This window comes from Myotis myotis, unplaced genomic scaffold (assembly GCF_014108235.1).
Source record: "Myotis myotis isolate mMyoMyo1 unplaced genomic scaffold, mMyoMyo1.p scaffold_m19_p_4, whole genome shotgun sequence".
Taxonomy (NCBI): Eukaryota; Metazoa; Chordata; class Mammalia; order Chiroptera; family Vespertilionidae; genus Myotis; species Myotis myotis.
Window position 1 is genome coordinate 28,960,037 of NW_023416346.1, and position 552,624 is coordinate 29,512,660.

At 39.0% G+C, this 552,624-nt stretch overlaps 1 protein-coding gene and 3 pseudogenes across 1 annotated transcript; 3 read left to right on the plus strand and 1 right to left on the minus strand.

The window, feature by feature from the left end:
- The first annotated feature begins 14,847 nt into the window (after positions 1 to 14,847).
- Positions 14,848 to 421,621, plus strand: GPC3 (glypican 3). Its single transcript, XM_036305437.1, has 8 exons — positions 14,848 to 15,191; positions 55,549 to 55,710; positions 241,878 to 242,572; positions 278,724 to 278,857; positions 287,245 to 287,370; positions 312,650 to 312,770; positions 366,308 to 366,467; positions 421,099 to 421,621. Exons 1-8 carry the CDS (start codon positions 15,017 to 15,019, stop codon positions 421,266 to 421,268), a joined length of 1,743 nt encoding a protein of 580 aa, XP_036161330.1. The 5' UTR covers positions 14,848 to 15,016; the 3' UTR covers positions 421,269 to 421,621.
- LOC118654156 lies at positions 100,687 to 101,213 on the minus strand (annotated as a pseudogene).
- On the plus strand, positions 255,761 to 256,713 carry LOC118654155 (annotated as a pseudogene).
- Positions 421,622 to 519,173: 97,552 nt separating the features above from the next.
- LOC118654663 lies at positions 519,174 to 519,570 on the plus strand (annotated as a pseudogene).
- Positions 519,571 to 552,624: the final 33,054 nt, after the last annotated feature.

Genomic DNA, 552,624 nt, shown 5'->3' on the forward strand with positions numbered 1-552,624 from the left:
TATAATGAAAGAACTACAAGAGGCGTTTTTGTCTTTGGGAATCTTAAAGAAAAGGGTGGCTATTCCTCTGGCTTCAATGCCTAAAGGCAAGGACTGGCTGAATGGGGCCCCAATTCCGGGGCTGTGATTCTATACTTCTGTAGCTGTGCAAACACTTCTACCTGAGGCAGCCTAACCAGTCTTAAACCTAAAGACTCAGCCACAGAGATGGCAATGAATGCTTCCATTGTGAGAATCCTTTCTGATAAAATGTTTTTTAAAAACACAATAAAACAAAACCTCTGCAACATTCAGGATTAAGACACACCCAAGTAAGACATTTGCAGTAACAAAAGTTTCACTTAGTAAAATGCTTGTCACTGGGGATGGAGAGTCAGCACTTAGGCACCACTCATTTAACTCTGAGCATTTGCTGAAGTCCTTTGTGTCTTAGATGTCAAAGAAATCTTTTCTAAGGGAGCCATCAGCACCACCTCAGGGGTGATGTTTTAAGCCTAATGTGAAAAAGAGAGTTTCTCTAAAACTTATTATATGATTAACACGGTTGAATGCCCTTTATGACAAAGCATGGGGAGTGCAAATAAAATTCTCTTCAGGAGGAGACCTTCCTCCCCCCTCTTCCTTTCTTAAATCATTTCTTAGCAATGTAACACAGGAAAAGAACTTTCACATTTCAGGGGGAGAAAAACTCAGGGAGATACAGCTGTGCAATTTAAACTGACCCAACTCATTACAAATTGGGTAAAATGGATCAGAGGAGGCGTCGTTGCTGTATGTAGTGGGACTGAAACCCGTAAAAGGTGAGAGGGAAAAATCAAGTTAACGTCATTGTGTGCGTTAGGAAATGTGTTATGGGGCAATAGCTAACAGAAGCACATTTACCTTTGAGAGTCTATTTGAATATTTGCTTAGCATGTCCAGGAAGAAGGCATACAGTAGTTTTCCCTTTAAAAAGGCATGAGGTGCTTACCTCTGCAAAGATGGATATGGTTATGTCGCTGTCTAGTGAAATACTTCATCCTTACAACAGAACATGTTACCCTCTGGAGTGCTTGATGGACTGCTACTCTAACAGGTTTTCCCTCTAAACAGAGTACAACGGCTTTGGCCTTATCTTCTTGACTCTAAAATAGCTCGTCAATCTAATAGCATTCAGGTTGTTTATGCAAACACAAGGCCCTTTGAAAATAATCCTTTTCATGTCGCCAAACAGGCATTTTGAAATCAACTAATTGGATGGTTGTCTGAATTCAACTCGTTGTTTTAAAAATAACCAGTTGTTCACTGAATTACATTTTTTTACCCCCAAGCCAATTGGTGTGTGTAGACAGACTTTGAGTCAATCCAGATGGCTGGCTGCATTTTTGACTTGAACTGACTGGATGTTTTGTGGTCAGATATATACAGCTCTTGATAGCCACTGGGGAAATGGAGTAGAAGGGAAGGAAGGTGTAGGAAAGTTAGGAGAAATTATATCAACAAAAGTTTCCAACTTTAGTGCTGTGGATCCAGACATTTTCTGCAATCAATCCTCCCTCCCCCCAACACACACACACACACACACACACACACACGCACGCACGCACGCACACATACACATGCACACACACATAGTTAAGAAAACAGAAATAAAGTAATAACATCCCTCCCAGCTGGCTCTGCTCAAGGCTGTGGGTCTTTCTTTCTTTCTCTCCATGAATTTCTTCACTGCTTGGGTGGCCTGGGGAAGGATTCTGGCAACTCAGCTTCCTAGGTTTAGCTCCTCTTAGGCTAACCTTTCCTTCCTGTGGGGAGCTGACCTTTGAGGGACTCAGTGCTCCTCTCAGTCTATAAAGGCAAAACAGGAAGAAGAGGGCTCCCATCAGTCCTGCACCCCCTAATTCCAAGCATGAAGCCCAACTCTGATGCGGGGAACCACTTTTACTGAGGGAAGCTGTGAATTTCCTGTAATGAATACAACCAGTTCTCCCTACCCAGGCATTACTACTACATTTTGAAAAATTCTGAGTTTTGTATCATCTAGTCTGCATAATTAGCTGTCAAATTCCACTGGCCTGAGGAAGTGAAATTCAAATGCTTTCATAGCCTACTTCATTTGGACTTATCATTTTGATTTCTTCATTGACCTTACTGATAACAGGATGAAAGTATAACAGAGACAGATTTCACCTGAACCACTTTAGGTTTTTCACTTATAAGGAAAAAAGGTTCTCCAAACATCTGCAGGGGTGATTTCCAAAATGTCTTCCACTTGTTTTTCACATATTCAGAGTGAATATGATACAAACTCACTTTTCTACTGACAACATGGTAACTTCTTTATCTTGTGCAAAGGTCATTGTTTTCAGTGAAAAGAAGAGCATATTCTGAAACCTGGCCCTGTCTATATTGTCCTTAACTTTTCTCTCTCATCTAGTAAATCTCAAATTGGCATGTTTTTCATAACATGTCATTTTTCATGTTCATTTTAAAGGGCCTGGCTCTTTAAGGTGAGTATTGATTCCCCTGAGCCTTTCAAAGACATCTGGATAACATTTAGAAGTTTTTGCCTATGACATTTAGGTTTTAAACCACTGCCACATGGTTTGCGTGTTTTTTTATTTTTTAGAATTAGAGGTATATGATTTGGGTTATGGTCCTGTCTTCATTGCTCACTTGCGGTGGGACCTTGGGATCATCTCTACATCTTTGAATCCCAGAGTTTTTCTCATCAATATTATGGGGGTAATAATACTTGCATAACTGATCTATATCATAGAGCTGTTGAGAAGAACAAGCAGGATAAAGCATGGGAAGGTCTTTGTGAGAAGAATGAAGTCTTAAAACAAATGTAAGAGATTCTGAAAGGAGACAATTTAACTCAGATTATTGAGAAGTCTTGTAAACTTGGCCCTTTCTTCTCAGATCAAGAGATTTGTTGTCAGTTCCTGAAATTGCACTGTATTACCATTACTTTAATCCTTGTTTGTTGGATTTAAAGACCCCAAGATCAACAAACACTAGTGTTGGCAAGGATGTGGAGAAAAGGAAACCCTTGGTGCACTGTTGGTGCAAATGCAAATTGGTGCAGCCACTGTGGAAAACAGTATGGAGGTTTCCCAGAAAATTAAAAATGGAACTGCCTTATGGCCCAGTGATTCTACTTCTGGGTATATATCTGAAGGAACTCAAAACAATAATTTGAAAGAATATATTCAGTCTTACGTTCATTTCAGTATTATTTATGATAGACAAGATATGGAAGCAACCCAAGTGCCCATCAATAGGCCAGTGACTAAAAAAGTGGTGGTACAACCCTAGGGGGTTTGGCTCAGTGGTTAGAGTGTTGGCCAACAGACTGAAGGGTCTCAGGTTTGATTCTGGTCAAGAGCATGTACCTCAGTTATAGGCTTCATCCCTGGCCCCAATTGGGGAGTGTGCAGGAGGCAACCAGTTGATGTGTCTCTCACATTGATGTTTCTCTCTGTTTCTCCCACACACTTCCACTCTCTCTAAAAAGCAATGGAAAAAATATCCTTGGGTGAGGATTAACAACAACAAAAAAGTGGTGGTACAAATACACAATGGAATATTACTTGACCATAAAAAGAATGAAATCTTCCCACTTGTGACAGCATGGATGGAGCTAAAGAGTATTATGCTAAGTAAAATAAGTCAGAGAAAGACAAATACCATATGATTTCACTTACATTTGGAATCTAAATAACAAAGTAAATGAACAAAAATAGAAACAGACTCATAGTTGCAGAGAAAAGACTGATGGTTACCAGAGGGGAGGGATGTTGGGAGCTGGGTGGAAAAGGTGAAGGGATTAAGAAGTACAAATTGGTAGTTAGAAAATAGTTATGGAGATTTGAAGTACAGCACAGGGAATATAGTCAATAATATTGTAATTACTATGTATGGTACTAGATGGGTATCTGAAATCTTGGGGAGCTTCATATACTTTCTAAAGTTTATGTTGTACACCTCAAACTAACAAAAATAATGCTGAATGTGAACTGTAACTGAAAAATAAAATTAAAAATAACAAAAATGAAGACCCCAAAAGATCAATTTTTTAAGAAAAATGGCAAAAATGAATATATTGCCTTAGAATCCATAATAATATTTGTATAGGGATAAGGAAATTTGGCAGTTACATTTTTTAAAATATCAGTGACACTGTGAATATGTTAACATTTATCAGTAATATTACTACTTTAGTTTGCAGTAAAACTAAAGTGAAAAAGAGAAACCTTCTCCCTGGATTTTAGAACCATGGCTGCTTCAGGTGTGAATACAATAGGTCATAGAAAGATACTATGCTGATCTTCTCATTTTAGAGTCAAGAACTAAACCATACCTGTGAAAATATGCAAAAGAACAATATCATTCATTCTTTGATTTTTCTCTTTAACGGTCTCAGGATTTCCCATCCTTGAATGGTGTAGGGGCGCTTGATAAACCTCAGATGGTTTAAAAGCACACAGAATCCTGCTTTATATTATCATCTTGTCTGGCTGCTTGCATGTGATTAAATGACCTTTTGGCATAAGAGCAGTTACACAGAAAAAGAGGAACTTTCACTTCCATATGTTGGATAAAGGTTTTCCCTCCACATATAGACTAACAGCCAAGAAACTGGCATTTTCCCAGTTGTCAAGAAATCATTGGCCTTTTTCCTCTGAAGAAGAATCAGTTCATTGTTTAGTATTAAGCAGAAAAAGGAAAAGTAAATACAGCATTTACAGGAGTAAATTAAAAATGGTGTGAGTGTATGTGAATATGACTGTGAAGTTGAAGACTAGCGTAGATCTGGCTGCAGGCTCAAATTTAAAAACTTTTTTTCAGAAGTGAATTTGAGCTCCTGTAGTTACATTCAGGAAATACGAGCCATTACTAAGGCTGGGAATTGGGGGTAAGGCCAAAAAAGGGGGTCTGGAAATGTAATTGTAATTGGGGAGGCCAAATGACAGAGGTTAAGTCCTGGGAAATGGAAAGGCAAATCGATGTCTGAGAATTCCTGGGCCTGTGGCAGTCTCTTGCTCTACCTCGGCTATCAATGAACACAGCTTAGGTCTTATAACCTCTACGTGGACCTATTTTAAGGTAGGCTGAAGGAGGACTGAGCTGTAGCCAAGATTGTGAAGTTACAGGGGACACTCTCAGGTCGTATCTCCACTTCAAATACATGAATCCTATAAAACCTTGACAATCTGGCACTCCTAGAAGCTGGCATTGTGACAAATCTGGCAATGAATTCACAACTAAAAACACAAAATTTCAGTTATGCCTGATCAGGCTGGTGGTTAAAAACAAACCTGAATAAGGAGCATGAGGGCAAGAATTTTGCCCTCATTACTATATCAGTACTTAAAAATAAGTAAAGAAATGGTTATTAAAACAAACAAAAAACCTGGTTTTGATGGTCTTTAAAAAAAATAACCTTAATGTTTATAGGATAATGTAAATACCTACAATGTGCCAGACACTTTGCCTGTATTATCTCCAGTCCTCTCAAAGACGTTGCACAATTATATTTTTTCTAGCATACATGGAAGATGAAAGAATATTACAACAGACACAAGTATTCTGGCTACCTATAGTCTACAATTAGCATTGTACTAGTATTATCACATGGATCTATCTATCTATCCACTCATTAACTAAGGTTAAATTTAAAAATATACATATATTTTTTATTGATTTCAGAGAGGAAGGGATAGGGGGAGAGAGATAGAGAATCACTGACTGGCTGCCTCCTGCACACCCCACACAGGGTATCGAGACTGCAACCCAGGCATGTGCCCTTGACATGAATCAAACCCAGAACCTTTCAGTCCACAGGCTGACGCTCTATCCATTGAGCCAAAAATTTAACCTAAGGTTAAATTTTTATCCTTATTTTTTAAGTGAAGGCTCAGCCATGTAAGGGGGGCTTGCCCAAGGTCACCTAGCTAGTAAATAATAGAGCTGGAATTTGGACTTAGGACTAACAGGCTCCGGAAACTATGTGCATTCCACCACACCATGTGGTCTCTGGTGATTACTGTGTTGCAACATAAGTTAAAGCAAGTAAACTGAAAAGATGGTTAAAATTGACTCAGAGGATGAAGTTACTAGTACTGAAACCAAAAGAACATCCTAGGAAGGCTACTTTAGCCTTTGATTTCAGAATAACAATTTGTAAAAAGTAGACTAATGCAGGAGGGTATGGATCTATATATTCTATGTAATATGCTAAAGAGCAAGTAGAAATCATTACAGGCAACTTTTGTTATTCTTGCCTTAAAGAAAGTAAATTTCATGATGTATAGTGGCCCAGTACAGATTCAGTTTAATGTCTCACCATTTCCGTATATTCTACCATACTATAAAAATTGTATATAATAAAACAGAGCATCAAGAATAAGTTAGATTAGATTTCATGCACTTTGTTTACTAAGGCAGGGAAATATGCAATACATTTCAGAAAGATTTCCATAGAAAGAAGTGACACAGGTTTTTCAATGTGGAAAATTAATAATAAACACTCCTGAAAGTTTAATACCATACTTTCCAAACAATATAATAATCTCTTAGACCCTCATATAGTGAGATTTAGAGAAACATAGTTTCTTATTTTTAGTCCTTTACAATGTTAAAGAGTCAACTTTAAAGCCTTGGTTATTTAAAACTTTAATGACACTTCTAAAAATCTCTGATTTAGATTTCTGGAGATAAAGCAAGTATGATAGAAATGTATCTGTTTATATCTCTACTCTTGCAATCTTGCTTACTGTGCTGCTTGTTAGGCGAAAACTTAGATTTTAAATGTTGTACACAGTACTCAGATTAAGAAGAGCACTGATGAACCAACAGATATTTGTTGAAAATCTCCTGTGGAGTCATTGCTGGGGTCTGTGTTGTGAGGGATGCATTCAGTCATTCATTCAACAAGTAAATATTGGAGGCCTGCTACGTTCTAGGTGCTGTTCTGGATGCTGGGTGCAGGGGTATAAGATACCTTCTTTCAAGGAGTTCACAGTCATAGAAACACAGACTACCAGAGGTAGCAGGAACCTTAGAGATCATGTAGTCCACTGTCCTCAATTTATAGTTAAGGAGGCTGTGGTTTAGAAATGTTAAATTACAGATCCAGTGTTACAATGCTCAGAGTGGCAGAACAAGGACTAGAAACCAGTTCATTTGACTGCTGGCCCCTTGCTCTTTCAATTATAATCTCTTTGGGAAGACAGGATACTCCCACATGGAACAATTTCAGAATAATACCAAACAAAAAGTTGCTAACAAACCATATGGTATTAACCATAAGTTTAACAGGAGTTAGAGGAGGACTGGAGACATCCCACAGAGCTTAAATCTTCTGAGCAATGACATGAACTTTATTTATGGCAGGGGAGACTTGCTATGCTTCTGCCATGTTGTAAGGATGAATGAGATGAAAGCATTCCAAGGAAGCAGTACTTCCCTCTGGATCTTATCATCTTGCTCTAAGAAAATATGTTTTGGTACACAGTCTAGCATTTCTTTCATTTACCACAGAAAACATGATATAAATTAAGGGGAAATAATTGACAAAATAAAATACGAAGGTTATGGGGTTCAATCTCTGTTTTGTAATTTATACCAAGATCTACTGAGATGCCAAATCTCACATAAACCATATTTAGTCTCCAGAATACTGCCTGAATAAAAGTGAGCCAAGAAGAGTGTCCTATAGGATAATTTTTGTAGGATAAATCTTTCAGTTAGAAAATTATCTTTAAACTAGTGGCCCAGTGCATGGATTTGTGCACATTGAAAGGGAATTAATTAGAAGAAATATTTTAATATCGCTATTCGCCCTTTCTCTATAATAGAAGTGTCAGAGATGAAGTGTCAGAGGTACATTGTGCCAATAGTTGGTCTTCAGACATTCTGTCGACAACGCTGCTTTCTTTCAGCTTCAGAATGTCAACAAAAACAACCAAATTCACGATTGACAATGACAGATCGATTGATGCTGGTATTTTTCTCACATTGATGTTTCTATCTCGCTCCTCTCCCTTCCTCTCTGAAATCAATACAAATATAATTTAAAAATAAGTTCATTTAAAAACAAATATTAGATTCAACAGTGGGCCAACTAATCAAGTACATACATGTGGCAGCAACATCAAATTGCCATAGATGTTTCTAAATGCTTATTCTCCATTTTGTCACAGACAGGTAGCAAACAGTGCATGAAGTAGCACAGGTACATAGAATGTACTTTGAGTAGCACTGTACTAGAGGAAGTACAGAGAAGAATAATATGAATCTCTGCTTATCTAAAGTTTACAAGTCGTGGTGGAGACAAAAAACATAAACATACATTTGTTGCACAATGTTGGTACAATAGGTATAGCAGATTCTGGGCCTGGTTGGTAGTGTATGGAATGATCTGGTATTGACTGCTCTTCCCTCCCTTGGGCTGTAGCTCCCAAACTATACTGCCTCTCAAAAACAAAGTTCCTATTTAAAGACAGCATAGGGCTGAAACCGGTTTGGCTCAGTGGATAGAGCATCGGCCTGCGGACTGAGGGGTCCCGGGTTCGGTTCCGGTCAGGGGCATGTACCTGGATTGCGGGCATATCCCCAGTGGGAGATGTGCAGGAGGCGGCTGATCAATGTTTCTCTCTCATCGATGTTTCTAACTCTCTATCCCTCTCCCTTCCTCTCTGTGAAAAATCAATAAAATATATTTAAAAAAAAAATAAAGACAGCATAGGGGTATACTCAATAATATTGTAATAACTATGTATGGTATCAGATAGATACTACACTTATTGGGGTAATAATTTCATAAAGTATATAAATGTTTAATTACAATGTTGTGCACCTGAACCTAATGTAATATTGTATATCAGCTGAATGCTTTCATCTCATTCATCCTTAAAACATGAACCAAAAAGTGACACAGTTTCTAATGGGTAGCCCATATGATCATAAATAGGAATAGCCTTTTTTTCCCAGGAGATTCTGCTTTTGAAATTCCCTAAGCCTTAGGACAGTGAATGAGACTTGGGAAATGGAATGAGAAAAGTAGTTGAAAGTATGAGCTGCTCCTTGTGGTGGTAGCTGTTAATTTTCTCCCATATGCTGCTGGGAATTCAGGGAGCTCTGGGGATGGGAAAGGGCCTCGATGATGTGAAGATTATTGACTTATTGGAGACCCAGGCTCTAGATCAGGGGTGGGCAAACTTTTTGACTCGAGGGCCACAATGGGTTCTTAAACTGGACCGGAGGGCCGGAACAAAAGCATGGATGGAGTGTTTGTGTGAACTAATATAAATTCAAAGTAAACATCATTACATAAAAGGGTACGGTCTTTTTTTTTCAATAGTTTTATTCATTTCAAACGGGCCGGATCTGGCCCGCAGGCTGTAGTTTGCCCACGGCTGCTCTAGAGCATAAAGACCCAGAAAAACTTAGTAAAGTTACTCAGAGGTTCTACACACCATACATCAAAATAAATATATTACAATACCTGAACCACTGTGTGTTTGGTCCACCATAATTAGAGCAAAACAAAGTATGTGTGAATTGGAATGTGGCGCATAAAGCCACACCTCAGGCATCACCAACCTTTATATTTAAGGCTGCCATACTCTCAATCACCGAATTACAAACCCTTTAAATTTCTATAGAAAACCAAATATTCTATTCAAGAGACACAAAATGTTAGGTATACTTAGTGTATATCTACCCAATAAAAAAAATCAATGGACTAGGGGTATGAATAAATATGTTATGAATCTAAATCAATATCCCTTATACAAATGAAGACAGAATAGAATAATTTTTTATTTGTAGTAATCAACATGATGCCACAAATAAAATTCTTAATGTGTTTTTTTTCAAGTCATGGACTCTAACTTACAAGAACCTCAGTATACTTTGCGGATTTAGTGGGGGCAAATCATAGTCCCTGGTCTGAGGAGGGGCTATCTGCCCACAACTCATAATGCAACATCTCAGCGGGGCCTATTCATTTTCCATACACAAGGAGCCAAATTCTGCCTGGGATTATTATGCAATTTTCAAAATGGCTTTAAGTCTTTTAACTTACAAAGTTACCATTTACATTGCACTGGCCTGCTGGCTGGGATGAATGAATGAACACTCTCTTTCCCAAAGGACCATAATTCATTCTCTGATCATAGCTTATACATTTGGGAAAATTGGGATCAGTGTGCCTGGCGCCTCCCCTCCCCTCTGCTCCACAAAGGACTCATACACTGAAAGAGAAGGAGAGACAAAGTAGCTGTGTGCCATAGAGTGCAGAGGTGTGGCTAGGGAGGTGTTGACTGTGAGCAGCACCAGTTTAACATATAAGCAACTGTCTACATGATGTGATTTCAGGTGCACAAAAAAGGCCTCATTGCCCCTCAGTTTAAACACTCCCTTCCCACTGGCAAATGCCTGGAATTCCACAGTTTTTAGAGCTCTGTTCCTTTGGTTTAAAGCTTTGATCCCTGTTAAAATACTCATACCCCTGGGTGGGCAGCCCCATTATATCCTGTCAACCATATACACTGTAAACAGATAAGTTTTAATGTTTCTTCTCTGAAAGCAGGTTTTCAGGGTTGTGTGAAGGGGAGAAGATAGTGGATACCTGAGGGGGATGGGAAGAGAAGAGCATCACCTGAGGGGCAAAGGGAACTGGGCTCAAGACAAACCATGTGTGCATGTGTGGCCATGTGCATGGCTTTGTATGAGCCCCTCATATGGCAGCAGCTGTTGAACACCCTTTCTTAACCCTCTCCCAGAAACCCTGATTTATGCTGCTTTTGGAGCCATGGAACCAGACTCTCCTCCCAGCTACAGCAAGATAATAGCTGCTGGCTACAGCTGGGAATTCTCAAATTCATTTAAACTGGAGACTAAGAATGAAAGGTGAAGAAAAGTTCTTCTGGGCCTGCTGTGCAAGGTAGCCTTCCTCTGAGGTCCAGAGAGAAAAATGTGGCCCAACGGTGTTATCTAAATGTTTCCAACTGGGCCTGAAAGCATAAAACCATGAATTGTAGAAAGTGCACACTGGCTCAATCAGCACATCCTTTTGTGTTTCTAGACTGATTCTCTTTGTCTCTTCTTGCTAAAGAGTAAGGATGAGTCATTGGCCTGACTTCTAACGGGAGAAAGGTATACAGTATATAATGAAACAAACAGCTTTTATACTTAGGTAAAGGAATGGGATTTTAGTAAAATTACATGTCACTGTAGAGACAGAGTGGCCAACTGCCCATGGTATTCCTGCAAGCTTTCTTGACCAAAAGCCTATTCCACTGTTAGAGTCATCACTTGTGAGCTGGAAGGCTAGAAAATGTTTGGGAGTCACTTATACTAGTAAAAATGGAACCACTGCTTAAGGCTAGCAGGTTTTATTAACTGCTTAGTATCAAGTTTGCTTGAAACCTTTGAGTAGCTGGGAGGAGTAGCAGAAGTTTTTAAGCAAAAGGCATATTTCACAGAACCCCAGGGCCAGTTTGCATATGACGTAGTCCAGTGATGGAGAACCTATGACACGCGTGTCAGAGGTGACATGCGAACTCATTTTTTTGGGTTGGTTTTTCTTTGTTAAATGGCATTTAAATATATAAAAAAAATATCAAAAATATAAGTCTTTGTTTTAGTATGGTTGCAAATATCAAAAAATTTCTATATGTGACACGGCACCAGAGTTAAGTTAGGGTTTTTCAAAATGCTGACACGCCGAGCTCAAAAGGTTCGCCATCACTGACCTAGTCCAAATCCTAGTCATTCAGTCGTTCACATACTACCCCAAAAGTTTTGCTATGTCCTCATATTCCCAGTACTATTTAATATTTTTCTTTAAGCCAGCTCACATTTTTAGTGAAATAATTTTATCACAGCACTTGGCTTTGTCCTGATGGAATCATGGTTTGGATGAACTACTTACAGATATTTTTTCTAATCCATATTAAAATAGGTATTTCTTAAAACAAAACTAAAAGACTTCACTGGCCCACATACCACACTTCACTTTGGAAGCACTGACCTGGTTCATGCAAAGTGTATTAGATATAAAAGTATATATTGAAAATAAGTTGCAATCCCTTTTTTCAAGGTATTCAGGACCCAGTAGTTGAAAACAACTGTTGCCTTTGTAGTTAGTTGCATGAACTCTAGAAGATCATGAATTTATGGGAGGTCATGTCTTCCTCTGTGGGGTCATGAAATTCAATCAATGCTTGCCTTCCAATCTGCCCTTTGGTCGCAGGGCTCCACAGGTGGAACATATCAAACTCACCAGCCAAATTATGACTCTTAATTGGTGTTTCTTTTAAAGTGGATATGTCATTTGTCAAATGTTCAATGCAGGAGCAGGGCTAGCCCCAGGCAAAATTATGAAGTAGGAGAAGAATGCCAGATACATAGGCAGCACTCAAATGTTTGTTGAAAAAAGAATGAATGAGCCCTCCGTCCTTGACTTCTCTCCCATCCCCCACATCCACTAGGTCACTAGGCCCTTTTAATTCTATCTCCTAAATATTGCTGGTAGTATTTCCCCCTTCCAAATCTTCTCTGGCACAGCTTTTCTCATTTCTTGTCTGGATTATTTTCATAGTCTCCTAACCAGCTTTCAACTTGCTTCCTTCCCCAAGCCATTCACCACAATGTTGCTGGAGAGATCTTTTAATAAGGCAAATATGATCACGCCACTCCTCTACTTAAAATGTCCCTAAATCAGTGGTCGGCAAACTCATTAGTCAACAGAGCCAAATATCAACAGTACAATGATTGAAATTTCTTTTTGAGAGCCAAATTTTTAAAACTTAAACTATATAGGTAGGTACATTGTTATTAACTTAATTAGGGTACTCCTAAGGCTTAGGAAGAGCCACACTCAAGGGGCCAAAGAGCCGCGTGTGGCTCGCGAGCCGCAGTTTGCCGACCAAGGCCCTAAATGGTTCCCTAGCCTCCTTCCCATGACTTTAAAACTCTGCATCATCTGGCACTTGCTCACCACTGCTGCTTTGGCTGTTCTAAATCTCCAGCCTGAATCCTGCTACCTTCCAACTGGGCCATACCAGGCTCTCTCCTCTCAGTCTTTGTTCATGCTGCTTCTTTTCCCTTGGCACCCTTCTTCCCATCTTCTTTTCTCACCTCAACTCCTGCTGGACTTTCAAGCCTGAATTTAGGACACCATCTCTTCTGGGAAGCTTTCTCAGACCCTCCCTCTCGCCCCTTTAGAACTCTGCCTTTACCTCTGTGTTAGCACTTACCTCATGCTGTGTTAACATTTTTCTGTTTGCTTGTCTTTCCCATTAGACTTGTAGCTCTTTGAAGTCAGGTACCATAGGTTAATCTTTGTATCCCCATTGTCTATTTGTGTCCCACAGTATCTGGTACACAGTACGAGTTCAAATATTTGCAATTGAACAAGTGAATGAACAAATGAGCTCCTCAGCGACCTTCCCCTTCCTTTGCCTCTTTTCTCAGACCACAAGTTCTGCTAAATGACCTCCTCTCCCCTGACCTAGCACTTCCTGGAGAATTCCTGGTGTGGAGGCTCTCCGTTTTCTTTGCTTATTAAAACCTACTCTCACCTAGATCAGAAACAACACAATCAGATGATAAATGAATTCACACTGAGGTGTTAAGTCATTTCATTATACAAATACTGAGTTTCTACTTATGTGCTAAGAGGTGTGTGTGTGTGTGTGTGTGTGTGTGTGTGTGTGTGTGTGTCACAAAAAAGAATACACGGGTTAAAGATCCCTACTTAGGAGCGTGTAAGTAATGGCTAAATGCATTCCTCCTGTGAGAAGTATTTGCTTTTTAAAGAACTGGATTTCTAATGGTGAAATTTAAGCAGCAGACATGGAGTGTTGGGTGTAGGAGACATTTCAGCCTTCGATTCCACTTATGAAACAAGCTAGCTCTGGCTCACTGAATTTGCTGTGTAAATGATTTTCTAATGAGTTGGACTGGCTTTAAGCCCCAGGTTATTTTGCTGTCACCAGTTATGCTTTACTTCACGAAGGATCACCTGGAATTGTCTTGCAGGAGACAGATTCTTTTAACATCCTGGGATCAGATGCTTACTCTGACTTTGTGTGGTTTTATTGAATCAAACCTAGTAAGTCTCACAGGCTTTCAGACTTTTTAGGTACAGTATTCAAAGATGAGGCAGGCTGTGAACCCGCCAACGAGCCCCAGTTGCCATGGTTTGTGACTATTTGTAGGTCGGGTTTGTGAACCCAGCCGTAGCTGCGATGGGAAAATGTATCGAGGGAAGCTCCTTGGAGATCAGGAAGACGGGGTGGATTTAGTGCAGAGGAGGAAGACCTTGTGTGGCTCTGGTGGCCAGAGACAAGCTGGACCAGGCTGGAAAGAGACCTGTGGCAAAGCAGAGAGGGGCACTTAAGCCAGGAAGGATGGAGATATTGCAAAAATCTGAAAGAGAAAAGCCCTCCCGGCGGTAGGCCAATGAGCGGCGGAAGGAGGAGTAAGGCTGGGGAACTTCTCCCAGAGCCAGTCAGAGGGGACGGCTGCAGGGAAGCCAATCAGCACGCCGGAGCCCGCAGCCCCTCTGCAGTAGTTGTGCCAGAACGCCCTGTGTGGAAAGGCGGCGAACCGGGCAGCGGGGCCGGGCGGCCAGGAGCGATCGCACTCGCTCAGCGCCCTCCTCTCGTGCAGCCCTAGTGGATCCCGGCGCCGCGGGGCTCAAACAGTCCCCGCAGCCCGGCACCTCACACCCGCAGGATCGCCACCGCTCCTCGGCCGCGCAGTTGGCCTCGCTCAGCCCCGCCCCGCCCCGCCTGGTCCCTCCTCGCCCCGCCCCTCCTCGGCGGCTCCGCCCCGCCTGTGCAGCTAAGCGTTCCCGCCCTCGCTCAGTGCCCAGGTAGCTGCGAGGAAACTTTTGCAGCGGCTGGGTAACGGCACGTCTCCCGCTCCTGCAGCCGCGGCTAGGCTTGCTGCTTCTGGGACTGCTCTGGTCCCCGCCGCCGCTCTCCCGCGCTCCCCGGGCTCCCCGCCCAGCAGGATGGCAGGGACCGTGCGCACCGCGTGCTTCGTGGTGGCGATGCTGCTCAACTTGGACTTCCCGGGACAGGCGCAGCCTCCACCGCCGCCACCAGACGCCACCTGTCACCAGGTTCGCTCCTTTTTCCAGAGACTGCAGCCCGGACTCAAGTGGGTGCCTGAAACCCCCGTACCAGGTGAGGAGGAGTCCCTTCAGCTTTCCCCGCGCCCAGCATAGAGCCCGGGAGCGCGTGGTGGCGGTACCCCGAGTGCTCTAGCCCCGCGGGGCCGTGGTCGTGAGCCCTGCCGCTGGGCACCTGGGGGTGCTCGTTGTGCCCAGGGCAGACCAGGTCTCCGGAGGAGAGAGAAGAGAATGTGTGGACCGTGGCCGCATTCCCTGTACTCGCTCTGCTGTCAGGGAAGGTGCTAGTGGGAGGATCGGCGGTGGCGGTGATGGTCTTTTCCGGAGCGCCCATTTTTTGGGGAGGGCGGGAAGGTGGGACCTGGCTCCCAGGGCCTCTGGGAACTGGCGCCTCATATCCAAACCGGTGCCTTGAGAATTTGCCACGCTCCCCCGCACGTCCGTGCCAAAATTTCAGCCAAAGCTGGACCGAGGCTCCGGCCATGCTTTCCCCAACCTGCCCCCGGCCCTCCCTCCCGCAGCTTGGGTTCCCGAGCTCGTGGGCCCAAGTGCAGACAAAGTTGAGGAGAGGTCTCCAAATCTGCAGGGGTAGGTAAAGACACACAGAAGGAAACTTTTGAGAGTGAGGGTCTCCTAAATGAGGAGGACTGAGCCTTTTCCTCAAAACAGCGTCCCTTCTCTAGGTTGGCAAAATCGCTTCAAAAATGGTGCTGCTGGCCCCGGGAGCAGGAGTCCAAAGATGATATAACTCCTCCCCCTCTCAAATTTATCAGCCTTTTTGACAGGCTGGACCCTGAAGAAGAGATGATTTTAGGTGGAGGAAAGTTTCTGAGCGCCTGCCTTTTGTTCTACACTATCAGATCGCGTTGTAAGGGCATATTTTAACCTTAGCTGAGGGCTGCCGCTGTCAACAGATGAATATTAATGGCCTTGTATGATTGACTGTCCCGCGGTCAATCCTAAAAGCCTACCTTAGACTATCATTAGGACAAATTGCTACACTGACAATGAGGGCAAGAAGAGTCGGTTTCAAACAGGTTAATTTAGCAGAGGTGCGCTCCGAAGAAACGGCGGGTAGGTTCACAAACCTCCAGGGTCTCTTCTCAAATCATGCATGTAGCGAAGCGCGGATCCTGTGCTTTTGAGGGATCCGGGAGCCACCCTTGCCCAAACTTGGCTCTTGGCTCTCAACAAGTCAGAGAGGCAGGCCTGATGGTTGGACCAAGTTGTGAGTGTGATGCGCGCCCTGTGGGCGCTGCCAGCCAGCGTTCACTAGCGGGAGGTTACCTAGGCAGCCAGCGCGCCCTCGGCGCCCTCGGCCTTTTCTTTAGGTGGATAAAAAGCCGAGCGAGCATGCTGTTTAGTTGCAAAGGTAATTGGTCACCCTTTTTGGTGACTGAAATGCATTTGTGCATATGTTAAATATTGCTTTGCAGGAAGTCCCTCTAAGGAAGGGTAGAACTACCTCTTCCACTGTTAAGTGTTAATAGCATACCACGTGGGCGTGTGCAGGAGCTGTAAGGGGCAACCTATGAATCAGTTCCACAGAGCTGAAACAACAGGCGAATCTCTCTCCCCCTCAAAGTGCTATGGTATTAGATTGCTAAAGCCAGAGAACATGCTGGCTTTATAATATAAAATGGTTATAATATAAAAATTGGTCTTCACAGGATGAGCCCCCACAATATGGGTGATTTGAAATCGGGGAGTAAAGGTTGTGCTTAAAAGAAGAAAACGGCCAGAAGGAATGCAGATACTGATTGAGCAACCCCCTCTACACACACTCAGGCTTTCACTCCTCCTCCCTTCCCCTCCCCCAGCTCTCTGGCTGCCTGCCTCTTTGCAGCATCTGTATAAAAGTATTGGGAGGGCCCACACACTGTGTGTATGAGATTTGGCCTGCACCCACCTCCTTCCCAGCTCCCTTACTCTGGGCCTAAGGATGGCCATACTATAGAGAACAACAGGGACTGGTACATTTATTATTTCCCACTAGTATTTCTCAAACCCCATAGGAAAAAACACTTTCCCAGGGTTTTTGCCATATAAACCCTACTTCACTTCCATTTAACATATGCAGTGTTGAGTACCTTCTACATGGCAGGCACTGTTCTGACTTGCCTTGGAGCAAAGCCAAAATTCAAATATGGTGATATCCATACAGCTACCATATATCCTGGATTTACTGGGGCAGTGCATATTTCCAGTACTTTGTTCTGGCATAAGACCATGTGTTCTGAATTTTAGTTGAGCAAATATCGTCACTGTAGGTATGGAAAACATGGTGAAAATCCTAATGTCCATGTGTGGAAAGAGCTCATCAGTATTTCAGAGTAGAGATAATAATGGCAGACTAAATAGAATGGCAAGTGCATAATTTCAAAGTGAATAAATGTGTAATTTGCTGCTGTCGATCAGTGGTTGGAAATTGAAAGAGAGCTGCAAATTATTTGAGTTACGAACCATCATGATGGCCACTTTTCATTTCCCCCATCTATGTTTTTAAGCTATGTTTAGTTTACTGGCTCCACTGTTTTAACTGTATTAAAGCTTTCTTTGTCCCAGATAAAATGAGATTGGGTAACAGTAAGGAGAAATCCTCAAGAATGTCCTGTCTCACTTAAGAGGAGCATTTGGAATTGAGTGCTAACTTTGGCCATTAGCAGAATTGGGTTAGAGTGGATAAGGTACATTTCTTATGCTAATATGGATGAAACTAAATGGCATTTGAAATCAGCCAGCCTAAAAAATAAATCACTGGTGCTGAAGGACTACACTAGACTTCCACAAAGCGGCTCTAAAGCCTTGCAATCTCATGTTCCCATTTCTTTTAGTGTTCAAAGGCACAGGATAGTGATTCTAATAGCATGTCCCCGAAATCCATAGATCTTTTCATACCCCAGTCTTTTTTTTTTTTTTTTTTTAAGGATTTGTAACTTGGAAAGCACCACAGATGGAAACCAGGCACACGGAGTTAGCATTTGGCAGAAAAATCCATATAACTGACTTTCAGTGTAGCTCTTTTGCCCTTATTTAATTTAGAAAAATTCAGAAAAAAGCCAATGAGCTCATAAGTCTAGATGTTTATTTTGTTTTGCTTAACCTACCCACAGGCGCAATCAAGAATGGATACAATTTTAGACAAGGAAAGTGAGTTAGTAATCAGACAATGATGTTTCCAATTGTCTCAAGGGAATGTTACAGAAGTCTGAAAAAAATTCCTCTAAACAAAAATCAAGTGTAATTCACTTTATGAATGCCATACACCACTTTTGTAGGGGGATGATGGTGAAGGGGAAGGATGAGAATGAGAAAATCAAACAAACTGTGGAAGTGTTGCAACTCCCCAAAGATTGAGGAATCTTGCCTTAGAGGGCCTTGTAAAGTGCAAGAACCATTGCAGAAGGCCAAATGCCCGAATGGGTAAAAGGCAGCCTTTAAGAGCCAAAATCGACTTGGAGTGTCTCAAAACAGATGAAACAACATAAAGATAAAAATCGGCGTTTTGGAAACAAAGAGGACGTTTGGTATTTGTTGTTGTTTTTTAAAGTGTCAGAACTAGCAACTGTATCTGGGTTGCCAGCTGTGGCTCCCCAATTAGTTTGAAGCAGTTAGTGGTCCTAATGTCGGGAGAGAAAGTGAGGTGTGGGAGGTTTTTCCCTCCTCTGAGATTGCACTAAACATTTGGGTGAGCAGGTGATTTGTTAAAACGTTGAAAGAGTTGTATTATTGTTTGTTAACTTGGAACAGTTTAGAGAATTTTTTCAAATATCGTCTGAATAGATTTATTATATTAATCCTGATGATTGGTGCCTAGATGTGCTTAGAGGGGTGCCCCAATCTGATTGAAAAGATGGCTGATGATCAGTGGAGCACCTTGGCCTGAAAGGACACTAAGACTGCCTGCTCCTCGGCAGGCTGTGTGTTAGGTGCTGGGGGTATCAGAGGAGTAAGAAACAGTCTCTTTTGTCAAGGCACTTGAAATCTAGTGGGGGGAGCGAACATACAAGTAAACAGGCTCTCAGGAAACTTGTAGGATTAAATAGGGTGAAAAGGGCTAGAAAATACCTCCAGGAAATTGGCTGAAATGGTCACAATAGCCATCCTGGGGAAGGGAAAAGAACTGAAGAGATGAAGAGGGAGATAGGGAGGAATCTCTTAATAGGACCGCCATCTTAAAAAGTTTTCTTAATTCTTGGAGGAAATTCCGTTTGTAAGCATTAGGCAAAACAGGAATAAGAAGATTTTGATGGATGCTAGATGCCATGGAGGGTGTCAGTTTTGCAATTTTTCCCCCTTATGGGCTGATAGGTTGTATCCAGTATTTTGATGTAATATTTTTGAGCATTCTGTTACTTCCATCTTTAGAGTTGTAATGTTGGCTGTTCACTGTAGCCTAGAAAAAGGCTGTTTATTATCAACCTGGGGGGAAAGAGTCCTGGATTTGTCTGCTATAAGACAAGACAGAAAAATATGTTTTCTCCTTAAATGGCAACTATCAATGACCATGCCAACTTTAGAGTTTGATGCATATACAAAAACATGGGTCTTAAGGGGTATCTTATTGCTCATTTCCAAGAAAATTGAAGATAATCACTTGTAACTTGTGCACACGATACATCATTTGGAAAGAATTTCGCTGGGGATCATATTGCTCAACTGAAAAGTTCTGGCATGCTGAATTTGTACATTTTTGTGAATGCTTCCTTTTACTCTGATCTCTAGCTTTTTTTCTGCATATGGTTGTTTGTATGTTTTAGATTATAAGCTTCTTAAAGGGAAAGCACTGTTTTTGATGCAGTGTTGAACCCAATGTTAACAGTACCATAGAGCATTTAGTAAATAATTAACAATAATATAATTTCTAGATCATTATGTATTCTCTATGAACTCTCAAGTACTTTCTTAAGCTATATGTCACTTTATTATTTTAAAAGCCTAAGTCCAGATTTTTTTGTAGCATATTATTGGGGTGTGTGGACAAACTTTTCAGACAACCTCTATTTTGACTAGAGACAGACTCAGGCTTACTTTGATTAGCTCGCAACTCTTACTATCAGGCAGGGCTTATTAATATTGAGTACCCAAAGAACAAATTGAAATTAGCAATGTTGTTATGACTGGCTTAGTATCATTAAAGAGCAACAATTATTATAGCACATAAATTGTAAGACATCTCTTAAATTAAACTCTCTGATTTAATGTCAGCTAGACCTTTCTTGCTAATGTTGACATTACCATATTTGGGAATTGAGCTATAACACATGCCCAGACCTGTTGAAGTACCTCATGGATTTCTGTAACTTGGGATCAGAATTTGTGCACAGGCTCAAATCAAGAGACCATACCAGGAGCCAACATCTATTCAGCCCTAGCCAAGTTTGTAAATGGGTTTGATTTTTTTGGTAATCTAGCGTCTAATGGAAAGTGTGGGCAGAACAATCCCCCACTTATCTGCCTATATTTAGCAAATGGTATGGTTTGAAACAGGATCCCCTAGCACTCCATTAAGAAATGAGCATCAGAAAATAGAATCCAAGTCATGGGCCCCAGCCTTGCTTTAGAGACAGCAATGGGAATTTACTTTCTGAAATGTAATGACAGGGAGAATGCAACTCAGAAAGCAGGGTGAAGATGGGCATATCAGCAGAGAAATGTGTGTTCTGAAATACTATATGTGTGAGTGAAATGTTCATTTGGGCATGATAGTCTCACTTGAATACCTTGTTGAATACACAAGTTCTGTTCTTCAAATTAGGCCAATTAAAGATCAATTATACAAGTGATAATGAGTAGAAATACCTTTCTGCCATTTTTAAACAAAAATGAATCCAGATTGATTAACAAAGAAGGCATTTTTGAGGCACTATTGAGTCTGTATGTAGCTGAATAGAGCCTTGAAAATTTGTATTTTTCCTTATGAATAAAAGGGAGTCAATGTTAAGATAAAAATGTATGGCTAGTGTTCCAAACAGTTAATTACTGCTAGTAGCTGAAATTGTATTTATATACTGAATTAATAAATCAACTCAGCTCTTTGAAGTATACTTAATAAGTTTATATTGATAAATAATTGATAGGAAGGGAGATAAAATACAAGTGAAAGTGGCGATAAGAAGGGACAAGGACAATAAAGCCATTATAAAAGAAACCTCCACTCATTGTATTCCATCTATCCCCCTGAAAGTTGAAAGATGTACATTTCTCAGTAGTGATGATTTTGAGAATATTCTGTATTTTTCAAAATTTCTGTCCACAACGAAGTGTGTATTTATTTCTTATACATCCAGAATAAGGCAAACTTCTAGAGTAGAATTTTAATTGTTTTTTTTTTTGAGTCTACCTTTTGAAAATGAGTGTTTTTACTGGAAAATTATAAATTCTGATTATGACAGCTTCAAGGTACATGGTCATAATGTTCCTATTAGACTGTGATGTCCTTGAGGTTAAGGGTTGTAGCTTATCTTTGTAACCCTCGTGCCTAGCACATGGAGTTAGAATAGTATTATGAAGCCGAAACCGGTTTGGCTCAGTGGATAGAGCGTCGGCCTGCGGACTGAGAGGTCCCAGGTTCGATTCCGGTCGAGGGCATGTACCTGGGTTGCGGGCATATCCCCAGTGGGAGATGTGCAGGAGGCAGCTGATCGATGATTCTCTCTCATCGATGTTTCTAACTCTCTATCTCTCTCCCTTCCTCTCTGTAAAAAATCAATAAAATATATTAAAAAAAAAAGAATAGTATTATGAACATAACATTTATATAAAACCAATATTTAGGTACTTGATTTATTTTTACTTATATACTAAGGTTTCTAAAAGAGTGACTACTTTTTTTCAGGTCAAAAATCCATTTATGGTCTATAGGTACCCGATAAAGAACTTTGGTTTAGTTCATTTGGCTACACTATAACTCCATAGAAAAAGTAGACTAGCTAGATTTAATAAGAAGTGAGTAGTTTAAAGATAAAATAAATCCACATATACATAAATGCATATATTTATCTTCACTTTATTTAGGTTTGTGAAAATGATGCAACTTGGTGTGAGTTACATCAACGTAGACTGAATGTATGTAAATTATTCCTCAGTGTTTGGTGTTTCTTACGTATAACAGCAAACCTCATAAATGTACATTTCAAAGGACATAACCTAAAGTGGATTTTTAGCCATGGGAATTTTATTGGAGTAAGATAAAGGGCTTCTTGAGAATTTTCTTAATTTTTGTATGCATTAGGGCAACTTTAAAAGTCAGCTGATAAAACTAAATAACTTGGCTAGAGATGACCCATTAGGATTTCTTTCAGCTAAAGGCCCAAGTAGGAAAGAGGGTAGAAAAGAAAGGGACGATGTTCATTTGAAAATAATATAAAAATTCTGTTTGATAGTTTCCTCCTTAGTTATGGTTCTGTTCCCTTTCTCCCACACTCTGCATACTTAGTATGTATTGTGGAATCCTATGAATCTCCATTGCTGTTTGTAAAATTTTGGTTTGGATTATTGAAGCTGAGGGAAATCTGGTGAAGAAAGAAAGTGTTAGAGTGATGGACACAAGAAGGATATTAAAAGCCTTCATGCTGGTATATATCAGAAAGTTATCTGGCACATGACAGATCTAAGGGATTGGAAAATATTTAAATATGGAAATTTACATGTGTGAGGAGATAATACAGAGACATCTCCCAATTGCATTTTGTTCCCAGAAATACTTTATCTGTATTTTTTTCTTACTTAATAGCCATGTTTTGTAAGTATATAGCTTATTCATAGCCTCTGCCAGACCCTATGCCTGTTGAATGCAGAAGCCATGTTTGATTTATTGGATCCTCTAGATTGGTGAGTAGAATGGCTTGTACAGAGTTATTAATAAAGTTTGGAATGAATGTAAGAATAAACAGGTAAAGACATAGTCTAGAGGAGTTGATCAGTGTTGAACGAGATCCTACAATGGCATATACCTGGAGAATGACATTCTCTGAATGCATCATTGTCTAAGGTGATCTTCAGCAGAGACTGAGGAAGGAGTGGTAGAGTGAAAGCTTCTTTATCTATTCCCTTGCACCCTGGGAGCCTTGTTGCCCCTCTGCCAAAACTGAAATTTGAGGAGAATGTGTTAAGTAGACTGACATTTTTAGCTTAAGCTTTATCTAAATGTAGTGTTTGGATATGTTTTATATATTTATGTTGATAGATTATATATGTATAAATATATGTTTCTATTATTTTGATAACAATGAATAATTATGTGCTATTTAAACTGTTTGAAAGTTGTTAATTGTTACTCTAAGCAGTGGGTGGTCTTTCACAATCATACCTTACATTTGTGTCCTGAAAGCCTTGCTTTCATATATCTTAGGTACAAACAATGTAGCCACTCATAAAGTATCTGCAGGTTCTGGATTCCACCAACTTGTTTGGTTCCAACACACACACACACACACACACACCACATACGGTCATACATATACACATATAATATTTCTACATCTGTACACCCTTAATAATCTAGATAATAAGCCTAACTTACACTTAGAAGAGCTAGGAGGTACAGCTTTTCAGAGCTCAAATAAACAATTTTCGGTAAGATTGGTCCCAAATTATTGCAGAGCTAATTGTCATTGCTATCATAGAGTTACTGCTCATTTATCAAGTTTCATCATTTCCCTAAGTACAGAGATGTGATCTTCATTAAAGTAGTGATGGTCAATTCATATTGTAAATTTGGCTCATTTTGGAAAACTACTTCTAGCCCTGGCTGCAATTCATGTTGAGCTCCATAGAAATGAGAATGTGACCCAAGAGGCCCTTTCCAGGTTATGTTTCATGGACTGATTGTATTAGAGACTACATTTAACTATTTTGGAAAACATGGGAAGTCTCAGAAAAGGAACCTACTAATAGTGAACTTTATATGCTGTCTCTGCATAAATATTTAAAGGTTTTTTATTCATTTTTTACTTCAACCAGTATTTATTGAGCACTGATTCTGTGCCAGGTACAGAGCTAGGAGCTGATGAATAAGGTAAAATCACTGCCTAATGAGGGAGCGAAATAAGGAAAACCATGGATATTGAGGCAGTAATATGAGAGCTGCCATAGAGCTAGGCACACTGTGGGGGTTCTGAGAGCTGTTGAGCTATAGAGGAAGGGTACCTAGTTCCCTTAATCACATTCATAATTTGCCTAGGTATGTGCAAATGTACAAAGCTAAGAGATAAAATGACACATTTGTTGGAATGGAATAGTTTGGATTGGTTGGAGCATAGATGTGGGGGAAATGGAGGAAAAGATGAACTAGAGAAATAGGTAGGAAATACTGAAGTATTTCCTTATACTGTATCCAAGGATGATGAGGATCCATGAAAATATTTAAAGAAGAGAAAATGTTAATCAGTATAGAGGATGACTGGAGAGTGAGTGGTAGCAGCGAGTTTTAGTAATGCAGGTGAAAAGGTGGAGCAGTAAATAGGAGAATAAAATACTAATTTGAGAGAATAACTTGGTGACTGGATATGAGGACAGAAGGGAGAGTCTAGAACTTCTAGTTTTTCTGGATGGTGAGACTATGGCACATAATAAGTGCTCAGTATGCATTTGTTGAATAAATGAATGGATATAAGATGAACCTATTTTTAAAATGTATTATTGTGGTTTTTTTTTTAGAAAGAGAGGAAGGCAGAAGGAGAGGAGGGAGGGAGAAGAGAGAACGAAAGAGAGAAATATCTGTGTAAGAGAGAAATGTTGATCAGCTGCCTCCCACAAGCAGCCCGACCTGCAACCTGGACATGTGCCCTGATCTGGAATAGAATAGGTGACCTTTCAGTGCATGGGACAGTGCTCAGCCAATGGAGCCACACCAGCCAGGGCTAGAGGTACCTATTTTTTAAGGATTGAAATAATTAGTTTGATTTTGGACAGGTTGAGTTTGAGGGGTTCCTTTGATCATTGAGGCAGAAATGTCTGCTAGGTAGTTGAGGGTGTGTTTTGGATCACAGAATAGAGAAATCAGGACTGTAGATACATACTTGGACATTATCAGCATCTAGATGGTAATTGAAACTCTGGGAATAGATGAGCTCCCTGGGAAAGAGTCTATATATTCTTCTAGAGTTCAGGAGAAGCATAGTTGGGATTCATCAGCATATAGGCTCAAGTTGGAAGTCATGGGTGTGGATGATGTTTTCCAGGGTTTCACATGTGACATGTCTTAAGATGTATTTTGCCAACATCTAATGATTAAAAAAACTGCCAATGACTTCAAGGATTCTCTTGACTAAGAGAAAATATGAGTATATGTTGTCACAGTCCAAGACTTTGCAAATAAGATAATATATTACCACACACACACACACACACACACACACACACACACACACACACACATGGTGGGGGAGAGACTTCTATGTAGGGAAATACATTCGGACCAAGGGATCAGATTTCTATGATTTTTGATAGCAGTAATTAATAATTATGTGTTATTTAAACTGTTTGAAAATTGTTGTTACTCTTAGCAGTGGGTGGTCTTTCACAATCATACTTAGATTTTTGTCGTAAAACCTTGATTTCACATATCTTACATACAAACTATGCAGGCACTCATAAACTTTCTGCAAGTTCTGAGTTCCACCAACATGCCTGATTCCAACATGGAGGTCCTTTTCCCCTCCCCTTGCAGAGCATTCTCTCACTCTGAAGAATGAAAGCAGCAACAGTGTGTAGCTTTCGGAGCTCTGGTCTCTATCCTGCTTCAGACTGGGCCCTTCGGGCTAGTCTCTGAAACGTGATTCCAAACAAATACTAGAAATACTTATGTAATTGGGCTGAACTTTTCTTAAATGTCTATGGAGATGTAATGATTTTTTTTTTGGTTAGTGTGAGGAGAGATTTGTATAATTTTATGTTTCTCTGGCATGAATGGTTCTTTAATTTCCTTGCTGTTATTTAAGAGGTTGCCTTCACCAGAGTTTATACTTTCATTCAACTTAAGCTTGAAACTCTTTGTTCTCCAATATATTTTTTGAAGTTCCTTTCAGGTTTATGGGATAGTTCGGAAGGGCCAAATAGAAGATCATGGAAACTACCATTTATGGAGTGTCTACTATGTGCAAGTTGCTTTATATTTAATCTCTCATTTAATCTACCTAGCAAACCTGAAAGGTAGGTGGTGTTATCTCCATTTTACTGATGAAAGGTTTACTTTCCCAAAGGTGTAAGTGGTAGAGTCAGGATTTGCCTCCAGATTTGTCTCATTCCATAGTTCATGCTCTTTCCAGTATTGGATTATGAGGGGAGGGAAAATGGTCTGGATATAAAGTATTTGACTTACATTCCCACACTTCTTTGACTTTAGTCACATTCGTTACTCTGGATTCCCCTCCTACTGTAAAGCTGAATCTGTCTTTGCTTGTTTGCCCTCTTCATCCCAACCCTTATTAGAAGCTAGTGCTTCAGTAGTGCTTGTCCTTTGCCCTTTCTCTTCTCTCTCTGTACATTCCCACACCCATTCCCATGACTTCATTATCTTTGCCGTTTGAACGACTCCCCCGTCTCTTTCCAGCCTGACCTCTTCCTTGCTTTCCAGTTCAGCATTTCCCAGTTGCTTGCTGGTTGTCTCTATCCAGGAGTCCTGTCAGTACTTCACTTTCAACAGAGACAAAAATTAATCCATAATTTTCTTTTCCTATTTGCACAAATCTGCTTCTCTCCAACATTCTACATTTGTGGTAATAGCATCTCTGTCTGGTACCCAGACTTGAAACCTTGAAATCATCCTTGACTTCTCTTTTTACACATCTCAAACCCAGATTAAATGGCTAAATCCTGCAAGTTTGCTTCCATCATGTCTCTCACTCTTCCCCTTGGAATGTGTGCCCTCTACTTAAGAATAATAAGCTGCTAACTCATTACTGAAAGGACACTGTAGTTGTCTGCCTCCAAGCCTTTGCTTATAGACCATCTGACTGTCTTCCTCTCATCTGTGCCTGCTGCAGTCTTACTCATCTTTCAAGGTGCCAGTGCAATGCCATTTTCACCATGAATCACTTCATGATTCTCCATGACTAGATGTGATCATTTACCCCTTTGAACCCTGCTATCACTGTACATCTTCCATGGCCTTGATTCTCACTTGCTCTTGTAATTATGTATTTGATGTTTTTCTTCTTACTAGAGCCTTGGTCCTTAAAATGTGGCCCCTGGACCATCAGCATTAGCATCACCAGGGATATTATAAGAAATGCAGACTCTCAGGCCCCATCACAGACCTATCAGAATTGTTTTTTTTTTGTTTTTTGTTTTTTTACAAGATCTCAGGTGATTTGTGAGCATGTTAAAGTTTGAGAAGGGCTCCTTTCAAGTGTAAACTCATTGTGGGTAAGAACCTTGCAGCACTAAGTAGAGAGAGTCTAGCATATAACAGATCAATGTTGTTTTGATTTCTCATATTTGTGCTGTTCTTCAACTATTCATTCACTGATGTGGCCTCAGAGACCTATACAGAATAAATGTATGAGGGAGTGAGAGAGGAAGGGATAGTGTAAGAGGAAGGAGAGAGAGACTCAGAGAGTTCGGAAGGGGGAGAGAATTAGAGAATTAATGGGAATAAGAAAGTGAGAATGAATGGGCTAGAGAGAGCCTACAAGATATCTGGTGGATGGCTAATAATATCATGACTAGTTTGGAAAACAGACTTTGTTTCCCCAGATGGGTAGAAACTCTAGATTGGTCCTTGGCTTAATTTAATGTGGCCAGAGGTAAATATCTTCTGAGGTCATTTTTTTTTCTTACCCTAGGGACCTAGAGGGTTTCTCATTTTCTCTTTTGCTGGTATTCTGGAGTATATCTTCTCTGGCCATCTTCAGAAGTCACAGTGGAAATTTGAAGAGTTAAAGAGCCATGGAAGAACTGTGCTTAGTGTTTGAAATAGTTCTTTTTGCTTTCAGAAACAGATTTTCTTCTTTCCTTTCAAACTTAAAAGTTTATTTCTGAAAGAAAGGTTTATTCCCCACCACCATGGAATTCTGGAGGGTTTATATGTTTTAATTTATAAAACCTAAGTCATTTTTTTTTGCCTTTGTAACTTCAGTGCTGTGGGTCAATTTACTAATGTTGCCTGAAGCTTCTTTTGGCCCTCAAAAGCTGTCAGATTGCCTTTTCTTTGTTCTTTGAGAGAGTAAGGTTGCCTCATTCACAAAGCATGAAGGTGATGTTGGAACCAGCACTTGTTCAGTCATTCAGTCTTCCCCCACCCCCATCTCAACAATATCCAGTTTTTCTTCAAGTTATGTCCTAGTGACAATGAAATGTCTTACCAAATAACAAATCCGGGTAAAATTCTCAAAAAGCTCATCAACATTTCATAGAATAGTGACAAGAAGTAGCCCAAGTTGCTCTGACAGCCATTGCACAGGGGAACAGTGGATGTTCTGTGCACACTCATCAAGCCCTTCTGGGGCTCAGTATACCTTCAAAGCTACTGAAGGTCCTCCCTTCATGGTCTGTTGGACTGCTCTCCACATCTTCCCTTTTAGCATTCCTCCTTTCCTCCACCCTCACACCCTTCCTCAACTGGTTATCATTTATAACAGAAGGTGTTTTATGGTTTGTTATATTTATTGAATGGTTTTGTGTTTCTTGTTCTCTAAAAAAGTAGATGAGTGAAATGTTTTATTTTCTCCTCTGTATTTTAGTTTTAAGTTGTGTTTCCCTTCCTATAGCTCCTGATTTACTTCTTTCTCTCTTCCTCCACCTTCCTCTACCTCCTTCATATCTGCCTGTCCTCAGTGATTCTAGAGAGAAAACAAGCTTTCCATTTCTCCCTACATGTTTGGTTTGGGTACCTTGTTACTTTGGGGATATTACGAAATTCGACTCCTTAATTAGTTTGCAGATGAAGAGCTCTAAAATACACATCCATGAATATACATTCCACTTTCTAAGAATTCTGAGTATTTAAAAGGCTTTTTTGAACAGATAGGACAAGGATAAATATATCCGATTCATGCCTCAGATCATTGCTGTGTAGTTTACATTCCCACTTTGTCATAATTCTCAATGAATGCAAATGGCATCTTTGTTTTTAGCGATCTCTTTTCTTAGAACGAATGCATTTTCTTTTTTCCAAGGAAAAGGGAGCCCCTTTAAAATGCTGCTAGTGTGGGGTAGAACTGACACCCATCTTGCAGGCTAAGCAAATTGTAGCCTGCTTTTCCCTGATGAAGTTATCACATTTCAGGAACATTGTTTCACTTGTAGGATATTATTGTCCTAGTTTCAAATTTGACTTCAGGTTAGAGAGTGTATTCCAATTAGACTACTTCTTGGTATTTTTCTTTGTCTTGATGCTTATAGGGATCTTTTGTTTGTGCTGTATCTATTATCTCTTCCAATCTTGGCCAAGGTTGTTAGGTTATGCACGTATGTATAAATATTTAACAAGATAAGTTAGACAAAATGTGCTTGAACATACTTCAGCCCCCCACCCCCACCCCTACCACTGCCCCAGCTTAGTTTTTATGCAGTTACAGATGGTTGCTTTTTTCTCATGTGTTTAGATTTGGAGGGCATTTCTTTGTACTTTGCTTGATGGACACAATGAAATAGAAGCTTTTGAGTCAATCTTGACTACCAAAATGGTAGCATCCAGTAACAGATAACATAAGGCTCCACTTCCTGTTTTTTTTCTAACTAGTATTTCAATTCCTTTATGCCAGAGAGTTTTAGGTATGAGATTGTGTGTTTTTTAAGAAAATATTTTGGATAAAGACTAATGTTCTCAAGTCAGGAATAGCAATTAGAACCATTCATTAATCAGGGGCATGTTTTGACTTTGAGTCCTGGCTAGGAAATATAAACTGTGAAAGTCACACATATATATGAACCTCAGGCAAATTTATGACTTGTCAGCCTTTTAAGGTTAAATTCTTAACCCCAAGTTGGGGCTGGCTTTATATGTAGAGTCTGGCACATTCCTTTGGGCCACTGAACACCCCCCTCCCTAGTCCTTTGCTTAACAGCAGCTAATGGCCTAATGAGCAAGAAAGATTTCTGTCTCTTATCAGCTGCCTAACCAGCAACAGGAATGCTGATATACAGAGTATGGGTCAAAACCTGAGTTTTTGAACCAAGAAACTACAAGGTCAGTTTAAAACTCTGGACATGTGCTATCTCTATAGTCATTAATACCTGTCAGTGAAGGAGCCGGACACTTGAGTTCAAACAAATAGTAATAGTTCTCAAAAGTAAGAACAGTTGAACTAATTTTGCTAATAATTCTTTCAGCCTTTGTTTAGACCTTCTATAAATAGCCTTCATATAGTCTTTAATGAGCTTTTAGTTTGCGCCTGGAGGTTGTTATAATCATGCAGGAGTGTTTGATTGTCAGATGGTGATGATGGTGGAGGTAAAGATATTTATATTTTGGCCCAGATTTTGGAAGGGGCTGCCAAGTATAGGTAAATAGATATCTTCTACTACTTTTACTTCTTTTTAAACTGAGTTTTTGAATAAATATGCAGTCAACTTGCCAAGAGTCAGAGAAACCTTTGTGCCTGCTCAGACCTTTTTAAGGAGAAAGAGTCATTGCCTGTTTTTAAGATCTGCTTGGAATCCAGGCTCAGACTTATATAAAAATAAATATTTTAGGGTTTTCAGTGCCCATCATAGTGAAAGCCCCTTGACTTTCATCTTCTGCATTTGCAGTTTTCAGAGACAATAATGAAAACTTTTTTTTCAGATTTCGTTCTGTTATTGAAAATCCTATTTACATAAACAGGCATTGTTGTGGCTTAGGGAAGAATGTGGGGCTCCATTCTTTAGCTCCTTGTATATCTTTGCAGGCTTGTCTAAATAAAAGTAATGACGCTTTAGTCTAAGCAGCTTTACTCATTTAGGTAAGGCGGGTGGTTTGAAATTTCAGTTTACTAGATAACTTGAGTCTCTTTCTTAATTATTTCAAGCATGCAGGATGCTCTCTTGATAGTAAAGACCCTAAAATGCTAGTAGTCTCCTCAGGAATCCATTTGGTAATAAAATCCAGTGCATTTTCAGGGGTTAATTTCCATGACAATTGCATGTCCCCTCCCCACCCCCACCCTGGAATAAATTCTTTTAGGGCTTTGGTGTCCTCACATTTGCAAAAGCACGCTTTAAAAATATGTAAGAATGTCGTGGGAATCCCTAGATCTAGAGGAAATTTAAATGTATTCAGATTCATGCTCATTACACAACTTTGCTTTAAGAGTTTTTAATAGCTTTTGTCATATTTCTCAGAAAATTATCTGCTTGACTTTGCCAGACTTGGTTTTCTGCCCTGAATGAAAAACTGAAGATCAGCAAAAGTAGAGCCTAACTACATCTTATTCTATCCCTTTTCTGAAAGAAAGAAAGAAAGAAAGAAAGAAAGAAAGAAAGAAAGAAAGAAAGAAAGAAAGAAAGAAAGAAAGGAAGAAAATTCTCAGGTCATCTGGTGCAGAGTGAGGTGGAGAAAAACTAAAACTAAAACTAACACTAAAAAAAAGAAAAGAAAAAAAAGCAAACCCAGGCTGCCTTCACATCTGCTAGTCATTCCCACTGGTTTGAGTTCAATTCAGCAAGTTTTTATTGAGCACCTGTGGTGGGGGTGGTGCTAATAATCGTTAACATTTATTGAGCCAAGTGCTGTCCTAGACCCTTTATGGGCAACATCCCATGTAATCTTCACAATAGCACTACCTGGTAGGTATTATTATTATTTCCCCCATTTTACAGATGAGAAAACTGAGGCTCACAGAGGTTTGTGATTTGTCTGAGGTCAAATAGCTATGCAATGAATTAAACCCACTTAATCTGGGTCCAGAACCATGTTTATAATTGTTACTCTGTGATAGACTCAGCATTCCTAGGAATTATTTCTAAAACCAGTTTTGAGAACCCAGTATATGTGAGATGCTAGGATGCTGGGGATTTTAAATCAAATATTCCACTCTCCTTGCTCTTGGTGGGAGGCAAACATGTAGACAGATGGGGAGCCTGCATGGAGGGGGTCTTCATATTTGTTTAGGGCAGTGGTTCTCAACCTTCTGGCCCTTTAAATACAGTTCCTCATGTTGTGACCCAACCATAAAATTATTGTCATTGCTACTTCATAACTGTCATGTTGCTACTGTTATGAATCATAATGTAAATATCTGATATGCAGGATGGTCTTAGGCGACCCCTGTGAAAGGTTCGTTCGACCGCCAAAGGGGTCGCGACCCACAGGTTGAGAACCACTGGTTTAGAGGAACGAGGAGGGCATGGTAAGGTCAGTGACCTGAACTTGTGGGAATGCTGTATCTGCAATGCAGCTCAGTAGCCAGGGGTCATGGACATTTGATTTTTCCATTCGATGAAGGTCATCTCTCTATGAGTTGAACTGCCTCATTGATTGTAACAACCTGTTTCCATCACTTCCCCAGCTCTCTGTAGCATCAGCTACCTTGAACTCAGCACTTCTTAGACATGTATAGAGAATTGGCTCCATAGTTCCTGTGTCAACATTTCTTCTTTATTTCAGTTCTCACTTTTTTAAAAAATGTAAAAACTAAATGAGGCAGGCCTTTCTGAATCAAGTTGCTGTGGTCTGGAGAGCTGGTTGCTTTCTGAAGGCAGATGATATAAAACTAGCATCACATAGGGAGACCCAGGATCCAGGCTTGCTTCCTTTAGCTTGAGCAGGAGCCCTCCTGGCACTCTCTTTGAGCCCACACTGGGTTCTAGAGAATTCTGTATTCGAATCACCCATGGTTCGACAGGAGAAGGAAGTTACTATTAGCAATTTTTGAGTTTTTTAGTGAAATCATGGTGATGGAAAGGAAACCCCCAAATCACCTGTTTGAGAAATTTAGTTTTGTTTTTCAGAGCTCCTGAAGAAAGCAAAGGAGGAAAAAAGTCACTACTGAGCATCGTTGAAAAGTCTTATGTGTTTCATTAACAACAGATTTTCTTCAATTTTAGGAAACATTTGGTTCAAGGTAAAGTGAACTCACCAGTGTGTGTGTATGTGTGTATGTGTGTGTGTGTGTGTGTGTGTGTGTGTGTGTGTGTGTGTGTGTGTTTGAAACAATATCATTTAGCTGCCAACCTCAGCTTACAAAATCTCTGTGTTTCCAAGTTTCTTATAGTTTCTCTGTAATGTTTAGCCTGCCAACTTCCCTCCCATGCACTTTCTCCTTCATTAAATCTCTTCCACAGAAAAGGGTTGCCACCAAGTCTAGACTTCGGAAGCATGCAGGAGGAGGGCCAATTAGTGAGGATTTTGATACACATTACATGAGGGTAGGAGGAGGAGGAAAATATGTCTTTCCAAGTCCTTCAGATACTCAAGTTCTAACACAACGGTGTGTTGAAGATGTATAAAATTACTGGAGCATTTACACAGCTATTCCCCAAGATGGCATAAATGCCACAGCACTAGAGCATGTCAGTGTAGACAGATCAGCTGAAGGATAGGAAAAAGGAAAAGATCAATAACATTGCTTCTCACTCAGGGATCAAGAGTGTTTGATTTTCTTTTGGTTGTATTTTGCTCAAGTGCAGTGTGTATGTTGTACTAACAAGGCAACTGACTTCCTTTTCAGCAGGTTCCTATCATCGGGAAAGGGGAAAGATAAAATAGAGGGCACAGATTATTTACAGTGGCTGAGAATGTAATTACAAGGTGCAATGGCTTGAAATTGAAACTGAGGTTAGCCATTAGGGCTGGGACAAGCATCTTAATAGTAAGGTCAACTGGGCGTTAGAAAGATTTGCCTGAGAGCTGGTTAAACAGAATCTATGGAAGTGCTGAAGGCTAGGCAGGTGTAATGTGAAGGGAAAGTCCGATCAAATTCAGGGTTGGCCTGGAGGCCCAGGATGATAGTAGGCATCTTCCATTGTTGCCAGGCTTTCTTTGTGATTATTTAATTGCTAATAGCTTGAAACAAAATTTTCCCATGTATTTAAATATGCCTAATTTGTTGAGCATAAGAAAACAAATCCATCTGAGCAGTGAGAATGAGGCATTTGGATTGGTTTGAGCACCCTTTTAAACAAACTTCCTGGAATATGGACCAAGGACTGAGGCAACATTATTATTTAATTCTTCAAGGGTTCTTCCTTCTTATGTGGCTCTATTATTGTTAAAGTAACATTTGGGCTCTGTCAATATGACTTTCTCAAGACTGACCCTAGATAAAATTTTGTTTTGAACCCTTTTTTTAGCATTTCCTTATGGACATCGCCCCTAGTCTCTATCCAGGTGTTCTGGATTGCCTTCCCCACTTCTTTCCTGAGCTGGAGGAAGGTCCCAAGTAAACCCTTTATCCTTGAGGTATTAGGGAATTACTCAAGGAGTGTTGCACTTTAAGACAATACCTGATGAAGTTGCTTAACCAAAGTAGTAGCTTACCCATGATGAAACATTTAGACATTACTAAGCAAATACTTTTTGGTGGGGTAGGGGGAGAGAGCAGGTGTATTAGTTTCCTAAAGCTACCATAAAAATTATCTCAAATTTGGTGGCTTAAAACAACAGAGATTTAGTATCTCAGTTCTGGAGGCCAGAAATTCAAAATCAAGATGTAGGCAGGGACACATTCTTTCTAAGGGCTCTAGCAGAGAATCCTTTCTTACCACATCCAGCTTCTGTTGACTCCAGACCCTCCTTGGTATGTAGCTGCATCATTCTAAGCTCTGACCCTGTCTTTACAAGGTTCATGTGTCTCTCGTCTATGTCTTTTATAAGGATACTTGTCTTTGCATTTAGGGCCTACCTGGATAATCCAGGATGACCTCATCTTGACATCCTTAATTTAGTTACATCTGTAAGCACCTTTTCTAAATAAGGTCACATTCACAGATTCTTTTTTTTTAAAATATATTTTATTGATTTTTTACAGAGAGGAAGGGAGAGTGATAGAGAGTTGGAAACATCGATGAGAGAGAAACATGGATCAGCTGCCTCCTGCACACCCCCTACTGGGGATGTGCCACAACCAAGGTACATGCCCTTGACCGGAATCGAACCTGGGATTCTTCAGTCCACAGGCCAATTCTCTAGCCACTGAGCCAAACTGGTCTGGGCACATTCACAGATTCTGAGGGTAAGGAATGAACATATCTTTTTGGGGGGCACCATTTAACCTACAAGAGAAGAGAGCTTTTTGGACATATTGAATCATACCAATTTACCAGATTGCTCTATTCTAAGGGGAACTTGCCCTAGGGAAGCTTAAAATTGGTTGTAAAATTTCATTGTTTCCTGAGAGGGATGTGGGTAGCAACTCCTGTTAACCCATTTTCTAAATGATTAAATTGTGGACCTGGGGAGAAAAATGACTTACCTAAGTCTCTCTGGATCAAAAGGGTTCTGAAACAGAAGAGGCTATCATATTCAGTGTAGACGTTATATCTTAACTCATGAATCTTGGTTTTTTTCTTAAAACATATATATTTTTTTCTAAACATGTTAGCTATGGAAGGCAATCATTGCTTATTACCCACCTGAAAAACGTATTCACAGGATCTCTAAGCTCAAGGTATTGGTGTGCTTTCAATGTACCATAGTTTTCCACTTACTCATTGTGGTTTCCTAAAACATCAGTAACAGTGAATTTTGGAAGCCAGAAACATTTGCAAAGCAAAAGTCTGCTTTTTCAGATTCAGGTGTACTAAGTTTTAGGTACAATTCTCATGGAGAATGGTAAATATATAGTTGTCACATATGAGATGTTTTCTGAAGAAATACTATCACACTTGCTTATGACAAAATGACTAACATTTATGGCAGTGACAACCTTGGTATATAAAGTGATTAGTGAATTAGAATATGGCCTTCATGGAAATGCAGAGAGAAAACTTTGGAGGTCACCAGTACAGCCTCCTATCTAGTTCAGTAGTCCTTCTATAGTATTCCTGATATTGAAGCATTGTGCTTGAATGCTTGAAGACACAGGGGACTTACTATGTGTAGGAAGCAGGGTCTCATTGTTGAGTATTCACTCATTCATTCATTCAACAAACATTTATTTAATATGTACTATATGCTGGGCATTATGCCATGTCAGGGAATACAAAGTTGGTCAAGATATAGTTCCTGTATACAGAAACTTACAATTTAATAGGGTTAAGAAAAGTATACTACTAATATCTATAACACCTAGATTGCAAAATGCAGTATGAGAAGTACAGAGTGTGTTGAAAATTCTGAGTTGACAGTTCATGGAATTTATTTGGCGGGAGGGTAGCTGAGAAAGGGGAGACAAATATTATGAAAGAGACACCTGTGAGAGAGCCTTGTGAATGAGAGGGTTATAATAGCTGAATCTAGGGGAAGGACACTCCAGGGACAGATAGCATGACCAAACAGGGAAACAGAAAATGGAAGCATATGTTTTGGAAACATTGAATAAGAGTTTAATTTAATCCTCACAGCCACTTTAAGAGGTAGGTGTTACTGTCCCCATTTACAAATAGGAGGCTGAGGCTTAGAGATTAAATAACTTGCCTAAGATCACATGGCTATTAAGTGGCTAAGTTGGGGTGCACACCCTGGTCTCTCTGATTTCAGAGTTCTTCCTTTTGCCACCACAAGTCATCCCATCAGGAAGCTATCTGCCATTAGCTGGCTTCTGATAACAAAGGGAATATGGTTAGTACATGAAGAGAAATGCTGTAAAGGCTGAATTAGTTGTTGGTCTTTTCATTGGCCCCTTATCCATATTCTTATGTAGCCAAGTGCTATTAACAAAACTTCCTAGAAGGGCAGAGCAAGCCTCTTGCTTCTTTTGTGTCTTCCCAATGCCCAGTCTAGAATGAGCTCAGTGACTATCAATTGACCTACAGTTGGGGAACTCAGACTTAAATTACTTTAAGGGTCATCTAGTCAGGTCAAGATTTGAGAAGGTTTCTGATTATGTCACACAGCTGATTTGGTAGCACAGCAGATAATAACACTTTAGTCTTGATAGGGAAGGGCCCTTTCCCCCCTGATGTGATTTCACACACAGGGGAAAGGACCTAGCTCTTAGAGTGGGCCTAGGGTGTTGAAATTCTCAGCTATGATTCAGGTATGAATATTTGAAGATTGTATCTGAAAAATAAAAATTATACATCTCCTGAAAGACAGGATCTCAGCTACTTATGTGAGTAGAATAATAATTAGTGAAAGAGTGACTGGAGGGGGGGAGATAGAAAAATTGCCTTAGTTTAATCCCTCTGGCAGAATTCTAAATGAATTTTTTTTTATCCCAACTCCAGAGTAGCTGGCATTATTCTCCAAACCAATTTTGTTTTTATTAGGGGTTTCCCCCATTTAAATAGACTGCATGTGTATGTAAGTGTGTGTGTGTGTGAGTGCGGGGGCGGGGGGGGGGGGGAGAAGGGAAGGGAAGAGGGAAGAGGAAGGGGAAGGGGAAGGGAATGGAATACTGTTCCTTGGAATAGAATACTGTTTTTCTAAAACTTGGTCTAGTAGTATCAATTAATATGACCTAGTTCTTTTCAAATGGAACTCTTAAAAATCTGGCATTGATTACAAGTGAGAAGGGAGCACATCAAGCCCAAACCTCGGCTGGCCTCTTGAGATACAAAGATGAGTCAGTCAAGGGTCTTTGCATCAAGGAACTTAAATCTAGTGGAGATAAGGCATGCAAATAACTTTGGTACAAGTTAGAGTGTGTGAGAAGTGTCTTTATAAAGGAAGCAGTATGCTATGGGAATTCAAAGGACAGAAAACCTGTGGAGTACATATTTTTCTGCTCCCATGAACACTCTCTCCTGTGATAATCCAGTCCAAAGATAACTAGGAGTCAATTATACATCAATAAAGCTGGAAAATGTACAACATACAGACAAAAAATAGCCAACAAAAACTAAGAATCATCTTGTAGCAGGGCTCACGTAGTTCCCCTGTTACTCTCCTCCAGCTCATTTATCCCTTTATCCATACCATATTCCTTGGCAGTGCCTGAATATGCCACCCACTTATGTACCCCTGCGTCCTTGCTCCATTTTCTTAGATGTTTTTAAAGAAGGAGAATGATGTGATCAAATATATACTTTAGAAATATCTCTTCTTGACTTGTATGGAAGAGTGTAGAACAGGGGTCCTCAAACTACGGCCCGCTGGCCACATGCAGCCCGCCGGAAACATTTATCCTGCCCGCCAGGTGTTTTTGCCACCGCTGCCTGTTGCTTAGCAGACGACTCTTCCCGGGCCCGCAGTGTGCATGTGTGGAATGTGCCCGCACTCTCCGACTCCCCTCCTTCTCTCTGTCTCTCGGACTCCTCCTCTCCATCTAGGGTGTGATTGGAGGAGTCACGAGCTTGCCTGTGCAGAGCCTGCTGCTGCCTGAGGACCGAGGTAAGAACAAGTTAGGATTTATTTTTTTTTAAGTTAGGAGGTCTATTTTTTATTTTATTTTGCAGGTAGTAGGGCCTTTTTTTTTGAAGTTAGGAGAGCCTTTTTTTTTTGAAGTTTTGTTTTTTTACTTCAAAATAAGATATGTGCAGTGTGCATAGGAATTTGTTCATAGTTTTTTTTTAAACTATAGTCCGGCCCTCCAACGGTCTGAGGGACAGTGAACTGGCCCCCTGTTTAAAAAGTTTGAGGACCCCTGGTGTAGAGTCATAAAAGCCATTTTGGAGGCTATTCTTTTTTTATATTTTTTTCTTTATGGATTAAGGTATTACATATGTGTCCTTATCCCTCCATTGCCCCCCCATCCTCCGCTCATGCCCTCACCCCCTTGTTGTCTGTGTCCATTGGTTAGGCTTGTATACATGCATACAAGTCCTTTGGTTGATCTCCTTATCCCCACCCTCCCCTGCCTTCCCTCTGAGGTTTGACAGTCTGATCAATGCTCCGTCTCTGGATCTGTTTGTTTTTTTTAAAAAATATATTTTATTGATTTTTTACAGAGAGGAAGGAGAGAGATAGAGAGTCAGAAACATCGATGAGAGAGAAACATCGATCAGCTGCCTCCCGCACATTTCCCATTGGAGATGTGCCCGCAACCCAGGTACATGCCCCTGACCGGAATCGAACCTGGGACCTTTCAGTCCGCAGGCCAATGCTCCATCCACTGAGCCAAACCGGTTTCAGCTGGATCTGTTTTGTTCATCACTTTATGTTGTTCATTATATTCCATAAATGAGTGAGATCATGTGACATTTATCTTTCTCTGACTGGCTTATTTTGCTTAGCATAATGCTCTCCAGTTCCATCCATGCTGTTGCAAATTCCTTCTTTTTTACCGCAGCGTAGTATTCCATTGTGTAGATGTACCACAAGTTTTTAATCCACTCATCTGCTGATGGGCACTTAAGCTGTTTCCAAATCTTAGCTATGGTAAATTGTGCTGCTATGAACATATATATTTTCTGATTGGTGTTTCTAGTTTCTTGGCATATATTCCTAGAAGTGGGGTCACTGAGTCAAATGGGAGTTCCATTTTTAGTTTTTTGAGTAAACTCCATACTGTTCTCCACAGTGGCTGCACCAGTCTGCATTCCCACCAGCAGTGCATGAGGGTTCCTTTTTCTCCGCATCTTAGAGGTTATTCTTATTGTCCAAGTGAAAAGAGGTGAAATGATAAGGCAAAATGGAAAGAAGGGAAACAATAAAGGGACATTTAAAAAGCAGTACTAGTGAGATTAGTGACATTTGGTTATAAGGGATGAGGGCAAGTAAGGTGTCCAGAATGATGTACAGATTTCTAGTTTTTAATTAGTTTGGGTGCCCATTTCCTGGACCAGTCTGTGATCTCCAGGGCAGGGACTCTGTCCTGTTCATTAATGTATTCCTTAGGTTGGGCATAGTCCCTGGCATAAAATAGGAATTCAGTAAATGTTGGATGAATGAATCCTTCACCATGTTGTCAGGCTGAATGTAATCATAAAATTTGTATTCCCAGAGCACATGTTGACTGCTGCTGTTTGGGAATGTAGTCCAGCAAGAACCTCTTTGTGGGAGAAGGTAGTGATCTAGGGATTCAACTTTTACCAGGCATGAAGTGAAATGCAGTTAATTGATAGCTGGCAGTAGAGGTAAAGGTAATTCATTCTTTAATTTTCAGGTTTAGAGAATGGCATATCTCTAGGGTTGCTTTAAACTCCCAGTACTGCAGTGTGGCAGACACATTTTGGCCTACCTTTTACATAGACCAAAATGTAAAAAGTAGAGTCTGTGGTAGCCCTAGGCATGATCTTTGATTTAAAGTCTGAGCTTGTGCCTGGTTGGCTCAGTGGTTGAGCATTGACCTATGAACCAGGACGTCACGGTTTGATTCCCTGTCAGGGCACATGCCCTGGTTGTGGGCTCGATCCTCAGTGTAAGGCCTGCAGGAAGCAGCTGATTAGTGATTCTCTCTCATTATTGATGTTTCTATCTCCCCTTTTCTCTCTGAAATCAATTATCTATCTATCTATCTATCTATCTATCTATCTATCTATCTATCTATCTAAAAGTCTGAGCTTCTGATATGCAGGTGTGCCCTCTGCAAGTTCATTTTCTTCCCGGCTAAATAACAGAAGGGTAACTTTAAGCTGCACTCCCTAGGAAAATTTCTTTTACCAGCAATCATCACTTTCCCCACCAATTTCAAATGCAGTCATTTCTTTCTTCTGTATTCCTATCTTGATTAGCAAGAAATTAATGATTGTGTGAGATTTGATTTAGATAATGATTAATTAGGGGAAAAGGCACCATCCTAATATCACCATTATATGCTAAGGAAATTAGCTAATATTTTTGGATAGCAAATTGACTTGTCCTCCATTTATAAAAAATATTTAAATAAATGGGTGAGCAAAATAGATTCAGAGACACAGAAGTGTGGAACAGACTATTGACCCTCAGAGAGAAGTCTGGGTAGGGTGAGTGAGTGGGGAGAGATTAACCAAAAAACTTGTATGCATATATGCATAGCCCATGGACACAGACAATTGTGTGAAGGCCTGGGGTGGAGGGCAGAAGCAGGCTAAAAGGGGTCAATGGGGGGAAAAGGGGGATATATGTAATACTTTCAACAATAAAGCTTTCTAAAAAAAAAATACTTGATTTTTTTCTTGGTTCATTAATAGTGCAATCTGCACTTACTCCTTTGGATAATTTTAATGGGCATCTGTTATTTTCCCTACAAGTCATGAAGCAACCAGTTTTGGATGTCACTCATTTATTAGCTTAATATTACTTTAATGACAATATTACATTATTATTTTTAGCATAATGTACCTTTGTTAGCAAAAAAATTAAAATAATCTGCTGTTCATAAAGCAGATCTTGGCAATGAAATGTGTCAAATCATTTTATATATATATATATATATATATATATATATATATATATATATGGAAAAATTTCAATTTTCATTTTTACTGAGCTCTGATGATTCATTCTCTTCTCTTGCAGTTTGAGTATGTTATATCTGCTCTTAGAAGAGTATAAGGATCAAGATGTATATGAACATTTTTGTTCTTTAATGTGTTTTTAATGTGATTTTTGACAATTTATAGTCATTTGCTAAAATTGCAGTCTAGTAAGGTAGCCAACATATAGAGCATAATAAAGGTAATTAGAGAATTCAAGTGACCTTCAGAGGTTATTTAGTCCATTTCCCAATTTCAGGCAGTAAGACTAATCTTCCTAAACAGCACTCTTCATCATATTATGCCTCTGCTTGAGAACCAATAGTGGTCCTTTATAGCCTATGTTGTCAAACCCACAGGCATCTTGTCTGCATTCAAGGCCCTTCAAATTCTGTCCTGTCTTAACTGATAAGCTAGCCACACCGTAGATTGAAGCTTCTCACCAGGCAGGTTAGTCTTGTCCCACTACTCCACTGGTGCTAAGCACATTTCACCCATTGGTCTCTCCAAATCCTTCCCATCCTTTACCGTCATTTCAAGCCCCATTTCCCCCTGGAAGTCTTCTATGACCCCTAGAGCTTCTGGTGGGCATTCCCTTATCTAGAAACTGTTATCCATATTACATATTTAAAAAACAACTTTATTGAGATGTAATCTATAATAATAAAAGTATAATATGCTAATTAGACCAGACAAAGTCGCCACAGGTGGAGGCCCCGACAGAGGCCCCCGGCCATGGCAGCGGATGGGGGCTGAGGCAGAGGCAGCTGCTGCAGTGGTGGGGGCCAAGGCCCTTGCATGAATTTCGTGCATCAGGCTTCTAGTTTACAAATAATAAGATGCACCCATTTTGAGTGAAGAATTTCATGAGCTTTGGCAAATATATATACCCATGTAACCACTACCCCAACTAAAATATGGACTGTTTTTATCATTCAGAAAACATACTGCATGTTTCATAACCTAACCATAGACCAACTTTTACTGTTCTCTAGCTGTTTTTGTGTGAAAGTCTGGTATTTTTAGCATGAATTTATTTTAATTTTACTTAACATGTATTAAATATTTACCTTATACTGAGCAGACTAAGAGCTTTGCACACATAATCTCATTCAATCCTTGCAATAACTCTGTAAAGTAAGTGCTATTGATAACTTCATTTAATAGATAAGGACAAAAAGCCCTGTAGTAGTTAAATAACCTGCCCATACTTACAGAGCTATTGAATGGTGGGGCTAGCAACTTGGTAAGAGGGTCCATGAGTGTTTTTGCTTATTCTTGCCCACCAGTGCCTAACATGGTGCTGAGGCCATTAATACTGATTTAGAGTAAAATTCAAAAGAACAGACATTTTTAAAACAACCCCATACACATTGTTCACTAACCTCTTCCAATTAAGGACAGGGCTCAGGCACGGAATTAGGTCACCAACTGATCGTGAGCCTATGACTACACAGTTAAAAAAGAACTGAAGTCTTAGTCCTGGGGAGGTGGCTAAGGGAAACCAAGAGCAGTACGAAATGTCAAGTCCTTGAATGGAACCAAAATAGAGCAAAAACTGAGCCCAAAGGAAAGAATTTGTGATGGAGGTCAAGAAGACAAATAACCAAGACTAAGAGATCCCCTGACACAAGAGTACACATCAGCAGGTTTAGCCTCTGAGAGGAGAGGCAGTGGTAAGGTGCTCAGCTTGGATACACGTGGGCATAATCCCCCATAGGAAAGCTTCCATAACTACGATATCCCTTTTCAGTTGTAAGATACAGAACTGGACCCAATGTGCAAGCAAGACATGGTCTCAGAATAATTAGAAATGAATTACTTCATAGTTCCTTCAAGTGAAGCATTTATTTGTATATTTTCAAGATGTTTGGAATTTGATTTTGTGGTATTTTAACATTTTTTCAAGATCAAAGTTAAGCATATGGATGTAAAATTTTCAGGGTCATCTGTCTCCACTCCCTCTTTTTAGATCAGACAGACCAAAGTTCTTTACTAGTGTTCTCAGTCTGCAGTGCTCATTAATTCAACACTATCTGTACAAGATTGAATGGGATCAGCAGGGCATCCCAAAGGAGATGGGAGTCATTCTCTGTTCTTCAGGAACTAGGAGAGGAGATTATAATATGAAGGTACTTTTTAATCCTCCAAAATAAATGGAAACTAGCAGCCCTGTAATGACTTCAGTTAATTTTTTTTTTTTTTTAGCATCTGGGAATGCAAGTTATTAAGCCTGAAAGAATTGAATGTTTCTGGCTCATTTGAATAGTCATTTGCTAAGTCTTCACCTTATCTTTATTCCAGGCTATATTGCTGGTCTCTATTCCCATTTTCCAGCTGAATTTCATTTTTATAAAAAGAATTTGATGAATGTGGTTTACCATTCCTTTTCCTTTCCATCTAATAAAGGAACTATTTTCTTTTAAGCTTCTTTTGTTCCTGACATACTTAAAGAATGTTTTGCTCCTTACTGTTCTTTTGCAGGTTGCGTCTTTTTTTTTTTTTTTTGAATTGGCCTTTCCACTTTTATGAACACAAGTATGTATCAGTTCTTGGTGTACCCCTCTAGTAATTTGCCCTTGGTTTTACTTTTTATTCATCCCACTTGGGATTCAGTTCCCAGAATAATTCTTTGTTTTGTTGATGAGGATTCCTCTCTAAATTATTTTTCTATTTCTTTCTATTTCGTGTGTTCTTTCTCTTTTTGTTCTTTCATGTACATGTTCATGCATTGAAATGGTCATATTTCATTGTTGTCATTTCATTTAGGCATGTCTAGCTCTCTAGGGCCACATTGGTCCCTATGCTGTCTTATACTGGGACTTTTTTCAAGCTGGATTATGAGATATACAAACTGAATTTAAAATATTTTCCTCTTTGGCATATATTTCTCTCCTTCCCAGTTTGGAAATCCTGAGTTCTTATCAGCTTATAGATACGTTATTTCCTCAAATCTATAGCTAACTCTTAGCCCTCAGATCAATTGTACTGGTTTATTGATTAACAAGGGTGGGCAAACTTTTTGACTCGAGGGCCACAATGGGTTCTTAAACTGGACCGGAGGGCCGGAACAAAAGCATGGATGGAGTGTTTGTGTGAACTAATATAAATTCAAAGTAAACATCATTACATAAAAGGGTACGGTCTTTTTTATTTTTTAGTTTTATTCATTTCAAACGGGCTGGATCCGGCCCGCGGGCCGTAGTTTGCCCACGGCTGAACTAGGCAGTGATAACTGGGAGGGAGGATAAATATTGCTATATATACATTTCTTATATTTGGATATAACATATACCTTTCTTCATGACATCTGACATGTTTCCCCAAAAGTTCTCATTTGAGGTTTTATTCCTTTAAATATTTTTGGCTAAATGAATTCTTGCATTCGTGGGAGTTTATACAATGATGAGACTTGACCATCTCAGAGAAGAGAGACACTAATCAAGCTCTAAGTTACTTTATGAATTTTCATATCAAAGGCAACTGAACTGATTATTCAAAGAGTCATTCCTGGGATTCTGGAGGTATACTGAGCAGAAATTTGTTTCCTTCTAAGATCTAAGCAACTCATAGTACTTCACAGAAAACAGATCTGAAGCCCTATTATTTTATAATTCCCACTAGAGCTGGTGGGAGTAGGAACAGTATGAACAGCCACCTTGCCAACTAATCCTACCACTTCTGAAAACTAGAAGTCATCACCAGTGGAAATTTAAAAACACAAAGTATTTTATCTATAATATTTAATTTTATGAACATATTTAAATACATATCTTTCAAACACATACTGTATCAGTTTACCAAGAAAATAAATAAAACCTGGCTAGGTGGACAGGAAGTTGGTATATGCAAAATACTGGCTATATAGGATTTTTCATATCTACATGTGTTACAACTGAACTTGCTTAAATCTAGATTAGCCACTCTTCCCTAAGGGGACTCTTTCCTTTCTCGGTCCCATAAAATGAATCAGTTTCTATTCCTAGAATAGCATTACATTTTGTTACCTCATGTTGAAAGAACACAGTGAGCTAGAACTAATTGTTCCCCCCATTTTCTGAAGATAATCATAAAGCCTTTAAGCTTAGACCATATTTAAAATCAGTTTAAGACTTGTATGTGAGATTGACATTTCTAGGAAATAAATCTGAACTCTGTGTCTCCAGACCCCAAATTGTATTTTGACATATTAAATATTACCTTTCCATCCAGTGCTATAAATTGCAGTGCTTGATTACATTTTGGGATATGTATTATCTGTGCTTTCCTTTACTACATTTGTCAGCAGCTCCCATGAGGAGGGAGAAGTGGAATGCTTGGCGTCAATACCCTAGTCTCCCAACAGTGATGTCATGTGAGGCAAAACTTGAAACTTGGACAGATTCATTAAGGCCATGATTTAACTGGAATTCCCAGGGAAATAAGATGTAGTAAAAAATAAATTTTCTGGTAACTTAGGACTAACTTGTCTCCTCCCCACCCCTTATTTAAAACCTCAATTGTTGAAAAGCTCTCTAAAATGTCTGAAAATGCTTTCCAGCCTTATTTCCATAAGTTTTGATATTCATTATGGAACCTTATTTATATGAAGATCTTATGGGACTTTGGGGGAGTCCTCCCTATATTCCCAATACATATTTTGTAATCCTAGCTAACTGTTGATTTATTGCACTCATTTACTATGCAATAGGTATTTATCTCTGTTAATCCCTTTAGACAGTGAGCTTTTGGAGGTAAGGGCCATGTCTCTCTTTTTTGTCTTTATCTTTATTGGATTTATTGTGGTGACATTAGTTAATAAAATTATATAGGAAGTCCATGTCTCTCTTGTTAAAAGTTGCACCTCTACCATGTAGCACAATGCTTGGACATAGAAGATGTTAGATGGGTCCTTTGAGAAGCGAATACCAATGTGGCATTAGATGTGCAAGAGATTTATTGGGGAAAACCCTTGTGAAGGAAAATGAGCAGGGATCTGAAGGATGCTGGGAGAGCCATCAGACTGTGGTGTAGGTCTGACCTCTGTAGAGGAGAGAGGGAAAGAAGGAGGGTTGAATAGGAAGAATCTTAGACTGGAGTGCAGTTTTAAGAAACATTTGTTTAGATCAATTAAGAGTTGTAAAGCCAAAATCCCTGTCAGCAAAGTTCTGAGTCTCACAGGACTTAGCATGCTTGCCATAGTGATTGTGGCCTGGGCACAACATGATGGTAAGTTCAGAGTGCAGCAGCTGGGACCATTAGTCAATTACATTCACTACAGTAGGAGGTCTGAGATGCATATTTTCATGGGCAGAAGAGAAGGAACTCAACAAATTCTTATTGAAGGAAGAGTTTAAATAAATCAGGAGTTTCCAAAGAGGAAGGATATTGGACGTAATATTCATTGAGCCCCAATATTTGCTAGTATTGGTGGAGGATATAAAATCATGGGACTCTCCCTCACTTCCCTCATCTATCCTCAAATATTACCTTATGAAAGAAGCCTTTCTTATATGCACCCAATGCAGGAGCACCCAAATATATAAAAAAACTTCTGGGAGATATCAAGGGAGAGATCGACAGCAATACAATCATAGTAGGGTACTTTAATACCCCACTGACATCACTGGATAAATCCTCTAGACAAAAAATCAGCAAAAAAACCCCAGCAATCCTCAATGACTCATTAGATCAGATGGACTTAATTGACATCTTCAGAACATTTCACTCCAAAGCTATGAAATACACATTCTTCTCAAGTGCACATGAGTCATTTTCAAAGGTATACCACATATTGGGTTACAAGCAAAGTCTCTCCAAATTCAAGAAGATTGAAATCATATCAAGCATCTCCTCAGACCAGAATGGCATAATATTAGAAATCAACTACAATAAAAAAATTAAAAAATTCAAACACTTAGAGGCTAAATAGCATGCTATTAAACAATGATTATGTCACCAAAGAGATCAAAGAAGAAATTAAAAACATTCTGGAAACGAATGACAATGAAAACAAAACAATCCAAAATCTATGGGTCACAGTGAAAGCAGTCCTGAGAGGAGAGTTCATAGCTCTACATACCTACCTCAAAAAACAAACAAACAAAACCCCAACAAAACAAAACTAAACAAAAACTCAAGAAAAACTAGTAATAAATTATCTAACTCTAACAACCTAAAGATTTAGAAAGAGAGCAACAAGAAAAGCCCAGCGTGAGCAAAAGGAAGGAGATAATAAAGATCAGAGCAGAAATAAATGACATAGAGACCCCCCCCCCCAAAAAAATACAAAAGATCAATGAAATCAAGAGCTTGTTCTTTGAAAAGATAAACAAGATTGACGAACCTCTAGACAGGCTCACCAAGAAGTAAAGACAGAGGACCCAAATAAACAAAATAAGAAATGAAAGAGGTGAAATAACAACAGACCCCACAGAAATACAAAGAATTGTAAAAAAAAAAAAAACACCAAAAAACAATACTATGGCCATAACTGGTTTGGCTCAGTGGATAGAGCGTTGGCCTGTGGACTGAAAGGTCCCAGGTTTGATTCCAGTCAAGGGCATGTACCTTGGTTGTGGGCACATCCCCAGTAGGGGGAGTGCAGGAGGCAGCTGATCAATGTATCTCTCTCATTGATGTTTCTAACTCTCTATCCCTCTCCCTTCTTCTCTGTAAAAAAAGATCAATAAAATATATTTAAAAAAATACTATGAACAACTCTATTCCAACAAACTAAACAACATAGAGGAAATGGACATATTCCTACAAAAATACAACCTTCCAAAACTCAATCAGGAAGTCTAAAAAAATTTCAATAGGCCAATAACTAAGGAGGAAATTGAAGCAGTAATCAAAAAATTTCCAGCAAACAAAAGCCCAGGACCAGACGGCTTCACAGGGGAGTTTGACCAAACATTCAAAGAAGAACTAAAACCTATCCTCCTCAGACTATTCCAAAAAGTTCAAGAGGAAGGCACACTTACAAGCTCTTTCTATGAAGCCAGCATTACCCTAATCTCAAAACCAGACAAAGACTACACAAAGAAAGAGAATCACAGGCCAATAACCGTCATGAACATAGATGCCAAAATCCTCAACAAAATTCTAGCAAATCGGATTCAGCATTTTATTAGAAAGATCATACACTATGACCAAGTGGGATTTATTCCAGGGATGCAAGGATGGCACAATATCCCCAAATCAATAAACATGATATATCATAAACAAATTTAGAAACAAAAATCACATAGTCATATCAATCGATGCAGAAAAAGCATTTGATAAAATCCAACACCCTTTCTTGATAAAAAACCCTCAGCACAGTGTGAATAAAGGGATCATACCTCAACATAATAAAATCCTTATATGACAAACCTCATTCTCAATGGGCAAAAACTAAAATCATTTCCTCTAAGAACAGAAACAAGACAGAGATGCCCACTTTAACCACCCCTGTTCAACATAGTACTGGAAGTACTAGCCATAGCGATTAGACAAGAAGAAGAAATAAAAGGCATCCAAACTGGAAAAGAAGTAGTAAAACTGTCATTATTTGCAGATGACATGATACTGTACATACAAAATCCTAAAGACTCCATCAAAAATTATGAGATTTAATAAATGAATTTGTCAATGTAGCAGGATACAAAATTAACACCAGAAAATCTATGGCATTTTTATACAACTAGAGGCCTGGTGCATGAATTCATGCACAGGTGGGGTCTGGCTGGCCGGCCCCAATGGGTGCCAATTGGGCTGGGCCTGCGGTAGTGGGGATGGGCCACAGGTGGTTGGCTGGCTGGCCTGCCCCCGATTGGGGTGTTGGGAGCCAATTGTGGGTGGGGCCAGCCTCAAGGAGGGGCCGTGGGTGGTTGGCCAGCTGGCTCTGCCCTTGATCTTCCCCCAACACCCCAAAAAGTGGCAGGCACTTTTATATATATAGATAGTGAACTTACAGAAAGAGAGAATAAAAAAATATTCCATTTACCATTGCAACAACAAAAGAATAAGATACCTAGGAATAAACTAATGAGATAAAAGACCGCTACTCAGAAAACTACAGGACGTTGAAAAAAGAGATAGAGGAAGCCATAAACAAATGGAAGAATATACAATTTCTTGGTGTTCATGGATTGGTAGATTCAAGTTAATTTAAATGTCCATACTACCCAAAGCAATCTATAGATTTAATGTAATCCTCATTAAAATACCAATGGCACATTTCAAAGACCTAGAACAAACTCTCCAAGAATTCATCTAGAATACAAAAAGACCCCAAATAGCCATAGCAATCCTGAGAAAGAAGAACAAAGTTGGAGGATCACAATACCAGATATCAAGCTATATTACCAAGCCATGGTTCTCAAAACTGCCTTGTACTGGCACAAGAACAGATATATTGACCAATGGAACAGAATGGAGAATCCAGAAATGGACCCCAGCCACTATGCTCAATGAATATTTGACAAAGGCAAGAGCGTACAATGGAGTCAAGACAGTCTCTTCAATAAATAGTGTTGGGAAAATTGGACAGATACATGCAAAAAAATGAAACTAGACCACCAACTTACACCATACACAAAAACAAACTCAAAATGGATAAAGGACTTAAATGTAAGATGGGAAACCATAAAAATCTTAGAGAAATCCACAGGCAGCAAAATATCAGACATATGTCATAGCAATATCTTTACTGATACAGCTCCTAGGGCAATGGAAACTAAGGAGAAAATAAACAAATGGGACTACATCAGAATAAAAAGCTTCTGCACAGCAAAAGAAACCATCAGCAAAACAACAAGATAGCTCACTGCCTGGGAGAACATATTTGCCAATGTTATCTCCAATAAGGGTTTAATCTCCAAATTTTTTTTTCTGCCTCCTGGTGGTCAGTGCATGTCATAGCGAGTGGTTGAGCGGCCTTAGGATATCATTAGCGTATTACGCTTTGATTGGTTGATTGGACGACCAGACTCAGCATATTAGGCATTTTTTTTTTTTTGCCTCTTTCTTTTTTTTATTTTATTTTATTTTATTTATTATATTTTATTATTATTATTAGTTAAGGTATTACAAATGTGTCCTCATCCCCCCCCCATTAACCCCCAAACTCCCCCCCCACACACACTCATGCTTAATCTCCAAAATTTACAGGGAACTCATACAACTTAACAAAAGAAGATAAACAATCCAACCAAAACTGGGCAAAATAGACACCTTTCAAAAGAGGAGATACAGAAGACCATGAGACATATGAAAACATGCTCAAAGTCACTAATCATCCGAGAGATGCAAATCAAAACAATGAGCTACCATCTCACACCTGTCAGAATTATCAACAAATCAACAAACGACAAGTGCTGGCGAGGATGTGGAGAAACAGCAACCTTCGTGCACTGCTGGTGGGAATGCAGACTGTTGCAGCCACTGTGGAGAATGCTATAGAGTTTCCTCAAAAATTTAAAAATGGAACTTCCATTTGACCCAATAATCCCACTTCTAGGGATATATCCCAAGAAACCAGAAACACCTATCAGACAATATATATGCACCCCTATGTTCATAGCATCACAATCTACAATAGCTAAGATCTGGTAACAGCCTAAATGCTTATCAGCAGATGAGTGAATTAAAAAACGGTGGTACATCTGCACATTGGAATACTATGCTGCTATAAAAAAGAAGGAACTCTTACCATTTTCAACAGCATGGATGGACCCAGAGTGAAATAAGTTAGTTGGAGAAAGGTAAATATCACATGATCTCATTTGTGGAATACAATGAACAACATAAAGTGATGAACAAAAATCCAGAGACAGAGAGGCATCTAGCAGACCGTAAACCTCAGAGGGAAGGCAAGGGAGGGTGGGTGGAGGGGGTAGAGATCAACCAAAGGAGTTGTATGTATGGATAGAAACATAACTAATGGACACAGACACAAGGGGGGTGAGGGCATGTGCTGGAGTGGGCAATGAGGGGGAAAGGAGGCATATGTAATACCTTAATCTATAAAGAAAAAAAGAGAAGCCTTCATTGATTACTCTATATGAATAGAATCATCCCCACAACCACCACATTCCCTATATTCTTTGCTTATTTTTTAAACATTAAAAAATTAACAGCTTCATTGAGGTATAATTGGTGCAATAAATTGCACACATTTTAAGGGTATAATCTGATAAATTTAACATATGTATATAGCCATGAACCAATCACCACAATCAAAATAATGAACATATCAATCATTCTCCAAAATTTCCTCACTCCCAACCCTCCCTGTCCTTCACCTCCTAATAATCACTTAACTGCTGTCACTATAAATTAATTTTCATTTCCTAGATATTTATATAATGGAATCATAGAGTATCTAATTTTAAAAAATTTGGCTTCTTTCACTTAGTGTAATGTTTTTGAAATTCATCCATGTGCCAATACTTTATTCCTTTTCATGACTGAGTAGAATTACATTATATATATAAAATCTCACAGTTGGTTTTCCCTTCCTTACTTAGTTTTATTTTTCCTGTACTACTTATCACCACAGTTTGTTGTCTCCCATAATTTAAGGTCCTCAAGGGGAGGGACTTTGTATACTGCTATAGCCACAGTGCTTGACACATAGGTGCTCAATTAATATTTAATGAATGACTTTCATTTACTCCCATGGCTTCAGTTTTCATTCATATGCTGATGACTTCCATGGCTGCAGAAGTTTGTTTAGTCACCAGTTAAGAGCTGAGAATGACAAAGATTTCTATCACTGGGAAACTTGATAGATGATGATCATTAACTGAGATAACAGAGTTACAGAAGATAGAAGTGTGTGTGTGTGTGTGTGTGTGTGTTTATGAGATGTATTGAATTCAGTTTTGGGCATGCTAAATCTGAGATTCCCATAAAGTAGTTGAAATGTGGGATTTTGGATCTTAGAAAAGAGGTGAGGGCTGGATTAGGAAGTTTAGCAATTGTATGGGTTTAAATAAGATCATCCAAAAGGAGATGTAGAATGAGGCAGAGGGTCAATAACATTTAAGTGATAGGCAGGAGAAGAGGAAGCAAGAAAAGACAGATAAAAATGGCCATAGCAGTAGCTGCATGTGTGTTTGTGTCGGGGGAAGGGGAGTAGATTCATTAAAACAAGGGAGAAAGAGAGTGTTTTAAGAAGTAGAGATTGGTCAACTGTGAAGGATGTTATAAAAAGTCACATTGAAGCATGGAGGCATGGAACAGACTAACACAATCAATGTAGGGGTGGGAGGACGAGGCGAGATAAGTCAAAGAATTTATATACTTATATGCATAGCCCATGGACACAGACAATATGGTAGTGAAGACCTGTGAGTGGGAGTAGGTAGGGGCTGGGTGGAGAGGGGAAAAGGTTGGGAAAATGAAAGACATTTGTAATACTATATCAGTGATGGCGAACCTTTTGAGCTCGGCGTGTCAGCATTTTGAAAAACCCTAACTTAACTCTGGTGCCGTGTCACATATAGAAATTTTTTGATGTTTGCAACCATAGTAAAACAAAGACTTATATTTTTGATATTTATTTTATATATTTAAATGCCATTTAACAAAGAAAAATCAACAAAAAAAATGAGTTCGCGTGTCATAGGTTTGCCATCACTGTGCTATATAATAAGAGAGGGATATACTAATTAGCCCAGATATGCTAATTAGTCATGACCATTATGCAAATTGACCATTACTCCAACACAATAAGAGAGGGATATGCTAATTAGCCCTGATATGCTAATCAGTCATGACCAGTATGCAAATTGACCATCACTCAAACACACAATATGGTTGCCCCCATGTGGCCACAAGATGGCCACCACAAGATGGCCTGTCGGGGAGGGCAGTTAGGGGTGACCAGGCTGGCAGGTGAGGACAGTTAGGGGCAACCAGGCCAGCAGGGGAGGGCAGTTGAGGGCAATCGGGCTGGCAGGGGAACTGTTATGCATCGATCAGGCTGGCAGTGGAGCGGTTAGGGGGTGATCTGGCCGGCAGGGGACGGCAGTTGGGGGCAATCGGACCGGCAGGCAGGTGAGCCGTTGGGAGCCAGCAGTCCTGGATTGTGAGAGGGATGTCCAACTGCCTGTTTAGGCTGTTAAATTGTGTTGTTTACCCATGTCTTCAGAAAAAAAATCAATTCTACCCTAATGGTAAATAACCTGCTTCCCTATTTATAATGGTCTGGCCCTCTAGCAACTTCAGTGCCAAATTATAGCTAATTTGCCTACAAATGTCAGGTGGTCATAATAATCTGGCCACTCAGTGTGTGTGTGTGTGTGTGTGTGTGTGTGTGTGTAGCGACCCAGGAGCAGGCCTTGCCGGGTGCTGCCTATAGGCCGCACTTTCCTGCTCACCGATCGCTGGATTGCCATGGCGACCTTGGGGGGAGCACTTTCCTGCTCTCGGATTGCCATGAGGTTCCGGCTGGCGGCGGGGCTTAGGTGGCACACGGGGGTTCCGGATGGGTGCAGGGCTTAAGCTGCACACAGGGGTCCCAGCTGGAGGTGGGGCTTAGGCGGCACGGGGTTTAGGCAGCATATGGGGGTCCTGGCTGGGGGCAGGGCTTAGGCAGCACATGGGGGTCCTGGCTGGGGGCAGGGCTGCACACGGGGCCTGGATGGCGGCTTGCACTGTCCCGCCCTGCCTGCAGTATGCAAATTAGCGGCCATCTTTGTTTTAGCTAATTTGCATATCACGCTGATTAGTCAATGGGAGGCGTAGTGAAGGTATGGTCAATTACCATCTTTGTCTATTAGATAGGATAATTGTCACATTGGATGAAGACTCAGAATAGTTTCTGATTTGGCAAATCTTTATGGAAATGCAAAAATAAAAAGCATTCTGCATCATAATGGAGGTAGTAGTGAAATAGCTCAGGAGTTCAAAGGAACAAGAGTTCTGCATTTGTGATAGAACTAGAATTTTGTCCCAAGGAATTTGGTGATTGCCTGAATGTTAATATTGTACTCTGGGTATTTCCTCTGTGAATCTTGCCTCGGATTTTATTTTATTTTATTTTTTTTGCTATAGGATTTCTTTTTTAAAAGAAATTCTTTATTGATTAAGGTACTACATATGTGTCCTTATCCCCCTGGTGTCTGTGTCCAGTGGTTAGGCTTATATGCACACATACAAATCCGTTGGTTGATCTCTCCCCCTTACCCCCGCCCTCCCCTACCTTCCCTCTGAGGTTTGATGGTCTGATAGATGCTTCTCTGTCTCTGGATCTGTTTTTGTTCTTCAGTTTATGTTGTTCATTATATTCCATAAATGAGTGAGATCATGTGACATTTATATTTCTCTGACTGGCTTATTTCACTTAGCATAATGCTCTCCAGTTCCATCCGTGCTGTTGCAAATGGTAAGAATTCCTTCTTTTTTTACAGCAGCATAGTATTCCATCGTGTAGATGTACCACAGTTTTCTAATCCACTCATCTGCTGATGGGCACTTAGGCTGTTTCCAAATCTTATCTATGGTGAATTGTGCTGCTATGAACACAGGGGTGCGAATATCCTTTCTGATTGGTGTTTCTAGTTTCTTGGGATATTTAGTTAAAATAATAACACCAACAAAGCCTTGGTATGATACTGCTGTTTTATTCATTTATCCCCCCCCCCAAAAAAAAAGCAACATTGGGTTGACCAGACATACATTTCATTAGGAAATCATAACTGGAATTTTGAAAATTACTTCTTGGTTATGTTCTCATTTGTAAATTATAATCAGGAAAAATAAATTGTAGGGGTGTAGATTAATCTTACAGACATTAAATATTGGTGTTCAATGGTGTATACTTGGTGCTATAAATTAACTTATGCAGAATTTATGAGTCAAACGTAGACAATTAATTCTAATAGTTATTCAAAAAGAATCAGTCATAAGGATAATGGGGAGAAAGGGATTAGTTAAGATAAACATTAATTTTGAATAATCAATGTTTTACTGTATTTTAAAAGAAATGCATTGTTTTGGCCTCTTTGCCTCTTTTCTGTGTGTGAGTGTGTGTATGTGATATTCTGCTTACTGAAACATGAAAAACTTGTTTCTTTCAGGATCAGATTTGCAAGTATGTCTCCCCAAGGGCCCAACATGCTGCTCAAGAAAGATGGAAGAAAAATACCAACTAACAGCACGATTGAACATGGAACAACTGCTTCAGTCTGCAAGTATGGAGCTCAAGTTCCTAATTATTCAGAATGCTGCAGTTTTCCAAGGTGAGTTCTGGGGATTACTTTAAATGTGCTCAGAGGTATCATTATGTGGGTACTTGGCTTTCAAAAGCTAAATATAATTTATAAATTACCATTATAGCATTAATGTTTGATGTAAAAACCTCCCAGTAATAAATTCTGTTTAAGGAAAACACGTTTTTTAAAGAAGTTTCATTCCAATCTATGGAAAGGTGAGTATTGTCAAAAATCCAAAGACATACTGTTTATCTGTTTGTAAAAGGTTATAAATCCTTTTAGAAAGAGTAAATGATATTTTCTTTCAAATACCCTGTAAGACTTGCTTAAAGAACAAAAATAATTTTCTTAAATACTAGTTTTCTCCAGGCATGAGTTAGATAGTTCTGAAACATACACAAACTCCTTCTGACCACTGGGACCATTTCCATTTAAAAGAGGGAAACTGGTTTGATGGCTCTACATTTTCTCATTTGTGTGAGTGGTTTTCACTTCTCTCTTGTAAGTTTCAGTTTTTACTATACCTGTGTAAGACTGTAAAATAATCTGTTGTGGCATTGCTAGATGTGTAGAAAATTGCATTTCTCTTTGCTAACTTGTAGGAGTGGCAGGATGGGGAGAACCTCCTTTGATTCAAAGACCCAGCAAGGGATGATAACGATAGGGGTGACAGTATTGGTAATAGCAAGCATGTATATACGATTATATGCTAGGTAATCTTATAAGTGCTTTACATACATTAATTCATTTAATCCTCAAAATAAACCTGTAATGGAAGTATTATTATTATTATTATTATTATTATTATTATTATTATCTCCATTTTATGGATAAAAATCCAAGGCACAGAATGGCTAAGTAACTTGCCCAAGGTCACACAACTAATAAGAGGTGAAAGCAGGATTTGAAATCAACCAGGCAGTTTGGTTTTCAAAGTCTATACTTTTTTTTTTAAATATATTTTATTGATTTTTACAGAGAGGAAGAGAGAGGGATAGAGAGTTAGAAACATCGATGAGAGAGAGACATCGACAAGCTGCCTCCTGCACACCCCCCACTGGGGATGCGCCCACAACCAAGGTACATGCCCCTGACCAGAATCGAACCTGGGACCCTTCAGTCTGCAGGCCAACGCTCCATCCACTGAGCCAAACTGGTTAGGGCCAAAGTCTATACTTTTAACAACCTCAGTATACTGTCTCCTGTGAGGGAAAATTAATTATGGATATTGGAGCTTTCTTTTAGTTTTTCTTAAGCAGATGCAATCAGCTGCCTTTTTCTTGCCCCACAAAGAAAGAATTGGGGTTGTATAGAAAAAATAATAATTCTGAGTACTTGATATTCCAAATCTTTAGAGTTATGGTACCTTTATTAAAATTAACCTCTTTGAATTGTAGGGTAGGTTGATTATAGCTTATTTTGTATGTTATAATGAAATTCTTAGAATTAGCTTAGAAAGTTATTCAAATTAGCTAATAAAGCATACATTCACAATAGTTTCTTGGGTCAAAACTTCAAGGGATGCTGGGTTGATTATATAAAGTACAATATATCAGCTTGAAGTATTTTTTAACCTATTTAGCAGTCAGACTCTTGTGAAGAATTTGTTGAGACTAACAATTTGGCAATAGAATGAATAATTTAAGGTGATTTTAAAAAATACATGTACTTCTTAGATTGGCTTTGGAGCTGATCTGCTGGCTGAAAATGGGGGTGATAAGGAGTGATGTGACATGAGAATTGGGTTCAAGAAGAGAGCTGAATCTTACTCTTTGGGGTGTTAAGGTGCTTTTTCAGAATGGAGTATTTATGATTTGTTTAATTCCAAGAATAACCAGGCCCACAGATATCTTACTACTATTGCCTGCCTGGAGGGGTTTGATAGAGTGATCACACTGGTATTCTAGCATGCAGAGTAGTTGACATGACTTTCCATCTGAAGGCTTTGGGTGTAAACATCTCTGTCCAGTCCTGCATTTTGCACATTGTTTTCTAGGCCTGGAACAGCACAAGACTAGGTGAGAAAGGAAGTTCTTATAAGATTTTGATTGGATTAATTTATAGATATGGCTGCTATTGCATGGATTTTGAACATTAGTCATGTAAACAGATGGTGGAAATGGGGGGCAGCACCTACTAGTTGTATTTCTCTCTCTTTATCTCTCTCTCTCTCTCTCTCTCTCTCTCTCTCTCTCTCTCTCACACACACACACACACACACACACACACACACGGTACATATATTTTTTAAATCATTTTAAATTATTCAAATTGTGTGGACAGACAGAAGGCCACATAGAGACAACTAGATGGTGTCTGAGCTCATTGTGTTGCCTTCTTCCTTGTCACTATGCTATGTACTTATTCTTTATCTTGTTTCATTCTCTTTCACTGCTTCACGTTTATTTTATTTTTTAAAAATATATTTTGTTTTTTTTACAGAGAGGAAGGGAGAGGGACAGAGAGTTAGAAACATCAATGAGAGAAACATCAATCAGCTGCCTCCTGCATACCCCCCACTGGGGATGTGCCCACAACCAGTACATGTCCTTGACTGGAATTGAACCCAGGACCATTCAGTCCGCAGGCCAACGCTCTATCCACTAAGCCAAACCAGTCAGGGCTCACTGCTTCACTTTTAGAAAAAAATAAACTCCATAGGAAAAAGATAGATTCTGATGCCAGACCTCAAGACAATGATGTCATATTTGTAGAGACATTGCCCCCACAATCCTTTGTATGACAAACATTGGGGAAGACAAAACTAAAATCAGAGACCTCTACAAGATGATAAATTGGGGAGGGGCGCTACAGTTATTTTTTTCCTAAAATATATTTCCTCCCCAAGACTCTGGTAGATCAAATTATTGAGAAAATTGCTCCAATACTTCATGCATATGAAATTAGATGTGAGCTATTCTCTCCACCACATGAAGTTGAAGAAAGCTCATCCTGAATTTGGCCTAGATCCACAATCTATTTAGGATTCCACTTTGGGGGTATTTAAGCAGTGAATGCTTTCTGCAAATATGTGCACGGTTCCTCGAGCAATCCTTATCGCCTTGATTTGGATTTTATGTCTTCATTTGCAGGAAGCCTTTGCCCTCATAAATGAGCCTGGGGCTCTTTGCTACAGTGGTTGGAGTGCTGTATTGCTAATGTTGTTTTCACAATGATTGAAGCATTAAAGAAAGTTGTATTTTATTTTCAATCTTTGCATTGCCTCGTTTCCTAAATTTAATTTACTTAGATGTACTTAGTAAAATGGGGCAGCACAGTCGTTTTTTGTTTCTGCTTAATTAATTCTTTTTGAAAAACTCTGCTAAAAGTAGGTTTTCTTTTCTTTTTTTCTCCCCTACCTAATAATAATTATGATGATAATGATAATATTAGTGGCAATTTATTAATTGCCTACTATATGATATTTACTTTTACATAATTACCTCACTTAATTTTCCCAGAAGCCCTAAGAGGTTCATATGATAATTATCTCCATTTAAAAAAATACATATTTTATTGATTTTTCACAGAGAGGAAGGGAGAGGGATAGAGAGTTAGAAACATCAATGAGAGAGAAACATCGATCAGCTGCCTCCTGCACACCTCCTACTGGGGATGTGCCCAGTAGGTACATGCCCCTGGCCAGAATCGAACCTGGGACCTTTCAGTCTGCAGGCTGACGCTCTATCCACTGAACCAAACTGGTAGGGCAATTATCTCCATTTTACAGATGAAGAAAGTCATTGATGCCACTGCTTCTTTCAAGCCATCATGTGACAATAGTTTCCTTGTTCTCAGTGTGCTTGAAGTTAAATAAAATTAAGAAGTTGTAGGATTTGTGGTCCTTGAGAAGGAAAATGGGACCAAATTCTGAATTTTTCATCGCATTTTTACCACTTCTATACCTTCAAGCATTGCGTTCTGTTTTCTTTGTAGAATTTTATGATAGCTTTTAACTTTGTGCTATCAGGAAATATTTGGGGTATGTCTAGTTTTTTTGTATGTTGGATGATTCCCGTCTTCCCCAAGGTGCCACTGACTTTGAGTGAGAATAAACCCTTTAGAATGCAGTAACACTTTGCTTTTCTGGAAGTTGCCTACCCTACACCTTGAACTCTCATCATCAGAGAGGTGAAATAGTGGTTAAGCAGAAACCATACCTGTGCACCTAAATGCTAAGGAGCTCACGGTTATTCAGTCGATTCATCTGAGAGCTCCTTGGGACCTTGTTCAGAGGCTACTAATGTTCTAAATTTGTGCATAGTCTTTACAAGTTTGATTTTCTAGTTTTCTATCTAGTAGTAAATAAGCAGTTAAATAGAAGGGTTATAAAATAACTGCTAGAGGGAGGTACGTATAACTAGCAAGAAGTTACGAGTGACAGTAAGGGTGGCGGACTCAAGAACTCACTGAATGTGGCAATTGAGGGCTTTTAGTAGAGGGGTCTATCTCTACATGCCTCAGTAGACCCTGTATTATAGTCGATCCAACAGCTGGTATTCATAGTGATGTTTGTGAATCAATAAGGAAAGATAAAAATATTTTCATTTTTTCTTAATATCTCCATTTTAAATGGCTAAAATAATTTTTTGTTGCTTAAAGGCATTGAAAGAAACACTGGATTTGGAGTCAGAAAATCTAAGTTATAATTCTCATTCTGTATTTATAAGCTTTATGGCTTTGAGTCATTATTTAGATGTGAATAGTCTCAGTTTTCTTATCTGCAAAATGGGGATGATAATGATAGTCTTGTTTACCTCACAGACTAGAAATAATGAATGTGAAAGTGTCTTGAAAACTATAAAACACAATATACATGCATTATTATCTAGACAGCTCATTTGTGTAGACTGCTTCAACCCAGTGGTGCCAGATAAATGAGGCATTACTGTCACAGACATTAACTCAAACAAAGCTGGAGTTCATGATGTAATTCAACAACTCTTGCCACATACAAATGATATTCAAACAGTGCACAGGTGGGAGAGCACTGAGGCAAAGGACCCTTTGAAAAGGGGGTTTATTTTGTGCATTCTTGGATGTAAAGCTGTGCTATTTGAAATGTCAATAGTGCCAGGTCAAATCCTTTTTCAGCTGCTCTTCTGGCTCCTGTCTGGTATATTTTACACACAAACAAGGAGTTACATCAGAAAGGAGTTGTGCTCAGGCTGTATTTTAATTACATTTTCTGGTCCATACTATCATGGTAGAGAGAAGGAAAAGAGGAGTCGAAATTTAGAGATCTTCAGTTGAGCTTCACTGAGTGTTGGAAGGTTTTCTTCTACTTGCTTTCTGTGGAGGAGATGAAAAAATCTCTGAATGGGGAGGGGGATAATGTTTCTGTGCTTCTTCTGTTTCTCCCCTCCGTATTTTTCCATTTCCATCTACTCTTGACAGTTCATACACTTTTTTCTTTCTGTCAGATCCTGTCTCTCCCACTCACCTTAAATAAAATTGACCTTGGTTTGAACACCCTTTTCCATCAGCTGAGAGCAATTTCTCCAGTTATTTCTGCTTGAAATAACTGTTTAGGGATATTATTCAAACAAAGCGTTTTTCCTTCATAGTTAATATATAACTAAATAATTGCCTGAATGTTGATAAACATGTTTTTTTTGAGATTCAATCCTTTGTTAATTTAGTTTTTATAATGTAGTGGGGTTTCTAAGTGAGTACTGAGCAATTTTTTTTCCATTTCACAATTTTTTCCCTTTGACTAGTTTGACAGTTCCCCTGCCCATGCTCCAGCTCTGAGTCCCTGACTCAAACTTCTCACCATTCTGTCACAACCTTTTCTTCTTAGAAAAGAATATATGGGAGAGAATAATTACATTGATACATAATTAAGAATTTAATTCATTTACCAGGGCTAAATATAATAACATTAAACTGAATAGAAGAATTTTAGGAATGCAAACCATAACCATGAGTGAGGTTATATATCCTTGAAAATGTAAATTATTAATCAAACCACTCATCTGGATAAGCAAAGCTCTAGTAATCCCATTATAAAAGGGTGAGTTTCTCATCAGATCCTAGAAGATACTGGCTTTAATTAGGGTACTTTTGTGGGCCTGACTCAGATATTTTGGTTACAAAGTTTTTAAAAAAATGTGATTGTTTAACTATTAGTGCTATTGGGAAAACAATTGGAAACTGGGTGTTTAAAGTCATTTCAGTTATAAACTAAGAACTTTTGGATTCAATTCAGTTTCAAAATTCTGTGGTTTTAGCAGAGCTAGAGACTGGGGAGTTGTAAACCTTTCCTGTGCTCCCTATTGATTTAGAAAAGTCAGTCATTAGACTGAAAACTGTTTAATAAAAAGGGTTTGGAAAAATGACTCAGTGTGCAACAGGGACTGTTCTGGGGCCAATATGAGGTACAGAGATAATGCAGATGAACTCTTTACCCCAGCCCATGCCACTTGATTCAATGGGACTTAGAACTCACAACCTGCAACTGCTATCATCCCTGCCTACCTTCTCACTAGTTATCCCAAGAAAGTAAATTAAAGGACATTGTCCCTGCCCTCTAAACACTTCCAGGAAAAATACCACTTTTACCTAGAGTGATTTCTTCCCACCCCTCCCACACTGGGATTTGTTTATTTTCTGAAAACATATGTTCCTCCTTCTCTTTCTATCTCACTGAGCTGCAATACCTGATATCAGAGTAATGAAGCATATGTTTGAGAGATTTGAATTCTGTCAGTAGAGTGGAGGTAAAAACAATTTTCCTCTAAGCTGGAAGTAATAACATAGACATTTAAAAGACCTTTCCTTCTATTGACTGTGGGATGCCTCCAGGGGCTGGGTACACACCTGTACTCCTCCTTTTCTCTCATTCCATCTTTCAGTCATCAGGTCTTGTATCTTCCTTTATACTTCCTCACATCTTTTTTCTACATTCCATCTCTGGGTCTCATTGATCACATGCTGATGCCTTGTAGTTCTGTCTCTGATTTTCATTCCAACCTCCATCAGCTCATATTTAGACTACCAGCAAAGACAGAACTGGGTTTCATGCTTTCAGTCTCTGCCTTTACTTCCCAGCTCAACAATGGAGGGTCATTATTAAGAGGGCTAGGTTTGAATGAATCTGGGTGGATAGAGGTAGGAGACGTGGGGCTAGTGTGGAGAAGAGAAAGTTGAGGGCTTCGGGTGAGAATCAGAAACTCCTCTCTCAATATGTACTAAGTCAGTGAGAGATGAATAAAAAATTTCCTGTTCAAAAGTGTTTGACTTATATTGTCTCATTTAAACCTCACAACAACCCTGAGTTTGGTACTGTTATGAGCCTTATTTTACTGCTGAGGAAGTGGATGCCTAGGTAGCTTAATTAAGTAACTTGTCTAATGACACACAGCCCAAAAATGGGAGACACAGGAATAGAACCTAGCAAGTACAGCTCCAGAGCCTGTGCCCCTAGATGCTGTTTGTTATACAGCCTCTGTGTATGTTGTTTCATAGTCATGGGCCATCTCCCCAATTCTAGCTTGCTTTCTTGCAAGGAAATTCTATGGTATTTCATAAAAACAACGACAACCCACATTTGCTGAACAAGTACCTAGCATATCTAAAGGCAGGTATTGTGGGGGATTCAAAGATAAAAGCTACCTCATGCCTACCTCCAAGTAGCTCGAATTTCAGTAACTAAAACTTTTATACATGAATAACTTGAGTACAAAGCATTCTAAGAAAAATGCTGTAAGAACAATTTTAGCAGTTTTCTATTGGGAGTAGGGGTAGATCCAGGTTTCATGGAGGGCTCAAAGCTTATACAGTTAGGGGGTCCTCTTTAAGAAAAATAATTAAAAATTAAAAATACAAAATGCCTGTGGCTCTTTTAGTAGGAGAATTGCAAGTGCGGGTCCCTGTAGCTTAAATTTCATTATCTTCACAGGAAATCCGCCTCTCTATGGGAATGTGGGATTGGAAAAGATTAATTCCAACTAGAGGGTAAAGGTTCTTAGAGGAGATTGACTTTGTGTATTCTCTAGACAGATGTGACTCTTGATCAAGGAGAAGGGAAGGTGAGGGAGTTAGGTAAATTAGTTCACTTCTTTTTCTAAATTAAATTAAAATCTAAACATTATTAATTGCCTACTAGATATGAGTCTTTCTGGACTCCCTGGCTAGCCTTACAGCTTCTTACTCAGTCTTTCCTTTGAAAGGGCATAACACCCAGGGAAGAAACAGAGGGGCATAGTGTGAAGGGCATGGGCTCTGGCTTCAGGAAGACTGGAGTCTAATTTCCAACTCTCTACTCCCTCTCTTTGTGACCAAGGGCAAGTCACTTTTCTCTGAGCCATTAATTAAAGAGGGTTAAATAAAATGTGGGGTGTGAAGACCTCAGCTTTGTGCTGGACTGTAGGAAACAAATGCATAGTAGCCATTGTTTTTTTAATTCCCTCTTATGCATTTGTAAGCATATGAAGCACATTAAATATAATAGATTTGCTATGTGGCATTGACTGTCATATGTCTGGCATATACATTTTAAAATGCTTTAATATAATTATAATTAATATAAAATGCTCTAATATACCTACTCATAATCCTATCATTCAGAGACAATGGCTTGTAACATTTTTGTGTTTTTTCTTTCTGTGTGTGTGTGTGTGTGTGTGTGTGTGTGTGTGTGTGTGTGTGTATGTGTGTATGTATATGTAAGACTAATAGTATACATTTTCTAAATGGTTCCCAAGTGGTCAGAATGAGTTAAAGTAACCTCTAGATCTAACAAGCAATGGCAGACTGTGATTTCATTGGAAATCATAGGAAAGGAAGGAGAACAAAAATGATGAAATGAAATTAGTATATTTATGATGCTTCCCGCTTTTGGTTAAAGTTTTTTAGCATTAGTACTGGATCTGATTAAGTAACATGTAATAATTAGATTAGATCAGGGTCCATTGTATTCCCTCTTCTGAGATACTGTGTGTTTTCTTTCTAGCACTTATCACATTTGTAGTAATACATGTATGGTTATCTGATTAATATGGGTCTCATTTACTAGATAATGATATTTCTGAGGATAGGGCTTATGTGTATTCTACCTCACCATTGTATACCCAATGAGATAGTTGGCACTCAGTGTATGTTTCAGTGAAAACACACACACACACACACACACACACACACACACTAAAATAAGTAGTACCAGTAGAAACAGATTTCTGGAGACACAAAATGGTGACCAAAAAGGCAGACGTGTCCTGAGCCTTATCTTGGGGAAGATAGAAGGAACATCTAAATTGAATAACATACACCTGGAATTGGCAAAGTATACACAGCTGGTGAGACAATTCGCAGCTGGGAAAGGCAGAGGACGCCCAGAGAACAGCAAGATCGAGGATCTAGGCTGGAGAGAGCTTCAAGACTTCCAAGCCGAGAGGGTCAGAAGGAAGCTGTACAGCACCAAGTTCACGTCCTTGGGGACAGGCATAACATCTGACTGTGAAAAGGAAGTCCACAGGGCTGCTGAAGGTGACGGATTCTAGATCTAAGTCCACAGCCAGGAGAGGCTGAGCCCGGAGAGGGCAGCCTGAAGAACTGCCCAAGCCGCGTGGTGCCAGGGGAGAGAAACTTGCAGTAGTGCAGTTGTTTCCCCTCTTTTTGGCCCTTGCTTTTATTCACTAAACCCAGTTCATAGTACCTTTGAAATACAAACACTCACCCGCGGCTGAGGTGCAGGTGTAGGTGTGGACTTGTGGAGTCTGGGGAGAGGCTGTGGAGAAGAGCAGGTCAGAGAGAGGTGACCGAGAGTCCGTCACTGGGACAATCCTGACACTCAGGACCTAAGCAGCCATTTTCTCCTAAAGAGCTAGCCTCTCCCATCAGTTTCCATGCAACCAGTACAGCCACACCCAGACTACACCCTGAGTAGTACAAAGGACACAAAAAATCTGAATAACCCCTAAAAGCCCTCAGAGACTGGGTTGAAGAGAGGCCGTTCAGTACTGGAAAGCGACACAGCAACCTCCCTAACTATACCCCTGTCAGAAACAGCCACTTAAGAGATTAAGATTGACAGTGGGCAGACAGGCTAAGTGGGCAGATTGGTCTCGCCTACTTGCAGTTAAGGCTGTGGAGATATACACAAACAGAGGAGTGGTGGATTGCTTGAAACTTCAACATGGTGCTGATTACCTAACAGGAAACTGAGAAGTGGCAGACAGTATAGAAGAGTGGGATCTTAAACCAGCCTTCATGGGGCATTAAAACTCGGCTGAAATGAACATCACTTCACTTTTTTATTTTTTATTTAAATTTTCTTTTCTTTATTTTCTTTCTTTCTTTCTTACTTTTTTTGTTTTTTTTTTTTGCATTTTTTTCTTCATTCTACTTTTATTTTTATTGTTATTTTATCTTATTTTTTAATTTTTTTCTTCTTTTTCTTTATTTTCTTCTTAACCACTCATCCTCCTTCCACGTCCTCTATACTGAACTGAGGTCCTCCCTATTTTCATCACATTCCTTAACCTTACTTTCTGTATATAAGCTCGGCCTTTACAGATTCTGCCCCCACCCTCTTTTCTGGATGTTCGTTGTTGGCATTTTTTTTTATCTGTTTGTTCTGTGATGTTCTCTCTCTCTCTCTCTCTCTCTCTCTCTCTTCCTTCTTTTTCTTTTCTCTCTTACCATTTTTTCTTGCCTCAATATCATTTTTACCCTCTTTTCTCTCCCCTAATTCTCTTTCTCTGGTGGTCACTTACATTGGGATTTTCGGTGTCGTGAGTACATTTGTGTTTTGTCCCTTTTGTGTTGTGTCTTGTCGAGTCATATTTTGTGATATTTGGTCAACGTGGTAGAGAATGAGCCACATAACCAGGCAACCTGAGAGAAGACTCCATCCACAAATGGGACAATAACACTCAAGACCCAACTACACCAAGAGAACCCAAATATCCCAAGTAGGAGGCATCCTTAGTTTGTCCAGCCCAGAAGACCAGAGAGATTGCACCACTGGGCCCCACAAAATATCTACTATGTAAGACACATTCAAAAATCTGGGTGGCATAGCAGTTTGATCTGATACGTAGAAACAATTACAAAGGAACAGCAGAAATGGTGAAAAAAAGACACAAACCCCATTCACAAGAAAAGGCTGAATCACCAGAAAAGGATATAAGTGAAACAGAGGTAAGCAATTTGTCAGAGAAAGAATTCAGAGCAATGGTTATAAGGACACTGAAAAGGATAGAAGACAAATTCAACATGTTTAAGAATCAAGAGAAATGAAGAAGAATCAAGAGGAAACGAAGAATGTACAACCACAATAAAGAACACAGTGGTAAGTTTCAAGAGTAGTCTAGAAGAAGCTGAGAACTGCATCTGTGAGTTAGAAGACAAGGTAGAAAAAACCACCCAAGCACAGCAGCAACTGGAAAGGAAACTTAAAAGCAGCAGGAGAATCTAAGGCAGCTTTGGGACAACATGAAACAAAAAACATGAGCATAATAGTCGTGCCAGAAGAAGAGGAAGCAGAGCAAGGAATAGAAACTCTGTTTGAAGGATAATGACAGAAAACTTCCCTGATGTTGGGAAGAAAAAAGCCACATAAGTCTAAGAGGCATATAGAGTCCCAAACAAGATGAACCCCAAAAGACCAACACCAAGACACATCATAATTAAATTGGCAAACAAAGTAAGAATCTTAAAGGCTGACAGAGACAGAAGGTTACCTACAAGGGAACTCTCATTAGACTATCAACTGATTTCTCAACCAAAACACATAAGGCCAGAACGAAATGGAAAGAAATATACAAAGATGCAAAGCAAGGGACTGAATCCAAGAATACTATACCCAGTAAGCCTATCATTCAAAATTAAAGGGGAAATCAGGAGCTTCACAGAGAAAAAAGGGCTAGGGGAGTTTACTACCACCAAGCCAGCAATGCAAGAAATGCTAAAGGGACTTCTGTAAAAAGAAGAATAAAAAGGGAAGAAGGAATATAGGCATAAAGAATAAAAATGGCAACAAACAAGTACCTATCCTATATAATAAAAACCTAATATACAAATCGACCAAATGGCAGAATGACTGGTGGAATGACCAGTCGCTATGACGTGCATTGACCACCAGGTGGTAGATGCTCAATGCAGAAGCTGCTCCCAGCCCGCAGGCCCGAGGCCAGCCAAGGTGGATGCCAGCGGGGAGCCCCCAGACCGCCCCACCAGTCACCCCACAGAGGGAAGTGGTGGGGGGTGGGGCCTGCAAGCAGGCAGTGTCAGACCAGCCAAGGCAGGTGCCAGTACGGGCCCCTCAATCACCCTACAGATCAGCCCTGATTGCCAGCAAGGCCTAGGGACCCTACCTACGCATGAATTTCATGTATCAGATCTCTAGTCCAGGGGTCCTCAAACTACGGCCCGCAGGCCACATGCAAATACAAATATTGTATTTGTTCCCATTTTGTTTTTTTACTTCAAAATAAGATATGTGCAGTGTGCATAGGAATTTGTTCATAGTTTTTTTTTAAACTATAGTCCGGTCCTCCAACGGTCTGAGGGACAGTGAACTGGTCCCCTGTTTATAAAGTTTGAGGACCCCTGCTCTAGTCAATAATAATCTTAAGCATAAATGGATCAAATGCTTCAATCAAAAGACATAGGGTAGCTGAATGGATAAGAAAACATGACCCATATATTTGTTGTCTACAAGAGTCCCACCTCAGAACAAAGGACTCACACAGACTGATAGTGAAGGGATGGAAAAAAATTTCAGGCAAATGGAAATGAAAAACAAACAAACAAACAAAATCTTGGGTAGCAATACTTATATCTGACAAAAAAGACCTCAAAGTTAAGAACATAACAAGGTGGGGGTAAGGGGGAGAGATCAACTAAAGGACTTATATGCAAGCATATAGGCCTAACCAATGGACACAGACAACAGGGGTGTGAGGGCATGAGTGGGGGGATGGGGGTAATGTGGGGATAAGGACACATATGTAATAACTTAATCAATAAAAAAATTAAAAAAAGAAATAAGTGGGCCACTTCATAATACTAAAGGGAGCAATTCAACAAGAGGCTATAACTCTGATAAACATATATGCACCCAATGCAGGAGCACCAAAATACATAAAAAAACTTCTGGAAAATATTAAGGGAGAGATCGATAGCAATACAGTCATAGTAGGGGACTTTAATACCCCACTGACATCACTGGATGAATCCTCTAGACAAAAAATCAGCAAAGAAACAGCAATCCTAAATGACTCACTAGATGACAGAGATTTAATTGACACCTTCAAAAGATTTCACCCCAAAGCTACAGAATATACATTTTTCTCAAGTGCACATGGGACATTTTCAAAGATAGACTACATATTAGGACACGAAGTCTCTTCAAATTCAAGAAGATAGAAATCATATTAAACATCTCAGATCACAATGGCATAAAATTAGAAATCAACTACAATAAAAACAATGAAAAAATCAAATACTCGGAGACTAAATATCATGCTATTAAACAATGATTGTGTTACCAAAGAGATCAAAGAAGAAATAAAAAGCACCCTGGAAACAAATGACAATGAAAACACAACAATCCAAAATCTATGGGACACAGTGAAAGCAGTACTGAGATGGAAGTTCACAATTCTACAGGCCTGCCTCAAAAAAAAAAAAAAAAAAAAAGAAAAGAAAAGAAAATAAAAAGAAAGAAAAAATGGTAATAAATTATCTAACCCTGCAACTTAACGAATTGGAAGGAAAGCAACAAGAAAAGCCTAGAGTAAGCAGAACGAAGGAAATAATAAAGATCGGAGTGGAAATAAACAACATAGAGACCAGAAAATCCATACAAAAGATCAATAAAACCAAGAGCTAGTTCTTTGAAAGGATAAATAAGATTGATGAATCTCTAGCCAGGCTTACCAAGAAACAGAAAGAGACGACCCAAATAAACAAATCAGAAATGAAATAAGTGAAATAACAACTGACCCCACAGAAGAAATACAAAGGATTGCAAAAATTTACTACAAACAACTCTACTCCAACAAACTGGATAACTTAGAAGAAATGGACATATTTCTAGAAAAATACAAGTTTCCAAAACTCAATCAAGAAGAATCAAAAAAGCTGAATACGTTGATAACTACTGATGAAATTGAAGTAGTAATCAAAAAACCAGCAAACAAAAGCCCTGGACTAGATGGCTTCACAGGATAGTTTTACCAACCATTCAAAGAAGAACTAAAACGTATCCTCCTCAGACTATTCAAAAAAAAATTCAAGAGGAAAGCACACTTCCAAGCTCTTTCTATGAAGCCAGCATTACCCTAATCCCAAAACCAGATAAAGACACTACAAAGAAAGAGAATTACAGGCCAATATCCCTGATGAACATAGATGCTAAAATCCTCAAAAAAATTCTAGTAAATCGGATCCAGCATTACCTTAGAAAGATCATACACCATACCCAAGTGGGATTTATTCCAGAGATGCAAGGATGATAAAATAGCCACAAATTAATAAGTGTGATACTTCACATAAACAAATTGAGAGGTAAAAATCACATAATCATATCAATTGATGCAGAAAAAGCATTTGACAAAATCCAACACCCTTTCCTGATAGAAACTCTCAGCAAAGTGGGAATAGAAGAATCATACCTCAACATAATAAAAGCCTTATATGACAAACCTACAACCAACATCATACTCAATGGGCAAAAACTAAAACCATTTCCCTTAAGAACAGGAACAAGACACTAGCCGCAGGAATCCTGAGAAAGAAGAACAAAGTTCGAAGGATCACAATACCAGATACCAAGCTATATTACAAAGCCACTGTCCTCAAAACGGCTTGGTACTGGCACAAGAATAGACATATAGACCAATGGAACCGAACAGAGAACCCAGAAATCAACCCAAGCCATTATGCTCAATTAATATTTGACAAAGGAGGCAAGAGCATACAATGGAGTCAAGAGAGTCTCTTCAATAAATGGTATTGGGAAAATTGGACAGATACATGCAAAAAAATGAAACTAGACCACAAACTTGAACCAGACACAAAAATAAACTCAAAATGGATAAAGGACTTAAATATTAGATGGGAAACCATAAAAATCTTAGAAGAATTCATAGGCAGCAAAATATCAGACATTTGTCATAGCAATATCTTTACCGATACAGCTCCTAGAACAATGAAAACTAAGGAGAAAATAAACAAATGGGACTACATCAGAATAAAAAGCTTCTGCACAGCAAAAGAAACCATAAACAAAACAACAAGAAAGCCCACTACAGGAGATAACATATTTGCCAATGTTATCTCTGATAAGGATTTAACCTCCAAAATTTACAGGGAACTCATACAACTTAATAAAAGGAAGATAAACAATCCAATAAAAAATGGGCAAAGAACCTAAATAGACACTTTTCAAAAGAGGAGATACAGAAGGCCAAGAGACATATGAAAACATGCTCAAAGTCACTAGTCATCTGAGAGATGCAAAGCAAAATGACAATGAGATACCATCTCATACCTGTCAGACTGGCTATCATCAACAAATCAACAAATGACAAGTGTTGGCAAGGATGTGGAGAAAAAGGAACCCTGGTGCACTGCTGGTGGGAATGCAGACTGGTGCAGCCACTGTGGAGAACAGTATGGAGTTTCCTCAAAAAATTAATAATGGAGCTCCCGTTTGACCCAGTGATCCCACTTATAGGACTATATACCAAGAAACCAGAAACACCAATCAGAAAGGATATATGCACCCCTATGTTCATAGCAGCACAATTTACAATAGCTAAGATCTGGAAACAGCCTATGTGCCCTTCAGCAGATGAATGGATTAAAAAACTGTGGTACATCTACACGATGGAATACTATGCTGCTGTAAAAAAGAAGGAATTCTTACCATGGATGGAATTGTTGAGCATTATGCTAAGTGAAATAAGCCAGTCAGATTAAGATAAATATCCCATGATCTCACTCATTTGTGGAATATAATGAACAACATAAACTGATGAACCAAAATAGAATCAGAGACATAGAAGCATCCAACAGACTGTCCTACTTATGAGGAAAGGCAGGGGGTGAAGGGATAAGAGATCAACCAAAGGACTTGTATGCATGCATATGAGTATATTCTTTGGACACAGAAGGTAGGGGGTTGAGGGCATGTGTTGGGGTGTGGGAGCGTCAGCAGAGAAGTCAATGGGGTAAAAGGAGATTCATGTAGTACTTTAAACAATAAAGAATTTAATTTTTTTTAAAAAAAGGAACAGATTTCTAATTTTTTTACTGTCTTTCCAAAACCTACAACTATCACCAGATGGAAAAGCAAAGATATAAGTTGTTGCCTACAGCACTTGTTTCTAGATTTTAAAAATCTACTCAAGCTTTAAGATCCTAAAAGTCTAGCTAGTGAGTTGATGCTTGCCCACTGATATGGAATGTTTTATGTTTCCCCAAGCTTCTGCCTCTTTTTCTGGCCTCAGCACTACCTCGCTTGCTGATTGTCTTTTCTTCCATCTTTATCTAGGCTCTTGACAGAGCACTGTAAACAAAGTTTAGTGCTATGGATTTAAAGTTTGTGGTCAAGAATTCTGAGTATGGTGACATTTGTCAGCTTCTCTAAATATACTCTTACTAGAGGCCCAGTGCACGAAATTTGTGCAGTGGGGGTGGGGGTCCCTCAGCCTGGCCTGTACCCTTTCGCAGTCCAGTACCCCTTGCTCCTTACTGCCCACCTGCTTGCTGCTTGGCTCACTGCTTCTTAGTGCTGCCACAGAGGCTCCCGCCACCGCCACTGCGCTCACCAGCTGTGAGCCCAGCTTCTGGCTGAGCAGCGCTCCCCCTGTGGGAGTGCACTGACCACCAGGTGGCAGATCCTGCATTGAGCATCTGCCCCCTGGTGGTCATTGCTCATCATAGTGACCGGTCGTTTTGATGGTCATTCCATTGTTCAGTTGATTTGCATATTATGTTTTTATTGTGTAGGATTATTACTTACTGTGAAGACTTGAAGGTGATAAAACACACTTTGTTTCAGTATATTCTTTTTTTTAAAATAAGTTTTTACTATACAAATTAGTACTATATGCTTATTAGAGAAAATAAAATAAATAAAAAATAAGAAGTGGAAAATAAAATGACCCACATTTTATCTCCCAGAGGCTAATTACTATTAACATTGTGATGTATTACCTTGTATACTTTTGTTCAGTATTATACATGTATAGGCATTTGAGTATATTTCTTCAAAATTTAGTTATACTGCCTTTTCATGTAATATATTATAACAGTTTTTCATATCAATAATACCTTTCTATAATACAATAGAAAATAGTACTTGGAGACCACCTAGTATTTAGTGATGTGGTTGTCTCAGGTGTTATTAATTCAACCCTCTCTACTGTTAGAAATTTAGGTTATGTTCAGTAAACTGCAATGAAATAAATAAATTAATCATGTATCTAAATATTTATGCATACTCTTAATTATTTCCTCAGGATAAATTCCTGCAACTGAAATTGCTGGGTCAAAGGCTATGCAGTTTTTAAGGTTTCTCATACTTACTGCCTATTTGAATTCCATAAAGTTTATCTATTTTCAATCACACTAGCAATATATGAGTGTTCATTTTCCTGACCATTTTCCATTTTACAGTAACCCCAATTTGGGTGAAAAAATACTATTCCTTGGTTACTAAGGAGATCTGTTGGTTATTTCTGTTTTTTTAGTTTGTATTTTTTCTCATTACTATTTCTTCATCATTTAAAAATTTTAGCTATTCTTTGTTTCTTATTGAGAGGCCCTTATTGATTGTAAGAGCTCTTTATGTATTCAGGATGCTAACTCATTTTATATGTTATAAATTGCTTTTACTACTTTGTTAATTCTATTTTTTCATTTTCATGGGTTTTTAAAGCAGCTTTAGTCAAGTGTATAAAATATTTTCCTTTAGCTTCCAATATGTTCTTTTATTCTTTACTAATTGATGCCCTTAGCATGAACCAAATATAGGTTCTGACTTCTGCTCTGACACTGGCTGTGTAAAAAATGGTAAGTAATTTGAAGTGTCTGAGTTTGTTTCCTTATGTGCAAGATAATACCTGACCTGCCAACCCGCTCGAGTTTTTGAGGATCAAAAGAGGTAATGTATATTAAAATGCTTTGAAAAGTTTAAAGGATTATTGTTGATATTTACCCTGACACCGACCATTAGTCCAAATGAGTTCATTTTTACTGTGCTAGTATCAGCATTACTGGATTTCAGACCTATCTGGCTATTTACTAGGCAGTAATCTTGATCTAGAAGTATATTGGAGTTTGTGCTCTTGTAGCTGGAAAGATGCTTGAAGAGCAGTGAAATGTTGCCTGCCACCAGTCTTATTGCCTGAAGCATGGATTCTGGGCATCCTTCCCACCTTCTCAACTGGGAAAATGGGCTCTGAAACTATTCTTTGATGTAGCATGTGTGTTTACTTCCACATGCCCCAGTCATTGAAGGGGTAGCTAACGAAACCCATTCAGTGATGCCAAAGTGCCTGTTCCTGTCCAACAGAGTAGTAAATGGGGGAAAACCCAAAGGCCTTCTGTCCACACTTTCATTCCTTGGGGATGTGAGAAACAGTACTCTTTCTAGCAATTGACATTTGAAACAGATACACTGACTTATCAGATAAATTGGTGGTTTAGCATTGTTTTGTGGTACCCATTCTGGAAAGAGTTTTTTTTATTATGTTTTAATTGAAAAAACTTTTTTTTTTATTGTGAGATGACCATAATTTTCCCTCTCTAAATGCCAGATAAAAATCAGAGAGGCAGGAAAAGCAATTAAAGTATCTCATGCATCAAAGTAATCATTAGTGGACAAACAAAGTATGTTCTTTCTGGCAAGTTCTGCCAGATGGTTAAGATGGCTTATAGTGGAAGAAGAGGCTTACAACAAATGACAAGTGCTGGCGAGGATGCGGAGAAAGGGGAACCCTAGTCCACTGCTGGTGGGAATGCAGACTGGTGTAAACATTGTCAAAAACAGCATGGAGTTTTCTCAAAAATTTAAAAATGGAACTCCCGTTTGACCCAGTGATCCCACTTCTAGGAATATGTTCTAAGAAACCCGAAACACCAATCAGAAAGAATAGATGCACCCCTATGTTCATAGTGCCACAATTCATAATAGTAAGGTCTGGAAACAGCCCAAGTGCCCATCAGTGGATGAGTGGAAAGAAAAGCCGTGGTACATTTACACAATGGAATACTACTCAGTTGTAAAAAAAAGAAGGAAGGATCTCTTACCATTTGAGACAGCATGTAGGTATCTAGAGAGTATTATGCTAAGCAAAATAAGCCAGTTAGAGAAAGATAAATATCACATGATCTCACTCATATGTGGAATCTAATGCACAAAATATACTGATAAACAAAACAGTTCTAGAGACATAGAAGCATGGAAGAGACTGATGCATTTCAGAGGGAAGTTGAGGGTGGCTGGGTAACTTATATGCATAAATGCATAGTCCAATGGACATGGACAATAGTGTGGTGAAGGCCTGGGAGGGGTGGGTGCATGGTGGATGGGGGAAAAAAGGGGATATCGGTAATACTTTCAACAATAAAGAAATTAAAAAAATAAATAAATGATGCACACATTATTTCATATATATCCTTGAGGGGTTTTTGTTTTGATGGGAGGGGAAGATAGTGTGTGCTCATTTAAGCCTTTGCTACTGTAAAGTTGATCAGGTTAGACATTTGAACTCATCTGAGTCACTCATAAAGGAGAAGCAAACTTGACTAAATTTATTGAAAATAAACGTGCTAAGTTTGATTAAGCTTCATAATGGTAGTGATATTGCTAGCTATTATTATCCTCATTTCACAGATAAGGAAACTGGAATTAGAAGCCATATAGCCCAAGGCCACATAACCAGTAAGTGGCAGCATTAAGTTTCTAACTTCAAAGGCATTACTCTTTTCATTGAGCCACACTGTCCTTCTTATAGTTAGAAGATAAACATAAGCTTTAACAACTCATAAAAATGATCACAGAGAGTTTAAAAAAAATAGAAAGTGCTGTTAGGAATCCGTATGGTAATGGAGAAATAAAGAAACTACCCCAAGAATGGCCCCCAAAATTTTATTTGGCAGAAGGCGTCAAATTCCGTTGACGTGAAACAATTCTCTGTAGGGACATACTAGCATGAGTTAATTGTATCCTGAGTATTCTGTGGCAGTATGGCAGACTTTTCTATTGCCTCATAAAGAATCGCACACACACCCTTCAGAGTTCATTTTAGTACTTTTCAGCCTGACATCTAAAGGGGCTGCTACTCTGACAAACACAATCTGGCCAGATGTTATTATTTTGCACTACATTTAATTTCTTCCTGCCAAAGATTTAGACTTCTTTCCCTGATAAAGATCAGGGGAAATTGTCTGGTATTTACAAAATCCCATCCAGGCATATCTGTTACAATGTTCACCTAGCAAAGTTTATTAGATTATTAGGGCTTTAAACCCTTGGGCACTTTCATTATTAAAATTTAAAAAAGAAAAACCCAAACATCTTCAACAAATTTAAGTGACATAATTAGACCCTGGACTTGTCTTACAGGCATTATAGAAGTATGAAAATGATTTAAATAGTATTTGCTTCCAGAGAAACTTGGTGAGTTTGACAGGGATGAAAGGAAAGTGGTTTTGTTCCTTTGCTCTTCTGAGTTAATGGGGAAAGTGATATCTGGAACTGAAATAAATTTACTATAGTTGTATGGCAAAATTACTCCCATAAGTAGTTAGCCATACCACACAGGGCCTCTCTTTCTTGGTCTAGTTAAAATGTGAGCACTTCAGTGTTAGAGGAATATGTGGGTCTATCATTTCCTTGCTCATGAAATCTCCTTAGAGTAAACACTGAAATAGACTCTTTAAACTCTAAGTTCTTTAATTATACTTATACTATACTAGACATGTGAAGATATTAATAGTAATATTCAGTATTTTTGAGGTATAGTTTTCCTCAAGGGATTTCAGTGTGCTTTGTGTGCAATGATTATATTTTCAAGCATTTTAAAGTTGAAAGTTTGTAGCACTTTTGTTATTTTCTCTCTTGTGTGAGATGGTGAGCTGAATTAGTCAAAATAGGGAGCCAGTAACTATCTGGAACTTTAGCTGTATGACATCTTTGGGAGAGAGGAGCTAGACAAAAGCAATCTAAATTTGTTTTGGGGAGTGGGGTGGAATGGAACTAATTCAGGCACCAAAATTTTGGAACATAAAAATTTGCATAAGAAAGAGAAATGACTGCTTAAGCACATTGATTAAAGTGTTTATTACATATGCTAACTTGAGAATTTTCTTCTATTGTATGTTTACTTGGCATCAGACTAGGTTTTTTGTGTTTTTTTTTTTAAAAAAAACAAATTATTAAAGCCCTCCTTTTTAAAGACTGTGTTAGAAATGTCTAACAATTAAGCAGGACCATATTTGGGCTTTTTCTTCTTATTTTGAAGGCAGTCAGAAGCCCTTTATGTGAAAACTGTAATAGTGCAAACATCTGTTTATACATTAAATATACAGGCAATAAATGCTTAAATGGAAGAAGTGAACTCAAAGCAGGAAGTAAATATTTTATAAAAATTAATGATCTAGAGTGAAATCTTACTAACTCTGGCTCTGTTAATTCAAATATTGTTATGATTTGACTTGTACTGAAGTTTACTTTCATCCCATTTATGAAGAAAGTATATGCTAAACAAATTAATAGTTTATATAAGATTTGCAGGAAGTCATGTTTAACTTGCTTGAAAGACTCAAGAAAACTCATTAATTGGGGCTGCTAATTACAAAAAGCTTTGCTTATTAAAGCAAACCTGATAGAAACTTTACTTGGAAATACTTTATTAGCAGTGAGTTTTAGTTACTCTAGGTATGGAAAAATAATAAAAGGCAGTGTAGAGTTAAAGAGAATAGATTATGGAATAAATTGACTTGATCTTGAATCTTGTTATCTACGGAAGTCCACATAAGCTCTCTAAACCTCAATATCCTCATCTCTAAAACACGGGCAATAAATAATAGGACCTAACTGTCACAGTTGTTGTGAGAATTCAATGACATGATTCATGTAAAACTTAACATAGAAGGGTGCTTAGTTTTACAGGAAATGCTCAATAAATGTTATCTGGTGTTTTTTATTCTTGTAAAGGTAGTTGTAAATCACACTTCACTAACTTAACTTTTTCCTTCATCAATTAAGATTGGTATAGATATTCCAGAAAAGCATCCTAATTGTTGAGCTAACCACTCTTGAATTTCAATGAGAGGCCTTCTGGGGACAGTAACAATAAATTGGCCTACCTATTCTATCGACCAAATATACACAAGAAAAGGGATGACTATCAGGTTCAAAATCTTTTCTGTTTCTAAGGAGGGGAATTCTAATTGAACAGATTTTATAAGCTTAGTTGACCATGAATTCATGTCATGACATTTTATTGGATTCTGAAAAATACCAAGAGTTTATATGTCTGAATATCTTATTATAATATTTCTAATATTATTATTTTTCTGCTATTCTGCTAACACTTTACTACATAAATAATAGGTGTTAGTTTTTGAAGAGAACTTAATAAATACTGGTAAATATAAAATAGCATATGAGCATCACCCAAAATCTTAGCATCCAGAGATGATTATGGTCAACATAGGCTTTCTGATTTTCCCCCCTGAATATATCCAAACACACATATGTAGATATATTCTTCCAAAAATAGAATCATACTGCACATGTTAAAAGCAGTGCTAGTGATAAAACAGTATATGTGCAAGTTTTCTTAAGTTATTTTCAGGCATGTCTTAAAATAGGATTCATTTGTAATCACGAGATGGACTTGAACTTGAGAAATTGCATATAATTTTATATCTGAGAGTCCTCATCAGATCTCATTCTGTTGAGACCAATAGAAATTCAGCACAGAGAATATGGCTTCAATTATCTTTATAGGTCTGTTAAAATTCAGGAGAGAGAGAGAGAGAGAGAGAGAGAGAGAGAGAGAGAGAGAGAGAGAGAGAGAGAGAGAGAGAGAGAGAAACATGCCTGTGTATGTGTATGCTGGGTGGAGATTTTTTCCTGTTGTGTGGTTTAGTGACAAGAGCATTGGACTGGGAATAAGAAGATATGGCTTGTATCTCTGACTCCATCATGACTCACTGGATGACCTTAGGCAATTAATGTCATTTTTCTGGGCTTTAGTTTTCTCATATAAAATGTGGGGTTAGGCCAGATAATTTTTACAGCCATTTTCAGCTCAAAGAGTCTGAGCTGTTGTTTTTTTTTTGTTTGTTTGTTTTTTTAAATCAAACTTGCCTGTCTGCTTGGAAGAACCCGAGACTCTTTGGATATCTTTCTAAAGACAGGAGGGGTGATGAATCTCGTTTTGTTGGCACCAGATAGACCAAAGCTGTAATTTTTAGCCTATCAGGCATTTGACTTTTGAAAGTGCTAAATCTTTCATTAGGAATAAATGTGGAAGCTCTAGGTTATTTACCATTATTTACACTTTTCATTCATAACTGTCAGTGTCAAAGGCTCTGTTGACATAACTGTGTCAATGAAGTTAGCGTTAATCAGTTTAGTGGCTAAGTCACAAATATATCTAACAGCCAATCATAATGCAAGAGTCCTCTAAAGCCTGACTGAAATATTTATTTTGTTAGGATGAAAATGTCTGGGCTTTACTGAGTTTTCTTTGAAGAACTTGATTCAGCCTGAAGTCTAGAAGAAAAAATATCAGTGATTGTCTCTCAGATTTTTATTCTGTCTTCCTCCTAGGCTTTTCATTTTTCAGAAGCCATTGTTAGCACTTTTAAGTCAAGGTGAGAGAGCTGTGATATTTTTTATCCTAGGGGTTTAAGCATGTGTGAAAAACTTTTATCCGATTTCTTGTCCCATTTCTGTCATGTGGAAACTGCATGACCTTGAATTAACCACTTAACCTACCTGAGCCTCGGGTTCTTCATCTGTAAAATGGGGATAATCCTTATCTTGCTTAAATCTCACACTGTAATGAGACCCAACTAAGATAATGCTTTAGTTGTCATTAAAATGTAAAGTTTTATTAGTATCATTTAGTTTAGTGCTATTATTTAGGTCCTCAGTAGGCAGGCCTGGCTTGATATAACAGATACAATCCTGAAAAATTAAATGGGAATCAGTTTTATAAATCAGAATTCTTCTATGCCTTACATTATACATTATGTATTGCCACAGAAAATTTTGTCCTTCAGAGGTCATTAAAAAATTAAATGGTTTAACAAACTTATTCAACTGAAAAATGAACAATATTCAAATAAAACATGAGCACTGCAAATTATATTAAATACAGTACTAAAAATTTAGCTCCAGAGACCCTGGAAAGGGAAGTAATTCATCTTCAAAAATGCTCAGGACTTTCTTTGGGGATGGAATAGGTGGGTGGGGAAGTAGGCGGCTGGCAGTGGGAGGTCAGGGAGTGGAGAAGACAAGAAGAAAAACATTTAAAATATAGCTGTCCTGAATAATCCTCTCTGTGTCAGCCCAGGTAGCTAGTACCAACCCCCATCATACACTTGTTCTTTTTCCAGACATCTTTAATACAGACGGGGAGACTGTAGTTAAAATGTGTCTTTGTACTTACAAAAAGTTGTATGGTCTCTCTGAGAATCACTTTTGTTTTCTTTTTTTCTACCCAGCCATTCAGAGAGCCTCCTTACCAGCCTAGCAGGAAAGAAAAGATAAATACCTAGAGCCAAGGCAAAACTCAAAGGAAGCAAGATTAGAAAATTGATACGTGTGAAGAGAACATTTGAGCATAGTAACGTGGTCACTAGTAGGAAGAAACTGTTTCAGGTTTACATACTGAATTATCTCATGTTTAAGCTAATTAATGGCTAATTAATTTTCATGTGCTAAAACAAATTTGCATGTATTGACCATGTACTAACAGAGAGTTTTATTGAAAATTGAAGAGCTAGATGGTTTTATTCCTGGTGTGATTGAAGCTATGCTTCCAGAAAGGACTTTAAGCCCCTTCTAGTTGCAAAGCCCTTGGGAAACCCAGCTCATAAAAAAGCACCAGCTTTGGAATCAGAATGCATAGGTTCCGGTTCCAGCTTGGTTATTTTTTAGCCCTGGAACCTGTGACGAACCGAACCCCTTAGGGGTCCTTTCCCCAATCAGCAGGTTAGGTTAGGTCTTCCTGTCATCCCACCTTATCTCACATCCCCCCAATTGTTCTCTTTCTCCATCTTAGCACCTACTACACTAGAAATGATGTGCTTTGGATGGGGGAAGGAGCATGGGGGGATGTTTGTCCCCTTCACTGAATTGAAAGCTCCGAAAGGGTCTGCTTTGAGTTCATCTTTGTATCACCACCCCCCCAGTTCAGTGTTGGTAGGTAGGTACACATAATATATTTTAGCAGATATTGATGGAACTTTATTTAATTTCTCTAAGCCTTGGGTTTCTCATCTATAAAATGGAGCTACTACATATACAGTTTATATTTTGAGAGTATAAAGATGTACATATAAAATTACACATTAAACTAAACAGCACTATAAACACACTTATGTAAGGGACTATTACAAATTAGGGTTATTATGTGTAATTCACATTTTAAACTCTAGGACTATCATCCTAATGTAGTTTGGGCAAATTAACCTTTTTGAAGTGCAGTTTGTCTGTCCAAAGAGGTGAGTAGACTAGCAGCACATTGGTCCTTAACTGAGGTCCATGGATGTGTTGCAGTGGGTCCTCATAACTCCTGAAATTGAAATGCGTTGTATATGTGCCTTTTTTTTTCTGAAGAGAAAGCACATAGCTTAAATTAGATTCACAAAGGGGTCTATGCCCTCCCAAATAGTTAAAAAACAAAAGGCTAGCTAATCTCTAAAACTCTATTCAGCTCTAATCTGATTCTATGAAGAATCCTAGTCTGAACAAATAGATTCAAATTTATGATTATTTAATGGACTCAAATACGTAGTCTCAGTTATTTGAATAGCATTGAAATCAGGATTCCCAGATTTAATAATATCAATTTCAGTACTGATTGTTGGCATATTCTTCTACCACTTAGATGCCTACTTGACTTGAGGAAAGAACTATTATTTTGGATGTTGCTTTCCATATCCTTTCTCAAATGTTATTATATCCTCACCTATGTTGCTTTTAAGAGGGGCTGGGTTTTGGTCTGCAGGATCAGAATGTTTGTAATTAGTATGTTTGTAATTGAGTGCAATAAATATCCTTTAAAGACATCAAATAGCAATAGCAAAGTTATGTCTCAGTAGAGGAATTAGAAGAGTTGCACCATTTAGGAGCCTAGCTGTGTTTGTTCTGATCATAATGAAGCTACTGTATACCATTTAGGTCTCTGGGGAAGTGATACAGTTAAAATCCCAACATCTGTAGAAATAGCATGGTTGATCCAGTTATGTACAATGAACTTTCTATAGTATTTCAATAAAGGGAGGTGGGAGTAAAACTATCAGATTAAGAAGTATGGGCAATTTTTAAAAAATATATTTTTATTGATTTTAGAGAGGAAGGGGGAGGGAGAGAGAGAGATAGAAACATCAATGATGAGAGGGAATCATTGGTCAGTGGGCTCCTGCATACAACTCGGGTATGTGCCCTGACCGTGACCTCCTGGTTCATAGGTCAACACTCATCCGCTGAGCCACACCAGCTAGGCAGAAGTATGGGCAATTTTTACAGTGTAGGAGAAATTATGATCTTCTAGCCTGTTTTAGAATCCTATTCATTGTTGGCACTGGGAGGAAGAAACTGCTGACAATATGGGTGACCTCATGTTAATTTTTTGGGAGGAGAGTATCCTTCAACCAATCACTTAGAACAATTTAGTAGGAGGGGGGCGGAAACCAACCACAGAGTAGGAGGCAAAAGATTGAGTTTTTATTCATGGCTCTGCCATTAAGCAGAGAGTGTAACATTGGGCAAATCTCTTCCTGATGCTGAGCCTCTTGGGTTAACTGTCACCTGGGGACCCTTTCCAGGGCTATTGTAATTATTGTTAATTATAATAATAGTGAGATTTTTATTTATTGTCTACTATATGTGCCACTTTCTATAGGTTTTAAAATAAAATTGATTTCTTCCTTACAGTAATCCTGTTAGGTAGGTGGTTTTACCTTCAATTTATGGATAAGGAAAATTGAAGCTCAGAGAGGGTAATTTACTTGTTCAAGTACTACCATATACCCAATCTTTCCTGATTTTTTTCTCCCACAAAGATTCCATCCTATGACCACTGCCCTGGTTTCATCACTCAGCTCTAGCCAGAACTTTTTAACCAGTTCCTAACTAGTCTTACTGCCTCCACTTTTACATCTTTTACTATCTATCAGTTTTTAAGATGTAACTCAGTTAACCACTTCTTCCAGGACACCTCTCCTGACCACCCCTCCACTGGATTAGGTTACCCTCCTCTGTGTATCTCTGATGTGCTTCAATAAAAACATAATACTAGCCTATATATAATAAGTGTCTGCTATCAACCAGGTACTGTTATAAGCTCTTCATATGCATAACTCATTGAGTTCTCACAACAACCATATAAAGTAGGTGTTATTAATACTGTGTTTTAAAGATGTTCAGTAATTTGCCTATGATCACAAAGCTATTACATGACAGATGGTAATTTGAATCCCAGACATACTCAAGAGCCTGGTTTCTCAGCCTCTGTTCTATATTGTCTTTTGCCTCATATACTACCTTCACCAGGAAGCTTTCTATGGCTCTTTCCTAAATTACTGCTTAAAACCAATTTGGGTTTTTAAAAGTCCAAATTAATGTATGAAGCTGAAAATGAATAGTTTTCGGGCATCTTGATAGACTTGAAGTATTAAAATGACCCTGGACTAAGCTAATCCTACATTTAGATAAAGCTAAATACTTTAAAAAACACTTTTATTTCTATGAGTCACATGGTTCCTATTTTTCAGGTAATAAAACTGAGGAGAGAGTAATGTGAAGTTTTTCGACCTCAGCACTATTGACATCTGGAGCTGGATAATCATTGTTGTGGGGAGACTGCCCTGTTTATTATAGAATGTTTAGCAGCATCTCTGGCCTCTACCCTCACCCACCACAGTTGTGATAATTTGCCAGACATTGTCAAATGTCCCTTGGAGGGCAATTCACCTCCTGTTGCAAACCACTGACCTTGTTTCATGCTGGCAAATGGCAGTTGGAAAACTGGCCTAACCCTCAATCCAGTTCTTTTCCCATTTCTTTGAGTTGGCTCCCATTCTCATTCTGGTGAGGAAGATTGGGGTCCACGGCACGCTGTTTCACATTTACCTATCTTTCATGAAGTGTCCTTTTTATAGCATAGAAATTGGCGACTAACCAAATTGGTGAATAACTCTTTGGTTAGTAATTTACTGGGTTGTTTTGTTGATTGAATCTAGTTATTCGATGGTGCCTGGTTTTCTTTTACTAAACAATCTGTATGAGTGCATGTTGTTTGGGAAGAGTTGATGGAAAAGGGCATGCGTATCAAGACTTTATTGCCTGGAGGCTTATAGGAATCAGTACCTTCATTTTACCAAGTTCCTGTTTGCCTCAAGAGCCAGATTTTCTCCATTGGAAATATTTCCTTGGCAATGTCAAGTATTTTGTTAGGTGCATTATGTGATTTTACTAGTGGGCACTGCTACTGTTTCTAATAAGAAGGCTTTGAAAAGGTTGTTGCTTCTCCCAGGGGTTTGACCTTCTGAGAAAATTGCTTATTCATAAATAGTCCCTCCATTTAGGGCTATATACTGCCCTGAGAAACCAATCTCCCATTAAGCCCTACTCCCACCACAATATAGAGAATGGAACTGCTGTAGGTAGAGCAGGGAAGCAAATCAGGCCTGGCTGGCCTCCTTTGCCAAGGCTCTCTGTGGATTTCCAGAAGGCTGGGAAAGAGACTAGGGATTTCTTGCTATTTGACTTTAGTGATTTTTTTCTTCTTCAAATTATAAAGGTAATTTTCTGAGCTAGAAAAATGTATGCAGTATTTAGACATACTTAAGGTAAAAAAGAAACAATACATTGAAATCATTTATTTGCAAAGATACATGCACACCTATGTTCATAGCATTGTTATTCACGGTGACCAAGACATGGAAACAACTGAAGTGTGCTTCTATAGATGGTTGAGTAAAGGAGATGTGGTACATATGGAATACTACTCAGCCATAAGAAAAGATGAAATACTGCCATTTGCAACAAAGTGAATGGACCTTGAGACTATCGTGCTAAGCGAAATAAGTCAGACAGAAAAAGTTAAGCATATGATTTCACTCATATGTGAGATATAAAACTGAAAACAACAAATGAACAAAGAAGAAAAACAAATAAAAACTCATAGACACAGACAACAATATGGTGGTTACCAGAGAGAAGGTGGGGGGATAGTAAAGGGTAACTAGGGTAAACTATATAGTGACAGAAGATTGCATTTTGGGTGGTGGGCACACAATGATCAACAGATGATGTATCAGAGAATTGTACACTTAAAACATATAATTTTATCAGTGCCACTCCAATAAATTTAATTAAAAATTAAAATAGTTAAGATCTTGAAACAGCCCAAGTGCCCATCAGTAGATGAGTGGATAAAAAAGCTGTGGTACATTTATAACATGGAATACTATGCAGCAGTGAAAAAGAAGAATCTCTTACCCTTTTGAGACAATGTGGAGGGACCTGGAGAGTATCATGCTAAGTGAATTAAGTCAGTTAGAGAAAGACAAGTATCACATGATCTCACTCATATGTGAAATCTAATTAACAAAATAAACTGAAGAACAGAATGAATCTAGAGACATGGAAGCATGGAACAGAGTGTGGAATCTTGGAGGGAAGGCAGCGGAGCGTGGGTGTGTGGGAGGTAATCAACCAAAGAACTTGTATGCATATATGCATGACCTATGGACATGGACAATAGAGTGATGAAGGCTTGGGGTGGAGGTTGGGGGCGGGCTAGAGGGGGTCAATGGGGGAAAAGGGGGGCATATGTAATACTTTCAACAATAAAGATTAAAAAATAAACTAATTTACTAGAAAAAATTAAATAAATAAGATTTTTTAAAAATAAAAAATGAAACAATACCAAAAGTATATATAGGGAAAAAAGTGAAAGTTCCCCCATTGATATACCCACCCCCGCTTAATAACTTTGCCAACTGCAAACACTGTAAAGTTTGATGTGTGCATTTAAAACTTTTCTCCATGTATTTGTATACATATACATACAATTACTATTCACTCATTCACACAGTTTTGTCCCCCTACAGAAATGGGGCCATGCCATACATGTTGTTTGATAACATACCTTTTTACTTCATATATCTTTGGCATCTTTCAAAACAAGTAAAGACTTTATTCGTTAAAAAAAGCTGCTGCATAATATCCTCATTCAGCCACTCTGCTATCGGCAACCATTTAGGTGTATCCTTAATTTTTCCTTTCTTATATGCAGTGCTGAAGGGCATATCTTAATTTATACATTTTCATGTACTTAAAAGACTATCCCTAGACCAGAACCCCCTAGAATTTGAAATGTTGGGACTAGGGCAAGGTTTCCAGGCAGTAGGCCAGTATTGCACTTTCTGCTGCCTCACAATGTGCAGAAAGAGCCCTGATTTTCTATAGCTCATTGGGGACGCACCTAGTTGATTGCTCCAGAGGACTGACCCTGAGCAGTCTGCCTAGGATATAGTGTTCTCCTTTTTCAACATGCCAGAAGCCAAGGTACACAAGCTTTTGGCTCAGCCCTGTTAAGTTGCTTCAAGCAGAAGACCTAAATCCTGCTGTCACACTGCAGGCTTGAATTTTGAGGACATTTTTGGTTAGATACCTTAAAAACTTCATTTTTTTTTGTTTCTGTCAGGCAGTCAACAACTATTTGGTGAGCACTATTGTATGCCAGGCACTGCTGGGCACTTTCAGACATGAACATGGTAGTAGTCTTAAAAAAAAAAGTAGGTCAGTCTGTCTCTGGACATGCTCACTGTGTTATTTTTTATGTCTTAATTAGGGACTCATAAAAGAAATGCTTTGCTTTAGATTGAACTCCAATTATATTTCAGAAATAATCCTCTTAAAGTGGGTTAGTTCGTTGTTGTTGTTGTTGTTGTTGTTGTTGTTGTGTGTGTGTGTGTGTGTGTGTGTGTGTGTGTGTGTATGTTCCCATCCATATAAATCACTCTCTTTATAGAAAAACATCAAATTCTGTTTTCACAGGAGGCAGGGATATATGTTGTTTACATATCACCATTTGACTTCCTTCATCCTGGTCCTCATTACAAACATCTCAGCCACCCAAGTGAAGTTTATTTAAACTCCCAAGCTCTCCATGCAAACAAGACCCCCTACAGCTAAGGAGTTTGGAGGAAGAAAGGACTGGGATTGTCTGCTACTACCCTAGTTTCTCTACTTCGTTCAGAATATTTGTTTTTATGTGTTAATACACTACCCAGAGATTTGACTTTAGTTTTGTGTCCTTTTTCAGTTCTATAAATTAGGAAGGTGATTACATAATGTCACAGTATCTCCGAGTTGACAGCGTGCTTTAGAGGTCATCAAATACAACTGTCATAGCTCTGTGTGGCTTCTTTGTACAACATATTCTGAGAGAGTGATCAATTTTCTGATGGTGAATCAGCTCCCTTATGAGGCAGCCCACTAAATTCTTGGTCAGCTTTAATTGCCAGTTCTTAGGTTTGTTGGGCCAAAATCAATTTCCTTGTAACTCTTTCACCATACTGGCTGCTCTCTTGTGGATAGATTTCTACTTGGTAATTATCTCCCTAAATTGCAGTATGCAGTATTGCCCGATACAGAGAACAGGGCAGCTATCACCTCCGATAGTATTCATATTGCACTTTTATTGAGGCAGCCAACCTAAGATACTCACTATTGAGTCAGTGAGTGTTGAACTTAAAGTCAAGCAAAATTTTCAAACTGTTGCTGCCAGCCTTCATCTCAAGTTTGGGGTGTTGGTCTTATATTACTATGACATCTTTTAAAATTTGAGCCAAAATTCTAGCGTGTTGAGATTTCTAGGATGTCAAAATGGGTTAACCCTTCCAGCTTCATGTAATTTTAAAATTTGGTCAGGGTACCATTTATGCTATCATACGAGTCATTGATAAAAATGCTGAGCTGAGCAGGTCAGGTTCCCCATAAGAGACTTTCTTTTGGATTGACATTAATCTATTAGCTAGCATCTTTGGGCACAGCAGTTTATCTTGAACATGACTGTAAACTTTGTCCTAGGCCCTTTTGAAATCCAGAAGTAGTATGTTCATTGTATTCCTTTGGTTTTCAGCTCAGTATTTCCATTATAAAAGGAAAAGAGGTTAGTCAGGCATGACTTGTTATAAAAATATGCCAGCTTTTTGTGATTGTTTCTTCCATGCTCACAAATCTTCTGCTAGATGATGTGTTCCTAAACCTGGCTTGGGATTGACGTTAGATTTCTGAGATTATTATTTGTGGCAACCACCTTCTTTTCCCCTTTAAGGAATATGGGAACCAGAGGGGCTTTGTTTCTGCTCATCCTCACCACCACCTCCACACCTTTGCCACAAACACTCTTCTCTTTGTCACCTTTCCTCATGCTGGCCTGACACCCATCCTTCCCATTTCCTCAGAGCACTGCCCTCAGTTTTCCTAGGTGAGAGTTACTTAATGTGGTAGGGTGTGCTAATAGTCTAGCATGTTTTTGACAGTGAGTAATCTATTTGCCTTTTGAGTAGGGCCTAAATCCCAACATGTGGTTAGAATGGTGGTAATTTTGGATACCATGGCAAGTTATTAATATAGTGTGGGAACCTGGGACCTTTTGTTTCCTTTCAAACAGGTGACTGCCATTTAAACTCCATGTATGGCTTTCTGCCAATTGTGTTGGTGGCGATTTCAAGCCAAATTGATTGGCTAATTGCTTGTGGTCATCCATCTTTTCAGCTGCCTGTGTAGTATCTCTGGGGGTAATTTGGCACTTCCAGAATTGGGGATGGATTGGAGTTATTCATGGTCATGGCTACTGGAGTGGGAGCAGGGTCTGCACTAGCATATAGTTAGGATTGAATCATTTTTACTTTAAAATGATTACTGAAGATTGATGAGTTTAACAATTTTTAAAAATCCATTATGGAGGAGTTTGATATACAATTGTCTTCTAGAGTCATTTAAAGTGGCCAGTTGGGTTCTATATATTGTGCAATAAAGTCATTGGTAGGAAATAGCTTCAAAAATGTTGATCATTTTCTAAAAGTGACTGGAATTTCAATTGCAGCCCTGTCCTAGCACACATATTGGAATATTTTTCAGCTGGCATTATGCTTAAATGTTTATAATACATTTTCATTAAAAATGTCTTCATATGTAAACATTCTGTAAAAACTACTGGTATCTGACAGTGACCCGCACATTTAGATTTATCAGAACTTCAAGATGATTTCTTTCTTTTAAAAACAATGTTCCTGGGTGATTGATAGGACAGAGAGTGATCAAGCAGAGCATCTCAGGACTCGGCTATTTTCCCCCCCATAACCTGACATTTACTAGTGTCAGGCAGCACTGAGATTCTACCTATGGCAGTAAAGGAAGGCCTAGAGTCACCTGCTTATTTTGATTGTTCCTTGTTCATATTTAAATGGAAGCTAATATTATTTTTGGAAGGTACAACTTGAGGGTGATATGCTTTTGCAAGGCAAATAAACAATGGGCTTGGGCTACTGCTGAGCCTAGGGATGGGAAACTTTGGCCCAACCAGCTGTTGTGTTCCAGTTGTTTAATGCTGTTCAGGGTGGTCCTCCCCGTCCTTTGACCTGATTACTGGGATGTACAGCCCTCCTCATAGGAATTCTGCCAGTTTCCCTTTCTCAGATTCCCAGTCTTGACTAATTCAGGGAAGGATAGAGGGGAAAGGCAATTATTCCATTCTTCTGTCCTCCCAGTATCAGACAATCCCTACCCTCTATTTTGGGCTGCGGTGGAATGGAGTTCTATAGAGGATATGATTTAGATGGTTCCTTCTAAAATTCTTGATTCAGAGCATCTCACAAATGGGGAAGTAATGCCTGAGATCTACTGTGCTCCATCTCTCTGATCAGAGCCTGTTTTCTTTACTTCCTGTTTTCAGCAAGTTTGATTTTTACTTTCACTTGTTTGTCTATTCTCAGTCTGTCTCCTCTCCCTGACTAAATGGGTCATCAGATTTTGTTTCATAAAAGGAGATTAAATTTCTCTTTGCTGGAAAAGATAAATAATCACTGGCATGGTGTATGTGTGTGTGGAGGGGCAAGGAGTACTTGGGTGGAAGTGTAAGACTTATTTTCTGAAGTCTGTTTTTAATTCTAATGGCTCTCTTAGTTCTAAGACTACTTGAGTTCAAATCTTGACTCTGCCTGTATGTGACATTGGGCAAAAGACTTATGTTCTTTTAAAAAAAATTAGTGATTTCAGAGAGGAAGGGAGAGGGAGTGAGAGATAGAAACATCAATGATGAGAGGGAATAATTGATCAGCTGCCTCCTGCACGCCCTTCACTGGGGATCGATCCCAAACCTGGGCATGTGCCCTGACTGGGAATCGAACTGTGATCTTCTGGTACATAGGTTGATGCTCAACCACTGAGCCACACCAGCCAGACAGAGACTTATGTTCTTAAAGCTCCAGTTTCCCTATCTTAAAACTAGATGATAGAAGAATTTATCTTGCAGTGTTGTAGTGAGGACCAAGAGAATAAACCCATGTGAGCTTATGTTAATGAATTTTAAGAGGGTCAAGAGAAAAGGTGGGAAGCTTTAGGGGTGATGGAAATTTTTTAGTTTCTCTCCTTCACCCCCAGCAATAGACAGCAACTGGAGAAAGTTGCTTTTTTCTCCTGAGAATCTAGTGTTTGACCCAGAGGAAATTGCACAACCCATCAATCCCCAAGCTGTTTCTGTCCCCAGAGAACAAGCTAGATCTTCTGAGAGGGGATCAATCAAAGAGCTGTCTTAGGCAGTGGGAAGTGTCATGAGCATAAACAGCTGCTCCTCCACCCTGCACCCCCTCCTGCTGTTAAATGACTCTAGGGAACAAGAAACCAGTCATCAAAGGCTTCTGCCACCTGTGCACAGCTGGTAGTTCCTGGGGTCACTCTTGTAGTGACTAGAAAGTATCCCCTGTGCCAAGTCACTGATATATTGATTTCCCTAAGGCCCAAGGACTTGCTATCTCCTCCATTCTCCATGCTCAGAGCTGGGAAACTCCTTTGTAAGCTGGGACACCCTAGGTCAGTGGTCAGCAAACTCATTAGTCAACAGAGCCAAATATCAACAGTACAACGATTGAAATTTCTTTTGAGAGCCAAATTTTTTAAACTTAAACTATATAGGTAGGTACATTGTTATTAACTTAATTAGGGTACTCCTAAGGCTTAGGAAGAGCCACACTCAAGGGGCCAAAGAGCCGCATGTGGCTCGTGAGCCGCAGTTTGCTGACCCCGGCCCTAGGTCTTTCACAGTGCCATTTGGGGAAGAGCATCCCGTGAGAGAGTCTGTGTGAAGAAAAGGAGCAGGACTAGGCTTTCTTCCTCCTTTCCCTATAGCCTTCTTTTTAAAAAGAAGACAAGAAAGTAATTTCTCTTGTGCTACATTTTCCAGGGGATCTGGGCTGCATCATCCACCTCCCTTTGACTGGCTTTAAGGTTACCAAGCCAAATGGTAGTGTACCAGGCCCAAAGGGGAAGCTAGTCCTGTATTCTAGATGGGGCAGAGTAGCTGGTGATTGCTAGAGGGCAGCAGAGGGACAGGAGCAGATCTAGAACTGCTTAATGGCCAGATAGTAACCAGACTGGTTGACAGCAAAGGGCACCACAGCCCCTTCATTGTTGGGTGAGAGGCAGGATGGGCTCCAACCAGGGGAGGCAGGCATATCCAGGAAATTTTAACAGAATGTGACTAAAACAAATTATAGAAGGGCCAAATGAATTGCTATAGCGTATAACTCATTGGGGTAGCTAAGGCCAAGATTTAGTAAAAGGGGCAAAAAGACACATAGCCATAAAGATCAAGTCAGAACAATTGGTGGGTCAGAGTTCAACTCAGGGTTGGAATAGTCAGGATTCAAGAGCTAGAATTGGAATGATTCAACCTAATCATTTATTGTCTCTCAAGAAAGGCATATAACAGAATTGTTCAAGACCATGGACTTTAAAGGCACACAGGAACTGGGGTTTGAATCACTGCCATGCCATTTATTAGCTAAGTGATTTTTTGTCAGGTTACTTAGCCTCTCTGCATCACTCTGAAATCATATGTATGATGCTAAAAATCGTATGCAAACATGCTAAAGAAATGTTCGTTTAGCAAATTGTTTTTATCCAGAGATTGTTTCTAGCAAGACTGGGCTTAGTGATCGTAGCTTCCCACATCAAAGTTATATTCCATTCAGTTTAGTACTTGTTCTTGTCCTTGTCTGAGATGAGTGGAGTAACTACTTGGTGCTGTCCTAGCACCTAGCCCCCAGGGGCTTGATTGTTAGGGGAACATGAATCCAGCTAACAGAGGCTCAAGGACCTATAGGAGAGAGAGAATATAAAGATCCTTGGGAAAATTTCTGAGATAAATACATTTATGTGAAAATTAGTAAAACATTATTTTGACTTGTTCTAAAATAGTATATTCTTTATTCTTTCATGACTTTTCTAATAGAAATAACTTAAGCTAAAAGAATACCCGATTAAATGAATAGGCATATTATGAGTCCTGGACAAGGCAAAAGTTTGAATTACCTTGTTAAAATTAAATGACCAAATAAATGCAACATGGTATCCTGAATTAGATAAAGGACATTAGTGAATAACCTGCGGTCACAGCTGAACTCAGGAACCCCATTTGACACCAGTGGTTCTGGAAAAGAGCTTCCTGGCCAGCAAGATGGCTAGCCCCCTGTTCTGCCACAGGGACTGCTCTGTCAGAAAATGATCTGCCACCACTGGGGAGGTAGTTCTTTCCACTTCTGCCGCCCTTCACAGTCACAGCTCCTCTCGTATTTATAAGACTGCTTTAATAGTCTTGTCTTGTAATTACTTCTGAAGACAGGAGACAGCATCTTTTGATAGTTCAAGTCTTAACACATTTAAATTGCTCTCCTAATGCGGTAAAAGAGTCAAATTATATATTCTAGTTCACACCAGACAGCAATAAATGTCAAGGTGCCATCCACTCTGGTATTTAACTCCTTGATGCCATCTGTTTTGGTGTTTCTCACACAGATTATACACTAGTGTTTTCCCATTTCCTGGCTCAAAAGGATCAAGTTGGGAGATAAATTTCAGTATTCAAAATATATTAAAAGGCTGAGGCTGTTTGTAAACATTGTTTTGGAAAGCTAGGCATAGCAATAAAGTCAAGGACAGGAACCTGATTCAGTAAAGGAAACATTTCACAAGATTGTCATCTACTTTATTTTTAAAGCTGCAATAAGATGTAACGATAAAAATGCCAATGATGCATTTCAGCCAAGTTATATGAACTCTTGCTAAACCAATTAAACTGTCAGTATACTATGGTTTCACATTTTCTATAACATACTAGGTCACCTTAGGACACTTAGTCACTTATGACTTTTTACCACTGATGCAAAATCAATTTGGTAATTTATAATCTTACATTTCATTATGAAAGCATATTATTCTGCACGAAAGCTGCTGGAAAAATAAGAGATTTCTGAAGCCTATTCTTTCCTCTCCTGTTCAGGTAGAGTCATAAAAGAATAAAATCGTTCATGCTATCTGATGTTTTGAGGCTCCTAATAATTTTTTATTTATATCATTTTTAAAAAGATGCCACATAACACAATTTCTAACCCCAATGTGATTCTGAGTGTTAGATAATATTGCAGACATTAAAAAGTGAGAATTTTGATTGAAGAGCTCACTTTTCCACCTTTCTTGATTATTTTTGAGTGTGGGGGCTGAAAGAACCCCTTGCTTAAATATGCCAGAGGGCGGGCTTTTTGGTGTCCTGTATTTGGAGTTGGGTGCTGTAGCTCTCCTCAAAGAGATGGAGCAGATGCTTATTCACATTTAATACCACCACATTTTTTAGTTTACTTGCTGGAAATTGTCAGTTAGAGAAGGAGAAATCAGGAGTATTTGAGAGAAAGGTGGTGAAAAAGGAGGATGAAAGGTTGGAGACTTATTATCATTATTAAACTTTTATTTGGAAACACCTTCCCTTTTCCTCTCTAGAATAAATATGGCATTGCTTTTGGAAAAACCAATGGCATTAATAAAATGCACATGAAAGACCCTTAGTTTTAGGTGATCATTAGCACAGTAGAGGACAGTTCTGTTCTCCTAAGATCATATGGCAAACAAGAGCATAATCAACATTGGCTGTATAGCCCTTTTCTTCTGATTTGAACTCAACAAGAGCTTCCTTTAACCCTCTGTTATGACTCTTAATCAAACTTAAAAACACCTCTCCACGCATAAATCAGATGTCTGGCCCTGGCAACTGTGGCTATATTAACAATGGACCATTTAAATTTGAGATTTAAACATGAGGTTATTTTCTTTCTAGGTTTAAGTCATGGTTACAGGGCAAGTAGGGACAATCAATTGTATTAATTTAGATTCAGCTTGTGATTAGGCATCTTTACTCAGCACATGATACAAGGACTGTGTGCTACTTGGGTATTTGTCTACCTGCATTATCTCAGATATGTCCACTTTAAAAAATATAAATATTTTATTGGTTTCAGAGAGGAAGGGAGAGGGAGGGAGGGAATGAAGGAGGGAGAGAGAGAGAGAGAGAGAGAGAGAGAGAGAGAGAGAGAGAGAATCATCAATGGTGAGAAAGAATCATTGATCGGCTGCCTCCTACACTCTAGGGGGATTGAGCCTGGTGCCCTTGACTGGAATCCAACCCAGGACCCTTGAGTCCGCAGGCAGATGCTCTATCCACTGAACTAAAACAGCTAGAGGTCAGATATTTCCACTTTTATTGATATCTTTCCTATTTGTGTATTCTTCCTAAGACCACAGTTTGAACACATTGAATGAAAAGATAAACACAGAGTAGGAATTGAATAATTAAAATGAAAGTCACTTCGTTCTTTCTATCTTGCTGAGAAACATATTAGAACTAGGTTTAACTGACTTTCTGTGCAACAGATAGGAATACAGGAGCTTGTACTTGCATGGTTTCATTTAAACTCACAACCATCTTGTGAGGTAGGTAATATGATTTCCTACTTTAGAAATGAGGACTGTGGCTCAGAGAGATTAAGATTAAGTAATTTGTCAACAGCATAATGCTAGAAAGTGGTAGAGTTTAGTTTCCAATTTAGAACTTTTACTTTAATTGCAGTATTCTATTGGCTTCATCAGAGTTATTTATTATTATCGATACAGTGAAGTCTTAATAAGCCAGGCTACATAAGGAATGGTAACACCATAATAGGGGTGTAGAAGGTGGACAAATGAACATTTTTAGCTGTTTTTTTAAAAATTCATTGCTATAAAATATTAATTTTAGAAAACCTAAAAAATACAGATTACATAGAGAAGATAGTAATTCACTCATGATTCTAAGATCCAGAGATAACCACTTTAAACAATATTTTTATTGATTTCAGGGAGGAAGGGAGAGGGAGAGAGATAGAAACATCAATGAGAGAAAATCATTGACCACTTGCCTCCTGCTCACCCTCTACTGGGGATCCAGCCTGAAACTCGGGCATGTGCCCTTGACCGGAATCAAAACTGGGACCCTTCAGTCTGCAGGCCGATGCTCTATCCACTGAGCCAACCCAGTTAGGGCCAGAGATAACCACTCTTAACAGCCTTGCCCTGGCCGGGTAGCTCAGTTGATTAGAGCATTGTCCCGATACTCCAATGTTGTGGGTTGGATTCCCCGGTCAGGGCACATACAAAAATCATGTGAAACATCAAATCTCTCTCTCTCTCTCTCAAATCAATAACTAAACATTTTTTGAAAAGCAGCTTGGGTAATAGACTTTTTAATTAAAAAATATATATACAAGGCATATAATATACATGCCATTTCATACCCTGCTCTTTAAACAACCTAACAATAATTTCCCATGTGATTACATAGATGTTATCCTTATTTTAATGGTTAGGCAATATTCTATTATCTGAGCATATCATAATATATTTAACCAAGCCATCTTGGATAACTTAATGAGAACCAGTCCTCTGCTTCAGAATGCTCCCCTGATGCTACAAAACTCATGGTAACATGGTTTATTAAAATATTGAGAATATGCATTTCATTATTGGGTAGCTATCGTTGAATGTACACAATGATACATATTTTTTTCAAACTGGTGGCATCCTAGGCCATGGTCCAAAAGTCTTACTTTCATCCACAGGCAACACTAAAGCCAGTAACCCCTGGCAGAGGCAGCTAGAAGCATGGTGGCCAAAGACAAGGTATAATTTAAGGGAATCAGAAACTGTTTTCCTTAGAATTCTCATTGAAAGAGTCCTCTTGGTTGAGCTGCTTTGGTTATAAGACAATTATTTCTGTTTAATCAGTGCTGTATCTGTTCAATCAATTTGGTACACACATAATGGAATATTATATGGCTATTAACAATTATGGATATTTCATTATATGAAAAAATGATATAATGTTAAAATTTTATAAAGCCATATATATTCCTCAGCTTGGTAAAACACACACACACACACACACACACACACACACACACACACACACATATACATCTATGCTGAAATACTTGGCAAAAATTTTACAGATTATCTATCTATTGATTTATCTATACTTAATGCTCAAGTTTTTAAAAAGTAACCGTTCGGATTATTTCCTAAGTGCTAGGCACTGTGCTAGTATCTCAGTCTTCACAACAATACTGGAAGGTACCATTATTGTCCATTTGAGGAAGTCATTTGCCCAAGACCATACAAATTGGATGAGGCAGAGCTTAGGCCCATTAATTTCCAAAGCCTGTGTGACATAAGATAGAGTGGGGACAAGCTATGGGGAAGTTTATTTTTTCTTAGCAAAAGAAACCATGAACAAAACAACAAGAAAGCCCACTGCATGGCAGAACATTTTTGCCAATGTTCTTACCGATAAGGGTTTAATCTTCTTAAATGTTTGAAAACCACACAGTCAAAGCAGTACTGGGAGAAGAAAATGCAAATTGATGGCCAGGGTACAGGTATAAGATTTATGTTGTGAAACCTGGGAGGTCCTTTGGCGCCAGTGTTAGTCCAGGGGCTCTGCATCCCCAGGGTTAATAATATCTAACCCTGTAGCACTATTGTGAGGATTAAATGAGACAATGCATGTAAAGGGCACATGGTACACCCTTGTTCAACAATGGTATCTAGTATTATTTTTTCTCTTAGTTAGGACCTTGCTTGTTAAAGGGATTAGAGGCTCCAAGAAGCCTGAGGCAGGACATGTTTACCCTAGTGAATCCTGTCACATCTTAATAGTGCTCAAACATTCCTGACCAGTTGAAATGCCTTTTTTTTTTTTTTTTGAACCTTTCATATAAACAAGTCGTAATCAGCTTTGTGGACCCTACCAGCTTTTTCAGATAATTACTCTGCTTTTTGGGGGGGTTATTTATTTACTTACTGAAAATAGAGATTTAATGTAATACAAGGGAAACAGGAGGTGATTAGTTCGGAGTTAACAGGCAAGCTCCCCTCACTCCCCCCTTCACCTGAAGAGGCTTGATTGGGTTCTGCTCCTTTAAGACTCTTAGAGAGTCTGGGAATTTTGAGAACAAAAGCTCTGTAGGGAGGCTACCAGAGAGAGAAGACTTCATCAATCTTTGTACATTCTTAAATTTTTTATTCTGTTTCTCCCCCTCCCCCTGAGCTCTTCTTTCTCTAGAATTGAGTAGCATTATCTTGAAGCCATGGAGATTTAAGAAACAACCGAGGTTGGCCTCTCTTTGTTGAGTTTATGAAAGCCATATTTAGTTTTAGGAGGAATGTGTTTTTCCTTTGGGAGGCCCCTCTGTACCTGCAGCCATCAGAAATTCCATATTAAAATCCCACATTTAAGTCTTTATGGCTAAAGTCTGTTCTTGCGTATCTGGACCAGGTCCAGCTGTCAGACTGAGATATTATTGACTTTCTCTTCTCAAGTGAGTGGGTTTACATCTGCTGGCTCCATTTCTTTACCACTCATTCTGAAACACCTTGTAATCTGGCTTCTGCCACTGGCTTTTTACTGAAATTGCTCCCCTGAAAGTTACCAAATGACTTTTTGCTGAATTCATCAGGGTTTATTTTTCCCTCTCCCCCACTTATGTTTCTCTTCCCTTGGCTTGTGACAATACATATATCTGTTTCCCTTCTACATCTCTGACCATTCCTTTTTTGGGAGCCATACTCTTCCATCCAAATGTGATTGTTCTCCAAAAGGATGTATTTAATGCTCTCTTCTTCCTCTAAACTTTATTCATTTTCATGGCTTCCACTGCCACCTTAATGTAATTAACTCTCCAGTTCTGACTTCTTACACATACACCAGTCTTATATTTCATATGAACTAATAATGATTAAAATGTTCTTTTAGAGTCAGGCATTATGCTATGCACTTGATATACATAAACTTTAATTATCACAACACTTCTCAAGGCTGATAGTCCATTTTACATGTGAGAAAACCAGCTCAAATAAGTTATATATGTTTGTATTTTTCCAGTTAGATCTCCTACCATCAACTAAAAGTCAGCCCAAACTCCAAATTCCTTTTCACTTTAAGGCAGTGTCACTGCTCACCCACTTTCTGTTATATAAATTGTAGGTTGAGAAAGTTGAAAATCAGACAGGTAATTGGTTTGGAATAATGCCCTCCCTCCACAATAAAACTAACCCCTTCAAAATCTACCAAGTCCAACTTATTAAAACCTCATATCTTGAAAATTAAAGTTTAAGCTGTCCTATAGATGAGCAATTCCCAACCAATATGAAAACTAAGTCTGATAACTTTCACACACTGCATGCTCTGGGCTGCCCAGAGTTAAGCATAATTCTAAGCCCTAGCTATGCCATATATATATTATTTATTTTTTTAAAATATATTTTATTGATTTTTTACAGAGAGGAAGGGAGAAAGATAGAGAGTTAGAAACATCGATGAGAGAGAAACATCGATCAGCCGCCTCCTGCACATCTCCTACTGGGGATGTGCCCGAAACCCAGGTACATGCCCTTGACCGGAATTGAACCTAGGGCCCTTCAGTCCGCAGGCCGACGCTCTATCCACTGAGCCAAACTGGTTTCGGCTATTATTGATTTTTTACAGAGAGGAAGGGAGAGGGATAGAGTTAGAAACATCGATCAGCTGCCTCCTGCACGCCCCCTACTGGGGATATGCCTGCAACTAAGGTACATGCCCTTGACCGGAATTGAACCTGGGACCCTTCAGTCTGCAGACCGACACTCTATCCACTGAGCCAAACTGGTTTGGGCTAGCTATGCTTTTTTTAATACTCAAGATATACTCTTCCTAAGCTGGTCCCTCCCATAGGTGGGGTCATTTTAGGTTCTGCACAGTTCCCAGTGCACCAACTGTAATCCTGATCATTTCTTCTCTCTTGGACTAGAAAGCCTACTGGAATGTGAGTGATTTAGTGATGGTATTTCTTTAGTATAGGAGCATCTTTCAATTTGCTATTGTTTTGGACTAGAAAGCTTATTGGAATGTGAGTGATTTAGTGATGGTATTTCTATAGTATAGGAGCAATTTTTAATTCACTATTTTTTAAAAAAGAAAATTACTTATAAATGTTGGTAGTTCAGTATTAGTAGCAGCTGATGCAAAGCACTTATTCACAGCTGATTAGGAGATGCCAATGTGTTGAGACAATGAGTTTGAAAACCACTTCCACAGATTATTAGGGAAGGCCCAAATGACCATTGGTGAGGGTCAGCTTTTGTCTCTGCATGGCATGTTAGCCTAATGGCACAAATTTTTAAACTTGTATCCTACTTAAGAATCAGAGAATTGAGAAAATCATCTTATTAAAATCCATAACAGGATCACCAGGTGGCAACATCTCATTGAGGATTCTCCATGTACCAAACCAAATGCTTTAACGTGGACTGTTTTTACTTTGCTAGCCTCTCTGTGACCACTTACTTTCTTAAAAGCAGAAATCTGCCAGAAAGGTACCATCATTATCAATGGGAACAGTACAAGAAACAAAAGCAGTTATATACTATTCTTGTAAAATTATAGATCCATTGAGAAAGATCGGTTATCTGTTCAGCATTTCAGTTTCTTTTATTAGTAAGGGGTATGGGAGGCTGGAATTGCAGTGACACTGCACTTTAATCAGACTTGACCAAGACTTGCAGCATGGTGTCAAAAGGGAAACATGCTCATATTAGCCTTTAGTGAGTTTTCTCCTTCTCCTTCTCCTTCTCCTTCTCCTTCTCCTTCTCCTTCTCCTTCTCCTTCTCCTTCTCCTTCTCCTTCTCCTTCTCCTTCTCCTTCTCCTTCTCCTTCTCCTTCTCCTTCTCCTTCTCCTTCTCCTTCTCCTTCTCCTTCTTCTCCTCCTTCTTCTCCTCCTTCTTCTCCTCCTTCTTCCCCTTCCCCTTCCCCTTCCCCTTCCCCTTCCCCTTCCCCTTCCCTTCCCTTCCCCTTCCCCTTTCCCTTCTCCTCCTCCTCCTCCTCCTCCTCCTCCTCCTCCTCCTCCTCCTCCTCCTCCTCCTCCTCCTCTCCTTCTTCTTCTTCTCCTTCTTCTCCTTCTCCTCCCTCTCCTCCCTCTCCTTGTTCTCTTTCTTCTTCTTCTTTGCTGTAAAAAGCTTTATTGTTTCATTTGGTCCAATGCATGGGAGAAGGCTTCAGGGTGGTTAAAAGTATGACTAGTACTTTTGGGAAGAGGCTCAGGTAAAAGCCAGACACCAAGGGAATGCAGAGGGGCCTCTCAAAGGCCTCTGGGCTCCAAAGGCTCCTAGTTGTGCTTGAGAGTGAGCCTTTAGAAGAGATACTTGCCCAGCCCAGCCTTGGGGCTGGCCAGCCTGTGGATGTTAGTCAGATGTTGTCCATCTTCTTGATCAATTTCACCTCCTCATCCAGGAAGTGGTTCTGCAGAAAGTCACAGAGCTGAAGGTCTGCGTGGGTAGAATCCAGGGCAGGCAACTCCAAAAGGGCCTGGTTCAGGTTCTTCTCCAAGGCCAGGGTGGCTTCCATTGCATCCTGAGTTTTACCCCACTCATCTTGGGAAGGCTTTAGCAAGTCCTGGAAGAGACTGTGGCCTCAGCGCTTGTTTTGCAACTTTAAGAGATGCTCAGTGCACTCACGCTTCTTCTCAGACAACTCGGGGAAGAAGTGGCCCATGCCCTCGAGAGCCACATCACCAAGGTTGAAATAGAAGCCCAGAGATAGGTAGGTGTAGGGGGCCCACAGATGCAGGTTGGCCAGGTGGTTGACTTCAGCCTCCACCTCAGTGGAATAATTCTGATGAATTTGGGAGCTCATGGTTGTTCAGCAATAAGAAGTTAAGGTCTTTAAAAAAAGCAACGGTGTGTTGTCTAGTCCTGGAGGTGGTTCTGAAGGTGGTAACTGGATAAGACGCAGGAGAGTGGCCAGAGGCTGGAAGAAGGGGCGTCCCTGGGTCTGTTCCATCCAAACACTGTTGAGGCAAGAGACAGATCTGGGACTGCCGAGGGCACTGCCTGGTGAATTGTCTTCTTAATAAACAAATTAGAACATGCCTTATTTCAAACAAAATCTGAGAAGCTAGGTATTTAGTCATTGTCATGAAAAGAAGATAAAAGGATGATGTGTTTTCCAGGTTTTAACCTGTATCTAGTTGAACAAATGTGTAAATTTGCCCTATAAGTACTGCATTCATATATACTTATCCACAGCTAGCACAGTGCTTAGCATGTACTTGAGGTTCAATTAAAATTTGCAGAATGAATGTGTTACCTTAATAAAGATTAAGATGTTCTGACATATTAAGACATGTTCCTTGGGGTGGTGAGCATAAATAAAAATTTGATAAGGGTAAACTCTAATTTGAAAAAGTCACTGAAATGCTTGTATTTTATGAAAAGCTATATTCTAAAATGTAAAATATTAATATCTCACCAGCCAGGCCATTTTTTTCCTCCTTGGATTACAGTATAGAGACTGTTTTTCACCTTTGACTTAGCACATACCAATTGGGTCAAGGGCAGTGAGGAGGGGATGAAGTTGAAAAATGGTCACTAGGAAGCATCACTCCATCTGGCCACAGTGAATCATGGAGGACTTAGCATCAGATTCATTTGGAGGGCTCAATATTTTCTTGAGACATCCCTGTAAATTTTATGCCCTATAAGCAAAGAGTTTGGCCTTATACTAGTTAGAACCTGATCAGCAGCCAAGTTTACCTGTGCTGTCCTATGCTCCTCAGAGTAAAGTTATTGAATACAAGCCCAATTACAGCCAGTTTCACTCACAAATTGGAAATCAATTCAATTGAAAAATGGTTGTAAGTGCCTACTATGTGCTCAGATTGTGTGATGTCTTCTGTGGAAGTATGAGACATGATCCTTGATCCAGAGATGCTTAAAGGCAAAGTAAATACAAATGAACATATTTAAATAACAGTACCAGATAGTCTGAGAATCATAGCTTGAGAAGGAACTATAAATATCCAAACTTTCCAGTTACAAGGAGGACAAGATTAGGTTAGGAACAGAATTCCCCAAAGTCTACCGGACAATTGGTAGAAATTAGAACTGGTATTCAATTCTTCCAACTCCTAGATACCTATTTCATTGTATCATACAGGTGGTTATATGATATTTTGACATACTTGCTTTGATCAGCTGTTTTTATGCTGGGAACTTTTTAAAAAATGTTTTTACAGATTTTAGAGTTAGAGAGAGATAGAAACATCAATGATGAGAAAGAATCATCAATCAGCTGCCTCCTACATGCCCCCTACTGGGGATCTAGCCTGCAACCTGAGCATGTGCCCTGACTGGGAATCGAACCAGTGACCTCTTGGTGCATGGGTCAACACTCAACCATTGGGCAACACCAGCTGGACATGCTGGGAACTTTTTGATGAGACTATTTTAAAATGGGGGGGGGGGAGGACTTCTGCAGCAGCCTCTAAAACAAACTACTTAAATATTTGGCTACTTTTAAAAAATTTCCAAGTAATGTGTAAAACAGTCTTGCCCCATCCCTCAGCTTCACCTCATCCCACAGAGTTGAGGGTGGGAATCAGGGATGAGGTGGGAGTAGGGGGTCAAGGATGGAATGGACATCTTGGATGGGGTAAAGCTCAGAGAAGGGATGAAGGATGGGGTGGGGGGTCAGTCTGGCAGACAAAGCACACATCACCAGGAGTCATGTGTTTCCCACACTTGCTCATCTTTGAAAGGCCATTAATCATTCTGGGCATGTTATCTGCTCATTCTCTGAGACTTCTCTTATTTTTTGAATAGTCTCTATCTTAAAATCTCTGACTCCCAACTTTCAAGGGAAAAAGAATAGAGTGGGGAAGGATATTTGGATCACAGTATAGTCTCATAGTCTCAGACCCAGGCTTCACTGGGAATCCTTGAATCAGTGAATGTGAGTTCTCTAATATTCCATGTAAAAAACTATGGAAAAGTAATATGCGTCTACTATTTCAAAAATTGTGAAGCTTGATATGATGCTTTGAGAGAATAGGACTGGTAGGCTCCTTCGAGGTTTATCCTCTTTCAAAATAAAAACATTTAAAAATGTATATTTTTTCCTAATTATAAATGTATGAATTTTTCATTTAACAGTACAGTTTTAATGTACAACTATTTCTAAACTTTTCTGAAATATAAAAAATAAAGGCCAAAAGAACTGTATATTTGGAAATATTCATATTGAAGAAGGTAGAAAGTAAAAGTCCGCCATAATCTGGGTCGGGATTGCAGGAAAAGTATCAGGCAGGAAATGATAAAAAGCCTCTAGTAGTCTGTTTTTGTTTTGGCTACATCATGATTACCATATTAAAACAACCATGCCAGAATGTCAAATATAAATATAGGATGTCTGGTTTTTAGTAAAACATTTAAGAGTCTTCTGTAATATCCTTGTGTATAAGATTGTGAAATTTGACTGCATAACTAGTTATTAGGCAAATTCGCAGCTGGCTGAGCACTTATTCAGTGTCAACCTGGAGGAAGATGTTTTTAAGGAATGACCACAAGACTGTTTTTGATTCTACCTGGTCATTTATTTAACAGATACTGAGCACCTACTGTGTAAAAGGCACCCTACTTAGCACTGTGAACAATATAAAGTATTGTGGCTCAGTTGTTGGGTGTCGTTTCATACAACAAAAGGTTGCTGGTTTGATTCCAGTTGTGGGCTCCATCCCTGGTTGGGGCCATGCAGGAAGTAGCAAACCAATGTTCTGCTCTCACATCAATGTTTCTCTTTCTCTCTCTAAAAATCAATAAAAATATGGTTTTAAAAAGAATACAAAGTCCATGTCCGTATCCTGTTCCCACCCTAAAAGAACAGATTCTTGATCATAGTTGATCACAAAAACAGGCTTTTTACTTTGCAGATAACACAAAGCTGGGTGGTGTATTTTAATATATAGGATGACAGAATCCAGATTTAAAATGACCTCAACTTGTAGGAACTCTAGGTCAAAACCTACAAGATGAAATTTAACAGTGATAGATGTAAAATCTTGAATTTAGCTTTAAAAAATTGCATATGTACAGGATATGAGAGATGTGACTTGGCAGCAGTTTATGTAAAAATTCTTGGGGATTTAGTTGATCACAAGTTTAATATGAGCCAACAATGTGGTATAGCTTATTTTTTTAAAGCAAAAACAATTTTAGGTTGTATTAGAAGCATGTGTGCTGATCAGACCACATCTGGAGTATTATGTTCAATTATAGTCACCACATTTTACTAACATTGACAAAGTTGAGATTATCCAGAAGATAGTGACCAGGATGGGTCTGAAAATCATATAACATGAGAAATGGTTGAAAGGACTGGGGAGATTTAGCTTTTGCTTTAGGCCTCAGCATCAATCTTTTAAGTCTTTGTTAGATTCCCTTGCTATGTACTTCCACACTCCTCTGGACAATCCTCATGCTTTTCCCACTAGACTAGGGCTTTGTTAGAGCAGGATAGGGTTTCTGTGTGTATTGTGACATCTGTGGGGCCCAGCACTGTGCTTGATACAGGGTGGGTCCTCAACAATGCTTAGAGAATGAGCGAGTGAATTTTCCAAGTTTGAGAGCCTTATGTGCAGCTGGGGAAAACTGATAAAGAACTATAGTTCCTGGAATCTATAGTCATTAAATAATGGAACAAAAAAGGAACTTAAAGTCCCTAAACGTTTTTAAATGGTTCTTTTTTCCCCCCTCCTATTCTTTTGGCCTCTGCTAGGACCAGATACTAGATTTACATGTCTGCTGTAACAGAAATCTTAAAAAGCATTCTCTCTAAAAGGAGCATTTTAAAAATTGACTTAAAATTCTGGCACTAGTATCAAGGAGATACAAATGAAGATAATTTGATCATATATATATATATATATATATATATATATATATATATATTTTTTTTTTTTTTTACTCACAGATTAGTATTTCGTCAAATGGACACACTCATACATTTCTGGAATAGCCTTTTGTAACAGCAAGTTGGCAATATGTATTATCAAGGGCCTGAAAATATTCATGGTTCGATTCAATAATTCTACTTCTGGAACTGTCTCCTATGAAAGCCATACTGAATCCAGAAAAAAAGACTTATGAACAGAGGTTATTTTCTGATAACAAAAAATTGGAAACAATAAAATATTTAACAATAGAGGAGTAAATGGTTAGATAAACTGTGATATGTTCATTTGATAGAATGTTATACAGTCATAGTTTTTAGCTTCTACAGGATATAAAGCTCGGTATGTAGGACGATAAAACCATGTGAAAATAAGTAAGCTTAAATCTGTACAGAAAAAAATCGTGGAAAGTCTTATACTAAAATCTCAACAGTGGCTGTTTTTCAGTGTGAGATGATTAATTATTTTTGCATTAGGTCTCCTTTTTTCATTTTCTAAAATTTTTTTAAAAGCATTTTTATATTGAAGACAATTTATAGTGTACCCCATTATGTGTATTAATAGACCATTAGAGTCCAGGTCTCTAATACCCCTGTGTATCGCCAATTATATCAAGGACATTCTGAAATTGTGAGGGGAAAAAAAACCCCAAACATCATCAGACCAAACTTTATTTATTGCTAAATTTGATTAAAATTAATTTTAGTTCATTTAATTCAAAAAAAACATGTAAATAGACGTTCTGAACACTTAGATTAAGGAAATGTTCATGAATATCACAACTAAAAGGTGATACAACTCTTAAAAAAGGAAAAAGGTCAGCATTCCAAGTTCTTAAGAGCCAGGCACATTTTGCAAATGGAGTTAAAAAAGTGCCTTGAATGACTGGCTCCTAGAGGGGAGGAGGGGGGGAATGAGGGATTGATTGCAAATGAATAAGAGTGATGGTTTGACATATACTGGACAAATAACTGGAAGAACCTGGATATCATCAAGTATTATCTTGTTAAATCAAAATCTGTTCTAATGGATATTTAGATATTGCTTAGATGTATCAAAGTTCAAGCTGTCAGACCTCTTTGTATTGTAAAAATATATCCATTTTCTTCTATCGATATTACTAGTAGTTTCCCAATATCCATTGTTTAATTTAACACAGTTTCCCTTGTACAAAGAAGACGTATTTACAGGCACATTTGATGAAAATTTCATTGTAGGCTACATATTAATGCAGGCTGTCTCCTCTTTCTCTAATAATATAGATTATTGGTTCCTGAGTCACTTGCCTCACCATTTTTAAATTATTTTCCCAATTACAAAAAAAGGACACTTGCAGACTTAAGAAAACTGAATAGTTCTGAGTTTTATTACAATGTGGGCATTAGGGGAATCAGTATTTACCAGGGGTAAATAACAGATTTGGTTTTGTTGAGAATGTTCAGAGTGGTTGAAGAGAGTCTAGGTTTGAAGAAAGTAAAGTTCTTATACACATTCACATTTGGTGACTTTGCTCTTTGTAACTTTGCGCTCTACTCAGCTTGTATATCTATGTATGTGGGATTAATTTTCTCCTCTGTTTTCATGTACATTGCATGTTAAGGATAACAAGGACCACACTGTTAAGAAGATGAAAGTAATTACTCTTCTTTCCTTACCAATATTTTTGGTCTTTTTCCTCCCTTCTCCCATGTTTTCTCTCCCTCTTACTTTAAATATTACCGTTCATATTTTCTTGAATCACCTAATTTCTGTTTCAGCGTGCAGCAAACTGTTCTTCACAACCGGTCAATTCCCTTGCATTTTACCCCAAATCTCTGCTAAATGAAAATTCCATACAGCATTAGATTGACATTTCTACAGAACCAATGCATGGAGAGTCTTTGAGAATGGATTTGATATGCATTTTCTTTTCTTGTTTTATTTTTAATTTCAAAATGTTGCAATTAAATGAGGCATGATGGTGACAAGAGATTTTCCACCTGATAACCTGAAGGTGTGATCTCTGTTGGATGAGCATTCTTAAATGGGAATCTGGGTAGGTAACTTGAAAGAAAGCTATGTACTTCAAAGCTTCTTGTCGCCTCAGCTACCCTTATCTTTATATTTGCATTGGTCTGGCAAGTGTTAATAACTTGGTCATTTGCCTGCAGATAACTCCATTGGGACCTGTAGATTATTTCGATGGGGAATAGCCAGTGGGTGTATTATCTCAAAATAGGCGGAGATAGGAAAATTCGGAAAGAATTCTATTGGAATGAAATATGGCACAGACAGCACAATTTTATGAAAGTTTTCCCCCAGTATGTGTAAAATATATTGGCAAATCTCAGTAGTAGATGCACCCTTTTCATTGTTCTAACTTCCCTATGAAGTGGGGCTTTAATTACATGATTTCCCAAAGTCTGTTTTTTAAAAAATGAAATGGCTTAAGAATAAGTGTCTGCTGATATTTAAACATGTAAAATATTGGTTCTGGGTGAGGACAGGGGAAACATTTATTTTGAAAGGAGCAGATGGTACCCCATGGGGTGAAGATGATGTGGTAAATTTGCTTTCTTTACCATGTCCATAAGGTCATGTACAAATGGTCAGAAAGCAAATGAAAGGTACCCTTGAAGCCATTTACACTTTGATGTCAGCTTTCTTTCAGGAAAGGCTAGTTTTGTTTATTTTTGTTTTTATACAATATAGGCCCTGATGTTGTTTGTTAGTTTCTCTTTTTATTGCTGCTTATTTAGTGCTGCTTCATCAAGGGCTTAGGTTTCTCTTTGAAGTATCTGAGTTCTACCTCTATAATGCAGTTTCTTAAAGACTCTAGTGATAAACTAGACTTGAGCCAGTAACCTCGCCAGCACATTTTGCCTAAATGGCTCCTGCCTCCTGAACAACAGTTGAGTCTGTGGGGCTAGAATGATTATTGGTGGGGGCACATTTCCTCCCGTGGCTTTGTTGTCTTGGGAACATTCTCTCTCTCTCTCTCTCTCTCTCTCTCTCTCTCTCTCTCTCTCTCTCTCTCTTTCTCTCTCTCTCTCATTTATTTTCACAGTTAAGACTTACCTCTCCCTCTCCATCTCAGACTGGCCTCTTTCCTGTGTCCGACCTCTCAGAGCACTTAACTACCAGTCTGACAATAGTCTCAGCACTTAATTTTATTAGTCTCTAGCCCTTTCTTGTACTTTCCTTTTTGCTTCCCAATTATTTTGCAACGCTCTGAGGAAGGAGACCATGTTTTACAGAATAATTCCTTTATTAACAAGATGTATGTGGTCCAGTGACACACATTCTATTGTCACATAGTTTGTGACCAGAGGAAGAAATGATATAAGAAGCATAGGACTCTAGGATGTCAAAGAAAAAAATGGTGGGGGAGAGGAGAGATTAGTACTAAGTTTTCAGTAAATACTAATTGAAGTATTGTCAGATACATCAGGAAACATAAACTGGATATTGAGTAGAGTGTTAATATTAATTTTAAGGTTATACTACATTGAGTTATTTGAAACACTTCAGCTATACTTCTTATTCTGTCCCCTAGATTGCTTTGGGGATCTGTACCTCAACACTGGCATGGCTGGTACCAAAGGCATAGGGGCTACATGGGTGGAGATATTGTGGTCCCTTTGCCATCCTGAGCCAGGCTTGGAAAACCAGTCTCCCCTTGTTTGGTACCCCCAGCCACTCAGACCACCAGCCAGATAGCACATAGCTCTGTGGGCCAGGACATAGGTGACTTCCCTGCTCTTCCAGCTGCAACCTTGTATGTGTCTTAGCCACTTCTGCTCAGTGCATGGGGGTCAGGGTCAGTCAGAATCCATAGCCAGATTTAAGACAGTGGGAGAGGAAGATTGAGTGCCATAAAGGCAAGTAGGAAGGTAGAGAGGTGGAAAGTTGTGAGTCTGCCCCCTATTGGCTTCTCACTATGTTGCCCTTTCCTTTTCTGCCAAAGACTATAAGGGGGATACAAGTCTCTGTTCAGTAAAAGAGATGTGTGCAAAAACATATCTATAAGGGGATTTGGTTAGTTGTATCATTGTTATTACTAGCGAAAAATTGGGACTGGTGAAACATTTAAAATGTTATTTTCAAAGGTTTGTAATGAGTGAAAAATGCTTACAAATAATACATGTAAAAAACCAAGACTTTGCCCTGGCTGGGTAGCTCAGTTGGTTAGAGCATAGTCCCATGCACCAAAATGAGCAAATTATTTGCTTTGGTGAAATTTAAAAAAATGGTGCTTGTGTTTGAGAATGTTTCCAAAGTAAACAAAAAATACTCTAATATTAGGCTGATATTTTGTATAAAAATGCACTTAGGTTAATTTGTTCTAATTCTTTTTGCCCTCTTAAAAATAGAATTGTTTGACAGTTAATTTTTGAATCAAAAGGTAGCATTTCAGATGTCTTTAAATACATCTATCTAGAAATGTTTCTTTTGGTGGATTTTTATACTGAAATGATATTGGAATAACCTGAAATACAATCTTTCTTTTATTTGATCTGCTTCAGAAACAGAAAGTTCTGGAAAATCCATGTGATTGTCTTTATGAGGAATTTAACAGTATACTCTTCCAAGGAAAGAGAGATGGACAATACAAAATATAATTTACTTAAAAAATGAATCCTATTTTGTGAAAAATTTCCCAGATTCCTTGTGGGTGGTGCTTGGTGGGCCTTTTCATATTAGTAGTTTGCTCTTTGCCAACTCCAGTTCAGTTGAAGCTTGTTTGGAAGATTGCTTGGCTCAGTGGTGGTGACTCTGCCACCCCTAAGTAGCCAAAAGAACATAGACTGCAGCTGAGCATAGGGATCTCCATGAGGGATGGTTTCAGCAAATGTGGAGCCCGTAGAGAACTTTTAAAATCGTACAACTTCTATCCTAACATCAGTTTCCCCCCCGGCCACTCCCTGTCATTTTTTAGAAGAACATTCAAGAAGGAAATTGATTTTCAGTTGACTAGGAAGATGTAACTTGGTAAAATTTTTAAAGAAGACGAAGCCTGCTTTTGTTTTATTTATCTCATAGATCTACATGGAGTGAAGTATATACATCTGGTATTTTCACAGGTTCCACAGCTAATCTGTCTGGATGGCCTCTAACTTTTAAGACAAAGTGGGCAGGGTTGCTGTTTTGCTCTTGCTACCACCATTTGATTGTCCTTCTTTTATTAAAAACATTCTTTTTCCCCCCTCACAGACTTTTTGCACAGGGCCCTATATATTTGCCAGGTACCAATAAATGTTTGATTGATTGCTATCTTTTAAATATAAATTCAACATTCAGCATTCAGATATTGAAGTTTCCTTGTGCTGAAAAACAAAGAAATCTCTGCTAGAAGAATACCCAATTGAATATTAGGAACCAGCTCCCATAGGTAAATTGGCATGTTGTTACTGAACAGGAAGAGTTCATTCAGTTGGCACTAGCAGAGCCAAACACTAAACATTGGTAATTGCAGTGGAGAAAGACTGACTATTTTATAATGAATGGCACTTCCCAGGAGAATGGGAAGCTAATGCTCAAAAGACCAAACTCCTCGATTCAGGGTTTGAGGTGGGTTTTTAAGGGTAAAGGCGGAACAGGTATGTGAAAGCACTGGCGAGTTGTTTTCAATTAGAGGACGTTGGAGGTTGACCATTTACTTCCTAGACAATGGACCCTTTGATTCTGAAAGGGTTCTGATGTTCCACTTCTGGTTATGTCCTAGCCCTTTGGTTCCCTTTGTGTGTGGAGGGGTGAGAATTAGGTTCTGGGTGCACCTGGAGGACAAAGTTTTGTCCTCTATGCATGCTTTGGCTGCATGACTTGGGGTTTTGATCTGTTTCCTCCAAAAAGCAACTCAGCATCTCATTAAACAGGATAGGACCATTTTATACTGGTACTATGGCTATAATATATGTGTTCTGCTTCTATGCTTTAATTTAAATGGAATTTAATAATCACAAGACTGTTGATCAAATCATTTGTTTAATAGCCACCTAGAGAATCAGTATTTTCCAATAACTTGTGAGCAATCTAGAATCTTGGAATTCTGTTACATTTTTTTTATTGAACATTCCTTGAGCTAGGCTTTGGGTGGTGATGGAAGGTAGGAAGTAGCATTTACATATAATGGTTCAGACTTAGTCTTTATTCCGTAGGCTCTTATAATCTTGTGGACTGGGATTCCTTCAAGAACACTGATGATGTACAGTTTAAGGAATATACACCTTGACAACCAGAAGAAATGTGTACTAAAGTTGGTTGGTAGTGTCTGTGAATGCCAGGCTCCTTAGGTGCTAGAACAACGAGGAGAAAAAGGAGATGTGTGAAGAAAGGGAGTAGCAAGAAACAGTGGAAGAAGGAAGAAGGGATGACAGCAGAAAGGTAGATGTGGCTCAGTGAAGTAGGGCTCTGTTCAATAACGTGCTGAGGTTGGTTGGGGATATGATGAGGTCATCACACACTCAACTCTGTGTACCACACTGTATATGACTGATGTTCATTGTAATGAACCAGAGCCATTAAATAGTTTATGTTTCATATACAGAATTCCATTTACAGAGACAAACAAATGTAAGAAATATCTATACAGCAATGTGTAAGTATTTAAAAAGTTAACTTTTTATCCAGAAGACCTCAATCTACAAATACTTAACAAGGTCAGATATCATGGGGGGGGGGGGGGAAATACAAAAAAATAAAACAAAACAACAAAAAAACCCTAAAAACATGTGTGTGCCTTTGAGCAGTTTACTTAGCTAAGAAGACTAGACATATACAAATGAAAAATTGACTCTTGTTACAGGCAGCATAGGCCAGTTGCTTATAGACAGCAACTGTTAGTAGACTCCAGGGGATTGCCAGCTCCCTGGAACCTTGGACAGCCAGGAAAAATTAACAGGTTCTTAAGCTGGCCTGGATGGTTCGGCAGGATTTAGGTTGGTCCAACATAATGCCAGATGTGCAGAAACATTGTCTTTTGCCCTTTAAAAAGTTGCAGTGTCTGACCTGCTCTCATAAACTCCACCCCAAAACAGGCTTGTGCACTTAGCAGTAATAGATTGAACTATCAACTCCTTAAACCACACCTGGTTGATAATTAGCTCAATCAAATTGTGTTTCAGTCATTACCCTTGGATTTCCCAAGGATGAACTTAATTCATCTCCCACATTAAATTGAGTGCCTGCATGACCAAAACTCGACTAAATAGAATTTCTGTCTCTATTACATCAATTTAATGCTGTGATAGTTTTATTGCAAAATAGGTATTGGTTTACAATTTGCCACCCAAATATCTGCACAGAAATGGTTAATATATGTTGTAAAAAGATTTCTGATGGCAAAAGACTCCCCCCACCCCCAAACAGTACTTCCTCTGAAAGAAGATAAGAGGAAGTGAGTTGAAACGGATTCAGGGAATTTAGAGTTGATAAGATCAACTGCTGTTTGTTCAGACACTACTTATTCTGGTTTTATAGCTTATAAATGTATTGATGATGGACGCAGCCCCTTACTTCCAAGGTTTTACTTAGCTTATTTTGTGTTATAGCCATACTCCCTTTGCTTCTGACCTGCTGCTGGTTGTGAAGGGATGAACTGGTGGTGTGTATGATATATTGCCAAAGCAGGACTGGAAAGAGGCACCTTTATTATATTGGATTACTAGCTAGATGTGTGGGATACTCAAATCTACTCACTAGTTGCTGTTTAAAATGGTAAGATACAGGTCTAACCACTTCTAGGAATGGTGCCAGGTGTCTATACTAAGGCAACCCAACTCCAGAAGGCTATAAAAATAGCCCCCAAGTAGTTAGTAAGTTCTGATTTCCCACTGAGCTGACCAATAAATCTAACAACCAGTTAATTAAAAATGCTGGGAGGAAATGTTCACCCTCCATTACCCACCTGTTTTTGTGAATACTCATTGGTTACAAAGGGGAGGTTACAATTTAGCATTTCCACATCTGGATCAGGAAATTCTCTTCTTCCTTTTCATACCAACCCAGAGACATAAATGACCTACCAGTATGTGGTTGCCTGATACTCCTACTTGGGTGTCAAAGTTTATTAGAGGCTAAAGTGATGTCAGGCTCCCAAAGATGAACCTAGTTATTTTACTTGCCTCAGGGCTTCCTGGCACCACCTGGAAGATCATGCCCCCTCCCCATTTATATTTTTATAAATATTTGAATTGTAATGTCCAATTTAAAATATTTTCTTTTAAAAATTGAATTTATTGAGGTGACCTCATCTCTCCCTGTTCAGGCTACGAGATTTCTTATAGTCTGCTAAAACTTGATGGAAAACCTTCCTGCCCTGACTGCTGCTATAGGCAGGATACCACAGTAGCCTGGTATATCAAGAGAGTACTATGAGTTAGATCTTTTAGAATTTCAACTTGAAAAACTTTTATAAAATCAATTTGTGTAGCAAGCAAAAACATGGGCAGCGTAGACCAGCTATATCATCCTAATCACTAAAGTCATTAAAGGGTTCACAAAGAAAGCATTGTACTTGGAGTTAAAAGATCTGGGTTTGAATCCTGATTATACTATGTGGTCTCTGAGCTCCAGCATCTCATCTAGAAAACAGGTGTAATAGCACCTACCTCATGGAGTTGTTATGAAGAAGAGAGATCCTGTGTGGAAACATGGATGTACCATAAATGTCATTTGAGTCTGATTTTTTTTTAGGGACATAATGTCCTCTAATGCCTTAGATCGATACAAAATTGTATATTTGCAGGGAGCTTGAAAGAGGGGAAAAAGTGGTGGTGGTGGTTGTGGGCAGGGGAGACCCAAACTCACTAAGTACAACATTGATCATTAGGAACCTTTTCTTGAGACACCAGTATTAGTGAATTGTGTTTCTCTTGATTTTTTTTGCAGATTTTTTTTTTTTTTTAAAAACTTGCAGATATTTTGATGCAAAGGAGAGAAAAATAATGTATCTTGAATTCTAGTCAGGACTCTGCCATTTAATAAGTCACTTTTTCTTTTTAGGCCTGTTTCCTCTAATCTGAAAATATGTTGGAATAGATTAGCACTGTGATTCTTTGTTCACACCCTAAATTCAAGGGCACAGTTGGCTTTTGAGTCTTTATTAATTGGAAATGAAAGTTGCTTTTTAAAACCTGTTTTTATTGACTTCAGAGAGAGGAAGGGAGAGGGAGATAGAAACATCAATGATGAGATAGAATCGATCCCTAACCTGGGTATATGCCCTGACTGGCAATTGAACCCTGACCTCCTGGTTCATGGGTTGATGCTCAACCACTGAGAAACACCAGCCAGGCATAACTGAAAGTTTTTAATGTAGAGTGAAAAGATATCGGAGAGACTGCTGAGTTCAAGGGTGGATAAGCTTAATTAGCAAGGAAGAAAAGTTCTTTTGCAAGGGAGTAGTAATTAGGAGGCCTAATTTATTGGGACGGATATACAGATTGCTTTTATTCATGCTTTTGAGCTGCGTGTGAGTGTGTTGTTCAGTTTCAAGACTTTTCTAAGGCTGAAGCTCTTATTAATTTGCTATGCATTAGCAGGGTATGAATTATTAATTTTCTTTATACTTGGTCATGAAGATCTCAAACTGGGGCCCTATTGTTTGACTGTCCAATGCATCCTCCTTTCTCCATCAAAACAGGTTTGTAAATTTACATCAGGGCCAGCTAATAACCCTTTAGATAACACCTCTATCTGCTGCTACCTGATATGTGATAGGTGGGAAGACTCAGAATTACTTTTTATGATAAAACATTGAAAGAACTGGAACTTTTCAGCTTGGGAATTGGAGTTTCAGGGAACTATGATTTTTATCATAAAAAAACCAGAAGGTTTCTCAAGTCAAAGAAGAATTAAACTAGTCTTTTCGTGGCTTTGGTTTGTAAAGAGGCAAACTAGAGTCAACGGAGGAGAGTTATAGGGAGACAGTTTCTCAAGTCAGGCAATAACTTTCCAGCAGTCTAAGCAGCCCAAAGAGGGAATAAGCTACCTTAGAGAAGTAGCAAAATTTCTACCACCAGTCCTCATTCACAATCCTATCTGGAGTAAAAAATTAGTCTCTTTAAATAGAAGTTGGACTCATTTTGCAGGAGTAGACCTGTATGGATCAAGTTATCTGGTGATGCCTCTGCTATGCTGTGAACACTCCCAGGGCCCAGACCATGTGTCATTTGTATCCTTAGCACGTAGCATAGGGCCTGATCATAGAAGGAGCTCAGAAAATGTTTGTTGATAGAATGACTGAACTAGGCATGCTTTAGGTCCCTAGATCAAGTGTAGTAAGTTGATTTCCATGTAACTATAGTGTTCCCCTTTTTCTTCAGATGTTTCTATGCATTTCACTCATAGCAACTAACCCATTAGGAACTTGTCTGTTTAGACAACTAAAACAGTTCCATCAACAGAAGGTCCTTCCATGCAAATATTAAAAAAAGAGAAAAAAAACACATGATTTTAATCTTGGGTAAGCATTATCAGAGTTGCATGCATGTAAGGTAGTCCCAGAATTTCACACATTTTGATGAAGAAAATGTCAATACAGAAAAACTGAAGAGAGAACAATTTAAAAATTCTCTTATTTCCTTGTGAGACGAAAAAATGTGCCTTGTGATTGTCTTGTGTATACCTCGTGAGAGACCTCTGAGCTAATTCCGGAGGTAAGTGTTTGCAGTTCCAAGGGTCAGAGGCCCATGAACAAGCAATGTAAAAACAAAAGGTGGAGACTTTATTAGACCTATCATGTTCTCAAGGAAATATCTGAAAGAGGGTGAGGATGGATATGCAAGGATTTCCCCCTTCTCAACAAAAATTTCATCATTTTACCCTTGCATTACCTAGTATGATTGGATAGTGGGTGTTTTTATTGGTATTGTCAAGCTTTTGGAGGGTTAACTCACTTGTGGGATAAAATATATTTCCTACAAGATGTCACTGCATAGGAGCTGGAAACCTGCCTCTCATCACTTTATTGGTTGATTCTATAATTAACAGGTTTTTTGTTTTTTTTTTTAAATAAGCACTTTGAATGAGGCCTTCTAAAATAGAGTGAAGGTGATAGTGCCTGGCTGGTGTGGTTCAGTGGTTGAGCATCCACCTATGAACCAGGACATATTCCCAGTCCATTCCCAGTCAGGGCATATGCGGGTTGCAGATTCGATCCCCAGTAGGGGATGTGCAGGAGGCAGTGGATCAATGATTCTCATCATTGAGGTTTCTCTCTCTCTCTCTCTCTCTCTCTCTCTCTCTCTCTCTCTCTCTCTCTCCCTTCATCTCTGTGAAATCAATAAAAACATATTTAAAAAGAAAATAAAGATCATATTGAAAGACAGAAGGCTAAACCTAACAGGAAAATGGAATGTCTTTCCCCAAATACCTCACAGGTAACACAATGTCTTTAGAAACTATTGAGAAATGATAGACCCTTTAAATTATAATGAAAGACCAGGTCCTGAAAAATATTTGGTTAGTACTAAATAAAGTAATTAAAGATGCATATAAACCTTTGGTTGCTTTTGACTGGTGTCTTACAATTGTGGCTTTTACTTAACCTGACCTGCACTCCAGCTGACAATGATTTTCCTGACTAGCTGCTTGTCTGAACACTGCCTGTTCAATTTCTTTTATATCTCTCTGAGGTATATAAAGTTATTCACAGGGACTTCCAAGGCATTTCTCCCCAAGGATTCATAGAGGCAATATTTGAGGGTTGTTTGTCAGACCAAGTATTTCCCTCTTTCCAGTTTGACTTTCCTTATCTTTTAGTGTGGGGTGGCTTGAGGGTGTCACCATAGGAATACTGCTTTTGAGCCACCATGATCACCATTTAGTGGAAAAAAAATCCAAGCATCCTGTTTGGACAGATTGTAAACTGTGACATTAGACCTTCCTGGTATGCGGAATGGCTTTCATCACTCTGCCACCCCATTCAGCAAGGTTAAAGGTCTCAGGAAGGTATTTGACTTGTGGCTCAAACTTGCCCTCACTGCTGAGCAATGATGGGTCTTTGCTTGAACCACTTAGGAGGTACCCATGGGAGCAGCATACCAGAGAAAAGTGAAGGAGCACAAATGATTTCATTACAAGATTTGAAATCAAGAGGGTACCCACCAAGAGGAAAATAGAATGTACACTGAAGGCTTTGCCTGTGCATGTGTTTAAAAGTTCTGCTCAGAAAGTAAAATAGTGTTTTTGTGCTGTTTTGTTCAGAGAGAGTAGAGAGAAGCTAAAAAAAGCAATGTAATTTGTCTTAGATAAGAAGATCCTCAGAGGCAAGGACTAATAATACCAGTAACCTTATTGACTGTTGAAACTGCTGTATACTTTTATGTTTTAAAAAATGTATGTTTGTCTGTATAGATACCTGTTGTATGGATATGCACACTTTATTTGTCCATTTATCAATTGATGGGCATTTTCATTTTTGCACTCCCAGGAACTTATCCTAAGGAAATAAACAAGTATGTCCATAAAGAATTAGTTATAAGGATTACTCATTGTGACATTAATAAAAGTGAAAAACTGGAAATAAGCTGAATCTCCAACATTAAGATGTTGGTTCAGTTATGAGCCATCTATATGATGGGATAATGTAGAGCTCTTAAAATGGTGTTGTGAAAGAATTTTTAATGACATAGGAAAACATTGACAACTTATTTTTAAGTGACAATATAGTACATACAGTTTAATCCCATTTTAATTAAAAATTGGCTTTAATATGCATAGAAATCAGATTGGAATCATAGGTATCAGGAAACTAGTTCTCTCTAGATAGTGGGATTATGGGTGGGTTATGGTCTTTTTTATCTGTATTTTCTAATTTTTCTAAAATTATATCATAATTATTTATTGAATATATATAGTATATGCCAGACATTGTGTGGTGTACATGTATTTTGTAATAAGGGACTTTAAAATTATTGCTATTGTTAAAAACAATCCAAAAGGAAGTACAGAGAGTTATGTATCATGTCCACACACATACCCATACACCAAATTCTGGAGATGTGACAGGATCTTAAAGCAGCACTAGGGTGTTATGTTTTAACTCCAAATAGATTAAGATGTACTGATAATGACATATTTACCAGATAAGAAAGACATTGAGCCACATTTTTGGAGTGCTTTTGTGTATCTCTGCTTTCTCCAAGGAATGTCTAGCAATTCTTTCCCTACAGGAAGTGATAGGAAGTGGAATGCAGAGTTTATTTCAGCCTACATGGTCTGACATTTTGACATTTCCTGAACTGCAGAATGTTTGAGAGCAAATAACTTGGCTTTTACTGAAAAAATTAATTGTGTTGCCAATTTCACATAGTGATGGGCCTTTGTAAGAGAACAAAGCTATCAGGTGGGGAAAAGTGAGATGGTTAACAGGATGGCAGTAACATAAAGGTCTTGAGTCTGTAGAAAAGGACCTCATTCTGAGTAGTGTGATGAAATGTCAAGCCATCCTGTTCAGTCCTGCCTGGGACAGGAAACATCCCTTTGTCCAGTGTATTCAAGCTGTATACGCTACCGGCTAGTAGAGAGAGAGAGAGAGAGAGAGAGAGAGAGAGAGAGAGAGAGAGAGCGAAAGAGAGAGAGAGAGAGAGTATATATGTTATATGATTATAACAATATACTATAATAAAATTTAGGTAAATGCGCTCTCTCCCTGGATATAGTCCTTTAGATGAGCACTCTGGAAACTTTTCTTGACTCTAGGATTTTAATGAGCTCGGCTTAATAAACTTCATCTATGAATGAACCATCATTACCGTAATAAAGCCTCACTAATCACTGTTGAAAGCCACAGATTAATTATTGCATAAGGGTTGTATAATGTAATTTCAGGAACTAAATAATTAAAACATTTAAAAGACCATTTAACATATCTTTGACACAGAGCCAGAAAGTAGAAGACAACCTTACTTTGATCATTTAGCAAGAATTAACAACTCATGCAACACGTATCTGAAGCAATTAGTATATTATGGCCACAGTGTTGAAGAACAACATTTTGTCCAGACCAGTGAAATTTAGTAATGAAAGCCAAGATTGAATACAAATAAGGGAGAGATGGGGTTCTCAGGAAAGAATATCAGTAATGAGTACCTTACCTATAGACTTGATATTGCTCAGAATTTGAGTGTCTAGATACTAGAACACATCCCAATCTGCTTTTAATTGCCTTGTCTTTTGTGCTCTTGTCCTTCAACTTAAACTCCTTATCTATCTATCTATCTATATAAAAGCCTAAGTAACTGGCTGACCGGCCTGTAACTATGATGTGCACTGACCACCAGGGGGCAGATGCTCAATGCACAGCCATGGAAACATGGAACAGGCTGATAAATCTGAAAGAGAAGTGAGAGGGTGGGAAGAGATTAACCAAAGATCTTATATGCATACTAGAGGCCTGCGGGGATTGGGCCGAAATTGGCTCTCCCACATTCCATGATGGGTCCTGGATTGCGAGAGGGTGCAGGCCAGGCTGAGGGATCTCACCGGCCTCTAGTATTCTATAAAACCTGACTTTAATTTCCTCTATCTTAATTTTGTGCTTTTTCAGTACATATACATTCAGTGTATATTGCATGGAAAATTCTATTTAAAGACAGGATGGCAATAATGACCGCATTGTATTAGAACCTTATTTAAATAAATGCCTACCACAAAACCTACAGAAGTTTTACTTGGCCATGCTAAGGTGGGTACTGTAAATGCACATAGAAATGAAGGGATAGGGAAGATTGTAAAAACAAAAAAAAAGGCTATTTTGCTGATTCCAGAGCAGTGTGTTTCTAAATAAATACCTCTATAACTATCTGTGTAATTTTATTGGACAGCAATACAAGTGGGATCTATAAATATTGAAATGCAGTCACAATAAAGGTATTCTTAATATTTTGCAAGTTTTAAATTTTGTTTGAAAGGTGATTAGAGAAAGGGTTTACATACATATACTCATTTATACAGGGTGTCCCCCCAAAATGCATGCACACTTTAACAGCTGATAGCTCGATTAATGTTTCTTCCTTTTTAGATTTAACCCATTGGAATTAATAAAAGTGTGTATATCATTTTGGGGACACCATACACACACACACACATACATAGGTGTGTGCATGCATATGTGAGTATGTGTATACATATGACACATATATGTACACATATGCACACACATTTCTATGACTAGCAGACTAAAGACATTTGGGGCAGATTTCAGAACACATATTTAAGTAAATGATGTCTCAGTTTGAGACATTTTGCTGGAGCTCAGGATTTATTTTTATCAGACGATGGATACGCTTTTAGGCTGAAGAAGGGAAAGTAGGAGAAGCTGTGGGCAAATCTGTTTGAAGTTCTCTGACCTACTGTGTGCCAGATTGGAAATGAGACTCTCAGGGAATTAGAAAGGCCTTTCTACACCATGCCTCCTGCCTCTGAGCAGGATACCTTCTCATTTTGATCTGTCCTCTGCATTGTTCCCTTCCTGTTTTCACAACTTGCCCTAGGCAGTCACAGGATGGTTAATGCCACAACTAGTTAGTAAATTCTCTGTAAGCAAAGAATTGGTCTGTAACTTTGCTCATTCTTAGGGGCAAAATTTGAGGGCACAATTCAGGTTCCTAGTAAAGGCTTTCCCACTGGTACCCCAAGGGCAGCTCCTTTTATTAAATTAATTGGCAACTAAGCCACAAAGAGCTGTTTAAAATAGCTAATGTCCATTTAAATGGAAATCAAGCAAAATTAGTTGTCTTTCATTCTAGGGGGGAAAAGACCATGAATTGAAACAGTTGTTTCTAAAGAGCACAGCCAAAGTTCAGTGCCTTTCAGGAGTAAAAACAGGCAAATCCAAGCAGGATTTCAGGACTGTTTTGTTAAGTAGTGCCTAGAAATAATTTTAGTCAAGGTTCAGATTTAAATGGTTGTTACTCAGGTCAAGCTAGAGATTAGGAAAGGTGGCAGATGAAATCAACTCAGGGTCTGGCACCAGTTACAAAAGGAAGCAGGTCATTGGGTTGTGTTTATAGAGGAAAGAGAATGGATTGTAAGATTGTTATCGCTGGAATCATGGTGGGGGAGGGAGAGACCCTCATTTTGAAGCCTTGGTCCACAGACTAAAGGAGCCCAGAGTGCCTTAAGAACTCACACATAATTGGCCATACATTCCACAGGAAGAAACCCTGCCTCTGGCTACATCACTCTGCCTTGAAGAAACGGAAAAGGAGAAGGGATCTGGGAAGGAGGGGTTGTGGATGGAGGGCCCTCTGGCACTCTGTGAAAACATTTCTAAAGCATCTCCAGATTTTCCAGCATAGTTTCAGACTTTATATTGAAAACTGGCAGATCATAGAAGCCTCAGCTAACTTGTGGGAGAGATTATTTTACTATTGCATCAGTAAGCAGTTGCATTTGGAGTTTATACAGTCTGGGTTTTTTGGAGCCAGTGATCTCCTTGCCCTTGGACGTAAATGTTTTGTGCTGCTTTATAGTTTGCAGCAAACACTGTGAGTGACCCTAGAGGGAAGAAAAAAAGAACTCAGTTCTTTACACTTTGAGGATCCAGGTAACAGAGTGAAAAATAGCAAGTACAGTTATACTAGCCAGAGGCCTTGGGTGTAGTTCAATCACCCTGATGAATGTACATGATGGTCAACATAAAAATAAGCAGTTAAGTAGTTTTCATTAGTATTCAATTAATAGGTGATTTAGTTGTAAATGTGTTTGCTAATTTATTAACAATTAGGTAAATTAAATTTAATGGAAATGATTAAATTTGAAAATAAAATGCTATACATATTAATTTAACTTTATGGATTAAAATTTGTTTGCTACCTTCCCCCACCCCCTTTCTCCCTCTCTTTCAAATGGTGCACAGACCATAGGCAATCAGAGTGCACAGGGTAGATTGTTTTTCTCATTTCAAATATCTTTTTTCTGGAAATCAGTCCTCAGTGGAGCATGTCTGTCTGTGTCTCCAGATGAGTGTCAGTGACAAATGGTGCATGTGCACATAATACTGATGGGGATTGTTGGTGCACAGTGAGAGCAGGAAAAGACCTTTGCAATACTGTGAGGGATTTAGGAAGGTATCTGAGAATTTGAAGGGGCTTAAGGCTTGATTCTGCTGCTGATATTGAATTCCAGCATGACCAAATGATTAACAAACTTGTCCTTCTTGAAATATCTCAGGGCAGAGAGTTCTCAAATGATTGCAAATTGGTTAATGACTTTAAAAAGCATGTTTCTTGCTGTAAACAAGTCTTTGCTAGGTTTTCCTAAACAACTGGGTATGTTTAGAATATAGCAATATAGATAGAATACACTGAACTGGAAGGCTGATATTACTTTTTTTTTTTTTTTTTTTTTTTTTTTGTAAATCTCAGTATGAGCTCTGCAGGTCAGGCGATATTTTGAAGACTAGTACCGCAATTTATTTTAAATAACTTCATTTCAGCATTACTGTCAGTGATTATAAAAGTTTCAACACTGTTGTTTTGGGTTGTTTTCATTGTCTTTCTGATTTTTCTCATCTTTGGATAGATCTTATTCACAATTTCCTGGAAAAACAGCCAGTCTTTTCCCACAAGGGATCACATTATGCAATTTTGCCTTGTTTTTAATAGAAGATTGAATTAGCAGAGGTAAACAGGTAGGCAAGGCAAACGTCAATGTGGATTGGGTTGTTGCACTTTTAAAAATCAGTATTCAAATGGGGGAGGTTGTTATTGCAGTAATCTATTCAATGTGTGTAGCTGAAAGCAATAAGATGCTGCCTGGAGGCCTTTGATCTTTACTATGGAACAGTGGGAATGAATATGTGGCCCAATGTTGTTGGCGACTTGCCAAGGTAGGTTTACATTTTTGAGAAACTGGTTGTGGTTGCACAGCTAACATCAGTATTTTGCTTTCAACTCACATTAATACGTTGTTGAAAGTTTAAGTGAATGTTGTTGAGGTTGAATGAATGAAACATTATTTAATAGCTTCAGTTAAGTACAAGAGGAGATCATTCACTGCTAGCTTCCATCAGGATATTTAATTTCTCCTAGTGGATATGACCTGATTTTCTATCATATGAAGATTAGATTACCATTTACCTACAAGTCAGCTACTATGCTCATAAAAGTTGTGTTTATTTTCTCTCTTTCAGATATGTGGTCATAAACATTGGGGTAGATACATTGCTGGATTTTTGTCCTTCTTTTACAATGCCTTCTCTTATTGGACTTGTTCTGTTTTATTCCCCCTTACCTTTATATTCAGTTTGAAGGGAGTTTATAGAAAAATCCTCTTAAAAGAAAATGGTTGATGACTTTATCTTTTTAAACAGTTTAAAGTCTTCAAGTGAAGCAGGTAGTGATAGTTGATTCAAAAAATAATGATTCTAATAAGAGTTACATTCTGTTTTTTTAAATATACATCTATTAATTGAATTGCCCTTATTGTTTCCATTTATCAACATTCCTAGTTGATCATTAGACTGATTAACCTCTCTATATCACTTATTTTTGAATTTTCTATAGAGATGATCACTGAATTGTTCGATTTTTGCATTTGGACTGTCTTAGGCATCATCAAGCACCCTAACAGTGCCCCCTGTGGAAGCTTGAATTCTATACATAGAATAAACATTTAAAAATCCATAGATGGAAAGGTGGATAAATTTTCTTACCACCCAGAATCGGGGGAAGGGAATGGGAAGATAAACCACTTAACCCTATGCAAACAATCTGCTGATATCTCAGTTTTAAAACAGCACCCTGGATGTACTCTAGCCCTTTCTCTCTGAGGCTGATTCAATCCAAGAAAGCCACATTTAGCCAGTGAACACACTTTAAAATTCTGTCTTATACCTCTATTTTCTATATTTGTCTTATACACTCTCATTTTCCAATATTTCCCCAGGTTGACATTTGACTGTATATCATGTTTTCCAGCTTTGCTTTCTTCTCTAACAGTTTATAAATTCTAAGTCTGTCTTATGGACTGGGAGCCTGGTCAGTGATTAGAGCTAGATTAATGCACTGCAACCTCATTTTTCATATTCAGAACACTTTTGACTTGATGCCTAACAGCCATGTGGACATTTTAGCGGTGTATCTAACTGGGCAGAGTAGTGACACATGCTTTATCACCTTTTAAAACAAGAAGTTGTGCAGCTAAAATAACTCTAAGTACTTTTGAACTGATTCTGATTCATATTATCAGGTACTGTATGTAAAAATAAAACACCAAAAGCACATTTGGGATATGGAAAGTCATTCAAGTCCAACAGAATGAACTTTCTTGGTCCAGTTCTTTTCAGAAATATCTTCTTTTGATCTTTGCTCCAAAGTTGAATTATTTAATTTTTGTGTATTGACATGAAGACTTAGACCTCTCTAAAAATGATAATATGATCTTATTCTTGTAATACCATCTTAGATTTTACAAATATACTTTAACAAACATTTTATATAATTTCCAAAATGGAGGTAGAGAGGATTACTCAAAATTTTTTAATGATTATAAATGCATTTAATGTTTTTAAAAGAAAATGTGAAAATGCAGAAAATATAAAATGACAATAATCATCTATCATTCCATCCAAAGATAACAATGATTCTTTGCTCTCAATATCTTGGTATATTTCCTTCCAGTGCTTTTTCTTTGCATGTGTGTGTCTGTATTATAGCTTGCATTATATTATATATAGTACTTTCAAGCTCAATTTTCCCACCACTTATTTATTGTGAGTATTCTAGTTCATTAAGTATTTTCCCAAAACTTCATATTTTATGGCTTTATAATTTCCATTGTATGGACATAGGGTAATTTATATGGACAATATCATTTATTTAGATTGTTTCTGACTTTTTCAATTAGAGCTCATGCTATGATTAACTTTCTGGTACATAAATACTTGGGTGCATTTCTGATTCTTTTATCAGGATAAATTCTTTAAATTTCAGGATCACTAGGTCAAAAACATATAAGAAGATGTAAAAACTCTTTTTTAAAAGATTTCTTATTGTTTAAAGTATTACATATAGTATTACATATGTCTCCTTTTTCGCCCATTAACCTCTCCCCAGCCACCTTTACCCTTTAGCACATGCCCTCACCCCTGTAGTGTCTGTGTCCATTGGTTATGCTTATATGCATGCATACAAGTCTTTTGATTGATCTCTTACCCCGCTCCTTCCCCCACCCCCCCCACCAGGGGATGTAAAAGTTTTTTGATGTGTTTTCCAACTTGCACATTGAAAAAAGTTGTTTATGGCCCTAGCTGGTTTAGCTCAGTGGATAAAGCATCAGCCTGTGGACTGAAGGGCTCCAGGTTTGATTCCACTCAAGGGTACATGGCTGGATTGCAGGCTCAATCCCCAGTAGGGGACAAGCAGGAGGCAGCCGATCAATGATTCTTTCTCATCATTGATGTTTCTATCTCTCTCTCCCTCTCGGAAATCAATAAAATTTTTTTAAAAGAAAAGTTGTTTATGTTTATGCCCTCAGCAGTGTGTGAATAGAAAACAGTATTATCCTTGTTTTACAGATGCAAAAGCTCAGGTCTAGAGAGAGTCAAGACTTGCCCAAGTTCACATGACTAATATCACTCGTTCTTTGGTTTTCTGACAGTTCTATGTTCTTTCTACTCTACTATTGTTGTAGTAAACTTAGTGAAAAATCTATAGTAATTTAGCTTTGCCATTTGTGAAAGTAAACTTAATTCAGCTATGGTCTTAAAATAAATTTATTTCTATTATTATTTACAAACTAATGTGTTTGGAATTTAAGCATATATGCATGGCTCAATTCCCAAAGGCATCCTTTTATATTTTTAGTATTCTTACTTGCATCTAAAATATCCAATATGGAGGTGATGTTTACCTGAGAAATAATAGCCTAAAGTGATTTTGTTGTTCTTTTTTTGGTTATCAAAAGCTGGCTTACAGTATTATTATTTATTAAATAACACTCAAGTTCAGCATCAAAACATTTAAATTATTCTGTCAGGATTAAATCAGCTCTCAAATTATAAGTAACCCGTAACATCTAAAAAATAAATAAAAACTTCTGTGAACTCTCATTTTTGGAAGAAGAAGAACCCCCTCCACACACACACACACACACACACACACACAATTTTTATGTAAAGACTCTAGAATTAGATGGGGTATTAGCAATTAAAGATGAATTTCTTAATTGGAACATAACCAAATCAAATGTGGACTGTAAAACAAACATCTCCCCTCCCTCCAAAGAAAATCAAAACAATATTGCCAAAAAGACAAATTGCGTCAGTAGTCTTCATTTATATCCCATAGCATGAACTCAATTCTTAGAACTTCTGGGCACCATGGTCTTTTTCTGAGAATGGCCCATTCAGAACTTCAAGTCACCAGGAAGCCAAATCTGGACTCTTGCTCTTTCTTTTAGAGAATCAATGTGATAACATTGTTTTGCTTCTGGAGTCCCAGGTAGATAGGACATGAATTGGAACTACAACAAGTCAGATTCTGAAAACAGGGATAAGGCTTTATCTTTTTTTGATGCTGTATTTTCCTTAGTATCACCTTGCCCTGGGAGCCCCCTTCCCTCAGTGTTTGATAGTTACCATTGCTTCTGGAGTTAAGAATGCATTGCTTGAAGTCTTCTTTTTATATCCTGATATACTTTTGGGGGAAGGGAAAGCTTTTCAAGTGTTAACAGGGTCTGTATTCTTAGGTCTTTTTCACTGCTATTTCATTTAGGGAGTCTGTGTAATATGAATTTTGTTGTGTTTGACAAAAAACTAAAGATGCCTAGGAATTGTGATCATGTTATAATAATTGCCTAAATAAGGCATTACTATTTCTCACTTCACTTGTTTTGTGTTGATTGTATAACCTTTGGAGTAGATGGCGAATCTCAATGGCTTTAGTAATAACTATCCAAATAGCCTAATAATGTTTTTAAATGTAGCAATTCTTCAGTGTTTCAGGAAATGATTTTTCCAGCTGTATTGAGATATATGACATATAACATTGTGTGAGTGTAAGATATACAACATAATGATTTTGATATATGTATATTTTGTGAATGATCACCAAAATAAGGTTAGTTAACATTCATTATCTCACATAGTTAGGGTGTGTGTGTGTGTGTGTGTGTGTGTGTGTGTGTGTGTGTGTGTGTTGAGAACCTTAAAATCTATTCTCTTAAAAACTTTCAAGTATGCAATTCAGTATTATTAACAATGGTCACCATGTTGTACCTTCCTTCCCTAGAACTTATTCATCTTATAACTGGAAGTGATATCCTTTGGCCACCTTTACTCAAGGAAATGACAAAATTTTTATCAAGTGTTTATATTGAATTCAGGTAGTGATAATAGTGTAGGTCCCTGTTGTTTAACTGTTTTCAGACAGCATGAAGTAGATTTTGACTATGTACACCTGCTGAAGTTAGATTCTCAAGAACATTCAGGTTATAGTAAGCATCTTGAGACAGATATTGATGGGTTCATTCAATCCATTATGTATTTATTGAGCATCTATAAAGTGCCAATCATTGTGCTAGGCACTGTGGGGGTGACATGTAAGATGCAATTTCTACTCTCAAGAGGGTTTATAGTCTACTTGACAAAGAGGCTATGCAGATGCTATCCCTTTTTTAGTTAAGCCTAGATGATGGGGAGGCTATTGATGAAAGGATATGAGAGACTGCGACATTCATTGTAAGTAAATATAATGGCCTGAGCAAAATCTTTGAGGCAGGAAAAATGAGCTTGGTGGATGGCAAAGAAACTATTTGAGCTGGAATAAAACATTCCTTAAAGGGAATAGTATAGTGGAAGAGAAGTTGAAAGGCAGGCAGGGCACAGAATATCCTCATTTCCATTTCCCAGCTGTTTTCTAATGCTTAGATCTCAATAAATATGAATAAAAAACTTTGTTTAATTGAAAAGCAACACCCAAAGAACAATATCTGGAGTTAATCTGTATAACATGTGGCAATGTAAAATAACCCTTCAGGGTGTCCTACTTTAAACAGCCCCCCTTTTAGTCCCTGCATATATCATGTGGGCCACCCAATGAGACCAGTTGGAAATGAGAGACTTGAATTAGGAAATTTTGCCAAAGTGGTTAACATTTCATTGGATCAAGCTGAGCAGCTGTGTGATTTCATACTCACTACTTTCTAGTTAAACGATATAGTATGTATTTCTGATGTTTGAAAGTAAAAGTCATTGATCAAATGATCTCATATCTTAGCCCTTCAGTGAGATACTTCACTAGTCAGGGGATAGCCCAGAATCTGTCCTTGACACATTATCTGTTTTTCTCTTGTTCTATCGTGGTCACTGCCTTCATTTATTATGTTCTTTTAAAAACAAGACCTTAGAATTTTACCTTTCAAATCAATATTCTAAGGCAAATTTTATAATGCTTTGAATTAATGGCAAGGAACCAAAGGTATGGGCAATTGCAAATGGCAGATGATGAATAACTCATTTATATGTGACTTGGAAAGTCTGTTTATACTTATGACTATGGGTGAGTCTGTTTTTGAAATTCACTTTCAAACTAAATAATGAAGTCATACTGTAAAGGTCTGACTTGAGCTGCTGAGAAGCTGGCCTAATTTCCTGCAACCCGCTCCATGTTGGATAGAGAATAAAAACATCTCCTGTTATCCAACGTATTACTTACATAGCATCATTCTAAGTGCAACTGACATGTCTGACCGAAATATTTTATTCTGTGGCTTACAGCTATTTCCTTTTAGTTTCTCCTCAATAAATATGGAAGGGACCAAAATTAGAGTACTTAAAAAAGAAAAGTAGGATTGGCGTATATAAGGAACTATATTGAAAGAAATGTAAGCATAAATTGGAAGGATTGGGGTTCAATGGCATAATCAAATCTTTAAGAGATTGCATGAAATAAAGGGGTTGAAGAAAAACCAAGATAACATGACATTTAATATTCAATAATTTATTGGTCAAATCAAATAGAAAAGCTCACACAGATAGAAAAACCATAGTATCTCTGAAATAAAGAAATTGAAGGGTTTATGCACTCTTGAAATGCAATTAAAAAAGATTGGGGGACAGCAGATGGCTACAGAACATGGAATGGGAGGATTATAAATTATTCTTGAGAAACAAATGAAAATAATCTTGTTCCTCAACAAGAAGAAATGTGACATTGGGATTTAGTAACATTTTTGGTATACAAATTGGATCCCAGCTAAACCTTGGGAGCTCTTATTAGGTATCATAATTAGAACTGAGTCACTTTTATGCTTTCCAAGAGTCTGCTTCTAAAGATCAAGGTCTATTTCAAAATTAAGTTTGTTCAATAAGTCATTGTGACTTAAATTTTAGGAATGTGTCTAGCTCTGTTTTTGGGAAACTATGCATTTTCAGCTAATAGCACCTCTTGGTTTGAATAATGTAATATATTCTATATATTTAAACCTGCTGCTTCTCACTACATCACTCATTTCAATCTGTTTTAAGCTTATCTTTGTTTAGTTTCAAAAGTCTTCCTTATGGGTGGAGGTGGAAGAGGGCATAGAGAGGATACATGGTGGTGGAAAAAATTAAAATAAATATTAAAAAGGGTCTTATCTCTACTGTATTAAGATTTAGTGAATTCATTTTACCTCATAAATATCCATTCTTGTTTGAAAGACTGACTATATCCTTTTTCAACCTTCATCTATTCAGACTGTCTGATGTCTGTAATCTGCCTTCATATAGCAACTCCTCCACCCCCCCTAAAAAAATCAGCTGAGTTTTTTTAAGCTTTCCTGTCTTGTCATCTGTGGAGCCTAGAATAGTATATTTCAACCCTGGTGAAAAAGCATCTTGCTCATACTCCTGGGTGCCATTTTGTTCATTTTAATACTTTATGGATGATTCACATCTCTGTAACATTCTTCAGATTTGGTGGGGGTAGGTGGAATATGCACATAGAACTGTCTGTGGTTTTGATTGGCTGCTTAACTGAGAGCCTGATGAGTTGTTTTTGAGCTTTGTTCATTGGCAATAGAATACTAAAAGGTAGTGTTTATGCCTGGCATTATTAGTATTATTATTATTTTTTAATCCTCACAAAAGTGGATATTGTTTCCATTGATTTTTAGAAAGAGAGGGAGGGAGGGAAGAAGGGAGAGAGGGGGAGAGAGAGAGAGAGAGAGAGAGAGAGAGAGAGAGAGAGAGAGAGAAGAGAAGAGAAGAGAAGAGAAGAGAAGAGAAGAGAAGAGAAGAGAAGAGAAGAGAAGAGAAGAGAAGAGAAGAGAAGAGAAGAGAAGAGAGAGAAGAGAAGGGGAGAGGAGAGGAGAGGAGAGAGAAGAGAGGGAAACATCAATATGAGGAGATACATTGATTAGTTGCCTTCTGCACTGAGGGCCGGGGATAGAGCCTACAACTGAGTTAATGCCCTTGACTGGAATTGAACCTTCTACGCTTCTGTCTGTTGGACCAACACCACTGAGCCAAACCGGCTAGGGCCCTGCCATTATTTTTTAAATTCATTAGCCTTGCATTTTACTTTTTACTGAACTTTGGTGATGGCAGCCTGCCAGAGCCCATTAACCAAAGTTTAGAAGACTATGTGGTTGAGGTTCCAGCTATCTGTTACTGTGTAATTCCTGCCAGTTAGATGACTTTCACTAGGGCTACTTTATGAGGGTATAAAAACTTGTTAGCAAATTCAGCTTTTTATTAGGCATTGCATAGTCTCTATATCAGGAAGACAGTCTGTACTAGAAAATATAAGGGAAAGGAAAGAATTTTAAGTTTTCTCTGTAGATCCCTTTTAATCATGTTAGCTGTCTTGACAGTTGGCACCGAGTGTGAGGCAGTTGTCATTCAGAAGGAATGGTTTTAGCCTCTATGATTTAGGGACATAAAATGAGGCAGTGTAGTAATAACTGCCCAGCCCCAGAACATTTAGGTCAGGCATGTTTGTTTCTTATAGCATTTGGTGCTTTTCCTACCTGAGATTGCAGGAATGAGTGGCACAGGCAACAATTGTTAAGCCCTTACAGCAAAAATAGAACTGAAGGAAAAGAAGAGACAGACTTTGAAGCCAATAGGCAAATGATCAGTTGAAGTAGCCAGGCTCACTTAAATGGTGAAAACTTAGAAACAGCAGCTGTATCTTCTTTTCTTCCTTTTTTCTTCTCATCTCTATTTCCCTCCATCTCCATTCTTCTCAAGATCCCATTAAAAGCTCAAAGAAGTATAGGAATAAGGAAAAGACTGTGGGTTGAATGAGAAATCATTCTAGTATTTTAGTTTCTTTCTTTCCCATATCTACTTCAGCACTAATTGTTACATGAATAGTTTGATCTTCAAAGGACCATGAATTATACTAACAAAAACATGAATATTTCTTTAATATTAAATATATTAGTGACATTAAGATGCCCAAAGATGCAGTTAGGTAGTCATGTAAAACTAGCTTTGTTCTACAAGAAGATACATTTACAACCTTAACATCCCCTTGACATTTACATACCAAAGGGTAATATCTGAAACACAAATAAAAAATACATGGAGTTTCTAGGTTCTTGAAACAGAAAATTTCACTTTTTGTTCCTGTCATGTTCCTTAGAAGTCTTTGAGGAAAATGTTGTTTAAGGTGCGTGGAGACAGTTAATTTAAAAAGTAACCAGCTATGATCTTCAAGTTCCTATGGCATTGAACAGGGTTAAAACCAGTTTCAGGACCATACTACTATCTTGTTTAGTATACTTGTTGATCCTTTTGGAATGGACTAACTGTCTGGTTTTCTTTATTAGTAAATAGTAATATGATTCTACTTACTGTGTTGTATAATTGCACTACTTGAGGATGGTAATGTGCCACTTTGTAGCACCTAATCACTTATTTCATCCTACCTTATATATAGTTAAAAGTGTATGATCTCTCATCTGGTATTTTTTTATTCAAGGATTTGATGTTTCTTAAGGAAAATTCTTCTGGGTTACCAGTTTGTGGTGATGGTTTTTAATATTTGTTTGACATCACCTGTGGGAAAATGATGGTATATTGAACAAAGATTTATTGTGCATCTGCTATGAGAGATATATTATATAAAGCACTGATCACAATGCCTGTCACATAGGAGGTGAGAAATGATGAAGATCTTAACTTGGGCAGTAGCAATGGAAACAAAAAAACAGAAGATGGATGTGAGGTAACATTGGAAAAAAAGAGCACTGGTAGGACTTGGTATCAAGATGGATGAGGATGAGTGAGAGGAAGAAATAAAAGATTTTTTTACTTTCAGACCTATTAGTAATTGGGAGCTAACATGGTAATGCCATGAGTAAAAACAGGAAAATCAGTTGAAGCAATTAAGTTTGTGAGGGAGTCTGGCTGGGTGGCTCTGTTGGTTGGCACATTGTCCCATACACCAAAAGGTTGTGGATTTGATTCCTGGTCAGGGCACATACATAGGTTTTTGGGTTCAATCCTTGCTTGGGGTGTCTACGGTAGGCAACTGATCAATGTTTCTCTCTCTTTCTCTCCCTCTCTCTAAATCAATAAAAACATACCATTGGGGGAGGATTAAAAAAAGATTGTGGGGCCGTCACTACAGGGGGAAATGATGAATTTGGTCATGTTGAGTTTGTGATATGGGTGACTCACCTATTGGGAGATACCAAAGGGAGTCAGTAATATAGACCTAGAGCTCTGGAGAGAGGTTTGGACTTATAGAAAAATCCATGATTATCTACACAAGATATCATAATTGAAATCATGAAAGTTGGAAAGTTTGCCAAATAAGAGATTTAGAAAAATATCTAGCAAAGGAATGATTAGAGAATCAGAATGAGAACCTTGAGAGTATGTTAATGTGGAAGTCAGGGAGGTTGAAGAAGAAGCAATGTCAAATAACACAGAGAGGAAGAAAAGGATAGAGGTTAGATATGGCCATCATGTTTAGCAACTCTGAATTCATTGGTGACAGTTGAGAACCAAATTTTATTAGAACAATGGGTGTGAAAGCCACATGGATTGGAGTGGAAGAAGTCAGTGTTAATTCCTCTTTTAATATATTTCAGAGTAGAGGGGAGGAGAGTATGGTAGCTTGAGACAGGAAGGAAGGGAGAAGAGATTACATGAAAAGACAAACTTTAAGACAGAGGCAGGACATCATAGGAAATCGTGATTTATCTTCTATTTTATCAGGTAAAGAAAAATGTCATTTGCTAAGAATAAAGAGGACAGGATTGGGTTTGGGAATTGCAAAATTTGGGAATAGTGGAAAATGGGAAAAGTTTAGGTTGGCTGCCCTGGGAAATGGCAGGTAGTCTGCAAGTTATAAATAAAAGGCTATTTAAAGATGAACCAGGGTTTAGCTAAGGTTAAGCTTTATTGTGAGTTTATACCACCAAAATGGCAAAATTTCAAGAGAAATTTGTGAAATTAAGAATGGAAGAAGAGAAAGTAAATTATTTGAGAATTGGCAAATGAGGTTAGAAAAGAGTCACACAGTGAGGACTTTTAGGGGACTACCAAGAGCATTGGATATTTGGGAAAAGTAAAGTGATTACTTAAATCATATATTTTCTTACCATTCCTTTTCAAAAATATGAAATTAATTGATCTTCCAAATGTGGCTTAAAAAAAGTAAACAGAATTCCTTCCACCCCTAACTTATTGCTGTTAGAGTGATGATTGGTATATCATCATTAAAAAATCGGAAGTGAATTTCCATGTGTGAGAATTCATTGAAGCCATATGAAACATAAAGTGGTGATTTCTGTAGTTGCTGGGACTCTTAAAAGTGGAAAAAAAGTCACTCTCCTTCCCCACCCTTTGGACAGTTTATGTTATTACTAGAGGCCTGGTGCATGAAAATTCATGCACTGGAGGGGGCGTCCCTCAGCCCGGCTTGCCCCCTCTCTCTCACAGTCCAGGAGCCCTCAGGGGCGGGAGGTGACCTGGTGATCAGGGGAAGGCGACATCCCCATCACACCTCTGCTGCTGCCACTGCCCGCAGCGCAAGTCTCGGCCGGCCCTGGTTACCTGAGCCTTGGGCAGCCCTGGGCAGCCAGGCAGCCACCATCCGAGGCTTGCGTGTGCCTCGGACCTGCCCTGGGCTACTGGGCAGCCGTTATCCAAAACTTGCCTGCACCTTGGGCCATCCCTGGGCGGCTGGGCAGCCAACATCTGAGGCTTGCCTGCACCTCAGGCTGGCCCTCGGCGGCTAGGCAGCTGCCATCTGAGGCTTGCCTGTGCCTTGGACCAGCCCTGGAGGGCTGAGGAGACTGGGTGCCTCCATCTTGTGGCTGTGGGTGCCGCCATCTTGTTAGGGTGTGGTAGTCAATTAGCATATTCCCTCTTTATTGGCTGTGGGCACCATCATCTTGTGAGGGCATGACAGCCAATTGGCGTATTCATTCTTTATTAGATAGAATTCTGTACTCATTATTAAAGCAGACTGTGCCATTTAAGCTTGAAATGTGTTTGTGTTGCCATGGTTTGTGTCAATATTCTTTCCCATCATGCTTACAGCTGCTTGTGTTCACTGAACCCCAACAAGTGTGACATAATGTGAAACTTAAAAAATATGGGTAAAAACATTGGTTAGCATCAGATTCTGTGTGTAATTTAATGAAATTGGGGTTGATTTTGCAAGGCATTCCTTCCAAAACTCATTAATTCTTCCTAGGCACCATGCATTTGTTCTAAGATTCTTAAGAGCTGCACAAGAAGCTATTTACTCTCGCTTATATTTTGTGAGATGTAGAGACACTCAGTTTCCTAGTTTTAAGTGTGTGAAAGAAAAGGATGGGGAACAGGGACAAAGAAAGATGGGTAGTGCTGAATACCAGAAGCCTTCAGCTTAATGAAAGGAACTGGGAAAATCAGGCCTAATCTCATCTCCATTCCACTTAGGATCTGTGATAGCTATTTCTGGAGCCTTTTTAGGTTTCTTAGAACTTCTCTGTGTGTGTTATTAAACCTTGTCTGGTCCCCTATAGTTATTAGCTGTAAAACCCTTTACAAAACCTCAAAAGGGTTTCTGGGCTTAAGTAGATACAGATGGGGAGGAGGGTCTATGTAACTGTGTTCTTCTTGGCAGTGAGCCCAGGAGAAAACCCGAGTCAAAGAATAAGTATTGGTAGTAGAGGAGGAGAGGGAGGGGGCTAGCACCTATGGCCTATTGAAAAGAAAGTGAAAGTTCACTAGAAGGACTTCTGAAAAGGCCCAGCAAAGGATTTTCCTTTCAAATGGCACCTTCTTATGAGATCTTCTCCTTTTCCTTCATCTGTAACTCATCTTTCCTTGCTCTAGACTTTACCTGTATCCCTTTAAAGGGGTCATTTATTTAGCATCTTGTGTTTATTGTTGTTGTGATCTTGTATTATGTTCCCAATTCGATTCTCAGCTCCTTAATGAGAGATATGGTACTTTGTTCTTTTTTCTTTCCCACAGCATCTGTTCCAGTGTCTTACCCATAGTGGCTGCTTATTAAATTTTGAATGAACAAGTGAATGTAGGTTATAGTATGCTATTTCTCACATTGATTCTGAAAGTATTTTTAGAGTATTATCATTATGGGATAGAGGAGCTGCCTATTGGGGAAGGAGAATAGACACCCAAGACTGTTACACCTGTGATTCCATAGGCTCCACTCAGTTCTGTTCTAGCAGTGATGTGTTCATGCATCTTTCTCATTGCCCCAGTTGCAGTTTTAGTTAATACTGTCTTTGCTCTGAAAACTATTATCAATTCTCCTTCAACCATTTATCTTCTGGGCCCAGTAACCCAGTAATTTAATATCTGATTCAGTGAAGAAACATTGCCTCACCTGACAGTGATGGTAACAACTCTTTTCTTCGAGTTACTCAGCCATTTGAATCTTAGAGTAAATGATCTTATTCAGGCTCTAAATGCCTAGCATAGAAGCCTGAGAATCATTGGTTCTTTCCCCAGTAGATTCAACCCCAGAGGGCCACTTCCATCTCTTATTTTCCTATTCCCTTTTCCAGTTCTGGTTATTGACTAACAGGTTTTGGGACCATAGTTTGATCTCCAAAACTACACAGAAATTCTTTGAAAGTAATTTTAGTTTTTTTGAGAAATATTGAAGTCACAGGTTCATTGGCATATTTTTTAATCAGGGAAATTCTATTTCCTGTGTTTGCTAAGAATATTATGAATGAGTTAATATGTTACTGTAGGTTAAGATAATCTAGAAATGGATTTGGAAAATCTATTTCAATTACCTTCTGGGTGCTTTTAGTGAAAATAATAAATTTCAAAGAATTAGGAGAGTCATAAAAATAAGTGTTATGAGGGGAGTATATCTCATTTTTCAACTTCAAAATTAAACATGCACTGTGGAATTATCACTGCTAGGGTCACTGCATTGCTTGTGGGCATTAATAGCTGCCATAGGTAACTTCTGAAAGAGGTGAAGGTGACCATTTCCCATAACACAGAGATTAAAACATGCAATTTACTGAAAATCTCCTAAATAAATAACAACCTAGTACTGGACTGTACACTAAAAGAGATGCTGCTTCATATTTACAATTTGCATATGGATACCCAGTTGAAACTTGCATTTGCATTTATAAGGTATTGATTTTGGTTAATGGAACATGAGGTCATTTCACTTCAGTTTCTCTCAATTTAAGTATAATTTTCTTTTTCTCTTTACTGCTCACACAGAGAGAGGCCAAAACATTGCTTCGCATGATTGTGTCTGGAAATACTACACATATTGGCCTATTTTTATTTCAATTGTCTCTATACCTTAGTAATCCCAGTAGTTGGCTACTACTTAAAACTAGAAATTTGCATGATAAGTAATAGTTACTTTATAGAGCTACATAAGTGGATCTAAAATGCCCTCAGCCATCTCTATACCATTTTCTACTAAAACCAGTGAGGCCCAGTGTCCCCAGCCCATGTAAAGTGGCCTGATTGAGCTTGTTGATATACAATACAATGAATTGCCTGGCCTTTCTAATTATGCTGAAGATTTAATGCCAAAATGGTGGTAGGGCCTAATTAGATGTGGGCTTCGCATTTTTGTAACTATTTTCTTGGTTGCTTACCAATTACTACACGTAAGAAAAGATGAAAAAGCCACTTTATTTTACAGAGACAACAGTTTAAACTGATTTACATCTGGTTATACATTTTAAAGTAAGCAACCTTTATGTAGATTCTTTGTTACAGCAACCAAAATGCAAACCGATTTCCCCCTTTTTTGAGTGCATTTTCCTGTGTGAAACGTTTTTTGTCCTGTTTTTTCCTCCTGTTTAATTCAATAAAAACATACACAGCTCATTATAAAGTAGTTACCCCATGGAAAGGATTGCTTATGACTTTTCATTATGAAATGACAATCTTTATAAGCATCTATTTTGTGAAAAATTGCAAAAGAAATTTATTTTTCAAAATATCTTCTGCAATAGTGTTACTGTAATTGCATTGTTTTGTTTGCGTATATGTAAAAAAAATAAGAATTATTCTTATTGTTTCTCAGTACTAAAATCACATGGTGTGATGTTTTCCCTTTTAGAAGTTACAGTTTCCATGATAGGTTTGAATTTTTAACTTATAGAGGGAGAAAACATTAATTAATATTAAAATATCTTAATTTTGCGTGGGATACAAATAAAGACATCTGACAGATAACTGTAATTGAATTTTATTGAAGGAAGAGAAATGAACTTGTACATAGGGCAACAGCTGGACAACTTAAATTAAAAAAAAAAACAGTACCACATTTAAAGTACTAGTGTCTAAGAAGAAGTTCATTGTACACATATTACATTTTCAATTCAGGAAGATCAGGGCCACCCTTTTCCCATAGGCAAATTGTAATCTGTTTAAAACACCAGATATATTTTCTTAAGGTATTTAAATATGATGGATATTCAAAATGAAAGAAAATTAAAAATTAACACTATTTTAGTTTTATTCCACTCACTGTTTGAGAGTTGTATTCACACTCATGTTTGAATAAGAAACTGTCTTGCTTCATGTTTTTTTTCAACAACAACAAAAAAGTCAAATCAAATGTTGGTAAATTTAACATGCTTCCCCATAAATTTTCACCCAAACTTCAGCTTGTACTCCCAAGAAAATTTGTTTTTGAATTGGGTAATGTATCCAGTCTGTCAGTTATACTTGGGTTCAGGATAGACAAGAATGCCAAAGATGTGAGCATTGCCTGTTCACAGAGATTAGGGATGGGGCTGAACAGTGATCAGGACCAGGTGGAAAGGAAAGGCAATGGGAGTTGCAGCTGTTTGTACCTACCCTCCGTCATGATATGCCAACAGCTGGAGAACAAATTTGGTATAAATTCCCAGGAGATACTGTCAGTTAATGTGAGCCTTCCAGGAACACATACCAAATAATAGCCTACTTTCCCAATTCTATTATGGGAAATTTCTTCAGAGTCAATCCCTGTGAAATGGGAACAGGAATGGTTTTAGTCAAAACCGTGAAGTGAGCGCAATTTGGGTTTCATGCCCTTTAACCTTTATTTCATCTTTCATCCCTTCTACTTTCCCCTCCTAAGGTGCTCATTATCTGATGCCTTTAAAATATTACCCCAACTATGCTTATTCCTCTCATCCCAACACTACCACTCTGCTATACCCTTTCCATAAAATACCCTCTGATCAAGGTTTTGAATCTATTGCCTTATTCTCCTCACCCTCTAATGAAAGGTAGCTGGGTATTCCTATTCTTATAGACACAGCCAATGGGCAGAGAATGTGCCAGTAATCAGAAACTTAATGTGTTATCTCTCACAGGAGTTTTCATATTACGAGTGTGTGTGTGTGTGTGTGTATGTGTGTGTGTGTGTGTGTGTGTGTGTGTGTTGATGCTGATGGTGGTTACACAGAGCCCTTAATACAAAGGAATAAAACTTAACTGGTAGCATTTACTAGTTGTATGGCCTTCTCAGCACTCTTCACATCCCATCATTTGGGTGACTCCCTTCTCTTCCTGCTAAGGCTAAGTCTGAATAGTAAATGTTTGCTTCTATTTATTTACTGTCTACCAGAAATACAATTTAGAATAGTTTTTGTTGCTCTGTGGAGCCAAGCAGAAACTTTTAAGACTATCAAAACATTCATTCTTATGTAGAGAGAGATGACATGATTCTTCAAAATTCTTCTCTTACTATGCTTCAAGAAAATGTTTCTCCTTAGAGCATTGGTCAAAGTATTGAGACCCAGATTTATGGTTATTCTATTGACAAGGGATTATTGCATAGATCTTTTATTTGCTGTTTCTACAAGCTTATCAAAAATAATTGACTAGCTGTCATTTTCTACATGAAACCAATTACTATTGACCCAGCTTTGCTTATTGTTTTCATTAATGTCTAGTAAAGACTACAAATGTTGCTGAATGTTCTTAGAATTGACCTGAGAAAAGCAGTTGAATAGTTTCTATCTCTTTCTTCTGTGATTAATATAGTCAGAACTTTTAAAAGAAAAGATGACAGCGAGATGGCTATAAATTGTGACTTGGTACCCTATAAAGGTGAGAGTTGACTGTTTTACCTTTGTGATATGGTCTTTTGGTTGGGCAATAACTACATTTTGATACAACTTTGTGCTTCCATCTAGGAATGGTTATATTTCTGGGGCTAGAAGAACCCTGGTAAATTATTTTTTTTTGGCATATGCTGATTAGGCAGGGAGCTAGGTATAACTTATTAAATCAGTGTTCCATTCTCCAAGGATAGAGTGGAAAGTAAAACCACTCAATTACTGAGTTGCAAAAAGAATTTTCCTTTTCCCAAAATACCAAGACTGTGGCCAATAAAGAGGAAATGCAAACTTATATTCACATGCAAGACTAATTTATGAGTTTGGTTTAAGAAGCTGAAAACTATTCTTATATGAATTTGTGCTTTCCTCCTTCAGATTCTTTAAGAATCTCCAAATATATTTAGTATAACCCATGATGCAATCTCTACATAAACTAGTACAGAAGACATTGCCAAATTTTAGCTGACCAAACTTTGGGGTTGTTAGTCTTGTAGAAATGAGAACTCAAGGTTGCAACTTTTTATAGAAATTGGCCAGATTCTAGCTCTTAGAATCCAAATTTCAGATATCCCTAGATAGGTTTCATTCTTGTGATTTAAATTAAATGATCCCAGTCATAGTTACTTTGTCTGTTTTTGAGAGCCCAGCATCCCCAAGTTCCCCAAGTTAAAAGGTGACCAGACTAGATGCAGAATAATCATTTACTGTGATGATATTATGTACAGCTAAGATTTAAGCCTCTGCAATTTTGTGCCTATACAAAGAAAGCCTCCTCCCAGGTGGGTTAAAATGAATATTTCAATCAAATTAAAAAATTACCCTGTGTTCTGGAATATGAAGTTTCAGATGCTCTCAACACTAATTCTATAGTTCCCTATATAATTAACTTTTTAGTTTACAGCAATTCTATTATCAAACCAATTTGAATTAGAACCCTGGCTCTACCCTTTCCTAGCTAGTCAACTCTAGAATAGTCAGTTCACCTTTCTCAAGCATGGTTTCCAAATTTTTAGAATGGAAATAATAGAACTCTTTTCATAGGAGTGTCATCGGGATTAATTCAGATAATACATTCAAAGCACTTAGCATGGAGCTTGGCACATAGTAATCACTCATTAACTGCTAGCTGTTTTCACAATTTTTAACTGTCATGTAGTTTTCCCTTATTTTATTTAAAAAATTTATTAAAGCATAGTTGGCATAAAATATTATATTAGTTTTAGGAGTAGAACATAGTGATTTGATATTTATATGCAGTAACTTATGATGTGCTCATTGTACTAGGTCCAGTAACCTTCTGTTACCAGGTAAAGTTATTACAATAGTATTGAGTCTTTCTCTATGCTGTATACTAGGTGTTCTTCAATAGATGAATGGATAAAGAAGATGTGATACAGCCCTAGCTGGTTTGGCTTAGTGGATAGAGCGTCGGCCTGCAGACTGAAGGTCCTGGGTTTGACTCTGGTCAAGGTCACATTCCCAGGTTGCGGGCTCAATCCCCAGTGTGGGGCATGTGGGAGACAGCTGATCAATGATTCTCTCTCATCATTGATGCTTATATCTCTCTCTCCCTCTTTCGTCCTCTCTGAAATTAATAAAAATATATTTTAAAAAAAGATGTGACACACACACACACACACACACACACACACACACACACACACTAGAATATTTCTCAGTAGTAAAAAAGAATTTAATCTTGCCATTTGTGACAGCATGGATTGGCCTAGAAGGTATTATGCTGAGTGAGATAATTCAGACAGATAAAGACAAATACGATATGATTTTACTTATATGTAGAATCTAAAAAACAAAACAAATTAACAAGCAAAACAAAATAAAAACAGACGCATAGAAACAGAACAAACTAATGGTTGTCATTGTAGTTTTTCATTGTTCTCTGAGTGCCACTTATTTGCTGGCCTCCCTAATTATTAGGCTGTGAATACTTTCAAGAAAGAACTATGTCTGCCTGTTTTCCTTTTGTATTCCCAAAACCTAGCCCAGTGACTGTTACAAAGTAAGCACACTGAGCCTCAGTTTCAAAATCTAGACAAAGGGGGATAATAATGCCACTTCCCTTCACAGGGTTATGAGGATTTAAACTATTCACTAGGATAATATGTGGATGAAAGCCTCAGTGATTCACACATATACTAGAAATTTACTTTCATTTCTTAATTCACAGGATTGCCAAAGATCCAATTATATAATGCCAGTAGCGTTTTGCAAACTCAAAATCTTGACATAGATGTGTATGAAAGGTGAGGAGGGTGACTGTAAATCTCTTGAAATTTTCTCTTTGTCAGAAACCTGAAACCTGCACAGATGCATGGTGTCTCTTTCCCAAGCCCCAGACCTTGTTTACTAAAGCTATTCATCTCCATCTGAAGAAGCCAAAACTTTCCCCTTCATCTTCACCCCCACATACATAAACTGGGCCATTGGTTCCCTGGCAGAGTAAAATTCCTTGACAATAGTTTCCTTTCACGTAGGTGCACACCTGGGCCTCCTGAGGGAATTCCTAGGAAGACACTGAGTCATGGAATTTAAGACTGGAATTGTTGTACCCTCAGGCCCAATATGCCTGCCTTCAGAAATCCTCTCCAGGAAGGTTGGCCAGGGAGAGCAAAAGGCCTATATTGTTGAGAAATATTCTGAGAATGAAGCCTTGAATGGAAGATAGTTAATAAGGTTGGCAAATGCTGAGTGAAAGAAATCCTTAATTTCAGTAATGCATGATTTTAATCTTCAAGATATATAGTATATAGGACTTCCTAGAGTTATTAGACAAAAAAGACTTATTTTTCAAGTTATATTGTTTATGGGACAAAATGTTACCTAGAACCTGCTCTTAGACATATTTCCCACCCAATGAGACTCATTTTGGTTTTCATCTTCCAAAATGAGATCCTTTTCATTAAGATACTGACTTAAACATTTAGTGTTCATCTCATCCCACTCAGAGATGAATCTGGTCCCAGTCCAAAGTACAATGAGATATTACAGTATCCCCCAGCATAATTAGAGCAGTGATGGAGGTGGAGCAGGCAAATACAGGAGAGGGCAGCAATTAGTGAGAAATTAACCTGGCCCTGGACTAATGCTGGAGTAGGGATGGAGGTGGGGGAAGGAGCAAGAGAGGAAGAGAGCATGTGCCACCAGGGCCCCAGAGTGTGGTAGTGCCAGGCTGAAGAAATGCAAGTGGGAGCTGAAATCTAGCCAGGGTACTACTTGCCAACCAATGCTTTCTAATTGATCCACCAAGAAAGGGCATCTTTTGCAACCCATCCATCCTTTTTCCATCTGGATATTCCATAGGGGGCCCCTTTTAGCACCAGAGGGGAAACTTTTCCTACTTTGAACAAAGATATACTATGTGCTATCAGTTGCCCTAAAGTTAATTCCAATAGATGGCATGAAGGCAAGAGTGTCTATTTAGTATTAGATAGGATGGGTAGAGGCAAAATTAAAGATTGTTGAAAATTTTCTTGGATAATGACAGGAAACCCCTTCAGCAGCCTGCTTTCCTGAATTGCCCATCGTTTCACTTATTAACCTCTATACATATGGCCCACTCTCTTTACCCAGATATCCATTCATTCTTATAACAGTCTGATCTCTCATCTACCATAGCATCTCAGAATAGTCTGGCAGGCTAAAATATCTCCCCAGGTCTGCTAGCCCACTCTTATAACAAGGCTATCTCCCCTCCCTCCTTTTCCCCCCTTTATCTATAAATAATTTTTAATAGAAGAGCTGACAGCTTTATTGTTCAGGAATAATTGCCAAAAGGCTTAGTGGACTGTCCTTGCCAGTAAAACGTTATTTGCTGGCTTGGGGTATGGGCTCCTCTGCTGTAGTGAGTCATTCAAATTATGTTGTTGTATATTGAGCTCCTGGTTTGTGCCTGTTCTATTCTACAGGAATATAATGAATGGTGTAGGTATCTCATTTGTATGGTTCTGATTCCTCATTTGTCAGGATGCTTTTGCATCTATCATTTGGACCTTCTAAGTCTGTTCCTTTCATCTTAAAGATGAGGAATCAGGCCCAGAAAGGGGACATTACCTACCCAATACCAGACTGTGGGTTGGTGGTAAGGCAAAAATAGAACCCAGGTCCTCTGACTCTGAGGCCAGGACTCTTGAACTCATAGCTTTTGAAGCTGATGAATTCATCAGTGAAAGGGAAGATTGCATTCATATTGGAATGTTTTCTAACATAACATTTATATAAATAGCTATACCTAGCAGGAATCAAAGAATGATAATTTAAGTATGTCTATAATATATATATGTGTATAGATGGATTTTTATCCATTCCTCAATTGACTGATATTTAGGTTGCTTTCATATCATATCTTTTTGAATTAATATTTTTGTTGTCTTTGGATAAATACCCAGAAGTATAATAGCTGGATTATATTGTAGTACTATTTTTAATTTTTTGCAGATCCTCCATACTGTTTTCCATAATAGCCATACCAATTTACATTCCCAGCACGGACTCTGTCAGAAAGATCATAGTTCAACTAACCACACAAACAGCACAGCCAAAGGGGGTCTCTGACATGCATGAGAACCTGCTGAAAACAACTCTGTCTCCGAGGGCAGCCCCTGAACAGTGGCTTGTATACAGTAAACAAGGTCTATCCTTACAGTCAGCCAGCCTGAGAGTTAACTCCACCCATGACTGGACCAACAGCATTTAAGACTAAACTAAAATAGGAAGGGGCACATAACCCACATAAGAAACATCTCTGGAATACCTAGCTCAGGTGATTAGAATATTTACCACAGACACTGACAAGGCATCTATAGCAGAAAGCTCTCATAGCAATATTGGGAGTCATAGTAGATCTACCTAATACACAGAGTTAAATACAAAAGGCAGACAAAATTAGGAGATAAAAATATGCCCAAAATGAAAGAATAAGAAAAATCACCCCAAAATGGATGAAATGAAATAGAATCAACCAAGATACAAGGTGCAGAGTTTAAAACAATGATTATAAGGATGCTCAAGGACTTTAGGGAAAGAATGGATGATATCAGTGAGAACTTAAACAAAGGGATAATAAGCAATAAAAAGGACATTTATCTGAAATGAACAATACACTAGAAGGAATCAACAGCAGGTTAGATGAAGCAGAGGATTGAATCAGCAATTTAGGGGACAAAATAACAGTGTCCACAGGCAGAGCAATAAAAAGAAAAGAACATTTTAAAAAATGATGGGAGTCTAAGGGACCATTAGGACAACATCAAGTGTAACTACCTCTGCATCATAGGGGGTACCAGAAGGAGAAGATAGCAAGCAAGGGATTGAGAAAATTTGAAGAAATAATGGCCAAAAACTTTCCTAACCTAAGAAAAGCATCACACAATTTCAGGAAGCACAGGGAGTCCCAAATAAGATGAATTCAAAGAGGCTCACACCAAGACACATCATAATTAAAACAGCAAAGGCTAAAGACGAAGAGAGAACCTTAAAAGCAGCAAGGGAGAGACAGTTATCTATAAGGGAGCCACCATAAGTCTGTCAGCTGATTTCTCAACAGAACACTTCAGGCCAGAAAGGATTTTCATGAAATATTCAAAGTGATGAAAAGCAAGGAGCTACAACCAAGACTGCTCTACTCAGCAAGGTATTATTTAAAGTTGAAGGCAAAATAAAGAGCATTTCTGACCTAACAAACAAACAAACAAACACAACACACACACACACACACATACACAACAAAACAATAAACAAAAACAAACAAAAAACCCCCAGAAAACCTAAAGGAGTTCATTATCATCAAAACAGTATTGCAAGAAATGTGGGTTTATTTAAAAAAAAAATCTTTATTGTTGAAAGTATTATATAGGTCCTCCTTTTCACCCCATTAACCTCTCCCAATCTGTTCCATCCCCGCCCCACCATCACTACCCCATTGTCTGTGTCCACAGGTTATGCATATATGCATACAAGTTCATTGGTTAATCTCTTTCTACCCTCCCTCCCCTGCCTCCCTTTAAGAAGACGAAGAGAGATAGGAAGAGAGAGGAACATAAGTATAAAGGATAAAATGGCAATAAATAAGTACCTATCAATAACAACTCTAAATATGAATGGAATAAATGCTTCAATCAAAAGACATAGGGTAGCTGAGTGAAAGAGAAATCATGCCTCAAATATATACTGTCTACAAGAGACCCACCTCAGAACAAAAGATAAACACAGACTGAAAGTGAAGGGAGGGAGAAAAATATTTCATACAAATGGAAATGCAAAAAGAACAGGGATAGCAATACTTATCTCATTCAAAACAGAGGCCATAACAAGAGACAAATAAGGACATTACATAATGCTAAAGAGATTGATACAACAAGAGGATATAATCCTTGTAAACATATATGCACTCAACATAGGAGTACCTAAATATATAAAGAAAATCTTAGTGGATAGTTTTTGGGTGTCATCTGCATAGACATGATAGTTCAAGAAATGAGAGAAGATGAAGTTGCTGAGTATAATTTAAACACAAACATTATACAGTATATAATTAAAATATTCATTATTACTTATTGCATATCTTTTGTCCTCAGTTTCAAAGCATTTTACCAATGCTATCACACTCACCATCACAGCATTCCTTCAAAACACGCAGTAATTATCGATTCCCTAAAGTACATATAAGTGACCAGCCCCGCCAACCATAAATCAGTGGAGATAGAGCCTAAAAGTATTGTAAAGCGCTGTGGGAGTAGAACTGACTTATTTGAATAATATATTGATATGCTTAATCATGTTAGTCTTTGCTAATTCATTTGACAGAACAGTTTTTCTTAACTGAATTTTAATTTTTAGGTCTACAAGATTAGTTCATGTTCACTTTACAAAAATTTTAAAAATATGAAGAACATTAACACTCATACTATTATCTTGCTATCCATGGAAAGTTGCTATTGACATTTCAGCATTTATTCTTCCTTTGTTATGTGTTGTAATACCTTTTTATTACTAGAAAGCAGCAGTATTATTCCAGAAAATTTGGCAAATTCAGAGAAACATTAAAAAGAACAATAAAATTACTTGTAATCACACTATCCAGTAATAATTACTGTTAAAATTCTGGTATATTTCCTTTTAGTCTTTTTTCTTATATATTCACCAAGGAAAATATATTGTTTTAGCAAAATGTGATTATATTTATACACAGTTTGATACTTGTTATTTTCACTTAATATTTGATCATGAGTATTTTACCATATCATTACATATTCTTGACAATGTTTTAATGGTTGCATAGAATTTACTTGGGTGGGTGTACCATAATTTATTATGGATGCACTCTATATTTTATTTACCATTTGCACTAACAGTGTATGTGAATACCCATTTCACCACACTCTTATTGTCATTGCATTTTATCTTTTACATTGTTGCCATTTTCTAAGAGAATCTCATTGTTTTAACTTTTATTTCTTTGATTACTAATGGGGTTGAACTTTTTTTATGAAAGCACTTCAGTTTTTACATGTGGCTTTCAACACTTACTGAATGTACAACTTCTAGTCAAAACCACATATACATGTTGAGGACTCATGGCTCCAGTTGTGACAGAACAAAATTGCCTTGCTAATATGTTTTATATAGCTCTGGGCTCAGTGCCACCACCTCTAAATAAATCATAAGCTCCCTGACAACCTGGCCCATATCTTAATCATTTCTGCATCTCCCATAGCCCCCAGCCTATGCCTGACACAGAGAAAGCCTTAATAAATGCTTGCTAAACGGATACGGAGGTGGGGCTTTTGTGAGGGTCAGTGGTAAGTTACTAAAATAGTTTTTGAAGTCTTGTGAAAAAGAGAATCTCTGGCATTAAAATTTAAAACCATTGCTCAAAACTCAAACTATTATCTTATTTTACAAGGAACAATGAGGAAAACTCATCCTTTCATACACGTGAACTTCGTTTTTGCTGAAAGGAGCCCTTTTGCAACCATGATATCAAATCTATAAACACAGCACCATCTTGATAGAGTCAAAAGCAAAGCTACTATAAATGACCACTGTCTGCAAGGAAAAATGAATGGAGAAGAAATTGGGGTGTGAGAGAAGAAATATAGAATCTGGAGCTATTTTCCCTTCACTTTCTTCCTTGGTAAAAAAGTTATAGAACATCAAATCCTCAAGGACTAGTGGAGATTGTTCAAGCCTATCCCTTCATTTCTCTGATAAGAAAAATGGGGCTCAAAGAGGTGAACTGAGTTGGCCAAGGTGATACAGCTAGGAGCGGAATGAGCATCTTTTTCTATGAGAAAATCCTTAATTACTATCCTACTCCCATCCTCAGCCCCCACATTAGTCCAGTCCAGTAATTTGTGTTTTCCCATCCTTCTTGCCAGCTATGTACTTCATACATCTCTCTCTCTTTTTTAAATGAGGTATAATTGACATACAACATTATATTAGTTTCAGGCACACACAAAAAAATGATTCAATATTTGCGTATATTGCAAGATGATCATCACAATAAGTCTAGTTATACCTGTCATCATACATGTTACAGTTTTTTCCTTATGATAAGAACTTTTAAGATCTAATCTCTTAGCAGCTTTGAAATAGGCAATACAGTATTATTAACTATAGTTGCCCTGCAATATATTACATCCCCATGAATTATTTATTTAATAATTGGAAGTTTGTAACTTTTACTCTCCTCACCCATTTTGCCCAACCTGCCTCCCACCACTCCCTGCCTCTGGCAGCCACCAATAATCTGTTCTCTGTTTCTGTGAGCTTGGTTATTTTGTTTTTATTTTTTTTAGATTCCACATATGAGTAGGACATATGATATTTGTCTTTCACTGTATGATTTATATCACTCAGCATAATGCTTTCTATGCTGAGTATCTATGTTTGTACAAATGGTAGGATTTCATTCTTTTCTTATGGCTGAATAATATTCCAATGTATGTATATATAAAATCTTCTTTTATCAATTGATGGATACTTAGGTTGCTTCCAAATCTTGGCTATTATAAATAACTAGAGGCCCAGTGTATGAAATTCGTGCACAGGGGTGTGTGTCACTCAGCCCAGCCTGCACGCTCTCCAATCTGGGACCCCTCGAGGGATGTCCAACTGCCTGTTTAGGCCCGATCCCACCGGATTCAGGCCTAAACAGGCAGTCAGATATTTCTCTCACAATCCAGGACTGCTGGCTCCCAAATGTTTGCCTGCATGCCTGCCTGATTGTCCCTAACCACTCCCCTGCCAGCCTGATCTCCCTGACACCTAACTGCTCCCCTGCTGGCCCGATTGCCCCTAACTGCCCTCCCCTGTGGGCCTGGTTGCCCCCAACTGCCCTCCCCTGTGGGCCTGGTCACACCCAACTGCCCTCCCCTGTGGGCCTGGTCACCTCCAACTGGTTACCCCTAACTGCTCTCCTCTGCAGGACTGGGTTCCCCCTAACTGCAATCCCTTTCAGGCCTGGTCCCTACCATTTTTTTCTCCCCTGCTTGCCTGATGGCCCACAACTGCCCTCCCCTGCTGGCCATCTTGTGGCGGCCATCTTGTGTCCACACGGGGGCGGCCATCTTGTGTGTTGGAGTGATGGTCAATTTGCATATTGCTCTTTTATTAGATAGGATGCTGCAATGAACATAGGGGTGCATCTATTTTTCCAAGTTAGAGTTTTCGTTTTCCTTGGATAAATAGCCAGAATTGAAATTGGTGGATCATATAGTAGTTATATTTTTAATTTTTTTTAAAAGTGCCATCTTTTATTGTGAATATTTTTTAGTATCTCTAGTAAGATTTTTTTTTAAAGTTTGTTTTATTGCTTAAAATATTAAAAGAGTAGTACATATGTCTCCTTTTTCCCCCCCGTTGACCTTCCCCTGGCCTCCCCTACCCTCCAGTGTCTTGTGTTCATTGGTTATGCTTATATGCATGCATACAAGTCCTTTGGTTGATCTCTTACCCCCTCTCCCCACCCAACCCTCCCCGGCCTTCCTGCTGTAGTCTGTCAAACTATATTTTTAATTTTTTGAGATACCTCCATGCTGTTCTCCATAGTGGCTGCACAAATTTACGTTCCCACCAAAAGTACACAAGGGTTCCCACATATCTTATTTTCTTGTACTTCTTACACTCTATGACAATTATTTGTTTCTATATTTCTCCCCCAGTAGGCTCCGAGTTGTTTGTGGACAGAGAATGAGTCCTTATCTTTGTAACCCCAATATCTAGTATAATACTCAATGTATCTAGATGCTTAATGTTTTACCAAAATTGTGTTGTTATTTTTGACATTTAAATCCTGAGCATCTGGAAAACTTTCTAGTCCCATAAATTTTCCAGGCATTTAATCACTGCCAGTAATTTCTGCTAATTGCTAAGGTTTTGCCATAAGTAAGGGTGCACTTGGAAAAGAGAAGAATAACTATTGTAGAGAAATGACAATTGGCTGGAGAAGGAGAACATGAAGGAAACAGGAGATTAGGGCTAGCTGAGGAGGCTAGAGGAGGGAGAGAAAAGGTACAAGTATATCTTACGAGAAATGAACTATTATTGTTAACCATATGCTACTGTGCTATGGTTTTGTTTTGTTTTTGTTTTTTGTGTGTACACGTTCTTCATAGTAACTATCAATGTACATGATTACACCCATTTTGCAGATGAGAGAAATGAGAATTGTTGACTGACTTGTTCTGGTTCACATAGTTATGAAGTGGTAGACATGGAATCTGAATTCCTGTCTATTTAATTTTAATATCTCTATTTTCATTGGGTTTTTTAATACTCTGTACTGCTTCTCACTATACAGTAAAAGGTCACTAGCATTAAAAGGAATAAAACAGGTGACTACTTTTCTTTTGGGATTTAAAAATTGCATGTTGCATTCATTCCATATTAAAGATATGCCTTACCTTCTTCATTTGAGATTTTCCCTAAATTTTCCTGATAATTCTTAGCCCTTTGGAGTTGCTTATTTCTATGACATTGCCTGTGAAATGATCTACAAGGTAGGGTACAGAAAAAGTTATAGGTGGCTATGGTATTAATGTAAGGCAATAGCAGTGTTTCAAAGCACGGGTGTTATGCATACATTATCATGCCTCATCACTGAAGGGAAAAAAAAATCAGTCTGTGTGTTATTATTGGAAACCTGGCCTATTTGAGCCCATCTCCCACACTCATGCCTCTTTCTTGGCTCTACCTAACTTCCCACCAGTTTCATGGTCTCCCTCTCAGCATGCTGCTTATCTCTTGACTGGCAAAGTTCCCGTTTTTTAGACTTTCACAACCAACTAATTAGAAGTGATTAGTTACTTGCCAAGATTTTAAAAGTTTAGGATATATTTCATTCCCAAAACAATGAGGAAATCTTTCCTATATTTTCAAAGAATTCCATTTTAGCTATGTGTTCTCAAAAGCAGAGTTATAGTAGTTGATCTCACCTAGTTGGATAAACAATGCTCCAGACTCAATAAATTTTCTAATCATTCCCGTCTTCCTTTCTGGAGGCAGCCTGGCACCAACTTTAAGAGAAGGCAGGAAGACAGATCTGTCTCACCCCTCCACCTCTCAAAAGTCTTATTAAATTACACATTCCATCTGCTCCCAAGAGGAACTCAAATTGAATAAATTATTGGGTCATTTGGTATAATATCTTGACTTGACTTTGCCTTAATGAACTTTATCATCATTCTGCAATAATCTAAAGCTTTCTTAGCAAAATTTTAGAAATATAGTTAGATGACTTTATTGTGTGATTTTAGACCTGGAAGGGACATAAATAATCCAGTTGAGTTCATCCGTCTGCTTAGGTATCTAAAAATAATGACAATTTTTCATTTTATTTGAAAAAATACATCCAGAGACATAGAAGCATGGAACAGACTGTCAAATCTCAGAGGGAAAGCAGGGGTGGGTAGGTGGGAAGAGATCAACCAAAGAACTTATATGCATATATACATAACCCATGGACACAGACAGTACAGTGGTGAAGGCCTGGGGCAGGGGCTGGGACAGGCAGGAAGAGGTCAATGAGGGAAAAATACTTTCAACAATAAAGATTTTTTTAAAAAAGAAGACATTTCTAAAGATAGATATTTTGTAACCTTTACCTCAGTTATCTGTTTCCATGTTTAAGTATAAGTCCCTTTCATGGTCAAGAAGTTATCCCTAATGCTTGAATTCTCTTCTAGATATGCTTTTAAGCCCAATTGATATGAGCAATTTAGAAATCTTAGGGAGATGCATGACATTGAAATTTGCTGAAAAGTACTCAGAGTTGAATTGCAGAAGAAATGTACCAATCTGCAGGAGTGTAAGCAAAAAGGAAAATGTATAGTTGATTTCATTATGGATTCGCATGCAAATAAGGATGAAGCAACATATGGGAGGAGGAAAACAACAGAAAAGGAAAGTAGAACTTATATTAATGTCATTGGAAAAGAATCAATAGAGGAGAAAGATTTTAGGGTAGTAGTGTGAAATAATTGGAAGGGTTAGGCCCACCTCCAAGAGAATAGCAAGATTTCTATTGAGGAAACAAGATTGATTATACAAAACCTATGCAATTTGTACTGTAACTACTATACTGGGAAGTATGGAAGGGAAGTAGATAGATTAAAAGTTTATCTGGTTTACCAGTAGGGTGGGCTAGTGGTGGAGTATCTAAAGACTTAAGTAATCCTCTGTTTTGGAGGCACAAGTGAAGAAAAATGGTTTAATACTATAATTGGAATAGTGTGCATTATGGGATTTTATTTAGCACTGACATTTGTAAGGCCTTGGCCAAATTAAAAATCACTTTTTTTAGAAGGATCCATTTTGAACAGGTATTCATGTGGAGAACAGCTGAATATAAATGAGAAGTAGAATCTTTGAGGTGTAAATTTTGGAATAGCTCATTTAGACAAATGAAAGTTCATGTTTAATCCTGAATATTATCACCACTTCACTCCTAATTGGAGATTCTAAGTAAAGAAGCTGGACGAGGTGAAAACTAGTCTCATCCCAAGTACATTCTTGGGCCCCTAAGCTGAGGAGTTGCCATTGGTGAGGAAGGATAAACTTACCAAATATGTCTTATACATACTTGAAATTGCATGATCATTGTACTAATCATTAAATGGAACTTGCATGATTCTGAGCCCACAGGCTCAGCTAGCATTTTTTTGTACTTACGTTGGAAGTTTTCCTCCGAGGGTGGCAGCTATAATATTAATGATTATTAAGTAAGAGTAAAGACCACTTCCATGTTTGGTATGGTGATGTTAGCTATTGATGGCCACCCCGCCCCCTTAGAAATTGGGCAGTTGTGATACCTGCTCATTCTTCAGAGTACTTCCCAAGCTTTGGAGGTTCTGATAACTGTGAAACTCTGAACCTTCACTCTTCAAATCATTTTATAAGTGACTGTGGAGAAGCTAAGGAGAATCCTGTGAATTTGCTGGGCTTGAACAGTAAAGTTGGAAAATTTTTTTTTTTCTATCTTGAGCTGTAAGGAAAAGCTCAGCTAGCTTTATTTTGAAAAACAACAGCAACACATAAATCAGACCATAAATATGAGCATATCCAGTGAACTGGATTTTAGTATACGAGTTTAAGGTTGTAAACTTAGGGCTTAAAGTGAAGGTTATTGATTTCGTCCATTATAATAGTTTGCACAACAATCTGGACTTGAAATGAAAGAAATTGAGAATTAGGTAAATTCCAGTCAGTGAACTATTGATTAGGCAACAGTATCTTTAAACCCAGGAAATGGCTGTAGTTCAACTCATTAAATATCACTACTCAGATAGTTTCTTCAGAGTCATAGGAATCCTGAGATGAGTTAGCCATGATCTCTGCCCTCAAGGGACATCTAGCCTGGTGGGAATGAGAAGACACAGCCCAATAACAATCTAAGATGGAATATGTTGAATGTAGTAAGAGAGTTAAACACAGAGCTCTATGAGTTTAGGAGTGGATGAGATTACAGTTGAGTGAGTGAGGGTAGAGAGATCAGGTGAGGACTGGACCAAAGGATCAGGTGACAGTTAAGTGAGCCCTGACTCCAGCAAGGATCAGGCAGGCCAGGCACAGGAAATGAGATTTTTTTCTGTTACTTTTTTACCATATGGAAAAGATTTGAGAGTGGTTGAGGGAGCTTACAAAAAAAAAAGATGTTGATGAAATAGAAATGTTTGCCGCCTGAGCTGAATGATGGTATTAAATCTTATTAGAAGGTTATGGTGAATTATGGGCATATTATTGTTATATGTTGATAGATCGGGATGGGATGTTAAGTACAGTGACTGGAAAAAACACATACCTCCGTGGTCTCTATAAAATTTGTATATGAATTTGAGAGTTCTTCCTGGCATTGATCAGAAAGTTATCATAACCATATGGAAATTCAGTGAACTGATTTAGTCTGTTGTCCAACCTAGTTTATCTTTGTTAGGTGTGAATACATTTTATTTTAATATATCTTGTTTCCCTTAGTAATATATTCAAGAATTTGGCAAGAAGTCTTTATATTTAACCTAACTCTTTTAAATGGTATTTAATCTTGTTCTGTCTTCAATAGAGATGGAGATCAGCCATGTATATAACATTCTGGAAGACATTAAATCTTTTTCTTTTCCTTATTTTATCTAAGCTTAAATAAGTCAACTGTTGTTATTTTACTCTTAAAATGTACTTCCTAACTTTTTGATGATCTTCTTTTTTTCTAACTCTCTATATTCTATACATCCTTCCCCCTTCTCTTCCTCCCACAGATTAAATTTAGAGTGTGTCAGTTATTTTTCTAAGAGCTACAACATATCAGCTCTCCTTTCCCCACAACACCAATGTGTACCTTGCTGACTGCATGACCCTTATAGGGACTATATACCATGAAAAGTGTGCCTTTGAAACTTACAATTTTAATGACTTTCATGAAAAAAAATTAATCAGTGTCACTGGAAATGAAGACTTTCTTGTCTATTTCCAATTGTTTTCAGTTTCCTCTGGGAATGTGATCAGCATTGATATTCTTGCAGTCTATCAGCATGCATGTTTCAGTGCTGCTTTTTGTTTGGTATGGCCACTTCAGTTGGCTTATGTGAAGATTGTGTATCTCCCAGTTTATCTTCCAGTCCATTACCCTTCTCTATCTGTGAGCTCTATGGGAGGAATACCATAGAATATTTTAGGAAATAGAGCTAGGATGGATTTTTTTTAAGGTAACAAGTTCTTCCTTCTATTTGTTCCTGACCCCCTTGGCTTCATTCAACTTTTCCTCTCACCCCTACCCAATATTTTCTTCACCTCCCCCGAAACAAACACAGAATCTGTAGCCATGAAGTGTCAGTAAACTCTGATTTATATTTGCGTTTGAACTAATTGTGAATTCTTGCTTGTTATGAATATTTCTATAATAATTATTAGCAGCATCTCTTTCCACTTTCGTTTTTATTAACACTGACTGATCTTTTATAAAAAATACAGAAACTATTTCCCTTTCCTTTTTCTATCATTTAGCGTATTTAAAATGATACCCCTCTCTCTTCCTTAATTGAAGTGGCAGAATTGATTTGCTTTATCAATGTATGCTTCCATTTTTAGAAAAACAAAACAAAACAGACACTCATCTCTGCAAGTAGTTGCTTCTTTTGTCTCTTCTGACTGGTATTTCAACACATATTTCCCTTCTATGAACTTCTTTTGTACAGTGGTAGACACAGATACCAGAGAAATAAGCTGAAAACCTGGCTGGTAGCTCAGTTGGTTAGAGCATCATCCTGACATGCCAAGGTTGCGGGTTCAATCCCTGGTCAGGGCACATACGAGAATCAACCAATGAAGACCTACATAAATAAGTGGAAAAATCTCTCTCTCTCTCTCTCTCTCTCTCTCTCTCTCTCTCTCTCTCCAATTAAAATTTTTTTTAAAAAGGAGCTCAAAATATTAACCTTGATTCTGACTCCTGTCCAAAAAGTCAGGCATTTGGCATTGTGCTTTACTCTGTAAATGGGCAAAACCTTGAGGATTAACTGCTAATTTGAAAAACAGTTTATTCTTATTTTTGAGAGTGACTTATGAAAAGTGTACTGTTTGTACATATGCGCCTGTGGGTATGCAAACTGTTGTTGTGAAAGATCTCTGTTTTTTTCAGATTTGAAAGCCCTAAGCTGGAGAACTGTCATGGAAAATAGGCAATGGAAAAGTCTCCTAAAATTGTTTCAATTTAAGCCAACTTGTTCCATTTATAAAACCATTATATAGGCAGTTGGATCTCTGCTTTTAGTGAGTGCGTGTGCAGTGGTACCTGAAATGGAAAGCATATGAAATACACAATTCATATAAGATGTCCTTCCTGAATAATGAAAATTATGGTAGGGAAATAAATCTTCAAGCAAGACTCAGATTTTTAAGAGATTTGTTAAAAGGTATCTATTCCCACTCTGAAGTAAGAAAGGATAAAATATGCCCTTTGGTGAGAGAAATAAAAATACTCCTTACTACAGATGGCAAACTGTGGAGAAATGCCCTGTATGTGGTATCATGTATAATTACATCATTTCATCTTGAAACGTTTTATGGGTTTTTGCCTTGCTGGATGTCTGTTGTATTTATATTGTCTCATATGCATATACTCAGTGTATATGTATGTATACATATAATTTGATTCTATAAATCCACTTAAATTAGGTACTCTTGGCTTTTTCTTTCTATGTGACTGGAGGGAGTCACATACCAGAGATTTCAAAATAAAAAAAACATTTAGGGTATCTGCCTAATGAAAGTTTGCTATCTATCAGTTGTCACAAGGAGAAGTTTGGGTAACAGAAGCTTCAGAATGAGTTCTATAAGCAAAGGTAGTTTAGGAGATGAAGTTTTGCTAAAATGTCATTGAATCTTATTATATCAAATCTTAAGAATTATTTGTTTGTAACACATACACACAAAATACAATATAGTATAATAAGGGCTGGTTAAACTAAAAGTAAAACATTCCAGTGGCACTTATAGAGTAGAACAATGTAAAGAAAATAAAAGGGACTATTTTTCAGGGTTTTTGAAAGAAGGCAGTTTTATAGAACTGAGTGAATTCTGCCTTTTCATGTTGAATATTGTTCTGGTTCTCATCTAGACAGGTCATAAGTTCACTGTAATAAATTTATGATGACTGCAAAACCAAACCATCCCTTCAGGTTTTTTGAGAGAAATATGGAAAGAGTAGTAGAGAAGACAAATATGCATTTTTGTTGCCATCTGGTATATAAAGGAAGTAGATATTAGAGTATTCGTCATTCACTTTAGAACGGTGCCATTAAAAAGTGAATCTCTGGCAAGAATTCTTCAGTAGCTCCCCAAAGAAAAGTTATGTCTTTGAGGTCCAGTGTATCATTGGAGTGGAAGGAGAATTATTTCCATATGTGTTAGAGTTGGCCTGTATTTTAAGTTATTTAAAAAGAAAGCCGTTAGACCTCATTAATTCAAAATTCTGTTAATTTGTAAACAAGATTGCCCGAGGGGGCTTTTAAACTGCTTAAGAGAGTAAACTTGGAATACTTTAGAAGTAGCTCCTGACATACTAATTTCAAATTTATATGTGAATCAAATTTTTTTTGCTAAGCAACATTTTGTTCACTTCACTCTAAGACTGAATTCTTTTACTCAAAATTATAGACATTGCAGACTTGTACCTATGTACCTATGTATTTTCCCAATCATGTCAAGAATTTTGGACCAAGATCATAAAAATCTCCTTTCTCCCAGTTGTAAATTAGGGAGTGTTATCTAGGGACTCAAAATCAAAACAATTGGATAAAGGAAAAAATGTTTTTTTAAGAAATATTTTATTTGTAACATAGAAAAGGTAATTTACAAACATTTCACTAAAACTATGAGGGTGAAAAGTCCTGGAAGTTTGCAGTCAGCAGGCAATGGTAAAGGAAAGTTAACTGTATGGCATCCTTTAGTACTCATTTACCAAATATCATTAATATTCTTTTCATTTAACGTACTGTTTTCACTGTTTTATTTTGATGAACATTCACAAATATTTATGGATTTTTCTATACTATCTGAACTGAATTGGTAGAGGCATGTGGTCTAAAATAGGACCAGATATTTTTAAATTAGAACTGTTCCTTATATGCTGCTACTTTTGTAAGTCAGTCATATCTTTCTTCCTTTTCTAACCACAATCTCCTGAACTCTAGGGAGTGTGACATTTAACTAAAGAGAGAATTCTGAGGGAGCCCAAGATCCTAGTTCCTAGGTCCAAAGTCACTGCTTGGACCCGCTTTGATCTCAGACTTGGATTTTCTTTTCCTGCGTATCTGAGAAGGGGACATTCCCTTTCTAGTTCTACGTTATTATTCTTGTCAAAGGCTGAATTTTTCCTAATCTCCCGTCATCGTTGAAGAAAGAAAAGCTTTCATAGGAACCCTTACAGTCTGTCCTCAGCCAGGCACATTATGTAGGTCAGCAGGACCCCACTAGTTTGTAGTTTTGCATTTTCCATACTTTATTTTGGACTTTTGTCCTTTTTCTTGGTTTTCAGCTCTTTATAAGCCTGACTTCCTCTTTCAACTCATCTGATCTATTATTAAGTATCACTTGTGTCTCTCCTGACCAGCACCTTATCTATTCCAAGTTGGCATATACAAGCAGAGTCATTTGTCTAAACTTGGAAGGTTGCATCCTAGCCTCACCAAGGTGGAATGTGAGAGGAGTACAAAAAAGGATTTTGTATTTCTCTCCTTCCTTTGTTTTCTATAACCTACCTTCCTTTTGAGCCAGGACCTTCAGGGTTTGTCCCTGGATTAGTCATTTTTTTCTACAAATTCTTTCAGCTGCAGACCACTAGTTACTTACTTTTTATCTATAGTGAGTATACTTTCTGAATTGAACATGGCATGCAGTCTAAAATGGGACAAATATTTTAAAAATAAAACTGTTCCTTATATGCTGCTACTTTTGTAAGTCATCCATATCTTTCTTCCATAAGCATGAGGGTGAGGGGAAGCAGGAAGAATGAGAGGGTTTTGTGAAACAAGGCTTACCTCTCTTTGAATGTGAAGAATAAGTTCTGATTTTTTTCTTTTTTTGAAGCAAAATGGATTTACCAAATAAAGTTTTACAAATGGCTATGTTCAGTCTCCCATCGATCTAGAGCTCCTGTACAAACATCTCTGGGTTTGTATGGTTAGTGTGACCCTCTCATACTATTTCTTATGGAGAACAAATACAATTGACCTCATCATGGAGGGTCAGTCATGCTTTTAAGATTCTACTGGCCTTAGATGTCATGGCTAGTTTGTCTTGCTTCACAAGTTATATTTTGTCATTCATAATCCCTCTTTCAGAAAACATCTGGATTATTCGTTTAGCTTTCTTATGATGATTGTCTTCTGTGAGATCTATTATTTGGGCTTCATCTCTTCCCTAAAGGATGTATAAACCAAGGAATGATTCCTGACAACAGCCATGTAGTTTGCATAGTGTTAAAATATTAAATATAAAGAACAGGAAAAAGTGTAATGAAATGTAACGAAAATGACCATGTAGAAGATACTTTTGATACCGAGAAATACATAGATCCCACAAAAGCTTTCAGGTTTTTTTTTTTATTGTCATCTAGATTCAGAGTAGGAAACCATTTGTATAGTTAACAATTTCTGCATAACAAATAATCTCCAAACATACTTGCTTAAAACAGCAATGATAATTTATTATCTCTCATGGTTTCTGTGAATTAAGAATTGGTTGTGACTGGGTGTCTCTAATGGGATTGCAGTCAGATGTTGGCTGGGGTTACATCCATCTGAAGGCTTGAGGTTATAGGATATATTTCCAGGTGTCTCACTGGAATGGCTGACAAATTGGTGTAGGTGGGGAGTCTCAGTTCCTCTCCACATGTGCTTCTTCATAGGTCAACTTCAATGTTCTCATAACATGACAGCAGGCTTTTCATAGAAAAAATGATCCAAGAGACCAAAGTGGAAGCTACAATGCCTTTTTTTGGTGTGAACTTGGAAGTCACTCATTATCACTTCTTTTATATTCTATTGGTCATGCAGAGCCAGGCCTGATTGATTATGGAATGGGACTGTACAACAGCGTGGATGCTAAAAGGTGCACATCATTGGGGGCCACCTTGGAGGCTGGCTACCACACCATCCATGCAGATGAGGAACAACCTGAGTATTAAAAATAGAAATAATATTAACAATACAGTGGGGCCTTGACTTACGAGTTTAATTCGTTCCGTGACGGAGCTCATAACTCAAATTACTCGTATGTCAAATCATTTTTCACCATTACAATGACACGTGATGCTGGGCTGATGTTGTGACGTTCGCTGCACCAACTAGTGGTGGGGTATCTGAAGCTGGCTTCTAACCTGAATTTTAGCTCGCAACTCAAAGCAAAAAATCAGCCAAGAGACGGCTCGTATCTCGAAAAACTCGTTAGTCAGGACACTCGTAAGTCAAGGCCCCACTGTACTAACAGTTACTACTTTTCTGTCTCATAATTTCTATATAGAAACTCCTTATGTAGTTTCTGGACTGGCATTCTTTCCTGAGTGTCTTCTTTCCCATTTGCGTGTATTTTGTCTATTGGTCTTTTTCATGGATCCCTTTCTTTAGTCTACCCTTTCAACATGTTTCTTCAGAGACTTATCTTTGCTTCTCTATTCTCATTGTACACACTTTACTTGGGGGACCTCATGAGTGCCGACTGCAGAGGACTAAAGTTCATATCTTCAGCCTAAACTGTTGTCATTATAGATACCATCTCCAAAGGCATCACGAACTGAACATGTTCAAAACATAATTTACTACCTTCCTATCTAAGCTTGCCATTCCTCTATCCCCTTTCTGGATGAATGACCTGCCTCATTGCTGATCTGTGAACTCTCTGAGAATAGTGCTGCTTCTTATGTTTTTAACCCCTATGTCAAGCCTGACATGAGTAGACATTGGGATGTTTCTTGAACAAATATGTGCATTAGGAAATCTCTGTTTGTAGGCATCTTTATGCTTTTAAGAGTAGTAGAATGCCAAGCTGGCAAAAGAAAAATACTAGAAAACTTTTATAAAGGAACTTTAAAGCATAGGCAATGCATTATTGGGTAAAATGGGAAATATATATGTATAATATTTATGGGCTGTTTTGAGCACTTATTTATGAATCTCTCAGAAGAGGTATCTGAGAATCGTTGTCAACTATGCTCTGAAGTCTAATGTCCAGTTCTGCCAAAAGAGGCCCACAATTGCAGGCATCATCAGGATAAAAACAAAGTTCTGCCTTTAAAAATATTTATTTATTAAGTATTTCACAATGTGGCCCTTTGCAACCACTTTTTGCTCCAACTCCACAGAACTCCAACTTTCTCCTTTGACCTATCTACTGTCAATATAACACACTGGTTCTGGGAAGCTTAAGTCAAAATCTTTGTCAAAAAAGAAAAAAAAAAAGAGTGGCAATGCTGATGATAATAGTTAACATTTCCAATTGTTTTCTAATATTCCAGGAATGTGCTAAGTGGTCTATCTGTATTATCTCATTTAACCCTCACAATTCAATGAGATAGGTACTACTATCCTTAACCCCATTTTAGAGATTAGGAAACAGGCTCCCAAGATCACAGTGAATGAGAGATGAATTTAGATTGAGATCTATCTGACTCAAGACATCTCTGTGGCTCATTCCCCATTCCCCAGCCTCACCTTAATGGTTATGAACTGCATACTTTTGCCTAGAATCACTGAGTTAGAAGGAGCTCTATAGGTCATATAATGTTGCCTATAAATCTGTATATACTGGATACAAGACACTATTACTTCTGTTAATATTTTGATGTTCTCTCTAATTTGAAACTCTCTAACATTATGGACAAATAATGACTGAAGCAACTAAGTGACTTACCAAAAGTCATTTGGTAAGATTGTGACAGAAATGGGACTAGAACCTAGGTCTCCTAAAATCTAGTTCATTTTTTCTTCTGTTTTAGTGTTTGGAGGTATGCGTTTGGACCCACATTTCTAATCATCATTAACCAGCAGATACACATGACTGTTTTGTGTTAGGAGATATCTTAACTGATACATATTTTTTAAATTGGGGAACAAAGAATCACTATTAGTAACGAGCTTCTTGAGAATTACCCCCAAAGCATTAATGACTCATTTTCCTTCACCCAAGTGCCCTCTTGATTTCTTTAACTTAATTAAAATAAGTTTATTGTCCCAGAATTCCCAGACCCTCCCAATAAAGGTTGCCTCCTGGGTCTCCCCATAAGGTGTGCTTTAATACAGCCTCTTCCCACAAGGGGGAGCCAAAAATACTTTGAGGGCTAGGAAATGAAAATACTAGAATAACAGGTTCTGAAAATCCTGTTTCCTCTCTTGTTTTCCCAATAAGGCCCTTACATCACAATGTCCAGAAATAAAAAGCAGATGGTGCTAATGCTAATGATGGTGTGTTTATATCTGGACATGGGATGGGGGACTTTCAGTTGAAAGAAACTCAACTCAGAGACAAAGCCATTCTGAGCAACCAATCAGCACTATGTTCTTACCTGTTCCTCCTGCTGTAACTTTGTCCTTCAAAGCTGCTCTTTTGCCACTCTATGTGGGAATCAGATCAGCTGCCTGCTAAAGTCAGCTCCCTTAGCACTGAGTCAATAATCTTGCCCCAACAGCTCATTGGAACTGCTTCTGCCACCTCCCACAAAGGGAATTAAAGAGACCTGGTAAAAAGCCTTCTATTGGTTTCTTTGCAGAAGGTGGATGGATGTGGGGGAGTGGACTCCACAGGATCATGCCCTTTAGCACTGCTTTAACTTTAGTAAAACTTATATTGCAGTTAGGTCAGGAGCAAGAATAGTTGCTCTGGCTTTGACAGATAGAGCAATCTTCTGAATCCACATTTGAAGAATAAATTTGGCCAACAACCAGGAATCTGCATAGGGGGTAGGGGAATGAAAGCTTTTTCTGTATGTAAAAATTACTTAAACCATTATTTTCATTGATACCCTGCAGATTTCTTTTTGATCAGAAATATTTAAGAAGTTTATGTGTGATAATAATTTTCAAATACAATATTTCCAAATGTCAAGTTAATGTGATCAGGGAGCAAAGAGACTGAAGGGCTCAGTATGAGTTTGACATAACATCTGCTTCCACAAGTACTTTTGGGATCCTTTGAGGCAAAGACAATGGGGAATCTTGACATATTTGCTAGACATGGAGGTGAAGACAGGAATATTCATTCCATCTCTCTTCATTTTTAAAAATGGAGATGAGGATTTCTGAGTATAACCTATTATTTCAGGAAAAAATAAATTATGGGTCATTTTAGCTGCATAGACAAAAATATTCACAACTGAAAATGGGGTTATTTTTTAGGATGCAGAGAAACAGGCTATTACAATGACATATTATGAATAATGTAAACCCCTAGCTAAGAGGTAATTACTGAATTTTTTAATAGTAAAGCAATAACCTTGTAATTCTAAACTCCATTCAGCTTTCTGTAGGCATTTAAGAATCACTGTTTGTTTTTTGAAGTTGAAATAACATCTTTCCAAGTTAGTTTTTGGAACATGGCCACTGCTTAATAAAGAGTTCCAGTGGTGCATTATATTTTTTGTTATAATTGCACTAAAAAAATGCATTGATATATTGTATGATTTATAATGAGCGGGAAATAAAAATGAAAAAAAACTAGAATACCCCAAAATGAATTAGTTATTCTGAATATTTTATTTTTTAGACAGTGATACTATGTGAATTGGAAATAATGTCAAAAAAGTCTCGCTGGCATTTAGTCTGAGAGTTCAACCAAGACACTCCCAGGTACACAACTGATTGGTGACTAGACTTTTTTATTCTTCCAAGGAGGTCCTTCATAAAGCAGTTTAGTTTCTGTCAAAATGTTGCAGTAAGTCTAAATCTGTTCTTTTATCACTATGGACGAAAAGCAGGCACGGGTGAAGTTTTGTGATCCTGTGATCCTAGATTCAACTAAAGCAGTTAATAGTAGTTAACTACTTTATAATGTTTACATTATAATCATTGTTATGTGACAATGACTATTTTGAGTCACAAGAAATTCTTTAACCTTTAGGTTGTAGGTTCCTTACTTTCTCCCTAAATTTCTTCCATGGATTTTGTGGAGGTATAGTCAGGGAGTACAGATCTGAGCTTTTTCCCTGACTTGCGAGTCAGCAAGTTAGCCTGAGACAGTTTGATGGATGCTGGCATAGCAGTAGTAGTAGCAATAGTTAGGGTGTCAGCATTTTTGCCCTGCCCCTCTGAGCCCCAGTACCCATAAGATGATGTGAAGATGGCCAGGTGATATCTGCACACTCAGTGGGTTGCATTACAGGAGAGTAACCCTGAGCTTAGGGAGCTCAAATCTTTTATAATGGGCAGTAAGCACACAGCCTTTTGCTCCAGAAAGACACATTATCTTTATTACAGTGGAAACTAGTCATCTCTATCTTCCAAGCCTATAAGCAAATCTGCTCTTTACTTCAGACACTATCTCTCCCCTCCAAGGTTGTTTGCTATAGAAATATCCTTGAAAAGATATTTCAGCACAAAGACACTTAGTGCAGCTGTTCACAATATGTGCAGAAACACAAGAGATCCATGGAGAATTGTCTCCCAACATAGACTTAGGCCAAGATGGCCTCTGAAGAACTGTTGGCCTGGTCCATTCTTAAGAGTTGCTGCTGATAGGACAAATTACCACAGTGATCACCTTCATTATTATTTTCTTTCATCTCCCCAAAACGAAAGTCCTACTCCATACCTGACTTCATATTTATCCAGGAGAGCAGGGAGGATGTCTCTTGGTCATCATAATTTGGCTTATGATCAGAGATGGGGAGCCAGTGGTCCAAAATTTTCTGTGCTTCTTTGATTTACCACTGTCCCCTCACTTGAAAACAATAACAAAGTGACCTTAGTCTTTAATGTGGCTGTAGTTCAGGTGCTCAAAGCTTTTAAAGGGAAAGAACATTTTACAGGAAGGAAAGAGATGTTCATTGGATGCTCAGGCCAATTCCCAGCCTTTGAAGAAAAATCAGTCTCCCAACATAGCCTTTAATAAGCCTCTGGAACAAGGGGTCAGGAGGCCAGCCAAAAGATCTCTGTTTGTGTGCCATATTTTATTCATTTAGGTAAAATATTACTGAGGTCCAAAAATGATTCTGTGTCTTTAAAAATTATTTTGCCTTAAAATACTTTAATTTGTTTCTCTTGTCTGATTCTAGGACTTCTAATCTGAGAGAGGCTACATTGCCAGATTATATTTCATAGATTTTTAAAGTTGGAAGGAATCTTCAAGTCTTATTTCCCAGTCTGTCTCAGAGAGGTAGCTAAGGCATTAGAGCTCTGGTCTAAGTCATCCATTGAGTAACTATGACACTTTGTGGATATCATGTATTTTCTCACAGCCAAAGTGTATTCAATCTAAAGAGAAACAGGACAGATAATCTTATAGTGTTCTACCAGCTCCAACATGCCTCCAGTGGGTCTCTTATTTCTAGAATATGTGAATATTTGAATCTTTAAAAAGGATTATTATTTTTAAAAGACAGAAATAATACATGTTTATTTTAAAACTAAGAGTATATAGATCAATAAAGAATTATTTTAACCAAGAAAGGATGAAATACTACCATTTGCGACAATATGGATGGGCCTTGACAATATTATGGTAAGCGAGATAAGTCGATCAGAAAAAGCTAATAACAATATGATTTCACTCATATGTGAGATATAAAACTGAAACTCATAGACAGGGACAACAGTATGGTGGCTACCAGAGGGAAGGGGTTGGGGGAATAGTAAAGGGTAAAGGGGGCCAAATATATGGTGACAGAAGATGATTTGACTTTGTGTCGTGGGCACAAATCATGTATCATAGAAATGTACACTTGAAACCTATATGATCATATGAACCAATGTCACTCCAATAAATTAAAATTTAAAAATTAACCCGATTAATCAATTTCAGTGCACATTTTTAGTCTTTCATTTCTATGTGTGTTTGTGTGTTAACATTGAGATCATATTGTTCTGTAATTTGCCTATTTTACTTAGATGGCATGAACATCTTACCATAGTAGTTGGATATTCTCCTGAAGGCAATCGAGAAGTATTAAAGAGTTTTAAGTAGGTTTGTTTCACTATAAGTCATCTTTCTACAGATCAGAGGGAGAGAACAGAGAAAAACACTTTCATACAATTGTTGGACTGGATCCTGAAGGCATTGGAGATCCATTGAAGAGTTTTAAGTAGGTTTCACTATAAGTCATCTCTCTATAGATCAGAGGAAGAGAAAAGAGAAAAAACACTTTCCTACAAATTTGAATTTGATTTATTCCATTCTTTATTTCTTTTTTCACAGAAAAAGAACAGCTGATGGTTTTCTTTTTTAAAGTTGTGTGTTATAAAACATAAAAAAGTTGTGAGTTATAGATTATTTTAGAAGTTTAGTCATCTTGAGATGCTACATTATTAATACTTGCATGTGTATATTTATATGTCATTAATAAAAACTAGAATGACATATTTTAAGATATTAATCACATGCAGAATTTTTAATTACACTACATAAAAATTATTAACATCAAGTATCACCACCTCTACATCAGGTATTGACAGTCATTGAGACAATTTTAGTAGCATGTGGGTCAACTGCTACCAAAAACTTTTGTTGACAGAGTTTAAGATCATTTCATTCTATATACCTTCAAAAGGATCTGAGGTCATATACAAAATTAAGCAATAGGACCTCAAAAATTTAAAAAACAAGGAAACCAACTAAAAGAACCAGAAAGTGTGCATGCTATGAGGTATCTGGTCAAGCCAATCCAGTAGTCTGTTTCCTAGCAACAAGAAGTAAACAGGAAAATACATTGGCTTGTATAATTTTTATTGTTGCTGCAGAAATATGTGGCTCTTTCTCTTCCCCAGGCAAATTTTAGCCTGAAATTTATTATATGGGCCCTTGTGTGAGAGATAATCTATTCTCTCTGTATAAAAGACTAATATGCTAAGTGTCCGACCATCCGACCCATCACTATGACATGCACTGACTATCAGGGGGCAGACACTCAATGCAGGAGCTGCTGTGACACGCACTGGCCATTTATAGAGAAATGGCACCACGGACCTGGCTCCCACAAAGCAACACTTGGCTTCCTCCAAGTGGGACACAGGCCCCGCCGCCACCCTGGAGCGACACCCCACCAAATCACAGCCAACGCTGCCGAGAACCCATGGTGCAAAATGCAACCCATAGCCCAGCCCATCCCGGAAACAATGGCTGTGGGTACCGGATAATGATGTCACATAATAACGCCTGGCTTCCTCTTCCTAGCAATGACTAGCCTCCTTGCAGTTTCTTCAGCTCAGGAACACACCTTGCTTTATAACCAGGTGCAAACATTTCACACTTTAATCAAATGCCTGTGAAGCATTTTCCCATGCCTCATCTCATTTGATCCTCACAGAAGTCCTGGAGTAGGTAGATGGGAGACTCAATGGAATCCTATTTTCTTTTCATTAGACAGAAAACTGAGATTCAGAAAGTTTAGAAACTTGACCTGACTGAAAAGAAGTAAGAATTGGTGGACCTTGAAAATGACTTAAGGTTTTCTCACTGTGCAGAATATAGTCAAACACTGCTGTAGTTAAATATTTTGCTCTTTGTTCTCCCTCCATGATCTATAATAATAATCTTCTTCGTGTTGATATTTACTGCTGTGTTGCTGACAATTATCTGAAAGAGAAGTTGGGGTGCTTCACTGGGCTGGAAAAAGTTTAGCTACATCAGAAAGCAGATCTAATTAAGAAAGTTTATTCTATATACTAGAGGCCCGGTGCATAAAATTTGTGCAGGGGGGGGAAGGTCCCCTCAGCCCAGCCTGCACCCTCTCACAATTCGGGACCCCTCAGGGGATGTCCAACTGCCGGTTTAGGCCCAATTCCTGTGGGATTGAGCCTAAACCGGCAGTCGGACATCTGTCTTGCAATCTGGGACCTCTGGCTCCTAACCACTCACCTGCCTGCCTGCCTGATCACCCCTAACCACTCTTCCTGCCTGCATGATCACCCCTAACCACCTCTGCTTGCCTGTCTGGTCACCCCCAACCACTCTCTCTGCCTGCCTGATTGCCCCTAACTGCTCACCTGCCTGTCTGATCGCCCCTAACCACCTCTGCCTCTGCCTCTGCCACAGTGGCTTCATCCGTTAGGACGTCCAGAATGACGTCCAAAGGTCGTTCACCTGTATGGTCTAGTTAGCATATTATGCTTTTATTATTATAGATATAAATGGCTAAGTTGACTTGCACATGCACGGTACATATAAAGCTCTTGCTGGTGCCAATCACACCCGTGTGTTTCGATCTGTCATTGTCCATAGTGAATTTTGTTGACATTTCTATTATAGACAATGGGCGAATAGTGATATTAACATATTTCTTCTAATTAATTTCCTTTCAGTGTGCATGAATCAGTGCACTGGGCCACTAGTAGTTTATAATAGACATCTTCAACTGCATTTCTGCAAATGACCAACAACTCTTTTAAAATAGATAATTCTAGTATCAACCTTTTACATAAAGGTGATAGTGTAATATTAAATCGTAATTCAGTTTAGACATTTCTTCAGAGACTGAGATTATATAGTCTAGGTACTTGGCTTCCTGGTGATTTAATTCACTACAAAAACAGAACCGGGAAATGTGATTGTCTAGCTACCATGCTCAGTCAATTCTTTTCAAGGATCAGATGCTTCAAGTGAACCATTGACTGATTGATGATAGCATGCATAGAAAATCACATTGGAAATCTCAGTCAGATAATTCTGGGATCCAGGGTCTAGGTTGATTCATATATTTTGAGTAAGTGCTCAATACAGTTTTATTGAATAAGTAACTTATTAGTTCCATAGCATAAACAGATTCTTTTCTCCTTTTTAGTATTCTCTCTCTACTAAAAAGCACCTGTTTTCTTGTATACTGCTTGACTTTTTTTTTAAATTTATGACAATGATCTTTTCTTCTTCCTTTTCTCTTTACCAGTTTAACCCCTTTGTGGCCCACAACTGCCACATTTCTGGACAATAGTTACAATGGAATGCAACTACAGTTGCATTTCAAAAATAACTTCTGCTATAATTGCAAAAATAGGAAAGAACCAGCAGTGAAGGACTGGTTAAATTGCAAAATAGCAATATGATGAATCCTATGCAGGTAATAAAAATATATCATTAAAGAAGTATTAAGGACATGAATACTCATTATATATTATTTAGTGGGGAAATATGTTTTTGACTATACATGCATTTATCTCAGTAGATGGAGAGATGGAGACATATCTATATATAGAAAGAGGGAGAGATAGACACAGACACATAGCATGCAGCTTTGGGTTGTGAAATTACAGGCAATTTTTAAATATGTTTTGCTTTTCTGTATTTTTAAGTATTCTGCAGTAAACATAGATTATTTGTGTTTCAACAGAAGACACAAAATATAAAACTCCTTCGCGTAGAATACAAAGCCCTTCAGTGTGTGTTTACTACATCTTCTTTTAGCTTCACAATCTCCCATCCTCATAAGCCCTGTAAACTCTAGTCATACAACTCCACTTGAATTTCCCCCAAATGCTCTGGGATCTCCCAAACCAGATTGTGAGCTCCTGGTGGCAGGTGGTGGCTGGATCTTAGCCATATCTGTATCTCCCACCTTTAGGGCAGTGCCCAGCACTTAGCGGGTGCTCAGTGCCTGTTTGTTGAATGAAGAGCCAATGTATCATGCTCTTCTTCCCATTTTAATTAGACCCTCCCTCCCCCTTCCTGGCCCCTGGTACACTTCTGCCCTCAAATTTTCAAATCACTGGCAGAGTAAAATGTATTTGAAATATAAATTGACAGTTTGATTCTCAAATGGTGGATCTTACAGTATACAGCTGGCTGTGGTATTGTGAATGTGGATTTGAGGAGAGTCACTAAATATGTTCAGGGATGTTTAATGACAAACCTTATATATGTTCTTGTCCTTGTATATTGCCTAACCTTTAATCAGGCTCATTTCCCTGTCTGCTTCATGAAATCATCCCTTCATTTTAGGACTTATTTTGAACATGTAAAAGCAAGAAAACAATTCAAAGGCATCTTATCTATAAAAACCTGAAGGGTCCATTTCCTCCTGAAATAACATATCTGGCTTTGTTTTCCCTTAAAAGTAAAATCAGACTTTGCAGAGACAGTGCAATTTAAACAGCACCACCCAATTAATTTTTCTGGTCAATTTATTTCTAAAACAGTAATTAAGCATGGATTGTCCTCAGTAACATCTATTTTCTTTCTTTTCCTCAAGGAGGGATTTTGAATTATGTCTGTGCTCAGCACTTTGGCACATGTGTGTTTTCATTTACTGTTCTAAATGTAGTCAAATTTAGTGTGGTAGGAAGAAACCAAGACAGCATAAATTAACAATCTTTTTAGTACCATTGTCCTGTATGCCTTTAGAAATAAATTTTATTTCTAAATAAACAAGCAAAGTTAAAAATGCCTCCTTCTCCAGCTACTCTTAGAAACTCAAACTTCCTTTGGCAATTTTCTGATCGATAAAGGTACATTTTTGCCTGTACTTAAGTAGCAAGTATCATATGGATTTCTGCAAGGAGAACAAAAAAAAAATGGCAATAAACCAGCACCTGTGTAAATCAGTACAGTATGTGAGAAAGTGAAGTGTAAATTATGTCAGGTAGATCTTTCACTTTCTGTTTTCTCCTGACTTATTTGGTGCATGCATTTATCTTTCTAAATCATAGGGACTTTCGCCGAAACCGGTTTGGCTCAGTGGATAGAGCGTCGGCCTGCGGACTGAGAGGTCCCGGGTTCGATTCCGGTCAGGGGCATGTACCTGGGTTGCGGGCACATCCCCAGTGGGAGATGTGCAGGAGGCAGCTGATCGATGTTTCTCTCTCATCGATGTTTCTAACTTTCTATCTCTCTCCCTTCCTCTCTGTGAAAAATCAATAAAATATATTAAAAAAAAATAAATAAATCATAGGGACTTTCTTCAGAAAAATATCAGTTAATAAGTACCTCAGACTGGTTTAATACGAGAGTGTCTTGTAAAGAGCTCATAGCATATAGAACAGGGCATGGTAAAGCTACATGCTTAACAGCAGAGATTCTGGACTTAGACTGAAACTTGGCTTTAATTCCAGCCTTACTACTTCCTAGCTCTGTCAATGTATATCACTTTCCTTGGATGTGAAATGGAAATTCTAGTACATACTTCATAGGATTATTGTGAAAATTAAATGTGTTAATATTTGTAAATCACTTAGAAAATGCCTCTACTTAGTGCTATGTATATATGTGCTCTTATTTTTAAATCTCTAGATTGTGAAATGATGATATTACTGTTATTATCAGGTTAATTTTAAAAATTTATATGCAGTAAACCTGTCTCTTTTGGTATACAGCTTTTTTATTATTAACACACGCATAAATTTATGTGACCACCACTGAAATGAGGATACCAAATAGACCCACTACTCAAAAATTCTCCTTCATGATACTCTTTTATAGCATCCCAGCCCTAACTCCTGGCAGTGCTGATCTATTCTCTAGCGCTATAGTTTTGCTTTTTCCGAATGTCACATAAATGAGATTATACAGTCTTGCAACCTTGGAGGCTTACTTCACTCTCTCAGCATAGTGCCTTTGAGATTCATTAAAGTTGTTGCATGTGTGTGCCTTTATATTGCTGAGTAGTATTTCATGTTTTGGATGTACTACAGTTTGTTCTTCCATTCTCAAGTTGAAGGTATTTGGGTTGTTTCCAGTTTGGAGAAATTAAAATAAGGATGTTATGCACAACTAAGTTTTTGTGTTAACGTAAGTTCCATAAGGTTTCATTTCTCTGGGATAAATGCCTAGAGGTAGGATTTCTGGGTTATATGAGAAGTGTATGTTTAGCTTTATCAGAATCTGCCAAATGGTTTCCAGAGTGGCTGTACAATTTTGCATTTTCACTAGCAAAGGATGAGAATTGCTGTAATTTCAGATTCTTGTCAGCACTCGGTATTACCAGCAATATTTATCTTAGCCATTTTAAAAGATATGCAATAGTACTTCAACAGTGGCTTTAATTTGCATTTCCCCAATGGTAATGTTGTTGAGCACTTTAGTGAAGTGTCTATTCAAGACTTTTGCTCATTCTTAAATTTGATTTTTTTGGTTTTTATACTATTTAATGCTTTAATGCAATTTGTTATTTTAAAATAGTTTAAGAATCACAAGAAATTGCAAAAATAGTACCAAAAATTTTCATGTACCATTCACCCAGATTCTCCGGATGATAATATTTTACATAACTAAAGCATTGTCAAAATAGGAACTTGACATTGGCACAATACTATCAACTCAGACATATTTTATTAGGATTTTATTAATTTTACATGTACTTTCTTCATGTATTGTTCTATGAAATTTTATTACATGTGTAGATTTGAATTCACCATGAAAATCTGGACACAGAAGTGTTCTGTCACAACAAATTTCCTTGTGTTACCCTTTCTAGTCACAATCTTCCCTCAACTGTAACCCATAGTAACTGCTGATGTGTTTTCTATTGCTATAATTTTGTGACTTTGAGAACATCTATGAGTGGAATCATACAGTAACCTTTTGAGATTATTTTTTTCTCTCAGCATATATATTACATGAGAACTCTTGCTATATTGAGAATACAATTCATTTGTGGAATATGTGATTTTCAAATATTTTCTTCCAGTCCATAGCTTGTCTTTTTGTTCTCTTTAAAAGTGTCTTTCTCAGAGCAGAAGTTTATATTGTGATTAATTACTCCAAATTATATTTTTTCCTGTAATAGATTGTGCTTTTGGTATCTTTTGGTGTCATGTAAAAGAACGCTTTTCTTAATCTCGAGTCAAAAAATTTCTTCTGTGTTTCCTTCCAAAAAATTTATTGCTTTATAATTTACATTTAGATCTAAAATCAATTTTGAGTTTATTAGGTCTGGTTGGTTTATAATGTCGTTCCTGTCTTCTGTTTCTCGCTGATAAACTTCTGTATAAGGTATGATTTTAGGGAGAGGGTCATTATTATTCTATAAGTGTGTCTAATTATTCCAACACCATAGTTTAAAAGACTGTTTTTGCTCCATTGAATTGCCTTTGAACCTTTGTCAAAACTCAATTAGTTGTATGTGTGTGGATCTATTTCTGGACTTTCAGTTTTTCATAGATATATACCAATACACTATCTACTGCCTAAAGTACTGGAGCTTTATAGTAAGACTTAAAATTAAGTGCTGTAATTCCTCCAATTTTACTCTTTAAAAATTGGTTTGGTTATTTTGGGTCTCTTGGACTTCCATAGTGATTTTATTTATTTGTTTGTTTATTTATTTATTTATTTATTTATTTATTTATTTATTTAAATTTCTTTATTGATTAAGGGATTACATATGTGTCCTTATCCCCCCATTGCTCCCCATGCCCCGCTCATGCCCTCACCCCCCCTGGGTGTCTGTGTCCATTGGTTAGGCCTATATGCATGCATACAAGTCCTTTGGTTGATCTCTCTCCCTTACCCCCACCCTCCCCTACCTTCCCTCTGAGGTTTGATGGTTTGATTGATGCTTCTCTGTCTCTGGATCTGTTTTTGTTCATTAGATTATGTTGTTCATTATATTCCACAAATGAGTGAGATCATGTGATATTTATCTTTCTCTGACTGGTTTATTTCACTTAGCATAATGCTCTCCAGTTCCATCCATGCTGTTGCAAATGGCAAGAATTCCTTTTTTTTTTTTTACCGCAGCATAGTATTCCATGTGTAGATGTACCACAGTTTTCTAATCCACTCATTTGCTGATGAGCACTTTGGCTGTTTCCAAATCTTAGCTATGGTGAATTGTGCCTCTATGAACCTTGGGGTGCATATATACTTTCTGATTGGTGTTTCTAGTTTCTTGGTATATATTCCTAAAAGTGGGATCACAGGGTCAAACGGGAGTTCCATTTTTAGTTTTTTGAGGAAACTCCATAGTGATTTTAGGATCAACTTGTCTGTGTACAAAAAAAATCTTTTAGGGGTTTTGGTTGGAATCTTATTAAATCTGTAGATCTATTTGGGGGTGGTTGGCATCTTTATTATGTTGAGTCTTCATGCATTTTGAAGCTCTGTTTATAGGTACAAGCACATTTAAGACTTGTATTCTTTCTTGGTGAATTGATACTTTTATTATTATGTAACATCATTCTTTATCCTTTATAATTTATTTTTCTCAGTATTCTACCTTTTCTGAGTTTCATATAGCCACTGCAGTTTTCTTTAATATTTGCATGGTATATTTCCTATCCTCTTTTTCTCATATTTTTGGATTTCAAAAATTTCCTTCTGTTTTTGACTTCTAATTTCATTTCATTATGGTCAGAATATCCTCTGTATCATTTTGTTATTTTAAATGTATTTAAAATTATTTTATGGCCTAACTTTTAATCTATCCTCGATATGTTCCATGGCCACTTGAGGAGAATGTACATCCTTCTGTTTTTGGAAGGAGCATTCCATAAATGTTTGCTAGATCTAGTTGGTTTATAGTGCTGTTAATGTCGTCTGTTTCTTGCTGATATTCTGCCTAGTTGTGCTATACTTTATTATTTAACGTGGGATATTAAAGTGTTCAACTATTATTGTTGGATTGTCTATTTAATTCTGTCAGTTATTGCTTCTTGAATTTTGGGGCTCTGTTATTAAATTGAGATATGGTTGTAATTGTTACATCTTCTTGATTGACTAACATTTTAACATTATATATGGTAATGTCCTTTGTCTCTAGTAACATTTTTTGTCTAATATTAGTATAGCCACACCACTTCCCTTTTTGTTACTGTTTTCATGTTATATCTATATCTTTTACCATCCTTTTACTTTGAATCTAAAGTGTGTCTCTTGGAGACAAAATTTACTTTGATTATGTTTTTATATGTATTCTGTCAATCTCTGCCTTTTAACTGTAGAGTTTAATAAATTCTCAGTGTAATTACTGATAAGGTAGGGTTTACATTTGCCATTTTACTAGTTGTTTCTATGTTTTATATCTTTTCCCACTATTCCTCCATATCTGCCTTCTTTTGTTTTAAATAGATATTTTCTAATGTACCATTTTAATTCCCATGTGATTTTTTTTGCTATATATATTTTGTTATTATTTTAGTGCTTGTAGTTGGGATTACCATTACCTTCTTAATTTATGACAATCTAGTTCAGATTAATACCAACTTTAATATGTAAAATCTTCAGTATGTTTTTCTTCTTTATGCTGTTGTTATCACAATTATATATTTATACATTGTATTTCCATAAACACAGATTTATAATTTTTGTTTTATGTAATTGCCTTCTAGATAGGGTAGGAGAAGAAATAATTATAAACAAAAATGCATTTATACTCTCTTTTACAGTTACCAGTAATGGCGTATTTTATTTCTTCATGTGGATTAGAGTTACTAACTAGTGTCCTTTCATTTTAGCCTGAAGAATTTCCCTTAGCATTTCTTGCTGTACATGTTTGCTAGTGACAAATTCTTTTAGATTTTGTTTATCTGGGAATATGGTTAATTTCTCCTTCATTTAAAAACTTTACATACCATAAAATTAACCATTTTAAAGTGAACAATTCAGAACAAATAGTACATCACCATGTTTACAACCACCATCTCTATTTACTTCAAAAACATTTTCATCACCCCAAAACCTTATAGCCATTAAGCATTTGCTCCCCTAGTTCTCCTTCATTCAAAGGGTAGTTTTTTGGGATATAAAATTCTGGATTGACAGTTTTTCCTTTCAGCACTTGTATTATGCTAATTTACTTCCTTCTAGCCTACACTCTTTAGGATGAGAAATCAGCTGCTAATCTTACTGATGATTCCTGTACATGTGTCAATTCTTTCCGTGCTATCCAGGTTCTCTCTTTGTCTTTTGAAAGCTTGATTATGATGTGTCTAGGTCAGCCGTGGGCAAACTACGGCCCGGGGGCCGGATCCAACCCCTTTGAAATGAATAAAACTATTGAAAAAAAAAGACCGTACCCTTTTATGTAATGATGTTTACTTTGAATTTATATTAGTTCACACAAACACTCCATCCATGCTTTTGTTCCGGCCCTCCGGTCCAGTTTAAGAACCCATTGTGGCCCTCCAGTCAAAAAGTTTGCCCACCCCTGGTAGGCATAGATCTCTTTGAGTTTATCCTAATTAAATTTTGTTAAGTTCCTTGAATGTATAGATTTATGTTTTACATCAATTTTAGGAAAAATTTTTGGCCATTATTCTCCTACTTGTCTTTCTGCACCTTCGTCTCTCCTCTTTTCTTCTGTGACACCAAGTATGTGTATATTGTTATAATTGGTGTCCCACAGGTCTCTGAGGCTGTTTCTTTTTCTTTCTTTTTTTTTTGTTTCCCAACTGAATAGTCTCAATTGATGTATCTTCAAGGCCACAGATTATTTCTTCTGTCTGCTCAAATCTGCTGTTGAGGACCTCTAGTGAATTTTAAATTTTATTTATTTTACCATTTTACTTGAGAATTTCTATTTATTTCTTTTTTAAAATAGTGTCTATGTCTTTAATAATATTATCTTCGTGGTATAGCATCATTTTTTTGCTTTCTTTTAGTTCTTTAGACATAATTCTTTTCCTTCTTTGATCATATTTAAAATAGCTGACTCAAAGCCTTTGTCCATTAAGTCCAATGTTTGTGTTTCCACAGGAAGTTTCTACTGATGGTTTTTTTCGACTTGTGTATGGGCCACACTTTTTTGTTTCTTTGAATTTCTTGTGATTTTTTTGTTTGTTAAAAACTGTACATTTTAAATAATAAAATGTGGTAGCTCTGGAATTCACATTCTCCCCACTGTTTGTGGTTGTTTCTACTTGTTTTAATTATTTCTGTTTGTTTAGTGAGTTTTCTTAATTAATTCTGCTGAAGTCTGTATTTGCTGTGTGTGGTCAGTGACATCTCTATTTAGTTAGCTTATTGATCAGCTAATGACTGGGCAGAATTTCTTAAATGCCTGGAACTAACAGACTTTCCAGTCTTTGCTGTGGCTCTATAGGTGTGCTGGGGCATGCCTTCAACACTCAGCCAGGGAGTTCACAACTCTGCCTAAGCCATCATTTCTTGCCTGAGCATAAAGGTCAGCTGTAAGTGAGATCTTAATGCCTTTTCAGGTATTTTTTGAGCATGAATACTAGTACAGCCCTAGACTTGTGCATAACTATCTATATTTTTAGGACTATATCTAATATTTTCAAAGCCTCTATGGATATGTCTTTCTAGTAAGTTTTTCGTTTAGTCTATTTTTTTTTTTTTGCTGCAGCTGTTATCTATCACATCAGACAGTCACAAAGATAAAACACTTGTTAGTAATTTTCATTGACGCCCACCCCACGACGAAAAATATTTTTCACACAGACCACACTCCAAATCAGGTCAAAACAGAGAGCCTTGTAATTTGAGTCTTCCTGAGAAATTCCAGACAGGTCAAATCATAACAATTTTGTGGGGGAATAGGGCTTTGAAAGGTCTCAAGTTCCATTCTGCTCATTTAAGAATACAGGTTATTTTTCAAGGTTACTTCAGAGCGGGAGAACAGTAGATAGATCTAGGGCAAATTAAATGGCAAACAATTCACTGTTCTCATCAAGGTGCAGCAGTCCCTTTTAAAAATTAAATGCTCTTTGGGTTGCTGCAAGCCTTTGTTTAATTCTCAAAATTCTGATTCTCGCATTTTTATTACTTTAAAAAAAACCCTTTCTTTTATGGAGGAGCAAATTTTCAGAAGTTCTTACCATGCCAGTTTTGCTATCATCACTCTCCTTTTCTTATCTTAAATGTACCTATACGATCATATCCGAAATGGATATCTTGTAGACAGCATACAGATTACAATCTTTCTTTTAGTTGGGTTTTTAGACCATTTATATTTAATGCCATTATTGATATGTTTGGATTAAAATGTAACCTTTTATTGTTTTCTGTTTGTTCCCTTCTGTATCTCATTTTTTCTCCTTTACAGTTTCCTTTAGGTTATTTGAACATTTGTATTATTCCATTAGCTTATTTATTTTAATATATATCTTTATAGTTTTTTTAGAGATTGCTCTAGGGATTACAATATGCATACTTGAATTTTTACAGCCTTCTTACAATCATATATTTTCATTTTAATCTGAGTGCAGAAATCCTCCATCACTTAGAACCCCTATCATTCCCCTTTTATACTGTAGTTGTCTTATCCAAATACAATGATAATGCCATAGGTATTATATTTTCTTTTAACTGCAAAGCATATTTTTAGAAATTCAAGAGTAGAATAGTCTATTTTTATTTATCTATTTATTTACTTTTTCTGTTTCTCTTAGTTCATTCCTGATTTTCCAATTTTCCTTCTGATATTATTTCCCTTTTGCATAAACATCTTCCTTTAGAGAACTTCAATTGCTATCAATTTTCTTTGTTTTCCATCACTTGAGAATGTTTTAATTTCATCTTCATATATGAAAGATGTTTTTACTGGTTACAGAATTCTGGGTTGATAGTTTTTTTTTCCATCACTTTAAAAATGTGCTACTTCTTTCTTGCCTCAATTTTTTCTTATGAGAAACCCACAGCCATTCAAATTGTTATTCCCCTGTAAGCAATATATTTCTCTAGCCACTTTCAAGGTTTTTTTTTTTTCTTTTTTCATTTAATCTTCAGTAGTTTGATTATTATGTGATTGGGTGTGGATTTCTTTGAGTTTGCCCACTTCATAGTTTGCGGTGCTTCTTGAATCTGTCCATTTGTGTGTTCTGCCAAATTTGGGAGAATTTAAGCTTTTATTTTTTTAAATATATTTTTATGCACCATATTTTTTCTCCTGTTTTGGGGACTCTGATGATACAAATATTAGACATTTTGTTGTTATTTGTCAGATCTCTAAGGCTCTGTTCACTTTCTTTTTCAAATCTTTTTCCTGTCTGTTATTCAGATTGGAAAATTTATATTGCTTTATTTTTAAGTTTACTGAATCCTCCTCTGTCATATCCATTCTGCCATTGAATTCATCTAGTGAGTTTTATTGGGGTTATTGTATTGTTTATACCTAAAATTTGGTTTGGTCCTCATTTATAACTTCTATTTCTTTGCAGAAACATCCTACCTTTACATTTCTTTCAAGAATTTTTGCTCTAATTGGTTGGAGAATTTTCATGATAGCTGATTTAACATATTTATGCAATAACTCTATTATCTGTGTCATCTCTGAGTTGGAAACTATTGATTATCTATGCTTATGTGAGTTGCATTTTGTTTTATTTTTTTAGTTCTTTGTATGCCAAGAAATTTTGGATTATATCCTGGACATGTTGTATATTTTATACTCTTAGACTCTGGATCTTGTTTATATCCTATGGCAATTAGGTTAATTTTATCTTCTGAATATGTTTGAATGTTTGGTATGCAATACTCATGCATTCCCTTTAGGAAGGCAAAAATTCATAGTATCTGCAGTTACTTGTTCACTGGGCTAAGTGATGCCAATTCAAAGTTGAAGTTTAAATCAGATCAAAGCAATTTATTTCAACAAAAAAGATTTGAGTATCCGTGAAAACTTAAATATGATAATATTTATTTTAATGAGTGGCAAACACATTTTCCAGGACCAAAAATATTAACTTTTCTTGCAATTTTTACCACCAAGCAACAAGTGTTCTTGGGAATCTGCTGACTATATGTCTGGCACAATTTTCAGGTCCATGATGGATATAAAGATGAATAAAACCTATTTTTTTTGGGGGGGGTAGATATTATTACCTTCGTTATGTAGGTGGGGGAGCTGAAACACAAAGTGTTTTTCAGCCAGTAAGTGATAAAATAAGGCTTTGGCCTCAGGCCTTCTGATTCTAATGTATTTGTGATTCTATACCCCCAATTGCCTCTTTCAATTACATAATCTGAAACTAAAGGAAGGAAATACTTCAAAAAAGAGATAAGACAACTATCCACTCTACTACAATTTGAATAGAACTATCTATGTGTTAATATTACTTAATGACAGATACAATTGACTACATAAAGATTGTGACACTGTTGCTCTTCGTTTATTTGGGCCATTTAAGAACATTCCAGGATTATACAGAAATTCAGAATATGAATACAGTCATGTGCCACTTAATGATGGAGATATGTCCTGAGAAATGCATTATTAGCTTATTTCATCATTGTGCAAAAATCATAGAGTGTACTTACACAAACCTAGATGCTTGTAGCCTACTACTGTATTTGTACATGTTATACTTTTATACAACTGGCAGTACAGTAGGTTTGTTACACCAGCATCACCACAAACATATGAATAATGCATTGCGCTATGATTTATGACAACTACAATGTCACTAGGAAACAAGATTCCTGGCTTCATTATACTCTTATGGGACCACCATTGTACATGTGGTCCATCATTGACCGGAAATGTTATGTGGAGCATGACTGTAATTGGCTATAACCTTACCAAAAATATTTTTTTCCTGTTTATGAAGCCACAAAGTTTATTAGTTAATGGAGTACACATCTTGCTAGCTGGTGATAATTAGTATACATTATATTTCCAAAATAGGCTATTTTAAGGTTACCATTGGTGTTAGAAAAATGATTCTGTTGAAAATATTTCTCTATAGTTGTGTGGCTATGAAGATCATTTTGTATACACTTGGAAACTCTTACTCTTTGGTTTTTAGGCACAGTCCTATTTGCAGGACTGGAAAAAATATGTTGAGATCTCACTATGTGCTGGCTATTGGACTAACTTCCTGGAGTACATTTTCCCAGTCATAATTTTACGCAGTCAGTTTGAGATGCCAGTGCAACAGTGCCTAATTATATTCCTGTACTGTCTCCCACCTACTAGCTCTTTTGCTCAGTTCTTTGCAGCTATCCGGTACCTTCAAAAGGCCTTGTCAGCCAGATATCATTAACCTCTTTGCTTCTAGCTGAGGAGAGTTGGTATATTCTTTCTGTGAGAGAAAGTACGTGAGTGTATTTGGTTCAAGCTAGGAACCCTAATTAAGGATTTCTTGTATGTACTTCCCCCATTTGTGCCACCCAAACACATGACCCCACTTCCTGTGCTAACTTCTGTCTTATCTCTTTGGCGTCCTGACCTTCTAATAGTGCTTTCTACTAGGTGGTCTATCTTCCAGGCCCACAACCCATCTGGTGACACTGGTTTTACTGTCACTCAAGTCCTAGCATGATATTTTATGGAAGACAAGACATCCTTTTTCTGAGTACTTCACACCAGGTTGAACTGCCTACTTCTGTTATCCACAACTAAACTGCATTATATGATGTCATGATCCATAAATATTGCACCAATTTGCAAGAAAAATGCATTAACAACACTGCTTGAAAATCAAGTCAAAATGGGCTGTGTGGATATATGTCTTATACTTCCCTTTACATTCTTGTTACAATTTCCATTTTTTGTCTTTTTACTTGGGACACATTTCTCTTCAGTTAGATATATCATTCATGGTGATATTGGTAACAGACATGGCTTGAAGTGAGGTTTCCATGTTTTATTTGTAAGCATTCTCTGAGCAGACATATATGTTGTCATTGGCTGCTCACATTGTAGATGGATTTGTACAGTTCTGTTGTGGTTAGCTATGTGGCCCAACTTGATTTCTCAGTGACCAGAGAGACAGTAAAAAAAATAATCAGACTTATATTGTACTGGAAGGACTGCAGCATGATGGGAGCAGTGGTAAGAAAAGATTTTAGAACTATATAAATCATGATTTGAATCCAGGCTCTACAACTGTGTATGATCTTGAGCAAGTTTACTTAAGCTCACTGAACCTGGTTTTTCATCATTAAAATTGAAACAATAACCTAATAGGATGGGTGTGGAGTTCAAATGGGATATGATGCATATATAGCACACGTTACTGTGCCTACCACTGATGTAAAGAAAGGCTAAATAACTTGCAAAAGATCATACTGTTAGTAAGTTGCAGGTAACCGAAGTCACTTTGATTCCAAGGACTCACTCTTTCTACCATTTTTATAAACTAGTAATAGGGCATTTGAACTGTTATTACTTAGAAATATAGAAGCTCATGACTAGAAGGAATTCAAACATCATCTATTATACCCCTGATCACATATTTGAATTCCTTCCAAAAATTATTTTACAAAAGCCCTCCCAAGATTTCATCATGCTCCTCTTGAACACTTATTTACCTAATCTCTGTTGAACTTATACCCTATGGTGAACAAACACACACAGTTGTCATTTGAGGTGCTTAACCATGTTTGTGCTATTTTGGAGAAGTCAAAGTGGGAGGGAAATGGTTATCAAGATATGCATGCAGAACAGGTACAAAGATTAATGAGGAGAAGCCCCTGCCTCTTTTAGTGCTGATAGCAGGTTTACCAAAGCAAACAAACAAAAAACATCAATCGAGAAAATTACCACGGCAGTATCCAGTCGCATTCCGAACTGATTTTTATCACAATTTGCCATTATTTGGGTTTGAAGTTGTGTTGCACCAGCTTTAGGGTGAACTGCTTTGACCTGTCCCAAGATCCATTTTTGTTGAAATAAGGAATCTTCCCAGATTCCCACAGGACTGGGCACCCTTTTGTTGCCATAGTGGAGATAGATTTGCCAAAGTTTATGTGGCCTAACCACTTTATTGAGCTAGTGAAGTTGTTAGGGTAATTTTCTTTTTAGCTTCCTGTTACACATAGTATATTCTGGAAGACAATCGGTCTATTTCGCTCTTAGTTACCTGTGGTTCAATACCAACATCTGAAGAATTCAGTGTGTTTGGGGATGGAGTCCTGGTTTAAATCCCTACCCCTTGGATTATACAGCTGAATCAGTGCTCTGAATTCTAGTAGTTATACTAACTCTGGAGATGCCCAGCCGCTTTCAGACCAAGCTGGAGTGGGGGTGTGTTCTTTATTCTCAGCTCATTTCTATTCCATATCCTATCTGAGGATGCTACCCATTCTTGTTTGATGTCGCAATTTTAAACCACTTGGAATAATATTCTCCTTTGCTTTAATGTTATACATCCCTGTGCATGTTCTTCAGTAATTGAAAGGGATATTGGACAAATTTGATCTGTCTAGCTTTGACTTATGCTGTCCTTATCTTGGCCTTTGTGTCATTAAGAAAAAAATTGGTATTGATCTTGGACCATACCACTACATTGTGCTGCAATTTTTCTTCCTTGCTAGTGGAATATAAATCGATAAAAGGCAGCTGCTTTAGACGAGGGCCAGATATGGTGCTGTCATTTATATTTTGTAAATCCAATGATAGCTGATCAAATCAGTGCCTCTCCTGTTCCAAACTTGACATGATTGAATTGTCAATAAAAAAAAAGATTTTACAGTAGGGGAAGGAGAGCTGACAGTATAAATGTCTGAAAACCCAATGAAGTCCAATATAAAATGAAACAATGAGCTAGAATATCATTTTAATTTCCATTTGGTAGAATATTTAGTGAATCACAGGCTGAAACTGGGGATGATAACCAGAGGGGGAAAGCAGGAATAAAAAGACTGCTAACTTGCATTATAATTTTTTGAGAAATCTGAAATGCAAATTTGCAGATGCAAATTTTTGGAATTATGCACCATAATACTCACTGAGTTGTTTATTTACAGAAATGGTTCAAATACTCTCTACCTCTTCCATGCACATATTTTCCAGTGATAATACCCACTTGCTGGGGGGAAATAAGCATTTCCTTCCCCAGGAGTCCTGCTGATTTCTAATAAGTGATTCAGGAGCAGATCTGGTAGAACTTAACCCTGCATTCTTAAATTCAATGAGTAGAGCTCCAATTTCACTTAGTAGATGTCTAGAAGTAGCCACATTTGTTTCTTAAAAGGAAAAAAAACTATAAACAAGCTGTACAACTTTCTCAGAGAGATACACCTCTCTTGGTATGTGGCCCATGAAACTTAGCTTAAGAAACTAAGCTCTTACCCCTTGAAACTTGGAGAAATCCTGCCAATTTTTCAAGAGACCTGATTAAACTGTTTGCAAATGTAAGCGCATGGCACTTATTTGTATGTTGAGAAGCACATGCAATCCCATTGGGAGAGACCAGGCTGGGAACTGATAAGAGGATGCTGTTTCATTTAAAAGCTGCCAGAGGCATATTTGCATGACATTCTTGCCTCAGTAAGTTGTTCTGAATGCACAGGACCTGATTAGGGAAGAATTGACTTCGGAGAAATGCTTGGCTTTTGAATTTTCAGCTCTTGAGTTCTTTGGAATATTTTTGGAGGTTTATTTTCCAAGTTTTCTAATGATGACAAGGTTAAAATTATCTCATAAACCATAGCAACTACCACCACAACAAACTGGTGTTCTTGTGTTAGCACAAGTCACCTTATTGTAGAGGAGATTAATCACCATTGTGCATCTTGGGAATGATTGTATTGACCTGGGGTAAGAAGAATCTTCTTTCCTGATTTTAACTTCAGACAATTCAAATAACATTTAACATTAGTCTCCTTCTTCTTATTGAGGCACATTATACCACTCTAACCATCTTTTCCCTCCTTCTGTGATATGCTCTTCTTGAGCTTCTCAAAAGCACATTGGCAACTTCTTCTTTGTTTCGTTCAATCAACTTCTTTCTTATTTTTCCCTGACAGTGGAGTTCTCATAAAGTTCAATCTGTTGTCTCAGGTTATTATCATGGCTACCATTTACTAACAGCTTTTCACGAGCCAGGGACAATGCTATTCAAATTACATGTATTATTTCATTCAGTACTCACAAAATCTCTGTAAAATCAACCAACTGAGCCTGTAGAGAAGGAAAAAAGGGGGTCATGAATATTCTAGATTCTTGGTTAGCACCCAGTTTTACTGGGCAGAAAAAAAGAATCAGAGCCAAACAAAGAAATGAAAAAGTAGTAATCAGAAAGGAAGATGGGAACCAGGCAGGGCAGGATCATGGAAGTAAAAAGAATTTTATGTGATACCTGCTATAACTAAGACTCCTCAATGTATTAATCTCCATCCTCCATTTATTGCTTGCTTTGTACAAATGTTCTGTGGGTGGGTTTTGGGGAGTCACTGACCCTCTGAAATGTGATACAAAATTTCATGTATGTACATGTGTACATTTTCTCGGGATTGGGTTCACAGATTTCATTAGGTACCCATAAATAAAACAAAAGTGTCTCTCCAGGCTCATCCCATTAGCTCAACATTGGAAATTTCTCACTGTTCTCTCAATGTCAACATGTCTTAAACGTAATTTAATCATTGTACCACCTCCTTGCAAACTAGTTCCTCTTCCCACCCCTTCCCTGACCTTTGACTATTGCCATTACTCCTTTCCAAGCCATCTTTTGCTTTCCCTCATACGTCTACTACATCACCATGGCTTATAGAATTTATCCTTTATCTGTTCTTTCTTTTACCACCTTCTCTTTGGACCTTTCCTCCTGGTGTCTGGCCTATTGAGGTTACTCTTAACGAGCATTCTTGCTTCTTAACCTTCTGTTTCACAATTATGCCAGATTTATTTTTTAAAAATTACCCTCATCATATAGAACATGATATTTAAGAATAGTGTTTATGCGCAGTGGAATCATACATATCTGGGTTAGAATCCTGATTTATCCTTTAATTTGCCATGTACCCTAGTCAAGTTGCCTAATATTTCCAACCATCATTTTTCTCATTTGAACATAGGGGTAATGCTAATACTACCTCCTAGGCTTGTTGTGAAGACTTAATGACATAATCCATGTAAGGAGCTTAGCAGAGTACTAGTACATTATAAGCTTTCAGGAGAGAACTATTATTTCCTACCTAAAAACATGAAATGTCTCCCTAATGCTTACCTCACAGCACATAAAATCTGCCTTTTCAGACCTACCACAAACAATTCCCCACTGTTACCTCTCCAACCTTACCTTATTCCCAGGAGGTATATACATTAAGGCTATCTCTCTTGAATGTGCTCTCACAATGCGTACCTTACTCCCACCTCTGAATTGTTGCTCATGCTGTTTCCTCATCTGTGATTGTCTGACCCCATTCATTCAGCCTTCACGCCCCAGTTCTTGTACTGTCCTTAACAGTCATAGTACCTATGGTTCTCACCATTTTCTAATTTTCCATATATTTACAAATTGACTATACTGCCCAATTAGTACCTTATAATAAGCACTGTTCTGCATGGTTTGTACCTTACTTATGGTTTATAGTATTGCAAAGCATGAAGCTCTTCACTTGTTTACTGCTTGTTCGTTGTTCATTTCATGTTTTTATACATTTCTATGCAATCAAAGTGCCTTGTAGACAGGGATGAGGTCTTAAAGGCATTCTATTTCACAACTTGTAATAATTTCTAGTTACTATATAATTACTTGGTATATTAGTTGGTTTATTTGTTGTTGTTTTTTTATCAGATTATCAAAGTTTGGAAGCAGTAGATACATTATTAAAAACTTGCAGCCATAACTTATTTTCTTTAACTCTGGTATTTGGAGACTTGAAATCTAATGCCAAGCTGGGTGGCTTGGGGAAAGCCACCTCCCTTTTCTGGGCTCCTCATTTTCCTCATTCCTAGAAATATTTGGATAAACAAGAGGATTAAACTAGAACTTTTAAATCTCCTGATCCCTCGGGACTGGGACTCCAATAAAGCTAAGAATCTGCTCCAAAGATATCACCCAGCTTTGATCTCTGCCTTTGCCCTGGCTTGCTTCGGTTTTGACAGAATGCAGCATCTCAAACAGGGCTTACGTCTGTCTTTAATTGAAACTGTTTGTCTCTCCTAGTGAGCAGACAAGCCTCAGTTTAAGAAACCACATCAGCAGATTTCATTCCAGGGTGGGGAACTGTTTCTGACAAGGAGCCCTACAAAGTACGGGTGCTTCAGAGAAAAGGGAAAACTAAGTAAACAAATACTCCCTTTACAGAAGGAGGATGTGGGTTGAAAATCATATTATAGAGAAGGTATCCTGGAGTGTCCTGGGTAACCAGCCAAAAAATTTGATCTGGTTTCTCTTAGCATGGGGTAACTCACCACGCCAACTGACATATTTCTCCAGTGACCTCTACATTCAAAAATGTCCCCTAAAAGCACAGCTGTCTGTTCTCCATGCTCCAAGCCTCACTGTTTGCCCTAATGACCTGCAAGATGTCATTCTGCAGATGTTTCTTCAGCATTCCTCAACACAAGTGCATATTAGCCTCCCTTACATTTCTGACATTTGTATGACTGAATCCCCTCCTGCAGCTCAGGAGTCACTTTTATGTGGCATAGGCCATCCATGATTGAGAAGCCTGGACATTCTGTATCAACACCTTAATGCTGCTCATCCATTTCTACCAAGCGCTCAGATCTGGGTTGACATTAAGTTCCAAGTCACTTTCTCAGGATATTCTAGTGAGAAGAGTGGAAAGAAGAAACATTGGCATGTCCTCCAGGCTGTCTGTTGATCTGTGTTCTCTGCACCACTAGCTTCAAACCCTCACTAATTATGAAAACTCACCAGGAATGTCACCTGGTGTTCTTACATTTAATGGGAGGTTATGCACCATACTTCTTTTGTTCTGCATCAGAATTATTGACATGATATTGACATTCACAGGCAGACTGGTTTTGTAATGCTGGCCAGAGAATCAAAGTTTTTTTTTTTTCTTTTAATTTCCTGACGTTACCTATCCTTTCAGAAAACCTGAGAGTGTCATTAATACTTAATGCTGCATATAGTGTTTCCACCAATAATACTTTCCCCAGAGGTTAGTCCTCAGAGTACATAGGACAGGGTAATTAGGTGTATTGATCTTTTCTACAGCCAGTGTTATCAGAATGGCGATCAACTTTATAAGTAAGATGTGGATATTCATTTTGACTGAGGAGCTACAACATCTCTTGTTGTTTTTTGTTGTTTGTTTGTTTTTAACATTCTTTGCCCTAACAGAGGCATTGCTAAGCAGCTACTAGAAAATTCTACAGAGCTTAAGTCTCTTTTTTATAGGGCTGTTATTAGGAGCCAGAATGAGTAGGTGCTGGCTGAACCCCAAATGGGAAAACTGTAAACTTGAATAGATTTGGCCCATGGGACAAATATTATAAAGTCAAAAACTCTGTCAAGGAGATCCTACCCTTGCCATTTAAGTTGACAAGTAAATTCTCTGAAGGATAGTTTCTCAGGTAAAATGTTTAGCACAGAACCCTTCTCATGAGACTCTTCCTTCACTTCACTTAGTTTCAGAGTGAGGCAGGAAATAGCTTAGTTTGTAGCTGGAGCTAAGTCTTAACCATGTGGCTTTGACAATGGCATTGAAACTAGAGAGGTAGATTATCATCTACCCAGAGAACCAAAGAGTCTGGACATTGGGCAGGATTGTTTCCTGAATTGTCTGATGTGTAATTCCTACTAAATGAATATGAGCTCACTGAACCAGAGAGAGGCTCACAGGGGCCAGGACACCTTGTGTTTATTGCAAACAGTAGCCACTCTGAGCAATTTTCTCTTCGGTTTCCCAAAGGATTGTTTTTTTTAAAAATGGAGACTCAGATATTCATAAGCAGTAGGTTTAGTTTTTTGGCTGAGGGGAGGGGGTGAGATGGAGACAAACTACCAGTCAGGTACACACCAAGTGGGCAAGAGTCCAGTTACAAGAGAAATGGTCTACCAAAACCTGAGTCAGGTTTCAGGAAACAAGACCAATTCAAAGTCAATCTAGGAAGTTCTGGACTGAGGTCTCTTTTAATCTCCTTGACTCCTATATCCATCTCCATCCCTAATTTCCTGTAGGGCTTATGAAAAGCATGGCACTGCTTTCCAACCATGTCTGTAAACATAGCCTGAGTCAATGATATAAAGATCCAAATTCATTTGAGTTTAAATATTAACAGCATTTTGTTTGTCAGATGGCTTTGGAATTTTAAAAATGTAGTTTCTTCTGGGTAGAATGGTGTAGTTTTGAGACTTGACCTGTCTGCCAGGTACCTCTTCACCAGAAGTATCTAAATATTTTGAAATGATGAAGTCCATTAGGCATACTAATATATGATTCTAGCTTTAAAAATTGAAATATTTAGATTCCAATGAAAGTTCAATATGATTTTAGTGGAGTAACATAAATGTTTGTTGCAAATTTAGAAAATGACATTCCTTTGGGTCTTTATAATAGCTGCTACTATAGTCTTTTTTAATCCAGAAAAGGAAGATGGCATTTTTCATTACTATTTCCAAAAAAATCTCTTTTCCTTATTTGGTTTTTAACTAAAACTTTTAGGTAGGCGTACATTTTCATTAGGTCTAGATACCTGTTGAAGCATTTCCTTTAAGTAGACGTAATACTAAAGAAGTTATTTAAACTCAGAATTCTCAACACAACTTTAAACTACCACCCTAAACTTTGTGATTAGTCGAGTGGGAATTGTTTGTGGACACTTGAAGGCAGATTTCAGCCTACATAAGAAGCTATGTTGATTTTTGTGACTTCAAAATGATTAGTTTTCAGAATTAGACCTTTTTATCTAAATTTAACTTATGTGCTTTCATCTACGCTGTATGTAATTGATGTTTGATGATAAAAGGGAGTGAGTCACACTTAAGCAGCAACATCAGTACCCATTAAGTAGATTATAAATAACTGTCTCTAGATATGCAATAGAGGTTTAAAATGGTCTCCTAGGAGCTGAATTATATAGGAGAATTTCATGTATAATTATTGTGAAACAAACAAAAAACCCTCACTAATTTCAGTTAGGAGAGTCTTTATATCTCTTTAGCCAAATAGGTGAAACTCAACTTTATGCTCCTCTTATTGAAACTTGTTTCCTTTTACCTTACTGGTTTCATCCTCTCTCCTTCTCTCTTTCCCTCCCTCCATCACTCCTTTCCTTTCATTCACCCTCTTTCTCTTCCTTCCTTCCTTTAGGAATGAAACTCTGTAATTTAAAGTATGTTAGTTAGAGATATGTAATTTGCTAAACTATGTACCAAAGTACAAAGCTTACATTTAAAAATAACTCACAGATAGAGCAACAATGTAAATTATTGTTGGAAAAAGGTATACTTCTGAGAGTGAAAAGCTGTGCTAAAAATAACAAGTTAATTGATCTACAAGGTATAACAGAATGTAGCAGGTTACTTGGGATGTATTGTCACCCTATTCACAGAGATGACTAGAATATTTAGGTGTAAGAGGCTTATGAAACATCTAGTCTATTCTCTTTAGAAGAGGAAACAGAGATACTGAACCTGCAATGACTGGTTCTAATCCACGTCTACTAACCCCCAGCCAAGGCTTCTTTCAACTACTCCACCTGCCTTACCATCTAGCAAGATGGAAGGATATGTAGTATAGAGCCATCTCATTCCCATAGATTTTTTTCCCTGTCCAACAACTAGGTTTTAGATGTGAAACTTTTCAGATATGAGAATCTCCAGCCCTTCTTTCTTCCAAATCAGTGTTTCACAACTAAATAAGTGCATTGATTCTGGTTGAACCTCCACTATAAACTCACTGTGGTCTCTCCCTCACTTTCTTATAGTTTAGTTAGGATGACAAGTTCACAAAACCTAAGCCAATTAGATTTATAGCAACATTCAGATAGTTTACATTTTAAAATATTTCCTTTTAAAAATGGAATCAAGTGAATCCTTAATATATTATGAGGCATACTCTTCATACTAGCCATATTTGAGTGATCACCTGTTAACCAACAAGATATGGCAATGGAGTAGTCTTTCCTGGGGTAATGAACTTTATCTTGTGCATCTGGGTAAGAGATGAAAAGGAGTAAGGCCCTTGGATATGGCTGACATGTTTGAAATGGAAAAAAAAAATGGGTCAGAAACTGAGATTAAGGTTATAAATATAATGCTTACTGTCTCCTCTTACTGTTATCCTGTGTATATTTCATCTGGTTCACACACTAGATACATTTGCCCTGGTGATACATAGTGTAGTGATAACCTCATTAATGAAGAGTATGAGCTCCAACAATACAATTTGTTGTCAGAAACTTCATTACCAGTTCTAGAGACGACAGAGAAAAACATACAGTTAAGTTTAAGTACATGAAAACAAAGACTTATAGAAAAAAATGTCAGTAGATCCTAATGGAAATATGGATGTGACTAATAGAAGGCCCTCAATGTTGACATCAATATCTCACTCCCCTTTTATGTATAGTTCAATAATAATTTGTGACTGAATAGCATTGCTGGATGTCACCGTTGATTCTCCAAACCAATATGAGCCCTTCCTTTCATTTGTCTAATGACTACAAGTAAGAGGATGTAGAGTGGCCAGCAGTAACAACATTTGCATTTGTTTTACCAGGGACTGTACATTTGGATCACAGTACAGGATGAACTAAAGCTAGAAAGCTGGAAAGCTGCAACCCACCACACCTGGGCTGGCCAGGGATAGAATATGAGTGTTTCTCTAGTTCCTTCTCACTATCTTCCCTCCTTTTTTTTCCCTTCCTGGTTGGTACTGTTTACCATAAGACTTAATCACCTTGGAACTTTCTCCTCTTCTAGCCAGATAAACCTCCGGATATCCAGGCAAGCTATCCATTTGGCTTTACAAGTTACAAAGTTTAGCACATGACTAAAAAGAAGCTCCAACAAAACTAACTTCATTGTTAAATGAACTTCCTAGAAAGTTTGTAGATGGCAGTACATAAAATTGTGTGAGTATAAATATGGGTTGGTCAATAATTTCCTTGAGTCATTTGCGTACTTGTTGGTCCTTCCCATTACCTTAGCTCTTCTCATATACCTCTTGCACACTCTACATAATTGGCCCTCATTTTGCATCACTTTTTAGCCTTACTCTCATATGCTTGCGGATTTTCCACACCTTCTCTCTCATCTCTACATCATTTACTGTGTTTAAATTAAGGTAATATGGGTGTGAATAGGAAAGGGAATAATCTGTAAGATATAGTTAAAAACTAAATTTCTAATGCATTTAGAACATATCTCCATCTAACTATATGTCCTATATTTGTATTTAGAAATACCTAAAGCTAAGAACTATCTTTTTTAATATGTATGAAGTTTCATTTTGTGTGTTATTCATCTTGTGTGTGGATGTGTAGGAATATAATAAAAATTGTAAGAGGTGGCATTATAAACTTGCAGTTAGAACAGGTTGTTTCCTGGTTTTATAATACTTACTAGAGGCCCGGTGCATGAAATTCATGCACTGGGGGGGGGGGGTCCCTCAGCCTGGCCTGCACCCTCTCGCAGTCTGGGACCCCATAGGGGATGTCTGCCCACTGGCTTAGGCCCGCTCCCCCTAAGCCAGCAGTTGGACATCCCTCTCACAGTCTGGGACCCTTCGCTCCTTACCACTCTGCTTGCTGCTCCTTAGCGCTGCCGTGGAGGAGGGAGAGGCTCCCACTACTGCTGCTGCACTCACCAACTGTGAGCCAGGCTTCCGGCTGAGCAGTGTTCCTCTGTGGGAGCACACTGACCACCAGGAGGCAGATCCTGCATTGATTATATGCCCCCTGGTGGTCAGTGTACATCATAGCAACCTGTCGTTCTGGTCATTCTGCTGTAGTGGTTGCTTAGGCTTTTATTATATAGACTAGAGTCCCGGTGCACAAAAATTTGTGCACTTGGTGGGGAGGGGGAGTCCCTCAGCCCGGCCTGTGCCCTCTCGCAGTCTGGGACCCCTCAGGGGATGACCACCTGCTGGCTTAGGCCCGCTCCCCGGGGGATTGGGCCTAAGATGGCAATCAGACATCCCTCTGGCAGCCCGGCAGCCCTCAGGGGATGTCCACTTGCCAGCAGGGAGCAGGCCTAAACTGTAGTTGGACATCCTTAGTGCTGCTGAGAGGCAAGAGAGGCTCCCACCACCACCACTGTGCTGGCAGCCATCAGCATGGCTTGTGGCTGAGCAGAGCTCCCCCATGTGGGAGCGCACTGACCACCAGAGGGAAGCTCCTGCATTGAATGTCTGCCCCCTGGTGGTTAGTGTGTGTCATAGTGACCAGTCATTCCCAGTCCTTCTGCTGTTCGGGTCAGTTTGCATATTACTCTTTTACTATATAGGATAGAGGCCTGGTGCACGGGTGGGGACCGGCTGGTTTGCCCTGAAGGGTGTCCCAAATCAGGGTGGGGGTCCCGCTGGGGTACCTGGCCATCCTGGATGAGGGGATGATGGCTGTTTGCAGCTGATCACACCCCCTTCAGGGTGAGGGTCCCCACTGGGGTGCCTGGCCAGTCTGGGTGAGGGGCTGAGGGCTGTTTTCAGGCTGGTGGGCTACTGAAGCTCCCAACCTCTCCTTTTCTTCTTTTTTTTTTTTTTATTCTGGGATTTATTTACCTTCTATGGCTGTCACTGGAACTGAGAGCCGGCTTTAGCTCTGAGGCTCGGCTCCAGCTCTGAGACCTCGGCTGCTGAAAGCAGGTATCTGGGTTTGTTTGGCTTCTATAATTGAAATACTGTTGCAGCTCCAGCTCCAAGGCCGGCTGGCTGAGAGCAGGTTTCTGGGGTTTGTTTAGCTTCTATAATTGCAACCTTGTATCTTAGAATGCAGCTCAGAGGCCAGCAGCGGCAGGCGGGGAACCTTGGCTTCCTCCTTCACTGGAGCAAGCAAGCCTCCTGTTCGCTTCAGGTGCCTGGCTGCTGGCCGCCATCTTGGTTGGCAGTTAATTTGCATATTGCCCTGATTAGCCAATGGGAAGTGTGTCGGAGGTACAGTTAATTACCATGTTTGTCTATTATTAGATAGGATTACATGCCAAGCACTTTATTTTTATTTAGTTTTACTTTTTTATTGAATTTATTGTGGTAACATTGGTAATACAATCATATAGGTTTCAGGTGTACAATTCTATAATACATCATTGGTATATTATATTGCGTGTTCACCACCCAAGTCGAGTCTACTTCCATGACCATTTATCCCCCTGCACTGTGTACCACCCCTTACCCCTTTCCCTCTGGTAATCACCATACTGTTGTTTGTGTCTATGAGTTTCTTTCTTTCTTTCTTTCTTTCTTTCTTTCTTTCTTTCTTTCTTTCTTTCTTTCTTTTCTTTCTCTCTCTCTCTCTCTCTCTCTCTCTCTCTCTCTCTCCCTCCCTCTCTCTCTCTCCCTCTCTCTCCCCCCTTCCTTCCTTCCTTTCTTTCTCTCTCTCTCTCTTTCTCTCTTTCTTTCTTTCTTTCTTTCTTTCTTTCTTTCTTTCTTTCTTTCTTTCTTTCTTTTTCTTTCTTTCTTCTTTTCTTTCTTTCTTTCTTTTCTTCCCTTCACATTTTTTTTTTAACCCAGCTCTGCAATCCCCCTCTGCTCTGACAGCTGCCAGTCTGTTCTTGATCTATGAGTCTGTTTCTATTTTTTTTTCATTTTCATGAAGTATCTTTCATTCTGAGGTGGGTCTCTTATAGACACCCCCAACCTCTGGACTCCCTCTCACCCTACCCTGCATAGCAGGCACTTTAAATATATTATTTCATTTAATTCTGACAACAATTTTGGACAGGTGTGGAGTCTTGCCCATAGTCTCACAGCTAATAAGTGGTGAAACAAGAATTGGAATGAAGATTTGTCTGGTTCCAAAGCGCCAGTCTCTTTCCATCATACTATACTGCTTCCAAACATACATGATTTTGTGGGGGGTTTTTTTGTTTTGTTTTTGTTTTTTTTACTTTCTATTATAGTATATAAGGACTCGGCATATTTCCCTACTATTCTCAGTGCTCTTGTATTCAAACTTTTTATACCTCAAAAACTGTGGAGTAATTTTTTCTATTTACAATACATTTTATGCTTTGATTTGTATTTTGGGATTGGATGGCCCTCCCCCCCATTTCTTTCCCCCAAACATATGGGTTACTTTGAAAAATCAAACTGTCATTTGAGACTAAGAAGGAAAGGCAGAGCATATTAAATTTCTCCTTGTCTTGAGTGCATGGTTTTCATTAAACTCTTTATCCTTCTTGTAGGGAACAATCCTGTGTTCCCAGGCATATGTTTAATTTTGTTGTATGCATACATGGTCTCCTCCCTATTCTTAGAGTTCTTTAATGATTTCTTCATAGTAGTGTAGCCAAGTCATGCCAGTGGCATTCTAATACCCTGGCTTTCGGCCCTTGACCAGAATTGTTAACAGAGTTGCTTTTTATGTGTCCTGCACTTAGCACCAGATATTCATCTTTCAACTGCATAGTCATTCACTTTACTTAATTTCAAAGGATCAGGTTGTACCTTTGTCACATAGAATCAGGTATTAAAACATAGTATACCTTTTCCAAGGGTACTTCTTAAAGTCAAAATCTTTGGCTGCCCAACATAAAATGGCTGATGTTTGACTTTTTTTAATCTGAAAAAAATGTCAATTTGGTATAATTCAACCTAATATTTTAAAATAATGCAATTTAATAATAGAAGTATAAAGTGATTCCTCTAGGCACTTGATGATAAGGATAAAACCTGGCATTTATACAGGACCTACTATGTGCAATGTATTTTGTATGTGATTTCTCATTAACTCTTCTCAGCAACTTTAGAATATATTATTAATGGTATTAGTGTCCATTTATTTTTACAAGGGAAGAAACAGTCTTAGAGAAATTAAGCAACTTGCTCAAAGTCATAAGTATTAATTAGCAAACCTAAGATTTCAATCTAGGTTTGGCTGTTTCAAAGCTTGGACTTTTCCCATCTGTACCGTCATTTTTATTTTGTAATTGAATATAGGGAATTGTGTATGATGAGGTACAGGAGGCAGAGTTTATTGGTGACCATATTCAACTATAAGCTGGCTTTTATCCAGATTTAACTTTAGCCTATAACTTGACCTGATATTTCACTATCCCCAAACCTTAGATTGCCTCATCTCTCTTTCAGTGGTTTGATTTCTTTCCTGAGGCATTCTGGGAGAGTGAGCTCCAGGAAAGGCCACCCACCTTTTTTTCTTTCCTAGTGTGAGATCATGGTGAGGGACAGTGAGGGGTGGTTAGGGAGTTGACCATGATGAAGCCCTGTCGATAGCACAGTTTTTGATACTAACACAACCTCCTGTGTAAGTGTGATTTTTGCCCTTTTTATGTTTCCCTTCATTATGCAAAACTAAATAATAGATTGGATAATTCAAACAAATGCTGCAGCTTAAATTCTATTCTCATATACTCAGTACAACTCCAGGGCTAATTTTGAACCAGATGTGTCTGCTTTTATGTAATCTGGTGAATAAACAATCTCTCCGGAAAGCTGATGACAGAACTTGCATCTCCTGGTACTTTATTGATACTTTAATCAGGACCTATTTTAAATGGACACCATTTGGTATCTAATGGTAATAATATACTAAGAGTATTAGATTTTTTTTAACTAAAGAAGGATGTTTTCTATGGTGTATATATATGTATATATATATATGCAAATGCAGGATGGTAAATGTTTCTAATAGAAATTTTGATTGTCAGTTTTTAAAAATAATTTTTAAAGAATGATTAAGGTATAAGGTTGGGAGCAAGTTAGAATTCTAGTTCAAAAAAATGCAAGGTATCTTGGCACAGGTCAATTTTTCATGTTAAGAAAAACAACCTGAATTCAGACGTAAAGAAATAACAGGTTGGAAAGGAAAAGAGATGGATTCAGTGTTTTGGCCCTAGTGCATTTGAGGTGCCCCTGAGACACCCAGAGGGCTTGTCTGGAGTTCAAGAGAAATGTCAGGGCTGGAGATAGATAGGAGAATCCTCAAAAGAGAGCAGAGTTGATGCATGAGGATGGGATGAACTAATATAGATGTTTTGGAACTAGGGGTAAAAAGGGGGAAATGGGAGGCATCTGTAATACTGCTAACAATAAAAAAAAAGAATAAAAATATACAGATTCATTGGTCCTGACCTTGGAAGTTCTTGGATGGAGCCTGTTTTTTTTATTCTTTGTTATTTTGTTTTTTCCCTTTTATTTAATAAGCTCCCCAGGCCATTCTGATTTGCAGCCAGATTAGTTCATTTACTCCTCCATCAATTCAGAACTTGGCTGTTGCTTTGTTGCCTCCAAAGGGGATCAAAAATGTGAAAGATTCTTCTGGTTTCCAAAGCAAAGCAAGTTTTAGAGATATATTTTAAGGAAATATTTATGAATACTTCAGAGAGTGGAGCCATTTCCATTGCAATCTTGAGTTTGATTTATTTGTTTAAAGGGAAAGAAATTATTTTTGTTGACTTTTAACCAAGATATTGAATGGATAATTTTTGTATATTTTCCAAAGTCACATAAAGAGTAATAATTTAGAAAAACCCAGAATACTAGGCTAATTTTATTATTTTAAATACATAGAATATATTTAGCAACTATTAGTGGTTTCCACATTAAAACTAGTGTTTCATGCCTGGCTTGTGTGGTTCAGTGGTTGAGCATTGACCCATGTACCCAGTCAGCAGTTCGATTCCCTGTCAGGGCACATACCTAGGTTGCAGGCTTGATCCCCAGTAGGGCGCATGCAGGAGGCAGCCAATCAATGGTTCTCTCTCATTGATGTTTCTATCACCCTCTCCCTCTCCCTTCCTCTCTCTCTAAAATCAATAAAAACATATTTTAAAAGTACTGTTTCATTTAAAAAATAGAACCCTATAGATAAGAAAATAATATCTGGACCTTGATAAAAATTTGTCTTTGGACAATAATATAGGGTAAATTATAGTTCTGGGACAAATTAACCTGAACCAGGTATATATGCTGGGCCATGTTTGAGGTTGACTTTTAAATACTTTCCCCTTAGTAATATCTCCAGATTAAAGGATATACCCAGGGCACTCCAAGCTTCATGAATCAGATCTACTTCTCATTTAACACATATGAAACTATCAATGATTATTCCCATTTGACTATGTCTTTGGAGAAGAGGGTATCATTCCCTTAAGGTATATTTAAGGCCAGTCCAGTAAACTTTAAGGATGGTGTGACAAGAGGCTATTATAGGTTCCACAGGATTAGACAGTGTCCAAGAACCAAACTGCCCCTCTCAGATGACCTAGAAACCTAGAATGGGATAATTTTTGAGCATGGTAGGGAACTTGGAAATGTTAATTGGTCTAAATCCATGCGTATAGAATTAAAGCGGATTATATCTACTTTTGTTATCAATTTAATTTAGTATTTTGTTTTAGCTGAGCACTGCTGGAGTGATAATTTACTTTGCGAATTTCTTCTTTGTGACCTTGCATCTTTTACACATCTCCAAGTCTTCTGCTTATTCTCTCCCTCTGTTGATCTGTTTTTCAGTGAAGCTGGACACTTTTCCTATTCTCTTGGAGGAATTCTCATTAGATGGGCAACTTAGAAAGATTTCTGAATGATTGATCAATCACTAGTGTGTAATGTAAAGATTGTTTATATTAATAAAGTGTTACATATTTGGAGGAAGTTTTCAGAACAGCTTTATATGCTTTACCTGCTTCTCACAATATTCCTGTGAGATAGAGGGTAGGGTAGTTTTATTATTACCATTTTATATACTAGAAATCAAGGCTTTGGAATGATTTCAGTTGAGGGTTCTTGCCATTAAGCTTTCCTATAGAATTAGGAAGAGGAGGAGTGATGGATGAGAGAATATATATATGCATGGGTTTTGAATTTTTTTTGCAAATCTGCAGGCAGGGGATCAGCATCCTTATTAGTTTGCCCATACAGAGAATATTATTAAGCACAATCTTAAGAACTACACAGTTCATACAAGACTATTTGTAGGCTGGATGGATCACATAGTTGACTTATACATCATATTGTTTTGACTACAATACCACATTTTAAAATACTATTAACTTTTCATGAACTAATGAGGGTGTGTGTGTGAGTGTGTATACTAACTAGAATTCCTTGACTTCTTTCTCAATGATAGAGGTCTTTTGAGCTTATCAATATGCTCATTTTATATCCAGTCATATGTCGCTTAACATTGGGGATATGTTCTGAAAAATTCATCATTAGGTAATTTTGTTGTTGTGAGAACATCATAGAGTGTCCTTATACAAATGTAGGTGGTGCAACCTACTGCACACCTACACTATATGGTATAGCCTATTGCTCCTATGTTATAAGCTTGTATAACATGTTATTGTACTGAGTAGGCAATTGTAACCCAGTGGTAATATTGTATCTAAACATATAAAAACAGAAAAGGTACAGTAAAAATATGGTGTAAAAGATAAAAAATGGTATACCTGTATAGGGTGCTTACCACAAATGGAGCTTGCAATACTGGAAGTTGCTCTGAATAAGTCAGTGAGTGAGTGCTGAGAAAATGTGAAGGCCAAGGACATTACTGTGTACTACTGTAGACTTTATAAACATTGTACACAGGCCACACAATATTTATAAAACATTTTTCCTTTTAATAATAAATTAACCTTAACTTACTGTAACTTTTTACTTTATAAACTTTTTATTTTTAACTTTTAAACTATTTTATAACACTTAGCTTAAAACACAAACATACTGTACAGCTGTACAAAAATATATTCTTTCTTTATATCCATATTAGAGGCCTAGTACATGAATTGTGCACCAGTGTGGTCCCTTGGCCTGGCCAGTGGGATTGGGCCGGCTCTCCAACATCGCCTGAGGGGTCCTGGATTGTGAGAGGGTGCAGGCCAGGCCAAGGGACCCCACCAGTGCACGATCAGGGCCGGGGAGGGACACAGGAGGTTGGCCAGCTGGGGAGGGACTGTGAGAGGACTCCAGGGTGTGTCCTGCCCATCTCACTCAGTCCTGATCCACCAGACCCCAGCAGCAAGCTAACCTACCAGTTGGAGCATCGGCCCCCTGGTGGTCAGTGCACGTCATAGTGGGTGGTTGAGCTGCCTTAGCATATCATTAGCATATTATGCTTTGATTGGTTGAACAGATGACCAGACAACTGGACACTTAGCATATTAGGCTTTTATTATATAGGATACTATAAGCTTTATTCTATTTAAATTTATTTTATTTTCTTTTTAAAACTTTTTTTTTTTTTTTTTGTAAAAACTAAAAAACACACACACACACACACATTCGCCTAGGCCCACACAGGGTCAGGATCATCAATATCACTGTCTTGCAGCTCCACATCTTGTCCCACTGGAAGGTCTTCAGGGATAATAACAAGTATGGAGCTGTCATCTCCTATGATAATAACTCTTTCTTCTGGAACACCTCCTGAAGGACCTGCCTGAGGCTCTTCTTGAGGAGGTGTCACTCTTCAGAAGTATGTCCATGGTGGTTTGCTTGTTGTTGTTTTTAATTTCTTCATCATAGATTTGCTTGTAATCAGATAATGCACCATTAATATTCCTCTCTATTAATGAAAGTCTTTCAGTGTTTGGATCCTTGTTTCCAAACTTTTAAAGGGCTTGTTGAGATCTGAAAAAGCTACTACAAAATCCTTCATGGTGAATTTTCTTGGGGGTTCTTTTTTTTTTTCTTTTTACTCCAGCAGTTTTGTTTTGCCTATTCTTCAGCTATACATTCCTGTTCCAGTTCCAATAATTCTTCATTAGTCAATTGCTCAGGAACCACCACTAGGAGGTCCTCAATGTCATATTCATCCACACCCAGGTTGATTTTGTTTGCCACAGTTTGTTGATTTTTGCAACCTTTGTGCTATGACATTATGACTGCGATGACACCACTAAGTCATAAGAATTTTTCATCTTCATGATAATCTTATGGGACCACTGTTGCAAATGTGGCTCATTGTTGACCGTAATGTCCTTATGTGGTATATGACTCTATTATGTTTAAGATATTGAATACATGATCCTGTGAAATGCTGCTTGTATCCAGACCTTCAGCAAGTTAATTATTCAGCTGCATTTTTTAATTTGTATTAACTCTTCCATTTGGGAATGGGTTCTAAGCTTTGGGATTTATGATTAAAAGTGTTAGAGTTTATAATTAAGTGTGTTGGGAATAGGCAATGGAAATTAAGATCTCAGCAAGGGATTTCTTTTCTCTAGGCCCATTTTCTGTTACTTAGTTGCATTCTGTCATTAAACACACATACACTACACACTCACATGCATACTTAGATGGTTAATTCATTCATGTGCAATTAAACTTATGATGCAGACTTCATGGAGACAACACATAAAAAAGCTTGAGAGACCTATTAGTTCATCTGAGTGCTTTAGGTATAAAGAATTTTTACAGCCTTGACAAAATGTACCTCTAAGTGTTCTTTGTTTAATTGAAATGTGCTAATACATGTTGTGTTGTATTTTAGTGTTCTGACCTTTTAATTAAAATCGCTTAAAATGAAAGCTTAAAGAGATGATTTAAATTTAGTCAATGTTATCAATGATTTGGTATGGTAATGCTAGTTTTGCTGTCAGTTTTTAAAGAACCCACTTGCTATTTAAAACAAAACAAAACAAAAAACACACTCCCCTCCTAGTGGGAGGGAAAGAAGTGTTTTTCCCCTGCATGATTTTATAAAATTGCTCTAGACTTTACATGGACTTGCTGGATTCCTAAGTAGAAAGATGCATGTATAAACACATGACAATAAGCATATCTTTATCAAAAAGTAGACCTGTGTGCTACCATTTTCCAAAGTAGGAAGCAAGCAAGCAGTAGTTCCATTGCTTAGAATACTCTCAATTGATCCCGACAAAAGTAGAAAATGTATTTCAAAGAGCATCTCTGCATGGTCTAATGAAAGACTAGAACCAACTAATTATCTAATTTTTATGGCTGCTTCAAATGGAAAGCTGTTGGTGGTGACCTTTCTCTGAATATAAAGAAACCCCCTTGGTGAACTCCATTTTCTTGTGAGGTATTCCTTAAAAGAAAGTTTCAGAATTCACTGATCAATTCTGCCTTCCTACTACCCTTGATTACTAGTGTTCAGCTCTCAAAATTCATTTACTGGGGGAAGTCTTGTTTATTCAGTTATTTGCTTGTAAGGGAAGATGTCATACGAGTAAACTTCAAATGAAAGCAGAGATGGCATCATTGCATCTTAGCCTATTTGAAATGGACACATAGATGTGATAAACAAAAACCTTATCTCTCCCGTTAAAGAGCCATTTAATATTTACCTTAAGGAAAGAGGTAGAACTTCAATACTATTTGGGACTTCTCTTCCCAGACATAAGTGGTCTTCTTTTATGATGCTTTTAATTTAGTTAAATTCCAAGAAGAATGCTAGCTTTATTTTTTTTTTAACAAACTGGACCTTCCTACTGTACACAGCTTTGATGGCTCTCTCCAGACAGTCTTTCCAGAATGCACTTAAGAAATTTTCTGCTTCTGCTTTTTTTTTTTTAATCTGGAGCCTATGCTGTTATTTGCAAAGCCATTAGCATGTGCTTTTCCCCTCATGTTTCTTTTTATTTTTTAAATGAATGACCACCAAAAGAGATTTCATAACAAAATGAACCCAAAAAGGCTAGATTGACAGTACTCATCAAATTGCTATGTGTCTGTAGACACCATAATAACCATACTTCAAAGTTGTGCATGCTTCATTGTTATAATGCTGTGGATGAAATCAGATAGAGTGGGACTTGGAAATCTTTACTCAAGTCCTCAGAAATATGAATGGCCTGATTTTAATCTGTAATATCTGGGCTGGGCTGGTATTTATAAAATATTGCCTGTTCTTGTGTTGAGGAACTGAACATTTCTAAGGTTCATTCGGTAAACTTCTTTGGCTCTTCAGAATAGACACATGGTAGAAGAGGTCAGGTGAAGCCAAAATAGCCTTCCAATCACAAGACAACATAATAATTTTTATCAGTTCCAAAGACTGAATTTGACTCTTTTGTTTTTGTTGTGTTTTTGCACTGCCTCAGTTTCTCCAAGGCAATCAATCTTTGAGAGGCCAAAGGAAGAAGGGATTGGAGGTACCACAGGTTAAAGAAAATGCAAGGTCAATCAGCCATCTCTGTTCAGAAGGGTGCTGCCATTCTACGTGGCTTATGCCACACCAGCAGAAAATTATCTCCAAAGTCATTGATGTTTCTTTGTGTTGACACACTGACTCATCAGGGCACCTCAAAAGTAATGGAGCCTATCCTTCTAGATAGGGGACTAGGTTAACTGCTATTGGAAGACTGTATTTTCTCCTTAGTCTCAGATGTTTGACCTTTCAGGCTCCAGGGAGGTTACAGCTATCTGAAACCCCTCCTGGGTGTAACATACATTCCCAATGAGTCACAGCCTTATTATAGAGAACTATGCTGGCCTTGCATGAGTTGAAAGAAAATGTATCAAGAAGAGCTTCAGGGAGAGGAAACACATAAACTGAGGATTTGGAATGTAAAGAATAGAAAGGCAATTATAAAAAAGGAATTTCAGGAATAAACAACATGCACAAAAGCCATGTGGTGCCATATACCAGACTTATAAAGATAAATATAACTTCTGCATTTGTGGAGCATCACAGTCAGTAGAATATCTATTCTGATTTGATTTCCTAGTAATGAAGATGATTTTGTCTTGGTGTACTCAACTGTAAGCCTTGTGCCCATGACTGGCTTCAGGAACATGCAACCTGTGTAGTCAAACATGGCGCTGCATTAAGAAGGGCCCAGAACTTGGTTTAATGCTCTGCACTTGCCTGCTTGAAATTTTTAGTAAATTTTTTTCTTAATCCTCACTTGAGGATATTGACTTACATTTCTTTTCAGTGAGAGTGTGGGGGGAGGGAGGGGGGTGGAAAGAGAGAGAAAGAAAAACACGGATGTGAGAGAGACACATCGAATGGTTGCTTCCCGCATGTGCCTCGACTGGCAGCAGGGAGCTAACTGGTAACCCGGGTACATGCCCTTTCTTTACCTGGAATCGAACCTGTGAACCCTCGGAGTGTGGGCTGATGCTCTAACCACTGATACACACTGGCCAGGGCTCTTAGTAATTTTTTTCTTTTTTAAAATTGTTTAAAGTATTACATATGTCTCCTTTTCTCCCAATTGACCCCTGGCTCGTAGTAATTTTTAGACAATGGATCTCACATTTTTATTTTACACTGGGCCCCACAAATTATGAAGACAGTCCTGCTTCTATTCCATCCTAGTTCAACAAGTGTCAGCCTGAGGCAAAACAAAAATATCCCCCCCCCTTTTTGTATTCCACTGCAGTCCTCTCCTAGTGTGGGAAGCTTCAAATAAACTCATACCTACCCAAGGTTAGAGGTCTTAAAAGCTTTCCCCTTGAAGGACTCTTTGCCTTCTAAAATAAAATAGCAGGCAAAGCGTAGCATTCAAAAGAATGCATTTTTCAAAAATTCTCACCTGATAACATGTTCATTGATTTTTAGAGAAAGGGGGAGGGATATAGAGAGAAAGAGAGTGAGAGAGAAACATAGATGTGAGAGAAACACCAATTGCCTGCCTCCCATACACACTCTGAACAGGGATTGAACCGGCAACCTGAGTTTGTGCACTGATTGGGAATTGAACCCGTGACCTTTTTGTGTACAGGACAATGCTCCAACCAACTGAGCCAAACTGGCTAAGGCCAAAGGAATGCATTTTTAAGGTAGATTTTTTGTTTTTCAATTTTTTTTCTAAACAAGGTGTTTAAAATTGTTCTAGCAACAGCAGCAACAAAAGTAACATTTGAACTGTGCTGTTTACAAAACTCATTTTTGCACTTTAGTTCTTGCACAAGGCATAGTCAGTTTGATGGTTGCTGTGTTCTATTCATAAATAGTAAATATGCATGCTAGATTGATCAACTAAGCTCCCTTAAACAAGTTCATGTCTTATGGGGGTCAAGTTCCCATGCTTAATATCTAGCATCTTGGTAGTGGCTAGAGGAGGAGTGAGCCTGGCAACTTCCTCCCTTGCCAGCATCTATTACAGTGGAAATTTTGAGTACTGAGGCATACAAAATAGGGAGGTAGTCTCAGGATGAGGGACCACATTCATCTTGTGGACACCTACCACATGGACCCATTGAAGCCAAATGGCCTGAAGATGCATAGAACAGGTTCTCCTCTCTCATGTACACCGTCATGGACCATCTGCCTGACCAGCACCTCTTTTGATTATTTACAGCCTGATCTTTCAGAGAAGGAGAGCTGCTTTGCTCTGTTATTTTTGCTAGATAAACCTAAAATGAGGTATAAAATCTTAATGTGTTAATGAGCTCTAGTTAAATTTAAAATTGACCTTTCTTCACTTGAGCTAAAGAAACATTATAGAAAGGGATTTCTTGACGTTTTGACAAACTTACTCTATTAAGAAAAGATTTGTCAAGTTGAGATGTCAGGCAATTTTTTTTTTTTTTTTTCAGAAAGAAGGTACTTTTTCTTAATAGCTTTGGGAGGATTGAGAGAAGGCTTAAGAAGAATAGGGTACATTAGTTTTAATAATCATTTATATACTTTAGATACAAAAACTAAGACATTTGTCCCTTAGCCTTTAAGGCAGCAGTTCTCAACCTGTGGGTCGCGACCCCTTTGGCGGTTGAATGGCCCTTTCACAGGGGTCGCCTAAGACCATCCTGCATATCAGATATTTACATTACGATTCATAACAGTAGCAACATTACAGTTACGAAGTAGCAATGAAAATAATTTTATGGTTGGGTCACAACATGAGGAACTGTATTTAAAGGGCCAGAAGGTTGAGAACCATTGCTTTAAGGAGACTCAGAGAACTGGGGCTGGTAATTAGAGAAAATTCCTTGTGTAGGTTATAAGGAGAGGTTTAGCTTTGTGGACACACCGCCAGGTTCAGGGTAATAAATATGGCAGAGATCTACTCATTAAGTCCCCTCTAGGCTTTCTATATGCTGGGAATTGTGCTCTGTTCTATGGAATAAAGATGAGTCTAATAAAGCCTTTGCTCTTGAGCTCAAAGTCTAGATGTGGAGATAGACATGTGCCTAATTGGGACATCTGATTTATAGCTGAGCCCATCTGACTATAGTTAAAAATTTGGATTTCTAAACCAAAGTTCAGAGCAGGACCCTAAGGAGCAGCCGCAAGGCAATCCAGAGTTCTGGACAGGAAACCAGACAGGAACTGAGTCAGGCAAGATAGAGTGTCAAGACAGGCGCAGGATTGCTGGAACTGACCAAGGTATATAAATCACAAGGAGTTACCAAAGGCCCAGTTATTGCAACTCGGGTAAAAAGTCAGAGCAGGATTAGAGGCCCAGGGGGACTTGCCACTGTACATCATGCTTCCTAGGAGCTTCCCTAGCTTTGGAAATTCTCCTGTGCCCAGGTAGGTCTGGGCTACTGGGGTAGGTCTAAGGAGGCCTTGTCTCTGGTCACTCAGAAAACAGCGGTCATGAAAGTGAGCTAATTTAACTGTGAAGGTAAAGCTAAAATGTGCTATGATTTCTAGAAGCCTGAAAAAAATGTTATTTCTGACAGTTTATAAATTGTACCACTTAAACTGTTGGTTGGTTTGGAAAAATGTATCCTCCAAAATCCTTATTTGACTGGCAATTCCCCAAGTAATTCAGGCAGTGGATATTAGAGAAACTCCATCTAAAAAAGCATTGAACTGAGCTATAGGAATAGAGACTGTTCCAGCCTTTGAGAAGGCTGCCTTTTAAGTAGTTTCTGTTTTGAGCCTCAGATAAGGTATATCCAATTACTGATTACCATGCTTTAACTTAAAACCGTTCGTCTTCTCCCAGTTCACGTCTTTCTTGGTATTACTATAGCTAAAGTCTAACTTATCAGTATATTTTTCTTCAGGTACATTTAAGGATTTGTCATACATGGTAGAAAGTCATATTTTTAAACTGTGGAACTTTTAAAACTGTATCAGCTCAGGATTTATTTTGTATTTATACTCTAGCATACAGAAATGAAAGTTTGATGATGTGTATAGAAAATGGCTTGTTGCCTTTTAAGTTTAAAAGAGAAAAATCTAGCCCTAGCCATTTTGGCTCAGTGGACAGAGCATCAGCCTGCAGATGGAAGGGTCTTGGTTTTGACTTTGGTCAAGGGCACATACCTCGGTTGCTGGCTCAATCCCTGGCCTTGGTCTGGTATGGGAGGCAACCAACCTATGTGTCTTTCTCACATCGATGTTTCTCTCTCTCTGTCTCTCCCCCTCCCTTCTACTCTCTCTAAAAATCAATGAAAAGATATTCTCAGGCAAGGATTAACAAAAAAAGAGAGAAATATAAATTACTAAGGTATTAAACTATGAAACATAGCTATAGTCACTACCCATGAGGACTTTTGCTCCATGGAATGTAGTTGAATCCATGTACTACGACACAGATGATGATTATTTATTTGAGATGCTTGTGAGAGTGCTGGCCCATCCTTTTTCATATCATAGTAGTTCAGGGAAGTGGAATAGTGTTCTAGCACATAATTTGCTTTTCAAAAGCTTCAGTATAATTTATATTATTTGTAATTTATCCTCTTGAAACATATTTAAGTCCCTAAGTGTGTGTGTGTGTGTGTGTGTATGATAGTAAATTGTTTTACTGTTATTTTTCTTCTTAAAGGTTTGAATGAAAAATTACACTTCACTAGATAGTTTTCATGACAATCTATCTTATTGGACCTAAGCCAGGTTGTTTATACTAGAAGCTTGAAATTTTTCCCGTGTCTCACCCCACCTTGACCAGGCATTGCAACATGAATTTGGAATTGGGACCACATGTGACCCTTATCCATCTATTTAATATCTAATCCTAGCAAAACATAAGCAGGCTCTTCGCCTTTGTAGCTTTCCATGGCTATGACCACATTGTGTGCATTACCACAACAAAAGGACACAATCACTGATAGGCAGGTAAAGGATAGTCTTTCCAAAGGACATTGTTCCTGAGAAATATAACAGCTTTTACATGTTCTTGCTTCTTTTGATTATATCAGCTGTTTCCTGGTTGGAATAGCCATAAGTATCTTAACTACTGATTTTTGAAAATATTCTATGATCCACACATCAAATTATTTTCAATTAGCATATTTTAGGCTGAAGCCACTGTTTTGTTGACTGTTGATATAGAGGTTGGTTAAATTAAACAAAAACTTATTAAATGCCCCCCTTTGTGTCAGGCTCTGAAGTCAATACTGAGACAAAAAGATGATAGAAACATTGTTCCTACCCTCTAGGGCAGGAGTGAGGAATATCCAGCCATTTGTTCTGGCCCTGCCAAAGCATTAGGGGTGAGTTAATTAAATGTGTGACCAAGTATAACATTCTAATTTTTAAGTTGATAATTTTTTATGGCCCGAGAATGATGTTATAAATATCCAAAATGGCCCTTGGCAGAAAAAAGGTTCCCCACCCCTCCTCTAGGGGTTCACAGTGCAGTGAGGAAGACAAATAGATATTTTTAACATATTGTGATAGACTCAGATAAAGAAATACAAAATGTACTATTGGAGCCAATACAAGGACATTGTATCTGCTTCCTAGAATCTGTTTTTCTGCAGTAGTTCACCCTTATCCATGATTTTAATTTTTGCAATTTCAATTACCCCTGGTCAACCATGGTCCAAAAATAGTAAATGGAAAATTCCAGAGTAAACAGTTCATACGTTTTCAATTGTGCGCCATTCTGAGTAGCATGATGAAATCTCACGTATCCTACTCTGTCCTATCCGGGTTGTGAATTCTCTCTTTGTCCAGTGTCTCCATTCTGTAGATGCCCCCTGCCCATTAGTCACTTAGCAGCCCTCTCAGTTCTCAGATGAATTGTCATGACATCATAGTGCTTGTGTTCAAGTAACCCGTATTTTATTTAATAATGGCTCCAAAGTACAAGAGTAGTGATGCTGGCAATTTGGATATGTCAAGACAAACTGTAAAGTGCTTTCTTTAAGTAACAAGGTTTGTGTGTATAGGAAAAAAACATAGTATACATAGGGTTCAGTACTATCTGCGGTTTCAAGCATCCACTGGGGGTCTTGAAACATATCCCCTGTGGCAAAGGGTGGACTACTATACTTGCTACTCACTAGATAGGTTTTTAAATATTCCTCAATCCTGACTGGGAAGCCTTTAGGAACTTCAGCCACTTAGCCAAACTTTTATCATAGAGTATTTACAGTGGGGATGCTCTTGAGATTGGGCTACACTTAGGCTATGGGATACCTGAGGCCATTTGGAGGCAGGTTTACAACTCCAATTCAAGGTAGCAGTTACTTCTCTTAGTCTTGCTCTTCCCCAGCGTGAAGAAACAGACAATGAGTGGAGGCAAAAGGAGGAAAAAGAATGGGAGAAAGCTAGAGAAGCACTGGAAGGAAGTAGTAGAGAAATAGAGAAATAAAAAGGTACTTTTTTCCTACCCCCATCCAGTGCCTTCAAGGCTAAAAAGGGGACTGACCCTGGAGTAGACATCATATATTTTCCATAAGCTATATTTAGCTGTCTACTCCTTCAATTCCTTCTTAGCAAGTTTCACACAAACCTTTGTGCTTGAGGCCATCCTCAAGCACTTACATTTTTCCCCTGGAATTCACAGGCCCTGCTCTGTTCTGGTTTATTGCTTTCAGCTCACTTCCTGTTCTCATGATTAAAAACTAAAGCCTCTGTAGAAATGATAAGAAGTTAAAAATGGAGCAGACACTAAACATTGCTTACTGGTATCGACACCCTCTCCAGGTGAAGTGAATCTAGGACAGTTGGGATAAGAATTCTAAATGGAGCCAGTTTTCTGAACATCTTGTTTTTTTTTTTTAAATTTTCTGTGGAATTATTTATATAAGTTTAGAGTTGTTTATTTATTTTTCTTTCATTCTGCTGTCTTGTGTACAGATGGAGGAGAAGCTGCTTATATTAGCTTGGTTTAGATGATGCTAAAAGGGGTACGTTTGCTGGCACTATCAGGGGGCCAACTGCAAATGATCACCTCTGACAGCACAAGATGGACTAGGTCTTTTTTTCCCCTACCTCCTGAGGGTTGAAACACTCAACTTTATTAACAGGCAGGAACTTGCAGGGACAAGCCTGCTAAGCTTATCTAGTTCCAAATGAACACTTTAATTTATCAAAAGCTTACAGGGAGGCTATGCACGTTTATAGAAGAAATATACAAAAGCCTCTCAGAGGTCCAAGGCAGTGATCTGGTTCTGAAGCTAGAGTTTGTTGGTTTTCCACACAAATATATAGGCTGTTAGTATTTAGAGCAGACTGCAGTGTGGCCTGCCTGTTAGTATTTGAAGCAGACTGCAGTGTGGCCTAAGGGGCTGTTTGTGAGATTGGAGGCCATAAAAGGATGTCACCTAGGATGCAATGTTAGGATATTCTGCGTGTGGTGACTTACGAAAAAAAATATGAGAAAAGTCTGTTTAGATACAAGACTTGGAGTGTATTAAGAGCATCAAATCTTTCATGTCGCAATAAAGGTATGGCTAAAATTCAATGTCAGCTTCATAGTAGTTGAGAATTCGAAAGTAATAAAATATGCCATTACAGTAGACATTCACATATTGAATGATTTTAGATTCTCATTAAGCCCCTAAATTTCTTAATAGAAATTATGTGCTTATGTACATACATGTTAACTATAATATATTTTTCTTTATATATTTTCATGTTCATCTTTAATATTATAGCAGGGGTTAGATTTTTGGATTTAATTGTACTCTTTAAAAAGTTCCCCAATTTGTAATGGATACAGTGTTTTAATTAAAAGGCATTTTAAGTAAGTCACAATGATAAACTTCTTGGAGGGATAATCAACTTGTAATGTCAGCTTACTTAATACTAGTGTTGGCTTTTTTTTTTTTTTTTTTTTTTTGGTGCTAACTTGAGATAATTATAAACCAAAAGATTATCATTTTATTACATTACTTTAGTTAAAGAGAATACATCAAAAGGAAGATTATGTTTGGCAGCCCTTTGCATAATAGCCTTTTGTTACAAGGAAACGTGGCCTCCCTAGTGTGTATAGAACAACCCAGGACACTTCTGGCAGCTGGCCATGGAGTTCATCCTGGCTTTGGCAAGGGCGAATAGTTTTGGGTTTGTTGTTCACATTTGATTTCCATGTTACAAATTTTGAATGAAGTCTTTATTGAACCCTTTGTCCCACAGTCTGCAGCTCCTCACATCAGGGGGCAGTTAGGCGCCAGTCCTGACATGCCAATTTGACACCTGAGTACTGCCATTTATCCAGAACTTGGATTCCCCCACCCCTGGCCCTCTGCTGGAGGGAAGCAGTAAGTGTGGGTATACTGCCCTCCCGTGTCCAGCTCAGGGAGGTGCTGGAAAGCTAGAGCTCTTAACTCAGGGAACCCAGAGGAGAAAATGCTTGAACTCTTTCACTGATACTTGGGAGCAGATATGGAGGTGCCTGCTGGAATGCCATATCCTTATCAGAACCTTCATGTGCTGTGGTCCATGCCACAGGATTACCATGTCATATTGAGCAGTAAGAGCCATTCATGCTGGTGACTGCATGGAAGGACCTTGAGCTCATCCATTTCACTACCTTTATCATCTCATTCTACATACATTGAGCATCTATTATGCTTTTAATGTTTATTTCAACAGATATTAATTATACATACTGTGTACTACGTACTGTGCTCTGAAAATAAGGAAACAGCAGTGACAAAGATGCAGTGACAAAGAAAAATCCCTGCCTTAATAGAACTTAAATTCTATTGGTGGGGTTGAGGGTGGAGGGCAAGGATACAGCAAACAAGGAAATAAATAAATAAGGCAATTAAAACCCAGATGTAAATGCTATGAAGAAAAAAATAAAGCACAGTAGAGTTGAAGAGGGATGAAAGGGGTGGTGATATTTTAGATATGGAGGCAAGAAAAGCCTCTTCACAGAGGGAGTATTTGAAAGGAGAGCTGAATAAAGTGAGGAAATAAGCCACTGGGAACCTGCTTGGGGAGGTTCTGCTTGAGGCCAGAGAAGGGGAGAGACTGGCCTAAAGACTCACAGCTTTTTCATGATGGAAGTAGGACTAGAACACATATTTCCTGATTCCAAACCCGATATTTTTATCTCTATGCTGCATCTGGATAAAATAGCATAAAAAATCATTATGGAACAACTTCTTTATGTCAGGTAAACAGCTAGACCCTGGGGAAGGAGACACACAAAAATGAATTAATGTCTGTTCCCTGCCGTTAGGCTAAATGTCTAAATGTTTATGTCTAATGGCTATCTTTTGCATAGAAAAGTCAGCAGTCACCAGCATGAATGGCTCTTACTGCTCAATATGACATGGTAATCCTGTGGCATCTGGGACTACCCAGTTGAGTACTGGGTGGCCTGTGTGCTTTAGATGATAGGTTTCCAGGGTAACTGCAACATCGGGTCACTTGCTCTTTTTCTCTCCACCCCCAACCTCTGCCACAGCAGAATGTCTGTTCCTTGTATTTTCCTGGACTCCATATTGGGAGGGAGGGGCTGTCTTGGCTTGCTTTGAAAGGACCTAAGTCAGGAGGACTCGGCGGAGGGAAGGTCTCTATTATTCACAAAGTGGTTGGGTTGATTCTCAAGGGTCATCAGATTCAGAGACAGTATCAAAGCACTAATGAACTGGAACCCTCATCCACATGGCAATTCAGTCACTTAGGATAGATGGAAAAATTGCTGCCTTTGTTGAGAGCCTGTCCCACGTGCACTTTCTGTTATCCCCTTGGCCCTCTCTGCTTTTACCTCCCAACTCTTGTTCATTACATAGGGCTATCTATACTGGGTGTTTGCCTAGGATCTTTTTTCAGAAGAAATAGCCTCCTGTTCTCATTTCCTTTTACATAATGGTTCAAAGATTAGATAGGAGGATTTCTCTAGTTGACTTTTAAGACATGATTTTCATCTTTATAAAATCTATTATGTGTAGATATGGTGTTATATATGACAGACTAATTATGGACATGCTTTTGAACACGCCAGTAGTCAGTCATGTAGTAGGGGTATAATAGGTGACTGGTTTACTCTTTATTTACCTCTGGTTTTTCTACTACCAAAGGGATTTTTTTTTAATGAGCATTTTTGAAGTAAAGAAATCTCTAGCAGAAAACATGCCCCTTTGAAAGAAAAGTATATTTCATTTCCGACAATGACATACCATTTTCTGTCCACCCCCCAACTCATAGAATGACACATGTGACAATCAAAAAATGAGAGTTTGAGGTGAAATATGATGAATCTGATGAGGTCACCATTTAGTATGGCCTGTGTGAATGTAATCAATCTCCCAAGGAAATAATTGCCTCCTCTTCCCAGGGAGAGAAATGTTCCTTGTGGTTGGTGGGAGTGGAAGAAATTCTTTCTTTGATTGCTGATGTCTAGGACCTCTTTGCTATATATACTTACCTCTTGGGGTTTTCAGATTCATTCTCATTCTCTCTTTCCCTCTTCTTCCTTTTTCTCTTTCTCTTTCTCATATATCAGCCAGTATTATATATCTTTTTTGGCTGATCTCCACTTCTGTATCATCCAACCAATCGACTCTTCATTTATCAGTTAACAACTAAGTGTGCACTGATTATCCTAGCCTTCTCCCAGCCTTGACTGGGGAAGAACCTGCATTCACTGACCTCATTTCATTGTATAAAATTTACAAATGAAAGGCAAGACCCTTGCATCAGCACTGTTTGGGAAATAAGCAATAATCTTGGGGAGCTTAAATAATAGTAGTAGTTAATCAGGGGTTCCCCAAGATCTTAGCTGACTGATAAATTTTTCCTTTTGGAAAATCTCCCAGTAGGTGCTCTCTACTTTTGTTTACCATTTTATTTGTTAAAGTTGAGGGATAAGAAAATTATCATTCTGTGCACAGTAGTACTTATAAAGCATTTTTGCATTTATCTAATTTTTCTCCTGGAACAACTCTGGGAAGGATATTGGATCAGCCCTGTTTGATGGATAGACAGTAATAGGTCATTGAAAGCATTGTAGACATATTCAGAAAATCTGGTCTTGGTTGTCTGTCCATGGAAGTGATAGGTGTCTCCTGAAGACACTAGAAGTAGATTGTCCTCTGATAATAAACTTTAAACAAGATGCAAGAGATCAAAGCAGAGAGGTGTCAGTTGAAGGTATTAACGTTGTTAAAAAAGTGATATGGCAATGAGAACAGAGACTAAAGAGAGTAACTGAGACCATTCTGCAAAGCCTGTCTGGTTCTAAAGGTATGGGTGTCTAAGGGCCAGTTCCTAAAGCAACCACCTGGGGCCCTTTAGGCACCTACCACTCTCTGTTTAGTCCACCCTGCTCAAAATTTCTTTGTGTTAGAGGAAAATGGTTAATTGGATTCTAAGGTGTCTTCACCACTTGTCCAGTGCACCTCCTTTCCATAATGAAAGACTGATTACTGGAAAAAGTAAAGACCATCCACAACACAGTGGGGAAAATGGATCATTGATTCATACAGTTATGTAATTTGGCATGTTACCCTCAGAACCTAATTAGATGTCTATTACTAATGAGTGAGAAAAACAATATATAGAGACATTCCAATATCAGGTTAATTATACACAGTTATATCAGATCCCTCATTCTTTTGACATTGGTAAATGTTGGAGGCTCCAATATGTTCTTCCTGGATGTAATTTTGTGAGGCTTAGGCAGTGTCATGGGCCAGCATTTCAAATAGCCTTAAGAGTGTAGGAAAACCCTTTAAAAATAGAATTATACTGGGAAGCCACTGCTTTGTGATTACTATTTTCTATTGCTATAAACAGTGTTAAGCATCACGTTATTGTCCATCAAACCTGAGAAATGAGTTAAATAACCACTACAGGTAGAGACCTATGGTAATTCCCATGTTTTTGTCCACTTACCAGGTACACTATGTATGCAGTTATAAAATATTTGACTTTGAACTTTTTATTAGTAAAGATAGATGCTTAATTGTATTTACAAATCCTATTCGACCTTCACGCATAGTTTATAAATGTGCATTCTTCATTTTGACAGGATTATGTTTAAAGTAGTATTTTGATGAGAGATATTTATCTTTTCTAAATCTTTTGTCCCTGGTGATTTGCAGTAACTTTTTATAAATCAAAAGGCTAATTGATCTATAGATTTTACATCATACTGTGCATGAATAGCTATTGCTATATTATTGGAGAAACTGACTGCCGTATAGACAGGGTGAAACATATTGATTTTCATGGACTATACTATTGTTTACAGAAAGAATATGTTGAATTTGTTTCCTGAAAAGGTCAACTTGCCTTGCCTTTCAAGAAATTAATCTGGGGCAAGTGTTTACTGATGCAATATCAGTATCACATAGTTGTTCAAACATCATATCATCTTATTACATCCATATCTTTCAGAGGCATTGTCTTCTATATAGAATCCCATCTTCTCTTTTTTTAATTTTTTAAAATATTTTTCCCTTTATTGAAAAAGATATTACAAATGTGTCCTTATCCCCCCCATGTCCCCTCATCCCCCCAATTCTGCCCTCACACTCACCCCCTGTTGTCCACATCCATCACTTATGCTTATATGCATGCATACAAGTCCTTTAGTTGATCTTTCTCCCTCACCACCACCCTCCCCTGCCTTCCCTCCCCATCTTTCCTTTTGATGATGTGCACTTAGCACCAGTAAGCAAGCAAAAACCAGTACCTGACACAAAATAGTCATTTCATTTTAGATGTAACTGAGAACTTACTAATGCCTGATAGAGTACCAAGCTATCTATCTCTATCTATATTTATATCTATATATCTTTATTACATTTAGTCCTCAAAATAAATATTGTGAGGTAGGAACTATCATCTCCTTTTTATAGGTAACTGAGGCTCAGAGAAGTCACATCACTTGCCCATAGTCACATAGCTTATAACCCATAATTAAATGGTAGAACTCTAGTTTGGATCCAGTTTATCTGATTCTGAAGCCTACTTAGCTGTATTGCTTCTAAAAAACTGGTTTTGAGATATTCAAATCTACCTCATGTCTGACAAACAAAGTAAGATCCCCTTCTACACCTCCAATTCCCCAACCAAAGGAGGAAGAGACATTCATACATCCTGAGAAAGTCTATGCTAAACAGTTCTATCTGTCAGGGGCTGTCAACATCTACAAGTAAAGTCCCCTCGGGGAAGTTTCTACCAAGAAAGTTTCCATACTGGTTTATTCAAAGACCTGGATTTTAAATGGGACCATCTCAACATTTCCTGCTGATTTAATGTTTCCTAAAGGGAAATACCCAGTGTTTACTTTAAAAAATAAAATAAAAAACAAAACCCTTATTCAAAAAGGAATGATTGTCTAGAATAGGCAAATCCATAGAGATAGAGAGTAAGTAGAGTAGTGGTTGCCAGGGAGAGATGGGAGAGGAGAATTGGGAGTTACTGTTAATGTGTATTCTTTGGGGGATGATGAAAATGTTCAGGAATCAGATAGTGGTGATGGTTGCATATCTTTGTGAATATACTAAAAAAAACCACTGAGTTGTACACTTTAAAGGGATGAATTTTGCGGTATATGAACTATAATTTTTTCTATAAAAAGGAAATGGAGCATCTACTTAAAACACCAATATCTTTGGGGGTTCACAGTACTCTTGGATGCTATTTGTAGGCTATGACTTTTGACCAAAAAACAGTGGGTGACTTTGAAATCAGCTCACCCCAGGAGCTGTTCAGGATGGGCTCCTAGTTGCCAGTAGAGATTTTTAACTCCCTGAGTACTAATTTCCTGTGGAAGTCAGAGAGCCAGATTTTTGTTCCTGCCCCTCTACAGGGTATTCAGGTAAAGGCTGTTATTTTTCCGCCCTTAGAAGAAATGTAAATAAAGTGTAACTTCCCCAAATGACTTGATTTATCTGGAAGTGCAGCAATTTGCTACATGTGCATTTTTAAGAAAACACTAGTCAATTCCAGGTCAGAATCAGTTAAAGTGCCCACAAATTGATAACAAAGCCTTAAGAAGGTTCAGCAGCTTGGGAACACTAAACTTACTTGCTGTAAATTTGGAATAAGAACATAAAGAATCACTTTCCAGCAAGATGATGAAAATTCATCATGTTCATTATGTGTTTCTTCAGAAGCACACTACATTAATTTTCCAGTTCAACTAAGTGGAGGAAGTAAGGTTTCTTGTTACGAAAAAGTTGCTCTGATGTTTAGAGAGGTGGTCCAATTCCATTAATGAATCCAATCTGCTCTGACTTGTGATGCTGTTTAATGTGTCCTAAAAACCCTAATGTTGTTAAGTGTCATAGAAACCAATATCACATTTTCCCCCTTAAAACAAGGCTCAGAAGTGTTTATAAAACTTAGTTTTGTTTTTCAAGAATACAAATGCTCATAGTCCACACTTAATTATCCATGCTAATGGGGGAGAGCAGTAGTGTGCTGAAAATAATATCTCTTTGTCTGTGGGGTATGTATTGGTAATCATTTCACTGTGGAGGTGCATCAGAGGAAAAGAAGGAATAAAATAAAGAAATCCCACTGGTCAGCATCTACTATTTAAAGCCCTCTTTAGATATCTGTCCAACTCTAGGCTGTGCTGGAGAATGATGGCATTACCTCTTAGCCCAAAGGGGCCTTCTGCAAGCTAGATGAAAATAACGAAGTGGTCTTGTATTTAAAAGTCCTCTTGCGTAGTTACAGGTCAACATAGAGAAATGTAAAGAAAACCAAGGCAATGAAGTGCATCACCATTAGGCATCCTTTCACCTATTTTGCATAAGTTTGTTAAAAAGAACTTGAAAGCAAGATAATCTTCCCTAGGATACCTGAGATTTTCTGGTTTGTCTTCACAGGCTCTGTCAAACACAGTTGTTCATCTAACTTTAAAGGACACAAAAGCCTTTGCAAACTATGCTGTGGTCTACAATTGCTTAACACTTTCTTAAATGCATCCTATATTGTTGTGCATGGTAGCAGCTATTAAATAGCTCTTAGAAATATTGCCCAGAAGTTTAGATCTGGAAGGAGTGGTTGTACCTTGGCTTTCTGTGGTCTCAGCACCTCCAGATCTAGGACCCCTATTTCTTTGTTTGGCCCCTAACTGCTTGGACGCTCCTGGCAAAGCTGAGTTCTAGGACACTTGCAATCTGACAGCTTTTTTTGGCCCAATATTTGCTGTGGTTACACAGACCTCTCTGTCCATCCTCTGCCTACTGACTTCTTGACATCTGCCAGACTCTGCTGACCGAATGAACTCTTAGAGCTCTCCTCGGCTAATCTGTCTCCTTGCTGTCTGAATTAAAAGCTTTGGCATCCAGTTTTCATAGATGTAACATCTATTCTTGTGACAGATCTCTATCTGTTACCATGGGAATTGGACATGGAAATTCTATAGAATAGGCATCCAGTCTAGATCGCTATGGTCAGTTCTTGGTTATCAATGCTAATGGAATGGAGGAAGCTGAGGCATAGGTAATATGATAGAGTGGATGATCCAAAATTCATTTGTGTTTGATGTGGAATGGACATGTGCAGCCTATCAGGCAGCCATATTTAAACAGAGACTGCTCTGAGTTTGGTCAGGACTTCCATTTTATAGTAAAGTGTTAGAGGAGGATAGAGAAAAGGAAATGGGGAAAGGAAAAGAATAAGTGAAGAATAGGGAGGGGGCATGTGGAATTGAAAATGTGAAGAGACACACTGAAAGATGGAGTGTTTCTGTGTGTTAAATAAGTGGAGCCCTGAGTGCTTCCAAAGGCTTGCTCTTACTGGGCTCTCCTTTGCCTTCTTTTCACTAAATGGTAACCTCAGATGTTTGCATTTCTATCATGGTTTCAAGCTTGATTACTCTAACAAGTCCTCCTTATATAGATAGTCACCCTTTTATTATACTTTGCATATATTTAACAAGATAAAATTTAACAAGTGCCAGTAATTACAGTGACGGTCCAGCCTGTAGCAGAGAATGTGAGTTTGCCTGGTATGTGATTAGCCATGATGTTACTTTGGTGCTGGGCCAGGGGCTTAGGGCTAATGGTCTGTCTGTCACAGAGAAGATGGAAGGGAATGTCTGGGGTCTTCAGTGAGTAGGATTCTGATGGTAGCATTTAAGGCTGTCTCCTCTTAGTGCAGTTGCCATTTTGGAAATAGGATCTCTGATGATGAATCACTGGGTTGCATGAATCATGGAGGTTTTTACAAAGGACCGTGCTTCTGACCCAAAAGGAGTTATGAATTTCTGTCCTCAGAAATGTCAGGAAGATTAAAGCACCCAAGAACCCTAAGCAAGCTGTTAAGGGCATAGTGGAGGTTGACTTCACATGAGACAGGAAGTTCCTTCAGGACAAATATCATGCCTGATGCTCTTTCTGGCTCTTGGCACCATTGGTACAGTGCCTGGCTCAAAGCAGACACTCACTGTACATGAGAGTAGAGGTTAATCAGGTAAAGGTAGCTTTTCGCTATTGCATTTCCCTGACCTTATCCAATTCACTTCCAACTTGCTTCTTCCTACCTTCTCAAGTCATGCTACACCTAGTTCCTACTTCATCAGCTTTCTCCAAGGGTTTCAGAAGAGAAGACTACTCCAATGTATAACTTCTGCCAAACAATCTGGAGTTCATCTTTGCAAAGAAGTCAGCTAGTAAAGATAGTGATGCAAGTTATTTTCTCAGTTCGTCAAAAAATGCTTTTTGATGTCCTGTCAGCCTGGCCTTAAAGTTATTTTATGGAGTCCCCAATTGCCTCATTTTGAGTCGTGACACCTGGCTTAAGTCTGGAGTCTGTGATCCTGGCAGTATAGCCAGCCAGCTGTGACAGTTGCCATCTGGCCTGGCCTTTCACTCTTCCTGTATCAGGATTGACTAATGTGGCAGGAAATCATTCCCATTACATGTTTGTGGATGAGACAGACCAGTGGATTTACTTTTGAAATGAAGGAAATGAGGCTGAGAGAGATTTCCTTCGAGCCTATATTGCCAGAACTCTTCATCAGTGAGGTGGTTGGGAAAGAAAATAGAGCTACCTTTTGTAGATGCAGAGGATTGATTAAAAGAGAAAAATAATTTTAAAATACAGAATTAAAAAGAAACCAAATGTAAGGCAGTAATTGGGGGAGGAAATACAACATCTTTTGTACACAGAAAATCCTTTCTTCAATAATTTTAATAAGTCGATGAGAGCATTTTAATTTTACCAAGTTTAAGATGTGAGAAAAATAAAGTAAATATTTCAAATAAGCCATTATGGGGAAAAATCCCTGATTAGTTGCTATTCACTATTACTATACTATAATGATACTAAAATAGAACTCCTTTGGAGCTTCCTTTTTGGAAGTTTTATTGAGGTACTCAAGTTCATTGCTTTCTTTCCCTTCGGGATAACAACAGCTCAGGTAGACTGCAAGTGTTTGATCAAGGTGGTAATGTTGCCCATTGATCTCCTTTGAGATCACTAGCAATAGAAATACCTTCGTTCCCAGGCTAAGAGCCACATTTCTGAATGGTAGCTGCCACTAAAACTAGTTTCAGTGTCAAAAAAAGCAAGTTGGTAAATAATTATATGTTCCCATATTGATTGCTTTCAGGTTGAAGCTGACCACCTGGAACTTACAATTAGCTCAGGTTCAGGCTTCCCAGGCCACCAGATACTACCTGTCTTTCAGACAGGGTAATCTTGGACACCAACTGTTTTTCTTAAATGCTATAAGACAGAAGGTATTTAAAATGAGTTATTGCTTAAGCCTCTAGAAAACAGGGTCTGTTATTAAAACAAAGTACAAACGCAACTATTATACATTTTAAAAGACTCCATGTGGAGGGACAAGTAATAAAGGGGCCTCTGAAATATCATGGCAGGGCAATTTCAAAGTTTAAGATATTAAAACCACTTCTTAAGATTAAGGCAAAATGAACTTTACTATTGAATAGTTAGGAAGCTACAAGCAGCTTTTCTAGTTTTTTTGAGTAGCTTTTCCTTTTTCTTGTCTTTTCCACTTTTAAAACTCAGAAAAATTTAGTGACTCTCTATAGCTTACAAGATCACATCTAAACTCTCTAGCATGGCTTCTAGGTCCCTTCCCAGCTTGGCCCCAGCTTGCATCCAGCATCCTCCTCCATATGGTCCACATCACCATCTCATTTCATCTATCCATATGGCATTTATAGAAAGGCGCCACGTAGACATTGCTAGGTGTGTTGTGATCTAACACTATATTATTTCAGTTTAGTGGGAGCTTTCTTAGTTCACCATGATCCTACACGGGCCCTATTAAAAATTATGAAGTGCTGAGTGCCTGGGCTAGGATGGTAGCAATGCCTTAGGGGGAAAAGGGGCCTAGGATGTGATAGGAGAGGGAGGAGTTCAACCAGTAAAGGAATTTGAAGAAACACCAGTGAATAAAAAAAATGATGGCTATGATCCACTCCCTATTTTGTTTTTTAATGATTTTCCAAACTCCTATGAATTAACCTAAAATCATTCAAGATGAAATTGGCCAAACAAACTGTTATATATCAACACGACAGAACATGATGTAGCAACATGGAAATGTGTATATGAAATACTGTTATTAATAATAGTTAACATTGATTGAGTACTTATTATATGCCAGGAACTGTTCTAAGCATTTCATATATATTTTATTATGTAATCTTCACACAACTTTATAAGGATAAGTATTATTATTTTCCTAATTTTATAGGTAGAAAATCCAAGATACAAAAGATTAAGTGAGTGGCCCAAGGTTACACATCTAGCATGGAGCAGAGCCAAGATTTGAAAGGATGTATTATGGCTCCAGAGTTCATGCTCTTAAATATTATACTAAAGCTTTCTGTGCACATGAAAAAGAACATTAAAAAGTATGTAAACATAACTACACATATAGATACACTATTAAGACAATTTTCAGTGATGCAAATAACTGGATTTAACATTAGATTCATTCTTTGGTAAATAAGCTTAAATTCATAAGAAAAAGCAAGCAGTAATTAGAGTGTCATGCAGGTAAAGGGAAAGCAATTAGGAAGGAGGATATCAACAGTGTTAAATGTCAACTAAGTCAGTAATTAATTTAATAACTTTAAGAAAGTCACTTAGCCTCCTTTGTAATTGTTTCCTCATCAGTAAAATTTGTTACTGCCTTACAGCTATCTTTTGAAGATTAATGAGATACTATTAATAGAGTCCTTGTGGTTTCCTTTGAGGAGAAAGTCATTTTCAAAATACAAAGCACAATTGCAGACCATTTCCTAGTGGGTAAAACCAAAGGTAGAACATGTGTGAATTTTCCAAGTGTTGTGCAGTAATCTAAGGTGTTTTATGTCCTTCAGTTCTTGTTGAGTTGTGTAACCTGAAATGTCTTGATTTTTGGAGGGAGAAAATAACAAGAAGGTTGTTAATTTGGTGTCATGGAGACAAACCAATTGATAGGTTGACTAATTTTTTCCCTTTTTTCATCATTCACAGTGGCACGTTGACAGTGTGAACTATTCATAATGTCTAGTCAACTCCCTTTGATCTCTCATTAATTTATTTAATCAATACAAACATACATTGAGAGCCTCCCGTATATCCATAACCTATCTAGGTGCTGGAGTTAAGATGAATGAGACCATAGTCCCTGCCTTCAGAGCACTCGTGCTGAGAAGATGGATTTGTAAATATATGCTGTCATTACACATCAGTGTGTGCAATTTAGTACTGGAGGTACAATATACAATGGGAGTGCAAAGGAGAGAGACCAAAATGAATACACTGTTGATTCTTTTTCATGAAATTGGAAGTCTGTGTAATTGTTCCCTCTTTCTAGGTGCACAAAATACTAATGGGTTGAGAAGTAGAGAAGACAACTAAAATTTCTTAATACGGACTTCTAGGATTTAAGACCCTATGGTTTTGTAGGCAACTGCTATACAAGTGCTTCCCAACCCTCATTAAATTCGAATTAGCTAAAGTTATATCCAAATGCTTTTGATATCCTCTCTGATCACTGATATAAGCCCAGTGCCTTTGTCATATCTTTGTTACAACTCTTCAGAGTTCAACTTGAGTTGAGATTTGAAATGAAAGTAAGAAGTAGATGAAGAGGGGTGGAAACCAATAGAAAAGTGTAGAAAAAGGAGTTGAGACCAGGAGAAGAAGATCTCGGTTCATGGGGTGGCAGATGGTCCATGCATTAGTAAAGAAAGAATGTGGCTGTCTACTTTCTGCAATGATTTTTGAGTACACTCATTACTGTAAGAGGATGAGAGCAAGTGTATGCACCATGATTGGAACATAAATGTCTCTTAGGTCATATGATATTAGAGATATACCCGGCCCAGTATTCTTCTGACCTTTGGTCTATCACTACAAGGACTGAGAAAAAATGTTCTGACTGGAAAAGGATAATATAGTCAGACAGTGTGAGTAGAGATACAGGAAGATGGAGGTAGATCTGAGGTAGCCTGGGACATCCAGCTCAAATGACCCCTATAATGAACAAGGGTTCTTGGCATCAGTAGCTTAATTTAAGGAGAGGCTCTTTGTTTAATAGTTTTCCACAAATAGTAGTGATCTGTATAGGTACATTTTGCTACTCTAGTTGAAATCCCAGAAGAATATGGGGAATCATATAGTTAATTATCTTAAATGCTAGCAGTAGGACACTCTATGGATCTATGTGCAGTGTAGGGGTGGGCCAAATGGTACCTGAAGAAAGTTTTGTGAAAGGCTGAGGAATAAAAAGCAATTTATGTCATCCTGGGACAGCCAGGATGGGGAGCCAGTCATTTGGTTGATACCCTATAATCTGTGTTGTGAGATTTTTTGAGGCAGTGTTTTGATCAGAAGTAGCAATAATTTAGTTTATAATATCTCCTCAGTTTTTATATATATATATATATATATATATATATATATATATATGTTATCAGAAAGATATATTTAGAGTAGATAAACTATAAAAATAACTATAATTATAACCCTCAATGTTTAATGTATCACAAACTCAAAAAGGCGTATTTGTTTTGGTAGAAAAGATGTCTTTGACCGTTGTTTACTCTGCTCACTTATTTATATTTGCTATGCACACCACATTTTTTTCCCCTTCTGGGAGGCTTCCTATTTTCCATTACTTTTGTGGTCTTATCGTTTCTGCAGATAACCTTTAAAAATAGCTCTGGGCCTGCATCTTTCTTTAAATCTATAATAAACCAATGCCCCATTTATTTTTGTTTTGTAATAAATACATACTAAATGCCATATTTATCAGATATCATGACTTACGATTTTCAGAAATGTGCCTTCTTAATAGCTCACTTTTGTTGTTTCAGGGTATCGCTTTTTCAAAGTGATGTCTCATCTTTGTCAAATTCACCATGTAGTTAATTATTTCTGTTCAAACCCTTAAATTCCTTGTCAATATACAAATCTTTAAGCTTTGTTAGAGAAAAATCATGTAGTCATTGGCCCCTGCACAATACCAATTTTTACAGTCTTTTATGCTGAGATGGGGTTTTCTGACAATTAAGAGAGTTATACAGACTAGACAAAGTGTACAATCTTGGAACTCTAATATTAATAAGATGGTCAGGCTTACTTACCCATTTGTTTATACCACTCTCACCATATGTAGTCATGTGTAGTTGGTGCATGGAAGCAACTTGGAAGGGCCACCCCAAGAACATAAAAGTATTGAAAATGAAATTGCCCTAATTGCTCTCTAAGAGTTAAGCTAGGCAATCAATAAGTGATGAATGAAAACAGAGCTATGCAAATTCACTTTGAAAGACTGAATTAGAAAATAATAATATAGTCTCATATTACTTGTATAACTTTGTAAAGCATAAATATAGAAAACAGATTGGAAGCAAATTGTGAAAGTTAATTATTGTTGATAATAGTTGGTGGGAATATGGGTGATTATTGTTTTATTTCTTTGCACTTTATTATTATTTTTTAATTTCAAAGAAGAGAGAGAGCAAGACTGAGACAGAAACAGCCAGATTTAATAGTTCCTAGGGAATAAAGACCAGACAGTAAACTGACTGACAGTGTTAACACAGTTGAAGAAAGAATATGTCAATCAGGGAGTGGGTTTGGGGGACTATGGGTCATGAAAGTAGATAAAAAGAAGAAAGTTACAGAGAAAGATAGTAGCACTGATCATCCCACTCTGCCCAGGAGAGAGACTGCCTTGTTTGAATCTGGACTGGGCACAGAAGCAATGTAGTAATGTGGTTATGAGTAAGGGCCCATAATCCGACTGATTCATATCTCATGCCTACCACTCCCCAGCTTTATGACCTTGGACAAGTAACTATACCTTTCAAAGCACCAGTTTCTGTCTGTAACATGGGAATTTTAACAATGGCACTTACCACTTAGGGCTTTTGTGAAAAGAAGATGATTTATATATTTATCACAGTGCCTGGTACATGGTAATTCCTCAATGTGTTAGCTATTGTTGTAATATGTTACTGTAATATCCTATTTATAGAGATATATTTTAACATGATGCCATTATTAAACATTCAAATATTATAACTTGAGTATACATTGATTCATGTTTATTAAGCAAGTTATGAATAATGTGACTTCCGATGTTATTTACCCATGGGGAGATTATGTGAGGATCTGTCATTTTGTGAATTATATTTATTACTATAAATTGGTATACTGGCAGTCAGCTTTGATTCATTAGTCTTTGGAGTGTTTGTTAGTATGGGTTCAGTCAATCTGGGACATTGTCAAAATTGAGTTTTGAGTATCCAAATCCTGTGTATTTTTTCTTTTATTTTAAACATTGCTTGGTTGATGTGAGTCCACCCCTGGGAGAAATTTATACTCAACTCCAGACATAATGGGGTTTCCTGGAAGCCAGTCTTTTTGTATCCTCCAGCCAATTAATTCCCTCTGTCTCTATCACACGTTCTGCAAATAAAATTAAAATCTCATACTCTCTTTTTTGTACTTGAAATTTTAGTAATAGTGAATACACCATTTGAAACAACCTTCCCCTCTCCTTTTCAAGGAGAATTTCTAGTCTCCTATATTGAGCATTAGAGAGGGGTGATTAAAAAGCTCAGGCTTTAGAACCAGATGGACCTCGCTTGGAATTCCAGCCTTGCACAGCTTACTAGCTATGTGGCTTTGGGCAAGTTACTGCTGCTCTCTGAGCCTCAGTTTTCTCATCTACAAAATGGGAATAATAGTAATAATACCTACCTCATAAGGTGGTTGTGAGGATTAAATGAATGAATAAATGTAAGGGGCTTAGACTAGTTCCTGGTCCAAATGAATGCACTATACAGATATCAGTTGTAGTGCCTGTTGTCATTATTGTTGTTATTTTTATTTAATCATTATAGTTCCAGTCTGCTGACAATGATACTCAACCTGGATTGTCAATCAATATCAGCACTAGCTCCAGGGATGCCACCCGGCCAGGACGCCATGGCAATTTTATTAAAAAAAACACACAAACTTTTATTTTAGTTGTTGTTTTTTTATAGGACACAGCATTTATGGAGGGATGGAATATGATGACAGCATCAGCCAGAATGAGCTGGTGAAAGAGACACAACTCCAACTAAGTGGGGACAAATCATGGTGAATCTCTTCACTAGGTTGCTTGTCATAAACAGATCTTTTCTTGGTGTTGGTATGTGCTGGCAGGATTTACAAGCATCTTTCTTTATGATCAATACTGACATACATCTGCTCAGATAAATTAACATTCTCATCTGACATCTCATTTTGTGGAAACCAGTGTGTGAGCTGACCCCATAACCCTTCAGCTAAAAAAATATACTGTATACCATTGTACTTTAACAAGCATTGAAAAATGGCAGATAAACTTTTCCCTTTTTTTCTCTTTTTATGGCCACATTCGCTGACCTCCACTTGGCATTTGTTTGAGAGGCACATGGAAAGAAGACTGAAATTTTAATAGAGGAGGAGGGAAGGGACACAGGAAAAGAGACATGTTATAATTTGTGAGCATATGATAACTTGCAGTAAAAACAGATCTAAACAGTTCTGAAAAGCTTAAAGAATTAGCATAGGAATTGGGCAGGCTAATTATGAGTCTATTACAGGAGTGATTTGAACATCATTTACATACATTAATATTCCACTGAAACACTGGTGGTATGCTGGAACCACACAGTACCAATACTTCCTTTCCCCCTCCCTGCCCAAAGAATTAAGAGCTTAAGGAAAAAGAGAAAACTTCATTTCCCTAGTTTGGTTTGTCATTCTGGGCAAGAGGCATTAGTCTTAGTTTCTTCCACAGACAGATTTTGGAAAATGACAAATTTTGAATTTTAATTTTTCTTTTTGTGGCATATGTCTCAAACTGGAACAATAACATTTTGAGGGTTTCCCTCATCTTTTTAAAAACAGATATAAGTTTTAGTATTGTCAACTCCACTGTTTTAGATCCCATGAGCTGAAATTTATAGCAAGGTTGAGGCCAGTGAGGTCAGCAGAGGACATATTGCAACTGTGCTGTGTCTTCCTTTTCACTGGAATTGGGGCTGCCTCCAGGCCCACACAGAGGGCCCCCAGGCATGTTTAAGGAAAGTGCTAAGCAATAAGATCAGAAGGCCCCCTTAAGGAAAGCAACTATAACTTACACTTTAGAGATTTTTCTTTAAAACTCCCAATCTCAGAATCAGATTTTTCCAAGCACATTGCCAAATTACAGCAACGGACCATTCTTAAAATGCCCATTTAAAATAAGCACTCTTGAATGTAGCACTGTGGCAAAGGTCCTTTGGGCAGAAAGCCACTTTAGACATCAGATCATTGTAAGCATTATTTTTAATGGTGTCTTCTTTGAACCCAGAAAATGTCAGTATACCAGAAGCAGACATAAATGGAACTGGCCTGGCCAACAGCTGAATTTTATTTTCCACAGATGTTCCCTCCACAGGGATTGAGCCTTGGGAGTTTATACTGTCCCTTGTCCTGATAGAACATCAGTTGATTCACCCACTTCCCCTATTCCCTCCCCAAATTAAATATTAAGTTGAATTTGTGGGGGTGAGGGATGGGGAAGTTAAAAGAAAGGAAATCCATTTTGACCTATTTTGGTTGCAATTACTAGAAAATAAAAGAAAAAGCATCCTGCTATGAGGAAAATCCTGTGCTCAGTTTCCCCCCCCTTATATGCAATAGCAATGGGGAGATTAGTGGCAGACTGCCAGAGGTTTGCCAAAGAGGAATTCTAAAATTGTGGGCTTGAGTCTTCTACAAATAAAGACTTGTAGTTTGGTTGACGTTGGGGACAAATGGCAGCAAAAGATGTCCATATCTGTGATGCTGCCAAGTAACCAATATATCAGAAAGTGGCTTGCTTCCTGCTTCTAGCTCAGAACCTGAGGCTCTTTCATAGATTTTAGTATTGCATGTGATAGGTGCCATAGGTACTCAAACTATATAAAATGGAAAGGCGAATCAATTGTCGGAGTGGTTGCTTGTCTTTCTGACCACACCATCTCTTCATCCAACTTGCAATTCTAGGATTATTTCAATTCCTGGCTGATCATTTTTATAACTTCCTTTTAAATCCATTTTCATATTTTGTTAAAATAATCAACTGTGAAAGATTGTTCAGAGGCTCAAATTTCATTAGGTCCTTAGTCATTAATGTTGTTTTACAGTACAATCCAGACTGCCCTTATGGCCAGCAGTGTCACTCCTTTGTGAATGGAGGGTGGTATGCTCTTGCATGCATGGCATTAAGCACTTACTACAAGGAACTGTTGCATGCCCCTTATATAGTTATTTCTTAAGAAATATTTTCCCTTTTATAAACAAATACAATAATTTTTAATAAAAGAGATGTTTCTCTAACTCATTTCTTTGAATTTGCACTAAGATTGTAGGCTCTTCAGATATCCGCTGAAGCCCACAATAATTGCTATAGGCCAGAATTCAAGTAGCAGCCAAGCCCAAGGATTTAGCTGGTTTAGTGCAAATAGATACCAATTAATAATTAATTTGGACCTAGAAACATTAGTTGACCTGCCTCATAGATCATACTGGTACTATATTATTTTTTTCTACTGCATCTCACCATTCTAGATGTCAGTAAAATTGGTTCTTCATCCAAAAATTAAGGTGGAGAGAAGGAGGTGATGTGGGGTAAGAAGGAGGAGAGAAATCATAGGCAGTACTCAGGTATGTACACACTATATTGTTGGATACATGACAATAATTTTCTTCTTAAACAAAAGCAATGTCAAAAAGAGATTGTCAAATACCTTCTGGAAGAAGGAAAAAAAGTTTGATTCATGAGAAGGTACATGGAGTCACATTTTATTTACTCTCAAGTTCTTCCAGAAGGAAGAATTCTTTAGGTACTTGATGTTCAATAAATTGTGAACCACTTCCCCTTCTGCATGTAAATATTACAGACTTCTTGCGAAGCAATCAGAATTAATCATACTATTCAACAGTCAAGTCATAATTACAAATCATAGTTGTTGCTTCAGTATCTTGATGGCACTTGAGAGAAAACTGAGAGAAACAGAGACTGTCATGCCCAGGTTCATCAGAAATGTCTACAGCGTCACATTATGATTTTTTCTACCAGCTGACTTGCTTTGCTGGGTTCTAACTTATAACTAGAGATTCACCCATCTTCCCACCCAATTCTCTCACGTAGACTAATACCAGACACATATACATACAACACACATACACAACTCAGTTCCAATGTGGTAGAAAAAGTTATTTTATAAAGTTGATAGTATGTAAAAGCAGTTTGCTAAAGGTAAAATGTTCCCTACTTCTGACAAGTTCAAGAAAAAAACACATGGTTGACTTTTGTTGGTTTTCCACCCCTTCCCATTTGCCATTGAATTTGGTGGAGTCAACATGGTGATACCTTCCTGCCAAGTCTTTGCCTCCTGCCTAGGGCACCTGAGCAGCTATCTCTCCTGAGTTCATAAAGCTGGTCTTCATGAGTCTCCCGGCCTTCACCTCCACTGTGTTTCATGTACTGGAGTACCCTGTAGGAGACCAAGTCCCAAGAAACTGTCAAGATCCTGGACCTTGAGTCCTGTCTCTGCCAGTAGCCCTTGAAGGAACTGTTGCTCAAGGGAGGGCCTGGCCTTTTTTAAAAGGCTAGCTTTTAAATTAAATACCATAGTTTTATGATTAGAGCTGAGAGCTCTGAGATTTCATACCCATATCAACAATCCCTAAGAAATGCACAGTATTGACCTTTTTAAAACTTATTTTCTTATAATTTTCTTTTCATCATAGCTGTAAGGCACTACAGGCAATATATTTCTAGAGAATTATTGTTCTTGGTAACTAGTTGGAATCATTCAGACTTTTTCCTTGTTCTTCATATCTTACTCAAGTTATGGAGTTATTTTCCTTAAACATCCAATAAACCCAGTGTAGTCAAATAACTGAAATATTAAGGTGGTTTTTTTTTTATAGAGTTGAAACGAAGAAGAAAAAAAAGACAAGCCACCCATAGCTTGAGGCATTAGTACATAGTATTTTAATCGCTAAACTCTGGGGTAAGACTGCTTGAATTTAAATATTGGGTCTCTTATTTACTGGCTATATAAGCTTTGGCAAGTCACTTAACCTCTCTGTGCTGTTCAGTTTTCTTATCTGTAAAAAAAGAGCGGTATACCCACCTCATAGGATGGTTCTGACAATAACTGAATTAGTTCACATTGAAACACTGTCTGGCAGTCAGTTCTTATACCTAAAGCTCATATTTAATTGCTATGTAATATTTTGCTAGGAAGAAGATGGGTATAATGGAAAACACCTTGCACAGATAGTCAGGAGTCCTGTGTTTTGTTCCTGCCACCAACTATCACATAGCCATATGACTTGGAGACAATCTTGGTTTCAGTAACCTTTTCTGTGAAATTGAGAAAATACTATTTGCCTTAACTATTGTTCCTATACACACGTGCACCCCCACTTGCGCACATACATTCATTTTCAATTATAGAGGAGAATTAAATGAGAATACAAATTTTAAAATTCTGAAGCAACATGAAACACTCAGTTGTAGTGATTGTGCTGCTATGCATACTTAGGCAATAGCAGACTCTCAGGACAAAATGTACTTTCATATCGATAAGATATTTTTTTGCTTTTCAAAGGAAATAGACCACCCAGGATTTTATCACAGCTGGCTATGCAACCCTCTAAGTCATAAAGACCATATTGTTTGCATGTTTTTTTTCACAGTCTGGCAGATAGTGTGCATTTAGTAAATATTAAATGGAAAAATAGTTTTATAGAAGAGCAATCAATCTAATTGGACAGCTAAGATGCCTCAAAAATTGTCTTTAAATCATTTTCTAGCAAGTGGTTAATTTTGTTGACTTCACATAATGTCAAGGGTCTATGATACTATAGGTCCCAAACAAGTTGAAATTTGATTTGGACACATGTTTTAGGAGACCATGTTATGGCACAGCCGGAAAAGTAATAGCCTAAACTTTTAGGTTTGATATCTCTTATCCTAGGTCTACCTTATCCTATATAATAAAAGCCTAATATGCTAAGTGTCAGAATGTTTGACCAGTCGCTATGACATGCACTGACCACCAGGGGGCAAATGCTCTGACGGTTAGGTTAGCTTGCTGCTGGGGTCTGGCAGATTAAGATTGGGTGAGAAGGGCCAGACACACCCTGGAGCCCTGCTGTGGTTCTTTCCTGGTCCCAGTTGTGCACCAGTGGGGTCCCTCGGCCTAGCCTGTGCCCTCTCTCAATCCGGGACCCCTCAGGGGAAGTCAGAGAGCTGGTTTCAGCTCAATCCCGCAGGCCAGGCCAAGGTTTATAGTCTTTTACAAGCGAGTAGACAGTAATCTCATGGCTCTCCATGTGTGAAAAGAAAAAGAAAATTGTTACAAAGAATGTGCAGTGGGTACTTCTTGAATATATGAATGAATAAGGCCATGCATGGGAGTGTGTGTTTGTATAAATTCTAAGCCATCTCAGATCTGGTACTTCTCGTTAGTGGGAGGAAGAAGGAGAGAATGCATTTTCAGTAACCATGAGGAAGAGGAGTATGTTGCTTTTGTAATCACTAAAGCTTTGGCTGTGAAGCACTTGCAGAAATACAAAGTGCTATGAAATATTTTAGTAACAGGTTACAGTCGCACTTCTCTCCAACAACAATGGTTGCATAAACTACTGATAATCGACCTTTCTAGGATACTCATTTAGTGTCTAATTCAGCGGTTCTCAACCTGTGGGTCTTGACCCCCACAGGGGTCGCCTAAGACTATCAGAAAACACATATATAATTACATATTGTTTTTGTGATTAATCACTATGCTTTAATTATGTTCAATTTGTAACAATGAAAATACATCCTGCATATCAGATATTTACCTTACAATTCATAACAGTAGCAAAATTACAGTTATGAAGTAGCAACGAAAATAATTTTATGGTTGGGGGTCACCACAACATGAGGAACTGTATTAAAGGGTCGCGGCATTAGGAAGGTTGAGAACTACTGGTCTAAGTGGTTAAAGAAAGAGAGAAGAGCAGACAAGAGCAAGACTGTTTCAAATGAACACATTAATTGTCCTTACAACAACACAAAAGATCCCCTAGGTTTTTTATTAGAGAAAGGAACTGCCAAAATGTTTGGATTAAAACCTTTAAATGAAGTTATTTCCTCTTTATAGAGCATAATCTTTCATTCAGTATATCTTCAAAAGCCTATTTTTATTTTCCTAAGCTATGGTCAGTAAAAGGTGATTAAGAGAAGAAACTCCTTAGCATTGATTCATGGAATTAAGGTCATACACTATAAAAAAGAAATTTCACAAGTTGATAAGAAAATAACCAGATCTAGAATGTCTTAGTGATTTTTGGGTCTAGCTGGCATAAGCCATTCTTCTTGTGACTGGAGTAATCCATGTCCCCTCCCCATAAACTCTTTGGAGAAGGACCTTATTTTTTTTTTAACTTTTTAGAAAAGATTTCAATTAAGTGGAATGGTTTGATGAGTTATATGGACTTTTAAACTATGTCATTGTGGATTCTAGGAGGAATGATAGACCTTTACTTCCTTAGATATCATCAGGCTTTCTTTTGTAAAGAATGAACTGTAAGATCTGAAAATGTGACCTTAGTGCCTCTTTTGGTAGATGTCATTTCTTAGCCATAGGAATCTTGAATAAGTATGACTATTTTCCAATCAACCAAGAATTAGTTTGTTCAAGTGAAAGCCTAGGAAACAGAGAAGAATGAAATAAGACTAATGATTATATCTTACAACAGAACTAACTCATCAAGATCATAGGGCAAGGTGTGTTTCAGCATGAAAAATGCTGGCCCACAAGAGTCCTTTATAATAATTTATAAGAGATGTTCTTGGTGTGTCCACAGTAAAATGAGTTCCTAAACCCAATTGGCTTCTATAAGACAAATTTTTCTTAAAATAAAGTTTTATTAATTTTAGAAATAAGTCTTTGTCTAGGGTTCCCAGCATTCTTCCGTTTAGCCACTGTCCTGATTTCACAAGGGTGGCTTATTCCTGAACCTAATGTGAAAACAGACATTTTGTGAGCCATGATTAAGCTGAACTTATTAGTGCCTACCTAACCTTAAAGTTGTTACACACATTTGACCAAAATTTTAAAGATATGATAAATGGATCAGAAGATAAAAGATTTTCGAAGGATTGTGTATGTAGATTCAACCTCAGGCCCTGATAACTGCTTTGGAAAACAATGTTAGGCTGCTAATGAGTCACTGACAAGGGTCTGGCCATTTATGAATACAAATATTTTAGTTGCTGCTCAAACTCATAAGAATACTATTGAACCTTGCCGAAACCGGTTTGGCTCAGTGGATAGAGCGTCGGCCTGCGAACTGAAAGGTCCCAGGTTCGATTCCGGTCAAGGGCATGTACCTGGGTTGCGCGCACATCCCCAGTAGGAGATGTGCAGGAGGCAGCTGATCGATGTTTCTCTCTCATCGATGTTTCTAACTCTCTATCTCCCTCTCCCTTCCTCTCTGTAAAAAATCAATAAAATATATTAAAAAAAAAGAATACTATTGAACCAATGTTTTGTCTTAAAATGGTAGAGTTCCTCTTTCTCTCCACTTAATTTATATACTTTCCTATTCATTTTTATCCTACCTTGACCCCCCCCCCCCAAAAAAAATGTAAAGTACTCGTACTCTACAAAAGTGCACATAATAAAAGCAAGATATAATGCAACAAAATACATAGGAACAATCAGGGAAAGGGGAAAATACAGGTAGGAAAGCATGATGTAAAGTTATGACACATAATACATGACATGAAGTTTACTATGCTTGATAGAGGAAGACCATAAATTTGGTCTGTGCTTTTTAGCAACAAATGTAAAAACAGAAACTGTGGTACATCTACACAATGGAATACTATGCTGCTGTAAAAAAGAAGGAATTCTTACCATTTGCAACAGCATGGATGGAACTGGAGAGCATTATGTTACGTGAAATAAGCCAGTCAATGAAAGAAAAATACCACATGATCTCACTCATTTATGGATAATAAAGACCATTATAAACTGATGAACAAAAATAGATACAGAGGCAGAGCAGCATCGAACAGACTGACAAATTACAACGGGAAGGCTGGGGAGGATTGTGGGGGGTAAGAGATCAACTGAAGGACTTGTATGCATGCATATAAGCATAACCAATGGACACAAGACACTGGGGGGTAGGGGAGGCCGGGGGAAGGTTAAGGGGGAAAAAAAGGAGGCATATGTAATACTCTTTGTAATACTTTAAGCAATAAAAAAATGTAAAAACGGAAAAATGATTGGATACATGAATCACAGTGTTTAGAAGGTTAAAAAAAACCCTAGTTTTTCAGAAAAATGAATGGAAGGTAAATAAGAACTAATTGGGCTATTGGGGCAAAGGGTTGGTCAACTTGTTAAGGGGTTGCAAATTTTCCAGTAGTTATGGATACTCATTTTTTATTTCTGAGAATCCTTTGAATGAATGGTTTTTTAAAATATGTTTTTATTGATTAGAGAGAGATAGGAAGGGCAAGGGAGAGAGAGAAACATTTGATTGGTGCCTCCCACATGCACCCCATCAGGGATTAAACCCGCGATCTGGGTATGTGCCCTGACCTGATTGGGAATCACACTGGCAACCTTTTGGTGCATGGAATGATGCTCAACCAACTAAGCCACACCGGCCAGGGCAAGTGAATCATTTTTAATTGTCTTCTCTGGTCTGTAATACCCTTAGGGGAAATATCTATCACTCTATTGTTCTAGCTATCAGTCTGTCTATCTACCTATCAATGAAATGATATATGCAATAGCCTTGAAAAATATTTATTTCACAATTAAAAAATTAATTGATGTAACTTGGTATTTAGAAGCCTAGTATGTGAAACTTAAAAAGTAAGACTACATACATTTATAGTCTGGTCATGGGTCTGCACAAATAAATGGCTTATATTTAATAGCAACTTATTTCTAAGCTTGCTCAATTCTAGTTAAATTCATGTGGAACATAAAATGCCAGAAAAATGGAACAGAAGTTGGAGCAACACTTTTAGTCTCTTCTGTATGAACTATTCTAAAAAATGGGGGGTGGGGTGCTTTTCCTACAACCTAATCTTATCTTTTTTTAATCCTTACCCAAGGATCTATTTTCCGAAAATAGAAAGGAGGGGGGAGGGAGGGAGAGGGAGAGAGCAAGAGAAACATTGATGTGATAGAGACACACCGATTGGTTGCCTCCTGGGAGTGCACTGACCAGGCTGAGGATCGAACCCAGAACCCAGGTACCTGCCCTTGACCAGGAATCAAACCCGAGACCCTTTGGTGTACAGGCCGATCCTCTAGCCACTGAGAAACACTGGCCAGGGCTAATCTTGCCATTTTTATGTGGCTGATTTAAAAAAAAAATCATTGAGTATTCAAAAATAACATTGAAATGTGTTACCTATTTGGGTGTTTTGGTCCATTAACTTTTTCTGGTGGTTTTTCCAATTAAAATTACATTGATGCCATATGGCATCTATTGTGTGTTAAAACTCCCTAACTCATGAAAGAAATGTCAAAGCAGATTGGGAGAAAAAAAGAGGGAGTGAGTTAACACTATGGTTCTAGTCACTGCTCCATCAAGACAATCATATACTTTATAACTTTCCCCTTTATATTTCCAGTAGCCCAACTGTCACCATACATTGTTATCACAACATTGTTGACTATATACCCTGTGCTTTACTTACATACCCATGATTATTTTGTAACTATCAATTTGCACTTCTGATTCTTTCACCTCTTTCACCAAGTCCCCCTCCTCCTGGCTTCTCTGGTTTTAACTGAACTATTTTTTATTTCATTTTTTCTCCTCTCTTGGCATATCAATTATATTTCTTTTTGAAAAAATTGTAGTGTTTTTCTTAAATTTTGTAATATATATTTTTAACTATCTGAAGTCTACTTTCAACTCACTATATTGTATTGCCTCACTGATAGTGTGGGTACCTTATAACAAAAGATTTCATTTTACCTTTATTAATTCTTTCTCTGATTTTCTTTCTTTCTTTCTTTCTTTCTTTCTTCCTTTCTTTCTTTCTTTCTTTCTTTCTTTCTTTCTTTCTTTCTTTCTTTCTTTCTTTCTTTCTTTCTTTCTCTCTTTCTTTCTTTCCCTGACTTATAATTTCCCTGCAAAGCTGCTTTTAACATTTTTTGCAATTGGAAATTTTCATTATTTTTTGTCTGATCAATTCTTTATTTCTTCTTCCCTTTACAATGATAATTTTTCTGGAATCAGAAATCTAGGTTGGTGATTTATTTCAGTACTAAATATTTCACTTTTCTCTTTTCTTGCTTGCATAGTTTCTGACTAGATGTTAAATGTAATTCTTATCCCTGTTCCTTGATAGGTAAAATAGTTTCCTCCTCCATGGCTTCTTAGAATGTTTTCTTTATCTTTCTGTAGTTTAATATAATATGCCTAGGAGTAAGTATTTTGGTAGTCAATCTACTTGTTATTCTCTGAGCTTCCTGGACCTGTGGTTCATGTCTATTATGGATTTTGTGAAATTTTTGGACATATTACCTCAAATATTTCTTCTACTACAATCTCTCTTCTCTTTATGGAATTGCAATTACATACATTTTATACCTTTTGAATTTGTCTCGCAATTCTTGGATATTCTTTTCTGTTTTTTAGTTATTCTTATTTTTCTCTATCCATTTTGGTTTGGGAAGTTTCCCTTGGCAATGTTTTAACCTCACTGATTCTTTCTAGTATGCTGATGAGCCCATGAAAGGCATATTTCATTTTTGTTTATGTTTTTTTTTATTTTTAGCATTTACTTTTGGTATTTTTTACAGTTTCCATCTCTATACAAGAATTGGCAAAAGTAGATTTACAGTGGTATGTGAAACAATTTATTCTAATATTTATTATTATATTATTAATACAATACAACTGTAAACCTAATTTTGCCCACCCCTGTATTTATATTATCTTTTTGTTTTTGTATGTTCACTTATTCCATTAGAATCCTTAACATATTTGTAATAGTTATTTCACCTGTCTAAAGTCTGTGCTATATTTTAGTATGATTCTGATCATTGATTTGTCTCTTCAAACTTTTTTTTGCCTTTTAGCATAGCCTGTAATTGTTGAAAGAAAGACAAGATATATTATTGAGTAATAGGAACCGAAGTAATTAGACTTTCAGTATGAAGTTTTATGGGAATGATGACTTCCAAGCTCTTTATATGTTGGAGCTGAGGCTAGAAGTTCCCAACAACCAGTTTTCAATGATGAAGTATGTTGTGGAATTAGCAAGGGCTTTGATGTTAGACTGATCTACGTTCAAATTCAGGCCCTAGCATTTAACTAGAGGTGTTACCTTGTGTGAGTCACTTAACTTGTCTGTGTCTCAGCTTCTTCCCCAGTCAAATAAAAATAATACCAAATACATATGGTTTTGTTAAAGTTAAATGAGAGGACACATGTGAGCAAATTTATTACAGATCCTGATATGTACATTGTAGGTACTTCATATTTTCAGTTTTCTTTTCCTATTAAGGTCCCTATGCTGGAAAACAAGGACTATTTTTGAGCCCAACCCATGGTGTTGCATTCATCCTAGGAATTAAAAAAAGTTCTTTTTATAAAGTATTTGCCATTCTTACAATGCTGAAAAACTACGTTGAAAAAAGTAACCTACTTATATAAAGACTATCTTATTCTTAAGGGCTTATGGAAACCCCCTGGTTCATTTATTCCTATTTACCAACCACAAGTACACTATCCTTTTAAAAAATATCCAGTCTTCTACCAAAAAAGACCCATGAAAACACATTTCTTTCTGTCTAGGTTGAATACAGAAACATCAGCACCAAATACTAAGGATGGTCATTTTGCTACAGTGATAAGCTCTATGTTCTGGGCAGGGGGAAGAAGTTATTGAACCATTTAGAGGGAGTAAATAGCCTGATTGCACACTTCACATATCAAACTACATCTGGAGAATTGTGTCCGTTTTTGAGTACCATAATTTATGGAGGATGTTAACAATACTAAAGTGTGTCCAAACAATGGTGACCAGGATGGTAATGAGGACATTTGCAAATCTAGAAACCTTGCTATATTTGGATATATATTAATTCAGTTTATTAGATCTATTTTCTGTATCATTTATATTGTAAAAGAAAAATTAGAATATTTTCTGTTTAGTAGCTAAGTTTTCATAGTATCTCTGATTTTACATTGTTCCAAATTTTCCTGGACATAGCTCTTGACCACTTCCCAGGAAAAAGATAGAGGAAAACCTCCCCTACCCTAAGGGTATAAATATTATCTGACAAAAAAAATCAATGAGCTGAACTTCCTTGCAGTAATTCTAGCCCTTGGCTTCATTCCATTAAATCTCAAGTTGCCAACCTCAAACTGAGCATCCTTTTTCATCTAGTGTTGGCTCCTATAAGTCCCCAAGGAGTCTTTGCTTGAGTGGTTATGGTTTGGTCTGTTGCCCAGTGATATAGAAGTAAGGGGGATGGGCAACACCTAGAGATGTGCTAAATGGATTCTTAGCTGTGAAAGTTGGAGCAGGGAGCACATGTGAGCTTCACGTTAGATATGAAACCCTAGCTCCTTTCCCCACGGCAGTATGTGCTGTTGTTAATTCTTTCTCCAGAAGAGTTCATGATCTTTTGTAAGTTTTTTTTTTATTGATCCAACAGTGTTAGTAACAGAAACTTAAAAAAAAAAGTTATGGCAGTATAGTCTATGGAATTTCACTGTCATATGTTTTGCACATTAGAGAACCAATGCCCTGTGCTAGAGATGAAATTGCCCTTGTAGTGAATTCATTTTAGGGTAACTTAGATGTTTGAGATCTACATATCTCTTACCTCAGGCTTTCCCAAGGCAAAGGTGTAAGTATGACTCCGCTTTGTTGGTCTTTGGGCTGCAATTTATCCTAATATGTTTCCATTCACAGAGAAGAAGCCAGTGAATCTATTTTTGTTCATAGATCCAGAGACAGAGAAGCACTGAACAGACCGTCAAACCTCAGAGGGAAGGCAGGGGAGGGTGAGAGGAGGGGTTAGAGATCAACCAAAGGACTTGTATGCATGCATATAACCAATGGACATGGACACTAGGGGGGTGAGGAGACATATGTAATATCTTAATCAATAAAGAATAAAAAAAAAAGAAGCCAATGGAAAAATAATGAGGTTAAAAAAGAACTTAACTTTCTATAAAGGTGTTTGAAATTATGTATGTTGGCTTTATGGCCGAGGGCAGCTAGAGTGTAACCATTACTGAGAGAAACCAGTCTGAGTTGACTACTTCTACTTTGCAGTTGTGTGACTCTGAGACAAGGCTTAAACTCTGCTGAATTTCAACCTCATCCTCTTTAAAACGGGGATTGCAATACCAAATCATAAAGTTGTTGCAAAAAGTAGATATTATACTTAGAAATGCTTTGTAAATGCTAAACCATATAGCTTGTGAGCATTTTAATACAAAGATGGTGTATTATTTATCTCAATCTACCTAGCATTTATATATGCCTAGTACCTTTCACAGAGCCTGATATATAAAATAAATGATTGCTAGTTAAATTTTAAATGAATGAGTATGCCCTGTCCAGGTAGCTCAGTTGGTTAGCAGTGGTTCTCAACCTTCCTAATGCCACGACCCTTTAATACAGTTCCTCATGTTGTGGTGACCCCCAATTTCATTGTTACAAATTGAACATAATTAAAGCATAGTGATTAATCACAAAAACAATATGTAATTATATATGTGTTTTCCGATGGTCTTAGGCGACCCCTGTGAAACGGTCGTTGGACCCCCAAAGGGGTCGCGACCCACAGGTTGAGAACCGCCGGGTTAGAGCATCATCCTGATATGCCAATGTTGTGGGTTTGATCCCTGATCAAGCACCTTTAAGAATCAACAAATGCTTTCTCCCCATCCTTTCTCTCTCTCTCTCTCTCTCTCTCTCTCTCTCTCTCTCTCTCTCTCTCTCTCCCTTTCTCTCTCTCTCTCTCTCAAAATCAATAGATAAAAAATTATTTTAAAAAATTAATGAGTAGTTTTAAATCTCCATGTTTCTGATGATTTTAAATAATTCATTGATAGATCTTTGTTTGAGGCTAGATGATCTCCTGGCCTCATTAAATCTTTAGATTCAATGTTGGAGAGTAAAGTAGCATATGGGGTTAAGAAGAGATTGTTACAAGATAGATAAACTTTCCAGGAATTGCTTGACGTTCTAAACAAAGCAAAACAAACATATGAAGATACAGCAATTGATAAAAATGAAGATTAACTTTCTCAACTGGGCTTGGAAGCCTAGTGAAATTGCATTGGCATCTGCTCAAGATTGCAGGGCAAGCCATAAGCTCAAGGGAATAATCTAGCAAGCACATTCTACCTTGTGAGTGATCTGGGGCAGATGGTGGTGGCACAACCTAGACATCACTTCTGCCATAGCTGACTGAGATGCTGGACTAACTGATCCCAAGGAGCTGTTGGAGTATATAGTCTCTCTAGTAGTCTGAACGTGGTAATAATTTGATTTTTCAAGCTTCATGAATTGGCATCATTTGGAGTACATCTGTCAGGGACCTTTGCACTTTGGAAGGAAATGAAAGAAAGTACTAAGTTAATTTTAAATGTCTTAGGAAACTTGGTTATTTTGTTTGTTTTCAAACTGTCTTATTTCTTGAAAAACCTATTATTTTAGTTATTTTCTCTTCCCTCGTACAAATGTGGAACTCTGATTATTTGGAATAATTTATGTCTGGAGTGTTTCAGTTTGAAGAAAATAAGATGGCAACATGACTACTTTCTCTTTTAAACCAATGACACTAATTGGGTCTTATGCCAAGGGGCAGGGGCAGCAGATGTAATCCTGAATTCATAGCTTTTGAAGAATAGATAAAGCTTCTACTGGAAGCCAAATTTACCAAAGAAGCTTAGCAATTATAATTCCAGATGTTCACCTTGCAAATACCAGGAGGTGTTGTTTTCAATTTCAAATATATGGATAAGTGCATGGATTGCTTTGTTTCCATCCAGATACCCATTTAAGGAATATGTTCCATTTCCAGATATGGCAATCTATCAGATAGCTCTCTTTAAAGTTATCTAGAGGAAAATCTACCAAAAATGGTTAAATTTGTGATAGTTTTTATTCTTGGCTAAAAATTTGCCTCTCCTCCAGGACTGAACAGGCCTAAATTATTACGTGAGTTTATATAATATATGATTTGTTGTCAAATATTTATCTCTGACCAAAAATGAAATGACTTGAAATACAAGAAATTTTTAACTGAATAAATCAATGAGAGAAAGAAAAATAAATTCTCATTTAGCCTATTTTTAATAAGAATTTTCATGAGAGGCAAAATGTTAACTGAATCCTGCCTTTTGTCATTTGAAATATAATTAGTGTGTTTAAGAATTTATGTACACATCAGGGTTTGGACTTTATATTCAGAAAGGAAAATTGATTTATAAGAGCAGGCAACTGCAGGAGTTGAGGCAATATGAGTCAATTATTTAAGGCAAATGGGACCTTACTCACCACAGCAATAGAGAAATTTCTAATTCAATTATACCCTGTATTTTCATGCTTTAATTTGTTGGCATTTCTCTATTTCTTATTTTACAGAGGCCTTTGAAATTGTTGTTCGCCATGCCAAGAACTACACCAATGCCATGTTCAAAAACAACTATGCAAGCCTGACCCCACAAGCTTTTGAGTTTGTAGGTGAATTTTTTACCGATGTGTCTCTCTACATCCTGGGTTCTGACATCAACGTGGATGACATGGTCAATGAACTATTTGATAGCCTGTTTCCAGTTATCTATACCCAGCTGATGAATCCAGGCCTGCCTGAGTCAGCCTTAGACATCAATGAGTGCCTCCGTAGTGCAAGGCGTGACCTGAAAGTATTTGGGAATTTCCCCAAGCTTATTATGACCCAGGTTTCGAAGTCACTGCAAGTTACTAGGATCTTCCTCCAGGCCCTGAATCTAGGAATCGAAGTGATCAACACAACTGATCACCTGAAGTTTAGTAAGGACTGTGGCCGAATGCTTACCAGAATGTGGTACTGCTCTTACTGCCAGGGACTGATGATGGTTAAGCCTTGTGGTGGCTATTGCAACGTGGTCATGCAAGGCTGTATGGCAGGTGTGGTGGAGATTGACAAGTACTGGAGAGAATACATTCTGTCTCTTGAAGAATTGGTGAATGGCATGTACAGAATTTATGACATGGAAAATGTGCTGCTTGGACTGTTTTCGACGATCCATGATTCCATCCAATATGTCCAGAAGAATGGAGGGAAGCTGACCACCACCGTGAGTACCAGTCTACAGTTTTCAGAGAAACTGGGTCCTATTGGGAGGGGGAAACCAGGCTAGTAGCAGGTGCTGTTAAAGATAAGTGAGAACAAGATCAGAGGGTTGGAAGAGATGAGAGTCTGAATGACCTCACATAGTTAGGCAGCACATTGAGACCATAGGTTATGGAGTCACAATGCCTGGCTTTGAATTTTGCTGTGGGAACTTGGGTGAATCATTTTATCTTTATGAGTCTCATATTTCTGATTTATTAACTAGGGATAAAAATAATATCTTTTTCACAAGGAATAATATATTAAAGCACTTAGCATGTGCCTGGTACATGGTAAATCTTCCGTAAATATTAGCTATTAATACCATTGTTGTTAGTTATCATAATCTTCATGACAGCCCTTTGAGGTAGGAGCTATTATCTTCATTTTATAAATTAAAAAACTAAAGCTCAATAAAACTGTAACTTGCCCAAGGGTACCCAGCTACAGTTAGTGGAAAATCCATAAATCAGAAATTGATTAGATGTCCATTTAATTAGGTTATCACCGATTTCTTTTATTCTGATTTCACTCTCATGTTCTTAACCATATATATCACATTACCATTTTAAGTAATGACTTTAAACTCGGGAGACCTATCTAGAACCCACTAATTAAACCTACATATGAATGTAAGCAAGGCCAAACATGTTTTCAAAGTTGTTGTTTTACAGTCTTGATTATATGACAGCCTGATGGGGTTTGTGATGGGATAGTTCTGCAAGTGAAGCAGCAATTTACTTTGTTTCAGTTCCACATTGTTAGTTACATTATACCTGCTAAGCTAGAGTGCATACATTCAGAACCATGGGAGGCACCCACTTTACAATGTAGAGCAGAATATACAGCCAGGAGCTACTAGCCAGATCCCACTAAGGAGGTGGTGAATGATTCCTGAATGCTACCAGCATTGTGGAAGGTGGTGACAGAATCATCTAATGCCCTACCATTGTTGACTTCCTACTACATTTCAGTTGCTCTGATGGCCAGTTTGCATGTTATTTCACAGTAACCCATGAGATAGGGCTTACTGGTGTCCCCATTTTACACAAGAGAATATGAAGGTTAGAGTGGTTAAATACCTAGCCCCAGATCTCAAAAGTTAGTTAAGTAAAGGTGGGGGAAACTGGGATTCAAACATAGGCTTGGTTGACTTATACTCTTAGTTTCTAAGCGGTGCAACTGCTATGTACTCAGAGACATTGTTTACCCAGAATATGTAGGGCAGATTGGGCCATTTAACCTTGTCTTTAAGTTCTGGAAATGATAGGGATAATCGGTTTCTTTGGTGAATTAAAGTAGTAGGGAGGACAGAAATGATGCTACTTATGGAGCTGTTCCAATTGTCCCATTTACAATGTTAGCCATTTAAAACACATTTGCTAAGAAAATATTTTATAGTAAAATGAACAGAAATGCCCTATCTAACTATAGTGTTCTTTGATGACTAATTATTCCCTTGACTGCTTTATAATTCAAGACCAGATTCTGAGGCCTTATGCAAAAGTAAATTTCACAGAACTAGAAAAATGAAAAGTTAGCTCATTCACATGTTCATTAACCTTATATTGATTGAGTGCTCACTATGTGTCAGACACAAAGCAAGGATGCCAGGGGTGTGGAAATGTCTTCAATAAGAGGAAAAATAATGAGACAACATTAAAGATAGGGTATAGGAATGTTTTAAGTTTGCCTCTGATATTGGTCACGTGATAGCTGATAAGGAACTAAATAAATGGTTTTGATCAGGCTCCAGGCATAAAGATTTATTTAATTAACTTTTATTAAGCATCTGTTTTGCTCATGGCACTTTGTCCGGTGCTGGATATTCAAAGTTATTTAAGACATAGTTCTTAAGTCTTGAAAAGGTCAGTCTAGTTGACTGACAGACATGCAACTGAATAAATCTTACCATAATCAACATGCCACTATAATGTGAGTGTTGGAAGCATCATTAGAGATTATCTAGTTCAATTTCACTGATTCACAAATGAAGAAATAAAGTCCAGGGAGACTTGCCCAAAATTATATGATTAATGGAAGAGCCAGAAGTAGAATCCAAGGTCTTCTGCTGTTACAATCTAACTAGTGTTCTTTCCACTGTATGTCTGTCTCCCATTAGACTGTCCCAGGCTTTCATTCTAAAAAGCTCCATTAGGATTTTACAAAAACATTGTGAACTTAAATTGGATAGCTATTTTAGGTTGCCAAACCTGCTATATTTTAGGTGTGCAGGTGTGTGTGTGTGCAAATGCGTAGGGGTAGTACATTTCATGTCATTATCATTTAGGAAGAAAGTTCTTGGTTGTGAAGAGGTGCTCGGTGATGCAGTCCCTTTCTGTTTTGGCCATTAAAGGTCTGATTGCCCCCAGCTTCCAGCTGGTTATGAGAGCGTGAAGTCTGCCTTCCCCCAGGGATGCCTGAACTAGACCAGAAAGCATATGTAAACTCTGCCTTGTTAATGTTTTATGATCACCAACTTAAGTAATATATACCAAATGGTGGGAGTGGGGAAATCATTGACCAGGTGTGATCTAGCCCATATTCTCTATGGGTCAGAGAAGGGCTGAACCATTTATACAGGAGGAGGGTAAGTGAGAGCTGAATAGACTGCAGAACTCTATTCATCTTAACAAATCCACAGAATGCCCCAAAGCAAAAACTGATTTAAAACTAAAGCATTAATGAGATTATTTTCTGTAACACTGTGACTTTTCTATTGTGTTAATAAGTAAAACCTTGCCAGTCAGTCCTACTTGAGATTAAGTTGTAGTGAGAGACATCTTTGATAATATGTTCTTCCTGAGCTCTGTTGGGACAGCCTTTTAGCTAGCTATAAGCTATGCCATGAGGTTTGCCATATAGAGATTTTACCCAGTTGTTTGGTGGCTACCATGTACCGATTAATAAGGGCATTTCATGTACAGATTATGAAGGGCATTTTGCTCTCTAAGTGAATGTGGAACTGTTCAATTTTTATAAGTATGACCTATTAGTGCTTTCATTTTCCATAAGATAGTTTTAAATTCTACCAAGTGAATGTATGCAAGTAAATGTAGGGATGTTGTAAAACATCCAGGTTGCAAACTTGGCTCACCATCACAATCACCTGGGGAACTTGTTAAACAAATTCCTGGAGTCCACCCTGAGGATTTTGATACCATAAGTCTGTGGAGAGGCCAGAGAATTTGTTATTTAAAAAGTGCCCCAGCTGTTTCTGATACTCCCTTGGGCGCAAGCCCTGTCTCCTTATTTGGAATTGAATGGCAATTAATGGCAAAGTTAGGACCTCAGATTCCTCATCTATAAAATGGGGTTGCTTTATGGGATTAATTATAATGATTGATAGGTTCAAAGTATGTGGCAAAGTTTGTGGTACATGGCAGGTACTCACTAAGCCCCAGTCCGGTACTCTTTTTATTACATTTTTCTAAGTGCCAAATGGACAATGAGTTTTGCATAAACTTATTTTTAAGTACCAGAATGTTTAATGTTATTTTAATCCTCAGAAGTGAATAAAAATTGTGTGTGAAAAGGTGAGAAAGAGAGAGAGAGAGAGAGAGAGAGAGAGAGAGAGAGAGAGAGAGAGAGAGAGAGGATAGGGAGAATAATAAGAAGGGGAAAAAAGAGAGAAAATTTGTACTGCAAACTCCAAGTTAGTATTAATGATGGGACTGGACTGTAAATAGTTCTATCTTGACTCTTTAACTACATTTGTGAGCTAGGTTAAATATCTTGGCCCATAGTAAGTATCCAGTATATCTTTAATAGTATATGGGTGATCAGAACCAAGATGGCGGAATAGGTAAACACCTGTACTTGCTGCCTCCCACAACCACATTAAAATTACAACTAAAATACAGAACAACTATCTTCCAGAACCACGGGAAAGCTGGCTGAGTGGAAGTACTACAACTAGACAGGTAACGAAGAAAGCGTATTGAGACTGGTAGGAGGTGTGGAGGCAGGGAATGGGCTGGCACCCAGGTGTGCCACTTTTTTAATCTGGAGGGAGATATAAACTACCACTTGCTCTGAGCTCCAGTGCTGGGCGAGACTCTGGGGGACCCAGACACATATGGGGAGAAACTGGACTGTCTGGCATCAGGGCAGGAAGGCAGGGGCAGCTTTCTTCCAGAGGGAGGTGCTCACAACAGTCATTGTTCCTGTGCTAGAACCTCCCAAGTGCAGGGCTGATTGGTAGCCATTGCTGTTTGCTCCACCCTGGAGATTCCCTGAGACCCCACCCTACCCAATTTACAACCCCACCCAAGCTGTGCACAGTGGCTTTTGCATATGAATGGTCTGTCCTTTCTCAGCCTAAAACCTGTCAAAGAAGCTGCAGCTGGGTCAGGGAGCCCCAAAGCTATCAAAAGAAGGCCCAAAGCGGCACCAGCAGCAGCCTGCCTTGCTTCACAGCTGGGCCTTGTCTGGGCACTCCCAAACCCGATACAAAGATGAGGAATCTACAGATCTCTCTGTAACTCCTGCTGGGTGGCCCCAGGCAGTGGCTGACTTTGCACCTCCTTGGAGATATAAGAGCCAGTGTACCTACTGGTCAGTGCAAGATCATACCAGATTACAGCTCATCACATCCATATGTGACACACTCAAGGGGAAGACTCGGTGATCACCAAAGCCCTACTGAAGCAAGTCCTGCCCCATCAGGGTGTCTCCTGCACAGCAGCTCTTCCATTGTAGACACAGCTGGTCCTCACAGCCAGTTGGACTGGAGGTCAATTCCTCCCAGTGATACTAACAGCAATCAAGGCTCAACTACAACAGTACTGTGCACAGAGTCCACAAAGGGGTACACCAAGAGTATCTACCTCAGGTGATTGGGGAGGCTGAGCCACTGGTCCCTATAGGACACCTAGTACACAAGGCCACTCTATCAACTCAAGGAGACTTAGCAGCTACCCAATACATAGAAACAAACACAGGGAAACAGCCAAAATGCAGAGACAAAGAAACATGTCACAAATGAAAGAAATGGAAGAAAGAAAACTACTGGATATAGAGTTCAAAACCACAGTTATAAGGTTACTCAAGAATCTTCTGGAAACCTCCAAGGAACTTAGTGGGACCTTCAAGGATCTTAGTGAGAATGCCAAAAAAATGGAAAGGATCCAGTCAGAAATTAAGCATACACTGACTGAAATAAAGAATAATATACAGAGATTCAACAGTAGACTAGTGGATCCCAAGAATCAAGTCAAAGATTTGAAATTTGAGGAAGCAAAAAACAACCAACCAGAAGAGCAAAAAGAAAAAAGAATCCAAAAATATGTAGTTAGTGTGAGGAGCCTCTGGGACAGCTTCAAGTGTACCAACATCCAAATTATGTGGGTGCCAGAAGAAGAGAGCAAGACATTGAAAACCTTTTTGAAGAAATAATGACAGAAAACTTCTCCTACCTTGTGAAAGAAATAGACCTACAAGTCCAGGAAGCACAGAGAACCCCAAACAAGAGGAATCCAAAGAGGACCACACCAAGACACACCATAATTAAAATGCCAAGGGCAAAAGACAAAGAGAGAATCTTAAACACAGCAAGAGAAAACAGTTACCTACAAGGGAGTACCCATACGACTGTCAGCTGATTTCTCAACAGAAACTATGCAGGCCAGAAGGGAGTGGCAAGAAATATTCAAATTTATGAATAGCAAGAACCTACAACCAAGATTACTCTACCCAGCAAAGCTATCATTTAGAATTGAAGGTCAGAGAAAGAGCTTCACAGACAAGAAAAGGCTAAAGGAGTTCATCACAACCAAACCAGTATTATATGAAATGCTAAAGGGTATCCTTTAACATGAAGAAGAAGAAGAAAGTAAAGACAAAAAATTATGAACAACCAAGTGACAACAAATACATGTCTATCAACAAGTGAATCTAAAAATCAAATGAATAAAAAATCTGATGAACAGAATAAACTGGTGATTGTAATAGAATCAGGGACATGGAAAGGGAGTGGACTGACAATTCTCAGGGGGGACGGGCTGTGGGGTTGTGGGAGGAGATTGGACAAAGATCTTACACTTATGGACGAGGACAGTGGGGGGTGAGGGCCTGGGGTGGGATGGGAACTGGGTGGAGGGAAGCTATGGGGGGGGGGGAAACAGGAACATCCGTAATAATCTGAACAATAAAGAGTTAAAAAATTGTATATGGGTGAGAATATCACTGTTAAATTTATCAGTACATTATTGAATCCCACACTTTATACCCGAAGCAAATATGAATTCTTAGTTTTCAATATATATTTTCAACATTGTTGTTATACAACACCCAAATTGTGGAATGCCACACCTTTTTAAAATGCCATTGTTTTTATTCTGAAACCATTTTGATTATCATTGCCATGTACCTATGTATGGATTATATGCATAGCTACTGTACATTTCACCTTATAATTTGTCCACTGATTAAAGGAGTAATAATCAACATGTTAGACGTTCATTGCTCTCCCAGAAAGTTTCCCAGAGTTTCTATGATTATTTTATTTACTTTCTTTATCCCCAAAAATAATTGCTTATATATCCTCACATGGTGGATTGCACTTTTATTTTTCCATTTGTACTCATGTACTTTTTTATTGATTCATCTCAGAATTTCCTAGCATTAGTGCTTCCTCTCCCAAAATTTCTTTACCCTCAGCTTGTTGTATGTTTCATTGACTATTGTGCAAAATTGCAACCTTTTCTACCACCAATATTTCTTCCTTTTTTCCTCATTGTGATATTTCTTTTAGCACTATCTGAAATTGGATTCATTGCAGGAAACATTTATTGAGCTTCTAATTGTAGAAACACTGTGATTACTCTGGGGGTCGCAGGGAGTGCCCGGAAAGATAACCATGACTCTGTTGCCACCCTCACAGGTCACTTGGCTATCAGGTAGCAGACCTAAGATTCAAAACCGGATCTCTCTAACTCCATAGCTCATGCTTTTAATGATTATTCTATATTGCTCTATCAAATAGTTCCAATCTCCCTTCAGCAGAATCTTCATTCCACAAATACAGGCTAAGTAGGTTTTTATTATCTTATTTAATATATTGTATTACTCTCTACTGTTTTTCCAGCTGCACAATCAGTTGTTAAATTCATTCTCTCTCCTTGGAGACATTTGCTATAGTATTTCCAAATGAAGTACTAAAAGGCATGAGATTTTTAGTTTTTGTAATACTTAAAGGCTCAGAGCAATTTCTAGGGGGACAAGGAATGTTTATGTAGGTGATGGAAGACTCAATGACACAGTGAAATCACATTGCCTAGAGTCTATATGAGCAGGACCAGTGGTGAGGAATAGTCTCTCTTCCAGTTGCAATGTTTGAAATCTGCTCATTAATCCAACAGATAGTTTTTAGTGCATTTACCTTTTATTCTGGATCTTAACAGTATACCTAGGTCTCCATTATGGTATTTCCTTACTAGAAACATTGCCTAATGAGAGCATAACATACTCTGGTGCCCAAGTATATCCATTTCCTTTGATAGAATTTCTGAAGGTATCTTCAGTGAAGTCAATATATATTTATGTGTGCTAGGAAACTCTGGGGAAGAGACTCTGTTGATCCCCGATAATAATTCACTCTAGCAAGTTCTTATATTTTGCTGTCTGTGTGAGTAACTGTAACTCATCAGAATTTCTAAGATTAGCCCTACTTTCCTCTCTGCTTTTGAAGGCTGAGGTTATTTTTCAGGTGTCAGAATGTCAGTGTTTTTCTCCTCATGCCATCAGTTTGGACTTTCATTTTTAGTCCCAGATAAAGATACCTTGTCTGAATTCATACAAGCTGTTTTCAGTACCCAATGATTGCAAAGTGATAAAAACAAGTAAATGGCTCACTACCTAATCAGTGTCTGTAGGTCAGCATCTAGAAGTGTGGTAAGCAACTTTATTTGCATGATGTTCATTTCTGGAAAGGAAAAGATGTTTATAAGCTGCAATCCTTGATTCGTTCATAATAAAAAGAGCTTTAGTGCTTCTCATGGGTACTTTTTAAACATAGATTACCTATTTATTGAAGAGAAAAATAAAAATGAAAAATGGCACCCCTTTTAGGGACTAAATGTTAATTTCATGACAAGTTTCAAGCAGTGGTTTCATAAGGGAAGCTTTTTTAATACTTCATCCTGAAATTATAAATATTATGTGTCACATTAGGAAATTAGGTGGTCTCTCCACAAATCTAGAATTCTTTGCCTTTGCAACAAATAGCAGTGTGATTACCAGTTGTTTTATATGTTCTGAATCTTCAGAAAGTTTTTTCTCCTTTCTGTGGTGTGTAGACTGATATGGCAGGAACGTGTCTTCAAGAGCTGTGAAAGATCTGAGATTTTTACCCTAATTGCAAACTAACAAATTAGTCTGCCCCAGCCTCATGGATGCTGGTTAAAGACACGAAATTACTGGCTCAGAGATGAAGGGCAGTTTATTTCTCACAGCAACAGCAGTGGCCAGAGTATCAGCATTTGTGTGAGCTCTAATTCCCATGGGGTAAGGTAAAGACGGCCAGATGACTCCTGCACATTCAGCAGGTTGCATTACAGGAGAGGAGCCTTAAGCTTAGGGAACTCAAATATTTTATAATAGATGATAAGCCTACCTACTCTTTTCTCTGAAGGGAGGTGCTATCTCTGCCTTCTAAGGCTGTTTACTATGCAAATATACTTGAAAAAGATAGTATGGGGAAAAGTGCCTCTGTTTATAACACCTTCAGAAACATGAGGCCCATGGAAAATCGTCTTGCAACACATGAGCCCCCAACCTTGGATGGCTGCAGGAATTTCTCAAGTTCACAATGCCTTTGGAGGATCACGTAAGGAAATTTGAAGTTAGTGAAGGTACTTTGCTCAGCCCTGACTCCTTGGACAAAAGGCAGGGCTATGTCCCACATGTTGGAGGATAGCAGAAGGCACAGTAGCAGGTTTTTTTTCATATTTTTAGAGAATACTTGAAAAAGAAAAATATGAAAGGCACACCTGACTATTGTCTTTGCTTAGGTGTGAACTCTGCTCCTTGAGTATCCTGCTACTACTCTATTGGTCTCTCTTTTGGTCTCTAAGCTATCATTTACTTTCTTGCTTGTTCAGGTTCTGGGTTGGAAGTTTGTATTCCTAATTGGCTTGGCACAGTGAGGTTGTCTCTTCTACACAGTTCTAAGGTGACACATGTGATAATCACAGAGCAGTAAGTAGATGCTTATGCATGTCTGCTGGGAGTGATGTGGAAGACTGATGTGTCCTCTGAGTATATTCAGAAACCTCAGAAATTAGGAATATTCACCCAAGTGGACAAAGTCCAAGAAGGTTTCCCCATGGCCTGATATTCCGAGAATCCAGGTGCTCCCAGAATGACAGTTAGGAAGTCAAAAGTGCCTTTTACAAAAATATATAGCTTTATTGATATCAGAGAGGAAGGGAGAGGGAGAGAAAGATAGAAACATCAATGATGTGAGAGAATCATTGATTGGCTGCCTCCTGCACGCCCCACACTGGGGATCGAGCCCACAACTGGGCATGTGCCCTTGACTGGAATCGAACCCAGGACCCTTCAGTCGGCAGGCTGACGTACCATCCACTGAGCCAAACCAGCGAGGGCCCAAAGTGCCTTTTTTATACTGGGTAGCCAGAAAAGCAGAGCATACAGTGAAAGCAGCCTCCTACTTGGCAAGGGTAGAAAAGCCCCCGAATATTTGCTCTCTTCATCACAAAATCTGAAATGCTTCAGAAAATATGGAGTCACATACACAGTGTGATTCCTTTGTGATCTTTTTTCCCCACTTGGAATAAGGTTACCCTTGGTAACTGTAGCTCTACATCATTCACATACAATAGCACAACAGGTAGCCTTGGCTCACTAACCTCTTATACCTAGCCATTTTGCTATCTTGCTCAGGTCTCTGCCAGAAAATGCTTTATATTTGAACTGTTTCTTGAAATGCAACCCCTCAAACCTCCACCTGAAAATTGAAAACATATTTTGAGCACCACAAGCATTTTTAAATGAAGTTGCACTACAGAGCACTAATTTCCTCAAGGGAGGGGTTGGTTATAAATTTTTTGCTGTAAAGCAATGTTTCACAAAAAGCCAAAATGAGGGAATTTGAGCAGTTTCCTTTCAGGATATTGCAGCCTTTGTAAGATAAAGTAAAATCCTCATTATTACCAGCAGCCACAACTTTTTGAGTGCTAGTACTGAGCGCTTATACTGTTTCACAATTTACCATTTCTATCCATGTTGGGGAAGGAATTAATAGAGAAAGACAAATAACCTTTGTTTTGGTTATAGTACAGACTTCTTTTTTTATTGTTCAAAGTTTTACATATGTCTTCTTTTTCCTCAATTGATCCCTCTCCCCCAGCCATTCCCACCCTGAGCAAGTCCCCACCGCCCCAGTGTCTGTGTCCATTGGTTATGCTAATAGGCATGCATACAAGTCCTTTGAGTACAGACTTCTTAATGTCCTTTTAAAATGTCCCCTTTGGGGCTTGGGGTTCAGAATGCACCAGACTTCCCAAAATGCTGAAGTGGGCATGAGGGATCCTGTTGGGGTGATGAAAATATTCTAAAACTGGTTTGTGGTGATGGTTGCATACCTTGATAAATTTAGTAGAAATAATTAAACTGTACAATTGAAATGGGTAAATTATCAAAATCCAAAAAGTATGCCTGAATAACACTGTAAAAAATTATTTTATAAAATAAAAAACTGTGAAAATAATATGTAAAACATTTCAAATATAAGAGCATATAAGCATATTATAAAACAGCTAGTAAAACAATACCTGTATAAATATTAACCATATTATTTAAATAAATTACTCTATAAAGTAAACATAAACTAATATAAGCAATGCTAGAATCTATACAACAACAAAAAATCCCTTTTGAGAATGCATAACCCTGGAAGGCTTTTTTTCATATTTAATACAGGGGATGGGGCATTGGGGAAGGGTTTATGCTGCCTTCTTATTACCCAATTTAAATCTTTTCTGAAGAATATTCAGAAAGTGAATTAATTTTTCCTTTTTTCATTTCACTCAGAATGTCTAAAACAGATAAAGTCAGAAACAGAGTCATTATATTTGGGCACTGAGTATTATCACTTACTGAGAGTCTATCTAAGCCTTTCTGCTTTTTTGCAGATAATTAATTTTGTTCCTAAATGTAGGAAAGAGTGATTGTAATCAGTATGTTTGTACTTCCAGCCACAAATAGAGCTCATCAAAGACATGCAGTACAAATAAACCTCATAAAATATGCAGCCCAAGCACTGCTTGAAGTTAATGTGCTATCTCTTTATTTCAAAGAAAAAAATTATATGTATGACTTTTTTAAAAGTCAATTTTGGTATCCTCATAGAATTAATAGATGAACCTCTCGTTCTCTAAGTCAAGCCTACGCTGTAAGCTATTTTTATCATTAAATCTCATGAAGTAGAGCTGAAGGAGACTTTGATGGCACGGAAACCATGTCAATATATACACATTTCTGATCTCTGGGTGTGGGCTTCTTTTATGCTTCTGGAAAATTTTAGGTGATCAGGTTTAACTTTGAGGCTCAGGTTCATCGGGTGAAAACAGAGTGTTTGTTCAGAAAATTCCTCTCAAGTGTTTTAAAAGACATTTATCCTTTTTTTTTCTAGCTGCCCGCCCCCCACCTCTGACTAACCTTTTCTCCTCAAAACCTGTCCCCTCATCCTCGCCTTCAAAATTGTATCTGACTCGGTGTCTTAGTCATTCAGGTCCTGTACTTGCTTTAAAATGGTGATGTTGATCATGATTCAGTCATCACAGGAGGCCTATTTCTGCTTCTCGTTCTCTAATGTGTTCTCTCTTCTGAGAAACAAACTCACTTCACTTAGCAAATTATATATTGTCAGAAAACTCTCCAAAAGGGTTATCAAGTACGGAGAGCTCAGTCATTGTGACTCCATTGTAGGGGGAAATGTTTAAGTGTGTGTAAAACACACACTTGGTGCTTCTAAAACCACCTGCTGTGGAAATTGCACAGTGGAAATAACATCAATCCAGGAATCAGAATATGGATATAGGGTGTTTATGTGCTGCCACAGGATAGTGGCCTTAAAAAAGTAACTTAAACTGTGCTATGAAGAAGATAACGATGATGAGAGTGATTATGTATTAATCACTGCCATGTGCCACACCCAGTTCCAAGCACTTTACATGGCTTAACTTATTTAATGTTTAAGACGATCCTAATAAGGAGGGGAGTATCATTTTCCAGGTTAAAGAACTGACACAGGAAGGCTTGGAAGTAGGTGCCAGCTATGAGACCACTTCAGCTGTTTTCTACTGCAGGAGCTCCTGAGGGTCCTCTATTGGCCAGGGCCAGACCCATTCTTAAAATGTGTGGGTGGAGCCTGACTCCCTCTGCAGGTGGACCCAAGCTGATTTAGCTCATGGAAATGAGGGAGAATGGAAGTCAGTACATTGCTAAGGGTCTTTCATTTCTGCCTACTCTCTCAGTTACTATGCATCCTGTTTCTTACATATGGCCTTGAGAATTACATGTACACTTTGAATGGGATTAGCTTTTCTTCTCTGATTTTCCTCAAATTTGTATAAATTCTAATTAAATTTTCCTAAATTTCCTTGTAGTTTAGACTTCCCTCGGGATCAGGACCTATACTGAGAACCTATCATTTAACTTTTTAAAAATCCATTCTTGATGAGCTCAGGCTTAAAAGATACTTTAAAAGATATATGGCATTTCCATTTTCCTCCTTTCGGATCAGAAATCCAAAGAATGGTGAAATACCAAGCTCTGTGGCTTTCTTATTATGCATTAAACCCTGCAATGAAAAAACAAACAAACCTTCAATGAAAAAAACAAACAAACCTCCAATGATCTTTTTCCAAACATGGAAGGAGTATCATGGTTACTAAGTTTCTGATATACCCAACCATCCCATTCTCCTTAACAAATTCTTATATATAAAATTAATGGTTTTACTGACCATAGCAACCTTTTAGTAGATTTTTTAAAATTATGAACACTTTAAATCACCTTTGACCAGTCTCTTCTCACAAGATTTCTAGACATAAAGTACTCTAGACAAAAGAGCATGGAACTCATATGTACTATACCTCAGACAATAAATAAAAAAATTCTAGCTCTTTCCCATCTTGCAAGATGGCGGGTGAAAAGAAAACCGAGAAGCCGGATGCTAAGGAGAAGAAGCCAGATACTAAGGAAAAGAAGCCTGACACTAAGGACAAGAAACCTGCAGCCAAGAAGAAGGCCGATGCCGGTGGCAAGGTTAAGGCCCCTAAGAAGGGGAAGCCCCACTGCAGCCGAAACCCCGTCCTCGTCAGAGGAATTGGCAGATACTCCGGGTCGGCTATGTATTCGCGAAAGGCCATGTACAAGAGGAAGTCTTCGGCCCCTAAATCCAGGATTGAAAAGAAAAAGAAGGAGAAAGTTCCTGCTACTGTCACAAAACCAGTTGGTGGCGACAAGAATGGTGGTACTCGAGTGGTTAAACTCCGCAAAATGCCTAGATATTATCCTACTGAAGATGTGCCTCGAAAGCTGTTGAGCCAGGTAAGAAACCCTTCAGTCAGCATGTGCGGAGACTGCGGGCCAGCATCACTCCCAGGACCATTCTGATCATCCTCACTGGGCGCCACAGAGGCAAGAGGGTGCTTTTCCTGAAGCAGCTGAGCAGTGGCTTGCCACTTGTGACTGGACCTCTGTCCCTCAATCGAGTTCCTCTTCGTAGAACACACCAGAAATTTGTCATCGCCACCTCCACCAAAATTGATATCAGTGGTGTGAAAATCCCCAAACATCTCAATGATGCTTACTTTAAGAAGAAGAAGCTGAGCAAGCCCAGACACCAGGAAGGCGAGATCTTCGACACAGAGAAAGAGAAATATGAGATTACAGATCAGCGCAAGGTTGACCAGAAAGCTGTGGACTCACAAATTCTGCCAAAAATCAAAGCTGTTCTTCAGCTCCAGGGCTACCTCCGCTCTCTGTTCGCTCTCACCAATGGGGTTTATCCTCACAAACTGGTGTTCTGAATTTCTTATAAGAACCCGATTAAATAACTGATATGTTAAAAAAAAATTCTAAAAAAGAGAATGGAACTAAATTGGTGTCCTAACTCTGATTAGAAATAAAGCAATAATTGTGATAAATTGGCATAATCAAACATGACAGAAGTTATAGAATACATGTTATATTTCCTTTCACTATGAAATGGATGTTAATAAGCCCAGATCACAGAGGGTGAAATAATGCACACTGATGGGAACATTTCCCTCAGACATCTGTGTTTATCAAATTTTAAAGTCTGTTTCCTCCCCCACCATTTCTTCTGAATCTGTAACCCATTTATTTAAAAAAAAATAATGCATGAATCAAATTGCTTTGCTGTGAAAAGCCCCATTCAGAATTGTCTCGTTTCTGCTGATAATTGACCAAAGACTCTTCAAGATACCAGGAATAATCATTTACAACAAACATTCATTTTTAATAGCACCATAGAGATTTTTTTAAGAGCAAAGCTTTCAAGATGGAAAGGTAAGTCAATACCCTACACAGGAATGGTCAGCTTGGTGTTGCAAGGAGCAGAATAAGAAAAGGTTGTGTGATATAGTAGGAAGAATGTGGGCTTCAGGAGTTAGGATGTGAATCTCTGCTTAGCCATTCTGATTTTAGTGACCGTGGGCATAGTGTACAATCTTCCTGAACCTCAGTTGTTTCATCTGCAGAATGGAGACTTTTTTAAAAAAAACACAACCTCTTAAACTACTATGAAAATTACTAATAATGCCTAGCACACTAGCACTATAAAATCTGACATATAAAATGATTCATTTCAAATGCTGTGAGACAAAGTGGCCTTTTCTTCCTTCATTTTCCCTTACCTGGGGGTGTTTATTTTGAGGTTTTTCTCATTATCAGCACCATCACTGATAAATATTTATTGAGTTCCTGTACCCAAGATCCTATGCTAGGAACTGGCAACACAAATATCAGGAAGCTGTTTTAAGAAACTAAATCAGGTGGGTTGCAGCAGAATTTATGTATACTTTTCCTAATGTTAGGGTGGTCTTTCAGGTGAGGCTGCTTGTCCAGGTACTCTACATTTCTCCTGAGGACTTGAAGTTCCTTAGTGTGAGTCCTTTGGTGTGACTTTGCACAAGTTTATTCAGCCTTTGTGGCTGTAGTTCTCTGCTTCTATTTGCCCAACTCTTGTCCCTAATAACCAGGAGAATCAATCATGTTACCCCCAGATGTTCAGATGACTTGATTCCCAGCCAGGCAAACCAAGTTGATCGCACAAGTTTTCTAGCTGCTTACAGTGATCTTCACAGAAGACTCATGAATAAAAGGCAGTGTGATATATCTAGATTCCTGATGGGGATTGTTAGCATTCACCTTTCTTTGTTCTAGTTTAGTGCTGAAATCACTTTGGGAGTAGAACAAGGACTCGAGCTGTGTTTATGGTTTATTTGTTTTAAAGTGTGTACAGTGTAGTATAATGCTAAATTGCTTTTGCTGAGTGCCACTGTTAAATGATGATTAAATTTAGGTTGGTATAAAAATGAATGGATATCTATTACATATCTTTGGTATAATTTTATATCCCCCTGTTTTTAGATATTATCCTTTTATTAAATCACTAAATTTTCTTGCTTTTTAAAAAATCTATCCTGCTTACTTAGAGTCTCTTCCCCCTTTATAATGAATGGCAACTATCTGTTTTATTCTTGGGATTTGGGTTATCAGTCTATATATTTTGATGTAGAGAAAGGGAAAATGCAATGTAGGGGAGTAAAAGGAAAATGGGAAGTGAATCAGACTATTTGAAATGATTTTTTTCTAGGTACATGCCCTCTGCAGTATTTACTTAATATAATCATTGCCCCACTCATGTTAGCATAATACAAATAAGTTGCAAATTCTCCATTTGAAAAATATAGAAAAGTACAATATGTCTCAACTATGACTAACTTGACATTTTCTTAAATCAACATCAGTTTTAGTGTGTGAGATTACCATTCTTCTATCCTCATCCCATAGTATGTATGCAATGTCTTACATAGAGTAGGTGTTTAATTTTTTTCTTAAATCAAGCTAACTGCGAATAAAATTCTGTGATGAGGTTCCCAGGCTCATGTTTTCTACATCCTTTTCTGGGTCCCTGAAATTTGCGACCTCATTCTACTGGCCATTAGGTTTGCCTGAATATAAATTATCTGCCTGTTTCTCCTTCCCTCCAATCACTCACTTTTCTTAATACAGCATCTAGGTTTTCCTGCTTAGAGTATTGGCCAGAAATTCAACCTCACTCCTACCAGCCAACTGTCCTGGTCCCTGGCCTTAGATTTCAAAGTGACAGCAGAAGAGGAAATAAGAAACACTAACTGAATGCAACTTTCAAGGCAATGCACAACTTTCAAGTTGCCATAAATGAATATGTCTATTTGGGGAGCTTTACTCTGCAGAATGAAGGAAGCTACTAGATAAAAAAGAAAGCAAGTCTATCAATCCAGAAGCCAGAAGGGGCTTAACAGAGACAGGGCAGACATTTACTCATTTTATTTTTTCAAGCCAGAATAGGGATATTTAGTTCATAGACTGTGGAAGACAAGCCAGCAAGGCAGAAAAGTGAGGGTTAGCAAAGTAAGCAAATGAGATATGACTGTCGGTTGTAACCAAAGGAAAAAATAAATACTAAGTGGGTATTTGTAAGTTATGGGATCAAAGGAAACATCCATAAATAATTCAAGATGTTTGCTTTGTACTGTCTGGCTAGTTGGCCAAATTAAAAATCAACTTATAAGGGAAAGTGAAACACTTACATGTGTAAATATAGACAAACAGTCCAGCTTAGCACATGTACATATGTCCATAAAAGACTGTAAGAACATGGAACTTGTTCTTAGGATTGGCCTCATGACATTTTTGTAAACTGGGGTTCTGCTCTATTAGGAGTGCCAAATCACAAGCTTCTCTTGATGGTTGTTCTATTTTAAAAACAACAGCAACCTGATTTTAGAGAGATGAAGGGAGAGAGAGAAAAACATCAATCAGTAGCCTTCTGCACGGGGCTCAAACCTGCAACCTGGTTATGTGCCCCGGCCAAGAATCAAAACTGCCACCTTTTGGTATAAGGGATAAGGTTTCAACCAACCAGCCACACCAGTCAGGGAATGGTGTGTCCTTAAAAACATCTTAGAGTAATACTTACCTTGGACTAAGATATGTGTTTCTGTCATCAAACCTTCCCCATCTCTGATACTGGAAATGTGCTCATTTTCTTTGGTCTCTCCTTACCTTTGCCCTGTAGGTGACAAAGTATTTTTAAATGATTTTTTAAATTTACATTTAGAGTCTGTATCTCTAATGCTACATTTGGATCTTCTAAGATCTAGTCTAGCCTCCTCATTTGGAAGATAAGAACCCTGAAGCATGTGATTTGAGGCAAAAGATTTGCCAAAGATGAACCAGTTAATGAATGTCAAACGAGGGTAAAAGCTATGGCTTGTGATGAACAGGACAGTATTCTTTCTGCTATGCTATTTATTTGGTATTACATGGTGAGTGTGCTTCTAAGGTTTGCTTTTAGAATTATTCTATCTTCTTCTACCTAAAAATATTCAAACTAGCATCTAAGATGCTCCTTGATTTTCTTTGCTTCTTGATTGTAGGATTCCTGGAAATCACAATAGGTATATCATTACTATGGATTTCAATGCATAGTCTATCATGAACATTTTTATGTAAAGAAGAGAAATAAAATAGGCAGAAGATGAAATTTCTTTCGAAGATATTTTTGGATCTGTGTTTTACAAGTTACCTTAGAAATTCTTTATGTAAAAGGAATTAAATATGAATATTCACTTGAGGATTGAAGAACATCTGAGATAAGGCTTTCTATAGAAATAGTGAATAGAAACCATCAGTGTTTTTTCCCCCTGCTTAGACTCTTTCACAAGTCAAAACAACTCAATATGATATTTCTGCTCAAAATGTGTTCCAGTTATAGCCAATTAAAGGTCAGCACATATAATTTACATGAAATGGATGGGCAGGAACAATAGGTATCTGTTGGACCATGAGGAATGATTCAGTTGTATTTGCAAAAGAGTACTACAAAGGACAGCAAAAATGCAAGATGCAAATCATTATTGTTGTTTCTCTTTAATAAAGAAATTTTTTCTAGGTTTGCTCTCTCATCCTATTTCATTCTCTTGTTTGCATGTGTGCTATAGTCATTTTTAGAATTGAATTATAGAATGACCTACACTATTAGGCTGTTAGGCTGCTTGATTGAAATTATCTTTATAATGGGAATCAGAGAACACTTTTAACCTTGTTAGAGCACCGCTGTACCATTGATTAATATATAAAGCAAGTCATAGATCTCACAGTGAGCTATTTATTTCCAGGCAATCTTGTGAAAGCAGTTTGTGTTGTATTACAGAAACTTTCTTCATACCTTTGTCAGGCTGACACTAATGAACCTGATTATTTCTAGGATTTCAAAGTGTCATTGTTAATTAAACTAACACTTAACAATATGGGTAGGAAATAACATTTGAATACTACTATATCTTAAATGTTTGACAATGTCTATGAAGCTTTTTTTGTTACCTGGTTAATTTCATAGAACTGATTTTATTTGCTAAGGTTTCTCTGTGGTAGTAAGTGCTTACCTAACTCAGTGGCAATGGCTAATATTACCTATCTCACAGTTTCATCCATATATTCAATGAGAATTTGAGTGTTTTAACTATGTTCTGAACTAGATTGTGTGATATGAATAGAAAAATGAAAAAAGCCAGCACCTTCCCTCAAAAGAGTTCAAGTTCTAGTGAGGGATACAGTCACAGAAACAGAGTTAGACCTATGCACAGGCAATTTAAGGATGCAAATTAAGGGGTATCTAACCTAGTCTGGGGAGATTAGGGGTGGTGTCCTAGAAGACTACCACTTGAATGAAGGCTCTTCCAACCACTGAAGAGGCAAGGGCAGGGTTTGTGATAAATAGATAACTGGTGGGAAAGAACCATAGAAACCTTGGGATTTAGGTGGATACTGAGGAATGATGGAGGGAGGAGGGTCTTTCTTACTCACTTGAGAACCCATCCTATGGCCTATAGACCTGTGCTTGGCAGTACCAGGCAAGCCAGATCCTTATATGAATCCTGGAAGAAGGTATTCTGTTATATTGCCTTCTCATTGTAGCTGGCTCCAACACATGATGGCTTGTAGAGATCAGGCCTCCCACACTGGACTAGCTAACTACATATATGGAAGGTTTGGAAAGAAGAGCTTGTAAGTCTAGTGGCGGGAGGGCAGGGGGGGTGGGCGGGAATTAGTTACAGAAAATAAAAAAGAAAGGTTGCAACAGCATGGATGGAACTGGAGAGCATTATGCTAAGTGAAATAAGCCAGTCAGAGGAAGATAAATACCACATGATCTCACACATTTATGGAATATAATGAACAACCTAAACCGATGAACAAAAACAGATCCAGAGACAGAGAAGCATCAAACCTCAGAGGGAAGGTAGGGGAGGGTGAGCGTAAGGGGGAGAGATCAACCAAAGGACTTGTATGCATGCATAGAAGCCTAACCAATGGACACAGACCACATGAGGCCAACCTACCAAGATTGGAAGTCATAGCAGGTCTACTTAATACATATAAACAAACATAAAGAGACAGCCAAAATGATAGTACAAAGAAACATGCCCAAAATGAAAAAAAAAATAAGAGAAATTGCCAGAAAAAGATTTAAATGAAATTGAGGCCAACAATTAACCAGATATAGAGTTAAAAAAAATGGTTATAATGATACTCAGCAACTTAGTGAGAACTTCAACAAAGAGATAGCAAATATGAAAAAGATCATAGAGAGCATAATAAAGAACTGGTCAGAAATGAAGTCTACAATACATGAAATGAAGAATAAAAAACTAGAAGAAATAAAGAGTAGTTGGATGAAGCAAAGGATCAAATCAATGATTTGGAAGACAAGGTAACAGAAAACACCCAATCAGAGCAGCAAAAAGAAAAATAGTTTAAAACAATGATTTGTTAAAGGACCTTGAGGACAACATGAAGAGTAACAATATCTGCAGCATAAGGGCACCAGAAGGAGGAGTGAGAGAACAAGGGATTAGGATCCTATTTGAAGAAATAATGGCTGAAAACTTTCCTAACCTAGTGAAATAAAAAGACTCACAAGTTCAGGAAGCTCAGAGAGTCTCAAACAAGATGAGCCCAAGGAGGCCCAGACCAAGACGCATAATTAAAATGGCAAAAGTTAAAGACATAAAGAGAATCTTAAAAGCAGCAAAAGAAAGTTTGTTGCCCACAGGGAGCTTCCATAAGACTATCAGCTGCTTTCTCAACATAAACATTTCAGGCCAGAAGGGATTGGCATGAAAAATTTCAAAGTGATGAAACGCAAGGACCTACAACAAAGACTAATTTACCCAGCTATCATTTAAAATTGAAGTTGACATAAAGAGCTTCCCAGACAAGAAATAGCCAAAGGAGGTCATTAACACTAGACCATTACGAGAAATTAAAGGGTATAGAAGAAGGAGATGGAGAAAAAGAAGGAGAAGAAAGCAAAAGAGGTACATAATCATAAAGAGTAAAATGGCAATATATACGTACATACTGCCTGGCTAGTATTGCTCAGTGTTTGAGCTTCAACCCATGAACCAGGAGGTCATGATTCGATTACTGGTCAGAGCACATCCTGGGTTTTGGGCTTGATCCCCAGTAGGAGGCATGCAGGAGGCAGCTGATCAATGATTCACTCTCAGCATTGATATATCTCTCTCTCTCCCTCTCCCTTCCTCTTTCTGATATCATAAAAAATTTATTAAAAATATGTACCTATCAATAATCACTTTAAATGTAAACGACTTAAATCTCCAATCAAAAGACATAGGGTAGTTGAATCAATAGAAAAACTAGACTCAAAGCAGAACAGCTTCTATCTATAAGAGACCCACCATGAAAGACACACACAGACTGAAAATAAAGGGGTGGAAATTAAAAAAAGCTGCCCTAAGCCTGCCCCAGTTGTGTGCATTTGTTTACTTGCAGGGATTGGTGAATGCATGCACTTACTAGACCTATTCAGTATAAAGTCAAAGTTACAGTAATACATATACTAGCTTTTCTGTGAACTTTTCATATATACTTAATTTTAATTATACAAATGCATTTACATAAGTAAAAATAAGTAAACTGACTAATTTGACAATTTTTAACATATGCATTCAGATAACTTACTTTATTATATAACAGACTTTCAGGTTTTTTGTTTGTTTGTTTTTTGTTTTTTTTAAAATATATTTTATTGATTTTTTACAGAGAGGAAGGGAGAGAGATAGAGAGTCAGAAACATCGATGAGAGAGAAACATCGACCAGCTGCCTCCTGCACACCTCCTACTGGGGATATGCCCGCAACCAAGGTACATGCCCTTGACCAGAATCGAACCTGGGACCTTTCAGTCCACAGGCCGACGCTCTATCCACTGAGCCAAACCGGTTTGGCCAGACTTTCAGTTTTAATAGACACTCCCTCACCCAAATTAGTCCATTATATCGAGGTTTTACTCTATTCAGAAAATTATAAATCTCTGAAGAAAGAAATTGAAGAAGATACAAATAAGTGGAAGCCTAGACTGTGTTCATGGATAGCAAAAATTAACATCATTAAAATGTCCGTACTACCCAAAGCAATCTATATATTCAGTGCAATTCCTATCAAGATACCAATGGCATATTTGACAGAACTAGAACAAATGATTTAAAATTTTATATGGAAACCATAAAAGACCCCAAATAGTCACAGCAATCTTGAGAAAGAAGAACTAATTTGGAGGAATCACACCAGGTGATATCAAACTATCATACAAGGCCACAGTAATAACAATAGCATGTTACAGGCATAAAACAGACATATAGACCAATGAAACAGAATAGAGAGCCCAGAAATAAACCCAGGTCTTTATGGTCAATTAATATGTTACAAAGGAGGCAAGAACATACAATGGGGTTAATGATAGTCTATTCTATATATATGGTGTTGGGAAAATTGGACAGATATGTGCAATAAAATAAAGTCAGACCACCTTCTTTACATCATACACAAAATAAACTCAAAATGGTTTAAATACTTTAATGTTAGACTTGAAACCATAAAATCCTAGAAGAATACATAGGCAGTAAAATCTTGGACATTTTTCATAGCAATATTTTTTCTGATTTATATCTTCAAGCATGGGAAACAAAAGAAAAAATACAGAAACGGGACTACATCAAACTAAAAAGATTTTGCACAGCAAAGGAAAGCATTAACAAAATGAAGAGATAACCCACTGAATGGGAGAGTATATTCACCACGGATACTTTTGATAAAAAAACCCATACAACTCAACACCAAAAACACACACAAAGAATCCAATTAAAAAAATGGACAAAGGACCTGAATAGACACTTCTCCAAAGAGGACATACAGATGGCCAATAGAAATATGAAAAGATGCTCAATGTCAGTAATCATCAGATAAAAGCACATTAAAACCACAATGAGATATCACCTCACACCTGTCAGAAGGGCTACCATCAACAAATCAACAAATGACAAGTGCTGGCAAGGATGTGGAGAAAAGGGAACCCTTTTACACGTTGATGAGAATGCAGATTGGTGCAGCCACTGTAGAAAACAGCATGGAGGATCCTCAAAAGTTTAAAAATGGAACTGCCTTATGGCCCAGTACTTCTACTTCTGGGTACATATCCTAAGTAACCTGAAACACGATTTGAAAGAATATATGCTGCCTTTTGTTCATTGTAGCTTTATTTACAATGGCCAAGATTTGGAAGCAGTGCTAAGTTCCCATCAATAGATGAGTGGGTAAACAAAAAAAAACATTGGTACATTTACACACTTGAATACTACTAGCTGAGTTTATATATAAAAAGTTTTGTATATATAAAACCTTTATATATATAAAATCTTTTGCAGCAGCATGGATGGACCTGGAGAGTATTATGCTAAGACAAGTACCATATGATTAAATTTATATGTGGAATCCAAGGAACAAAATAAGCTAACAAACAACATGGAAAAAGATTCATAGATACGGAGAACAGACTGAGAGCCATCAGAGGGGAGGGGATTGGAGGACTGAGTGAAAAAGGTGAAGGAACTAAGCAAAAAAACCCATAAACTCATAAACACTGACAGCAGTATGGTGATTACTAGAAGGAAACGGGAGTGAGAGAAGGTAGAAGAGAATAAAGGGGGGATAAATGGTAACAGAAGGAGGCTTGACTTTGGGTGGTGAACGCACAATACAATATATGGATGATGTGTTATAGAATTGTACACCTGAAACCTATTTAATTTTATTAATGAATGTTTACCCAGGAAATTCAATGAAAATTTTAAAATGTTATTTTAGGAATCTGTAACTATAATTAATCATCGTGCACCTGTTGAGCAATATGGAAACATCCATTTTAATGTGCATAGTTTTAGGGTATGGTCTTGCCAATTTATTGACTAAGTAAACCAGTGTTCTGCAAAATAAATAAAAAATACAGACTATGAACTAACTGGTAGAAAAGCTAATTCACAGCTTTTCGGCATGTTACCCTTCAACACTCAGTTTATATTCAAACATAAACTTCATCTAATAGCTAGCTAATTACTAGCTTCCAGAGTAAAATGTACTTATTGTCTCAACTTGGATCCATAGCTGAAAAAGTTAAGCTATAGCCAATCTTTGCTTTTAGATAACATTGCTAAAAGAGATACTAAGCCAAATGGCCTGGGGGATATGATGCTGAGACCACTATGCTGGATTGGTGAACTTTAAGTTGGTGGAAATAAAATTGGGTAAGCTCACTCAGTTGAAGATGGTTTTAAATAAACTCTTTGTAACTGTAGACATTCATGTAATGACTTCTGGTTCTCATTTGAGGATAATATATTTTAGAAAATAACTATGTTCCTATCTAAATTGTTCTTCATCTTCTCCTCCTCCCCTGTTTTTGCTCCTTTCCCTCCCCCTTCCTCCCTCCTCTTCCTTTTCATTCTTTGTCTTCAAGAAAATATACTAGTGAGAACAGATTGCAATTTCCTTTTAAGGGAAAACCTGCTGCAGGGTGTTTCATCTCCAGTGGCAGATCTTTAAGTGAAGAAATGAAGCTCAAAGAATTCTCATTGCCACGCAGACCACTAGCATGGAGTGTAGCTGTTTGCATGTGGGGCGAACCAAAGCTAGCCCTGCACCTTTCCGTTGCCTTTAGGAAACTTTGCAGAACTCAAAGTGGAAACTCAATAAAACTTTCAGAAGCAAATAAATAGAACCTTGAAGGTTTGTTTCCCTGGAGATGGGGAATCACCATATGTCAGTTTAATGTTTTTAATCAAAAGGCCAAGGCTTCATCTAGAAGATTATAGTAATAAGTATTTGCTTTCCAGAGATTTTCATTGAAATGACAAATGGCTTTTCTTTAACTTTTTCTTGTGCACTTTACCTTGATCAGAACAAAATAAAATGCCCTTAAGAATATTTATAAAACAATTCCCTGTAAGATGTGATAGCATTATCTAACCCAGCCGTGGGCAAACTACGGCCCGCGGGCCGGATCCGGCCCATTTGAAATGAATAAAACTAAAAAAAAAAAAAGACTGTACCATTTTATGTAATGATGTTTACTTTGAATTTATATTAGTTCACACAAACACTCCATCCATGCTTTTGTTCCGGCCCTCCGGTTCAATTTAAGAACCCATTGTGGCCCTCGAGTCAAAAAGTTTTCCCACCCCTGATAACCTGTTTATGAGGGAGTAGTTGTGACATTGGTTGCCCAAGAAGCATCCAAACCATACTGTGGCCACAGTGGTACTGTTTGCAAGACACTTAGAAATTCTTTAGTTTAACCTCATTGTAGCAATGAGGACATGGATAACCTGATTGGGGAGGATACATATAGAGGAGAAAAGGAAGCTGAAGATAACCATAGTAAGAGGAAAGGACATAATGTATGTTAAGAAGTGCTATGTGTCTTTTTTTATTTTAGGTACGAGATGGTGGACATGCAGTAAGGATTGGGGGAAGGAGAATTGCTGTTTATTGAGTTCCTTTTACTTACCAGGCTTTGTGTTATATATTTTATACAGATTCTTTCATTTAGTCCTCACTACAACCATATTGAATGGAACTTATTATTGTCATTCTATAGATGAGGAAACTGAGGCATAGAAGAGTGAAATAACATATTTCTTTCTCTATGAAAATAAACAGAAGACCTGGGACCAGATATCCATGTTTTGGGGCTCAAGTCAAGCACCTTGCCTCTTGGCCCAGGTTGCCAAGTCTGTAATATGGGAGCAAATACAAGGACTGACATGTCATTCATGAGATTGATAAATAGATAGGGACAAATTTTGGTTAGAAAAACTTGGTATGGAGGGAGTTCTTAACAGAAAGAGCACATGGACGCTTCAGCTTTTGCAGTAGACAATGTATAAGGCCATCCTGATAGAGAATGAGTTTTTTTTAGTATACCTTTCAAGTAAAGTCCTCATTACAGAGTAAATAGAAAGATTTATGAGCATGAAGGTGGGTGGGGAGATGGAATATTTTAGCACAGAGGATCAAGAGTAGTAAGGTAGGTGGATAGGAGAAAGGCTGCCTGTTGAGAGGAGACCCCATAAGAAGAGGATGGAAAATTTGACTCATTAGATAGATGAATGACTAAGAAAGTGAATGAGTAGGTGACAGAAAAAGGACTTCAGAGAATTCTTCATAGTCTGGTTTTCTCTTTGGACATTTGTACTGAATGCCAACTCCATGTTATCATTCTACTTCTTATGTTTTTACTAGAGGCCTGATGCACAAAATTCATGCACGGAGGGGTGGTGTCTCTCAGCCCGACCTGCACCCTCTCCAATCTGGGACCCCTTGGGGATCAGGCCTAAACCGGCAGTCGGACATCCCTTTCACAATCCGGGACCGTTGGCTCCTAACCGCTCGCCTCCCTGCCTGCCTGCCTGATTGCCCCTAACTGCTTCTGCCTGCCAGTCTGTTCACCCCCTAACTGTTCCCTTGCCAACCTGATTGACACCTAACTACTCCCCTCCGGCCTGATCACCCCCAACTGCCCTCCCCTGTCATGACCCGCCTCCTTGTGTGAGGCAGCAGAGATGCTGGGAATGGCTTCCTCCTCACAGCATAGAGCCACGGGATCCCCAGGCCTCACCATGTGGAGCGGCCAACGGACCCCGCCTCCACTGTGCACGCAGCCATCTTGTGATGGCCATCTTGTGATGACGCGAGGGTGTGACGCCACCTAGGCTATTATTAGTGTAGATTATGATTATTTAATTATTTACCTTTTGAATATTTATGTTGACTCAATAATCTAGATTACTTCTCTTGGAGTTGATATTTTAGGCAGTGTCCTAAGGGAGACCTACCCAGCAGTCTTATGCAGAGGAGTTAGAACCTGAATGCTAGTGCATTCTTTTGTTGCTGAGCTGCTGACATTGGGATCAAAACAATGCATTTCTGATTCATGTATGTTATTAGCTTTGGCAGGATGGCAAGACGTGAGGCAGATACTGTTCTGTATATTAGAGGAACCTAGATAAGCAAACAGAGAATGAAGACATTGCCTTTATTAGAAAAGCAATCTTTTGAGATTTGTCTTAGCACCAAGCAATGAGTTTTTAATAAAACTGAGCAGATAGAACACTCATATGTCCGGTCTTGTTGCCCTTTTTTGGCTCCAGATATATTTGATTTCATGACACTAGCATGAGGCCTGCTGATTTGTCAATCAAAAGTTTCTAAAGGAAAATCAGTACATAAGAAGCTAATCATCTTGTCTTTTCCCAGTGTTTCTATCAGAATTCCAGTGTCTGGGATGCCCATTCTCCTTGGCAGTTACTCAGAGTAGTACCTGTGCCCTTGTTGTAAAGGGTGAGAATCTCATTTTGTTTTTCTTCCCCCTGATGAAATGCTGGGGGCTGACGACTTGGAAAAGCTAGAAGAATTATTATCACCAGCTATGTGTAGCCAAGTGTTGCTTTTTTCTTTCCTTTCTTCTTCAGTCATATTCACAGTAACTCATTTCTTTGTCACACGTGCTCTCCTCTGGACTTTTGTCTTTGAGGTCCTGCTCTCACTCTGTAAATTGACTCCAAAATGAAGTAATTTGATTTTCCTTCAAGTGGAGTAATGAGTTTCAGGTGTCCCCAGTCCAAATGGTTTGTGCAGCTGCCATGCAAGCTGTGGAACCAGGGTAATTGTGCCTATCAGTATTATTTTGTTATAGAAGTCACTAAATTTGTGCAAGTAACCTCCACACAGGAAGAATCTGGCGTTATAACAGGGATTTTTGCTGGAAACATCTTTCCTCCCTGGAACAAACTTGCTTTGCAAATTCTCTTGTGTTGTGCAGAGGTTAAATGATTTGTCCAAGATAAGTCAGTAGCGCAGCTTAGATTATTTCTATCTACAATATTCTGGGCACCAGAAGTGGACATTTGAAAAGCATGAGAGACAGCTATCTCAATTATTCACAGCCATAGTGGGACAGCGGAGCTTAAATTATATGAAATAGAACTCATCTACATACCATTTCTATTTTAGTTTAGAATGTATTGTGTTTGGGAAGCTTCTGAAATCTGTTTACTAAGAGTGAAATTCAATTGAGGTGGTATTTCCTGAGCACACCTAACACTTCCAGAAGCAGGCATATGCAAGTCCCTGCCTTACTCTGGGTCTCAGTTTCCTACTTACAAAAGGGAGAATTGCCCTAACAGATCAAAATGGCCCTGCTAGTTCTGATATTCATGTGTCTCTGAGTCTAGACGCATGGAAGGAAGCAGGGGAACGCTAGTTTTAGATGATGCCCGAAGTTTTGTTGGGCAGCTAAAGATGTGCAAATACTAAGGGGAAAAATCGCAAGCTGCCAATCCAGGGTGTAAGAAATCATGACTGACATTTAAAGAACTGAACAAAAGAAGAGATTGGAGAAGAGAGTGAAAATAACATCTGTAGACAGAAAGGGTTGGAATGATAACAATGTTCAATGCTGCTGTCATAGAAGGAAATGCACATCAAGATAATTCTCTTTGTGCTATTTCTGTTCAGGGGTCACAACTCTTCTCAATTCACCTGATTTTTTCCCCTCCTTTCAATCATGTCCTTTTCAAAATTGTCTCAGAAGTGTTTCTGAGCCATTCAGACTATAATTTTGCTAAAACCAATCAGCAGTGGTCTATCTACAGTGCAGTGCAATCAGCAGAGACCCAAGGTATTGGTCAGAGACTATGTCTTTTTTCAGATAGACTGTAGCTAACAGGTGTGGCTGAAGTTACAGTCAGAGCAATCTTGAAACAGTGCTGCTGTCTAGCAGGTACATAGTTTCCCATACACTTTTAGGAATGGTGCTTAGTTAAATACAGTGTTTTTAAAATATTTGTATGAGCAATACAGTATGAAAATGGCATATTATAGTGCTGTAGTTCAACTTAATAGTGGGCCAATCTGTAGGACATTCGTTCCCTTTTTTGGATTGCAATTTATTTAAAAAGCTGACTTGAATGGAACATTCAAGTACTGGCACCCAATTTCTTAAAATATCTTGATTCATAATATATTACAGATTACTACTAGTGAACTTTCATTTTAATGGTCAAGCAATTGATGAGTTACAGCAAAATGTCTGTGGGGGAAAAACACATTGTCACCAGATCTGTTCATTATCCTCTGCTCTATATCCAGATCAATCAATAGTTAATTCATAATGATGTGCTTCCTGAAGTACAAGGTTATAAATTAATGTAATGCTAATATGCATATTTTCTGTAGGAAAAATGAATGAAAAATGCCTGCCATGCCGATCTCTTTATAAAAAAAAAAGTAATGATTACAAGCATTTAATAAGAATGGTTTGCCCAGCCAAATGTTTGTTCATTTTTGTTAATCAGTATTCATTTGAGCTACTTCCATGCAGTTTGTGGAAGCAATGCAAACAGTTGAGTAATGTGGCAGATTTAAATCAGTAATAAAAGCCCTGGGGAAATTAACAAGACAAAACATTAACCACAGACTAAACATTAACATATATTAGCATTTTTATTATACCTGTAGAATTGTCAAATGGGCATGGTTACTATTAAAAAGTTTTTGTTGTATATCACATCATTTCAATATATATTTCACAATAAAAGTTTTAAGATTTAATTAAATGAAATTGAATAACAGTGTAATAGACAATTCAACTGAACAAACTGAAGTTCATGATTTCACTTTAACTGAAAACCTATGGAATTCCAACCCCACCCCATTCTACCACACTCTTGTACCTAAGGAATCTATTCCTCCAGAGTGGATCAAAGGATCAGAATTGATATTTAAAATGCAAAACCATTTATTTTTAATTCTTCAGGTTTCTGATGAATCTTTCAATGATCATTACCATAGTAATCAGTTGGATTCTAGCAGGAAAGTTATATAATTAATACTAGAGGCCTGGTGCACGAAATTCGTGCATGGAGGGGGGTCTCTCAGCCCAGCTTGCACCCTCTCACAATCTGGGACCCCCCAGGAGATGTCTGACTGCCAGTTTAGGCCCAATCCCCCTCTCAAAATCTGGGACCGCTGGCTCCTAACCATTCACCTGCCTGCCTGCCTGATTGCCCCTAACTGCTCACCTGCCTGCCTGCCTGCCTGACCGCCCCCAACCCCTCTGCCTGCCTGCCTCACTACCCCTAGCTGCTCGCCTGCCCGCCTGATCACTCCTAACCACCCTGCCTGCTTGCCTGATCACACCTAATCACTCGCCTGCCTACTTCATCACCCCTAACCCCTCTGTCTGCCTGCCTCATTGCCCCTAGCTGCTTGCCTGCCTGCCTGATCTCCCCTAACCACTCTGCCAGCCTGCCTCATCTCCTCTAACTGCTCACCTGCCTGCCTGATCACCCCTCACTACCTCTGCCTCGGGCCCCCACCACTGCAGCGTCACCCGGAAGGATGTCTGGAATGATGTCCAGAAGGTCATTTAGCTGTTCAGTCTAATTAGCATATTATAATTTTATTATTATAGACTAAAGGCCTGGTGCACAGATTTGTGCACTGGTGGGGTCCCTCGGCCTGACCTGTGCCCTCTTATAATCCAGGACCCCTCAGGGGATGTCAGAGAGCTGGATTCAGCCCAATCCCCACAGGCCAGGCTGAGGAACCTCTCTGGGTCCAGGGTGCAGGTGAAGCAGATTCGGGGCAACAGTGCCCCAGCAGCAACCTAACCCAAGGCTGATTCCGTGAGGAATCGGGCTCCCTCCTCCACTGCTCGGAGTGTCTGCTCCCTGGTGGTCATTGCACATCATAGCTACCGGTCAAATGGTCAGATGGTCACGTAGGCTTTTATATATGTAGATAACTGAAAAACCCCTCTAGAGGCCCTCAAGTCTTGGTGGCCTCAGGTGCAGTTCATAAGAGGAAAGGAGTTGTGCTGATTACTGAGTACAATTCAGTGGGAGAGTCATCTTTTCTCTCAAAACCTGTCAGATTTTCAAGGGCGATATGATGTGTCCGTTCTTCTTGTGCCAGAGACTCACTAATGGGAACATTTCCCTTTCTGCTTCTGCTTCTCCCCTTCCTCCACCTCCTCCTTCTTCTATTATGGGCCATGTAAGTTAAAATACACACAAGCCTTTTATATACTTCTTGAGAAAGAAAATGTAAAGCCTTTCATTCATCTGTTTTTTAAATCAAGAGAAAAATAAATCTGTTAGGGTTATTTGAGAGTGGGAGAGAGTCAAAGGTACAATTTAATGCAGTCGCACCCTCCCATCCCCATTTTGATATCTTTTAGGCTATCAAGCTAAAGGCTTAATCCCGGTGCATTTTTGTAGCCATATGATTAATCTGGAATCTTCCCATTTGGGAGGAAATTATAAAGAATATACTCAGTCCAGATATAAGACTAAATCTGGTTTTGACTGTAGGAATTACAGATTTTGTAGCCAATGCAAAAATCTAACTTCAGAAGCCATGGTTTGGGGTCATCCTGCAGGCAGCAATGAGGACCTACTTGAGGAGCCACTTCTCCCACACCACTTGGTATCCAGTGCATTAGTATGGTTTATTGATTCTTACCTGGCAGGCTACATTTCAATCACTCCACTAGAATAAAGGGGGTCAAATATATGGTAAAGGAACATGATTTGTCTTTTGAGTGTGGGCACAAAATATAATCGATAAATCATGTATCATGGAAAACAAACAAAACAAAAACCTGTTATGGGTGAGAGGAAGAAGTGGATTTGTAGGTCAGGTCTCTTGATATTCATTCTACTGAGCTCTTCACTATACCTTGCTGGACCACAACAGTGTATTCTCCTTGTATATGTACAAAGCCAGTACTTCTGGAGCCTGGTTAAAAAAGAATGGTGCTAAGGTTACTAGAATGACCTGTTGGCCTGAATACTGTCAGAAGCCCTGTCTTCTTGTGTTTCAAGTGTCATAACACTTCATAGTGCTATTGCTTTTCCTACCACAGGTTGTGGCACATGAATAAAGGCATCATTAGAAATCACAGTTCATGGAAAACAGAAAGGTGCTCTATTCCAAGTCTATTCATAGAGAGGCACTCACCTGTCCAATAAATTCACTTCACCTAACTAAATTTAAAGGTAACAGCATCCTTGACTAGGTACATTAGTCAATGAAAGGAAATTGAATATCACTTCTTAATTTAAGAACCTGAAAGTCCTGGGCAGGATACTGATTTCTAAAGTGTCACTTGGGAGGCTGGTTTCTTCAATAAGCAACTGCAGATTAATACTCAGGTCTCCAAGCATAGCCTGATTTTTCCCAAGTGTGAAGATGAAAGGACCTCTTTAATGTGAACACTGCATGTCTTTGTAAATTAGGTTTCCTTTTCATGTCCACTTCTCAAAATAAGATCATAACATTCACCTAAAGCTCACAGTGTGGAGGTGAAAGATGTGGGAGGCGGGGCCAAAGTGGGGAGGAGGGCTACATTTGACACATTCTTTGTATATGAGAAGAATTTGCTTCATGGTAGATTTGTGGAAAGAAATACAGCCTGTCTGATAAGATGTGGCACATTTCAGATTTCAGATAGAGAAGTGGGCATGTGGGCAGGGTGCCATTGTTTGCCCCTTAACCCTACACAGAGCTTTGGGAACTCAGCTCCATATGCCACATTGGGTTACTTAAGAAGACAGGTCAGACTGCAGAGTGTCCACATTCTCATTTCTTCCTAACTTTCCTACTTTTGCCTCAGCTGCACCCCTTTCCAGTAGGTGGGGAGAGATTCAAAACTTTTAGGACTTGCTATGGTCCAATTAGTATTCACTGGTAAAAAAGGACATACATTCAATGGGAAGGAATATTTCACAACTGTGAGTTGCAAGTAGACAAGTTACAGTGAAAGATGTGTGAAAGATTTTGATTTCAGGTGCTAGATTTGCACCAAGTGCTGGTCAAGAGAATGTGTCCTGTGCTCCTGAATGTGATGACTAAGAACATTTTGATCCTGGTTGAATAGACTTTCATGTTGATGTATAATGTTGAATGTACTTATGGAATATCTAAGTTATTTTTATCTTGCATTATTTGCTTTGGAAGTGATTGGAACATAACTCCCCAGTACAAACAGGCAGCCCCCTAGCCTAAAGCACCCTACTAGACTGGTACCAGTTAGGGCAAACTCAGATCATGCAGATTCTTCATTTGAAATTAATATTAGCCCAAGTCAAATAGCATTACATAAACACACATGAAAAATTCAGTATCATACATTCCAAAGCCAAATGGAATACAGTTGACCATTGAATTATGTGGGGTTGGGGCACTGACCTTCCCTCATACAGTTGAAAATCTGTGTATCACTTTTTTATATTTTTAATATGTTTTTATTGATTTCAGAGAGAGAAAGGGAGAGGGAGAGAGAGATAGAAACATCAATGATGAGAAAGAATCATTAATTGGCTGCCTCCTGCACGCCCTCTACTGGGGTTCAAGCCCAAAACCTGGGCATGTGCCCTGGCTGAGAATCAAACAGTGACCTCTTGGTTCATGGGTCAAAGCTCAACCACAGAGACACACTGGCCGGGCTATGTATAACTTTTGACTCCCTGAAAACTAAACTATTAGCAGCCTACTGTAGAGTGAAAGTCTTACCAATAACATAAACAGTCTATTAACACATATTTTGTATGTTATATACATATATATATTAACACATATTTTGTATGATATATATATATATATACATATATATATATTTGTATTCTTACAATAAAGCAAGCTAGAGAAACATGTTATTGTTATTAAGAAAATCATAGCCCTAGCAGCTTTGGCTCAGTGGATACAGAGTTGGCCTGGGGACTGAAAGGTCCCAGGTTCGATTCCGGCCAAGGGCACATGCCTGGGTTGTGGGCTCGGTCCCCAGTGTGTAGTGTGCAGGAAGCAGCAAATCAATGATTCTCTCTCATCATTGATGTTTCTCTCTGTCTCCCTCTCCCTTCCTCTCTGAAATCAATAAAAAATATATTTTTTTAAAAAAATCATAAGGAATAGAAAATACATTTACAGTCCTGTATGTATTTACTGGAAAAAAAAAATCCACATATAAGTGGACCCACACAGTTTAAACTTGCATTGTTCCAGGGTCAATTTTATTTTAAAGTGTCTGCAACTTTTGTTTAATTCCCATTCAGATAAACTATTAAGAATAGCTAGTATGAATATTAGACTCTAGATGCTATTTCACAAATTGAGGCTATGCTAGTACTGATTCTAGATTTTTTTTCTAATTCAGGAATTTATTTGTATATGGAAAACTTTCCCAAGCTATACAAACTAAATGCCATTTATGCCTTTATAAATAGATAAATAATTTAGTAAATATTATTGTGACCATCATGAGAAATCCAGAAGCAGGATTTTCTTTTAGTAGAATGGTTTGCTAGTCTTGATATGAAAAGTTTTCTTCCATTCACTTCAATTAATTCACCATTATTGAGTGCTGGGCAGTGTACAAAATCTAGTCTGAATTCTAGGGAGCTATGGAGGTACAGAATGACAAAGATATAATCCCTGTCTTCACAAGGTATTTCTACTATTTTTCCTAAAGTGTACAATCTATACATTCATCTGGGCTATCTGACTATGTTTTCGAGGACTTGGAATTTGCCTCTCACACTGGAGGTGATATTGCATAAGCTTTGAAATCCAACAAATAGGTTTAAAGTCAGATTGAATCTACGACCCATTTGCCTTAGGCAAGTCACTTGACCTCCCTGGGCCTCAATTTCCTCACCTATAAAATGGGAGTAATAACATTTAGCATAGTATCTGGCACAAGGGAGACATATGGTAGCATTTATACTTCATATAGAAGTTCATTTAGGCTCCTTTCTGAAAGTGAAAATATAAAAAAATCTACAAATAATTTAACCAAATTATTTAGAATTGAGATAAGAAAGCTGATGCCATTTTTCTATCATTGCTGTATGAGTGTAAAAGAGCTAGCAGTGGTTCTCAACCTTCCTAATGCCGCGACCCTTTAATACAGTTCCTCATGTTGTGGTGACCCCCAACCATAAAATTATTTTTGTTGCTACTTCATAACTGTAATTTTGCTACTGTTATGAATCATAGTGTAAATATCTGATATGCTATATGTGTTTTCTGATGGTTGCGACCCACAGGTTGAGAACCGCTGCTTTAGAGGGTGGCATCCAATAAATATTTTTGAATGAACAAATGAATAGATAGAGGGAAGGAGGAATAAAAGGGAAGGAGTTAGGTACAGCAGGAGGGGTTAAAGAGCAAGAGAAGAAAGGAGATAGACTTTCTTAAGCACTTATAGTCTTTAATACTCTCAGTACTAGGCTTATTCAATAACATGTGATTCATAGCTGATGATCCTGGCTATTGATTGGTTGGCTTGCCTTCTTCCTTCCCTTGGGCATTTGTAGAAAAGCCAGATGAGAAACTATATTGACATTTTTAAGAATGCCCTAGCTTAGCTCTTATAACAAAACTAGAGGCCCGGTGCATGAAATTCATGCATGGAGGAGGGGGGTGTGTCCCTCAGCCCAGCCTGCACCCTCTCCAATCCCCTCAAGGGATGTCTGACTGTCATCTCACAATCCAGGACTGCTGGCTCCCAACCGCTTGCCTGCCTGCCTGCAAGATTGCCCCTAACTGCTTCTACCTGCCAGCCTGATCACCCCCTAACCACTCTCCTGCCAGCCTGATTGATGCCTAACTGCTCCCCGCCCGACCTGATTGCCTCTAACTGCCCTCCCCTGCTGGCCTGGTCGCCCCTAACTGTCCTCCCCTTTAGGCCTGGTCAACCCAACTGCCCTCCCCTGCTGGTCCGGTCACCCCTAATTGCCCTCTCTTGCCAACCTGGTTGCCCCTAACTGCCCTCCTCTGCAGGCCTGATCACCCCCAACTGCCCTCCCCTGGCAGCCATCTTTGACCACATGGGGGCGGCCATCTTGTGTGGAGTGATGGTCAATTTGCATATCACCTCTTTATTATTTAGAATGTTCATAAGGATGGGGAGCACTCTGTGCATGGGTGGCTGCTCTTCTATAACCGATTATTTTACACAGCTCTCATACACCCTCTCATCTTTTGCACTATCTCTACCTAAATTTTGCAATGCCCACTTGTGAACTTCTTCATACGTATAAGTACCAAGTGCCATTAAAAGGTATCAGTAGCATAAGCCCTGTGTAGAGGGTCCTCTCAAATGTGCACTCTACTATAGGGGGAAAAAACATATTATCTTAGAAAAATCTCTGAATAGGCTGGACTTAGAGTGCCTCCACCCCCAGTCTTCAACATTCTTTTCCTTAAATGGTTCTTCCCCTTAAAAACATACCACCTTTTTTTTTGTCACCAGTAATAGCTTAAATCTGCTCTTTAAAAAAAGTTGGGAAAAAATTGAAGTGCATTACAGAATTTGTTTCTACTATCATATCTGTGAAAGTATCATATAATTATATTGCATTTTTTTTTCAGATTGGAAAGTTATGTGCCCATTCTCAGCAACGTCAATATAGATCTGCTTATTATCCTGAAGATCTGTTTATTGACAAGAAGGTATTAAAAGTTGCTCATGTGGAACGTGAAGAAACCCTATCTGGCAGAAGAAGGTGAGTCCGTCCCCCCTCCGTCCCCCCCCCCCCCGCTCTATTTTAGCATATGAAGCTTTTTAAATACATGTTATTTAGTCCTTCAGAGTAGAGTTTTTGGTTAATTACATTCTATCATCTGTCAGTATTTTAAAAAAAGATATTGTATTATATCCAAGCTACATTTAAATGTAAATTCACCATATGTAAATATCAGTATAGCAACACAGGGTGGAATGAACTTCTGTATTCAAGATCTTTATTGATAAAACATTTTTGCTTATGATTTGGTCTCACCATTCCATGGCTTGGTTTCTGGATTTTCCCATTATTAGCAGAGTCCAGGATGAGTTTACCAAAAAGAAAATGTCAAGACACACTCATGTGTATACACATACTGCACACTCTACACATTCTTCTAAGAATGATAAAATGAAAGATCCTATTCCTATTTATTAAGTTAACAGTTAAGGAACTAAATTAAAGACTTTATTATTCTCTCCATTCCTCCTCCTTATATCCAGATTCCCTCCTTCCCAATTCTTGTTTCATGTTCATAAATAAGGGGTAGAAATTTGATAGGAAGCCCAACACAAATCCAGGAGAATTGCCTTCCCCAAAAGCAATACAGCCAATCCACCACTGGCTTACAATCTACTCCCTAATGACTTCAAGGATATTGGGAGACATCTGCTTACAGACGGAAATTTAAGACACAAAATAAGTAACATCTCAGATATAGGCTAAATTATTTTATTCATATCCATTTACTACAGGAGGTTTTGAAATGGCAATTTCTAGTCATATATGATATAGTTTAGAGTGAGAGAAGACAGTAAGGTAGCTTGAGAGATAGTCCTCCAAAGAAGGATATCAGGAAGTTCCATTTTCTTCTCTTTTGTTGACTTTCAAGCTAATGGATTCCTAGTTTCCCTGTGGCAGCAGTTTTCAAATGTAATTTGAGGACCCAAGGAGTCTCAGAGACCCTTTCAGGAGGTCTGTGTAATCTGCCTTTTGATAACTACATATCTATGTGAAGCTGGCTTTTGTTCATATACTTTAACCAAAAGAACATATTGCAGCTGATTAAATGCAGAAGCCAATGGGAGAACTTATCTGTCTCCTATTATGAGAGGCAGTAAAGATATTTTGCAAAAATGCAAAAACAATATCACTTTTCTTGCTTTTTTCATAAAAATGTTATTTATGTTAACATGTAATGGCTCATGATTGTTAGTTTAAAATCAATAATAAAATTTTAAGTTTTTCTGAGTTTTAATTTCTAAAGCAGCAAATATCAATAGATATATATCACACAGACAAAAGGTCTTTGGGGTCCTCAACAATTTTTAAGAGTGTTAAGGGGCTGTATTAGTTATCTAGTGCTGTATAACAAATTATCCCCAAACCGTGATTTAAAACAACAAACATTCATTATCTCACAGTCTCTGTCAGGAATTTGGGAACTGCTTAACTGGGTGGTTCTCAGTCTCTAAGGAAATTTCAATCAAGATGTTGCTTGGGGCTGGTAGTCAATCTGAAGCTTTAACTGAGGCTGGAGGATCTACTTTCAAGGTTGCTCACTTACACATTTAGCAAGTTATATGCTGGTTGTTGGAAGGAAGCTTTTAGTTCCTCACCACATGGACCTCATGTGTATCTTTACCACATGGCCTCCAGCTTCCCCAGAATAAGTGATCCATGGAAGAGAGCAAGGAGAAAGCTGTTATGTCTTTAATGACCTAGTCTGGAAAGTGACATACTCTCAATTCTAACATGCTCAATTTGTTAAAAGTGAGTCACAAATTCTAGTCTACATTCAAGGGGGAGGGAAATTAAACTCCACCTCTTGAAGGAAATAGTATCAAAGAATGTGTGGACATATTTAAAAACCACCGCAGGTTCCTGGCACCAAAATATTTGAGAACCATTTCCCTATGGCATGAAGGTTCTCTGTGAAGTTTTTATTTTTCTGGGAAGGCAAAATCAGACCATTTCTCCAGGCTTTCTTTAACCCCTGACAGTCCTTTGTCCATTGTTCACCATTGCTTTCACTCTTTGCCCAAACCAATGAGGAATTAATCTGTCATTGATCTTTAACTAGTAGAAATCCCTTGCATATTAGACTGAAGCAAGTAATTTATATAATATTATATATTAATTATGTATAAATAAAATATAAATTCTAAGTGCAATATACTTTGTATTCAACTCAGCAGAATTTTAGAAAACACCTATTATGTGCCAGAAGATATACTGGGCACTGAAAATCAAGACACAGTCTCTGCTTTCCAAATCCATGTAATGTGGAAATAGACTTAAATACAAATAATTCCAAAACAGGTTTGTAAGTTCAAAAGTATGTCCAGAGTATATAGAAGCAGACAAATGGAAAAGAGAAAACCTCTCTGCCCAGGGAGTTCTGGTGAAGGCTTCATGGAGGAGGTGGCATATGGATTTGTAACAGAATCATATGCAGAACTTTTTCAAAGTAAACACTCTAGCAGTCCCATTTTGAAATTACCATCAAACTTTGACACTTTTTTTGAGTAAGTAGGAGGTTCAGCAAGGCCCTGCTGCCATGCCTTTTATCTTGGGCTCTGTGGCGGGAAAGAGAGGACTCTGTGGGTGTTGATACCCCTAGGGAAAAAGAAATTGATAAATGGGTTCTTGGCTGGGTACCCAGATTTATCATTTTGTTTATATTCCTTTTTGAACTTGTTACCCCAAAAGAAAAGAAAGGATAATAAGAAAAATTCCAAAGCCTGCAGACTTGAGTAAGTGGTAGTCAGGCAGGGCTCCTTTGGGTGTTGGAAACATGAGCCTGACCCATAATGCTTCTCATCTTTTTAGTAAAATGAATCCTTAGAGTCTGATGTAGGAGCCATTCTTTCTGAATTCTCTGGCAGAATAAGAAAACAAAACAGCAAGAGAGTGTCCAATTTCATTTAACTCCCTCAAATAGGCATTGTAAACCCTCTTAGGGAAAGAAAAGAATTGGGGATTAAGATGATCTCTGGTTAAATGCACTGCCCCCCTGCAATCTGATGTTATTGAAGGGCTTGTTTTGGCAATGTTAGTACCTCTGTAAATTTCTCAGTATGTTCTGCACAGCATTTCACACTGTCCAGTACAATGTATGTGCTGCCAGCACCCCTCAAACCCATGCTCAAACTCCAACCTCTGTGGTTAAAAATAAGATAATTGGAAAGGAACCCTATTGTAGCATTCAGTCTGTGGAGGTTGTGAGCAAGCTGTCTGACTGAGTCTGATTATGAGTTGAAAAGCTCATTGCCTTATTAAAAATAACAGCACACAAAGAAATGCAGGATTCCTTTGGTAGCATTCAGAAGTCATCTGTTTGTTTTGTCTGCCCCCAGCTGGGTAGTGTGCAACACACAACTAATCTTAGAAATAACTTAGTTGAATTTAAGGGTGATCTTATATTCAACTGGTGGCCTGTGTATGGGACCCAATGTCCTTTTAAGGTATCAATATTGAAAATATCATCAAATTTAAAATGGTGAGGATAGGACAAGATGTACAATAATACAATCACAATAGAAGAAATGAGATTTTCGTAGCCCTTTCCAACTCTAATATTTTCAGCACATCTCAGATGTCAGCCTCTTCCTTCTTTGCCCTTTTGAATGTCTCTTTCACCATTTCCCTTATGATCTGTTTTCCTTGTCATTTGCATATCCTCCATAAAGTTTGGTAGAATACATAAGCAGTATCTTTCCCTTCCTGAACCCCCAAATCTGTAGTTGAATAGTCCATCCTGCATTTATATACCAAGCTTCTGGCCCAACTGCTGACCTGTGAAAAAGTCACACAATCCCTCCACCCTTGTGAAATTACATCTGTGTGTTCCAGCATCCCCTTCCTGCACTCCTCTTCCTCCCTTTTCCCTCTGACTTGGTCTATAGGGGCAATAGATTAGGTGACCTAGAAAGAAAAGAACAAAAGCTGATCTCAGCTCCCTGGTCCAAATCAATGCTGACTCGCACTCTCTCTCAGATGGTTGCTCTGGTTTGGCTAGGCAGCTTTGTAAGTTCAATGGTGCTTTCCACCCTCCGAACAAAACAACAAAGTATGTCCTGAGTAAATCAATGAGTTTCGGGTCTGGTACAAGTAATTCTGCCCTAAATTGGACTCTACTTCTTTCAACATTTGTCAACACCACCTATATGCTAAGTATTGTGTAAGGATTAGGCTGTGATGAATAGGAGGAGCTCCTCCTAGCCTAGTTTAGCGAACATACACACAAATAAAAACTTTTCATACATTAGGAGGAAGTACCAAAACAGTTATGTACAAAAGTATGGCAGCATTATAGATGGGGAAGTTAGCAGCTCTCCTGTGAGAGTCAAGAAAGGCTTCTTGTAAAAGGTGACTTTTGAGCTGGGCCTTGAAGAACTAGTAGAAATTCAACAGACGGACAAGAGAAAAAGGTGTTCCTGTCAAAGGGAGCAGTGTGAGAAAAAATTATTGGCTAATCTTTGGAATGGTAGAAAATTATAGTTTGGGGTCAGACTGTGAAGGTTTCTCTGCAGCAGCATTAAGCATGACCCTACATCATTTCAGTTATAACTATTTTAGTTTATGTGCTTTTGTGTGTTTTCCATTTTTTAAAGAATAATGAGCTCGTATTACTTTATATTGAGAAAAAAATAACCTTAATGATAGAGAAGTGTTCAGATCTGCAATTTGGGATGAAAGGCTATTTCTACTTTTAGTGATTTCCAATTAGTGCTGCTTTGATGCCTGCCCAAGCAAACCATTGCAAGAATGCAAAGGAAATACCTTCCCCCACAACCCAATATGGCAACTCTCCTCTTGAGGATGGTGAGATCCCTCAAGGGAAGATCATGTGCACCCAGCTGCAATATTTCAAAATGGTTCATGCATGCAAAGGGGCCCTGTCCTTTAGTTCCACATTTAACACATTGAATGGAAACCTCTATGAAGAGACTCTTTTTTCCTGAGCAGACTGCTGTAAGCAAGTGTTTGGTTTGTCCTAAGTGATATCCATGGGCCCCACTATTTATGTGTCAAATGGTTTGTTTGGCATGTGTGTATTAGAATAAAGTGAAATTGGAATCAAAGAGAATGCCCTTCAATCAAATTATTTTTCCCATCACGGGCAACTAATTGTCCAAACTTTCTCTTTTTTTTTCCTAGAGACAATTCAGTTAAGCAGACTGCCTTAGTTCATGGGTGGAGATTTTTTTGTAGTCTGTCATGCGTTACTAGCACAAAGAAAAGAAATCTTGACTGAGGCATGTATGGGTACTTAGTATGTCACTTAATTTAAAGAAAGATAGTTTCAGCTTTAAAGGAAGAGAGAAATAGAAATATTCAACTGATCTCCTTTAAAAATTGTAAGCATGGCAATAGAAAGCGTCATTTAAGAAAACATAAAAATAAAATACACTTAATTCCCATGCCAGAACAAGTTTAGGAAAGAATGACAATGAAGAGGAGAAATGAGAGAGGCTCAGTAAACTCAGTAGGAGGTAACCTACCCCTGTCACTCTCTGCTGCTTTCTGGCTATGGTATCAGAGGACATTATCACCCACCTGTTGTCACTCTCTTTTGAAAAGCTCATTAATTCCCCAACAGTTTAGAAAGTCTTTCTTCTACCTTGCAAAATAGTATTTCTGGATTTATTTTCAAAAATCAAATTTTCTTTTGGAAACCAAGGTTTATTTTCTCACAGTGTTAGAAGGTTTTGCATGAAGGAATGACCTACATGTAACACTATATTTGAGGACTCAAAACCATTGGCCAGTCTGCTAGATGTGCTGGTACCCTGCTCTTTATTCTCCCAAACGTAGGTACTGTCTCATCCCATAGACCCTGGGAATTATTTGAGAACTGGCATTTATTTCATTATTCTTAGGTTTTTACTAATAAGATTCACCTTCGATTCTAAGCAGGTTCTAATGGAAATAATATACACTAAGAATAAAAAAGAACTCAGTGAACAAGTCCGTCGAGAAGAAAAGGTTATAGCCCAGCTGGTGTTGCTCAGTGGTTGAGCATCGACTAGTGCACCAAGAGATCATGTTCGATTCCTGGTCAGAGAACATGCCCAGGTTGTGGACTAGATCCCCGTTAAGGGGACATGGCAGGAGGTGGCCAATTGATGTTTCACTCTCACATCAATGTTTCTCTCTCCCTCTCTCTTCTTTTCTCTCTAAAAATCAATAAAAAATCTTTACACACACACACACAATATATTCCCAGGTCCATCTTGTATGTCCTGTGATGATAATAAGTACCCTATAAAGTAGGATGGTGTTTTATTTCCCCAAGTTACCTTGTTTAATTTTCAAAAAGGTTCTCCTGAGTTCTAGAATTTAATGACCCAAACTGTGGTTACATTATTCACATTCTTTGTGTGTGTTTTTTTCAACATTTATCTTGTTCCCATCAATTAATATCCTTCCATACTAAAGTATGAGGTCTTACATTTATCGTAGCCCCTCATTCTCTTAACATTTAGATAGACTCTCTCTGAACCCTCACCAATTTTTTGGTGATCTTTATCATTACCAAAAAAAAGTCAAGAGTTAGGAGACTAGGAGATGTTCAGAGTGTTGTTGTTGTTGTTGTTGTTTTTTAACTTCTAGGGAAGTCAAATTGGAAGGCTTTTCTACGAGTTCAATTTTTCTTACCATGTGCTATGTTTAGTGAGAGAATTTGGAGGGAGGAGGAGGCCTAAGGGAAACTCTTTCATTAAAGAGTGAGCCATTGCTTCTTAGAGACTAATGGCCATATTCCATTACCTCATGGAGAGGGGGGAATTACTCAGCCTCAGCCTTTAGTCTTTCAGTTTCCACTCTTGGGGACTGTATTATTACCTTGTAAAACAGAGCATCTCTCCTATTAGCATTAATTGAACCCATCTTTTTCCTCTGTGAGAAGCTATAATGTTGACTTTTATTTTCAGAGCCCTGTATTGAGCCTCTTCACTTTGGAAACTGATGGAGCTCAGCCACCAGAAATTAGCTGTGAGGGGCTTGAGCATAGCAGAAAGCAACTTTTGGGGTATCAGGAGTTATATATATCTCAATAACCTTTCTTGAGTTATTCTGTCCATCACTCTGCCTTTACTGTAATCCGAGCCTTTGTGAAGCTGTGCTGATTATTATAAGTTCTCTGTCTTTTAAATCATTAGTTGAAATGAAATGTTTTATGGTAATAAAATGGAAAATGGCATTAGATACAAGAAAATAATTTCTACCAGTCTCCCTCTTTTGGCCAGATTTGAGAACAACCCCCAAAAGGCCTTTCTGGGCTCAGGACTCCCACCAGTGTCCAAATGAGATTCAGACATATGGCTCCTCCAGAGACCTATGTATCAGACGAATCCGTTCTTAGCCTGGAGACAGAATTGAATAATTAGTCCACTGCCAGCAAATTCCTTGGCAGAGTCTCCAAAAACTTTGTAGAGACTTAAGATAGACTTGGATATGAAGCACTCCTTGATTTCCTTTCTACCAGGAATATCACTTTAGAAAATAAAAAGTATTTTATTTTTGTTTACCACTGGCTATTTATTGCATAGATATTTTAATACCTCTCTATAAGCATATCTACACCTCTCCAATCTCTAATGTTTTATGTTATGTGTCCATGCATATCAGTAACAAGAAAATAGGCCAGAAATTTGGTTGAGTATTTATGTGTGTTCTCTCTCTCTCTCTGTCTCTGTCTCTCTCTCTCTCTCTCTCTCTCTCTCTCTCTCTCGTCTTATCATATATAGCATAAAATCCAAAGCAAATAAATAATAAAATATACTAGAACTCACTCCCTTCTCTCTCCTCCCTCCTCCCATAGGAACTAACCACAATGTACAGACAAAGAAACCTTCCTCCTCTAGCAGTTTCTCTGACTATATTATCAGAATTTCATAAAGCTTATACTGCTATGAGCTTCCTGCAATTCTGATCTGCAACTATTAGCTAGAGCCTACATGGAAGGGGGCCATCTCTAGGGTAATAGCATTATAAATTACAATCAATGCACTCAATTACACTCAGAAACCAAAATATATGTAGTGCTCCAGTGTGCCTTGTAATCAGCACCTTTGAGAATGTAGGTAACAGCATTCTCAACAAAAAATAGAAGGTGAATATGTGAGAAAACGAATGGTGGAATTAAATCATCATTCTGATAGGAACAGCACCTTATATGGCAGACAACTTTTTTCTCATATAATTTTATTGATTTTTGTAAAAAACAAAATTGTGGCCTTTTAGCCAAGAATGTCTTTAAAACTCATTTATTGCTTTAATCAGCCTGGTAGAGCCTTTCTGTCATGCTGATAAGGAAATTAAACTTTTCTCATACTGGGTTTACTTGCCTCTTATGAACAGATGTTTTGTTTTTCTTTCAGGGAACTAATTCAGAAGCTGAAATCGTTCATCAGCTTCTATAGTGCTTTGCCTGGCTACATCTGCAGCCATAGCCCTGTGGCCGAAAACGATACTCTTTGCTGGAATGGACAAGAACTTGTGGAGAGGTAATCTTTTTTGAATGATAAATATAGCAATATTTGAGGAATAATCATCATACATCCATCTCAGGATAATTATGTCTTCTCTTCCATTAATTTCACAAGAAAAATTTTAGGAAAAACATACATATGAGCATCTATGACTTGCCAGATGCTTTCTGTAACTTATAGACCTCAGAATTTACAAACTTGGAAGCACATAGAGAATTATATATTTAATTGTTGGCTTCTTCCAGCTCCTAATTATGTTGGCCATATTCATTGATTGATTAGAAGAAATCATATGCATATTAATAGCTTTAATTTATTGGAGTTAACTACATATTAAGCACAATAGTAAGTATTTGTCTCTATTAACTCTCTTTATCCTTACACCAATCCTGTGAAATAGATACTGTTATTTTTTCCTGCTTTAGTGATGAAGGTGAAGGAAAGAAGAAAGGGGGGGAAAGAGTACTATTTCACTGAGCAATTTTAATGAATTATTTTACCATTTGAGTGTTTGTTAGTATAATCTGTTTTAACATCCATCATCGATGAAGAATGTGCTCACAACTGGAAAGGAAATAATATATATTCATTTATTCAGCAGATATTTACTGAGAACCTTCTAACTGCCAGTCATCTTGCAATGAATGAAACAGGAAAAATTTCCCGTCCTCACAGAGCTTTCAATCTAATGGGCTAATTGGCTTTGCATGTATAAGGAATAGCTTGCAATTAAGGAATTAAATCAGGGAGGCTGAATGCTTAGGACACCACATGGAGTTAAGGAACATGCTTTTAAAAATGTTTGTACAAGTGGTAGCATGTTTTAGAGGATGTACAGAAGAGACCTGAACTCGAGTTCTGAATCTTTTATGGATTATTAGTTGCTTAATCTAGGGCAAATGACTTAAACTCTCTGAGCTTTGCTTTCCCCATCTAAAATATGGTATGGTTATATTAGAGCCCCTCTGCCTCTGACAATATGTGTGTTTTTCCTCATTCATTCATTCATACTTTCAACATTTATGTTTTGAGATACTATATGTTAGGCACCAAACTAGGTGCTAGGGATATGATTGGTCTAGGGATATGAGCGTGAACAAGACAGGCAAGTTACCTGCTTTGAGGAGTGTACATTGTAGTGAGAACCAATATCAGGACCTAGGTTAATTAATCATGAAGCTAAATGGAATTAAATAGCAATGTAATGTAATGGACAGAGGAAGGCTTTGAAGTCAGAGGAACTTGAGTTTGCATCTCAGTTCTGCTGTTTACTGTGTGTGGCTTTGAGTGAGTTACTTAGAAAGGCTGAATGTCCTTCTCTTTAAGGGAAGGATATCTCACAGGGTCATTGTAATTGTTAGATGAGGTCATAAATCTAAATCCCCTAGCAGACTGGTACACACTAAAAGTTCAATTCAGGTTAATTCTCTTCTTTCTCCCTTCCCCCTCTACCCTCTACCCTCCTCTTCTCAATACAAGGTAAAACACATGCATGAAAATAGCTTGTTTCTCAACTAAGCTATTTTACTGAACTGGGACAGTGAGAAGGAGATGCTAATGAGACTGAGGTTGGATGCCACCCTCTATGAGGCACTGAACTTGCCTGAAGCTACTTTCCTGTAGCAAATTCAAATCAGGCTGGAGGGATTAATGGTCCCAGACAGTCCACTGCACTCTGGAGGAATAGTGTATATTTATCATTCTAAAAGCTCATCAGGTACTAAGTAGAATCATGAAAATATACCTATTATGACATATTTTTTGAATTGTCAGAATAAAGCATTTGATATTTGGCTTTCTATAAAGTAGATGCTTTAAAACAAGCATAAACTATAGTATTAAAAAGAAAATTCCCAAAGTTCAAATATATGGTTCTTGCATAAACTTGATGAGAAACCATCCCAGTCACTCACCTACTAGTATGTTAGTATGGTGAAAAATGAACAACTCCTGAGTACTAATTTGTTTTAAGCAGCATATCTTCAAATAATTATCTCTTACTAAAAAGGAAATTTTAGTTTACTTTAGTTTACAATATATTTATTTATCAGTGCAATCAGTCATCCATTTATTTACTCATTTAACCAATATTTGAGCACCTAACATATCAAGCACTAATATTGGTTTCTTCACTGTTGTGAATATTGAAAGCAAATGATGCAGTTTTAGTTCATTGCAAAGATCCAGTTTTAGTTCTGACCACACCTACGTTTTGTAAATTAGTGGGATTTTTTAAATTGAATTTTGCTCATATATACTACTTCATGTCCAGTATACTTTTGTGAAGGATGTTGCCCTGTGGCCGAGAAAGTCCTCTTGGTGGAACCCAAAGCCTGTTAGATTTGTATGGGTCCAAAGTTAGCTAAATGTACCTATGTGCCATTAAAAGAACCCTGTTGACTGAAATGTTTTTAATATGCTAGCTTCATATATCTTAGGGTATTGAACAAAATAATAAAATAAGTATTATGGTATGGAAAAAAGCTATTATTCCAAACTCCTATTTATATACTTCTGAGAAATATTTTTTAAACAACTTTAATTGTTGATATATATTCTCCAGGAAAGGAAGGAAGGAAGGAAGGAAGGAAGGAAGGAAGGAAGGAAGGAAGGAAGGAAGGAAGGAAGGAAGGAAGGAAAGAAGGAAGGAAGGAAGACAGGAAGACAACAAAAAGAGGAAGGGAGGAAGAAAGAAAATCAAATGTATTTGTAGACAGAATAAGGATAATGTAATCCAGGAAGTAACTCTTTCGTGGTTAGTACCCTCAGGTTATAATTAACTCATACTTAAATTACTGACCTAATGCAATGATGGGACTAGGGAATAGATTTTTTAGAAATTACTTATCAATATACATTTAATAATATGAAGTTCTGTAGCCTGAGGACGTGTGTGCCCTCTATTTGTACTATTTATTAAGGTTAGTTTTGTACTACATGTCTCATCTATATATAGTTAAAACCTTTTCAGAGCTTTTCATTGAATTTCTCATTTAATTTAGTTTTAAGTAACAGTTGCAATTTCATATTGTCAATAGATTCTAACTTTGTTATTTTTTTAGGTTAGGTTTGTGTTTATTTGAAAATATTTTTCTTTTAGTCAACAAAATTTATAAAGTTCAAAGATCCTAATAGAGAATGAGACTTGCCAGTGGAGATACCTGATTAAAAAAATATATTGACACTGAAGAAAATATAAATATCCATATCAGCTATGTTATCAGAGCTATTTATACCCCCCTACTATGGATGTACAGATCCCTCAACTTTTAAAAAGTTAAGTAAGTCATTGGATCTCTAAATAAAGTCATATTTCACATCCTTTTCATTTTTATCTCTTATGAATCCAATCAATAGAAATATAAATGAGGAGAGGGTTTTCACAGATCTAGTCACAGGGAGTACCACATAAGCCTATCATTTGTCCTCACCTCCCCACAACCACCCAATATTGGCTTCCAGGATTTAGTCAGAGTCTTTGAATTAGCAAGCTTGACTTATATGAAATTTTCTCTTTCATGTAAGCCATTGTATATACTGTGGGCAAAGGTTTCCTATAATTGCCAAAAGCAGAAAATTCTCCAATTTTTGCCTTTGTGAAACTGCAGAGCATTTCAATTAGAGAATCCCTAAGGCCAAGAGAAAAGTAAACAACCTATGGAAGTAAGCTAACTGCATTGGCACTGAAATTACCTATATGAAGAATGAACAGTTTAGTAAATACATTCTTTTTTTTTTTTTTAGGTTGGGTTTGGATTTATTTGCACATCTTTCTAGTTATGAAATTTAGACAACATTTGAATCTCTTTTTTTTTTTTTGCTCAAAGTATTACAAAGGGTATTACATATGGGTCCATTTTATCCCCCCGCCCTAGACAGTCCCCTAGCCTCCCCTATCCCCCAATGTCTTATGTCCACTGGTTATGCTTATATGCATGCATACAAGTCCTTTAGTTGATCTCTTACCCCCCTACCTCCTGCCCCGCAACCCTCCCCGGCCTTCCTGCTGCAGTTTGACAATCTGTTTGAGGCAGCTCTGCCTCTGTATCTATTATTGTTCAAAAGTTTATAATGGTCTCTATTATCCATGAATGAGTGAGAGATAATGTGGTATTTTTCCTTCATTGACTGGCTTATTTCACTCAGCATAATGCTCTCCAGTTCCACCAATGACGTTGCAAATGGTAAGAGTTCCTTCCTTTTTAGAGCAGCATAGTATTCCATCATGTAGATGTACCACAGTTTTCTAATCCATTCATCTACTGACGGGCACTTAGGCTGTTTCCAGATCTTAGCTATGGTGAATTGTGCTGCTATGAACATAGGGGTGCATATATCCTTTCTGATTGGTGTTTCTGGTTTCTTGGGATATATTCCTAGAAGTGGGATCACAGGGTCAAATGGGAGTTCCATTTTCAGTTTTTTAAGGAAACTCCATACTGTCTTCCATAGTGGCTGCACCAGTCTGCATTCCCACCAGCAGTGCACAAGTGTTCCTTTTTCTCCACATCCTCTCCAGCACTTGTCGTTTGTTGATTTGTTGATGATAGCCAGTCTGGCAGGGGTGAGATGGTACCTCATTGTTGTTTTGATTTTCATCTCTCGGATGATTAGTGACTTTGAGCATGTTTTCATATGTCTCTTGGCTTTCTGAATGTCCTCTTTTGAAAGGTGTCTATTTAGGTCCTTTGCCCATTTTTTGATTGGATTGTTTATCTTCCTTTTGTTAAGTTGTATGAGTTCCCTATAAATTTTGGAGATTAGGCCCTTATCAGATATGACATTGGCAAATATGTTTTCCCACATAGTGGGTTTTCTCGTTGTTTTGTTGATGGTTTCTTTTGCTGTGCAGAAGCTTTTTATTTTGATGTAGTCCCATTTGTTCATTTTCTCTTTCGTTTCAAGTGCCCTAGGAGCTGTATCAGTGAAGAAATTGCTTCGGCATATGTCTGAGCTTTTGTTGCCTTTGGATTCTTCTAGAATTTTTATGGTTTCCTGTCGTACATTTAAGTCCTTTATCCATTTTGAGTTTATTTTTGTGTATGGTGTAAGTTGGTGGTCTAGTTTCATTTTATTGCATATATCTGTCCAATTTTCCCAACACCATTTATTGAAGAGACTATCTTGGCTCCATTGTATGTTCTTGCCTCCTTTGTCAAATATTAATTGAGCATATTGGTTCGGGCCGATTTCTGGGCTCTCTATTCTATTCCATTGATCTATATGCCTGTTCTTGTGCCAGTACCAGGCAGTTTTGAGAACAGTGGCTTTGTAATACATCTTGATATCTGGTATTGAGATCCCACCTACTTTGTTCTTTTTCAGGATTGCTGCAGCTATTCGGGGTCTTTTTTTATTCCAGATGAATTTTTGGAGAGTTCATTCTAGATCTCTGAAGTATGCCGTTGGTATTTTAATGGGAAGTGCGTTGAATTTATAGATTGCTTTGGGTAGTATGGACATTTTAATGACGTTGATTCTACCAATCCATGAACACGGTATGTTCTTCCATCTGTTTATGTCTTCCTCTATATCTTTTTTCAACGTCCTGTAGTTTTCTGAGTAGAGGTCTTTTACCTCTTTAGTTAAGTTTATTCCTAGGTAGCTTAATTTTTTTGGTGCGATGGTAAACGGGATTGTTTTTATAATCTCTCTTTCTGAAAGTTCACTATTGGTGTATAGAAATGCCTCGGATTTCTTGGGGTTAATTTTGTATCCTGCTACATTGCCAAATTCATGTATTAAGTCCAGTAGCTTTTTGATGGAGTCTCTAGGGTTTTGTATGTATAATATCATGTCATCTGCAAATAAGGACAGTTTTACTTCCTCTTTTCCAATTTGGATGCCTTTTATTTCTTCTTCTTGCCGAATTGCAATGGCTAACACTTCCAGTACTATGTTGAACAGGAGTGGTGAGAGCGGGCATCCCTGTCTTGTTCCTGTTCTTAGGGGAAATGGTGTTAGTTTTTGTCCATTGAGTATGATGTTGGCTGTGGGCCTGTCATATATGGCTTTTATTATGTTGAGGTATGATCCTTCTACTCCCACCTTGCTGAGGGCTTTTATCAAAAATGGGTGTTGAATTTTGTCAAATGCTTTTTCTGCATCAATTGATATGACCATATGGTTTTTTTCTTTCAATTTGTTTATGTGATGTATCACGTTTATTGATTTGCGGATATTGTACCATCCTTGCATCCCTGGGATAAATCCTACTTGGTCATGGTGTATGATCTTTCTGATGTACTGCTGGATCCGATTTGCTAAGATTTTGTTGAGGATTTTGGCATCTATGTTCATGAGGGATATTGGCCTGTAATTCTCTTTCATTGTGTTGTCTTTACCTGGTTTTGGTATTAGGGTGATGCTGGCTTCATAGAATGAGCTTGGAAGTGTTCCTTCCTCTTGGATTTTTTGTAGTAGTCTGAGGAGGATAGGTTTTAGTTCTTCCTTGAATGTTTGGTAAAACTCCCCTGTGAAGCCGTCTGGTCCTGGGCTTTTGTTTGCTGGAAGCTTTTTGATGACTGCTTCAATTTCTTCCATAGTTATTGGCCTGTTGAGATTTTTAGATTCTTCCTGATTGAGTTTTGGAATGTTGTATTTTTCTAGGAATTTGTCCATTTCCTCCAGGTTGTCTAGTTTGTTGGAGTAGAGCTGTCCATAGTATTTTTTAACAATCATTTGTATTTCTGTGGGGTCTGTTGTTATTTCGCCTCTATCGTTTCTGATTTTGTTTGTTTGGGTCCTCTCTCTTTGCTTCTTGGTGAGTCTGGCTAGAGGTTTGTCAATCTTGTTTATCCTTTCAAAGAACCAGCTCTTGGTTTCATTAATACATTCTTAAACACTTTTTTAGAACTGTTAGGCCAAATCCTATATAATAAAGAGCTAATGTGCAAATGGCCATCACACCTTCACGTCATCATGCTGTAACTGCTCAGTCACTCAACACTGGGGAGAGAGAAATGGGGACCAGCCAGGCCCAAATGAGCTTGCGAGAGAGGAATGGAGACCAGCCAGGCTGCGGCCCGGGAAAGGGACAAGCCGCCCACCCCATGGTCCCAGGCACCAGTGGCTGCACCTGCACCTGCAGTCTGGGAGAGGGACAAGCCGCCCACCCCATGGTCCTGGATGCTTGCAGCTGTGGCCGGCCTGGGCAAAGCTGGCCCGGGTCCTGGGTGCCTGTGGCCAGCCAGAGGGAGGGAAGCCCAGGTCCTGGGTGCCTGCAACTGGCCGGAGGAGGGAATCCTGGGTCCAGGGTGCAGGGCAAGGCAGAGGCAGTTAGGGGCAATCAGGCCAGCGGGGGACCAGTTAGGGGCGATCGGGCAGGCAGGCAGAGGGGTTAGGGGTGATAAGGCAGGCAGGCAGGTGGGTGCTTAGGAGCCAGAAGTCCTGGATTGTGAGAGGCAGTTGAACATCCCCCAAGGGGTCCCGGATTGGAGAGGTTGCAGGCTGGGCTGAGGGAACCCTCCCCATGCATGAATTTTGTGCACCAGGACTCTAGTCCTATATAATAAAAGGCTAATATGCAAATAGATGGAATGGTTGAACCACCAGTTGCTATGACATGTGCTGACCACCAGGGGGCGCACAGAACATGGTGGGCATTGGCAGCAGGCAGCAGAGCACGGAACATGGCGGGCATTGGCCATGGTGGGATGGTGGAGCAGGTGAGCAGGGTTGCCAGACCAAGGCAGGGCACCGGTTGCTGTCATGGGGGTGAGCCTCTGGTGGTTACTGAAAATTCTTTGCTCCCGTGTGCCCCAGTCACACCCGGCACTCACACCTGCTGCCAGCACCCGGTGCTGGTCCTGATCTCTTGGTGCCATCAGTGGGTAGGAGCAGCAGCTGCCAGCCCTGATCACCCATGAGGGCTTTTCCACTTCCCTCTGCTCCTGAGGGATGATTGGGGCAGCAGCTGTCACTCGCTCCCACTAACAATGCAGGCCCTACTCACACCCACTGCTGGCACCGGCCCCAATCGCCCTGTGTCGTCAGTCGGTACTAGTGGGGCCAGGGCTGTCAGCACATGGGAGTGGCGATGGCAGGAGCGGGGCTGCCAGCAGACAAGGGACTGGGGGCCCCGGCAGGAGGGGCTGGGTGGGGGCACGGAGGATGGGCCGAGACCTGCTCCTGTGCCCACCACAGCCTCACGGCCCAAAGTTCCTTTTCAAAGTGCACGAATTCGTGCACTGGGCCCCTAGTACATAGATAATTTAATGAAATTTTCATTCTTCTTCTGGATGATTCTGTATGTAAGCCCCATTTAATACTGTATATAAGCCTCATTTTATTGTTTAATTAAGTGTAACTATTTAAACCTCTACATGTTAAAAAAAAAACCTAGTTGGAGAGAAAAATGGTTTTGTCTTTACATTTAACATCTGACAATTCAGGTTCATTCAACAAAATTTAGTATTTGTTATATACTACATCCTGTGTGGCATACAGTAATAAGTAGAATCCAGTGCCTATACCTGCTGAGGAGTTTACAACTTATTGAGAAGTATAAGAGGGGGAGGGGGATGGAATAAACAAGCATCCTTCCTCAGCAGTCAAGGGATTTCCCCTCAGAGGCATCACAACAGAGGCTCTACCTGTTTTTATTGAGTGCGCGCGCGCTTGTGTGTGTCTGTGTGTGTGTTTTATAGAGGTGAAATTCACATAACATAAAAATTGACCATTTAAGGTGTATAATTTAGTAGCATTTAGTTTATTCACAATATTCTACAATTATCACTTCTATCTAGTTCCAAGACATCTCATCACTCCAAAGAGAAACCATTTACCCATTATTAATCACTTTCTGTGTTCCCCTTTCTCCAGCCCCTGGCAACCAACAATCTGTTTGTTCTCTGTCTCTGGATTTACCAATTCTGGATTTTTTTTATATAGAAGGAATCATTCACTTAGCTAATGTTTTGAAGATTCATTCAAGTTGTAGCATGTATTATTACTTCATTACTTTCTTTGGCCAAATAATATTTTATTGTACAGGTATAACACATTGTTTTCTATGCATTTTTAATGAACCTTGAGCAATTAATGCTCTATCAGGTTTCTTCAACCACATCTGGATTCAGCGTGGATCACCCTTTACTTTGAGGACAGGACAGCCAAACTGTCAGGCCTACCATCTCCATCATACTTGACCACCACCTCTCCTTGACCTGGCCTCAATTCTGTATGTCTTTCTCTATATGTCTTTGCAATTATTCTTCCCTGAGTCTTTTTTCCTCAATTCTATGTGTGTGGTCACCTCCTATAGGGGTTTATACTCCCTTGTGACTTTGAAGCTTATCAATTCTGCCTATACAGTTACTTGTACTTTGTAGCATGATGCTTTAGTTCGCTTTGTGATTCATTCTTAAGCTGATCTTGATTCTCCTCTGTCATGTTACTGAGCTGGATGGAATTGACAAAAACCACATAGAGGCAAATTTCAAAGTTGCATGGCAATCATAAAAAAATCATCAAAGTAGTGGGTTTCAGCGCACAATTTTGGGGGATTTCTGCTCCAGGATGTATTAGCTTTCTCTTATCTGAGTCTCAGTTTCCCCCTTATGTACAGTGGAGTTATTAATTTATACCTGAAAGGATTATTGAGAGGATTCAGAGAGATTGTGAAATGCAGGGTATAGTGCCTGGAACACAGTAATCCCTCAAGAAATTGTAGCTATGATTGCTCTTATTCAATAAAACAAGCCAAGTAAAAACAGATGTTGTAATTCTTTACTGGAAGATAGATGGAGTTAGGCCTGATTTTAGCTCCCTTCAGTGATCCACAGCTTCACCCACTCCCTCATTATTATCTTATTTCTTCTGTCTCATGCAAAACAATAACAACAGCAGCAACAAAACACACACACACACACACACACACACACACACCAAAATCAAAATCCCTATATCTGGTCCTGCGTGGTACAAAATGTGGGCATTTGGATCTACTAGGGATCAAGTGAAAGTTATTTGCATCTGAGAGGATGTACTGGTTGACCTTCCTCCCTTGAATATCTTGTTTTATAACAAGAAGTTTCAATAGTTCCTCCTAGGACTTCATAGTGATTAACCCAGGCAGTCTTCCGAAATTACTTACATTGTAAGCCAGAATTGGTCTAGTTGAACGTCAGATCTAGTTAACCTATGCTCTAAAGTCCTTTCTGTTATCCTTGGGTTAACCTTTGAGGAAAAAGAGAGAAATCATTAAAATCAGTCATGTTTTCCCAATTTTTCAAGCCAATGAATTTTATTCTTTTCTTTGAGTTTAGCTTTGAACCTTGGGTTTGTTACCTTATAATGAAGTTCTTTTTTCCCCCATGAAGGAAACTTTATTTTAACTTGTAGCTCCAGGATCACAACTGCTTCCTACTTTTTGCCCATATATAACTGATCCACATGTCACATGGATTTTAAACCACCCTGGTTTGAACCACTCATTTGCCCATGTTGACCCCTTCCTTTCTTTGAGGAACAGCTTCAGGCCAAGAGCTGAAATGAGTTCCTGTTCAACAGAAGCCAGAGTAAAAACCATCCTCACGCAAGATGGGTATATATACCAGATTTGGATTGGAGGGACATGTTGGAGGGGATGGTACTACACAAGAACTCAGGCTGAAAAGCTAATTTCCAAATACTATTAGAGAGGACTAAAACAAGGACCATCCTGGCTTACCCCTACTTATCCTTAACTCAGTGGCATTTCTTCTGAGGAGCCTGTATCCTCCTGCTCCGTGCCCTAGCCTGAGTTAAAGACCCCCTCATCATGTAGATATACCTAGCATATCACCAGTGACCCTGTATTACATGTCTGTCACTATTCTTCTACTAGTTCCTTCAAGACAAGTACTGTTTATTCTATCTAAATTTACTCATTGTTAGTTTACCTGGAAGAGAGTAGACTCTCCATACATGTTTATTGCATCCAGCCGATGAACTGACAAACATACCTGTTGGTAACAAACTTGAATCTAGCATCCCTATCGTATGTCTGTGTGCTTTTGGGCAGGGTACTTAAACTCTGTTTTGTTTTCTCCTGTGAAATTGTGAAATTAATGCCTCCCTTGCATACCTCATAGGGTTGTTGTGAGCTTCCAATAAAAATATATATGAAATGTCTGTGAAAATTATGAAACATCCTTCATAACTTCTTAGATGTTGTTGTAGAAAAGTAGATCAAATACAGAGGGAAGTTCTACTCTGAATAAATGTTGGCTAATTAACACAGCATTACTGGGCTCTCTCTACAAACACGGCCCCATTGGCAGCTTCTTGAGTATCTCTTTCTATGCATCTCTTCAGAAATATTACTTTTTAATTTTTTTCCTTAAGCCAATCCATCTATCCCCACAAATTCTATTTTTAAACAAGTTTGGTCCATGCTGCTGAATAAGCCAATTGGCCCTGGATAAGGAAATACATTAATGGGTGGGAGCATCAGTTTAAATTAATGAAAAATCTGAGTGACAGAGCATTTTTAAATAAATCAGTTTTATTACTTTTAAACACATATAATAACAGTGCTGGGAATATAACTTGGAGAAAGCAGCAGTAGAGAATCAAAGCAAGCAAATAAGAATCATTGATAATGAGGCTATTGCTGTATGAATGTCCTGCTAATGACCATCTTCCTCAAATTGGGTAATACTCCCTTGGAAAATCCATTTATTTAAGAAACTTTTTTGGTAGGAGATTACCTTTTCATTTTATTTTAACTTCTATCATCATCGTCATCGTCATCATCATCATCGTCATCATTAATTTTAATTTTTATAATGCTCTACAGATTACAAACTCTTCTCATATACACGATCTCATTTATTCTTTTTTATCTATCTTTATTGTTGAAAGTATTACAGATGTCCCCCTTTTTTCCCATTGACCCCCTCAACTCACACTCACCCCTCCAAGGCCTTCACCACACTATTATCTATGCCCATGGGCTATGCATATATGCATATAAGTACATTTACACTATGGAATGCTATGCAGCTGTAAAAAGAAGGACCTCTTACCCTTTGAGACAGCATGGAGGGACCTGGATAGTATTATGCTAAACAAAATAAGCCAGAGAAAGACAAGTAACACATGATCTCACTCATATGTGGAATCTAATGAACAAAATAAACAAATTAGATTCAGAACAAAATAGATCCAGAGACGTAGAAGCATGGAACAGACTGACAAATCTCAGAAGAAAGGTGGGGGTAAAGGGCTGAGTAGGGAGATATTAACCAGAGAAGAACTTTTTTTTCTTCATAGACACGAAGAAAGTCTCATCTAACAACAGTGTTCTATGCTCTGTTTATAGCAAATAGTAATTTCCTACAGCAATCAATGGTTCCACTTTGCCAGAGACTTTTCAGTTTGGGCACAGAAAGTCCTAAGTCCTAGGAAACCTTTCTATCCCGGCAAAGAGAGATTTGGTCACCTACTGACAGTTATGCCTCTAGCAGCTCATAAATATGTGGAAAAGGTGCATTTGTAGGGGATTTACATTGGAGGGATGAAGGATTACTGGGAGAGCTACAGCTTACCCATTCTGTTGGTTTTTCTACTTTCACTGTTGAACTTCTCTTACCTTTTTCTTCCTGAAGCATTCTGATCACTTTTCTTTTCCCTTTGCCCCCCACCCCAAATCTGTCTACAGGTGAAGTGAAACTTCAGAAAGCAGAACTGAAACAGCAGAGGTGGTTAATGACGATAACAGCTAACATTTCTATGGTGCTTGCCATGTGCCAGGCACAGTGCTAGGCACTTTGTGCACATTAAATAAGTTCATTCTCACAACAGCCTTTTGAGCTGAACATTATTATTATCCCCATTGTACTGATGAAGTTACTTACTAAAAGCCACAGCACTACTAAGGGAGATGGGGTCCAAATGCAGACAGTCTATGCCCTCTTACCCACTACACTGCCCTGCCTGTGAAATACCTGGCTTGTCTCCTTCATGGGTTCAAAGCTCTCCTGCCTTCTTCCTGTTCTTGATGGGAATCCTGATCTAAGCTTGCCTTCCTCTCTAGTTCAGAAGACCTGGAATGGAAGTTCTGTTCAGGTTTTCCATGGCCTGTGCTACTAAGTCCCCTCCTTTCCTTGGTCTCTTCTTGGTCCAGGTCCACGAAAGTAGCAGTACCTTTCCTGCCTCTCTTACCATGTTTCTCTACTCTCAGATCTTCCCAAGGCTATAAGGTGGCATCCCCTGGGAGAAAGAGCTGATGACCTTTACCCACCTCCAAGGCAAGCCTTTCATTCAAATCTCCTCTACACACATGGCTCTTATAATAAAGCTGTTGCCTGTGTATCCCCTATGGAGCTTTGAAGCTTATGCAAGAAGAAACCTCTTTAGCTCTAGATTAGGGGTCCAGCCTGGGTCCTAGCTCTACCATGGGTTCGTTGTGTGATATTGAGCAAGTCATTATCCTTCAGTCTTTTATTTTAAAAATGGATTGAACAAAATGGTCTCTAAAGTTCTTTCCAGCTCTAACAGGCTATGAGATTCTATGACAAGAATATTTGAGGGGGAGAGAGTATGAAAGGAGGAGGAATTCCATAAGACTGACTTGATGAGTTTGAAATTCTAGTTCTTTCCTGGATGGCTTCCCAAGCAGTTCAAAGTGAAAGTGATTCAAAAGGAGCCCCAGGGTGTAATCATTCTCATTAGGACAACTATAAGTTCTTTCTTCATTTGACTCCTCAAGATATCTTTGGGGCTATAGAGGAGCAGATAAGTTGGCTGTTTGACATGTTGTCAGAGTTGGTTTTAGTTTCCGATATTGGAGAGTTTGGGTGAAATTCACATAATTATACCTTAAAGAAAATGTCTGCCCCATAGCACCACATAACCCCAATGGGCTTCTGAGCAAAAGACATAGAATTCAATGCCTGTTGCTCCAAATAATATTTGACACAACCACCAGAATGAAAATTAAAAACCCTCTAACCACAGAAATATATCAGTATGGGAAGAGATACATGTAGGGAAGTGCCAAGGACTAAAGGCAAGTAAGAGAAGAGAAATACAAAGTGGTTGAGGGGAAAAAAAACTGAGTGAGGGAGACAATTTTCACTCTTTCCGAAGACCCTACAGGCTAAAGGTAGTTTTTGATCTAGTTGTCCTTGTGTGCATTGCTGTGGACTTTTAAGTATTTAAGTAGCAGTTTATATTTTACCAAGTGCTTTACAATCACTTTTATTTGGCTTAGTAAAGTTTTCCTGGAATCCCATCTACTTTATGATCAGGAGAGTCACTTCTTGTTTGCTTAGCACCTCCATGCACACAGTTTCGCACAATAGGCCACTTGTTCCAGCAGGAGAGCAGGTGCAAAAGGTTGAGGAGCTGAGGACACCTGCAGCTACTGGGGCGGTTGGAGTGGGGGTGGTTTACACTTCAGTTTACCTTTTCTTCCCTCTGTTATTATTTAGTTTTATTTTATGGCTGACAACTAGAGAGCGACAGTGCCAGGTTTGAACCTGCCAAGGGCAGAGCTATTCTGATAGTCAGATACTGGCAGAGGTGAGCACTTTCCCCTGTGTCTCTGTGCCAGTTACTCTGCCCATGCCCACGATCACCACTCTGTTCCACAAGGCCGACTTGCTGAGTGTCTTTCCTTCTACCTCATGGCTCTGACTGCAACCTGGATTCTGGGACTCTAGGAATGATTTTAAGGGAAGACAGCAGGAGTAGCATTTCTACCAGTACTCTGCAGACAAGACCTTTAAGTGTTCTTGGGCAAGTCTAACACCTTATTCTTGCCAATCCCTTCTGCTTCCCATCAGCCACTATATGCTGGTGTTCTGAGGGGTCGTGATGTAAGATGGTGTGTCTGTAGTTGGGTCTTGAGGTAGTGGAGCTGCATACTCTGAATCACAGGTTTTCAGGGGATTCCAACACAGTTACTCGGTGAAGATTTCATTTTCTGAGGACCAGATTTGCCAAAGCCAAAACCAGGATGTAGTTTATGAAGTTCAAACTGAAGATTATGTGCCAGAACATTGGAAAATTCCAGACCTCCAACTGCCAGGGTTCTGTGATTGAACACAGGGCTATGTAGATAATTGATGGGTAAGTACTGAATGGAGAGCATTTGCACTGTTCCTGAAGGAAGACAGAAAATTCTTTCTCTGACCCAAAAAACATATTTGTAACCCTTTCAAAGTTATTGTCTTGACTGTAGCAAATATAACAGGCATGTCAGAGGATTCGTTTTCACAACAGTGACATGTCATTTAGTCAGACCCAGAAATGGGTTCAAGTTTATACTATTAGGAAAGGGTTTGTGATGCAAATCAATATTGATAGCAGGTGTGTAACTTGGCGTAGGCTCAGTGTGGGAACTAGTGATTGGTCTATGGGGATGGAAGAGGGGCTGTAAGGAGTGGTGCTTGGGCTGTGGGAACTCACCTGTGTGGCTGGCCTAAGAGGAAAGTGACCCACCACTTGAATAATGATATTCCCTGGGGCCCAGGGAAGGAACTCTACCATTTTCTAGGTAAGCATTGCTTTACAAAGTGGTGCAATCTAATGGGTGGGACAAAGTGGTAGCTGTCCTTGGCAAGGCCCAGACACAAGTCTAGTAAAAGGTAGGTCCTCAGTCAGTAGAAGCAGTTTTAGGGGAAAGGGCCTCAGCAGAAACAGGCTGACAAGAGCTGGGAAGAGTAGGGCAGAGTTTCCACAAACTAAGCTGAACTTTGAGTAAGGCCTTCGGTCTCAGTTGAGTTCAACAGACATTTATTGACTACCTACTGTATTCCAGGCACTAGGTGAAGCATAGTAATGACCACAGACAAATGCAGACAGGAAACCAGGATAGAGCTCAGGTCATACAGCCTGGAGAAGTTTAGCTGGCAAGTGGAAGTCATGCCTAAACATCTGCAGTTTGCTCCAAAAACATGAAATACTGGTTTCAAGGGCCAAGACTAATTCCAGAGACTGGGCCTGATAGACCAGTCTGCTAAGCTATTACCTTCCTGCTTTTGTCACCATTGGTTCAGGACATGGGTTTTGAAACATGCAAGTGACTGTGGCTAAGACAAGAGGAGCATCAGAAAACAGTGGCAGGAATTTTGAGCCTTCTTTAAAAGTATTTCAGCAGAACCCATTCATATGAAACAATTTGTCTTTCTCTCATGATCTTGGGCGGTTCACAATGAGGTTCAGTAGGACATGCAAAGCAACATTTTAGGAGACTTTCCTTGGTGTTGCCACATATATTTGAAATGTGCAAGGAAAAAAATCCACAAGTATTACCTTTCCCTAACTCAGACTTACCTCTCTCACAATTGGTCTTGAGTTGGTGAGGTAGACTTTGAGAGTCCTATTTTTCGTTTTGAAGATCACTGCAGTAAAGAATGGATGCTTGCCCTAGCCTGTTTAGCTCAGTGGATAGAGCTTTGGCCTGCAGACTGAAGGGTCCCGGGTTCAATTTCGGCCAAGGGCACATGCTGGGTTGCAAGCTCGATCCCCAGTAGGGGGTGTGCAGAAGGCAGCTGATCAATAATTCTCTCTCATCATTGATGTTTCTATCTTTCCCTCTCCCTTCCTCTCTGAAATCAATAAAAATAAATAAATAAATAAATAAATAAATAAATAAATAAATAAATAAATAAATATATAAATAAAGGATGCTTGTTGTGGACCCTATGAGGACCAGAGAGAAAAAACAGTGTTCTGAAGAGCTTTGAAAAAGTGTGTAGATGTTTTCAAGAGCCATCTAATTCATTACTTGTGACAGTTATACAAAGTGGAAGCAGAATCCTATATAATAAAAGGGTAATATGCAAATTGTCCCCTCGACCAGGAGTTCTACTGGAATTTGACCAGGGAACGGGGCCAGCTGGCCAACCTCCCACATCCCCTCCCCTCGGCTGGCCTGGCCCAATCAGCCCAATCAGGGCAGGCCAGCCAGACCCCCACCGTGCATGAATTCATGCATCCTGCCCCTAGTATCTATATATAAAAGCCTAATATGCAAATTGTCCCCTCGGGAGTTCCACCAGGAGACTGGGGGTTTGATTGCTCTGACCACCAAGGGGTGGTGCGGAACAAAGGAAGGCCCCGGCTGGCAGCCGGCAGCTGGTGAAGGGAGGTCCCAGCCAGCAGCCGGAAGGCCCTGATCTACTCTGATCACCGGCCAGCCCTAAGGACCCTACCCATGCATGAATTTCATGCACCGGGCCTCCAGTTATCTATAATAAAGAGAAGGAATATGGAATGTGGCAGGAGGAGAGAGTGGAACAGGCTTTTGACACCCAAAGTTGGTCACTTCGGAAACTAAATGTCAGCCCAAGTAAATGATTTATTCTTCAATGGACTAAAATTAATTTTGAAACACTTGAAGTCCTATCCAGTAAATCCCCCTCTCACATGCCCTGTCACCTGCATACTTTATCGGACATCTCTGCCAAAAAGTTCCTTATAGCTGGGCCTATATGCTTAGTGCTACCTACTCACAAGTCATTGCTTAATCATAATACTAAGGAAAGCTCTGGTACTTTTGGCCTTGCTCATTTTTCCGAATTCTAAATCATTCCTACCCTTGCTGCAACTCATACTTTATCTAGTACATACTTAGACAACTGAGACACTCTAATTTTTCAAGGTCTCTCAGTGCTGGGATGAGCAGATTTGAAGCTTCCCCTAACTTTTCATTGTAAGATTTATTGATCCTTTCTTCAGACATCCTTTTCAAAGTACATTATTGACCACCTACTGCATGTCACACACTGTGTTTGGTGCTTTCAGATAATGATGATAACAGCATATATATATATATATATATATATATATATTGGCTGGGCACTCGTCTAAGCACATTGCCTATGGTACCTCAATTTACTAACATTCATTCATCAACTAATCCTCAAACTAATGCAGGTGGCATTATCCCATTTTATAGATGAGAAAACTGGAGCTCATCAGGGTTTAATTACTTGTTAAAAGTCACAGAATAAGTGGTAGAACCAGCTTTTGAACCTGTCTGTGTCTTGACTCCAAGACCAGTGCTTTTTCCATCACCTGACTCAGCCTTTCTAAAATGTCTTATGTGTTCACTGTCTCAGTAAGTAAATTGTGCAACAAACTGAATTTCACCTCTTAAAAATTTAATTATTAACCATTATTTTGAAAATCAGTTACTTTGTTACAATGTCCCTATGTGTTGTTGAGGTATGCGACCTATTCTCTGACCTTCTTTTTGACGCCTCTATTTGGGGGGAGTTATAGCCTCATTCATGTTCCACCAGCAGTAATACCAATAATAACTTGAATGGCTACTGCTTGGTCTCTCTGGGGCCCAATTTGCCTATCTGTAAGAGGAGGGCATTGGACTGATTTCAAGAGTTCATTCCAACGCTAAAATTTTCATGAGTTACAAGTCTAACTTAAACAACTTAAAAAACAGGTAAAGATCATTTCCTTTTGGTTTAACTCCAGTGGCACAAGAAAACATCTGGTTTCTGGCCTAATTCTCTGGGCCAGAAGGAGTTGGTAAATGAGTTTGGGCTAATTGAATAATTAACCCCCATCATACACTGTGCTCTGTTATATCCCTCCCTTCCCAATTATTGAGCCTTCGAGTTGAGGTGTTTTTTTTTTCCTGTTATTGTAAGATTTAAACTAGGTCAGAGTCCTCTTCTCCTCATTGGTCTGTTCCCCTTAAGGACACCCAACAGAGAACTCTTTGCCAGCTCCGCCTATCCTGGCCTAGTATCCTGACTGCCCATGGTCAGGGCTCAAAGCCCAGGAGGCAGTCCTCACCAGTGTTCCCACAGTTACTGAAGTTCTCATAAGAATCCCTTTGCTTCCTTGTGTACTTTTCTGTGTCCTTGCCTCCAGGCTCCTCTGCAGAGTTTGCTTCTTCAGACAAACATTCAGGTGATCTAATCTCAGACATTTTCTCTCTTCCTTCTTTTCTCTGCTGGGGGCTACTCTCTGTAGCCATCAACTCTTCTCCCTATGGCAGTGAAAGCAACTTCTCAAGCTTTCTTCACCATCTAGAAAATATTCTTTGCTTCTCTAGGTTTAAATGACTTCTTTATTATATTCCAAGACCAATCTTTTAATCGGTCCTCACAGTGAGGTTTGAAAATAGTCTAAAAACTGACTGATTCTAAAACAGTGATTCCCTTACATAGCTAATGTCTACTAAATGAGATATAAATGGGTTTACATCTCCCTGGTTTCTTCTCTGTCTTTTTCTACCTTTCCATTGAAATCTCTCCATAATTTCTGAAAGTCTGTTGCTTGAGCACACAGGTATTTCTTGAAGGATGAAGGATATATTTGTTTCTAGCACTCTCCAAATTTGCTCCAAAGTGGTGTTGCTGTGCCAACAATTATGAAAACATTTTTCTTTAAATATGTGCATAGACCTGGCCAGTGTGGCTCATGTGGTTGGAGCATTGCCCTACTTCCCAGTCGGGGCACATACCCAGGTTTTGGGTTTGATCTCCAGTTGGGCATGTGAAGGAGTGATGTTTTTTCACATCTAGGTTTCTCTATCTCTCCATTCCTCTCTCTAAAATAATCAATAAAAATATGTGCATAAGTAATAAGAATCAAATTGTTGCCATCTTTATTAAAAGCATTTGCAAAACTCAGCTATTTTCACCTTTGCTTTATTTTTCTGTTCATTTTTATAAATTAAAGCTTAGTTTTGGATAGAAAAAAAGAACAACTTAATAGGCCTCTTAATTGGGCTTTTCTACCCTGTGTTCTAGTTTTGTTTTTAAGCTATTTTATGTTCTTTAAATTATCCCATTTTCCACAGTGATTATTGTAACAGGAGTACTTTTCCAAGGAGACAGTCTGATAAACCACCGTTTGGGTTAGGGGCTACATGCAATACTACAATCTTTCCATTAGATGGCGATGTGAGAATGTGAGATCTGTAACTTGTTTGTGGCTGTCTAGAACAGGCAGCAAATTAAACTTGTGTGAAATCAAATGTTTTGGAGGGAGGGGTTAGTTCTTCTAAGACTTGCTCTCAAACTCTTGCCACCCTTCTAATGCCTGAGGGAAGAAGGCAAGTTAACTTTCTAGCAGCTTTCCTGTCCTAAATCATTAGTAGTAGTGTCAAAATCAGCAATGTGCATTTACTAGTAAGAAACCTTTTAAAGAAAGGAATCTCTTCTAAATGTGGGAGTTGTGACACTAACAACTTGTGCTGTTAGGAAAGTGCTTCTCTGGGTCTCCGTGTTTTCATTTACACAACGAGGGATTGGATAAGTTGATCTCTTAAGGGTGCTTCCATTTGGAATGGTCTACATTTGAATTTGATTTCCTTCTACTACACCCTTGCTGCCTCAGCCAGCATAGAAATGGGAAGAAAAGATCGCCCATTTTACGCTTGTTTGATTCTATTCCTCTTCTACAAGTGCTATCTTTGCTTCAACTGTCCCAAAACAATCACCCCCAGATGTCCTGTTTTAATTAGGTTCCTTTTCTCTTATGGCTTTTGCACAGGTTTCACCCCCCTCCTTTTCCTCCCTCATCCCCAACCAATCTGCCTGAACAGAAGCATATCCCCCATTTCACTTCACAAATAGGTTTTTCTTGGTATTATAGCAGTCGTTTTTGTGCTATACGGATACCAAAGTAGATGGGGCAAGGAGATGATGCCACATGTAATGCTTAAAGGTGACACTTCTGACATCACACACAACATGTCCAGTTAAGAAAACTTTAGCTATGAGAGGTAGGAACTTCCTTCTATTTATTTTCCCTCCTCTGTTGGCCAGTGTTCATTGCCAGAACCATTTCAAAGCTTTAGGAAACAAACAACATTCTGAAGAGAGGACAGTTAATCTAATTAGAGATTAGTGGTACTGAGCAGACAACCCATTATTAAAATCCCCCATGGCCAACAGTGCCTCCATTCCTGACACTCTGAACAATCTTTGGATGAGGAAAATTATGGCTGTGATGGCTCATCCACATGCAAAGCCTGTCACGAACCATGTGCACCAGTAACACAGAAGGAGCGAGTAGAAAAGAAATACTGAATTAATTAAAACAAAACTATGGAGACACCCCGAACTGAATCCCTCTGGGCTTGGAGCGCGAAGCATACATGTTATGTAAAATTCCCTAGGAACACATCACGTATGTCACAGTGCTACAGCCAAGTGACAAAGACGTCAATCACAGTTGTCTCCTGCATTCATTTTCCTAAGAGATTTCAAATCACCTTTAGTGTTTGTCTACTGACATGGTGGTGGTGGGGTATTTATTTCTCTAACTTCAACACCTTATCTCCCAAGAATGTAAATATTTCACTGAATAGCAATACTGTGGACCTCTGTTTGGGAGAAGAAACCCCATACACAGGGCTCTCCCCAAGGGCTTTTAAAGGCCAAGCCCAGGAATCTGCTGAGTAGGTAAAGAGAGATATTGCTGCAGGCACTGTTGTGAGCCTTGTAGGACGATCCTAGTAGCTTGCAAATTGCCATATACAATGAAGCAATGTGGTGAGGAAATGTCAAATATTTAGTCAGTACGGGTTATTTCTAAGGAAGCAACAGTAGTATAATGGTTAAGAACAGAGGCAGCTGGAGATAGACTCACAAAGTTCAAACTCCAGCTTTGCTATTGACTAGCGGTGTGATCTCGGGAAAGTGACTTCACTTCTCTGTGCCTCAGTTTCCTCATCTGCAAAAAAAGGCTGATCATAATAGTTTCTATCTCATAGGGTTGTTAGGAGGATTAAATGAGGCAATACATGTTTTCTTTTTCCTCTGTGCTTATAACATTAACTGGCACAGAGAAAGCACTCAATGCTGACAGCTATTATTATTACAAGTACCACAATGTGCTCTAGGTGGTACAAAAGGGAACTAACCAACCTCAGCCTTCAAAGAGATCACAGACTACATGGGATGGAGCATGGAGTATACATAAAAGGAGCATGAACAACGCAGGACTGTCTCCACTGTACGTTTAGATGCAATGGCAGCAGGTCAGGATGCATCAGAGTGGTTCAGTGAGGCCCTCAATTCTCATTAGGAGAGAAATTCAGGCATCTACAGAGAAGGAGAGTGAGAACCTGAATAAGTTAGCAGCTACCAGCATCAGTGGTATCAGTACTTTTGGGTACTGCTTTGTACAGTAAATAAAATAAAAGCAAGTTTTACGTCTTAGCCACAGGCCAGCTCTTCCCAACACTTTTGCAACCAGAAACCATGCTTAATTTACTAGAGTCCTTTGAGGATTTAAATAGCACACTGATGGAGCAGAATAATGTATGCTATTTCAACTTTTAAAAAGTTTGGCAAGCTTTAAAACCCAAAGCTGTTTTGGGAAAATTGAGTTACCATGGAATTGGGGGCCAGTGTTTAGTCCTGGTTCCTTATACATGGCTTGGAGATAAGAAACAAAAAATACTGGTAGAGCTAAAAGGACACTTTTATGAATGACAGAAAATAATATAGTAGGGCTGCAAGAGATCAGCTGTGGGATTAATTTGATTTAATATTTATAAATGAGCTGGAAGAAGGAATGTAGTGTAAAATCCCTAAGTTGGCAGATGTCTTTGCACTATTCCAATGAAGTTAATAAACTTCAGGAAAATGTTTGTTTTGTAGGAGTGGGCATAAAAGTGGTCAGCAAGCTTCTATATGAACAAATCCAAGGAAATGTCTCTAGAGACATTTATTTCAGAAGATTTCTAACGAGCCTTACCTTTTTATCTGTGAATAGGGTCTCTGCTTCAGACATCAGTAGGTGTAAATAAAAAGAAGATGGAGTTGATGGTGTCATCAAAGGGAAATGATATTTAAAGAGAGAGGGTTATATGAACATAAAAAAGGAGACTAGTAGTAAGCTGATAAAGAATGTTTCTTTACAACCCCCAAAGGCAGTTGATGTTTAATGGTTGGTGATTCATGTATTCACTAACTTTTAAAGTTAAATAAAATGAATATGTTAGGCTACCATTTTAGAAGAAATGCAATCAGATGTTCTCTTCAACTTGACTACGAAATACTTGCCTTTTCAGAGGATGACTTTCTTATTTTTTATTGTTGATATTATTACAGACATCCCCTACTTCCCCCCTCCACCCAGCCCCCGCCTCACCCCAGGCCTTCACCACACTATTGCCCGTGTCCATGGGCTATGCATATAAGCATATGAGTTCTTTGGTTAATCTCTTCCCGCCCTCCCCCCTTCCCTCTGAGATTGATCAGTCTGTCCATGTTTCCATGCCTGTGCATTGACCGTCTGCCCCCTGGTGGTCAGTGTGCGTCATAGCTACCGGTCGAATGGTCAAACAGTCGCCTAGGCTTTTATATATATTCTAGTGGCCCGGTGCACAAAATTCGTGCATGGGGAGGGGCGTCCCTCAGCCCAGCCTGAACCATCTCCAATCAAGGACTCCTTGGGGGATCAGGCCTAAACCGGCAGTTGGACATCCCTCTCACAGTCTGGGACTGCTGGCTCCTAACCGCTCACCTGCCTCCCTGCCTGATCGCCCCTAACATCTCTGCCTGCCTGCCTGATCACCCCTAACTGCCTCTTCCTGATTGCCCCCAACTGCTCTTCTCTGCTAACCTGGTTGCCTCCAACTGCCCTCCCCTGCCAGCCTGATCTCACCCAGTCTCTGTCTCTCTTTGTTTTTCCCAGTGGTCCTCCAAACCTCCCTGCCTCCCTGTCTCCTTCTTCCTCTTTCCCTGCTGTGAGGGGGTGGGGCCAGTGGGGGCTGTTCCACCCTCTGCCCACCCTCCCTTCCATCCAGGCCTCTTCAGGCCCAGTCTGTTTTGTTTCTTCATTCTGAGAGAGGCTCCAAGAGCAAGCTGGGAGGGAGGGAAAGAAAGGGAGAAAAGGCTGTGAGCTGGTGGGCGCTGTGTGTGTCTGTGCACATGTGTGGTTGTGAGTGAGTATGAGTGCTGGCCCTGCCTCCCCCATCCCCATCTCCACTGCCACAAGTCCCCACCCACCAGTGCCTGCTGCACACGCAGCCTGGGTATTAGGTCGAACCTCTGGTTATTTTGGATGTGACAGACCCAGGGTTTTTATATATTAGGATATATATAGATAGATAGATGATAGATAGATAGATAGATAGATAGATATAGATATAGATATAGATATAGATATAGATATAGATATAGATATAGATATAGATATAGATATAGATATAGATATAGATATATATCTTATCTAATAAAAGTAATATGCAAATTAACCATCACTCCGCGACAAAGATGGCAGCACACATAGCAGCCAGGGCAGGATGCTGGCTGCATCACCCCAGCAACGTGAGCCCAGCAGCCAAGAGCGGACTGCAGGCAGCACCCAGCAGGGCCTGCTTGCCCATAGCCGTGGTTTGGAGCAGGCAGGCCCCGCAGAGAGCAGAGAACCACGGGGAGCAGGCCCAAGCCATTAGTAGGCCATCCCCTGAGGGCTCCTGGATTGGAGATGGTGCAGGTCGGGCTGAGGGGACTGCCCCCCTCCCCCGCACAAATTTCATGCACCGGGCCTCTAGTATATATATATTTAAATTTGTCCTTAACCTGGTTAAACTATTTTAATTGAAAAACAATATAAGGGGAAATTTATGCTGCAAATGGCTTGGGAAAGCCTCCTGAAAATAAACCCAGCTCCAAGGCCTGTGGGAAATTGTGGGAGGAGCAATTAGAGAAGAAAGAAGTAAAGAACATGTAAGGGTTTTTCTCCGTCAAATGAGTAGAAAGCACACTCAGAGTTAAGGTCTTTCCTGTGTGTTTCCCTGGCCAACATCCAGGACCTCCCTTAGCATTGCCATTGGCCCTTACTCTTCAGGACTATACACTAGACCAGGGGTGGGCAAACTATTTGACTCGAGGGCCACAATGGGTTCTTAAACTGGACCGGAGTGCCGGAACAAAAGCATGGATGGAGTGTTTGTGTGAACTAATATAAATTCAAAGTAAACATCATTACATAAAAGGGTACTGTCTTTTTTTTGTTTTAGTTTTATTCATTTCAAATGGGCCGGATCTGGCCCGCAGGCCGTAGTTTGCCCACGGCTGCACTAGACTGAGAGCACAATAAAGGCTTTATCTGTCTCGGTTATTGTTGTACTTCCAACACTTAGAAAAAAGAATGTTGAATGAATGTTTGTTAACTGTTAAATAGTGTTCTGCATTGTAAAGAGACTCTATCTGCAGTGGTTTATTTTTGTTCTATGGGGTCATCCCATGGTTTAAAAGTCTGAAGAGAGCTTGTGGTCAGTTTCACCACTGGTGCCAAATACAAGTCAGCTTTCACTTTGCTTCAGACTCTCCTGTGACAAATCTTTTCTTTACCTTCACCTTTGCAGATACAGCCAAAAGGCAGCGAGGAATGGAATGAAAAATCAGTTCAACCTCCATGAGCTGAAAATGAAGGGCCCTGAACCGGTGGTCAGCCAAATTATTGACAAGCTGAAGCACATTAACCAGGTATGTGGAACTATATCCAACAAAAATGAAAGCAGCAAAGGAGTAACGGATAGATGGTGTTCACTGTGCAAACTGAATTCTTGGGTTTTGGGAGAGGCAGCCATTATTTATTTTTCTTCAAGGATTCCCTCTACTAAAAAGAATTTTTGACCCTTGTTTTTCATCCCACTTTTAAATCATAAAGATTATATTGTAATATTAGAGAAAGCTTGGAAAATAGATGGAAAAGTATTTCTCACAGTGCCATTCCTGTATTCCAATTGCTTTCATTTTCATCTCTTCTTTTCTAATATTGAGAAACATCACACTCCAACTTTTTACATAATTAGAAGTATACAAGTGATTTAGAGTTCTTAAAATTAACACTATATTGGAAACACTTTTTAATGTTGCCACAAATCTTCATATTAATCATTTTTGTGGCCATAAGATTCTTTTAAGTATTCATCATAATTAATCAGCTTGTTTTTGCTGCACATTCAGATTGCTTCAAAGATTTTACCATTATAAATAAAGCTACTTCTTCATATATAATGCTTTCTCCTGATATTAGATCATTTTCTTAAAGTACTGGGGTTATTGAGTTAAAGGATATGAACATTTTTATTCATGTTTCTAAATTGCTTTCCAATGGGGATGTATCAGCTTTCACTGCCACCAGTAAGATGCAAGAGGACCAGTTTTACTACGCCTGTAACAACTTTTGATTCACTGCCATGCATAGAGACACCCACAGATTTGCTTGACCTATACACAGAGTTTTTCCTCTCAAGAAGTTTAGTAGCTAAGACACAAATAGAAGTTAGTTGTACCATCTGCTTGTGATTGCTTTGTGGCCACAATAAAAAATGCCAACATATATCAGAGTGACAGTGTTTTTGCCCCATGATTCATGGGTGGGAGAGCCCTGGCACCACTGACTTCTATTTGTAGCCTAAGAACTTAATGAAACTAAAATCCTTATGCAAGGACAGTGGTTTCTGTATGAAAACATTGGCATGATTTTGTTTTTTAATATGAAGTTTAGCAGTGAAATTTCTGTGGTTCTTAGAAAATGTTTAGAAAGGCTTTCCAAATAGTGGAATATTTTACTGCAAATGGCATTGTGAAATTATTTACAACACACTTGGGTGTGACTCCTCCAGTGCCTAATAAAGTGCTCTGCACTCAATGAGCACATAATAAATAGTTGTTACTGCTGCTGAGCACATGATAATGACAGTATTTGCATAACCATTTTTTTCTATGAACTCACAGCCTCACTAAGTTCTATAAATCCTGGTTAGATATAGTGTGATTATTTAAAAATGCATCTCTGAAGGGTTCAGAGCACAATGTAAACCACTAATGGCTGAACTGAGGGCATGGTACTTTTTCACCTGGGGACAGTGGCAGTCCTCTGAATTTGTCCTCTGAATTATTTCCAAATTACCTCAAACCAATTTTATCTGGGTGGCTCCACTCAATTGATTAGAGACCCCAGCATTGGTGAGGCCAAAATCTGAGGGCCCATCACTGTTCCCATAATCCTACCTGAAGAATACTGTCAACAGAGATGTTTAATGAACCGAACTTAAGGAATACCCACTATGTGTTCAGCCAAGTTCCAGGGAGTTTAAGGGTTCTGTAAGAGTCTAAAACTGTTTTCACGGTTTCTTCAGAGGGGATGCACAGCATAGAAAGTGCTTAAATAAAGATAAACAAATATAAATAAAGATGATGAAGAGCCAAAAGAGTGATGCTGCTCATTAATTTTGGACAGTTTGCTTAGGGCTAAGCTGGGCTAGGCTAGTGTATGGACTAGATAGACACAGGTGTTAAGATCTGCCATCAACAATGAGTAGGTAAAGAGAAGCAGGGGAGTGGAAGTCATAAGAAAGATTAGACAAGCACCTGTGGATGGATTTCCCCCACACACACACACACACACCTGGGAAAAAGAGGAAGCTGCATCAGACATGGGCTTCTGTATGATCCAAAGTTCACTAAAATATTTATAGTGAGTCCCTTTTGAAAACACTTAGATGTTTGGTATTAATACTATGGGAGACCATGTGATATAGTAGAAAGAAGATGAGCTTTGGATTAATAGACCTGAATTCAGTTGTGGCTCTTACTAGGTGTATAACCTTGCACAAATCACTGTTTCTCTGAGCTTTAGTTTCTTCATCTGTAGTATATAGAGATATCTTAACAAGGTTACTGTAAGAATTAGAATATATATATATATATATATATATATATATCACGATTATATAATTAAATATATAACATTTTATATATTATACATATTTTACATATATATCCATAATGTATTTACAGAATACATAACATGTGTTGATATACTAAGTGGCTGTTAAGATGATGATATTCAGGATTTTCTCTACAGGCCGAACCTGAGTTTGAATTCCCAGTACTTTGTACCAGCCTAATTCTGCTCCCCCAATTTTGTATGATTGCAGATCTCTTTGATCCACCTATCTTTTCTCTTTTGTATTGTTTCCTTCTTTCCCTTTCCTCTAATTTCTAGCTGCAAAAGCTTTCAGCTTTAGGTAGGGGCATATATATTGTCATAGTAGGAAAGGTCCCAATTTACAATTCCTTTATCTTACCTTCATCCATGAATATGTGTGTGAATATATTTTGTTCCCTTACAAAAACCATTAAGCAACCAATTACTCACATCCATAGACTGGTTTTACCTGTTTAAGTTGAGCTGTTAAAACTGGTTGGCTCCAAACACCCACATTGATTTTTTTTTCTCATCTGCGTTGCTTTCCATGGCTTTATTCAGGTCTTCAATAAAATTTCTATTTTTGATCATAAATAAGAATGGGATGATGATGGTGATGATAGTGATAATATGTTTATATTTGTGTAGCATTTGACCATATTTCAAAGGAATTTTATTTCCTAAAAGACTAACTACTTATATTGAGAAAAATAGCAAACCTGGAATTGTATGACATAAAGCACCTTCACGGAATCATTCTTTTCAAGAACTCACTGTTACCATTGGGCATTATGTCATCCTCACTGCCCCCTGGGAGATTAATAATAAATAATGTTTGTTCCTTTTTATAGCTAGGGAAACTGAGGCAGAAAGCCATTAAGGGCTGTGTGGGCATACTGCCAAACCATTCAGTGAGTTCAGTTGAAAATTTGATCAATCATCCAGATGTTGTTTCCTATACACTGCCAAACATCTGGACTCACTGAATGCCTGACTAAATTTACCTAAAGTTTTAGTGATGGGAAGGTAGAATCAAGTTAACTTGTCCAAGTTCACATGTAAGTGAGTGGTGAATCCAGGAGTGTAATGTTATTTTTCTAAGCCCCTTGCTTGGTATTAAACTACAGTAGGATGCTCCAACATACATATCTATAAATACAGAGGCATTGATATTTTTCTCTATCTATGCATGTATGCTCATGTTTGTCCATAAAGATGGACTGTAGTTAGGCCATTTATAAGCATATTCCAAAATAACTCTTCACTTTCTTCCATGGAAATTCTCAGCTGACTCCTTTCAGGTTATAGTTGCTGTTGATAGCACTGGAAATAATATACTCACTAAGGGAATAAAGTAACATTATTTCCATGTTGACAGTCCCATGGTATAATCTTGAGGGGATAGGTTCAGGGTCAGGCCAACAGCCCTTTCCTGGGAAGGCCTGCAGGTGTGGAATGTCCTCCCCTCCTTCCAAGCCAGAGTTCATCTGTAACATTCCCACGACTGGAAATGAGGATCTTTTTATTTCCTTTTCAGTTTCTAATTTGTGTGAGGATTTATTGTCTTGTGTTAGGAGAAGAATTGAAATCTTTAAAGTTCTCAGTGTCAGTCCTGGAATTTGCAGGAACATATTGTGTGTTTTTTTAATGAAAAGTTTTTTTTATGTTCTGCTCCAAGGCTACTGCATGGAAAGAAGAACCCACAATTACCAAGAATGATCACAGTCCATTCTTAGCCATATGTTACTGTGGGCCATTTGTCCTCTAACCCTATTCTGTTGGCAACATTTTCTCTCTCTTGAAGTTAGCTATGTACTTAGTGCTAATTTAGCAGTCCCAAAACTGCTATAGACATTATTATTCCCAAGGAAAATCTAGCTATTTATTGTTTTTCCCTGTTTCATTTCAGGTTCAAATATAATTCCATAAATTGTTTTCCTGACCATTGTAAACAGTTGAAGCCAGAGCAGTCAATACCTGTCCAGTTAGTGTCAGAGTTTTTCAAAGTTGGATAATGTCTTATCTGTTTGGGATGGTTAACATGTCCTGCTGAATGGTAGAGGAGTAGACAAGATGGCATCTTAAGATTCCTTCCAGTTGTGTGATTTTGTGATTTGTGGCTCAGGGTCTGGCTTTAACCCAGCACCATCTTGTGAACAAGTCTTGTGACTTTATTCTCTGCTCTGCCACTCGTTTGAAAACACCCTATTTCAGATCACTCTTTTCTACTTTATAACCTCTCATCTTTTCAGAAATTGTTCCCTTCCACCAGTCTTCCAGCTTGGGCAGATGGAACTTAAACTTACCTTTCCCCTCACCCAATTCTTCCGTTTTTCTGCCTTGTTCTCATTAGGCTATAAAAACATTAAACTATAAAAACACTTTTGCATTTATCACCCCTAAGTTTCCCTACACCAGAGCTAGATCTAGTTAATCATGTGACTCCATATGAATGATAATAATTCTGCCATACATTTGCATAGCACAATTCAGTTTGTAAAGCTCTTTCATGTACCTTAGAAAAATTTACCTTCTCAATGGCTTGGAGAAACAGGTATTATTACCTACATTTTCCCAGTGAAGAAACTGGGCACTAGAAGGCTAAGTGACCTACGTGTAGTAAGTGGTAGAACTAGACCTACAACCCAGAGCTACTGATTTCAGTGCTTTGTGCTCTTTCCTTCTACTTCTAAAAAGACATGGCACACCTTGTTATGGTAAGCAAGATCCATATATAAAATATATGCAGAAGCACAAATTATAGAAACTCATTAATTTGTCTAAAGATTTCCAAGTCCCTAATATAGTAATTTCTGTGGTCTAAAGTTCTGAAATCAGAAGCAAAGCAAGAACAAGCATGTTGTTTATCAAATCTCAATTGAAGGTTCTTAGAAAACTACTACACTGTATAGTGTGGAAACTGAGGTACTTTGTGGTATAGGTATGAGTTATAGATAGTATACAAGCTTTCTATTAGCTACCTGTAATTCATAGAATGATCTTAAATGGTGATAGAAAATTTTAAAATGTAGAAGTGAAATGTCTTCACACCATTCCTCTTCATGAACACCTGAAAAATTCTTTTTAAGATTCTTGAAGGCTACTTTAGTATCATGAAAATACACTAGCTTTTGAAATAGAAAGCTAAATTTTTAATAAGTTAATTAGTAAGGTTGTTAAATGCCAGAAAAGTACCTAAGACATTCCTTAGCATGTGATTCAAAAGAAAAACTTTAAATAAATCTCAGGCATGATGGAAAATAACTCTGAATAACTTATTTCATAGTCTTCTCACAATAAAACCAGTGAGATTCATAAAACACTTCTCTAGTCCAATGGTTGTTAGGAAAGCCAACACTGATATAAAATTTCTAAATGAAAGAAGAAATCTTTAGAGAGTCAAATTTAAATAAAAGAACTTTCCAAATGGAATTATATCTCACTGTCTTGTCACTCTTCTTCATATATAAATAGCATGGCAGAACTCAAATTATTGCCATTTCCATATGGAGCCAGAATGTGTGTTGTGTGTGTGTGTTTGTGTGTGTGTGTGTGTGTGTGTGTGTGTGTGTGAAACACAGAGTATCTACAATGACATGTTAACAAGAGCCAATGAATGACATCTGAGTTTCAAAAAGACAATGCGTGTTGGTCTTTGAATACCAGATTTAGATTCTGTGTAGCTAAACATTATTTCATGAAGTAAAAAGGAATTAGCTGATGCATTACAAAACACATTTATCATTAAAAAAAATCTTCTGTCATTTTGCTTAATAGCCTAAAAAATAATTACAATGTCTGGTGGTTTTGAGAGCATATGTTTTTAATATTTTAATTACTATGTACAGTTTAACACTACATCAAGAAGTATTCCCAAGTATTTCATATTAAATTTTTTGAAATGAACTATTTTCTATATTTGGAATATACAAGATTAAAGATATTTTAATTGGGTCATGTATTTTACTGCTTGCATATTTATAATTTTTCAAAAATAGTAGATGAGTCAGGAGTGGTGAGCCAAAATGTAGTTGATAACAGTGTTGTGGTAATATTGATTTAACAATGAAAAGAAATACATTGTCTTTTTTCATTACAGTATTGTACTTTCATGAATTTTTGTTGTTGTTTCTTAGAAGTATAGGAAGTGTTAGCTATGGAAAGACAAATTCTACATGTGAAAAGGCAATTCTATTAAACTATACAGTTTTACACTTGGAAATATATTTCCAAAATATCTCTGAAATCCACAGGGTCTCATATTTTATTTACATTTAGTTACTGGTAAAATGTAACACCATATTTTGAAATAAATGGTTACAAATGGTTGCTTTTTACCTCCATAAACCTTTACTATAAGCACTATATTGTTATATCTATTTTCAAATACTTTTTGAGAAATTCAGAAATAACTTTTCATATATATATATATATATATATATATATATATATATATATATATATCTTGCTTCTGGACTGTCAGCTCCTCAAGTCTAGGATCATGCATATAATTTTCTATTTCTCATAGTACCTAACATATATAAAGTAGGTGCTCAATACATACAACATTTTATTGATCAATTCATTTGAAGAACTCAACCTTTGTTCACTCAAATTATTTCTCAATTTAGTTTCAATTTAAGGCATGTTTCACATTCAATATTAACCCGTTTCTGTACTAAAGAGCAGGGTTACATAAGTACAAATTATAGTTAGAAGGATTCTTTAGGTGGTAGAGGGTCCAACCCTCTAGTTTTATAGATGAGGAAATTATAGCCAAGAGAGTGAAATGACTTGCCCAAAGTCATATTGCCAGTATATAACAAAGCTGGGACTGGGAAATGAACAGATCAGTATCCTGTAGTGCCATTATTGTGCTTCCACATTTTCTTATACAGTACTCCCAACCATAGCAGAAGCCCATTCTTTAGCAGTTCATATTAGGAACAAAAAGTAGTACAGCATGAGCCATGATCTTGTTAATTATTTATCTCTTGTTATGGATATTAACTAGTGTTTGGTTATAACAAGTACACCTCAGTGTCTGTAGCCTCATTAAACCCATTGAACAGTTGTTGCACACAGGTCAGGAGGTGGGGGGTCTCTGATGGGATCACTGAACCAAAAGCAGGCAGTGTCAGCAGGACCTGTTGCTCATGGACTTTTGCCCATGCATATTTGAACTTAGGCTCCTATCCACATTCAGGAACCAGTCATTCTTTCACTCGCATGTTCTGGATTTCAACTCCTCCACCTTCCTGGGAAACCTGTAATAATTTATCTAGTGCCTTCTCCCTCCTTCCAGTATGGCAAAATTAGCATCATATTAGTCAGTGGGCTTATGCACAAGTTAGCTCAGTTGTTTAGGCAGCATATTCAGAATATGTTCCATAGGGAGTAGTGATGTGGGAGAGGTGCTGTGGAGTTGTGCTGAGTCCCCCATTCCTATTTTATCCAGAGCAGCTATATTTTAAAAATCTGCTTTACACATCAGTCTTCTGAGTAAGATTACACTTAAACAAAGGGTTCCAACTGCTAAAAGAATAAAAATCTCAGGGTGCTCTTAAGGCTAACATTTAAGATTTAATCTCATATGAGTCATTTTTTCATTTGAGCATTCATTCAATGAGTGTACTAAATATCTACAATACACAAGGCAGTCACAGAATACCTTCCAATTCCCATCAGCCACCTCCTAAAATGAACTGTTGCTTAAAATGGTGACCAAATGGAAGAGTGTGAATGGCTTGGTCTAGTCCTATTGAAAGTGATGTTCCAACGTGATTTTGTAGGGCCTATGTTCCTGTACTAATGAGCCAAAAGTGTCTTATTTGACATTGCAGACCAACAACTAAATTTCCCTTGCCCAAGTCATTTGGATTCTGACAAAGTCCAATGGAAATAAATACTGAGCAATTTGTCTTAAATTAGCTTGTCTATACAGAACAGATAATTTTGTCCCTGGATGGCAGTCCTGTGTAAATAAGCTCGATTAAATGTTTGGCCTCTGTCTTCTATGCCCATGGTTATTTGAGACTTCAACTGCAAACTTATTTGATACATGATCAGGGATGTTTCCATATTCTGTATAGGCTCAATATTAGTACTTGGTAAAGGTAAAATATTAACAATAGGATCAATTCTGTATCCCTAACTATATGGCTGCCTTAGCAACCACAGTCATTTTGTATAGCAACAATTAAGTAGAATATTTCCTGCAGAATTCTAATTAATGTCCAAAGTGGAAATTACATAATTATTGGATTTTATTGGATAATTTCTTAATAGGGTTAAAGTATGATCTTATTTGTTTAATTAAGTTGATTTAGATATTATTTTCTTCATAGTCCATATTTTGCTAAGTCATCACTTTTCATAGTAATATCTATTCTATATTATGGGCATGCAATTAATAAGAGCAAAGAAGCTAAGAATATTACTATTATAGTATATCATAAATAATGAGTCCCAAGTTCAGATCAGTTATTTCCAACTTCACTGAGTAATCTTCCTATTATCATGATATCACTGTTAGAAAATTTTGAGTCATCACAACAAATAAAAGAACCAAAAGACTAGAGACAGGCACCTTCTACCCTCACCTTTAATAAGGGGAGGAAACTAGATTGTGGATACTACAAGTCAGGGATCCTGCTGTCACATCTTAGCAAAATTCTGGACTAGATTCTTGGAGAGCATGAGCTTTCAGAAGTCACCACGATGGTTACTAGAAGTCACTATGGGCTCACTCAGAACAAACCAGGAACCAGGTCTCACTTCCGTGCACACCTGATCTTACTAAATCAAGAATGACTCAGACATGGTATGTCTAGATTGCAGCAAGGCATTTAACAAAAGTTCCTAGGATTGTTTTTCAACAAGTGGCAAGAAATGTTGACTAAATAATCATATAGTTTGATAAAGTGTAGCTAATTAACCATCATACCTGAAGAGTGATTTCTTAACTTGTCAATGTCAGCCTGGAAAGAGGCTTCGGTTGTTTGCTTTGTACTTGACCCTTACTACCTGAAGTTTTTACCAGTGGCCTAACTGAGGACAGAGAAAGCATGCATCTAATATTTAGAGATGGCACAAAGCTAGGTGGGATTAAGCTAATCTATAATAATAAAAGCATAATATGCTAATTAGACCGGATGTCATTCCGGACGAAGCTAGGGCTGTGAGGGAAGCCCAACTGCCTGCTGGTGGCTGGAGGGAGCCGGCGCTGGCAACCGGGGGAGGGAAGGCCCACTCTTTTTTTTTTTTTAAGTTCGTGAGTTTCTACTTTAATGAAATTAAGAATCCTGGAAAGCATGGTAGAACATTCAAGGAAGACCTACTCTTGCACGAATTTCATGCATGGGGCCTCTAGTATATAGACAACACAATCAGTATCTAAAAATATCTAAGTAGACTGGAATAGCAGAGAAAGCTAACAAAGTGAAATGTTATAGGGATAGCCCTGGTCGGTGTGGTGCAGTTGGTTGAGTGTTGTCCCATGCACAAAAAGGTCACTGGTTCAATTCATGGTCAGGGCACATGCCTGAGTTTCGGGCTTGATCCCCAGTAAGAGACATGCAGGAAGCAGCCGATCAATGTTTCTCTTACATTGGTGTTTCTCTCTCTCTCTCTCTCTCTCTCTCTCTCTCTCTCTCTCTCTCTCTCTCTCCCCCTCCCTCTCTCTCAAATTAATAAAAACATATTTTAAAAAAATGTTACAGAGATAAATGTAAAGTATTACATGTAGATTCACAACACTGTTTTGTAAACACAGTGAGGGAACCAAACTTAGCAGGCACATTTGTTTTAGTTATGATGGAAACAGCTATAAAACCTTCACTGACCCACCAGACTCTATCTCTCAAATGTAGACATCACTTAGCAGCTCTTTTGATGTTGTGGCCATTATTGTGGTGTAGGGAGAAGAGGTAGGTAAATATGTAAATGTGTGTTGGGGTTATCCAGGCAGGGGCATGGGAGTGAGTGGCTAGAAAAATATTAATGTATCCTGTCTAAATGTTCAAAAATCTATTTGGGGATTGTAATGTTCACTGCTCCACAGCAGTCTTTGTTAAACCAATATTACCTGCTTTTGTTGTGAAGTCTTTTTGGTGTGTGATTTAGAGCCATACTGAGAAATCTGAGAGCCACAGCGCTATATAGTCTAGTTTGGGGGAAAGTACAGACTCTAGAACCAAATGTAGATCTGGGTTTAAGAACAAATTATTTAACCTCCCTGTACTCAAGTTTCCTAATCTTTGAAATGGGTATAGTATAATCTATCTTGAAGGATTAGTACAAGTGTTAGAGATAATGCATGTAGTAGACACTCAACTTTTAAGGGTATATTAAAATCTTATTTGTATTTTTCCTTTTTATTAAATTTATTGGGGTGACACTGGTTAACAAAATTATACAGGTTTCAGGTGCACAATTCCACAACACATCATCTTTATACTATATAGTGTGTTCACCACCCCAAGTCAATTCTCTGTCCATCACCATTTATCCTCCTCCACTTCCCCCCGACCCCTCTCCCCCTGACAATCACCACACTATTGTCCTTGTCCATGAGTTTTTTTCTCTTGTTTGCTAAATTCCTCATTTTATACCTACTCTTTTGCTTCATATTATGATAATAGGAAGAGTTAACATAAGGGAAGTCGGGAGTGACCTTTTAAGTGGCTTGAATCTCCGTCCCTCAGTTTACCAATTTCTGGAATGGAGAAACTACAACTTTTCTAGTTTTGGTTGTTGTTTAAATGATTTAAAAATTCTAAATATAATAATCTAAATGCTAAAGATTCTTGGGAAAATATATCTAGCCAAGCTTCAACAGATTTTTGAACTATTTAAAGTTTAGTTTGGCTCAAAGTAACTGAATGGAAAATGAAGATGATGAAATATATATATATATATATATATATATATATATATATATATATATATATATATGATTGTGTATGATATTGTGGGTTTAAATTAAGTTCTTCAGATTTTCCCAAGTTTGAACTCTGCCCTAAAGTAGAGGATCTATAAATAGGCAGGCTGCCCTTAGAGTACAGCTTAGAGATCTTACCACATGATTCAGAGCCCCATTTTAATATTCAGCCCCACCAGGACCTTTCATGGAAGGATAGTATCAAGTGAAGAGACTTCAGAGCTATAAAGTTCAGGACAAGTTAATCTGCATTCCTTTTGCATTTTGCTCTCTGGTTGAAGATGGTGAGAGGTTCCTAAATTTAAAACCTTGCTGACATGATATCCTTATTGGCAGATGTCTCACAGGAGGTATTTAGAATGATTTTGAGTGGTGTATAATATGAGAAAGAGAGAGAGAGAGAGAGAGAGAGAGAGAGAGAGAGAGAGTTGCACATGCTGGCAGAGCAGAAAGAATTCACAGGGCTTGGGGCTACGAGCTTTCTTGAGACATCATCACTCTCAGCTGTTAGGGTGATGTCACAGATGCCAGGAACACTAACTAGACCCAAATTCCCAAAGCTCTATTTTGCATTGCAGAGCCTAAGGCACAGAAGACCCATTCTGTTGGCTCTACTATCAAAGAACTATGAAAGTTGTTAGCCAAAGTCTGGGACCAGAGACTACTTGTCCAGAAAAAGAAGAAAAAGGAAAGCTAAAGCTGCCCCCTGCTGCCTGAGCCTTTGTTCCTGCCTGATAATATACCATGGAAAATGGGGAAGGAATCCAGACTCATTAATAAGCTAATACAAAAGATTAAGCCAAGCTAGCTGCAGTTCGCTATAGCTTCATATAGATTTTTTAAGGCATTTGAGAGCTGGAAAGATCTCTAGACCAGAACCTAGTGGCACTGTTACCTTTGTTCACCAGACCCAAGTATAAGATAAGGGTACCCATGTAGGGAGCAGTTTTTTATTACTGATTTCTTTTTCAGGGAATGCTATTCCCTGAGCTATTGTATGTCAAATTGATCAATAATTGCAATCTGTACAGATTATCATAAGATGCTGAAATGGAGCTCAACTCTGAGCTTCTATGTGTTGAATTGCTTTTCTTCTTGTCTGTTGTTCTTGGAAGTCACTTAAACCATGACTACTTGCATGACTCTAAAAATGAAACTCAGTAGGCAAAAAAATAAAGTAAAATTTAAAATATATGTATATATCCTTGCCATTTATTTTGAAGCTATTTATTAAATGCCCAGGGGATGTGTAGTGCCAAGTTTAGTGGACTCTGTTGATAAAGACATGGAAAAACCCCTTATACATAGTTATAATCACATAACATATATCATTACCATTTGAATTCATTTGTTCAATATTTAACAGCTCTGTGTGACAAGCTCTGGGAATAGGAGCTATGGACAAGGATACAGAAATAATTTAAACACAATTTTTGCTTTCAAGGAGGGTGATGAAAACATACCTACATAACTGTAACCCAAGGCATAGTTTAAGTATCTTAAGAGAAATATAAACCAAGTACTATGATAGCCCAGAGAAGGGAGGGATTAATTCCTACCAAGGGAATTAAACAAGACTTCAAAAATAAGTAGCCTTTAAGCCAGGCTTTGAAAGATGAGGAGAATTTTGACAGATAGAGATTGGAAGGAAGGATCTTCCTGGCAGAGGAATTTGGAAAGAACAGTGTGGCACAAAGACATGAAAGTACATCAATAGCCTTATGTGGCTAGAGAGCTCACGGCCCAGGGCAGAGTGGAAGAGGACATGGGCAGTGAAGGACGAGACTGAAAAGGTGTGGTATAAAATGTGTGAGGACAACGAATAGTAAAATAAAGAATCTGAACTTGACTCTGTTAGTAGTGGAGAGCTACTGAAGGGATTGGAGCAAAAGCATGGCATAGTCAAATCAGTGTTTTATGATGTTAACTCTGCCAGGAGTATGAAGGGTGGTTTGGAGATTAGAAATTGGAGGCAAGGAGTCCAGTTAAACTTGACAGGGTTTATGAAACAAAGAAGTAAAGCTTACTATTAACATTCATTAACCTTCTTTTCCATAAAAGGTTATGGACCTGTTGAGGGGAAGAGGACTGTTGTATCCTAAAGTCAGGCTAATTATATTTGGCTGTTAGCCAGGACATAGGAGGGGGTGTAGCATGCAGTGGTTTGGGTCTCAGGAGAGGAGGCATGGAATGACTTTATCACAGCAGACTAGTACCTTATCCAGGTCCCACAGTAGAAAGTTAAAAGAAAATTCTAGTAACCCTAGAGATTGTCCCTCATTGAACCTGAAGTAGAAGTTCTCAAAATTAAGTATTTAGATTCCCTGATGAATATATTAACTATTACTTTTTAATCAATTTGTTACACACTTTTATGAGTCAGGATTCCAATTAAAAGTGGCTCTTTGGTTGTTGAATGTTGAGTGCCATCTGTTCACTGAAATCTCAAAAACTACCAAAACTGTGAGAAAGATTAAGAGAGATTATAGTGTTTTTCTTCTGCTGCCATTGTGGGTTCTTAGATGTGCTGGAGAGACTACTGTGTTTCATGACAGTCTCACAAAGAGGAGTGGGGGAACCCAAGGGAAGCAGTGACTGTTCGCCTTCTTCAACCTTCTTAAAACACATTTTCCCATTTGTTACCAACTCCTGTGTTTTTCTAATTATAGCAGGTACTTATAGTTTGTGTTGTTTCCCTAGAATGGTCTCCAAGAACTTTATATATAGGAGCCTGCTTGTTAATTTTACTCAAGCATGTGCTGACAATGAGCTGACCTGGCTTTTCACCAAGATTGGCTAGCTGGCACTCAACAACGTGTTTTCTCTCCACCTTAGCACCCCTGTACTCTTGCTGGTCAGTGCAGATTCTAAGAAGGCAGATAAGGTGCATTGTTTAGACAGCATTGAATCTTGTTTACAGAATTTCCACAAGAATAGGGTTTTGTCCACCACTCTATCTTCTGCTTCAAGTACAGTGCCTGGCACATACTAGATGACCAATAACTATTTATTGCATGAATAAGTGAAGGACTCTGTTCATATTTGACTTAGCTGTTTTCCTCCAATTTAGAGAGAATATCTATAATGTTATCCTATATCCTATACCTGTCCCACCATTGTATTTTGGAAGCAGGTAACTTGTTTTCTAGTTTCACAGGTACAGAGATGGAGGAAAATTTTGACCAGAATGGACCATACCCAGCATCTCATCAGTAACTGACTTATATTATGATTTTGGGGACTTTTGAACTAATGATATTTAGTTGAGATTTTATACTTAAGAGTTGATGCTGTAATTGGTTGAAACTTCTTAGGGATGTTGGGATAAGGTGAATGTATTTTGCACATGGGGCAGATGTGAATTTAGGGAGAAAATGTATGTGCAAATACAGAGGGAAAGCAAGAGAGTAGGGGGATTCTTTTCACCATTAAAAAATTGTAAAATGTTACACTGGGGTTTTGCCTTTAAATAATGTATAAAATATTCTGTCTGCCAAAAGTCATCAAGAATAGTCCTCCCTTTACTTTTTAAATTTTATTTTGTTTTATTTTTCCAACTTGACTGCAATGTAATTATATATAATATTGTGGAAGTTTAAGGTGTACAACATATTAATTTGACACACTTATATACTATGAAATGAATCCCACCCTAGCATTAGCTGACACTCCATCATGTCACATAATTACCATGTCTTTCTTGTGATAAGAACATTTAAGATCTACTCTCTTCCTCCACTGTCTTGAGAAACATGGTAGGACTGTACCATACTTCCCTGTGAGTCCTCATTCCATTCATTCAAAAGATCTTCAACTTGATAAGACCTGGTAAATCCATGAACTCTCTTCTTGTTCTGCCTCTCTTTTCTGACCTTCACTTGGCAGCTATGCCATGGCTCTCATCCAGTGGAATTACTTTTGACACAGACCCCAGTTAATGGCCTACTCCTTCCTATTATGCCTATTCTGTCACTGTAAGATATAGTATTGGGCAACATTGCAAAACCTACTTTATCTGTCAAAGCCTGAATAATAGGAACTTTCATTTTCTTGGCAGTCTCCTTTCCATTCAAAGATCAGCTTGTTGAGGCTTGAAGAGGTGAGATGAAATACTAATTCATGGACCACTTTATTTCTAGACTCTAGTTTCTCTGGGTCCTGAAGTCCTACGGCGACTCATGCCTCAGGTATAAGTAGCTAGACATTGAGAAATGTTCTTATTTGAGGGTTATAAGTGTGAATGAAGTAATCAAAATCTTTAGCACACCTACCCTATTTACACAAATTTCTCATGCTTTCCCCCAGGAAATTGTTTCTATGAAGGAGAGATGGTTCTGTGATATCTACTTTCAGCATATTTCCTGAACCTACTATGTGCTACTCCATTTTGTTATCACTGTCCCACTGGCATTGCTAGTCTGGGATTCTCATCCTGTAGCCAGTCAATCATCAAGTGCCTTCAGGTCATTATTTGTAGCATTCTTTGAGATCCTTTCTATCCCTATGCCATCACCCTAGTCCAGGCCTGCCTTACCTCACCATCAATCCCCTGTTGAGCACAGGGACTAGAAAAACCAATGAGACACTCACTGACCTTCGCATATAGAGAACCACAATCTTTTTTTATGTCTTTGTTTTCTTCCAACACTACAGTTTCCAACATGACTTATATTTATATTTTTCTTAAATTGAATCATATGTGTAACTTTTGTCTCTGCCACAAAAATACTTGTTGCCTTCCTTTTAAGTCCCTTATTTTTTTTCTCCCACCTATGCCATGTAACCTTTTGTGCGGGAGAGGTATTTCTTTCCCCACAAGTCCTCTCTCATTTACCCACTCTTGTCTTCCACATAATTTAAGAATTTCTTTCATAGGTTTATTTATTTTCTCTATGTCCTTAGTTATTCTGTTTTTAATGGAAAATAGTAAAAAGACAAGCACCATCTGATTTCACTTATATGTGGAATATAATGAACAAAGTAGAAACAGAAGCATGGATACATGGGATAGACTGACAGCTGTCAAAGGGGAGAGGGTTGGGGGACTGAATGAAAGAAGGTGAACAGATTGATACACACACACACACACACACACACACACACACACACACACACAGACAACAGTGTGGTGATAGCAGGAAGAGGGAGGGTAGGTGGAGGTGGGCAAAGGGGGGATAAATAAGGATGGAAAGAGACTTGGCTTGGGGTGATGGATGCATGATACTGTGTGCAGATGATGTTTTGTTGAGCTGTACAATTTGAAATCTGTACTGTTTTACAAACTAGTGTCACCCCAATAAATTCAATAAAAAATGACCTGGAGAAAGAGATCAAGACCAAATAGCATTTATTGAGCACTTGCTGGGTGCTGGTACTATACTTGGTATTTCAAAATACCTTATAAAAGAATACCATTCTTGCTCTGTGCTTCCTTCTGGATTAAAAAAAAAACCCAGCCATAATCTATAAATGCTTTTGGCTAGTGATGAGGAACAGCAGCCCCCCCCCCTCCTTTTTTTTAAAGCAAAAGCACCAGACGTTTGGGGAGGAATATGCAATTTGTGTTGTAATGCAAATTATCTCTTTCTTCCTGAGAACATTGGTTTCTTGCCAGAGTGTTCAATTCAGGCCCACACAAACTGGGTGTATTTATAGAGGGCCAAATGAGGAAGAGAACATGATAAACTCTTCTCCCTGGTAAAACAGTCAATGCCAAACAGGTGAATGCCATGTAGCATGAAACCTGGGGAACCAAATACCACCTAGTACATAGCAGCTAGACATTTGGTTGGTTAAAGGGCCCCCCTCACCCTCTAGGCAGGTGATTCAGGTCTGGGGACTCAGAAATGTTACTCTAGACCAGTGATGGCGAACCTATGACACGCGTGTCAGAGGTGACATGCAAACTCATTTTTTTGGTTGATTTTTCTTTGTTAAATGGCATTTAAATATATAAAATAAATATCAAAAATATAAGTCTTTGTTTTACTATGGTTGCAAATATCAAAAAATTTCTATCTGTGACACAGCACCAGAGTTAAGTTAGGGTTTTTCAAAATGCTGACACGCCGAGCTCAAAAGGTTCGCCATCACTGCTCTAGATGGTCACAAGCTTTCAGAGACTTTTTGGGACCCTCTCAGTGTATGGAACATGGCAGACTGGATCAACTAAATCTGCCTCTGAATTCTTAACCTTAAGATGTTAAAAAGAAGATAATCTCTGCATTTAAGTGTTTTAAAGTTTACGAGGACCTTTTGTTTACATTATCACACTTATTTCTCATTACTGTCCTGTGACCTAGCTATCATTAATATTCTCTATAATAGGTGATGAAACTGACATTCAGATTGTAAGGGACTGAAAGGTTGAACTTACTCTAAATTCTATGATCTTTCTTCTACTCTGTTGAGGGATGAAGAAGCATTAAGATAGTCTAATTATCTAGGAGGTCACTTGAAGTAGCCTGGAACTAGCAGATCCTAAGTTAGAAGTTTATCCTGAGGAAAGACTATGGCAATCCACAAAGTTTTATGTATAAGGATATTTCAGTGGCATTGTCATACTATACCATTTCCATACAATGAAATAATATGCAGCCATCAAAAATACCTTTATTGACTATATTCACCTCAAAATATTTTAATGGATGCAGATTATTCCACTATACGTAAATTAAAAATAAAAATAATTTTAAATATATTTTAAAAATACTGTTGTACAAAGAAAGATATCCATGATATATTGTTACATTAAAAAGGTTATAAGACAACTAGAGGCCTGTTGCACGAAAAGATTCGTGTAATAGGCCTTCCCTTCCCCTGGCCGCCAGCACTGGTTTTCCTCTGGCACCGAGCACCCAGGCCTTCACTGCTCCGGCTGGAGCCGCCTTCAGCGCCTTTGCTGCTCCACTTCACACCTACATATGCAAATTAACCGCCATCTTTGTTGTTGGTTAATTTGCATATCTCGCTGATTAGCCAATGGAAGGCGTAGCGAAGGTATGGTCAATTACCCTGTTTGTCTATTATTAGATTAGATATTAAAGTACAATTCAATTTTATAAAAGTTAGCACATGTACATACATATGTATGGGGGAGAAAGTCTGTAGAAATATATATTAAGACATGAGCAATATTATGATAACTTTCATATCCTTTCTTTAAGTCTCTGTACTCTGCCCAAATACTTTTTTAAATTAATTTTTACATCAAAAAAACAATAAATCTATTTTCATTTAAAACAGAAGACAAACATGTTGAGTTAGGTAAGAACAGATGTAAATTGAAACCACCCTGGACCAAGTCAAAGCTCTCACACTTCTTCTGATCCTCCCCCATCTGAGCTGTCTCTATCTCTATTGGCTGTCTCAAAAGTAACCTAGGCCCTGAGAGGAGACAGAAAGAGTATCATCTGGCCTGATAACCTCCTGACCCAGTGTTTCAGCCTGATAGCCCAAGTGTTATCACCTTAACTCTGAAGGCAGCACCAAAGACCTTTAGAAGATGGTCTCAGAGGCAGCCTCATGACCCGCATCACCCAGGACTCCTTGCTGACAGGCACACTAGGAAATGTTTGCACAGTGAGAGGTGGCCCCCAACCTTCTGAGTTTCTCAGAATAACTCAATATTACATCATCATTCACAAATGACCCAACATTTTGGAATATATTGTTATTTTTCAACTGCCCTACACCTTGGGGAAATGAATTACTTAAGCTTAATATTTGATATTTGAAGTAGGACCTCCCTTCATCTAACCTAAAATCATCTCTTTCAAGTTTAAGGGCTTACCCCCTAATTTTAGTGTTATAGGACATAAGTTTGTGGTTACCATACTCATCACAATTGTATGCACTTCTCTGATTTTCCCCATAAGCCTTCATCATTTCAGACTCAAGAGGCGAGTGATTTTAGTCTGTCATCATATGGCTTTGCCTTATTCTCCACCCTTTATTATTGTATTTGTCCTCCTCTGGACATTTTCCTGTTCCATTTTGTCTTCTTTACTACACCATCAGCAGAATATAATCCCACTAACATATACAGTAGCTCTAAAATTGGTACTGCAACTTAAAACTAACTTCTCTCTTAGTGGGTTGCTAGTGCCAAACATTCAGAAGTTCAGCTTTCAATGGAAGACAGTAGTAATTAAAGAGCTGTGAGTGCAGGTCTGTTTTGTCTTAAGAAATGTATGTGTATGTGGTCTCCACTTTATATTGTCTACTACATCAGAATCCAACTAACCCCATTGCTTTGAGGGAAAAGAACCCTCAAATCAATGAAATAAATGCTAAATCTAACATTCAGGCTCTATGAAATAAGACAGCCCTAATCTCTCAAAGGCCACAGATAAAGCCATCTGACAGTTTTGCAATGTCAGAAACTTTCAGTCATTCCTTTACACACATGTAAAACCTTCAGACTTTCTTGATAAAATATTCTTTATTTTTTTAAAAAATTGCTTTGAAGTTTGAAAATCAAAGCAGACCAGCTGTTTCTCAGAACAGAAAGGACTTCCCCTAAACTGCTAGAAAGCTAATAAGGATTTCAAAGGGCAATGATAACTTACTCTAATGACCAAAGTACAGGGAGCACTGGGGGTGGGACAAACTGTTTACTGCAACTAACACATTAACTAGGGAGCTTGCCCAGCCTTCCTCTGTATTTTCCCCTCTTTTCCTTTCTCTTTGTGTCTGTTTTTCTCCTTCTTTCTCTCACCATCCCTTGGCCTCTTTCTTTCTCTTTCTCACCTTTTCTTTTTTATTTTTTAAATTTTATTTTCTCAATCTTTCTCTTTCCCCCTCCCTCACATCTTTTTTCTTAACCACCTAATTCCCCAAACTTGCTATATCAGAGACCTGGAGTCTTTTAATTTTATTATATAGGTTGAATGGAGTTTTCCTTTCCATATTCTTATTTTTTAAGGAGATGAGGTGACTATTTTATATTTCTTCTACAAAAACAAACAAAAACGAAACTAAAACAAGTGGTTTCTGACTTGTGTGTGGCCCCAGTTGATTTTATTTTCCGCTGTGGGTCAGTGGCCCTTGATAGAAAAAAGGTGCCCACTCTTGCACTAAGGAGTCTTGCCAATTTAATTCTTTTTCAGAAAAGGAGGTGAAAAACAGTATGGACAATTAGTTACTGTGGGTGGGAGAAGGAATTTGACTGGCGGCAGTTTTCTTTGGAAACAGATAGGGAAGCATCAGAGATCGCAATAGTTTTTACTTGTGAAAAACAGAAGTTAGAAATAACTTGCTGGAAAGTTCAGCTGAGAACGGGAACATCTGGGGCTTATTCATGGGTTTTCAGACGTTTTTGAAGCTTTTTTACTAGCTGTTTGACCTCAGATTGAGGAGGAGATTTTTCAACTGTTAAACGTTTTTTTTCTTTGCATTCCTAAAGTCATATTGTGTTCAGCTTGTTAATATCTGCACAGGGGGCCTTGGGCAGAGTTGACCAGAGTTGGCAGGCTTTTGGAACAAATACGTAGCCGGTATTTCCCTTTCTTGTTGAGGATTTGCATGTGTCCCTTTCATCCATATATACAGCAGATTCCTCCACAAATAATTGCATTTGGCATCGCAGTTGTTAGAGAAAATTAAGAGGAGGGGGTAAATCCCCATCTCCTCCCTCCCACCACTGACACAGCTGAAAGAAGGAAACAGGTCAGACAGGGTAATACATAAACATACCTGGAATGTAGCAGCAGGTAATTCTGTCTGTGTTAGTCACGATAATAGCTTGCATGTTGGAATATCAATGGCATAGATTCCAAGATGTCTAGAATTGAAAAAGGAAAAAAAAAACCACAAATCGACAACTAGCATCCCATTGACTTATTGGGCCTGACACTGGAAACATTGGCTAAAATGTTTAGTTAGTATAAATGGAGCATGTTCCAAGCCACTTCCCCCCACTGTTTTCTAAAGAGGATTTTAGGTTATTTATTTGGAACTTCTGGAGGCCAAGGCAAGAAAATCCTGCATGGAGATTCCAACCCAGCTTCTGATGGGATGGTGGGAGGGGACATCATCAGATTGCACTACAGTTGAAGTTCTTAGTACTGGGCCCCTCAGTAAGGCACTCTCTGAAAAGGAATATTTGTTCAGGGCATGGCAGTGTTGAGAAAAGCAAAACATAATCTATGCACTAACACTATAACCAGAAATAACTTATATGTCAGAAACTAACTAGTACTGCCTAAATAGAAGCTCTCATTCTTAATGGTCTGAAAAATGTTCTGTGGCTAAAACTCTTGGAGGTAAATCAGTTATTTCAGAGTGTTTTTTTTTTTCTATTAACTGTTAGGCCTACAAAGGTTGCGTGCAAGCAAAAGAATTTAAACAAATTTCCAAAAATTTGCCATTTAAAATTGTTTGGTGTTATTCCAACACAGATGTTCTGTGTTCTGTATTGAGTTTATGGTCTATGCCAGGCTTTGATTAACAGCTAAAAGAGATACAGACAATTCAATAAATCACATAGTACTTGAGCTCCTATTCTAAATGTTTATTGTTTATTCAGCCACCGAGTGCCAGACACTCTGGTAGGCCCTGGGAATCTAGAGAGGCACAAAGATGAATCAGACAGAGTTCCACCCTCTGAAAGCCTTTGGACTCATAGAGAAGACATAGACACAAATAATTACAATTCAAGGCAGAATGTGATTGAGATTTTAAGACAGGTTCAAACAAAATGTTGTGGAGCACTGATGAAACAATTTGATTCAACTGCAGTAACTGGGGAAGAATTAATGTGGAGGAGATGACACATGAGATGATTCCTGGAGGATAAATTGAATTTCAACAGAGGAGATCATGCAAGGCAAAGAAAACAGCATGCGCAAAGCATGAAGGTGTGAAACCGTATGGTGTACTTAGAGAGTGGTGATTAGTGAAAGTATATGGAGAGAACTGTGAGAGTTGGGGTAGTCAAGTGGAAGTATACCTTAGGCAGTTATAAATTTGAGTTAGAAACCTGAGGAAAATATCTAGACAACAGAAATAAAAAATACATATCTGAACAGTATTATTCCCTTGGAGCCAGGTCCCTTATGACAACACTAGAACCCAGCCTCTTCTCTTTGGGGAGCTACAATTAAATCAAGAGGCAAAGCATCTTACTAATAAAAGCCTAGGTGGTCCTCACGCCATCACGCCTTCACAAGATGGCTGTGCGCACAGTGGAGGTGGGGTTCCTGTGGCCCGCGCACAAGCTGTGGGGGCGGGGCCTCAGTGGCCACTCCGTGCAACTTCTACCAGGGCTCCCATGGCCCTGCGCAGGCAGGAACCCTGGCTCCAGCCTACCACTTTGGGGCAATCCATTGAGGAGCCCCAGATGGGTGGGCGGGGCCTACCTCTTTGGGGTGATCGATCACAGGGCTCCCACAATGTGAAAGGGCACAGGCCAGGCTGGGGTCCACCCCCCCAAGTGCACAAATTTTGTGCACTCAGCCTCTAGTTCATATATATCTACATGGGAAAACAGAATCACCTACATATTATATGATATAATGTGCATGTGCAACAGCTGAGGAGTGTATTGGGAAAGCACAAGATACATTATTAGCAATTTAACATTTTTTGAAGCGAACTTAAGCCTTCATCTGCCCCCACCCCATTCAAATGTCACACCCTTCCTAGACAATGCTGCCACAGACACGAACAGACTTTATGCACAGCACTAGTGGTTGGGAAGGAAGGGGAAAGAGGAGGAAAGGTTGGCAGGAGAAGGAACAAGCAATTCATTTTTAGGTTGGAGAATTAGAAAGTTAACTGTTCATATATTCCAGGAGATTGGTTTTTCTCCTGTTTTATCACGAATAAAGGACCTGTTCACATTTTGAAAGTAACACCTCATAGTACAGAATGGAATAAGCAGGCAGGCCAAATTCCTTCTTTGTTTTTATTAAAAGTGTAAGAATAGGAAGTTTGTCAGGCCCATATATAGACTCCCTAGAGGACAAAAACCCTTCTGATCATGTATGAACACATAGGAATTTGACACTTCCTGCTTCATTGAAAATAGATTTAATTAAAATATTTAGTAATGACTCATTTTGAATGCCAGGTGCTTACATATCCTTATTATTTTGCCTTCAAAAATTTTATAGATTTGAAATATAATACTTAAGTAAATTAATGTTGCTCCCCATGGATGGCCTTAGGGAGGAAGCCCTCGGGAAAGTATAGTTTACTAAGAGTGAACTTCCTTGCTTTCCCTCTGCATTTGGTTGGGTAAGGCAATTGCTGCCTTTTAAAGTGTCATTCTTCCCAGTTCATTTCCATTGCCCAACACTACAAGGAACAGTGCACCTGTCTTGTATTGGGAAGGAAGTAAGTGTCAAAGTGAGAACAAAATAAGTACAGTTGGCTCATTCCAAGTTTGTGTGGGACTGGAGTATAATTGCTGTTCCCACTGTGTTAAGGGAGAAAAAAGACAGCCATATGGGGGAAGGAGTGTTAAATTGTGGCTTGTGTCCAGATCCACTCCAGTTATCATGCCTTTAAATCACCCCAAATAATGCCATACTCTTATGTAAAAGTGCTTTTCCCAGAGAGACTTCTTTCTGCATAGTGAGAGGAGATCTGCTAGTGAGACCATGCAAGTCACTCACCACTCCAAAACTGAATCGATGCAATATCAATGGTCAGAGCTCCAGAAGAGTGCTTTTTCAATAAGATGTGATGCCAATGTTGCACTGACTTTTGGGCATTAAAGATCCCATGACACTTTTTAAAGCAGTGCTTGCCTTGACCTCCTTGGCCAAAGTTCACATCTGGTAATTGCATTTGTTGACACTGGCTTCCCTTGTCCTTCCAGCTGCATATAATATTGCTTCCCTTGCATCCTGTCTTAGACTGTTGTGTAGTGTTGCTATGTGCTACTAAACAGCAATTGCATTTCACCCAGTGGGGAATGCAAGCAGAAACCCTTTGGGGAAAGTGGTGGTATAGAAATGTCGGATAGACAGCATTTTTCGTGTGTGAGGCAGAAAGTGTAAGTGTAAGAAACAGATCCATACACTCTTCAGAATAACTGTTAGTGTGTATGTTTGCAGAGTAAGCAATGACCATATGGAAGGCCAGAAATGCCAAAGGTCAAAAAGAATCCTGAGAGATAGGGAAATGAAAACAGAATTTTTAAAAAGTGATTTGGGAGGATGCCCTATATGTTCAGAATAACATATAAGGAATTTTGGAGTGTTTGTGTTTTAGTTTTTGGAAGCACACAACTTCTATTTGTATGGGTCTCTGCAGTTTACAAAGTGCTTTTTATATATGCAAATACATTTAATTCCCATCACCCCATGAGATAGGTATGCCTCTCATTTTAATTTTATAGCATAAGAAACTAGGAATTAGTGAGGTTCACAGAATATCCAGCAAGTGGAGGAAACAAAGGAGCTAGGAATACAGGTTTTCTGACTCCAAATTCTTTACTCTGTAGCACACCTAGCCTGAAGCGTGTGTTGATTGTGGTTTGATGAATGAAGCATATGTCAGGCATAGGTACATTTTAGACATTGAGTTACTATAATTCTTGGGGATTCTGGAAAGCCCATGTGTTTTTGACACCTGAAGGTTAGGATCCAAATATTAAAATGTTAACTGTTTTAACAAAATAGAAACCTTTCTAAAATAGATTTCCTTACCTTATTTTATGATTGCATTGTACAGCAGATGGAGATACTTTGTCACTTCAGTGTCAAAGACTCTTTTTGGCTACTTCTACCTTTTGCTCTGTCCCAGAGGCCTCCAGGCCTCCCAGAATAACTCAGATAAGTACTGTCTAGCAGCTCTAGCTGATCCATTTTCACTTCTGTCACTCCTGTTATTGAAAAATAAATAATGGCATTTTGCATCCAAAAAAAGAGTGATTATACCTTGGAAATGACTAGACTAGATCTACAAAGTAAGTAGTTTACTCGCCTGATGTGATCTGTCTATTCTAATATAAATTAATTGCCATTAAATATTGAATGTGGGAGCCATGAGTATGGAATTAGGTGAGAGATAGACAACAGGGCTCATGAATACTGTGAAAGAAAGAAGTAAAAACTGAGCAAAGCAACACATTTCCTGGGTGACAAGGCAAAATAAGCAAATATTAAGAAAAGTGAGAGACATGGGGATGGAAAAGAGAAACTTTGGAAGAGTAGTAACTGAGTCAACTTGAACTTCATATAGTCAATGTGTTTTCTGGATGATGGCATGATTATGGTAGCCAAAAGCTAGGATAAAGCAGAAGTCAGCTAAAATATTGCAGGCTTAAAGACAGATTTCTATTGGGTTTTGACTCCAAGGCAGGCATTTTTATCCAAACTTGAGTTGCCCCCTTGTCACATTGGCTAGCATAATTTCTCCCTTTTTGCAAATATATTTAACCACTTTATTGAGATATAATTTACATTTAATAAAATTCACCCATTGTAAATGCACATACAGCCTAAAGAGTTTTAGTAAATTTATACAATTGTGCAACTATCACCCCAATCCAGTTTGGAATATTTTCATCACTCCAACAAGTACCCCCATGCCTGTCTGCAGTCACTTCCCATTCTCATCCCCAGGTCCAGGCAACCACTAAACTACTTTCTGTCCCTATAGATATTCCTCTTATAAATATTTCAAATAAATGGAATTAGATAAGATATTGTCTTTTGTGTCTGCCTTCCTTCACTTAGCATAATGTTATTTAGGTTCATATGTGCTATGCATCAATATTTTGTTCCTTTTTATTGCTAAGTAATATTTCCACGTCTGGGCATACCACATTTTGTCTATCCATTCACCAGTTTATGGACATTTGGATTGTTTCCAGATTTGGACTACTATGAATAATACCACTATGAACATTCTTATACAATTCTTTATATGTACATATGTTTTAATATATTTGGTAGGTATATAGGAGTATTATGGCTGGGTCATATGCTAAATATACGTTTAATGTTTTGAGACACTGCTAAACTGTATACCAAAGTGATTATACCATTTTACATTCCCACCAGCAATGTATGCAGGTTCTAATTTACCTACATCCTATTCAACACTTGGTATTTTTATTCCTTGAGTATAGATTTTCTAGTGGATGTGTAATGGTATCTCATTGTGGTTTTAATTTGCATTTCACTAGTGAGTCATGATGTTAAGCATCTTTTCATATGTTTATTGTCGACTTGTGTGTTTTTTTATGAAGTGTTTATTCAAATCTTCGCCTAGATATTTTATAGTTTAAATAAGGGCAGATAAGTGGAAAGCAAGTGACTATGCTATGAGATTTTTGCACTCCCCCCTTCTACAGATTAACTAGCCTTTGTTTCTTTCTGTAGTTATTGGGGGGTGTTTATTTGGGTCTTTTTTTGAACAAGTAAGGATTAAAATGGCCCATAGTAATTCATTTGGCTAAACAGAATTTCTGAGGACACCTGATAGTCTTCTAAGTGTAGCAGATTAGAGTTTCTCTGCTCCAGAGCAGAGTTAGTTACCTTAAACTGCTTTGAGTGAGATGTTACGAAGTGCTTTCACATGTATCATTTCATTGACAGTTGCTCTATGAGGTGCTGTACTACTTTTTATCTATTTTTTTACGGATGAGACTCTGATTAGGGAAGTGACTTTTGCAAGTGTAATAAGTTGGTAATTTCTTAGAACTGAGCTTTGACACCAGGTCTGGTTCCCAATCCTCTTTGCATTATAGCAGGCAGTCACACTTTAAGGTCCACTTTGGTTTCATGTATCAGAGCTCCAGCAAAGCCCAGACCAGCACATTCAGGATATCACCTGTGGGAATAGCTGCTGGACAAACTTTCAGGAAGTGTTTCCTCCATTACCTGATTGAATAGCCTTGCCTATTTTCCCTTGGACCAGATGTCTGGGTCTATGTATTATGGACAAAATGATTGTAATCTGGAAACAATGAGAACTCAGAACACCTGTTAAGAGAAGGAAATATAATAGATGAGATGGTATATTCTGATTAGAGATTATTTTAGAAAGAAATCAGTTTACATAAAACCAAACAATGTTTAATTAGCAAAATGCTAAGTTTGCAGGGTCAAAATATTGTTAAAAATAGAAAAATGAGAATACCAATGTATTTATGACTAGAGAAATTATTTTTAAATTTACTATATTCAAAACAGAAATAGACTCATAGGTGCAGAGAACAGACTGATGGTTGCCAGAGTGAAGGGGGGTTGGGGACTGCGTGAAAAAGGTGAAGGGATTGAGCAGTACAGATTGGTAGTTACAAAATAATCATGGGGGTGGAAAGTAAAGTGTAGGAAATACAGTCAATAATATTGTAATAAATTTGTCATATTCAGTGGCCCCTAAAGTTTTAAGAAAGTTTTATTTTTAAGAGTGATAAGTAGCAGTTCTGTGTCATTCAAGAGCACATTGTTAAACATTTTGTCCATTTGAACTCAGATCACTGAAAATGCACCACAATTTCAGTATTTTAATATCCACATGAATACTCCCAAACTGCCTCAAATGCTCAGATACAGACGTGCACACACAAACACATTCCTTGTTAGATGATATCCCTTGGTTGGGGTTGGAAAATATGATAATTATTACTGGAGCAAACACAGAAATATAAAACACAGTGCCTCCTCCAAAAGAGTTTACACTTATGAAACATTCAACATTAAAACAGAGAATAATTAGAAAATAATATAAGGCATAATGTAAGAAACTGCTAAATTGAATATAAGAATAATAAAAGTTGTGGGAAGGAAGAGATCACTGGTAGCTGAGTACTGTTGCCAAAGCAACTAGCATAGACTGGCCACGCTATCTATATATCTGTCGAGCTATCATCATTGTTTATATTAAACTTTTAAAATTGCATAATGTAGGTTTATTGTAGAAATTTAGGAATTATAAATAGGCAGAAATAAATTAATCCACTCCTAATCCTACTACCCAGAGATTGCCAGTTTGTGTACATACTTCCTGTATATTGTTTTGCTTTTAAAATAGTAAATGTTAATTGTTCTTAAAATAAACCAACAAAAACTCTTCTATCTAAAAAAAGCAGTCATTATTACTCATTCTCCCTGGCAGCATATCCCAAAGTATGTTCCACAAAACTTTTATTGGTGTGATTTTTTTAAAGTTTTTTCCAACAAGTATATGAAAAGATGCTCACCATTGCTAATCATTAGGAAAATACAAATCAAGACCACAGTGTGATACCACCTCACACTTATTTGCATGACCACTATAAAAAAAAATAGAAAACAAAACAGGAAAAAAAACCAGTCCTGGCCGATTTGGCTCAGTGGATAGATCGTTGGCCCGTGGACTGAAGGGTCCTGGCTTCTATTCCTGGTCAAGGGCACATACCTCAGTTGCAGGCTCGATCGACCAGAGTGCGTGTGGGAGGCAACCATTGGCTCTGTCTCTCTCACATTGATGTTTCTCTCTCTCTGTCTCTCTCCCTCCCTTCCACTCTTTCTAAAAATCAATGGGAAAATATCCTCAGATGAGGATTAACAAAAAACAAAAACAAAAAACCACACACACACACACACAAAAAAAAATGAACAGAAAACAAGTGTTGGCAAGAATGTGCAATAGTTGGAACCTTTGTGCACTGTTGGTGGGGATATACAATGGTGTAACTACTATGGACAATAGTATGATGAGTCCTCAAAAAATTAAAAATAGAATTACCATATGTTACAGCAATTCCATTTCTGGGTATATATCCAAAAAATTGAAACCAGAATTTCAAAGATATCTGTACACCCATGTTTATATCAGCATTATTTATTATAGCCAAAAGATGGAAGCAACGCAAGTATTTATCAATAAATGAATGGATAAACAAAATATGGTGTATACATAAAATGTAATATTATTCAGCCTAGAAGGAAATCTGTCACTTGCTACAATATAGATGAGCATTGAAGATATTATGCTAAATGAAATAAGCCCATCACAAAAGGATAAATACCATATGCTTTCACTTACATGAGGTACATAAAGTAGTCAAATTCATAGAGACAGAAAGTAGAATGATGGTTGCCAGGGACTATGGAGGGAGAGGGGAATGGAAAGTTGTTGTTTAATGAGTATAGAGTTTCAGTTTTACAAGATGAAAATGTTTTGCACAACAATGTGAATATATATAACACTATTGACCTATCCATTTAAATTTGGTTAAGATGGTAAATTTTATGTTGTGTATTTTAAATTTTTTCCAAAGTGTTCCATAGTCTCAAATAAGGAAACAGTGGATTAAAAATTAATTTTGAGTGTTTATAGCAGGACTTCTTAGAATCTTTAATATGCTACTATGCATTTTGACTCTTGAGGAAGAGATGTAGTGTAATATATTTTCTCAACTTATATGACCTTGGATCTCTTTTTCCAGTGTCTTATGAAATTAGGAAATTATATTAAAGAATATACCTTAGGAAATATTACTGTGAAATGTCTGTGATTTAGCATCTTAGCTCTCCAATAGACAGGCATTTTATTTCAAGAAGTCACCTAGGGTGATCAATATTTATCCCAAATGAATGTGTCTCTAGAGATAGAATGTCAAACCCTGCAAGTGTCTAAGAAGAAAAAGATTTGGGGGCACAAAGGCACCCATCACATCTCGGATCCTTGCTTGTTGACAGCTAACTATTCTCCCTGCTTGCAGGGTCAGCCTGCATTTTGGTAATTGAGAGAGGAGACTATGCGATTTGAACTATTCTTGGTGGGGGAGGTCAACCTTCAGTATCTGATTATAAAGTTTCATAAATTCATTCCAGGACAGATAGAAAGTATTTCCAAACAGGAACTTTAATGTTGTGCTTAACACTTTAGATGGACGGATTCAGGTCAAGGAAAGATAACTCTCTAGGTCAGTGATGGCGAACCTATGACACGTGTGTCAGAGGTGACATGCAAACTCATTTTCTTGGTTGATTTTTCTTTGTTAAATGGCATTTAAATATATAAAATAAATATCAAAAATATAAGTCTTTGTTTTACTATGGTTGCAAATATCAAAAAATTTCTATATGTGACACGGCACCAGAGTTAAGTTAGGGTTTTTCAAAATGCTGACACGCCGAGCTCAAAAGGTTCGCCATCACTGCTCTAGGTTGAATATCTTCATGTGTAATTCAAAATGAGAGGTGGCTAGTAGGTTTAAATGTACTGTAGTTGAGTTAAAGGAGGATGTCATGGTTAAAAGCCAAGAATTTCCTCTATGAGCAGGTGAAAAAACAGCTGTCATTCCTGATTGTTTTTCTAAGTGTTTAAAATGACTTTTCCAGACCTAAAGCCTGTAAGCATTTTATTAACATTTGATTAGCAATTATTTCTTACTGTGTTGAAGCTGAAATTAGGGTCAGGTTTCCTTACATTGCCCCCCGCCACACACACACACACACACACACACGCATCAAACCCCAAATAACTCTCTTTCAAAAAGAATTATTCCAGCCTTGACTGGTTTGGCTCGGTGGATAGAGCGTCAGCCTGCAGGCTCAAGGGTCCCAGGTTCGATTCCAGTCAAGGGCATGTACCTTGGTTGCAGGCACATCCCCAGTAGGGAGGTTGTAGGAGGCAGCTGATCGATGTTTCTAACTCTCTATCCCTCTCCCTTCCTCTCTCTAAAAAATCAATAAAATATATTTAAAAAAAGAATTATTCCAAAATAATTTCCCCCTTTCCTCTCCTTAGCGATCTCAAAAATTCATAGATTGTCAGAGCTGTAAAAGTCTTAGAGCTCATGCAGTCCAACTCCCTCCTTGTATATATTTGGAAACGAAGGCCCAAATAGGGGAAGAGATTCCTACCCCCAAGACCAAAAGAGTGGCAGAGCTGAGAACACCTGACTGCTTCTCTAGTGCTCTTTCCAATACACATTTTGCAACCCCATCAGAAGATGATATGTAGAGGCCCAATATAGCTATGACTCCAAGTCAAATTTGTTTATAATTTATTAGACAAGCAAATAACAGGGGTCTTATCTGAATGCCAGAATGCAATTTCTCTTGGATAATACAATTTGCAGGCTGAGCATGAAACTTAAAACCTGAAATAAATCAGTGTTCACAGCATGTAAGAATGTACAGCCAACTATAAAATGACATTTTGTTTTAGGTTTAAACATATAACAATTAGGTCAATATATATCCACTGGAATTACTTGGTGGCTTAGATTTGTGTGGCTGCCCCTAGGACATTTATTCAGATTCTGAAGGGAATTGTTATTATGAATTATCTGGCTTTATAGAAGCTCTGTATAATATACCCTATTTGTAAGTGATATATAAACCATGTAGTTAAATTAAAACCAGGAAATAGTTGACTGGAAAAGAAGCATTGGCTAGAATATAGCAGAGATATATGTATGTTGCTTTTAAAATATATATATTTATTTCAGAGAGAAAGGGAGAGGGAGAGATAAAAACATCAATGATGAGAAAGAATCATCGATTGGCTGCCTCCTACACACCCCACACTGGGGATCTAGCCCACAACCTGGGCATGTGCCCTGACCAGGAATCCTGGTTCATAGGTCAAGGCTCAACCATTGAGTCACACCAGCTGGGCTGTATATTGCTTTTTTAAAAAGAGGACTTTTGGTAATATTCATATTCACTTGCTAATTAACATAGTGGTGTATATGCATTTTAGGTCATATGCCATTAACCAGTGTAAAGGCTTTTAAACATTTGCCTGGCCAGCGTGACTCAGTGGTTGAGTATTGACCTATGAACCAGGAAGTCATGGTTCGATTCCGGTCAGGGCACATGCTCAGGTTGTGGACTCGATGCCCAATGAGGGTCATGCAGGAGGCAGCTGATCGATGACTCTCATCATTGATGTTTCTATCTCTCCCCCTTCCTCTCTGAAATCAATAAAAATATATTTTTTAAAAAATAAATAAAAGCCATCAACAATCAACCAATTAGGATAACAGTTCTGAATTCAAACCAGTGGTTTATTTCATGATTCTCTTCAGGGATTCTTAGTACATTAGAATACTTAGAACTGGGACATGCTGTTTTGATAGTTGCTTGGAAGAAGCCATCAACCAAATAAAAAAGCCCATTGGTTTATGAATGAAAATGTTGAGATAGGTACAGTAAAGATATTTTAGGATAGCTAAACTTTATATAACCTTTATATAACAACATCCAAATGAAAGGGTATAAATAACAATACCAAAATATGGATAGATTTAAGTACTGTTACAATGCATAAACCATCAACACTAAAAGTCAAAGAGTTTAAGCCATATTTTCCCTATTTCCTGGACTCCAGGCTCCTGGTGTAATCGACTGATGTTAAAAAAAAAGTGCAATGGTGCAAACAGGAAGCCTAGTAGGTGCCTGTTTCATAAATAGATTTAATAGCTTGGTGAATGCAATACTTGCAGTGAGCATTTTACTTCTATAGCCATTGCCCACAGGGCACCATGACTTCCTGGTTCATAGTAAAATACATTTACTCAGAGCCCAAGGAGGCAGTTTCCATTTTGCCATAGATATATTGCTCACAAAATTATGTTTTCCTTATATATTTGGAATGTGTTTGCAATGTTCTTTTTTTCTGTTTTTGTAAAAATAAGCTCCAAAATATTACACATGTTGTCCTAAGATGCCTGGGGATTAGAACAAATAAACCTTTGAATCGCCTAACCAGGTTTAGAAATAGGTCTGTGTTGAATTTGTAATATTTCTTTTGTAAGATGACACTGGAAATATGATAGAAATTTCAGAAATATAACAACCTCGTATGCCAAGTTTCTCACTTGGTATCCAGAGGGTCATTCACACAGCCCCTATTACTATTAAAGTAGGAGTGAATTTAATTCCCACAAGAAATCATAATCTTCCAATATATCATTCATGGTTTAGGAATCATTTTGATTTTCTACCTTAAGAATTAGCCAAATGAGAACTATTTACTGAAATCTTTTTTCCAGTGCTTCTTCATGTGCTAAAATTCTACAGGCCCTAGTCACATCAGAACTAGCTACATTGCTTCTCCTTGATGGCCCTTCTCCTTGTACAACTCATTTTCCCTGGTCTGAATGAGTACTGAAAGCAAATCTGGGAAAGATTCTTGTGGAACATTAAGACCACTGAGACAGTGTAATAAGATAAGTGATGTGCTGGCATAATAGATTTCAGGCAAGTTTAAATAGAAAAATAAAATAAAGATTATTTTTAAAAATTATTCCAAGAAAATATCTTTTCACAGGAGGGAATACCATGTCATATCTTTAAAAAGTAGAATTTTTCGATGATTTCTTTAATACCAAAGAATAGGAAGTTTAGTTCTAAATTTGAGGTTGGAAATTCTTTCCAATTGATTGGTTCCTTTCTTTCTCTTTTTATTGAGATAAAATATACATACCATGAAATTCACCGTATGAAAATGTATAATTTAGTGGATTTGATGAAGTAATATTGAACAAGTTGTGCAACCATCATCACTATCTAATTTCAGAGCATTTTCATCATCCCCAAAAGAAACCCCATACCCATTAGTAGTCACTCCCCATTTCCCCAGCCCTCAGCCTCTGGCAACTACTAATCTACTCTGTTTCTCTGGATTTGCCTATTCTGAATATTTTATATAAACAGCATCATATAATATGTGCTACTTTATGACTAGATTATTTCAATTAACATTATATTCTCAAAGTTCATCTATATTGTAGCATGCATCAGTACTTCATTCCTTTTATGGCTGAATAATACTCCATTGTGTGTATATACCATATTTTGTTTATTTGTTCTTCCATTGGTGGTCATTTGGGTTGTTTGCCTATTGTGGATAATGCTTCTATTAACATTGTGAACAAGTATCTGCTTGAGTCCTCGATTTCAATTCTTTTGGGCATATACCTAGGAGTGAAATTGCTGGGTCATATTGTAATTGTATGTATATAGTGTTTATACTTTTATATGTATATTAAGTACATAATTTTAAGGTGTATTTAATAATTTAACTTATTAAAGAACCACCAAACTGTTCCTACAATGGTTGAAGCATTTTACATTTCTACCAGTTTATGAGAATTCCACTTTTTTCATATTATCTCTAACATTTTTTTTCTGGTTACTCTCATTTTTATTATTTTATAGCCGTCTTAGTGGATATGAAGTGATATCTCATTGTCCTTTTGATTTACATTTCACTAATGACTCATGATGTTAAGCATCGTATTCATTGGCCATTTCTATATATTTCCAGATAAATACTTATTCATATCCTTCATGTATTTTTTAATTGGCTTGCCTCTTCATTTTTGACTTGTAAGAGACCTTTAGATATTCTGGATATGGGACCCTTATCAGATATGCGGTTTGACATTTTTTTTCCATTCTGTGTGTTGTCCTTTTACTTTTTTGATGGCATTTTTAATGCAAAAAAGTTTTTCGTTTTGATGAAGTCCAATTTATCCATTTTTTTCTTTTACCACTTACATTTTTGCTTCATTCAAATTTACAAAGATTTACCCCTATATTTGCCTCCAAAGTTTTTATAATAGTTTTGGCTCTTACATTTTGGCTTTTGGTCTACTATTAATTTTTTAATATGGTGTAAAGTATGGTTACAAAATCATTCTTTTGCATGTGGATATTTAGTTTTCCCAGCATCAGTTGGTTTATAGCAGTGGTCGGCAAACTCATTAGTCAACAGAGCCAAATATCAACAGTACAACGATTGAAAATTTTTTGAGAGCCAAAATTTTAAACTTAAACTGTATAGGTAGGTACATTGTTATTAACTTAATTAGGGTACTCCTAAACTGGTCTTTGCTAAAAATGTCCTCAGTCTGATTGAGGTACGTTCGCTAAGGTCGACCCCTTCCAACTCTCCCATCCACACTCATCTTGTATACTTGTTTCGTCTATCTCCTTTCGTTCATCCTCTCTATATGTCCAAACCATCTCAACATACCTTTCTCAATCCTCGACACTACATCTTCTTTCACTCCACAACGTTCCCTAAAATTAACTTAATAAACTTTACTTAAAGTTTTAAATCTTAGTTAAACTATAGGTACGTTGAATAAAACTTGATATCATAATAATGATATTATTTATTGATAAAATTAAATTCCTTACAATTTACCTTACAATATCCATAAAATTTAATCATGCCAATGACTGACAAACACTAATGTGAACAATGGCCTTGCATCTGCTTGGAAAGTTTGGGTAAGTCAGGTTTGTATGCTGTTGTTTTTAATTTTAGGCACGATTCCAGGTTCTCATTAATAAGACGACTTCTCAATTTACTTCTTGATAAGGTTCATGCTTGAAAATGATTGTTCGCATATATATGTAGACCCAAATAAGGAAAGAACAGCAAACACTAGTTTTTTCAGTTGATTATATGAGTCAGGAATACTATTCCAGGTGTTAAAAATCAACCTATCTTCCTTCTCCAGGTCTTTCAAAGCAGACCACTTGTGCTGTGAACTAAGTTCACATTTGTTTTTCTCCAATATTTCTGTATCAGCACAAAGACGTTCAAATTTCGAGCTCCACAGTTCTTTGTTTTTTAAATCCAGCAATTGCATTTCAAAGTTGCCAATGTCAATATTAAAGGGAGAAAAATTTAATTCTGTTACAGTAGCATTGAGAGGTTTTTTAACAAAGGCTAACGTTGCTTTGCTGTTTCTGAATTCCTGCAACCTGTTGAGAAAAGCTTCCCTCATATTTAAAATACCGCACGTGGTATTTTGCGGAAGAGCCACACTCAAAGGGCCAAAGAGCCGCATGTGGCTAAGCCATGGTTTGCCAACCACTGGTTTATAGTGTTGTTTAAGTCTTTTATTTCCTGTTAATCTTCTGTCTAATTGTTTAATCTATTATTAAAAATGGGGTATTGAAGGCTGCAGTTATTATTTTTAAATTGCTTATTTTTTCGTTAAATTCAGTCAGTTTTTACTTCATGTCTTTTCAAGGTCTACTGTTAGGTGCATATACATTTATAATTTTAAATTATTGGTGCATTAACCCTTCATCAGCAAAATGTCCTTCTTTTTCTATAGTACAAATTCTGTCTTAAAATATATTTCATCTGATATTAATATAGCCACTTTAGCTCCTTTTTAGTTATTGTTTACATGGTTTATTTTTTACCATCTTTTTACTTTCAACCAATTTTTGTCTTTGAATGTGAGGTCTATCTCTTATAAGCAGCATATAATTAGATCTCCTTGCATTTCTGCGTAAAGAACTCCCTTCAGCATTTCTCTTAGAACATGTCTAATAGTGACAAACTTCCTCAGCTTCTGTTTATCTGGGAATATCTTAAATTCACCTTCATTTTTTGAAGGACAGATTTGCCTCATATAGAATTCTTGGTTGGCAGGTTTTTTTTTTTCTTTTGGTGTTTTGAATATGTTATACTACTGCCTTCTAGGCTTCTTGGTTTCTGATGAGAATACAACTGTTAATCTTATTGAGTCATCTATATATGATGAATTGATTCTCTCATTGCTTTCATGATTCTCAAATTATCTTTGACTTTCAACACAGAGCTATTAGAAATAATAGGTTTAATTATTATTATTTAACATAGAACTAGAAAGTGAAATTTCAGAAAACAATGCAGTGAATGGGTATGCTTCTCTAAAAGCAAAGTAATGTTTTTAAGTATATAGGTTTGGCCTATATAATGATGTTGTTGTCTTAATAATAAAAGTGAAGGAACTATTTTCCCAGTTAAGTTGATGAAAAATAAGTCTTATTTCTGGCTGGTATACCTAGAATAAGAAACAGAAGTCAAGCTGGGATGGGGTGGAGCAGGGACATGTTTTAAAAAGGGGAGAACTTGGTTAACAGTAACAGCAGCCTCCTGCAACTCCTGTGGTCCTCAGGGTATTATGTTACTTATTAAGGCAGTTATGTATTTGATTTCCATTAATTGAGGCATCTGCATAAATATGAGTACCTAAGTGTGTGAATTTGTGGGGCACTCTGTTCTTGATATTGTGGATAGTGCATTCATAGCAGAAGGTCTCTGCACTGTCAACTCACAGATAGTGATGTTGAAATTTAGTTCAAACCTGTACAGTCACTGTATACAACTTCACTGATGATTACACTATGTTCCTGACTTTCTGGAAACACGAAACTACAAGATGTCAATTATCTGAAATGTCAGGGCAGTACTTAAATATAGTTGATATTTGAAAATGTATAAACTAACCGGCCCACCAAATTTAACCTTTGGGGCAGCAACATATTTGAAGTGTCAATAATTAAAAGCCACCATAACTTAGTAATTCACCATTTGTTTTGACAAAACTGATCAATTACTTAAATGTTTATAAGTAAAAAGAGTATAAAGCAAAAGGGAATTATGTTTAATTGAATGCAAATGCAAGTATTTCAGTATGTTACGCCTCTCTAAGATGTTTTCAACTGGAATTTCTTGGAAATAGAAAGAAATGACTGGGAGAAAATAAGGAAGTACCTATACTTTGACACATTGATTTATCCACCTAATCAAGAGTGGATGAGATGAGGACTTGGGAAGGTTTTATTCCACTACTTTTCCACACCATTTAGAAAGGAACTCCTTATAGACTATACTAGAGGCCCAGTGCACGAATTTGTGCACCAGTGGGGTCCCTCGGCCTGGCCTGCAGGATCAAGCCGAAACTGGCTCTCCAACATCCCCCAAGGGGTCCCAGATTGCAAGAGGACACAGGCCAGGCTGAGGGACCCCACTGGTGCATGGTTGGGCTGGGGACGGATGCTGGAGGTTGGCCAGCCAGAGAGGGACCACGGGAGGGCTCCAGGGCTTGTCCGGCCAGTCTCGCTCAGTCCTGATTGTCTGGATCCCAGCAGTAAGCTAACCTACCAGTCTGAGTGTCTGCCCCCTGGTGGTCAGTGCACATCATAGTGAGCAGTTGAGCAGCCTTAGCATATCATTAGCATATTACACTTTGATTAGTTTACCAGATGACCGGACACTTAGCATATTAGGCTTTTCTTATATAGGATATTTCTTGAGGGCAGGCTCCATGTTCTATTGTTACCAATTACCTTTGCCAACCTGGAAGTTGGCTGCCACCTGCTCACAAAGGGGCATGTTATCTTCTTCCCAACCTGTGATTTGACCAGGTTTAACTAAGGATCCAAAGAACCTCATTGCCCTCCTCCTAGACCTAAAAGCATTTTGCAACTCTCAAGTCCCTTTGCCTCTGTCTTAACTGCCCTTGACTGGTTCTCTTGAGATATGCCCAAGGACTAGACAAAAAACTAGCTAGCTTATGTCATCTACTCCTGATTAGGTAGTTTAAAAAAGCTTTACTAACTATTGTCTGTGTGGACTTGATGTGCTCATCTATAAGAATGAATGGATTGGAACATATAATCTCTCAGGTTCTTTCTAACTCATCATTCCAAATCTACAACCTAATTCCTCTAGTAATAGGATGAATATGATGCTGAGAAGTGCTCAATACATTTAATATCACCATTTCTCATATTGGACACTTTCTGGAAAGTAAGATCTCTGCTTCCCAATCATTTCCTTCGCTGATGCATCTAGTTAGGACATGAATGTTGAGTTCTTTAAAGATGAAAATTACCATAAGCTATATCCAGAAATATGGTGAACAAACAGAATGTTGAGAATGTGTGTGTATATAAAAGGGGGTTAAACATTGTGGGGAGGGAAACACATATTAATTTAACAAAAATGTTAATTGAATATCTGTCTAAACAGAATCTCAGAGGATAGTGGAGAAACCCATGTTAGAACTGGTGAAGACATTCTTACCTAGTGAGATCAGTGAAGAGAAACAAAGAAAGGAAGAGCTATAAATATGTGTTGGCTGCAGCCTATTAATAAGCTGTTCTTTTTCCCCTCCCACACTTATATTCTCCTATTCCTGCCACTTTATCATCACCAAATACTTTTGTGAGATAGGGAAGGAGTTCAAGTAAGACAGACAGCCAAGCACTTCAGTCCCAGGAGCAAACAAAATAGGCACACCCAATCCACCAAAGAGAGCCAACAAAGAAAATAATTCATCTTAATCTCTACCAACATATACCTCGCCAAAATAGCACGGGATCAAGCTCTGCCCAACACTGAGTACAAATTAGCTGGACTTGGTTACATGGTACTCTTCCCAGACCTTGTGGTTAAATTCTAATAAGCTTCTCAGGAAAAATAAGAGGCCTGTCTGAAGAATGGATTCATAGGCAGTGCCAATAGGAGAAATGCTTGATGAAGCTTGGGATTTAAGAGTAAGAAGGAATGATGATAGAGACCCACATGGGAATGGAAATGATTATATCTGTACTAGGCTCCAATGTTATGCTTATTTCGGAGAAGTAAAATTAATCTAAGATATGCTACCAAATGGCAAGTATATGGATATACTAGATTAGTGAGTATTTTAATTAAGGGATGAAAGGTGAATATGAAGGATAGTTTGGCCAAATACTAAGTAGAAATTATTTTGTAAGTATATATAATCAACCTAGCAGACAATTCTGCAACTAGAATTGACTATGCTAAAATTGGAAAAATAATCACCAATAGCAATAACTTGATGTAAAATGACTGTGAATTTTGTTGAAAGACCATTTTATCAAATATAGAATTCCAACAAGGTAGTGAATATATTCAAAGTGTTAATGGGCTGCTTGAGTTGAACTACAGTGTTACAGTCACTTTTCTTCAGTGTCCTAAATGGTTATCAAAAGGCAGGAATTGAATTCCTTTGCTACTGCAGAATACTAGGAGTTCCATTTCACATTCCTTCATTCACTGTTTGACCACTCCATTCAAACCACTAGAGGTACAGAAAGGAAGACTATACTACAATAAGGAAGTACTTAAACATTTGGTACTACACCATGTAATTAAGGTGGTCAGTGCTCCTCATAAAATTCTGGTGCTATAGTTGTCTTCTGTGACCAAAGCGCTACAAAACCTATTAATGGCAGATTCAGGAAGAGCTAATTGTTCTAGCATCTTCAATGCTGTATTTATCAAACAAAGCACTGTTTTAGGACACATCCCAATTTTTCGTATTTAAAAGAGTTGTCAGAGCATTTCTTAAATTAATCTTTACTCATGGGGTGAGGTTAAAAATTATATAAGGGCACCATCCTTTTGCTTCTTCTATTTCAACCTTTTAAAGTATGTGATTAGATATGAATATTATAATAATTTTAGTCATGTTTCCTCTTTCCTGTGGGAGCCAATTTCTCCCTTAGGATTCCATAGCCTAAAACTTTGAACAGGAAAAATTTGAAGCTCTCTTACCTCCAAGGAAATAACAACTAGAAACTCAGAATCTAGTTTTTCATCAAGCCCCAGCTATTTTATTTGTGCCAGATGCAACAGGTCATTTATTTTACTTCAGAATAATACAATGTAGCCTTAATTATCTGAAACATGTTTAAAATTCATGTTTTTCAGATAGTATACCAGAGAAGGTAAACTGTTTTCACTGAAAACCTATTTATAAATCCTGATCTAGACCTAGTCTTCAAAGAAAGGAATCTTTAATGGGGAAACTAGAGGCATCTCATTAACCCTTGGAGGGCTATGAAAGACTTATGAAAGAATAGTACACCATTGTCCTCCAGTCACTGAGGCTGACTCTTCAAGCCCTATGCTTGACGACATGGCTTCTGTGGTTCATACACAGTTATTTTTAAAGGCAAGAACTCTCATTTCCCAAAAGTATAACCACAAGATGTCTATTTGGAATGAATCAGATTTATACGCTAGGACAATAGTAAATGCTCAGATCATGTTTGTGTAACCTCAATTCCATGAGGAAATATGTAATATCTAGGCATACTTTTACTCTGGGACCATTGCCCTTTGTCGGTGGCCCTCATGAGAATGAGGTGATTCCTTTGGAAACTGAGCAATGCTGTGGGGTTTCACAGATGTCTTCAAAGTAAGTTTTTCTTCCAGAAAAAGTTATATTTTGTCCCTGTGGTTTTTCACAATAATTAAAACTGTCACAGGGATAAACAGTCACTAATCTTCAACCATGGTGGTAGCCAGGGTCAGATGCCTTCAGAGGGAAATTGGACTTGGTGTTCTGCAAGGTATCTTGCTGTGTTTGCATTTTGCTGCCCCACCTAACAAGGTAGGACTTGACCAGTTTCTTGAGGATGGGTTGGCCAGCCTTATAATTGGAACTGTACTTTGTGGGAGTTATGGCCCCTTAAACTGAAATTTAGTCTAGTAAAGCTGGAGACCCTAAGTAAGGGCATTACAGAGCCCACAATTAACACACTCAGGCCAACTAATCTATCATTGTCATTGGAAAAAACTCATTAGGGGGCCTCAGGAACCTCATTCAGCCACTCAGTGAGTGGGTTGGCACCATCCCTTTGGGTTAGTTGGCTCATTTGCTTTAAAAGATCAATTTTATGCCTTCTTCTTTGACTTGACCCCACTTTATCAGGGGAGGAGGCTCTCTCAACTGGAGGGGATTATGAAACCTGCCTCGCCAGCCCCATTCCAAATCCTAACGACTTCACAGTAGTTACCATTAAACAATTTCCAGGCTAAAAAGGAGCATGTTGCCTCACTTCTCTCTCAGCTCCAATTTTCTTATTTATAAAACGATGTTAATAATACTTTCCCCACTGCCTCACAGGTATCCTAGATACATCAACAAGAGAAGATATGCGGAAGGGCTTTTGAGTATAAAAATAATGAAATATCAGTAGCAATGACCTAGTAACGAAGATTTATTGAAAGCCTGCAACATTCCACAAAATTAGCCCTACCCAAACCAGAATTGAATGTTAATAGTGCCAAAATTTTAGAATTCAGCCCTGACCAGTGTGGCTCAGTTGGTTGGGGTTGAGTTTTGTCCCATGCACCGAGAGGTCTATGGTTTGATTCCTGGGCAGGGCACATGCCAGGGTTGCTGGCTTGATCCCCAGTAGGGGGCATGCAAAAGGCAGCCAATGGATGTTTCTCACATTGATGTTTTTCTCTCTCTCCCCCTCTCCTTATCAAATCAATACAACATATTTTTTTTTTAATGTAGAATTCATCCCCTTCAGAGATTCAGATTTTATAAATATACTAGAGGCCCGGTACACAAAAATTTGTGCACTTGTTGGGGCGGGGGGGGGGGGATGTTCCTCAGCCTGACCTGTGCCCTCTCTCAGTCTGGGACCCCTCAGGGGATGTCCACCTGCTGGCTTAAGCCTGCTCCCCAGGGGATCGGGCCTAAGCTGACAGTCAGACATCCCTCTGACAGCCCAGGAACCCTCGGGGGATGTCCGCTTGCCAGCAGGGAGCAGGCCAAAGCTGCAGTCGGACATCCTTAGTGCTGCTGAGGAGGTGGGAGAGGCTCCCGCCACCACCGCTGTGCTGGCAGCTATCAGCCTGGCTTGTGGCTGAGCAGAGCTCCCCCTGTGGGAGCATACTGACCACCAGGGGGCATCTCCTGCATTGAGCATCTGCCCCCTGGTGGTCAGTGTGTGTCATAGTGACCAGTCATTCCCAGTCGTTCTGCTGTTAGGGTCAATTTGCATATTACTCTTTTATTATATAGGATAGAGGCCTGGTGCATGGGTGGAGGCTGGCTGGTTTGCCCTGAAGGGTGTCCCAGATCAGGATGGGGGTCCCGCTGGGGTGCCTGGCCAGCCTGGGTGAGGGGCTGATGCCTGTTTGCAGGCTGGTCAAGCCCCCCAGTGGGAACCCTCACCCCATGGGGGTGTGGCCAGCCTGAGTGAGAGGCTGAGGGCTGTTTTCAGGCTGGCCACACCCCCTTCAGCATGGGGGGTCCCTACTGGGGTGCCTGGCTAGCCTGGGTGAGGGGCTGAGTGCCATTTTCAGGCTTTTCACGCCTGGCAGGCTAGAAGTAGGCGTCTGGGATTTATTTAACTTCTATAATTGAAACTTTGTTGCTTTGGTCCCTCCTTGAGCAGAGGCCACTCCAGCTGGAAGCAGGTATCTGGGATTTATCTTCTATAATTGAAACTTTGTAGCCTTGAACAGCAGGACAGGTGGGAAGCTTGGCTTCCTCCATCGCTGGGGGCAACTCAAGCCTCCTGCTCACTCCAGCTCCATGACTGCCGCCATCTTTGTGATGGAGTGAGGGTTAATTTGCATATTACTCTTTTATTAAATAGGATAGGTTTTACTATATAATATTAACATATCATTGTGTGAGCACTTACTGCCAGGTACTAAGTTCAGTGCTTTACATGGATTGTCTCTTTTAATCCCCATTGTCATACAATGTGGGAGATAGGTATAGGTATTATTATATCTATTTTAATAGATAAGAAACATAAGGCTCAGAGCGGTTAAAGAATAACTTATCTATAGTAACAGGGTTAGTAAGTGACAGAGTTTAGATTTCAACATAAGTTTTCTGACCACAGAGTATGAGCTTTTAGCCATTATGCTATGCCACCTCTTGGAAAATAATAAAACACTATACAGTTGTAAGCTATTGGTAATCTGTATATATATATAAGGCTAATATGCTAAGTGTCTGACCATCCGACTGGTTGCTATGACATGCACTGACCACCAGGGGGAAGACACTCAATGCAGGAGCTGCCAAGCTGCAGTGACTTAGCAGCAGCAATCCTTGGGTGATGCTCCCTGAAACCAGAGAGGAGGGAGCCCGATTCTTTGTGGGGCCACACAATTCCACCTTTGGCCTTGGGTTATGTTGTTGCTGGGGCACTGTCGGCCCTGAATCTGGTTTACTGAACACTTGCATTTGCATTCCACACCCTATATGACAGCAACTTTGCAGAGTGCCCTCTCACACTCTGGGACCCCTCAGGGGATGTCGGAGAGCCAGCTTCAGACCGAACCCCGCAGGCCAGGCTGAGGGACCCCACCTGCTGGAGGAACCCCACTCACTCTGCAGAAGTCCTTCAAGCCACGGCACCACCCCAGTAGCAGCTGGTGGGGAAGGACTGCGGGAGGTTGGCTCCAGGGCGTGTCCAGCCTGTCTTGCCCAGTTCCACCCCACCAGCCACCTTCTAATTAATTTTCTTTCAAACTAGTGATCCGTGCACTGGGTCACTAGTCTATATAAAAAAGGCTAAGCAACCGTCCAACTGTCCCACTGGTAGCTATGATACACACTGACCACCAGGGGGCAGACGCTCAACGCAGGAGCTGCTGAGCTGCAGTGATTTGGCAGCGGTGGTTCTCGGGTGACACACCCTGGAACCAGAGAGGAAGGAGCCTGATTCCAGGGTGTGTCACCTGAGAACTGCCCTCTCTCAATCCTGGACCCCTTGGGGGATGTCAGAGAGCCAGTTTCGGCCCGATCCTCGCAGGCCAGGCTGAAGGACCCCACCTGCCGGAGGTACCCTGCTCATTCCACAGAAGCCCTTTGAACCATAGTGCCACCCCAGGTGCAGCCGGCCAGGGAGGGACCTCTGGAGGTTGGCTCCAAGGCATGTCTGGCCAGTCTCGCCCAGTCCCGCCCTGCCAGCCACCTTCTACTTAATTCCCTTTCAATGTGCACAAATCTGTGCACTGAGGTACTAGTGTTATTATAAATTGTTTACTTTAAAGCATTGGGTAGCTTCCTAAAACTGCAGAGAACTATTTATACTACTGAGAGGGAGCCCCACTAAGATAGTTTTAATCCCATCCCAAGTTTGTTTCTTTTATATCTTTTTTTGTTTTACTATCCCAACATTTATTTAATTGGAAGGACTTATTTTCACAAGTTTCAGTGCTACATTAACAAACAAAGTAAAAATTGGGAAGCTGAAAGTGGTAGAGAAAGTATGTGCTGTAGATAAGTGGTGGACATGGAAATTATGCCCAGACAAGAGAGTGAGTATCTGGCTGTGGGTGGCCTTCTTACCAATATCACATGGATGCACAGCCTATAGCCAGTCCTTTTGCTCTTTCCTAAACATCTCTGTGTGTATACTGAATGCACAGATCCTTATCTTAGTGAGAGCATCCAGAAGGGTTTCTCAGACTCTTCTTTCTGGTTCCTTAGTGTTTGGTCATGGAGTGTTACTTGTTTTGCCTTACAAGGCATTTATAATAAGCTCTTCATGTCTGATACTATGACTGCTACCACTCTTCTCCCTCCCCCTCCTCCCCTTCTTTCTATTCATGATCATCATCATCATCATCATCCTCAGCAGCAAACTTAACAATGTTTGAGAATTTATTACCTTGCTAAGCAATGTGCTAAGCACTTCACGCGCATTTTTCTATTGATTTGTTCTTTCATCCATTTAATGAAAATTTACTTTGTTCCACACACTGATAATAGAAACAGACTATTTATCCCTTCTGTTAGTCTAATAGGGTAAAACATGGAATATATCATTATAAACTGTGGAAAGTTCTATGAAAGAAAGATACACGGGACTATGAAATGTGAATGGTGCTATTTAATTTAATTCTTCAACAACCCTGTGAAATTAGTGAATAGCGTTATCCTCTATTTTACAGGTGAGGAAACTGAAGTTCAGAGAAGTTAAGTGATTTGCCCAGAGTAATACATCTAGTACACAGGCTGAGTAGACATTGAAATCCATACTGGTTAGATTCCAAAGCTCACACTCTTAACTACTGTACTTTATTGCCTTTCCAATGTGTAAACTCTATATATAGCCATTAATTCTAGCCCTATATATTTGGGTTCTGGCTTCATCTGAAATATGTGGAGCTGCCATTGTTTCCAATTAGTTGTGGCAATGGTTTGGTGCATTTGTTCAAAGAAAGTGTGTATGCAATGCAGAGGTCACGTGCCCTAAGCCTTGTGGATGTGCACATTGTATAAATAATAATGGCATTCCAAAAAAAGCTGGGATTCATTGGAGCCACCACATTTGTTTCCCATTAGCTTATGCTACTCAAATACAAACAGTAAAGCATGTGTTTACATTGCCATGGACATGGGAAGCTGGGCCCCCAAAGCATTCTTTGCAGGTTGTATAAAGCTGAGCATCCAGATAGTTCAAAATCAGTTTTATAAGCCCAGCTTAATAGCTTTAAAATGTAATTGGGAGTCCAGATATTTTTTAAATGCCTAGATAGAGGTATGCGAGTAGCCAAAAGAGACAAAACCAGCTAATTCCTCAAAATACCTACCAAGCCCAATATTTGCAGTGTCTATTTTGTTACTTATCCTTTATATTTAAAATGCTAAAGAGCTTAAAGTCAAGAAAATTCTTAGCCATGTAGCAGCACTAATGGAATTTTTCATTCTATTCTAACCAGTTGTCTGAATCTTTTCAAAACAAATCCATTTATGATTAGATAGGTTGATTATTTAAGACACAGTAGATAGCAAGGCTGAGGAAAACAAGCAGGAGGCATCCAATGTCATTATCTCTCCGACCAATAAATAACAAATGGCCTTCCCATCGAGGTATAGCTCATGGGTAGAATCTGAAAAATTGTGATTGAACTGGAAATGATCTCAGGTAAAGGCAGTCAAAATGGCAAAAATATGAAATGAAAGCCCCATTTGTTGATGCCTTTACCTAAGACAGCATGTTTTTCTTGAAAATCTCTGGACTTTGGAGCAGAAGACTTTATTTTTAATGAGGTCTCTATCACTTACACAATGACTTGATCAAGTCATGTCCCCTCTCTGAGCCTCAGTAACCTCCCTTGATGTGGGAAATAGGGATGGCAGTCTTCCCTGTTACACAAATTGGCAGTGAAGATTCAAGGATTACGTGAGAGAACATATGTTAAGCCCTAGCACAATGTGTGGCTGATAAGGTTCATATCTTTGCAATCAAGATAATTTCAAGAGGCATGTTATTTATACCATATAGACAGATCAAGAGTTGCTGCTCTCACTGGTCTAATTTCAGCATATTTGATCCCCCTAAGAACAACCAGTGTGTCCTTTGATCTTTGTTCTCCTGTCAACCAATCAGGAAAAGAGCTTTGTACAAATCACATTGTCCCATGATGCAGAGCTCTTTTGTTATCTTAGTTATTATGATTTTAAGAACATGAAATCGCTAAATCTAAAGAGCATTTTTTCCTCTTATACTGTAGTTCTAATTTTCGTAAGTATTTATTCCAGACTTTTTGTTTCCTTTTATTATACAACCATGAATACCTGTCTCAAAACTAACTTCAAATATTTCTCTTTCTAATCAAAGTCAATTACCTTTACACCCAGGAATTTTCATTAACTCCAAAGACAAAAGGTCATGATATCCACATCTACCAGTAAATGAAAAGGAAATCATTAGGCTGCATTTATTTTTTGAAAAGTGCTTTGAAACGCATGTACTAAAGATCCTGACACACATGGGGCTAAGGTTTCCAGAGGTGGTTTCAGAGGGTTTCTGGGAAGTGGAGTAACACTGCAGTAGTCTTTCTGATTAGTGTGATCTGTGATTTGCTCATGATAAGATGGAGGGGTAGATCTAGTTAAAAATTCAGATTTGTGTGCTTCACCCCAGACCTACTAAATCAGAAGCTCTGTGGGTGGGGCCAAGGTTCTTGAGTTTTTAAAAATCACCTTTACAAAATTGGAGACTCACTCCCATGGTATATAAAAATGTACATACCCTTTGACCCAGTAATCCTACTAATGGGAAACTAAAGAAATATAGAAAAAGTTACGTGAATGCTCCTGATACTCCATTTTTATTTATAGAAGCAAAAGAAGTGATATAAGTATTAAATATTCAGAGAATTGTTAAGTAAATTTCAGTAGATCCATTAATGGTACTGCACTACGTGTTTTTTATCACATTTAACATTTTAAAATTACCACATATCTTCATTACAACAATTCTATGAGGCAGGCATTATTTCCCTCATTTTACAGATGAGGACATTGAGGTTTAGGGAAACTGAACAGCAAAGTTAATAAGTGGGAAAAAGGTTAATAAGTGGAAAACCCAGAATTCCAAACCCAGTCAGTTTTATTCTAAAGTCCAAGTTCAACTATGTAAAAATGTAGGCAAAAAAAGAAAAAAAGAAGAAAACCCACACAAAAATTCACCAACCTTTGAAAATACAAATGTTTATTAAAGTTTGAGAACTAGGTTTTTCCCCTTATGTCTCTTTCCTTTCATCTTTTTATATTCAATTGATACATATAATTAACATTAAATTAGAAAATAAAAATGTATTGCATATTTAAGCAACTGTAATATTCTCATGTGGCTCAAACAGTGTTGCAAGGAGAGGAGTAGATATAGAAAACCTGGACTGTGAAAGTCCTTCCCATAAGGAGGGCCGAACAATGTGTGGCAGAAATGTCAGGTTGATAGAAGGGTTGTGGGGGTAGGGTAGTGAAATAATCAGACCTGTGTTTTAATAAGATAGTTTACATTGATAATAATTATTCTGAGCCTTGGCTTTTAAAAAGCTAATAGGATAGTGTCCTTTGAAAAATGCTGAACAGTTAATCAAAAGCACTAGGCCCCTAAAGTTACCTGATTTTGTGTGCAAGACCCTCATAACTTTCTTTTTATAAAGTGAGTGTTCAGTCTGGAAGACATTGTAAAGAGTGAGAGAGGGAACAAAAAGGTCAATATTGTGCATTGTAATTAGCTGGTTTGATTTCTGTTTCAAATTCCAGGCTGTATTAAATCCACAGTCCTTGCTGACAATTTCTCATCTCTGAAAGATTACCCTTGTTTCAACATTCTGGAGCTTCAGAGTGTTCTTTAAGACTTACATTTACAATGGCTTTCTAGTTTGGGATTTGTTTTGTTAAAGTGTGAGAGTTAGGTTCATCAGCAGATGTCTGTGTAAAACACATTGAAAGTATACTATAATCCTTCTTCAATGCTGAAGTTGTTTCCAAAATGAGAGTAATTTAAGAACTAAAAAAGTTATCTCAATGGCAACATTTTTAAAAATTTTTTTAATTGCACTTAAAAAAAACTGGACTACCAGAGAATACTGAGGGCATTGTACACGAGGTTGGAAAATAGCCTTTATAGATTAGCTACAGATCTTAGCCAGGGTCGTCCAAAAGGATTTAGCTATTCATTCACAAGTTCTTGTATAATTAATCTGTGCTTTGGCTTTCTCATTTTTCATGAGTTTGTAGAAGTACCTTTTAAAAAATTAAAGATACCATGCCACTTTACTTTGCTTCAGTTCAATAGCACATTTTTTGAGTGCCTACTGTGTTCAAGACACTGCTTTAAACGCTATAGGGTTAAAAGATAAATAAGACAAAGCCCCTGGGCAACTCAGTTTGGTGGTAGAGCAAAGTCACATGTACAAATAAATAATGCTAGGTTGCACACATAAAGGGGTATTTAGGAGGTACAGATAAAGGGAGCAGTGGTGGAAGAGGGGAAGGGAGAACTATAATGACCATCTGTGGTAGCCAAGAAGGCTTTATTAAGGAAATGACATTTGAATTTGGCTTGAAAGAATATAGTGTTTTCAATAGACCGAAATGAAAACAGCTCCTATTAGGTGCTCAATTAATGTTTGCTAAAGGGATTAATGAAAGGCACAGGTGTGAGATGTGCTTGAGAAATAGCAAGTTCACTAATATATATCTAACCCAGCCGTGGGCAAACTACGGCCCGCGGGCCGGATCCGGCCCATTTGAAATGAATAAAACTAAAAAAAAAAAAAAAGACCGTACCCTTTTATGTAATGATGTTTACTTTGAATTTATATTAGTTCACACAAAAACTCCATCCATGCTTTTGTTCCGGCCCTCCGGTCCAGTTTAAGAACCCATTGTGGCCCTCGAGTCAAAAAGTTTGCCCACCCCTGAATTCTAACCACAAATCCCCTTATGTGAACAATTCTAATTCAGGTAATCCATGACATATATGAAGGATGTATTTTTGAAGATTAACCTAAAAATGCTTATGTTGAAAGCAATTTTCCCATAAGAAATGATGGTAAAGGAGGAGATTAGGATGTTTTGGTCAACTGAAGTGATACTATAGTCTAGTTTAGTAGTACTCAAAGAATGCTTTATGGACTTTGGTAATCTATGAAACCCAAGGATTCACAAGGTAAAAATTATTTGCACAAAAATATCAAGATATTATTTGCCTTTTTCACTGTGTTGATATTTGCACTGATGGTTCAAAAGCAATGGTGAGTACAACTGTTGGTATCACAGTATGAATCAAGGCAGTGGCACCAAACTGTATTAGCAGTCATTGTATTCTTCAATGGCATACACTTGCAGAAAAATTAAAGGCACTTTTATTTAAGAATGTCATTGCTGAAGCAGTAAAAATGATTAATTTATTAAATCTTAACTCAAATATATATATATATTTTTAATCCTCACCAAGTATATACTTTTATTGATTTTTAGAGAGGAAGGGAGAGAGAAAGAGAAAGAGAGAGAGAGAGAGAGAGAGAGAGAGAGAGAGAGAAACATCAATGTGAGAAAGAAACATTGATCAGTTGCCTCCTTTACATGCCCCAACTAGGGACTGAATCCACAACTGAAGTATGTGCCCTGACCAGAATCGAACCCACAACTTTGGTTCACAGGACAACACTCCAACCAACTTAGCCCCCCAGCTAGGGCTTGAGCATACATTTTTTTAAAGGGAAAACCTTTTTTAAAATATATTTTTATTGATTTTAGAGAGGAAGGGACAGGGAGGGAGAGATAGATACATCAATGATGAGAATGAATCATTGATCAGCCCCCTCCTGCATGCCCCCTACTGGGGATCAAGCCTGTAACCCAAGCATGTGCCCTGACCAGGAAATCGAACTGTGAACTCCTGATTAATAGGTGGACTCTCAACCACTGAGCCACACCAGTCGGGCTTGAGTATACTTTTAAAAATATTCTGTGTTATTAAATGTGAAGTACTTTAAGGTATTTCTACTGTAAACTGTGTCGATGTGTGTCTCAGGAAAAGCACTTATGGGATTATTTAAGCTATCGGCTAAACTAGCCACTTTTTTAAATGAAATACCATTTTTGTTTGAGACTATGACTGACAAACTTTAGTTGTACATACTTGAGTATTTTCTGGATGTTTTACACAAAGAAGGCCTATCAGTTAAAGGAAAATTATTTATTGCCAATGATAAAATTTAAACTTTCAAAAAAATTAAAATTTAGGAAAATCTGTATCTCCTACCATGAGCTGCAAGGTTTCCCAATACTTAAAGACATTCCTAATGAGACTGTAGGTTATGTTAATGAATGTGATTTTTTATATCATATAATGAAAGGTGCTAACATTTGGAAAACCTGCACAGTAGAGTGAACCAATATTTTCAGGATAACCCATAGGTGATGATACAAAATGGGTAAAAGACCCATTCAAAGTTCAAAGCATACCAATGAACTTTAATGTAACAGAACATGAAAAATTTATTTATATAGTTTCATATTCTACATTACAACTAACCTTTCCACTTGAGTTTTTCTCTAGTATCAATGATAAATATTCGCAATTACCTGATGAGGCTGCTAAAATATTTCTCTTTTATCATGAGATATTTTGAGAGGCTGGATTTTCTGCAAATGTTTCAATCAAAACAATATATAACAACAGATTGAATGGAGAAGCAGATATGATAATCCAGCTAACATACTAAGCTGGACATTGAAAAGATTTGCAAACGTCAAACAGTGCCACCCTCCCTTCTAATTGTTTTATGTCAGGGAAAATATATTTATATATCATTAAAAATGTTATTTATGTTAACACATCATAGTTTTGCTATTTAAATTTCTCAGTTATAATTTCTAAGATAGTAAATGCCAATAAATATAACTTATATAAACAAAAGTTTTCTTGGATTCCCAATAAGAGTATAAAGGGGTCCTGACTCCACCAAAAAAGTTTGAGAAGCACCTAGTCTATCTTATCATAACCTATGTGTCTATAGTATACATTTAGATTTGTAGGATGAATGGTAGAGGATGGGGGAGGGTTAGAGAAGGAATACATTAGAGTGCAGGGTGGAGATGATGCTGGAGTGGCAGATGGTTGATGGGTTGGCTTCTGACACATTAGAGGTTGTTGGGCAGAAAAGAACTATTTGGACTTTTCTTTCTTTGCTTAAAAATTAAGCCTGCAGAGCCAAATTTCTCTATAGTATGTAGCTTGTTCCGGGTTGATATTGGTATAGCAGTTAAATCACAAGCAGAGAACACAAAGGTATATTTTGCAGTAACAATAAACATAGACAATTAAGACCAGAGAAACCAATACATTCCTGTGTATGCAGTATTTTTTTTTCTGGATACCTCTTCCTCAATGACAAAAATCTCAGTTTCAGTACATCTAGCACTTTTTGTTGGCTGTTATTTAAAAATAGGAGGTAGTGCTCAGCCAGTGTTGCTTAGTGACTGAGCATAGACCCATGAACCAGGAGGCCATGGTTCAATTCCTGGTCAGGGCAAATGCCTAAGTTGAAGGCTCGATCCCCAGTATGAGGCATGCAGCAAGGCAGCTGATTGATGATTCTCTCTCATAATTGATGTTTCTATTTCTCTCTCCCTCTCCCTTCATCTCTGAAGTCAATAAAAAAATTTTAAACAAAAATAGGAGGTGAAACTGGGATGTAGGACTAAAAAGGGGGATGGGGCAGAAGCTAGAGCAGAAATGGAGGGTATTGGAGAGAAATGGTGAGGAAGAATAAAATGGAGTCTGAGAATTGCCCTCAGAAACGACTCAGGCTGTGAGCTAGGCTTCTGGGTCAGCAGAAAGACTTTTGGGAAGTGGGATTCACCGTAACATAAGAAAGACATTGACAATGTGTCTGAAAAGCCAGACACTGAAGAGCAAAACAAACATGCCTCTACATGGGCATATTATATACCAAAATTAAAAGCAAAATGAATTTCAAAGCATCTTATTGAAATGATGGAAGAGGGAGGTATTAAAAGTTTTTCTAATGACCAAGGCATGGTACATAGCAATTAATTGTAATTATTCATTTAAAGTATACATAAAATTCAATGCTATCTTCTTCTTTTGATGGAAAGCATTTGTTGTTTTAATTTAATAATTGTAAATACAGTTATAAGAGGCTTCCATAGGTATGTTTTCTGATTTTGGCGTCCTCTGAATATATAAATATGCTTTGCCTATGTTATGTTAATTTCCTCATGTTAGTTCTCCTATCATGGAGGCTTTCAGGAACTTCAATACCATGGCATGGAAAGGTTTGATGCAATATACATTCTTGTATAAGTGGAGTAGAGGAGTAGAGAATCATATGAAATGCCATAGAAGGGCCCAGGAGTATGAAACTCCATAGCATATAAGCAGTTTACACTTATTTAAATTTGAAATTGATTTTTTAAAAGCTTCGGTGTAACTCATTCAGCACATTTAATGCATTCTGTTAATAACATACTGTTTTAGACCTACCAAAAAAATATGAAGAGCTGCTACATTTTTGTCTGTTTTCTTTCAGCTCCTGAGAACCATGTCTATGCCCAAAGGTAGAGTTGTGGATAAGAACCTTGATGAAGAAGAGCTTGAAAGTGGAGACTGCGGTGATGATGAAGATGAGTGCATCGGAGGCTCTGGTGATGGAATGATGAAAGTGAAGAATCAGCTCCGTTTCCTTGCAGGTAACTGATTAGTGCCAGCTCCAATCTGAGCTAAAATGGTGATGCTTGGGAACTAAAAACCAATTGAATCTGCTCTCTGTAACTCCCCTAAAATCTCTGCAACACAATGCCATCAACTCTTCAAGGAAAGACAATACTCTAGAAAATGAAGTTTTCAGGTAGCCTTTTTAAAATCTCTGGACCTAGGTAGATTAAAATGGTAACTTCATGTTTTTCATTGTCTAAAATGAACTGACATAATCAGTTGACTGTTTCCCATTGGACATTTCCTTGGTTCTTTTCCATTATAAAACAAATGCAATCTTGGGAGTCTATGAAAAACAAAAGATGGGGTAAGTTTCTAAGAAAGAGACATCACTTGACCCTCTCTTCTGAGAACACCATTTGTTTTGTTTTCTTATGAGTATTCTAACATAGTTAGGCTATAACACATAACCGCAAAGCTTCATAAAAATGACAGCAATGGAGAAAAAATAAAATCAAGCTGCTGGGGTCAAGAAGGCAAAGCAACAACAACAAAATAAAGCCCTCTTGTTTGTATTTATTTTCCCAGTTTGCAAAGTGCTCTTCTATGGATAGGTGCTCTTGTTTCCATTTTACAGATAAGAAAAGTGGAGTTCAAAGAAGAAATGAGTTTTATCTAAGTGGAATAACTGGAAATATAATTTGGCTCTTCCCTCTTCAGTGTGTAGACTTCTTGAAATCCTACCACCCATTGCCTCTAATGTCCTTCTCCTCTTCCTCCTTTAGCCTTTTTCCTGCACTAGTTTTTCCTAACCCTACTCTAAAACTGGGTATTATCCAGAGATCTCTTCTTAAGCCTCGATCTTTTCTCTCTTCTCCAGAAAAAAAAGACAGACCTCACTCACTTTGGCTCTTTTTATTTTTTAATGATTTCACTTTTTTGGCAAAATTAAATTTTTTAAAAAAACCATCTAACATGAGAGATCAACCAAAGGACTTGTATGCATGCATATAAGCATAACCAATGGACATAAGACACTGGGGGGTAGGGGAGGCCAGGGGAATGTCAACGGCGGGGGGAAAAAAAGGAGACATATGTAATACTCTTTGTAATACTTTAAGCAAAAAAAGAAAAAAAAAGAAAAAATAAGTAAATAAATAAATAAATAAAACCATCTAACATGAAATTTGTCCTCTAAAGTAACTTTTAAGTGTACCGTACAATATTGTTAATTATATTTAAATTATACAATAGATCTCTAGAGCTGTTTCATTATGTATGACTGAAACTCTATGGTTATTGAACAGTAACTTCCCTTTTCTCCCCTCCCTCAACCTCTGGCACCACCATTTTACTTTTTGCTTCTATGAGTTTGGCTACTCTGAGTATCTCATAAAAGTGGACTCACGTGATATGTGCCCTTCTGTGACTGGCTTATTTCACTGAGCATGGCCTCAAGATTCATCCATGATATAATGTATGATAAGATATCCTATTTTAAGGTTGAATGATATTCCATTATATGCATGTACCATAATTTTTTCATCCACTGATCCACTGGTGGACATTTAAGTTGTTTTCACCTCTGGCTATTGTGGGGAATGCTTCAATGAACATTCTTTAACTATTATACCAGTATGGAGACAACTCATAAATTCATTAACCTCCCATCTTAACTGCTCTCTTGAGCTACTATCTCACATCTCCAACTGCTTCTTAATAATTTCTACCTAGCTTTCCCACCGTTACCCCCAATTCAATGTATCATAAATCAAATTTACCAACAGATAGTCCAAAACTGGCTACTCCCTTAATATCTTTATTTTTTAAATATCACTACCATTCTCCTGGTCACTGAGGCTTAAAACTGGTCATCTTTTACTCTTTCTTCTACCTTGCCCTATATATATATATATACAGTTGGGCCCCAAATCCCTGTATATTATTGGTAATTTTTTTCCCTGCCTCTGTCACTGCTTCCCTTCTATTCCACCCTCCTGTATATTCTATTTCAATCACATTTTAAGTGTTTTCCAGGTTTCTAAGCTAAGGCAAGAGTATTGACAGCCTTACACTAGTAGATTAGAGAACAAAGAATCACAGACCCAGACAGAAGATTCCACCAAATTCTTCTTATACAACTGCCAGGTTAATCTTTCTAAAGCATTTCCTACCTCTCCTAGCTCAGCTGCCTTCATCTTATCTCGATTGCCTGGAGGACAAGGCTCAGATTCCTTAACAGAGTTCTGAGTGTCTACTAGTCTAGCCTAAACTATGCTTCTAGCTTCACTTCACACCTCTAGCCCACAGGGACCATCCATGTTGGCAGAAACAACCATCCTCATGCCCCATGAGCCCTGTAAACATACTGTTCTTGCTTCTGTCTTCATACCATTGCCTATTTTTATTTCTATATAACTACCCCTCTTTTATTCCTTCATAAATTATACCCATATCTCAAAGTGCATTTCAAGTATGATACAGTGAAAAAATAGGTTTAGGGGTAGAGCTAACTTGTTTTGATTTCTGGCCTATTCCTTATGAGCTAGCAGGACTTAGGACAAGTTTCCTTAGCCTCCTCTCTGTCTCCACTTCCTCATCCATCAAATGTGGATCATAGGACTATTGCAAGATTAAAGGAATAAACTTTGTAAAGCATATAGCTCAGTATTTAGCAATACTAGGTGCTCCTTAATTATCAGTTTCCTTGCATGAAATCTTTTGCTACTATCCCAGTCTATAGTCATCTTCATCTTTGAATCACTAAAATAAATTCTGCCAATGCTTTCAAGAAATAGACTGTAATGGCTCCCAAGTTCCATTTCTAGGGCATAACACAGTGATGGCGAACCTATGACACGCATGTCAGAGGTAACACGCGAACTCATTTATTTGGTTGATTTTTCTTTGTTAAATGGCATTTAAATATATAAAATAAATATCAAAAATATAAATCTTTGTTTAACTATGGTGGCAAATATCAAAAAATTTCTATATGTGACACGGCACCAGAGTTAAGTTAGGGTTTTTCAAAATGCTGACACGCCGAGCTCAAAAGGTCCGCCATCACTGGCATAACATGATCACTCAAAGCCTGGCATCCTATAAGAATAATATTGAATAAAAATAATAAGTAAAATAATAGGAGCTAATAATTTTTTTTAATATATTTTTTATTGATTAAGATATTACATATGTGTCCTTGTCCCCACGTTACCCTCTACCCCCCCCCCCCGCTCATGCCCTCACCCCCCCGTTGTCCATGTCCATTGATTAGGCCTATATGCTTGCATATAAGTCCTTTGGTTGATCTTTCCCCCTTACCCCCACCCTCCCCTACCTTCCCTCCAAGTCCCGACAGTCATCAGCTTATGTTGTTCATTATATTCCACAAATGAGTGAGATCATGTGGTATTTATCCGCTCTCCAGTTCCATCCATGCTGTGGCAAATGGTCAGAGTTCCTTTTTCTTCTTCCTCTTCTTAAAGGATACCTTTCAGCATTTCATATAATGCTGGTTTGGTGGTGATGAACTCCTTTAGCTTTTTCTTATCCATGAAGCTCTTTATCTGACCTTCTATTCTGAATGATAGCTTTGCTGGATAAAGTAATCTTGGTTGCAGGTTCTTGCTATTCATCACTTTGAATATTTCTTGCCACTCTCTTCTGGCCTGCATGGTTTCTGTTGAGAAATCAGCTGACAGTCGTATGGGTACGCCCTTGTAGGTAACTGAGTTTCTTTCTCTTGCTGCTTTTAAGATTCTCTCTTTATCTTTTGCTCTTGGCATTTTAATTATGATGTGTCTTGGTGTGGTCCTCTTTGGATTCCTTTTGTTTGGGGTTCTCTGCGCTTCCTGGACTTGTAAGTCCATTTCTTTCACCAGGTAGGGGAAGTTTTCTGTCATTATTTCTTCAAAAAGGTTTTCAATATCTTGCCCTCTCTCTCCTTCTGGTACCCCTATAATTCTGATGTTGGTACGCTTGAAGTTGTCCCAGAGGTTCCTTACACTATCTTCATATTTTTGGAATCTCTTTTCTTTTTTCTTTTTCGGTTGGGTATTTTTTGTTTCTTTGAATTTCAAATCTTTGACTTGATTCTTGGGATCCTCTTGTCTGCTGCTGGATCTCTGTAAATTATTCTTTATTTCAGTCAGTGTATGCTTAATTTCTAGTTGGTCCTTTTTCATGTCCTCCATGGTCTCACTATACTTATTGAGGGATTCATTAAATTTATCGGCGGTTTCCATAAAATTCTTGAAAAACCTTATAAACGTGGCCTTGAACTCTATATCCAATCGTTTGCTTTCCTCCATTTCTGCCATTTGTGACCTGTTTCTTTGTCTCCGCATTTTGGCAGCTTCCCTGTGTTGATAGAGTGGCCCTGCGCGCCAGGTGTCCTGTAGGGCCCAGTAGCTCAGCCTCCCCAGTTACCTGGGGTGGACACTCTTGGTGCCTTGGTTGTTGTAGAATCACTGGGAGGAATTGACCTCCAGGCCAATTGGCTGTGAGAATCAGCTGTGTCTAAAGTGGGAGAACTTCTGTGCTGAAGACACCCTTCTGGGGCAAGACTTGCTTCAGTGGGGCTTTGGTGCTCACCGAGTCTGCTCCCTGAGTGTGTCCCTTATGGATCTGAGGAGTTGCAATCTGGATGGTCCCCCTCTGACCACTGGGTACAGTGGCTCCTGGATCTAAGGAGGTGCTAATTCAGCCTCTGCCTGAGGCCACACAGCAGGAGCCACGAAGAGGCTCAGCTGTGAAGCAATGCAAGCCGCTGCGGGGCCTTGGGCCTTCTCTTGGAAGTTCCGGGTCTGCCTGGCTGGGCTGCAGTTAGGTACATTCACATGCAAAAGCCTCTGCCGCAGCCTGGGTGGGGCGGGGTCTCAGGGAATCAAAGGGCGGATCAGGGAGCTATGGCCGATTCTCCGCCCGGAGTCGCGCGTCTCAGTGACCCGCTAATTGCTGCAAGCACCTCTGAGGGAAAGCCGCCTTCAAGTTCGCCCGCTGCCGGACAGACCAGCTTCTCCCCGTATGAGACCTAGGTCCCCAGAGACTTCCCGGAACCGGAGTTCAGAGCAGTCGGGAGTTTGTGATTCAAAAAGACAGCCGCGTCCTCAGGTGCCACCCCCTTTCCTCGCGCGCGCGAGCCGCCGTACCTCTGCACTTCGCCTCCGCAGCGCCTCTGGCTCTCAGCGTGCTTCTCTTTCCTTCTAGTTGTAGAATTTACACTCAGCCAGCCTTTCTGTTGTTCTGGATGATGTTTGCTCAGTCCTTTGCGGTAATTTTCAATTGTTGTGGGAGGCGACAATTTCCCGGTGTTTACCTATGCCGCCATCTTAGTTTCTCCCAGGAGCTAATAATTATTGTACATTTCCCACAGTGCTTCAAGCACTGTGCCAGAACTTTATATGCATTGTCTCATATCATTTTCACAACACCTTCATGAACTAGGGATTATTAATTATTCCCACTTTACAGATGAAAAATTTTATACCAGAAGAGGTAGAGTAATTTGCATAAGATCATGCAGTCTTTAAGGGAAGAGTCAGAATTCAGAGCCAGTCAGTGAGCTTTCAGAGGCCACTCTTTGAATAATTCTACTTTAATTCTTCTTTTTCTGATAATCGATACAATCATACAAGACTGAAATCTTCTTTTCCTTTTGCTACCCAGAAAATAATTTCATTTTTCTAAAGGTTGTTCAGATGATTCACCAAAATATTAATTGGTCCCAGTATTGATACCTAGGACACAACACCATTCATACTTCTCCAGAAAAAGTCCCTGCTTTCCTACTTATAAGCTACTTCCCTATCAATTTCAAAACACTACACCACAATTCCATGGTGACTTAACTTTTTTTAACAGTGTTTGGTGTAGGACCTTGTCAAGGGCCTTTTCAAAATCTAAATAGATTACAGCTACTGGTTTCCCTTTGTCCACATGCACATTTAGTCTCTCAAAGAATTCTAGTCAATTAGTTAGGCTTGATTAAACCTAAGTGTTTTGTAAACTGTAAAACACGACACAATGGTGGTTAATTTAATTCACAGGAAAAATAATGCTTTACTCCTAGTAGGTTACACTTGCCTAACAAGTTCAGTGATCTTACCAGCCTGGATTCCTTGGTTCCCCTTTGAAATTTTTCTCTTGGAGAGAAGACTCATTGGCAATTTGCCAGGCTCATTACACATCACCTACTTGGAATGACAGGCTATACACTTTGGTCAGCTATTATACAATTTTACTCAAAATCTGAGTAGATGCCATCTGGTGCTGGTGATTCATCAACATCTATTTAGTCAACCAGACTTGGAACACTGTGTTCATTTACCATCATCTCATTTTGAATTCCAAATCTTCCTCCAAAGGCAATTTGGGAATGAAAAACAAAGCTCAGAGTATGTTCTGACTCTCTTCTGTCCCTTTTGTCCCTGAACAGACCTTTTGCAACCTGACCAGCAAGTGGTCCTACTGGCTCAGTTCTTTCCCTTCTTTTGATGCACGGATGAAGTGCAGGACACCTAGTTTCTATACCTGGCTTTGCTTCTAACTCCCATATGTCCTAGGTCAAGCCCCTTCCTCTTTTTAGAAGTTTCTCCATTTGTAAAATAAAAAGAATGCCCAAACAATTTTTGCAGTCCATACTAGTGGCAGTATTCTGTGATTGTGTTCACTTATTTGGTTCTAGTCCCTGGCAAGGTACTTATTGGAGTCTTTGAGCGACATCTTTTGAGTTTTCTTCTAACCTTGCAGGTTCCCAGTTTTCTTCTTCTGAGCTATTTCCACTTTCAAAAAGATTTCATTTCCCCTTCTCTTGCTCCTTTGACTTTTGCAATCTAGCAAGCCAGGCTTGTTACCAAGGGCTGACTACACCTGCCCCTCAGCACGCTTGTACATCAGGGTGCTAATAAATTCTGAGCAGTTTCCACACTTTCCAGACTATGCTCACTTATAAAATTCTTCATCCCAAAGCTTCCAAAGTGCTCTCTTTTCCTATAATTTTTATTTCTAAATTTAACACAAAGTTCTTACTGTTTGCTCCTTTCTGGTTGTTGAATTTCATTGTTGGTGAGGTGACTGTGACATGATCTCTTACCCACAGTTATAGTTTAACCTAATGTGTTTCCCTTTTGGTGGGTTCTTCATCTTCCTCAGCTCATTTCACAGAGTTGTGGTGATTAAATAAAATAATCTAAGCGAAGTATTTGGCACGTACCTGGCACCTAGAAAGCACTCAAAGCATATCTACTATTAAAGTTGTCGGTTTGCTGCTGCTGCTGCTGCTAACCTTTGGGAGCTTAAAGAGTCTGAAGATGTAGATTAGAATTGCCTTGTTTTTTGTTTGTTTGAGACCTGTGAAAGTCCATTAAAACTAGATAACCAACATTCAGCAATACCCGCCGATCCTTTGTTGCTCCATGTGGAGTCCATGGACCAACAGAATCTGTATCACCTGAGAGTTTGTTAAAAATACAAAATCTCGCCGAAACCGGTTTGGCTCAGTGGATAGAGCGTCGGCCTGCGGACTAAAAGGTCCCAGGTTCGATTCCGGTCAAGGGCATGTACCTGGGTTGCGGGCACATCCCCGGTGGGGGATGTGCTGGAGGCGGCTGATCGATGTTTCTCTCACATAGATGTTTCTGACTCTCTATCTCTCTCCCTTCCTCTCTGTAAAAAATCAATAAAATATATTAAAAAAAAATACAAAATCTCAGGTGCCATCCCAGACCTACTAAGTCAGAAGATCATGTTAGGAAGATCCGTAAAGGATCTGTTTTCAGCCTTTAAAACCTCCTAATTGAGCACTGTGGCATTCAGGTTTAATATTTCAAACATCTAAAAACCCATTAAACCAGTGGTTCTCAACCTTCTGGCCCTTTGAATAGTTCCTCATGTTGTGACCCAACCATAAAACTATTTTCGTTGCTACTTCATAACTGTAATGTTGCTACTGTTATGAATCGTAATGTAAATATCTGACATGCAGGATGGTCTTAGGCGACCCCTGTGAAAGGGTTGTTCAACCGCGAAAGGAGTCGCAACCCACAGGTTGAGAACCGCTGCGTAAACCATCCCACAGTGAGCTAAGAATTCTAGGAAGTATAAAATGGGTGCAAAGCTCAGTCATCTATATGATAGGTTAGGAAAGTTGGATTCCAGCCCTAATACATTTACTAACCGTGGAACCTTGAGCAAGTTATGTAGCTGCTCTGAGCCTCTGTTTCTCCATCTGTAAAATGGGGGAATCATCCTTGCCTACCTCAATGAATTACTGTGAAAACCAAATGTGATAATGAGTGTGAAAGTACTTTATAACCTGTTAAGCTCTACCAATTTTTATAACATCCAGAAGACTGTTATTATTCCAAAAATCTCTCGAAGCTCTTAGGCTTTCTCACATCTCTTGTTCAGTGCATATTTTCTGGAGTGATTGAATTTAGCCCAAGAGGTATGAGACGTTTTTGCACTGAACACCCATTTTAAGACTACCTTCCGAAGACAGATCGTCCATGATGGACTTAGTGAAATAAGATGACTATTGTGTTGCTGGTATACCATCAGCACTGTTCCTAGTTATTGGCCTTGTGGAAGCTCTTACTGTGAGCTATTTGGGAAACTGGCTAATCTCAGTGCTTTGGCCTGGGCTGTTTCCTGAGAAGCTTTGCAAGTCTAGCCAGGTGTCCCTGGCCAAGACATGATGACTAACTACCTTAAGCATCTACCCCCTCTCCACCAAATCCCCACTCTCACCCACACAGAAACACACACACATGGGAGCATGCATGCACATATGTGCATGCACTCATATAGGTATGCACACCTGCTATTGGAAACACATGCTCACAAATCAACTCACAGCAAAAAAACACTTATCTTAGAGACATCTGCATTACCACTCCCTCACTCCTTATTCTCCCTAGACCTGTTCTTGCTCCAGCTTGCACTGTTCTTTGGGTATAGACAGAACATTCTGGTGAGCCTAATGCCTTGATAACTGCGAGTCATAAAATATAAAAAAAGATAGTCTTGGCTTAAGCTGGGCCAAAGACAGGACAAAGTGATCATATATACTGTGAAAGCTTTTCTTTGGATGAGGAAAGTGGAAACAAACCATAGAAGATAGAAATATTCCTTGTTGCTTCATGGGAGTCAGAGGGGCTTCAGCTGGTTAGTGGTGGGCTAGGGAGGAGAAGTCATAAAACACGTCTTGGGCTTAGGACTTGAAACAGTATTGAAACCAAAAGGCTATTTCATGCCCATATTAAACATTTCTTGTGGAAATGTTTACCCTCAAGAAAATTTCACTCTCTCCATGTCAGCCTGGGAACTGAAAAGATAAATCTTGCTACTTGTTCTTTGGCTGGGAGTAATGGTGACATGAAATCCAGATCTAGGTGGGTCCCTTTTCCTATTTGTCTCTCTTATCTCCAGGTGTTGTGAGGGAAAGCAGCTGCCTTCTCCCTCCCCTAACAATCACCTCTTCCCAGCAATACTGGAGTAAAGCTATTAAGACTCCACTGCTGTGAACCACATGAGTCTCTGCAATGAATATTAACCCCCCTCCCCTACAGTTACTTTACAATCTAAAGGCAAAAAGAAAAAAATGACTCCAGAAAAAAAATCAATGAGAAAAAAAATATTTAAGCGAATGATTGGTGTTTTGTTTGTTTATTTTGTTTGTTTTTTTAGTGGAACAAGTACAACCTTATATTTCTACTCTTAACAAGTCTATGCACACAGGAAAGGTGAAGGACAATTCAATGGCTGAACTGTTCTTCTAAATTGTCAAGTGAAGCCTTCATAAATGTGGGCTGGTAGAAATGTATATTCATAAATTCATTAATGGGTTGGTTTGATGAAAGGGGTAAAATATAAATGAAGTAACTTTATGTTTGGCTTTTTATCATGGGTGAAATCTGCAAATTTCCATGCTGAAGAACAAATCATATTGCCTACTGAAGAATGAGTAGAAAGTTTGTAGGGGAATGAAATTCCCTGGAGGTTTTTTTTTTTAATAGGAAAGTTGTTGAGTCCTGTTCAGAGCTCAAAATACATGTAGATACATTAATATATCTACTTATACTACCCTGTTGGTAACAATTCCAGGAATAAATTATGGAGGATTTCCCGAAATGTATTCTATAGTTTGAAAAACCCAAACTTGCTTCCTTTTTTTTTTTTATTAATCCTCACCTGAGGGTATTTTTCCCATTGATTTTTAGAGAAAGTGGAGGGGGAGGAGGGAGAGAGAGAGAGAGAGAGAGAGAGAGAGAGAGAGAGAGAGACATCGATTGGTTGCCTCCCCGCACCCTGACTGGGCCAAGGATTGAACCTGCAGCCCAGGTATATGCCCTTGACTGGGAATCGAACCCATGACCCTTTGATGCATGGGCCTATGCTCTAACCACTGAACAATGCCTTCCACAGTTTAAACCTATTTCCTTTGCACTATTTGAAAACCCACCAGTCAGATTATTGGCACTTATGTTGCAGGTGGCTTCCCACTTAAGCAACCCATTCCTGAAATTCTCAGGCAAGATCTTGTAGTGACTCCCAACCTTCTTTCTTGTGATATCAGTTCCTTAAACATGTGACCTCAGTGTAAGGAACCCCATGTCACCAACACTGAGAGGTGGATCCTATCTAATGGGTGAACATGATACCCTCCTACCCTTTGGCTGCTGAATCTTGAGACATAAAGAGAAGGAAGTGCATTTCATCTAAAAAGTCAAACAAACTGAGTCTCAGTTCTGTCTCTGCCACTTCCCAATATTGTGGCCTTTGACAAAGTCATTCACTTCCTCTGAGCCTCATATTCCTCATGTGTAAAAATAATGATAAAACATTTTCTGACCTGCTCATTTCATAAGTTGTTGAATGAAACACATGTGATAATGGATATACATGTTATAAACTGTAAAGCAGTTACCCATTTAGAGTAATATTATTAATACTAGAGGCCCGGTGCATGAATCTGTGAACAGGTGGGATCCCTCAGCCTGGCCCGCGATCTAGCTGATCCAGTCCCAATTGGGGCCGATTGGGCCAGCCGGCCGGGAGGAGATAATGCGGGAGGTTGGCTGGCTGTGGGAGCGCACTGACCACCAGGGGGGCAGCTCCTGCATTGAACATCTGCCCCCCGGTGGTCAGTGCATGTCATAGTGACTGGTCAACTGGTCATTTGGTCGACCGGTCGTAACGGTCTCTTAGGCATATATATATATATATATATATATATATATATATATATATATATATAGATTGTTTAATACCACTGGGTTATAAGTTAATTTTAGTATACAAAAATCCTGTAGTTAAAATTATAAATGAAGTCCCCAATGTTCTGGCCAATAATTTTCATTGGCCAAAAAATATACTCCCTCTTCTCCATCCCCAATGTGTCATTTTCAGTTATTCATTAACTTGATTTTAGCCTGCTGAGAAGGTATTTAAACAATGACAAATATGTCTGCTGAGTTGTGCAAATAACCACTGTCACAACATTAGTAGTCACCTACATCTTGAAAGAATCACAGCTAGTTATGTTTTGTTTTCTTTGGTGTTAGTGGGGCAGTGGGGGCAGGAGTGGACAATGAGTTGCGGAGGGTCAAGAAAGGACCCCTGATTCTTTCCACTCTATCTTGCTCTTAGCTATAAGCAATCAGCTTTCATGCCTTGATCTTTTCTTTTATAGCTCAAATGCCATAGGAAAGCTAAAGGGAACAATGCTCATTATAATAACACTTTCACCCAGATAGAGACCAGGTGGTTCTTGCTAATAGGTTGATAAGATAGCCAATCCCACCTCACTCCAGACCTTTGTGCAGTTCCTATGGTTCACAAAGAGGGATTTAGATGCAAACTTTAACAGTGATATTACCTGCCCATTGAAGAAGTATACCCAGAACGGGGCCTTCTCATGCCCTAGTGTTGACTAGGGAATTACTACAGGTAAACTGGTGATAGATGAAATAAGGAAAGACAAAAAGTTTCTTCAGTTACCATAACTTGAGATTCTCTAGGCAGTTTGTTTCTTATTAGTTGGGAGAATATATTCTAGGTTCATTTATGTAGGTCTACTGCCCTGTGATGCTTCCTGTCTGAGCCATTAGGCTCTGAGACTTTAATAAAGAGTAATGCTATAGCCTTGGCCAGTGTGGCTCAGTTGGTTGATTGTCACTCCAAGGACCAAGAGGTTGCCAGTTCAGTTCCCACTCAGGGCACATGCCTGTGTTGCAGACTTGATCTGCAGTAAGGAGTGTGTTTCTCTCACATCAATGTTTCTCCCTCTCCCCTCCTCTCTCTCTAAAATCAATAAAAACATATATTAAAAAAAGAGTAATACTATAAATAGTTACACTTGCTGGTGGGTATTGCACATAACTCTAAGAATTGGGGGAGTGTCAGAAATAGTGTGAGTGATTTATAATCATTGTATTAAACCTAATAATCAGTTTTCAAGCTAAAAGAAACTATTGAATGCATGAATGTGGCTAAATGGTACAATTGATTTTCTCTGGATGAAGCCATGTTGGCCAGTTTAGTGAAAAACTCAACTAAATTGTGGTAATATAGTATGAATAGAAACAAATGGGAAGAAGATATTCAATACTCAGCTGGTGGAAAAGTAAAGAAGGAAACAGCAAGAAGGTGGCAAGCCCATAGCCTCTAACTGGGCCACCAAAAGAAGTGAAACAGTCCCTGAAAGATAACATCTCCAATGGATCTTGGAGAGCAGACTCATGTGCCATCAAATGGGAAGTGCTCCCCTATAAGAAGAAATATCATATCAGAAAGAGAGGAAGATATGACTTCTAATTAAACCTGTGCAGTGGCCCTATGTTCCACTGATTAACAATGGTATCTTGAGGGGGCAAAATCTGAGGATCCCAATGTAACAAGTAGTCATGAGTCTGCAGAGAGAGACAGAAGCTGAAAGGGATTGGTGTGGACAGTCCTAATGGCCATGAGTAGAGATCAGATATGAAGCCAGGTTGAGGTCCTGCTCTGAGAGGAGAAGGGACTCAGAGCCATCAGATAGATGCCTTGCAATCACTGACCTTCTTGAAACTACACACATATACACACACACATACATACACACATACACACACACACACACACACATGAACATGCACAAATGTGTTATGAAGTCTCTCTTTCCAATTCAGATAATGCTATCCTTTTACTTTTGTTGGTATGACAAAAAGAACAAATTTACTTTTGTTAGTATGACAAAAAGAACAAAGGAACAGCCATTATCTTTTACTCCCCATTTATCTATGTCAGGACCAAGATTTCCAATCTACTTCACTAGCCTGCCTTGCCCCATAATTTTCACTTAGCAGATGTTTAATAAAGATTTTGGTTATTCATATACAATGCTTTCTTTTGTATTTACTTACTTTTGCCTCCTATTTGGTAGGTTTTATCCTCAATATTTTTTTAGTTAGCCTCCTCAGAGTATCTTTCAATGCTAGCCGCTGAAATTGTGAGCAAAAAGATGTGAGATCTCTGTTTCAGTCAACACAAGAGTAGGGGCTCCTGTGAAGGGGGAGGGTACATACACTGTGTGAAACTTTGCGTGTCTGTAGCCAAGAGTGTAAACTGAGGAGAATAAGCAGGATGGTGAAGAACCTGTAGACAAGATCAGTGGAAGGACTGTGAAAAGAACTGGTGATGTTCAGTCTATGCAACAGAGGAATTTGGGAGACGTGAATATTGTCTTCCAATATTTAGAGGTTTTGCCTTTGGAAGATGAGGATAGATCTGGAATCTTGCATGGAATTTACAAGGAGATACACAGTATATTTGACTGTCAAAGGATATACTTTCTAAACATTTAAGCTATTCCTTAGTGGAATGGATTGTTCTAGGAAACAATCAGCTTCCTAACTCTGGAGGTATTTGACTAGAGATTAAATAACCATATATTCAGAAAGACTGGCTAGGTGTGTGGAAAGTGGGGTGTCAGAAAGTGAATACATACCTACATCATGGGCTCCTGACTTTCATGGTCCCAAATAGCTCTAAGATGCTACAGTTTTATGATACAACCATGCAAGTAGAGCAATAAAGAACCGAGATGGTGGAGCGAACCGATTAAGCAATTTTTCTGGCTGGGGGTAGGAAAGAGGTATGGAGAAGAGACTCTGGTTAAATTTGAGCACATGTGACCAATTATGATTTTCTGGAACTATTTTCCTAAGCAAACAGATCCTTAGGAATGGCAGAGACTTTTCCAGGGAGCAATTCTTTTCAACATCCTGTCTGTCACTCATAGCCTCTAGATTTGTTTTACTACCACGAGAATCCAGTTCTCATTTCTCCCCGATTATTTCCAGATTTGTGGCCTTCCTGCCACTGTGTTAGAAAAGCAAAGTGAGATACAGCCCCTCCTCCAGCTACAAGTGGTTAGACCTAATAGTTAAATGGTCAATGTCAGGATTGTCCAGTCTATACTTATTTGTTGCACCACTCTCTCCCTTATGACCCTGGCCTCACAGAATAGATGAGTGCATGTCAAGTTATCTGACGTAAAGGACCTGGAAGGAGGGGTTTGTTCCTCCCAATCTATCATAAACCAAAAATTTTGTAAACTATGAATAAAAAATTACTATAAAAAGGAAATGACCAAAAGGCCTACATACAAGCCACAGTTTTTAATCATGAGACTCGACACACCTAAAAATCTCTCTGTTAAATTGCTATAAAAATTTCTAAGCACTTACTTGCAATTTCTCTACTCCTATCCTTGCAGACTGGTAATAAATAGTAGAACAGCACACCACACGTTGAGTAAGGAAGAATTGCCTGCTCTCTGTGTCTGCTTGTTTCCCTCCTTACTTTTGGACCCGATGATATAGTATACTCAAAAGCAGCAATCTAAATGAGGGTGAGAGCAATAGTGTACTGGTTGGTGCTGGCTTGCACTGGCTCACAAGAACCAATTGTTAAATTTCACAATTTTCATGAGCCCATTGTTAAACATAGTCATTATTAAAAATTAAAATTGATACATTTACAAGTAAATACATTGTATTAAAAACAAAGGTAACATATGCAAAACTCATCGTAGCCTATTTATTTTATTTCATTTACTATTACCTATGTTCTTGAGGTTATTTGTGTCTATGTGGTGGAAATACTAGATAAGGCTTCGCAACTCTCTGTAGTGTTATCATATTGGTAGGTTGAAATTGAACATGATGGAAATATTTACACCACAGAAATCAGCAAAACACACACACACAACAACAACAACAACAACAACAAAAAAAAAACCACACACACAAATTAAGGCTTGATTTATTGTTTATTGATGGGGGGGAGAACTTTAAAAAAAGGTAAAAAATGTTAGTGCAGATGAAACTTTATATCATGTTTTCTCTATATCTATTACATTGCGGATGGCTCAAAACATTGAGGAACTATCCTTCCAGTATTCAAAAACTATTATCCGATTTAGCAGATATGTCACTCGCATCATTGATGAAAGAGTTAAATTCCGACATACATCTTCGTTATTTCATTTTTGTCTTGCTCCTTAATGTAAACCAATATATTAACCAGTGTTCTTGCTGGAATTTCACTTGCTCATCAATCGCAACACTGGTTTTAGCTACAGATGCAAGTCTACAAAAATCAATGAATGCATTCTGTGAGAATCAATTGGCTTATGGAATTTATAATAAATTATATTGTATAGTTTTTATTATTTGTAAATTGTGTTCTCTGTGTACATGGTTTTGGGATTTTTGTGTGTGTGGTTTTTGTTTTGTTTGTTTTTTTGTTGTTGTTTTTTGAGAGCCAGCTGTTAAATATCTACAGCATGTCACAGGGTTAAGGGGTACTTTGGAAGGTTTATTTTCTTTCTTTAATCCTTAAGTTCAATAGCTCATTCCATCACAAGTAAGAGAAAATTCCTCTTTTCCAAAGTTATGCTGGTAAATGAAAGAACCCCTCATTTTCAGTTATTCTGAAATCTAGGATTCAGAATCCTAGACTTGGAAACTTTCTTAACTTGGAAACTTACCTAGATCCATAAACTTTTTTTTCTCAAAGCCCCTTATTCCCTGTTGAGTTTGATGAGCTCCCACTAAAATCTCTCTGCTAACTAATGGAAATCTCATCAGCTCTGTCCCAAACTTGGATGGGAGTCCTGCGGGCCAGCTCATGGATCACCAATTTTGGAATTCAGTCTCCCTATATCAGATGGCATTAAGACAAATGAATGCTGTGTGCTGGTATGAGCCTTGGTTTCCCAGCGTTAGAGTGGAACTGTTAAGATCAGGTTACATTTCGTTGGCTTGGTAATCATTTTTTTAACCACCAACCATATGGGCAGAGGTTGGAAGGAAAGCTAAATTTGGAACACACCCCCACTCTCCTTTTCAACATTTCTTTCTTGTTTGTGGAGGGAGGCAACATATTACTCATGCTCATGTGCCACACCAATTGCTAGAGGACTGAGGAATGAAATTCTCCCCAAATGTGGTTGGATCATGGAATTGGAAACTTTCTTTACAAGTAGGCAGTAATATAGTAAGAATGTTTACACTCTGCTTCTCCAAATTTCTGAGCCTGTCTGTGACACACAGCACTGGAAGTCTAAATCAATAGTGAAAAGGAACTCAGGGATTCTGTATCTGTGGGTTCATAAGTTCTTTATCATCTTAAGTCATCATCCAGACATAGCACCTTTCTGCACTAATATCTTTCTGACTGAAGTTTGTTGGAGCATGGAGCCATGAATTTTTCTCTCCATCTAATTTGTTGTTGCTGTTGTTCTAGCTTTCTTTCTCCCCACAGACCACTTTACAGGGAATGATAGTTGGAGAAAGAAAGATGGATTCTTTTTGGCAGTGGTAATGATTTGGGCAGTGTCTGTGGAATCATGTATATTTCAGTTCTTGGGATTTCTAAACCTGAATACACAAGTCACACTTTAGCCTAAAACAATGTTTTTAGCACCTCAAAGGGATTTAGAATCAGATTTAGCTTTTACGGAATGAAAAGGAGAGTGGAGATGTGTTCTGCAATCCTATCTCCCACTAACCTCTACTCCATCTATGCTCCAACTACTTTGAATTTCTCATTGTTCCCAAACTTGCTGTTCAGCTCTCTAAGGCCTTTCTGGGCCTTTATAAATCTCTATATTTATAATATACATAAAGCACTTAGCCCAGGGCCTACCTTGGTGGGTTCCAATAAATGATAGCTGTTAATATTATGCACATGCTGGTCCCTCTTCCCCTAATTGTTTCCACTTCTCTACCCTTAAAACTCAGCTCAGATATACCTTTACCTTCAGAAAATTCTTCCCTTAGTCAGAGTGCTTTGCATTCTAGCATTTATCAATTTGATGTCAGGTATTTCCAGTGCTTGTCATATAATTGGTATTCAATAAGAGGTTGTTGCATAGCCTAGACCTTACAAAAACGAATAAGCACTATTCCTGCCCATATAAGGTCCCAATTTAGTTAGGAGTGGTGCAGGGTATGGGGGACACAGATACCTAACTAGGTAATTATAATATGGTTAAAGCACTGATTACAATATACCCAGGGAGTTGTGGAAACATAAAAGAGAAGCTTCAAACCTAGACTGAGGTGGTCAGAAAATGTGTAGGAGTCAGTTGAATCGCTTCTCGGCCTTTTGGCTAAGATCAAGTGTAGGAGTCAGTTGAAGGGGGATAGTATTGCATACTAAAAGGATAGTATGAGAAAAGAAATGGAGGTGAGAAGGGGCATGGTGGTTCTGGGAACAATATTCACTTTGCTGTGGCTAGAACAGAGGGAGGCAAGGTGTGAGACTGAAAGATTAGTTGGGGTCAGATCATGCAAGCCTTCTATGCCTTGTTTAGGAGCCTGGCCTTGATCCTGTAGCAGGGTTTATAAATTCACAAAATATGGGTCATCAGCCTCCCAAACCCCACTCATCATGGAAGACATTGATAATCAATCACAGCACCCCATTCCACTGAACCCAGATTTGACCTCATAATCCTTCTCAACACAGCATTACAGGAACACCACCAAGAGGTTGGAGGCTGCACTCTGGTTTGCTGGTGTAAGGTTTTATGTGTGTGTGTGTGTGTGTGCAGGCGTTGGGAGTGTGAGAGAGTGCAAGATAGGGAATAATTATAACATGGTCAGAATTGTATTTTGGAAATGTTCATTAAATAATCTTTAAAAATAATCAATAGAACTTTTTGTTTAGATGTGGCAGGATGAGGAAAAAGGGGTAGTCAAGGACAAAGTCATCTTGGGCAAATGGGCAGATGCCAATAACATTCAGAGGGAGAGCATGAAGAGAGTAATGCCAGGTTTGGCATGATAATAGCTCACTTTTTGAATGTGTGTTACATGTTAGGCACTGTTTAAAACATTGATTTCAAAGAGGAAGGGAGAGGGAAAGAGAGATAGAAACATCAATGATGAGAGAGAATCATTGATCAGCTGCCTCAATGACTCTGCCTCAATGATCAGAATCCTCCTACTGGGGATTGAGCCCACAACCCGGGCATGTGCCTTGACTGGAATCAAACCCAGGACCCTTCAGTCTGCAGGCCAACTCTCTATCCACTAGGGAGCCAAACCAGCTAGGGATATTTTAAATATTTTACATGAAGCAATTCATTTTATTCTCGAAATAACCTATGGGGTGGGTACCTTTATTACTTCTGTTTTGCAGACAAAGAAACTGCACAGCAAGGTGTAAAATATTGGAGAGCTCAAATCAAGGGCACTGAGGGAGAACATAGGACAGGAAAAGTTGAAAACACACCATTGAGTCATTTGGATGAATATGGATAAAGTCAACCAAGTCACCAGGCAACCGTGCTAGGGTTTATCAGTTCATCTTTAATATTTTGGAAACCAAAGGGTTTATCATTCTTGGAAGCGGCCCACTGCAATGTGCATAAATCCATCCTGCCTTCACCACATCTGTTCTATTCACAGGGGCAAACATCAGTGGGAATATGAATTAAAAACAAGCCTATCCAAATGGTGACCTAAATGATTTCCAAATGAATCTTCAAACATAAAACACATCTAGCATTTGGAAAATTAAAAGGGCAAGGTTAGAAGAGTATTGAATTTTAAAACACTACATTACATTAAATTGTGCTGTTTTTTTCCTACAATTAATCTTTTTATTTCAGTAATTATACTAAGTATATATGTGTGTGTAAGTGTTTATATTTGCTCCATTTGTTTATTAACTTCATACTTTCCAAAACACTTTCTCATCCCCAGTTTGAGTGTTCTAATCAGGAATCTAATTGCTTTAAGGAACATGCTACTAGTATTTCAGTTGCTAATAGATGTGTTTTTATTTTTACCTTAGCTTCACGTCTGACTCCCTTGCTATCTGGGCCATGTCAGTGTCACAGTGGCAAGGACAACCAGGGGTCAGACACTGTAGTGAGGAGGGTACAAATGTCCATACCCCGTGACCTGAGCATGCAGTTCATCATTGGAGTCAAGGTGCAGTAAGACTATACTGCCTCAAGTTTCAGACCCCCCAGGCAAGGTTGACTATTGCCCTAAACTTACACAATGAGACCATGGATTTGTTAATGATCCCACAGTATCCTCTGGAACTTTTTATAGCTATAAATGAGCTGTAAATGGACATCTTGCCTTAACATGCCATTCTCATTACCACATCTTTACTTTTGCTCAGACCATTACATCTCCTTGTAATGCCCTCTGTTTTCTCGCCCTAATGCACCTCAGTACTTCAAGAACCACCTCCTTAGCCTGGCCGGTATAGCTCAGTGGTTGAGCATCAGCCTATGAGCCAAGAGGTCAATGGTTTGATTCCCAGTCAGGGCACATGCCTGGGTTGCAGGCTTGGTCCCCAGTGGGGGGTGTGCAGGAGGGAACCAATCAATGATTCTCTCTCATCATTGATGTTTGTATCTATCTCTCCCTTTCCCTTCCTCTCTGAAATCAATAAAAAATATTTCTTAAAAAGAACCACCTCCTTAACAAAACTCATCCTTTTTAACTTTTATAATTTAAATTCTTTATTCTTTAAAGTATTACATGAGTCTCCTTTTTCTCCCATTGACCTCTGCCCAGTCACTCCCAATCCCCAGCACATGCCCTCACCCCCCTACTGTCTGTGTCCATTGGTTATGCTCATACGCATGCATACAAGTCCTTTGGTTGATCTCTTATCCCCTCACCCCCGCCTTCCCTTATAGCTTGGACAGTCTGTTTGATGCTTCTGTGTCTCTGGTTCTATTTTTGTTCATCAGTTTATGTTGTTCATTATATTCACAAATGAGTGAGATGATGTGATATTCATCTTTCTCTGACTGGCTTATTGCACTTAGCATAATGCTCTCCAGTTCCATCCATGCTGTTGCAAATGGTAAGAATTCCTTCTTTTTACAGCAGCATAATATTCCATTGTGTGGATGTACCACAATTTTTATTTATTTTTTAATTTAAACTATTGTTTAAAGTATTGCATAAGACTCTTTTTTTCCACCATTGACCTCTCCCCTACTATGCCCACCCCCCAGCACATGCCCTCACCCCCTTCCGTCTGTGTCCATTGGTTATGCTCATATGTATGCATAAGTCCTTTGGTTGATCTCTTACCCTCTCATCCCCGCCTTCCCTCATAGGTTGGACAGTCTGTTTGATGCTTCTATGACTCTGGTTCTATTTTTGTTCTATCAGTTTATATTGTTCATTATATTCCACAAGTGAGTGAGAGCATGTGATATTTATCTTTCTCTGACAGGTTTATTTTGCTTAGCATAATTCTCTCCAGTTCCATCCATGCTGTTGCAAATGGTCAGAATTTCTTCTTTTTTTTATAGCAGCTTGGTATTTCATTGTGCAGATATACCACTGTTTTATAATCCGCTCATCTGCTGATGGGCATTTAGGCTGTTTCCAAATCTTAGCTATTGTAAATTATGCTGCTCTGAACATAGGGGTACATATATCCTTTCTGATTGGTGTTTCTGTTTTCTTGGGATATATTCCTAGAAGTGGGATTACTGGGTCAAATGGCAGTTCCATTTTTAATTTTTTGAGGAAACTCCATACTGTTTTCCACAATGGCTGCACCAGTCTGCATTTCCACCAGCAGTGTATAAGGGTTCTTTTTTCTCCGCATCCTCTCCAGCACTTGTCATTAGTTGTTCTGTTGCTGTTAACCATTCTGACAGGTATGAGATGGTATCTCATTGCCTTTTTGATTTGCATCTCTCAGATGATTACTGACTTTGAGCATGTTTTCATATGTCTCTTGGCCTTCTGTATCTTCTCTTTCTAAAACTGTCTATTTAGGTGCTTTGCCCATTTTTTTAATTGGATTTTTAACCTTCCTTTGGTTAAGATGTATTAGTTCCCTATAAATTTTGGAGATTAAACCCTTATCAGAGATAACATTGGCAAATATGTTCTCCCATGCAGTGAGCTTTCTTGGTGTTTTGTTGATGGTTTCTTTTGCTGTGCAAAAGCTTTTTATTTTGATGTAGTCCCATTTGTTTATTTTCTCCTTCGTTTCCATTGCCCTAAGAGCTGTATCAGTAAAGATATTGCTACAAGATATGTCTGATATTTTGCTGCCTATGGCTTCTTCTAAGATTTTTATGGTTTCCCATCTAATGTTTAAGTCCTTTATCCATTTTGAGTTTATTTTTGTGTATGGTGTAAGTGGGTGATATAGTTTCATTTTTTTGCATGTATCTGTCCAATTTTCCCAACACCACTTATGGAAAAGACTGTCTTGACTCCATTGTATACTCTTGCCTCCTTTGTCAAATATTAATTAAGCATAATGGCTTAGGTCAATTTCTGGGTTCTCTGTTCTGTTCCATTGGTCTATAAGTCTGTTCTTGTGCCAGTACCAGGCAGTTTTGAGAACAGTGGCTTTGTAATATAGCTTGATATCTGGTATTGTGATCCCTCCAACATTGTTCTTCCTTCTCAAGATTGCTGCAGCTATTTGGGGTCTTTTTATATTCCAGATGAATTTTTGGAGAGTTTGTTCTAGGCCTTTGAAATATAACATTGGTATTTTAATGGGAATTGCATTGAATCTGTAGATTGCTTTGGGTAGTATGCACATTTTTTTCAATCTTTAATCTCTTTATTGATTAAGGTATTACATATGTATGCACATTTTAATGATGATGATTCTACCAATCCATGAACACGGTATGTTCTTCCATCTGTTTATGTCTTACTCTATCTCTTTTTTCAGTGTCCTGTAGTTTTCTGAGTACAGGTTTTTTACCTCCTTAGTTAAGTTTATTCCTAGGTATCTTAATTTTTTTGGTGCTATGGTAAATGGGATTGTTTTTTCTTTTTTTTTTTAATCTCTCTTTCTGTGAGTTCATTATTGGTTTATAAAAAAGCCATTGATATTTGGGTATTAATTTTGTATCCTCCTACATTGCCAAATTCATTTATTAAATCTAGTAGTATTTTTATGGAGTATTTAGGGTTTTCTATGTATAATATCATGTTATCTGCGAATAATGACAGCTTTTCTTCTTTTCCAATTTGGATGCCTTTTATTTCTTCTTCTTGTCTGATCGCTATGGTTAGTACTTCCAGTACTATGTCAAACAGGAGTGTTGAAAGTGGGCATCCCTGTCTTGTTCCTGTTCTTAGGGGAAATGATTTTAGTTTTTGACCATAGAGTATGATATTGGCTTTAGGTTTGTCATATAAGGCTTGTATTATATTGAGGTATGATCCTTCTATTCCCATTTTGCTGAGATTTTTTTTTTTTTATCAAGAAAGGGTGTTGGATTTCATCAAATGTTTTTTCTGCATCGATCGATATGATTATGTGATTTTTGTCTCTCAGTTTGTTTATGTGATGTATCACATTTATTAACTTGTGGATATTGTACCATCCTTGCATCTCTGTAATAAATCCCGCTTGGTCATGGTGTATGATCTTTCTAATGTACTGCTGGATCTGATTTGCTAGAATTTTGTTGAGGATTTTAGCATCTGTGTTCATCAAGGATAGTGGCCTGTAGTTCTCCTTCTTTGTGTTGTTTTGTCAGGTTTTGGAATTAGGGTAATGCTGGCTTCATAGAAAGAGCTTGGAAATGTGCCTTTCTCTTGAATTTTTTGGAATACTCTGAGGAGGATAGGTTTTAGTTCTTCTTTGAATGCTTGGTAGAACTGCCCTGTAAAGCCATCCAGACCAGGGCTTTTGTTTGCTGGAAGATTTTTGATCACTGCTTCAATTTCTTCGGTAGTTATCGGCCTATTCAGGTGTTTTTATTCTTCCTGATTGAGTTTTGGAAGCTTGTATTTTTCTAGGAATATGTCCATTTTGTTAAGGTTGACCTGTTTGTTGGAATAGAGTTGTTAATAGTATTTTTTTTACAATCCTTTGTATATCTGTGGGGTCACTTGTTAATTCACCTCTTTCATTTCTGATTTGTTTATTTGTGTCCTCTCTCTTTGTTTCTTCATGAGCCTGGCTGGTTGTTCATCAATCTTGTTTATGCTTTTAAAGAACCAGCTCTTGGTTTCATTGATCTTTTGTATTGTTTTGTTTTTGTTTTTGTGGTCTCTATGTCATTTATTTCCACTCTGATCTTTATTATTTCCTTCCTTATGCTTACCCTGGGCTGTTTTTGTTTATCTCTTTCTAATTCTTTAAGTGGCAGGGTTAGATAATTTATTACCATTTTTTCTTGTGTTTTTGTTGTTGTTGTTATTGTTGTTTTTTGTGGTAGGCCTGTAGAGCTATAAACTTCCCTCTCAGTACTGCTTTCACTGTGTCCCATAGATTTTGGATTGTTGTGTTTTCATTGTCACTTGTTTCCAATTTTATTTCTTCTTTGACCTCTTTGGTAACCCAAGCATTGTTTAATACCATGCTATTTAGCCTCTGAGTGTTTGATTTTTTTTCATTGTTTTTATTGTAGTTGATTTCTAATTTTATACCATTGTGATCCGAGAAGATTCTTGATATGATTTCTATCTTCTTGAATTTGAAGAGACTTTGCCTGTGTCCCAATATGTGGTCTATCTTTGAAAATGTCCCATGTGCACTTGAGAAGAATGTATATTCTGTAGCTTTGGGGTGAAATGTTCTGAAGATGTCAATTAAGTGCATCTGATCTAGTGAGTAGTTTAGGATTGCTGTTTCTTTGCTGATTTTTTGTTTAGAGGATTTATCCGGTGGTGTCAATGGGGTATTAAAGTCTTCTACTCTGATTGTATTGCTGTCAACCTTTCCCTTGATTTCTTCCAGAAGTTTTTGTTAAATGTATTTGGGTGCTCCTGTATTGAGTGCATATATGTTTACCAGAGTTATATCTTCTTGTTTTATGGATCCCTTTAGTATTATTAAGTGGCCCTCCTTGTCTCTTGTTATGGCCTTCACTATGTCTTTTGATTTGAGTATTTAATCCATTTATGTTTAAGGTTATTATTGATAGGTACTTGTTCATCCCCATTTGTATTCTTTATGCCCATGTTCCTTCTTCCCTTCCTATTTCTTCTTTTTATAGCAGTCCCTTTAGCATTTCTTGCATTGCTGACTTGGTGGTAGTAAACTCCCTTAGCCCTTTTTTGTCTGTGAAGCTCCTGATTTCCCCTTCAATTTTGAATGATAGCCTTGCTTGGTATAGTATTCTTGGATTAAGTCTCTTGCTTTCCATCACTTTGTATATTTCTTTCCATTCCCTTCTGGCCTGGTGTGTTTCTGTTGAGAAATCAGTTGAATGTCTAATGGGAGATCCCTTGAAAATAACTCTGTTACTCTCTGACAGCCTTTAAGATTCTTACTTTGTCATTGGTGTTTGCCAATTTAATTATGACGTGTCTTGGTGTTGGTCTTTTGGGGTTCATCTTGTTTGGGACTCTGTGTATTTCTTAGTCTTGTGTGGCTTTTTTCTTTACAACATCTGAGAAGTTTTCTATCATTATTTCTTCAAACTGGTTTTCCTTTCCTTGCTCTGCTTCCTGTCCTTCTGGCACCCCTATTATGCAGATGTTTTTGTGTTTTATGTTGTCCCCATATACCCTTAGGCTCTGCTCCTGCTTTTAAAGTTTTCTTTCCAGTTGCTGCCCTGCTTGGGTGATTTTTTTCTACCTTGTCTTCTAGCTCACAGATGAGGTCCTCAGTTAGGGGTCCAAATTCATTCTTCTGCATCTGAGTACCCAGTTACACACCACTATTTGTTAAAAAGACTGTCCTTTCTCCATTGAATGGTCTTGGTACCCTTGTCAAAAATCAGTGGGTTCTATATGTGAGATTTTATTTCTATACCCTCAAGTCTATTCCATTACTATATACTTATGCCATTTCCATACTGTCTTGATCACCATAGGTGTGTAATATGTTTTTAATCAGGGAAGTGTGAGGCCTCCAACTTCGTTCTTCCTTTTTAAGATTATTTTGGCTATTGTGGGCCTTTTGAATTTCCATATGGATTTTAGGAACTGCTTGTCAATTTCTTCAAGTTGTAGAACAATTTGGGGTGTTGACATCTTAACAATATTAAGTTTTCCAGTCCATGAGCATCGTGTGGCTTTCCATTTACAGAAAATTCTTACTTAACGTTGTTGATACGTTATTTGACTTTAAGTGAAACGACAAATAATGAAATCAGTTTTACTATCAACATAAACAAGAGTTAAATTACTATGGAATCTCATCAATGTTATACTGAAACAATGTTGAAGGAAACAATATTTGAGGACCTACTGTATTTAGGTCTCCTTTAATTTATTTCAACATTATTTTTTAGTATCCAGAGTAAGGCTTTACATTTTTTTTATTAAATTTACTCCTATGTATTTAATCTTTTGACATTATTGTAAATTGAATTTCAGACTTCATTGCAAGTGGATGGAAACATAATTCATTTTTATATTTGATCTTGTATTCTGCTACCTTGCTGAACTCCTTTATCAGATCTAATATTTTTTTAGTAATTGCTTTAGAATTTTATACATGCAGGATCATGTTGTCTGCAAATAAAGACAATTTCACTTCTTATCTAGATACCTTTCTAATATGGATGCATTTTATTGCTTTTTTTCTGGCCTGATTTTACTGTACTAATATCTAGTACAATGTTGACTAGAAGAGTCAAAAGATGGCACATTTCTTGTGCTTGATATTACAGGGAATGCTTTCATGCATTCATCCTTAAATATGATATTAGCTTTGGGTTTTTTGTGAATGCTCTTTATCAGTTTGAGAAAGTTCCTTTCTATTCCTAGATTGTTAAGTGTTTTTATCATAAAAGGGTATAGAATTTTGTGAAATGTTTTTACTCTATCAATTGAAATAATCATGTGGGATTTTATTCTATTAATATGGTGTATTGTTTGCATTTTGTATGTTTAACCAATCTTGCATTCCTGGGATGAATTCTACTTTTTCATGGTATATAGTCCTTTTTACAAGTTGCTGGATTTGCTTTGTTTATATTTTGCTGATAATGTTTACACTTGTATTTATAAGGGATATTGGTCTGTAAAGTTTTTGTTTTGTTTTGCTTGTGATAGTTTCGCCTAGCTTTGGTATTATGATAATGCTGGCCTCATAGAATAAGTTAGAAGTGTTATTCCTCTTTTAGTTTTTGGAAGAGCTGTGAAGGATTGTTGTTAATTCTTTTGTCAACATTTTGTAAAATGAAGCCATCAGGCCTGGGCTTTGCCTCTTCATATTTTCTATTTTTTCTTAAGTCAGTTTTGATAGTTTGTATATTTCTATGAATTTTTTCATTTCTTCTAGGTTATCTAATTTTTTGGTTTATAGTTGTTCATAATAATCCCTTTAAAATATTTTTTTCTGTAAAGTCATTTGTGATGTTCCTTTTTCATACCTAATTTTAGTAATTTGGGTTTTTTCTCTATTTTTCTTGTTCAGTGTAGCTAAATGTTGGTCAATTGTGACAATCTTTTAAAATAACCAGTTTAGTTTTGTTGCTTTTCTCTATTGCTTTTTTTGTTCTTTACATTATTAATTTTACCTCTATCCTGTATTATTTCCTTCATTTTGGTTGCTTTGGGTTTAAATTGCTCTTGTTTCCATGTCTTAAAGTGAAAGATTGGATTATTGATTTGAAATCATTTTTCTTATTTAATAATATAGGTGATGATAGTAATAAATTTCTCTCTAAGCACTGCTTTCCCTGAGTGCCATATGTTTTAGTATGTTATACCCTCATTTTTATTTATCTCAAAGTATTTTCTAATTTTCCTTGTGATTTCTTCTTTGATCCATGTTTAGTTAGGATTATGATGTGCAATTGCCACATATTGGTGAATTTCCTATATAACTTTTTGCTGCTGGTTTCTCATTTCACTCCATTGGGATTAGAGAACATACTTTGCTTGAGTTCCATCTTTTAAAATCCATAGAAACTTATTTAATGGCCTAATATACAGTCTAGACTGGAAACTGTTCTATGTACACTTGAAAAGAATGTATATTCTACTGTGAACTGATCCATTTTATCTGCAGGTTTAATATGAAGATGTAAAGTTTCTCAGCTTCCACTTCATATTTCAAAGCAAGACTTAATAAATAATCTTTCCTCCATGTCCTTCAGAAGAGAGCATATGATTCAGAACCACTGGATTTTCATATTGAAAATGGTCCTACAGGACATTTTCTCCTTTCCATTTGAATTCTTCAGCCTTTTTAGAACCATACAAGTATCACTTAATTATCCAGAAGGATATTTTCCATCTTCTTGCTTATGTGAAGTAACCTACACTTTCAATCCTTCTGCCAGCCCTATTAGGCTGAAGCACTGATATTAACCAGCACAGAAGAAAGGTTTTTATGAATACATGAACATGGTGGTTATTAGGCTGTTACTGATGCCACAGGGACCCAGTTAGCTAGTATTCTCAGCTTCCTTGCTGACCAAATCATATCAGCTATTGAAAATATCTATCAGGACACCTGAAAAGGTAACAAACTAAAAGCGTGCAGCATGATATTTGAGTATAACTGGCTGAGTAAAGTCATATATAGTGCTTCAATTGTCTATTGGTATAATTTATGCTACTTTTAAAAGCTGGCTACCTCAAAAAATAAGTTTTGAAATTAATTTCCTACGTTAATGATGTTCAATATTGCCTTTTGTCAGCAAAACTTTTCTCACTTATAGATTTATAAGGTAATGCAAATAAACATCAGAGACATAAAATATTATGATCAACCAAGGTGTGAGTTTCAAGACAAAAAGTAAAAAGAAAAGATATTTTTTCATGATTCTAAATTCTCATGATAGTTATGCCATACACATGTATAAATTTGTAAAGCCATGCATTAATAAAATCACAGACTTTCACAGTAGGTAAGTTTAAGATTTGAACACAGAAAACCCATTTCTTATGAGATGTTTTTGAGTTCTTATATGAATGCTCTTAAACAGAATATCCTGTTTCTAGTAAAATTGGGTACACTGGCTGTAGCAATGTAAAGATAGACAAGGACCAACAATGGAATGGTGAATCACTTTAGGCATTTGGTCATGGCACCAAACTCCAGACTCGAGGACCTAGACTGTATCTGATTCTTTTTCAGTAAATCAATATAGTGAAGGCAGTGAATCTCAGGCTGAGAAAAAACAGAAACCCAAACTTAACAGGACCCAATTCTACAAGGATCTGGGAAAATGGATGCTTTTAAGAAAATTCTTTTACTCGACTTAGAATGAATCATCCACAGATGTGTCCATTTCATATTATATTTGTTAATATATCTGTTTTAAATGTTATTTTTTGATACAAATGTGTTAAAGCTGATGTTTCTAGCATAACCAACATTTATGTAATCCAGAAATAACTTCCATCTGCTAATAATCATTATGCAATAAGGAGATGGCTCTTAAGAGCTTACTATCTGTATCTAATAGGACACTACATGGGTAGATGTTTATGGCCACACGTGTCTCACATTTAACCGTAAAATGGATACCAACATTCATTCAGCACTGAGTGGTTTGAAATATAACATTTAATTACCAAATGTTAGTTCGCTCAGAAAAATATAACATCTTTCTGCATGAAGAATAATCTTTGGAATGATGCTTCAAGGGCATTATAATTTAAGCTGCATCTTTACTTCAATTAAAACTTCTATTGACAGTAATGAGGATGAACAATATTCACAGCAGTGAACTCTCTTATGAGGAAAGGCACCTCTTGTCCCCAATTTCTAGGAACTGGGATCATGTTTTCTGAATCTCTCTTTCTCTCTTTCTCTCTTTCTCTCTTTCTCTCTTTCTCTCTTTCTCTCTTTCTCTCTCTCTCTCTCTCTCTCTCTCTCTCTCTCTCTCTCTCTCTCTCTCTCTTCTGTGCACTCTCTTTGATGTGTAAATAAATGAGAAATGCTTTGGTTTCACCTAAACTGCACGCTCTGGTAAAGTCAAGAGGAAAACATGGGTTGTAAATGGGCTCTAGTTTTTATTTGTTGGATTTGGGCCTCTCTGTAGTTTTGTTTTGGCAGATACATGGAGTACGTTGAATTCCAAGTTGATTTTTCAATTAAACTGCTTTTCTATATTTCAAAAAGAAAAGTACAGTGGGGCCTTGACTTACGAGTTTAATTCGTTCTGTGACAGAGCTCGTAACTCAAATTACTCATATGTCAAATCAACAGTGAACGAGTGAGACACGTGATGCTGGGCTGATGTTGTGGCGTTCACTGTGACGTTCGCTGTGCCAACTAGCAGTGGGGTATCTGAAGCTGGCTTGTAACCCAAATTTTAGCTCACAAATCAAAGCAAAAAATCGGCCAAGAGATGGCTCGTATCGCGAAAAACTCGTTAGTCAGGACACTCGTAAGTCAAGGCCCCACTGTATTCCTAAGGGAAAGGGGAAAAAATCTTCAGTGTCAGAGACACTGGTCAATGACTTTTGACCACAATTTCAGGAGATAAAGGCAAGGATAAATCCAAACATAAATCAGGGAACTCAAATGGAAGAAAAGCAACCAACTAGAAGGACTCTGCTGTGGACTATTGGCTTGACTGCCTAAGACAGTGGTTCTCAACCTTCTGGCCCTTTAAATACAGTTCCTCATGTTGTGACCCAACCATAAAATTATTTTTGTTGCTACTTCGTAACTGTAATGTTGCTACTTTTATGAATTGTAATGCAGGATGGTCTTAGGCAACCCCTGTGAAAGGGTCGTTCGACTGCCAACAGGGTTGCGACCCACAGGTTGAGAACCGCTGGCCTAAGAGAATATGCGTTTGGTCCTTCATAGGCAAAATTCTTTATTGTAGTTTCAAAATTGGACGCTGCTCAGTGGGTGTAATTTGACCACACCCATAAATTTGGCATAATTTTTCCCTTTTTATTGAATTTATTGGGGTGACATTGGTTAACACAATTATACAGGTTTCAGGTGCACAATTCTACAGCACATCATCTGTGCACTGTATCGTGTATTCATTACCCCTAGTTAAGTCTCCGTTCATAACCATTTATCCCCCTTATAACCTCCTCCACTTCACCCATTCCCCCTACCACCCTCAATCACTACACTTTTTAAGTGTTCTCGATATTTAAACTGTGTGGTTTTCTTTTGTAGAGTCATAGTAAGGGTCTAGTGGGTGAGAAATAGTGGATATGCAACACTGTGCCATACTTACCTACCCACCTTCCTCACTTATGAGCACCCTAGGATGGGGGAAGAGACAGGGTTAACCTGGGAAACTCAGCTTTCAATCTATAGCCTGGTATACAGAATCACTCAAGTAGTATTTAAACAAATAGAAAATACTTGCCTGAAACAAGTATGCCTTTCTTACAGTTTCCTGCTGGCATCAGTGCAGGAGAAATGTTGAAGAAATACTCACCAGCCTTTCCTCTGCCTTTCTGGCTCTTGAGACAGTTCTTGTTTGGGAGTCACTAATGCTGGAAAGGAGAAAATTTCCTTTTTAATTTTATTCTATCTTCCCTGTTTCCATTTGGGAGCTACTGACATCTGAATAGAGTTTAAGGCTTTTGTGTTTGTTAATTGTTCATCACTTTAAACAAATCTCTTTCTCTGGCCTAGAAGCCAGGTTTGAGCTAGATCACAGGGTACCGCAATAGTAGCCTCCTTGGGCTCTATGTATCTGTTGGTGAGGAGTGAGGTTAAGCTGAGTGGATAAGGCTGTCTGTAGGAGGAAGAGATCTGAGACTATGTTTTGGCATAGAGTCTGCTCACCTTATTCTGGCACAAACCAGTTGGTGATTATAGTGTTTTTGTATCAGACACCTGCAGCTCTACATGTATGTGTTATATTAGATTTGATACTCCATATGGTTTTAGTAGGCTTCCCAGGCTTAGCTGTAATACAGCTAAATACGTTAGAAGGGTAGGGAAGCAAGTAGTGGTGCCAGTACATGTTTGAACTTCCATCTCACCACCATTGTAGACAGAGTCTTTTTTTATTAAAAATTGAAAAGCCAAAAGAAATCCTAGTGTCCTGTGCTATGAACAGAAGAGCCTGCATATAGGTCAGGTCTCACTGTCCTCTCCAGAGGAGGACTACTCTGCTAGTGTCTAGAGCTAGATGATAGTTCCTGAGCAGCACACCTGAATCTATCACTCCCTCCCCCTGCACCTGCACTTTAGACAAATGGTCCACCCATCTTACTAGAAGACACCATGTCACCCAATCAGATGACCATCTTTGGAGGGATCCATCAGGCTAACAGCACACATTGGGCCAGGGAGTGGGTGGTATTCATGATGGAGTCTGGCAAGCTCAGTTGTCCAGTTCTGGGCCTGATAGCTTCATATGGAACAATAAAAGTAATACTTCCACTTTTGATGAAAAAATATTTATTGAGATCCCACTAAATTCTAAGCCTTTTGTGAGGAACTTTACATAAATGCTCTCATTGAAAGCTCTCAGCAGCCTCGTGGTAATAATGCTCACTTTAGAGATGACAAAACTGGAACTAGAAGAAGCGAAGTGACTTAAAGTCTTAACTGCTGGCAAGAGGCAGAGCTTGGATTTGCATTCAGGCCTGTCTCTTCCTCAAACTCTGCCTATTCTGCTCTATGGCATCCCAGGAATTCTTTTCCTCTTACTTCAAATTATTTCATGGCTCAGTTCTACCAAAAAGCATAAATCTATTAAGGACTACTTAGTTACAAAAGTCTCTTGAGAGCAGAGCACTTAATCATTTTTAATAGTGACCTTCAGCCCTGGCCAATGTGGCTCAGTTGATTTGAGTATTGTCCTGTGCACAGAAACATTTCAGGTTTAATTCTTGGTCAGAGCACATGCAGGTTTGATACCCAGTCAGGGCACATATGGGAGGCAAGCGATCGATGTTTCTGTCTTACATTGGTGTTTCTCTTTCCCTCTCCCTTCCTCTCTCTAAAAAAATCCATTAAAAAACATATCCTGGAGTGAGGATTTTAAAAATAGTGACCTTCAAAGTTTCCTGGTTAATTGTATACAGACAGTATAAGTAGAGAGACCCTATAGGTAGTACAGGAAACTTCCCTCATGTCCACTAACTTGGAAGGGCATGAGGAATGAAGAGAATGTGGTCATAGATATAATTCAATTTAGCCAATTATTTCAACTCAACTCACAAATTTTGACTGAGCACCCTTTTTTGTGGCTAGCAGTGTTAGGTACAATGAGAATAAAGAGGTTACCTATAATAGTACCTGATCTCAAGGGGAAGAAAGATACAAAAGTGAAGAGTAGTGAGGCACTGGTTACTTTTGAGAAGAGATGTGGTAACTGCTCCCAAGGTGTGCTTTTATTCATTCCTGCAAGGCTAATGTGGGATCAGGAGTGGAACATGCGGTGAAGCTGGGAAGAACATGGAGCAGTGGTTGGTGGAAAAGCCCGATTGTACTATACTGGGGTATTAAAGATGTGATCGTTTCTGCATCTTTGCCTAGCAGCTCCCATACATATGAAATCTAACAGTTTAATGGAAAGGATATAAACCATCTGCAGCAACATATTTGTTTAAAAAGGAGACACCAGCATGAAAACTTAGCAACTTTGAACCAGTTGAAAGAAGAGCATCTGCCTGATATTTTTATAGTGGTTATATTGATTGTTCATCTTTCATTCTTCTTGTGGTTTGTGTTACTAACATATTTGTATTAGTTCTGCCAAAAGAATCCTTGAGAGGAAAAAGAATTTGTAAATTGTTACTTTAGTGGGAGTAAAATGTATACAAGAATTAAAGTTCCCTATAAGCTTTGGCACTTTGGCATGCAGTACATTAGACCTTGAAAGGCCTTTTACATTTTGAGGGCCCAGTGGGGTCAGGGATCCCCCTTTCCTGTTTACCTTTTCATGGAATGCTTACATTTATTGGGCACCTACTCTACTCCAGACATTGCGCTAAATGCTTTCACATCTCCTCACAGCAACCCTGCTTTATAGGTGAGGAAACTATGGCTCAGAGACATTTTATAACTTTCCCAAAATCGGAGTTGTTATATAGTAGAGCCAATACTGATAGCTCTGTTTTCTGATTACCCAACCTGGAATTTTACCACTACACTACACTGCCTCCTTTTTAAAACTGTTTTTGTACGTCTAGGCTGTACACAGTATAAATCACTGGAAACGATGAGATTTTCTGACTTTCTCATGACCGTCTATCACCACTTAAACAAAATGCAGGGCCCTGCAGAAATGTATTTTGAATAGTGGCCCAGTGCACAGATTCGTGCACGTTGAAAGGAAATTAATTAGAAGAAATACTTTAATATCGCTATTCGCCCTTTCTCTATAATAGAAGTGTCAGAAATAAAGTGTCAGGGGTACATTGTGCCAATAGTTGATCTTCAGACATATTCTGTCGACACTGCCACTTTCTTTCAGCTTCAGAATGTCAACAAAAACAACCAAATTCACAATTGACAATGACAGATCAAAACATGCGCGTGCGACTGGAACCAGCAAGAGCTTTATATGTATGGCACATGCATGAGTCAATGTTTATTTTTTAATTGCCAGTGCATGTCATATGTACCAGCCAGTCTGATGGACGTACAGTCGGTCACTTAGCCTTTATATATATATATATATAGAAGATGAGTGAGAGAGACATGTTGAGAGGATTGGGTACTGATTGAGCAGTGCCAGCCCAGGAAGGTTGCCCAGCTCAGCTATAAGACAGCATGAACTCAACAAATTTCTGAGAGGATAAGGAAGGACTACAATGAAAATGTAATTAAGAAGGGAACAAATATACACTCGTTTTCTTTTCAATTTTGTCCCAGGTAGAAGTACAACAATCATGGGGCTGTCAGATTTCTTGGTGGCTACAGATCCCTATCACTTCTGTGATTTATCTCTCTTAAGAAGCTGATGAACTGGTAGCACAGTTAAAGGTTGATAAGTGGGTCCAAACCAAATTAACAATGGCAGGTCATTCTAGGGTGGACCAAAATCCCAGGCTTGATCCTAGGTTCTCTTCAAGATCCTTAACTCCTATACTAGGTTATAAATTCATAATTTGGAGTTGGCCTAACCTCTCCAGCACACTCCGCTCCAGTGCACTTCTAGAAGCAGCCTAAGAGTGTGGCACGAAGCCTGATGAAATGGTTGAGCCCCACCCTACCATGTCAGAGGGCAGAGGAACACCCCATCTTTATAAATAGTCAGGGTATGAACAGTGGAAATAGGAAGTAAGGTTGAGCCTGGCTAAATAAAATATTCACTGATGCCTGGGCCCTGTGTCCTGGATATGGAGAAATAAAACTTAGGGAAACCTCATCAGAAAGTAAAGAACCAAGTAGATTGAACTGCCTCAAAAGGCATAAGCAAGTCTTTGAACTTTATTATTTCAAAAATGCCTGATGTGCTAGCTTGTTGATTTTCATCAGTAATAAAGCTTGATTTCTATCTGAAAATCTAGGACCTGGCATTTTGAAATAATTGCTGGAACTTTATATAAGAAAACATTTTATATCTTTTAAATATTATATGTAGTGGTCTCTTTATTTTCTTATTTGAGCAGAATTTGTAAATTGAATTATTTCTAATGTGTGTACTGCTATGTACAACTAACTGCATATTCAATCTCAATCTATCTCGATACAAATCAGAGGGACTGACTTTCTAAAAAGAAGTAACTTGAATTCAACAAAACAACTTTTTTTTGTATTGTTTCCATAGCATTAGATAGTCAGCTTGACTTCCCTCCTCCCCAAGTGCTTTGGAATCTTGTAGCCCAGCTTTATTTACTGGTTTCTAAACAAAGTTTAAATATACCCAAACTCAGCCTTGCATAATTCTCCCCTACATCTACTCAGTGACAGAAACATGTTTTACATGTCCATTTTCTTTCTCCCTATTCCTGAACATTTCCCTTTCTTTGGTCCAGGAACTGGAACATAGGTATTGTCTCACTTAATTTTATCTACCATCCTGTGAAGGCAGTAGTATCATCCCCAATTTGCAAGTAAAAGCTCAGATTTAAAGGACTGCGGTCACATATCCAGTAAGTGATGGACCTCAGAGAAGCTTAGGAGCCTGGGATACTCAGTCTCTAACACTGCCCTTCCAGATCCTAACATTCTCACCATGGCCCCATGGCAGTGATCCCCACTTCTAACTAATCCTGTGGAAACAGACTAGCATCTAATCAAAATTGGCCTGCCTATTCAAATTCCATCTAAGCCCTTTACTACATTAACTATCTTGAAGATGAAGACTGAGGCATAGACACTAAGTCATTTATTTTTAATCTTGGGAAAAATCAAGACTAGAACCTACTACCTCTGGGGGAAACATTATTGAACCAGGCTGCCTTCTTTCATGCTGCTTGGAAAATTCTCATGACTCTTTCACCTTTTTTATTTCACACAAATATTCCAAGATGCCCAAAAGTATTTCAGGCACTATTTTTATTCTTTTGAGTTCCCATAAAGTTAGTGTGCATGTATATATTTTAGAGCTATATGCTTTATGTACTGTGGCTTGAAAGCTTTTCATATTATCATTTTATAAATGTTTTCATAATCACCCAAATGCTGCAGTTCACACTGTGTTATCAAATATAAAATAAATCTCCTAACGGTAAATGCACAAGTATCTTCAATAGAAGATACTTGAAGTTTCCTTCCCAAAGGAAACTTGATGATAAATTATCAGGTGTTCCATCAAAGCTACAGAACTGATTTTTAATCCCTATTGAAATCATTGCAAGTGCTCCAAGTTTTATCCATTGTGCACTTTACATGCCTTCCCCCATAATTAACATAAATAAATTAATGTCTTACAAACTTCAATATTTGATGCCCTATGAGTCCTGAGGATATTTAAAGGAAGAAGAAATGTAAAGAAAATGAAATTCTTAAGCAAGATTACTGATATGATAGGACTAAAGAGTTTGGGAGTGTGTGAAAAGTGCCTCTTTTCTTCCCTTTAATAAGTCCTTTACTTGCTCTTGGGCATATTTTAAGGTCCTTTTCATGCTGCATCTAGAGTTGAGCATGCTTTGTATTTCATGCTTTGTCTATGAATCAGTAGAAGCCAAAGTTATTTCTGCTTTAAAATAACAGAGCCAGGAACAGCTAATCTCTTTTCATTCTGAGTTCCCTACATTATTTTACTGGACAAAGTTTGTGTTGGCTACAAAATGGGCCATTCATGACATCTATGAGAAGGAATTTAGGTAAGAATGAAGAGAGATTGTAGGATATATAAAGACTCCCTCTCCTGAGGCCATTAAGAAATTCCAAATTGGCACTGTTTTGAATAGTGACATTGCATTAGCCTTGCTAATTTCAGTAATTCAAGCTGATAGTCTCTATTTACCAATCTACTAGATGAAACCTTCCCATAATAACAGTACCAATGTGCTTCTCACCTAAGGTGAGTTGATATTTTAAAATAGGCAGTGGGCCCAGCCGGGGTGGCTCAGTGGTTGAACATCAACCCATGAACCAAGGGTTCACTGGTTCAATTCCCAATCAGGGCACATGCCTGGGTTGTGAGCTTGATCCCTAGTTGGGGGCATGCAGGAGGCAGACAGTTGATGTTCCCATACCTTTCCCTTTCTCTCTCTAAAAATAAATAAAAACATATTTTTTAAAAATAAAATAGGCAATGGGAGGAAGGTAGTGAGGGAAGGGAAGTTGGAGGGCAATCATTGCTAGCACAGTGGTATCTCTCAGTATGAAACTCTTTGGAAAGTAGTATATGTCTTTACTTCTTCAATGAGGTATGTCCTACATGGTTGAATTAAATTCATTTTTCTTTCTTTAAGCAGGAATGACAATATGAAACATGGGATTTGTCACTCCCATATCTCATCTTATCTGACCTCTTTCATTATCTCTGACTTTTAATTGTCTTCATTTCAATAATCAGGACTGGCAAGATAACCTATCCAAATTCCTTTATCTTTAAGTGGGAATATGTTTGTTCTTCATTTTATAAAATGTGCAAATAAACTGACATATAGTTAATGGCAAAAATTCCAGGGGGGAAGCCCTCCTTTTTCAATGAGACTACATTTAAAAGAAATTCTCCAAATCTCTCTCAACTAAACTGGCATCTCACATCATGCTGGAAAAATGTACAGAGGGAAATCTTCAGAGCCTCGCCAACTTGAGAAAGTAGATTGCCAAGTGTTTGAAAGGGTTTAGGGTTTCATTTGAAGAGCACTTACACCCCACTGTGCCTGTGCTCAGGTACACTGAACACCAGTGAGGCAGTGCATTGGAAATCTCTCTGAGTACAGTGATAGCAAACCTGCAGGTGATAAGGCATAGCCAGTAATCCATGCCTTCTGCACATCTGGCCCTGTGACTTGGGTTTCCTGTCAGTGAAGAAGACAAAAGCACACGATTCTTCCCTGAACAGTTTGGATCATAAAACAATTAAGATGAGATACATATACATATACATATACATATACATATACATACATACATACTAGAGGCCCAGTGCACAAAATTCATGCACAGGTGTGGTCCCTAGGCCTGGCCGGCGATCAAAGCATGAGCGTCTGGCATGGAAGGGCAGGTCCCAACTGACCTCTGGGCCCTGGGCAACACCTGGGCACCTGGGCCCCTGCACGCCCCCCCTCCGCCTGAGTCATCGGGCCCCTGCCCAGCTCCCTCTGTGCCTGGGAGCCAGGCAGTGGCCCCGCCCTCACCACTGCCGCTGGTCACTGTCTGTGGGGCGATTGGCAGGGCAATTGTGCTCTGCTCGCACCTGCCTTGGCCTGGCACCGCCTGCTCACCTGCTCCACCATCCCACCACGGTCCTGCTCTCATCGGGGCCCATTGAGGCCAGCAGTACCTCCACTGCCACCTGCTGCCAGCGCCACCAATGCCCACCATGTTCTGTGCTGCCCCCTGGTGGTCAGTGCACGTCATAGCAAGTGGTCAAACTCCTGGTTGAGGGGACAATTTGCATATTAGGCTATATATATATATATATATATATATATATATATAGAGAGAGAGAGAGAGAGAGAGAGAGAGAGAGAGAGAGAGAGAGAGGTAACATAAAAAGGGGGGTGAAGGTAATGTGAAAGCATGAGAGCTTTGCTTAGATTCCAGAGCAGTTTTTCTCCAGAGAAAAGTCTAGCATTAATGGTTTTCTCAAATAACTTAAGTAACTTGCTTGTGAAGCACATAAAGATTACAATTCATGCCCTAACTGGTTTGAGGACTGAAGGGTCCCGGGTTCAATTCTGGTCAAGGATGCATGCCAGGGTTGCAGACTCGATCCCCAGTGGGGGGCGTGCAGGAGGCAGCCAAGCAATGATCCTCTCTCATCACTGATGTTTCTATCTCTCTTCCCTTTCCCTTCCTCTCTGAAATCAATAAAAATATATTTAAAATTTTTCTAAAAAAAAGAAAGTATTCTCTGCGTAAGGGCAGAGCAGTAGATGTCTATGGTTCAGACTTTCCCAGGTTTCCCTTTTCAGAGCCCTCAACAGGATCTGCCTTTGCTCAGAATTCCCACACTTGGTTCATGCCTCTCTTGTGGCACTTAGCACATTCTAACTTGGAAACAGTTATTTTTATACTCACCTCATCTTAACAGGATAGAGAGCTCCTCAAGGCCAATTTCTAGCAAACAATAGATGCCCAAATTCACGTTCATTTTTATACCATTTTTATACCATCTCCTGCTAGATGGAGAGCTCCTTGAGGGTCTGCTTCATGTCTTACCCTATAGCAGCAGTGCCTGGCCTGCCTGATTCCCAATACAGCAGTTCCTCAAATAATATCATTTTCTTCAATGTAGTTTCCTTATAACATTGAGAATGACATAGGAATTTAATGATTGTTTATATCAATTAACATATAGTAAAATTGGTTTAGTTATATATCATTTCACTTAAAGTCACAGAACCTATCAACAATTTTAAGTGAGGGCTTGCTATACATCAATAAATATCGCCAGTACTCAAACTGTTTAAGTAATTGCATTGTACTAACCATACTTAACATAAACCCTTCCATTCATCTTGGGCTACCACATCCACCATTCATCCACTTCAAGGGGTTATTCATGATAATACATTAAACCAAAATGTTTCAGAAGGACTCAGGTAATGATACCAAAGATAAGGACCCATAATTTGATATATTTTAACCCTTTTTCCCCCAAAAGAAATACTCTGGAAATGACAAGGTTTAGAAGAGGTTTTAGGGAAAGAAGCTCTAGAGAAAAGGAAAAAGTAGTGTGAGGTCAAGAAGGTAGGGTGAAAGAAACCCTTAAGTGAAGAATGCTGCCTATGTCTGTTATCAGGGCCCCACAACCTCTAACTGCTGCCTGCCTGCCTGACTGGCTGGCTGGGGCATGAGAAAGGTGAAGCAAACAAAAAAAAATCAAGTTGAAAAGGAGGCCCCCCTAAACTTGGTTTTAAGCTTAATACTAAGGAAAAAAAGATTTGAGGATTACTTACCTTCTTGTTAGTCAAAGGGGGGCTTCAGATTTCTCCCCTGGGTGACCTAAGCTGTAATCTGTCTCTATAGCCCTCTGTTAATACTCCTGCCATTTGTGAGGAAATTATAGAGACTGGAGAAGCTCAACTTACTTCTTCTAATTTCTTGGCAGAAAAATTAAAAAGACAACAGAAATTGCCGTCTGACTGATATTCTGAATGACATAGGGAATACTGATTGGGACAAATCAATCAAAGAAAACAATCTCTGTTTAAGGAGAATGCATCTTTAATCGTGGTAATTCCATTAGTAAATTGCTTTCTCTGGTATAATTGCATACCTAATTACAGTTTGCTCATTTTTATTTTCACTTTACATTGTTGTTTGGGGCTTATGCAGTTGTGGATTTGCAGGCTGAGCTATGACCTTATTACTGGCATTAAAAATCCTAGGTCAAGTGAGTCTCAGGACCAAATGTCACCATTTTAGAAGTGTATCAAGGGTCACCTGACAATTATATTTCCTTTAGCACTTTCTCAAGAGACTTATTTTTCACCCTCTTACTGATTCAGATTCTCTTCTCTGATAAGTATCCTCAACATCTTCCAAAATAAAATTGTGAAAATAAAAATTAAAAACAATAGTAAAATGGGTACAACCAGACCATAGTGACAAGTTATATACTAGAATGTGCTCCACAATCCAATTTCTGTAGTTTAGTGTAATACTGACTTTTTTTTTTTCCTTTTTTCTAAAAAGTCCATATATGTGTGTGTGTGAATATATATACTAGAGGCCCGGTGCACAAAAATTTGTGCACTGGCAGGGGAGGGGAGGGTGGGGAGGGTGTCCCTCAGCCCCACTTGTGCCCTCTCACAGTCTGGGACCCCTCGGGAGATAACCACCTGCTGGCTTAGGCCTGCTCCCCAGGTGGCAGATGGCAGGCCCGATCCCTTGGTGCCTGCCCCGCCTCCCCGGGTCGCGCACACAGCAGGGCCGATCCAGGGGTTGGGGCGCCACCCTGGGTCAGGTCGCACATGGATGCCCGGACGGACCGGTGGATCACTGCTGCACCGCCTGGCCACCCTGGTTTGGGTCGCACACGGACACCCGCTGCCCCAAGTCGCAAATATCAGGCCCGGATCGTGGCAGGGCAGGCAGGATGATGCTGTCCTGCCCTGCCTGCAGTATGCAAATTAGCCGCCATCTTTGTTGGCTGTTCATTTGCATATCACGCTGATTAGCCAATGAGATATGTAGCAAAGGTATGGTCAATTACCATGTTTGTCTATTATTAGATAGGATATGTGTGTGTGTGTGTGTGTGTGTGTGTGTGTGTGTGTGTGTGCATACATATGTGTGTGTGTGTTTATTGATTTTTGAGAGAGAGAGAGAGAGATATGCAAGAGAGAAACATACACACCTGACTGGAGACTGAACAAACAACCTAGGCATGTGCCCTGACCGGGAATCAAACTAGGGGCATTTTGGTGCATGGGAATGACATTCCACCAACTGAGACACCTAGCCAGGGTGCTAGATCATCATTTAAAGAAAATATCTCCTTTCTCTCCCAATCTTTTCCAACTAGTCTTTCCCAACTTTTGTCCTACTGTCCTGCAATTTACTTCCCATGCAGCCTTCATTCTTACATGCCAGGTTTATTCTAGGCATATATAGAAATACACCATATAAATGTAGAAGTGTATGTCAGAGGATATTCACCACAGCATTGTTTTGCCAGGGGAAATTAGAAACAAACTAAATTACAATCAAAGGGGAAATGGCTAAATATGTTATATTCATGCTATGGTATTTCTTGAGAGGATTAAAAGGGATGAGGCAGTTCTACTTGTATTAACATGCAAATATTTCTATGCATATCATAGGAATATGCATAGAAAATAAATGTGGAGGATGGTTTGCTGGAGGATAAGACAGCTGGCTGCCACAGTCCTCCAGGTGAGAGATGATGAGAACATAATCTAACTAGTAGCAATAGCAAGCAATGGCAATGGGAAGGAGAATTCACAAAATATTAAGGAAACAATTTACAGGATGCAATAATTAATTAGGCCTGGAGCATAAAAAAGGAGGAAGAATATAAGGTGATTTGCAGGTTTCTCGCTTGGAAAATTATATGGCTAGGTAGAGGCATTTACTTTTCAGTAAGTTGAGAAATCCTCGATGATAGATAAAACTAGGGGCAGAGATGACAGCATTCAAAACTTGTAAAGTGAGAAGAGGAGAGGACCAAGAGAAAGGAAAGTAGCCTGCAAAGGAAATAGAATTTAAGAAAAACAGCCTGCAAACGAAATTTCTGTGAGGCAGAAGAGGGACCCAGGAAGAAGCTGTGGAGGAAAGTAAGGGGGACACCAAGTTTCAAGGCAGAGAATGGCCAACAGTATTGGAAGCTGCAGAGAGCTCAAGATGAAAAAGAAAGAATACATATAAACTGGCATGAGGGATCTTATTGGGTATTGAGCTGATGAAAATGTTCTAAAATTGATTATGGTTACACACCTCATTAAATTATTGCATTGTACATTTGAAATTTGCTTGAAATGGATGAATTTTATGGTATTTAAGTTATACCTCAATAAAGTTTTTTAAAGAAAAAAGAATCCATTGGGATTTAGCTTGGAGCAAGGGGAACTTTCCAGTCTAACCTTTCTTTTTAATGTTTCTGAAAAGCCCCATGAAGGAAAGTGACAAGAAGCACATGAGATTACTGGTGCCACATCTTGATCCTCCCTCACTCTCTTGCAATACCAAAAACTACTTTATATGTTTGATTTGTTTTTCATCAAGCAATTAGTATGATCACTCCTATTCCCTGTCTTCCTTTTATTAATTGCAAAATGGTTAGTGTATTTATTTTATTTATTTATTTAGCTTATATATCCAGAAGTGTAGGTTGCCAGGCTATAAGGTCCCAGTTTTTATCTGTTTTTTGCTGTTAATGATTACATTTTAATGTATTGAAACACAGCTTCTTTACTGGCCCTTCAAAGTCTTTTCACTCTAAAATCTCATCATTTGTTTTCTGTTACCTCTATTATAGTATATTGCCTTGTTCTTCTTGGCCATTTCCCTTCTTATTTTGACTTGACCAATAATAAGATAGATGTATTTGTCTTGGTTAATGAGTATATTTGATGTACTCTGTAGACAGGTAAAAACAATATGGAAAACTCATGCCCCTTCTTAGTTATAAGAAACCAGAGCTACCCTTGACCGTACTTAATTAAAGTGTTCATTTTTTACCAATAGCATCTTCTTTTTATTTTGGTTCAATATCTTCTGGCTGGTTTTTATACTTTTCATTAGTAATCTGACCATCTGGCTGCCACCTTTTATAGTAGAATTTTCCTTTTTCCCTTTTATATCTTTAGAACCATGGGGTTTGGCCATTTGGCATCTTTTGACCTTTTCTTACCTCCCTTTGGACTTGTTCTAGTGCTCACAGAGCTATTTGTATGAGGGTCATTCAGCTCTTTCTCCTCAGTTGCCTTCTCCTTGGTTCCTTCCAAGTTATGTCCTAATTGCATTCCCAAAATGAATTTTCTCTATCTGATGAATTTTATTCCCTTGGATCCTGAGTGATACCATTATGAGCAAGATGTCTATGACCTCCAGGTTGGTGTGGCTTAGTAGTTGAGTGTCGACTTATGAACCAGGAGGTCACGGTTCAATTTCCAGTCAGGGCACATGCCCTGGTTGCAGGCTCCATCCCCAGAGTAGGGTGTGCAGGAGGCAGCCGATCTATGATTCTCTCTCATCTCTCTCTCCCTCTCCCTTCCTCTTTGAAATTAATAAAAAATATTTTTAAGAAGAATAAAAAAGATGCCTATGACCTGTGAATTACTGTTAATCCTTGCTCATTAGTAGGTAAAAATTCTATGTAAACAATTCCTGACTTGGTTGCTCCACCTTCTATATAGGCAGTGCCCTCACATTACCATATATATATATATATAATTTTATACTACCTGATAACATTCACATGATTTTTTGAGACCTAGCCCCAGTTTAGCAAGCTAGAAAGATTATGTGGTTCTTTCTCCCCACCTTAAGCAGGTCAGTAGTGACTCCCTTACATTATGTCTTGGTTGATAACTCCTTGGCAAACTTAAAGCCCTCCTCTCTAAACTAGTTGTGATTCACAAAAGACACTGATCCCTTTCTTTGAGAGAAGATCCAAAGCAGTCCTTTAGATTCCCCTCCAGACAGTGTCTGTGTCAGAAGGTACAAATGCAAAGGTCACTTGAACACTATCCCTTCACCCTTCATATCTGCTATGAGACCTCTAAAAACTTGAATGAAATCCTAGAATTCAGGGTTGGAAGGGTCAGCAGAAGTTATTTACCTTCACCTTTATTCTATATTTGAATCCCTTCACCAATATCTCTACCAAATGGCTGCCCAAACTGTCATGGACCACCTCTGGAGATAGATCTCACTGCCTAGAGGCAGCCTACATAATTTTCTGGTTGCACTAAGTGTTAGAAAGTTTAAATTTTTTATTTAAGTCTAAATCATTTCCCCCTAGGAGAAAGACAAGGCAATCAAACAGCAGTAACTAACATGGCATGGTTATGGGGCAAGAAAAAACTGAAAGAGGGAAAGAGAGAAGGGAAATTGAGCAAAGAGGTTATGAGCAGGTGCAGGAGGTCAGGCAGTGCCATAGAAAGAGGTCCGTGGCACTATAGGAGCCAATAATGGAATCTGGGTTGAGAAGCAGGAATGGTGCTGAAAGGTAAACAATAAGGGAATCAAACAATAAGGGTGGAAGCTTAAGGAAGGAGATATTATAACCTTTTCTAAAATAAATGAAAGCCAGGTTAGAGGTTTACATCAAAGTGGGAAAGAATAGAAAAGCATTTATAAGATTCAAAATCTATCGGAGGATTCCAACCTTATCCTTTGCCTAAGGATATGGAAAAAAACATTGTGGAGACAGGAGAGAATGTTTAGTAGAGCAATGACTGGACAGAAGAGAATAATTGGACATAGGACATGAGTTTAAAGAGCAATGGAAAGAGAAAATGAAGTGAGTAGAGAAATGGAAAAGGGGGGGGCGATGAAAACACAGAACTTTTAGGTTAGGGAATTGTATTTATTCCTATGCCAGCACATAATTGTATTTTCCTGGCAGTCATCCCACAGACCTCTATTAGGGGAATAGGGTGCTGGTATGTTTTACTGTACTGCCAGGACTGAAGTCTTAATGCTTTGTAGTATTATAGCCAAGCAAATGACTTCATTAATGAAGCTATATTTTGATGTCACAGCAGCAGGCACTGAAATTTCAATCACCAGCAGCTCCTGCACTTGGGAATGAGTGGAGATGGAAAGGGCAAGGCGTGGCCCAGAGATAGGTAGATTGTGAAGCAAAGGCAAGGGTCAAAAGTATGGGAACCAAGTCATGAAGGTATGAAGAGAAAAATAAATGGAACCTGCTCACCAGAAAACCTATTTTCTGTCCAGCATGGCACACAGAATGCAAGCATGTGTCAGCTGCTTACATAGCAAGGCATCATGTTCCAGGCCGCAAAAGGGAATAAGAAAATAATCTTTGTAGATTCTATTCACACTGTTGTGAACAAATGCTGTGGGTAATGAGAACTTGCTGTTGTCAGAAAGGCTTTGGAATCTAGAGGCAAGGATTTGAGCCATGCCATTTACTTCCAGAGCCTCCTCCATTGCCCTTTCTTTGCCTTGTCTTCCTCATAGCTCAGCAGGACTCCTTCTCCTAAGGAAATCATCAGTTAATGAGAATAGACTCCTTGGGAAGTGTTTCCACTAAGGAGGTAGCCCTTCACCTGCACACTCTCAGTAGACTGGGGATATGTGTTTATTCATGTAGCCATTGATTGATTGATTGATTCATTCATTCATTCATTCATTCATTCAACAAACATGTTTTTAAATGTTTGTGCTAGCCAAGTATTGTACTGTGTTTGAGCTAGAGAGGAATAAGACTCATTTCTTACTTTGATGAGGCTCATGGTTGAGTTGAGGAGAGGAAAATAGCAATGACTAACTCAAATTAGTGGTATAATACAAGTACAATCCAATAAATAGAGAATGAAGTGATTAATTTGGGTGGATGAGACGGGAAGGCTTCCTGGAAGAGGTAGAGAGAGAGGGGGGGGGGGAATACCAGGCTGAAGAAACAGCATGAAGAAAAACATGGGAACATCAAAATACTTGCCATTTTCAGCAAATGATAAACGGGATAGTGTGACTACAGTATATGGTACTTGGGAAAATATATAGGCAGTCAAAACTGGAAAGGAAGACAAGATGAGATGCAGAAGCTCATGAATGCCGTATTAAGGAATGAGGGCTTTATCCCACATACAGTAGAGAGCCAGCAGAAGATTTTGAGGAAGAGAGACATGTGATTTAGGAAGAGTGTTGTCTTGTTCCTGCTGTCACACAATAGAACATTCTTCTTCCTGAACAGCAGTGGGCCATTGAGAAGCAGTGAGTATTTTATCTATGGGGTATTGAGGACTGTGGTGCAGTGGAAAAGGAGAGAGGCTGAAGGAAAGAGGAGATGATGCCTGTGTGAATGTGAGAATGGGGAATTACTGATAGTCTAGATCTGAAGATGGGGAGGTAGGAGTTTGGAGCCAGGATGACAATGTGTTCTTCCAAGTAAACTGAGGGGAAAATAGTCTCAATTCCTCCAAATGCTGTTGATGCTGAGGGAGGCTTTTCATCTATCATTCATGAGGATACCTGCCTGCTATTGATTTCTGGCCTGCAATGTTTTCACACCCAAGCTGAGTATTTTTCAGAATGTAAGCCATTTTAACCTATTAACTATTATAATAGTAATTTTCCTTGCTTTGGGGCATTACCAGGACATTGTAAGCATTTTAGGTCTCAGATACACTTTTTGTAAGATTTACTAAGGCTGATTAAAAATTGAAGATTACCAGACTTTGGGTTTTCTCATTCAAGTATATCTAAAGCCCTACCCCAAATTCTATCAAATAATTTTTCATTGAGCATCTTGGAGCTTGGCCTCCAAGGGACTATAAGGCCACTCCCTCACTCTCCTGATCACTCAAAAGCAATTGGATTTGGCTACAACAAGTGACAGTTTGTGTTTTCCTTCTGCATCCTCAAATCCCAGTGATGTATACATACCTCTGTACTGCATCATGCCTGAGATTTATATTATAAACAGAGCTTGGTGAATCTAAACTACTAAATTTCTGTTAAAAGTAATGAGGACAGAGTGTATTCTCTGATCAACTTTTTAAAATATTTTTATTGATTTTTTACAGAGAGTAAGGAGAGGGATAGAGAGTTAGAAACATCAGTGAGAGAGAAACATCGATCAGCTGCCTCCTGCACAGTCCCTACTGGGGAGTACATGCCCTTGACCAGAATCGAACCTGGGACCCTCCAGTCCGCAGGCCGACGCTCTATCCACAGAGCCAAACCAGTTAGGCTGGATCAATTTTTTAACGTGGTTTCAGCTTCACATCATTTTTGTGAATCACAAAAGTAAGTGTAAATTTCCAGAGGTTGTATAAAATTTCCTTAAAATACTTAGCTTTGGATAAAAATCCTTCACAAAATTTCCCTTATCCTTCATTCCCAATTGAGGATCTATATCTGCAATTCTAGGGTAGAGCTTAAATGCTTAAGTGTCCAAAAGACCTAACTTAACTTGACTTTAAAAGTAAAGGCTGTTTATGTAGCAAGAATAACAGCAAACAGCATTTCCAAAGCCATCTTGAGTTAGAACTGCGGAGGCACCTTCTAACAAAGTTTGGTTCTACAGACTAGTTAGGTGATGTGACATTGATAGCAAAGCCACAATATTTCACACACAGTTAAGGTGACAGTGCTTCATTTCACTCACTCTCAAATATCTCTGAAGACTAATCAGTATTCAGTGAATCCAAATCAACTCCTATTCTTTCCTCAAGTCACCCTATTGAAACTTTTCTCAAAAATCTGAAAGTCCTAATTAACCTGAAATATTTTATGAAGTCTTAAATGAGCTTGAAAATGGTGCATTTCTACTCTATCTTAAGGCCTTGCATGTTTTAGTATAAAATAGTGTGCTTCCCCCCTAAATCCCTAGGAAGAAGTATGCTATGGCTTCATGTACTCACAACCCACTGTAGTATAATCTGAAGATATACACACCCCAGATTGAGAGGCAGAGGCCTATAATAACAGAGGTCATGGCTATACTAATGGGAAAAGCCATTGTATTCTTTCAACATACCATAGTTGCAACTGAGGATGTTTGCAGGCTAAAATTAGCTATAAACAAAGAAGTGAGCATCTCACAGCCCCAACCCTCTTCCAGGAGCAGCCATTGTATTATTCCCAGGATCTATGATCATTTAGTAGGTAAGATTGGCAGCTCACTTGTTTATCATGAAGGTGCATAATGAAATGGGCCCATTCTAAAAGGAATCCCATTAGACCACTTAAAAACCAGAAGCCACAACTGTGCCAGTTCCCTCCTCATCTGATTTCTGAAGAAGAAAACCTAGACTCTCAGAAACCCAAGGGTCATTCACAAAGTCACTTTCTTCTGCTTTCAAGTCCAGGTAGTCATTTCACACCTAAAAGTTCACATAGGAGGGGGCATTGGTATGGCATGAAGGAGGATTGTGTTGAGGATAAGATAAGGAAAACAAGATCTGTTTGGGATTCATATGTGAATGGCAGAACCCAAGGGCTTCTGTGGGAATGGGCAGCAGAGTGAGCAGTAGTGCAATGAACATAATTTCTCCCGAGATTTCCTCAGTTTCAGCCTCTGGGGTCTGCCAAGTTATGTACTGAAGGTTTCGCATATTCATGTCTTGGGGGCCAACTGTACACAGCAAATGCAAAACACAGGGATAGTAGTATTGCTCTGTTGCTATATTGGGACCAGATTGAAGCCATCTGCTGGTGCAAGCTTGGCGAGAAAGAAACCCCCATGTTTGGCTCAACAGCAGCATTCTCTCCCGTGGCATTTTGATAGCAGCTCTTCTTTCAGGCTGCCCTATGAAGTCTGCCTGCTGGTGAGGGTGAGGCCCTTGGAGCAGCAATTTTCAACCTTTTTCATCTCGTGGCACACATAAACTAATTACGAAAATTCTGTGGCACCACCAAAAGCTATATTTTCTGTCAATCTGATTTAAAAAATATGTATAATTTTGATTCATTCATACCAGATGGCTATTTTTGTGTTGGCTGTTGTCATTTTTTTATTTGACAATCTAAGAGAAAATAGGTCCATGCCCCTGACTAAATAGTCGGGTATTGCATGTTTAAAAAATTCTTGTGGCACATCAGTGTGCCTCTTGTGGCATACCACTTGAAAATCGCTGCCCTAGAGCAATGCATCTCCCTCCTTAATGCCATGAGCTTTGCTTCCTATTAAATGCTTAAGACCTCATTGGCTTTGTAAGGGCCCAAGCAAAGGCTTATCTCACTGGCTGAGAGATCTTCTTTGGCTGCCTGTGCATGACTGCTTGATGCACCCCAGGTCCAGTCACTTCCCCCTCAAAATCTTTGCGTGTACTGGCCTCAGTGGAAGTTATTAGGCCAGGGTTTAAAGAAAATAATGACAGTCCAGCGCGGACTTATTTATTGCTGGTGTCCCTTATCCAATATTAGAACAACTGAAGAAGAAAGAGGATTCAAAATTTGGTAACTGATGATGACCACCAGGAAAACTCACATTCCAAGAGAAGCAACTGATTGAACCTACTTGTTGATGGAGGCTCTGCTGGGGGCAGCCATCTTGGCTGCTGTGGACAGAGAAATGATTGCAGACTGCAGCAAATTGTGTCCCTCACTGGCCCCTAAGAGCCTTGGAATCAGAGAGAAATAAAACTAGAAGGAAATTTAGAGTCAATCCAGTCCAACACTCTTATTTAACAGATGGGGTGACTGAGTCCCAGAGGAGTGGGTAATGACTTGCCAATGACACAGTAAGTCTGGTGTAGCCTCCTGAGGAACTCCATCCATCAGGAGACTGAATAATAGTAAAGGGTTCCACACTGAGTACTTTACCCAAAAGAAAAAGCAGAAAAAACTTTCAACATAACTTGCAGACCTTAATGACTGATAATTATGTTAAAGGTTTATCTAATCTGCAACACAGAGGACATCAGGGCAAAATGAGAATCAGAGTTGAATGTGTAATCAGTACAGATTCTTGGACCTATCCTCTGGGCATAGTTAAACTGATTACAAAGAGAAACAGGTATTTGGACTTAACATGAAAATCTTGCTGACCCAAAAGTTTCTCACTGATAATCAACTGCAAGTCAGAAATATTTTATGTGCATTTTTACAATATGTACCTAATACAACAAAGATATGTTCTGGAAAATCACTGATGAACATTAAGTATGAATTATTTAAAAGAAAATGGTTTGTGGTGACTCCCCTAGTACATCTGGTTTGTAGCAAACTGAGCAAGTTTTGGTTTGGTGTATATTTAGCTTTGTCAGGTTTTTTTTAAAATTATATTTGCTACTGTCTAATCCCCAGATACTGTTCCCACAGGCTTCTTTTTTCCAAGACAAGATGTCTGACAAGTCTCTCCCACTTAAGGCTGTCCTCCAAACTGTTAGCAATGATTTTTCTAAAAAACACAAACCAAATTATGTGGTTTCATTACTTAAAAAATTCAGTGGCTCTCTATTGCCCACAAAATAAAGTTTTAGCATTCCTAATCTACCATGATTTAGCTGTTAATTGTCCTTCCTGCCTTACCTTTTATCACCCACAACACAGTACAGACATACACACACACAGACACCTCACAACAATGTATACTCTATGCTCCCTTCCATCATAGAGGCTACTTGTTCCTATTAAGTATTCCCTACAGACAATTTTTTATATTGTGATTTCGCTCAAACTGAACCCTCTGCCTAAAATGAATAACCATTTCATCAGCCCTTCCATAGTTCCACCCATCCTTCATGGTATTAATTATAGTCCAACTGTTCAAAAAAATCTTCCCAGATCCTTCTATTTGGAATTTTTATATCTCCCTTCTATCCCTGTGGTATTTTGCTTATGCCTTTATCTGTGCCCTTTCTACATTCTGCCAAGTAGACTTGTCTACTAGTCTATTGTCCTTGCTAGAGTGCTGGAGTGTGGGATTCCTGAAGGCAAATACTAAATCTTTTTCCAACCTTCAGGCTTAATGCTTGGGACATAGTAGGCTACCTTTAAGCTTATTGAATTAAATTAGGTTGTTTTTCCCCTGTTCAAGAGTGTCCATATTTATCTTTGACCAAAACTCGTATTTCCTCTATCTCCCATAATGCTTCCTCTGCTAAACTGCCCCCTTCATCTCTAATCTCCATGATGGTGGCCTAGGCCCAGAGTGTGTCTTTGCTGGAATTCCCATCAATATAAGCCCTAGGAACTTGGCTATCGGATTGGGTGAATATATTTGCTGCTTCTAAATGGGGGGCCTCAGGAAACATGTAGCCACAGCTTAGGAAACACAGCAATATATCATTCTGAATAGTTCTTGGGGCCCTTTGCAGGTAGAAGACTTGACCCAACTTTGTACCTGGGGCATCTAATGGCCCTGGCCATAACTGCTGATTTCTTCAGGGAAATAGAACTGATATGATAATTCCCATTCTGGCTTCTCAAACCCAGAGCTCTTCTCAGTATTTCACAAAGCTTAATAAGACTACTTACTCAAGTTTGTGATCAGTTTTATGTGAAAACACTGACTTTTCTCTTGCTTTTTATTTCATTGTGTGTGTGTGTGTGTGTGTGTGTGTGTGTGTCAGTGCTACTTTATTCCTTATACAACAGAATATTTTAATAAATATAGAGCAAGAGAATTATCTTTAAATATTGTTTCCAGAAAGGAATTTGACATTGGTTCAAAATAATTACTGGGCTGCCTCATCCGATGCAGCTTCCCTTTGCCACTGAACTGTTGGAATATCCTACTGGGTGTTTCATCCAGTGTTTCTTCCATTCCTTGGCTTCTTGGTAAAGTCCAGTGCCACAGCCCCCAAATCATGCTGTAGAAATCTTTTTACCCTTCCATTGGCCAGCTTGGCAGCCAGACTCATTTGAAGATACAGAGGAGTAAACCCAGTTTTAACTGGATGTGTTGGCTCCTGAGTTCTGGTAGTATGTATTTCACTATTCAAGAATTTTTTTCAAGAAGGAGTCTGTTAATGCTTAATCAGTGTAATCTCTTTAGTATACATTTTTTCCAAGAGATGGTATAGCTTCATATGAGGTTCAGAGTAAGACCTGCATTCAAATAGGACCTCTGTGATTTATCTACTGTGTCAATATGGGCAAATAAACTGACCTGAGTTTGACCTTTCTCATCTTTAAAAAATGGGATTTATAATACTTACCTCATGACATTGTTGAGAAGGTTTAATTAAATGAGATAACATAAATAGCTTAGTAGAGTGCCTGGCACACAATGAGGACTCAATAGTTGGTAATCATGTTTATCATTTCAAAACATAGGGTCCAAGAGATAGAAATAACAAAAGAAGTCTTTGGTGGCAAAAAGGATTAGAAACTACTGGAATCAAGATAACTGCTGGGTTTACCTTAACTGCTATGATACTATTATTTAGTGCTTGCAGATTATTTGAAGAGCAAGATAAGTAGTATAAGCGCTTAGTGGCAACATTAATTGATGTTGTTTCATCTTAATATTGGGAAAGGGGAATATCCAGAAAAGGAATTTGAAAGTGATTCTGAAAGTGCTCTCATTCGGGTAAATCCTAAAAAATACTCCTCTTCATTTAAGTTGAGAAGTTGCTGTGAGACCCAAGGTTGCCTTTCAACAGATATAACCATATGTGTTCTCAATTTTGATGAAATCTGATCATGACTTAAGCCTGTGTTATCCTTGCCGAGTGACAGCTGACCTCAGCCTTTTCTATGTGCTCTGCATAGTTCACCTTTCAGAGAAAGAGGTCTGATTTCCAAGTAAAGTGTTGCTCTTTGTTCTTTTCCTCTTTTTATTTTCTTTGTATGTATTTATTTTAGGGAGAGAGAGAATCCAGATTACAGTCTGTTGAGTTGCTTTTCCCTGGGTAAGAGGGTTTTCTGGAAATTTTTATTTTAATTATTAGTGGCGCTCAAGAAGAAAAACTTTCTCAGCTTAAGAGGAGCAAAATATAGTCAAATTCATGCATATTAAAAGTTATGAAATCATTTCTTTATACAGCCATGAAAAATAATTATGATTAATAACACAATAAAATATTTGTATTGAATAACATAGTTAAATGATTCAATAATATTTTTAAATTAATAGGAAAAATGTCAATACCCATTAGGTAAAAAGGTAAAAAAAAATATGAACTGTTATGTATTGAGAAATATAATTAGTAAACTAAAATAGAAAATGTTGTTCAGTACGAGTAATTCAAGTACATGCAAATTAAAGAAACACTGAGATATGGTATACTGACTACAATATACTTTTTCAATTGAGGCACAGTAAATTTGGTTCCCTCATCATTGCTGGCATTATAAACTGCAATAATCCTTTTGGAAAATAGTATTGCTGTCTATGTAACTCCCCCCCCCCCCCGCCCAGTTTTGATCACCTTCACCTTGCTGCCTGCTCTAACCAATGTCAGCCTCAGAGCCACCCTGATTCTGGGCCCTACTCTAAAGTCATCCTGGACCAGCTGAGTCTTCATACTTTGCTTCCTGTGACTTACTGTTTCATCCCCTGTAAGAGGAGCTCTTCCTTCCTTTTCCTTCCTTCCCGCTATAAATGCCAGTCATTTCCTCTGTGCCTGTTGCTATGCATCTCAGTGTCCCCAAGGACTGTTTCCAGGTCCGTTGGCCACAGGACAGGTGGCTGGTGAAGTTACTCACATCACATCACTTTCACAAGCTATTGAAATAGAAACATTAGTGGCTGAGTCTAGAAAAGCCTAAGGAGTAGATTTGAGCTTTAAATCTGGGAAAGCAAATCTGAAAGAACCTGAGCCCTGAGCCAGGGCTAGACATCTTGAATTTTCTAACAAACCACTATCTACTTAGATTTGCCTTCTGAGAGACTTTCTCATTAGGGCAACCCCAATATCCCAACTTCTTTTTCAGAATCATGAACATATCATAAACGGTAGGCAGTTAGAGAGGAAGATTCTTACCCATTAACATTTCCTTGGTCTTAATTTGCTTACTAGTAGTTTAAATCTTATGTATTAGATCAATTTAACTTTCTCTGGGGCTTTTTTAGAGGGGATGAAAAGACCAATATATAAGAAGAAATGTTTGGGGAAAATAAAACACCTTTTAATGACAAACTACCCTATCCTTAACTGTAAAGCAAGATTCCCAGGAGGAGATCTGTATGGGGTGTAGGACCCAGGAAAGCTGCACTGAGAGTCCACAATATCCCCTCCCCCATTAACACATACACACAAGGAGACACATGTAGTCACTCACACTGCACCTTAGATTTTGATACCAGTGAGATCTGGTGAAAATGACTTTCAAGTAGAGCTTTGCCAGGGAGGAGATGTTGCAAAGGCCCAATGTGCATCACAGGGTATGGATACAGCCACAGTCGAGAGGGAAACAGCCAGGTTGCTGCCTGTTGGTATGATCTCTGGAAGGAGCACCTCTAGCTATCTCATTCCTCTACCTCCCCCCCCACACACACTTTCCCATCCCCTGGCAGCTTTCCTTCCCAGCAGTCCAGACAAGTGTTTGAGCCATGAATAATGTACACCTGATAATGTTGGTAATCCTGTATTTAAAATTCTTCTTTAATTTTGGCAGAACTGGCTTATGATCTGGATGTGGACGATACTCCTGGAACCAAGCAACATGTGAATCAGAACGACAATGAGATAGTCGTCTCTCGCAACTGTGGGAATGGCCATTCCCCCCTGAAGGTTCTAACCAGCCTGGCAGTCTATGTGGTGTGCTTTTTCTTCCTGGTGCACTGAATTCCTAGTGCACAGCACCTGTGCTGTCCTTCAGCACCCTGTGGTCTTCCTCTATAAAAGGAACCACCTTCTTATTTTTTTTTCTATTTTTTTTAATCTCATATGCCTCCTCTAGCCATTAAGTAGAAAACTAACCATGTGTTATGTTTTTGAAATGAAATGGTATCTTTATGAGGCAGATAAATTTTAGTGGTAGTATAGATTGTCCTTTTGTAAAGAAAAAAAAATCAAGTCGTGCCAAATTATTTTCTTATGTTTGGCTGCTAGAACATGGTTACCATGTCTATCTCTCTTTCTCTCTTTCCCTTTGCATGGATTTCTTTGAACAAAAAAAAAATAAATAAACGCTGAAATAAAAATGCCTTGGGTCTTTTTTTTGTAAGCTCTCATATATGGTGACTATGTATTGCTTTTCCTCCTTCTCACCTAGCTTTATATTCAGCATAAGAAAATCTCATTAGGTGCCAACAGGGACCTTGAAACCTACCTCCCTAGTGTGTATATCAATCCTGGTCCCAAACCCCAGTGAAAGCCACTTCTTCCCAACACATACCCAATCCATAATCTCCATTTAGAAACATTGTGTTAGAGTGTCTTGTCTATGAAACTAATGGTATCTCAAAAAGTTCCACTGTCTCTTTACAAATTTCACTTTTCTGCAAATGCTTTGCCCAAATGGAAATCTTCTGTTGGGTCATGTACAGTTTCATGAATGACATTCTTTCATCTTCAAAACCAAAGAGATAGATCCAAACAGTGCAAACAAATCATTACCCAAGCTTCGTGTTGTGTCTCAGGCTTGTTCTCTGTCACACTTCTCCTGGGGCTGCTACATGGCAGAGCCAGCAGTTGCCCTGGGTTAGGTTGCAAAGGTTGTCACCAGAAAACCCATGATTTCTAGGAAACAATGCTCACTCTTGGCTCTAGGTGAGCTTCTTCAACATTTGTTTATTCAACAACTAGGTTTTCATCCCAGATGCTGGAAACAATAGAAGAAAAAAAAACAGATTTGATCCTTGCTTTCACAGAGCTGAAGGTCTGGCACCCATACAAATTCCACATCAGCTTTTTGTCAATTGTAGGCCCAGTATAATTACTTAAATTTTCTTTTACACATATAACATTACAAACAACAATGACACTATGCTGATATTTGGACATTCTGCTGTCAGAGAACCTCTGGAATAACCAACTTGCCATTGTTTATAAAGCCTAGCATATTGTCCATTTGCCAGGTCAGGTCAATAAAAACACTGTTGAGTTTTTCCTGGTAGTTAGCAAACTAAGATCCATTTTTAAAACTATATCGTTATTATTCAAAGTATTACAGCTGTCCCCCTATTTTCACCTATTGACCCTGTCCATCCCACTCCCATCCCCCCAGGCCTTCACCACACTATTGTCTGTGTCCATGGGTTATGCATATAAATTCTTTGGTTTATCTAATACAGTAGGAACTCAACTCCCACCTAAGGGATAAGAGAAACTGAATAAGTATGAGGAAGAGAGGGTGAGACAGAGTAAAGAAGTTTGAGCAAAGGTCAAGGACAGGAATGGGAAGTCCTCTTTGATTCTAGGAGGTGGTCCCAGCCAGGATCTCTGATTTCTGTCCAATGGCAGGAGGTCACCATGCGGGAAGCAGGAGGTATAATTTCTCACAACTTATCATTCCCCCCTCCTGCTGTCACCAACATACTTCTGTCAGGGTCTCCTGCAGAGCACAGGTTTCCAATATCCATTTTCATCCTTTGCAGAAATTTTCACAAACACAAAATGGAAATATTTATTTTAGTATTTCCTTCGGTTGGTTTTGTTGAAATTAAAACTACAATTAGTTTTACTTGTTAATATGGTTACAATGATTTGTAGCAGTTGGTAAGACTTGAAAGGGAATTCTTTTTATTTTTTAAAACATAATCATTTCTATATTTAACTGGAATTTATAAGAATCTTTGTTCTTTGATTCATGAAATCTAAATACCGGAAAGGTTTGCTCCTTGATATTTTATCGTATGATATTATAACACTACCAGACCAGAAGAAGGATCTAAAGCCCAGTTATCACTTCATAACTGTCCCTGTCATTCTAGAGGAAAGTTTTTTGTTATTTTAAATATGTTTTTATTGATTTTTTTTTTAGAATGAGAAATGGAGGAGAGAGAGAAACATCCACCATCTGCCTTCCGCACCCCCTACTGGGGATCGAGCCAGCAACCCAGGTATGTGACTTGACCAGAAATCAAACCTGGAACTGGTGACCTCTTGGTGCCTGGGACAACGCTCAACCACCAGCCAGGGCAGGAAGGTTTTTATTTTATTTGGCAAAAAAATAATATGTGGCTCTGAGACCAGGCTTTACAACTGCAAGCAGGAGAGGACTGTTTTAAAGTCCATTTTAAAGGAGATTGCCAGCTTTTACACACACTTCTTATTCACTTTCTATCTTCAGACCTCAGTTTCCCTCTTCTAAAATGGAGAGTGTTTAGCATCATTGTTACTCTGATTTTGTGGCACCATTGATTCTGAAAGGAAGTAAGTGCTAGTCCCTTTGCCCAGCACTGGTGTCATAAGGGCGCTGTTCCCATATGTCTCGCAGGACTTTTCTAGCATAAGATCATATTTTATATACTTCAGTTCCCAGAACATGAACCAAGCCAGCCAGTGTTTTTCCTATCTTGGTACACTGTCTGCCAGCTCTGGTCCATTCAGACTGAGTGATGAGGGGCAGAAGACAACTTCTCTGTAATATCTATGACCTGCTGTCTTCAGCTAAATAGTTGGGATTAAAATGGATAACCATACACATTTAAAAAAAACATGGAAAATTCATCATCTCTTATTGACATTTACTTTACTCAATAGCCTGTATCTTTTAGCTTTTTATCCATGTTTTTCCCTATCCCTCTATATGTTTTATGCTTCTAGTTTCACTGCTAGTTGGTGGCTTTTCATCTTTGAAGTGTTTATTCTGCTCTTTGATTTAAACTTCCTACACATAAATATGTTCCAATAGGCTTGGCAGCTGGGAAGTTGCCCAACCTTGTTGGAAGTTTCCAGGCTTCTTTCTCACTAGATACACATGTGAACCTCCAACAGCTCAACTCTGGTACTTGAACAAGGTTAAATCACAGAATAACACACCAAATCCCTAGACTGCAAAGGTCATCCCACAATCTTTGATTACCACCTAAGGAGCGGTCACATTAGGTCACAATACAGCCTATGTTGTTGCTGGACTCCTCCAATTTTTGTCAAATGTATTTTTTCAAAATATATATATACAGGCAATAAAAATTTTAACAATACATCATAAAGTTTTTAAAATGGTATTTACTGCCTGACTAATGTGGCTCAGTGGTTGAGTGTCGACCCATGAACCAGGAGGTCACTGCTCAATTTCTGGTCAGGGCACATGCCTGGGTTGCAAGCTCAGTCTCCAGTTGGTGGTGTGCAGGAGGTGGCCAATCAATGGTTCTCATCATTGATGTTTCTATCTCTCTCTCCCTATCCCTTCCTTACTGTGAAACCAATAAAAACATATTAAAATGATATTTACTCAATAATTCCATTCCCTATAATAGATATTTACTATTAAATATTCCATAATAGATATTTACTATTAAAGTTTTTATTTATATCCTTCCAAACAGCTATCCTGTTCTAAACAGCTCCTTCAGCCCCTTAAGCCCTGCTCCAGTGGGCCAATTGTCCCACAGAGCCCAAGACCTCTACCAGAGCAGTCCTAGAATGGAGATACTTGTTTAGAATCCACATTACCCTCTTCATGCATGATGAGCTTCTGGCCAATTGAAACACCACCCCTACACACACACACACACACACACACACACACACACACACACACCGATGTTTTTGCAAGAATGTTTGCCAAGTCAGATCTCTTCCATCCCATATTTGTATAATTGTTTTTTCAAAACTAAATTCCAAGGACTTTTGATTTTACTTGTCTATGTTTTGGGCCAGGCACTATATGTGTGTGTGTGTGTGTGTGTGTGGTGTGGGGTGTGTGTGTGTGTGTGTGTGTGTGTGTGTGTGTGTGTGTGACAGAGAGCGGAGGCAGGGTGATGTACTAGGATGGAAATATTTTTCTTGCCAAGGCCACAACATCTTTAAAAGTCCTCTTTTGGAATTGCTGTTGAACCAGTATATGTACCATATAAGAAAATCAGCCTCATTTATTTATAGTCACACCTTGTTTGGAAACAAAATAATGTTCTTCAGCTTGATCACCCACATCATTCACTAGATTTGCTGCCAAGTAGCTTTAAGCTGCTTCTAAAAATCAAATGTGCCTTCAAGAAATAAAGACCTTCCTGAGAAGAATCCAAAGAATGTGCTATTGGCTATGGAGGGTTCTTTTCCCAAACAAAAATTCTAGAAAATGTAAGGAAACTGTACCTCTTGGAAGGACACAACACTATTTTATGTAGATATAGAAGGTCTGCCAGGTTTGCCAAGGAACCAAAAAAAAAAAATAAGCTCAATGCTTCCTATTCACTGTTACATTTTTAAAAATAAATGCGCTGACTTTGAAAGATTCACTTTAAAAATAGAGCACAGCACTGGCATGCAGTTGGTGTTTAATAAATGTGTAATGAAACCAGGATTCATTAAACAAGTATTTATTGAGCAATGCTTTGTGCCAGACCCTCTGTCATGAACTAGAGATACAGCATATGAGACAGACATAGTCCCTGCTCTCATGGGGTTTCACATCTATTGAGGGAAAGAAACAAGAAATTACAATATAATATAAACAATATAACAGGAGTGTACATGGGATGCATAGGAGAGCAGAATGGGGGACATATTACAAACAATGGGTCAGGATATAACCCTTGAAAAAAGTGTAGAAGGAAGGATAGGATTGTCCCATTTTAAAAGAAAGTATAGCAAAAACTAAAACCATTCCCCCTAAAAACAGGAACAAGACAGGGATGCCCCCTCTCACCACTCCTGTTCAACATAGTACTGGAAGTACTAGCCATTGCGATCAGACACGAAGAAGAAATAAAAGGCATCCAGATTGGAAAAGAAGAAGTAAAACTGTCCTTATTTGCAGATGACATGATACTGTACATACAGAACCCTAAAGACTCCATCAAAAAATTATTAGACTTAATAAATGAATTCGGCAATGTAGCAGGATACAAAATTAATGCTAAGAAATCCATGGCATTTCTTTACACCAATAGTGAACTTACAGAAAGTGAAACTACAGAAGCAATCCCATTTACCATTGCACCAAAAAAATTAAAATACCTAGGAATAAACTTAACTAAGGAGGTAAAAGACTTATATGCTGAAAACTACAGGACACTGAAAAAAGAGATAGAGGAAGACATAAACAGATGGAAGAATATACCGTGTTCATGGATTGGTAGAATCAACATCATCAAAATGTCCATACTACCCAAAGCAATTTATAGATTCAATGCAATCCCCATTAAATTACCAACAGCATATTTCACAGATCTAGAACGAACGTTCCAAAAATTCATCTGGAATAAAAAAAGACCCCGAATAGCTGCAGCAATCCTGAGAAAGAACAAAGTAGGTGGGATCTCAATACCAGATATCAAACTGTATTACAAAGCCACTGTTCTGAAAACAGTTTGGTACTGGCACAAGAACAGACATATAGATCAATGGAATAGAATAGAGACCCCAGAAATCAACCCAAACCACTATGCCCAATTAATATTCGACAAAGGAGGCAAGAGCATACAATGGAGTCAAGACAGTCTTTTCAATAAATGGTGTTGGGAAAATTGGACAGATACATGCAAAAGGATGAAACTAGATCACCAACTCACACCATACACAAAAATAAACTCAAAATGGATAAAAGACTTAAACGTAAGACGGGAAACCATAAAAATACTAGAGGAATCCACAGGCAGCGAAATCGCAAACATATGCCGAAGAAATTTCTTCTCTGATAATGCTCCTAGGGCAATGGAAACTAAAGAGAAAATAAACAAATGGGACTACATCAAAATAAAAAGCTTTTGCACAGCAAAGGAAACCATCAACAAAACAACAAGAAGACCCACTACATGGGAGAACATATTTGCCAATGATACCACCGATAAGGGTTTAATTTCCAACATTTACAGGGATCTCATGAAACTTAACAAAAGGAAGATAAACAATCCAATAAAAAAATGGGCAACGGACCTAGATAGACACTTTTCGAAAGAGGACATTCAGAAGGCCGAAAGACATATGAAAACCTGCTCAAAGTCACTAATTATACGAGAGATGCAAATCAAAACGACAATGCGTTATCATCTCACACCTGTCAGAATGGCTATCATCAACAAATCAACAAACAACAAGTGTTGGAGAGGATGTGGAGAAAAAGGAACCCTTCTGCACTGCTGGTGGGAATGCAGACTGGTGCAGCCACTGTGGAGAACAGTATGGAGCTACCTCAGAAGACTAAAAATGGAACTCCCATTTGACCCAGTGATCCCACTACTAGGAATATATCCCAAGAAGCCAGAAACGCCAATCAGAAAGGATATATGCACCCCTATGTTCATAGCAGCACAATTCACCATAGCTAAGACTTGGAAACAGCCTAAGTGCCCATCAGCAGATGAGTGGATTAGAAAACTGTGGTACATATACACAATGGAATACTATGCTGCGGTAAAAAAAAAAAAAGGAACTCTTGCCTTTTGCAACAGCATGGATGGAACTGGAGAGCATTATGCTAAGTGAAATAAGCCAGTCAGAGAAAGATAAATACCACATGATCTCACTCATTTGTGGATTATAGAGAACAACATAGACTGATGAAAAGGGACAGACTCAAAGACTGAGAAACAGCAATCAGGCTATCAATCCCCAGAAGGAAAGTAGGGGAGGGCGGGGGTAAGGGGAAGAGATCAACCGAAGGACTTGTATACATGTATATAAGCCATACCAATGGACATGGACAACAGGGGGATGGTAGCATGAGTGTGTGTGGGGGGGAGGTTGGGGGTTAATGGGGGGGATGAGGACACATTTGTAATACCTTAACTAATAATAAAAAAAAAAAGAAAAAAAAAAAGAAAGTATAGAAATTATCCAGGTTACAAAGGGGAGAAAGTGTCTTAGGCAGAACAGTATGATACAGGTCCACAGTGGACCATGCACAAGGCTGTTAATTGTGTTACTTGCCATCATGGGCATTGCAGGACACTCGGGTGCCTATCCATGCAAGAGAGGAAAGGTACAATGTGGAGGTCCACAGAGAACTGTGTAGTGGCCAGAAACAATGAACTATATGTACACCCAATAGTATGGATATATCTTAAAATCATAGGATGGGTAAAAATGGCAAGAAAACAGATAGGCTACATAGCATCTCACCATAATAATAAATTAAGATATATTCACAGAAGACTCTACTCATTTTATAAAAATACATGCACACTGAAAGATAGACATTGACCACATTAGAATGGTTGCCTTTGCACAGAGGGGAATGGGAGTGGACTTTGGAGGTAAAAAGGAGTAAATGAGTCACACAAAGCAAAAGAGGAATCTTGTCTGAACTAACTCTGATAATATACCATGAACTAGCAGTAACTTTAAGTCACTCCTTTGCACCTGAGGTCACAAACAAACCCAAAACTCACAGAAAGAAAGGGAAGAGGGAAAGAGAGAAGAAAGAGGAAAGAATAGGATTTCAGGAGAAATATTTTCTCTCCAGTCCCTCGCATATCTTAGGTCAGTGATGGTGAACCTATGACACGCGTGTCAGAGGTGACACGTGAACTCATTTTTTTTGGTTGATTTTTCTTTGTTAAATGGCATTTAAATATATAAAATAAATATCAAAAATATAAGTCTTTGTTTTACTATGGTTGTAAATACCAAAAAATTTCTATATGTGAACCAGAGTTAAGTTAGGGTTTTTCAAAATGCTGACATGCCAAGCTCAAAAGGTTCGCCATCACTGTCTTAGATGCTCAATAAATATATATGGAAACAATGAACAAATGAACAGTTAAAGAGTTGTACCTCAGGCCACTTGAAACTATTGGCTAAACAAATATACCTTCAATTACATGACATATCTGCCACCCAATTATACATCAACTTAAACATTTTGGAGGTGACTCTGAAGTGACCCATCACTTAACTGCAGCTTCAGTTTGAGACAACATATTTAAGAGCACTTTGGGGCAGATTATAATTACATTTTTTTAGATGAAAATCCAGTTTTCAATACCATTAGACAATGGATTTGTTATATTTATTCTGCTTGGTTGGAATCTCGAACACATAGAGATTATCAACTCCAGTCCTCACATTTTACAGATGTAGAAATTGAGGCCTGGAGAAGTTAAGACACTTGCAGAAGGTCACACAGCAAGGTAAGTGAAAAGTCAGGACTGACTCAATCAGAGCCTTTTCCAACATATGATATATACCTTGTCACCCTGTAAAAGCAGAACGAATAAATGGTTACAGTGGTTAGCCAGAGTCAAGACTGTTTCCTGAAATCTGTACCCATACAAACAGAGTTAGTTATACTGATCTTCATTTTGATCCTCATGGCAGTTTTTAAAAAATCCCTTATCTAACAAAACACATTGCCTTTCCAAATTAATGTGTTCAAGCCAGGACCTGCTTTGAGATGTTTAATGTTGCCCTTACAAATTGGAACCTGGGGTGCGGGAATTCCATCATCCTCATGAAGACTCCTTGTCACAACAGAGGCATTGTTCTCCTCACTCATACTGTTTGGTTTCGTGCCTTTTCTGTAAGATGTTAGGTATTTATTTTGTTTTGTTGGTGCTTTTGTAATCAGTCTAGACATAGGCCTACACTGAACCATTCAGGAGGCAGATAAAACTCCCACAGTGGAATTAGGTAACCCCCTTTGTGCTTTTCTCTCTGGGAAGGCAGGGAAGCAGCTCCCCTACACCAGCCCCTAAGCCAAAATGTTCATGAAAACTACCACAGAATTGACTGAATTCACTTACAGAGGAGGTAGGAAGTATTCTGTCTCTGAAAATATGCTCAGTCCCATAAGTAATCTTCATTTTGTACTAGAATGAATTTGCTGCACATATTTGTATCTTAGCCAGGGCACCAAATGTTGTCTCATTGGAAATGAAAAGTCTCTTTTTGAATGGATCATGGAGACTGCTTACTACTTATGTGTTTCCACAATTGAGGATCTGTAGATTTTACTTTATCCTGAACAAGCAGAGGTATATATAGGAGGTGGCTTTTATTTGCTCTGTTGATGCAATTGTTTTGAATTTCTACATTATTACAGAACAAACAGGAGCATGAATTGTTTCACAATTTACATGGCTGATTACATTTACTTTTACCATTATAACACATTGTCAATCAATAGGAGCAATGTTTTAACCTTCTGGAAAATCTAAAATAGTGCATCCTTCCCCCATAGCCTCCCTAACACCATACCTGCAACAGGAGAAGCTTCTGGAGGATAGGGAATTCCAACTAAGAATGTGTATCTCAGGCTTGCAGTCAATTATATCATTCAGCTCAAGATCTCCCACAGTGCAAAGCTGTACCTCTCACACATGGCAGCATCACAGACAACGTTTGTGGAATTGAATGTCAATTTGAGTGGCCACAGCTCTGGCAGATGGGGTGGAAACTACTCACTTTCTCTCAGATAAATGGTCCATAGATGGTCACATCCATACAGCAAGGCCACCAAGCACCAGCCAAATGTGAAACTACCCTCAAGTCTGACCTACTACTAATGGAGCATTCATTAGTAATCTAGAGCTCGCTTAACTTAGAATAATATAACATTGTTTTTGTCATGTTATCAACACGAAAATTTTCTTCACTCACAATTTTCTAGAATTTATGGCTACAGTTGAAAAAACACAACAGGGCAAAAATGTTGTCTAGGAACAACAGCCAAAAATAGGACTCTTTCCAAATGGCCGCAAGCCTGTCTACATTTCTAAATGAATTTCCTCCTTAACTCCCTACTTAGAGCAATCAGAATACTAAACCTTCAAAGAAGGATTCCATGCATTCCCAGTATGTTTTTGTTCAGTGTATTTCACTGTATTTTAATCCTGGGAATATGGATAAGCCTTGTGTATACATATACAAAAAGAAAATGGCATATTTATTTTTGCCAAATATTTTGGATGATAAAGAGTTTACTGCATTACAACTTTTTCAGTGCAGAAGCTCTTGTTTAAAGGTTGTCTTTTTATTATCATGAGCATTTAAAACACAGTTTTGGGCTCCCAATGATTAAAATATCCCAAATTGATTGCCACAAACTCTCCTTTCCAGGGGTAGGTTTCCATCTCCTGTTTTCTTTAAATTACTGATAAAATTTGATATTTTCTCTGCCATCAAAGTGGGTATTTCTAGCATTGATGGTGTCATTTCCTCTGATTCCAGACACTCATTTAGTTCTATGGCACCCAATCATGTAAAATCTGTTATTCCCTGGCATGATTACCTCACATGAGTTTTGAGAAAATTGGAAAAGTTTTAGTCAACAGCATCTCACTGTCTATCATCAGGTCAGCTAAAGTATTAACAAGAACATTATATTAGATTTTAAAAATTTTCATCACAAGGAAAAATGTGTATCTATGTGAGATGATGGATGTTCACTAAATTTATTGTGTAATCATTTTGAAATATATACATATAGCCCTAACTGGTTTGGCTCAGTGGATAGAGTGTCGGCCTGCGGACTGAAAGGTCCCAGGTTCGATTCCAGTCAAAGGCATGTACCTTGGTTGCGGGCACATCCCCAGTAGGAGGTATGCAGAAGGCAGCTGATCGATGTTTCTCTGTCATCGATGTTTCTGACTCTCTATCCCTCTCCCTTCCTCTCTGTAAAAAATCAATAAAATATATTTTAAAAAATATATACACATATATCAAATCCTCACATTTATCACTTTAAACTTATGTTATATGTCAATTACATTTCAATAAAACTGGAAAAAGTGTATATTACATTAAGCCCCATACTGCCTACTCTCAGGCTTATCTTGAGGCTCATTTGAGTGAATGGACAGAAAAGTGTTTTAAATAGCTTGATATATCCATTAGAGATTTTTGAAAACTCAACTACCAAATTTTCAATGTGAAGATATCAATACATGGAGAGTGTTAAGGCCTGCCCCACAAGAGTTGGAAGCCCTCAGCTCTCAGAAGCCTTTGTAACCACTTAGCACCACTTGACTTAAGCAGGATCCTACCTGTCAGTATGAAGATTCTCCTCAGCCTCAAATGCACAGTGACCCTCATATCAAAAGAATCTCTCAGAAACATAAGAAAAGGCTTACAGCTTCCAACCAGCTCTTCCAAGCATTTCACACTTGAAGCTTGGAGGTCAACTTCAGAAGGCAGGGACTAAGATGGTTACTAAGAATTGAACACTCTGGCTTCATTTAATTCAAAGACCCAATGTTACTTTTGAAGGGAACATTATTGAAAATTCATAATTAGGCAAGGCCAAAAGCTCACATAAGCATTGCAAATAATTGTTATGAATATGTCTTGCCTCATCTCTTGTTTTATTTCTCCTGAAATAGCCCTTTTTAAAACCTTACCAGTGATCTGATTTTTCTGACAATGAACTAGGAATCCGGCTGCCCCCATCCCTGATCTTTTGCATTTAGGGATTCAAGGTTCCTTTTCAGGTTTCTTTCAACAGCTCTCCTATTGGTCACTTTTGCTTCATCCCATTGCTAGGGCAGGAGATAAGACCCAACAAGATGTCCATGCATTATATTCATTCCCAAGAGATTAAACTGAACTCACCAATCAATTGTTAGTCATAATCTAGGTTTTTGAGAGTACTTGTGCTCCGTATAAAGTCATCAATGAATTAGGGATGCACATTGGTTACAGCACAGCAGGATTTTGTGAGCAGAATGAGGAGTGTCTAAAGATCAGGTTGTATATAGCCAAACTGTGAGGAAAGCCTAGGCTTCCAAAGAGCTAATCAGAATTCTCATTAGGATTAATTGGGTGGACAGGCCTGGCAGGTCCTTGGAGAACATGAGTACCTTTTTCCTTAGGTCTGTGGTTGGCTCAGGCCCTCCCAGAATTTTGCATTTCCAGGCAGGATGGAGCCAGCAAGCAGACATGGCTTAGCCCAAAGGTCTTCTGGGGGTCTCATTTTCCTTTTGGCCTTAAGCTTTAAAAGACATGTCAGAACAAATGAACCCAGCCCTCTCATTGCTGAGCTCTTCAGAGGTGCCATCCATAATGTGTCTGTAAGTCCAGAAGCAACCGTAGGCTTCAGAGTAGGCAGCCAGCCAGGACTGGTTTCAAGTGCTTTCCACATTCTTCCTCTCTAAGAGTTCTCTGGAAGCTGCAGAACTTAGTGTTTCTTATCCAAAAATCTTCTGCCATTTTTTATCTGTAATAATTCCAAACCCACTGAACATTCTTATAATAACTGAGATTTGGAAGAGGGAGTGGGCAAAAAAGGATCAGTTAGACGATTAAGGGCATATTCATTCTTAGGTACTGATTTTCAAGGGAAAATTAATTTGATGGCTCTCAAGAAGGGTTTATTTCCTGCCTGACAAACCCCCTTTTCCCGCTTTTCTATTGTTAATCACTGTGGCTGCTTTGAATGGTGGAGGTATAAGATTTGGAGCTGCCAGGAGCTGTGATCCAGTGAGAGACTGGCCAAGGTCTGGGAGTATATCACTTTATGTCTCTCAAACAAGAGCACTGGCAGAACTCCCTGCTGCAGCCAGCCCAAGGCCTGAGGGTGGGCTTCTTCATTCTTGGCATGTTCTACTCTGTCTGCCACAACCAGGAAGAGGTGGAAATCATACAGGGGCAGAGCAAGCAAGCCCTTAAGGTCAACTCTCCCATTTCCCTCTGCCAATAGGTGAGTAAAGTAAGGTTCTGGGGTAAATTAGGGACATTGGGATTGGTCTAGAGCAAGCATGTCAAACTCAAAGGCTAACACAGGCCAAATAAACAAGGTTTAAGTTTATGTGGCCACAAAAAAACAAAAGCTTCAATTTTCATAGAAACATAGGTTTATTTCCATAGAGACATGCTGAATACAAAGGGCTGAAGTAAATGAGAAATCCTTAACATAAAATAATAGAACATTTTATTTATTTTTTTAATATATTTTACTGATTTTTTATAGAGAGGAAGGGAGAGAGATAGTTAGAAACATTGATGAGAGAGAAACATCAATCAGCTGCCTCTTGCACACCCCCTGCTAGGGATGTGCCTGCAACCAAGGTACATGCCCTTGACCAGAATCGAACATGGGACCCTTCAGTCCGCAGACTGACACTCTATCCACTGAGCCAAACCAGTTAGGGCAAAATAATAGAACATTTTAATAAAAATTAAATATTTTTTCTTGAACATTAATTTACCAGACACTGAAAACTGTGCAAATTAATAAGCGTAACACAAATAAACCTATTTTTCTTGTTTTGAAAGTGAAATATTTCCTGTTGGGCACACCAAACAAGTCAGTACAAGCCTAATGATATGGCAATCGACTTCTAAAATACCTAAAATATTTGCTGCTAGTATTAGTGGAGAGAAATATGTAAGGCATGTAAGGGAAATGAATGCAACACGATTATAGCAATCAGTCATTAGCGAACTTTGTAGTTTGTTATTAATAACTAGGGGCTCAGTGCATGAATTCGTGCACCTTGAAAGAACTGTGGGCTGCAAGGCTGTGGTGAGCACAGGGGCAGATCTTGGCCCATCCTCCATGCCCCTGCATAGCCCCTCCCACCATGGCCCCCAGTCCCCTGTCTGCTGGCAGCGCTGCTCCTGCTGCCACTGCTCCCAGGCACTGATGGTGCTGGCCCTGCTTGAGCCACTGAGCAATTGGGGCTGGCAACAGCAGTGGGTGCAAGTGGGGCCAGTGCCACCAGCAGGTGCAAGTGACAGCTGCTGCCCCAATCACCCCTCAGGAGCAGGGGGAGGTGGAGAAGCCCTCAGGGGTGATTGGGACCAACACTGGGTGCCATCAGAGGGTGCGAGTGGCAGCGCTGGCTGTGGGTGCAAATGGGGCTGATGCCAGCAGTGGGTGTGAGTGGGGCCGTCGCTAGTAGCAGGTGTGAGAGGCGGCTGCCAGCCCCGATCGCCCCTCAGGAGCATGGGGAGGTGGAGAAGCCCTGAGGGGGTGATCGGTTTGGCAGCCACTCACACCCACTGACAGCGCCAGGTGCCAGCAGCAGGTGCAAGTGCCTGGCAGGACCACAGTGTGTGGGCGCAAAGAATTTTCAGTAACCACCAGAGGCTTGCCCCAGTGACAGAGACTAGCACCCCGCCTTGGTCTGGCACCCCCGCTCCCCTGCTCCACCATCCCGCCACAGTCCATGTCCGCCATGTTCTACACTCTGCCACCTGCTGCTGATGCCCGCCATGTTCTGCGCATGACCCCTGGTGGTCAGCGCACGACATAGTGACTGGTTGTTTGATTGTTCGGTTATTCCGCTGTTTGGTCTATTTGCATATTAGGGGTTTTTATATATAGACTAGAGTCCCGGTGCACAAAAATTTGTGCACTCGGGGGGGTCCCTCAGCCTGGCCTGTGCCCTCTCTCAGTCTGGGACCCCTCAGGGGCTGGCAGTCAGACATCCCACTGGAAGCCCAGGAGCCCTTGGGAAATGTCCACTTGCCAGCGGGGAGCAGGCCTAAGCTGCAGTCGGACATCCTTAGCGCTGATGAGGAGGTGGGAGAGGCTCCCACTACCACTGCTGTACTGGCAGCCATCAGCCTGGCTTGTGGCTGAGCAGAGCTCCCCCTATGGGAGCTCACTGACCACCAGGGGGCAGCTCCTGCATTGAGCGTCTGCCTCCTGGTGGTCAGTGTGTGTCATAGTGACCAGTTATTCCAAGTCGTTCTGCTGTTAGGGTCAATTTGCATATTACCCTTTTATTATATAGGATAGAGGCCTGGTGCATGGGTGGGGGCCGGCTGGTTTGCCCTGAAAGGTCTCCCGGATCAGGGTGGGGGTCCTTGCTGGGGTGCCTGCCAGCCTGGGTGAGGGGCTGATGGCTGTTTGCAGGATGGCCACAGCCCCTTCAGGGTGGGGGTCCCCGCTGGGGTGCCTGGCCAGCCTGGGTGAGGGGCTGATGGCTGTTTGCAGGCTGGCCACACCCCCTTCAGGGTGGGGGGTCCTGCTGGGGTGCCTGGCCAGTCTAGGTGAGTGGCTGATGGCTGTTTACAGGCTGGCTAAGCCCCCCAGTGGGGACCCTCACCCTATGAGGGTGTGGCCAGCCTGGGTGAAGGACTGATAGCTGTTTGCTGGCTGGCCACAGCTTCTTCAGGGTGGGGGTCCCCGCTGGGGTTCCTGAGCAGCCTGGGTGAGGGGCTGATGGCTGTTTGCAGGCTGGCCACAGCCCCTTCAGGGTGGGGGTCCCCACTGGGGTGCCTGGCCAGCCTGGGTGAGGGGATGATGGCTGTTTGCAGGCTGGCCACACCCCCTTCAGGGTGGGGGTCCCCCTGGGGTGCCTGGCCAGCCTGGGTGAGGGGCTAAGGGCCGTTTTCAGGCTGGCCACACCCCCTTCAGGGTCTGGGGTCCTGCTGGGGTGCCTGGCCAGTCTGGGTGAGCGACTGATGGCTGTTTGCAGTCTGGCCACAGCCCCCAGCCACCCAAGGCTGGCTGGAAGCAGGTACCTGGGATTTATTTATCTTCTATAATTGAAACTTTGTTGCCTTGAGGGGAGCTCCAGGTTGGCCAGGGTAGGGGGGAAACTTGGCTTCCTCCATTGCCAGGGCAACCAAGCCTCCTGCTTGCTCCAGCTCCGTGGCTGCCGGCCGCCATCTTGGTTGAGTTAATTTGCAGATAGTCACTCTGATTGGCTGGTGGGCGTGGCTTGGGGAATAGCAGAGGTGTGGTCAATTTGCATGTTTCTCTTTTATTAGATTAGATTGCATATTAGGGTTTATATATACTACTATAGATTATAACAGGATATTGTAAAAATTAAGTTACAAATTTTTTATTTTTTATTTTATTTTTCAATTACAGTTTACATTCAGTATTATTTTGTATTAGTTTCAGGTATACAGTATAGTGGTTCAACAATCTTATACTTTACAAAGTGTTACCCCCAATATTCTCAGGACCTATCTGGCACCGTACATAGTTATTACAATAGTATTGACTATATTTCCAATCCTGTACTTTACATCCCTGTGACTATTCTGAAACTACCAATTTGTACTTCTTAATCCCTTTACCTCTTTCACTCAATCCCTCCCCTCTGGCAGCCATCAGTCTGTTCTCTGTATCTATAAGTCTGTTTCTACTTTGTTAATTTATTTTGCTCTTTAGATTCCAAATATAAGTGAAATCATATGGTATTTGTCTTTTTCTGACTGACTTATTTCACTTAGCACAATACCCTCTAGTCCAGTGATGGTGAACCTATGACATGCGTGTCAGAGGTGACACGTGAACTCATTTTTTTTGGTTGATTTTTCTTTGTTAAATGGCATTTAAATATATAAAATAAATATCAAAAATACAAATCTTTGTTTTACTATGGTTGCAAATATCAAAAAAAATTTTATTTTATTTTATTTTTTTATTTTTTTAATTGCTTAAAGTATTACAAAGGGTATTACATATGTGTCTTTTTTTTTCCCCGCCCTTGACTATCCCCTGGCCTCCCCCACCCCCCAGCGTCCCATGTCCATTGGTTATGCATATATGCATGCATACAAGTCCTTCGGTTGATCTCTTATACCCCTCCCTCCTGCCCCCCAACTTTCCCCGGCCTTCCCGCTGCAGTTTGACAATCTGTTTGAGGCAGCTCTGCCTCTGTATCTATTACTGTTCAAAAGTTTATAATGGTCTCTATTATCCATGAATGAGTGAGATCATGTGGTATTTTTATTAAAACATTTCTTATGGACACAGACACCAGGGGGTGAGGGCATGAATGGGAGTGGGGTGGGGGGGCAATGGCGGGATATGTAATACCTTAATCAATAAAGAAGAAAATGTGAGCATTGGGCAGCTCATATTTTTCATCACTCTGTGCATGTCCACAAATAATTGAAAGTGCCATGGGTGTGAATTTGAGTGTTACAAATAAATTTTGGCAAGTAAAAAAAAAAATTCGTACATACCATTATATTGGCTGGGCCAGAAAAATATTCATTATGGGCTGCATGCGGCCCACGGGCTGAAAGTTTGACATGCTTGTTCTAGAGCAGCCGTGGGCAAACTACGGCCCACGGGCCAGATCCTGCCCGTTTGGCTGTTCTATCGGGCCCTCGGAGCCGAAAGAGCGGAGGGTTCTCTTGCTCTCCCCTCCGCTCCTTCACCAGAAGCAGTGTTAACATGGCAACCTCGGGAAACATGGCTGCAGCTCCTTCTTCTGAGTGGGCGGACTTATATCCGCCCATTCAGTAGAAGGAACAACCTCTCAATCTTCCAGAGGCTCCTTATAATGCCCGCGGACGCGTCTCCCGACATCACCCTGGGAATTCGTAGACACGTTATCGTGGTGATGTAGGGAGACACGCTCCTGGAGAGCACAGTATCAGAGCCTTTCTGAGGTAAGATTAAGAGCTCTACTCAAACACAATTTTTTCCTGTTCCCCCATTCTGTACATCACAATGACTTGTTAATAAAACAACAAAGACTTTCAGCTGTAAAAATGCGTGCTACAGGGCATTTGTGTTAACATGCACCACTGCACATTAGCATCAACGCAAACATGATGGAAACCTGTGTACCCTGCATTAACCCTAGCTGCGCTGCATTGCAGTACTGCACCACACTGCAACAGCAGCACGGCTAGTGTGAACGAACCCTAATTCAGTGGGTTGAACAAAAAGATTGTATAGAAATGTGATGAACTAAAGATTTTATTACAAAATCGCTTAATTTCAGGGTTTCAGAAGTAATTGGACAAATGAAAAACTGAAAATCAAATGTTCATATCTAATACTTGGATGAAACCCTTTCCTGGTAATGACAGACTGAAGTCTTGTACTTATGGACATCTCCAGATGCTGGGTTTTCTCCTTTGTAATGCTCTGCCAGGCTGTCTCAGTAGGGGTATATATATAAATATTCTGCCATTTCCAGCTTTTAATAAGAAAAACTGTTGCAATGGGCATTTAAAAGTGGCACTTGGTTGTTTTTATAGAGTCCAGTGGATGCAATCTGACATTGATAATTGGCTCTTTCACACTATGTGCACTGCAGCTGTTTTTTGCCAGTAACGGAAGTGCTAGTGGTAACTACTGGTTACCCATGTTTTGCACTGCCCTAGCACCTCCCATACAAGTGTGTCTGGAAGACACAGCAATGTGCAGCTATGTGTGTTACCATAAACAAAGGGCCTGTGTGAAAGATACACAGGTTTCCTATGGAGGAAAGGGATTGTTCTCTATGGTCAGGGTGTGCCTCTGTCCCATGTCTGAACTTTTTCAGATGATTTTGTTATATATATATATTTTTAGAAGACCAAAAATGTTATAGTAGAGCAAATTTAATCACTTGTTTTTATACTTTACTGTCTTATTTTAGTAAAGAATTTAATAAGAGAACAGTACTGTTGGTTTTAGCCCAATATTAAACATGAGTGGACCAAAGAAAAGGAAAGTGGACAGTGAATGCCGAGTGTTTAAGAGGGAGTGAACAACAAAATATTTTTTCACCGAAGTCCGATCAATGCCGGTATGTCTGATATGCCAGGAAACACTTGCAGTCTTCAAAGAGTACAATCTCAGCCGTCACTTTGCCACAAAGCATGGCAACTATGCTAGCAAGCAGTCACCTCAAGAATGGGAGGCTACTGCACAGAGGTTGATGGCTAAATTACAGGCTCAGCAAAATGTCTTTCACAGACAAACTGCAATTCAAGAGACAACTACCAAAGCAAGTTTTATGCTATCATTCCAATTAGCAAAAGCTAGCAAACCTCTCTCTGAAGGCGAGTTTTTGAAAGAATGTATGATAGAGACAGCAGGTCTCTTGTGTCCAGAGAGCAAAGGAAAGTTTGAAAAACTCAGCTTATCGCACAGGACAGTGACTCGTCGAGTGGAACTGATTGATGAAGACTTGGCCAGCAAGTTAAATAGTAAGGCAGAGTTCTTTAAGTTTTATTCACTAGCATTGGATGAAAGTAATGACGTAAAGGACACTGCTCAGCTCTTAATTTTTATACGAGGGATTAGTGACAATTTTGAAATTACGGAGGAGGTTTTAGCCATGGAGCCACTGAAAGGAAAAACACAGGGAGAGGACTTGTATGACCGGGTGTCTACTGTCATTGAGAAAATGAAGCTACCATGGAGTAAACTTGCTAATGTCACGGCAGATGGATCTCCAAATTTAACTGGAAAAAATGTTGGACTGCTAAAAAGAATTCAGGATAAAGTGAAAGAGGAGAACCCTAACCAAGATGTTATTTTTCTTCACTGTATTTTTACCAGGAATCATTGTGCAAGTCTATATTACAACTTAATCATGTTGTTAATCCAGTCGTAAAGCTTGTTAATTTCATTCGAGCAAAGGGACTTCAGCACCGTCAGTTTATTAAGTTTCTGGAGGAAACTGATGCGGATCACCACGACTTACTTTACCACTCTCGTGTCCACTGGTTGAGTTTGGACAAAGTTTTCCAACGAGTGTGGGAGCTCAAAGAAGAGATTGGTGCATTTTTGAAATTAAAGGGGAAGTCTGACGAATTTACTGAGCTGAGTGACAAGAATTGGCTGTGTGACTTTGCATTTGCTGTAGATATATTTTCACATTTGAATGAGCTAAATGTGAAGCTACAGGGAAAAGATCAATATGTACATGACATGTACACTAATGTGAACGCCTTTAAATCATAGCTGATTTTCTTTTCCAGACAAATTTCAGACAAAGTCTTCACTCATTTTGCCACACTAGCCACACAGAAGGAGACCATCCAAAACGTGAAGAAATACAGCAAATCACTGGATGACCTGCATGCAGAATTCTGTCGTCGGTTTTCTGATGTTGAAAAAATTGACCAGTCACTTCAACTGGTGGCCTGTCCTTTGCCACAAAACCCTGAAACAGCACCAGAAGAGGTGCAACTGGAACTCATCGATCTTCAGTCTGACTTTGTCCTAAAGGAGAAATTCAGCTCTCTTGAACTAAGAGACTTTTATGCTTCACTTAATGAAGCCACTTTTCCAAACATCCGGAGGATGGCACAGAAGATACTGGTGCTGTTTGGGTCAACCTATGTTTGTGAGCAGACATTTAGCGTCATGAACATCAACAAAGCCCCTCACAGATCCAGCTTAACTGACGAACACCTCAGATCTATCCTGAGAATGGCCACAACAAAACTAACTCCAGACTTTGATGCATTAGCTAAAAAAGGAGACCAACAACACTGTTCCCACTGAAGTTGATGTTTTTTTATATATATATTTTTTATTGATTAAGATATTACATATGTGTCCTTGTCCCCACATTACCCTCTACCCCCCACCCCCCCCACCCCCGCTCATGCCCTCACCCCCCCGTTGTCCATGTCCATTGATTAGGCCTATATGCTTGCATATAAGTCCTTTGGTTGATCTTTCCCCCTTACCCCCACCCTCCCCTACCTTCCCTCCAAGTCCCGACAGTCCAATCAATGCCTCTCCGTCTCTGGATCAGTCCTTGTTCATCAGCTTATGTTGTTCATTATATTCCACAAATGAGTGAGATCCTGTGGTATTTATCCGCTCTCAAGTTCCATCCATGCTGTGGCAAATGGTCAGAGTTCCTTTTTCTTCTTCCTCTTCTTAAAGAATACCTTTCAGCATTTCATATAATGCTGGTTTGGTGGTGATGAACTCCTTTAGCTTTTTCTTATCCGTGAAGCTCTTTATCTGACCTTCTATTCTGAATGATAGCTTTGCTGGATAAAGTAATCTTGGTTGCAGGTTCTTGCTATTCATCACTTTGAATATTTCTTGCCACTCTCTTCTGGCCTGCATGGTTTCTGTTGAGAAATCAGCTGACAGTCGTATGGGTACTCCCTTGTAGGTAACTGACTGTCTTTCTCTTGCTGCTTTTAAGATTCTCTCTTTATCTTTTGCTCTTGGCATTTTAATTATGATGTGTCTTGGTGTGGTCCTCTTTGGATTCCTTTTGTTTGGGGTTCTCTGCGCTTCCTGGACTTGTAAGTCCATTTCTTTCACCAGGTAGGGGAAGTTTTCTGTCATTATTTCTTCAAAAAGGTTTTCAATATCTTGCCCTCTCTCTCCTTCTGGTACCCCTATAATTCTGATGTTGGTACGCTTGAAGTTGTCCCAGAGGTTCCTTACACTATCTTCATATTTTTGGAATCTCTTTTCTTTTTTCTTTTTCGGTTGGGTATTTTTTGTTTCTTTGTATTTCAAATCTTTGACTTGATTCTTGGGATCCTCTTTTCTGCTGCTGGATCTCTGTAAATTATTCTTTATTTCAGTCAGTGTATGCTTAATTTCTAGTTGGTCCTTTTTCATGTCCTCCATGGTCTCCCTATACTTATTGAGGGATTCATTAAATTTATCGGCGGTTTCCATAAAATTCTTGAAAAACCTTATAACTGTGGCCTTAAACTCTATATCCAATCATTTGCTTTCCTCCATTTCTGCCATTTGTGACCTGTTTCTTTGTCTCCGCATTTTGGCAGCTTCCCTGTGTGGATAGAGTGGCCCTGTGCGCCAGGTGTCCTGTAGGGCCCAGTAGCTCAGCCTCCCCAGTTACCTGGGGTGGACACTCTTGGTGCACTCTTGGTGCCTTGGTTGTTGTAGAATCACTGGGAGGAATTGACCTCCAGGCCAATTGGCTGTGAGAATCAGCTGTGTCTAAAGTGGGAGAACTTCTGTGCTGAAGACACCCTTCTGGGGCAAGACTTGCTTCAGTGGGGCTTTGGTGCTCACTGAGTCTGCTCCCTGAGTGCGTCCCTTATGGATCTGAGGAGTTGCAGTCTGGATGGACCCCCTCTGACCACTGGGTACAGTGGCTCCTGGATCTAAGGAGGTGCTAATTCAGCCTCTGCCTGAGGCCACACAGCAGGAGCCACGAAGAGGCTCAGCTGTGAAGCAATGCAAGCCGCTGCGGGGCCTTGGGCCTTCTCTTGGAAGTTCCAGGTCTGCCTGGTTCGGCTGCAGTTAGGTACATTCACATGCAAAAGCCTCTGCGGCAGCCTGGGTGGGGCGGGGTCTCAGGGAGTCAGAGGGCGGAGAAAGCAGCCATGGCCGATTCTCCGCCCGGAGTCGCGCGTCTCAGTGTTCCGGTAAGGGCTGCAAGCACCTCTGAGGGAAAGCCGCCCTCAAGTTCGCTCGCTGCCGGACAGACCAGCCTCTCCCCGTATGAGTCCTGGGTCCCCAGAGACTTCCCGGAACCGGAGTTCAGAGCAGTCAGGAGCTTGTGACTCAAAAAGTCAGCCGCGTCCTCAGGTGCTACCCCCTTTCCTCGCGCGCGCGCCGCCGTACCTCTGCACTTCACCTCCGCAGCGCCTCTGGCTCTCAGCGTGCTTTTCTTTCCTTCTAGTTGTGGACTTTACACTCAGCCAGCCTTTCTGTTGTTCTGGATGATGTTTGCTCAGTCCTTTGCGGTAATTTTCAATTGTTGTGTGAGGCGATAATTTCCCGGTGTTTACCTATGCCGCCATCTTAGTTGCTCTCTGAAGTTGATGTTTTAAAGACCAAAAACCTTTCAACCCAGTCTACATTGCCATCTACATCTACGTCCCGGGCATAATTTGGAAGTTGCACTAAAGAAAATGTTTAATTTACTGTTTACACATTTTGTTCTTTTCTATTTGTTTTAGTTTTAAATTATTTTATTATATTTAAGTTTAATTTGAAAGGCTTTTGTACCTTTCCTTTGTTAGGCAATTTTATTTTGCCTTTGCCATCTTCAATATAAGGTATGTTATTGTGCTATGATTCCTCCATTTTTTGAAGTTTCAAATTATAATAATTAGTGTTTACATTCTTCTTGTTAAAATGTTTGAAATGAATAAAACTATTGAAATAAAAAAAAAGACCGTACCCTTTTATGTAATGATGTTTACTTTGAATTTATATTAGTTCACACAAACACTCCATCCATGCTTTTGTTCCGGCCCTCCGGTCCAGTTTAAGAACCCATTGTGGCCCTCGAGTCAGAAAGTTTGCCCACCCCTGTCTAGAGCCTAGGGCCTCTTGGTTCCCAGTTCAGGGCTCTATTAATCCTGATCAATGAGTAGGACCAGAAACAAGACAGAATCTGCCAAGCCAGTCTCTAGCACTTTCTTAAGAGTCCCCGTTTTCTTATGTCTAATCTTTCCTGTCACCAGTGTTTGTGACAAAAATCAGACCAACACTGTCTTGTAGAATCTTTAAATTGCCTGCAGACTGTAAGACAGGTGCTAGAGCAGTCAATAGAGAGCCTATCAGAATAAGCATTTCTTATGATTCCTAAGAGATATTAATTTTCCTTAGAGAAACAGATGGAGATTCATTTCAAGGGCCATGGAAAGGAAAAAACACATTTGCTCAAATGGCATGGTCTTTTTCTTCTGCAATGACTCAAGCACAGGCTCCCACCTCTTCCCCTGGGATCTGAGTAATGCACATATCTGGAGACCTGCCTCTCACACATCTGCTCAGCCCTTCATTATAAGGAGAGAAAATTCAACTGCCGATTCCAGAAACATTTTCCAAGAATAACTGCATATCTGGCCCATTGTATTGCTTTAACTTCCACTTGCTGACAGAATAAGGCGACCGGCATTCCCTTTAATCCACCCCTATCACTGAAGTTTGGCCAAGGCCCTTCTCTGGAAATCTCAGCTCTAGGAAAGGTTCACGCACTTGGTTCTCAGAACCAAGAGGAGAGGCTGACAAAGGCAGGGAATTGTGAGTGAAGAACAACTAATACACTCCCTTTAGAAGGAACTCATTATGTTGGAACTGTAACTCCAGCAATGCTAAATGACGGGGCCACAAGGACTTAGCTTAATGTAGGCTTCAGTGCACCTTCTCCAGAGGCCTTCATGGCTTCTTGAGTACATGGGACCCTGCCAGAGAAATTATGAGGAAAAACTGAACTCCTTGAGAAAAGCCTCCAGACATGTGAAACTACCTGAACTACAGCAATCTACATTTGCATCTCAAATCTGTTGTCACGATTTACCAGGGGCTATTTACCAGGCCATTTTGAGAGATGAATACCCATGGTGGGAACACAGAACATTAGCAGCTCAGAAAATCTAATGGGTCTGGGGGCGGGGGCAGAAACTATATAAATTGCAATAAAACAGACCTTGTGATCATTTCATTTCAGTATACATTGAGTTTTTATGTTATACGGGTCTCTTTACTTACATTTTTAAAAATATTTTTAAAATTAATTTTTAGAGAAAGACAAAGGTGAGGGAGAGAGAGAGAGAGAGAAACATCGATGTGAGAGGGAAACACAAATAGGCTGCCTCCTGCACGCCACCTACCAGGGATCAAGCCCACAACCTGGGCATGTGCCCTGACTAGGTATCAGACAGGCAATCTTTTGGTGCATAGGATGACACCCAACCACTGATCCACACCGGCCAGGGTGGATCTTTACTTACATTTTTAAAACATGACAAAGTGGTTAGATCTTATATTTAGCACTGAAATTTTGGGAGAAAATCTCTTCCTTAGTCAAAACCTCAATTTTAGTTCCCTCCAAACTAGTTTTTAAATTTTTGAAGGGATGTTGATGTGTGATCTGAGACTTCTTTGAGAATCATGTAAAACCTTAGGTCTCCCTGGAATAAAAAAAAAGTACAGATGCACTGTGATAACCAACCTCTATGATTACTCTCAATATTGCCTAGTTATTCACATCCTTGAATAATCATTTTCCTTTGAGTGTAGGCTGGATTTAGTGACTTATTTCTAATGAATAGCATATGGCAAAAGTGATAGGATTAGGTTACAAAAAGACTGTGCCTTCTTATGTATATTTTCCCACAATCCTATATAGTAAAAGCCTAATAGGCAAATTTTTCGACCGGGAGTTCGACCACTTGCTATGATGTGTGCTGACCACCAGGGGGCGGCATGGAACATGGCGGGCATCAGCGACGAAGCATGCCCGGCCCTGATGGGCCCCAATGAGAGCGGGACCACAGCAGGATTGTGGAGCAGGTGAGCGGGTGGCACCAGGCCAAGGAGGGGGCAAGCATGGGCTCGATCGCCTTGCAGATCACCCCGCAGAAGGCGACCAGTGACAGTGGCAGGGGGCAGGGCCACCACCTGGCTCCCAGGTGCTGAAGAAGCTGGGTGGGGGACCCAGCCCAGATTGATGACCTTGCTGAGCCAGCAGGCCCTGATCGCCCAATCGGGGCTGGGCCCCAGGCTGGGACAGGGAACTGTGGGTGGCAGCGACCAACCTCCCATGACACCCGGGCAGGGGGCTCTGACCTCTCACCAGCTACCTGGGGGCAGGGGTGACGGGGACAGAGTTGCAGTGAGAATGCGGGGTGTCACCGAGCTTGTTCTCATTCCCCCTGCTACGCTCCCCCGGGATGCCCCAGGGAAGCCCCCACACTCAGCTGCCGGGCATCTGCAAGGAGCCCACCCCGCACCCACGCAGCCTCAGCTGCCAGGACTGCAGGGGCTGGTCAGGCTCCTCATGGGTTCGCGCAAGAGCCGGTCTGTGAGGCCTGTCCAGAGAGAGCACGCTGCCTGCCCAGCTTCCGTGTGGCACTGCTGGGCAGCCCAGAGACCCACACTGCACCCTAGCCCATAGTGTCCGGCCAGTCTCACCGCATCTCCGTGCGGGGACTCGGGTGGAGAGGGGCGCATGGGGGCCTGGGGGGTCAGCTGGGACCTGCCCTTCCATGCCAGATGCTCGCTATTTGATTGCTGGCCAGGCTTAGGGACCACACCTGTGCATGAATTTCGTGCACCAGGCCCCTAGTAATAATAATAAAAGACCGTGGTTTCATCTTGCCTGCTCTCTGTCTTGCTCACTCACTATGAGGAAACCAGCTGTCATGTTGCAAGCTAAACTGTAGAGAGATTCACATGGCAAAAAAAAAAACCTCTCTGGCCAATAGCTAGCAAGGAACTGAGACTTGCTAACAGCCATGGAGTGTGGAAGGAGATACAACTTCAGACAAACCCTTTGATGAATGAAGCACTGGCCAATAGTCAATTACAGCCTATGAAGCCTAAGGCACCAGCTAAGCCACTCCTGATTCCTGACATGCAGAATCATGTGCTAATATATATTTGTGTTTTTTAAAGCCCTGGCTGGTGTAGCTCAGTTGGTTGGGTGTCATCTCATGTACTGAAAAGTTGTCAGTTCAATTCCTGGTCAGGGCACATACAAAGGTTGCAGGATCAATCATTGGTAGGTGGCGGCAGGAGACCACCCATTGATGTTTTGCTCTCACATCGAAGTTTCTCTCTCTCCACATCTCTTCCTCTCACTCTCTAAAAAATAATAAAATAAAATAAAAAAGCTGCCAAGTTTGGGGGTACTTTGTCACACAGCAATACATAACTAATGCACATCCATGCACACAAGGTGTTCAGGGAATTTCAGGATATCCTAAGTCTCACACCATTGCCTTTCTAAGTTAATTCCATGTTAAGAATCTCTAGATGAGTTCCTTCTTTTTTATAGCTGCGTAGTATTCCACTGTGTAGACCAGCTGTGGACAAACTACGGCCTGCGGGCTGGATCCGGCCCTTTTGAAATGAATAAAACTAAAAAAAAAAAAGACCATACCCTTTTATGTAATGATGTTTACTTTGAATTTATATTAGTTCACACAACCACTCCATCCATGCTTTTGTTCCGGCCCTCCGGTCCAGTTTAAGAACCCATTGTGGCCCTCGAGTCAAAAAGTTTGCCCACCCCTGGTGTAGATGTACCACAGTTTTCTAATCCACTCATCTGCTGATGGGCACTTAGGCTGTTTCCAAATCTTAGCTATTGTAAAGTGTGCTTCTATAAACATAGGAGTGCATATATCTTTTCTGATTGGTGTTTATGGTTTCTTGGGATATATTCCTAGAAGTGGGATTACTGGGTCAAATGGCAGTTCCATTTTTAATTTTTTGAGGAAACTCCATACTGTTCTCCACAGTGGCTGCACCAGTCTGCATTCCCACCAGCAGTGCACAAGTGTTCCTTTTTCTCCACATCCTCTCCAGCACTTGTCATTTGTTGATTTGTTGATGATAGCCATTCTGACAGGTGTGAGATGGTACCTCATTGTTGTTTTGATTTGCATCTCTCAGATGATTAGTGACTGTGAGCATGTTTTCATATGTCTCTTAGCTTTCTGAATGTCCTCTTTCTAAAAGTGTCTATTTAGGTGCTTTGCCCATTTTTTTATTGGATTGTTTATCTTCCTTTTGTTAAGATGTATGAGTTCCCTATAAATTATGAAGATTAAACCCTTATTGGAGATAACATTGGCTAATATGTTCTCCCAGGCAGTGGGCTTTCTTGTTGTTTTATTGATGGTTTCTTTTGCTGTGCAGAAGCTTTTTATTTTGATGTAGTCACATTTGTTTATTTTTTCCATAGTTTCCATTGCCCTAGGAGCTGTATCAGTAAAAATATTATTATGAAATATGTCTGCTATTTTGGTGTCTATGGATTCTTCTAAGATGTTTATGGTTTCCCATCTTAGGTTTAAGTCCTTTATCCTTTTGAGTTTATTTTTGTGTCAGGTGTAAGTTGGTGTTCTAGTTTCATTTTTTGCATGTATCTGATGAGTTTTCCCAATCCCTTTATTGAAGAGACTGTCTTGACTCCATTGTATGCTCTTGCCTCCTTTGTCAAATATTAATTGAGCATAATGGCTTGGGTCGATTTATGGGTTCTCTGTTCTGTTCCATTGGTCTATATGTCTGTTTTTGTGCCAATACCAGGCAGTTTTGAGAACAGTGGCTTTGTAATATAGCTTGTTATCTGGTATTGTGATCCCTCCAACTTTGTTCTTCCTTTTCACAATTGCTGCAGCTGTTCGGAGTCTTTTTTTTTTTTTTTTTTTTTTAACCATAGCCCCGGTGCATGGATTCGTGCACTGGTGGGGTCTCTTGGCCTGGCCTGCAGAGATTGGGCCGAAACTGACTCTCTGACATCCCCCAAGGGGCTCCAGGTTTCAAGAGGGTGCAGGCCAGGCCTAGGAATCCCACCGGTGCATGATTGGGGCCAGGGAGGGACCGCAGGAGGACTCCCTGGCATGTCTGGCCATCTTGCCCAGTCCTGATCAGCCAGACCCCAGGAGCAAGTTAACCTACTGTTTGGAGTGTCTTCTCCCTGGTGGACAGTGTGCGTCATAGCAACTGGTCGAACGGTCAAATGAACTGTCAGACACTTAGCATATTAGGCTTTTATTATATAGGAGAAGTTTTTGGAAAGATTTTCTAGGTCTGTGAAATATGCCGTTGGTATTTTAATGGGGATTGCATTAAATATATAACTTGCTTTGGGTAGTATGGACATTTTAATGATGTTGATTCTACTAATCCATGAACATGTTATGTTCTCTTACCATTCACAATAGCATGGATGGACATGGAGAGTATTATGCTAAGTGAAATCACATGATCTTACTCATTTGTAGAATATAGTGGACAACATAAACTGATGAACACCAATAGATCCAGAAACATAGAAGTATCAAACAGACCATCAAACTTCAGAAGGAAGGCAGGATTTGAGGGGGTTGGGGCCGATAAGAGATCAACCAAAGGACTTGTATGCATGCATATAAGCATAACCAATGGAAACAGACATTAGGGGGGGGTGAAGGCATGTGCCAGGGGGTGGAGGTGGCCAGGGAGAGAGAGGTCAATGGGGGAAAAAGGAGACATATGTAATACTGTATCTAATACTTTAAACAATAAAGAATTTAAAATTTGGAAAAAAAAGAATCTCTAAACAAGTAATGACAAATAGGAATATAATAAGCCACAAAAATATTTCAGATTTTTCTAGTAGTCACATTAAAAAAGTAAAAAGAAACAGATGAAAATAATTTCAATAGTATATTTTAAATTAACATATTTGAAATATTATTTCAACATGTAATCAATCTTATTATTTATATAATATTTCTAATTTTTGTTAAAATTTTGGAAATCAGATGTGTCTTTCAATGTACAACACATCTCAATTTGGTCTAACAACATTTCAAGTGCTCTATAGCCACAGGTGGCCAGTGGCCTCTGTAGGGGATAATGCAGTCCAAGACTAATATGAAACTCCAGTAATGAACAAACATTGGCTTCTCTGGCTACTATAGCACATGCCACCTTGGCACTGATGGAGAAGCTAACAAGGCCTATTGCTGTTGAAAAAGCCCAAGGGGTTAACCATGGTAATATTCTCCAAACTTATTTATAGATCCAACACTATTCCTATAGAAATCCCAGCTAGGTTTTTTTTTTTGGCAAAAATTGACAAGCTGATCTTAAAATTCATATGGAAATGCAATAATAGCTAAAACAATATTTTTAAAAAGAACAAAGTTAGTTGAATCACACTAACACATTTTAAAACTTACTACAAAACAACAGTAAACAAGACAGTGTGTTACTAGAATTGGATTGACATATAGATCAATGGAACAGAATTGAGAATACAAAAATAAACTTATACATTGATTTTTGATAAGGGTGTCAAGACCATTCACTGGAAAATAAAATAGCCTCTTCAACAAGTGGTGCTGGGACAACAGGATATTCACATGCAGAAAAATGATGTTGGACCACTATCTCACACCATATCCAATATTAACTCAAGAGGACTCACAGACTTAAACGTGAGAGCTAAAATTCTAAGAAGAAAAGATAAGGGTAAATCATTCTGACATTGGATTTGATAATGGTTACTTAGATATAACATTAAAAGCACAAGTAACAAAAGAAAAATAGATAAATTGGATATCGTCAAAATTTAAAAGTTTGTGCTTAAAATGATACACCAAAAACATGAAAAGACAACCTACAGAATGGGAAAATATATTTTCAAATTATATGTCTGATAAGAGACATGTTTATGAAATATGTAAAGAATTCTTACAACTCAATTAAAAGACAAATAATCCAATTTAAAAATGGGTGAAGGATCTGAATAAGCATTTCTCTTAAGCTATACAAATGGCTAATAAATGTTTTAAAAGATGCTCAACACCACCATTAGCCATTAGGGAAATGCAAATCAAAACCACAATGAGACACCACTTCACATAATAACAAATGATGGCAAGGGTGTGGAGAAATTGGATCTCCCCTACATTGCTGATGAGAATGTAAAGTTGTGCAGCTGTTTTGGAAAACAGTCTGGCAGTTCCTCAAAATGTTAAATATAGAGGTTTCATATGACCCAACAATTAGATTCCTAGGTATATACCTAAGAGAATTGAAAACATATGTCCACATAAAAAGTTGTCCATGGTTTGGCAGTTTCTCAAAAAGCTAAACATAGAATTGCTATATAACCCAATAATTCTACTCCTGGGTATATATTCAAAAGAGTTAAACGTAGGGAATCAAACAGATACTTGTTCACCAACGTTCATTGCAGCTTTACTCACAATAGCCAAAAGATAGAAACAACGCAAATAAATGACCATCAATGAATGAATCGATAAACACATGTGGTATACCCATATGATGGAATATTGTTTAGCCATAAAAAGAAATAAAGTACAGTAGTACCCCCTTATCCCTGGGGGATACATCCCAAGACCCCCAGTAGATACCTAAAACTGCATATAGTACCAAAACTTCATGTATGCTATGTTTTTAAAATACATATATACCTATGTTAAGGTTTAATTTATAAATTAGACATTGTAAGAGATTAACAATAAAACAGAATAATTATAGCAATATACTGTAATAAAAGTTATGTGAATATAGTTTCTCACTATTTCAAAATACTGTACTGTTTTCACCCTTCTTGTTGTGATGATATGAGATGATAAAATACCTACATGATGAGATGAAGTGAATGAGATATTAAGTAAAATCAGGGTTACTTGAACATAGTACTGTCATCCTGTAACAATCTTATAACCGAGACAGTTACTAAATGACTAACAATGGGCTGGTAGCATATACAGTGTGGATATACTGGACAAAGGGATGATTAATGTCCCAATATGGGCAGAGCAGAATAGCAGGAGATTTTATCTCACCACTCACAACAGGGTGCAATCAAAAGCTTATGAATTGTTTATTTCTGAAAATTTTCCATTTAATATTTGCAGGCTGTGGTTTACTTCAGTTAACTGAAAATGTGGGAAGTGAAACTGTGGATAAGGAGGTATTGTGTACTAATTCATGTTATAACTTGGATGAATCTTGAAAACATTATGATAAGTGAAAAAAGCCAGTCACAAAAGTTCATGTATTACATGATTCCATTTTAATGAAATGCCCAGAACAAGGGACACCCATAAAACCTGAAAGTAAATTAGTATTTACCTGGATCTAGGGAGACAGGGAAAAAATGGAAACTAATGTGTACAGGTTTCTTTTGGAAAGTGTTCAAAATTTTATAAAATTCAATAGTGGTGATGGTTGCACAACTCTGAAAATACTAAAAATAACTGAACTGTGCACCTTAAAATGGGTAAAATTTATGGTACGTAAAACATATCTCAATAAAGCTATAAAAATAAGCTTTTGTGGCTGTTTAGGGCAACCTCAATGATACTACATTACCTTCATTCTTTTCCAGAGACATTTGAAGAGGATGAATGGTGTAAGGATGAAGACAATTAAAGCTATTGAGCCCATGCTATGTGCCTGTGCCAAAGGTTGTGGTTGTCATATATCCCTTCTCATTTCATCTGTGCTCTGGTTATGCCCATTTTATACACAAGGAAATTCATTTGCTCAGAGCCACATTGCTAGGTAAGTGGTGGAGCCAGGATTTAAAAAGAAGGCTTCCATCTCTGAATTCACACTCTTTCCACTCTAATGTACCAGTTTAGGAAATCAGCATTACCAATCAAGACAAGTTGCCTCGGTCTGTATCCTTTGTACTCTGAGTTTCAGCTTCACATTGTTAGGTGGGCAATTTGAAACATGGCAACAGCTGAAAACTCAAATGCCCACTGGGTCCCAGCAGGCCACATAAATGCTTAAAGAAGGCCAGGCCAAAGAATGGCTATGGTGAATTGGAGAATAATTGACCCATCTAAAGGGAGAGGTGGTAGTAGATCCAGCTTCTCATTGTCATAGGATGACAAGGACCTGTGGTGGTCAGATCCTGGTTTTCCACAAGAAGCCAAAACCATGGATTTTAAATGTTGGCATCTAATTCAATAAAAAACAAACAAACAACAACAACAAAAAAACCTCTTTGGGGCAAACAAAATATTTGCATGGTGATTCCACCCGAGGGGCTACCAATTTGCAATCTAAACTAGATAAACTCTGATGTTAATTCTGGCTTTCATATTCTCTGAATTCTCTGCAACACACCTGGTTCTGTCTGGCTCAGTGAGTGCAGGTTTTAAATGCTGGTTTTCTAGATGCCCTGGATTTTATCCCTGTGGGAAATCAGACCACAGAGAGCAGCGTCTCCAGGCCCAGGCTCCTAGACTGCAAAGGAAAATTCGGAATATGGAATGCACTTTTCCTTCTTGAAGTGGGTGTTACTTTTCCTCCTGTTCTGCTGGGGTAAATTGGGCGGTTGAATAAATATGTGAGTGAGCTGCCAGCTGCACGTATGGTAAGTGGTTTCTGTGACTCCAAGTTTTCTAAATAAGAGGCCTTGGCTGAATGTCTGTTACAAAGCCCCACCCAGCACTGTAAGATGGTGGCATTCTGAAACACCCGCTCTTCATTTTCTCCAGAGGATAAGCGAGAGCCAGGAATGTATAAAATTAGCTCTCTGAATTGTTAGGTTTTTGCCATGGATAGTACCATGGGTTTTGTGATTTAGCCAATGAATGGGTGCTATCTTGTCGTTCTGGTAGGTTTGAAATAATAATAGATTAAACATGGCATTAACATTTGGCTTTTAAAAATGTTCATGGCTACAAGGGAGCCAAAATTAAAGAAAAAAATGTTTTTGGCCAACAGTTCCTAGTGCATTATAGCAGTCATTGAAAGCATTATGAAGTCAAAAAACGTAAAATGTTTCCACGGAATGTTTGATGCTGATTCCATCATCTTTAATACAAAGAAAGAAACCTTCCAGTAAAAACTAAAGAGTTGGAGTTTGAGAGAACTCTGATTTTTCATCCCCAAAGTTTTTCCCGCCTTACAGCTATTGACTGACCTTGGAGAGACTTAATTGGAGACCTGGGCATGCTCATGAACACGGGCTGTGGGAACATTAGAAGGAATAGTCAGTTAGGACACATTCATGGGGCAGAAAGGAAGTCTTGTGCAGGCCTTTCAGTGGCATGAATGGTCAACTCTTCCTAAGGTCAAAGGCAAGATAGAGAATGGGGTTCGCCCTTTCATCTACGTGTAGTATAAGTGGATTCTACACTGCCATGTCTCTATACTCACATAGGCATATCAAGTCTGCTCCTGAGAGGCTGATTCTTCTCAAGGCCCCCCTCTGAAGCTCCTGGAAGCATGTACCAGAAACAGGCATCAACCAAGCCATGAGGATAGCCTCCTTTCCCCACCCCATGTATGCACACCCCCCAACTGTTTACAGAATTGTCATGACCGAACTTGTTAGTCTTCATCTTGACCCTCTGGCCATGAGATTTCCATGTGGGTCTGCACATTAACTCTTCATCCAGGTTTTAGCAACCTCTTTGGAGTATGCTCCTCTGACAGCACCAGATCACCCTCTCAGCAACACCCATACTTGCTTTTAGGAGGTATTATAGGCTGAAATATGTCCCCCTGAAAGACATCCACATCCTAATCTCCCAAACCTATGAATATTGCTTCATATGGAAACAGAGTCTTTGCAAGTGTGATTAATTAAGGATTTTGAAATAGATTATCCTGGATTTTTTGGGTAGACTCTAAATGCACTTACAAATGTCCTTAAAAGAAGTAGATAAATGACTCCAAAGAAGACATACAGGTAACTAATAGACATATGAAAAGATGTTCAACATCACTAATCATCAGAGAAATGTGAATTAAAACCATAATGAGATGTCACCTCATGCCTGTCAGAATGGCTGTCATCAATAAATCAACAAACAGTAAGTGCTGGCAAAGATGTAGAGAAAAAGAAACCCTAATTCACTGCTGGTGGGAATGCAGACCAGTGCAGCCACTGTGGGGGAAAAGTATGGAGTTTCCTCAAAAAAATTAAAAATGGAACTGCCTTAACCCAGCAATTCCACTTCTGGGAACTTATCTGAAGAAACTTGAAGCACTAATTCAAAATAACATATGCACCCCTATATTCATTGCAGTGTTATTTACAGTAGCCAAGATTGGAAGCACCCCAAGTATCCATCGGTAGATGAGTGGGTAAAACAACTATGGAACATTTACACAATGGAATACTACCTAGCCATAAAAAGGAAGAAAATTTTACCCTTTGTGACAGCATGGATGAACCTGGAGAACATTATGCTAAGTGAAATAAGCCAGTCAGAGAAAGATCAGAACTATATTTCACTCATATGTGGAATCTAATGAACAAACTGAACTACCAAGCAAAATAGAGACAGACTCATAATAGAGAGCAGGCAGACTGCTGTGGTGTGTGTGTTGGGGGAGGGCATTGGGGAGAAGAGGAATTGAGCAAAACAAAAAAAAAAGTAGGAAGAACTCATGGACATGGACAATAGTGTGGTGATTTTGTGGGGTAGGTGGAGGTGGAAGAGGGTATGGGGGACTAAACAGTGATGGAAAAAAATAAAGAAAAATAATAAAAAATAAATGTAAAAAAAGAAATAGATAAATGAGATTTGACAGATAGAAGAGGAGGAGGCAAGACTTGTCCTGGTTAGGAACTTCACCTGGCCCCTAAGGCGAAGTCCATTTCCTTTGTGACATACCAAGGAGGGGAGATCAACAGGACCAACATGGGCCTCATTTCTTTAGGGTGACTTTGAGGGCCAGAAATCCTGGAGAACCCCTTGGAAGAAAGTAAATTACTTTATCTTAAGTCACATAAATTTAGAACTTACAGAAAACACAAGAGTGGAATATTTGTGACAAGAAAAAGATATTTGAGCAGTCTCATTGACAAGTGTGAACCGAAGGGAACTAGATTCTGATGCTTTCAAAATCTTTCTGGTAGGTGGTTTAGAAAGCACTAACCTATAAGTATTTTGAAACTTCTTTATTAAATACAAACTCTCCCTCCTGGCCTTAATTGCATCCTAGAATCACCTGGGGAACTTTTAAAACTCCCAATACACAAGCTGCAACCTAAACCAATTAATTCAGAATCTCTGGTGATAGGACCCAGGTAGCGGTATTTTTTAAAGCTCTCCAGATTGTCCCAATGTGTAGCCAAGTTTGAAGACTGCTGCTTAAGCCATAACTCTCAGCTCATTTCAACTCCTTTTATAATGCAAGCCTTTTAGAGGTCAGGATGGAGGAAGACAAAGGAAAAGGATCTTTTAAGAGCTCACATCCAACTTGGCTGGAAAGGGGGAAAGAGAAGCACAAAGTAAGTAGAACTATAAGCTCTCCCAAGGACTCTCAGAAGACCTTTAGATGAAAAGCACAGGAGCACCCACGGACTAGATATCCTCACTCTGTGGCAGGCATTCCAGTAGAACCTACTGACAGGCTCATGGTTTCCTTGGGTCAGAAGTTGCCCTGGGGTCCTGGGACTACTTGGTTTAAGATGGCACAAACTCTGGACCAGACAGGGGCATCTGTGGACTCAATTCTCCTGATAGAAAGTTGACTGATGGCAGCAGTGGATTTTTCTGTTGGGGAAGATCAGTCAGGACAATGACTGTCCTCCTTCAACAGGAAAGGACTACGGACAACAAACTCTCCTTCCTTCTCTCCTTCCAGAGCTTTCTTCCTAGAATAACTATGTTAAATGTGTAGAAATCTGACTAGCCGCTGCCATTTCCATTAATAATCTCTGGACCAACATGGGCCTCATCCAGGCTTTAACATGCCTTGTAGAACCAAGTGTAAAAATGATCATGAGTCTTGATGAACTGTGTTGTGAGGTTTTATTTCAACACTAAACTCTGTTTAGCAGCCTTCAATCGCTGCTTACTCTCATAGTACTGTCATAGGTCCACAATTTTCAAACATTAGAGGGGAAAGTGCTTCCTGGTTCTTGGCTTTCTTGAGTAATGGATGCTATCCCATTAAGTAGCCAATGCTCAAAGCAGAGTTCTGTGTCTGAGAAATTTGTAACCTTAGAAAATACCAGTCAGGCCTCAAAGGTGAAGAAAAATGAGCCTTCAAGAAGACCTACTTGAATAAAATATGACCCAATTTGAACTCTCTTCATGTGTTTTACCTAATTCATGGTACCAATGGTACTGGTTTATCACAGACAGTGTAAATGCAGCAGATCAGCTGGGAGCCAATATAAGGAAATGTGAATCTGCATTTTGTGTAGCCGGCCAGGAATTGGAACTGAAGCAATCCTCTGAGAGAAAGGGGACTCCACCAGGAATGTGCGGGAAAACAAACTACTCTGTGCCTCTCCAGCTGAACTTGGGAAAAGAGAGAATGTCAAGAAAGACCAATTTCAAGACTCTCCCAGGGAATGCAGTGCAGGCCAACAGATCTGCTCTGAATTCATTGCCAAGAAGGCACATCAGGGTTTTGAAGACAGAGAGAAGTAATAGGACCTGGCCTGGTTCTATCCAGCCCCTAACTAGACATGGCAGGTAGAGCCATCTTGGGCCACTGCTGTGTCCTGAGAGAGATGGATGGGAAAAAAGGCTCATGCAGAAGATGGAGGGTGGGAGGAACTTGGAGATGGGCAAGTAAGCAGAATGCTAAAAAGCATTCAGGTATTTTGGTTACAACTTAATGGCAATCCCCTCAGCTGAGGTAAGGGAGTTCTGTTAAAAGCAGATGAACAGCTCCTGGCACGTTTATACAGCTATTGATTTTGTTGTATACGAACGTTTATGTTAATCAAATAGAGTAAATTTTGTTCAGAGTTGGATCCTTTTAAAAATAAACATCTGATATTTCACTAGAAATCCACTGTTGCTGTCTATGGGGAATCTATTGGAGATTTTTTTCTTTAAATGCCACATCAAATACATTTTATTTGGTGATGTTTACCCCTCAAAAGGCATTTAATTTTTTAAAAATAAATCTAAACTGCAGCCCCAAACCCATCATGATGAAAATCAGAGTGTTCCTGTCTTTGGTGGTGGCAGGTGGATCTCATTGAAGCTTCAGAGACACACTATGTTTGATCATCATTATTTTTCCTCCTGAAATTTGAGGTTTGAGGAGCTTGTAATGCTACATGTTTCCTTTGAAATTCAAAGGTGTACATGTTAACAATAAATCTTCCCTCATAGACATAACCAATTTTAACTGATTTTTCTGTACTCAAAAAAGAAAATTCAGCTCAAACTTCCCAGAGTTTAAATAAATTAGAGAGAAGTTGAGTTTGGTACATGAATTTTTTTAATGTTTAATAACTATGGAAATATCCACAACATATTTCAAAATAACACTGAAAGAGGAGAATATAGTATGAATAAATATGAATATGTTTATATTTTAACTAGCAGTCCTAACACTATCTGAAACATTATAATAAAGTTAATTGAGTATCAATGTTTACTAATTAGTAATTAATACAGCTCTTATAATGTGACACATTACATTTAGTTCCATGATTTCTTTTTCTGGTTCCATGTTTTTTTATTATACTAAGATGTTTTTTAATTATAAAAAGAATGACAGCCCCATAAATGATGCTCCTTTACCTTTTGAATAGTTATTGTTGATCCTTGGAAATTTTTCCCCACTCTGACTCAGCACAGGCCATTTTTCTTATTCTTTTGATGTTTTAGATATATTTACACTTGAACAAATGTACAAAATACCAGGAATGACTACAGGAAGACACACTTCTTTGAAAATATATTTCAGATGGGGATGTTTTAGAAAACTGTAATATACAAATCAGTCCAGCCTAAGATGGAGCTTCATTAAGCCTCATCTCCAGTCTTAGACATAAACATCAGGGCAACAAAATGCCTGGCCCAAGTGAAGCCATCAGAGTTCCAATATGCAACAAATTAGTTTCACACCAAGGCAAAGGTCATTTCTTTAATCCATGTGTTTGGGGAATGTACACAAATGTCATTCTTCCCAACTTACATAATTAAACAGTTTAACTGGTGTGGTCATTTACTGTTTATTTTCTCACTGGGTAATGGAAGGATGTTAGCATCAGATGACAAGGAGAAAATACAGGAAGTTGCAACTCTCTCTCTCTCTCTCTCTCTCTCTCTCTCTCTCTCTCTCTCTCTCTTTCTCTCCCTCCCTCTCTCCCTGCCAAGTCACTTTCTCTCTTCTAAAGTGTGGCCGCTGGATTTATTTCTGTGACAACCACTAACCTCACAAATTCAGGCACTTCCTGCATGGGGCATTATTCAATGCTCAACTGGGAGGTACAACATATAGTGGGGTGGAGGTAGAAAGCATAGGATTAGAAGTCATATACATCAAGATTACAGTCCTGGCTCTGGCACCATGTGACCTTGGACACATTTCTGCACCTTTCTGAAGTTCAATTTCTGCATCTCTTAAATGGGGATAATAGTACATAATTTGTGTTTTTGTGAAACATGAAGGATTCTTAGTAAAGTCCTGGCAGGAAGTAATTGCACAATAAATGGGAACTCTTATCTCTATGTACAAGGGTAAACTCCAGTGGTTGCTTTTAGGGGAAGGGAGGGCTATTATTGGGATGGGAGGTGTGGAAGGACTTCTGGGGTAGCTGGCAAAGTTCACTTTCATGTCCTGGGTGGTAGTTACAAGGGTAATTGTATTGTAGTCATTTACTGATTGATATATTTGTTTTATGTAATTTTCTGTATCTGAGTTTTATATTGTAATAAAAAGAATACAATAAAGAAAATAAACAGGGGGCAGAGAAAATGGCTGAATAGGCAGCCAGGCCAGAAAAGCAAATAAATCGAAGAACATCCACCCTGAATTAACAAATTAGACACAGCTGAGGAGACAATTTTCGATAAGGAAGGGCATAGGATGCCTAGAGAATGCCGCTTGCCAACCATAACCCCTGTGGAACAACCACCATGCCCCAGCAGTGAGTGGCACAGTACCTCCCGGCAGGCTCCCAGATGTCTGCAGGGAGTGGGTGCCACCAGAGTGAGCTCCCACACCAGGCATCCTCACCAGCCTGCTGGGACCTGGCTTCCTAGGATCCATCTCCAAGATGGATTGCAAGATAGGGGCAACCCTGTGCTTCACCCCTGCCAAGTACCCCAGAACTGTGCTGCTAGCCTGACCTGAAGCCACCTGGTACCTCCTCTACCCCCAGTACTGGGACCTACTTCCAAGGCAACCCAGAGCATGCCACAGGAGACCTCTGACTGTGTGACCCAGAGCAACCTGTGCCCACTCCACCCTGAGCCCAGGGTCTTCCTGCCAGGGCAACCTTATGTAACTCAGCATGCACCCCACTCAGGTCACAGGGGAGCATGAACTGAGCAACCCAGTGCACACATCACTCCTGGCTACAAGAAAGCAGGGACTGTGCAACCCAGAGAAAAGTTCACCCACTTCTCCCTGGCCCCAGGGACAGTCCTGCATGGGGTACCTGGAGCAACCCAGCACATGCCTCACTCTGGGCAATAGGAAAGTGCTACCAGGGTGACCTGGAGCAAGCCAGTGTGCTCAGCCAGGGGCCACATGACTGCACCACAAGTGTCCTACCAGAGGGACCTAGGGTGCCACTCTGCCACAGATACTGGGGCCACACAGTGAATTGAATGCCAGTGGGCTCTGGGGACTCACAGGGCATCAGAGGAACTGTGCACATGCTCCCACCACCCTGAGCATCTGAAGCAGACAACTGAGGGAGAAGGGGATACAATCCAGAGCAGAGAAAATAAAGGCATGAGACTCAAGGCAGACCCAGCCTCTGGGCCAACAATTTTCAGACCATTTCCCTGATAGGGTCTTTAACCTCTCAAACCCCAAGCAGGTTGCCCAGGGCCAGGAAGAGACAGCAACAATGGAGAGACAAAAAAAAACAAACCCTCTAAGAAAGGAAAGAAGGAATCACCAGAAAATGAACTAAATGAAATGGAGGCATACAATATACCAGAAAAAAGACTTCAGAGTAAGGGTCATACAGTTCATAAAACAGATAAATGCGAAAATCAACAACTTATGTAAAAATCAAAATAAAAAGCTTCTGCACAGCAAAAGAAACCATCAACAAAACAACAAGAAAGCCCACTGTATGGGAGAACATATTTGCCAATGTTATCTCCAATAAGAGTTTAATCTCCAAAATTTATAGGAAACTCATAAAACTTAACAAAAGGAAGATAAACAACCCAATCAAAAAATGGGCAAAGGACCTAAATAGACACTTTTGAAAGAGGACATTCAGAAAGCAAAGAGACATATGAAGACATGCTCAAAGTCACTAATCATCTGAGAGATGCAAATCAAAAAGACAATGAGATACCATCTCACACCTGTCAGAATGGCTATCATCAACAATCAACAAACCACAAGTGCTGGAAAGGATGTGGAGAAAAAGAAACCCTTGTGCATTGCTGGTGGGAATGCAGACTGGTGCAGCTACTGTGGAAAACAGTATGGACTTTCCTCAAAAAGTTAAAAATGGAACTCCCATTTGACCCAGTAATCCCACTTCTAGGAATATATCCCAAGGAAGTAGAAACCGCAATCAGAAAGGACATATACACCTGCACCCTTATGTTCATAGCAGCACAATTTACAATAGCTAAGATTTGGAAACAGCCTAAGTGCCCATCAGCAGGTGAGTGGATTAAAAATGGTGGTACATCTACACAGTGGAATACTACGCTGCTGTAAAAAATAAAGAACTCTTACCATTCGCTATAACATGGATGGACATGGAGAGCATTATAAGTGAAATAAGCCAGTCAGAGAAAGAAAAATATCATATGATCTCACTTATTTTTGGAATATAATGACCAACATAGACTGATGAACAAAAATAGATCCAGAGACAGAGAAGCATGGAACAGTCCCTCAAACATCAGATGGAAGGCAGGGGAGGGGGGAGTAAGAGATCAACTAAAGGCCTTCTATGCATGCATATAAGCATAACCAATGGTCACAGACACTAGGGGGTGAGGGCATGTGCTGGAAGGTGGGGGTGTCCAGGGAGAGGTCAATGGGGGGAAAATGAGACCTATGTAATACTATATGTAATACTTTAAAGAGTAAAGAATTTTTTAAAAAAGAAAAGAAATATTTGTTCTAAGATGGAAGGGAGGGAGAGAGGGAAGGAGGGGAAAAGGAAGGAAGGAAGGAAGGAAGGAAGGAAGGAAGGAAGGAAGGAAGGAAGGAAGGAAGGAAGGTAGGAAGGAAGGAAGGAAGGAAGGAAGGAAGGAAGGAAGGAAGGGTGGGTTAGATCTGGGCACAGAAAGATGAAGGGAGAAAAAATACAGGAATGGAAAGCAACAAGCCACACCCAGTGTGCTGAGGTCAAACAGATATGCAGCCTCAGATATTCAGTATCTGAATGGTCCAGCAGGCTATGAACAAACATGGCGCAATGTTGGCATATAGCCAGCATTATAAGAGATCCCCAGCACACAGTGGGCTAAAGGCTAGGATCGCAGGGAAGCAGAGCCCAGTGTGAGGAGTAAATTAGGTCACAAGAATGATGTGCCAAGGTACCAGGTGAACAAAGCCCTAGCAAGGCAATGGTGAGTTATGTGAGCTAGAAAGTCTTCAACTCCCAGTGAACAAAGAGAGGAAGCAGGTTCCCTCTGCTGACTTCTCCCTGGGTTCTGACTCAAGAACACAGATGACTTTCATTTTTATTGAATTTATCAGGGTGACATTGGTTAATAAAGGGTGTCCCAAAATTCACGCAAGAAGTAATTTTGATAGAAAACACAGGTTTATAATAAAAATTGTAAATTTTTTACTGATTCATAAAGTATACAGTATACGGTTATGTATGGAATAGCATATCAGGTAAATGGCCTCCACGGCTTTGCTGGCACATACGCACTCTTTTGTTGAAATTTTCCATGACCGTTTTGCATAAATGTGGCTGAATTTCAATGAGGCTCATTTTCATCTTGATGGCTTGGTTAATCGACAAAATTGTCACATTTGGGGTTCAGAAAATCCACGAGTGATTGTTGAGAAACAAATGCATCCACAACGTGTCACTGTTTGGTGCGGATTTTGGGCTGGAGGCATCATGGGACCATTCTTCTTCGAAAATGCGGCTGCTCAGGCAATAACAAAAGAGTGAGTATGTGCCAACAAAGCTGTGGAGGCCATTTACCCAATATGCTATTCCATACATAACCCTATCAGGGGTGGGCAAACTTTTTGACTCGAGGGCCACAATGGGTTCTTAAACTGGACCAGAGGGCCGGAACAAAAGCATGGATGGAGTATTTGTGTGAACTAATATAAATTCAAAGTAAACATCATTACATAAAAGGGTACGGTCTTTTTTTTCAATAGTTTTATTCATTTCAAACGGGCCGGATCCGGCCCGCGGGCCAGAGTTTTCCCACGGCTGCCCTATACTGTATGCTTTATTAATCAATAAAAAATTTACAATTTTTAATTACAAACCTGTGTTTTCTATCAAAATTACTTCTTGCGTGAATTTTGGGACACCCTTTAAAATTATGTACCACTAGGTTTCAAGTGAGCAGTTCTATAGCACAACATCTGTATATTGTATTGTGTGTTCACCACCCTAGGCCAAGTCTCCTTCCATCACCATTTATCCCCTCTCCCTCTTTGGTAATCACCATGCTGTTGTCTGTGTTTTTGAGGTTGTTTTGTTTGTTTGGATTTTTTTGTTGTTGTTTAATCTCTTCACCTTTTTCACCTAACCCTGCAAACCCTCTCCCCTCTGACAGCTGTCAATCTGTTCTCTATCTATGAGTCTGTTTCTATTATGTTTGCTAGTTTATTTTGTTCATTATATTCCACATATGAGTGAAATCATCTTTTTCCAACTGTCTTATTTCACTTAGCATAATACTTTCCAGGGTAAGTATTATGAGTAAGGTTTCCTTCTTTTTTTTACAGTTGAGTAGTATTCAACTACCCATAGAAAGGCCTCTTTTCACTCACCTATTCAACTTTGTCACTGTTGACTACTCCCTCCTCATTCCTCCCCCTACTCAGGCCACTTTCCTCAATCTTCTCTTTCTCTGTCAGCCCCTTAAAGATTGGTGCTTCCCAGGGTTTGGATCCAGGACTCTTATCTTCTCAGCCCCCTCTCCCTGGTGAGCTCATCCACTCCCATAGCTTCTCTTACCATCTCTATGCCAGTGCTTGCTAACTCTCTACCTCCAGTCCTGGCCTTGTCTTATGTCTCAGACTCTATTTCTACCCACTTACTTTGGCCATCTCCACTTGGCTTAACATGTCCTCATGTTTCTTAGTTCCCACTCAAACCATTACCCTCCTCACCTGGCTGTGAGTTTTAAGCATGTTAACCAGATCTTGTTCCACAATGCCAGTACCCAGTGCCAGTGAGCTGGGCCCTCTACCACTTCACTCAGCCCAGATATAGGTCACTACCACTTCATCCTGTTACAATTCCAATTCTTAGATTGTCCCCACCTTCTTGGAATCCTATCTCTTGTCCTGATTCAGGCCTCTCACTCACCCTGTAGAGTTCAGGGCAGATGACACTATTCTGGTACTGGCTCCTGGATACTCTTGAGAGAGCCCTGGCCCCTGTTATACCACCAGGTACCTTATTGGTCCCATCTAATCCAGATTCTAACACCAACTTATATGCTTGCTGTTCTCTATTTGCTCCAGCCTTGTGATTAGAAAATAGACATCTTATATGGAAAGAAGTGCTCTTCTGAGGTCATAGCCCTGCTAAAAGGGGTCATTACTACTGTCTTATCAGAAAAGGTTATGGGGGTCTATTCAATGCCTTCACTACCCTTAGAGCTATGCATCTAGCCATCATAGAAATAGACTCTAGTCCAGGTTATATAAAAAGAAGAAAAATGGCTACCATGGTGGAGACATAACTCCCTGTAGTTATCAGCTGAAAGCATGATCATTCAGGAACGGTAACAGCGCTTGTATTAAGGAAGACATGGCATCTATTACTGAACAATGTCATGGCTTACCACTGATGGGTAATGAGAAAAACAACAAATCCTAGTCCCAGCCCTCCCTGTTTGACCTATCCTGTGCTCTACAAAGAGCCAGAGAGTATTTTGAATGCCCAAGACATTACCAGAGGACCAAATCTGTATGTATACCCATGTGACAATGGGCTCTGGTCCAAGAGGCCCAGTACAGGCTCTATCCCAAGGCCCCCTACTTCATAACTGTGCAGCAACAGCTTCATAACCTCATGCCCCTCCTGGCCACTTCTGACTCCAGATGCTCAAGATTAATTCCAACCTAATCAGCTCTGCTTTCAGTCCTATACTAGGCTGCCAGGATCTCTACTAGGTTCTCCCTAGTAACCACAGAAAAAATAAGTTAGGTTTATTTCTTTTTTCCCCCCATCATTGATACCTCCACTTAGGTCTAATAGTCACCTCAAAATTGACCTGTTAAACCCTGGTCAGTGTGGTTCAGTTGTTTGGGCAACATCCCGTGCACCAAAAGTTTTAAAAATGATATTTACTGCCTGGCTGATGTGGCTCAGTAGTTGAGCGTTGACTCATGAACCAGGAGGTCACAGTTCGATTCCCAGTCAGGGCATGTGCCCAGGTTGTGGGCTTGATCCCCAGTAGAGGGCGTGCAGAAGGCAGCCATTGATCTCATATCCATGTTTCTCTCTACCTCTTCCTTCATCTCTCTCTAAAAATCAATAAAAAAATCTTTACCAATAAAATTGGTCCTTTGCCCATTTTTTAATTTCAAGAGAAACATCAAAAGTGCTTTAGCCCTAGCCGGTTTGACTCAGTGGATAGAGCGTTGTCCTGAGGACTGAAGGGTCCCGGGTTCAGTTCTGGTCAAGGGCGTATACCTTGGTTGCGGGCACATCCCCAGTGGGGAGTGTGCAGGAGGCAGCTGATCGATGTTTCTGGCTCTCTATCCCTTTCCCTTCTTCTCTGTAAAAAATCAATAAAATATATTTTTTTTAAAAGTGCTTTATTCAAAGTAATGCCCATCACTAGCTACACATTTCCCCATCTTTCAGGTTATTTGTGGGTACCATCCCAATAGAACTTTTCTAGTTTTGAGGAAGACCATTCAGAGACCAAATTTTCCATTTCTTTGTATGTTGCTCAGAAAGTGCGTGTGCTATCAATCAGAACAAGTGGTAATCTGAAGGAGCAATACAACAAAATAGCATATATATTAAATGGCATATATATCAACATATGTGCAACTCCATCTATTGAAAAAAAATCTGCATTATTAACTGGTACACCTAGTAAGCTGCCTCCTGCAGGCCCATACAGGGGATCAAGCCCAAAACCCATGTATATTCCCTGACTGGGAATTGAACCAACAACCCATCAGTGCGTGGGACAATGCCCAACCAAATGAGTGACAATAGTCAGGGCTCTCCTATCACTTTCTTGCATGCTGCTCCCTTTCTTACTCACCTTTTTCATGGGCTCCTTCTATTATGTCTGCCCAATCCTCAAAATTGATCTTTCCTAGGGTTCTATCTTAAGTGCGTTTTTGTTCTCAGTCCATATACTGTCTTTGGGTGATCTCATTGCCCCATGGCTTCACCTCTATCTCAAGTTGGCAATTCCCAGATCTTCATTTTCATCCAGGATAGCTTTCCTCAGCTCCAGGCCCACATAGCCAGCTGCCTCCTTGATGGCTCCACTTGGGTGTCTCACAGCACCTCACACAATCAACGTGCCCAGACAGCTCTCACCCCACTCCCACCATTCCAGACCAACACCTCCTTCACTCAGTCACACAGACCCAAATCCTGGAGTATTCTCTGGCTCTTCATTCTAAACTTTTAATCAGTCACAATTGCCTACAGATTCTGCTCTTTGAATAATTCCAAATATACCATAAGCCCAACAAAACTTAAGATACTGAGTTTTTTTCTGGCCTAAAAATCTAGGTAATAAAGTTCTTAAATTGAGCATGCTCATAAAACATTTTGAATTCGACTGAGTACTTTGACCGGCTTGAAATCTCTTTCCTAGGTCAGGCATGAGAGGTGGGGACCCTATTTCTTGGTTTAATTTTATGACTTTCCATGCCTGCTAACCCACCATGGTCCATGCTCTCGTTATGTCTCATCCAGAATACTACAAGAATCTCCTAATTGGTCTCCATGCCTCCAGTCTCTCCTAGTCCTGAAATCTATTCTCTACACTTTCAGACAGCACAGCTTCCAGAAGCACAGCTCTGATTATGTTGCACCCATTTTAAAAAGCACGTTTCAACAGTCAAAGGGGTTTGACTACACATATAGGCTGAAATCTAAACTCCTAGGCAAGTATTAACGATCCTTTGTGATTTGGAACATACTGACTCTCCCAGACTCATTTATTGGCCCTCCAACCTGCACTTAACTACCTGCATGCTAAAAGCACACTATATTTTATTATCCTCTTACCCTTTGCTCTTGTTCTTGTTCTGTCTAGGATGAGCCAGCTCTCCCTTCTTCTCTTCCTGCTCCACTCAGCCAACAACTGAAAAACTTTTATTCTCCAAGACCCTGTATAAATATGATCTTGCCTGTGAAGCTTTATTGAATTTTCCTGGGCAGGATGAGTCACTCAATTGCATTTCATTCAGCTAGCACACAGCTCCTGTTACATGTCATGCAATGTTAGGCACAGGATACAATAATAATAAACTGTACAGGTACTGCGCTAAAAAAGCTCATAGTACAGAGGGGAAGGCCATGTTAAGAAAAAAAAACTGGAGCCCTAGTCGGTTTTTCTCAGTGGATAGAGCCTTGGCGTGTGGACTGAATGGTCCCAGGTTCAGTTCCCATCGAGGGCAGGTGGCCAGGTTGCAGACTCTGTCCCCAGTAGGGGACGTGCAGGAAGCAGCCAATCAGTGGTTCTCTCTTTCATCATTGATGTTTCTATCTCTTCCTCTCCCTTCCTCTCTGAAATCAATAAAAATATAAAGAAAGAAAGAAAGAAAGAAAGAAAGAAAGAAAGAAAGAAAGAAAGAAGATTTTTTTAAAAGAAAAGAAAAAATGGAAAGAGATGAAGCAACAGCTGACATCACAGAAATAGGAAGGATTGTAAGAAAATACTATGGATAATTATATGCCAACAAATTGTACAATCTAGGCAAAATGGATAAATTCCGACAAACATACAATCTGCTAAAACAAAATCAGGAAGAATCAGAAAACCTGAATAGAACGATTACAACTACTGAAATAGAAGCAGTAATAAAAAACTCCCAGCAGCCCTGACAGTTGATGCTAAGTGATTAGAGCCTCAGACCACACGCCAAAGAGTCACGGCTTCAATCCCCAGTCAAGAGCACATACTGGTATTTCAGGTTCAATTCACAGCTCTGGTTAGTGTGCATGCGGGAGGCAACAAATTGATATGTCTTTTTTGCATCAGTGTTTCTCTCTTTCTCTCTCTCTCTCTGCCCCTCCCTCCCTTCCACTCTTTCTTAAAATCAATGGAAATATATCCTTGGATAAGGATTAACAACAATAGCAACAAAAAACTCCCAGCAGACAATAGTCCTGGAAGAGATGGGTTAGGGGGGAGTTTTACCAACCATACAAAGAACAACTAATACCTACTCTTCTAAACTACTCCAAAAAATTCAAAAGGAAGACATCTAAGCTCTTTTTATGAGATCAGAATTATTCAAATTCCAAAACCAGATAGACACTACAAAGAAAGAAAACTATAGGCCAATATCTTTGATGAATATAGATGCTAAAATCCTCAACAAAATATTAGCAAAGCAGATCCATTAAAAAGATCATACTCCATGATCAAGTGGAATTTATTCCAGGAATGCAAGGTTGGTACAATATTTGCAAATCAACAAATGTGATACATCACATAAACAAAATGAAAGATAAAAATCACATGATCATATCAATAGATGCAGAAAAAGCATTCTATAAAATCCAGCACCCATATATGATAAAAACTCTCGGCAAAGTGGGAATACAGGGATCATACCTCAACATAATAAAGGCCATATATGACAAACATACAGCTAACAACATACTCAATAGGCAAAAACTAAAAATGTGTCTCTTAAGATCAGAAACAAGAAAGGGATGTTGACTTTCATCACTCTGGTTCAACATAGTACTGGAAATCCTAGCCACAACAATTAGTCAAGAAGAAATAAGAGGTATCCAAGTTGGAAAGGAAGAAGTAAAACTGTTATTATTCTCAGATGATATGATATTATACAGAGAAAACCCTAAAGACTCCACCAAAAAATCTACTAGACCTAATAAATGAATTTGGCAAAGTAGCAGGATACAAAATTAATATTCAGAAATTGGTGGCAGTTTTATACACCAATAATGAACTATCAGAAAGAGAAAAAAGAAAACAATTACATTTACTATTGTAGCAACAACAACAAAAACAAGGTACCTAGAAATAAACTCAATCAAGAAGGTAAAAGACTTGTACTCAGAAAATTATAGGACATTAAAGAAAGAAATTGAGAAAAATACAAATAAGTGGTAGTATATACTATATTCATGGATTAGATTAATTAGCATAATTTAAATGTCCATACTACCCAACGCAATCTATAGAGCCATTGCAATTCCTATTTAAATACCAATGACATATTTAACAGATCTAGAACACATATTCCAAAAATTTATTTGGAACCAAAAGAAGACCCTGAATAGCATCAGCAATTTTTTAAAAAGAAGAGCAAAAGTGGAGGGGTCACAATACCTGATATTAAACTATACTTCAAGGCCATTGTAATAAAAATAATCTGGTACTAGCATAAGAACAGGCATATAGACCAATGGAACATAACAGAGATCCCAGAAATCAATTCATGCCTTTATAGTCAACTAGTGGCCCAGTGCACAAAATCATGCACATTGAAAGGTAATTAATTAGAAGAAATATTTTAATATCACTATTCGCCCTTTCTCTATAATAGAAGTGTCAACCAAATTCACAATCGACAATGACAGATGGAAACACACACGTGAGATTGGCACCAGTGAGAGCTTTATATGTATCGTGTATGAACAAATCAACTTAGCCTTTTATAGGTATAGAATAAACTTGCTTAATTAGGCCTGATTTCTGATTTAGCTAAACTTTTTCAAGCCCAGTGAAGCACCTCAATTTCTCTTTCAGGTAATTGTCAGCAACACAGCAGTAAATATCAACATGAAGCAGATTATTATTATAGATCATGCAGGGAGAACAAAGGATAAAATATTTAACTGCAGCAGTGTTTGACTATATTCTGCACAGTGAGAAAACCTGAAGTCATTTTCAAGGTCCACCATTTCTTACTACTTTTCAGTCAGGTCAAGTTTCTAAGCTTTCTAAATCTGTGTTTTCTGGCTAATGAAAAGAAAATAGGATTCCACTGACTCTCCTATCTACCTACTCCAGGACTTCTGTGAGGATCAAATGAGAAGAGGCATGGGAAAACGCTTCACAGACATTTGGTTAAAGTGTGAAATGTTTCCCCCTAGATATAAAACAAGTTGTGTTCCTGGGCTGAAGAAACTGCAAGGAGTCTAGTCTCTAAGGAGAGGAAGCTGGGCATCTACATGACATCATTACCTGGCTTATCGAACACTTAGCATAATATATATATGTTAATATTTGACAAAGGAGGCAAGAGCATAAAATGGAATAAAAACACTCTCTTCAATAAATGGTATTGGGAAAATTGGACAGGTACATCCAAAAAACACAACTAGACCACTAACATACACCATACACAATATAAACTCAAAATGGATAAAAGACTTAAATGTAGGTTGCAAAACAATAAAAATCCTAGAAGAAAACATAGGTAGTAAAATCTCAGATATATATCCTTAGGCAAGGGAAGGAAACAAAGGCAAAAGTAAATAAGACTACATCAAACTAAAAAGCTTTTGTAAATCAAAGGAAACCATCAACAAAATGAAATGAGAACCCACTGAATGGGAGAAAATATTTGCCAATAATACATCTCATAAGTTGTTAATTTCCAAAATATGTAAAGAACTTATAAAACTCAATGCCAGGAAGATAAACAATCCAATTCAAAAATGAGAATTGGATCTTAATAGATACTTCTCCAAAGAGGACATACAGGCCAAGATCCAAGATGGTGACCGGCAAGAAGGTAGGGAGGGAGAGTATGTGAGAGAGTGAAGGAGCAATAGAGGAGTATGTGGGCGTGTGTGTGAGTGAGAGCTAGGGACAATTAGATCCTGCAGGTCTTCCGAGGGGCTGCCAAACCAGGCAGTCTTAGATGGCAAAACGCTGCTGCCACAGCAATCACTCTAGGGAGGACACCGCCGGCACAGAGACCATACCATATTGAAGAACAGAACTGCTTGAGACTAGGATCCTAGCCTCGCCACTACCCAATCTGATCTCCATTCGCAAACCGGGACCCTACAGCCACTCAGGTAAAAGACCTGCGACCACAGCTGCAGACCCATGGACACCAAGACCCCAAGCACCCTGACCGTAGATTTCTGTGAGTCACAGAGCCAATGCCCCTCTCCACTGGCCCCACAACAGTGGCATAGGAACTTCCAGACCCTCTCTGCAAAAACAGGCCTTCTGCCCACACACACCTGAATTTGAGCCTGGGTGTGTGAACAGAGGAAATTTGTTTCCCGTGACCAGACCCCAGGCCCACGCAGGGAGGCTGCACTGAATCTGAGCCTGGGTGTGCGAACTCAGGAAGTTTGTTTCCTATGACCAAACCCCGTGCCCACGCCCATGCACTGAATTTTAAGCCTGGGTGCACAGACACAGGAAGTTTGTTTCCCGCAGTGCATACCCACGTGACCAGACCCCACGCCCACAAAGGGCAGCAGTGCCACCTGACTTTGATTCAGGGCAAGAGCACATGGAAGGCTGTTTTCTACAGGACAGAAGTGAACCTCCAGCCAACACAGTGAGACTGTGCAACCCGGTCCACCAAGCAGACCTGGGACCCTGACACTCCGCACAAGAAGCAGCATTGACCACCAGTGACTAGACTCTGTTTCTCATCACGAGCACCTGGGATCCCTGATTCTCAGTGCATTCACACTAAGAGCCAGTGACTCCAATTATTGGTGCATGCCCACACAGGGACCCTGATTCTCAGAGCGAGGCCGCACTAAGCAACAGAGACTCTGATACTCGCTTCTCAGCATGGACACAGGGAGTCTCTGACTCCTGACATGCGCTAAGGGACTCTGATTTTCAGCACACACCAGCAGAGTCTCTGTTTCAGCACTGTGCAGGCAGGGTCCCTGATTCTAGGTGCGCACATGAGGCCAAACTAAGCATCTGTGACTCTGATCCTAGGTGAGTGTGGCTCCCACCAACCCACGGCAGCCACACGTCTTGGTGTTGGAGCTCTTCAGTGACACTCAGGGGGTGTGAAACTCCCACTGCACACAGCCCAGGACCCCACAACTCCACATTTGAACCTTCTGGTGATAGTCAGAATGGGGAGACAACAACTAAACAATCCCCAGAGGAAAGAAAGGGAGGAATCACCAAGAAAGGAAATAAGTGAAACAGAAGCATGCAACATGATAGAAACAGAATTCAGAGTAATGGACATACAGTTCACACACTGGTTGGGTGAGAAAATCAACAACGTATGCAAAAATCAGGAAGAAATCAAAAGTGATATAGCTACAATCAAAAACACCATGGAAGTTTTCAACAGTAGACTAGAAGAAGCAGAGGACCGAATTAGTGAGTTAGAAGATAAGGTACAGAAACAAGCCCAATCTGAACAGCAACTGGGGAAAAAAATTCAAAAGCAGGAGAGCCTAAGGGAGCTTTGGGACAATGAAAAACGAAGTAACATACCTATAATAGGACTGATAGAAGGACAAGAAGAGCAGCAAGGATTAGAAAATCTATTTGAAGAAATAATGAGAGAAAACTTCCCTGATAGAGGGAAGAAAAAATTTACACAAGTACAGAGAGTCCCAAGCAAGATGAATCCCCAAAGACCCACACCAAGACACATCATAATTACAAGGGCAAATGTTAATGACAAAGAGAGAATATTAAAGGCTGCAAGAGAGAGACAGAGAGTTACCTACAAAGGATCCCCCATCAGATTATCAAATGATTTCTCAACAGAAACACATCAAGCTAGAAGAGAATGGAAGGAGGTATACAGGATCAAGACAGGGATGCCCACTCTCACCACTTCTGTTCAACATAGTACTGGAAGTGCTAGCCATAGCAATCAGACAAAAAGAAAAAATAAAAGAAATCCAAATTGGAAACGAAGAAGTAAAACTGTCATTATTTGTAGATGACATGATCTTGTACATAGAAAAGACTCCATCAGAAAACTATTAGATTTAATAAATGAATTTGGCGATGTAGCAGGATACAAAATTAACACCCAGAAATCTATGGCTTTTTTATACACCAATAATGCACTCACAGAAAGAGAAAACAAAAAAAAAAATTCCATTTACCATTGCAACAAAAAAAATTAAGATACCTAGAAATAAATTTAACAAAGGAGGTAAAGTACCTGTACACAGAAAATTACAGGATGCTGAAAAAGAGAGATAGAGGAAGACATATACCATGTTCATGGATTGGTAGAAGCAACATCATTAAAATGTCCATACTATCCAAAGTAATCTATAAATTCAATGCAATCCCCATTAAAATACCAATGGCATACTTGAAAGACCTAGAACAAACGCTCCAAAAATTCATCTGGAATGAAAAAGGATCCCATATAGCTGCAGTAATCCTGAGAAAGAAGAACAAAGTTGAAGGGATCACAATACCAGATATCAAGCTATATTACAAAGCCACTGTTCTCAGAACTTCCTGAGACTGGCACAAGAAAAGACATATAGACCAATGGAATAGAACAGAGAACACAGAAATCAACCCAAGCCATTATGCTCAATTAATATTTGACAAAGGAAGCAATACCATACAATGGGGTCAAGACAATCTCTTCAATAAATGGTGTTGAGAAAATTGGACAGAAACATCCAAAAAAACTGAAATTAGATCACCAACTTACACCATACACAAAAATAAACTCAAAATGGATAAAGGACTTAAATATTAGATGGGAAACCACAAAAATCTTAGAAGAATCCATAGGCAGCAAAATAGCAGACACATGTCATAGCAATATCTTTACCAGTACAGCTCCTAGGACAATGGAAACTAAAGAGAAAATAAACAAATGGGACTACATCAAAATAAAAAGCTTCTGCACAGCATAAGAAACCATTCACAAAACAACAAGAAAGCCCACTGCATGGGAGAACATATTTGCCAATGTTATCTCTGATAAGAGTTTAATCTCCAAAATTTACAGGGAACTCATACAATTTAACAAAAGGAAGATAAAAAATCAAATTTAAAAAAATGGGGAAAGGACCTAAATAGACACTTTTGAAAGAGGACATACAGAAGGCTAAGAGACATGAAAATATGCTCGAAGTCACTAATCATCTGAGAGATGCAAATCAAAAAGACAATGAGGGAGAAAACCAAGATGGCGGCATAGGTAAACACCGGAGTTAGCTGCCTCGAACAACCACTTCACAAATACAACAAAAAGACAGAACGGACATCACCCAGAACCACAGGAAGACTGGCTGAGGGGAAATTCTTCAACGAGAAGGAAAGAGAACAGCATATGAGACTCAGAGGAGGCGCAGTGCGGAAAATACAAAGGTGCGGAGGTACGCGCGGAGCGGGCTGGTACCTGAGGGCGCAGTTGTCGTTTTCAATCAGGAGGGAGTCTCAGATTCTGAGCTCCAGTTCTGGGCAAGTCTCTAGGGACCCAGACTCAAACAGGAGAAGTGGGACTGTTTGGCATTGGTCGGAACACGAGGGCAGCTTTCTCTCTGAGGTTTGCAGTGGTTGCTGGGACTCTGAGAGGCAGAGCCTCTGGGGGCGGGACTGAGAGCAGCCATAACTGCTCCCTCCACCCGCTCTGTTGATCCCGTGTGACCCGCCCCGCCCAAGCCCTGCGCAGAGCCATTTGCCAGATAGCCTCAGGCAAAGGCTAGATTAGCACCTCCCTAGAGGACAGAAGTTTTCCCACTGCAGACACAGCTGATTCTCACAGCCAGTTGGCCTGGAGGTCAAATCCCCCTAGTATTAACTACAACAATCAAGGCTTAACTACAACAAGACTGTGCACAAAGACCACTAGGGGGTGCACCAAGAAAGCATTAAAAATGCGGAGACAAAGAAACAGGACAAAACTGTCAATGGAGGATATTAAGTTCAGAACCACACTTTTAAGGTCTCTCAAGAACTGTCTAGAAGCCGCCGGTAAAGTTATTGAGATCCTCAAGAAATCTAATGAGACCCTCGATGTTGTGATAAAGAACCAACTAGAAATTAAGCATACACAGACTGAAATAACGAATATTATACAGACTCCCAACAGCAGACCAGAGGACCGCAAGAATCAAGGCAAAGATTTGAAATGCGAAAAAGCAAAAAACACCCAACCAGAAAAGCAAAATGAAAAAAGAATTCGAAAATACGAAGATAGTGTAAGGAGCCTCTGGGACAGCTTCAAGCGTACCAACATCAGAATTATAGGGGTGCCAGAAGATGAGAGAGACCAAGATATTGAAAACCTATTTGAAGAAATAATGACAGAAAGCTTATCCTACCTGGTGAAAGAAATGGACTTACAAGTCCAGGAAGTGCAGAGAACCCCAAACAAAAGGAATCCAAAGAGGACCACACCAAGACACATCATAATTAAAATGCCAAGAGCAAAAGACAAAGAGAGAATATTAAAAGCAGCAAGAGAAAGAAACTCAGTTACCTACAAGGGAATACCCATATGACTGTCAGCTGATTTCTCAACGGAAACTTTGCAGGCCAGAAGGGAGTGGCAAGAAATATTCAAAGTGATGAATGCCAAGAACCTACAACCAAGATTACTTTATCCAGCAAAGCTATCATTCAGAATTGAAGGTCAGATAAAGAGCTTCACAGATAAGGAAAAGCTAAAGGAGTTCATCACTACCAAACCAGGATTATATGAAATGCTGAAAGGTGTCCTTTAAGAAGAGGAAGAAGAAAAAAAAGGTAAAGATACTAATTATGAACAACAAATATGCATCTATCAACAAATGAATCTAAGAATCAAGTGAATAAATAATCTGATGAACAGAATGAACTGGTGATTATAATAGAATCAGGGACATAGAAAGGGAATGGACTCACTATTCTTGGTGGGGAATGGGTTGTGGGAGATGCGGGAAGAGACTGGACAAAAATTGTGCACCTAGGGATGAGGACAGTGGGGGGGGGTGGTAAGGACAGAGGGTGGCGTGGGAACTGGGTGGAGGGGAGCTATGGGGGGGGAAAAAGAGGAACAAATGTAATAATCTGAACAATAAAGATTTACTAAAAAAAAAAAAGACAATGAGGTACCTTCTCACACCTGTCAGAATGGCTATGATCAACAAATCAACAAATGACAAGTGCTGGCAAAGATGTGGAGAAAAATGAACCCTCGTGCACTGCTGGTGGGAATGCAGACTGGTGCAGCCACTGTGGAAAACAGTATTGCGTTTCCTCAAAAAATTAAAATGGAACTCCCATTTGATCCAGTAATCCTACTTCTAGGAATATACCCCCAAGAAGTCAGAAACACCAATCAGAAAGGTTATATGCACCCCTATGTACATAGCAGCACAATTTACAATAGCTAAGATTTGGAAACAACCTAAATTCCCATCAGCAGATGAGTGGATTAAAGAACTGTGGCACATCTACACAATGGAATACCATGCTGCTGTAAAAAAGAAGGAATTCTTACCTTTTACAACAGCATGGATGGATATGGAGAGCATTATGCTAAGTGAAATAAGTCAGTCAGAGAAAGATAAATATCACATGATCTCACTCATTTGTGGATTATAATGCATAACATAAACTGATGAACAAAACCATATCTGGAGACAGAGAAGCATCGATCAGATGTTGAAACCTCAGAGGGAAGGCAGGTGAGGGTGGGGCTTAGGGGGAGAGATCAACCAAAGGACTTGTATGCATGCATATAGGCCTAACCATGGACACAGACACCAGGGAGGTGAGGGCATAATTGGGAGGATGGGGGGACAATGGGGGCATAAGGACACATTTGTAATACCTTAATCAATAAAGGAAAAAAAAGAACACCATAAACTGATGAACAAAAATAGATACAGAGACAGAGAAGCATCTAAAAGACTGTCAAACTTCAGCCAGAAGGCAGGGAAAGGTTAGGGATGGAGTATGGGATCAACCTAAGAACTTGTGTGTATGCATATAAGCATAACCAATGGACACAGACACTAGGGGGGTGAGGGCTTGTGCTACGGGGTGGGGGAGACCAGGGGGAAGTCAATGCGGGGGGAGACATTGTACTACTATTTGTAATACTTTAAACAATAAAAAACAATAGGTCCAGAGTCATGGATACATGGAACAAACTGACAGATGGCAGAGGGTAGGGGGTTGAGGTGGATGGGAAGAGATTAACCAAAGAACATATATGCATATATGCATTACCCATGGACTCAGACAATAATGTAGTGAAGGCCTGAGGTATGGCGAGGGTTGGGTGGAAGGGAGCAAAGTGGGGGGAATGGGGGACATCTAATACTGTCAATGATAAAAGTAAATATAAATAAATAAATAAGAGCTATTGAGATAATTTTTCTCAACCAAAATTATAAAGTTAATAATGCCTACTAGAATGTACTTAATAAATGTTTGTTTAATTTTTTTAAAATTGTGGTACCTTTACACAATGGAATACTATGCAGCTGGGAAAAAAGGAAATTTCACCTTTTGCGAGAGCGTGGATAAACCTAGAGATTATTGTGCTAAGTGAAATAAATTAGTCAGAGAAAGACAAATACCATACTATCTCACTTATACTGGCATGTGGAATCTAATGTATAAAAACTGACAAACAAAATTAAAACAGAGGCATGGAAACATGGATTAGATTAGACTGACAGCTGTCAGCAGGGAGAGGAGAGGTGGAGGCTGGATGAACGAAGGTGAAGGGATTAGCCTAAAAACTTATATACCTAAACACATAGACACAGACAACAGTGTGGTGATAGGCAGAGGGAAAGGGGGGTGGGGACAGGTGGAGTTGGGCAAAGGAGGCAGAAATGGGGATGGAAAGAGACTTTGGGGTGATAGGCTCATGATGCTATACATATGCTGTTTTGTTTAGTTGTATATTTGAAACCTGTATGGTTTGGAGAACCAGTGTCATATTAATAAATTTAATTTTTCAAAATTAAAAAAGAAAATAATTTGAAGATAGTATAGTAAATGCTGTGGATAGGGATATACAAAGAACAATGGAAATACCTAGGAGGCAGTCAGTAAACCTGCCTGGAGGGGTAAGAGAAAGGTACAGGGAAGAGGTGAATTGTGAACTGTGTTTCAAAACATGCAGAAAGAGTGAGCTTTAGAAAAAAAATTCTGAATTTAGTTTAAAACATGTTGTGTTTGAGGGACCTGTAGACCATCAAGGAAGAGACATTGATTAGGTACTTGGAGACACTAAGTATCTGCATCTCAGAAGAGTTGTGAGTTGGTGATGTGGATTCAGGAGATGTCAACACTTAGTGCTAGTGGAAGCCTTGGGAGTAGGTGGGAGGTAAGGCTGGGAAGGAGGCCGATTGCATAACTGGCTCCTTTACCACGGACTGTCGCGTTCTTACATCTCACCCATTCTGTGTAACTCAACTACTAGGTTGAGTGCATCTCAAAGGGAGAGGTTGGTGCTTGCTTATGTTAGCATTTATACACCTTCCCCAGCACCTTATTTACTAGTACTGCCTGGCATAGATTTGGCACCCAAAAAATTGTTTTTTGAATACTTGAATAATAGTAACTGAGATGAGTGGTGGGTATCAAGTGGCTATAGCTGTGAGAGAGGAGGACAGGACACTAACAAGGCAATAACATTAGTGGTTGTTTTCAGTGATGTTATTAAGGATCTCAGAACCTTTGGATGGGACACAGAACCATTTTGAGGGAAAGAGCTCAGCAGAGAGAGGGCATCAAAAAACAGATGTAGAAGTTCCTCTCAAAAAGTTTGCCAGCAATTAAAGTCAACACTGTCCCTTTGCCACCAGCCTCATTTGGAATGAGTTTTGGCATGATCAGATAAAGGCTAGAGAAGAACATGTTCCTGGAAAAGCATGACAAAATAGGATTTGGGAAAATGAGATGTTTATTTCACTCCTATCCCTTAGTGTGTTGAAGTCAGGCAGGTTGCAGGGAGTGAGATTCAAAGGATCCAGTCCTCCTATGCTTCTATGGTTAACATTTGGCAATTGGGTGAGGAGAAGACTGAGGAGAAAATGTACCTGACCTTGTCCATGAGTCTCTCAACTTATGGCCAAAGCACTGAACCACTGTCTTTGACAAATGCAGACTGTGGGAAGCAGAGAAGTGTTCTGCCAGCTAGGTGAAGGCTCATCAAGACCAAATGTCCTCTCACTTGGTTTGGGGAACTCATCACTCAGTGCCTGAGTGGAATGGTAATGAGGAGAAGAAAAGACATTGCCTAGGGTATGAGCCTTTAAGCCACCCAGGTGACAGCTCTAATTTTAGTTAACATGTTGTTATATTTGCTTTGCATCACATTTTATCCATTTATCCATCCATCAGTACATCCATGAATCCATCTTATTTTTTTATTCTTTTCAAAATAAGTTTCAGACTGAGTATATGTTACTCCTAAACACTTAGCATTTATATAATTAACTAGAGTGTAAAATGTGCTTATTGTTCTTTCATTGAGGTAGAATTTACACACAGGTAATGTACAAAACTTTTTTAACCACCGTGTTTTTATTGATTTTAGAGCAAGGAGAAGGGAAAGAGAGAGAGAGAAACATGGACTTGTTGTTCCACCTATCCATGAATTCATTGGTTGGTTCTTGCATGTGCCCTGACTGGGGATTGAACTTACAACTTTGGCATATTGGGATGATGCTCTAACCAACTGAGCTTCTTGGCTAGGGCAAATGTACAAAACTTAAATGTATAATTTAATGAGTTTTATTTTGATGAGTGTACACCTGCACATCACAAACTCCTATCATAATGGGAAATTTGAGTTACTACCAATCCCCTTGACAGGCTCTTCTGCTGACTATATTCTTAGTTCATCTGATTGAGGAGCTAATACATTTTTGGTGGATGCTAAGGTGACATTTGTAAATGGAGCAGACACTAGAGTGCAAAGAGCTAGTGAACTTTATTGAATGCAATAGAATTCTAAATGCTAAAAGAACCCACAATTTCCCTTAGGGTAGAAAGAATGTTCAGCTGTAGAAAACCTCAGATAGTGAAAGAAAACCTCAAAGGTTTGTGAATGGGAGTAGAGAAAAGGGTCTGGGAGGAAACAGTTTGAAATTCAAGTGAATACTAGTACAGTCAACTTCATTTCCATTCCACTACATCTAGAATTGCAATAGTTTCAACCTTTGCATTCTATATGGGAAAGTAGGGATGGACCAGCAACAGAATGGCTTCACATTTGGAGGGTCACCAGAAGGAAGTTCTCCAGCCTGGGGACAAGCAGGGCTTTGTGAAGTCCTGGTACCCACCCTCCCACTGCTGCTTACTCAGAATGTGTTCAGTGCTCTAAGTCTAATCACTTATGTAATGCTCTTACTGATGAGGATCTTTTTTAAAGTATCTGAAGTTTGGATTCTTTTACAAAGTACAAGTGCTCTTCCCTCCCAGTTTCAGTGATTCAAGGAGGTCGATGCTTTGGGCATCACAGAAGGAGTTCTGTCTTAGATAAAACTAAAGGCTGAAATGTGTTTAAGGTCAGTGCTTTATATAGCAAGCAAGGCACTCCCTTCTCTCCTCACAGGCTCAAGTCCCAAGCTACAAATAAGATGCCCTCACCCAGGCTAACTATCTTTAGCGATACCCCACTGACAGGCTGAGCCAACCAAGTGGGTCAGATACCACAGTCAAGGGTAGGGAACCTCTCCTCCATGGTGACTACTAATCCACAAAACAAATGTCAATTGTAGGTCACACACAATTATAAAAAGCAACTTCTGTTTGCAGTGACTGCTTCTTAAGGAAGGGTAAAGTTTTGGGGCCCTGTTTTAACCTTCAAGCAACCCACACCAGATAATTAATAAGCAAATGGGATGACATCAAACTAAAAGGCTTCTGTATGGAAGAACATTTTTGCTAATGATTCATCTGATAAGGGGTTAATCTCCAAAATATATAAAGTACTTACACAACTCAACATCAGGATGAGACAATCCAATTTAAAAATGGGCAAAGGACCTGAATAGACACGTTCCCAATGATGATATACAGATGGCCAAGAGACATATGAAAAAATGCTCAAGGTCACTAATCATCAGGGAGATGCAAATTAAAACTACAATGAGGTATAACCTCACAACTGTCATTATGGCTACTATCATTAAATCAACAAACAACAAGTGCTCGTGGAGAAAAGGGAACCCTAATACACTGCTGGTGGAAATGCAGACTGATACAGCCACTGTGGGAAATCTCTATGGAGTTTCTTCAAAAAAATTAGAAGTGGAACTGCCTTTTGACCCAGTGATCTCACTTCTGGGAATATTGCCTAAGAATCCTGAAACACTAATCAGAAAGAATATATGCACCCCTATGTTCAGAGCAGCATTTTTACAATAGCCAAGATCTGGAAACAGCCCAAGTGACCATCAATAGATGAGTGGATAAAAAAAGCTGTGGTACGTTTACATAATGGAATACTACACAGCAATAAAAAAAGAAGGAACTCTTACCCTTTGTGAAAGCATTGATGGACCTGGAGTTTACCAGTATTATGCTGTGAAATAAGCCAGTCAGAGAAAGACAAATACCATATAATATCAGTAATATATGGAATCTAATGAATAAAATATACTGTCAAACAAAATAAAACCAAAGGCATGGATACATGAAACAGGCTGACAGCTGTGAGAGGTAGGGCGAGGGGAGACCGAATAAAGATGGTAAAGGGATTAAGTAAAGGAATTAACTAAACACATATGCAAAGCCCATGGACACAGACAATAGTTTGAGGAGGGCCAAGGGAGGGGAAGCAGGGGCTGGGTGGAGGTCGGCAAAGGTGGGGATGGGGGACATCTTCAATAGTGTCAACAATAAAAAATTTAAATAAATAAAAGAGAGAGAGAGATCCAGGCCAAGTTCAGCTTTGTTTTTCTATAAAGGCCCCTCAAGCTTGATTGCTCCAAAAGTACTTCATGGTTGCCTCACAGTGCTTGGCAATTCACTAGGAAGCACAGTCTAACCTTCCTTCCACAGATTCACAAACTTTTGACATGGGAACCTAGTTTTGACTGAACTTTGCCAGGGCTGGATATAATTAGGCATGGGACCAGAGGTTCCCATAGTCTTCCATATGCCTACATATGTACGCATATGCATGTGTAGAAAATGCTTTTGATCCATTCTTAAAAAGCCCTCTTCTAAGGAGCATTTATCTTCTTACGGGGTAAATCTGGATTTAATTCCCACTCAGCTTCATCAATCCATGCAGGCAAGTTGCCTCAATCTCATAGTGTTCTGGTCTAAAACCACTGTGTGTCTTCCTTTAGTTCAACCCAAGCATGTGGGCTTACGGTGGGATGATCTGGGGAGGCTGTGGTAAATGTGACCAAGTGTAAATACTGTAAATAAGTACTGAAATGTCCTAGGTGGCAGAAATATCTGAGTATAATGACTAGAACATACTAAATGCTCAATAAACATTTGCTGTAATAGTTCTTTGATATATATATATATTCAAAGAGGGATTTTTAAAATATAGGATCCTTCTAGAATCATCATCTCTTTGAATTGCCAAAGCGATGTCTGTGGACCTAGTACCCAATGATGAGCTGAACATGCTAATTTCCATCCACTGGTTTTATCCTGCTCTCTAGTACAACACAGAAGAAGCCAAATCCTTCTGCACGATAGGGAATTGATGACAGTCAACACAGCCTTTTCAAATCCCTGGTTCCTTCAACTGTTCTCTATGTGACACCCTTTCCAATGACAGGAATGCCCAGAGGTGGGTGCCACCCTCTCAAGAAGACTATTTGGCTACTTTCTCCATCCTTTGAAGTTATCAGATTGTGTTGGCTGTTTTAGCAGTCACATGGCACTGTCCACCCTTATTTAGCGTGTGGTCAGCTCAAGCCCCCAAGGTCTTTTCCATATGAACTATTGTTAAATTGTGTCTCCTTCCTAGAGTCTGTGTACAACACAACTGTGTATTTTTAAACTATACACAGCACTTTGTGTGTGCCCCACTTTCCAAGTTCTGATCACTGAAGGATGATGCCAAATTCTTCTAGGTCACAAAGCCTATGTCTAAATGTTGAACCTTGAGCTAAATATTCTTCTACAACATTAACTTTTTTTCTACCTAACATATTTTGATCTATATGAAAACTAAATGGAGATAATTTCTAAAAACTGCTGGGGTTTAATGGTTTAAAAGATAGCATGTGTGCCCTGGGGAGAGTGGCATTTATTAAGTGACTATTGCATGCGAGGCATCATTAAGTGTTTTATATACATTAGCTCATTCCCTCTGAGGGAGGTAGGTTTATTATTCCTGGTTTATAGACAAGGAAACTGAGGCTTAAGAGATTCCATTGTTATTAAGGAGAAGAGCTAGGATTTGAACCTAGTTCTGACTAACTCCAAAGGCCATTTTCTTTCATTTACACTTGTGGTTCTTAATCTTGGCTCCACATTCAAATCATCTGCAGTGATCCGGCAAACTGCGGCTCGGCAAACTGCGGCTGGTGAGCCACATGCGGCTCTTTGGCCCCTCGAGTGTGGCTCTTCCACAAAATACCAGCTCTTCCACAAAATACCGACTTCTGCGCATGGGCCACGAAGTTTCAATCGCACTGTACGTGAGTGCCCGCATGTGGTATTTTGTGGAAGAGCCACACTCAAGGAGCCAAAGAGCCGCATGTGGCTCGCGAGCCATGGTTTGCCGACCACGGACTAGGGAACTCGAAAGTCACCCAATGCCCAGGCCCCACCCCAGACCAATTACAGCAAGAGTTCCTGGAGATGGATCTGGACATGAATAGGTTTAAAAGTTCCCTAGGTGATTCTAATATATAGCAGTAAAACCACAGCTTTCTACCATGTTATTTCCTAGGTACCATAGATGTGAATCCAACTATTAGGCTCTCTATATTTTTAGCACTGGTTGCTTCAGAAAACAAGACTAAGTTATTTAAGGCACTAACATCAAACAAATGGTGATGGAGAGACCTAAACCGGCAACTTCCTGTTCTGATGGTGGAGGTGAAGGCAGCCACCTAAACTCTGTTCTAATTTCGACCCCTTGAAACTTCCACAGTTCATTTCTCTCTGAACCATTTGCTTCCCCCTGACTATCTTTAGTTCCAAAAGACAGGCATGGCCTATCTACTGGGTGAAGAAACTACAGGTGTATCCTAAACATTCTTAGCTGTGGCAGGGCATTCCTGTGTTCCTTTGACTTACCAGGACAAAAGTCTTGGGATAAATTTTTCATTGGAGCAGGCTGCCCAAGATGGTGTCTGATAGGTTTGTCTGAGGTATTGAGACTCTGTATCAGTTCCGTCCTGTATTCCTCTGGCTGCTCTTTACATGGGAGAGCTCCTTATAATTTTTTTTTTCAAAATTAGGAACAAATGTGACACAACTGAGAAAATAACTTGTATATTAGAAAGAGGTGCAAATCCCCAAAGAACCCATTGGAAAAATAAGAAACTCCAAGTCAATGGGAAGTTGTAAAACCTAGCACTGTGAGAACAAAGAGCCCAACCATATGGAATAGCTTATCATACGCAGGGCAACAGGGCCCATGTGAGAACAGCTCAGACTGCAGAGAAAGACACCTAGATCTGTTCAAGGAGAAGTCAGGAAGTGTTGGGAATGTTGAAAAAGCTGAAAGATATGATTAAAGCAAATCCTCCAAAGACTGGAAAGTTAGTCTGAGGTGGCTTCTTCCTGTTCTTAATATGCTTTCTATTTTTCCAGGAGTTAGCTGAGGGCACTCTGGTTAATTTGCTTATTGCCCATGGCTCCCTGCTCTTTCTCTCATGCTGGAGTGGATTTTTTGGTCTGTAAATGCTGGATGTGTTTTCCTTTTTACAAGTAGCCAGGGCTATGTGAATAAAATTTCTATCTCTCAGAAACCATAAAGTGGTTCTAGAGTCAAAGCAAGCCCCTTCTCATAGCCTTCCCAGAGCCTCAACTGGGAAATAACCACTAAGTGGAAAGGGCTTCACTGAGGCTGTTTCCACACAAACAAGTTGAGTGCTGAGGAGAATGCAAGCAGTTAGATACCTAATTTAGGTGAAATACACATACTGCCTTGAACTATGAAGAAAAATGGGACCAAGTCATTCATATTCTCTCTCTCTCTCTCTCTCTCTCTCTCTCTCTCTCTCTCTCTCTCTCTCTCTCCCCTTTATTTTTGGCCTTCAAGGAGCCAGGTAATCTAATCTCCACAAACCTCCATTTCTCCTCACTTTGCATGGGCAAACACCACCAAGAGAATCTTGGAAGATAAACATGATGTGTCAACACATTCAAAATGTTTCCTTCACATGGATCTCAAATCACACTTCTTTCTAGCATTGGAGCCATGCGACAGTTCCATGGGAAGAAAGTTTCAAAATAGCAAGTAGTAAACAGAGCCAGGGAGCCTGATGCAGCTTTGCTCTGTGCCCAGCCCTCACCCTCCTCCCCTGGGGGAAAGCCAACTCTTTCCATCCTCATACAGCTAAGCCAGGCTATGGGCTCAGATAATCAATGGCAGGTGTCACGCCCCATAATAAACCTGAAGGAAACAAAGAGGATCATACAGAAAACTCAAGGTTTGATTGCTCAAGGAGCAGTGCTGGCTGGCACGTTACAAAGAAGCCCTGCACGTGGGACTGGATCGTTAAATCCCAAGTGCCCTTGGATAGTCAAGGAAGGTGAGAGGCAGAAAGAAAGGGGCCCCAGGAACTGCTAGATTGGGGAGGCTCCACCCAGGAGTGACTGGGTCGAGACAACTGCAATGTTTATTCAGCTTACAGCTTTCATTCTCTTAAGTTATTTAAATAAGTTAAAGGAATAAAAAACTATTCTATTGGATTGAGTCCATCACTAAATATTTGGGACACACACTGAAAGGTTAGAAGCAAACTCCTGCAAAGAAATGATTGCTGGAATGAGGGAGCTGGCTACCAGAGGAGGCCTGGGATAAAGGCCAACAATGACCCAAGAGAGAATTGAGAGCAGAGAAATGATCCATGAAGTTTCTTGGCATTTTCAAGCACTCCTGGAAAGAGAGTGGCTCATCAACTTCACTGAAGAATCTCTAAACAAATAGCTCAACTGTCTCCGTGTTTCTGTCTCAGAAAACACAACTGAAAGTTGTGAAATTAATGTTTCAAGTCTAGTGTCTGGGGTTTTATACTGCAGTTTTGGGTGCTAAAGACACAGTTGCTAAAATCTTCAAGCTTACATGAGGGCAAGGTGTGTCCCAGGAGTACAATTTTTCTCAGCACTACCTGGACCTACACTCTCTCTCAGCCCCCATTGTTGTGTAGGGATGGATTTGAGTTTATTATCTCCTTTGCCTCAAAAACAAAACCTAGCCCTAACTGGTTTGGCTCAGTGGATAGAGTGTTGGCCAACAGACTGAAGGGTCCCAGGTTCGATTCCAGTCAAGGGCATGTACCTTGGTTGTGGGCACATCCCCAGTAGGGAGTGTGCAGGAGGCAGCTGAATCGATGTTTCTCTCTCATGGATGTTTCTAACTCTCTACCCCTCTCCCTTCCCCTCTCTAAAAAAATCAATAAAATATATTTTAAAAAAACAAACCAAAAAACCTACCCAAAATACTCCAACCAACAGACTCCAGAGACACTGATGCCTTTACCCAACTAGGAATTGACTGATTTTCCAGCAGAAACTTCACAAGGGAAAGAGGAGCGGGACCAATACAATCAGCATCCCATTATATTGAATTTACCCCAAAGCTAGAAAAATTATCAAAAGCAAATTTCCTATTTTGGAGACCTTGGACCACTCCTTCCCTTCATTCTGGACACTAGTTCTCAACTGGAGACCAGGGCTGAGAGGCCAGTGGGAGAAAGTGGTAAGGATAGCTGTAGAAGTCCTCCTGCAGTAATCAGTGACCCAGATGCTAATCAGAATTTAAGCGTCACCCACCAGTGGTCTGTGGTCCATGAGATCCGAAAGGTTGGCGACCGCTGGATGGAATGAACTGGGGCTGGTACAAGGAGGGGAACAAAGAAGTGGGTCCAGGAATGGAACAGATCTTGACTCCCACTGTAAGCAACAGTAGTGGCCAGAAGGTGTGCCAGAAGCAAAGCCAGAAAGACTTCAGAGACACTGGCGCCTTTACCCAAGGCTCTGCTTCTGGGGCCCCTATCCATCTCCATGGATAAAAAGGTGAAGGATACACTCTGGGTTTGGATAATAACATCACCAACACGTTATTACATGTTGTAAATCCTGAAGTATATAATCCAGCCTGCAGAAAGAGATCATAGTTTAATTTGGAGGAGAGTAACCCAAAAGCACCCAACACCAGACTAGTAATGGAGAGGCAGAAACAAAAGCCTATTCACCAATATTCTGTAGAGCAGAGTTCAGCATTACTATGGGTTATTTTCATGACAAAAGGCTCATGTGCACCTTCTATCCTGTAGAAGCAAAATGAAATGCCCTTCAATACTGTTCTGAATCCATTCTTAAAATTTATTGATAAGGGCTACAAAGTCTTACTTAGCACACTTACTAAAGGAATTCTTCTACTGAAGCAATTTGTAAATGTTTCAAGGTGTTAGAAGTACGAGCTTTAGCAAATAATAATAATAATAATAATAATAATAATAATAATAAATTGTGTTTTTAAGTCCCAATTAGCATGGAGCTAGCAGGTATCACTGGACACATCTGATGGGAAGGGAAGGTTTCTCACTTGAGTTTGTGCAAGAGTTTGTTATTTCAAATTAGAAAACCCTTAGCAACAAGGCTTTGAAGTTTTATATCAAAATACTCTTGGGAACAGATTGCTCACTTTGGCATTTTGCTGTGTGTTGACAAGGGTGGGTTAGAGAATGATCAGTGGATTCATGAAGCTGAGTGAGCATGGGCAGGTCACACTCTGCACTGTCTGGGTCACAGCCTCCTTGGATGTAAACTAAAAGAGTTTAACCAGAGCAGGAGTCAACAAACTTTTTCTGGGAAGGAACACATAGTAAATAAATTAGGTAATGCAGACCACATATGGTCTCTAGCATGTTCTCTTTTTTTCCACTTTAATAGCTTTATTGAGATATAATTTGTATATCAAACAATTTACCCACTTGAAGTATTTTAGTGGGGTTTTTGTACATTGACTATATTGTGAAACCATCACTATAATAAATTTTAAAAATATTACCACTAGCCAAAACCAGTTTGGCTCAGTGGATAGAGCGTCGGCCTGCGGACTGAAAGGTCCCGGGTTCAATTCCGGTCAGGGGCATGTACCTGGGTTGCGGGCATATCCCCAGTGGGAGATGTGCAAGAGGCAGCTGATCGATGTTTCTCTCTCATCAATGTTTCTAACTCTCTATCTCTCTCCCTTCCTCTCTGTAAAAAATCAATAAAATATATTTAAAAAAATATATATTACCACTAAAAAAACAACCTCTACCCACTAGCAGTCATCCCCATTCCCCCCCCCACCCCCACCCCCAGTCCTAGGCAACCACTAATCTACTTTCTATCTCTATGTTTTTTGTTGGTTTAATTTCAAACAAATGAAATCATAAAACATGTGGTGTTTTGTGAATGGCTTCTTTTACTTAGCATACTGTTTCAACGTAAATACATGGGGTAGCATGTATCAGTACTTCATTCCTTTTTATAACCAAATAATACTCTATTGTATGGATATAACATACTTATCATTTTATCAATTGATGGGCATTTGGGTTGTTTCCACCTCTGGACTATTATGACTACTACTACTATGAGGATTCATGTGCAAGGTTCATGTGGACCTCAGTGTGTTCAATTCTTTTTTCCCCCTTTATTGATTTTCTTTTGTGTATATATATAGGAGTAGAATTACTAGGTCATATGGAAACTTTGTTTAATCTTTTGAGGAACTGCCAGACTGTTTTACAAATTGATGGCACCATTTGCCCATCCTACTAGCAGTGTATGAGCGTTCCAATCTCTCCGTGTTCTCACCAACACTTGTTATTATCTGTCCCTTTGGTTAAAGCCATCCTAGTGAGGGTGAAGTGGTATCTCACTGAGGCTTTGATTTGCAATTCCCTAATGACTTATGATGCTGAACATGTTTTAATGGGTTTATTGGCTATTTGTATATCTTCTTTGGAAAAAAGTCTATTCAAATCATTTGTCTATTTCAGTGATGGCGAACCTATGACACGCATGTCAGAGGTGACACGCGAACTCATTTTTTTGGTTGATTTTTCTTTGTTAAATGGCACTTAAATACATAAAATAAATATCAAAAATATAAGTCTTTGGAAGAAAAGTGTATCTCCGAGTTCTGCGAGCAGCTCTTGCCAGGGAAACTCGAGAAGGGATGTGGAAATCTCTGGTGTCTATGCGGTGGTTGGAAGCACAGGTGACCACGTGGACTTGCATCTGGCGACTGGAGTGGAGATGGTGCAGGGAAAGTAGAACCTTCTGGATGGAAAGTCCCTCAACCTCCTGCCCCCAAATGTATTCATTCACTCAAATCACACCCCGCAAGGCCTCCTTACCTTGGTTATTTTCTTGTATCAGAAAAAGGCAAACTGGAGAAACCAAGATGGCGGCATAGGTAAACACCGGAGTTTGCTGCCTCGAACAACCACTTCAAAAATACAGCTAAAAGACGGAACGGACATCATCCAGAACCACAGGAAGGCTGGCTGAGTGGAAGTTCTACAAGTAGGAGGAAAGAGAAAGGCATACCGAGACTCAGAGGAGGCGCAGTGCTGAAGTAAAATACCAAGGTGCAGAGTGCATGCGGAGCAGGATGGCGGCTGAGGACGCGGTTGTCGTTTTCCATCGGGAGGGAGTCTCAGACTCTGAGCTCCAGCTCAGGGCGAGTCTCTAGGGACCCAGACTCATTCGGGAGAAGCAGGACTGTCTGGCATCGCTCAGAACCCTAGGGCAGCTTTCTCTTGGTGGGGCTTGCAGCAATTACTGGGACACTGAGAAGCAGAGCCTCTGAGGGCAAGACTGAGAGCAGCCATAATTGCTAACCCCGCCCTGTTGGTCCCATGGGACCCGCCCTGCCCAAGCCCCGCAGGGAGACTTTTGCTGGATAGCCTCAGGCAAAGGCTAGAGTAGCACCTCCCTAGAGATCCAGGAGCCAGGAAGCCCAGAGGTCAGAGTGGGACCATCCAGTTTGCAGCTCCGTGGAACCATAAAAGACACACTCAGGAGGCAGACTCAGTGAGCACCAAAGCCCCATCGAAGCAAGTCCAGCCCCAGAGGGGTGTCTCCAGCACGGAAGTTCTCCCACTGCAGACACAGCTGATTCTCACAGCCAATTGGCCTGGAGGTCAATTCCTCACAGTGATAACTACAACAATCAAGGCTTAACTACAGCAAGACTGTGCACAAAGCCCACAAGGGGGTGCACCAAGAGTGTCTACCTCAGGTAATTGGGACACTTAGCACAGAAAGGCACTCTATTGACACAGCAAAACATAAAAAATGTCGAGACAAAGAAACAGGACACAAACAACAGAATTGGAGGAAAGCAAACTGTTGGATATAGAGTTCAAAACCACACTTTTAAGGTCTTTAAAGAACTGTCTAGAAGCCGCCGATAAATTTAATAAGGCCCTCGAAAAGACTGGTGAGACCGCCGATAAATGTAGTGAGATCCTCAAGAAATCTAATGAGACCCTCGATGTTGTGATAAAGAACCAACTAGAAATTAAGCATACACGGACTGAAATAAAGAATATTATACAGACTCCCAACAGCAGACCAGAGGACCGCAAGAATCAAGTCAAAGATTTGAAATATGAAGAAGCAAAAAACACCTAACCAGAAAAGCAAAATGAAAAAAGAATCCAAAAATACGAAGATAGTGTAAGGAGCCTCTGGGACAGCTTCAAGCGTACCAACATCCGAATTACAGGGGTGCCAGAAGAAGAGAGAGAGCAAGATATTGAAAACCTATTTGAAGAAATAATGACAGAAAACTTCCCCTACCTGGTCAAAGAAATAGACTTACAAGTCCAGGAAGCGCAGAGAACCCCAAACAAAAGGAATCCAAAGAGGACCACACCAAGACACATCATAATTAAAATGCCAAGAGCAAAAGACAAAGAGAGAATCCTAAAAGCAGCAAGAGAAAGAAACTCAGTTACCAACAAGGGAGTACCCATACGACTGTCAGCTTATTTCTCAACGGAAACTTTGCAGGCCAGAAGGGAGTGGCAAGAAATATTCAAAGTGATGAATACCAAGAACCTACAACCAAGACTACTTAATCCAGCAAAGCTATCATTCAGAAGTGAAGGCCAGATAAAGAGCTTCACAGATAAGGAAAAGCTAAAGGAGTTCATCACCACCAAACCAGCATTATATGAAATGCTGAAAGGTATCCTTTAAGAAGAGGAAGAAGAAGAAAAAGGTAAAGATACAAATTATGAACAACAAATACACATCTATCAACAAGTGAATCTAAAAATCAAGTGAATAAATAATCTGATGAACAGTATGAACTGGTGATTGTAATAGAATCAGGGACATAGAAAGGGAATAGACTGACTATTCTTGGGGGGGAAAGGGGTGTGGGGGTGAGGGAAGAGATTGGACAATAATCGTGCACCTATGGATGAGGACAGTGGGTGGGGAGTGAGGGCTGAGGGTGGGGTGGGAACTGGGTGGAGGGGAGTTATGGTGGGAAAAAAGAGTAACTAATGTAATAATCTGAACAATAAAGATTTAATTGAAAAAAAAAGAAAAAGGCAAACTAAAATATATATTATATATTATATATATATATATATATATATATATATATATATATATATAAAAGTCTTTGTTTTACTATGGTGGCAAATATCAAAAAATTTCTATATGTGACATAGCACCAGAGTTAAGTTAGGGTTTTTCCAAATGCTGACACGTCGAGCTCAAAAGGTTCGCCATCACTGGTCTATTTTTAAATTGGCTTATTCGTCATTTTATTGATGAGTTGTAAATGTTTTTTAATATTCTTGATACAATTCCCTATCAAACATATGATTTGCAAATATTTTATTCCATTCTTTGGGTTTTCAAAAAACATCCTTTAAAAATATATAAATTACTCAGGCCTTAAAAAACAGACCACTGGCAGGATTTGACCAACAGACTGTAGTTTGCTGAGTCCTAATCTAGATTGTGGATTTTCAAACTTTTTTTTACTGCTTGTAGTGAATCTGTTGTTTTACCTTGTTAAGAACATGTTTCTCTGTTAATTGATTTCAGAGAGAAAGGGAAAGGGAGAAAAAGAGAGATAGGAACGTTAATGATGAGAGAAAATTAATTGATCGGTTGCCTCCTGAACACCCCCTGCTGGGATCAAGCCTGCAAATAGGGCCTGTGCCCTGACCAGGAATCGAACCGTGACCTTCTGGTTCATAGGTCAACATTCAACCACTGAGACACTCTGGCTGTGCTGGATTTTCTTTTGAGGAGCTACCTCTCTCCCATTTCATGTTGTCTTGGTGAGAATGTCAACAAAGATTTGTTGCCTTCCTCTGAACCAAGTTAAGCCAGTCTCTCTCCAAAGACTATAGATGTGGAGCAAAGTAAAGTAACAAAGTATGGAAGAACAGTAGAATCTGATTCACCCAGCAGAAATAGTCTGATTAAACTGTCCCTGAGTTCCCACATTTGAGGTCACCAGAGCTGCCCTGTTCCTATCTTCTTGATACCTGGTAGTTTAGCTTTTACTGCAGCCACTCCCATTTCCTTCCAAAAAATGTTATCCCCCACTCCTTTCGCTTGTTATCCAGAGACAATCTTTATTGCCTGAAACCTAAATGACACAGCGATCAACTCCCTCTCCAAGCAAAACCATACACTAAGCCCCAAACTATAAATGAGATAAAAGTTGGGTAACTTTGATGGAACAGGGGTGGAGACCAAATATCTTTCTTTCTTTTTTTTTTTTTAAATATATTTTATTGATTTTTTACAGAGAGGAAGGGAGAGAGATAGAGAGTCAGAAACATCGATGAGAGAGAAACATCGACCAGCTGCCTCCTGCACACCCCCCACTGGGAATGTGCCCGCAACCAAGGCACATGCCCTTGACCGGAAACTAACCTGGGACCCTTCAGTCCGCAGGCCGACGCTCTATCCACTGAGCCAAACCGGTTTAGGCCCAAATATCTTTCTGTAAAGCCCCACTCATTACAGTCCTTGAGGCATCTCCATGTCAGCGTGGTACAGTATGTAATCATCCAGATGAGATGCCACTAAGCTACCTTCCAACTCTGATATATTAAGATTTGATGATTCTAAGAAGTGTATGTGAGGTGACAAATTGGAGGGCAAAATAAGTCTGATTAGTCAGGAGTAGTTATACCAAAGGATCTCCTAAGAGAAGATAAAATCAACAATGCAGAAAGAGACAGGCGGTGTTTAGATGTTTTCCAAACCAAATGAAGCTGCTAAAGGAAGAAACTATGAGTAAATTAGAATCCAAAAGCATGTAGGTAAGAGTATGAGCTAAAGATTTCTCTTCAGAGAGGAAAAGGAAGAATAAACAGTTCTTGTTAAGTACTTGTTAATGGAAAAAAAACTTACAAAACATATATTGAGTTTAGCTTTCTCTTCACTAATGGTTCTAAAAAAGTATCATCTATGTCCAGAAATAAGTCCTTACATCTATAGTCAATTGATTTTTGTTGAGGATGCCAAGACAACTCAATGTAGAAAGAATAGTCTATTCAACAAATGGTTCCAAATTATATAAAGAACTTATATAACTCAAATAACTCAACACCAGGAAAACAATAAATCCAATTAAAAAAATGGGCAAAGGACCTGAAGAGACTCTTTTCCAAAGAGGACAGTACAGATGGCCAATAGACATATCAAAAATTGCTCAACATCACTAATCATCAGAGAGATGCAAGTTAAAACCAAAATGAGATTTCACCTCACACCTGCCAGAATGGCTATCATCAATAAATCAACAAACAAGTGTTGGAGAGGATGTGGAGAAAAGGGAACCATAGTGCACTGCTGGTGGAAATGCAGATTGGTGTAGCCACTGTGAAAAACAGTGTGAAGTTTCCTCAAAAAATTTAAAAAAATGGAACTGCCTTTTTGCCCAGCAATTCCACTTCTGGGAATATATCCTAAGGATCTTAAAATATTAATCAGAAAGAACTCCTATGTTCATAGCAGCATTATTCACAATAGCCAAGATCTGGAAACAGCCCAAGTGCCCATCAGTAGATAAGTGGATAAAAAAAGTTATACTACATTTACACAGTGTAATACTACAAGGCTGTAAAAAAGGGGCTCTTACCCTTTGCTACAGCATGGATGGACCTGGGGATTATTATGCTAAGTCAGAGAAAGACAAATGCCATATGATATCACTAATATATGGAATCTAATAAAAAAAATAAACTGACAAACAAAATAGAAACAGAGGCATGTGTACATGGAACAGACTGACAGCTGTCAGAGAAGAGAGGGATGAGGAGGCTGGGTGAAAGAAGGTGAAGGGATTAGCCAAAGAACATATGTGCAGTCCACATAGACACAAACAACACTGTGGTGATGGCCAGAGTAAAGTGAGGCTGGGGGCTGGGTGGATGGGGACAAAGGGGGGAAATGGATGACATCTGTAATAGTGTCAACAATCAAAATTTGAAAATACAAATGGTACTGGGAAAACTGGGTATCCACATGCAAAAGACTGAAGTTAGATCCTTTGCTTATATCATATGCAAAAAAATTAACTTAAACAGAAGAAAACATAGAAGAAATCTGCATCATCTTGGAGTTAGCAATAGATTCTTTAAAAATGACACCAAAATCACAGGCATCAAAAAAAAATAGATTAATTGAACTTCATCAACTATAAATGGAAGAAAATATTTGTAAATCATGTATCTGAAAAGGGTTTAAAAGACAGAAGGATATAAGGAACTCCTATGACTCAACAACAAAAAGACAAATATCCCTATTAATATAGACAAAGGACTTGACACAGATATTGCTCCAAAGAATATAAACAAATGGCTTATAAGTACATGAAAAGATACTCAACATCTTGAGTTATCAGGGAAATAGAATTCAAAACCACAGGAGATACCACATCATAGCCAGTATGGCTATAATTTTTAAAAGGGGGGAAATAAGTATTTTCAAGGATGTAGAGAAATCAAAATCCTCATACATTGCTGGTAGGAATGTAAAATGATGTAGCTTCGGTGGAAAAGAGTTTGGTGGTTCCTCAAATGTTAAATATAGTATTACCATATAATCCAACAATTTCATTGCCAGATATATACCCCAAAGAATTGAAAACAGGGACTCAAACAGATATTTGTATGCACCTATTCATAGCAGCATTATTCATAATAGCTCAAAGGTGAAAACAACACAAGTGTTCATCAAAAGGTGAATAAATAAACAAAATAAATAAAATGGAATGTTATTCAGCCTTAAAGAGAAATGAAATTCTAATATATGGTACAACTTTGGATGAACTTTGAAAACATTATCTAGAATAGGCAAATTTATAGGGACAGAAAATAGATTAGAGGTTACCAGAGACTAGAAGGAGTGGGGATAGGGTATGATTGCTTAGTGAGTACAGAGTTTCTGTTTGGGATGATAAAATAGCTTGGAAATGATAGTGGTGATAGTTGTACATTGTGAATGTAGCTGAATTTAACACTTAAAATGACAAAAATGGCAACATTTATGTTATTTTTTATCGCAATAAAAATAGTACAAAGTAGTATTAGCTTTAACCCACATGTAGTTAATGTAATGATGAAGAGAATTTTAGGAATTAATGAGCAAGTCCCGAGGTAAATTGGATTAAGAATTTCTGAACAAAGAATGGAGAGAAAGGTGATCCTAATATGAAGAGTATATATTAGGAAAACAAGAATTCCATCTGTAGTAGGAGAAAACAGAAGCCATGGCTTTTCTGGGACCCCCACTGACCATCAATTTGAAGGACATCAAGTACACCCAACACAGCAGGGACCCCTCAAATGCTCCCAGTTCAGTAGCTGAGGACCTTGTCCTCAGTTCTGTTGACAGAAGGGCTCTGCAGTGCTTAATAGTTAAAACTACCACCCTAACCGGTTTGGCTCAGTGGATAGAGCGTCAGCCTACGGACTCAAGGGTCCCAGGTTCGATTCTGGTCAAGGGCATGTACCTTGGTGCTGGGAGCTGGTCCATCCTTGCTGTTTCAAGGGACCTGGCATATATGGCATACTGTTCTTAATATGTTTGCTCACCTTCTTGGCACTATGTGTTTTAACCAAGGTCTCTGAGAAAGGTTGTTTCCCCAGGTAGGGATTTACCCCTAAAGTTAGGGAGGGAATAAAACCTCTTAACTAAGTGCCAGGCGGGTAATTAATCACTTTAACTATGAACAATCATGCTTAAGCTACATAATCTTTACTCCCTGGAATGGAGATAAGAAACGCCCTAACCTTTGGAATAGAGATTGATAGGATTGGAATCAACTGGTATAAATACAGATGTAACAAGACAGAACTTAGAAGAAGACAGAACCAGGAGACACAGAACCTACACAGAACGTTCTCTAGAGACAGAAGAACTTCGCTGGAGAGAACATGGCAAAAGATCCTGGACTGAACCTGACTACAGAAATTGGCAAGAGAACCTGACTAGAACCTGGTGACTGAACCTGGCTGGAGAACCTAGTGAGGGAACATGGCTACAGAACCTGGCTGGAGAACCTAGCAAGAGAACATGGACACAGAACCTGGCTGGAGATCCTAAGCAGAACCTCTCTGGAGATCCAGACCAGAACTTGGCTGGAGATCCTGGCTGGAGATCCTGGCTAGGCTGCTGATCAACTGAACACTGTCTCCGTGTCCTTCCTTCTTCACCGACTCCGGCTACGCCTTTGGGAACCCCTGGACCTGCTGGGGTTGGACCCCGGCACCTTGGTTGCAGGCACATCCCCAATAGGGGGTGTGCAGGAGGCAGCTGATCGATGTTTCTCTCTCATCGATGTTTCTAACTCTCTATCCCTCTCCCTTCCTCTGTAAAAAAATCAATAAAATATATTTTTTAAAAAAAAAAAACTACCATTAAGCCCAAACAAGCTTGTGAGGCCAAACCAGTAAAAGGTGGCTGAGAACTATTTGTAATCATCTGGGAGATCCACTCTTATATGATCTTAGGAGCCACACAAGAAAGCATTGGCAGGAGATACAGTGAGGCAACTGAATTGCAGAGAACACCAAATTCCATGGCTACTAAAGAGGAATCTGAACCACTCAGGACCCATCAGACAGTGAGAAGTCTAAGAATTAGACATCCAAATATGAGACTAAGTGGAGCTCAGAGTTATATGCTATACTAGAGACGCAGTGCACAAAATCATGCATCAGTGGGGTTCCTCGGCCTGGCCTGAAGGATCAGGCTGAAACCAGCTCTCTGAGATCCCCCAAGGGGTCCCAGATTTCAAGAAGGCACAGGCCAGGCCGAGGGACCCCACAGGTGCACAATCGGGGCTGGGAAGGGACGTGGGAGGTTGGCCAGCCAGGGAGGGACCGCAGGATGGCTCCAGGGTGTGTCTAGCCATCTCGCTCAGTCCTGATTGCCCAAACCCCAGCAGCAAGCTAACCTACCAATCGGAACGTCTGCCCCTAGTGGTCAGTGCACATCATAGTGACTGGTTGACTGGTCAACTGTCTGCCCCCTGGTCGTCAGTGCACGTCATAGTGAGTGGTTGAGCGACCTTAGCATATCATTAGCATATCACACTTTGATTAGTTGAATGGACAACCAGATGGCCAGACACTTATCATATTAGGCTTTTATTATATAGGATGCCCTAAGTATGGATTGGGTCTATTAATGCATAAGCCAGCACCATCGCCAGCGGGTGCTTTGTGAACATACTTAGCACGTGGTTACCACTCAGGACCTGGACTGTTCCATGGTCTAAGGTGGCCTGGACAAATAAGAGTTACTGTATTCATCTTAATCTCAGATAAATGTTTACTTTTCTATTTGACTCATGAGACCAAGTGCATCAGAATGTGCTCCTCTCCCCGTCCCTCAGTTTCACTATTTGACAGACTTTACCACTTACCTTCTTGCACCTGCTTGTTTGGGGCTATCCACATCCCAGGACTGGTTCTTGTAATACCAGGGGATATAACAAACTTTTGAACAAAACTGACATTTGGACTATATTCTCTAATAATTATCTTCTAATTTGGTTCTTGTGTGTGCTGAGCCAAATGCCTGCCCGGATTCCTAATCTTCTCGCTTATGGTACCTTGTGTTACCCAGGGAACTACTTTCCATTTCCTTCTCCTTTTCAATTTTGGGAAGTTCCCATATGCCCACCTGCTCTCAGTCTCACTGCCTACCCTTGCCACCAGGCTAATATGGACTCTGATCTGGATTCTCTGGGCTTTGCCCCACTCCGTTATGTATACATACTAGAAGCCCGTTGCACGAAGATTCATACAATAGGCCTTCCTTCCCTTGGCTGCCGCACTGGTTTTCCTCTCGCACCAGGGACCCAGGCCTTTGGTCCAGCTGCAGCAGAGAAGGCAAGCCTCTTCAGTCTTCAGTCTTCAGTCTTCAGTCTTCAGTCTTCAGTCTTCAATCTTCAGTCTTTGGCTCCACGCCTGTGTATGCAAATTAACCACCACCTTTGTTGAGTTAATTTTCATACTCATCTGATTGGCTGGTGGGCGTAGCTGAGTGACACCAATTTTCATGTTTCTCTTTTATTAGTGAAGATTGCCCTGGGTATCTTCACTCTATTCCACTCACCTGCTTCAGATCCTGAGCTCCAATTCAAATGAAAGTTTCATCTCTCCCAACCCATTCAATGATCAGCAGTTTCCTATGGTCCTAGCTATGATAGAAGATACCTTCTTATTCCTAGTAGCAATGAAACCAAGCTTTAAGTTTAGTCCTTTTATATGGAAAATGGACCTTGTAAGTGTTGTTCAGGAAGTCTCAAATTATAGTGATGATGAACATCCCAAGAATACATTTTTCCCCTAGTTACTTTTGAAGCTAAACATGGTCATAAAAATATTCACTGGCAACATCAATGGTTTATCTCATAGACAAATTCAACTCATGCTTAGGACTTCTGTGAAGCTAGGCACCTCAAAAAATTAGTTGAAAGCATCTAGGATTTCTAAGAGCTTTTATAAAACCCTTTCTGGCCACTTTGTTATGGAGCTCTATGGATTCCCCATAGTCACTTTGGGGGCCACCTTGGCAGTGGGGATAAGGGAGGGAACAGATTTAGTTCTAAAATTAGTCAGATCGAGGTTGGGACATTTGCTTCAGGCCTTCTCTTGGGTGCAAAGGCTTAAAATTGAAATTCAAAGGTAAAGTAAGGCTAAGACTAACAGACATCTAGGTTCAGGTTTCAGCAAGTCACAGAAAGGCAACTTAAGTTCAAAGAACAGGCATTTGGCTCTATTTTATTCTTTTTATAAAGAGCTTTTATGAAAAAGAAAGTTAATTTCTGTGACTCATAAACAGAAGATCTCCAAAGCTCCATAATGTTTCTGTGCAATTATGTCAGAAAAACTTGATGAGAAAATAAATAATTCCATGCTTCTTAAAAGTGTATCCATGAACACAATGTGCACTCGATAAGAGCAGGGTTAAGGATTAGTACTGGTTGTCAAGGGAAAAGGGAGTTCATTCTGATTAATAACTAGAGCCTTTCCATGTGCACCCAACTTGATTTTCTCTGTGATTGGTTATTAGCCACATGGCAAACGCATTTGTGATATTGCCACACACCTAGGAAACAACAGCTCATTCTCCAACCCATAGGTACCAAATTGGGCTGCTAGGAAATTATAAGAGGTAAGTATCAGTTTTCTGGAGGTGGAAAAACCAGTGACCTTCTGCATTAGGAATGACTGAGAATAGGTAGTGCCCAATGGGACCTCACAGCACCATTATAGAAAATGGAGACTCTGAAAAGAAGACAGGCAAATGTTCAAGAAAGACTCCCGTATTTATACATTATTTTACCTGACTACTACATGTTGCTACAGTACCACAGCAAATAAATCCCTTCTGCAAACGTGAGAAATATGACCTCCAAAAAAGATAATAATTGTACATATAGGTTCAAAGAACACACTAATTGCTGTATCCCCAGCATTTTACTTCTCCAAGTTATTTCTGAAGGTGGTGCCAATAGCTAGTGAGCCTGAGGGAGCTCTAGGTTGACTACAAACACCCTCCACCCAGCTTTGGAGTTCAGCCTGCTCCTTCTCTCCTAGAGCTTCCTAAAGAAAAAGTACATGTGAGAGGGACCTAGAGTTGGACAACTCTGATCAGCCAAAGTAGCATATAGAGACTAGGACCTGAGGAGTACAGACCAAGATAGGCCAAAAGAACAACAAAGAGAGGAGAAAGACCAGCTTCACCTATTAAGGATGGATCCTGTACCAAGGTCCAGTTCCAGCCCTGAGAATGGAAGTAAAGGAGAAGAGCTTCAAGCTAGCTAGGACCCAGTTTGAACCCCTACCCTTAGCCCATCAAAGGCCCACTCAGGCCTCTCCTATTAATTCCAAGCTCATATATTCAACCTGCTTGTTAACTTTTCCATTTAGATGTCATATAAGTAGCTTAAAGTTAACATGGCAAAACCAAAAGTTTTGATCTTTGTCTACCTCCTTCCCCAAACCCACCCACAATCTTCTCAGTCTCTCTTAATGAAGCTCTGTACTTCCAATTGCATAGATCAAAGACCTTTGCATTATTCTTGACTCCTCATTTTCTCTTAAATCCCAGATCCAATCCATCAGCAAATACTGCTTGGTTTACCTTCAAACCATATCCAGACTCTAACCAATTCTCATCTCTTTCACCTCTACTACTTTAGCCTGAATTATCATCATCTCTAGCCCAGATTATGGCAATATCCCCCTCCATGCTTCTACCTTTTTTCTTCTACACTAAATTTTATTTATTTATTTATTTATTTTATTTTATTTTTACCTTCACCCTTTATCCTCTCTATACCCTCTACCATATCCACCCTATATTTTAAACACAGCAGCCAGACTAACCCATTTAAACTGTAGGTCAAATCATGTCACTCCTCTGCTCAGCACCCAGTCATGGTTCTCCATTTTATTCAGAGTCAAAGCCAAAGTCCTAATCATTATCTGGCCTCCCACTATGCCATGTTATACTGCTACCCACCTCATATATTCCACTCCACCCATAACTGCTATATTTTTCCTTGAAAATGCCATGCACATTCTTACTGTTCCCTCTTTCTGGAATTTTCTCCCCCACCCCAGATTTGCATGGCCTGCTCTGTTTCTTCCTTCAGTTCTCCACTAAAATGTACTTTTATTTAAATGATTCCCTGACTTCCCTGTTTAAATTTATAACCCTCTCCCCAAGATTCCCTTTCCCTTTTCCCTGCTTTATTTTTCGCCACAGTGATTATCATTTATTATTTAGTTTAGATTTTATCCCTCTAGTGTATTTAGGCCTTCAGATGGGAAAAGTTAGGCTTCCTTCTCTGCAAAAGGCATTTATGGCCATAGCAAACAGGATGTAGGGGAGGGAAACCTACATTTGTCCCCCCAAATATTCCTTGGGTTCAGGTGTCTGTTTTAAAGTCAGCCCTGCCAAGAAGTTTGAGGTTGGGTGGGGGTTGGTTACTGCTATTTAGGACAAATCACAACTGAGAAGGACTGAGATGAATGACTTCTGGGTTCCCATTCAGTGGATTCTTAGGTTTGGGTAGGCCAACTCTAGACTCCAACACTATTGCCTCACCCGCAAATCTGTTTTGTTGTCTATTACCATGAGTCTGTAAATTCTGTTGGAGAAGGATCCTTTTCTGTTTTGTTCACTGCTGTATCCCTAGCACTTACTAGTAGATCAGTGCTAAGAACATATTAAATGCTCAATAAATATTTGTTCTATGAATGAATGAACCAATGAAATGACCAAGCACACTAGAGTGAACTTACTACTTGCCTATCCCCTAATCGCATCTCTTCCTACACATTTCTCCCCTATCCTGTTGGTTCTCCCTGGCTTGGTTCCTTCAATTTTCTTCTGTCTGTGTTCTGCCTTATACTATAGTTTGTCCATGTCTCCTTCTTATTATCAGCTCCAAGCCCAAGCCCTGCCAAGATTTCCAGCACTGTTGTATATGAGGATCTTGACAACAGCCTTCATATACCTACTATGTGTCAGGTGCCATACAAAATGCATTTTACATATTTTATTTAACCCATAGACCAGCACATGGATAGATATCTCCAAACAAAGCCAGATACTCTCTATGTCCTCAGATTGGACCTCCATCTGCAGACCAAGGGAGGGGTGCTTTCTCTGTTCTTTGCGCACTGAGTGTTGAGCTGGCCAACTGTCCAACCTTGGTCTTACATTCCATGGTCCCACTCAAATGCCTTCATGAGAAAATCTCCCAGAGTCCAATTCACTCCACTCATTTATACTAACCAAGCTCTGACTTCCCAGAATACCTTGCACTAAGCACACCTCAATGATGACCCACAGAAGAACTGAGCCCTAGATTTCAGCTGCTAATTATAGCTAATTTTTCCAGAACTCAGACTCATATCTTGCTTTCTTATAATCCATCCCAAAGGACCCACATCACTGTGTAGTGCATTTTATGTATATATTCTCTCTAACCAAAGATATAAAAATCCTTGCCTGGGAATGGAGTCAAAAGCATTTTTGGAAATATTCAAAACATGCATCTCTGTTCCTCAATGAGAACCAAAGCTGAGGATGTGACGTTTATAAGACATGTCAGTGGAAAAGATTACTTTTCTTAAAATACATTTGTTAAATGATAGGTAAAACAGCAAACGGATGGGAACCTACAACTGGGAGACATCACAGGAAGAGGGAAATATGATTTTTATTATAAACATATGCATTTTATTACTTCTCCCTGTGAGGATCAAGATTGGGAATCTGCAGCTGTGAAAGGGCAAGAAGAGAGCAGTATTTTTAGAACTGTCACTTTAAAATATACCTTCTCTGCTATGCTGCAGTATTTCTCTAAACAAGGCCCTCTTGGAGCCTGAGCACAGCCAAAGATGAATATACAAATGAAAAAATGGCTAGAAGGCAGTTCCTCTTGCCTTCACAAATGCTAACTAAAATAGAGCTTGACTTGTCACTGTCCCATCCAGGCTCAGGTATTTGGGCCACTATTGTTCCCATGTTGAACCATACTGAACCATGGAAATCATCAGTGACTTCCCATCTCCCACAACTCTAGTCCTACCTGCTACCAAATCCTGTTGGCTCTTTCTCAAAAAGTCTCTTCCAATGAGTACAAACATGAGAAGCTACTGCTTAGTGGGGTTGCCTATGTGCTATAGACACTCTTCCTTTCATCTAGTCACTTTCCCATAAGGCAAGCAAAAGGATTACCCCCAGTTTACAGAGAAGTAAACTGAGGCTCAAAGAAGCGAGGTTTCTTGCTCAAGCTTACACAGCTCATAAGTGGTGAATGGGAGTATTTTAACCCAGATGTGTCTGGCTCCAAAGCTCTCTCCTGTGCTATCTCTCCATTCCCCAGCCCCAGCATAGGCTAAGTGCTAACCATTGAATGTCTGTAGTGTTGCAACATCCTCAGCCCAATAACTCCAACTCCTGCACACAGAGACACTGGCATCTTCTTTGACATCCCTGTCTTTCTATGGTACTCTGTATTGCCTGGCAATCATATTCCAAAGTCCTTATTATGGCTTTGAATAACTTCCCTGAGTCTAACTTTACATCTTTTCTCCAAAAATTATCCTCCCTCACTTGATCTTCATTGACCCTGCACTGGCAATGCTCATTTTTGCTTTAGCATCTTTGCTCATGCTGTAATCCTCCACTTGGTATGCCTTTTACCCTCTTTATCTCTTTCCCAAACCTTCACCAATGACTTCACAGAGATATGAGCCCTCTTTCAACATAAAACCCACGGCTTGAGTTTATACTCTGTCATTACATTTTCTAATTGTGTTGTGTGTCTCTCTTCTCCCCCACCACAAAGTAATGGTTCTCCTCTGGTACCTAGCACCAGGATGGGCACAGAATACGTGGCCAAAAGTTTCTGTCCTGTTTTGACATGATTCTATAAAGTGCCATGATAATGGGAATTCCCAAATAGGAGGGCTTTATGGGAAGGGATGTGACTCATACAAAAGCAACTACATTTTCCACAGCAATGCTAGCATCTCAACAACAGACAGAGCTGGTTGTTCAGAGAGCTGAAAGCACTGAATCAGGCCTCTCAAGTGATTTTGTCTGTTTGTTTCATTAAGTTAAGCAGTCCCTTCTTTATGTCATCCACAACCAAAGGACTGGCACCAGTGGGAGTGACAGATACTTCACTATTGACATGTCATCGCCTACATGGGACTGCTCTGCCAACAAGAGGGAGATTTCTCCAGCCACTTTCCAAATGAGTGAATTATGGGTTTACTCAATCTTTCATGTTGCCAGGCTCAACATTTTGGTTTACTCCTCTAGTTACCTTTGGCATGGTTTCCACATTGGGGAAGGCAGAACTCTCTCAGGCTCACATCTCCCTAGGGACTCTAAAATTTACCTTACCTTAAACTTGAGATTTTCTTTGGGTCACAGGAACCTCTATCTCGACCCCTGCCCACCTGCCTAAGCCACTGTTAGGGTCGTAGGCCTCTAGAGAACATTGGAGTCCATGTCCACATCTTGTCCATGGTCCTTGTTTTCAAAAATTTCCTAGTGAAATATCATCATTTTGGGAAAGAAGTCTGTCAGTAAGTCATTTCAGGCAAAAATCAAATCCACAGCACTCCACACAAATAACAAACAGCCTGCAAACTATTTCAGTAGGACTCCAAGAACTGCCATTTGGAAGGGAGGTCAGGAAGTGAAGCATAAACATCTGGTGTTCTAAAGGGCTGGCGTGGGGGCTGTGTGCAGATGTGAAAAACCATGGCCTGACCTCTGAGTACCTTCTTTTTTTTCAGAACTGATTTTTTGGCCACCAGGGCATTGAGTCACCCAGATCTCAATTAACACTGGAAATACAACTTAAACAGATTGACTATTTATCAACGTGATGGGTCATTTTCACTTACTACTTCCTTTGAGTATTTTTTAATTAGCCAAAGTGCTAATTTGCATAGCATTTCTTGGCATAACTGGTGCTGAGTGGTCTTTGAATCTTCAAATGGTTCCCTTTGTCACTCATTTTCCAATTCATGCTGGCTCCTTGGGCATTTTGCAGAAATATAGTCCAACATCTTTCTTTCCTAAAACTAGTGTGAAAACAAGCACTTTGACTCCTGGAGTGTCTCAAAAAGAAGATGTTAACAATAGAAGACTATTCTCGACGCACATTTCATTGAAAGAGCAGTGTGTTTCACAAATGTTAACTACTTAAACCTTCCAACGCACCTGCATCGTGATTAAGAGCCATCCACGTAGCTCTCCCTGGATGAAATGCAGTCTCATCTAGAGTAAAATTCCCATGCGGAAGCTATAATTGCTAGAGTTGCAAGTTGATGGACAGTCTTTGGTTAACATCCAAAATTTTACTAACACTGTAATGAGATCTTCATTGGAGGTCTCATTGAATCAAAATCTTTCCCTTTTCCCCCACCTAATTGGAAAGATGATGCTTCCAGGCCTCTGCTTCTCAAGTGTAACCTATGGTCTGTAAGGTGCCTTCACTTTGCCACTGTCTAATTTTAAATACAAGAACAGGATGTGCTGATGGCTGGGTGAGGATTCCAGCCAGCACAAAAAGCAAATAAAAGGCAGAGGCAAAGGCTAACTGAATTCATTCTAACTTCACTGCTAAAAATTCCCCAAGTGTCAACTAAGAGAATTGGGAGTTCTACTATATTATTGCTGTCACTAGCATGGGCAAAAAGGGATGTGGCTGGATCCCAAGACCTAATACAAGGTAAGGGAATGTAGCTCCAAGTATAAGAAGGAAGAAGTGACCATAGGGCTTTACTGATGAGAAACCTAGCTAAAGAACATGGTATCTGACATGGCTTCATTTCCCATTCCCATCATTCAATTAATAATATGTTAAGAATTCCCCCAGTCTGCTTTACTACCCACCTAAAGGCACTTTCTCCCGACACCCCTTCAACAAAATGGTAAGGCTAGGGAAGCTCAGCATGAAGTGGATTGCGAGGGTGTTGGCCCTAAGGGAGTTGCTGGATTTGCTTGTTTGTTTTTTTAAATGGTTTTTTTTTATTGATTTCAGAGAGAGGAAGGGCGAGGGAGAGAGATAGAAATATCAATGAAGAAAGAGAGTGATCGATCAGCTACATCCTGAACATCCCCAGTAGGGGATGTGCCCTGACCAGGAATCAAACTGTGACCTCCTGGTTCATGGGTCGATGCTCAATCACTGAGCCATGCTGCAATCATATTTTTGCCTCTAATCACCAATGCCTCCCATTTACTACAATGACTGATATAAGCCTTACTACTCTTCACCCAGCCCCACCTTAGCCTCCCTCACTCTTAGGAGGATGCCTTGCAGATGTCCTTACAGAGATACATACCATCAAGTGTGAACTCTTTACTTCACTCTCCTGTCTTTAAACATACCTATATGTATGTGTTTCCCAACATACCCTTTCTTCATTTCCTCCCAGTGTCAGCAAGGGTTGTTCCTCCTCATCTGCAGGGTCTTAATGTCAATTTCTCTCCACTTTTGAGTCCTTGCCACAGAGCTCATCAGGTCTACCACCTATGTCTTCAACCTTTCTCTCTCTGCTTGCTTCTCCCCTCTGCTCCGCAACCTATAATTATGCTTAAATATAATTTTGGGGGTTGTCATCTTTTTCTACTTGCCCTTTAAATATGGGGTTCCAGGGTTTGTTGTTCTAAGCTTGCTCATAACCTCCTTATTGATCTCATGTATTCTCATTGGTCAAATAACGCCCCACCCCCCCACCCCCAAAAAAACAAAGTGAACATCTGTAATACTTTCAACAATAAAGATAATTTTTTAAAAAATAACTCCCAAACACTAACTATCCTTCAAATAATATCCATAGTTCTCTCCCATCATTTTGTTATGAGCTCCAGGCCCATACTTCCAAATGCCTACTAGATAACCCACAGGTTTTTTAAACTTAGAATGTCCAAATTGAAGACATCTTTCCCACCTCCACTCTCAATCTGTTTCTTTACCTGCTTTCTCTCCCTCAATTGATAACAACAGAATTCACCCAGACACCTGGGTCTAAAACCTGGGAGTCACCATTGATAACTCTCTGATTTTCTACCTTATATTTGATGCCTACCTATTCTTCCTACTTCCTTAGTATCACCATCTGGTAATTCCATTCTTTCTCTCAATATTTTATTTTATCAAGATTTTAAATTAATTTTTTAGAGAGAGGAAGGGAGAGAGAAACATCAATGTGACAGTGAAACATTGATCAGCTGCCTCTTGCATGCTCCCCACTGGAGATCAAGTGCAATATCTGGGCATGTGCACTGACTGGGAATCAAACATGGCAACCTTTTAGGAGCACAGGACAATGCCCAACCAACTGAACCACACTGGCTGGGGCTTCTCTCTATATTTTAATAGTCATTTAGTTATGTCAATTTTATTTGCATGACGATTTCAGGGTTTGTTATTTATTTGCCTCCCAATAGTGCTATTTTAATGATCTCCCAACTGGTCTCCTTGCTTTCTCTAGCCCCATCTAATCTGTGTCATCCCATACTATAGACAGAGCAGATTACTCCTTCCTCTGGTATAACCTAGCACATTATCTCTCCTCTACTATAAGTCAATACTTATAATAGCATATATCATATATTGTAATCTTCTGTATACATTTCAGTGAGTCTCCCACTGGATTTAGAGCTGCTTGAGGGCAGGCTTACTCTTTAATTGGACTCATTTTTTTTTTTTTAAATCATTTATTTCAGAGAGGAAGGGAGAGGGAGATAGAAACATCAATGATGAGAGAGGATCATTGATTGGCTCCCTTCTGCACACCCCCTACTGGGGATCAAGCCTGCAACAGGGCATGTGCCCTTTACCAGAATTGAACCCGGGACCCTTCAGTCCGCAGGCCAACGCTCTATCCACGGAGCCAAACCGGTTAGGGCTGGACTCATTGTTTTAACTCAGAGTAAGTAAATGCATGTGGTTCTGTTTGGATGAATCTAATAGACAGAAGGACAGCAAAAAAAAAAAAAACACTGTCACTATACCTATCAGAATGGCTAACATTTTAAAAAGTGGATAATACCAAGCATTGGAACAATTGGAATTCTATTACATTGCTAAGCAGAGTATAGGCACAATAATGCCATTGGTACAAGCACAATAAAAAAAAACTACTTGAAAGTATCATAGATAGATAGATAGATAGATAGATAATTGATAGAGATATCCTATGAACAAGCGAATTTCTCTCTTAGATATAACCCCAATCTAAATGTTTACACCTGTGTTCTCAAAAAAACCATAGACAAGAGCATTCGTGCAGCACTGTTCATAATAATCCCCAAATGGAAATAAGTCAAATGTCCATTAACAATAGAACTAATACTGTACAGCATTGAGAATAAAATAACTATTTCTATTTTTAAAAACTACATGGAAGAATCTCACAAACATAATGTTGAGTGAAAGAAGCCAGACACAAAAGAGTATATACTATAGAATTCCACTCAGATAAAGTTAAAAGGCAAAATAAATCCTTATCTTCAGTTGTCAGGTTAGTGACTACCATTATAGAGGAATAAATTACTGGGAGCAGGCATTTCCAATGCTGGTAATGCTGTTTCTTAATCTAGGTAATAGCTACATAGGTGTGTTCAGATTATGAAAATTCATCTACCTGGCCCTTATGATTAATGCACGTTCTATGTGTATATTATATAATTCATTAAAAAGTTTACTTTAGCAGAAGTATTATCTTGAACATTGCCTATCTTTTCAACTTTTAAGAGTTTCTCTGCTTGTTCTGGCTGAACATCTCTGCTTGTTGTCCTGGCTGAGTAGCTCAGTTGGTTAGAGCATCATCCCAATACACCAAGGTTTTGGTTTCAATTCCCATCAGGGCACATACAAGAATCAGCCAATTAATGCATAAATAAGTAGAACAACAAATATCTCTCTCTCTCTCTCTCTCTCTCTCTCTCTCTCTCTCTCTCTCTCTCTCTTCCTTTCTTTCTAAAAATCAATCAATAAATAAAAATTTTAAAGAGAACATACTGAGTTTGAAGTCAGTGGCTAACAAAATTAGGTGGAGCAGCCACATCTAAAGATCTAATCAGAGTCAGCATACTTGGGAGGGGGGAATGGATAAGTGAGTAGTGAATACCTCAGACCAGACCTATCCAAAGGGAGACTGATTATAAAAAACAAAGAATGAATTCTCATCAGGTAATTTGAATCTGAAGGAAGTTATCCTCTATTATAGTTGATAATACCTGAAAAATCAAATCATTACAGCAATTATTAGCTATGCTCCACTAACTCAGCTTCCCACTCCTCACCTCTTTCATATGCATTTAGCAGTAGTCCTGCAGAGCTACTTGTGTGGCCTGCCTAATCCACTGCAGACTCTAGGGCTGGGACTTCCTCCCATCAGAGTCTCTAATAGCCAGTAGTTAGCAGAAGAAAACAGGCTGTATCATAAATCCTCAGCTCCTTTCCAGGTATGTAGTGCTGAAAAAAAGACACTTCCCTCTACTCTGTAATGCCACCAAGCACAGTGTCTTGAGGCTCTTCTGTGACTTTCACCCTCAAAGATACTACCTCTCAGCACCATCCCCTTTTAGATCTAAGCTCTCATTTTCCAATCCTTCAGTAAGCTTTCCAACTCTTTATTCTTAAACCCAGAATAGCTCTTTTTCAGTGTTTATTATATATTGCTAAATTAGGTTGGGGAAGAAGTAGGTTATAATATATCTATAGTATGTTCCTATTTTAGTCATTTATTTATGTATATACACACATATACTTATATAAGCACATTTGGATATACTATTATATACATGAAAAAAAACTGGAAGGAAATATACCAAAATGTTAACAGCATATATATCTTTTAGAAATAAGATTATGTGTAGTTTTATTTTCTTCTTTTTGTTTTTAATGTTATATCATATATATATAAATTTTTTAACAAAGGGTAAATCTCCCAATGTTTTTTTTTAATTCAAAAATAGTAAACTGTTTCCATTTCCAGTATGGTACAATAAGCTGTTAGCAACTACAAAAGTAGCAACTACAAACTCTGAGGAAAATTAAAAAATAAAAAACTTAGAGATTCTGGAGAGTGAAAAAAAATACAGGCAGATTTTGTATGGGAGCTAAAACTGGGCAGAAAAAAACTGGCATGGGGTGAGTTTCCATTTTTACAGCAATAGCCTGAGCACAGAGTACTGTTACAGCATGGCACAAGACAGCTAAAATTCCAATAGAAAACTTGCCATTTTTCTGGTTTGAAGACCAGGGATATAAGAACCCAGAGAAACTACATCCACTTGAGAATGCTGAAGGAATCCTGGAAAGGACAAAAGCAGAGCAAGAAATCCCATATATTCTGTGCATAGACTTAGCCAAGGTCTCTTGCTGACCCCGGGCCCTTGTACTATGCATGCCTGAGGTAGAATCAAATCACGTTACAGCTAAGGCTAAAAGAGTTTAACTGATTATTGAGCTGATGTCCTCCATAGGTGAGACAGAGTTTACAGTTCATGGCTAAGCAAGTTAATTGCTTGCTAAAACAGAGTGTCAACACTTTTTGGAGGAATACAGTAGAATCCAGAGTCTCCACAACCTAACAATTATAATACCCAGTGTACAATCCAAAATTACCCAACATAAAAAAATAAATAAAACAGGAAAATATGACCCAGGCATTCTCAAAAGACAAACAATTGAGTTCAACACAGCTATAACCCAGACCTTAGAATTATCAGACAATTACTTTAAAGAGCTATGATAACTGTAGTCAATGAGGCAAAGAAAAATTCTCCAATAAAAAGAAGATAGCGAATAAAGAACAGAAAATAAAATGAGCAGAGCCTCAGAGATCTGTGGGACAATATCAAAAGATCTAACATATAGGTAACTATCACAGAAGGAGAAAAGAGAGAAGAAAAAATTAATGATTAAAAACTTCCAGCCCTGGCCAGTTTGGATCAGTGGCTAGAGCATCGGCCTATGGACTGAAGAGTCCCAGGTTTGATTCTGGTCAAGGACATGGACCTTGGTTGTAGGCACATCCCCAGTAGGGGGTGTGCAGGAGGCAGCTGATGGATGTTTCTCTCTCATGGATGTTTCTAACTCTCTATCCCTCTCCCTTCCTCTCTGCAAAAAATCAATAAAATATATTTTTAAAAAACTTCCAAAATTGGGTGAACCCCAACAGGATAAATATGAAGAAAACCATGTCTAATAAATCATAATCAAATGAATGAATGCCAGGAATAAAATGTAAATTTTGTAGGTAGCCAGAGAGAAACAAAATACTATATATAGGAGAATAGTGATTGAACTTACCATGGTCTTCTTATCAGAAACCATGAAGGCCAGAAGACAGTGGAACAACATCCTCAAAGTGACAAAAGAAAAATTGTCAACCCCAAATTCTGTAAACAGTGATAGAATCTTTGAAGAGTGAAGATGAAACAGAGACATTTTCAGTTAAAGGAAAACTCATTGTCAGTAGTACTGCATTATAAGAAATAAGTTCTTTAGACAGAAGGAAAATAATATCAGAGGGAAACTTAAATATTCAGGAAAGAATGAAGATGATCAGCAATAACACTCAAATATAAACTCAGTAGTGTTTATTTAGTCAAATATCTAGATATAAAATATGGAGAGTGGATTGAGGGGTTTCAAGAAGGTAGCAGAAGAATTTATTGAAAAGACAGACAGAGCTCACACAATATCAGTAAAGCCATAAAACAGCTCCCTACTACAGAAGACATGGTTAGATTCCCTTCTTCTTTACTATACTTACTACCTAGTGTGGCTAAAGGAAGTATTTCAGAGCTAGTCCAAAGTGGATCATTTCATATGTGCTTCAGGGAGGTCTTGCTTGTGATATGTGGTCTGTAATAGGATGGCAACTTCTATCTTCAGGGCCGTTTTTTTTTTTAACTAAATATTAAATTTTGCTTTTATACCTGTCCATGGAGGGTATACATACAAATCCGGACACCTGTAGACCTCTTGGTTTTGAAGTATGAATTACATATAGAACTCAAATTAAATGTGTTCATTAAATTTTATTGAATTCAAATGAAAGAAACAAAAGACAAAAAAAATAGGATAATAGTTTTAAGCAATTACAAAATAATTTCAAAATACAGTACTGACAGAATTATGGCTAAAATGTTACATGTATACAATGTTAATGCAAATAGGTTTAACCTTCTGGAGAAACAAAATATTATCAAGAACTAAAAAATGCTCATCCCACGGTTCGAAAGTTCATTCATTGGGAAAACTCACAAGAAACACTTCATCTGAAGGTATTCAGTTCAGTATAACTAAATAGTGTGAGGCTGAAAGCCATTTCTCCTAAGAGGGAAATGATTAAGCAAATGACTGTCCATTAATGGAATAGAATATTAGGAGGTTATTGAAATATATTGTATGAAAAACAATATGCGTACTTTGATGCTCAGTAACAAAAGCAAATCACAAAATTACTTGTATATATAGTATGATTATGACTATGCACAGATATGTATTAGTTAGAGAAAACTATGTACCAGGTGTAGTACTATGTATAATAGATACAAAGGTGAGAATATCTGGTCCCCTGCTCTGAAGAAGGTTCAGTCTAAATAGAAGTCATGCAAACACACCAAAAGTTGTAATTCACAAAACACTTTTGGAGGACAGAAGGAACATTAAACCTGCTGAAGAAGTGAGGAAAGACTTCACAAAGGGACATGGCATACTAGTATGTGGACAAATAATGAAAAGGAAAATGAAAAAATCAGTTGTATTAGAGTGGGGAGGTTAGGAGTCATTTATCTTTGCACTTTCAGCTTTCTTATAATGTTAAATATTTTTATAATAAAAAAATTGAAGATGTAAAAATGAAACCTTCTATATCTGGCCACTGTGGGAAAGCTTTGTATGAAAAAAAACCACAAATATGTTGTAAAAATAAAGAAAACAAAATTTTAATGAAAATAAAAAAGGTTCTCTGGACATTCTTACCCCTTCTTGTTTCACTTAGAGAGGAGGCAGGCAACCCCCCCTGAGTGGAAACCAACATCTTCTGGTCTCCCAGCATGACACCACACTTAAGAATCTCAGAGCAGCAAAAGGGGGTTGGGGGCAGGAAGAGATTAACCAAATAATTTATATGCATATATGCATTGCCCATGGACACAGACAATAGTGTGGTGAAGATGGGGGAAAGGGGATTAATGGGGGAAAAAAAGGACATCTGTAATACTTTTAACAATAAAGATAAATTTAAAAATATATATATATTACTAGTCCAGATTGTGGCTGATTTAGCTCTTGCAATGGGATTATTATTGATAACCTGGAATCTTTTTTTACCCTGAAGGTAGGAAGTGGCCATACTAGCAGAACTCCTCATATCATCATGGGGGACACTGGTGGATTGAATGGTAGCCCCCCAAAAATATGTGTCCATGTCCTAATGTCCAGAAACTATAATTGTGACCTTATTTGGAAAAAATGTTCTTTGCAGATGTCATTAGGCTAAGGATCTTGAGATGAGATCATTCTAAATTTAGGTTAGGCCCAAAATCCAATAACCCTTGGCTTTATAAAAGAAAGGCAGAGGGAGATTTGAGTCACAGACATATAGGGGAGAAAACCATGTGAAGATGGAAGCAGAATTTAGAACATGCAGCCCAAGATAAGAAATGCTGAAAGCCAGCAGAAGCTGAAAGAGATAAGGAAGGTGTGATGGTTAATTTTATGTGTCAACTTCATTGTGACACAGGATGCCCAGATAATTGGTGAAACATTATTTTAGATATGTCTGTGAGGGTGTTTTGGCTAAGATTAACATTTAAATCAGTGGACTTGAGTAAAGCAGAGTGTCCTCCATAATGCAGGTAGGTTTCATCTAATCAGTTGAAGGCCTCTACAGAACAAAAAGACTGGCCTTCCCACCCACACCTCCACAACCCCACCTCTCCTCCACCCCAGCAAGAGAAAATTCTGACTTGATCTGAGACTTTGGCTCTTCCATGTTTTATAGCAGACTGTTACACTGGCTCCCCTGAGTCTCCAGCTTCCAGCCTACCAGTCCACCCTGCAGAGTTTGGAGTTGCCAGTCTCCATATTCCTTATAATTTCTCTCTCTCTCTCCCTCTCTCTCTCTCTCTCTCTCTCATTTTTCGATATACATTTCCTATTGGTTCTGTATTGGTTCTGTTTCTGTGGAGAAGGCTGACTACACAGGAAGATCCTCCTCTAGAGGCTTCAAAGGGAGCATGGTCCTGCCAACATCTTGATTTCAGACTCCTGTCCTCCAGAACTGTGAGAAAATACATCTCTGTTGTTTTAAACCATTTAGCTTGTGATAATTTCTTATGGTAGTCCCAGGAAACTAGGACAGTTACTGTGGCCTCTGACATTACAAGGACCTGGAACAGGTGGCCTTTGGAACATTTTCAGAAATGGGTGTCCATGGGTATTTTTAAGCCCAACATATGAGTCAGGAACATGTGTAGAAGTAAGAAAGCACAGTGTCCTGGATTCAAATTCTGGTTCTAGCACTTACCACCTAGGTGGATTCAGGAACCTCACTTAACCTCTACAAAGCTATTTCTTCATCAAAGCAATGAGGATACTGCTTATATTTCTGGAGTCCTTTGAAGAATAGAGATAATGTAGGTAAAGTGCTTGGCTCACAGCAGTGATGATAAATTGTGTCTCTTCTTCTCTCCCTCTCACCTCCCCCTACTTTCCTTTCACATGAAAGCTTTGTAGATAATTCTTCCAATCCTACCTGACCTGACATCTCTTGACTCCAACCAGAATGCCTTAATCCATTTTTCCCAGCATGTGTAGTTAGCATGTCATTACTACCTCAGTGTTTTGCACCCCTTTACCCTATCTACCAAAACCCTATTCCTCCTGAAAGGCACATCTCATATTCCCCTGCTCCAAAAAGTCTTCTGTCAACACTTAGCCCATGGTCCACCCTCCCTCCTCTGAGCTCGTATAACACACATTCTCTAAACAGTTACTCTATTAGTGAGTACAATACTGCCTTACATTGCTTCTGCTATGCAGTCAATTCCCAGCATGCAATGAGGCACTGTTTGGGAACTGGAAACCATTTCCCATAGACACAATGTTATGGTTGATAGACTAAAATAGGCTCAATACTCTATTTAGCTTTCATCTTCTGGAAAGCAGTTCCTACATACATTCCAAGTATTATAATTATAATCCATTATATAACAGGAGAAGCAAAATAAATGGTGCCCCTCTGTTCTGGCTTAATCTTCTTGCATAGTTGTCTCTTCAGCTAATATTCATGGACCCAACAAACCTGCCTGTCACCCAGGTTCATGGGGCCTTCTGGGAATCTGAGTCATTGTGCTGGAAGGGGCTTCAGAGAGTGACCAGGGCCAGCACCCTGATGCCAGCCAGGGCCAGGAGCAAACTACCCAGTCAAATAGTAACAGGTGTCAAGAAAGGGGCCACCAACCCAGCTGGGCACCTGGCCCAGAGCTAAATGAGCCTGAGAGGCAAGAAGGACTTCCCCAGATCCAAAAGGAATGAATGGGCCTTCTTGCCCTTGTTTGTGGCCTGCTGCTCCTGGTGGTGGTGGCCAACTCCAGAGGGACTGGAAGAAGAGAAGGTCTGGCCTGCATCATTCCTAGAACAGGTTGCCTTCCCAGCCCCAGCCCAAGCCTAAACAATCATTTGCCCTTCACTGGGGGGAGTTTAGAGATGGGGTTTCTCCTTCTGGCCCACATGGAGACAAAGAGCAGCTCAGCACTTTGCCTGGGGCAGGGTAGACAAGACTGAGGTCTGGATTACCTCTTTTAACTCCTCAAAATCTGCTATGCCTCAGTGGTTCTCTACCTTCTGGCCCTTTAAATACAGTTCCTCATGTTGTGACCCAACCATAAAATTATTTTCGCTGCTACTTCATAACTGTAATGTTGATACTGTTATGAATCGTAATGTAAATATCTGATATGAAGGATAGTCTTAGGCGACCCCTGTGAAAGGGTCGTTCGACCGCCAAAGGGGTCGAGACCCACAGGTTGAGAACCGCTGTACGGAATCCTCAAACTAACAAAATCAGCAACACCTGGGAGCTTATTAGAAATGCAGACTCTCAGCCCCCACCCCTACACCTACTCCTTCAGAATTTGCATTTTAATGAGATCCCCAGGTGATTCCTAAGCGCATTAAAGTTTGAGAAGCACTGCCTTAATTGTTAAAGGCGGAATGGAGTGAAACCTAGATTTTCAATCTGATGAATTGGGAAAGTAATGGTGGATTCCAGCCATGGTCAAAGCATAAAAAGTTCAGAGACAAGGCAGGTATGGATGAAAGTCCCGTCCTCTGCAGCCCAACCCAGACTTCTCAAAGGCCCAAGAGGTGGAGTTTCTGTCCGTGATGAGTGTTCATAAACCAGGCACTGCCTCTGTGTGTGTGTGCTTGTGCTTATCGTATCTTCTCAACGAAACTGTAAGGCTTAAAAGGACAGGAACCGTATTGTATATGTGAGTGTATATATTATGGAAGAACAATGATATATAATTACTGAATACAAGTTCTGAAGTAGACGGACCTGCCTTCTGGGCCCAGAATTTCCACTGATTTATTGTGTGTTCTTAGCCATGATGCGTGGTCTTTTGGAGCCTCAGTTTCTTCATTCATAATTCTAGTGCTAGTGAAAACCTACCTCCCAGCATTGCTGGAGGATGAAATGAGTAAACAGCAGAAATGTGCCTGATACATAATAGGCCCTCAATGAAACAGTCACACCTTTCCTTTTGAATCTCCCTACACACACACACACACACACACACACACACACACCACCAGGGCCTAGCTCCAGCCTAGCAAATTTTATTTTACTTTATTTTATTTTATTTTTTATATTTATTGTTGAGAGTATTACAGATGTCTCCCATTTTCCCCTCATTGACCCCCTCCACTCAGTTCCCACCCTGCCCCAGGCCTTCACCACACTATTGTCTATGTATATGGGTTATGCATATATGCATATAAGTTCTTTGGTTAAACTCTTCCTGTTCCCCCACCCCCTTCTCTCGGGAGATCCTTCAGTCAGTTCCATGCTTCCATGCCTCCAGGCCTAATTTGTTCATCATTTTATTTTGTTCATTAGATTCCACATATAAGTGAGATCATGTGATACTTGTCTTTCTCTTACTCAAGCTCATTTTAAATGCTAAATAAAAATATGCTAGGTGATTGGTCATCTTGACAGTCCTGACTAAAATGCATTTTAAGTAAACGACACTGAATGTTTTCTTACTGTTTTTCCAAATATCAAAGCAAATCATTCTTGTTATGGAAATGTTTGAAAAACACAGGAAAGTACATATAACTCTGGAACTTCCCTTTCTGCCACCAAGTGGCTGGGGGATGATTCTCAGGTGCATTCAAGATTATGCTCCATTTTGTACTTCTTAATGGTAGTTACAAAACAGTCACAGGGCTATAAAGTACAGCCCAGGGAATATAGTTGAGCTGTTGGGTTCATTGTCTTGAGAAGTCAATGAATGAATTCACGGACAAGGGAGGGCAAGCAAAGGAAAGCGAAGTTTATTACAGAGAAAATAACAAAGCTCTCGGCACTTGAGAGGGGTTGCTGCAGAAGCTCACCAGTCTAGGAGTTTATATTTTCCTATTCTTGCTCTCTATTGGCTCTTTCAAAAACAAAACAAACAAACAAAAACACCAGCTAATCTCCTTTTGCCTTCATCTCCCCACTTTTAGTTCCAGCTCTTGGGTTCAGTGGGAAGGGCAGCTCTGTGGTTGACTGGTGCATTCCACCTACTATGCTCACATCCTGACCATCCGGCTCATCTCTTCTTTATCTACCATCTTCCCTCCCCTGGACCCTTACCCTAAACTGCCTGATCCCATCTAACTCCTCATAGTCAATAATATTGTAATAATGATGTATGGTGCTAGGTGGGTACTGGAAGTATTGGGGGGAACACATTGTAAAATATGTGGTTGTCTAACCACTATACTGTACATCTGAAATGAATACAAAATAAGATTGAATGTAAGCTGTGGTTGGAAAATAAAATTTAAAAGAAATCCTACTTCACTTATAACCTACCATGGCTGAGGAAGGCATTGTTGCTAGAGATGTAATGGATGTTAGTACTAATTTGCAAGCTGTACTGAATACCAGAATCTTCCATGAGGGCCTAGCATGAAAAATTTGCCAAGTTGCCAAAGCCTGAGACCAGCGCCAAGCCCATATGTGTGTGTTTGCAACCATCCAACTGCAGTGAGACTGTGTATGTCAAGTTGGTGGAGACCCTTTGTGCTGAACACCAAATCAACCTAATTAAGGTTGATGACAACAAGAAACTAGAGGAGTGAATAGGCCTCTGTGAAATTGACAGAGAGGGAAAACCCCATAAATTGGTTGGTTGCAGTTGTATGATAGTTAAGGACAAAGAGTCTTAGGTCAAGGATGTCATCCAGGAGTACTTCCAATGCAAGAAATGAACAAATAAAATACTTGGCTCTTGTTTCTAAAAAAAAAAAAAAAGTCTAAAAAATAGTTTATAATATATTCACCCAGCAATACAGCATAATACTAACATTTTGGAGTATTTGGACCATAATAGTTATCTGTTATTACTGTCTCTGAAGACAATAGGCCAGCTGGGTTTCCTTCCTGGCTGAATACTTAGTTTGGGGGCTTCTGGAAACCTGTGCCTTTAAACCAGCCAAACTAAGACATTTTCCTGGTTCCACGGCTCACCTCTGTTACTCCAATTTCTAAATGTGTACCACACAACCACATTTTTGAAGACTGTACAGAACAGATAGTGGTAAAATAAGAACACATTTGTACTGGTGACCAGTCAAACATAATCTATATTTCAAACCCAACATTTTTTTAGTGAAATAATGAGTTGAAATAAGGGGCTAAGAGACAAGTGCCTCTGAAAATTTAACTTTGGCTTTGTCTACTACAAACCCTCCAAGCTTGGCAGTTTTCACTTTTTAAAAAATATTTATATATATTTTAAAATATATATTTTTATTGATTTCAGAGAGAAACAGGGAGGGAAGGAGAGATAGAAACATCAATGATGAGAGAAAATCACTGATCAGCTGCCTCCTGCATGCCCCACACTGGGGATTGAGCCCACAAACTGGGCATGTGCCATGACCTGGAATTGAACTGTGACCTCTTGGTTGATAGGTCGATGCTCAACCACTGAACCACATCAGCCAGGCCAGAGTTTCTACTTTTATTGGGTGAGAGGAGGTACTGGAAATTGAGCAGAAGACACATTATTTCATTGATCTAGGGGAGAGTAAATCATATTTAGCCAAACAGAAATCCTTGATATTTCACAATCACTATGCTGGTCCAAAGAGGAGTTGGTATCCTGAAGGAGGCAGTGGTGAAGCTCTAAGACACTGGGCCTTCAAATAGCTGAGGATTTAGGAATCAGAATTCTTGTTAGGCCTTGATCAGCAACCTTCAGGGACAACCTGTTCAGATTCAGACTGGGAATCTGGGGACCTTCAGTCCTACCTCCCAAAATAATTTGAGTATATGGGCCATTGGTCTCTCCAGTCTTTTTATGCCCAGGCCTGACCCCTAAACTTTCATGATCTGGATAAATGCTGTTTCTCTTCCTCCTTCAACCAAATCTTGTTCTTGATCCTGATGGTGCTAGGTTTCAAGCATGAAGATATGGTTTCAAATCTTCCTCTCTGCTACTTGTAATATATATTACAAGTGAGGCCTTGGCTGCAACACTGAACCCCTCATATTGTCAGTTTCCACATCTGTAAAATGAGTATAAGGATATAATGCATCTCCTTCAGTTATTGTAAGGATTTATTGAGATAGCCTCCAAAAAGTGAGCACAGGGAAAGTGTTCAATAAATAAGAGTCAGAATAGAGGATTCCTTTCCCCCTGTACCTGACAGACTGTCATTTCTTTAACTAATCCAAAATTCACTTCTCTTTCATCTCTTCGCCAAATCCTTGATGCTGATTTCATGTCTGGAGTCCAGCCTCTTTTGCTTTCAATTGGTCCAAACCACTGCTTCTAAATACATCTTTCTCACACCTGCAGCTTGGACCACATCAAGGGGCTTGGTTCCACTATTTAGCGCCTCCCAAACTCATCCCCTACTCCCCTTTCTTTTCCTTTCCATGGAGAATTTTCATGCATTTCTTCCAATTCATCATTTGCTCTTTAACTTCATTACAGGTAAAACCTCCCAGTTTTTAAAAAAATATATATTTTTATTGATTTCAGAGAGGAAGGGAGAGGGAGAGATAGAAACAACAATGATGAGAGAGAATCATTGACTGAGCCTGCAACCTGGGCATGTGCCCCTGACTGGAACCGAACCCCAGACCCTTCAGTCCACAGGCCAATGCTCTATCCACTGAGCCAAACCAGGTAGGGCAAAACCTCCTACTTTTTATTCACTAATCCCTCTTTCTTCATTCAAATTCTACTCACTTCAAAAGGCTTGCTTAAAAAACAAAAGCAGAAAAATAATATTTATCAAGGTCAAGGGGGGGGGAGCGTTTCCCTTCACTGTAAATCAAACCATAGTTACCCTGAAAAAAAACAAAAACAAAAACCAACAACCAACATTTTTAAAAAGATGCTAGCCTGTTCTGGGAAGGATGTGATAAAAGGACACTCTGACCAGCTGCAGGTAACAGTGTATATTGGTTCAACCCTTTGGGAAGCATTTGGGCAAGATTTATGGAACCATAAATATGTTCACACTCATTAACCCCATATTTCAATTTCTAGATGACTTAGGGTAATAGTAAAAAATGTGGGTGAAAGGCATTATGCTAATATATATTCATTGCAGTGTTAATTACAATGGACACATTGGAACCACCTACAGGGCCAACAAGAAAATTGTAAAATAAGTGAAACTAAATCTAGTAGGGGTAGTCTGCAGTTACTAATATAATAAGAACTAAGAACTATGAGGTAGGGGGGATGGGGAGGGGGAATGGGAGATACCTGTAATACTATCAACAATAAAAAATATATTTTAAAAAACTATGAAATAGCTACCTAGAAAAGTTTACAGTGTGAAAAGCAAGGTACCAAAAAGTGTGTGTAGTAAAACAAACAAATAAATAAATAAATGAAGCAAGGACTGGGAAAGGACTAAGGAAAAAAAACAAAACAAAAAAACACAACATACCAAAATACTACCAGTGGCTATGTTAGGAGTTCTAATTAAGAATAGGGAGGGGGGTTTTTTTTTGTCCTTTTCTCTACTTTTCAAAGATTCTGTAATGTGGTTATATTACTGTTATAAATATATATACATTATATATGTTGCTTTTATAAATATATATCTGAAGCCTGCCTGGAATTAAAGGAGTTCCCTTCCCAAAGGACCACCGCGCAGCAGCCCTCTCTCCAAAGCGCGGTAATCAAACCTCCAAGAAACCAACCCCCCCCCAAGGGACTCTATTTTGGGATCCACTAATCCCAAAGCCGGAGTCTGCAAAATGCGCTGGGCATGTGCCCTTTCTACATGGGAAACACTTGCTAAATCTATGGCTTGCAACGAAAACACCTGGAGGAGCGGAAATCGGAAGCTGAGAAGAACTCTGTCCCGGGGCAGTCCTCCTCCCTCTAAGCTTGCTCCGCCACCGTGGGGGGTAGGGAGGGGAGTTAAGTAGAATTAGGGAAGAAAAAACAACTGTGGCTACACACTTTAAGAGACAGTGAATTGGGGCAAATACTTCTCAGGAAGAAAGTTATAGTGGCAATTTGGAAACTGAAAGAAACAATTCAGGTGTGTGTGCTCCTGCAGTGACTGGGAATTAGGAATTTTTCTAAAACGTGGACTGGATTATGGAAACAAAGGAATGGGATTAGGGCCAGAGTGTTTTAGGGCTGGAAGAGACTTAAAGGAGAAGCCGGAAAGAAACTCAAGTTTCCCTTGTGCTGCCTACCGTGTGCCAGACACTTGAAAAATAGTATCTCTTTAATGCTCAGGATAGTTCAGGCAGGAAGGTATTATTGTCCTTCATTTTACAGAGAATAACCGTCCAAGGTTATACACACTGATCAGTGGCAAACCCAGGAGGCGGACCTTCAGCCTGTCCTACTCCAGAGCTCACCTTTGCCAGGAGGTGCTGCTTCTATGAAGTTCCCCTTTATGGAGCAACTTGTGGGCTATTGAGAAGCTCAGGTTGATGTCTCTCTGGGTTCTTTGCAATTTGGGAATCATTGTTATTAACATCATTATTATTTTTACTTCATCTGATTGTTCAGTTCTATATTTCCTCCCAAGCTTGGAGTATTTGTGGAAAAACATTATCTGTGAAGTAAAGAACATGTAACTGAATACATAAAAGCTGTTTGCCCTGAGGCTTTATGTTTGAAACTGAAGTCGGCATAACCATTGAGTGTATTATCTGGATGATATCTAATACCACCACTTTAGAGTGTGAGAATGAACCCTTTCTTAAAAGAAAAAAATCAGAAAAGAATATTGACCTTCTTAATGTTTCCCAGCACAAAGGCATCTATCTACTGTAGATTCCAAGACAGACCAGACCAAAATGTTGACATGCTGGGCTCAGATTTCATTCCTGAAAATCTGGAACCTTATGCTATATAAATAACCTGATCTTTTCCTTCATTTGAATCAAGGGGAAGAACAATTGCTGGCAGATCTCAGAGTTTGCCCTCCCCCCAACTGTCCCCACAAGTCCTAACTTGCTACCCACAAGTCATGACTCGCATATTTTCATTTGAAGAGTTTTGAAATGTTCTGGAAATCGTATGGGGAAAGAGAACTGGATCCTCCTGAGAAATAGAACTAGGGGAAACTTTGATTTAAAAATAGAGAGAACATAAACGGAAATGTCTTGCATATATAAATGTATATTGAAATAGTTAATGGGACTTGAATAATAAATTTTCTAGCCATAAACTTGTCAGATATAGAAGCACTGTTAAAGCTATCCTCATTTTTCAAAAGAACAAACTGGTATACAGAGAAGAGATATACCCAAGGCCACATAGAAACTGGATAACTTACACTCTGTTCACAGTCTGACTTCTCTGGGCCAATCAGAAGATCTAGATATCACATTCTAGTCTTGGTAGAACAAATTCCTGCCTAAACTCATATCATTTCCTGGTAAAAAGCATTTGTATTACTAAAGTTATTATTAGAAGTCATTATGATTCGAAATATGTTTAGATGTTTTAGAGTAGTGTTGTATTCCCTACTGTTTAAATTATAATCAAACCCTCTGATATATTTCTCAACTATTCAAAAAGCAGGAGAGTTGAGGGCAGTGACCATTTTCTTTATATTATCCAGAGTGCTTAGCACTGTGCCTTGCACCTTGTACCATTCATATTGTTACAACAAAGTAACCAAAAGAAGGAAAACAAACCAGGCAAGCACTTGGGAGGTGCAGAAGTTCACCTTTATTCCAAATGCAGCGCTGCTGGCTCAGGGAAATCAGTTTCCCAAAAGCTGAGAAACCCTATTCTGCTGAACCCTGATATATATATTCCCCAGATTCTGTTTTGGTTTTTTTTTTGGGGGGGGGTGGCTAACTAAAAGCTATTCTGCTAAAAAGTAGGTCATAAAAAATCTTCTAGCTGACACCTGCTTGCCACTAGCTGCAAACATGTATACCTTGGTTTTAGTTCAAGCCTCTGAAAACTTATTATTCCACAGTGTGGGTTTGCTCCGCACCCATGGTCGGCAAACTGTGGCTCGCAAGCCACATGCGGCTCTTTGGCCCCTTGAGCGTGGCTCTTCCTAAGCCTTAGGAGTACCCTAATTAAGTTAATAACAATGTACCTACCTATATAGTTTAAGTTTTAAAAATTTGGCTCTCAAAAGAAATTTCAATCGTTTTACTGTTAATATTTGGCACTGTTGACTAATGAGTTTGCCGACCACTAGACTGATTATAGATAAGTAAGCATTCTGTCTCTGCTGGGACTGGGGTAAAGCTGTCTTTACCCTGTTTCTATAATCACCTATGCTGTCCTTATCCATTACAATCCCCCCTCTTGATCCTCAAACTGACTTTCAGCCTTAGGGATTATAAGGAAAACCTTAGGCTAAAGAATGAGGATAAGTCTGTTGTTCTTTCTGAACTACTTCCTGCTGAACAGGGGTGATGTCATGGGGTCAGTAACCTGTGTTTTCTCTATCGAGAGGATTATAATGACAGTCAGGGTTTCTGGTCTGGAGTACATCTGGAGCTTCAGAGTCTCTTCTCCTGACAATGACAGATGGGAAGGGAAGTAGGTTTAGTACTAAAGATACATGGAAAAACAAGGAGTAGGAGTGGAATCATCCTACTTCCTTGTTCCTTGGGTCAGGTGCAGCAGTAAACCAGAAAGGCAAAAAAAATCAAGGTAACGAATATTGCTAATAGGAGATATCCTAAAATATTAGTGCAGGGATTAGTCCAGCAGGGTGTTATCTGGATCCCTATGCAGGTTGATCTGCCAAGTCTGCTGTCTTCTTGAGGGTGATCTGCAGGGCGTATTCCTAGTCAGAGATCACCTTCCACTCAGGCTGGACGTCACTTACTGGTGGGCTGCTTTCACCCAGGAGTAGTGGATCCAGATGTTCAGCCCTGCAACATTGAGAGCTGTGGGAGTGGTTGGTATGACTGGATAGGGTCCCTTCCAAGTTGGCTTAAGGGGCTCTTTTTTCTAATCTTTTACCCAAACCTGGTCTCCAGGCTTATGGGGATGCACAGCTGTCCTAGAGAGATGGGCAATTGGTCAGTAACCCACCAGTGGACTTCAAGGATAGTTTTCCCAAGGCCTTGTAGTTGATTTTGAATTTCTAAGTTTTCTATTTTCCCCAAATCTCCCTTTGGCCGAATTAAGAGAAGGGGTCTGCTATAGAGAATTTCAAAGGGAGAGAAACCTATCCTGAACCTTGGGGTATAATGCACCCGCAGGAGTGCAAGAGGCAAGATATCTGTCCAGGGTAAGGCTGTCTCCTGACATAGCTTAGCCATAACCTGTTTGAGAGTCCAGTTCATGTGTTCCACTTTCTCTGAACTCTGGGGCCTGTATGTAAGTTCCACTTAATTTCTAAAGCCTTAACTACCTGCTGTACTACTTCTGCTACAAAGGCTGGGCTGTTATTGACCCTATGGTTAGCAGCATTCCATACTGCGAATTATGTCCTTCAACAATGCCTTAGTGACTTCTCCTGCCTTCTCTGTATGAGTAGGATATACCTCAACCTACCCTGAAAAGGTGAAGACACAAACTAAAATATATTTACTCCCTTTGCTAGGTCCTACCTTTGTAAAATCTACCTCTAAGTCTTCAAAGGGAGTTTGCCTGCAGCACTGAACTTTGGTTGGTCTTACAGGACCCTGTTTAGCATTGTTTTGCATACAGAAGAGGCAGTGCTGGGAAACTGAGGCACACAAGGAGGGGAGATGAGCAATTATGTAGTACTGGCTTAACAAAGCTTCTAGGGCAGTTTTACCTAAAAGGGTAAGCTCGTGCTGCTGGAGGATTATTCTGTAGGCTAACTGTTCTGGGACATAGACACTATGATCTGGGAGCATCCACCAACCTTCCTTTGTCTTTTTACCCTCTTCTTCCTGGGCCTATTCCTCTTCCTGATGAGTGTATTTTGGAGGTTCAGGTAACTCAGGGGCCAACAGGATCCACGATGGCACTACTTGTTCCTTTGCAGCCAGCCTGCCTGCTGTGTCTGCATGGCAGTTTCCTTCTGACACTGAGTCCTTTCATTTTTGGTGCCCTTTATAGTGGATGACCGTGACCTCCTTGGGCTCAGTGAACAGTACCAGGTCGGGATTCTGCAGAGGCCTGTCTGTTAGCTCTGGCTGGCTGGAGTAAACCTCCTCTAGGACTTCTAAGCAGTCATGCTCAGGGGCTCCCTTAGTGACTGGTAAGAAGGTAGTCTCATATAGAAGCCCTCGATATTGAGTCATTCAAGCATGAGTTAGCCAGTGTTGTCCCCTTGCTTCCATTAGGGTGACTGCAGCAGAGGTATTTTAGAGAGGCTTAGCCAGATCTAAAAACTTTGGAGTCCAGATTTGACAAAACCCCGCTGCTCCCAGGAATTCCCGAATCTGCCGCTGGGTGCTGGGGACTGGAATACCACATACTGCCTGCTTCCTTTCAGTCCCTAGTCTTCATTTCCCTCGGGTGATTCGGAAACATAGGTACTTGACTTCTCTCTGACAGGTTTGTGCCTTTCTCTTGGACACCCAGTAACCTGTTTCATTTAAGAGTCTCAGAAGGGCTTGCATTCCTTCCCAACACTGAGCTCGCTTGGAGCTAGCCAATAGTAGGTCATCCACATATTGGAATAGAACACACCCCCCAGTCCTGTCCTGAGAATTTGGACAGATTAGATGCTAGCGCTCTGCTAAAGAGAGTCGTGGAGTTCTTGAAACCTTGTGGCAGTATAGTCCAAATAAACTGCTTCTTGGCCCCTGTAGTTGGGTTTTCCTACTCAAAGGCAAATAAGGGCTGCTGGACTTTCATCTGTCCAGCCAATGTGCTAGAGAGCGAGTCATGTAACCAGACAGCCAGAGAGGAGACTCCATTCACGAATGGGTCAATAACACTCCAGACCCAACTACTGAGGCAGGAAGAAGGCGGCAGTGAGGGAGAGAGCATGAGTGAGTGAGGAAGTAAAGGAGGAGTGTATGGTGGTGTGGGGTGTGTGTGTGTGGCACAGTTAGATCCTGCAGGACCTTCAGGGGCAGGCTAACTGGGCTCACCTAACTAGCCAGCCTCTGCTACCATTGCAAACAATCCCAGAGTGGCCAGCTCTTCCTCAGAGGCCTCGCCTCTTTGAATGGGAGAGCTGCTGTGACTGGGAGCCCAGCCTCACCTCCACCCAGGAAGCCCTCAGATAACACCCCGGACTCTACAGCCACCCCCGTCAGGGACCTGCTGCCTCGACTGCAGTCCCATGGTCACCAAGACTCCAGCCACCCAGGGCGCAGGCTCCTGTGAGTTCTGAAGCATGCTCCCCTCTGACTGGGAGCCCAGGGCACTGCGACCATGTGAGCAGCAGCCCCGCAAGGAGACCTCCTCAGGCTAAGGAGTGGCAGCCTTGCACGCAGCCCACCCCCATCTGAGGAGCAGCCCACTCCAATCTGAGGAGAAGCCTGCCCCTGCCCAAGGAGCAACAGCCGCACGAGCAGCCCGAGCAGCCCACCCATGACCGAGGAGCAGCAGCCCTGTGCAGCCAGCCCCCATCTGAGGAGCAGCAGCCCTGCGAGCAGCCCACCCCCATCTGAGGAGTGGCAGCTCCATGAGCAGCCCACCCCATTCAAGGAGCAGCAGCCACACAAGCAGTCCGCCCCCATCTGAGAAACAGCAACTGTGCGAGCATCCTGCCCCCACCAGCCAGAGGAGCCACCACTACTGAGAATAGCGACCATAAGAGGAGCCACTGCCAACTGAGGAGTAGCCACTGCCACAACTGCCCGAGGAGCAGCAGCCGCCCGAGGAGCCACTGCCACCCAAGGAGCAGCCCCTGCATGACTCAACACCTAGATCCTGTGGTGAGAGCAAAAATGGGTAGACAAAGAAACCCTCAAAGGAAAGAAAAGGAGGAATTGCCAGAAAAGCAGCTAAGAAAAATGGATGCATGCAATATGTCAGAAAAAGAATTCAGAATAAGGGTCATACAATTCATAAACCGGATGGATGAAAAAAATCAACAACTTATGTAAGAATCAAAAAGAAATAAAGGCTGATATAGCTGCAATAAAAAACACCATGAAAAGTTTCAACAGTAGACTAGGAGAAGTGGAGGACCGAATTAGCAAATTGGAAGGCAGGGAGGCAAAACACACCCAAACTGAACTGCAATTGGAGAAAAAATTTAAAACACAGGAGAAGAACCTAAGGGAGCTTTGGAGCAACATGAAATGAAGCAACATACGAATAATAGGGGTGCCAGAACAACAGGAAGAGGAAAAAGGGTTAGAAAACCTATTTGAAGAAATAATGTCAGAAAACTTCCCTGAGGTGGGGAAGAAAAAAGTCACACAAGCACAGAAAGTCCCAAGCAAGATGAACCCAAAAAGACCCACACAAAGACACATCATAATTATGATGGCAAATGTTCAGGACAGAGAGAGAATCTTAAAGGCTGAAAGAGAGATACAGAAAGTTACATATAAGGCATCTGCCATTAGATTATCAAATGATTTCTCAACAGAAACACATCAGGCCAGAAAAGAATGGAAGGAAATTTACAAAGTGAAGCAAAGCAAGGGAATGAGTCCAAGAATACTCTATCCAGCAAGACTATCATTCAAAATTGAAGGGGAAATAAGGAGTTTCACAGACAAAAAAAGACTAAGGGAGTTTATCACTACAAAGCCAGAAATGCAAGAAATGCTAAAAGGACTGGTGTAAAAAGAAGAAATAAAGAGGGAAGAAGGAACACAGGCACAAAAAATAAAAATGGCTACAAACAAGTACCTATCAATAATAATTTTAAACATAAATGGACTAAATGCTCCAATCAAAAGACATAAAGTGGCTCAATGGATAAAAAAATCATGACACATATATATGCTGTCTACCAGAGACCCACCTCAGAACAAGGGACTCACACAGACTGAAAGTGAAGGGGTGAAAAAATATCTTTCAGGCAAATGAAAATGAAAAAAAAAGCTGAGGTAGCAATACTTATGCCTGACAAAATAGACTTCAAAGTAAAGGCCATAAAAAGAGATAAGGAAGGCCAGTTCATAATACTAAAGGGATCGATACAACAAGAGGATACAACACTGGTAAACATATGCACCCAATGCAGGAGCACCCAAATGCATAAAAAAACTCCTGGAAGATATCAAGGGAGAGATCAACAGTAATACAATCATAGTAGAGGACTTTAATACCCCACTGACATCACTGGATAAATCCTCTAGACAAAAAATAAGCACAAAGAAACAGCAATCCAAAATGACTCACTATATCAGAACGACTTAATTGACTTCTTCAGAATATTTCACTCCAATGCCATGGAGTATATGTTCTTCTCAAGTGCACATGGGACAATTTCAAAGACAGATGACATACTGTGTCACAGGCAAAGTCTCTCCAAATTCAGGAAGATTGAAATCATCTTCTCAGACGAAGTAGCATAATATTAGAAATAAACTACAATAAAAACAATCAAAAAGATTCTAACACTTGCAAGCTGAATAGCATGCTATTAAACAATGATTGGGTTACCAAAGAGATCAAGGAAGAAATAAAAAGCATCCTGGTAACAAATGACAATGAAAACACTACAATCCAAAATCTATGGGACACAATGGAAGCAGTCCTGAGAAGGAAGTTAATAGCTCTACAGGCCTACTTCAAAAAACAAGAAAAAATGGTAGTAAATCATCTAACTCTACAACTTAAAGAATTAGAAAGAAAGCAACAAGAAAAGCCCAGAGTGAGCAGAAGGAAGGAAATAATAAAGAACAGAGTGGAAATAAATGATATAGAGACCAAAAAAACAATACAAAAGATCAATGAAAGAAAGAGCTGGTTCTTTGAAAGGATAAACAAGATTGATGAACCTCTAGCCAGGCTCACCAAGAAGCAAAGAGGGAGTTCCCATATGAACAAAATCAGAAATGATAGAGGCAAAATAACAACAGACCCCACAGAAATACAAATGATTGTTAAAAAATACTATGGACAACTCTATTCCAACAAACTAGACAACCTGGAGGAAAAGGACATATTCCTAGAAAAATACAACCTTCCAAAACTCAATCAGGAAGAATCTAAAAATATCAATAGGCCGATAACTATGGAAGAAATTGAAGCAGTCATCAAAAAGCTTCCAGTAAACAAAAGCCCAGGGCCAGATAGCTTCACAGGGGAGTTTTACCAAACATTCAAGGAAGAACTAAAACCTATCCTCTTCAGACTATTCCAAAAAATTCAAGAGGAAGGAACACTTCCAAGCTCATTCTGTGAAACCAGCATTACCCTAATACCAAAACCAGATAAAGACAACACAATGAAAGAGAATTACAGGCCAATATCCCTCATGAACATAGATGCCAAAATCCTCAACAAAATTCTAGCAAATCAGATCCAGCATTACATCAGAAAGATCATAAACCATGATCAAGTAGGATTTATCCCAGGGATACAAGGATGGTACAATATCTGCAAATCGATAAACGTGATACATCACATAAACAAATTGAGAGATAAAAATCACATAGTCATATCAATTGATGCAGAAAAAGCATTTGACAAAATCAATACCCTTTCTTGATAAAAACTCTCAGCAAGGTGGGAATAGAGGGATCATACCTCAACATAATAAAAGCCTTATTTGACAAACCTACAGTCAACATCATACTCAATGGGCAAAAACTAAAACCATTTCACCTAAGAACAGGAATGAGACAGGGATGCCCACTTTCACCACTCATGTTCAACATAGTTCTGGAAGTGCTAGCCATAGCAATTAGACAAGAAGAAGAACAGATAAAAGGTATCAAAATTGGAAAAGAAGACGTAAAACTGTCATTATTCGCAGATGACATGAAAAGCTATTAGGCTTAATAAATGAATTTGGCAATGTAGCAGGATACAAAATTAACGCCAAGAAATCTATGGCATTTCTATACACCAATAGTAAACTTACAGAAAGAGACACTAAAAAAATAATCCCATTGACCATCGAACCAAAAAAAGTAAGATATCTAGGAGTAAACTTAACTAAGAAGGTAAAAGACCTGTACTAAGGAAACTATAAGACACTGAAAAAAGATATAGAGGAAGACATAAACAGATGGAAGAACATACTGTGTTCATGAATTAGTAGAATCAACATCATTAAAATGCCCATACTACCCAAAGTAATATATAGATTCAATGCACTCTCCATTAAAAAATAACAACAGCATATTTCACAGACCTAGAATAAACTCCCCCCAAATTCATCTGGAATAAAAAAAAGACCCCAAATAGCTGCAGCAATCTTGAGAAAGAAGAACAAAGTAGGAGGGATCTCAATACCAGATACCAAGCTGTATTACAAAGCCACTCTTCTCAAAACTGCCTGCTACTGGCACAAGAACAGACATATAGATCAATGGAATGGAATAGAGAACCCAGAAATTGACCCAAAGCACTACACTCAATTAATATTTGACAAAGGAAGCAAGAGCATACAATGGAGTCAAGACAGTCTCTTCAATAAATGGTGTTGGGAAAATTGGACAGATACATCCCAAAAAATGAAACTAGAACACCAACTTACACCATACACAAAAATAACCTCAAGATGGATAAAGGACTTAAATGTAAGATGGGAAACCATAAAAATACTGGAAGAATCCACAGGAAAAATCTCAGACATATGCCGAAGCAATTTCTTCACTGATACTGCTCCTAGGGCAATGGAATCTAAAGAGAAAATAAACAAATGGGACTACATCAAAATAAAAAGCTTTTGCACAGCAAAAGAAACCACCAACAAAACAACAAGAAAGCCCACTGTGTGGGAGAACATATTTGCCAATGTTATCTCTGATAAGGGTTTAATCTCCAACATTTACAGGGAACTCATACAACTTAACAAAAGGAAGATAAACAACCCAATCAAAAAATGGGCAATGGACCTAAATAGACACTTTTTGAAAGAGGACATAAGAAAGACCAAGAGACATATGAAAGCATGCTCAAAGTCACTAATCATCTGAGAGATGCAAATCAAAATGACAATGCAGTACCATCTCACACCTGTCAGAATGGCTATCATCAACAAATCAACAAACGACAAGTGCTGGTGAGGATGCAGAGAAAAAGGAACCCTTGTGCACTGCTGGTGGGATTGCAGACTGGTGCAGCCCCTGTAGAGAACAGTATGGAGTTTCCTCAAAAAAATAAAAGTGAAACTCCCATTTGACCCAGTGATCCTACTTCTAGGAATATATCCCAAGAAACTAGAAACACCAATCAGAAAGGATATATGCACCCCTATGTTCATAGTGGCACAATTTACCATAGCTAAGATTTGGAAACAGCCTAAGTGCCCATCAGCAGATGAGTGGATTAAAAACTGTGGTATATCTACACAATGTAATACTATGCTGCAGTAAAAAAGAAGGAATTCTTACCATTTGCAACAGCACAGATGGAACTGAAGAGCATTATGCTAAGCGAAATAAGCCAATCAGAGAAAGGTAAATATCACATGATCTCATTCATTTATGGAATATAATGAACAACATAAACTGATTAACAAAAACAGATCCAGAGACAGAGAAGCATCTATCAGACCGTCAATCCTCAGAGGGAAGGTAGGGGAGGGTGGGGGTAAGGGGGAGAGATCAACCAAAAGACTTCTATGCATGCATATAGGCCTAACCAATGGACACAGACACCAGGGGGTGAGGGCATGAGTGGGGGGGGGGGCAATGGGGCGATAAGGACACATATGTAATACCTTAATCAATAAAGAAAATAATTTTTTAAATAAATAGTAAAAAAATGCTTACGTTTAATTTATATTTAAATAGCAATGTGTGGCTAGTGGTTAGCATATTTAACAGTACTATTTCAAAGTAAACCTCAGCCTAGTCAAGATCCCAGCACCTTGCCATCTATAGATAATAGCCCCTAGAAAACTTTCTTTTAGCAAAGCAATTTTTAGGGGGAAAAAATAATATGACTTCCTTCCTGAAAAGTTAGAAAATAAGGAGAAAGGGGAAAGTCATTATCCCTAATCTCAGAATTGTTACAGCCATTGGCACATTTTGGTGCATTTTCCGCCACTCTGCCCAGCTTGCTCATTAAGATCTTGGTCCGTTAGTCAGTCAGAAGGTCTTTGTAGGACAACAACAGATTTGTGCTCTACAATGGGTCCCAGAGGCCATCTGGGCAACCGTGGCTGGTCATCTGTAGCCTCAAAGGAATGTTTCAGGAGGGGTGACCATTCAGGGTGAGGCTGCTCATTGTGGTAGCAGCAACCATGATGGTATTCCAGTGGTTTTTAGAATTTATTTATTTCAAAGAGAGAGAGAAACTTAGATTTGTTGTTCTATTTTTTTATGCATTCATTGCTTGATTCTTGTATGTGCCCTGTATGTGCCCGGAGTTCAAACCCACAACCTTGCCATATCAGATGATGCTCTAACTAACTGGACTACCCAGCCTGGGCAGCATCCCAGTTTTAATTCACTAGGGGAAAGGGTCCTCTGTGGATTCCAGTCTCATGTCCTGTCCTATCTTTTAGCTTCTAAAAGCTCTTCTTAGGAAGTAAAATCTGGAATATTGGAGCTAGAAAGGTCCCTAGCAGTGATCTAGTCCAACTCGCTTAGAGTTTAGATGAGGAAAGATACAGAGCCAGAGACTGAAAGATAATTGGATCCCTGACTCTTGACTCCCAGGCCAGTGCTCCTTCCCCTCAATCACTCCTTTCAGCAACCTTCCAGATCCAGTGACCAGGGACCACTCCTTCTCCTCCTCCTGGTACAGCTACTGAGGAAAGGCAGGAGAGGGGCAAATGTGAGGCAATAATTCTCTCCCAGATGTTCCCTTCTGTTTCTTTTGCCCACAAAGCAGGAGCAAGTGCCCATAACTAAACTTGGCCTATATCCTTCTGGCAACCCCTACCAAATAGGGAGGCCAACATTGCTGCTCCTCAGTGCCATTTGCCATTATAAAAGGCCCTGGTTGCCTGTATCCACCATTCTCTTCTTTCTGGGCTTTCTCAGAATCGCCTGGATGAAGCCTGAGCCCAGTCCTTTACCACACAGGAAAGAAAGTTTCCCATATGGAGGTATCTTTTTAAAGGCTCCCATGGCATGCCAGAGGGAGGGCCACATTCCTCAAAGGTCAGTTCTGGCCCTGGGTAAGGTAGTTTGTCTACACTGTTCTGCCCATTATGGGGACTCCTCTAGCTAGGGCACACACGCATGACTGTCCTTTCTTGCTCTCTTAGTTTATCTAAGAGCCCTTGCCCTGGCCAGTGTTGCTCAGTGGTTGGATGTTTTCCAGTGCACTGAAATGTTGCTGGTTTGATTCCTGGCCAGGGCACATGCTCAGGTTGTGGCGCTCAATCCCTGATAGGGGGTGTGCAGGAAGCAGCTGATCAATGTTCCACTCTCACCTCGATGTGCCTCTCTTTTTCTTCCTCTCTCTCTAAAAATCCATTAAAAATCTTTTAAAAAGAAGAAAGAACCCTGGTCATCACGTGGTCTCCAGTAACTTGAAAGTCAGGACCCTACTGCTACCTTCCCAATCTAGCCCCATTTGCTCCCAGTGAATTTAAACAACTGCATGAGAGGGTCTAAAGTCCCCTTTGTGCTATAATTAGGCTGGAACAAGGCTCACCCCAGGACAGAAATACTGTATGGGGAGGGTTATAATCTGCTGCTGGTCCCCACAGTAGGGAAGTAACGACCTTTTGAATAGGAGGATTAACACATTAGCACATAGATTCCTGTTTCCGGGGAGGGTTTGAATTCTAGGATAAGAGCTCTAGCTTGTAGGAGAGGGGGCGGGAAGAGGGGAGACATTTACACTGAAGACTGTGTTCCTGGGGTTCCTGGGGGAGTCAACAGGGGAAGAGGCCAACAGGCACCAATCAGAGGAGAAGAGCAGCTCCAAACCCTTCCCAGGCACAGTGTTGCACATAGAAACTGCAGAAACCCAGGAAGGAAAAGCATCTCCTGTTATCTCTTGTCTACTCCTTCTTCCCTGTCAGGTAGTGTTGGGGATAGCTGGCATGCTGCTGCAAAGCCCCAAGAATATGAGCACTGAATTTAAATGCATAGGAGTACCTGGAGAGATAGTTCTGTGTCCTTGGGCAGGTGCCTGCATCTCTCAGGGTCTTTGTTTCTTCATCTGAACAATAGGGGGTAGTAACATCTATCTCATGAAATTGTTAACAGGATTAAATGAGATAACGTAAGAAAGAGCCTAGAAACAAATAAATAACACCTTAACTAGCCCTCACTCTCAAACATCCTGGTCTGCCACCCACGTTGGCAAGAATTTCCTTAGTAGATTTGCCTCTGATTCTCATCTTTGACTGTTTCCAGCTATGCCCTGAGACAGTTGTCCCAATGCTGTCCCTTCTCCGTGCCCATTAGTATATATGGGCAGAGTAGAGGTGGCCGAGGCCACCCTCCCAGCTTTCCTTCTAAGGGTTCAGCCCTGGAACATAGTTGGCCCAAGTTGGCAATCAGTTCAGCTCTGCTCCTCTCACAGGAACTCCTGGAAAGGAAGCTCTTTATGTCTTCAAGGGCCATAGGTGATGTGGTAGTGGCTGGGACAGGACCCCTAGGGTCTTTATACCCACTCATGGAAATGCATTGAAATGGGCCCTGGGCCAGCCAGAGAGGAGGTAAACAATCAGGTGGTAGGTTTATTTAAGACACAGAAGTTGGGATGTCACCAGCTTTAGAGTCTTTCCTCTTAACCAAAACAAAACAAAACAAAAAGAAGGGAGGAAAAAAAACTTTTAAAACAACACTTCAAAAACAACCTGACAGTAATAAAATATTTCTCAAATCTAGCAAAATAGCCAAGAAACTCAGAAAAATATTTGGATTGTTGAGTTACTGAAATAATGAAAAGTGTTTATTTTACTCTGTGATAAGATTTGAAGGTGGTGGAAGACATTTCAGACTCTAAATCTTCCAAACCTGTGGTGAACAGCCACAACTCTACAGCTCAGATACAGGCAGGGTACAAATCAATATGAAGGGATTGAGGACAAGCCTCACTTGTCCCCCAATAGATCTGCCTTATACAGAACAGCAAGGGAGGCCAATTCATTTTCATGGTTTCTGCTTTCTCTGTTTAGCTCAAGATTGGCAGATGAACCAAGATGTTAAGTCATTGAACATCCGTAGGCCTCAGTTTCCTCATCTGTAAACTGAGGATGGGTGACAATGCCTAATCTGCCTGCACCCCAATGGCACAGTGACATCTGAGTTTTCAGTTTCGATCTTAACATTCCTTGAGCACATGTTTCTGGTTGTGCTCTTTGCTTCTTTAAGGGCAGGGCAGGTTCTGGAAAATGCTTTGTAAATGGATCCCCCAATGTAACATATTATTATTGAAAGAGGCACTCAAAAGTCTAAAATGCTATCTTTAAAATGAATATTCTATTAAGAGAGGAATAAACTTAAAACTTGAATGGAACTGAGCTTTACATTTACCTCTTAAAGGACACATCTCCCGGTTGACTCTCGCAGGCCTGAATGATTGAATTCTGCTTTGGAATAGTCATTCTTTCAGCAGAATAATGATTTGTATAGAGTCAAAGGTCAAGAATGCTAATTTCATGTCTTTTACTCTTATAGTACCTTTAGGGGACTAGCAAGCTAGTGAAAAATGGTTTGGTGTTTGTAAATGTCTTGTATTTACTTGCCAAACTTGCTTGGTGGCAGTTCTTCCTTGGAGCAGAAGAAAGGACTTGCCTGGAAGAGTGGCTGAACAGGTGGGATGCTACAGCTGTGCCTGGCTTGGCTGGCCCAGCCCCAAGGGCTTGCCTGGAACCCAGAAAACCCAACAACAGAAAGAAAGCCCAACACCTGGAATGCCCAAAGCAGGAGCATCTTAACTCACTCCAGGAAATGCTTGCTTTGGAGCCACATCCCCTCTAGAGGACCCACCTGGGAGAACCTACTATGATTTCCAGAGGAAGAAATCCTCCTTGTACCAGCTGGGACTGTCAGTGGCCCTGTGCCTAACAACTCCTAAGGTTAGGATGCCAGGGTCTCATATTTAGTCATTTTGAGTCATGGACAGTTTAGGGCCTTTGTTTTGCAAGTTTGGGCAAAGAACCAGGATGTGTGGTTAGGAGGAGTAAATCAGAAACTTAAATACTTAACCACATGGAGCACTCATTACCTAAGCAGGCAACCCAGTTAGAAAGTTCTGCTTTATATTGACTTGAAATCTGCCTCCTTGTAGCTTCTACCTTTTGTTCCCAGCTCCTCCTTCAGGAACGACGTGCATTAAATCTGCTCTCTTTCCCCAGCAGGCATTAGGAACTTTGTTCCCGGACTCTCAGATTAGGCTGGGTACCAACTATAGTGATATTCAGTTGTTTAGAAGCTTTTCTGTCTTATGATTTCATGTGGGGAAGAAACTGATCCTATTTTATTAGGAGACATGACAGTCTCTACATCACATAATATCTCAGTGGTTCCATTAGGAATGTTTCTAAGTCCAGGTGTGCTCTACCCCTTGGAGACAAAAAGCTGCTCTGAATTTCCATTGTCAACCAAATGTTGTGTTTGGCATATATGGTCAATGAATTCTTAGCCAACAGAAGCAAACATCACACAAAACCCCATAGAGCTAGTGCCATTTCTGTGGTGGTGGTAATAAAAACCAAAAGTATCAGATGTTTACTGATTAAATATAACTTAAAAGGTCACGTTTTTCATTCCCCCCCTACTCCCCCTTCCATTTGGCTTCTATCACTTTTAACAGGCAGTTTGCTGTCAGACTTAATTCCACAGAAGGTAATCTGGGCACATGCTATAGGGGTAATTATATCCAATCTACTGAAGAAGATGAGAAAACCACCCCCCTTGGCCACCTTCCGCACCCCCATCTGCTCATGGTCTGGCTTTCCTGACTGAGTTGCCCTTGGCATGCTTGACCTTTGTGCATCCTTTTGCTCTGGCTGTGCCAGCAATCAGCCAGGCAAGCCACTGGTGAATGCCACTTAGCACAACTTAAGCCGAGGCTTCTAACTAGACTGTTGACCAAGTCTCCAAGGTCAGACAGTCAGCAACTTCTATTGAGGCTACTACACCATGTGCTGAGTACTGTTCTAGTCTCTGTGAGAGGGAGAGGGAAACAAAAGGAATAAAAGGCAGGAGCCCTTGGCTACTATGGGTTTACAGGCCTAATTAGTGATCTCTAAGTGACTCTCTTGAGAAAAGACTTAAGGACACTTAACAAAACAACACACAAGTGGGTTTAATAAGGAAAGTAATGAGCCAAGAGGAGATTCTAAGTTCCTTGAGGGGAGGGCCCTGCCTTTGTGACCCCCCAACTCTCCCAGGAAGGGCCTCTCCACATTCTCATTATCTTTTGTCTGGAACAATTAAAAATAACTTTAAGCTGGACAGCCTCCTTTTTCTCTCTGGTCTCAGGCTCAAGGATCAAGTTGACAACTATGGAGACTTCATTGACTTCAGAAGGGGTATGTCAATATCTTGCTGAGATGACTGAATAGGCCTTTGACATAATGTATATCAATTTGGAACTTAGCATTTCTGTGAATGATAAAGCTCTCCTCTTGAATGTCTTCCCCTTTTTATCTCCTACTTTATAATAATAATAGAAGTAATAATAATAATAATGGTAGCTGTTGCTAGTTATTGAGTATCTGTACTGTCAGATAGAAATGATTATTATTAAGTTAAATAAAGACAATTAGTACTATTGGTCTTTTATTTGTTCAGAAACATTAATCTGCAAAACCAAGAAGGTGTTCTTCCACTTTACTTGGCAGTGATGAAAGTGTACCCAGAGGCCTGGGTCCAAGCTGGAGTTCTGCAGGATGGTGAAAAATAAATCTTATGATGACACCGAAAAAGAAAAGACCAAAGGAATAAAAAGTTCCTTATATACAGATGAGATCCTACTATAAAACATGCCATCACAGTCACATTTCCTTAAAGCAAAATGCTGGCCAAGCCTCTAGTCAGTGGTACATTTATTTAAAGCAATATTTAGATCAACAGAAATTGAAATGGATTTTTCATGTTACTTGAAATGGATTTTTAAAATCAGTATGGTATATTGGGGTAAAAAATGAAAGGAGCTAATATTTGCCATCTGTATGTTATGTTCAAGATACTTTTAATCTTCACAACGACCCTTTCACAAAGGCACTATTTTTATTCCCATTTTCCAATTGAGAAAACTGAAGCCTAGAAAAAGTAAATAATTTCCCCAAGGTGACTATATGAGCAAAATGGCCAAGGAAGACTTAAAAGACAAGATTGCACAATTCCAAATCTAAGATTCTTTCCACTACATCCTATAGTACATTCTAATAATAAATGTATTAACCTAGCCAGTGGTCGGCAAACTCATTAGTCAACAGAGCCAAATATCAACAGTACAACAATTGAAATTTCTTTTGAGAGCCAAATTTTTTAAACTTAAACTATACAGGTAGGTACATTGTTACTAACTTAATTAGGGTACTCCTAAGGCTTAGGAAGAGCCACACTCAAGGGGCCAAAGAGCCGCATGTGGCTTGCCAGCCGCAGTTTGCCGACCACTGACCTAGACCATGAGACAACAGAGGACAAACCTTGTCTTGTTTATCCGATGCCACACAAAGAGCAACTCATGGGCCCAGCAAAGCTGCCTGTCACCCATGAGCTGCTCTTTGTTTCCTTGTGAGCCAGAGGAAGAGTCCCCAGCCTTATCTCTGAGCCTCACTCCAGTGAAAAGACAAATGATTGTCCAGGCTTGGGTCATGGCTGAAAAGATAACCCTGTCCTAGGTAAGATGCATGGGTTGCTTTGGACTTCATGTGAACCAGTCCTACTTCTTTTCCATCCCTCTGCGTGCTTTCATGTGGGCCAGGCCTACTGCAGCTTACCACTACCAGGCCACAAATAAGGGCAAGGAGGCCCGCTCATTCCTCTTGGATCTGGGGAAGTCCTTCCTGCCCCTCAGGCTCATTTAGTTCTGGCCCAAGTGCCCATCTGGGATGGTGGCCTCTTTCTTGACACCTATTACCACCTGACTGGGTAATTTGCTCCTGGACCTGCCTGGCATCAGGGGTCTAGCCCTGATCACTCTCTGAAGGCCCTTCCAGCACAATGAATCAGATTCACAGAAGGCCCCATGAACCTGGGTGTCAGGCAGCTTTGCTGGGCCCATGAATATTAGCCGAAGAGGCAACTATGCAAGAAGATTAAGCCAGAACAGAGGGGCACCATTTATATTGCTTCTCCTGATACATGATGGATCATAATTATAATACTTGGAATATATGTGGGGCCCGCTTTCCAGAATCTCAAAGCCTAAGAGAATACTTTAATTTCTTAGTCTCTCACACACAGAGGCATGTACACACATAATTTAAAGAGCAGGCCAAAAAAGTGTTATAAATAAAATTCTAGAACATGAGTGGGAGGAATAAACAGAAAAAATTCACTGTAAGAGATGAAAATGTACCAACTCCTTGCAGGATGGCTTCACTTTGACAACCCACAATTGTGCTATTAATCAGAAACTGAATTAGATATATTATTGGGTTGCTCAGGCTTTTGCTTCTTTTCTTTGTCAATACCGGTTAGAGATGGTATAAATACTGTTGGATTTCAGGGTAAGACTAACAGTAAGAGAAAGAAGATAGTTTTCATGGTACAGTAAGAGAACATGACCTGATGGGTCACACATTGTGAAAAGCATCCTTTACTTCCAGTCAGACAGGGCTCCATGTTGCCAACCCCATAGCTTCGGCTCACTTACTCCTCCCTATATCTGTTTCCACTCTTTCCCCAAGCTGAAATGTCCCCCACTCTCCTCTCTCTGCCCATTCCCAAATGTTCCTCATCTTCTAGGGCCTAGAATCTAGGCCTTTGTTCAAGGTATTCTATTTATCTGACATGCTCTCTGCCTTCCTTCTATCCCCTTGGTCTCTCTGGTGTGGATATCTTTCCTTGCCTGGACCCACCCAGAAGGCCCAGTGATCTCACCCCTCCTCTGATCATGAGAACCACCAGCTATCTGGATCTAACACACACTGCCTGCCTTGTGAGTTAACGTTTTGGTCCCTGCCAACAGTGGATTCCTGGAGGACAGTCCAGGGCTTTGGGTTATTCCCTGTTCATAAAATACACCTGATATGTGACTTTTTCCAAAACTTTAAAAGCAGAGGAATTGTCCAGGAGGTGGTCCTTATTTTAGTGACCTTCATCAAAAGCATAATTTACTTTATTAAATGGCTATATACATGATTCATAAGTCCTGTGACAATTCTCCTATCAGTTCATTCTTTTCTTATTTCTTTCTCTCCTCCACACAAACCCTCTCCTCTCCCCATCTCCAGTTTTTGGCTTAGCATTTGTGATGGTTGAATAATTTATATTTTTCAGGCTAAGGTAGTACTTTCTAAAATAATACAAGAGCCAGTCCTGTATGGTTTGGCTCGGTGGATAGAGCCCCAGTCTGCGGACTGAGGGGTCCTGGGTTCGGTTTCAGTCAAGGGCACATGCCCGGGCTGCAGGCCCAATCCCCAGTAGGAGGCGTGCAGGAGGCAGCCAATCAATGATTCTCTCTCATCATTGATGTCTCTATCTCTCTCTCTCCTCTCAAATCAATAAAAATATATATGTTTTAAAAAGCCAGATCCATAGTTCTAGAACTACTTTCTGCTCTTATATTCTCCAAGCTCAGGAAATATACACATAAAGGTTGCTAGGAAGTAGAGAGCCTTTTTTGTTGGGCCTCCAGAAATAAGAGAATCCATGGAAAAAGATTGGCTCTGGAAGGCTCAGAAAAACTCATAGAGAATCTGCTAAATAATATTTTTGTCTGCTGTTTGTAAATGTGACTTGCTTTGAAACCATCTGTCATGCAGTCCTTTGGAGAGAGCTGAGAAGCATTTAAATCTGTGAAAATGAGTATATTTTTGTATATACCAAAGCATGTTTTAATGGGTCCCTGATGCATGTTGCCCAGTGTATTCTTTGAAATATGATTTTATCCAATTGTCAAGTAACATTTAAAATAGAATTCAAAGAAGGGACATGGCAATGAATGGAGAGGCTGAGGCGCAGTTTGTTGTTGTTTCTTCATGGAATGAATGGAGAAGCTGCAATGCAGGTGGTAGAACATTGTTTTTTTTCATGGGTCTGGGGTAGAGTTGGAGTTTTAGCTGTTCTTCCTTCAAATTAAGGAAGCAGCCATTCCACAGGTTGGGGGAGCATTGTGGCCAGCTGCTCCTCATTTCCTAGTAAAGACTGGATTTGTGCAGCCAGAATTCGGCATCTCTGACAGCTCAGCACTTCAACCATTATAACATTTCTTTTTTCATATTTCTGCCCTTGGTCCCTGCGGGTAATATCCTGCTTGAGCAGTGCCCAAGACATCTAAATTAATGGCAGCAGCAGCAGCTGTTACAGTAAGAAATTTGAAAATTAGCAAAAAGGCTTCCTCATGTTGAGTGGAGAAAGTGAACTCAAAGGAAAACTTCTTTCTCCAAACACCTGTAAAACTAATTACTGCTGTTTCGCACACATGCTGTTATGAGTCATCAATTGTCTCTTGGGGGACATGTCTGCCCAAGTAAAATTGTAAGTGTTTAGAGGGCCAGAATCTTGTCTAGATTAAAAATCAAGTGTCAGGGCTAGAAGGAACTCCAGAGCTCAAATATCAGAGATGAGAAAACTGGAATCAGGAGTGGCAGAGTTAGGACTCAGTCAGAGGTCTCCAGGTTCAAGGCCCAATGATGTCTTACCATGCCATTCTCAAAAATCTGCCAAAGGCAGACTACTCAACTACTGCCCCACAGAGGGCAACCGTTTAGAGCCTTCTTTTCTAATTCCTGTCATAATCCATGATAAAGAAATTATGTCAATATCCAAAAGAATTGGAAACTGATACTCAAATACATGTGCATACATATTCATAGCAGCATTATTCAATAGCTTTATAGAATAGCTCAAAGGTGGGGAAAGCCCAAATATCCATCAGAGGATAAATAAATTAACAAGTTATGGTATATATGCACAGTGAATATCCTTATAGCTAATTATTTATGAAATCCTTGGTTATTTCCTTAGGATAAATTTCTGAGCATGCAAAACATAGAAATAATACAAATGTCCATCAACTGATAAATTGATAAATAAAATACATATATCCATAAAATGGAATATTATTCAGCCATAAAAAGGAATGAAGTATTGATATATCTTAGAACATGAGTGAACCTCAAACATGCTAAGTGAAATGAGCCAGACACCAAAGAAACAATATTATATGATTTCACTTAAATGAAATGTACAGAATAGGCAAATTTATAGAGGCAGGAAGTAGAATAGAGGTTACCCAGGGCTGGGAGAAGAGGGAAATAGAGATTTATTGCTTAATGAATATATAGTTTCTTTTGTGTGTGATGAAAACTTTTGGACCTAGAGGTAGTAGTTGTACAACACCATGAACGCACCAAATGCCACTCAATTGCTCACTTTAAAATGGTTAATTTTATGTGACTTTTAACTCAATTTAAAAAAGAAGGAAAGAAAGCATTTTATCATCTTAGCTAATGGGTCTAGGCCAGTGATGGCGAACCTATGACATCTGACACCTCTGACACGCGAACTCATTTTTTTGGTTGATTTTTCTTTGTTAAATGGCATTTAAATATATAAAATAAATATCAAAAATATAAGTCTTTGTTTTATTATGGTTGCAAATATCAAAAAATTTCTTGCCCTAACCGGTTTGGCTCAGCCTGCGGACTCAAGGGTCCCAGGTTCGATTCCGGTCAAGGGCATGTACCTTGGTTGTGGGCATATACCCAGTGTGGGGTGTGCAGGAGGCAGCTGACCCAGTGGGGGGTGTGCAGGGAGGCAGCTGATCGATGTTTCTCTCTCATCGATGTTTCTAACTCTCTATCCGTCTCCCTTCCTCTCTGTAAAAAATCAATAAAATATATTAAAAAAAAATTTCTATATGTGACATGGCACCAGAGTTAAGTTAGGGTTTTTCAAAATGCTGACACACCAAGCTCAAAAGGTTCGCCATCACTGGTCTAGGCCATGACTGATTGCTGGCTGCCCCAACACCAAATAGTGTCTCTCACTGAGATGCAAATAGTCTTGTATGAAAAACAAGGTGATCAAGGGCATGGACTTTATTATCAGAATTGAGCACAACTCTCAGCTCTGCCACTAATCATCTGGGTGCCCGTGGACATGTGATTTATTCTCTCTGAGCCACTGTTTCTTAATCTGTGAAATGGAGATAACCTTAGAACCTATCTCATGGGATTGCCACAAAAATTAAAGAACATATAATAAGTGCTCAAAAGGTGATAAATCATATTTTCATGGAAGGTGTATAGATGAGAAGAGCTCAATAAATAGTAGCTATTATCTAGGGTAGGGAAGCAGCCTGAAAGAAAAAAAAAACAAGCCAAGCAAGTATTGGACCTTCAAAGTGCAGCATCTAACAGTATTCAGGTTAGAGTAGTTGACCATCTCATCCTTATTACCTTTACATAGTCTGACATCCAGGCACCCAGATTCTCCTGATTAACAAAGATGGGCCATACCCCTCAACATAATTTGTAGTTGTTACCCTTGATTCTTCTCACTGGTTTCTAACTAAGTTTTGTATTTCTGTACTTTTCCATTTTTGGCTCTGTATTTGGTAATGCCACCAGTTCGGCCCTGTGGTGGTTGTGTATATACAGTCATTTCTCATCCTTCATCCTCAGCTCTCCCTTCAGGACTTGGTTTCATGCATGCTTTCAGCTCTTCCAGCTTCTGAGCGTCCTGGGAAGGCTTTGATAATTTAGCACTGCATTGTAATTATCACCCATACCCATGCCACCTGAGAGCCCCAAGGTGATGAATTTGGAGAGGAGCTGCTTGATAAATGTTTGAGAATAATGCAAAAAGAAAGAAGACCTTTGTTTCTGTGAGATAAAATGTGATGTAATTAAAAGTCGGAAACATTAGGGAGGAAAGAAAAAGCAAGTAAAAAAAGAGAGTTTCTCTTCATCAGGACAGTTGATGTTCATTTAAAATATGTATTACTTTTGAGACTGTAAAAGTCATATATATTTACTGCAAAATGCAGAAAAATCTTCAAATTATATACATATGCATGTATATGTACACACACTCCCATATACACATACACTGTGTATATGCACTGTGTGTGTATACACTACCCCTAACCCATCCCCTAAAAAAATTGTGGTTATGGTTTGTTGTATCCCCCCTTTTGTATAATATACATACAATAAAGTGCATAAATCAGATGAATATTTACATAAGTATACATTCAGGTAACCACCTCTGGGTCAATATATAGAACTAGCACTCCCAGAAGGTTTTCTCAAACTCCTTTCTTTATAGTAACTAAAATATTGACTAAAACCAGCAAATTTTCAAAATCATATTATTTGTACATATTTATTAAAGATTTTAAAGACAAACTCATAAGACTCCATACTTTTAAAGGAAATATAGTTAAGAGTCACAGAAATTAGATTCAATTGTTAAAAATTAAAATAATTTTTTCTTTATACATTTTCAGCTGTGTCCTTACCTTGACCCTGAGAAGTTAAGGGAAGGAAGACAGAGTTCTCTTGGAGATGATGGAAGTGGAAGAGCAAGGAAGAGTATCTTTTTCATTTATGCCAACTTTTGTGCATTCTCCCTTGTCCCTCACAAGCCTCATGTATGCTGGAATATAGCACTGTGTACTCTAAGAATTAAGAAAATGTTAGTTAGTGCCCAGCAGTGTTGCTCGGTGGTTGAATGTCAACCTATGAACCAGGAGGTTGTGGTTTGATTCCAATTCAGGGCACATGCCCAGGTTTTGGATCCAATTCCCAGTAGGGGTTATGCAGGAGGCAGCTGATCAATGATTCTATCTCATCATTGTTCTATCTCTCCCTCCCTCGCTCTTCCTCTCAGAAATCAATAAAAATATATTTATTTCTAAAAAAGTATGTCACTTTACAACTTAAAATGACATTTGACAAACAAATAAGAAAATGTCAGAATTATGAAAAAGTCAGTCTTGGTAAGAGAAGCTAATATATGTCAGCAGAGAGGGACATGGGAAAGGCCAAGCCTCCTGTGCTGTGTGTGCAGCCTGGATTCAGCTAGATTCATGGAATGTCTGTCCAGGTTTAATAGTTTTCTTGGTCATTTGAATGCTTTATTGTTATAGCAGCAGTAACAGCAGCAGTTCCATAGACACCGCTCCGTCAGTGGTTAGAAAATGACAAATGTCAAACTATGTCTGACCCTGACTCTCTTCAACTCTTTATCTGTGGTATCTCTTTGGAATAAAAATGACTACTCCCTGCTGGGTCTTCTTAAAAATGCACATTGTCTCTTCACATAAAGGCAGAGATGATGGTGCTATGGAGGAAGAATAAAGAGAAGAGGAGGAAGAGAAAAAAGGAATTCATTGTGACTTCTCAGGTTTGAAGTGCAAGTCTAAAACCTGTTGGGCTAAATTACTACTTCATTAAGAACTTTCTTATGTTACTTAAAACATTTTGTTGCTTTTTTAACTGAAGGAACTCTCTTCCAATTAAATTCACATTTTACATCTAATGCTGTGGGTCAAATAATGTGCATCAAGTAGAGTAATGACTATCTCTGGCAACTGTTTACCATCACATGGAAGTATAATCAGTAAAAAGTGGGCCTTGATTTTGCAGCTCACTTTCCTGTTCATCACAGAGGAGGAACAGGTTTCATAATGTTCAGGGCCAGACTTGGGGAGGGTACCCTTCAGCTACTTGGAGCCCTTTGAGAGTGAATCTAACACCAGATAGCTTGTCTGTTTTTTCCAAACAATGTGGAAAATGAATATAAAATACAATATTCAGTACCACATGTCACTAGGTGTCCTCTGCAGCCTTGTACCACAATATGCCTGATACCTAGGAGACCTTGTTCTCAGGTAAAATCTTGAGTAGAAGCAGCAAGGTTGGAAAAACACCATTACTACTGCTACAATTCTAGTCAGAACCTATGTTTTGCCTCTGACAGTCTTTCACAGGCTTGACATTTCAAACAAAACAAGAAAGGTCAAAGTTAAGGTGGATTGACTAGACAAATGCCAAGGTCTCTTCTAGATTTCATATTCTAGTAGCCTCTGCTCAGACAATGCTGGGTTCCCTACCTCCACCCTGTCTTTTAGCCTGTGTGATTTTTTCATCACCTGGATGAGATGTGGAAGAGTATTACAAAACAATTTTGAAAAATGAATGTTCCAGAAGTGGCTTCCTGATGTAAGTGCAAACACAAATGATAGGTGCTTTTATTTAATCAAAAGCATATGAAGAAATAATTTTCTTTCCATGAATGAACCATTTATATCCAGTGGGTAAATTAGAGAAGGAACTCTCTTCCAGTTAAATTAAAATTCACATTTTACATCTAATACTGTAGGTCAAATAATGTGCAACAAGCTAGAGTAATGACTATTTCTGGCAACTGTTTACCATCACATGGAAGTATAATCAGTAAAAAGTGGGCTATTTTTTAGTAATTAGAAATACTCTTTATAAATCCAACTATAAAAAGAAGCTTAGGTATAGAGAAGATTAACCAACTTTCTTCTCATATAGACTTTGGTCTTGGTTCTTATTTTAATATGAGACATGACTTTTAATTTTTATAAAAGCTATGAATTTCATGAAACCTTTGTCCCAGTAGTAAATATGAGAAATTATCAATAACAGTAGATATGTTATTATTGTATAAGAATATCCATGTTACTTTTTGGGCCTCAGATATGGCAGCAGGGAAATGGGGATAAAAAACACCTTGCCTATAGTGAGGGAACCATACTGTATGAAAATAACTCAGATTCCTCTCTGTTTTACGACTTGTGTAATTTAATTATGGACCAACACAGATGTAATTCATGTGTCCCATTATTAGACCACTATACTATCATACTAAAGGGCATTTCAATGCTGGTAGGGCTAAGTTTGAGCAAATGGTAAAGAAGATGGAATTTATAATAACTATGATAACAACAGTATTAGTTAATATTTCTTGAGCCCCAACTTTTGGGTTCAGTGTGAGAGGGGCATTTTTTTTATTCATAACTATATTCCCAAAGCCTAAAAGAGTATTGATCCTCAATAACTACTTGTTGAATGAAGGAATGAGTGAATGGATAAATAAATGAATGCTTTGTACTAGGCAATATGCTAAATGCTTTGTTTATTTCAATATGTATGTATTGTCCACTCCATGCCTAGTGCTGTGGGCACAAAAAGAAATTCGACATGCTCCAGGCCAAGAGGCATGCTTTTCATATATTTTCTCTTGTAATCCTCACAGTGTAATTTTGACACATGAGAAAAGTGAGGCTCAGAGAGGGTAAGTTATTTATCTAAGGACATACAGACAGTAGTAAATGGCAGAGCCAGAATTTAAATCTCAGTCTGCTTGACCCCATTGCCTAGCCTCTTTCTCTGATAAACACTGCCTTTCTTCTTTCTGAATATCTTTAATTTACTTATTTTCTGCTCTTCATACAGAATCCCTGGATGAAGAAATGTTGGGCCCTTATCACTTTATTGAGAAAACTGCAGTGGCCTTCCTTACCTCTTTTCAGTCCATCCTATGCCTCCTCACTTTCCCAGGTCGTTCTTTCTAATGCATTACTTTCATCTTTTCACTCTCTGCTTATAAATTTTCCGTGTTGATAGGATCAAGATGGCACTATCATCACCTCCATTATCTGGCACCTTATTGCATGATAGTCTCCAAGATGAACCTGTATTCAGTCAAGACAATGTCTTCATACATCCCCACACCTCTCTGCCTAGTGATACCTCCTTATCCTTCATGGCTCTAAGAAAGTCCTACCTTCTCCATTCTTTTACCCATTACCCTTGCGCCATCTTCAAAGTTTTCCTTGGTAAGTTTTGAGCTTGGGGCATAGTGAGAAGTAGTTGTGTCACTGAACTTGGACTCAGAGGACTTCAACTTAAGACTCTGCACCAGTTTTCTAACCCATAAATTATGGAAAATAATACATACTTAGATAATACATGCGGAAACAATTCCTAAACTCTGCAGTACTAAGCAAATGTCAGTAATTATTGTAATACTGTCTTCTCATGGAAGACTTTTAAACCAAGGATTATGATATATACAAATGATGCTATAGGAAGATTGCTTTTGTGACAGTCCCTTGGTGGATGGATGGAGAGAGAGATGTTGGAGGCCAAAAGACCTGTTAGGAGACTGGCGCTACCGTCCAGACAAGAGGTAATGGAACCTGGGCAAGGGTTGATTGCTGTGGAGTGAACGGAGAACTAAGTTGGTCCAGGTGATTAATGAAGAGAGGGAGTATGGCAACTGGGAAATGAATAGACAATACTGGTATAAACAGGAAAAGAATGGTGACTGGGTACCAGACCTGGCAGTCACAACTATAAACCCAGATGAGCTCTCTGAGGAAGAAGGAAATGTGAAGCAAACTTCAGGAATTAGAGAAAGAATACTGGAAGGAGGTAAGAAACTAGGAGATAGGAGCAGACTACACAAATCAACTCCTTCGAAGTGGCTGATCCTTCAATCACTGGAACTTCTGTAAATTCCCAGAGGGACCAAGAGGAGTCTGGCAATGTGAAGCAAAGAGCACATTGGGATGACTGTCCCGGGGGATATGCATTGTCTTGTGTTATCTTTGCCAGTGCCTTTCTCCATATAGATATGGATTCTACCTCCCCAGGCAGTTTGTCAGATCATCAAAGATCTCTGGTATTTCAAGTTTCCAGAGCCTTCACAGAGCCAATCTTTGTACATAGAAAGTGTTCAGAAGACACTATCTGCTTGGTTGCTTGAAAAGGAGAGGTGTGCAGTGAGAGAGGAAAGTGACTTGGTAATATCTAGGCTAAAGATAGGTTGAGTTTATCCAGTAAACTTTTAAGTTTTCTGAAATAGCCACTAACATTTAAGAACCAGGAGATTTCAGATATAATTCTAGGTCTTTTATTCCCTTGGTAAACTGTCTACTGGGTAAACCTGTACTCTGGCAGGCAATAGACATTCAAATAAAAATAAAGTCTAGTAGAGTTGTTGGAGGCTGGGGTAGAGGAATCCTCAGAGACAGAAAGATCTCTGCTGAGTGGCAAGTGTGGTAGTCATTTTGTGTAGATAGTGCTTTGGAGGCCTAGAAGCAGGAGCCATTAGCTCTGCTTGGGAAAATCCAGGAAGGTTTTCCAGAAGAGGTGATACTTCAGCTAAGTCTTGATGGGTGAGTATAAAGGAGTTTTCCAAGGAGTGGAGGGGAATAAAAAGTTATTCTTAGCAGGGGCATGGTAAGGTTGCAAGGAAATGTATGGCATGATGGAAAATGATGATATGTTCTTGTGGGGCCAAGCTCAAGATACAGGGTTGGGAAGGACCAGTAAGAAAGCTGTAATGTAGACTATGGCCCGATAGCAAAGATCCAAATCTATTGTATAACTTGGGAATTGATCTGGAAAGCAATGGAATACCATGGAGGAGGGAGGAACATTGTTCAGGTGATGTTGTCAAAGGTTTATTATTCTGATGGCTGTGGAAGGGATGGGCTGGTTAGGGAGAGAAACTTGAGGGCTGTAGGACAACCACCTCTCCTAAGGGGAGAAGTCGAATTCTATTCCTTATCCCCATGTTTGGCTAAGGTAACTCCCCAGCAAACCAAGAGAAGTTCTCCCAAAGCTGAGAGAGAGGACCTGACTCAACTAGTTCTTGGCTTGGAGGACAGCAGCAATGAGTGCATGCTTTGTTCTGTTTGCCCAATTATACTGTAAATGCATTCTACTTAAGCAAGCCTTTACATATAAGTCTTACCCAGTACATTAAACTACAAACTCCTTTTGGCTTGTACATCTTCCCTCCTAGGGTTGAGCAGCCTCTGGTTCATAATAAGTGCTCAATGAACACTTATTAATCTGAAACTGGGACATTTCTACAGGATCTGGGCAGTTGCACATTCACTGCTAACCCTAAATGAGACCAAGAGTACTGTGTTTTCTAACAAAAAATGCATGGAATTTAGTCAGAGGCCTTACATTTTTCAGTCTTGGTTCAGCCAGTTAAGAGCCCTGTGGCTGTGAACAAGCCACATACACGCCGAGACTCAATTTGCTTATCTATTTAAAAAAATTTTTAAGATCATGAGAGTACACCTGGAAGAATTTTGCAAACTGTAAAGTACTATATGATCCAAAGTGGTCTATCCATAAAATGGAATACTAGTCATTCATAGAAAGGAAATACTGATACATGCTATTACATGGACGAATCTTAAAAACATGATGCTAGATGAAGGAAGCCAGACACAAAAGTTCACATGTTGCAGGATTCAATTTATATAAAATGTCCGGAGTAGGCAAATCAATAGATACAGAAAGAAGATTAGGTGTTGGCCAGGTAGCTCAGTTGGTTAGAGCATCATCCTGATATACCAAGCTTGCGGGTTCAACCCCCAGTCAAGAATCAATCAGTGAATGCATAAATAAGTGGAACAACGAATCAATGTATCTCTCTCCCTTCCTCCATCTCTTGCTCTCTGTCAAATCAAGAAATACAAATTTTTTAAAAAAGAAAGATTAGTGGGGAGAAGGGAAGGAACTTTGCTGAATGGGTATAAGGTTTCCTTTTGGGATGATGAAATGTTCTAGAACTAAAGAGTGGTGATGATTGCACACCATTGTGAAGGTACTAAATGCTACTGAACTGTAAACTTTAAAATGGAAAATTTTCTATTTGTATGTTTTACCACAATAAAAAAGCAAAAAAGTGCT

Coding starts and splice junctions, on each gene's coding strand:
- GPC3 (XM_036305437.1), top strand. CDS start 15,017: ATGGCAGGGACCGTGCGCACCGCGTGCTTCGTGGTGGCGATGCTGCTC. Junction 242,573..278,723: donor GAGGGAAGCTGACCACCACC/GTGAGTACCAGT, acceptor TTTTTTTTTCAG/ATTGGAAAGTTATGTGCCCA. Junction 312,771..366,307: donor AGCTGAAGCACATTAACCAG/GTATGTGGAACT, acceptor GTTTTCTTTCAG/CTCCTGAGAACCATGTCTAT.